We start from the raw sequence: 506,459 nt of genomic DNA on the forward strand, positions 1-506,459 counted from the left end.
GAACAGGATGAATTGTAGGTGGCAATAGTACAGGTGACCTGCATTGTGTGTGTGTGTGTGTGTGTGTGTGTGTGTGTGTGTGTGTGTGTGTGTGTGTGTGTTTCTGGGTCTGTTTCCCTGTCCTTCTTGAGGTGTTTTGGAGGGAAATTTTTTTCCTGCACAGATCCAGGACTGAGACTTCCAGAATGGACCTTACTCCCTTCAGCAGCTCTATTTCCTCCTTCTCCCTTCATGACTGGGCAAATCTACTTAACCTGGCTCCCTCATTCTCCAGCTAATGTTTAGGGATGGGTGGAGGCTGTTACTTGGTTAGAATCCCAAACACACTCATATTTTCCACAGAAACCCCACTTCAAGGACCCCAACTCTTTGGCTTTGTGTTCAGTTATGCCCAAATTCTTCTTAACTCCATTTGGGTTTTCTTGGCAAAGATGCTAAAGTGGTTCAGCATTTATTTCTCCACTAGATTAAGATAAATATATTTTTACCTTATGTAAAGGGACTTGCCCAGGGCACACAGCTAGTAAATGTTTGAATCCAGATTTGAACTAAGGTCTTCCTGATTCTAGGCCCAGCATTCTATTGACTCATCCATCTAGCTGCCCCTGACCTTGGCTTTACCAATTTCCAAATATTTATGGCCACAGAAAAAGAAGTTGGTCTTTCACAAAATGACTAATATGGAAATATGTTTAACATAGTTGTACATGTATAACTGGTATCAGATTACTTGTTGTCAAGGGGAAGGGGGAGTAAGGATGCGAGAAAGAAAAATGTAGAACTCAAAACTTTTACCAAAAAATGAATGCTGAAAACTATCTTTACATGTAGTTGGAAAAAATAAATAAATCTATTTTTTAAAAAAAGAAGTTGGGTGGGGGCAATAGTAAGAATAAGGGAAATGACTCTGAAGGTTAGAGGAATTCATCTTAACACAAACCCACCGTACTTCTGGTCAAGAGAATGACTCAGACTATATCTCTCTCAGTCCCATTAACCTGCTAACCTCTGACTGTTCAGCAGATCGAAATCCAAATTCTCTGAGGTTTCAGTCTAATTCTCTTTTCCTTTCTCAAGAACCTCCCAAACTGAAAGACAAGCAAACATATACCTTACTATAGAAACAGAATACAATGGAGACAACACAGGCAGAAGGAAAATGAATACTCACCCGTGGACTCGACTGTCACACATACTTGGGGCTGAGTGTGTGTGTGTGTGTGTGTGTGAATACCAGAGGGTGTCTCATGAACTACAAAACCCCAGAATTCTCAGAAGCTAAAGGCCCAGATTGGACTCCTTCATTTTCATATCTTTGCATACAGCCCATAGAAAGCTCTAAATCCTTAAATAGGACCTTTGGGTTTTATTAACCCATATTTGGAGATTTCATCCAAGCTCTCCAGTAGACTGATTCATACCTTCTTGGAACTCATTGCTGAATCTCAAGATGAATTGTGAATGAAAGGCAAGGGGGGAAAGAGGGAGGTGAAGGCCCACCTGTCTCACACATACCATTCTACTCTCCATCTTCCTGAGAATGAGGTAGAGATGGGTGGTTTTAAGAAACTGAACATCATGTTATCTCACACTCTTCTTGTCTGTTTTAAGGAAGTCTACTTTGGGATAGAGGAAGGAAGCAAGCAAACATTATCAAAAACCTACTGTGTACCATATACCATGATAGGTGAATTTACATATACTATCTCATTTGATTTTTCAAAATGGAAGATAGGAGAAGGAAATGAGAGTTTGAGGGATGGGAAGGAATCAAGAAGATGGCTGATTCAAATTCCTTTTTAAGGAGAAGAGCCAGAGAAGGTCAGCCAGGGTGGTGATAGGTCAGACAGAAAGAAGTTCAACCTAGTTAGTTTTTAGTTAGAGGAGAGAAGATAGAAGATAAAGATAAAGATAGAAGAGGAGATGTTCAAAAACAGTTTGACCTTTGTGCAAAGCACTCTGCTACAGAAGACAAAATGACATTCTTTCTTTTTTCCTTCTGGATTCATTCTACTGGACGCTTGTAGCTCTCTTCAGCTATCTGAAGTGTAGTTATCTAAAACAACTGAACAACAACAGTATATGGGAGATCCCAAGGAGTAATTAGAGTGCAAAAAAGTCACTAGAGAGGCAGATTTTGCCTTGATATGTGGAAAACAATTCTAACCATTGGAGTTATGTCAAAGTACATTGGGTTGCCTCAAGTAGGAGGAAGTTAGCCATTACTGGAATCCTTCAAGCAGAGGCTAGATGGCCATTTGTAGGAAATCACACAGAGGGAATTCCTGGTTAGATATAAATTGAACCAAATTATTTCTGTGGCCTTTTTTTAATCTTGAAATTTCATGAGTCTGAAGATGATAATGACCTGAGGCAGAGATGTCAAACATTCCAAGAAAGGCCCAAATAATAGTAATATAAATATGTATATATACAAATATATTATATATAAAATATATAGAGTATAATTAGGAAATAAATAAATGAAAATACAATAAAAAATAGGTAACAATGTATTTTAAAACCAAATCGATGTGACTCACTGGGATCCTTATGTATGAATTAATGCCCATTTAAGTTTGACAACCCTGGTCTAAAGAACAGAGAAAGATTGAGGGATTGGAGATAGGGAAGATAAGGGTTTGGGGAATGACTTGGACTTAAAAGAGGATAAAAAATGGAATCAGTTGGTCAATTCACATGTGTTTATTAAGCACCTGCCATGGGCCAGTCACAATGCTAAAACCCAGAGATATAAAGACAAAAACAAACAGCGAGTCCCCGTTCTTAAATATCTCCCAGTTTAGTGAAGGCTCATAAAACAGAGGACTGGGATGAGTGATTCTCAGGTATGAGGATGGAATATAGACAATGGGCTTAGAGATTCCTGATGCAGGAAGTCTTCATAGACAAGCCCCACCTAAGACCTGCCCTACCTAACCTTCCGGAAATCAGTGTCCCTTTGAGGAAATTGCTTGGGTCCCCTTCCTCACTGGACTCAACCCACCCTATACTGTTAACTATACTGGGTTTTTCAGGAAGGACACATGGGCCTTAAGATAACCTCAAATAGATTTTTTTTTTAAATAGTCCCATTGTTAAGGATGCCGGTTTTGAAGTCAGAGAACAAAATGCCAGAGAAAGCTCCATGGGACAATGTGGACTGTATATGTGAATACACACACACACACACACACACACACACACACACACACACACACAAACATACACTCTTCTCTCTCAATCTCTGTCTCTGTCTCTCTTCTCTATCTCTGTCTTTCTGTCTGTCTGTTAATCTGTCTGTCTCTCTGCCTCTGAATCTCTCTCTGTGTGTCTGTCTGTCTGTCTCTGTCTCCCCCCCCCACCCAGGTGATTTTCCTGCCCTAAACCAATGACTCTGGCAGGTTTTGTGTTGGCCCTGCTTCCATGCTTAAGCATTTCGATGACTTCTTAACCCAAACTCTAGAGGCAGACAGAGTCTGGTCAATCCACAGGTTTTCACCACAATCCTGCCCCACCTGTCCTTGAACAGGCCTTTTCCGTTTACAAAACACAGGCCACAACCATGACCTCATTGGATAGCCTTGCACTAGTAAGTTCATAGTAAATATTTGCTGAATGAATTTGATAACAATAACAATAATAGAAGACACTTTTATTACACTAGAAGATCTTAAAAATACTTTCCTCAAAACAATCCTCTGAGGTTCCATTTTATAGACATGGGAAAAGAAAGCTGGGAGAGGTTGGTGGACTCCTCTTAGGTCACACAGCTGGGGAGACAAGTGCAAAGAAAGACCAAAATTTCTGTCTCCTAGTTCTAGAACCCCAGTCAGTCAGACAACTCGGTCCTCTTCAGAGTCCTTCTTGCTCTGGGATGGGAGAAAAGATTCCAGTGCCTAAGTTGTCTCCCATATTAGACCAGAAGCCCCATCTGGAATCTTCTCAGGGGTTACCCAAACATGGAATGGGAGGTTCATCCCGTGCAAGAAGCTTCTATCCTGCTTAGGAATCTTCCCCAAAAAAGGATTTTAGATTTAGTAAAAGAAGCAAAGACATATAGTTGGAAGAAAACTAAGAGACAGACATAGACCAGACAAGGAGTAATAAAAGAGAGTATTTTAAGATAGAAAGGTTAGATCCTAGGCCCCAAACTTCTTTTTCCTCCAAACTCTTCTTTTTCCCAGGGATCTAACTCATTTTAAGATTACCCAAGGAGCTACTTCTCTGATCTCCCAGCCTTCCAGCTCTGCCTGCAGAAGTCAATCCTGCACAGCACTCAGGGGCAGACCAGAGGCTGCTAAAGGATATGATGGATGGAATCATAGATTTGAACATAGACTTGATCCTCCTGAGTTCAGACCCTGCCTCTGGGACTTCCCAGCACTGTGACCCTAGGCAGATTACTTAATTTCTATATTTTCTAATCTTATACATCCTCATTTTAAGAGTGAGTTCAAATTCAGCCTCAGTCACTTACTAGCTGTGTCTTAATCTTGATTGCTTTGGTATACGGGGCCATCTCCAGTCATCGTGATTCACAAATATAGAAATAATTATATTATTCTTATAGTTTATGGCCCCATATGCTCAGTGAACAGAGAACTGGACCTAGAGTTAGGAAGATCTGAGTTCAAATCCAACCTCAGCTGTGTGACGCTAGGTGAGTCACTTAATCTCTGTTTGCCTTAATGCTTTAGAAAAGAAAATGTCAAATCACTCTAGTATCTTTGCCAAAAAAATTCCTTGGACAGTATTGGCACGCTATGGTCCACAGAGTCACAAAGAGTCATATGTGACTGAATAATGAATATAATACATTATTTAGTAATGATAACATTACCATGTGGCATAATATGTAGCAATAATCATATATAACATATAGTATAATATACCATGTTATAATCATATTATAGATAGCATATAGTAATATATCTGTTTAGTATAATATATAGTAATAATTGTTTTATATACAATATTAAAAATAATCTAATAATCATAATATATTGTATTATATATGCATGTATAATAATAATAATGACAATTTCTACCTTCCAGGATTGATGTATCAAATGAGATAACACATGTGAGGCTCTTTGCAAATCTTAACATCTATACAAAATGCTAGTGATGGCAGCTAGGTTGCACAGTGAATAGAGCTCCAGCCCTGGAGTCAAGGAGGACCTGAGTTCAAATATGACCTTAGACATTTGACACTAACTAGCTAAGTGACTTTGGGCAAATCACTTAACCCTGATTGCCTCACATCCAGGGCCATCTCCAGTCATCCTGATTCACATCTGGTCCCTGGACCCAGATGGCTCCAGGGGAGATAGGCTGAGGACTTAGCATGGCACCCCCCCCTCACTCAAATACAATTCATGGCCTGTCATGGCCTCACCTCCCTGATGTTATGGCCTTCTTCAAGAACTATGGACAAGCATCATCATCATCATCAAAGAATATTATTGTGATCTTCCTAATATCATAATATCTTCCTAATAGAGAACTGGACCTGATATCAGAAAGACCTGAGTTCAAATCCCACTTCAATACTTACTAGTTGTATGACTTTGGACAAGTCACTTAACCTTTGTTTGCCTCAGTTTTCTCAATTGTAAAACATAACAACCCACCACATAATAGACACTATATAAATGCTAATTATCATTGTTGTTATTATTTTATTACCTCCTTATTATAGCAATGGTAAAGAAAGAACACCATCAGGGTGAAATTCGGGATCTAATACTAACACTTTTACTCTATGAGTCTCAAATTCCTTATTTATAAAATAAAGATAATACCCTATCTACCTCTCAGGGTAGTAACTGAGTACCCTCTTTAAAAAACTTTGTGTAGGGGCAGTTAAGTGATGCAATGGATAGAGCACTGGGCCTGGAGTCAGTGTTCAAATCCAACCTCAGAAACTAAATAATTACCTAGCAGTGTGACTTGGGAAGGTCACTTAACCCCATTACCTTACAAAAAACAAAAAAATTTTAATTTTTAAAAAAAACTTTGTGTGTAATATCAGTGCGACTATCATTTATTCTATCCCTTTGTTCCAGAACCTTCAAAAACTCCCAAATGCAGAGCAAATAAACTTTTTATTGTGGCTTTCAGGACCCTCCTACATTATGACCCCAGCTACAAAGTTTTGTGTTTCTATCTTCCCGAATTCCAACCCGGCCCCACCTATTGTAGGAGAGTCTTCTTGGTATCCTCTTTTTCTATGTTGTGCTCATTTCTGTCTCCACAGTTTGATTTCCACAGTTCTCACATCCTGTTATGTTCTCTCTACCTTGCTAAGATAAATCCTACCTGTCCTTCAAGTCTCTGCCTCCTAAATGAAGAGTTTCCCGACTCCTGGAACCTTCAGTGACTTTGGGGTCAGGAAATGATTACTGGTCCAAGGTAGATTGCTTATTAAAACCTTACTGCTTCAGATTCCCTTACATTTTTTGTCACACCTGATGATAACAAAGGTCTTTCAACAACACTGTCAAGTGGGCACTGTCGGTACTTTCATCCCCATGGCAGACCCAAGGAAACCGAGAACCAGAGAATGACCAGGGAGTGCCATGGCAAGGGCAGGAGTCCGATCCAGGTTTTTTGAACCTGACTTTATTATATCTTCAGTACCAAACTATCCCCCTGCGTCGTCAGGAGGCTGCAATGTTGTGTCCATGGGCTGTTTTCACCTTGAAAAATAATGTAAAACCCTGTACTCCCCAGCCCCCCCACTGTCTATATCCCATACCCTGGGGCTGGGACTAGGCTGACAAACACCCGCCCCTGCCAACCTGCCAGCCTAGCAGCTGGTCAGCAAAGAGAACTGACAGACAAATATAGCAACTGGTGATTAGCACAAGGTCATCACTCAAAATCACCAGGTCAGTTTGCTCTTAGCTCCCAGGGGACCAGGCCAGGGAAGGGGAAAGGACTGCTCACTGAGCCGGAGAAAATGGGATCCAGATTCCCTGATTCTAGATGACCCTTCAAAGACCATCTAGGATTTTCTGGTTCTTAGGGAGAGTCAAATCTCACTATGGACAGAGCCACTGTGGGATCAGGGGTACCCTAGACGGGGTGGTGGTAGAGGAGGAAAGAGAAAATGGAAGAGAGATGGCTCTTGAAAAACTCCCCATCTGGTAAGAAAGACTATCACTACCCTCAGGAAGTCTCTGGTCTGAAAGAAACAAACAGTCCATTCTGCTGTTTTGGGAAGATTGAGGATGGGAGACACCTCAAAGAAGAAAACACCGTGTGTCCTTTCTACCAACCCTAAATTCAGAAGATCTGAGGTTGAATCTGGCTCTGCTACGTATTACCCAAGTAACCTTGGGTGAGTCACCTCTTTGGAACTCAGAATTCCTCCTTTGTAGAATGAGGAATTGGACCAGATGATCATCAAGGCCTTTGCTACCTTTAAATCCCATGACCTCATGACTCCTAATTCTAACCCTTCTAGCCCTTTCCCTGTAACTATTAGCACACAGGAGGGTATTTATGAATATAGAGAGGTCAATAGGTACTAACTTTGTACTTGCCCAACCCCTTTCTTAGCTTTCCAAGTTCTTAGACCCAACATCAAGGGCTCAGTAAAGGGGAGTTGGTCCCTCTCACACATACCCACACTCCCTACCATCCCTGGGGCTATAAAAGTCAGCTATGCTAAGATTCCTTTTGTTTGCTTGTTTGGTTTTTTTTTTAACTTTAAGCTAACTTCAACAATCTTCCTGTTTGCAACCGGCCTCCCAACAGAAAACATCCTGAAGTTGTTATATCTACAGTCTGTGCCCTCCCCACCCCATAACAATCCTCCCTAACCACCACTCCACCAAAGCATATGCTGGGGAGCAATGAATCCTTCAACTCTTTCCTGGGGGAAGCTGTGTGTTGGGGACAGTTAGTAGGGAAGTTAGATCAGAGGATAGATTGTGCTTCTGTTTCCCCACCCTACACAAGGTTGGAGGGTTGAGCCAACAGTGGAGCTGACAAATATTGAGAAAAGCACCCAATAATGACAGGATGGGGGCAGAAACCTGTCTCTGACTCTCCAAGACCCTCTTCTCTTAGCCTCTATTTCTCTTGCCTTTCAATGGGGGAGAACAAACAAAAAGTCAGAACTTCCCGGGTTCAAAGAGTCGGGGGGGTGGAGGGTGACCTTAGGGGGCCTTGCTCCCAGACCTTGTCAAATTCTCCCAACTTCCTTGTCCCCTAGCCTTCCTCTTCTGCTCTACCTAAGTCTATAAATATTCTTCCCATCCTTCAAAACCCAACTTCTCCATGAAGTCTCCCCACTCTCCAAATACGAGAAGATTCTGTTCACCACCCTACACCACTCCCCCCATTCCCAACCCCTCAACCTGGGACCTTACAGCACAACTGGTATTTAATTGAAGACCCTTACCTGAAATTAATGATTTTTTAAAAAAAATTTTTGCAAGGCAATTGGGATTAAAAGATTTGTCCAGGGTCAGTCAGTAAGTGTTTGAGGCTGGATTTGAACTCAGGTCTTCCTGACTCTAGGCCTAGTGCCCTATCCACTGCATACTAAATTGCCCCTCTTGAAAGATAAATCTAATCACTTTTATTCCTTTCTGGTCTACCCTGCTCTCCTTAAGTCCCCCTCCTCAATACTTCTAGTACCATCCCTTGGGGATTAACTTTCATTTGTGATATTTATGCCCAATATGTACATCTCCTCCATTAGAATGTGAGCTCCCTGAGGACAGGGACCTTGCCTTTGCCAATGTTTATATCGCCAACATTTATCTAACATATAATAGCACTTAATAAATGCTTGTTGACATGCTTCTGAAACTCAGAGGTAAGCTCAAGAAAAGGAGATGACTATTTGGGAGCCATCAAAATAGAGGTTAGGATTGAAGTCACAGGAATAAAAGAGATTGCCAAGAGAGAAAGCACAGCGAGAAAAAAAAAGTCCCGAGAGCACAGAATCTTGGGGAACACCCCATTTATTGGCTTAGGGAGAAGAGAAAGAGATGGAAAAAAGCTATTTAATAAGTAACAGGAGAGCAGGGAGAGTGTGATGTCTCTGAAGTTCTTTCCTAATGAATTCTCCTCTATCCCAACCCCTTCTGAATGGAAGTCCCCACCCTAGTTCGAGTATTAGAATGACTCAAAGTCTTCAATTCAGAGGGAATTAGGGAACAGATGCATCCTAAGCACTGAGACACACAGTGAACTCAGCAAGTTAATGGAAAACTCTCATAAAATTATGGAACCTCAGGACTGGGTAGAACCTCAAAGAGCACCTAGTCCAATTAAATATCTGAATAAGAATCCTTTCTGGGATTCCCCAACAAAACACTATCCAGTCATTGCTTAAAGACTCTTACTCCACTGAATAGCCCACTGCTCTGGGAGAAATTCACTTTGGTTTTAGATAGGTATAACTGTTAAGGAAGGGGGTTTTCTTTACAATGATGGAGCTTAAGTTTGTATCTTAGTAACTTTCACTCACGGGTTCTTATTCCCTTTCTGTTGAGGAAGATAAGCATAATCTTGTACTGATAACCCTTCAAATAGTTAAAGATAGCCATTTTAATCCCTTTTCTCCTCCTTTATCATGACCTTCATTTCTTCAAAGTCTTCAAATCTTCAAATCTTCAACTGGGGTGGAGGATGAGGGTAGGAAGGTACATGATGCTTCCCCCCCCCCCCAATATTGTCATCTTCCTCTGGATACTCATCTAGCTAGCAACATCTTTCTAATTGCGATGGTCAGAGAAGAGTACAGTATTTAAGAGGTAGTCCAACTGTGGACTGCACCATTCTTTTGTTAAACTAGTAAGCTAGCCTTCCCTATCACACTACTGATTTAGATACAACTGAACCTCCATTTCCCTTTCACCTTAATTAATGTCTAGCTACATTTCCTTCAAGCTATGCTTGTACCATTGATTTTTTGGTCCCAAGTTCCGGTATTTACCTTTATCATTATGTAGTTATGTTTTATTGAATTTGACTCATAGTTCCAGCCTAACTGAGAACTTTTGGATCTCAATTCTGTCACCTAAGAAATGAGCTATCTCTTTCAACATAATTATATCCCAGATTTTATAGGGATGATATTATGCCTTCAAAGAAAAAAATTGATTTTAAAAAATTTGTAGAACAAAAGACAGTCAAAGAGAGAGCCCTTATGCTATCTACCAGCCACCTCTCTTCAAGTTGACACAAATCTACTAATGACTATTCTGAGTTTAGTAATTCTATCAGATGCAAACTCACCTAACTGGATCATCTGGCCCATATTTTTCCTTCTTGTCTTCAAGGTTATCATGAAAGATGCTATCAAATGCCTTCCTGAAATCCAGGCAGATTAGACCTGTGGCATCTCTCTGATCTGCTCAGGTCCCTCTCCATGCTCCACAGAAAAAACAGGATTAGCAGAGATCTCACAGACTTCTGAATTCATCGTGTATCCAAAACAGAATCCCCTTGGTAATATTGCCCATTCTTTCCCTCTGAAGTAGCTTTCCAGATTCTCTTCTCATCCCTCTTTCCTCATGATCCACAGTTGCACTGATATATGATTGATATGGTTTAATAAACGATCCTTTTGGGGGATGGGCTCTCTCTCTCTCTCTCTCCCCTGAGTCTGCAGCATCTGAGTGAACTAAGCTTTGCTCAGCTTCTGTTGGACTAATTTCCTGATATTCCTACCTGAGACTCTCCTCTTATCATTAGTAAATTCAACCATATATCCATTTGGAAGGAATACCTGTGGAGAGAAAGAAGGTACAATAAGCTTCTTTAAAAAAGCCTTAGGGGTGCCCTAAATCATCTTAGATCTTTGATTGCAAAGGAAAATTCCAAACTCATTAGTCAGAATTTATTGATATATTTTTGGTTCTGTGTTGCAAGAGAAAAGACAAAGTCACAGAGTTTACCCTCCCTCCTTCCTTCCTGAGGTTAGTCTATCTAGTTCTATAGGAAAGACTTAATATGTGTGAAACAATTGGGGAAGAATTATGGTTGGTGCTCCAGACTCCTTGGAAGAATCCAAGGAAGAAGCTAAGAGAGACCTGGAGGGGATGTAACCAAGGAGATGGGGCTTTAGTGAACCTTGAAGGATGGAATAGTTGACCAGGGCAATATCCTGAGCCTGAACCCAGAGGCAAGAATGGACCTGACCTATGTATAGCAAGAAAGGAGAGAAGAGATACTGAACAGATTGGACTGGCCAGGCTGAAGGGAGATGAAGGAGGAGATGAGGAGACAGAACTGGTTTTCTTTCCTTTCTGATGATCTCACCATCCCTGGACTAGGTGATCCATGGGTAAACATGTAATCTTCTCTCCAGTGGCTATGAGTGACCTGGCCCTGAACAAGGATGGTTTCGATCATCTCTCAAGGTGCTCCTCAGCCTGAGGATCTGAGGTTTTCTCACTCATCCTAGGGCATTCACTGTTTTCCCAGGTCACTTCTGATGACCCTCCCAGTTATACAATTCTTTCCTCCCTCTGACAGCCTTGGTTCAGCTGTTGAAACGGCCAAACCCCAATGAAGCCCAGACAGGAAGCCGAGGATAAGGGAACCAACTGCCAGGGGATCTTTGAGGCCACTCCAGGAAATGTGAGTGTGTGTCTATGTCTAGGGGGCCAGGGAGGAAGGTAGCAGGGTTTGGATGAGGGCCAAGCCTGGCAGGATCCTACAAGAATGGGGTCTGCTTCTCAAAGATAGCTTTAGTTTCAAGATGGTTGGTGCTGGGAAATTGCCCAAGGTCAGAGGGGCTTGGAGCCCACCCAGTATATACACTTTGTGGGCACCTGAGATCTCCTTGAGCCTAACCGGAATCACAGAATACAAGGCCATCACATGCCTGATGAAGAAGCCCCTCTAAAACATTTCCAATGAGGGTTAAGGAGTAGAACCCAACTACCACCCCAGGGAGTTTATTCTACTGGAGAGAACTCTTAATTATAGAAGTCTAAATGTGCCTTTCATTTCCAACACTTCATAGTTCATTCAGTGTTTGGTATAGAATAGATGCTTGTTGATGAACTGATTGGTTCCATTATATAGCCTTTCCAGGATTTGATGTCAGCCAAGTCTAATACTTTCTAGCCTAACTATCCATGATAGGCCATGGTCTCCAGTCTTCCCTCCATCATGTTTACCTTGCTTTAGATGTTCTTCTTCCTATCTACCTCCTTCCTATAATGAAGCATCCAGACCAGCTATGATCTGAACACAGTCAAGTACTGACTGTGGGAACCTCCTTAATTCTGGATACTGAGCATCTTCTCAAGGTCCACTTAAGATTACAATGACAAAAAAAATTGCAATTGACCTTTCTAATTGCCAGGAAACCTAGTACCTGGGTTTAAATCTTGGTTTTTACCACTTACTAGCATGTGTAATCTTGGACAAATTAGTTGATCTTTCAGGTCTTATATAAAATAGAGTCAAAACACGTATTCCTTAAATCAACAAGTATGTATTGAGAGGTATGTGACTGTTTAGGAAGGACTAGAAAGGTACTGAGCCATTTTCAAGGCTACTCATCCACCTTTGGTGTTCACCTATCACCCAACTACCACCTGTGGCAGCCAGAAACTACAGCATGTGTGATGGCCACACCTCCATAAAACTGTCTTGGCAGATAGGCTAAACCAGGCTGAGGCTAACCAACAGGACTCAAATCCATCAATGAGTTGGGGGAGGGAGCAGTTGTTTACTCCAAGCATGTAAAGACTTCCCTCTGCTGAATGGGCCAAAGAGAACAATTTATTCCAATGACCATGGAGGCAGGTGACAGTCACTATGGAAGACACAAAGTCAACCACTGCAGTCACTGCAAGTCACCATGACATTTGTCCTGTGCCTGGACTTAAGATGATTCTCAAAGAGAGAGTGAAGCTGATGTCTTTGTGCAATTTTGCCTCACTTGGATCCAATTCACCCATAAGTCAAGACATCACTCTATCATTGGACCTCTTCACAAATGAAGGGCCAAACAAAAATGTATTGTCAGGTACCATTATAGTTTGTGGGAATCATTCATGCATTCACCCACTCATTCATTCCATAAGCATGTATTAAGGGCCTACTACACTCCAGACACTGTGCTAGGTTCTGGGGATAAAACCCAGAAAGAATCTGATCTGTTCACCCCACAGAGCCAGTGTGAGAATTGAAGGAGAGGACTAGGTGGATAACTTTGAAGAGAATAAAGCACTTTGTGAGTTCAGAGGCAGCTAGGAATAGCAGAGAGAAAGTCATCTCCAAATTGGTTAGAACCAAATCTTACACCTCTAACACCTACTAAATGAGTGACCCTGGGCAAGTCACTTAATTTCTCAATACCTCAGAACAAGTGTCAATCTGCATTAGCAGAGGGAATTTCCTTACTTTATTAACTCTTTCCCATGGCCAGTGAAGTAACAGGTTGGGACCAAAAAAAAAAAAAGACTGTGAAGGTTAATCATTTATTATCATTGCTATCCTCTCCAGTAGTCACTGTGCTACACTATTGGGGGCACCTATCATCCCAGATGCCCTGAGAGTTGGCACTCCTTGGCCTTGAGGCTTTCTCAGGAGTTAGCCTCCCCCATCAGCAAGCTATATCCCTAAGCATCCCTGGACATAGCCCACTTGGCTCCAGACCCAGCCCACAAAGCTTTATCTCCATCACCAGGGACAGGTACCTGCAGGTTGCAGGAGGGGTGGGAGGGGCTCTCCCTAGCTCCATTTCTCATGAAGGCACTTTTCTACTGGATTCATAATATATTGCCAGATAACATTTGATGAGTCAAGCTGTAATCACATTTCCAGTTGTGATCAAATGGTTTGGGAATGTGGTTTTTAGTGACTCTTCTTCCTTCAAATTCCAACTCTAATTCTAACTCCCCCACCCCCCACCCCAGGGCTTTCCCAGGGTTTAGGTCTCCTTCTGATGACAGTTTTTACCTGTATCCATCCTGTCTCCTGGAGTTTCTTAAAACCACAGAAGATTAAGAGTTTGTTGGTTGATTGGGTCTGTCCTTGGTTATCAAAGACCAAAATGACATCACTAAGAGTTAGAAAGGATGGTTTAGATCTTCTACTTCCAAATAGGGAACTGGCCAAAGTACTTATTCCCAAGTCAAAATGTTTTCTTTCTTTCCTTTCTTCCCTTTTAAAACACCAGTCATTTCCTTTTCTTTTTTCCTTCCATCCTCACTTCTTTCCTTTATACCTGTAGTCCCCTCCTTCTATGTCAGAAGAGATGTTTTCCATCCACTGTTCTCTGGGGCCATGGCTGTTCATTTCAATCGATCTGATTGAATTTGGCTGGGTTTTTTTTTTTTTATTATTATTTCATGTCATGACTCCAGTAGAACTACTTTGAGACAGGTGCACAGATCTCAGAGATAATTTAGAAAGATCTCTACAAAGAAAACCTGGGGGATATTTAATGAACACTTTCAGACAAGAAAAAATTCCGAGAGGCCAAGGTTTGCAAAGACCTCCTCTATCCTTTCCATCCCAGAGGAGTCAACCAAGCCTCTATGATCATCTCTCCATTTGTCTCATCTCCCTGTCTGATCAGAACTTTAACCCTCTAACCTATTAACTTTTTTTGTGGTATGGATCCCCTTGGCAAAAGTTTGGTTAAAGACTATAGATCCCTTTATCAGAAGAATATTTTAAAAATACATAAAATAAAGACACATAGCATTGCAAAGGAAATCAATTATATTGAAATACTGTATAAAAATATTTTTTAATTTCATGGTCTCTAGGTTAAGAATTCCTGCAGTCTAGGTTTATATTTTGACCCCAGGAATGAGCCACAATTCTACTAGTCACTGACTTCTTGGTGTGAATGAAAGGGGAGTAAAGAAGTGGGGAGAGGATAAAGGTATTGATAATGGTAGGGGAAAGGGACAGAATAGATCAGGATGGAAGTGGCTGTTTTCACTCTCACAATTTTTAATGGGACTGGCTTTGATTGGCTTCCACCACCCCCCTTATTTGCCTCCCCTCTATACATTCTTATTTCAAGAGTATCAGTATATTAAGAAATGAGAAATAACATTTGTCCTTGGAAACCACCTCAGCCCAGAAGTTCAGAAGGACACAGGTACTAGAGGTGGATGCAAATTATAATCAAGTGATATGCAAATCTATAAACCAGCAGTTTCAACCAACTCAGGATGGGATATAGGGCAAGGGGTCTTTGCCAGGAATCTACAGTCACATTTTTCTGCTTCCCCACTCCACCTGCTAAGCACAGTCCTGACCTCATGCATTTGTAGGTACTTTCCTGGACAGTCACAACAAACACTCCAAAGGTTTTCTTCAGCAAGTATTTTGACCAGTCCTGCCCTACTTCCTCATTCAAAATGCTCCACAGATTTGCCTTTTATCCTTTTCTTCTCTCTATCTTCCATCCTTACCCCTTTCTTGCCCTTACTCCAAGGGAAGGAGAAAATGAGACCATTCTCTTCTGACTAAATTGTGGGTGACTTAGAAGCAAATGGGACCTTTAGTTCACCTACAGAAAAAATGCAAATGATGCCATGACCAACCGGGATGCCACAGAAGTAATGATGAAGCATGCTTCATGAGTGCAGAATGAATTTGCTTAACTGTATTCATTCATTATGAGGGTCTTGTTTTCATTTTTCCACTCAAGGGGAAGGTAGGAAGAAGAGAGAATAAATGCTTATTCAGGGGTGGCTAGGTGGCGTAGCAGATAAAGCACCAGCCCTGGAATCAGGAGTACCTGGGTTCAAATCTGGTCTCAGACACTTAATAATTACCTAGCTGTGTGGCCTTGCAAAAAAAAAAATGCTTATTCATTGAAAAAAAATTAATTAAAACCAAAAGAAGTAGAAATCATAGATACCACTCCATCTATCATAGAATCAGCGTTTCATCAACTTAGAGCTAGTTTCTTCTATGGCTTACATGGCATGGGCCTATCCTCCAGAAGCCTACAGTCACCACACAAGAAACAATGGTGAACAAATAAAATGGCCTGGAGATGTGGTCTGAACTGAACCTTGAAGAGAAGGATTTTCCCAGGTGGAGAAGGATAGGGTGGGCTACAATATTGGCCAGCAAAGGTGTGAAGGTGAACAAGAGCATCAATTTAGCAGTTAGATAAATTCACTCAAAAATTATAAGCGCTGGAGCAGTGAGGAGAGTGTCCTGGCTGATGTGATTTACATTTTGCTTCTTGAAGGAAAGGCCTTTTTTCTTTCTTCCATCTTCTCAAGTGTAGCCCAGAGTTTTCCCACATAATAAGCCTCTGCTGAATGAAATGAATGAATGGCATGACTCAAGATAAGGTCACTTTGCATGTAGTTGGAAAAAAAAGAAATTTATTAAATTAAAAAAAAAAGATAAAGTCAGAGAGATGTGTGTTAAGGTCAGAGTCTTCTTTGCCAGACTAAGTCAGGATCTGGATTTTTACCTCCAATTCAATAATTTTTTTATATTACTAGATTAAATATGATATCATATTTTGCTTAAATATTATACATTTAAACATTAAATATCAATATTAAATATTAAACAACGTAATTAATGTATAAGTTCACATATAACATACATATTAAATAATATGCTAACTTTGATATAAATATTTTAACCAATATATATAATGTAATTTAGTTAATAAAATATAAATATAATAATTTGATACATAAAATTATATTAAAGCCATAAAGCTGGAATTTAAAAAAAATTTTAAAAAAAGAATGAAATACTCCCTGCCCTTGATAAACTTACATTCTATTGGAGAAAAATAAAAAGGGAACAAATAATTATAAAACAAAGAAACTAAGATTGGGGAGAGGGTTAACAACTGGATCAGGGTAGAAATAAGGAAGGCTTCAAGGCAAGGTGACAGAAGGGTGGAGCAAGAAGAAGGGAGTTCATGGCCAGAAGAAGGTTGAGTCGGGTAAAAAGTTTAGGTGGAAGTTAGACTGTAGAGAGCCTTATATGTCAGGAGAGTTTGAGTTTTTTCTCAGAGGCAATGAGGAGGCATTGAAGGTTTTGGGGCTGGGGAATAACAACAGAAATGCCTCAATAGGGGGCGGCTAGGTGGCGCAGTGGATAAAAGTACCAGCCCTGGAGTCAGGAGTACCTGGGTTCAAATCCAGTCTCAGACACTTAATAATTACCTAGCTATGTGGCCTTGGGCAAGCCACTTAACCCCATTTGCCTTGCAAAAACCTAAAAAAAAAATGCCTTAATAAAAGATCATTTTGGCAGCAGGGTGGAGGATACCTTATTAGATGATAGGGTCTTCTTGGATAAGGGAGTGCAATGATGCATCTTCAGGAACATTAGCCAGATGTTGGTAGGCAGAAGGAAGAACTTTCTGTTAGGAACTAGACTTACCTTTTCCTCAGGGGAAGGAGTCCAGAATTTGGGATGCTCCGTCTGAGGCTGATAGTGCTTATAGACAACAGAAACGATATTGTGATTCAGGGGAAAAGACAGGACATGGATTTTCCTTCTAATCATATTAACAGAAAACTAGGATTTTCCAGTTGAAAACACAGTTGACTGTGTAAAGGGTCACAGTTTGAGTAGCCCCTAGGGAAACATCCAATCTAGAAGGAACCTCAGAGATCCTATGTTACTTACTGATGAGGAAACTGAGGTCCATAGAGGTAAAATGGTTTTACCAGAGTTATATAGCTGGTAAGTTATTACCCAAGCTCTTCTGGTTCCAAATTCAGGACTCTATCCATCCCCTGCCCAGGTTTGGACACCAGAACCCACAGAAAGTGGTGGTTCCAGAAAGAAAATTAGACAGTCATTTCCAGCCCTGTCTTCTCATGTCTCCTGCTAGCTCTTCCTCAGGCAGGGGGAAAAGCAGTGCTACACTTGACTTCTGAGGTTTCTAAATTGTCTCATTTTCTAATTATCACTCACTGGAAAGTATTCCATTTGGAGATTTCCACTGTGACAGTGAAAAGTTTTTCTTTTACATTCATGGGAGCCTCATCTGGACATGTTCATCTCCAGACACTCATTCAATAGGTGCTAACATTTACCCTCACCCAAACACTGTTCCACCCCTCTCCCCTCAAAATTAAAAAACCCCAGTTACCTGCAGCATATGGCCAGCATGCCACACAACTCAAGGGGAACCTACCCCATTTATTGTTCATCCACATCAAAGAACTGGCTTAAGATTCCAGCTGTTTGGCACTGGAGTATTATTTCAGACTCTACAGATCTCATCTAGAAAACAAAGGGGTTGGAAGATCCCTCTAGATTCTAAATCAGTGATCTGGTGATCCCAGAGAGGACCTTTCCTTGGGAGGCAGTTTGGAGTGCATTTCCTCCCCACACTCCCCCAAGCGAATGACAGAGAGCTCAGATCACTGTGCTCTATGACCCCTTAGTCACAAAGAGACAAGAAATGTAAGTCACTGGGCAGGTTTTCTCACTTCTGCTTGACCTCCATCCCTACCCTTGCCCCAGGCCCTGATTCCACCTGAGGAAATATAGGCACCTTTAGACTTGGCTAAAGCCTGAAAAAGAGGAAACTGTTTTTTAAAAAAAAGAGAAAATGATAGAAAGACAGTAGATGATATCCAGTCTCCAAGCATTCCTTCGGCTCCTCCCTAGTCTCAACCCTGAGGGAGATTATATACTGACTGTAAATTCTAGAGTTCAAAGGAAAAGGGTCATTTTTAAGAAGGGGGAAGGCATATTTGATCTCAGACACTTACTAGCTGTGTGATTCTGGGCAAGTCACTTAACCCCAAATTGCCTCAAAAAGTGAGGAAAAAGAGGAACAAGAAGGAGGAAGAGGAGAAGAAACTTAGAGGATGGTATGGGGAGGGGAGGAACAGAATTTGAGTCTAGTTAATAGGCGAGGACTAGAGACAAGCCTCAGGACAGAGATCATCCTAGAGAGGGCATCCCAACTCACAATTAGAGAGAGGCACCATTGTTAGTAAGGTCATTGAGAATGAAACTGATAAGCGCTATTTAGCCTCTTCTTGCATTTTAATTATGAAGGCCAGGGGCATTCTTACCAATTGGCACCTCCCCACCCAGCAGTAAAAGCTTCTTGGCTTGTCACTAGCACTACTAAGCTAAATTCTTTTTCTGAAGCTGTCAGAAATCAGTGACCTGAAGCAGAATGTGTTTGGAGGTAGAAACTGGACTTGATAGTTCTTGGGAAAAATCAGATCCAAAATGGTCATTGCTCTGCTCCCTTCCCTCTCTAAGAGGGGAATTCCCATTGAAAAGTCAGCCAGACCCTTTCCAAGAATACTTATAACCACTAGATGCAGAGAAGGACATCATTAAGTCTACCTCTTCCACAAAGCCTTCCCTGGTTACATAACACAGTCACATAGCATTTAAATACACTCTCTCTTCTTCTTAGAGATGCCAAAACGTGTCTAATACTCTGATAAAATGTTGGATGGCAGGGGCAGAGAATATGAGTTTGCTAGTATGGGGTTTTTGTTGGAGCCTAGATTACTTCTTACTGACCAAAAGCCTCTGACTATAGTGATAAAGATGTTTGTGCAAAGCCAACCCAACTCCTTAGGGACCCAGACTGAGAGACAAAAGATATGGGTGTTTTCCCTGATTTTGACATACTTTGGCTTCAGCTACAGGCAAATCCCTTCTTTTCTACAAGACTAGGAGAAAGAATCCCTAACCTATCTCCCTCATTGTTCTTATTCTTATCATCTAGTGCATGCTCAAACCTGTAAGAGGATGAATGGTAAAGAATCTTAAGAGCAATAAGGAAGCAAATAAGCAATTATTAATCTACCCACTATTTCTGAGCCATGATGCAAAGTACTTCACAAATAAGGAGCCTCACAACTCTGGAAGGTGGACAACCTTTTATTTTCATTTTACAAAGAATCTGTGGACAGACTGAGGTTAAAGTGACTGACCCAAGGTCACATAAGTGGAAAGTGTCTGGGGCTGTATTTGAACGTAAGAGCTTCTGACTCCAAGCCTAATACTTTATTTATTGATACTCGAAGAGTAGCATGAAGAGCAATCATCAATTATAGCCAGAAAGATCTAAGTTGGAAACCCACCTCCAGCATTTACTGTCTGTCTGTCCATGGGCAAATCACAGTCTCAGATTCCTCAGCTATAAAAGATTTGATCCTGAAATTAAAAGAGCACGGTAGAATTCAAATGGGATATTTAGTTGGGGTGTGTTCTCAAAGTCTTAGAGTGATTGTTAAGCTTGAATAGTTTAAAGCCACAGCAGGACACCCTATTTAAAGTGTTTTGCCAAACTGAAAGCTTATTGTTGGTAGATTCAGTCTCTGATGTTTGGAGTTTGGGAAGATAAGATACACACCTACCAGAATAGAAGTAATATAATAGAATATAGCCAAGTGCCAGATGGTGGGGTTCAGATGGTATCTGCTATTAAAGTTTGGAGAAAAAATATATTAGTGTGAGCATGAAGTAACCAAGGAGGGCTGAGGAGGAACCCTGAACTCAGTACAAGATTCAGGCAGGTTGACAAAAGGTGGACAGGATAAACCATGAGCATGGAGGTTGTAGGAGATGGGGAGGAGACAAGTTCAGTAGAAGCTGAATCACAGGAGGTCTCAAATGATACCAGGTTTGTAATTGCAAATTATGATTATTTTTATGCAAATTTGGGGGAATTTTTTGCAAGATAATGGGGTGACTTCCCCAAAGTAAATATTCCAAGTCTGAGTCCACATTTGAACTCAGGTCCTCCTGACTCCAGGGCTGATGCTCTACCCACTGCACCACCCAGTTGCCCTGCAAATTATTTTTAAGTGAAATAGTTTATGTGACAATAATTGGGAATTAGGGGAGGAATGAGAGTCAAGAAAAATCTAAGTAAGAAACAAGGGGTTCTATCATTGATTTCAGTTTGAACAGGTCTGCCTAGCCTAATCTGAACAGCCCTAAATTTTGGGGGATGGTTAAAGCCAGAAGGAGAGACAAGGACGACTAAAACCACTTCTACGTCCCCCTCCCAAGACCCAGCAGGGGTTAAGCCAGACTGAAACAGGAGGCAGCAACAGTTGTAGTGTCAAAGGGCTGTTTGTGGCTGGGGAGGGGGAGCATACCCAATGGGGTTTACATTTTCCCTTATTTTCCCTTCTTGTGGCCAGGTCAGAGCTCTGGTTACCCACTGTGGTTTCCAGTCTGCAAGGAGCATTACATAAGGTTCCTGACACAATCATTCTTTAACACACACACACACACACACACACACAAACACACACACAGACGCGGTTCCTGGGCATCTTTGCTGCTTATCTTTGTTTCTGTTAAGCACTTTTTTTTCCACTTTGAAAACAGGTTGGGGGGGCCTCCCCACCCACCCAGTCTCCCACTTTGGGGAAGACAAAGGAAACCTCAATCCCTCCCCTGCAACTGGCCCTGCTCTGTGGCTCTCTGAGCAAAGGATGTAGATTCATCTGGTTCTTCAGGTAGCCTTGCAGAGGGGTCCCCGGCCTGCCGATGGCCTACTAGCCCGGTGGTGTCATGACCCAAGCCTCCTCCCCCATCCTTCCTCTCTTCCTTCCCCGAGCAAGCAGATAATATCTCCTTCAGCTCCAGAAAATCTGGAGGTAGAATCCCAGGAAGAGCCAGGGCCCGGGGGAGAGACCTGGTTATTTCAGTTGATCTTCCTGGTTTCCTTTAGGCCCAGGGTGGACCCTGATAATTCTACCTCCCAGAATACCTGGAAGGCAAGGGAAGAAGTATCTGTCAGGGGCCCAAGAGCTCAGGATTAAAGAAGTGATTGATCCTGTTGCACAAATAATAGGTTCCTGAAGATTGATTGACACGGGTGGGGCAAACCTAGTCAAATCCTCAAGTCAGCAAAATGTGTCTCTAGCTCCCACTGACCTCCCTTTTCAGAATTATCCTCCCTGCCTGCCCACTCTGGGTACCACTTGCCTGGGCATTCACAAGTATTTATTAACTTTGTTGTGGTTCAGTCATTTCAGTCTCATCTAACTTCTCATGATCCCTTTGGGGTTTTCTTGGCAAAGATACTGGAGTGGTTCACCTTTCCTTTTCCAGCTCATTTTACAGATGAGGAAACTGAGACAAACAGGATGAAGTGACTTGCCCAAGGTCCCCTAGCTATTTAAATGTCTGAGGTTAGATTTGAACCCAGCTCTATCCACTTCACCAATTGGCTTCATTTACTTATTAAGCATTCATTAAACAAGCCCTGTGCTAAGTGTTGAGGATGCAAAGAAAGATCAAAAGGCCAAAAGACAAAAACAATTCCTGGCCTCAAAGAGCTTAAATACCAATGGAGGAGGCAATATGTAAACCAACATGTACATACATGATACCTGGAAGGTAGAAGGAAGGTCATCTTCAAGAGGAAGGCTCCAGGGGCTGAGGAGACCACAGGGAAGGAATGACTCCTTCAAAAAAAAGAAGCCAAAGGGGCGGCTAGGTGGCACAGTTAGGGGTGGCTAGGTGGAACAGTGGATAAAGCACCGGCCCTGGAGTCAGGAGGACCTGGGTTCAAATCCAACCTCAGACACTTAATAATTACCTAGCTGTGTGGCCTTGGGCAAGTCACTTAACCCCATTGCCTTGCAAAAAAAAAAGCCAAGAGGTTAAGAGAACTATTCCAAATATGGGGGGGGGGGGCACAGCCAGAGCTTCCTTGGTGAAGTGCTCCCAGGTTCCCCGAACACCACTTGAATCTCTCCCTTCTCTGATTTCCTATAGCAGAACAGTTCTTGAGAGAGTGATGGCATGATAAATGCTTAGTGACTTGACCCACCATCTGGTCCTTGGCTATATATTTGTGTGTATATTAATATAAAGATGTATTTATATAAACATATGTGTATGTATAAATACATGGTATAGATGTAAACATATATAAACATGAAGATCTATGCATGTGTGTGTGTGTGTTGATATGTTGACCCATATCTCTGGAACCAAGATAATATGGGTTGTTTTGCATTTATATACCCGCAGATATATCTATGTGAGTCATGTCTGCTAAACTCTAAAGAGCAAAGAGAAGGTACAGGAGATAGATGATGGAATGTCACATTCAAGGAGCAACAAAAAGATGGGGCAAGTAGGAGTTGTGGACTGGATGTTGAACTTGGGAGTCAGAAGATGTGGGCTTGAATCTTACCTTAGTGATCCTGTGACACTGGACCAGTCATTTAACCCCTCTCAGCCTCAGATTCCTCATCTGTAAAATGGGAATAATAGATCCTATATCCCAGGATTCTGCGACAATTAAATGAGGTAACATATGGAAAGCACTTTGCCAGTCTTAAAAAGCCAAATAAATGTTAGCAATTATCATTAATATCAGTTTACAATTCCATAATGTACATGAGGAGGAGTCAAGTCTCAGCCTCAGCTTCCTCATCTGTAAACTGGGGATAATATGTCCCTACATCCCAGGATCTGGGGACAACTGAATGTCAGCAATGATCATTATTATGAAAAGGAGTCAAGTCTGAAGAAAAAATGGAAAAGTGGGAAAGGAGCAGGTTATAAAGAGTTTTGAATGCCAAATGAAAACTCTGATATCTCTTGGAGGCAATTGGGAGCCACTGGAGCTTATTGAGCAAGGAGGGTAGGGGGTAACATGGTCAGACATATGTTTTAGGAAAACCCCTCTGGAAGTTGTATGGAAGACGTTGGAATGAGGGGAAACTTGACCCAGGAGACCAGGTGGAAGGCTGATTCTTAGTAGAAACTTGTTCTCATACAACAAAACCCCAGCTTTTTGGCTTGAAGACTCCCCCGGGCTCCTCCCAAAAGCTCCACCTGCCCTCCCTTTTCAATTCTGAGCCTGCTTGTCAGGTCACTGTCTCTCTCCCTCCCAGCCTGTGCTTATTCCTCCTTTCATGTCCTCTTCATAGGGTCTGCTTCATTTGGCAGGTCTTCCCTCCTCTCCCTCCTGGAGGAAGACCTTGACCTATCCCTTCTCTAAATACCTGTGTAGCTCACTGGCCATCCGACTCATTTGGTTTCCACACTAGAGAAGACTGTTTATATTGCGACTATTTTTGTCTCTTCAGGGAGAATATATAAGCTCCCAGAGAAAGTGACTTATTAGTATGAAAATGTATAAACCTTCAGACTTGGTGAGTGAGCTGTTTAGTTTTTCTGAATTGCTTTTTCTCTTTATTCTTTGCTTCAGGAAATGACTCTCTGGGTAGGGAAAGGAAAGTGAGTATACCTGAAATCTAAGAAAATGTAAAAACAAAAGTTGGGCAAAAATATGGTTACAGAAGTGCTGGGCCCAGAGTCAGGAAGACTCAAGTTCAAATCTGACCTCAACCACTAACTGTGTTATCCTGGGCAAGTCACTTCACTCTGCTTGCCTCAATTTCCTCATCTATAAAATGAGTTGGAGAAAGAAATGACAAACCACTTTTGATGGAAAAACCTCAAATGGGATCCTGTAAAAGTCTGACAAGTTTGAACAAAAACAATAAAAAATATTCAAAAACCTTTTTTTAAAAAAAAGTTCTGCAGAATTTCTCCTCTCTCCATAGTGCCCAAAATAGAACTGGGCAGATTCAGACATTCTGCAGGTGCAAAGATTTGTTGAAATGATCAAATATCATATATTTAGAACTGGAAGGAACCCTAAAGGTCCTCTGGTCTGAGGTCTATATTTGTGAAGAGACTTGCTCAGGGCTAACAAATGATTGAAGGAGGGGTGGCTAGGTGGCACGATGATAGAGCACTGGCCCTGGAGTCAAGCTCAGACACTTAGTAATTACCTAGCGGTGTGGCCTTAGGCAAGTAACTTAACTCCATTTGCCTTGCAAAAACTTTAAAAAAAGTGACTGAAGGATCTTTATAAATCTTTAATGAACAAGGATTTAAGATGTTTTCCCTCCCAGTATTTTTAGAATTTCAGTAGAAAATAATGGGAAAAATGTAAAACCTGAAGATATTATAACACTATCTAGCATTTTACAATTATTATTTCATTTGATCACTTACAGTAGCCCTATTATTTCCCCTTTTTTTGCAGATGAGGAAACAGAAATAAGTAGAGTTCAAGGGACTTGCCCAGGGGCACACAAGCTCATAAGTGTCTTGAGCCCACATTTGAACTCTGGGCTCAGCCCTCTAACCACTGTACCACTTCTCTAATGGTAGAAGAGGATAGGGGTACCATGGCAACTAGGTAATAGGTGACTTGGTGATAGAAATACCTTTCTCATGTCTCTGAAATCACCAACCCATTGCCTGTTTATAGCAGGAATGAATGACACAGTCCAGTCCTTGGAAAGAGGAAAGAAAGTTCTCTAAACCAGTTTCAGAGACAGTATTTAATAAAAGCCTAGTAGTTAGGCAAAAAGAAAAACAATTTTTAGCCTCCAGGAACTAATAATGTTCTCCTTGGCAAAGGGAAGCAACTAATGAAGTTTTGTTTTCATTGCCCATTCTGTAGGGCTCTGTTATTTCCTCCAGCACCATTCCCACCAACCCTAGACTCTTCCTTGCCCAACACAACACCTCTGGCTATGTACCAGGCAGACTGATGTTTTGGCTTTCCCAGTCCAATGGTATTTGAAACTGTTGATATTTATAGTTTTACAAACCAATCTTATCAGGCTCATCTCACACTTAGGGGAATATGTGTTCCCAGAGTTGTTGTTGATTTTTTTTTTTTGCCTAATATTTATGAGGCAACTCAGATAAGGGGAAATCCCCAGGAGGGCACCTTCCCTCCCCTCCTTCCTCTCTTCAGAATTGGGGAGAGGTTACAAGGGCATATATACACCTGGTCTGCTCCCCAAGCACCCTGACTCAATATTGGGGAAGGTCCTGTCTCCCTCCCATCCTAGGAACCCACCCATCCACTACAGCCTTCAAAGACCTCTGCCAATCATCCCGAGGCAAAAAAAAAAAATTCTTCCAATTATTTTCTGTAATATCTCTCTTGGCACCTCCCCAGCAACCAAGCACAAACAGAATAACAGACTCATAGAATGTTAGAGATAGAAGGGACTGTGAGGATCATCAAAAGACCAGAGATGAAGTGACTTGTCTGTGACCACCCAGCTAGTGAGCTTTGGAGCCAGGACTCCCACAAGGCCTTATGATTGCAAGTCCAGGACACTTTCTACAGCACAGTCCAGCCGTCATGGGAGGAATAAATCCTTCTTGTGGGAAAAGGAAGCCTGGAAGCGGGAGTCAGAAATCATATGATGTTGGAATTGGAAAAAGACAACTGGGTCATCTGCTCTCTTCTCATACAATTCCACCCAGTTTGGGTTCCCATCACCTCTTACCTAAAACAATGAAATATTTTCCTAATCCTTCTGTCAAGCCTAGTCTCTTCCTTCTCCACCTAGCTGCCAAAGAGATAAAACTAAAATTTAAGTAGGACCATTCCCCTCCTCAAAAATTATCCATAACTCACGAAGGCCTCTAGGATAAAATGCAAAACAGGACCATGTAACTTAGCTTCCCTCTTCAAAAGCTATTCATGACTCACTAAGGTCTCTAGCATAAAATATAAAGTACGACTATGTCACTTCCCTCCTCAAAAGTCATCCATCATCTCTATTTCCAGTCAGACCTTTTCCCTCGGCTTCACCCATTCTCTGGTCTAGTCCAAGTGGCCCACTAGGGGTTCCTCATACCTGCAATTACATCTCCTGCCTCTGAGACTGTAGACAACTATGCTCCCATGTCTGAATTTCATTCCCTCTTCACTTTTGCCTCTTAGAACCTCAAACATCCTTCAAAACACAGAGTAGCTACCACCTCCCAGTCTTTCCTTGATAACCCTGGATTTTTCTATTTATGTTTTTGTATTTGTATATGTATACTGATATATATATATTTATAGAGAGAGAGTATGTGAGTGTTTCCTAGGTCGAATGTAAATTCCTTGAGGGCAGAGGCTATTGCCTAATTTCAAAGGAAGGAAACAAGTATTTATTAAGCACCTACCATGTGCCAGATATTAAGGATCCTTCCCCCTAGGACCCGACCTCAAGAGCAAAAATGTCCTGACCTCAAGGAACTTACAATCATATGCAGAGACAGTACACAAATAATTAATACAAACAGGATATTAAAAAAGAAATAATCTGGGGGGGGGTACTAGAATTAAGAGGGTTGGGAAAGGTTTTCTCTAGGTGGGATTTTAATTGGGGCTTCATTGACTGGTATTTGTTCTTTGTTCTTGAGCAAGACCATGACATCAGGGAGGTGATGCCATAACAAGCATGGGAATTGAATGAGGGACTGCTGTGACTCCTAATGACCAGTTATGGATCTGGACAACTGGAGCTGTGATCCACATGCTCAGTGATGCCACCTTTCTGGCTATTTCTCAAAAAAAGATTCTCCATCTCCTAACAACTAGCATTTTCTCTGGCTGACCCCATATTTGGAATGCTCTCCCTCCTCATCTTTGCCTTAGTTTCCTCATCTAGAAAATAAGGAGAAGGAAGAGATAAACCACTCCAGTATCTGTCAAGAAAAATTTGTCACAGAGAATCAAACAGGCTTATAAGAATGGAACAATGACAGATTTCTAAAATACATAATAAACTCTAGGAAGTTATGAGCTAATTTATTTAATTGATCAACAGACCTGGTGGTCATCTATGTGGCCAGTACTATATGGGAGGGAGGCAAGACAACCCAGATAAGAAGATGATTTATAATGAAAATAATAGCTAAAAGTTAACATTTATAAAATAGAGCAAGCCTAATCAAGTGAGTGAAAAAAAAAAAACATTAAATACAATAAGGCCTTCAGAGAACAGGAAAGATAATAGGAATTTGTAAAGTTTCCTAAAAACAAACTAGCAATAATTGGTAGGAACCCATGAAATCATCTGGTCTAGCTCACTTATTTTACTGGGAATAATTATGATTCTAGTATTTATATAGTGCCTATTAAGGGCTAGAGATTGTAGGGTATGTTCAGAGATGACTGATACCTCCGGTGTGAGGGCTGCTTTCCATCTTTGTTGTCCACTTGAGCCATCCTAACTCTCACCTGTGGCTCCAAGAAGCCGTAACATGCACAGTGGCCACACTCCAGTAAACCGTTTTGTCAGAGAAGCTAAATTAACAGGTTGAGGTTAATGGAGGATTTCTAATCTGTTGGGGAGTTAGGGGTGTCTGCTTCAAGCATGTGAAGACTTCCCTGGTGGAATGAGTGGATGAGAACAATTTGGTCCAACAGCCATGACGGCAGTTGAAGCAGGTGCTGTGGAACACTTAGAGCTTAGTGAGGACATCAAAGACTCCAAGGTCATCCGCTACCTCTCAAAAACAGCTATGTTATAGAGAAGTCACACAGGCTAGCATTCACATGGGAATCAGAAAAAGTTGCTCTCTTAAGAATTTTGGAATTCAAGGGGCAGTTAGGTGGTTTTAGTGAATAAAGAACCAGCTTTAGAGTCAGGAGGGCCTGATTTCAAATCTGGTCTCAGAAACTACTTACTTAGCTGTGTGACCTTGAGTAAGTCACTTAACCCCATTGCCTTATAAAAACAAAAAACAAAAAAAAGAGAATTCTGGAATTCATTGTGCAACATGGGAGCCTCTGGCACAGGACCACCCAGCCCTCATCAGAGAAGATGCAGCACTCTATGAGGAAGGCATAATTGAAGCTGCTCAAAGGAATCGTGAGATGTGTAAGAGTACCCACTCCAGGTGTTCACATGGACCATTTGTCCTTGGCCTGTGGTAGAGCATTCTGAGAACATAGTGGTCTTATCAGTCACAGTTGGACACATCATACCTTGACTCCAACATAGTGCTTTGATTCTCTCTGAGAATGAAGGGCAGGAACCTCCCTCTCTATGTGTCAGCCATAGATTATATCATTTGATCTCTAAACAACTCTAGGAGATAATTGCTATTATTATCCCCATTTTACAGGTGAGGAAACTGAGGCAAACAGAGGTTAAGTGACCTGCCCAGGGTCCCACAGCTAGTCATTGTCTGAAGTCACATTTGAACTTAGGTCTTTCTGACTCTTGAGTCCAAATCTCTATCCACTGCATCAACACAGTAGCCTAGGTAGGGGAACTAAAGTCCTAGGCATATATATATATATATGTATTTCTGTGGCCATTGCTCAGTAAAGCCTTCCATGATCCTTAGACAAAGGTGGCAACAACCAGCTCAAGTCTTGCTGATTCTGGTCCTCAGGGGAACTGGGAGTGGGATTAGGATGGGAGGTGGGAGCGGGAGGAAAGGTATTCCAGATGTGGGGAATGATGTGAGTCACAGCTAGAGGGAAGGGGCAGCCAGGAAACTGACCTGGCTATCTTCCAGACTCCTTTAACACCATCTCTTCAGGCTCTGATCGTAAATTGAACTGGCTGGGGTCTCTGAGGGTCTCTCAAGGGGGTCAGGTGTCAGTCACTCCAGAGCAGGTATTGAGTCCTTCCCATCAGGGACCCCAGGGTTCAGGACAGACTTACCAGCTGAGTACACATCTGGAGATCTACTGAACCCTGGCTAGGGTTTTTCTCCAAATGTCTCAGTCCTACCAGCTTCACATCCCTCAGACCCCCACATCCAACACTCCCAAGTCGGCCAAATGGCCCTGCAGTCCCTGGCAGAAGCAAAGAAGTCAAAGTCTTCTTAACCACTTACTCTTCTCTTCTTGGGCCTTTGAAACCACCAGAAGGATTCTAACACAGAGCCAGTGGGCAAGAAATAAATATTTGATGACTCACTGGGTTGATATTCATACTCTTAAAGTAGTTCTTCCCCCGAGAGGGGGAAAATAACAAAAGATAATTCCAGCACTTGGAGTGGAAGGATGGAAGATCATTAAGGTAGACCCCGCCTTCCTTTATCCTCAGACACCCCAGTCCTTCCGGTATCAGAGGAACCCATTGACATGGAGGTGTTAGAGACTAAATGTGTTACCCTTCCCTGGGGGATTTGCATTTTAAAAGAGGTGCTTGGAGACGGCTATGCTAAATCCTAAGGAATGTGGAGCTAATGGTGGGATTTGGGGAACCTGGGGTGGGGGGGAGGGAAGGAATGGGAGGGAGAGAGTTCTGGTCTGAGCCAGAAGGAAGGAAGTATTCTGTGGATGTGAGTGTTTAAGACTATATGCAGACTGTCAGAACTGGAAGGGACACCTCGGAAATCATTTTTATTCCAAGCCCTTCTTTTGAAGATATCTATGCCTCAGAGCGGATTGCCCAAAAGATTGCAACGAAACTGAATTTAACTGGAATCCAGATCTCCTGAATATGCCCTGCTTTTGGACTGCCACTTTCCTTACCTCTGGAGAGATTTAATATTCCCTTCCCTTGTTCTGTCCTTGCCCAGTATCCTGCTTCTCTCACTGGCTTTGTCTCTTGCCCACAACTTTTTCTTAAACCCCTGAGCATCGGCTCCCAGCTCAGATGAGACCTCCTCTACTAGGTTATTGATCTGGTCTTCAAGCAACCTGCCCACCCATACCTCCTGGGGTTTAAAAGAAAAAGACCTTGAGTTGATTCAAACTCTGGGCTCCAGATTTGTCTCCAGGAAGGCTGTTGAGTGTAATTGGGAGTTCCTTATCATCCAGTTATTTCAGTAGTGTCCAACTCCTTGCCTATTCTAGGCAGTGATACTTAAGAGTGGTTTGCGATTTCCTTCTCCAACTGATTTAACAGATGAGGAACTGAGGCAAACAGGGTTAAGTGACTTGCCCAGGGTGGCCCAATTAGGAAGTAACTGAGGCTAGATTTGCACTCGGGTCTTCCTGACTCCCAAGTTTAGCATTTTATCCACTGCTGAGCAGCTTTGCTACTTAGTACCTGTGTCACTTTGAGCAAATAATTTCCTTTTTCTAGGGCTCAGTTCCCTCATCTATAAAAAAAGGGCAGAAGGTGACCTAGAGCACTGTTAAGGTCCTTAAATCTATAATCCTGTGTCTTCCAGCTCAAGGATTGCTCTGTTTGATTTTCAGTAAAACTGGATAAGAAATGAGCCCTTAATCCTAGTACATATGGGCCTTCTCCCTTCCACCCTTCCCAGGGCCCCATGATTCAAATGGCAATCTCAAAGTAAGGGGTGATTTTTATGGTCCAAAGGCCTGGCTTGGGTTGGAGATTGGATTGAGGTAATCCCTTCAAACCAATAAACATTTATTAAAAGATAACTACGTACAAGTCTTCCATCTGAAAAATATTTCAAACAGTCACTGAGGAAATACAATATGTAAACTTTTGGGTAAGACCGAGAAAGAAAGGATTCTGGACCTTTGAACTCACCACAACCCTGGATCTCAGTGGAGCTGGGTTTCCCTAAACACCAAGCTACCTCCCAAAACAAAAGGAAAGACAAAACCCAACAGGATTTCTTTTCTATCCCAGGCCCATCCCACCAATCCTTCTAGTCTTTCTTAGGCCCCACCAACTCCAGGAAGCCTTCCAGTACTAAAGACCTCCCGGACTTCCCTCTCCCAGAAGTCAGAGCTATTTGACACAAAGCCCTTAATTACATACCGTCTTTATTATTCATTCTTTCATTGTTGCTCCCTACAAGTTTCCTCACCTGTAAAATAACAGGTTTGGACTAGATGATCCCGAAGGAAGGGATTGCCTTCTTCCAGCATTCTAGGATTCTGTACATCTTGTTTCTCCTACTAAACTGCCTCTTCCTGTTGGGCAGTCGCTGCTCAGTGATTGTTGGTGTAGATATTCTGTATTCACTCCCGACCTTCTAGGTCTTTGCCCCCTTTTCTTTGCAAACACTGCATCAGCAGACCCTCCTGCATCACCAACCCTTATTCAGGGCAGTCATATTGCCAACCCTCCTTTCTCAAAAAAAAAAAAAAAAAAAAAAAAAAAAAAGCTCAGTTAAACTCATTTACACTGAGGTGCCAATGTCTGATAATAGATTAAACTGGGATGCATTCTCTGGGGATTTGCATTTTGACAGTAATCAAAATTGGTTGAGATTAGAAGGCTGAAGTTCTGAAAAGTTCCAGCCCCGTCCCTAAGAAACTTGTTAATGACCATATTGTTCAAGATCACCTGTGGTCCATGTGGCATAGTTTGGAGTTGCCAACATGTTGACTCTCCATTTGTTTCTTGTGAGACTTGAGGCAATGATCATTAATCTAAAACTCCAAATGAGCATCATTTTACAAAGAGTCTGATATATTTTCATTTGGACCTCTCTGGGAAGGAGGTATTTTTACTTTTTGTTCCTGCCCTTTACTTTCATTGGAATTGGGAACTTCTGTCAACACAAATCAATACAAGTTTTGCCATAGATAATTGGGGGGGGTGTGCCACAGTATGTGTCAGAAGTAGGACTTGAACTCAAGTCTTCTAGACTTTGATTCCAGCTTAATATCCTCTACTCCATGTTGCTTCTCATTATGAATAGATAGTAGGTAGAAAGGAATAAAAATTTATACAGCCTGTACTATACACCAGATATGCTAAAGTTTATAAATTTAATAAATATTATAAATTATAATATATTATAATACATTATAATAAAAATAATAAATATTATCTCATTTGGTCCTCATGACAACCTAGGAGGTTAAGGAAACTAAGGCAGACCGAAGTTAAGAGACTTGCCCAAGGTCACACAGGTTGTAAAAGTGTTTGAGGTCACCTACGAACTCAGGTCTTCCTGACTCCAGACCAGGGCTCCATCCACTGGATATTATCTCATTAAGATTGAGCACTTCTGGGACATCTTATCATATCCCCCATTTTACAGATGAGAAAGTTGAGGCTTGGAGAGATCAAATCACATAATTAATATATATCAGCAGTCATAGGCCATTTCCTCAGGCTACTTCTCAACTAACTTTCCCTTTTCTGGGCCTCATTGGTTCATGAGATGATTGGACTAAATCATAGATAGACATAGATTTGGAAGGGACTCTACATCAATAAAGTCACTTGGGTAATGGCTCACTTGTCAACAAAAACTGTTGGAAAGTAGTCTACCAAAAACTAGGCAGAATTCTGACCATTGTGCCACCCTCCAAGAGAAATTCCATGCATATCCTAGACCATGAAACATTATATAAAACAAATTAGAGAGTCACAGAAGAAGTAACTTTTCAGGTCTATGAAGAAGGAAGAAGTTCACAGAAGGGTCTTCATCTGTTCCAGCCCCCTCATTTCATAAATGAGGCAATTAGGCAGACTTGAGGGATTTGCTCAATGTCAGAGGCAGAATTTGAACCAAGGTCTTCTGATTTCACCATCAATCATTGATTTTTCCACCAAACTGCACTGTGTCCCTGATCACCTCCAAAATCTCTTCTAATTCTACAACCCTGCAGCAAGCATAAATAAAAAATAGAATTATGGATAATTAGGGCACAAGGAAGAACTTTGAATGTGGAGTCTCCATCTTTCTGTTTGTGACCTTGAGTTAGTCTTGACTTTCCTCTGGGCATCAGTTTTTCATTTGCAAAATAAAGGAGATTTGATGCCCTCCAAGGGTTCTTCCTGTTCCGAATCAATGATTTTATTGATTTTTTTAAAGTCAATTGGGGTCAAGTGCAGGATCACACAGCTAGTACTCATCTGAAGCTTGATTTGAACTCAGGTCTTTTTAACTCCAGGGCCTGTGCTCTATACTCTGCACCACCTAGGTGACCCCCAATCCTAAGGATTTTGGGGAAAATTTTATGAAAAGGTCATCTTTCATCCACTGAAATAGCCATAGAGGGCTACCTTTGCTAACATCCTTCCAGCTTAAGTCTGGGACTTATAACATCCCCAGAGATGAGTTTTTCCTTCTCTGAGCCCCAGTGATACAGAACTAAGGATGCCAGGGTCTGCCTTCCTACCACCTCATGCGTCTCACTTTGTTCCTTCCTGTGGCAACCCCCACGATGCTTAGCACAGGACCCAGTGAACACAGTAGATCTTCAATAAATATTTGTTGATCAGCTTGGTGATTGAAAAGGGTGGCTCAGAGGTTAGATCTATGCGGTGGCTTCTCTGCTTCCAGAGAAAGTTCTGAGTTGGTACTGACAGAAATGAATATTTGCTGTTGTTTAGTCCTTTTCAAATATATCTGCTTCTTTGGGGGGTTATTTTTGGCAAAGATACCGGAATAGTTTGCCATTTCCTTCTCTAGTTCACTTTATGGATGACAAAACTGAAGCAAACAGGGTGAAGTGAATTATTCTGGATCACACAGCTATCAAGTGTCTGAGACCACACTTGAATCCAGATCATTTTGATTTTGGATCTAGCACTCTATCTACTGCATCATCTAGCTGCTGCAAAAGTGAATATGGTATAGGTAAAATTTGTTTCCATAGACCCTTAAACCTAGAATAGTTTTACACAATTCTTTAGTTGGAATTGTACTAGGGAAAGAGACAGAGATAGAGAGACAAAGAGAGACAGAGATGGAGAGACAGAAAGAAAGGAGATATAATAGATAAATAGCTGGATGGAAAGACAGATATATAAACAGATGAGAGATACAGAGATGATAGATAGACAGATAGATAGACAGATAGATACAGAGGGAGAGAGAGAGAGATGGATAGATGGATAGGTAGGTAGGTAAGTAGTTGATAGGTAGATAGATAGTTGTAAGGGTGTATCAAAGCCAGCCCATATCAGAAAGATGATTATTAAATTTTCAGTGTGAGCATGTAGACTTTAGATTTCAGCAAACATTACCAATCCTGGATTGGTTTATTGTTTTGGTGATTTTCTAGACTTAAGAAAGTGTTGGAGAGAATATTAATGCTGCAGATTAAACTTAGAATTATGTCACATACATTTCCTCCCAGAGATTTGATAAATATTTACTAGCACACCACCGGAAATACTAGAGTATTTATTAGGCATTGATACAGTGTTGGGCACTATGTTAACATGTCAGTACTTGGCCAGATGATGATGATGATAATAATAATGATGATGATGCCAGGCATTCATATAGAGCTTTAAGACTTGGAAAGCACCTTGCATCCATTATCTCACTCAGGTTCTCTAATAACCGCATGAGGCAAGGGCTACAGGTATTGTTTCCATTCTATAGATTAGGAACCAGAATCTCAGAGAAGTGAAATAACTAGTTTCCTATTCACACAGTTAAATATTGGAAGCATCAATTAAGCTGAGTCTCCCTGGCTCCAAGTCCAGAACATGAATGACCATGCAAATTGGTGGTGGGCACTCCCTCCACTAATGTAGTTTGCCCCCCATTCTATGCATTCTCATCCTGGATGGTTCTTGTTCATAGCTTCCTAATCTTCTAATAACAGGCTAAAGGGCATTCTTTGAGTTTTTTCATATTTTGAAGAGACTAGTATATCATTAACTTTCTGTAGCTATATAACTGACCTCATTCTTATTTCTGGTCTTACATCTGTGTTCTTGCTGCCTCTTTGTACTTCAGTCATTTTGAGTAATATGTTTTGCTTTCCTGATATTCCTGGGGGTCTTTCTATTGCTCATCTTTATAAAAACCAACCTTCTTCTGTCAATGCTAGCCGGCTGTGACCCATGAGTTACCACTGAGGTCTGAAGCATTAGAACTGTGGGTCACCCAAAGTATATAGGAGATATGCATGGTAAGTGTAAATAAGAGTTGCAACATATTACCAAAGACGACATATCCAAGCAGAAGAGGGGCAAGAAAGATCATCAGAGAAAGTTTAACTAGAAAAGGAAGTCAGTCATGTAGCAAGGTTGAAGGATAACAGATGATCCAACGGTCCTGGGATGTCTTGTAAAATTAAATGACCACGAAGGAAGGTTCTAGGTCCCTAGGGCAATCCACTGTGGAAATTTTGTGTCTTCCCATGGGCAACAAGAGTACATGACTTCATGGGTCATTTGGTTGTCTTACCATGTAGTTCTCATCATGTTCAAGCATGCTTGAAGACAGTTGTGACTTACTCACTTGGTATAATGCAAAGCAGAGACACTGTATATCCTAGGCCCAATACAGGAGAAGGCCCCAGGGTAGGAGGGAAACCAGAGAGAAAGGGGATTTACTGTTGAGATGTCTGAGTCCCAGGAAAGAACTGAACCATGGTTTTTATCTCAGAAGATATAAGGAGAACCAGAAAGATATGGATGACTTGTGGGGATGAATTATCTTGATGTTGGGTCAAAATCCAGGCACCTCCCTAGAAAGAAGATCGACTAAAATCATATTATAAAGCATCAGTCATCAAAACTGTCTGGTATTGGCTAAGAAATAGAGTGGTGGATCTGTGGAATAGACTAGGTGCAATAGCAGGAACTGATTATAGTAATCTGAGGTTTGATAAACCCAAAGAGCCCAGCTATTGGGATAAAAACTCTCTTTGATAAAAACTGTTGGGAAAATTGGAAGTTAGTATGGCAGAAACCTGGATTAGACCAACATCTCACACCTTATACCAAGATAAGATCAAAATGGTTATACAATCTAGGCATAAAAAACAATACTAGGGGGCAGCTAGGTGGCATAGTGGATAAAGCGCCAGCCTTGGAGTCAGGAGTACCTGGGTTCAAATCCGGTCTCAGACACTTAATAATTACCTAGCTGTGTGGCCTTGGGCAAGCCACTTAACCCCGTTTGCCTTGCAAAATCCTAAAAAAACCACAAACAAACAAAACAATACTATAAGCAAACTAGGAGATCAGGGAATAGTTTACCTATCAGATCTATGGAAAGGGAAGCTGTTTATGACCAAGGAAGAGATGGAGAACATCATTAAAAACAAACTGGTTAATTTTGATTACATTAAATTAAAAAGCTTTTGCACAGGCATTGTAACCAAGATCAAAAGAAATACAGTAAATTGGGAAACAATTTTTACAATTAGTACTTGTGACAAAGGACTCATTTCTAAACTATACAGAGAACTGAGTCAAATTAAAAAAAAAAGACAGGTCATTCCCCAATTGATAAATGGTCAAAGGATATGCAAAAGTAATTTACAGATGAGGAAACCAAAGTGATCCATAGTCATATGGAAAATTGCTCTAAATCACTACTTATTAGAGAAATGCAAATTAAAGCATCTCTGAGGTATCACCTCACACCTCTCAGACCAACCAATATGACCAGAAAGGACAATGATCAATGTTAGAAGGGATGTGGGAAATCTGGGACATTAATACAGATTACTAATACTAATGAACTGTTGAACTCATTCAGCTTTTCTGTAGAGCAATTTGGAATTATCCAAAAAGGCAACAAAAATGTGCATACTCTTTGATCCAGCAATATCACTACTACATCTGTACCCTGAAGAGATTAAGAAAAAAAAGGTAAAAACATCACTTGTACAAAAATATTCATAGCAGATCTGTACTGAGTGGCAAAGAATTGGAAATTGAGTGAATGTCCATCAACTGGGGGAAATGGCTTAGCAAACTGTGGTATATGTTTGTTATGGAACACTACTGGTCTATCAGAAACCAGGAGGGATGGGAATTCAGGGAAGCCTGGAAGGATTTGCGTGAACTGATGCTGAGCGAGATGACCACAATCAGAACATTGTACACTCTAACAGCAACATGGGAGTGATGATCAACCTTAATGGATTTGCTCATTCCAACAGGGCAATAATCAGGCACAATTTGGGGCTGTCTGCAATGGAGAACGCCAATCTGTATCCTGAGAAAGAATTGAGGAGTTTGAACAAAAACCAAAGACCTTTAATTTTTTTACAGTTATCTTATTGTGTAATTTTGCTTTATCTCACATTTTGTTTCTTCCTTAAGGATATGATTTCTTTTTCATCACATTCAGCTTAGATCACGTATACCACAGAAACAATGCAAAGACTAACAGACTGCCCTCTGTGGGGGGTGGGGGGAGGGAAGCAAGATTGGGGAAAAAATGTAAAATTCAAAATAAATAATATCTTTCTAAAATCTTGAAAAGAAAAAAAGGAGATCGAATTATTAACTGAGGGGACTAGAAGATTCTGGATCTAAGTGACTATTTGGCTAGTCTGTGCCCCAAGAGAAAGATATTTCCCCAAGTTGGTTACACATGACTTCCCCCTCATAAATTCAATGCTTCAGTCATTGCTGTTTCCTACACACTATATCCATTCATTTCTTGCCTTTGCTTAGGCAGTGTCCTATACTTAGAATGCTGTTCCTCCTTTCCTCTTAGAATCTGAAGGTCCTTCTAAGACAATACTCAACAGACACCTACTTCCAATCCTTTGCCCCAGTTAGTCCTTCCTCCAACTCACTTCTGTATTTATCTTTCTGTGAATATGCAAGATCTTGGAGAATAGGCACAACTCACTTTTGTTTAAATCCATAGCTCCCAACCCATTACTTGGCAGGTTGCAGGTTCTAAATAAATGCTTGTGGGTTGAGAAGCAGAGAAAGAATGAACTATTATCTGGGGATTTGGGAAAGGTTTTAAAATAAAGAAATGTGGAGAAACAGAGGAAGAGAGAGAGAGAGAGAGAGAGAACGAGAACAGAGAGAAAGGAAGAGATAAAGAGAGAGGTACAGAAGAGAAAGACACATAGAGACAGACAAGAAACAGAGAGAAACTGTTTTCTAGGGGATTGTGGGAGATCTGGGTCCCAGATGGTTGGAAGAGACATACAGAGGCAGACAGACAGACCAAAAAAAAAAAAAAGAGGGAAAGAATGAATTAATTTCTGAAGTGATTTGAGATCTAGAGCTGGTTTAGGGATTAGGCAATATCAGGTCCTAGAAGAGAGGAAGAATTGATTTATGGGGGGTAGGAGATGTGAGGCCTAAGAAGGAAGACAGAGCTGGAGTCTGGAGCTAAGGGGATGGCAGAAGCAGGATCTCAGAAAGGTCAGGGAGTCAAAAGAGAGAATTAGTTTCTGAATGACCAAAGGATCAGGACACCTTAGAAAGAGGGCAGACAGAACTGGACAATAAAGACACAAAGTGAGTGGATAAGAGGTGATCCAAAGTGCTAGACCTGGATCCAGGTCCTAAAAAGAGAGGACACTGACAAGAGGTATCATTGCTGAAAAATAAGAAATCCCACAAGGAGAGGAACTTGGGAAGGTCCAACAAGGAGAGGAGAACTAGGGAAAGGGAGATGTGACTTCTGGGGAATTGGGAGCTTTTGAGTGGGACAGGGAACTATGTTAAGATCTGGGAGTCAAAGGAGGGAAGGGAAAAACATTATTTAGGGGAGAAAAAGAGCTTATGCCCAAGAGAGAAAAGGGAACAAGAGATACAACTTGGACATAGGGCAAGGGACCTGGGACACTAAAAAACATTCTGGGCTGGAATCCATGTCCCTAAAGAGAAAAGGAATTAGGAAAGAGGTTATTAAAGGCAGCATAGAATGCCAGGGGAAAAAAATCAAAACAATTCAAACTGAATTTGAATTCTGTCTTTACTACTGAATAGTTGTGTGACCTGTTCAAAGACAAGTCCATTCTCTTTTTTGGCCTCAGTTTCCTCTTTTGAAAAATGAGAAATTGAGGTAGACAATTTAGGTCTTCTCTAGCTTTAAGTCCTGTGGCCTATGAGCCATTGAAGGAGATAAATATGCAGAGAAATTTCATAAAGAAGCCAAGGGGTATGTGGGGCCTGGAGGGAGAGGGTGGTAAAAGGGGTAGGGTCATGAAGGAAAGGCTATGCCATGTTTTAATGAAATATTTGGGAGGGGGTTGTTGAAGTGTGGGAGGCTGAATAACTGGTTAGTATTACTCTTAAGAAATCTGAGAATGGGGGCAGCTAAGTGGCACAGTGGATAGAGTACCAGCCCTGGAGTCAAGAGTACCTGAGTTCAAATCTAGCCTCAGAAACTTAATAATTGCCTAGCTGTGGGACCTTGGGCAAGTTACTTAACCCCATTGCCTTAAATTAAAAAAAAAAACCAAGAATGACAGAACTTTAGAACTTGTAGAAATTTAAGAAATTTTAAATTAACTTTCCAAGTGTGTCTTCTTTCCAGGTTTGGCTAAGTTATAAGTTACATAAAGGTAGGGCCTATGTCATCTTACTTCTAATAATTCTGCCTGCTAATCTAACAAAGGACTGAAAGACAGGTAACAGAACCACAGTTTCCAAGCAGGAAATGACCTTGGATCAGGAGATCTCCTAGTCCAAGGGTTCTTAACTTGGTGTCCCTGAACTTTTTAAAAATAATATTTTGATAACTGCTTTCAACATAACTGGTTTCCTTTGTAACTTATGCATTTCATTTTGTGCATTTAAAAACATTCTTCTAAAAAGGACTCCAGTAGACTATCTGAGGCGATCCTGGACACAAAATTCCAAAATCCATCATTATACAAATTACACAATTGAAAGACAGAAGGGAGATTTCAATTTTAAAAAGTCTGCTGCTTGAACTAGTATCTAATTTTACAAATGAGGAAACTGAGGCCCATAAAAGTTAATGAATCTTCCCAGGAACATACAGTCGTGAGTCTGTGGAGGTAACTATGACTGGAATCCGTCCTGATCTTTTTTTTTATTTTTTATTTTTATTTTTTATTTTTATTTTTTATTTTTTATTTTTGAACTATGCTGTATCCTAGCTTTGGTTTTCTAAATGAAACTTCTGGGGTCTGACCTGCCCTTTGAAACTTCCCAGACCAATTCAAAAAAGATGCTCTGACCAAAGGAATTCCTTTTTTTGGACTAAAGAAACTCAAACACTAAGGAATGAACTAAAGCCTTAGCAGCTTTTGAATCTTTAATCTAGGACTTTCCCCATCTTCTCTTAATAGTATAGCAGAAAAGCACGTGGGGAAGACTGAGTCAAGACACCTGTGGATTTGGGCACAGTTGCCTTGTTTCTAAAAGGAAAGAGTCGTATCACATGCCCTCTAGGCTCTGAAATTCTGGTATTTTTTCCCTCCAGTGTTTAAAGGGAAAAGAAAACAAAATATTGACCATTAGAGCTGTTCAAAAAGTGGCTGACTCTGGAGTATTCTCCCTCCCCTCTAGCTTGGAAGGTCTTTGGACAAAGCAAGGATGACAAGTCCACTTGTTGTGTAGGTGATGGGGGGGGGATTCTGGGTCAAGTCAAGCTTAGACTGTAAGCTCCTTGTGAGTTGGGGCTGCCTTTTGCCTTTCTTTGTATTCCTTCTGCTTAGCAGGGTGCCTGTCCCATAGTAGATACTGAATGTTCCCTGACTGCCTGCAGGAGTATTTATTAAGCGTCTGCTATGGAAGAGCCACTGTTGAGCTTGGGCTGCCTGCACGGCCTTTGAGGTCCATTCTAATCCTGAGGTTCAGAGTTACATACAATGTAGATGCTTCATGGAACTAATTAGACCTGGAGTAAGTAGCAGCCAGACTCGGGCCAGGCGAGGAAGGGAACCATCTGGGAACACAGGACCTCTGTATTTACATTTCAGTACATCTATTCTCAAAGTACTCCTATCTCTCTGTGCGTTATTAGCCCTGGGAGGGGGCTGGGGGGTGGGAGGTGGAGAAGGATCAAGGTTTCAGATTACTTTGCAGTTCCTTCTCAAGTGGTCCTGGGCTTAGAAATGATTCAGAAAACAACCTCCCCTCCCCCAGGAACAGAGCAGAGATTTATTAAGGTAAGTCACTCTGCCTGCATTTCAAAGACACATGGCTGGATTCCCTCTTGGCCTTTCCACTCCCCCCCCCCCCATCCCCATAAAACCCCCACTGTGCCCCAGCTTGGGAGAAGCCCCGCTTCGCTGCCCATCCACCAGTGGGTCCTCTCTGCTCCAGGTCACTTTGCAGGAGCATGGAGCAGACGCTTCTCTCTTTTTTTTTTTTTTCAACCCAGGCTTCATCATGAATTCGTTTCATTGAAGAATAACCAGGCTAGATATTTTGCTTGAAAATAATTTTAATGAACCGGAAACTGGAAGCTTTAATAAATGGAAAACAGAAAGGAAAAAAAAAACTTTCCAAGGCCACAGCTGGGAAACACTCACTTTTTAAAAATTCCACACAGCTCCTCAGGCCAGCTAAGCCCCCGCACAAGAGCCAAATTGTCAGAGGAATCCACAACTAAAGCAAAGCTTATTTTTAGAGAAATATTTCACTCCAGTTCGGCAAGCGAATATGCTTTTATGTCTGTCTCAAGCCTTTACTATCTTTTCTTCTATTTCAGAACTGCCTCCCACCGACCTCCCCCAGTACACAAGGACTTCCATTTGATGAGAGCTATTTCTACTCTGCCAAGATGAAAATCCCCCCATCCCCCCACCCCTTTCCCTTCCTACTTTTTCAGAAAAAAAGAATGAATTGTTCCCTAAAATGTCACAGCAAGGCACAGCTCTGCTTTTGAGGCAGGTCCCCTACCCCTCAGAGCTGATTTCCGAAGGTGATGCAGACCCAGAGCTGGCAGGGTTGGGCAGAGCTGACCAGGGCCCTCCTCCCGGGGTTAGAGGGTTTGGTTAAGCAGGCTGCTTCCTTCTCCCTGCCCCACCCCACAGGAAACGGTTGTTTTTTTGTTTTGTTTTGTTTTGTTTTACAGCTCTGGCTGACATTTCCTGGTTTTGAAAGAAGTTTTTAAAATTAAGAAATGACTACTAAAAATGAAATGTCTCTCCTGACTTGCTTGCCCTGCATTTAGTCTGTCTGTCCGTCTGTCTGTCTCTCTCTCTCCGTTTAATTACTTCTGACTTCAAGGCCGCTTGGGAACTGCTAGCAAATTGGTACTGAGGAGTGAGGTTGGGAGAACTGGTCAAACCAGGTTTTTCAAACAAGCAAAAAGCACCAGGGGTGGGCCCCAGAGGCTCTCCTCTGGCCTCTCCCACTGGGCTCGGGTTGTGTCCGGCCCAGAGGTCCAGCTCTGGCTCCTGCCCCTGATGGCCCTTTAGGCCTCCCCGGAGAACCCCCACAGACAAGCAGAACCAAACAGGAACTGCTTCGGGGCCTGATTTCTCAAGCAGCCACAGCTCTGTAGTTAGCAGGGCAGTGGGTGGTGGGGCATGAGTCCCACAGTCAATCAACAAACATTTGTGCTGCCAGTGAGCCCAATACTTGGGGATACAAAGAAAAACGAAAATCCCTGGCCCGCTTGGCTTGTTAAGATCAACTTTCTGGTGGGGGAGACAACATGCAAATGACAGACACACACAATGTATATGTGTATATAGCTGTATAAATAGATATATAGAGATAGACTTCAGGAGACCATTATACACAATATATTTATAGTTTATATGCATACATGTGTGCATACATGTCACACAATCATACATACATGAACGCACAAACTATATAAATGCAGCAATATATGGTACAAACCATAAATGCATGTGCATGTATAGGAATAGGTAAATTAACACACACATGACACAAACACACAAACTATGATACAGAATCATATAACTACACATACATTAGCATAAATGGCATATGCATGCATCCATGTATTTTAACCATACATGACATATACACATAAACTATGTAAAACATGTATAGATGAGCACTTATATGATACATACACATGCATATAAGCTATGTAAGATATGTGTGTATAAATATATATAGATGAGCATGCATAGTATGTGCACATGTACACATAAACTATATAAATACATGTAAATTAGCATATGGGCATACATATGCATAAGCTATTTATAATATGTATATATAAATAGAATGTATTGAAACTATAATATAAAAATATATAATTAACACATATGGTATAGATAATATGCACATAAATTAGATAAAATATATAATTAGCATATATAGTATACATAAACTATGTAAAGTATGTGCATATAAGTTAGCACATATATATATATACATGCATATAAACTAAAGATATACCTAGTAAATAGTATGTATTTATATATAAATTATATTAAGCATGTGTATAAACATAAAATTAGCACAAACATGCTGTATATACATATGCATATACTACATAAAATATATATCTATAACTATACATGCATATGTGCACATGTGCATTTCAACTATGTTAAAGATGTACATATAAATCTATAGTACATATGCTACAAATGCATATAAATTATGTGACTATAAAAATGTAAATTAGCACATAAATGATGTATACACATATGCATATATATTAAACTATGTGTATATAAAAGTGTGTGTTTCTATATTCACATATACTTCTAGAGAAGATCTTTTCCAGTCCCCTTTCCCCAATGCCTTCCCTTTGAAATTACCTTCCACCTAACACTACAGATTGATGGCTACATACACAAGCATAAAAAGCTCTGTATTATGCATGCATGCATGCATATCTCTCCTGCAGAAGGGAGAATTTGAGTTAACTGTCTCATGAATTAGGAAAAAAAAAAGTTTCTCTAAGGGCTGGTAAGCCAGACCCCAACGTCCATCAATCACTGGGCCAAACCTCAGAGGGCCATAGCCCTCACCCTAACTCACAATGGCCACGCCCCCCTAGAGACCAAACTTCCAGGCCAAAGAAAATTCAGGAAGTTTTCGTTCCCATACCTACTTAGCACTTGCCACCTAAAATCTGACTCTGGAGGTAAACAAATGTTTCCCAAGCTCCAAATGCCAACATAGAAGCAGATTTCCTACACATTTCCTGCCCTAGAACTTTTCTAGGTAGCACTGTGGAGAATTTAAAAGGCTGGACCCTCAGTGCTGAGCTTAGGACATAACTCTGACCAAACTAGTCGGCTTCCTCTAGGGCAGTGGCCTTCAAGCTCCGGCTCCAGTGTCACAGTTGTACAATCTATTCAGACATGCAAGGCAGTCAGCTTTGGCCTGCTCAATAGGGTTTTTTTTTTGTCTGTTCTCTCCACACAACTGCACAGAATCAGAGGGGAATGGAAAATAAGTCCACGGTGCATGCATCCTTTTATCCAAAAGATTTTAAAAGCTTCCTGAGAAATCTACTTATTAAAAAAAAAAATAGCCCATCCCTACTGGGGTCCAAACAACCAACCCCTCTCATTCTGCTGCTCATTTTCACAAATGACTGCAGGAATTTTTTCTTGGGTGTAATACCTCTGCCTGGGTGGGAGCCAGATTGGCTTCAGTTACTCCAGAGATACCAACATGAGAATCATGAGTTATAACTTGTAAGGATTATCAATTATTATTTTAAATTCCAAAAGAGTCCTTCTGTTTTCAAATTCCCAGAGGCTCAGTTTTTGCAGAAGTTTGGGAGTTCCACCGTCCTTCAAGTTCCTGGAGGAAGACAACGTATTGTTATGTAGATCGAAGGCCATTCAGGGCTCCACAGTCCCCCTCCACGGTGCGCCCAGCTTCAGGGGCTGAGGCCCTGCAGAGAAAGGCCACTAGCAGGCCTTGACATTTATACTCTCAAGCAAATAAATGTTAAAAAGGACTGTGGCTGAAGGCAAGAAAATGTAGCATCTTCACCTTTTGATCAAATTTACTTGGGGGAAGGGGGAAGGGGAAGTTTTGGCCCAAGGAGGAAACTAAGATCAATTTCCAATGGCTCACTGGCATAAATAATCTACTGTATTAAGCTGCTTCTTCTCCCTTACAATGAGGGGCTAACAGCAGGAAGCTGTTTCCAGGTTGGCTTCTCCAATCTTCCCTCCCCCTCCTCAGGGGCCAGAGGCCAGTCATCTGGGAGGACTCCGAGGTCCTTACCCGTCCTATGCTGGCAGGATGTTCAGCACAGGCCGCCCCCCGCCCCCCTCGCACACGGAACCCACTTGAATTAACACACCAGTACAATCATCTCTAATGTGAAACAGCTGTCTGGCATTCTTAAGGCTTCATATCTGTACCCCAAAGCCCCCAAACTCAGCCATGAGTCACCGTAAGAGCCTGGTTAAGTAAAGGGCTACAGAAGAGATAAAAAAAAAATACAGCTGCTTTGGGGAAAAAAGCAAAGAAACGATTGCTAAATCTCCCTTACCTGTTTTGGAAAATGTGTCTGAATGGGAGTGGCTAAAAAAATCGATTTGAATTATAAACTAATGCTTAAAGGTTTCCCCCCCCTTCTAAAGAATGTATAGTTGTTTTTTTTCCTTTTAACCATTACAGCTTCGCCTAATTGATAATTGATAGATCAATGTCATCAATGGCATTGTGACGGCTTTGAAGAAGTGGGGGATTCTCTAGAGGGCCACCGATCCCGTTCCTACAACTTGCCCGCTTACTCCGGGGGGCAAAACTATGCGGGCAAGCCAACCCCACCCAGGGTTAAGTTTAACTTGTTTCACCTTTCCCTTAGGAGCCCCCCTCCCCAATCTCCACAATTCCTTCCATCACTTTTGTTCCCCAAAGGTCCTGGCCCCAACGTTCTACCTCTTAGTTGAAGGTGGCCCCCAACTCCAAGTCTGTCATCAACCTGACAAAGGGATTCCCAGAAATCCCCCTAATGCCAAATCCCTGAGGTCTCTTTGAGGCTGATTTCACTAAATTGTGCGCAGCTCGGAACCCTCCAGTGCTCGTCACGTGGTGGCCTGAATCCCAGGAAGCCACACCCCTCCCCCTCCCCTCCCCTCCCCCCGCTGCACCTTATCCATAGCAATGCAGACACTCATTCCAAGCCACCTAATTCCTCTAGACTAACGTTACCCCGATCTGGAAGGCCGCCCTTTTCTGGGACACTTTTTTCCCCCCCAAACAGGACGGAATCAGAGAACAGGGTAATTCTTTTTCCTTATGTATATAAGACACATAGATGTACGTAAACTTCCCTTATGATAAAACGAGGAAAGCAATCTTGGTCCATAAACTTTTTACCAGGACCAAATGCTTAATTAAACGTAAGCACTTAATAAGCAGCTTTGTGGCAACCAAAACAAAGAAAGAGCTGAGAATCTCTCCTCCCAGCCTGAAGAGGAAGCTAGTTTGTTTGTATATGTTGAAGATAAAGAGCCCGGGGCATGCATGGGCACTCGAGAACCTTCTGGAACCTATTTGCTTTTAGCAGCTTGCAATCACTTCTGAGGAATGGGAGGGAGTGTGCCAAGACTTACTGAGTGGATCACAATTAAGGCACTTCAGGTAGGAGAGAGAAAGAAACGACCACTTTATGGACACTGGCATTAAAATAATTGAATTTTTTTCCAAAAATTTTATTGGGGGAAAAACTACAAAACATTTACAGTACAAAGTTTACAGTCACAATTTGTAGTGAACTGGCTCCCCAAAATATATTACAACTCAAGTTGACTTACTCTTTAGTTATACATTCAAAAACATACTTCTGTTAAAGTAGTCCAAAGAGTACATAGGGCTCCTGTGCCTATGTACAAACAAGACTCAAGCTACTTATTCATTCATCCACCGTCCAGGAAAGTTTGGGGTGGGAGAAGGAAAGGGGGGAAGAGAGAGGGAGAACTCCTGACTTTCTACAAAGAAAAAAAAAAATTACAAGTTTTGGAACTGAAATAACAAAAAAAAAAAGGCATGTTCATGTACTAACAATAAGGTCTCTGATCCAAGAGGTGGCCTCTGCGTATATTTAATAAAAAGTGGTAAAACTTTTCTATTTTTGTAGTTGAACCCATCCCTACATTCAAATTCTCTCAAGCATTAAGAAAGAAAATACTTATTTGGTTGAGGAAGATTTAAGGCATGTCCGGACCTTTCCAAAGGCACAAGGAGACTTAATACTGGAGGCCCCTCAATTATTGCTACATTATTATTATTATTTTTTTTATACTCAAGGGTATATCACAGTGGGATTGGTGGAATTAGGCAACAAAAATACTTTTGGTTGATTCGTAAAGCTGGAGTTAGGTAAAAATTCTGGTACTTTGAAGTCTGATTGCAAAGTATGTGGTTGTTTTTTTTTTTTCTTTAAAGTTGGACGGGCTACAATCTTTTTTTTTTAATACATTCTAAGAAATCTCAGAAAGATCTTCCTCAAACTACTTCCACAGCATCAAGATAGATTTCTATTAAAGAAATCATGCAATCTTTTAAATTTACGTAAACAAGAAAAGAAATTAATGAAATAAATATTACATACAATCTCTTAAATTAAGATTTAACTCATTTACAATAAAATAACCAAGTGAAGTTACAAAAGGCATATATTACTGTGAAAAGAACATACACTCCACGTTTCGCCGATTAATAATGGCAATCATAATTTAAACATAATAAAAGAATATATATCTATTGCTTTTCATCATACCCGATAAATACAGTATGAACAAAATTCTCAATGTATACTTTTCACAAGATAATAAATAAGTTAAATAGTTTTTTTTTTATATTGAGTTGTGGTGCAGTGGTGCTAGTCAACTCAAAAACAGCTCAACGAAACAAAAATCAGCAGTTATCTGTCAACAATTAAGAAACTCAACTCGGGTTTTGAGTGCTTCCCAAGAAGGCAAAGGCAACATTTTTTTCCCTAAAAGAAACATCCACTATGTGGTGGTGGTGGTGATGAACCGACTTTGGAATGGAAGGGTGGTGTTCTAAGCATATTATATATAGCTCTATATAAAACTACAGCACTGTTATCAAGGCATATTCTTGGCAGGTCGCTGGACTTTAGAAGCTTACAGTTTAGTAACGTGGCTTTTTTTGTTTGTTTACACTGTATTCAAAGACAAATATGACCATTAGAAACTTCTCCCAAGAGCGGGCAGTTCCACACCTAACTGAGAGTGTGACTAGGCTTCCGAGTGAAGAGATGGAATGGTGGTAGCTGCTGGTGCCGGGGGGCTCCCGTGCCCCCCAAAGTTCAAAACTCATCCGAGGTCTAGAAAAATAAATGTTCTGGCTAAGCGTTTGTTCTACTCCCGGCGCGTCTGCTCGGCTTTTTCGTCTCTTTTTAAACACAGATCGGCTGTTTGTTCGTCTCCCCACCCAGTCGGCCGGGCCTTTTGGCAGCTCGGGGGTCCCCCGGGAGCCCGCCGGGCCGCGCGGTCCGGGCCCGGCCCCGGCCCCGGCCCCGGCCGCCCCCGGGCTCAGTCGTCGGAGATGGAGAGGCGGCTGAAGATGGGCAGGCGGCGGCCGGAGTCGAGGCTCGGGGACTCGGAGCCGCTGAGGCTGCCCGAGCTGAGGGAGCCGCTCAGGTAGCTCTCCCGGTCCGACAGCGAGTCCGGGGGGGCTGGGGGGCGCGTCGAACACGGGCGACTCGGACAGGCGGCGCAGCGGCTGGAAGCTGAAGGGCGGGGAGGCGGGCGCGGCCGCGGCGGGCGGCGGCTGCTGGCTGCGGTAGTAGGCGGCGGCCACGGCCAGGTGGTGAGTGTGGATGGCCAGCGGCGCCATGAGGCCGCCCAGCTCCGGGCCCGAGAAGGGCGCGAAGGCGCCGCCGCCGGCGCAGGCGGCGCAGGGCGCGGCGGGCAGCAGGTCCTCGCCGCCGCCCGCCCCGTACAGCAGCGCCGCGGCCGCCGCCGCCGCCGCCGCGGCCGCCGTCGGGGAGCAGCAGGAGGGGGCCGCGGCCGAGGAGGACGAGGACGACGAGGAGCAGGACGAGGCGGAGGAGGAGCAGGACGAGGCGCTGGAGCAGGACGAGGCGCTGGAGCAGGACGAGGCGGGCGGCGGGGTGCGCGACGTGGGGCTCTCCAGCAGCGGCGCCTCCAGGCCCGCCGGCGGCTGGTGGTGCGCCGAGGAGAAGCCCGAGAAGCTGAGGCTGTGGTGCAGCTTGGGCCGCGGCTCGCGCGGGGCCGCGGGGAAGCCCAGCGGCAGCGCGTCGCGCGGCCCGAAGGCCCGGAGGTCGCCCGCGCCCGCGCCGCCGCCCGCCACCCCGGCCGGCGCGGGGCGGCGCTCGTCGGCGTTGTGGATGAAGTGGCAGCGGGGCCCGTAGGGGCAGAAGCCGATGGTGTGGAAGGTGCGGCACAGCTCCGTCTTGTACTTGGGGTGGCGCGTGAGGCTGCGCAGCTCGTGGAAGCCGTGCGCGAACTGGCACTTCTCGCCGTACTTGCAGGTGCCGCTCTCCTCGAAGGGGCGGCACAGCTCCGTCTTGTAGCGCGTGGAGTTGATCTGCGAGCCCGCGCCCGCCTTCTGCTGCTGCAGCTGCAGGAGGTGCTGGCTGCGCTCGCCGTTCTCGCTGAACGAGCGGTCGCGGAACTTGGCGTCCTTGGGCAGCAGGGCCGCGCCGCCGCCGCCGCCCCCCGACGGCTCCTTCAGGCCCGCGTAGGCGCCCGCGCCGCCGCCGCCCCCCGCCGCCGTGCCGCCGCCGAACTTGGGCGAGCAGCGCCCGGGGCCGGCGGCCGCGCTCGGGGCCGGGGCGGCCAGGGCCTGCAGGTTGCTGGCGGAGTGGCGGCGCAGGAAGCCCGGCGCGAAGCCCGAGCCCGCGGGGCCGGCCACGGGCGCGCCCACCGCCTTCTTGTCCAGCACGCCGGGGAGGTTGAGGCCGCTCAGGGACTTCTCCGTCTGCTGCGGGAGGAGGCGCGGGTGAGCGCGGGGCCCGGCTGCGGGGGCCCGGCCCCGGCGCCCCCCGCCCTCCCCCCCCCGCGGCGGCGCCCCCCGCCCCCCCCCCGCCCCGCGCGCCGCCCCCCCCCCCGCCCGCCTACCTTGCAGAAGAAGTCGAGGTCGTAGAAGGCGGACAGCAGCGCGGCCGACATGCTGCCGGGGGGCCGCGAGCGCGGCCGGGACGCCGGGGGCCGCCGGGTGCCGCGAGCGGGCCGCGCTCCGAGCCGCGCCTCGTCCCTCCCCGCCCCCCGCAAGGCCGCTCCTCGGAGCCCGGGGCGCGGCGAGCGGACGCTGGAGCCGGGCCCCGCCGGCCCGGGCCTATATAGAGGCCGCGCGGCCCGGGGGAGGGGACAGAGCGCGGCCCGGCCCGGGTTTCCAGGCAACGCGGCCGCCCGGCTCCCGCCCACGTCACGGCGCCGCGGGGCCGCTCATAGGCCGGGGGCGGGCCGGGGGCGGGGCGCGGGCGGGCCGGGGGCGGGGCGCGGGCCGCGGGGCTCCCCGCCCCCGGGCCTCGTGCGCCGCCCGGCCCGGCGCGGCCCGGGACGCGCTCCCGCGGGGCCGGCCCACGCCCCCCGCCGCTCAGGGCCCGGGGGGGAGGGGCTGGAAGGTGCCAGAACGCCCGCGCCGCCCCCCCCCCCCCCGCCGAGGCGGCGAGCCCCGGGGTCCCGCGCCGCAGCCCCCCGGGAGGACGCGCCGCGCTCCGACACGTGGGGCCGGGGCCAAGGGCGCCTGCTCCGCGGGGCCGCGGGGCCGGGGAGGCCGGGAAAGCCCGGGGCCCGCAGGCTCCGCCCGCCCGGGCGGCCGGGGAGGGGCCGGCGGCGGCCCGCGCGTCACAAGACCGCCAGCCGGGGCCAGAGGCGGCGAGCCGCGGAGCCGGGCCCGGGCCCACAGCCCCCTCTAGCGCCCGCTCCGGCTCCCGCCTGCGCGCCGGCCCGGCTGTCAGGTGCCCCGGCCCGCGCCCCGCCAGCGTCGCGGCGCGCGTGAGCGGACTTAGACCGCTCTGTGCGGGGAGGGAAATTCCGAACCCAAAACCTTGCAAAAAAATGATGAAAGATTGGTGAAAACACAAATAATGTATTAAAAAGAGAACTTTCCTAGTAGCCATACACCTACAACCCAGTTAGACTGCTTTCTCTTAGGAGAGGGAGGAAGATCTAAAACGAAAACTTGCAAAAAAAAAAAAAAGGAAAACGTTGCATCAAATGAAAAAAAATAAAATATTGAAAGAAAAGAGCTTGCTACATAGGTGTACACACATAGCCTGTATTTTGTTGGGGAGGAGGAAGGAGGGAAATGAAAACTCCAAACCTTGCCGACACTGATAGTTGGAAACTTTCTTTGCGTGTAAAGTTGGAAAAATAAAATATTTTTTAAAACGTTTGTGAAGGACCCAGCAGGAGATTGGGTTCAACACAACATGCCTCCCCTAGAGGGTAGCTCAAGGCTGTAAGTGGGGGATGAGGAGAGGGAAGCCTATGAAATATCTACGATCTTGGGGAAGTCATTGCACTTAAATCCTGGTCTCAGGTTTCTTAATTGGATAAATGAAGTTGTACCGGATGATCTTTGAGGTTTCTTCAATTCTGATTTTATGGTGAAGGGGTGGTGCAGGGGAATCTGACTTTACAGGTTTTTTTTGGAACTGGAGGGAGGGTCTTTAAAATCAAGACCAAGCCCTCTATTTTACAGGTTAATATATCCAGGTACTGAAATGGCCCCTGGGGAAGTCTTCCTAAGACCAAATCCAGCTTTCTTTTCACCAGAATGACAGTCACCCAAATTGTGGACACTTAGAACCAAGGGACAGGAAGCAAATAATAATAATACTAATAGTTCTTAAAGGCTATGCTTTGGTAGGCAAGCTGTAAAGTCTCATGTCCAGGCAAGTCAGAGTACTCACTAAGTTTGAAGAGAATCATCACATCTTCAGGTACACTCACCTTTTTTTTTTTTTTTGGGTCTAAGAACCATCCTGGCTAAGTTTGGAGAGGTTCATCAGGTTATCTTCAGGTGAATATTTTTCATTCAGCCATCAAAATCCCCAGACCAGTTACTAAATCACAATGAGGCAGCAATGGTAAAGGGAATGCCAGTTCTAAGCAAAGCAGACCCTCTGACAAATCTCAGAAGGTTTTCAGTCCTTTTCCCCTAGAGAATTCATTACTTTCCTTAGATCTAGCAGTTGAGGTCAGTTGCAGAAGCATTTTTTTAGGTTTTTTTTTTTTTTTTTGCAAGGCAATGGGGTTAAAGTGGCTTACCCAAGGCCACACAGCTAGGTAATTATTAAGTGTCTGAGGCCGGATTTGAACTCAGGTACTCCTGACTCCAGGGCCAGTGCTCTATCCACTGCACCACCTAGTTGCACCAGAAGCATTTTTTAAAAACAGAAATAAAATGTTAGCCTGTCCATTCTCCAGTCCATTTCTCTGATACAACATGGGGATACCAGATTTAGCAACACCCACTCCCCCATCCCCCCTTACTCCCCAGGCCCCCCCCATCAACCATTCTCACTTCTCAGGTGGGAAACTTTTCATAGGCAAAAGAAAAATGGAAGGTATTCACTTCTTTTAAAGTGAGTTTTGACTTCCCTGTTGTCAAATAGTTCAGACAGCATCATAAACAAATAGATTTTGGTATATGCTATGCATTGTCACCCTTGTCATTTCTAAGAAACCATGGTCAAGATATTTTCTATTTCAAAAAGAGGCATATTAAATCAATTCAGCATTTACTTTTTGGAGGTGGGATCTTAGTATATGGAATCAAATGAGCAAAAGACATTAGTAATTACTGGGTCAAACCCCCTCTGTTTTACAGCTAGAAAAAGGGAAGCTCTGAGGTGACATGGCCCAGTCAAATAATTAGTTAAATGGGACCAGAACCCAAGTCTCAGGCAGGGTTCCTGGCCAGTATTCTCTCCATTATGTTGTGCTGCCTTTTTGTGTCTCAAAAACCAAACTCCAAAGGTCAGTCTTGGGATCTGGAAGTTCTAGTCCTGAACTAGACTTTGTCTGGACTTGAACTATTTTTCTGACTTTGGGCAAGTCAATGACCCAGATAGATATCTCCTTAAGACAATAAAATGCATAGGAATTCTTGATTTGTTAAATGTTCCTAGATATCCTAGTTTCCCCCTCCCTCATATTAATTATTCAACATTTACTCTCCAACAATGGAAATTAGCCTATCAAATACTTTCCTTCCCACAAATGCCTCTCAGATTTTGACAAACATTAAAATGACTTTAATTGATCTCTTAAGAAGACATTATTAAACAGTTATTGGCCAGATGCTAATGAAGTACTGTGAATTTTCACACAAATACTAAATGACTAAAAATGGTTTTCTAGGATGACTTGAACTGAAGAGTGAAGCTGGTATCTGTTAAAACACATCCTGGATTGCTTAATATTGAAATAACTGAATCTATGACCCTTCTGAAGGTGTAAATTAAAAGGGAAAAAAGAGTCTAGAAATGTTGCTCTATTTCAGAGTAATCTAACAAAAACCCATACGAGGGTGCCACCTCCTGGGTGTTCTGGGAGGCATCAGGAAATTCTTAGAGGTCTCTAGCTTGTAGCATTCAAATGGATGGGGTGCAGAGAGAAAGGGAGAGAGAGAGAGAGAGAGAGAGAGAGAGAGAGAGAGAGAGAGAGAGAGTGTGTGTGTGTGTGTGTGTGTGTGTGTGTGTTCTTTCTTAAATGAGAAGCTTCTTGGCACTTTCATCAAACAAAATATAAGGCGGGCAGGTAGTCAGGGGACCTTCTTCCCCCGTGACCCTTTCTAAGAACTTGTTTCTTTGTAGGCTACAATCAGACTTTTCAATGACTGCTTTTGATCAAACACCTTGGGAGGTGGAGGGGTGAGGGGTGAAATACCATAAAGTTCTTTCAATGATTTGGGGCAAAATATAATTTCTAAATTAAAGGTCACTGTGGGTCTCCTACACAATCAAATCATCTATATGAGGCTGCCTCTTTAATTCACTCAGATTTTTAAAATGGAAACATTTGGAATATATTTCCTTCTTTGCTAAAATGGAATAAAATTTCGAATCTGATCAAAGAATCCAAATGAGGCCCCCTCCCCACTTTTAAATCATGTTAAAAACATGAGAACCGAAGGGGATTTCGACAGGGTTAAGCTAGACACTAGGGAAGAAAATAACTAATTCAGGCCTGCAGGTGGCTTGCACCTGGGAGCAAGGTAAATCTCAAGTTTAATGGCTCCAATTCCAACAGTAGCTGGAATAAACTTGGCTGGCTTGCAGAAACTCAGTAATGTATTAAGAAGAAAGGGGGGCCACAGTGAACAAAAGAAAATTTAATTTAAGTAACATTTCCAGGATATTCAGTACAGGAAAATAATTCCCCAACTCTACAACACATCCCTTTCCCCTAACACTTGGTTTATTTAGGCTTTGTTCTCTATAGAATTAAATGATAACAGGTAGGGTAATCCTAACAGCCCAGCTCTGGAGTTCTCCTCCTTCCCATCAAGAAAGTCCACCAACTTTAGGCAAGCTAACGTTCTTTGCTTCAGGATACACAGTCTTGTATAGTCAGTAGTCTTAGAAAATTCAGGAGTTGGAGGCAGCTCTTTGGATAGTTGAGACAGGTGTTGGTTCTGCCGGGATGCTGCTTCTCTCAGTTGACTTATCTCCCTGGGATGCTGGGAAGGCCAACTTTTCTTACAGAGAGGAGACAAGTGCTTGACCAGATGGCTGACGTAGGTTAGGGTCTCTGCCCAAAAGTTCACTTCTCCTTTGTCAAACACAAAGTCTTCTTCCACCTGAACCAAAAGAACAAATGAGCAAGGTGAGAAATAGTAATATTAAATATTTAATTAATATTAAATAGTTATATTAAAGACAGAGAACAAACCTCTCTTCCCCCTTGGTCCTTGAGGGACAATATTGGGGAATAACATGAAAATAACATGAAAGTTGGAGTTGGAGAGACCTGAACTACTTTTATTTTTTTTAGGTTTTTGCAAGGCAAATGGGGTTAAGTGGCTTGCCCAAGGCCACACGGCTAGGTAATTATTAAGTGTCTGAGGCCGGATTTGAACTCAGGTCTTCCTGACTCCAGGGCCGGTGCTCTATCCACTGCACCACCTAGCCACCCCTAGAGACCTGAACTTATATTTGATATCTGTTTATGGTGTGTTGGTAATCAAGGCACTTCAGTGCTCTTAAAAGGGGGCTAATCACAGAATCTGAGTTTGAGAAGGGGCTTACAAAACTGGTCAGTCCAATGTGAACAGGAATCCTTGTGGGAAGAGACTGCCTTTTGCCTTTTTTTTCCCCGGGATCCCTAGTTCTTAGCACAGTGTAGATGCTTAATGTTTGTTGATTGATTGATTTAGAGCTAGAAGGGACCTTGGGACCTTAGTCATCTAGACCAAACCTCATTTTGTAGCTGAGGAATCTGAGATTCAGAAAAGATGGAATGACCTACCCAAAGTTACACAGAGAGCAACTGGCTAGTTGAACCCAGGTTGTAGGATCCTAGATTGAGATCTTGGGAGTCAATATGGTCCAACATCCTCATTTTACCGACGGGGAATTTGGAGTCTAGAAAAATAAGTGACTTGACCAAGGTCACATAGTTAATGGCAGAAGAGCAAGAATCTGAACCTCTGACTCCGGATTCTGATCTTTATGTTACATCAACTTCAGACTCTAAATCCAATGTTCCTTCCTATTTCATAATTATTCAGAGAAACTCCCTATTCCTGGAGAGAGCTGACTCAACTTTTGGAAAATTCTAAATGTTGAGATTTTTCCTTACAAGGATCTGAAATCTGCCTCTCTCTAACTTCCTTCTGTTGTTCCTAGTTTCTGTTCTGGGCCTTAGAAGAAGTAGTTCAACCTTTGTTCTACATGATCTGAGAAAATCTTTCTAAGGCTCTGGTTCTTACAAGAAGTTGAACCCTTGTTCTACATGACCTGAGAAGAGCAATCTAAGGCTCTGAGCCTTAGAAGAAGTTCAAGCCTTGGTCTACATGATCTGAGTACAGCTATCACCTGCTTTCTTGCCTCCAACTTTTCTCTTCTTCAAGTTAAGGATTCCTAATTTCTTTGACCAAACTTCATGTGTGGGTCCTTAAAATGTGATGCTCAGGTCTCAACATAATACTCCAGATGTGACATGAAGAGAACAGAAATGGGCCTTTTGTATTCTGAATACTACCTTTCTTAACTCTACCTAATTCAATTTATATTCTGAAATTTGGGGACAGATATGTTTACTCATTGATTGAAATTGATTCTGCATGCACTAGAATCTCGATTTCTTTACCTGAGTTATAGTGTAGTTATACCTCTCCTATGTATATTTGCAAAATTAATTAACCCCCCCCAACAAACTCAGAATTTTATTTTATTTTTTATTTTTTAGGTTTTTGGCAAGGCAAATGGGGTTAAGTGGCTTGCCCAAGGCCACACAGCTAGGTAATTATTAAGTGTCTGAGACGGGATTTGAACCCAGGTACTCCTGACTCCAAGGCCGGTGCTTTATCCACTACGCCACCTAGCTGCCCCTATTTTATGTTTTTTTCCTATCAAATTTCATCTTCCCAGAAAATTAAAAAAAGTTTCCACTTCATATCCATTCAATTGGCAAAAAATGATCCAAAAAAATGGGAAGTGGGTGGAAAATGACAACTTTTGGCAGGGCTGTGGGAAAACAGGTTCACTGACACTTTGATGGTAGAGATTTGAACTAGTCTAGCCATTATGAAAGTCATTGGGAACTGTACCCCAAAATGTCACTAAACTGCATATGCCAATTGATCTGTTGATACTTCTAATAGGCTTATATCTCAAAAGGCTCAAAGAAAGAGGAAAAGGATCCATATATACAAAAAATATTTATAGAAGCTCTTTGTGTAGTGGCAAGTTGCTGGGAAACTAAGGGAGCACCCATCAGTGGAGGAATGACTGAATAAATTATGATATATAAATGTAATAGAATATCAATGTGCCATAAACATCGAAAGGTAAACTTAGAAAGACATGCACATTAATGCTGAGTGAAGTGAACAGAATCAGAAGAACAATTTATACAATAATATTGTAAAGAAAAACAACTTTGAGAGATGTAAGAACTTTGATTAATGGAATTTTCAAACCGAGTTCCAAAGAATTGTTCTGAAAAAATACTACTGATCTGGCAGTCCATCATTATCATCAATATTTATTTTTTAAATAAGTTTTTACTGATATTTCCTGATTCTCAACATTACCATACTATCCCATATGCCCTTCCTCTTCTCACTCACAGAGAGTCATTCCATATGACAAATAGTAATTTTTGGAGAGAAAAAATGGAAGGCGGCAAAACTGATAAATTGAAAAAAAGTTCCAAAACATGTATAACCTGTGGATCTCCCACTTTCATAAAGGGTTGGGTTGGGAGTATGTCTTCTCAATTTCTTGTTTGATAGTCATAATTTTATTGCATTTATTTTTTGATTTGGGGGAGGTATTATTCTTTCACATCTATACTCTTGTAGTTACTATGTATTTTGTTTTCTTGGCTCTGCTTACTTCACTCTTTATCAGTTCATAGAGAACTTTCAATGCTTTATTCATCATTCACATCATTTCTTACAGCCCAGTAAAATTCCATTTCATTCATATACCACAATTTGTTTAGACATTCCCCAATTAATAAGTTATCTACTTTATTTCCAATTCTTAGCACAAAAAAAAGTGTTGCTATAAGTATTTTGAAATATATGGATCCTTTTTTTTCCCCCTCTTGTCTATGGATTCTTTGGGAGATAAGCCAGGTAATTGAGAAGTTGGTTCAAAGAGTATGAACATTTTAGTCACTTTATTTGCATAATTCTTTCTGATTGTTTTGATTTGCTCTTTTATTAGTGATTTGGAGCACCCTTTGACCATGTATTTACTGGGGAATGGCTATTATTTCTAAACAAATATCACTTCATTTCTAAGTTTCTAAAAAAATAATCTAATGGGATAATATGAAGATCATGTATACATTTAAAAGGTATTGTGGAGTATTGTGTAAGGTACTGATCTAAGCCGAATTTCTACTAGACTGCTTTCCAGTTTTATCAGATAGGAAGTTTTCCTCTAGCTAATATGTTTTCCATTTTTATCAAATACCAGGTTATTGAGTTCTACTGTTTCCTGAATCTCCTTTGTCTAATTTGTTCCACTGATGTGTCTCTCTATTTTTAATCACTTTCAAATGGTTTTGATGACTGTTACTTTATCATATAATTTGAGGTCTGGAAGTGCTATCCCCCATTGTACTTTACTTCTTTTCATTATTTCCTTTAATATTCTAGATTTTTTCCCCCAAATGAAATCTGTTATTATTTTATCAAGTTCTATAACATATTCCCTTGGTAATGATCAGTGAGATATTAAGTATATATTGATTTTGGTAGTATTGTCTTTTATTGTATTTTCACAGGTTAAGTGTAATATTACATTAGTTATTCAGGTTGTTCTTTATTTAAGGAGCACTTTGTAACTTAATATATATGTCTTTTGTGTGTTTTGGGAGGTGGATCCCCAAGATATTTTATGCATTTTGAAGTTATTTGGAATGGGATTTCTCTTCCTGTTATCACATCTTGTGATCTGTAGAATATTATATAGAAATTCTGATGATTTATGAAGATTTATATTATAATCAAGGAACTTTGCTCAAGTTATTGCTCAATTAGTATCTTTGTTGATGCCCTAGGGTCTTCTAAATAAACTGCTATGTCATGAGCAAGTAGGGATAGTTTTATTTCCTCTTTAACTGTTTTGATTCCTTTTGTTTTTCTAAGCAATTCCAGAACAATATTAAATAATAGAGAGAGTGTGCATTCATGCATTCATGCTCTACCCTTTCAGTTATTGGAAAGGGTTTTAATTTATCTCCATTGTACAAGATGCTTGCTTCTTGGTTTTTAGATTGAAGCTCTTTTATAATATTTTCTTAAAGTCCCTCTTTGCCTATTCTTTGAGGGTTTTTTTTTAGCAGAAAATCTTGTACTTTGTCAATGACCTTTTCAGGATCTACCAAATGAAATGTTTGTAGGATTTAGAATGTTTTGATTTTTAATTGATTGATTATGTTGATTGTTTTCCTATTGTTGGGTCATCCTTCATCCCTGGTATAAATTTCATTTGAACATAATGAAAGATTTCTTATCTAAGAATTTATCTAAATTGCTATACTCTATTAGAATTTTGTTTTACATTTTTTTGAGTTAACATTCATTAACGATATTGGCCTGCAATTTTCTTTCTGTGCTTTACCTTTCCCCTGGTTCAGGTATTATATTTGTCTCATTTGTCTCAATTTTTGAAAATAATTGTGAACATAAAGATACCAACTGTTCTTTAACATTATCCTGTTTTTCTTGTTAATTTAACTGTTTGTGTTCAAAGTCTTTTGAGTTTTCTTCATGAAATCTTTGGTAATCACTGAGCAATTCAAAGTTTACCAGCCTCGATTTCTGCCCCTGATGACTTTTGGGTGGTCTGAACTTGGGTGTTCTTTTTCTTGGACATGGTGGAGTGTTCCCTAGCCTCCACATGTACATGTACAAGGTCCTGACTCCCTCGGGCCTCAGCTCTCTGCCCACTGCTGGCAGCGCAGAGTCCATTTTCCCCAGCAGGGCCAGTTTAAACCTTTGCAGCACTGGTGCTTTCAGTTTTCAGCCCCTGGCTGACCCTTGCTCCTGAAGGGCTTTGGCCAAGCTTGAGATGAGTCCTGAGAAAACTTCCATAGCCTGGCTCCATAGCCCTGGGAAAAAAGAAAGGGGCTATTAGGGGAGGGGGTGGGTGGGGTGAATTTTGATGTAAGCTTAGATCATGTCCTTGGGGAGGATGCTTGAGTATCAATCAAGGTCAGTGATTGTCAGTTCCTTGCTTTGGGGTTGTTGGTTTTTTCTTTTCTTTTCTTTTTTTTAGGTTTTTGCAAGGCAAATGGGGTTAAGTGGCTTGCCCAAAGTCACACCGCTAGGTAATTATTAAGTGTCTCAGACTGGATTTGAACCCAGGTACTCCTGACTCCAGGGCCAGTGCTCCTGTGCCACCTAGCCACCCCTTTTTGTTTTTCTTTTTTGCATTCTTGTGGATTTTGGGTGTCCTGAACTTTGGAGCTGGCTGAAGTTGCTTTACATTTGAAGCATCATTTCTGTTTTCTGAATGGTTGTAGGGATCATAGAAAATGTCCAATCTACCATCTTGTTGCTCATATGATCCAAGAGAAGTCATCAAGTATTTATAAAGCAGGTAAAATGGGTGCTGGGTATGGTGCTAAAGCATTGAAGATATGAAGAAAGGCAATAACATCGTTCCTGTCCTCGAGGGTCTTCAAATTCTAATGAGGAAGGCAGTAAGTGGACCTGGGAAGTAGTCTCTGAGCAAAGGTACTCTTAGTTGGAGTGGGGACCAGGAAAAGCATCAAAGGTAGGCTTTGAGTTGAGTCTTGAAGGGAGCTAGAAAAGCCAGGATGGAGATGAGGGAGGAGAACATGGGGGGGGGACAGAAAGTGAAAAGATAGAGAACTGAGAGATGGAGGGTCATGAGCAAGGAATGGTAAGAAGGCCAATGTGACTGGATTGTAAAGTACATGGAGGGCAGTAAAGTATAATAAAAATGAAGGGGCAGGAAGGGATTAGTGAACAATTTTAAAAGAGAATATTTTCTATTTGATTCTGGAGGCATTAGGGAGTCATTGGAATTTACTGAAGAAAGACTCCAGTCAGACTTACTCTATAGGAAGATGAGTAGATAGGTTATTGGGACAATGATATGGCACAGTGGTTAGAGAGCTGGCCCTGAGATCAAGGGAATCTGAGTTCAAATACAACCTCAAACTCTTACTAAGCTGTGTGACCCTGACAAGTCACTTAACCCTGTTTGCTTCAGTTTCCTCATCTATAAAATAAGCTGGAGAAAAAAATGGCAGATCATTTCATAACTTTGCCAAGAAAACCCAAATGGGGTCATGAAATATTGAGCACAACCAACCAAAAAAAAAAGTGTCTATATTTGTATGTTTGTATGTATGTGTGTGTGTGTGTATAAAATAATCCAAGTGTAAGGTGATTAGAGCCAACACCAGTGTTGTTTATGTGGGTGGAGATCAAAAGAGTTGTATATTAGAAATTCTGTGAAGGTGGTTATGAAAAGGTATAGAATGAAACAATTTTTTTTTAGACATGGCCAATGTGGAAATTTGTTTTGTTTAACTATGTATAAATGATACAAGGATTTCATTTTTCATTCATTTGAAGTGTTAAGAGGGGAGTAGTGATGAGTTTATCAAAATAAAAAAAAGCAAGAAACTGAGTCACTGAAGCATTTAAAAAAATGCTTAGAGGAGAAGAAAATGAAGGTCAGTAGGAAACCACAGACAAACTGGGCAACTTTGGAGATAACATACTGAATTTATTATATGCTTAAAGAGAAAAGAAACTGGTCATAAGACAGATTTGTGGCTTCATATATGGTCTTCTTTTTTTGGTTTTACTTTGCATATGGAAATGCTTATCTTATTGGGTATTGTTTAAGTTCAGAATAAAAAAAAATTAAAAGGACAAAAAAAAATTTCATCTTCCTTATAAAATGTGTATTCCAATCTGTCATCATGGCATGGAATTGATCTTGGGTTCTTGAAGACAAAGTCAGTAAAATGCAAACCTCTAGGAGGACCTACTATGCTAGAAAGACTTAGGATGGGTCCCAGCAATAGCCTCTGTCTGTTCTCCAGGGACTAGACAAACTAATTGTGAAGAGTTGCATTATGAGATGATGTTTGTAAAGTTCAAAGAATAGTGACTGGCACATAGTGAGAGCTTAATAAATATTTATTCTCTTCCCCCACCTTTGGCTCCCGGAAAGAAGCTAGCTATCAGATAATGGCAACCTATAAAACACAATAATCACAGTCATTATCATAACAAAGTGACAAAAAGTTACCTAAGACAAAATCAATAACTACCTACCCAATTACCCATTTTTTAATTTCTAACATATTATTTTTTTAGGTTTTTGCAAGGCAAATGGGGTTAAGTGGCTTGCCCAAAGCCACACAGCTAGGTAATTATTAAGTGTTTGAGACGGGATTTGAACCCAGGTACTCCAGACTCCAGGGCTGGTGTTTTATCCACTACACCACCTAGCCACCCCTAACATAATTTTTATAGGAATGTTCGATATAAGTATTAAAGTCACCCTTGATGAAGACATGTGATAGGAACGATGAAAGTTCCACAAAAAATATTCTATAGTAGACCGTGTCTTTAGTCATACAAATGTGTAGAGAATACAAAATCCCATTTTACTTATTATTCCTTGACTACAAAAAAGGAATTTGTTTTGACAGAGCAAAGTGCCTCCTCAAAGAAGATCCCTCAACCAGATGCCTTCCAAGCTTATGTTAAAATTGTACAAGATTGCTTGCAAGATGCAAAAGAAGGGATAATATTGTTAGAAAATCTTCTGACTACCAACTGATTATTAAGAAAGGCATATAAGATATACTTAACAAAGTTGGTTAAAATTTTCATGGAGAATGTTCAGTTTGGACCCAAATTAAAGAAAGATTTCCTATCCATGGTTAAGCCTTCCATTGTTGCTATTTATGGATAACATTGTGGAGAGCAATGTAGGACTTTTAAGTGAAACCTATAATCACTTAAAAAATACTTGGCCTATCTATCCACATTGGAAAAACCAAGAGGATGATGACTGCCCATGGATCAGGCTTTGACTTGGATGGATTTCTCAGATAATGGTCCCTAAGCTGTCAGTTTCTTCAGATGGCCAATGATTTGGGCCTAGAAATGAAGAGGGGAATAAAAGAGAGCAGGTTGACTTGCTTTTTTGGGTACAGCATGAGTATCTCTGGCAAAACAACATAACCACTTGGCTCCTCAAAAGGTCAAAGATAGAGGGAAAGGACCCAGATGCACAACAATATTTAGGACAGCAGCCTTTGTTATAGTAAAGAACCAGAAATAAGTGGGTGCTTATTAACTGGGAAATCAAAGGGTATAAATGGAATGGAATATTATTATGCTATAAGGAATAATGAAAGGGACAGATTCAGAGAAATCTGGTAAAACTTTTATGAACTGATCCAGAGTTAAGTGAACAGGACAGGAGAACAATTTATACAATGATGGCAATAATGTAAAGGAACCTTGGTCAAATGACTACTTTTGACGTCATAAGATGAGAATGAATTATACTTCTATGGGTTGGAGGTATATATATATAAATATGTTGTCCTTTACTTATTTTTTACAAGAAAGAGATTTAGGGAAGGGGATTGAGGGAGAGAGACGGGAAGAGGGGAGAAAGGAAAAAAAGAGTCAATGAAATATTTTTAAATTGGAGAAGAACCGAAGGAAGTTCAGATGGGGACACAGGGAAGCAGAGCAGTGTTGGTGCTATCATATTAAATTTGATATACCGTTTTAAAGGGTACCAGATATTTGCGGTTTCATATGCAATCCTCTTTTTTCTTTTCTTTTCTTTCTTTTTTTTCCCACACTGAAATGTTCATGTTTGTTAAATTCATAATAAAAAAGAAAGAAAATGCCCAATGCTTTTAATGACCTCAAGTTTCTCCCTGAAACAAAGCCCAAGGTCTTTAAAGCAATATTCTTCCAGGGGAGGCTGTGAGTCATGGAATACCGCAGTCCTGAGGATTAAAATTGTGGGTCACTCAAAGTACAACATCAGGTTGTGTGGAAGCCTCCACACCATGCCTTTCTTTTTTTCGGCCTTTCATTCTCAGCTAACAACATTAACAATCACTACTACCACTACCACCATCACCACTGGTATTATTATAATATGATGATACAATATTATAATATAAAACCATTGTTCCATTATGTTATTAAATTATAATGATTTATAATTCAAAATGCTTTACCTCAAATTACCTCAACTGATCCTTACCTCTGGGAAGTAGGTGCTAATATCATTTCCATTTTACAGATGAAGAAGCTAAGTTTGAGAAGTTAAAGACCTTGCTCAGATTTACAGTCAGTAATTACCTGATTCTAATTCAGGTCTTCCAGATCAATATTCTATTCACTCCATCATATAAAGCTGCCCTATTTTTACCCCCCTCCTCCCTAAACTTAGAATTTGTTCCTGTCTTTTTTTTCTCTGAGAGGGGAGCATCCCTGTCTCTTTCACAGAGCCCCAGGGCTCTGTGACACTTACCTGGCTCCCCCAAATGGCCTTCCCAACATCCCTTTGTAGGTTGTCTTTCCCTCTTAGAATGTAGACTCTTTCAATCTGTATTGCTTGATTATATCATTAGTGCTGATTTTTAGCAATGTACCTATTTGACACAAAAGAATTTAATAAACCTTCTGTCTGTCTGTCTGTGTATCTATCCATCTGGTCTATTTATCTCTTTGTCAATCTGTCTGGTTTATCTATCATCTCGCTATCCTGTTTTCTCTTGTCTGTCTTTTCATCTATGTGCCAGTTTGTCTATCTATCTGTCTGTCTTGTTTATCTATAAGTCTATTTGTGTGTGCCTATCTGCCTTGTCTATCTATCTGGTCTGTCTTGTCTGTCTGTTTTATCCATCTGTCTATCATGTCTTGTCTATCTGTCTGTCTGTCTTACCTTTCTGGCCTGTCTGACTATCTGTCTGTCTTGTCTTTCTGGTCTGTCTGTCTCTCTGTCTTGCCTGTCTGTTTTATCCATCTGTCTATCTGTCTTGCCTATCTGCATGTCTGCCCTCTCTGTCTCCTACTCGCTCTCTCTCTTTGAAAAGAAGTACAACAAATGAAGGTTTATATGAAAGAAGCAGACTCAGAGTGCAGAGATCTATGATTTCCAAAAGGAGGGGGCATTGAGCAGGTCTTGGGGATCCCTGTTGGGCAGCCAGCTCATAGACTAGCTGGTGTCTGCACCTTCTCTCTCAGTGGAGGATTTTGGGGAGCCCATGGGCAGTAATCACACAGGTTGAGAAAGTACAAAAAAAGCAGGTGATCTTTGAGAAGGATTAGCCGCTTCAGTGAGCTAAGATCACTGAGGAGAATCTCACCATTCTAAGCTTTCGACTCCTTGGCTGGGTCCTAGCAGGGTCCCCCAGTGGGCTAGCTAATCCTCCAGCTTTGTGATTATGCCATAAAAGCCTCCAGGGGGGTCACCGACAAGAGTCCTTAACAGCATGAGAACAAGTACAAGGGAGTGCACAGAAGGGGGTTCCACAGTCAGGGAGCTCAGGGTCCAGTCCTGATCTGGACACATCCTGTGGGTGGTCCTAAGTAGGAACTCACTTTATCTTTCAGGGCTTCCAGAAAGGCTCAGAGAGAGGTTGATCTCAATGGAAAAAGGGAATTTTTTTACTGGATATTTCCCACACCAAATAATCCCCAGATTGGGTTAAAAAATGTTGACCTCAGTATAGAATACTGAAGTAAACCTAGGGGACTTTGCCCCAGAGACCTACCTTCAAGCTGATATCAGTTTTTTTTTAGATTTTTCAAGGCAATGGGGTTAAGTGGCTTGCCCAAGGCCACACAACTAGGTAATTATTAAGTGTCTGAGACCGGATTTTGAACCCAGGTACTCCTGACTCCAAGGCCGGTGCTCTATCCACTGTGCCACCTAGCTGCCCCCCGATATCAGTTTTGCCTTTTACATTTATTAGCTGTGTGACCCTAGACAAATCATTTAACCTATTGGAGCCTCAGGTCCCTTGTTCCTAAAATGAGGGAGTTGAACTTGATGGTCTCTGAGGTCCCTTTTGGTTCTGGTTAAACTTTGGTTAAACAAGACAGATAGTCACAATCAGACAGACAGAATGTTTATAAGTTCTTTTTGTGTCAAACAGGCACATTGCTAAAACCAGCGATAATGATATAATCAAGCAATACAGATTCAAAGAGTTGGGGCAGCTAGGTGGCACAGTGGATAGAGCACCGGCCTTGGAGTCAGGAGTACCTGGGTTCAAAATCCGGTCTCAGACACTTAATAATTACCTAGCTGTGTGGCCTTGGGCAAGCCACTTAACCCTGTTTGCCTTACAAAAACCTTAAAAAAAAATCAGATTGAAAGAGTCTACATTCTAAGAGACAACCTACAAAGGGATGTTTGGAAGGCCATTTGGGGGAGGCAGGGAAGTGTCACAGAGCCCTGGGGCTTTGTGAAAGAGACAGGTATGCTCACCTCTCAGAGAAAAGAAGACCCAGGAACAAATTCTAAGTTTAGGGAGAAGGGAGGGGGTAAAAATAGGGTAGCTTTATATGATGGAGTGGATAGAATATTGATCTGGAAGACCTGGTAATTATGAGGTTACCTGGGAATTCCAGGTAATTACTGACTATGTGAATCTAAGCAAGTTCCTTAACTTCTCAAAGTCCTGGGTGCCTTTAATGACTAACTGTTCTCAGGGTCCGGTGATCCAGCCAGTTCTCAATCTACCTGAATATACTGTCAACTGGTCCATGGGTCGCCCCCTTGACCACCAAGACTGCACAAGAAACTTTTGTCAAATGTGTGGCTCTATTAGAGCAGCTAGGACAGAGTCAGAAAAACATGAGTTCGAATGTGTTCACAGACACTCTGTGACCTTGGGTCAATCACTTAACCTCTGTTTGCCTTTGATCCCTTGGATCCTTGTGAGGATCAAATGAGATAATATTTGTAAAGAGCCGTGAAAACTTTCAAGTACTCTATAAATGCTAACCATTATTACTTTTTAAATTATTAAATATGATGATTACATTATAGGTGGACTTTAGCATGTGAATGGACCTCAACCTGGAAGATTTTTACAAGGGAAGCAGGAGAAGAGAGCAGATAGTTTTAGCAAGGAATCAAACAGCAAAAAGGGCAAAGATGAGATCCAAGTGTCTCTCTTGTTAGAATTTGCTGTGACCTTGTGGGATTCCTTCATCACACTCTCTCCCATGCTGGGATCCTACATCCCAGGCTACTGTTGGGACCTTTCAAATGAGATAATATTTGTAAAGAGCCATGCAAACTTTCAAGTACTCTATAAATGCTAACCATTATTCCTTTTTAAATTATTAAATATAATGATTACTTTATAGGTGGACTTTAGCATGTGAATGGACCTCAGCCTGGAAGGTTTTTACAAGGGGAGCAGGAGAAGAGAGCAGACAGTCCTAGCAGCTATGCTAATGAATTCTGATCCTTGTTCCTGCTGCTTTGGTTGACTGACCTTGGGCCATGACTTACTTCTCTGTGTCTTGGATTTCCTGCCCATGAGGGAACACATTGGCCATTCACTGTTCCCAGGTGGGGATCAGTACAGGTTACTGATGCAGCAAATCAAACACAGGGCAAGAGTGAGGGCTGTGAGATCAGGGGAACTCTGCCCCTTAACACCTGGGTGATCTTGGGCAGGTCACTGACCTGTCCTGGGCTTCAGTTTTCTTATCTTGAAAGGAAGGGGGCCAGATTAGAAGATTCCTTCAAGCTCTCAATCAAATGAGACTATAATACAAAGTGATTTGGAAAAAACTTGCAAACACAGATCATTATGAAATGCTGCTTCATCATAAGGCCATTCAAAAATTATTTGTTTTATTTTTAATTTAGGGAATAAACAAGCAATTCCATAACATAGTACAATTAATAAAAAGATGATTGCACATGGAACTGCAAATATATTATGTTCAGCTGCTATTTCTTTTAAATATATAATAGTTATCATGTAAATTTCTTTTCTTTCTTCCCTTCCCTTTCCCTGGTTCTATTCCCATAGGTGGCCCGGCAGCTACCATTAGGTGGCTGGGTCCCCTAACATCATAGGATCATTGACTGAGAGCTGGAAAGGACTTTGGTAGTTATTAAGTCCAACCCTCTTATTTATTTATTTATTCATTTTGTTTCCCCCTCCCAAGGCAATTGGGGGTTAAGTGACTATTGCCCAAAGTCACACAGCTGGTAAGTGTCAAATGTCTGAGGCTAGATTTGAACTTAGGTCCTCTTGACTCTAGGGTCAGTGCTGTATTCATTGAGTCATCTAACCTGCCCCTAACCCTCTTATTATAATGATGAAGATGAGGCTGAGCCTGGTGGGGATCTCAGGACAAGTATAAACTGCAGTAATTAAGGAGATAGGTAATATAGTGAATAGGACACCAGACCTGGGGGTCAGGAAGACTTGAGTTCAAATCCAGCCTCAGACACTTTCTAGCTGTATGATCCTGGACAAGTCACTTAATCTTGTTTGCCTCAGTTGCTTCATCTATAAAATGGACTGGAGAAGGAAGGAAACAGCAAACTGCTCCTATACCTTTGCCAAGAAAAATCCAAAGGGGATTACAAAGAGTTGGACTGACTGAACTCATCAGGAAAAAGCTCTCTCTAACTTAGCTAGCACACTAGAAGACTTTTTCTTTTTTGGTAAGGGCTTGAAATCCCAAGGAGAAGAAGGCTGATAAGACTAAAAAACAAAAACTAAAGCTAGTTTCCTAATTGATCCCTTAGTTTATTGTTAAATATCTCAACAATATATACAGTGCAGGGGCCCTGCCATTGGTTGCTCTCTTCAGTAAAAGGAGACTCCATGGGGTGAGTTGGCACTTAAGCTCCTGGTGTTTCTATTATTGAGATTTCAGATTGCCTCCCCCTTGCCCTCCCATGACCAAGATGTTCATGTTACCTGAGGCGTGTTCTCTGTACAGTTCTTGATATCATCATCTTCCCCGAGAAGCCAGTCTAGAAGTATCGGGAGTCCTGCAGCCAGTTGGTCCCATTGTTGGAGCAGTTCACACAACAGGGCCACAGCCAAGTCTAGGGCCATCGATGCGTTCACCAAGCAGAAGGAAAACTCTAAGGAGACAAAAAAGATGGGCATCTTGGTGGATGCATTCTTCTACAAGGGTTCCTCAATGACTGGAGGAGACACAGGCATCCTAGGAACTACAAAGAGGCATCCATAGTGTTTAAAGGTTAGCAGGTAGACATGAACAATGGAGTTGTGTAGATATACCAAATATCAATACCTGTCCCAGTGGGAGCCCTACCAAGCCAATTCATCTCTTGAAGCCTCAGTTCTCGCCCTGTTTATTGAAAATCATATTTGTACTCCCCACCTTGTAGACTGTTAAGAGGAAAGACCAATGTGCAATTTAAAATGTTACATAAATAAAAGCAAAGATGGAGGGACTTCTGGCCAAGATGGCGGAGAGAAGACAGGCACAGTTCTAAAGTCTCCTGATCTTTCCCCATCTATCATATGAAACAAACCTCTTAAAAGAAATCTGACCCACAAAAAAGCAGAAAGAAAAGCCAGGAGAAAGAACATCTACCTCAGGATTTGTCTCCCCCAGCGGCACTGGACGAATTGGGGTGGGTGAGTCTGGGCTCAGAGGGAGGATCAGCTCCAGATCAACCAGATTAACAGCTGAAGGGCGTGAGAGCTGGACCTGCTGGATCAGCGGTGGGGCTAGACAGCAGGGGCTTGGGTCAACTAGGGAGTAGAGGCACTGGTGTTGGTGCTGTCCCCCGGGAGCTTGCGGACAGGGCTAGGGAGAGAGTTCCGGTGCAGGAGAGCTGTGTACACCATCCCTGTGCTCCTCTTGTCTGAGGAACTCAGAGTCCATGCCTCCATTACAGCTCAGACCTCTTCCCGGAGCAAACAATTGCAAACTAATTCTGCCTCAGGCCCAAGTGTGTGAGCAGAAGAACTAGCCCACCTGACTAATGACCTCAGGCCAGGGAAAAGAGCACCATTGATTGAAGGCAAAAGAATTCAATAGCTCCAATTCCTCCCTTCAAGCAAAGAGAAAAGGCCTCAATCAAGGTCACAGACATTTCAGAGAAAGCAACCAGCACCTCCTACTGGCCAGCCAGAGAAACTGCACTCAGTGAGTAAAGCCTTTAGTGATCCCAAGCCCCTGTGAACCAGCCCCTCCCCAACTCAAGATCTTAGTAAAATGAAGAAGGGTCAGCAGAAAGGTGAATCCATAGAAAAATTCTTGGAAGGGAAAGACCCCAACTCAGAAAGACCTAGAACCTCTGAGGAGAATATGATCTGGTCTTCAGCACAGAAAGACTTTCTTGAAGAAATAAGGAAGGAGCTTAAAAATTTGGGAGAGACAATTAATACCTTAGAAAGTACAATTGGACAAATATGAAAGGAGAATAAATCTCTCAGATCCTCAATTGGACAAATACAAAATGAGAATAAATCTCTCAGATCATCAATTGGACAATTACAAAATGAGAATAAATCTCTCACATCATCAATTGGATAAATACAAAATGAGAATAATTCTCTCAGATCCTCAATTGGTCAAATGGAAAGCTCTTTCAAAAGTAGAATTGACCAATTGGAAAAGGAGTTGCAAAAGGTTAATGAAGAAAATTCCTCCCCCCCCCAAAAAGAATGGAGTCTACAGAAACTAATGACTCCACGAGACAGCAAGAGTCAGTTAAACAAAATCAAAAAATAGAAAAATATAGAAGAAAATATAAAATACCTCATCAACAAAACCACTGACCTTGAGAATAGATTGAAAAGGAGCAATCTGAAAATTATAGGACTTCCTGAAAACACTGAAGAGAAAAAAAAGCCTGGACTTAATATTACAGGATCTAGTGATGGAAAACTGCCCTGATATCATGGAATCGGAGGGCAAAGTAGTTATTGAAAGACTACATCAATCCCCTCCAGAAAAAGATCCTAAAATGAAAACACCAAGGAATGTTGTGGCCAAATTCCAGAACTATCAGATAAAAGAGAAAATCCTACAAGCAGCCAGAAAGAAACAATTTAAATATCAAGGAGCCACAGTAAGGATCACACAGGACCTGGCTGCATCAACATTAATGGATCGAAGGTCCTGGAACAAGATATTTCAAAGAGCAAGGGACCTTGGAATGCAGCCAAGAATCTACTTTCCCACAAAGCTGAGCCTTCTCTTCCAGGGAAAAAGATGGACATTTAACAAAATGGAAGAACTCCAAAAATTCCTGATGAAAAGACCAGAGATAAATAGAAAATTTGGACATCAAACAGGAGGTTCAAGAGACACATGAAATGGTAAAAAAAGGGGGGGGGCAGTAAAAGGAAAAAAGCTGCTATCCAGTAAGTTGAAACTGGCTATATCCCAGCATGGGAGAAAAGATTCTCATAAATCTTGAGAACTGTAACTCTAACAGAGAGAATATACCTAGCCAGAAATGATGGACAGTCGTGATCTATCCATGAGACTGCTATCTAAAGAGATGTACTGGCTTTAACCCCATTTGGGAGAAAGATCCTAATAACTCTCAAGAATTTTAACTCTATTCGATAGAATATACTGAACTAGAAGTGACAGACACTCAGAATTTTCTATGACTTAGATAGAATGATCTAAAAAACACTACTTCCTTAAAAAGGGGGACAGGAAAGAGACCAGAGGAGGGAGGGGATTGAATGGGGTAAATCTCATTACACTAAGAAGTACCAAAAACCTACAGTAATAGAAGGGAAGAAGGGAGCAGATGAGAAACACCTGAATCTTTTTCTCATCAGACTTGGCTTAAAGTCAACCTACACATACTCAGTTAACTTATAAAACATCTAACCTTTCAAGTATTAAAAGGGGAAAAGGGGAGGGGGGATGCAGAAAGGGAAGGGAAGTGGGGGAAAAAAAGGGGAACCAACAAAAGGAAGGGAAGGGAAAAGGGAAAAAGGGAAAGGGGAAAGGAAGGGGAGGGGGTGATATATAGGAGGGCAAACACACTGAAGGGGGTGGTATTCAGAAACAAAATACTGGGGAATATGGATAAGGGGGGAGGGGGGAAAATTCAAACAGAGGGAAGATAGCACGGAGGGCAATAAAGAATTAGTAATCATAACTTTGAATGTGAATGGGATGAACTCTCCCTTAAAATGTAAGCAAATAGCAGAGTGGATTAAAAACCAGAATCCTACAATATGCTGCTTACAAGTAACTCATTTGAAGCAGAGAGTAAAGGAAAAAAGGTTGGAGCAAAATATATTTTTCTTCAGCTGAAGTAAAAAAAGCAGGGGTAGCAAACCTTATCTCAGACAAAGAAGCAGCAAAATTAGATAGCATTAAAAGAGATAAGGAAGGAAACTTTATCCTCCTAAGAGGTACCATAGACAATACAGTTATTTCAATACTGAATATATATGCACCCAGTGAGACAGCACCCAAATTCTTAGAGGAGAAGCTGAAAGAACTACAGGAAGACATAGACAGCAAAACTCTATTAGTGGGAGACCTCAACCTCCTGCTCTCAGATCTAGATAAATTGAATTATAAAATAAACAAGAAAGAAGTTAAGGAGGTAAATAGATTGTTAGAAAAATTAGATATGGTACACTTATGGAGGAAACTGAATGGGGATAGAAAGGAATATACCTTTTCCCCTAAAGTACATGGAACTTATACAAAAATTGACCATGTACTAGGACATAAAAACCTAATGATCAACTGCAGAAAGGCAGAAATAGTGAATACATCTTTCTCAGATCACAATGCAATAAAAGTCATATGCAATACTGGGCCAAGGAGATACAGACCCAGAACAAATTGGAAACTGAATAACCTCATTTTAAAAAATGAGTGGACCAAAAAACAAATTCTAGAAAGAATTAACCATTTTATCCTAGATAATGATAATAATGAAACAATATACTAAAACCTATGGGATTCTTTCAAAGTGACTCTCAGGGGATATATTATTATAGCTCTAAATGCTTACATGAATAAATTGGAGAAAGAGGAAGTCAATGAACTAAACATGCAACTAAAAAAATTAGAGAAAGAACAAATCAAAAATTCCCATTTAAATACCAAATTAGAAATTCTAAAAATTAAAGGAGAAATTAATAAAATCAAAAGCAAAAAAACTATTGAATTAATAAATAAAACCAAAAGTTGGTATTATAAAAAAACAATAAAATTGATAAACCTCTGGTCAATTTGATTAAAAAAAAGAAATAAGAAAACCAAATTTCTAGTATCGTAAATGAAAAAGGTGAACTCACCACCAATGAGGAGGAAATTAAAGTAATAATTTGAAATTATTTTGCCCAACTCTATGCCAATAAATTTGATAATCTAAATGAAATGGATGAATATTTACAAAAATATAAATTGCCCAGGTTAAATGAAGAAGAGATTAAATACCTCAACAACCCTATCTCAGAAAAAGAAATTCAACAAGCCATCATTGAACTCCCTAAGAAAAAAATCTCCAGGGCCTGATGGATTCACAAGTGAATTCTACCAAACATTTAAGGAACAATTGGTTCCAATTTGATATAAACTCTTTGGAAAAATAGGGAAAGATGGAACTCTGCCTAACTCTTTCTATGAAACCAATATGGTGCTGTTACCTAAACCAGGAAGAGTTAAAACAGAGAAAAAAATTGTAGACCTATTTCCCTGATGAATATAGATGCAAAAATCTTAAAATCTTAGCAAAATGATTACAACAAGTTATCACTAAGATAATACACTATGATAAAGTAGGATTTATTCCAGGAATGCAGGGTTGGTTCAATATTAGGAAAACCGTTAGTATACTCAATTATATCAACAACAAACCTATCAGAAATCATATGATCATATCAATAGATGCTGAAAAAGCTTTTGACAAAATACAGCATCCATTCTTATTAAAAATACTAGAGTGTAGGAATAAATGGACTGTTCCTTATAATAATTAGCAGTATCTATCTGAAACCATCAACAAGCATTATATTCAATGGGAAGAGGCTAAAGGCATTCCCAATAAGATCAGGGGTGAAACAAGGGTGCCCATTATCACCACTACTATTCAATATTGTATTAGAAATGTTAGCATCAGCAATTAGAGAAGAAAAAGAAATTGAAGGAATTAGAATTGGGAAGGAAGAGACAAAACTCTCACTCTTTGCAGATGACATGATGGTCTACCCAAAGAATCCCAAGCAATCATCCATAAAACTACTGGAAACAATTAGCAATTTTAGCAAAGTTGCAGGTTATAAAATAAACCCTCATAAATCCTCAACTTTTCTATATATGTCTAGCAAGATAAAGCAGGAAGAGCTAGAAAGAGAAATCCCATTCAAAGTAACCTCAGACTATATAAAATACTTGGGAGTCTATTTGCCAAGACAGACTCAGAATCTTTTTGTTTTGTTTTGTTTTGTTTTGTTTTTTTAGGTTTTTGCAAGGCAAATAGGGTTAAGTGGCTTGCCCAAGGCCACGCAGCTAGGTAATTATTCAGTGTCTGAGACCGGATTTGAACCTAGGTACTTCTGACTCCAAGGCCGGTGCTTTATCCACTATGCCACCTAGCCGACCCTCAGAATCTTTTTGAAAACAATTATAAAACACTTCTCACACCAATTAAATCAGATTTAAATAAATGGGAAAATGTCAACTGCTCATGGATAGGTAGAGCTAATATAACAAAAATGACAGTTCTACCAAAACTAAACTATTTGTTTAGTGCCCTACCAAAATTCCAAAAAATTACTTTAATGAGTTAGAAAAAATTTTAAGTAAATTCATATGGAGAAATAAAAAGTCAAGAATTGCCAGGAGTTTAATTTAAAAAAAAGTGCAAAAGAGGGTGGCTTAGCCTTACCTGATCTAAAATTATATTGTAAAGCATCAGTCGTCAAAACTGTTTGGTATTGGCTAAGAAATAGAGTGGTGGACCAGTGGAATAGACTAGGTATAAAAGCAGGAGATGATGAATAGTAATCTGCTGTTTGATAAACCCAAAGAGTCTAGCCATTGGGATAAAAACTCCCTCTTTGATAAAAACTGCTGGGATAATTGGAAGTTAGTATGGAAGAAACTTAGATTAGACCAACAGCTAACACCCTTTACCAAGATAAGATCCAAATGGCTACAGGACATAGACATAAAAAAACCCCAATACTATAAGCAAATTAGAAGATCAAGGACTAGTTTACCTATCAGATCTATGGAAAGGGGAACAGTTTATGACTGAGGAAGAGTTGGAGAACATGACCAAAATGATTTTGATTACATTAAATTAAAAAGTTTTTTCACAGATAAAACTCTTGTAACCAAGATCAAAAGAAATGTAGTAAATTGGGAAACAATCTTTACAACTAATGATTCTGACAAAGGACTCATTTCTAAAATATACAGAGAACTGAATCATATTTGTAAAACAAAAAGCCATTCCCCAATTGACAAATGGTCAAAGGATATGCAAAGGCAATTTACAGATGAGGAGATCAAAGCAATCCATAGCTATATGACAAAATGCTCTAAATAATTTATTATTAGAGAAATGCAAATTAAAGCTTCTCTGAGGTACCACATCACACCTCTCAGATTGGCCAATATGACCAGAAAAGATAATGATCATTGTTGGAAGGGTTGTGGGAAATCTGAGACACTATTACACTGTTGGTGGAGCTGTGAACTCATCCAACCCTTTTGGAAAGGTATTTGGAACTATGCCCAAAGGGCAACAAAAATGTGCATACTCTTTGACCCAGCAATACCACTACTGGGTCTATATCCTGAAGAGATGATGACAAAGGGTACAAACATTACTTGTACAAAAATATTCATAGCAGCCCTGTTTGTGGTGGCAAAAAATTGGAAATCCAGTAAATGTCCTTCAATTGGGGAATGGCTTAGCAAACTGTGGTATATGTATGTCATGGAACACTATTGTTCTGTTAGAAACCAGGAGGAACAGGATTTCAGGGAAGCCTGGAGGGATTTGCATGAACTGATGCTGAGTGAGATGAGCAGAACCAGAAAAACACTGTACACCCTAACAGCAACATGGGAGTGATGATCAACCTTGAAGGACTTGCTCATTCCATCAGTGCAACAATCAAGAGCAATTTTGGGCTGTCTGCAAAGGAGAGTACTATCTGTATCCAGATAAGGAGCTGTGGAGTTTGAACAAAATTCAGAGACTATTGCCTTTAATTTAGGAAAAATCAGATATCTTATTGTCTGATTTTGTTACCTCTTATAATTCTTGTCTCTTCTCTAAAGATATGACTTCTCTCTCATCACACCCAATTTGGATCAAGGTACAACATGGAAACAAAGTAAAGACTGACAGATTGCTTTCCATGGTGGGGGGGAGGGAAGTAAATTTGGGGGGAAAATTGTAAAACTCAAATACTATCTTTAATAAAAATAAATTAAAAAAAATAAAAGCAAAGATGATGATGATTCCACAGAAATACTGCTATCTGCAGTCAGAGGAGTTCTCAATAAAAGGAGAGATACCCTCATTCACCACAATTAGACTTTAGGGTGTAGAAGGCTGGGCCTTATGTGTAGGCAGTCAAAACAGCTGTCTAATTACTTTGATTTGCCAAATATTGGGACCCTCTCAAATCACCCAAAAGAATTGCCTCCATTACTGGTACCTGAAATTATTTTTATTGTTGTTGTTTGGGGATGGGGTAAAAGTCTTCTTAATTTGGTTGGGGCTGAAAATGCAGCAGTCACTCATGGCCCTATCCCAATCCTGATCAGCATGGAAGCTTTAACTGGTTCTGTTTTTCTGACTTGGACCAGTTGGCTTCCCTGTAGGAGGCCCAAGCAGCTCCTGGGGACTCACCATTTTGAACTCAGTTGAGACACTGGTCAGCTTTAGCTGTATTCTACTCTACTTCTGAACTCAACTCCACCAGCCTGGGCCTCCCTAGAAGCAGGGACTATTTATGTATGTGGGCAGTAGGTATATTAATTCTTTGGCTTGTCTTTCCCATTTTTTTTTTTTTTTTTTTGGTTTTTGCAAGGCAATGGGGTTAAGTGGCTTGCCCAAGTGTCTGAGGCTGGCTTTGAACTCAGATACCCCTGACTCCTATATACTTTCAGAGTGAACCCTTCCCCGGTTCCCCAGAGCTAAGAATTTTCAAAACATCTTGGAATGAAAGAGTTAATCACATATCATCCCTCCTTAACAAGAGGAACCCCTACCAGTCAGCATAAGGCCACTGGATACCTGTGGAGGGAAGAGAAGATGTCCTCAAAGATCACTTGTTTGCTATGGGATCACACACACACACTCAGAAAATGAGAGTGTATGTGACTCGGTGAGTGGGACAGTGTCAGGGATAATATCTTATCTTAATTAATTACCTGGAAGCTTTCTAATACCTCTAAAGTCACACTGATGGTAAGAGCTGATCTTTTGAACTAAAGCCCTTAAGTCCAAACCTTTTTTCAGGACACCAAGCTCTCTTTCAAATGGCAAGGAGCCAACTTTGAGGACCCACGTGGACGATAGGTCTGGATCCAACCCGGTCTACCCACAAAGATAATCTCTCGGTATCTCATTTTTGCTGGGATATAAAAGGACCAAGACCCCATTCATTCACTGTTTCACCCCCTGCCAGCAAACACATCTGTTTACCACCAATTTCCAAACCAGAAATGACTAGGGCTTTTGAGTTAGGTGGGATTTTCATCTCTTGACCAAAGTATTAATGTGGCCTCAGGCATGTGTGCCATGTCACTAGCAGGACAAGAAGTGAGCAGAGCTATTAAAGAGAAAAATCAGAATTTCGTGCACTTTGGCTGAATCCTTTTGAATAAATTGGGGAAACTAATAATAGTGAAATGATACATGGAGTCCTGGGGTCAGGTGGGAGGGGAGTGAGTAACTGTGGGATGAGATGGGCTAGGGTGACCGTGCCTAGCTCAAGAAATATAACTTGCCATGGAGATAGTACTTTGTCCAGATTAGTTTATTTGAGTTTCCAACAGCTCTGTGGGAGTAGGTCCTCCAGGGATTATCAGCCCCATTTTCCTGATAAGGAAGCTGAAGCTCAGGAGTAAAGAGTACTACCTGGCCTGTGGCTATAGAGCCTCATAGGCCTAGCATTCTATCTGACAGGCTATGCTTCCTCTCAAGCACAGAGGCAAAGGTAGCCACATAGCAAACTGTAGATGATGGATCAATAAACAGAGCTAGTCTCCTATGGGGGAGGAGAAGGCAGCTGCCCTCAAATAACTCCTTCACTTGGTCTGCTAATGCTTGAAATTACACCATAAAAATTTCATTTCTTTGGCTTAAGACTTTGTTCTTTTATAAAATAAAATATCCCTCTTAGAGGGGTCCCACAGTCAGTTTTATTCAGCTGTATTCACATCACCCTATCTGCTATAACATGTGGCTTCTTAAAGATGAAGGTTGGGGAAGAAAAGTAGAGGGAGGCTCTGAAGACAAACACTGCCAACTTTAACTGTCCTTGTGTGAAGTAATGGAAACCACATGGAAACTGGACTTGAGGTGGCTGGGGATTGAGTCTTAGTTCTCAATTATTTTTCATATGACCTCGGGCAATTTGCTTCACTTTTTAGGATTCTGTCCTTATCTACAGAAGGAGGGAGTTGGAAAGGAAAGCTAGTCACTTGATCTCTGAGATTCCTTCCAGTTCTGGGAATCTGTGAAATGTTTGTTCCATACCTATGATGAGGCCAGCTGTAATGCTAGCATCTGGGGGTGAGTGGTGGGAGTGGATAGTAAAAAAAAAAAAAAAAAGTTATTTAAAAAAAAAAGGTAGTACCTCCCTCTTACCTTCTGAAAGCTAGGAATAAGGAAGATGACCAGTAGCATTGAGTGGGACAGACTGAGGTGAGGTGACTAGTTGGGAGACTGTTTTAAGTAGTAATCCAGGTGAGAGTTATTCAAAGGACCAGGACCTTAGAAATTACCTAATCCAAACTCTTCATTTTCATAGATGGGGAAACTGAGTCTGGAGTCCAAAGAGCCCAGATTCCAGTGTAGGTGTTCTAGTTCTAAATTCAGCTTCCTTCTCCACTGCCTCCTTGGAGAGGGTGTGAAGGAGATGAGGTAATGGGGATGATACTGAGATAGAATTGATGGGACTAGCAATATTCTCTAGAGGTCTGAGAAAACTAAGGGAGTTATAGATACTTCCAAGACTTTCAATTTGGGTGACTAAGAGGGAGTAGTAAGAAGAGGTTTGAGAGGAAGATGATGAGCTAGTCTTAGAGATATTGAGTTTGCAGAGCTAGTGGGATACTAAAAGGAAGATACCCATCCATCATCCTACTGAAATTATTCTTTCAAAGGCAACCAATGACCTTTTTTGTTTTGTTTTTTTGTTTTTTTTTAGGTTTTTGCAAGGCAAATGGGGTTAAGTGGCTTGCCCAAGGCCACACAGCTAGGTAATTATTAAGTGTCTGGGACTGGATTTGAACCCAGGTACTCCTGACTCCAAGGCTGGTGCTTTATCCACTCCGCCACCTAGCCGCCCAACCAATGACCTTTTAAAGCATCAAATTCAATAATTGCTTTTTTTGATTTCTACTGTCATTTTATTTTTTTTAACCATTTAGTCCTTAAAAACTCACTTGGTTTTTATGAGAATTCATTTTCCAGTCAATCCCATAGTTCAACAAGCATTTATTAAGCTCCTGCTAGATGCAAGGGATCATGGTGGGCACTGAGAGACAAAATGAAACTGCCCTTGCCTCCCAAGAGTTTTTCTTCTGTACATTCCTGGGTCCTTTGCCTTTGACTATCTCTCTTCTGTCTGTTCCCCTGGCCCCTTTGCTTCCTGCCTCCATGCTCCACCTAGTCCCACCATCTGGGCTATCACTTAACTCCCAAGGCTTCACCTATAACTTCTATGTGAATGATTCCCCAAACTCTACTGTTAGCTTGCATCTAAGACCAACATTTCCAACTTGGGTTATTGGAAAGACCCCATCAGTTTGGTCAGAAGATGTCAAGAGCATGGAAAGGTTGGTAACTTTCTGGGAGCATCACTGCCACCATGTGCTAGGTACCTGCATCTGAATGTCATGACTCAAACAGACTGGGCATAGGGCTGGTCAAAGGCCAAAATGGAACTTAGAACATATCACTCACTGTACCTGCAGTAGAAGGAAAGAAAATTCCTTAAGGTCAGGGACTTTCATTTTTGCTTTTGTAGTCCCAGTCTCTAGCACAATGGAGGGCAAACAGTAAGTGCTCAATAAATGCCAATTGAGCTGAACTGAATTGAAAACTGCTCTTTAAGTTAGATTTGTGGCTTTCCTAGGTAGTATAAGATATGCCATGCTGTTCTCCAGGTCACTGGTAAGATGGTCTCACACCTTTACCTCAAGTCTTGAAGGCAGAAACAATCTCCTAACAGGGTTCTCTGGCTCTAATCTCTCCCCACAGGAATTCATTCAGCAGAAATGGATTTAATTTAACAAACATTCAGAAAGTATCTATGGTGTGCAAGTCACTGGGCAAGGCAAATGGGTATTGGGACCATACCTATATTTTCAACAGTGTAGGGAACTTCTAGATGAAGAAACTTCCTTTGTGAGCGCAGTGATATAGTTCCTGCCCTCAAAGAATAGAAGGAAATATTACATGTAGTTGTCCTAAAACTTCAGATTAAGGAAATAATTCTTTTTTCTTCTCTCCTCCCTAGTGCCCTCACTTCTTTTCCTTCTGAGTGTTAGTGAAAAGTGTGGTTAAAATGGTTTTCTGGGGCACATGGAGAGATAGCTAGGGAAGCTATGGTATAATTTGGAGCAATTCTAGCTTAAACTATCCTGGTCCCTTTGGACCCTTTGAGGGCAGAAACTGTGTCATTTTCAATTTTGTGCTTCTGACACCAAAAATAGTGCTTTGAACAGTTGTTTTTTCCAGTCATGTCCAAGTTTTTGTTATACCATAGATCACACAGTCCATGACATTTCTTTGGCAAAGATAATAGAGTGGTCTGCCATTTCCTTTTCCAGAGAGTTAAGGCAAAAAGAGGTTAAGGGACTTGCTCATCTGTTCTCTCTACTGAACCATCTAGCTACCTCCTTGGTAGCTATATTTATCCATTTATATATTTGTATATTAATTATATATAATAGTTACATAAATTTGTACTATACACACACACACACACACACACACACACACACACACACACACACACATTTATCCATATCATTTACTCCCTGGACTTGTACAAAGCTAGGTACTATGAGGGGATACAAGAAAAGACATATTAACAGAAAGAACCTGAGCTCAACTCCTGTCTTTAACATTTATAGGTTCGGTGATCTTGGGCAAGTCATTTTATCTAGGTGAGCCTCAGTTTTCTCATCTGCAAAATGGGAATGATTATACTTGCCTCACCTCCTTCAGAGGTGCTATTGAGGAAAAGTTATATAAATATGTCACTATTATGATAAATGGTCTTAAATATGTCAAGTGGGAGTGGAAAATATTTTTATCCACCTATTTCTTTCTTTTTTTTGAGAGAAAATTGTAGATTTTATTCATGAATCCTGAAGGATATGGGTACCTCACCTAGCTTGAAGCACCAAGTAGCATTGCATCAGGTAATTTATAGTCTTCAGAAACTCTTTCCCCTCCCTCTTGGATTTTCATAGGCTCTCAGAGTTTGAGTTACAATCTAAGAGGTCCACCCATCCCATGACATGTCCCTAATATGAGTCCTCCCATATCATAGGATGCATGATATGCTGATGAACTCCAATTGTCACTGGGGGTGTATGGTATAATATTAAGGACTAGTTTCTTCTAATCTTCTGTTTATCATCTTTTATCCACCTATTTCACATGGATGCCATGATGACAGAACTTTGCAAATCTTAAAATGCTATAGAAAAGAGAAGCATTAATAATGGAGGCAGGGAATTCCAGTAAGGTGAAGTCTAGCTACCTGTGGACCTGTTTTCGTGCCCTGTTCCCCTTTGACTATCTGGTAATGACCCTAATGGCTTCTTAGAATTGTTACATAAAATAAAGTTCATAGAACTATAAGGGAGACCAATTATGCTGAAATATAGTAAAATATTAAATGTATATTGATATATATCAATTAAATTGATATATATCAATAAAATTATTAATTTAAAAAGTTTATGGATCCCAGGGTAAAAACTCTTGTTCTTAACCTATCTATAATAGAACACTGGAAAACAGGACAAATGAAGCAGAGAATAAACAAACAGGAAATGGGAGCAACCCCCCCCCCCCACCAAAACCCAGTGCTCTCTAAAATTCAATCATAAAACACCATAGTATAAGCTCCTCCTTTAAACCAGCAACAGATAGTACCTATTCTCTACTCCAAAGTCCATCCAAAATTGGTGGGGGGGAAGATGGGTTCAGAGACAAAAATTCTTAATATAATGTCTAGGAGATCCCTGGCTCCTCTAATACACAGGAATGTAAGAGGAGGCAAGGAATAGGAGTCTGATTCCCACCTTGCAATCCTGCTCTAAGGTTTTAGGGAATGGTCCTGGCTCAGTATCCCAATCCAGGCCTAAGGCAGGAGGCATAAGTTAGAAACCACCAGGATCTGTCACCTATAAGCTCTTCCTCTCTATCCTATAACAAAATTGCTGAAGGTAAGGTGATACAGGGCTTTTTAATCAGTCCAGTTTACTGGCTGCCCTACTCCAGACTGGGGACTAATAAATAGGTTAGGGTGGTTGCTTGTAATACTTCTATCCCACCCCTGGGTCTAGGGCTGAGGGAACTTAGCAATTGCAGAGCCAAGAGACACTGGGAAGAAACAACAAGGAGAAAGATGCTTTTAACCAGACATCACTAGCTTAAAGAACAAATAGAAAAAAACTCCTAATACAATGAGGAAGTATTATGAATCAAAAGAAACCCAAGATAAATCCCCAGGAGCTCAAAATAATTGTGTAATAATGATAAGTAGGGCCACAAGGGGGGGAAAAATGAAGGAGGCATGAGGAATCTAAAATTGGTTGAAAGATCCACTAAAAGTGAATTTATAATTGAAGAAAAAAGAATGAAATTAGAAGAAGAACTTGTATGGAGGATAAACAATTGAAAAAAAAACTTGGAGAAAGACCTTTACTAATCCAATGGGTACTCTGAAAAGTAGAGTGGAGCACAGAGAACTCAAAAGCTTAATGACACAATAAGTAATATGAGAAAAGTCAAAAGATTTAAGATTAGAATACATATCTCCTTCCAAAAATGACAAAAGTGGAAAAGAGGATAAGTTTAAAGCATTTAAGAATTACTGGGCTCTGTGTGAAAACCATGATATAATTAATAACTTGGATATCATATTTCAAGAAATTATAAAAGGAAACTGATCCAATCCATTAGAATAAGACAAAAATATGAAAAGAAGTCCACAGGTCTCCTTAAAAAAGAGAAAGAAACATTGTTGGAAATGTAGTTATTATATTCCAGAATTTCAAATAAACATTAGCTCAAACAGGAAGAGATAAATTCTTAACTAGGGAACCACATTCAGGATAATGCAAGATTATGCAGCCAATATGATAAAAGAAAGGAAAAATCGGAATATGATATACTGAAAGATTAAAGAAAAAGTCCTACAACCAAAAAATAACATTCTATAAAAGTAAGCATAATTATCCAAAGCATTAAAAAACAGAAATCTTTTAGAGAATTAATGACTTAAAACACTCCTGTTTTTTTTTAAAGCAAAACAAAATTGAGCTGGATAGAATCTTTAAAACCTAGTCAAAGGAAACAAAACACATCTACAAAGAAAAATAAATTTGGACAACTTGAAAGGGTTTATGTCCTTAAAGGATAAGAGGTCACAGTCATTAGGAATCCAATCTAATCTTCAAGGGGAAAAGAGAAGAAAGAAAGGCAAACTCATAGTTTTTTATTTCTGTGTTTTGTTTTTTTCAATTGAAATTTTATTTTATTTTCTAATTATATACAAAGGTAGTTTTCAACATTCATTCATTTGCAAATTTATGCATTCCACATTTTCTAACACTCTTTTCTCTCCCTTTTTCCATGATGGTGAACAATCTAATAAAGGTTGTATGTGCACAATTGTGTTTATCTGTGTTTTTTTTAAAGAGATAAGAAAAGGAAGAAAAAAGAAATGTACTAGTCTTCAAGCAATTATTAAGCACTTAATATTTGAGAAAAAAAAACTGTGCTAAGCAGTAAGAATATGTATGAGAGAGACCAACAATAGGAATTAAGGAAGAAAAAAGGAAGACAAAGGGAGAACTTAATTTTTCTTGTAATTGAATTCCTCATCTGGACTGTTGCAACAACTTTCACTGTCTTCTCTGGAATACCTGCTCCATTATTAAGAAACTTGCTCTCTTTTCATACTCTCTCCATCTTTCTGGCTCATACTGAAACCTGGTTCTCTCCTGATGATACACTATTCCGGGTTTTGTGTGTGTGTGTGTGTGTGTGTGTGTGTGTGTGTGTGTGTACACAATCTGTTTTGGTAAAGAAAGTACCCACATTGAAGAAATCAGAGTCATGAACTACATGTTTTTGACAGCAGAGGTTCTCAAAGTGAGTGTCATAGCCCCTTAGTATGTGGCAAGTTCACCAGATTTGCTGTGACACTTTGGATGTCATGTTATTAAAAGAAAATTTATATATATAGTTTTCAGTAATATAAATATTACTTCCCTAGCATATGTAAGGTAATAAGTATAGAATTTGAAAAATAAACAAAACTTGTCTTTTATATATACAAAGTAATCTAAAATCATAACTGATCTTGAAATCACAAAGAACTTGCCAAAAAAAAAAGGCCATTCTTAGAAATATGAACATGTGGGAATATCCCCACAGACCAGTAGCATGCCTAGATTCTCTTAATGGCTAAGAGAAAGACTATTCTGAAAGCAAAAAAGAAAATTACTGCATCAAGTTCACTGACACATAGTAGGTAGTATAAAAATACTTGTTGATTTAGCTTTGCTCCACACCTGAATAGGAGGGCAGCTGAAGAGGATGTGGGGCTCCTTTACTCCTATTACTCCTCGTCTCTGTCCGGTGAAGGGGCTGTTCCATATAAACATTTTGTTCAGTGTGACTTTTCCCCTGATGAGACAGGCAAACATTCTTATGTGTGGGAAGAGAAAAGAAAAACACTAACATCTGATATTTGAGAGTAAATGCTCCTTAGAATATCAAATTTGGGGTGTTTTAGACTTTAGGTCTGTTTCATAGCTATTGCCTCAAAGAAGAAGCAAAAAGGCCAGTTCTATATTCTTTTCCTTGAAAAATCAGACCTCCCACAGATGCATTCAGATGCAAAAAAATCCCATCTGATTATACCAGATGTAAAGATTTTTCTTTTAAGAACTTTTATGTAACTAGAAAACTTCATGCAAATATTTCTGTTTTTTTTTAAAGACAATTAAAAACCCTCTATTTTTGGTCTGCTGCAATACAATGGAATTTAAAAACAATACAGATCCCACCCAGAATTACTGCATAAACACATTTTTTTCCTCCTAAGTGAAAAATTTTAAATGGACATGGCAAATGAGAACAAAATTTAATGAATATTTTTATAGGAGAGAAAAACTTGTATTTTGTATCTACCTACTCAGATGCATTAAAAAATTGATAAATCAATCTGTAATTTATTACTTATTCATTCAATATTGCTGTTGATCAGTTACTTTTGGTCACGCCCAACTTTTTTTTAGTTTTTTTTTGCAAGGCAATGGAGTTAAGTGGTTTGTTCAAGGGCACACAGCTAGCTAATTATTAAGTGTCTGAGGCCAGACTTGAGCTTAAGTCCTCCTGACTCCAGGGCCAGTGATCTATTCACTGTGCCTCCTAGCCGCCCTGATGTCTGACTCTTCTTGACTCCATCTGGAGTTTTTTTGGCTGAGATTCTGCGACAGTTTGCCATTTCCTTCTCCAGCTCACTTTACAGATGAGGAAACTGAGGCAAACAAGGTTAACCGACTTGCCTAGGATCACACAGCTAGTACTATCTGAGGCCTGATTTTATTTTATTTTTTTTAAGTTTTTTGCAAGAAAAATGGGGTTGACTTGCCCAGGACCACACAGTTAAGTAATTATTAAGTGTTTGAGGCCGGATTTGAACTCAGGTACTCCTGACTCCAGGGCCAGTGCTTTATCCACTGTACCACCTAGCTGCCCCTAAGGCCTGATTTGAACTGAAGAAGATGAATCTTCCTAACTCCAAGATGAGTATTCTATTTACCGTGCAACCTAGTTGCCCTCTCATTCAATATCTATTGATAAAAAGTTAAAAACTTATAAAAAGCCTTAATTACCTCTAATTCCTTCACCTCAATTTGAACCACATCATACAAAGCAAATAAGGAATAAACAACAAGAAAATGCCAACTCTGAATAAAATCTGGGAAAAAAGGTAACAACTTTAAAAAGGAGACTCACAGAGTAGGACAGGAGTGATACTTAAGCTTGGCCTCACTCAATTTAAAATGATAGACTTTCATACCTACTGTGTGTAAAGCCTATATTTAAGCTCCAAGGAAACAAATATAAAAGAGGATACTTCCTGCCTTCAGGAAGCTTAGACCCCAAAAGATCAGAAAAGTACAATGATTGTAACTATTTTGTCCAAGCCTGGAACCAGAAAGCAGTTGAGAAAATGGACATCCCTCCTTGTTCTGAAGAAAGGGAGATTATAGGGGTGAAACCCTGCACATCAAGGGAAGTCAACAAACATTTTAGTAAGTGCCTACTTAAAAGCTGGATAGAAGATGGATTCAATGTATTAAATGAGATCTATATTTTTGTACATTATCAATGTAGGGACTTGTTTTGTCTTTGGATATTTTTAAAAATTAATATTTATCTTTACCTCTCCTACTTTGGCCCACCCTCAGCTGAGAAAGAAGAAAAGAAAAACAAAACCTCTGTAACAAATATGACTATCTCCCAAAGTACTCACTTGTCCATAAACAGGAGTGGTCTATCTAATAGGCTTCTTATACTTTTGGTGTGGTGGATGTGATGTAAGTAAGCATCATGAGGGCAGGGTCTTTGTTTAGTTATCTTAGTATCTCTCTGGTTCTTTGTATAGTATTTAACATAGCAGGGACTTAATAAATCTGATCAGAACAGATATAAAAGAAGAAGAAAAACATTCCTCCCCTACCTTTGGAAAACATAGTCTTGTTGGTGAGAATCTGAATACCAATGACCACTGATATTGTAAATCAAAGTGCTTTACCTATAGTATATTTTACTGATCCTTGTAGCAACCCTCTAAAACTCCATATAGTTATCACCACCATTTTGTAGATAAGGATCACACAACTGAGGAAGACCAGCTAAGCCAAGACTTGGGATGGTCCATGAATTGACAGACCATTCATTATGAGCTAGGAAAACCTCCCTCAGCACTCCCAAAACAAAATACCCACATGACTTTTAGAAATGAAAAAGCCCTATTATTACATCATTCAGGAGACTGAGGCAGATAAAGATGCACCGATTGGTATAATTTCATAGAATTACATTAACTGCATTGGAAAGAGACTCAGAACCCATCTAGTTTCAACCTACACTTCCAAAAGAGTTTCTTCTCCAATATGCCTGGCAAATGACATAATGACTTTGATTGAAGACCTCTAATGGGACTGGGGTTGGGTTCCATTCATTACTCCCAGTTCTGACCTCTCTGACCAAATAGATGAACTCTAATCCCTTTTTCACATCTCCCCCCCCACCCCACCAGCATGCTCATCTCCAGGCAAAACATCCCTCGTATTTTTTTTTTTTTGCAAGGTAATGGTGTTAAGTGGCTTGCCCAAGGCCAAACAACTAGGTAATTATTAAATGTCTGAGTTCAGATTTGAACTCAGGTACTCTTGACTCCAGGGCTGGTGTTCTATCCACTGTACCACCCAGCTGCTCCCATCCCTCATATTTTCAACTGCTCCACAAACTGTACAAAACTCAAAGCCTTTTTCTGGATGCTGTCTTGTTTATCACTCCTAATGTGGTGTCCAAGACTAAACATAATACTTCAGGTGTGGGCCAACCAGGGTAGGGTACCAGCAGGATTATCATGTCCTTATTTCTAGTAATTATGCCTGTCAATGAAATCCAAGAATGGGTTTCTTTCTGCCATCTTGTCATGCATCCCCCCCCCATTCTTGAATGACTGGATTCTTTGACATTAAGTGCAATCCATAGTCTGAGTCCCTAGGTACTACTTAGGTACCTCCTTTTCTGAAAGAAAGGTCTAGGTCTGATTAGATTGCTTTACAGACTAACTCATCTATATCCATCTTTCTCTTTTCTCTCAAGCTCATGTATTCAACCAACATTAATTGGGTCCCTACTAGAATCACAGAATGTGAGGGAACTCATTTAGTCTAGTCTTCTCATTTTACAAATCAAGAAAGTGAGGCCCAGAGAAATTAAGCACCTGGTCTAAGGTCACAATTAGTGGCAGAGCTGGGGCTAAACCAATGGCTCCTGTCTCTCCATCCCTTCTTTGACACATTATGCTTTGGGGTAGCAGGAGGGAGGTTAGGAAGGTGAGAGAGGAGGGGGCAGGATCTAGATAAGTAAGATATAGCCCTAAAGGCACTTCAGAGCTTGTGGTGAACTCATTAATTTCCACATTCCATGTTTCTCAGTCTCATACCTCCCTCCTTGTGTCCATCCGGGTACAGACAGATAATCTGAAATTCCAAACCTTTTCTACTCTCCAAGCTTATTTCTGAGCTCCTTCTTAAGGACACTGATTAAATTTGGCAAGGTAGATACCTATGCATTTTTGACTGGTTCAGATTCTCAGTTTTCTCCCTTCCAGATCCTTACCACAGGGCTAAGTGGGATCGATTCAGGGAAAGATACTAAGAGAGGAACCATTTCCCATTAGGTATTTGAGGAAAGGCTGAATGGCTGGTCCTTAATTCAAGTTACCAACCTTAGCACTACTGAAAGTGATCTCCCAAGATCACCAATGATCTCTTAACTGTTAAAGCTAATATTCTTTTCAGCACCTTTGGACACTGTTGACTACTGCTTCCTCCTTCATAATCCCCTTTTCCCTGCTTTCACTGATGCTATTTTTCTCTCGGCTTCTCCCTTCTCCAACCATTCCTTCTTAAGTTTTCTTTGCTAGATCTATATAGCCCTATAGTCTACTGAAAACCAGTACTGCATGGCCAGCTGTCTAGTGGATGTCAACCTACATGTCAAATTGACATCTTACATTCATCAGGCCCAGAACAAAACTTATCTTTCCCACTAATCTTACTCTTCTTCACAATTACTCTATTTTATAAGGATGTCACCATCTTTCTTTTCATCCTTTCCATAATATATCATCTTAAGATGCTACATAAATGAATGAATGAAAAAGTGTTTACATAATGCTAGCTATATACCATCACTGTACTAAGTGGAAGAAAAATACTCCTTGAGCTTCCATTCTAATAGAGGAAATATATGGAAGGGAAGAGGGCACAGAGAAGAATGTTTTGTTTAGGGAAGACACTTTAATGATAAGTGTTTTCAGTTGACTGATATGTTCTTTCCAGGAATGATTTGATTACTCTTTCTAGAGAAGACATGGAAGGAAGATGGCTAGAGAGTAGTGTGGTGGCTTTGAGAGTTGGCAGCTAGGTGACACAATAAAGATAGTACTGGGCTTAGAATTAGGAAGATTTCAGTTCAAACCATCCTCAGGCACTTAACTATCTGTATGTTCCTGGGCAAGCCTTTAATCTCTGCCTGCCTCAGTTTCCTTAACTGTAAGATGGGAATAATAATATTCATTATTTCCCAAGATAGTTGTGAGGATCAAATTTGATAATATATGTAAACTACTTAACATGGTGCCTGGCCCATGGTAGGTTCTTAATAAATACTTTTTAAAGAAGATTTGATGAATTATCTCCAGATAGGAGCATAGGATCTCATGACAGAAGTTGGGGTACCAAGAGGAGACAAAGAGTAAAGTATAGCAGAATGGCAGGAAAATGGCAGTGTGATTCTTTGCTAGGTCTTGTTGATACTAACTTGGCAGAGCTAGTCTACCTGTCTCTCCATTCACCTGACTACCACCTTCTTCGCCTCATGCTTGGACTACTGCAGTAGCCTCCAGATTAGTTTCTCTGCTTCCACTCTCTCCACCTCTCTTCTCTTCACAGCTGCCAAATTAATATTCCTAAAACATGGGTCTGATGATGCTCAGAAATCTCCAGTAGCTCCCCATTGGTTTTAGGACAAAATGCTAATCCTCAGGCTGGCATTTAAACCCCCACCTAGCCTAGCTCTTATTTACCTCTCCAGATTTATGCCACATCATCCCTCTTTGTGAAATCACCAAGTTCAGCCAAACTAGCCTATTCTATAATCCCTGAACTCAACATTCGACATGCAGGTCCTGCCCACATCCTTACAGAAGAGATCTCCTGGGCTTGAAAAGCACCCCCCTCAGCCTCTTAGGATTTCTAGCTTTCTCCAAGGCTCAGCTCAGTAGGTTTTCCATCTCCAAGCCTCTCCTCCCCCAAATTACCTTGGTTGTATTGCTCTGAGTATACATTATATCTTTTTTTGTCTAGATCCCATGAACTTGTCTTTTAAGACATTTTGGAAACTGTATTTCAATATAATTTGGGTTTTTTTTGGTAATCTTATATGTTTTATGATTTAAAAATGTTTTTCCTGTGAAGGGAAAACTGCTAAAGGGAATCATGATACAAGAAAGGTTAAGAACTCCCTGTTCTGGTAGAATGTAAGCTCTTGGAGGACGGGGCAGTTTTGTTGTCTTCATAGTCCTGGTACCTTTGCATATAGTAGGCATTTAAAAAATACTTGTTGGAATGAATGTAATTAAATTGAGAAAGAAAAAAAAACACTCTGAGTTAATTTTGTCTCTATATTTGGGAGGGCAAGGTCTCCAAAGAAGGAAGACTAAGAAAGCTGTGAAAACAGAGGGTGGTCTGGCCCAGCCTTCAAGGAATGAATGCTCCTTCTTCTGTACCTCATCACACTCAGTAATAAAGCAGGATGCTTCTACCTCTGAAATCACACTTCAGGTAAGAAAGACCTCATGTGTAAATGAATCCCTTTAAATTCAGTTCTGCATCTGACAGCAAAGATCAGATCTACATTCTAATAAGAACGCTCTTTCCTGGAATTACGCACAACTAATCGTCTGGTTTTCATTTGATTGCCTGAGTCTGTTTTGTAACTTGGCCTTTCAAGATAACTTTAAAAGAGAGGCCATCCCCTGACATAATGCAAGAACAATGAGCACAGCTACATCTGGGAGCAGCACCCTTGAAATCTGTTGGTGGAGCTCCCTGTCTTTTTGTTTTTCCTCCTTCCTTAAGATTTATTTGAGTTCCCAATTTCAACATGTCTATTTCTCTCTCTCTCTCTCTCTCTCTCTCTCTCTCTCTCTCTCTCTCTCTCTCTCTCTCTCTCTCTCCTAAAACAAAACATTCAGTTGAGCACAGAAATCAATGAATCCACATGTATTTACTGAGATAAATATAGGGCCCAGCACTTGGTGGCATGAAGAATATGAGATGAGAAAAGCAGCCTTGGTGTTGGGAAGCTTACATTCTTTGATGGTAGTTCAGAAAGGCTCAGGGGTGGGAGGGGGGAGACTTAATGGACAAATTCCCTCTATTGTCATTATCACCATCATTACCATCATCATTATCATAATCATTACCACCTATATCACCATCACCACCACCACCTTCATCATCATCATCCATGAGTCCTTAGTAAGCAAAGTCATCTTCACATCTCTAGAGTGTGGGCTAATAATGCCAAAGGGAAGTAGTCTTAGTGAACCCCTTTCTTCATTTCTTGAGGTCTATGTCTAGTTCCTAGCTAGTGGCAATTAGCTAGCTGAATATGTAATATGCATGAATTTGGAATGCATTGTCCAGAATCTCAGAAAGGTCTCATGCTAGAGTGCAGAGTCAGAATTTGGTTGGAATAAAATGACTCTAATTCATCCCACCTTTCCCACTGGATGAGAAACAGCCAGCACATGTTGCTTCTAAGAACAGGCCCTGTATCTTTCCCCTTCCCTTTCATTCATATGACCTGATAGGAGCCATCAGCAATATTGCTGATGACTATCTATTTTGAGGGCTCAAGTCTTGCTCATGTTGGGCTGAGATGAGGAGAGTAGAGGTATAGCACATCCATCCCTTTACTGAATGTAGCTGACATGTTGTCAACCCTGAGTTAAGCTGTGGGGAGCCCCCGACACCTCTTTTTTCATTGTGATATTAGCACTAACACCATCAAGGACAGGGTGTTGCTTTTTTTCTTTTTTTGGTTAACAAAGGTCCCTGATCTGGTACTACTAGAGAGAAGTGCTATAGTTTTAGTCTTGTAAACATGTCTAACACCCAAGGGCAGGAGCACTATGTGTGTGTGTGTGTATATACACACACACACACATACACACAAAAGACATATATATGTCTTACCCTTTGTTCAAGGTGCCTGCCAACTCTGATCAGTTGCTGGTGCCAACATGAGAAAACAATTCCTTGCTTAACTATGCAACACAAGAGTGGTTTTACTTTCTGGCAAATTTCCCAAGCCATAATTAATGAGGAACTCCAGTAGAGGAATGCTTGGGTTACAAGGGGCTTTGATCTTATTCTGTATTTCTTTCCCTAACATGATTTTTTATTTTTATAGCTTGCTGTTTGGGGTGGTTGGGGGTGGGTGGGTATTGGTTTGGTGTCTTTTCTTCTTTAAAAAAATTCTTTTACACTGTTTCTTACAGCCTTGGTAGTGGTGGTGGTGGGGCTGTTGCTAAGGTGTGTGGCTCCATGGTTCCAGGTCAGTGGGAAGCTCAGTCCAACTCAGCCCAGCTGAAGGGAGAGGGTGCTGGCTGAGCCTCTGTGTCTCAGAACCCAGAACCACTGTGACTAACAGATGGCAGGCCCTCACTTCATCCAAGTTTCAAAGAGGAATGCTGGGCCTCCAATGCTTCATTTCCCCTGGGTCTATGAATTCCCAGGCCCCACTCACTATCATGTCTTCAGCATCAGGGATGCATTTGTATTGAACAGTTCACAGGACTATTCTTAGTGAAGGGGAAACATGCTGAGGGTGAGAGAGAGGTTCTCTTGTTTCACAAAAGGTGAGGGATCTGGCAGGATGAATTTCTTTGGGTAGCCACAGTTGCTTTGGGAGAGAGTTATTCTCATAACTTGGGAGCCTTTTGGCCAGTTCCTAGAGTGGGAAGGCCCTCAGGACTCCCTCACAATAGTAGCCTGGCCAGATTTGAGTTGGACCAAACTCCTTTATATGATGAGGGATTCAACTATCACTTCAGCTTCTCTTAAATTATGAAACATGTCCACCTTCTCTGCCTGAAAGAAGAGATCACTCAGGAGCAAACTAGCCTTACTCAATCGAAAGAGGAAAAAAAGGTCACAAGAAATTTCTGGCAAATTTCACATAAAAATCTGGTTTGCAACTCTCTGATTTAATTCCGTAATAATGGAGCCTCAAGAAGGGAGGGTCTTTCAACATCCCAGTTAATCAGATCACATGCATGAGAAGTGGGAATCTAGTGTACTTGAAATTATGATCATTCAGTTCAAATGCTAGAAAGAACCTCAGAGATGACCTTTTCTAAAACTCTCATGAATTTTAGAATGAGAAATGGGACATCTACAGCCAAGGCCACACACACAATTTAGAGTGACATCAAGAGGCTCCTCATCTGGTAGCCTTTCCACCAAACCACACCACCTTCAGGAGTTCTTTCCTCCCCTTTCCTTCAGAGAAAAAAAAAACCTTCTGAGGTAGGATGATATCTAGGAGACCAACAAATCCAAAGGGTGCACCACAGGTCAGAAATTTGTTTATAGAAACTGCCCTGAGTCAAAGAGCAATGAAATCCTTTACCATAGTAAAGAATGAGAAAGCAAGGGGCCATGGGCCGTGAATGGCCCTGGTAGGGAGTTACTTGTTACTACTGAGACACCATCAAAAAAGAAATCCAAAAGGAGAGAAATGATTTCAAAGGAGAGAGAAATAGAAAGATTAAGGGCTTCCCTCCAGCTGTCCAGCCTGGGGCTGGCAAGGATGGAGATGCAGGGGTGTACAAGGCTCCAGTCACTTTCTAGAAAGGTCAGATTCCCTCACTTCATTATTTTGAATCTACCCTCAAAAGATATATTTTAGAGCACATTATGCCAATTATGACGATTCGGTTCCCATTTAGAGATGGTGAAACTTGAAAAGAACATAAACCTCTCTCTCTCTCTCTCTCTCCCCTCCCCCTCCCCCCCTTTTTTGCTTTAATTTTTGTAAGGCAATGGGATTAAATGACTTGCCCAAGGTCACACAGCTAGGTCTGAGGATGTATTTGAACTTAGATCCTTCCAGGTCAGTGGGAAGTTTAGTGACCCCTCCAGGGTCAGTGCTCTATCCACTGCCCCCTTCACAATTAACTCCTAATACAGCTCCCTACCATTTATCAAGGGAACCCATTTGAGGCTCTCTACACCTGGCATCCCCTCACCTCACCATTCCCCCCCTACCCTTTATCTTCCAGTTACTCTGGCTCATTCTGTTCCCCAGGCCCACCATGCCCTCCATACTCTCTTCTTCACCTACTGAATCCCTAGTTATTTTTTTTAAGTCCAGTGCAAATGTCACCTTCTCCATGAAGCCTGGAACTTACCTACTCTTTTGTTTTACTCCTTTACATTGTACTTATTATATAATATTACAAATCATATTTTTTGGTAGTTGTGTCTTGTTCTTCTCCTAGATTATAAGTTTTTGGGAGGGTGAGAGAGCATAGCTTATGATCTCTTCAATAATATACTTATTATATAATATTAAAAATCATATTGCTTTGTAGTTCTTTTTCTTCTCCTAGATTATAACTTTGGGGTGGGATTAGAGATCATATCTTATCTGTTCAATAATGTACTCATTTTATAATATTACAAATCATATATTTTATAGTTATAGTTTTTTATAGTCATATATGGGACTAGAGACCATAATCTTATTTGTTTAATGTATGACAGGAAATTAAAACATATTTCTTAAGTGTTAAATGTTGTTAAAAAATAATTAAAAGAAATACATAAAAGGTTAGTCACTAAAAATAGGGGCAAAAATCTTCATTCACTAAATTAAAAAAATATCACAGCTTCCTATTGCAATCCATTAAAGGTGTCTGTGTGTGGGGGGGGGGAAGGGGCAGTGGAAAGAAAGGCAGAGAAAAAAGACAGAGAAACACAGACATAAAGAGATGTTGAGGGAGAAACACCAAGATAGAGAGACATTGAGAGAAGGAGCAAACAGGTAAGAGATGGAAAATGAAGAATGGGCTATATAGGTTTATCACTGTGTCCAATTCTTCAACTAATTTTTGTCCCTCCTCATTTCTGAATAGCATAGACATAGGACCCTACCAGGGGTCAAATCATTCTCTTAGTTGGTTCTTAAATGATTAAGAGAAAAAATTAGTCTGAGAGCAGTACTGATCTGGAAGGTCAGAGAGTTCCTCTCTTTGCTTTTTTTTTTTTTTTTTTGCCCAGGATATTGGGGTTGGGAAGAGAGGTGCATCAAGTAGTTCTTAATGTATATACCAGGGATCAGCAGCTGGGGCTTTTTTGTTCTTTTGAAAATAAAAGTGGTGAGAGTTCTGTTTTAAAGGTAGCAACTTTCAGAAAGAAATGACTTGAGTAGAAACCTTCCCAAATATAAGATAATTGAGCTGACCTTGGTTAAAAGAGGCCTCTTCTAAACCAACCCCAGTTCTGAATCCTTGGAGCTGAGCCAAGGGGACTCTTTCAAGAGCAGATAAAGAGGAAGTAGCGTCATTAACTTGTCATCTCTCTCCTACCCTAGATGAAGCCAAAAGGCCATCCTGGAACTAAAGAAGGAAAAACCCCTTTAGAAAGTTGTCTTTTGCAAATTGCCTTCTGTGGGGGGTGGGTGGGGGAGGGAAGTAAGATTAGGGGAAAATTGTAAAACTCAAAATAAATGAAATCTTTAAAATAAATAAAAGAAAGTTGTCTCGTTTGCCGGAGCCCTCAGTTTCTCTTTACCCCTCACACATATTTCTGGTCCTTGCGTGTCAATCCCCTTCAATCAAGAGAAGTAAGTTGCTGCTAATATTTAAAGTTCCAGACAAGTAGAGGTCATATGTCAGTGACTTGTGTTTTCAAGGAAAAAGAGACAACTTGAGCTTAAAGTAGAAACTGAGATCCTTCAACTTTAGTCCCTACCCTCCTTCCCTTATGCTTAACTGACCAAAATATGGAAGTGAAACACATTTTAAAATATCAGATATACTTGTGTTCCTTGTTCTTAATATTCTAAAAAGTGAGTAAAACTTTTTACACTTTCGTTAAAAAATAAAATAAAATCCAACTTGGAAATTAGATTCAATTTGGCTTTTACTTGAATATGATGCTTGACAGAAATAAAATTTCATTCTAATCTTGATAGGCTATGCCAACAAAAAGGATCCCCAACTAACTGACCTTGGGAATAATCCCAAAGGAGATTATGTAGTGCTAATTTTTCATTTCTATGCTTTTAGGGAGTGAATAAGGTAAAATGGGTTGGCAAGAAGTTGGAGCATGAAAGCAAGTAGAAGTCTCTGCCCATCTCTTACATGTGAACAATTGTCAATAGGAGTAGGTTTTTTGATTGATATTTGTTTTGTTTATGATAAATATTATTTTATTTTTTCCAATTACATGTAAAGATAGTTTTCAACATTCATTTTTTCAACAAGTTTCAATTTTTTTCTTTCTCCTTCCCTTCTTCCTTCCCTCCTTCCTTCCCTCCCCAAGAAGGCAAGGAATTTGATATGCTATACATGTGAAATAATATAAACATAATTCCACATTAGTCATGTTATGAAAGAAGAAACTGAACAAAAGGGAAAAGTCACCAAAAAAAAAAGATATACTATGTTTCAATCTGTATTCAGCCATCATAGTTCCTTCTCTGGCTGTGGATAGAAACTTTCATCATGAGTCTTTTGGAATTGTCTTGGCTCATGGTATTGCTGAGAAGAGCTAAGTTGATCATAGTTGATCAACAATGGCTTTTTCAATAATAAAAAACATTCAGGATTTATGGACAAATGGAGGAGCAAAGTTATTGAAACAGTTATTGATGTGTTTCAGAAGAATGACTACATCTTACAACCAGTGATGATATTTCTTTAACATCACAAATAGTGGGTGGGGTTAGAAAAGCAATAAGAAGAGATGAGGGCTTGAGTTAGCAAAGAGGGGAAATCAAAAACAGAGTTTATAATTTTGGATCATTTTCCTAATCCAGATTTGTTTCTACTTTTTGATTGTATCAACCATGGCTCCAAACTTAGTAAACAGCAAATGGCAGTAAACCAAAGAAATCCTTCCCCCCTGCCACCCTGTTCTTTTAAAGCATCTAATATGAACCCTTTCATGAGATAACTTGAAAATTAACACTTGGGCACCTTAAAATTGTGTTTCCTTCAGCATAGATTTCTGTTATAGGTATTTTTCACTATTTCAAGCTATTTAAATTTTTTTTTAATTAATAAAAATCAATTTTTTCTCACCCTCATCCCTACTGAAATAAAATCAAATCCTTATAATAAATATGTATAGTCAGGCCAAATAAATTCCCGAGTTGGCCATGCCACCAAAATATATGTCTCATTCTGTAATTTACTTCTCTCTCAAGAGGTGCTGGTGATGTACTAACTCAGCACACAAGAAAATCTAGGTGGATGAAGAATGAACACTGCTCAGATTATGATATGCTGACAGTTTATAGGACTATGGCCTAATCTAATGAAATTTAAAGAGGTTTATCATGAGGCTGGATGCAGGGTAAAGAATTTTTCAGCCATAATACTTCCTGGTCCTTACCTGTTAAGGAGGGGGTTGCCCCTTGGGGTCAAAGGAATGTTCACAAGGTAAAATCACAAATTCTTGAATATCAAAGCATGACAGATAATTAGATGCACAGCCCATTCAGCAAGGCCCCCATTATGTATAACTTGGATTAAAAGTGGACTGAGACCAGAACTGAATTAGAGATTTCATTTTGGAATTTAACATTTTTAATGTGTTAGGCTATCAAACCCCATATTTTAACACTAGAATTCTAATGTAATATCAAGATCAGGATCACAGATTTTGAGCTTGAAGGGACTTCTGAGTCTACCCTTTCCATTTTTTACTGATAAGGCAACTGAGGCCCAGAGGTTAAACAGCTCACTCAGATCATACAAGTTAAAGTCAGCAGAGCTTGGATTTGAACTCAGGTCCCCTGAAACCAAGTCTAGTAGTTTTTCCACTGAACCACAACCCCATTGCCTCTTAATGGTCATAAAACCCCATCCCACAATGGTAGTCAGTAGGGATCCTGGGAAATCAGTCCATGGGTGTTTGTGAAGATATGCAGAGCAGATTTGAGTAGAGGGAGAATAGAAGCATCAGTCATAACTAGTAAATTTTATACTGGCAGTACCTCAAAATATACTTGGGGAAAGGTGGCACCAAAGATATCTTTAGTTTTTTTTGTTTTCTTTTAGGGGGAGAGGTATGAAGACATCAAGATACTATGAAGTTGCTGACCAGTTTAATGACAGAAAAGGAACAAGAAGCCAGTTCTCCTGCCTCCCAGTGCTTTGCTCTTTCGGCAAAGTTGTTGAAATTTGGTCTTCCTCAAAAGACTCGGAACAAGAGGAAAATCAGTCCCTGAGGAGCAGCAAGTCCCTATCTCATGACTTTGGCAAAGTATCTTAGTAAAAGGGTGATCCTACAATCTTTCCAGGTACACCCCCTAGTTTATATTCCTTTCCTTGGGAAAGTCTAAAAAGTTTGGAAGGGCAAACTTAAGGGTGAACAATTTCAGGGATGGGAGAAGCAGAGGCATTCCCAGAAAGGTATAGTCCTTCAGTAGTAGTTCAAGGGCTGGGCTTGCCCTTTCTAAAGTTACCTTTCCTATGGTGAATTGTGCTAGGAAACAGTGAAGAATTTCTAGGCTCAGGAGAACATTTCTCCTTCCCTAGAGAAGGGATTCAGAATCTCTCAAATGTCCTCCCTGGGTGACCCAACAGAATTACAACCTGGCTCTCTTTTCAAACTTCTACATTCTGAGGCTGGGGAAGGGTAGAGAAGCAGAGAATCAACTAGTAATCATTTGTAAATCTCAGGCACTGTGGGTTTATATCTGGGGATAGAAACCAAAAGTCACCACCCTCAAAGAAGTTGGGGGTCTAATGCGCAAGACAACATGTGTGACTATAGACATAATATATACAAAATGAGCACAATTTGGGAGGGAGGGCACTGGAAGTCAGAGGAAATCAGGAAAGGTTTCATATAGAAGTAGTCTTTGAGAAGGACCTTGAAGAAATCTGGGTTGGCTTCAAGAGGTAAGGAGGGAAAGAGAGAGACAAGGTCGCCCAAATGCCAGTCCAAAGGTATCATGGGGAAGTGAGTGATTAGTGGTAAGGGGAAAAGGAAGTGACTGGGAAGAGTTGATTCCAAATTCAATGAACAGGTTGAGTTAATGGATCCTGAGTCCCCAAGGAGGGATATCAGCATTTTTGGAGCTCTGCAGATAAAGCCTTGGCACATGGCAGTGATCTCACTGAGAGAGTTTCAAGTTCACAGTAGTCTTTGCATGGGAAAAGAAAGTTCATTTGGATAAGCAGCAGATAAGAGGGTATATATTTCATATATCCTTTTGAAATTCAAGCTGTTGTTGCTTAATGATTAGTGATACTGACAATGAATGAAGGCATCTCCTTGATGATTCTAAGCCTTCCAACTAACTTAGGGAAGCCACTAGAGAGAAACATCAGTATTATTTTTTCCAGGACCAAACCTCGGGGCATTTTTCAGGGACCCAGCTTATGGTATCAGCCATTTTAGCACTATGGGATGATGTCCCTCTTGACTTTCCCCTTCTCCAAAAGCTAGGTGAGCAGTAGTGTTGAATCACTTCTGATCCAGGGCACTGGGACAAACTCCTAGAAGTTTCTACTAAACCACCTTGTAAGGTTTAATCTGGTTTATTTTGGCACAAGTTTCTAACAAGAGCCTCAGATTACCAAAATAGAGCATGAAAAATAAAAGGAAACAAGATCTACAACAATAATGTCAATCCCTTTGCCAAAAGAGAAGTATGAGAAATAATATCATTAACATAATAAATGAAAAAAAAAAGAGGGGAATTTGCCTTGGCAACTGAGTCCTAAAAGCAAGGCCTTATAACAGCCTTCCCCAAGTGAGTAAGCCTATTTAGCTCTCTAGTCTACAAGTCTTGTTATCACTTTCATCTCTCCCCCAAGGAATTATTTATGAAAAAAGGTTTCTGAGGCAACATGACAAGGTGATCTTGAACAGAGACCAGACCAGGCAGGGAGAGGTAAATGAAAGGCCTTGAAAGGTGACATGGCCATTGGTACTACCAACCATGGTCATCAATAACTCTTCTCCTCCAAACATTCCCAATACAGACCTCAAAACTCGATAAGCCCTGAGTCTTTTCCCCAAACACAAACTGAATCTTTCATGCTGGGTTCCTTCTATTTTCCTGCCCAAGACTCCGGAATGGATTCCTCCCCACCCCCCACTCAGTTTCCTCCCCAACCTCCCACCCCCCACTACCCACATCAGAAACCAATTTGCCTCACAGAGTGGGTTCCTGGAGTGATTTTTTTTCCTCTTTCCAGAAAGATCTCATTTGGAACAGATTAAAAGGAAAATATCTCTTGTTTAAAAAGGGGGGGGGGAGAGAAGAGTTTAACATATCTGAGGCTTTGAAGGAGGAACCACTGCATTCTATGGCTGCTCTTTAAAAGGAGGAAAAAAAATTTAATCTTTAGGGTTTGATGGACTGGATTGCTCTGGGAATTTAAAAAGGAAGCTTCGAGAAGCTCCAATCCAGCTATCTGGTTCCAATCTGGTCTATGCCAAAAGGGAGTGAAGGCCCCATCCATCTAATTTCTGAGGATCAAGTTTCTGGCTCTTAACCCAGTTTCAATAACTCCATTCAGATTGGCACTAATTTAAAAGGTTGGGGGGGAGGTTATTTAGATTCTTCTAATTACAGGCTGGTGAGCTTTGATTTGGAATCCTAACAAATTCTGAACAAATTAGACGAATACATGTAAATACTTTGTAAACCTCAAAGTGCTATAGAGATGTCAGATAGTATTGTTTATTATTACTATTTATTTTATTGTCTATATTTATTGTTATTATTATTATTGAGGAAATGGTTTGTGACCTCTAAAGAAAGGAAAGCAGTGATCTCAGTGAATTAGTGTGGGTTCACCAAAAACAAGTTTTGCCATATTAATAACCTTGCTTCCTTTTTGGATGCTGCTCCTAGACAAGTAAATCAGAGGAATGCCAGAGATATAATATAGCTGAATTGCAATAATTTGACAAAGTCTCTCACAACATCCTCAAGGACAAGGGGAAGAGATATGGATTGGATGATCAATAAGTTCAGAGCAAGTTGAAAGTCTGGAGTCAAAGTATTGTTCAATGACTTTAAGCCCATCTTAAGGAAATGCTTTAGGGTTTTTTATCCTTTGCTATTGTCCAAGGTTTCTTCACTTTTTTTACATCAAGGACCCTTTTGACAGTTTGATGAAATCTATTCATCTTGTTTCAGAATTATGTTTTTAAATACATAAAATCTCAAGTACTAAAAAGAAACTCAATTAAACTGAAGGAAAGAAAACTTTTTCCATCCAAGTTCATGACTCCTTAAATCTATTTATGATCCAGGGATCCCAGGTTAAGAACCCCTTCTCTAATCAAATTAACATCTAGTAATAAAAAACTACAATTGAAAACTATGCCTATTTTCTTTCCACCATAGTGGAGTCACAAAGAGTCAGAAATGCCTGAACAATAAAACTTGTGTGTAAGTTTTCTTATACACAGAGAGTTTATATTCTACCAAAGACATTCTCATCATCGACTTGGATGGAGAGACAGATAACAACTTTACCCAGTTTTTGGAACATATGAAATCTGGAAAAAAAGTTGGTCTACTAGATGACAGATTTGGGATGCAAAAATATCCTACTGGGTGAGAATGAATGGATTGAATCACATAAGATGAAATCCAATAAGAATCAATGAAAAAACAAAGTAAAGACTGACAGATTGCTTTCTGTGAGGGGGGTTGGGGGAGGGAAGTAAGATTAGGGGGAAAACTGTAAAGCTCAAATAACATCTTTGATAAAAATAAATTAAAAAAAAAGAATCAATGAAAAGATGGTCCTTTACTTTTCCTTAATCCCTAAGTCAACTGCATGATGCTTGGGTGGATAGTAGAAATGGGGGGGGAGGGGGGAGAGAGAGAGAGAGAGACAGACAGACAGACAGACAGACAGACAGACAGACAGTTACACATTTTGGGAAGGATGTTGTCAAGACAGTATATCCAGTGAATGACTACAATGATCATATGGGCTTGAGACCACTGATTATGTGAAAGAACTAAAAATCCTAAAATAAGACTTCCTTACCTTTTGCACTGTTCTTAGACCTTCTCTTTCTTCTGCATTTTTAACCCCCCCCCAAGTATCAAGCATTTATTTTTTCCTCTTCTTTCCTTCCCCTATTCAAGGGCAAAGAAAAAGAAAAAAGACCTTTTTAAACAAATATGTAGTCAAGCAAAACAAATCCCCTTCCTGGATATGGCCAAAAAATGTGTGCCACAAATTGCATTTTAGTCCATCACTTCCCTCTTTGTTAGGAGGTGGGCAGCATTTTTTATCATTAGTCCTCTGACATAGTGGGTTAGTTGCTGCATTGATCAGAGTTCTTCAGTGTTTGGAAGTTGGTCACTCTGTTTCAACACCTTGAAAAAACTGTCTATAACTGATGCCTCCTCTTCTTCATTATCCCTTCTAATCCATGCAACTGGTTTTCAACCTCTGTACTCCAATGAAATTGTCCTCTCAAAGTTTACCTATGAACTTCTAATCAATAAGTCCAATAGCCTTTTTGTGATCATTTCCCTAGTGAATTTAAAAATTAACAAAAATCTACTTTATCTTGCTCCGTGGTCTCTCTCTGTATTCCACCTCCAAGTTGGGAGAGAATAAAGAAAACATCCTCTAACAAACATGCATGGTCAAGCAAAACCAATATATATATATATATATATATATATATATATATATATATATATATATATATATATATATACACATCTCAATTTGCACCTCGATCAGTCAGGAGATGGGTGGCATGCTTCATATCAGGTCTTTTGAAATTGGGGTTGGCCCTCTTTATTCCTTCTGGTATAGCTGATCACTTCCTTCTGCTGGGCTCAGAGACAATGCCATTTTCTTGCTTTTTCTCATACTTTGCTAACCATTCCTTCACTTAATCTTTGCCCTTTTCATTGCCTTTGAATGTGGGTGTTCCTCAAGGGTCTTCTCTTGGTCCTGGTCTCTTCTCTCCTTATACTCTCTTGGTAATTTCAGTCACTCCTATAGCTCTAAATAAGAATTCCTAATGATTTTGTGGGTACCAAACCTGTGCCTCTAGAAACTTTGAGAAAATTTGCCCCTGGATGTCCTACCAGCACCTCAAACACAAATTGTCCCCACCTCAGTTTATTATATTCTCTCCATCTGACTCTGCTAATATCTGTGTGACAAATCCTACCACTCATGCCATCTCCCACTTTTATACCCTCCTGGTTGATACCTTCATCTCCCTCACTTCATATCTCCAAGTACCAAGAGAACTGTCAATCATACTCTGAAATATCTTTTGCATCCATCCCCTTCTCTCTGTCCTGAGAATCATCATTTCCTCCACTCTCTCCCAGTGCCAATGCATCCTTCGAAGGATTGCCAGGATAATGTTCCTTGTATAGACCTAGTTATAGCATGTCTCTGCTCAAAAAGCCTTATGGTTCTTTGCCTGTTGATTAAAGTTCAAATTCTTCTCTCTGGTATTTTAACCCCTCCAAAAGAGGGTCTCATGTCTTCTTTACAACTTCATCACCTTCATGAACCAGACAAACTGGTTTTCTCTGACAATGTCTTGTAACCTCTGCCTTTGCTCCTGCTGATCCAGGGGTATGGGATCCCCCGCTCCCCCTGCCCCAACATCCCACCCATCCTTTAAACTCGAAGTCAAACACTGCCTTTTCAATGAAGGCTTTCCCTCATGCTACTGGTCACTACCACCTCATACTTCACATAGCACTTTATTTAGTAACTCTCTAAGGGACTTAACCCACTCTGTTATATATTATAATTAATCGATGTTTGTGTCTTATTCTACTTTATTTTGAAAACCCCACAACAGCAGAGGTGTGTCTTACCTAAACTATTAGACCCCTAACATACTGCTCCGGACAGAGTAGGCACTCAAGAAACGTTTTTGGAATAAAACAATGTTTAACTTGGATAAGAGAGAGTTAAGGAGTGTGGTGGGGAACCAGACAATGATGGCCATCTTCAAATATTTGAAAGCCTAGCCTAGGGGAGAGGAATTAATCTTTTTCTCCTCAGCCCCAAAGAGCAGAACTAGGAGTAATGGGTAAAAAAAAAGGTGAGGGGATATTAGTTTGATCAATCAATCAACACTGATGAAGTATCTCCTATGTACAAGTACTAAGTACTGAAAAAAGGGAAAAAAGGAATTCAAACCAATGAGAAGCTGAATGGATCATGGAAGGTAAATCAATTCCCCACCACCAGAAGCCTTGCATTGCAGTTCAGGATTTCATTTGTGAGGAATGTTCCAAAGGGGATTTCCAATCTGGTTGCTTTGGAGATTCCTCCTAACTGAGATTCTAAGTCCTGTCAACACTTTCATTTTTCCTTTGGGAATTATTTATGAAAAGAAAAACAAACAAAAACATTTCCCCAGACAGCACTGACAGGGTGATTTTTTTTTTTTAATGGAAAACAGACCAGGTAAGCCTAAAGGAAGGGTTTTTTTTTTTTTTTTTTTTTTTGCCTTAGACCGATAAGTGACTTAGTGGAGAGGGAGCTGGGCCTGGAGTCAGAAAGATCTGAGTTTAAATCTGCCTTCAGACACTTAACTAGCCTTGTGACTCTGGACAAGCCAATTAACCTCTGCCTGTCTCAGTTTCTTTAATTGTAAAATGGATTATGAGAATCAAGTAAGTTAATATTTGTAAATTATTTAGCACAGTGACTTGCACGTAGTCCTTTCCCCATTTCTTTTTGTTATTTGCCCCCCTTTCAACACTCCCACCTCTGCCACCTCCCCATTTTTCTGGAGGTACTGGAGTCCTACTTTTGAATCTGGGTTCTTTGGGAAGGGTCCTTTGCCACCTGATGTCAGAATTTCTTGATGAGAAATTTGTACCTAGTTATCATTTGCTTTCAGAATTCCCTAGGATTGTTAATAGAGTATGTTTAACATTAACCTGAGGATTGAACTTCCTGATGGCACTGACCGGTCATCTGTCCCTTCTGTCTAATCGACACCAGGATGTTTGTGGTCTGACCTATCCCATCTCTGACCTAATCTGTCAGAAAGGGAACTTTCATTTCATACTCTCTCTTGTTCCTGGGTTTCTCCTCTTTCTTCCAGTTTCTTGATTGGAGGAGAATTGATGTGTACAACTGAACCCCACATCTGGATCAAGGCCTCTGACTCTGGATGAAGTTTGCCACATTTCTCTCATGGCTCATACTAGTTGATTTGGTAGAATGAAGGGTTGGGGGCAAGGCTCAGTCACAGACTGGCTGGGTCAATGGTGTAGAAAACAGGAATGTGGAAACTAAAGTGGAAACAAAATCAGGGTATTGCCCAGTTGAAGCTTGAGCTTTTGGCCAGGACTTGACTAGCTCAGGGTGGGGTGGGGGGTAGGGGAAGCACAAGGAGGTTCTGCTGAGGGGAGTCAGACTCGAAACAACAACAAACCTGCCAAATTATGGTCAAGGAACCACAGTGGCTACCACAGGGCTAGAAGGAAGTCTGTGAAGTGGTAGCAACACAGAAGATGCTTGTTTGCCCAAAGGTCTCTGGGATGTGTCAGCCTTGCAAGCCAGTCTCCTCTCACCCCCCACCTAGAGTTAATGGACCTTTGTGGGCACTGACAGATGTAGGGTACCAGTTTGTGATGGCAAAAGTGGGTGGTGGGCAAGGAGGAGCTCCCAAATGTGATGATTCAGGATGGAATTCCAAAACAGAACTTAAGGGGAAAAAAAATTCCACAGTCATAGTCAATCATTTCTTTTTCATATAAAATTGAGTATGGGAGCTGTTGACATCAAAATTAATTCTGACTTAAGTGAAATCCGCTGATTCCAGATGGAGTGAAATATAAGAACCTCTGCAAGAAGGTATTAGGCTATGAGTTGGGGACTTTTCTTGAGTTCTACAAAAAGGCTCCATCTGACACAAATCTACATAATTAGTGCAGCAGCAGTATCTTTATAATAACCAGAGATGAGAAAAAGTAAAATTGGGCGGGGAGAGAAAGGAGAGTTTGATGGGGATGACTTGGCTTAAGATTTCCAAGCAAACATTTCAAAAAATGTTTTTGAACAAATTTGCAAGCTCAGATCCTCAGTTCTGCTGCAATGCTTGTGGTTATGTGGACAGTGGCTATGTCAATGAAAATGATAAGGAAAGGGTACATAGGAGCTAGATCTCATCCTCACTCATTCTCCAATATTCCCAAGCAGATCTGAACCTTGAGGGAAGTTAACTACCTACAAACAAAGTTAATGACCGGAAGTAAGTGGAGATCTCCCCAGTGAGAGGTTCAGTCTTTGTTCAACTTGTCTCCATCCATGATCCATCTACGAATTGGCCACATACCCTCTTCTTCCTGCCAAATCTCATATTCCCAACAATGCCTTCTCTCTGTGGAGTGGCATATCTATAAGTCTACTCGGATAACCCCAACTCCATTCAGATATCCCTATGTCTCTATCCCACTCCCCAATATGTGCACATGAATACAGACATAAACCTATATGTATACACACTCTAGCCACCCTTCTTTCTGTTTTCCCATTATGATCACCACCATCTATGTAACTTATTGATTAGAAAAGGAACAAAGAGAAGAAAGAAAAACCTATGTAATTACAACATCTTAGGGCAAAGGTAATGGAGAAAAATTGTAGCTTGGAAAGTAGAGATAATGTATATGAAGGGATTAAAAAGAGCAGGTAGGAGAGAGAACGCCTCTGAGATCTCTATTTATCTCTCATAAACTAGAAGAACCTCTGGGTATGAGAGTGAAGAGGTTGTTACCACAGACAAACACTATAATTTCAGTCTAATCTATGATCTATGACCTCCAGGAACAAATATAAAGTCCCTGACCATTTAAAGTCCTTCAGCCTGGCCCCTTTCTCCCTTTCTAATTTTACATTTTACTCTCCTCTATGTTCTCTGTGATCTAGTTAAACTGGCCTACCTGTTATTCCTTGGACACTCCATCTCCCATCCCCATGTCTTTGCACTGGCTGTGCCTGATGCTGCTACACCCTTCCCTTTCATCTCTGCCTTTAACCTCCCTGACTTTCTTCAAGACCCCTACAAGAGGCCTGTCCCAGTCTCCCACTCCCTGGCCCCGCTCTTCACTCTGAGATTACCATCTGTGGATTCTGAATATATATCACAGTTATTTCCACATTGTTTCTTCCATTAGAATGTGAGCCATCTGAGGGCAGAGATAAAGTTTTTGCATTTCTTTATAATGCTAGCACTTTGCCCAGGAAATGCTTGACCCTCTATGTCAGAGGGGTTCATATAGAAGATAATGATGTTAATGCAAACTAAGCTTTGAGAATTCCACAGACAGCTCCTTGGCTGGCAAACCAGAAGCAGTATGGAATAACAGAGGAAAACTGCTAAACTTAGGTAAGTCTTGGGTTTGAATCTCACATCTCCAAGACAGCTCTCCTGGGTGACCTGGGGTAAGTCACTCTCCAGGGTTGCTTCTCTTGGGTAAACTGAGAATGAAATCAGGAGGCTCTACCTTACAGGGTTATTATAAGGATCAAATGAAAATGTAAAAGGAGAGCAGAGAGGGACTACTATGTTCTAAGTGCTTTACAAATGTTATCTTATTTGATCTTCACAATTCTTTGAGGGAGATCCTAATATCCCCATTTTATAGGTGAGGAAATTAAGATAAACAGAGGTTAAGTGACTTGCCTAAGTTCCCACAGCTAGTAAACATCTGAGCCTCCATGTGAATTCAGGTCTTCTTGACTCCAGGCCAAGAGCTCTAGCCATTGTCCCACCTAGCTGCCTAAGTATCTCATCAACTTTAAGGCATTTTATAAATGGAAGATTTGAAGCTCATTAATAAATTCTGAATTAGGAAAAAGGGGAACTGGCTGGAATGAGTGATAAGGAGGCAATTTAGATTTGGAAAGAAGGACCATATTCTAATCACAGGTACATGGATGAAGGGTGGGGAGGCTTTCTGAATATTCCCACCAGCTCTTGATATCACAACTAACTCCTATCAATGAGCAAGAGGTTCTGTCAATGAGTCGTGATCATGTACAGACAAATAAAAAGGAGAATGCAACATCCTAGTGGGTACTAAGGGAGAGGGGAGAAGACCAATGGAGATGGAGAAAAAGGGAGCAAATAGAAATATTTTAAAAACTGGGAAAAAAAAAATCAGAGCAAGGAGAGAAAAGAACCAGCAGTGAGCTAGTGAGACGATCCCTTGTTCTTCAGAGTCCTGACTGGTAATCCGGTTTGGCCTGGCTAGTAAATAAGCAGATCTGAAAAATGAAGCTGTGCTTCCACAGATTAAATCGGTCCCACACATACCCCCATCTCTGATTCAGAAAGGTTAAACTACCAACTGCAGGCTTCTCACATACAACTCTGAGGGTTTATTTACCTTAGAAGGGAAAGGGAAAAGGGTGGGGTAAGGACTTGACTTTTTGGTAGATGACAGAAGAGAGAAATGATGCAAAAAAGGACTTTCATTTCCTAGAGAGAAGCCTGTTGTTGTTCCTTCTCTGTGGTTTTAGTCACTGAGAGGCTCTCCATGGAAACCAGCCTATCACCCCAGCAACAAGGCCAGGTCAGGAAGCTCGCAGCGATGAACAGTCCAGTCGACGCACTAAGTTCTCATCTGCTTTCCTAAAGTGTGAGGACCTGGAGCTAGTGACGCAACCACCAGAACATGAGGCAAGCAACACGATTTCACAAGCCCAGGACACATTGTCTGAAAATGAAACTTCCTTCGCTAAGCTTGTGTGAAATGAGGAATCCAGACTGTTCCCGTTAGGAGCCTCTGCTAAACAACTTTACTTTGAATGAACAGATAAATGGGTGCACTCATCTCCTCAGCAGTCACAATCCCTGGATCCACCTTCTGGAATTTACTGGGGTACCATGACACTGTGATGGAAGGAGGTGGAGTGGACCCTCCTTTGTCTGCATTTGTATTGCTGAGAGCATCCTTCGTCCCCATCCCTCCAACAAACTCAGAGCTTCATAAAGAAGGTAGGAAGTAAGGTACACATGGAGCTGATTCTTACAAATAATGCTTAGGGTTCTGCCTTGAAACTTCTCTTCATTTCCCTCCCTGGGGGCAGTGCACCCTCTTGATTCTCCTCTCTTTTGAATATTCCTGCTTGGTACCATTTCCATCCTTGGGGCTCTCACTTTTTTTTTTCCCACTGGCCTCTCCTATCCCACCCCAAATCCTCTCCAACATTATTGCATTCCTTTAGAGGTAGCATGGTGCAAGAAAAAAATGCATTAAATTTGGGGAAAAGAAAACCTGGGTTCAGGTCTCAGCTTTGTCATATACTAGCATGGGACCTTGGCAAAATTGCTAAACTTCATTTAGGAAGTCCCTGGTTCTTCAGAGTCCTGACTTGGGTGATCTGGCTAGGCCTTGCCAGTAAACAGGCAGATCTGAAAAATGAAGCTGTGCTTCCACAGATTAAGTCGGTCCCACACATACCCCCATCTCTGACAAACACTTCAGAAGGTTCATTCACTTTAGAAAGGGTTAAAAAAATGGAAATAATAATACATTACTGAGTTCACAGGGCATTGTATGAGTGTGCTCATATAGTTAAGTTTTAAATTACTAAGTGAATTTGAGTTCTTAATATTTTATAGAATGAGGTTCAATATTGGAATATAGTTAGAAAAAACTATGGGTGTCAGGAGACCTGGGATCCAGGTCCTACTAACTAGCTCCATGACCTCGTAAAAAACAATTTCATTTTTCTGGACCTCAGTATCCTCTGTAAACTGAAGGAGCTGGGCCAAATGGATCCTTAAAGCTTTTCAGCTCTGAAATCCTTTGCAAGCTCTAAAGTTGGCCTTTTTCCTCTGTTACATTAGAATAAAGACATTAATTCCTCCCCATCACAAAGAATCTTTTTGTCTTTCTTCTAGAAATGACTTCTTAATTTAATCTGAGCCCCAGGACCTCACTCCACTCTGAGGATTCTCAACTCTTTGCATTGGTCTTTGTGGCTTTCTTATAATCACAACAAAGAAACTTGGGATTTTCAGAGGGAGGGAGGAGGAGGATTTTCACTTCTCTTCTCATCTCCTACCAAAAATGGTAAGTAATTCAGGCCTCAGGGCCCAGGTCTGGAATTCCCCTCAAGGCCACAAGTTCCTTATGGCCTTGTCAAAATGAAGGAGGAGGCTATGTCACTGGCATCTCTTAAAGCCTGGCAGGACAGGCAGTAGGCTGCCTCAATAGGACCCAGCTCTCACTGCCCCCAAGGCACCAAACTCATGGACCAACTGGCTCTCAAGACTATAGACAGACAGATGCTCCTAGAGTCACAGATCAGCCTTGCTTTCTGGGGGCTGGTACCAGTGAGGTGGAATAAGGATTGGGAAGCAGCCTCACTTCTGTGTCCAAGGTTCTGCCTTCCAAGTCTTCCTTCTTTCTTTCCTTTCCTTCAGTCATTCTGGATGCAAAGAAAAATGATGATTGGTGGTCTAAATGGACCTCAGGATCACCACACTGCTTCTCTCTGCAGCCCTGAGGCAGTTGGAGATACCCATGTGCTCTCCTGGGTGGAGGTCACATCCACTCCCTTCTGCCTCCTGGGTCCAGGGGGGTTGGGGGATGTGGTGCCAATGGCATTTCTGTCTCCAATGTGCCAGGAGGCTGGGATTATTCCTTTGAGTTGTGAGATGCTGATAGCTTTCTCTTTCCAAGTCTCTCTCTCTGCTCTGATGCTCTCCAGCTTTCACACAGATCCACTTGGATCCCAATCCCCAAAGGGAGGTCTTCAGGAGTCTCTGTTGAGTCTCTGCCAAGGGTCTGCTTCCTGGGCACAGAAGGTGCTAGAGGAGGGCAGAAGGTGAGGGTCCTGTTCTGGGAGGAGGCTAGGAAGACAAGGTTTACCCTCAAGGGAGTCATGGAAACAGTGTTAAGACTGTGGAGTGCAGGAGGAAGGAGTGTGTGGAACAGCAGTCCATGAAAGCTTGGGGGAAAGTAGAGTTGTAGATGGATGGTCCAGTAGTGGCCTTGCTTCACAAAAAGGGACCCTGGGAACACTATACTGCTTCTCTCTGCAGCCTTGGGGCAGGTGGAGATGTGGAGGGCAGGGGGTTGGCTTGATTGGGGCATGGTGATCAATCAATGATGAGTCCTTAAACAATGCATGTAAAGATGTTGTCATCAAGGAAGAGAAAATGATCAACAGAGCTGTCGTGGTGGCGAGTAGTGGGTTGTCTCAGAGGTTGGTTTTCATTTTCAGGTATGTGATGATAAGGGTTTCTCTCTACTATGAGTTGAACAAGTTGGACTTGCGGTCTTTTCCTAATGTTCAAAGGGTGATTTGGAAGACTGGGTAGGGGTGGACAAGGAGGCGAGACCCAGCTGGGAAGATACTGGCCTTGGCACCAGATGGGAGTGGGACCTGCCGGCCTCTGAACTAGGAGGGTCCAAGGACCCAAAAGTAGACCTGAGATTGAACAGTTAACTCTGGAGTAGTTTGGGTTCCAGAAACTGCCCCTTTCAATTCCAACAAGGAACAGTTTTCTCATTCATTTTAACCTCTCAGCAGGTCAGAGTCATTCTCGTGGGGGATTAAAATAAAGGACATTGGATTTGTAGACAGAGATGATGATTTGAGTCCTGGCCCTCCTGCTTCTCTATTACACAAGTGATCTTACCACCTATCATCTTTCTGGGCCTCAGTTTCCTTATTTGTGAAATGTGGGGGTTGGATTGCTTGATCTGTCTAAGCAAGTTGTAAATTCTATAGTCCTAAAGTAAAGTAGATAGAGTATGGGGCTTGGAGTCTGCAAGACCTGAGTTCAAATTTGACCTTAGATACTTACTAGCTGCATGTCCCTGGGCAAATCACTTTGCCTCTGTTGGACTCAGTTTCCTTACCTGTAAAATGGAGATAATAAGAGCACCTGCCTCTCAGGGGTGTCAAGAAGGCCAAATGTGGGGCAGCTGGCTGGCGCAGTGGATAGAGTACTAGCCCTGGGGTCAGGGGGACCTAAGTTCAAATCTGGTCTCAGACACTAAATAATTACCTAGCTGTGTGACCTTGGGAAAGTCACTTAACCCCATTGCCTTAAATAAATAAAATAAAAAAAAGAAATCCAAATGAGATCATATTTGTAAAAATCACAACATAGTGTCTGGAAGATATACTATAAATGTTATTATTTATACTATATGATACTATATTATATTATTTTATTATTCTAGATATATATTATATCATAACAGTATAATATACTATTCCCCCTATCTCATTGCTTCTAACAATCCACATTGGGATCATCCTTTCTCCATTCCCTATGCTTCCCTATTTACTAGGACCTGCCACCCCAGCTTTGGGGAAAGCCTAACATGTTTGCCTTAATCCCCAAGATGCTCGCAACAATGGTGGCAGAGTTGCCTGTCCTACATCAGCTCCTCCAAGAGGGATTGGCAGAGACTGGACGGCTGTGAAGGCAGCTATCTCAGACCAATATGAAGCTAGTCACACTTCAGAACACTTGGGAAGCCCCAGCCTAGTCTCACCTGGAGGCCACACTCTCACTCCTGGCACTTTTTGCTGGGGAGGGGGGGTGGTGGAGATGGAGGATCTCTTGGAGTTCCTGAACTCTTCTTTGCTTCTTTATTGACTGAATCAAGGATTTGGCTGGTGACATGCCTAGCAAGGTGGGTTATCAACTGGACTACCCCCATGGCTTCTTACTAAACAATACGAAGGAGCTTCTCAAGGAATTCTAAGAGGCTTCTGACATTCCCTAGAACTGAGATCTCTAAAGAGCAGGGAAAAGAGACTATAATAAAGTATGCCCTTCCTTCTAGACACAAGGACAAGATTTAAAATTATTGAAGGAATGAATGAGTGAAAAAGCATTATTAAACCCGTTTTTGTAAATACAGATAGAAAAATAAGACAGTCCTTGGTCTCAAGGGGCTCATTATAATAGGGGACACTAGAGATTTGTGCAGAGTCAGATGGAAAGGCCCCAGAGTCCTTGGGCAGAACAGGTGGTCCTGGCAGATCTATTTGTAGAGGACTTGGCTATACTCACTTGAGATACATTTTCATTAGGAATAAACCTCATTTCTTGATTTGTAAAGTTTCCATTTCAGGATGAAGGACCCAGATAGGAAGGAAAGAGAAACCAGATTATGTGAGGACTGGTTAAAGGGACTGGGGATATTTAATCTCAAGCAAAGAAGACTCAGAATGTAACCTGTTTGAGAGGGTTTTGTATCTCTAGTCTTGGATGCAGTGCTTTTCATATTGCTGATGTTTAATGAATATTTATTGAGTTGAACTGGGAGCTGCCTACAAGTACTGAAGGGCTCACTCATGTGAGGGAAAGATTCTATTGGTTTTGTTTTGACCTCAGAGTATGGGAATTGGAGAGGGAGATCTAGGCTTGTAAGGAAAATTTCACCATAATTACTTAGCGGAGAGTGCAATGGGCTATCATGGGAAGCAGCAGGTTCCCTCTTACCAGAAGACTTCAAGAAAGGGCTCAATTTCCACTTATTTGGGGTGTTGTAAATTTCTATTTGAACATTGGTTGAGCTAGATGGCTCTGAGATTTATCTAAGCTTTGAAATTTTGTGATTCTGTGGAATGAATTTGTTTATATGGACAATGAAAGGAAGGAGAGAGACTGTTAGAAATTGTGTTGGGTCCATCTTGGTAACCCATCATCAAATTCCACTCATGTTAGCAGATATTCCTACACGAGATCATCCACAGACCAACCTGCAGCACCACTGTTTTTGGTCCTCAAGACCAACTACCAAGGTTTGGGATAATTCTTCTAGGTTTGGATATGCTAGGCTAGGCATGTCCCTGCCAACAGTATGGACTCTTGTGTTGGCCGGTAGAGCACAAAGGTCACAGAGATTCTCTCCTGCCACAGTGGTAATAGAAACATCAACAGGTATTCCTTCTGATCCAGAGCAGTGTCAGATAGCTATGCCCTATAATACAGAATTGTTTAAGTTAAAATACTGAACAGCTAGTAACAATTGTAACACAGCAGCTCTGGTTTGTAATCTTAGGGCAAAATGCACACAGGAAAAACATGGGAATTATTACATTCAGAGTGTGGGAAGCAAACCATAATAACAGAAGATGAGCACAATTATGGTCCTAGTATAGCAAGTATATTTTAATATTTCTGTGCTCTTGGCTTGGCTTTCCAGGTGAATGGGATCCTAATATATCATGAACAACTGAAAAACAAATATGCAAAATCTGAGCTTTTCTCTCCACCCTCCCTAATAATGCTCAAGCACTAACAAGATAGTTATATGGACCACTCGGATGATGAAGGGGATAATGAGTATCCAGGGAAAAACAGAAAATAGAGACAATGATTTAGTCCATATAGGACAATGCATAGAGTAACAAAAGAAACTGAGACCAACTGATGGGCCACATAAATGAACCTTGGAAGGAATCTTTGGAAGTTTTCTCCACATTGCAACCAAAAGATATTGTTCATAATGGGTTAGATGAAGCCCTGGCAAGAGGCAGTGAGTAGGAAGAGATGATTTCTAGAACTCTCTCCTAGGAGATAACTGAGAAAATGATCAAGCCTGGCATCAATGGAATGGTTGCTGTAGGATTTCTGCTTTGCTGTGGGGATGTGAGAGACCATGATGATCCAAATCTCTGTGATTTAGTGGAAGGGTTCTCCCTCTTCCAAATCTCCTGATCCACTCCCCCACCCCAGGCTCTGGGCACCTTACTGACTTGGACATCCCACTCTGGGGATGTTGTGTAATGTCACAGTGACCCAGGACTGATTATCTCTCTCTATTTGTTCATTCCCCCCACCCCCTTGCTTTCAAGGATGGGAGATCATGAGACTCACTTGTGTGGTCCCCTCAGGCTAGAACATATTTGTCCATAAGGGGTGGGTTGGGAAGAATGTGTTTTTAGGGGAATCGAAAAGGAGCTGGTTTCCTCCTACTTTTTTCCTTGCCCTGGGCTTGGCAACCCAAATCTGTTTCTCTTAGTTGTCCTCCTCCTCAGCTTCATTTGGCTGTTTGTCTGCTTCTCTCTTCTCTAATCTCAGTGTCAGATTTCTGTATCCTGTTCCTCCTCCTCCTCCCTTGCTAAACCCTTAGCACTCTTGGGAACATCTGATGACCATTATGCTAAACAAAGTGCTTCACCCAAAGGGTACTGCCCTTGCCCTTGCCCAATCTGAGTAGAGAAGGGTCCTTAGGCTTAGCTCAGAGTCCCTTCTATTCTAGGCCAGTACCCTAGAACCAGCAGCTGGGGTTTAATTTATAAATACTTGTGAAGGGGTGAGAGAGAGAGAGAGAGAGGAAGAACAGCATAAATCCTCTCTCCACAAGACAAGATGGGGCTTGATCAGTCTGGGAAGGCAGTCCATGAAAAAACAGAAAAATCTTCCCTTTGGGATGGTGCTATTGGTGTTATACAAGCCACATGTATTTTTCTGTCTGTTTGTTTCCAAGGACAGGTTGACATCTTTTGAATTTTCCTACAAAAACAAAAACAAAACTTGAAAACTGATCCAGAGATTGCTAACTTGAAGACTGATGCATCAGTATGTAGGGATAGGGCTTATGAGGCATTAGTCCTGTGGGGAGCTGTGAGCTAGATAAAAGAACTCAGTGCTTAGTCTTAAAGAATGAATAGGTTGGTTAGGGAGCCGGGACTAAATCATGTGAAACAATGGACAAAGTGAAGCTGAATTATGATTGAATACTGATGGTGATAAAGCTTGTTAGTAGTACAAAAGTTCAGAAAAGAGGAAGATTCCCAAGAGGCACCAGAGCTAGCTAGCCAAAGCTCCATGGGGAGGTGAGGGCACTTATTGCTCTACACTAAAAAGTGTTTGGCAAAGTCCACAAGAAATGGAACCTGAACTCATCTGGCTCTCCTCATTGAAGGAATCTGACAATGGGTGGTACATACAATGAAGAATCCCCGGGCTTCACTCCACACAAATGAACCTTTCTCAGTCTAGGGGACTGGGGACCAAGAAGATCACCTGGGACATGTTTCTCCAAGCTTTTTCCTTCTGTGCAGTGATTGCACAGGTGGTTTAAAAGACCTAGAAGACATCCCACAGCCAAGCAGCTGGATCTACTACATATTTATGCTATTTAATCTTTTAAAATCTGAAAAATAATGGGGTGGTGGTGATAGAGAGAAGAACAAGAAAGAAGATTGGCTGGGTAGCCCCCTCCAATTAGATGGTAAAAAGAAGAACCCACAGAGAAGAAAGAAGAGCAGTCCAGGCATCAGGAATTCACAGGAGACAATAACCAAGGAAAGGACCAAATAAAGCCCATGATCTCAATTGTCTGTATACATATGCCCAGCATTTAAGAATTAAACAAGAGGCATTAAGGGTCCCTATGCTAGTGCGTTATTTTGAATTCCTCAGTATCACTGAGACTCATTGGGATGAAATCCATGTGTGGATCATGGCTCTGGATGAGTATAATTGATTCAAATGCAACAGGATAGATTTGAACATTCAGAGGCATGCTCATGTGAGGAAATCCAAGAGAAACAAGAGGGACAGAGTATGATGGAAAAAGTCAAAGGAGGGAGAAACAGAAGTGATTTTGTCATTGGAAAATATTACATACACCTGTATTGAAAAGAAAGATGGAAGAGGAGTTTAGGAAGCATTACAAATCTGGGACAGAGATACGTGGTAATAGGGATCTTAATTATCCAGGTGACTCCTGGAGATCTCTCTCTCTTTTAGAAGCACCTTGACTTGTCTTAGTATTCATGTCATTCTTCAAAAGGCAGAGGAACCAAGGGAAATTATCACAAAACTAACAAAGGAACTTGCTCTAGGGGGAGAAATGATAGGAGCTTTTACCTTAGTAAGTGGCTACACAATCCTCAAACTTGTGATAAAGGAATGATAATCTGGGTCCATTCTGAATGTACTTTAGATTTGTGGTAGAAGCAGACTGCAAATGTTCAGACAAAAGATTGGTGGGGTACTAGGGAGTGAAAAGATTCAGGGAAAGTCAGCCCAGAAGGATAGGAGGTCCTGAAGAATGGTATTCTGAATACACAAAGGGAAGCAATTCCAATGAGGGAGGAAATAGTATTTATCTGAAGAGATCAATATAGTTGCCATAGGGAATTCATCAACCAAAACCAAAGCAAAGCCAGGTAATAGAAGATGTGGGCATGGTCTACACCTGTAAAAGCATCAGGAAAACAAAAGCTTAGAATGAACTAAGGTTGGCAAGGGAAGCTAAGGACAAAAAGGAGGATAAGATGGATGCTTGGGCATGATGGGATAATGATAACAACAGAGCGAGGAACTGCTCAATTGGCATTTTATTTGTTTTTTCTTAAAAGACAAAAAAACCCCAAAACCCAACTTCTGACTGAAAATGACATAATAAAAATGACTAACAGGGAGTTAGCTGGAGAGCACCCAGTTATTCTTGATGAATTCAAGTCACTTGGCTGAGATGAACCAAGTCCCCTGGTTCTGAAAGAACCAGCAGGTGGGACTGCTGAGTCACTGTCAATGAGACTTCAAAAAAAATGATGGAAAACGGAAAAGTTACAGTCTGGAGAAGGGCAACTGTCTCCATTTTCAAAAAAGGAAAGAGAACAGAGTCTGTAGGCTACAGGTCAGACAGTGTGAGTGACTTTAGTTCTTAGGGGGAAATCCTAGAGTGGATTTTTAAAGGGAACATACAGAAAGGGGAGAGATGTTTATAAAGAACATTTATCAAAAACAGGTCACCAAAGGCTAACTTTTTTCCCCTGACAGTCAGTCAATAAACATTACCATATTATAAATTAACATTAACAATAAACTATGTACTGGGGGAACTGGTAGATGAAGGAAATGCTATGGATCTAGGACTTTTAGTGTCCTGCAAGCCCAATATGAGACAGTAGATTGCTGTGGTAACCAAGAAAAATCATGAAATCTTAGTCTGAATTAAGTGAAGGGCAAAGCTTCCAGGATTAGGGAGCAGATAATCACCCTCTACTCTTCCTTCCTCAGACCACATTAGATGATTGGATTCAGAGGATGGACAGTGATAAGCTGGAGAATGTCCAGAGAAAAACAACTAGGAAGGTGAAAGGCCTTAAGTCAATCATCTGAAGATCATGTGAAAGAACTGGGTGTGATTACTCAGAGAAGAGAAGACTCAGAGGGGATATGATTGCTATCTAAGAATTTGAAGAGCTAACTAGACTTGCTCCATTTGTTTTGGAGGGCAAAAACAGAAATAATGGGTATAACTTACAAAGAAGCAAAGGAAAAACTAAATAACAAATAAAACTATCCTGCTTCAAGAGATGTTTTGTCTTCTAAAGAAGCTGAACCACTGTTGGAGGTTTTGCTATTATAAAGGAGTTTTTTTTTTTTTTATGTATAGGTTGGACTAGATTGAGTACTGAGATCTATTCCAACTCTTAAAATCTGCAATTCTGTAATATCAACTGAGCCCAAGGAATTTCCTTTTATTCCTCTCTGATTGTCTGTCCCATGAGTAGACCATGAGGCTACTCTAAACCTTCATTTCTCTCCTCAAGCTTTCTATACATCTCCCTCTCCACACTCTCAGTTGAGTCCTTTGTCTCACATTTAACTGACAGTCATTTGCCAAGAACTCGCTCTTCTGTTCTCTACATCTGCCATCATCTGTTAAAGAGTTGGACTTTCTTAGAGAGGCCAATTTCTCTCTATGTACTCTGAACCTCTTTCTCTCCTATCTTCTTCAGCTGACTGCCCCACAATTCTCTCTTCTCTCTAATCTTTCATCTCTTCTCACCTATTGAATCCTTCCCTGCTGTCTATAAATACTACCAAAGCTCTCTCATCCTAAAAAACAAAGAATTCCAAATTCTTCAGTCACTCTATTATATCTCTCCTTCCTTTCTCCTCTAAACTCCTAGAAAAAGTCATCTGTATTTATTGCTTCAGCTTCCTGAACTCCTCTCACTCACTCCTCAAACTTTTTTTTAATATTTAATATTATTTATTCTTATTTTGTACAAATAATGTTTTTATACATTAATAAAATATTCTTGTTCAAGAGTAAACAAAATACCCCCTCCCCCCAAAAAATATACTCATTTGAGCAATAAAGTAAAGGGGAGAGAAAAAAATTAAAATTAAAAAACATAATAGTAATAATTGTAGGTATGGCCAGGTGGCACAATGGATGGAGCACCAGCCCTGGAGCCAGGAGCACCCAGGCCCATATCTGGCCCCATACACCCAACAATCACCCAGCTGTGTGACATGCAAGCCACCCCAACCCCACTGCCCTGCAAAAACCAAAAAAAGAAAAAAAAGACCCAAAATAAAATAAAATAGCAATAATAGTAGGGGTGGCTGGGTGGTGGACAGAGCATTGGCCCTTGAGCCAGGAGCACCTGGGTCCAAATCCAGCCTCAGAGACCCAATGATCAACCTGCTATGTGGCCCCAGGCAGGCCACCCAGCCCCACTTGCCCTGCACCCACCCCCAAAATAATAATAATAATAATAATAATAATAATAATAATAATAATAATAAATGTGCTTCAGTCTTTGTTCCAACACCAACAACTAAGTCCATCGCAAAAGTTACTTCCATATTTTTCCACTGTTGCCATTGCTGATCGCAACTCCCTCCTTTCATATTTCTCCACTACCATGTACTATATTTTCTCTCTCCTTTCACTCTGACTCTCCTGTAGGGTCGCTGAGTGGTGCAGCAGACAGATCCCTGGTCCTGGCAACAAAAGGCCCCGAGCTCCCCCTACCACCCCTTAGGCCCAGCATCCACCTGGCCCTATGGTCCCAGACAGGCCATCCAATCCCAGACCCTTGCAAGAAGTAAAAAAGAAAATGTGTTATATCTGACCACTCTCCCCGGCATGGTCCATCCTCTCCTCCATCACTCACATCCCCCGCCTTTCCCCCTGTCCCCCCCCTCCTTCTTACTCCAGATGTCTATACCCCATTGAGTATATATGCTGTTTCCTCTCCTAGCCACCTCTGATGAGAGCGAAGATTCCCTCATTCCCCCTTGCCTTCCCCCCTTCCATATCATTGCAATAGCTTATTGTAATAAAGAAAAATCTTATTATATAAAATAACTTGGCCTATTCCCCCTCTCCTTTTTCTTTCTCCCATTACATTTACCTTTTTTCTATTGACTCCATTTTTACAGCATATTTTATCTTCAAACTCAAGTCTCTCCTGTGCTTCATCTATAAAAGCTCCTTCTACCTGCTCTATTAAATGAGAAGGTTCATATGAGTATTATCAGTATCATTTTTCTATACAGGAATACATGTAGTTCATCATCATTAAGTCCCTCATATTTTCCCCTTCTCCTCCAATCTCTATGCTTCACCTAAGTACTGTATTTGAAGATCAAACCTTCTGTTCAGCTCTGGCCATTCCAATAGGAACATTTGGAATTCCCCTGGTTCACTGAAAGTCCATCTTTTTCCCTGGAAGAGGACATTCAGTTTTGCTGGGTAGTTCATTCTTGGTTGCGTTCTAAGCTCTTTTGCCTTCCGGTATATTATATTCCAAGCCCTATGAGCTTTTAATGTAGTTGCTGCTAAGTCCTGTGTGATCCTGACTGCAGCTCCACGATATTTGAACTGTGTCCTTCTGGCTGCTTGTAATATTTTCTCTTTGACTTGGGAGTTCTGGAACTTGGCTATAATATTCCTAGGGGTTTGTTTTTTGGGATCACTTTCTTGGGGGGATCAGTGAATTATCTCAATTTCTATTTTGCCCTCTGCTTCTAGGATATCAGGGCAATTTTCCTGCAGTAATTCTTTGAAAATGATGTCAAGGCTCTTTTCCTGATCATGACTTTTAGGTATTCCGATAATTTTTAAATTATCTTTCCTAAATCTGTTTTCCATATCAGTTGTTTTTTCAATGAGATGTTTCACATTTTCTTCTAATTTTTCATTTTTTTGGTTTTGAAGTATTGAGTCCTGATTTCTCGTAAATTCATCAATATCCCTGAGTTCTATTCTTTGTCTGAAGGATTTGTTTTCCTCAGAGAGTTTTCTTATCTCTTTTTCCATCTGGCCAATTTTGCTTTTTAAAGCATTCTTCTCCTCAATAACTTTTTGAACTGTTTTATCCATTTGACTTAAGCTGGTTTTTAGCATGCTATTTTCTTCAGCATTTTTTTGGATTTCCTTGACTAAGCTGCTGACTTCATTTTCATGTTTTTCCTGCACCTCTCTCATTTCTTTTCCCAGTTTTTCTTCTAACTCCCTCATTTGATTTTCAAAGTCTTTTTTGAGCTCTGTCATAGCCTGAGCCCAATTTCTGTTTTTCTTGGAGTCTTTAGATGCAGGGGCTTGTGCTTCCTCATCTTCAGACTGAGTGTTTTGATCCTTCTTGGGCTCATATGCAAGATATTTCTCAATGGTGTTCCTCTTTTTTCTCTGCTTGCTCATCTTCCCAGCCTAAGCCTGTTTTGGGGGTGCTTCCTGAGCTTTTGGGACACTCCCACAAGGGTCTCAGTGTGTGAGGCTCTGTCCTCCCTCCTGGTCTGTGAATGACCATAAGCGCCCCCCCCCCCCCCGCCATGGGGCTGAGGTGGAGGGGGCCTGCTGTTCTATGGGGGGGCCTAGACTTCCATCAGGATCTCAATGTGTTCAGAGCCCCAGAGTCCTGTTCCGGGGCAGGGCTCCACAGTCTATCTCTTCACTCCCCTCCCTAGCTTCAATGGGCTCCTGCCCTGGGGGTTCCTGCTTACCTGCTATGCCTGCTTCTGTTTCCTGGATCTGGACAGGCTGCTTGCTGTGTGCCCTGAGGGCTGGGCTTCACGGGCTTGCTTTGGCAAGGGTCCCCCACTGTTCCCTCAATTTGTGCCTGATGCTCCCCAGGGTATAGCTCAGGAAACTCCCCCGCTGCTGTGAGGGCTCCCAGCACCCTGGGGCTGCCTCCAGGAGGCTGAAGTTCTTTCATTCTGGCGGGCCACCCCTGTGGCAGGCTGCCCCTCCAGCCCCGGAGAGCAGAGCCTTTCTGCTCTTTTCCAGGTTACCTTGAGTAGGAGAACTGCCTCACTGGGTCCTTCTGTGGGTTCTGTCTCTCAAAAATTTAGTTACAGTCCTTAGTTTCAAAGATTTATGAGAGCTTCTCAAACCTTTTTTTTTTTTTAAGGTTTTTGCAAGGCAAATGGGGTTAAGAGGCTTGCCCAAGGCCACACAGCTAGATAATTATTAAGTGTTTGAGACCATATTTGAACCCAGGTACTCCTGACTCCAGGACTGGTGCTTTATCCACTGCACCACCTAGCTGTTCCTCCTCAAACCTTTTTAATCAAGTTTTCAAACACCACATTCAACTGAAGTTGCTCTTTCCAGTGTTACCAGGGACCTGCTACTTGTCAAATCTCATGGGTTTTTCTCAGCCTTCATCCTTCTTGATATCTCTGCAGCATCTGACCCTACCAAATCCTCCACTTCTATACATCCTTCCCCTGGGTTTTTGCTTCTTGTCCTACATGTCTGACTCAGTCTCCTTTGTAGGTTCTTCCTCAGTATCACTCCCCCTAGCATGAATATACCTTCAAATCTCTGTTCTGACCCTTCTCTCTATTCTTTTCACCTACTGACCTAATCAGCTTCTAAGGAGTTAATTGTCATCTCTATAGAGAGGACTCCTCAATCTCTTTATCCAGTTATAGCTCTAGCCCTATGTCACCAATTGCCTATTGGTATTCAAACTGGGTGTCCCCAGTCATTTCAAACCCAACATGTCCTAGAGAGAAATTATTAATTTGTTGTACCCCCGACATTCTCTCTTCTAAAGTTCCCCATTTCAATCAAGGGGACCTCTTCCATTCTCCTAGGTTTTAAAATCTTGGTGTTATACCTGACTCATTTTCTCTCAGCCTACTTTTACAGTGAATTGCCAGTTCTTGTCATTTTTACTGCAGTAGCACCAACAGTTTGGTTGAGATCCCCTTTGCCTCACCTCTGTCCCCAACCCATCCTTCACCTAGAAGCCAAACTGATTTTCCTAAAGAGCAGGTCTGACCATGAAGGACATTTCCCTATTCATATATGCCTATTCCCTATTCATATGCCCCTGGGATCAAACAGAAATTCCTCTGTTGGTCAATGAAAGCTCTTCATAACTGGACTAAAACTGCTCCAGTTTTTGGAGGTTTCCCTGCCCTTTTTGCATTCCACAGCTCAGCCAAACTGGTTTCTTTAGAGTCCCCACCACTTCCACACACCACACACACATACGCGCGCGCGCACACACACACACACACACACACACACAGTTCAATCCTGCCCATTGCACCTCTTCCTCATCTCTGTTTCCTTCCATACTTGACTCAAGCACTACTTCCAACATGAAGCCCTTCCTGATTGTCCCCCAGCACCAGCTGCCCACTCTCCCCAGATGATGTCATCTTCCACCTTGCAGAGATGGTGTCCCAGAAGTCTTAATGTAACTGGAGGCTTTTTAAAGATTAAAAAGGTTTACAATTCTATACATATTCATTTGGGCAGTATCCTTGCAGATGGGGCAGGGACCTCTTTCAGGACAGGGGTGATTCATTTTTGCTTCTGAATCCCCAGCATTTCACTGACTACCTGGCCACAGTCAGGGATTGGTAAATACTTATTGATTGATTGGTCCTTTTCTCAAGATTCTTTTGTGTTGTGATACTCAAAATCCAGACATCTGTGAAAGACTGCTAGGGGTTTATATGGTCTCCTTCAAGTTCCCCTGGGCTGCCTGATACTCAGTCATACACACATCAGTCAAATGGTCAATTGAGAATCATTTAATAAATACCTATTATGTTTAAGGCAGTTAGGCAGTGCTGTGGATAGGACTCTGGGCCTGGAGTGAGGAAGACTCGAGTTCAAATCTGACTTCAGAGGCTAACTAGCTGTGTGACCCTAGGAAAGTCACTTAATTCTGTTTGTCTCAGTTTCCCCATCTGTAAAATGATCTGGAGAAGGAAATGGCAAACCACTCTAGCATCTCTGCCAAGAAGATCCCAAAAAAGGAGTCACAAAGAATCAGACATGATACAACAACACAGCAATAATAACAAGGAAAACTCTGTATTAAGTGTTGAGGATAAAAAAAAATCAAAGACAGTGTGTCCTCAAGGGGGTCACAGTCTAATGAGGAAGACAACTTGTAAACCACTAGGTATAAACTAGGTCTATAACTGTATAGGATGAATTGGAGATAATTAACAAAAGGGGGGGGGCTAGCATTAAAGGGGATCAGGAAAGGCTTCTCATAGAATGTGGACCTTGAGCTGCAACTAGAAGGAAGCCAGGCAGTACAGGATGCAGAGATGAGGAGGGAGGAAAGGCCAGGCCTATGGGACAATGCCAAGGACCTGGAGTGCCGTGTGAGAACTAGAGGTAAGAGACCAAGGTCACTATGTTGAGAACATGGCAGAGAAGAGGATGATAGGAAGATGGCTCTAAGAAAATTGGAAAGGTAGAGGGGTGAGATTATGAAGTCCTCCAATTGCCAGAGGACTTTATATTGGCTCCCAAAGGTAATAGAGAACTAGTGATGTTTATTGAACAGGGGGATGACAGGATCAGATTTGAGCTTTAGAAATAAAGGAAAACATAAGAGAAACAATGGTTTCCACTCCTGTACTTTAAGGATCTGCCATGGAGTCAATGTTGCAGGTCTCAAATGCAACTTGTCAGATGGTGTCCAGGGTTGGTGGAGTTGAAAAATTGAAGCCACCCTTCCAAGGATGCCTATTCACTCCCAAGATAAAAACAGCCTCAGGCAGTCACAAGCTGAGATTTTTTCCAAAGGGATGCCAACATTTGAATCTCAGGGGGTTGGGAAGTGTCATTTGAGAGAAACACAGAAAAGAAAAGATCAACAGAATGATAAATAAAAATCCCAAGATAACAAAAAGCTCTCTAAGCACATGGGGATGCTGAGTCAGCCATCTATCAAGAACCCTGATCCTGACTATAGCCAACTCTCACAGGTTGGAAGTACCCTGACTCTTCCAGAATCATCTGTTCATCTCTTTTATATTAGTATTAGGCCTGAATCAAGTTTTAGTCTTGTCTGGTCCACTTAGAGATAAGCAGCATGGTATATAATGGACAGTTATCAGCTTTGGAGTAACAGGACCTAGCTTTGCTATTTACTATCTGTGGGATGGTACTGGGCCTCACATTTCTCTCCTATAAAATGAAGCAGTTAGTTTAGATGACCTTCCTGCCCTGAATCCATGTATGAAAGGTGCTATGATATATCAGGTTAATAGCTGGCCTCCTAGTTTTAGGAGCCTTGAGTCACCAAGAAAACAGTCTGGAGTGCGTAATATTGAGCTCCTTCTGATATAAATGCTGAGTTTTTCCCTTCCCCTCTTACATTCTCTAAACCTGGAGGAAGAAAGGCATCTATACTCAGCCTCCATTACGAAGACTTTTCCTGGGTCTGGGGCACTGTTTCCCCTCCTAAAAATCCCCTCCCCATCTGCAAGCCAATATCAGGGAAGGTAGAGACCTGTCTTTCCTTTGATGCTTTTAGAACAGCCTCCATTTTGGGCTTTCCATACAATAAAATTAAGACAAGAAGGGAAAACTATTCTTCCCCAGCAGTGACCATAACATTGGTTCTCTGCTCATTAGGTCTTGTTTTTTAGATTTTTGCAAGGCATATGGAGTTAAGTGGCTTGCCCAAGGCCACACAGCTAGGTAATTATTAAGTGTCTGAGACTGGATTTGAACCCAGGTACTCCTGACTCCAGGGCCAGTGCTTTATCCACTAAACCACCTAGCCGCCCCGCATTAGGTTTTGACAGATGAAAAAACAATCAACAGACCATTACAGCCCCTGCCTAACTAGAAGATGAGATCTCAGATGCTTGGCAGAAGCTATTTGGTGGGGCGTGGGGGGCGGGGCAGGGAGAAAACCTGAATTGGAATTTTCTGTTTGATTTCCTCAGTTTGATTTCCAGGAGTGGTGGTCTGAAGGGTTCCACCACACTCAGGGATGACATTGCAGAAGTGGGCAGGGCTAATCATTGGTGGGGGGGGGGAGAAAACTGTTCTTTGAAGACCAGGGTGATTGACCTATGGTGGAGAGAAGGGTGGATTTAGGACCAGAATATGTGGATTCTGAGATACTACCTCTGAGACTTACTAGCTGTAGGACCTTGTGACAAATCATTCATCCCTCTGGACCTAAATTGCTTATTTGTAAATTAGCAAGGTGAACTAGATGCTTTCTAGTTCTCTGAATTTTGTGATCAAGAGATATGGGGCTGTCCAGCAAGTCTTTATCTGATATAGACCAGATCCTAGGATCAGTCTTTTTGAGTCTTACAAATCCTATTACCAGGGGGACTCAAGAGCACCCAGCAGCTGATAAACAAGATGAAAATGGGAGATGTGGGGAAACTCTCCATCTGCAGCTGACCAACAGGGAAGGGCCAGTATAAGACTGAGTCCTGGGCCAGTCTCCAGGCCCTACTCTATTCAAGGGAGCTACAGCTGTTGGAGTTCGTCACTGTTATGTATGTGCAGCTGACTTAAATAAATCAAACATAAAAATAGCACTATCAAGACTTAAGGACCCACCAGAAGTTACTACACATTCTCTTGCTTTAATTGAGAAAGGCTCTTACTTAGTCTTCAGCCTATTTTCTCACAGAAATCAAGAGTCCAACTTCTCTCCAAACCTCCAAAGTAAGGTCAAGCACCTGGAGTGGTGCTGGGTCACAGGAAGGATAACATAGTCAGTCACAGTTGTTTCTTCCAAGAGTACATGCATTTTAAAAGAGGATAATGGTTAAGCCAAAGGAATGAATCTCTATTGATAAAATTCTAGATGGCATGACGATCTAATATGGGAAATATTTTCAGGCTGGGTTGGGATTTACTAAATCATACACAGTTTTAACTGCCTGTATGAAGTAAGGGAAGTTCCAATTATCCTTTCCCTGAGGTGGGGAATCCTTGAGAGATATGAATAAACAGTAGAGCAAATGTTAAATGAGGACTCAGGCAATTTGGGTTCTAGTCCTGGATCCACCATTCAGAAATTGTGTGAGTTCAGTATGTTATGAAACACTTGGAAGCTTCAATTTCCTCATATGTAAACTGGAGATAATAACATCTGTTCTGCCTGCCTCAGAGCTTCTGGAAGGATTAACTGATGGAACATGAAAATGCTTTGTAAGCAATCAAGTATTAAACAAAGACCATGCTGTTATCATCATCGTCATCGTCATCATCACCACCACCACTACCACCATCATTATGACCACCACAATCATCACTACCAACTTCATTATCATTATCATCTTCATCACTACCACCACTATCATTATTATCATCATCACCACTACATCATCATCATCATCATTTACCCTCCTCTTCCTCCTTTCAATTAAAGAAGGAAAAAGTAGAAAGAGAAGCATAGTTGAGGAATGTAAATCAAAAGTCAAGGTTTGTAAGAAAGTCAGAGCTCATACAACATCTAATGGGATGACAGCATTAACTTCAGAGGGAACAAGGCCCTGGCTGGGCCTCTCCAATGCATGAATCTTGTTTCTTGTTAAGGCATTGCTGTCAATTAGCATTTGTTATCATTACAGAGTATAGCATTCACACCTATTCTACCTCTCAATTGAGTGGGTATGTCAATGAACTTCCTGGTTCAATGTCCCCTACTCCCCCAAAGGTTACCTTTCCCTGAACTTCCAGATAATAAAGCTTGGGAGTTTTTTGCCATTTATCCCAGAAGAGTAGTCAAACTGAATCAGTTAACCTTATTTGATAATCACTTTCCTAGGCTCCTGGTTCATCTTCTAAATTAGGGACCAGGTCAGTCTCCTCTAGCTGCCAATAAAAGAAGTGCTCCTCTGCTCTTCCTGCCATTCGATGGGGGCACTGGTGCCCTGTGGCACCACCCAGAATATCCCAATATAGAGATCTCATCTTCTCCGTGATACAGGCATGAGTCAAGGACATAACAGAGCAGGAGCATCCCTAGGACAGACTTAAAAATAAGCTAACTTCCATTTTCTTCCACAGGGTCTATGGTCATATAATAACAATGATGATCATGATGATATCTAGCATGATGATTCACAACATGCTTCAAAATATTATCTCATTTTATTTTCATAACAATTCTATGAGGTAGGTACTATTACTATGTTTTATCAATGAAGAAATCGAGTAGCGTCTGGAGCTAGCCATTTATTTATAGATTATCCCAGGTTTATTGCTTGCTTCTGTATTCTCTCTTATTTTTTTTTAAAGCTATCATTTCATTCCTTAGGGTTCCAGGACATAAGATGGGGGCCAGGGATCAAACAAAAAGAAGTTTGAGCTGCCACATGGAAGGCATAGGGCAGGTTGAAATAAAATGGCTATGCTGGCATTCTGAAATTATTTCTGAAATTCAATTATTCAGCTAACCAAGAGTTAGTGGTAGCTATAAGAGAAACATGAAATTGTCACAAGCCAACCAATAGCTTCTGGATTAGGTTTCAATCTTAAAAAAACCCAAATGAAGCCAACCCAAATGATGAGAGAGTCATACCTGTTGTCTGGCAGGTGTTTTCTTGGGACAGGGCAGCCTGGACCACTTCAGCTGCTCTGTCTCTGACTGATTGTTCCTCACTTTGCAGAAGGATGAAGACACATTTCCAGAGTGTAAGTGTGTCTGGAAGCCCTAAGAACACAAGAAGAAGATGAGGTTTTAGAGTCATTATTATAACAAAACCATAATCAGGTACTTCTGACTCTTCTTTTTCTGCATATCAAAAAATGAAATATGGCCATGAAATGTGAGAGGAACCTCAGGGAATAGATCCAGGAATGCCAGTTTGGGGAGGATAGACTTCTAGAAGACAGAGATTAGTTTCTTGACGTAAGGGCCCTGTCATGACTATGCAGGCTGGAAAGGCTGGAACAAGGGTCACAAGTATCCCAGATAACTCACAATCTACAAAAAAGTCAGAGTCACAAATGAGGGCATTTTGGGGAAGCAATTCCAAAGACTGTTTTACTTTATAAAACCCTAGAAGTAACATTTTCCCAAAAGTAAGACTGAAATAAAGTAAAGAAACCATGAAGATCCACAAGGCCATGGCTCTCAGGTCCTGCTTGGCTGTCTTTGGGTCCAGCTTTGCCAGGTTCCATGGAATAATAAAATCTCAGGAAAAGAAGTGGCATTATCCTGGTTATTTAGTGAAACTTCCCTCTACCACCCAAGAGTACACTCTTCCACATTCTTTTTTTTTTTTTTTTTTTGGTTTTTGGTTTTGGCATGGCAATGGGGTTAAGTGATTTGCTCAAGATCACACAGCTGGGTAATTATTAAGTGTCTGAGGCTGGATTTGAACTCAGGTCCTCCTGACTCAAGGGCCAGTGCTCTATCCACCTAGTTGCCCTATTCTTCCACATTCTCGACAGGTGATCATTCTAGCTCAGCCTGGACACAGACTGAGAGGTGGTTCAACTTCCTCAATGTGTTCGGGGGGAGAATGAGGTTTAGAGATTAGGGGAACTTTCTCAAAGTTACAAGAACTGGACCATGAACTCGGGTATCTGGGCTCAGACCATCTTTTTCATTATACTATACTGTAGCTCATAAGTCAATCCAATTACTTTTTGGGATAATTCTAATAGCTAGAAGGAGACTTCTTACTAATGACCGGATTGCTTAAATCTATCATTATGATTATATTTTGCCTCTGTTTTAATTTTAGATCCTTAGGAGAAAAGCATCACCCAAAGAAGAGCATCATCCACATTCTCCATTTGACCAGGCAGTATGTAATGATTTCCTATCTAAAGATCAAGGACAGTATATGGAAATAGGGGACTTAAACGATTGTGTTGAGAGAAATACCCAGAATCCTGAAATATGATAGATTTCTCACATTTTATTTTGCCTTATAGTTGTTTATGTCCTTAAACCATCTCCCCTACTCAATTATGAGCTCCTTGTGGCAGGGACTATATCTTAGCCCCCTTCATATGTATACAGCAGATACTTGATACAGGTTTTATTTGAATGAAGAAATGAATGGATTCCCAGTCCCTTAATCTCCAGATGAATGTGGAGGCAGAAGGTTGAAAGGAGGAGAGGGCAGACATTTAGATTACAATCTTCTCATTAACTCCCAGACAGGAAGTTTTATTTTGTTGATTTTTTTCTCCCTTTTTAGATGTTTTATTATTGTTCTTTTCTTTTTTAACATCTCGGTTACATTCCAATGACTACCTCCCACCAAGTGAATTCCTCCCTTGCAATGGCTAAGGACAGTCAAGCAAAACAGATCAGCACGTGGGCTGGGGAAGAACACTTATGTCTCATGCCATACCTATATATACTTTGCCACTTCTATGCTGGGAGAAAGGAAGCCTGATTCCCCATTATGAGTCCTTTCAAGCAGTGGTGTGGAACAAAAATATAAAGACATTCTTGTCAGCTACATAATGACTTAGCAAACCACAAATCAACATTATTTATGTTGTATTGTATTTTTATTTACTTTGTTAACCATTTCCCAATTTACACATTAATCAGGTTCTGGGCACTGAAGAGTTTTGTCCTCTGTTTGACACCTGTTCTTTAAAGTCATGACCTCTACCTTGCTCCTTTGAGATTTTTATGTGGTTTGGGAAGAAAGATTAGAATTCTGGGGTGCTCTGAAGAAGACCCAGAGAAGGGTGTGTGGGCAAGACAGTTCTTCTTGGGGATATTTCTATCAGAGAGAGAGAGAGAGAGAGAGAGAGAGAGAGAGAGAGAGATAGGCTGCTGATCCAAACTCTGCCAGAAGTATGTCCTCTGGAGTCTATCATTAATGCCAACCCCTGAGAATAAATGTACTTATTAGACACTAAATAAAATAGGCTTAGGAGGTGAAGGAGAAAGATTGATGGATTTGCCACTGGAAGACCTTCATTCAAATTTCAGCCTTGCCACCTGCTACCAATGTGACCATGGGCAACTCAATGAACCTGCCTGGGCCTCAGTTTCCTCATCTATAAAACAAGGGGGTTGTCCTAGAATGCCTCTAAAATTCCTTTCAGTTCTTAAATTTTCAATCTTATGATCCCACTGTGGTCTAGATATCAGATAATTTTCTTATTTTCAAGCAATTTTAGCCATAAAGAGCCATTATTTCATATAGAGTTGAGGTGTCTCTTTTCCCCTCAGTTGTTCCTTTTTGGTCACTTTTGTTTGTTTTGCAAGACAATGGGGTTAAGTGATTTGCCCAAGGTTACATAAGCTAGGCAATTATTAAGTATCTGAAACTGGATTTGAGCTCAGGTCTTCCTGACTCCAGGGCCAGTGGTCTATCTACTGCATCACCTAACTGCCCTTTGGGTCATTTTCAAATCATGTGCTTTTAGACAGTTTGATAAGGACATGGTCCCCATCCCTGTCCAGGTACTCACCAAGAATCAGATGTTGGTTGGTCAGGAAAACTGGTGTGATGCTGATGAGGACGTCAGCAGCTGCCAGCCTGGTCTCCGTCTGGAGCTCGCCTCCACAGCAAGAGGCCACTAACTGAACCCACTGTTTCAGTTCCATTTCTATCAAGGGCAAGCCCTGAAAGCACAAAATATCTTGGCTGCAAGGCCTGGGGTCAAGCTCAGGGCTGGGGTTACTAGAGTTGTTCTATGAGCCATTCCCATGGAGGGTCCAGATGCTAGACATAAATAAACAAACCCAAAGAAACCCAGGCTGGAACAGGTGCAACAGAGCTGACAATCTCAGTAAGGAACCCAACTCCACCAAACTTGGAGAGCATCTGTTTTGGCCTTCCAGGAGGAAACACAGATTATTATAGTAACACCCTATCTTCTATGCTGTAAAGTGAAGAGTGTAAACAAAGACTATAAAACAAAAATTTTTGTTTTAACCTTGAGAGAATTTTGTTGAATACAGTTAATTAATAATTACTTTTATTTTTTCACATATATCCCAAACTGGGGGAAAAAACTACCTTGAATCTTCTTTTTTCAAAAAAATTTTAATAATATTTTATTTTTTTTCCAATTACACGTAAATTTTTTTTTTTAACATTTGGGTTTTGGTTTGTCTTTTTTACCTTACATCTTTTTTAAAGAGCTAAAATACAAATATGAAATAAATAATATGCCAGCTCCCTATGTAATCCTGGAATTAAATTGCAGCCCTCAGAGTGAGAAAGATGTAGGTTCAAAAAGATAAGGACCTACTTGTGCAAAAATATTTACAGCAACTCTTTTTGTGGTGGCAAAGGATTGGAAATGGAGGGGATGTCCATCAATTGGGAAATAACTGAACAAGTTGAAGTAGATTGTGATGGAATACTATTGTACTATAAGAAATGATTTAGAGAATGTTTCAGAAAAACCTGGAAAAACTTACATAATAACTGTTGCAAAGTGAAGTGAACAGAACCAGGAGATCATTATTACAAAGGAATGGTAAAATTGTAAGGATGATCAACTGTGAAAGACCTGCCATCTATTCTGAACACAGACAAGGATCCAAGATAATTCTAAAGAATCCATGATGAAAAATGCTATTGACCTCCAGAGAGATCTGATTGAATTCTGAAGTGCAGATTGAAGCATGCTTTTTAAAATTTTATTTTTTCTTGTTCCTTGTTATATGTGTTTTTTTAAAAACATAAGTAATATGGAAATGTGTTTTGCATGAATTCACATACATATAATCAATATCATATTATTTGCCTTTCCCAACGGTGGGGGAGGGACAAGAGGGAGGGAATCTAGAACTCAAAATTAGAAAAAAAAGAATGCTAAAATTCTTTTACATATAATTGGAAAATATTCAAGTAAATAAATAAGAATATATTCTTTAAAAAGATGTAAGCTCAAGATCTGTATATGATATACACTAGTTGAATGCCCTTGGGCAAGTCAACAACTCTTTGAGAATATAAATTATAGGAGAGCTATTTATTTGCATTAGCAAAGGTATTTTATAGACCAGTAAAATCAAAGGTCCTAACCAAAACCAAAAAACTTTACTCAGTAATAACAGTGATTGTGGTTTAAAAATATATGAAATATAGTATCTGAATTCAAAATAAATCAAGTGAAAATAACACCTATTTTTCCCCCCAGAGTAACTTAACACAGAAGAAGTGAGTTCTTCAGGTAAATAATATCCTGTTATTGATAGGGCATATGAGGTTAATCAGTCAGATATTAGTATTAACTATGGCATCATCTCATTGGTTGCCATTCATCTGTAATAATATTTCTGTGATGCTCCTCCCCAACCACCCCCAAACTCTTTTTTTGTTTAAAGGAATCAGCACAAGAGTAAATCATGTTGGTACCCCTGTGAATGGTCATCCTCTAAAGCATGCCAGCCTCATCTTGCCAGCGCTCAGACCCCAGGAAGGAAGGGTGGGGTTTGGGCATAAGGAGGATGGAGTAGTTGACCTAGAGCATCAAATTTCCCTGCTTTGGTCCATGTCCTAAACTCACTAAACTGCATCTCACAATATCCCAGGTCTGGCTTCCCTGGAGAGAGAGGGAGATGAATTTTAGTGGAGGATGCTGGCAAAGTTGGGTGGACAGGCCTCATGAACTAAAAGCAGCTGTCCCAGAATGAAGACACAGAAATAGATGGCTTTGGTTATACTAAAAAAAAAATCATGGAGAAAATCTCCATATTCCTTGGCATGTCTTCCCCTGGGGTCAGCTCTTTTTATTGACAGGTGACTAAAATGACCCACCCTGAACAGGAAGTAGACCAGCCTTACCTCCTTGTACATCTGCACGTGATGGGTGACCAGTTTGGAGGCAAGCTTCAGAGCTCCACTTTGAATTTTGATTCTGGGAAGAAAAATGGGAAAGAATACCACAGAAAATGAAACTGGTGTTTTAGGAACAGAGATGTCTACTTATTTTTTTTTGTCTTGACCAGTGATTTCACTCACATGGGGACCCTCTAGTGAAAGAACTTCCCCAAATGTAGATCAGCAATTGGGTTGCCTGGATCATCCAGGCTTAATCCATGTGAGCTGACCTACTGATGGAAACCAATAACCTTGGAGAGATGCTTGGAGTTCTAGAATTTAAGTGACTTATCCAAGGTCACACTGCCAGTATGTGTCCAAAGAAAGAACTTATTCCCAGGTTTGACTTCACTTACTAACTCCAAGGTCTACTTTATTTTCATTATACTGCACTGCCTCTACTATTAATAATCAGCAAAAAAATAATTTTCTTATTTAACAATAATAGCTAATATTTACATAGCACTTTAAGGTTTATAAACCAATTTACATATATTATGCCAATTTATCCTCATAACAACTCTGGAGGGGCAGGTGCTATTTTTATTCTCATTTTACAGATGAGGAAACTGAGGCAGAAAGCACTTAAGTGACTTGCCAGGGGTCACTCAGGTCTTCCTGACTTTAGGCCCAATGCTCTCTCCACAGTACCAATTAACCGTCTTAAGTTGTTGTAAGAGATGGAAATAAAAGGTATTAATAAGAGAGTAGGGCAGGGAGAGGGAGAAAGAGGAAGAATGAAGGGGGAGAGCCACTGAGGTAGAAAAGGTGAGAGAGAGAGAGAAAGAAAGAGAGATTGCAAGCAGCAACTATTAGGGGGCCAGACCTCTCACTGGAAGCATTTGCAACATTCATGGTCCAAGTCAAGAATTCCTTTGGGGTTTGATGGATGCAAATTTCAATCCGAGGAAACCACTGGCTGACATCCATGCAATGGAGAATTTTCAAAACCTATAAATATAAATTAGAAGCAAAATGCATGAAAGAAAAAATAATTACTTCATGTGGGGAGAAATGAAAAGACTGTGAGTCTTGCACTGGTATGGAGTTTATATGTCATATTAAGATCATATTCTCCCCTGAAAGGTAGAGAATAATATCCTAGAATCATAGATTGGAAACTGAGTTGTCCAATGGACACTAATCTAATATACTTCATTCCTTAGCCAATAGGAATTCCCTGAGTTACATCCTCCTTTTAAAACACCAACATCCTAGAGAATTCTATAGGACTGGGAAAGACTGGGATGTGGGGGGAAGTAACCAAACAAAAGACTAAACCTTGGCAAAGCATTCTTGGTGGTTTTCTTCCTTGGCCATCTTCAAGAGCACCTCTCCCACATCAGAAAGGGAGGGCAGGGGCCCTCTCTCTTCTCCAGTCTTCTTCTCTGAGACTGCTGGTGCCATGAAAGGCAGCAAGGTTTCCAATGTCAGCAGGCGTACTTCTGGGAAGCCAGACTGTAACAGCTGAACGAGAGGGATGGAACTGTCCTTTATCTTCTCACTGGGGTCAGCAGCTGTGGCAAACATGGCAGCTATCACCAGTCTAGTGAGGCTCTGCAAATACTGGATCAGACCAGGGATGGCAGAGGAAGTAGGGATTCCAGTTTTTAGTTCAGATTCAGAGATGATTGTGCCAACCTCATCCCAGAAGTCACAGATTGTAGGGCCTAAAAAAAAAAAAAAAAGCAAAAATCATGAGGAAAAGTGATTTTACTCCTTTATGAAAGGACACCTCCTTCCCTTTACAGCAGGAGTAGAAAACTTTTTTTCCTGACAAGGGCCATTTGGATATTTATAACATCATTTATTTATCATAAATCAAACATTTAATTAATTCGCCTTTTAAAAACTCCTAGATTTAATGAATTTCAAATCCTCTCTGCAATTGCTGTGGCAGCACCAGATTGAGAGTGTTATATGGCTGGCAGGTTGGGCATTTCCTGCCCCTGCTTTAGAGAATCATAGATCTAGAACTCCAAGTACCTCAGAAGCCATTTAGGGTCAATGTCCCCATTTTACAGATGCAGAAACTGAGGCTGAGGGATGCACAAGGACTTACCCAAATCATATAAGGGATGTCAGAGGTGGGATTTGAACCCAAAGCTAGTGTTCTTTTCTACTTTACTACATCGATTCTCCAGAGTCCTGGATTTCAAGTCCTCCCTTCCCTGATAGAGATACTTTACTAGAGTGTATTCATGAATTGGTGTTGACAAACAGCAAACCAAACCCAATCCTCCCAAAATGACCACTCCATAGCCATCTTCCTGGTAGTGAGTGAGCTCCCCTCAAGTTAGCTGGGTTGGTGTTTGCTTGATGGACACTCAGTTCACTGACCAGCCTATTTAGAAAATCTTTCTGGCTTTAGCAGAATCTGCCAGAGCTTGTATAGAACATTACACAGTGCAGGAGCAGAATGTGCAGGGAGTTTGGAAATGCATGGTTGGTATTTAAAATGTCTTTTCTGAATTGATTCCATATGGACTGATTAGAAACGAGGGACCCTTTAATGATGAAATGTCTATTAAAGCATAAAGGTTGTGCTTAGCATAGTGACTGGCAAACAGTTGGAGCTTAGTTGGTTCCCTTGTTTTTCAGTTATATCTGACTCTTAGTGACTCCATTTGGGGTTTTCTTGGCAAAGATACTAGAATGGTTTGTCATCTCCTTCTCCAGGGCAGGTGATTAATAAATGTTTACTTAAGTGAAGTGGCCAAAGATAATAATTTTGAAAAAAAAGTTTAAAATCATTTTGAAGAAAAATGGATATCTGGACCTTATGTTATTATGTCATAACATCTGAAATTGAAAAAGGTATTTTAAATTGGGAAATTCAAAGACACTTAGTTCATTAGAAATTTCCATATGTAAAGATATGGAGAAGAGAATAGAGAAAGAGCAATATTACATAAGCCAAGGGAGGAGAGAGTTCCTAGGATGAGGGGTTGGTCAACAGTGTCAAAAAACTTCAGAGATATTTAATAAGATGAAGACGGAGAAAAGGTCACACAACTGAGCAGTTAAGAGATTGATGGTAACCTTGGAGAGTAAAGTTCAAAAGAGACAACTGGAAGAGGTTGAGAAGTGATCACAAGATGAGGAAAGAAGATGAGAGAGGAACAGAGAAAGACAGATAGACAGACAGAAGAGAGAAGATGATGATGGTTGTCCTTCATTCTCAAAGAAGACCATGGCATCAGGGAAGTGATTCCATGACAAGCAAGTGAATTGGATTTGAGTATGGGAGGGTGCTATGCCTCACTTTCTCCTCCAGAGCCATCTGGGTCCAGTGGCCAGATATGAATTAGAACGACTGAAGTTGACCCTGGATCCGAGGTAATCAGGGTTAAATGACTTGCTTAAGGACACACAGCTAGTAAGTGACAAGTGTCTGAACCCAGACTTTGAACTCAGATTCCAGGGCTAGTGTTCTATCCCCTGTATCACTATACTCCTAACTGCCCACAAGAAGAGAGAAAAGCGAGAGAGAGAGAGAGAGAGAGAGAGAGAGAGAGACAGAGAGTGAGAGAGAGAGAAAGAGACAGAGAAAATGAGAGAGTGAGAGAGAAAGAGACAGAGAGAGAGTGAGAGAGACAGAGAGTGAGAGACAGAGAGAGAGAGTGAGAGAGACAGAGAGTGAGAGAGACAGAGAGAGTGAGAGAGAGAGACAGAGAGAGAGTGAGAGAAAGAGAGTGAGAAAGAGACAGAGAGAGTGAAAGGGAGAGTGTGAGAGAGAGACAGAGAGAGAGTGAGAGAGAGAGAGAGAGAGCAAGAGAGACAGACAGAGAGAGAGAGCGCGAGAGAGCGCAAGCAAAATGGTGGCCAAACTGTGGTAAAGAGAAGCTAAGTAGAAGTTACAAGGATGACAAGTAAATTTGGTGGAGTGGAGCAGAGGGAAAAAATGGTAATGATAGGTTATATAGAGAGGAATTTCAGAGTTCAAAATCACATAAGCAGTTCAGTTATGGGTGAGGAAGCTTCACCAGCAGCATCATTCCCTATCGGGTTGAGGGGGGTGAGTTTAGGTGTCTTCCCTAAAGTCCAGGGATCCTGGGACGACATGTACTGTTTGTATACTCCCGGGAGAACAAGAACTCTGGTGGGGATACTACCCTGGTCTGACTGTGGGCAACGGGCAGGAACCAGAGATCCAGCCTAGGGAATGCAGACTGGTCAAAGAGGGAGCCAAGAATGAGCTGTGGCCCGACACTAAGCTAACCAAACTTATGTCTGAGGTTGTGTCCCCAAGGCTCTCCAATGCTGCGCCTCCAAGAAACTATAGTAAAGATATATTCCCAGGATGGGCCTTGAATGCCAGAAAAATATATCTTTCTAATGTCTCTACCATTTGAATAATCAATCAATATGAGCTGGATTGTCCACAAAGGCACCAGACAATATGGTCAGTATTCTCTAAACTGATGATGGTCTTTGACAGACCTTTCTTCTTCTTTTTTTTTCCTTCTGAGGTTATCTCCAACTTATTCTGAATCTATCAGCTAGGTGGTCAACAACAACAGCTGACAATGGTTTAACATGAGCTGGAGAAGGAAACAGCAAACCATTCTAGTATCTTTGCCAAAAGAAATATATGGGGTCACAGAGATTTGGACAAGAATGAAAACAATTCAACAACAAAACAACATCCCATTTATTAAGGAACCTATTCTAGATTTTATCCCAAGTGTTCCACAGTACTCCCTTTCCCCAGCCTCTCAGATGAATTCAAGCTCCCTCATCTCCAATGGGAAAAAAAAGATTGTTTTGTTTTATAGCTTCTTGAATTTATCTTCCACTAATTTCCTCCTTTATTCTAGTGTCTAACAAAGAAGTTGCCCTCTTCACCAAGGCCAGTTCTTCTGCATGTAAACTTGATTTCATTCCTTCCTATTTTCCTCACAGATTGCCCCCAAAATCATCTGGTCCCCTTATGTTTAATTTCTTCTTAATTACCTGCATCTTTCCTGTTGCATACAAATATATCTATATCTGTCATTAAAAAAACCCAACTCAATAGATCCTATCATCCCAACTATATATCCTACATCTTACTTGATTTTTTCTGCCAAACATCTTGAGAAAATGTCTACACTTGCTCATTCTCCTTCTCTTTCTCTTCTTCATCCTCTGCAATTTGCTGCAAACTTCATTACTCAGTTGAAATTACTCTCTTCTAAGTCACCAATGATTTCATAATGGCTTCTTTTCTATTCTCAAATAGAGATTCTTCAGATTCTTCAAATCTAATTGCCTCTTCTCAATTCTTATCCTTTTCAACTGCTCTGGGATAGCCTCTCCTCTCTTAATAAATAAGCACTATATAAATGTTCATTGATTAACAGACATAGATTTAAGAAAGACTTATTGACTGAGAACAAGGGCCAGCCACATTAACAGTTATTCATTCTGATTTGCCTCATTCTGTACTAGCAAGACAAAATCTAGCTGGGGGGGGGCAGAGTTAGAGGGGGGGAAACTCCATCTCCCTAGAACTTTAAATCAATCCTTTCCTTGAATATAGAAAACTAGCCAGCCCACCTTCACTGCTCGTACCCAGACGGTGAATAAATAAAACTCTAAATGAAAGACCTGCCTACCATAAATTGTTACTTGTCCTGGGGTGAGGGATGAGAGACATGGCTGTGGTCAAGAATCCAAAGATGTGACTAGACCAGACTGTACTTCTCATAGACTCATAGGGCAAGTTTATTTATTTATTTATTTATTTATTTATTTGCCCTCATCTAATTTCATTCATATTCTTGCATTGCTTGTCTAAAAGTTCTTTCTATTCTAGAAATGGTTTTCTTTTAATTGAAAAAAAAACATGTGATTATAGCTCTCTAAATGAGTGAGGAAAACATGTAGAAGAGAAGATTTTTTTTTGCTGAGATCTTGCTGTCAAGTAGCAAATTTCTCAAATCTACCTGTGAATTATATGTCTCGATGGTATGTTTTGATGAAGTGGAAAAAATCCAACAAAGGGCTCAGTGCATCTTCCCTTTAACAAATGGATTATTAAAAGCAGGCAACGAAAATTTGTATTTTCAGAAATAATCACACTAGGTCTCACTTCACAATCCTGCCTTATCTTTGGCCCAGGTTCAGGTCTGATTACATTAGTGTCAACGCTGGTGTCCTAGAAACACAAGAGCCACAGTGATCCTTCTAAAGACTTAGAAAAATCAACATGAAATGAGGAATCAAAGAAACACAGGATTCTGGGATTGGAAGGAATTTTAGTGGGCAGCTATCTGGTTCAGGGATGGTGAACCTTTTTCCTGCCAAGGGTCATTTGGATATTTATAACATCATTCTCTGGACATGCAAAATTATCTGATTAAAAATCCTAACCCTTTAAAGCTTCTAGATTTATTGAAATGAGTCCCACCTATGGTTGCCTTGGCAGCCCCAGACCAAATGATTTTGCAGCAGGAGGTTCCTCACTCCCGATCTAGTCCAATACATGAAGAAAAATAATCTCTTCTACAACATATTCAACCCATGGTCATTTGGCTGTCCTGATGATAAGGCAATCCATTCTATTTCTGAAAAGCTCTTGTAATGAAGTTTTTCTTATTTTCAAGTTCATATTAGTTTCATAGTAACTTCTAGCTACTAGTCCTAATTCTATCTTCTGGAGAAAAAAGTCTAATCCCCCTCCACTTTATGGCCATTCAAGAATGTGAAGACCAATTTCTCAAAAGAGAAAGCAACTTTACTAATTGGTGCAAATGGGAGGAATGGGGTAAAGGTGTATGGTATTCCATTCAGTAACAATATTCAAAGTTCTTTATGGGTAGAGCTAAGGTTAAGATCCCAAGTGTATCTTAATCAAATATTGGCAAGTTGCTTTTAAAAATAATTTCCATACATTCCGGAAAAGAATGAAACTTTTTTAGAACAAATTCTTTCATATTTCAATGTTGTGAGGCTATCAGGTTGTCAGTGTTGAGAACACTAATTTTTTTTTTTTAAGTTTATATTCTTCCCACTTAAAAAGGGAGGGGTCCCAAGAACTCAAGGCTTGATTTACCTGTGGCAAATAAATGGGAAACAGGGAGAAAGTTTAGAGCACCCCCAACTACCAAATGTATTCCTTCTATTCTAACTGACTTGGAGTTCTTATCAGACAGAATTCAAACCAGATACAATTCAAGTTCTTATTTGCCAATGATCAGGGTAACTGGGCTAATTTTAAAAAAAATTATTTGAAATGCTCTTTCTCTTTGCCTTTTTCTCCTAGTTTCTCTGTCTGCTTTCACATCTTAATTCCAACCCCCATCTTGTAAAGGATGCTTTTCCCACGGCCCTGGATACTTGCCCTCTGAGATCACCTTCCAATTTCTCCATATATTTCCTGTATGGATATAATTATTTGAATGCTGTCTTCTCCATTAAATTGTGAGCTTATTGACCAGAAACTAAGTATTTGATTTTCTTTGCCTCCCTAGCACAAAGCACAATGACTAGGACATGGTAAGTGCCTAATAAATGTGTGTTAACCAACTGAAGGACTATTTTTGCCAATTTTGTAGCTGTTCACATCTGGCATTTTAATGAACTATATAATATTTTAAGAGTAGCCACAGAAAAAAATGGGGAGCAAAATCGAGCTATGGCTGGAAGATGGCTGATTTAATAAAAACCTTGGTTTCTAGTTTTCAAGGAAAAACAGTTTCCTTGTTTTTCACTAAAGGGGAAGCCTACTAGTCATCCATTCTTGGTATGGTCCACTCAGGGGAGTCTGTGGGGCACTCATTGGTTTATTTCTCTCAGGTTTTGCTGTCTGGACTTCTCATAGCCTTCTCCTCACTTTCATAGAGATAATAGTCTTTAATTTCATTCTCAGCTTTTTCCTAAAAGGGATAATGTAACCTATAAGAGAATGCTATTATCACTATTTTATAGATAAGAAAATTGAAGCTCTGAGACCAACTTGCTAATGATCATATAGCATCTACTGTATGATTACAACTTGGATTTTCTGACTCCCAAGACCAGTGCTGTATTCACATCAGTATTTAAGAATTATTTCACCTGAGACAAAGCCAGTTCATTTTGATGGGGAGGGTTACACTAATGCCTTACGGGGAGGCCAGAATGAGGGTCCAAAGAGAGGGTTATGGCAATGTGTCTTTTGGTATAGTATCAGAGCTGGCTAACGGCGGCTTGTGAGGTGTGGCAACCACAGTCCATGGGCTGTCATGATAAATAAACAAGAGAGCTCCACCTAGATATTGAGTGACTGGTCATCTCTCTCTAATTATGGCACTGGGGCTATCCACTATAACTCACTATCTAATATCAGGAAGGGGATAGCCCCTTTTTATCTGTTGCTGGGAAAAGAAAGTGAAATGGTAAGACTAATTTTTAAAAACTGCCTTGTAAGACCACAAAAAATATAGTTGACTTCTCTGGCCTGACAGATTACTGAACAGACCAAGAGTTGGAAAAGGGATGGCAGGCAATTAAATTTGAGTTTCTTCTGGATGCTCAATGCAGCAGGGCTTTGCATACAGCAGAAGGACCCGGGGTGGCACTGACAAAATACTTGTGGATAATAATATCAAAGGATCAAAGGGCCCCAGGTTGGGACTGGAAGGGACAACAGAGGTCATCTAGAGCAATTTCCTCATTTCAAGACTAGGCAGTAAAGAAGTTCCTTAACTTTTTTTGGTGTCATGGACCTTTGGTGAGAATAATATTTTTAATGAATAAAGCAAAACACATGTGATTACAGGAAATCCACGATATTGAAATCACTATTTAAAAATCAGAAAAAAAAACCCCAATCCAAGTTCATGGACCCTAGGTTAAGGATTTAGGTCAGATAGCAAAGTGGAAGAGAAGTGAACCCAAATTCCAAATCTAGAGTTGAAATTTTCTAGTAACAGATTGACTCTTTGAAGATCATGTCAGAAATGTTATTATTTAAATGGGAGACAAAAATGAGGGAAACATGGGCTCAGCTCATCATTAATAACCTTTACAAGAACTTGAGCATCTAACCATTTAGATATATACACTTATTGGATAGATCAACTTCTTTCGAGATACTTTTCTTCTCTTTTCCAGTCTAAAGATCATTCCTCACCTATTGGATAGATCAACTTCTTTCTAGCTATTTTTCTTCTCTTTTCAAGTCTCCTTTTAGCAAAAAACCAACCAACCAACCAAACAAACAAACAAAAAAAAAAAAACCCAGAAGAAATATAAGAGTTAAGGAACTTTCCATTCTCTGGACTGTCCATTATTGGTGGTCAGCAGTCCAAGTCCTCCTTCCGAGGTTCCCTTATATAACTTTTTGTTGAAATTCTTAACTCATGATGTAGTTTGCAGCAGGAAAATTTTTTTCTATTTATTTTTCTAAAGCCATATCTAACATGGAACAGAGACCCAATATTGAGGCAGGAATAAATATGAGTAAAGTCTGCTCGACTGTTGGGTGAGAAAAAGAGCTGGCACAGAGCCAACTCCCCAGTACCAAGGCTTGGTCAAGTCCTGCTCCTTAAAAGACAGGTGGCTTTGAACAAATTTTCTAACCTCATCTGTTAAATGGAGATAACATTATTTGCATTACTAACTTCATATCCATCAACAGGCTTTATTATGACCTCCAAAGATCAGTCTAGTTAAATTTGGGGAAGTTCATTACCTACAGACTATTCATCAGATGATGGATCCTTTTTTTGGGGGAGGGTGGTTCACAGTTAATTCACAAAACAGGGGCAGCTAGGTGGTTCAGTGGATAGAATGCCAAGTCTGCAGTTGGGAAGACATCTTTCTGAGTTCAAATTTGGCTTCAGACACTTACTAGTTGTGTGACCCTGGGTGAGTCACTTAACCCTATTTGCCTCAGTTTCCTCATCTATAAAATGATCTGGAGAAGAAAATGGCAAACTACTCCAACATCTTTGCCAAGAATACCCCAAATGGGGTCACAAAGAGTCAGTCATGACTGAAACAAATGAGCAACAACAACAACATTATTTATGAAGGGGTGGAAAAGTTATGATTAGCCCTGGAGGAGGGACTATTTGCCTTGATAAAGATTATTAATGATCGTACAGAAAAGACTTAGTAATTCTGAAAGTGGTACATACATTTAAGAAATGGCTACTAATCACATCTTCTCTCTAGGCTTTTTTGTCAAGGTCTCCATCTACTTTTCCAGCTCAATAATCTGTGTCTCTATGCATATCCAAATCTGTCTTCTTCAGGACCTCAGTTCTTATTTTATAACTCCAGTTTTGCTAATATTTCCCAGTCCGCAAAACTTACTGTAGTTGATTTCTGGCATCTAATTACACTTGGAATTTTATAATTCTGAAATTGTTTCTTTTGTAAAAGTCTTCTCTTTTCCTAGCCTGTAAGCTCCGTCTTCCCCTTTCTCTGACATCCCAGACAGAGTAAATAATACTCCCCCTACTATTCATTTTTCTTCTCATAGAGTACCACAACTGCTCTTAGGAATCACAGTTTTAGATCTGAAAGAGAACTCATGTTATTTTTAAAGTGAGGAAATTGATTTCCAGTGATTTGTCTAAGGCACTCCGTAGAAAACATTTTTCTCCCTCTCAATTTATCCTCACCCAAATAGTCTCTGAACATTCTTCCTGGCTTGTTTCATATGTATTCATCTTAAGATACAACTCCACACAATGACTCCTTTTACCTATCTATTCTGCTGCTTTTGAATGAGGTGTACCCATTCAATAGACTTATTCCAGTTATGAGTATCACCCCATCACATAACAACGATAGCCAACATTTATATGGTGTCCTTATGAACCAGGGTAAATCCTTTACAATTTGATTCTCACAATAACTTCTGAAGGTAGGTGCTATTTTCCCCATTTTTTAGATGAGAAAACTAAAACAGGTTAAAATAATTTGCCCAGGGTCACATAGCTATTAAGTATTTGAGGTTAGACATGAATTCAGACCTTTCTGATTTCAAGCCTGGTATCTATTTATGTACCATCAACTTCTCCAAATTCAGTGATTCTTATGAAGTCAAATTTACTCCCCCTGCTTTAGGTTCCCTAGTTCAACTTGTTTATTACCTATATTTTGTGAATTTTTGGATAGAACTGAAGCCAAAGCTTCAATCACTGGTTCTCATTTTGGATATTTACTTCTTCTGAATTACAAACAGCAGTTTCAAGGGAGAAAAAAAATCTAATTTCAGTAAGAAAAAATCCTCAAATTACTTCCAATAACTTTCTCAGGGTGAAATACACAACCCTGACATTTTCTACTACAATTTTAGACTGTGAACTTCTTGAGAATAGAAACTGTTTTTTTTTTCCTTATCAGGAAAATAAAAGAGATGGGGCAAAATTTCCAAGTCTTTCAGCATTAAAATTAAGCATTCCTCCCCCCCCAGTCAATGGAGCTAACTGACTTGCCCAATGTCACCCAGCTAGGTAATTATTAAGTGTCTGAGACTGGATTTGAACTCAGGTCCTCCTGACCCCTGATCCTTCACTGCACCACCTAGTTATCCCCAAAATAAATATTTTTAATTGGGTTTCTATCATAATAGGATATGTAAGTGCATATATATATATAATTTTTATATATGTGTTATATGTAAATAGAATATCACATTCCCAAGAATGGGCTCATTTCGATTCAACATCAACTTAGTAGCCAAACAATTATATCCTTTTCTTATTTTTCACTCCTGGAAAGCTCCCTTTCCCAAAGTACAGTGTTCATCACTAGTTCCCTTCTTTCATTTTCTGTGAAATTGCTTTGCATTAACTTGTATAAATTTAATATAGATAACTACATATATGTATTGTTTCTTCCCAGTAGACTATAAGCTCCATGAGAGCAGGAGTTGTTTTCTTTTAGTCTTTGTGTCATGTTACAGGTGGGGCAGCTAGGTAGTGCAGTCACCAGCCCTGGAGTTAGGAGGACTTGAGTTCATATCTGGCCTCAGACATTTGACACAAGTTGTGTGACCTTGGGCAAATCACTTAACCCTGCATGCCTCCCATTCAGGGCCATCTCCAGTCATGCAGATCCATATCTGGCCACTGGACCCAGATGACTCTGGAGGAGAAAGTGAGACTTGCGTACAACCCCCTCTCACTGAAATCCAATTCAAATGCTTCTCATGGCATCACCTCCATGATTAGTGATCTCTTTGAGAATGAAGGACAAATAACATGTTACAGGTACTTGATAAATTTTTTTTTTGAGTGAATGAATGAACTATAGAAATTAGGAATCTGGTGCTTATTTGGGGACTCACTGTTGCCTGGGAAAGATGCTTTTGGAAAAAAATACAAAGATGCCTTTGAAATAGTGGCAGATTTTTAGGGAAAAGCAGCAAATTTTATGAGACTAAAGCCTAGATCTCCTTGGAATTTCATAACTGCAGGCACAGGCTCAGAGGCTTCTAAAAATATGCTTCCTATTTGCCTTTCTCTCCTGAACAGAGCCAAAAGAATGGTACCAACTGTACCACATTAAATACATATGCACCCTGGGCTGATAAAATTTATGACCCAATGAAAAGATAAGAATTGTTTTTAATTTATTCAGATGGAGTTGGTTAAATTTAACCTCATTAGACCAAATAATCAAAGCAGGTGTTTGTAAGTTGCCAATGTTTTTAGTCTCTGTTAATTGTTTGGCTATGCTTCCTAGGAACTTAGGTAAAGGAAGTTAAAATATCAATAAAATCAGTGACCTTATATTTATTCCTGTCACACATACATTATTCAAGCTTTAGGCGGTCTAAATAAGGGGCATTTTAAATGGTGCTCCCAGGCCTTTGCCATTTAACCATTGCCAACATCCAAGTCGCCCTATGGGAAGGCTTCCATGAGTAGTCCAACCTTCATTACCTAAATACAAGTTGTATAAAATGAGAGCTTGTCTCCTAATCTTCAACTGATCTACAAATTCCACTAGCCAGGCAAAGAAATATTTAGAGGTTCTGACTTTGTTCTCAAATACTGGTCACTTTAAGATCTTTAGAGGCAAAATAATGATAATAAAAACAGTTGCTCACATTCCAGCTCAAACAAAACGTTTATTGCCCTTGGCAGGACCACTACATCTGAACTATAAATCTCCACTAACAAAGAGACCGCAACACACACCAACCAAACCGCGGGGTGTTGGGATGTGTTTAGCAAAGTGGCTGCAGGTAAGATTTTAAAAGGAGAGAAGTGTCTGGGTCTCTTAAACGGCCCCACCTTCTCTCTATTAACTACCTGACAGGGTCCCCTGGTGTACCCTTAAGTCATTTGGGGTGCTGTTAGCAGAAACTTGGGCAATTAAAATATGCAAGATGTTGGAGGCAGTGGGTATTGCTCCCTGCCTGGGGCTGGTCAACCTCTCCTGGATTAAAGTCCTGAAATGGTGTCCTAGTCCCAACCTGTTATTTCATCCTCATTGAAACTTCCTCACTGATAGAGATCTATTGCTAAGTGTAATTTATGGTTTTAGAGAGTCATCTGAAGTGTTGAGAGAGAAGCTAAGTGATCTGCCAGTGGTCGTCCAGCCAGTCTATGCCAGAAGGTGGCTTCCAGGATGTGAGGTCCAAGGCCCTCTCTCCTCTGGTCCAAAAGGTCTGGCAGCCTTTAAGGATTATATATGTATTTAGAGGACACTTCTTTAAGAATGGCTTCATGTGGCCAGTTATCTCATTTCATGTTTGTAGCCATAGCCATCAGTGAGGTTAAGGACTGAAGACGTTATTATCTCTGGACTGGTATTTTCAACTCTTCTTTACTTTTCATCTTTCCCCATAAGAATGGAAGCTACTTGAGGAAAGGGATTGGTTTGATAACTTCTATTTCTATTTCCCAGTGTCTGGCAGATAATAAGTACTTATTGGTTCTTTCCTCCCCCCCCCTTCTTTTCCTCCTTTTTTTTTCTGTTTTCTTCCTCCCTTCTTTTCTCCCTCCCTCCCCACTTCCTTCCTATCATCTATCCATCCATCCATTCATCTTTCCTTATTGTTCCTATTCCTGATTTTCATCTTCTATACTACACTATATCACACTGTCCTTAGATTGTTGTTTGATCTGGGAAAGAACCAATTACATGAGGAGGGTGTTATGATTTGCAAATGTATTGGATTTAAGTGATGAAGGGCTGTGCAGTCACCAGCCTCACTTTCTCCTCTGGAGTCTTCTGGGTCCAGCATCCAGATACAGATCAAGAAGACTGCAAATGGTCTCAGATGCAGTAGGAGATCTTGGCCTTTTTAAGGTAAGTTTTTTCCCAGGCCTCAGTTTGCTGAAAAGTCCATTAAGTGATTAAAGGCTAGGTAAGAATTGAGGCAAAAGATGGCCTAAGAGAATCAATCTGACAGAGGAAGTCCTTCAGAGTTTCTGGTCAGATCAGAAACAAATCCTTCAGTCTGATCCATCAAAACCCAAAGAACCCAAAGAATCTTGGGCTGGGATCACTTATTGGCCAATCAATGACAGCTAGAGTGATTTGGGTTTAAAGTTATAAGCAAGTAGTTCCATCTGGATCATAATTGGGCTTTTTCAAAGTCTAGTTTTTCAGAGCTGTATTTCAAGAAATCATAAGTGTAAACTACACAAGACAAATGAGTCAATTATTCCAGTTTTTTCCCTTAATGATAGAATAAATAAAGAAGGAAAAAAAAAATCTAGACCTCAAACTCCAAGATACCTTGCAAAGTATAAGTAATCAACATTTATATTCCTTTGGCCAGAACACCCACTGGTAAAGGGTATGACTCCCCAGGTGGATAGAGGGAGAAGAGGAAGGGGAGGGGGAGAAAGTGGAGGACAAGAAGCAAAAGGCTAGCCTTGAGAACAGCATAACTCTGCAAGGTCAGCCAGAAAAGCTCATGGAGCATTCTGTGTCATTGCCTTTTACTATAAGAGTCTCCTGGGATCTGGTCCACCATTCTGAACACTTAACAAATGCTCATTGCCTGACCAAGTCAATATGGCAATAATAGTATCGAGGTGCTGGTTTCAAGTGTGAGGACTTCTTTGTGATCTTGGACAAATCACAAACACTCCAGACCTCAGTTTCCTAATCTGTAAATGCAAGAGCAGGGTGCTAGGACCTCCCAATTCCTTTATGATTCTAAATCCATCAACTTATCATTGAATTCCTTCTTGACCAGAAGTAAGTGGACACTGAAAGCAATGGAGTTTGTTAGGAGTGAGATTAAGCTGGTGAATTCCTCTTACCCACACATGGGTAGATATAGATATGAACAGGTGGTGGTAAATCAGATCTGGGGCTCTGGACTTGGAGTCAATAAGACCTGTGTTGAAATTCAGGCAGAGATATTGAACTGATCATGTGTCCCTTTTTTTGCCTGTGCCTCAGTTTCTTTGTCTGTAAAATAAGGGTAATAACAGGCACCTACCTCCCAGGGTTACTGTGAGACTGAGATAGTATTTATAAAGTGCTTTGCAAACCTTAAAATGCCAGAGTCATTTAAAAATTATTAGCTATTAGAAAGAAACAGGGAAGAGAGGAAAGAATTTAATATTTTTTGATAAAAGGCAACTAGGTGACTCAGTGGTTAGATTACTGTATCTGGAGTCAGGAAAACTCATCTTCCTGAGTTCAAACACTAACCAGCTGTGTCACCCTGGGGCAAGCCACTTAACCTTGCTTGCCTCAGTTTCCTCATCTGTAAAATGAACTGGTGAAGTGGCAAATCATTCCAATGCCTTTACCAACAAACTCCACAAAAAGTTTGACATGACTTAAAAAAAAAAGACTGAACAACTTTATCTGTTTTGCAAATATACCCTAAGGATTATGGAACATCTGACCTGCTATTAAAACTCTTCCATTAATTTGTAAGCCCCTTGAGATCAGATCCTGCCTCACTCTCCCATTTGTGTGCTCATTTTTTTTTTCATTCATTCAAATGGACCTTTAGCCCCAATATGTTGTGTTCACATAAATTCTGCAGTGTTGGAATTTCAAATGGTGACCGGTTGGGATTTCAGAAAGTTTCTAAAATTCTCCATTTGTGTCTCCAGTCCCAGACCAGCGTGGGAGCTGCCTGCCTCGTCACTGTTTCAATTACAAGCTTCTCCACCAAATACCACCCCCACCAATCCCACTCAGAGGCTATAATTTTCTTCTTGGAGAAACTGATAGACTGATGATGACAGTTGGATTCGGCAGAAGGAAGGAATCAGGGACTGGGAGTCCTTGTGGTTTTAAACGGCTTTTAAAACCAAACAAACTCATCATTTGAAATAGGGGTAAAAAACAAGTTAATGGTGATGGGGAAACCTCAAAATTGTTGGGAAGGACCAAGATGAAAGTTCAAATTACACCAAACACATCATTATCTTAAGCTTTTCTAATCACCTTCTCTCTCTATTCCCCCCCCCCCTTCACTGTTCTTATTACACATTTCTCCAGTTGGGAAAAGTGCCCTCTTTGGAGTAACGGTGGGGGAAAGGTCATCAGCATGGTACCATATGAGGGGTGGTAGGAAAGTCCTGCCCCCTCCCCAAATCACTTCTTTTTTTCCTTGGTTTAGTGGAAAGAGCACTTGACTTGAAGAAGCTTGGGAAACTGGCTATGTACATAGAGAAACCTGGGAACACTTGCAGGGACCAACACAGCCCAGTGAAGTGGGCAGAGACAGGAGAGTTATGAAAACAAAACAACTCTGAGAGCCATAGGGCTTTGATCAATGAAATTATTAGCAACCATCTTCTGGAGATCATGATGAAACAGGCTACCGAACCACCTGAGAGGCAATGAACCCAACTCATCCCTTCCACATCACATGGGTGTTCACACTGAGGTGTGCCTGTGATCTGGAAAATTTCCTTTGTACCAGAGAAGTCTTTTTCTTTTATGGGAATTCACTCATTAATCTTTGCAAAATCTGGGTGAACTATTTGGTCATATTTCAACTTAAAAAAAAACTATGATATTGAAAGATAAAAGATGATATTATACAAAATATATGCATATTTTATGCATTTCTGAGTTTCTAAATTCCCCTAAAATTCCCTAAAGCCCACCTAAGATATACTGAAACTGAGATGGGGAAAGTCAAGATGTGGGATAACTAGACATTCTTCAGACAAAATCAATATGGGAATAGGTTTTGTTGAAATATTCATGATTATTATAGGAGTTTTTTTCTTCTTTTTTTTCCCATGGTGGGTTGGAAATTGGGAGAGGTTGGTAATCAAGAGGGTTGGTCCAAAGAAAAAGCTGTCAGTCAGCGAGTCTTTATTCTTTTAATTTTGATTTTTTTAATTTAATTTTTTATTTTAGGTTTTTGCAAGTCAGGGTTAAGTGGCTTGCCCAAGGCCACACAGCTAGGTAATTATTAAGTGTCTGAGGCTGGATTTGAACCCAGGTACCTGACTCCAAGGCCGGTGCTTTATCCACTACGCCACCTAGCCGCTCCTAATTTAACTTTTTTTTTGACAAGTCAATGGGGTTTAGTGACTTGTCCAATGTCACACAGCTGGGTAATTGTTAAGTTTCTGAGGCCAAATTTGAACTAAGGTCCTTCTGACTCCAGGGCCGGTGCTCTATCCACAGTGCCACCCAGTTGCTCCATCAGCGAGCCTTTATTAAGAATTCACAGGGGGCAGCTAGGTGGCGTAGTGGATAAAGCACCGGCCTTGGAGTCAGGAGTACCTGAGTTCAAATCCAGACTCAGATACTTAATAATTACCTAGCTGTGTGGCCTTGGGCAAGCCACTTAGCTCCCTTTGCCTTGCAAAAAAAAAAAAAGAATTCACAGAAGATAACTGAAGGAAGGTCAACAGACATTACGTTCAAGTCAGCTTTGGAAGTTTATGGTAAATGACTAATATGGAAATATGTTTCATATATATATATATATATATATATATATATATATATATATACACACACACACACATATATATCTTCTCATCTAAGGGAAAGGGGGAGGTAAGGGAAAAAATTTGGAACTCAAAATTTTTAAATGGATGCTAAAATTTATCTACATATAATTAGAAAAAAGATACTACTAAAATAATAATAAAAAAGAAAGTATATGCTACATTTCTTATGTTAAAATGAAAAACAAGCACTACATAATAGAGATGTATAGTTTCATCTTTTTCTGTTCTACTTTGTGTAAGAAAATACTAATTTTATTGGCACTTAAATGCAAAATTAAAAAAAAAAACTGGCTATGTGACAATCATTTAACCTCCTGGAAGGTGGACTCAGTTTTCTTTCTGTAAAATGGGATAATGAAAATTGCACAGCATAATTTAGGAGGTTTTGTGAGGGTCAAATGGAATTCTGTATGTATGTAAAGTGATTTATAAGCTAGGCAAACACCAGCTACTATCATTGCTAAATTTCTCCATTATAAGATCAGTCTTTTAGATTAAGTAAATCTTTTCCTAGGCTCTTCTTTTAAAATGAAAATTATCTTGATCTTAATTTCCCCAAACCTTGGTGGAAATGTTTATCTCACAGCTTTCTTTTGCATGTGGAAGAGGGATGCTTTTTGAGAACTCTGGATGGAATCTTGAGGATGGGGAGGACCTTGAAATGGGAAAAATAGATGGAGACAAGGAAGGGACAAAGAACCACAAGGAACTATCTCCTCTAGAATACAAATACAAGCAAAGAGTAGGCAGTTCCTCCACTCAAAAAATTTATATTTGAAAAGGGGAAGACAACGCAGAAAAAGGGGAAACAGTAAGAAGGTAATTGCAAGAGAAGTATGGTGGCAAAGTCTAGAGAACCAGAAGTTGAGTCTGGAGAACAAAAGAATGAGCATGGTTGGCTTGGGCACTTACACAAAAGGGAGGTTCTAGGAGGGACTCATCAATTAGAAGAGAGGTCTGGAGGGACAGAAGCATCTTCCATGGTAAGAAGATTGCTTTTGAGGTGGATTAGGTGGCTTTGAGGTGGCTTTTTGAGGTGAATAGCTTGTTTAAATAGAGCAGTTTGGAATTGTCTAATTTTGGTTTTTGTTCTTAAAAAGTCAATGGGTATACGCTGACATCTGATTCAGAAATGATTCTCCTGAATTCTGGGCCTGGAATCAGGAAGACCCAAGTTCAAGTCTAGCCTCAGACTCTTGCTAGCTATGGAGCCCTGGACAACTCACTTAATTCATGCCTCAGTTTCCTCAATTATGAAATGCAAATAATAATGTTCCTACTTTGTTGTAGGAATCAAATATTTGTTCAGTGTTTAGGACAGAGCAAAAGACATAGGCACTTACTAAAAGTTTGTTTCCTTCCTTATCAAAGTAGAATAAATTTCCTTTTTTATTTATGTTACTTGGTAAATGCCAAGACTAGAGGCTTTCTGGTTCTTTTCTGCACAAAATATTTATTCTATATATGCATAAAACTTCTGTGTTGTATGCAAGAGCTTGGCCTCTCTCATTTGAAGCATATTTTTTTCAACACGTTTTTGATTATCTTTTCTAATGCTTTGCTCTGAAACCAAATAGTAACATGTATGTTGGTATTCCTTAGAGGGACTTATCAACACTTTGGAGACTTTTCCTTAAGTTGCAACTGTCTTCATAGTGCAAATGGTATCCAGAATAACACAATATGAGATATATGTCTCCAATATCCCATGAAATTGTGGGGTTTTTTTTGTGGCCTTTGGATGTATGATCAAAACCAACTTTATCAGCTCTTTAATTGCTTCTCCAAAGAGTCCATTATTGAATACTCTATCTAAATCATATCAAATGACAAAAAAAAAAGAAACTGCAGACAAATGGACTCTTTGGAGAGGCAATTTAAAGAATCAATAAAATTGGTTTTTATTATACATTCAAAGACAACACAAAAAAATTTTTAAAAAAGAAAACTGTCATGCTTCTCTACCTCAAGCTATCTTTTTTTTTTTACCCTCTCATTTTTCTGTCAAACTTCTAGAAAAAGCTCTCCACACTCATTGCTTCCACTTTCTCTTCTCTTACTTTCCCTTCACCCTGTGCTCCTAGCCTGGTTCATGACCATCTCATCACTAAACTGAAACTGCTCTTTCCAAAATCACCAGTGATCTCTTAAAGGCCAAATCTGATGTTCTCTCCTCACTCCTGATCCTTCTCCATCTATCTGCTGGATTTGACCTTATTGTCAAACTTCTCCTCCTGGACAGTGTTTCCTCTCTGAGTGTTCAGGGCAAAGGCAGCTAGACTTGGATTCATTAAGATCTGAGTTCAAATTTAGCCTCAGATTCTTGGAGTGACTTTGGGCAAATCATTTAATCTCTCTTAGTTTCTTCATTTGTAAAATGTGGATAATAACAGCACTATCCTCCCAGGGGTATTGTTAGGATTAAGAGATAACAGGGAAAGCCTTTGCAAACCTTAAGGTACTATATAAATACAGCAGCTATTAATTATTATCATTATCATTATATTCATGGTTCTACTCTCTTCAGGTTCTCCTCCTTTTTGTCTGATGGCTTCATCTAAGTCTTCTTTGGTAGCTCATCATGTGTATCACTTGCTCCTTTCTCTTCTCCTTCTTTACCTCTATGTTTTTCCATCTTCTAAACTATAAAATGAGGATCATACTTCCCAGTCTAGGTTGTTATGAGAGTTAGATGATATAATAGCTGCAACAGAACCTGGCATATTCCCTAATTAATAAATGGCCATAGGATATGAACAGGTAGTTTTCAGATGAAGAAATTGAAGCTATATAGTCATAGGAAAAATGCTCCAAATCATTATTGATTAAAGAAATGCCAATTAAAACAACTGTGAGGTACCACCTCGCATCTATCAGATTGGCTGAAATGACAAAAAAAGGAAAATGACCACTCTTGGAGAAGATGTGGGAAAACTGGGACACTAATGCACTGTTGGTAGAGTTATGAATTGATCCAAACATTCTGGAGAGCAATTTGGAGCTATGCCCAAGGGCTATAAAATTGAGCCTACACTTTGATCTAGCAATAATGCTAGGTTTGTTTCCCAAAGGGATCATAAAAAAGGGAAAAGACTCACATGTACAAAAAATATTTATAGCAGATCTTTTTATGGTGGCAAAAAATTGGAAATTGAGGGGATGCCCATCAATTGGGGAATGGCCGAACAATAATGTTCTTTAAAATGATGAGCAGGTGGATTTCAAAAAATCCTAAAAAGACTTACCTGATGCTGATTGAAGTAAGCAGAACCAGGAGAACATTGTTCATGGTGACAGCAACACTGTGTGAAGATCAACTATTGATAAACTTAGCTTTTCTCAGCAATATAATAATCTAAAACAATTCTAAAAGACTCATGATGGAAAATGCTATCCACACCCAGAGAAAGAACAATGGAGTCTTAACGCAGATCAAAACATTCTATTTTCACTTTTTGTTGGTTTTTTTCTTTCTCAAAATTTTTCCCTTTTGTTTAGAGTCTTCTTTCATAACATGACTAATGTAGAAATATATTTAACATAAGTGTACAGGTATAACAGGTATAACAGATTGCTTTCTGTCTTAGGAAGAAGGGAAGGGAGGAAGGGAGAAAAAAATTATAATTCAAAATCTTATAAAAATGAATGTTGAAAAATACTATTACATGCAGTTAGAAATCATAAAGTACTATTAAGTGGAAAAAAATTTATAAAAAAAGGAAAAAATGAAATAAAATGAAGACCTGGCAAAAAACAAAAACCAAAACCAGAGATCATTGGTGACTTCAGCTGAATGATGAGGTTAAGTCAGATAATGAAAGGTCAAGGAGCACTTGTGAGGTAAGGAAGTAGAAACAATGTATGCAGAAAACTTTTCCTTGATATTTGGCTGGGAAGGGAGAAAAAAATAAAGGATACTCATTTAAAGAATAACTTAATAGGATCAAGTTAAGGGTTTTTTTTTAAGTTAAGGAGATGGACAAGTTTGAATGCAATACAGAAGCAGGGAGAGGGAGAGGGAGGAAGGAGAAGGAGAAGAGGGAAGACAGAGAATCAAGTTAATGATGGAGAAATCTGCCAGAGAAGGTAAAAAGAGTATGAGATCAAGGATACTCATAGACAGACAGACAGGCCTTGGCAAGGAAGGCTACCTCTTTGTCAGAGACTGGTGAAAAGGAGTAAAGGGGTTTTGGAATGAAAAGGGGAAGAGAGTTATAAGACACCACTAATTCAAATGTATAAATTCCGTCATGCTTACAAAAAAACAATCCTGTTATGGTTCCATCTCAGAAATCCAATTAGGGTGACAGAATTAACAAATATGAAATACTCTTAAATGAACATAAGACAAGAGTTTTCAATAAACATAAGACAAACAGCTAAATTGTATAGAATAGACCATTCTGGAGGAATGTGAGAGGGAAATGATGTAAGAAAGGAAGGATGAAGTTGTAGAAAACATGACAGAGAATTGAGTTAGTTAAAATGTAGTCCATTGTCTAACCAATGGACAAAGAGATATAGAGTTTCCATATACTTTTGAAATTAGAAACTTTTATTTATTACTGATGAACAATGATAAACTAAGAAGTCTCCTTTAAACAAATTTTTAGAAAACAGATGTATACTATCTTTAAAGCGTTTGATAATAGTTGTTAATTGTTATGGACAAACACATACACTTCTAGTGGGTGGATTAGCTTCTCCTGCCTCATTTACTGGGGAATGGATATGTGGGATGATGTTTGCTTCAGGACCTAAGAGAGAATATATAGAGGAGGAGAACAAGAGTTGGAGATGGTGATGCTGAACTCCTCACTAAACTCACAGAGAGGTCAGAACATCCTAGATGGTTCCAAGAAGATGGCACCAAATGGAGATATTTCAATGCTAACAGAGTCAGAATGGGGAGGAACAAGCCCAAAGGCTTTGGAATGCCTGCTGTCACATGTATGAAGGAGAGATGAGGGACAGAGACCTGACAAGGAGAAGACCTGGCTAGGTAGGCATGGACAAACAGGCCATATTTTTCACTGGTATTGAGAGTCATGTGGGCATTATAAGTCTCAAGAGAAGCTGGGACCCACAACAAAGGTGACAACAAGAAGCATTTATATAGGACTTTAAGGTTTCCATTACAGGGAGGGTTCCTCAGTCCCTTAAGGCAGGGGTTCTTTAACCTTCTTTGGTCATTGAACACTTTGGCTCTCTGGTGAAGCCTATAAATCTCATCTCAGATAATAGTTTTAAATGCATAAAATAAAAGGGTTACAAAGGAAATCCCTTTTACTAAAATATAGTGATCAAAAAAATCTGTATTTTTAAAAGATCATAGACAATAGTAGGATCTCCTTCCAGATTAATATTTTTCAATGTGAAAAATAAAATATATGATTCCAAAGGAATATGTGTGTTTAATTATATAAAAATACTCCCTGTTTCTTTTCTTCTTTTCCTCCCTCTGTTCTGCCTCCCTCCCCTTCTCTCTCTCTCTCTCTCTCTCTCTCTCTCTCTCTCTCTCTCTCTCTCTCTCTCAATCTTGCTGTCTTTAAAGTTCACAGACCTTATTCTGGTTATGGCCCATGTCCTAAGATAAGGGTAGGACATCTTCTTGACAGTTGAAAAATCTGTATATAATATAGACCTACTTAGGAAGACCTGAGTTCAAATTTGGCCTCAGACACTAGCTATATGACCTTGGGCATGTCAATAAATCTGTTTCCTCAGTTTTCTCAACTGTAAAATGGAGAAAGTCATAGTCACACTTCCCTCTAAGAATTGTTGTGAGGCTCAAATGAGATATTTGTAAAAAGACTTATCATAGTCTAGGGTACACTGCAGGTGCCATATAAAGTCTCACTCTTATCACTTCTAAGTCTCTTTCCCTAGCTCCATTCCTGCAATTCCCACTGTCCTCCAGACAGCTACACCTAGGTATCTTGCATCAAACTCAGCATAAACAAATATGAGCTCCTCATCCAGAATCCTATGATTTTATTCTCTTTTCAGCATTTTCTTATTTCTTCAAATAAGACTAGAATCCTCAGAGTTTCTTTTGTTTCCTCCTCATTTTGATTAACTTGCATTGAGTTGCTAAGAATTGCCATTTCTGTCTCTATAATAGGCTTCTCCTCCATCTCCTCCTCTTTCACAAACTTATTACTTCTTGTCTGAACTATCAGAGTAACCCACTAAGGGGGTCTCCCTATCTTATTTCTCTTCCTTCTCCAGTTTGTTCCAAGGAATGACACCAGATTAATCTTTCTGAAACCTGGCCCCTTGAACCAGCAATTTTTTTTTTGCCCCAAAACTCTTCAGTGGTTTCCTATTACCTGCTAAATAAAGTCCAACCTTCTTTGCTCTACATTCAAGGCTCTACATGATTTGGGTTCCCAATATCCTAAGGCCAGTCTCATCTCTTATTACTCCCCCTGCTCTTTGTACAAACAACACTGCAGCCAAATTAGATTACCAGCTATCCTCCAAACACACTTCCTGATATTCTACTTTTATACTTGATGCTCAGTTTCCTATACTCTCAAATGTCCCTTCTCGGATTCACCTATCAAACCCTTCCTTGAAGACCCATCTCTTGTGTGTAACTTCCTCTGATGTCCCTTCCTCCCATCTGGAAGGAATCTCCTTCCTCCCCCCCACCCCAAGACAGTGTCTTAACATAGAAGGCATTTAATATATCTGAATGAGTGAACTACTAAATCACTTGATGCTTTTCCTAATACACTTTCACATTATACCTTATATTACTTTTCTTATAGACTCATCTTCCTGAGTTCAAATCTGACCTCAGACACTTACTAGCTATGACACGCTGGGCAAATCACTTCACTTTGTTTGCCTCAGTTTCCTCAACTATATAATGATCTGGAGAAGGAAATGGCAAACCAATCCAGGATCTTTCCCGAGGAAACCCCAAATGGGGTCATGAAGAATCACACAAGACTGAGAAATGGCTAAACTACAAGGCTTTTAGTATCAACAAGGGCAGAGTCTGGTTCTGATCCATTTTTATATCTTCCCCAGGGTCTAGAATAGGCACATTGTACATATTCAGTAAGTCTCTGTTAAATGAATGGTTCATATGCAGAACATAGAGAAACAGAATTGCTGTGATGTGGGATTTTCTACTGCAAAACAGGACAATGGAAGATGCCATTTTAAAAATGAAAATCTTTGGTGATATCTGATTTTTAATTTTTGAACAATTTCCAAGCTTCATGCAAGTAGCATGAGGACTTGACACAAGCTCCTGGCGTAAGGAAGAAATCATCGGCACAGCGGCTCATGGGCATTTTGTGGACATGGGCTTGGGCGTTTGAGCCTTATGGATCGGGGCGAGGGGGCTTCAGGTCTCCCCCCATGCATTATGGATTTGTTTGAATTTAGGAACAAAATTCCATATGGATGGGGCTGGACGTTAGCAGCCTGAACGTATTTCCTGAAGACAACAAATCATAGACAAGGAAATGCAGGAACAGACGGACATGCGGGTGCTCGGAACCTGTCTTTGTAATTGTAGCCTTCAGACAGGCCTAATCAATTAGAAGGGGCTGATTTTAACCAGTCACAGGCTCATTATGCTGCATTCCAGTTTGTGTTGATGAAAATCAGCTTCAGTCTGTGGCCTGGAACTCATGCTCAACCACTTCCTGGGGCCTCTTATAGAAACACATCAAGAAACATTTTTATTTGGAATTGCCCTCCCTCCATTTTATTTTAAGGGAGCAGCTTTGTGAATCCAGATGAAATTAAAATGATTGGAAGCCTGGGCTCATATATATAAAGGGGAAAGATATTTGAAGTCAAAGTCTTCAGATAGCAATTATTATTTGCATTACTTCAGAGGTAGGCTTTGAGACAGATTCCTAAATACTGAGCCTATGGCATTATAATGATGAAGTCAACTTCCCTATCTCCACATAGCAAAACTGATTGCTCTTTCTAAGAAAATATCCTATGAGGAACAGATTCTTCCAAAGTCTTTAAAAGACAGAAGGTCTAGGTCCAGTGTCTTCATCCAAAGGGCTGAAGAGGAATGAAATAGAAACCTGAGAGGTGTCTCAATGAAGGAATAACAGAACTGACCCTTTTTCATGTGATGTGTGGTTAGACTCAAAAAAAGAAGTAGGGTGGAGGAACAACACAAAACCCCACACACATGGTATGGTATCCAAAATGGGATGCAAATCCTGTAAAGATTCCAAATCAAGTTGCAAAATCATCTGTTGAGTCATACCTGGCTGACTTCCCTTTGGGCCTTTGTCAAGACAGCGAGTCAATAGGATGAGAATATCAATGCAGACAGCTCTGGTCACCAGACAAGGGTTCTGCCTGGAAAGTAAAAGGACAGCAGGTAAATAAAACCATCTTAAGTACCTGTGGACAAAGGTGCTAACTATTAAGCATGCCAGTCAGATGCCAGTCTCTGCACCCAAGGAAGATATCAAAGGAAGACATAGGGTTAGGGCTAATGTAAGTGCTCCAAGTTAGGGCCAGATGGTGAATAGCAAAAAATAAAAGGGCCATACCACATCCCCACTATCTTTGTCATAAAACAAAGAGAGAAAAAACACACTTTGCAAAAATGGGTAATTTCTGGAAAAATCCCACTGGCCATGAAAAATCCCTGTTTGACATTTTAGAGAAAAAGAGTACACTGACATGTGGCAAACCATAACTATGGGTTTAAAATAACAGGCTAAACAACAAACAAATGCAAGAAATTAAAAACATGGGAGCCAAACATTGTTGTTTTTTTAAATAAGTGGATTTTAAAAAATAAATAGAGCAACCAATTTTACCCCTGAACTATATACAATAGAGATTAAATAGCCTCAGATTTTGTGTCCCAGATAGAGAAAGGAAGAAGCCAAATTTTCTTGTAAAAAGCCAGAAATTGATGATGAAGGCCTTTAATTCTAAGACTCAGTTCATGTTAACAATAAACTGAAAGTCTGTGACTGATTTTATATCTGCCGTCCAGTTAGCCTGGTTTCTTCTCAGTTGTCTGACTTTGATGGTGGGATGTGGACCCTATCTCTGTCTCTATCTTGACCACCAAATTCTGTGGTAAAGTTGGAGAGATGTGAACTAGACCAGTGGTATCACACTTAAAAGAGAAACAGGGGCTCCTAAACTATACATAAGAATCCTCACAGACCACATATTGACTTATATTTTTTATTAATTTATTTATTTTAAACATTTTTCAATTACATTTTGATCTGGTTTGGCCCATACTCAGGCGTGTTGTGGGCTACATATTCGATATTCCTGAACTAGATAATGATACAACTTGATGAATTTAGAATGGGTAAATCATTAATGATTTGATGTCATTTTAGTGGGAGATTTCCATTGGAGGGCTATAGTAATCGGATCTTAATCTTTGGTTGGAAATCATTTTTGCCAACAAAATGAGCAAAGTCAAAATTAGTTAGTCATCATTTACTATGTGGAGCCCTTGGGTTAGAAAGAAAGTGAAAAACAAAGTCTCTCCTTTGTTGTTCACTCCGTACATACCAGACATATGCACAGTTCATGGAGAAGATATTAGCAGTTAGGAGGAAATAGGAAGGGTCTCTCTTTCTGAGATGAGTCTAAGAGGGAGCGAGGCATGCAAAGGAGACAGAGGGGAACAGGGGAGATAATGGTAAAAAGTTCAAATTTGGGAGAATGAGGGCTATGTTGGAGGAATAATCAGCTGGGTCAGAGAATACTGAGAAGAAACTAAAAAGACAAAAGGTTGGAAGGCTCCAGGATGGGAAGGGCTTTAAATGTTAAACAGAGGGGTGGCTAGGTGGTGCAGTGAATAGAGCACTGGTCTTGGAGTCAGGAGTACCTGGATTCAAATCCAACCTCAGACAATAATTATCTAGCCATGTGGCCTTGGGCAATCCACTTAACCCCATTGCCTTGAAAAATCTAAATGTTAAACAGAGCATTTTATATTTGATTATGGAACTAATAGGGAGCCACTGGAGTTTATTGAGAAGAAGGATGGCATGGACAGACCTGTGCTTTAAGTAAATCACTTTGATAGCTATGGGTAGGATGGAGACCAACCAGAAGGTATATAGCATTGTTCTAGTTGTGAAGAAGGTAGAAAGGAAAGGGGAAGGAAATAAGGACTTATTAAGTATCTATTGTGCTAGGTGATGTGCTAAGCTCACAATGACCCTGGGAGGTATGTGCTATTATGATTTTACTACTGAGGAAACTGAGGCAGACAAAAGTTTAGAACCTGGACTAAGGTCACACAGCTAGTGAGTATGGGAGTTGGATTTGAACTCAGTTCTTCCTGACTTCGGACCCAGATCTATATCTGTACTACCTAGGTACTGAGATAGTACTGTTATGGAATTAGGTCACAGGTAATGAGAGCTTGGACCATGGTGGTGGCTCTGTGACTGGGCAGAAAGGGCTGAATAACTGAGAGATGTGAAGGTAGAAATGATAGGACTTGGCCGCAGGCTTGGATGAGGTGGAGGGAGAGGTGTAAATGCAACTAAATAGTCAAGAATGATTACAAAGTTGGGAGTCTAGGTGACAGGAAAATGGTGGTATCCTCATTAATAATCACAAAGTTGAGAAGAGGGGAGGATTTGGGTGGAATGGAGTGAGTAGTTTTGGATCTCTTTGGAGTTACCTATGGGACATTCAATTTGAGATGGACAAAAGGCAACTGGTGATGTGAAACTATAGCTCAGGGAGAGAGAGATTAGGACTGAGTGTATTAGATACAGGAAACATCTGTGTTAGACCCATGGGTACTGCTGAGAAATTAAGGAAGATGGAATAGCGGAAGTGGTTGGAGAGACAGAGGAGAACCAGGAGAAAGCAATGTGATGAAAACAGAATTAAAGAGAGTACCTAGAAGAAGAAGGGAACTGATAGTATCAAAAGCTGCAGAGAGGTCAAGAAGGATGGGGAGTGAGTAAAAAGGCAAATGGCAATCAGAAGATCATTGGTCACTTTGGAAAGAACAGCTTCAGTTGAATGAAGTCTGAAACTAGACTGCAGAGGGCTTAATGAGAGAAGGGGAAGTGAATCTGCATGGCTTTCTCAAAAAATTCAATTGAGAAGGGGAGGCGAGAATATAGACCAAGAGCCAGTGGGGATGATTGGACCAAGTGAAGGTTTTTTAAGGATGGGGACACTTGATCATGGAAGTTGCAAGGAAGAAGTCAGAAGACAATGAGAGATTGAAGATTAGGGAGAGAGTGAAGAAGATAGAAGGGGCAATCTGTTGGAAAATACATGGAGGGCAAAGGATCAAGAAGGCAGGGAGAAAGGAGAGCCTTAGAAAAGTGAAGGGCAGGGGCGGCTAGGGGGCATAGTGGATAAAGCACTGGCCTTGGAGTCAGGAGTACCTAGGTTCAAATCCCGTCTCAGACACTTAATAATTACTTAGCTGTGTGGCCTTGGGCAAGCCACTTAAGCCCATTTGCCTTGCAAAAAACCTAAAAAAAAAAGTGAAGGGCCATCATTTTTACTTGAAATGGGGGTGAAAGAGAAGATAGTGGGGGGGGGGTGTCTGAGAAATGTGATGAAGAGCTGGGAGAAGGAGCATTCAGCAAATGGCATCTGTGAATGATGAGGCAAGGTCCTTAGCTGGGAGGTGAGAAAGGGGGTACCTGAAGAGACTCAAAGAAGTATAAAATAGTTGCTTGGTGAGCAGGCTAGCCAATCGATTAGAAAGGTAGCAAAGGACTGCCTGGCTACAGTGAGAGCCCAGCTGAGATTGCGTAACTAATCTACAATGGACCCAGTTGGCAATTTCATGACTTTCTCCAACTAGACATGCCAAACAAAATGGTGGATGATATTAAAGTGGGAGAGATAGCTAAGACACAGAATGAGGGAGTATTCAGAAAGACCATTACAGGCTGGAACTTTGGGCCAAATCTAATAAAATGAGATTTTGAAAATATATATGTAATACTTTATACTTGGATTTTAAAAATCTACTTTATAAGAAAAGGATGAGGGAGGCATGGATGGATAGCAATTTGCTGGAAAAAAAAAACCTGGGTTTTTTTTAATGTGATGTGGCAACTAAAAAGCTAATGCAATCTTAGGCTTCATTAAGAGAGAAATAGCTTCCAGGAATAAGATGGCACATTATCTGGTGAAACCACATCTGAGATACTGTGTTCAGTTCTGAGTGACCCAGTTTAAGAAGGACACGTAAGCTGGAAAGTTCTAAAAGGAGGGTAACCAGGATGGGGAATGAAGGACATTGAGTCTATAACACACAGGATCAGCTGAAGGAAAGAGAGATGTTGAAGTTGGAGAAAAATCGACCCAGGGGGCGTATGAGAACTGTCTTTAAGTATCATAAAGGATGGAGTGTCTGGTCTCAGAATACAGAACAAGAAGAAATGCAAACAGGCAAATTTAGTCTTTATCTAATGTGGTACAGTGGATACACAACCAGTCTCAGACCTAGGAATATTTAGGTTCATGTCCTGCCCTTGACACACGTTGGTTTTGTGACCCTGGACAAGTTACCTAATCTAGGCAACTTTAAGACTATAAATTGCAAAAAAAGTGCTGGCTTGTATTGTTGGAGGGATTTTCTTCACATGGGAATACCCATGCTATATTTTATCTGCATGTCTGCCAAAACTACCTTACTTTTACAGCTGAATAAAAGTTGCATGACTGTATTGGAAGGTGATGGGTCTCTACTCAATGGAAGTCTTCAAGCAGAAGTTGGATGATCAATTCTTGAGGATTGTTTTGGTGAGGATTCTTTTTGGATATGGGTTGAACTAAAGGACCTCCAAGGCCCATTCTGAAGTGACCATTTTCTATGGTTCATCCACTACCATACTGGACTTCAATTAGTTCTGAGTCTTCCCTTAGCTTTCTTACTTCTGGCTTCTTGCCCTATCTCCATCATTTATAAATACCCCAAATTTGTGAAACATCATTTCCTTGGTAGACACCACACAAAGATTGTGCCAATCAGGACAAAGTATCTGGGAGTATCAGCCAAGATAAATCCACCAAAACTTTACTAAGGTCTACTTTATGTTGACATTCTGTGCTTGATGAAAGTGAAGGTAAACGTGATATCTTGTCCCTCAGGAGGTCATATTAAAAACATGCACACCAACTAGAGGATAATAGTAAATGTGAAATGGCACAATAAGACACATAAGTAATATCTAGTCTTTTTTTATTTGTTTTTGTTTTTTGTTTTTGCAAGGCAAATGGGGTTAAGTGGCTTGCCCAAGGCCACACAGTTAGGTAATTATTAAGTGTCTGAGACCAGATTTGAACACAGGTACTCCTGACTCCAGGACACGTGCTTTATCCACTGCGCCACCTAGCCGCCCCTAACATCTAGTCTTTAGGAAGGTATAGACTAGTATAGATAGGCCTACTGAGGAGAAATGTAATAAAGAGCTTGGGATTTAAGCTGAGACTTGAAGGATGAGAAAATTTAGATCAAAAGGGTAGGAGAGGGGGCAGCTAGGTGGCACAGTGGATAGAACACCAGCCTTGGAGTCAGGAGAACCTGAGTTCAAATCTGGCCTCAGACACTTAATAATTATCTATCTGTGTTGACCTTGGGCAAGTCACTTAACCCCATTGCCTTGCAAAAAAAAATACCCAAAAGTGTAGGAGAAAGGTATGCAAACAAGGGCAAAAAGAATAAAAAAAGACTGGGAGGCTAGAATAAGTACAATCATTCAATAATTTGCTTCCTGCTTCCCTGTTATTTTTAAAGATCTCCCATACACCGAGTCATGTATTCTTGCTGTTGGATGGGGTCCATTATGTTTATCAATCCACAGAGTTATTCATTGGCAGGGACATGAAAATACACATGGTTACACCTTTCATCCTCTCAATTTTCATGACCCTTGCATAGAACAAGAGTGGAAAGTCACTGGAAAGGAAGCACATATGACTTTAGGTTCTGACAAAGCAACCTGCAGCATTTTGCCAAGTTGGTTTTCCCTACATTTTTCCCAGAATGGACATGTCCTGGCGGCCCTTCCAATCTTGTGGGATGTAATTAGGTCTGCTACGGCTGCTTATACAGCAATATCAACAGGATCAGGGCAGCTCAATGCAGCCAGTTGGACATAGAAAAGCACATTCAAATACAGCTGTGTCAGATTCCAGTAAAAAAAAAGAGGACCCTGGGAATCAAGGATGATCCCATAAAGGAAAGATTGACTCCAGTTTCTAATCTTGTTCTGGGAGAAATTCTGATCCAAGGCCAACTATTTAGGGTTCCACCCTCTAGGATAGCTGGAAGCTGTGGTAGAATCATAGAACTGGGCTTCCTCTAGTCATAATTGTCAGGTCAGGTCAAGTCAACAATTGATAATCATTAACTTTGAAGCAGACATAGTTCTAATATGAACTAATATGCCTTCAAGCAGCTTATATTCTAAAGGGGGAAGATAACATATAAAAGGAGGGGAAAGAGGAAGGAAGGAGGGGTACTAGCTTCAAGGGCACAACAGAGAATAAGAAGAGCAACCTGAAGAAGAATGAAGGCAAGTCTGGTCTGAACATTAAGGAAAGGTTTTAGGGGTGAAGGGTACTTTGGAAAGGAAAAGTTCAAGGGGCAAAGAAAACTAGTATGAAAGGCTTAGGCTCTCTCTCCAATCCCTCCTTCCCCCTTCCCTCTTTCTCTCTCTCTTCCTTTCTTCCTCCTTTCCCCATCTCTCTCTCACACACACACACACACAAACATTCATCTTTCTGTATTTTCTCCTCTCTCTACCCTCCTCTTCTTCCTCTCCTCCCTTCCTCCCTCTTTCTCTCATTCTCACTCTTGTTCTATCTCCTCTCCTTTTTGTTCTTATCACTTTCTCCCCCCACCTCTCTCTCTCACACATTGATCTCTTTTTTATTCTTTCCTCCTTATCTTTCTCTCTGCAATTTCTCTCCCTCTCCCCTTTCTTATATTCTCTCCTCCCCTCTTCCTCTCTCCTCCTTCCCTCCATTCTTCTCCATTTTCCCCTCTCTTGTTCCATCTCCTCTCCTTTTTGTTCTTGTCATCACTTCCCTCTCCCCATCTCTCTTTTTCTCTTTCCCCACCCCCTCCCCTTCTTCTCTCTTTTAAATGAGGGAGGGCTATGTGAAGTCCCCAGCCTCATTCTCTCCTCTGGAATCATCTGGGTCCAGTGGCAAGATATAGATCCAGGACAACTGGAGATGCCCCCCACCCACCTACCCCCATGCAGTGGGGCCTCTTCCAGCTAAGGTCCTCCTCTTTCTCCCCTCATGTTTGTTCTAACTTGGAAATGGTTTTTTAAGAGCTAAGGGTGAGCCAGAGGTATGTTCTTGGCCTGTCAATCTACTTTGATAATGGAAGTGAAATTCCTGGGAAGAGGAAGCCGGCTAGATGGGAGACTTCAATCTAAGGGTTGGGTGGGTGAAGGAGGGTGGGGATGAGGATGGGAATTTCTCCACCCCGTTCCCCAAATGAACAATCCCAGTGCTGCTCGTGCTGCAAGAACACTTGGAGTGTTTGACATCAATCAGACACTATTTGTGTTGTACAGATGGGTTGTATATCAGATAACAACAGTACATAAAAGCAACTTCAGGAAAGACTTTCAAGTACCACCCCCTTAGAGGCTGAAACTCATTCATCTGGGTAAAATGAAGGCTCCATTTAGAATCCCATTTTCAAACATTTCAATTCTCTTTTTTCATTTTTAGTACAGACATACTGCTGCACTTGAACCTGGCTCAGTCACTGCTTTGGGAAAACTTAATTTCATTAAAACAGCTTTCCTCCTCCACTCCCAGGAGAATGGAAGGGGCTCTTAAACAAGCTAAACAATGGTTCTACTGTCCAAACAGAGGCAAGAGGATTTGGGAAGCCTTTGATGACTTGGGGGAATTTCCCATTACCTCTGGAATCCTGGTGATATCATGAGGGATCAATGCTTATAGTCATGGGTTGCAGAACACTGGAGTACCCCACATGAGCTTATATAATATATTCTTTTCTAGGGAATCATTAAAGAGACAAGGGTGTGGTTAAGAGGTTCTTTGGGAAGACTCCCCCACCAATGACACCCCACTATCCCTGAGGCAGAGTGGAAATCTATGATTCCTACCCATTGTAGACCAGAGCCTTGGTGGCTCCCTGGAGGAGGAAGAAATTCCTGGAGAGGGAAAAGGCTCAATCAAAAGGATTCCCTGATCATAGTCCTTCTCCATTTTCATCTGTGGCTAGTGGTAGCCAGTGTGTTATCAAGGTATAAACCAATGAATGAATTAATAATTCACTAGGTTCCTGACAAGCTACAATGCTATTTTTTGTTCAAAATTTAAGCCTCAACTCTTCCCCCCAAGCCTTTCTTTATTATCCCTCTAAAAGTAGCCTCTTTAAGCAATCTGGTAGCCCCTGACTTGCTTTAATCACTAATTGGATGTTGTCATAGACAATCTGAAACATGTGAAACCTTAGCTTGAAGAGGCCAAGGCCTCCCACTGCATGGGGGTAGGTGGGGGGGCATCTCCAGTTGTCCTGGATCTATATCTTGCCACTGGACCCAGATGGTTGCAGAGGAGAGAATGAGTCTGGGGACTTTGCATAGCCCTCCCTCATTTAAATCCAATTCACTTGCAAGTCATAACATCTTCTTCTTGATGTCAAGGTCCTCTTCTAGAACAACAAAAACAATATTCCCTTAATACTGTAAATTAGAAAATAAACAACAAAATGCTTAGGACCTGTAGTTGATTGCTCAGAGGTACTTTAGACAGTTTTGCACCCTTGGGCAAGCTCAACCTCTGAACAAGTCTCTGTCAAGAAACCCATTTGTGGCCTCTTCTTGCATTTGATTATAAAAATGAGGAGCTGCTATGATTAGGGGAACTGAGAGAATCTTTGGAGACACCCACAAGAAGGTATATAAATTTCCAAGTGTAAATGAAATAAATCTGATACAGATTGAGTCAAACCACAGATTCAAGCTCAGCAGCTATTATAGGAAATCCTATTGAGAAACAACAGATCTGTCTAAAATGCCAAGAGTTCTGTGAGTTATAGTGAATGTGTATCTACACATTATTGGCACTGAAATTTTGGCGTTATAAGGTGGTGCTGGTGGGGAGCTGTGTCTATGTATGTATATGCATACACACATAATTTTTGGATCTCCTACACACATACACGTCTGTAATGCAAAGTTTTAATGTTGACAATTGTTTCAGTTTTGTGTCACAACATACAAAAGGGATGATTGCCTTGGGTGGATCACATGCCTTGACTCTTCCTCTAGAACAATCATGGACAAAATCAGATTTACATTCAAATGGGGCGAGGGCAGGGAAAACTACATGAGAACTACAGAGAAAAGCAAATTCAAAATAGATGTAAGGTAAATTCTGTAGAGAGGCAGGTGTGAGGGAGCATCCCTGCTCTGCCACCTCCTCCACCTCAGCCCAGTTTGTTTCTCATTCTAGATTGAGGCCATGCCCACTGTCCTACCGACTGCCACTGGGTTTGGGCTTTGGCCACATTACTGAGGGGTACTCTGGCTTGCTGGAGGACAGAACGTTCTATCCTGTTTCCCAGGGCCAATGGTCTGGTGAGCACTAACCACAGTCTGGAAGGGTAGGAATGGGAACTGGGAGCCCCGGTCAGGATGGTTGGTCCTCTCTCTCCACCAGGGTTCCTTGCTGCCTTTGTCTGGGGAGGGAGGCCGAATCTACAAGCCAACAGCTCTCCCTGGCTCCTGGCTAAGACTGCTGAAGCTCATCTGCCTTACATCCAAAGCCCTTTCACAAGCTGCCCCTCACCCCCCTACTCCCCTCCAGAGGCCTCGTCTTCCTATTAGGCATCTTTTTCTCATTAATGTGTTAATGCTCAAGCTATGTGCAGAGAATGATGAGAAAGAAACTTTGTGTGGGGCTCAGGATTTGTTCAAAGCCTGGGGAAAGCATTCTGGTGGGGGTATGTTTTTTATTCCTTTTATGAAAGATGCATGGTTACCCCCCCCATGGCTTGTTTGAATATATAATTTAATACATTGCCAGAGAAACTGCTAGTTAATAACTTAATAGGTTATGTGCTGGATATTATGGGAGAAAAGTGGCATCTATGAAAACTTTTATTGTACAATTTGGGGCATGGTACATATGGATTTGAGGGTTATAACATGCAATGCTGACAGAGGCCCCTCTTTTAAACCCACCCCACCAACACATCTCAGAATATAAAGAATATAAGGCAGAAGGGGAATGAAAACTTTGAGCAATTAAAATGGATTTAATATATGAAATTTTAGTTTCTAACATCATTGCAAACCTTCTATATTAGTAATTACCCCCAAGAAATGATGGTGTTGATGTTATAAATATAGTCAAAGGAATTAGAATTGGAAGGAGTGTGAAAAGGAATCCAATGCAATCTTTGTGTTGTACAGATGAGGATACTGAGGTCCAATAATAGTGATTACTAACATTTATATGGTTTTAATTTTCAAAGAATTTTTTTCCTAACTCAATTGAGTTAGAAACATCCCTAAAATGGAAAACAGAATAGTAACATTCTGATTTTTATATTTGAGGAAACTGAGGCATAGAACTATTATCAAATCACAGTGCATCAGAGGGAAAGTTGATACAACAAGCAGACATTTTGGAGAAAAGGATGTTCTGTATATATAATCTGGAGGGCAAATCTTTCAAACAAAGGATGTGCTTCTGATGATCTAATAACCAGATAAAATTAAACAAACTGGCTATTTTTTAAATTTTATTTTTTTTTGGCTTTTGCAAGGCAATAGGGTTAAGTGACTTGCCCAAGGTCACATGGCTAGATAATTATTAAGTGTCTGATGCTGGATTTGAACTCAAGTCCTCCTGACTCTAGGGTTGCTGCTCTTATCCACTGTGCCACTCTGTCACCCTCAAATTGACTATTTTTGTGTTAGATATACCCAATCATGCTGAGATTTTATAGCTTAAATAATGAAGAGCTACCTGGATTATATGGAGATAGTCTACACTGGCACATTAAAAATTTAGCAATTATTTTAATATAATCAAATAAATGTTTTCTTGTTGACTCAGAAGTTCTCCACAATGAGGAAGATCATAATCTATTCAGGTTTGCCTATCCTGTGAGATTCTTTTTTTTTTAGTGTTTTTTTTTTTTGCAAGGCAATGGGGTTAAGTGGCTTGCCCAAGGCCACACAGGTAATTATTAAGCGTCTGAGGCCGGATTTGAATTCAGGTACTCCTGACTCCAGGGCCGGTGCTCTATCCCTGTGAGATTCTTGTACGTGTTCACTCAAAGGTTTGCCACAAGAGATCTGCCCCACCTACCGGAAACCTCCCTCAATTTCTCCTGACATTTCAACGTGGAACATGGTGGATGCCCTTTTGTCATCTCTTGTTCTTATCACAGGACCTATCATGATATCTTCCTGCCATATGATTCCTTGATGACTCCTGTTCTTCATCAGAATCCTTCATGGGTTACGTATTGTAGCCTGTTCACGTGTGCGTGACTCTCCATTTCAAGTTCTGAGTGTAACTCATCTTCAGAGATGACTCCACATCTTGCTGCCATATTGCAACAAGGGTATAATACTTGTATTGAAAAGATACCCCAAAAGAGATCAAAGAGTCAGAGGGTCCCCAAAATATTTATAGCAGCTCTTTTTCTAATTATTATATTCAGTAAGAAAGAACTGGAAACTAAGGAGAGATTCACTGAATGAGGAAAGATGGCCAAATTATAGTCTATGAATGCAATGGAACACTTCTGTTCCATAAGAAATAATGAAAGAGATGGTAAATTATAGTCTATGAATGCAATGGAACATTATTGTGCCATTAGAAATAATGAAATAGATGGTTTCAGAAAGACCTGGGAAGACATGTATGACCAATGCAGAATGACATCAACAGAAGCAAGGGTGATTAACAAAGCAACAGCATCACACAGAGAAATAACCTTGAAATATCTAAGAACTCTGCACTGATTGTTCAAGATTCCATAGAACTAATGATGAAGCATGCTTACCCACTTCCTAAAAGAGAGGTGATGGACCCAGAGGGCAGATTGAGAACATATTTTTTTTTTAGACATGACCAATGTAGGAATGTTTTGTTTGACTTTATTATATCTGAATTTGATATCTGCTACAAGGGTTTAATTTTTCTTTCTTTTTTTTGGGGGGGGGATAGATTTTTTTGATCATTGAAATTTTACTTATTCTTTATAAAAAGGAAATATAGGCTCTTGTTTTTGTGAAAGTTTGCAATAGGTAAAATATAGATATAATTAGAACTGTTACTACAATGCCTTAAACTCTCATAGCACATTTGTGTTTTTTCAGTCCTATCCATTATCTCATTAGTCTCAAATCAATCTTGAGAGGTAGGTATAGTAGAGAGGTAGGTATAGGAGAGAATGTGATCTCATTCACCAAATGAGGTCCAGGGAAATAAGATGACTGCCCTAAGTTCCCACAGTTAGGAGAGCTAGGCCAAAGGTCTTCTGACTCCCAGGACAGAGATCTTCCCACCAGGACATATTTGTCAAATCCTAGAGCTCCTAACTTCCACTCTTTCTACAACACAGCTTTCCTCTCTTAAATTTTAAAATGAGCCCTTATATTGTAGAAACTTTTCATTAAATGGCTGCTAACCCTATGAGTTGATCTTACTCTACAGGGCCCCACTGGGCCTTCAGATGGTCTAAGAGCCCAGGCTGGTTTGGGTGCATCTTGGAAAAACAATTGAGGCCCGTCCTGAACCTTCAGCAAGAGGTGGCCATGTCAAGAGAATTTCCAGGTTTGTCCCAAGTTAGCTGGGAGGGTCCTGTATGCAAATAGGACCATCAGCTTAAATCTCTTTTAAATAGTACTAACTATTCACATATACTTAAAAATAAATTTATTCATTTATTTTAAAGTTCATTTAAACAAATTTTGAGTTCCAAATCCTCTCCCTCACTTGAGGCCATCTCCCATCATGGAGAAGGCAAGTGATGTAATCAACTACACATTTTCACATAAACTTTTAATTTTTACTTTATTATTATTATTGTTATCAGATTGAATCTTCCCAAATAGCAGCACTGTGGGACAAGAAAAATGGGAGTTAGGAAACTAAAGTTCTGACCTTAGGTCTAGGACACTAAACTCATTGGACCACAATGAGATCTCAGTTTTCTTTTCTGTCAAATGAAGGACTTGGGGCAAGATCAGTGATATTTAAGTCATGGCCCACAGGTCAAGAGCAGTCTACCAAGCTCCCATGAACCAGATTAAAACGTAATTAAAAAATATTTTAAAAAATAAACACGACATAGATAATACTAATTTGTGGTTACCTAAGTCATTATGCAGCCTGCAGGATTCCATTTCTGGATTAGATGATCTCTAAGGCATCTATCATTCCACTCATGATAGGTATGTGGATTTGATGGATAAGGAAACTGAGACACAGGAAGGCTAGGTAAAATTCCCAAGGTCATACAGTGAATTAGTGACACAGTGCTTATTAAGAGTCTGGGTCTGACTTCTTGAGCAGGCTATTTCCATTAGATCACAATACAAATATGGAGGAGGCAGAGAGTAAGAGGGAGCCCTAAGATGTGGTTATGTATATCAGGGAAACAGTTCCTTCAAAGAAAACCAAATTTTTCTCAACAAAATGATGGCTCTTGGCTAGGGAGGTAGTCTCATTTTGGGAAAAGAGCAAAAGACCTTGAGGCTGAGGATCTGGTTTTGATGGTGTCTATAGAAGCTGGAATTTTAATCTGTAAAATGAAGATAATCACAGCTATACTACCTATCTCCCAGGGTTGTTGAGGAGAAAGGGACTCTGAAAGAGGAAAGTGCTGTAAAAATTAAAATTGTTATTGGCCTCAGACTGAGTCCTAGTCATCTGATGTCTTAGCATGTCCACTTTGGATGAAAGTGGTGAGGGGGCAAGTCCCATGAGAAGGTACATATAAGACACAGTCACTTTCATGGTAAGATGTGAGGGATGCTGAAAGATCTCCTGGATTCCAACTGTCTCTTCTATCAGTCAAAATTCTTCCCAACAGTCATTCCTTTCATTGTTTCCAGAAGACAGGTGTTGAAATACAGTTATTTTACTAGGGAGGGAATGCTACATTAACTCACTAGTGCTCAGTGGAAAGAAAGGACTATACAAATAGAACAAAAAACTGAATATGGATCAAGAGCTCTAGGTTTGAGTCTGATTCCACCATTTACTCCTCTGCTGTCTGACCTTGGGCAAGCCATATAAATGTGTGGGGCATATCGCTTAACCTATTTGATTTTATAATAATTGCTGGTTATGCTTTCATCACTTACTCTGCAGGCTTGTGGGGGGGGGCAATGCTTCATCATCTCTAAAGTGTTTAGGTGAATGGGAGCTATTATCATTGGTATAAATTAGGGACCTGGTCACAATGAGCAGCTGGTCACAATGAACTGGGACTAAGGTTAATTATAATAGTAATAATAATGGCCGGCAGTTATATAGCATGGGCAGATCTGGGCAGGAGGGCAGTGAGGAATTCTTAGCAATCAGGGCAGGGTAATGTGGGCTCCAGTGAGAGATTAAGCTGTGCAACTAGGGACAGCAATGGAGCACATTGCTATTTGACAATCAGGATAAGGTCTGGTCTGAAAGGTAGTGGGCCCAGACTTCATCATGAAATGACCCTTGCTACTTTGCTCACATCTGAGATAAGGTAAACTATTGAACTCTAAGCAATTCAGTGAGAAGAGGAATTATAAGGTCCAACACATGACATCATGTTCATTATGGGAATTTCTAGACAGGTAGGGACAGGGACCTTATGGAATCCTCCCAGGGAGCTTCTAACATGAGCTTCTTCCTGACTGGAAAGATTTCACAAACTTTTCAGATTGCCTCTTATGTACCTAGATAATAATCTACTCATCTAGGAAAGGTTGGCCAATGCCTCTCCCTTTTTTATCAGGTTATTTTATCTTTGGACAAAAAAAGAGTATCCTGAGCCCATAATCTTATTGATCCCAATTACTATTATGTCAACTCCAAACTCCTCTCCCTAATCAAAGTCAATTATATATCTCCATTATTGCCCAACAAAGGTCTTTTGTTCCAGTCAAGACAGGCTCTTCACTGTCCCATAAGCATACCACATTGAATTTTCTCTTTATGTGGTATAGGGCAGGTAGGTGGCACAGTGGATAGAGTGCTGGGCCTAGACTCAGAGGACTCATCTTCCTGAATTCAAATCTGGTCCATGATATGTACTAGGTGTGTGATCTTGGGCAAGTCACTTCACCCGGTATGCCTTGGTTTCCTCAATTATAAAACGAGATGAGGAAGGAGATGGCAAATTACTCTAGTACCATTTCAAGAAATCTCCAAAATGAGGTCACAAAGACTCAGACCCAATGGAAATGACTCAAAAACCTCCCACAATATGGGGCATGATAGAAATGGTGCTGGGTTTGAGCCTACTCCTCTGACCTTAGGTTTCCTAGTAGCTCAGTTTCTTCATTTATAAAATGAAGGGATTGAACTATAAGATTCTGAAGGTCATATCCATCTTCAGTCCATCATCTTTTTATCATATTCTCTGATGAGGATAATGGAGATCAGGATCCTATTATCAGCTATCCATGAGGACTATCTTTACTTTTTATATAGGTTTCCCACATCTATGTTAGTCTCCAGATCAGGAATGCTTCTCTTCTGCCCATCATCTTGCAGCTCATCCAAATCCTATTCATATATAAAAGATGTGGACCATGCTGAGGCCCACTGTTACTGTCTCAGTGCACCAAGATCTTTTCACCCCAAAATGTAATTGTCTGTATATTAAAATGAACAATTCTGTACTGCTTTGTTCACCAAATGTTTCTAAGGACTGAGGCTTGCCTCTCAAACAGCAGTGGAAGCTTCTCATAGGGAAGGACCATATCTTACATTTTTGCTGAGTGTCGACTAGCAAGGGGCAGAGTGGGTGCCCCCTAAATCATTAATCACTTGATTCATGACTGATTTCCTCCACAAGTAAGATATAAAGCATGTTCTAACTCTCTGTACTTCAATTTGACTCATCTTCCAGTTCTGAACGAACATTTTTTTTTTTGGTTTGTTTCTTTCATCCTAAACTCTTGTCTGATGCCACACAGGCATTTTATCAATGGATGTTATGATGCTATATCAATTGTATTTGATATCAATGTCAATTCTGGAGGATCATTGGATTTTATTTTGGTATCCTCACATATATTTACCAAATTGGATTGAACTGAAATGTGGGTATATAAAAAAAGGCCCTTTGCCTCATGGTTTTAAGTCACACATAGAAAGTTGTTGAAGCTGCTGTCTTCCAATAGCAATACTCCAGTAGGCCAACAGCTACAAGAGAAACAAGGCAGATGTTTCTGAGGCCTCCACACAACTAATCACCATCCCTAGTTTTCTATATTTAAAATGCAAAAAAGCCTCCACAGTCGCCATTTAAATTCTTGTCACATACTTGAGCTAAAAACTATTTTTACTTTTTTTCTCCCCTCTGAAGAAGCTTTGATCTTGGGTAACTTTCTCAAAGGCTCAGTTTAATATATTGATTATTTCTGAAAGTTTTTACCCACAAACTCAGCATGTCAACAAGAAAAACTTCATATATTTTCTAACTCCATTTCTTCTCAAGCAACTTATTTCTTCAACACTTGAAGCTGTGTTTTTTTTTTAAAGGAATGGTTTATATTAGAAAATATTTTACATCTTATTTCATCCATTTGGAGGAAAAAAGTGGTAGCTTGGCTTGTGCCTGAGTGTTTAAACTAGGTATTACACATATAATAAATATTACATATGTATATAGCTATATATAATATACACACAAGCTTGAATCTGAAGATACCATGACCTCAAACATTCTCAAGATGCCAAAAAAGAACAGATGTCAGCGAGCTTGGGTCTGAAATACACCAGTATCTTTCACCTTGTCATTAAAGACTGTGTGAGCTTCAGGAAAATCCAAAAAAAGCATCCTCACTGAACCTTTCCCCAAGTCCAGATGTGAAAAATGTTCTCTCTCTCTCTCTCTCTCTCTCTCTCTCTCTCTCTCTGGGCTTTGTTTTGTTTGTAAAAGGGAAACTGGGAAAGCTATTTAAAATAAATAGCAAACAAATTAAAAAAACAACAACCCACCCAAACCCAGCAATGCCTGGAAACTTACTATGTAACTAACCATCCGTGTTCCATACTTCCCTTATAGCTCTGGAACAACCACAAATGATAGCCTTAAAATGTAACATGAGCAGCTGAATGTTTAGACGTCCTACTGGTCTAAGATTCATTTTGGTGGCAGAGCAACAAAAGAGACACCTGTGACATGGGCAAAAGGGTGAGTTGCCTTTTGTAAGTACACTCAATGAAGGGTTCTTCTTTCTATGGATGGACACTCAAAGACTGAAGAAGCGAGAAGGAGGCTTAGGGGAAGAATAGGAAAAGGGAAACAAATTCAAATCCCAGCAATTTCTTTTCAAGAGTTGTAAGGCCTTGTGCTGGTAAATCTTGTGGCTGAAAAATAACTGCTGTATTCAACTGAAAAAGTCCAACAAAACCCCAAAGCATAAAAGTTGGACTGGTCACAGACGACCTCCAGGGAGAGGGCTGGGGTCTGAAGACATCCTGTAGGAGGACCAGCCCAAATCTTCACACATTGGTATTGGTAGGGTCCTGTAAGTGTAGGTCATGTTCATTATGTACCAAACAAATAGTGGGGGGAAGGAAAGGTTAGAGGAAGTGTTGGAAAGAAGGCTGAATTCTTTGGGTCTCAGAGGGCTGACCACATTTTGGATGAGGGCAGATCATGGATAAATATTAAGATTAAACAGGGGAAATGGGGTAAAATATATATGACTAAAGTCTGTGAGGCAGGTTAGCTGAGCTGCAGAAGGAGGAAGCTGTAGCAGCTGCTGCCAGGAGGCCTGATACCAGAGGGTATCAATCTCTGCCTCAAGTTTAGGCTTCCGATAGGCAACATGAAAAGTTAAGGAGAGCTCAGACTAGTCCAGTGTTCCTTAGGGATAAGAGAGAAGGCACGTTGAAGAGAGTGTTGGATCTAGAGTCAGGAAGACTGACCTCAGATACTTACTAGCTGTAAAATGGGAATAATAACACACCTCCCTCTCAGGGTGACTGAGGATTAAATGAGATATTAATTAGCACAGTGCTACATAAATATTAGCTATCATCATCATTAAGAGTTATGTAAAGAGGGAGAGGAAATCAGGCCTTATTTTGGCAAACCAAAACAGCTCTAGTGAAGTTAGTTATCTAAGTGGATTTCCCTGTCTCTGTTTCCCCTGGGATGTGCTCTCTTCCACCTTTACCCCACCCCCAGGGGAAAAAAAAAAGGTTGAATTACAATTACAAGGTCTGAGGCATTGGGAACACTATGGGGGGCAGATGAAGGTGTCTTAAGGTCATTGACAGCTGTGCCCCTAAGGATATCTTTTGAATCTTTCCCTCTGACACACTCATTTCATAGAACAATTGGCTGAAAAATCAATACAAAATGGATGGATAAATGCGGGAAAGATGTAAATGCCCCTGGCAGCTGAGGGATTAATTCCCCATCCAAGAGCATGGGGATTTTTAAAAATGCTATTTCCCAAGGCTTCTTTCTTAGTAACCCTTAGATTTTGTTTTTGTATTTCTACCAGTGGTCTGTTTTTCTCTTCTGAATATCAGATTGTCACTATTCATGATAAACACTCTCCAGATGCCAAAGAAGCAGCCAGCTGCAAACACCAGGGCAATCAGTTGTTGCCTAACCAGTATGATTGGAATCCCAAAAGAAAGCATCATGAGCCCTCTGGGGCTCCAGAAATCACCAGGTAGCCAGGAAATAAGCAAAGTAATGGTTTGGAAACCACCACGACCACCACAACCACCAGGACCACCACCACCACCACCACCACCACCACCACCACCACCACTCTTTCCCTCCTGCCCCCCAACCCAGCTTAGCTCCATTAAGCACCAGGGTTATCATGCTCAGACAGAGGAAAAATTCAGGCACTTTCTAACCAGATACTTTCTAACCAGGCTTCGTGGGAATTCAATGGAACAAATGGAATTCCTTTTTCTAGCCCGCTGTCTATTGAGATAATTTTAAATATTTTGCAGTTAGGTTGCAAGAGTATCAACTAGTCAGTCCACAATGGCAGAACTACTTGCCACCCCACCCCGTGGGGAAGTATTTCAATCTTTGGTCTCCAAGGGGAGGAAGCCAACCCATCTTCCCTAAATGAACCTCAGAAAAGTATCAGCAGAGAACTAAAGGAAAACTGGCTGGTAGGGGGAGACCTAAAATTCTACAAATACTCCAGGAAGAATGGTTCTCCAGCTAGGTTCAATCTCACAGGTGTAGGGAGAGATGGCTTTCTCAGTGGTTAACTCATCCGAGAATAGAATAACCAGTTACAAGACTTGAATTTCTTTATATTTTTTCCATATACCTGTTAGATAGCCCTATTTCCTCTACTGAAAATCTCCTATTCATATTCTTAGACCATTTATCAATTGGGGAATGACTCTTATTCTTATGTGAATTTGTTTTCTTATATCCTTTATCAGAAAAATTTATTGCCAATTATTTATTCTTTTATAATCTTAGCTTTCTTTGATTTGTTTTATACAACCCCTTTTCAATTTTATTTAACTGAAACTATCTATCCTGTCTTCTTTGATTGCTTTTTGAGCCAAGAATTTTTCTTCTAGTCACAGATCTGACAATTTGTTTATGATGTATCCTTTATATATTTATATATATTTATATATTCATATATCTATATGTATCATGTTTCCATTTGGAGTTTATTTTGATTAAAGGTGTGAGATACTGATCTAACTCTAATTTCTTCTAGAATTCTGTATAAGTTTCTCATGTTTTTATCAGTTGGAGATATTATCACAGCTACTTAGCTCAGGAACTGGGGCCTTAGTGTTTATAGAATACAAGAGGACTAGATGTATTTACTTCTGTATGTATTTATTCAACTGATCTATTTTTCTAATTTTTTTTTAGGTTTTTGCAAGGCAAATGGGGTTAAGTGGCTTGCCTGAGGCCACACAGCTAGGTAATTATTAAGTGTCTGGGGGCCAGATTTGAACTCAGGTAGGTACTCCTGACTCTAGGGCCAGTGCTCTATCCACTGGGCCACCTAGCCGTCCCTATCTTTCTAATTTTTAACCAGTATCAAATTGTTTTGAGAATTACTACTTTGAAGTATAGTTTTATATCTGATACTGCTAGATTCCCTTCATTCCCACTTCATTTCACTATCTCCCTGGAGATTCCTGACTTTTTTTTTTGTCTCCATATGAATTTCATGATTATTTTTTCAGTTTTATAAAGTAATTCTTTGGTAGTTTGGTATAGTATTGAATAAGTAAATTAATTTAGTATTTATTTTTGTTATATTGACTTGCCATACTCATAAACAATGGTTTTTTTCTAATTATTTTTATGTCTTTATTTCTGTAAATAGTAGTTTGTAGATATATTTATAGAACTTACTTTTTGTATGATCCTGGGCAAGTCACTGGATCTTTGCCTTGCTCTGTTTTCACAATTGTCTAATGGGAATAAGAACACTAACCTCCTAGGAATGTTGTGAAAATACAGTAAGATAATATCATGGTACATGGAACTCTCTAGGAACTTAATAAATGCTTATTTCATTCCTGTATTATTTTCTGTGGGCATCTTGGTAGTAAGACAACCAGATATTTTATACTAAACTCAATAATTATTTTATAATAAATTAAAATATCAAATTTTTTTGAAAATAAGTGATATAATTCTAAAGAAAAAGTGACTCAAATAACAAAGCATAGTAACAATAAATATTTGCCATCCAAGAAAGGAACAATAAGAAAATTTTAAATGAAAATAATCAGAAATTTTAAAAATAAATAATATAATTCCAAATAAAAAGTGAGTCAAATAACAAATCATAGGAACAATAAATATTTGCCATCCAAGAAAGGAACAATAAATAAATTATAAATAGAAAAATTTAAATTGAATTAAGTCAGGTAGTCCTTAGGAGGAAATATATTATTTCTAAACACATCAACAATAGCATGAATTGAGCAGGCATTTAAAATAACCTTAGAAAATCAATAATTTAAAAATTCCAAAATCCACACAAAAACACAAATTCTGAAAATCATAGAGATAAACCATGTAACTCCTGGACATGCCCAGCTTACTAGTGATTCATTCCCCAGGTTCAAGATAGTCTGTGTATCTGTATGCACTCAAAATTCCAACCAAAATATTTGGCTTTATTTGTGAGAGGATATATAGTTAGTTCAAAGCAATGCCATTGGATGCAAATAGCATAATAAGAAAAATGGAATTAAAACATTTCTCCCATTAATCTAAGGCACCCCCTCCCCAATTACTACCATTAGAAATACACACACATTTGTATTTCTCTCTGTATTTTTTTTAAAATACAAAGAAATATGTGTGTTCAGGACATAAATGAGGAGAGACTCATGCAGGGAAACTGAGAAACTAGGTAGACTATACATGTAGGGAATATCTGGTGCCCCTGTAAGGTGGTGGAGTCTCTCTCCCCTTCTAGCTTCTGGTTCAGGTGACTAAACATTTTCTCACATCCTCATGATTTCTCAAACCTTTCCAAAATGGGAATTATGCACAAGAAATAAAGCCATTTCTCCAGTTCAAGATACCAAAAAATTCTAATGAGGTAATGATGTGATGAAATAATGACAGCAAAAGCTCTCTAAGTTCCAATGTTCTCCCTTGGCACCTCGTCCACTACCAGCTACCACTGCCCAAGTCACTCCATGGACTCAATTCTGTCCCTCCTGCCTTCAGTGTGGAAAGCCAGAAACCAGCTGGGCTACCATTTAACAGAGCTTGGTCAGAGAACTGAGGAACAGAGGGAACAAGGACAGGGAGCCAATGTGAGTGGGGTCTGCAGGCTGGGGGCTAGCCTCAGGTGAGGTTACTTCTGACTCCCCACAAGTCATTTGGGGCAGAGACTAAGGTCTCTGAAAGGTGTAAGGGGAGACAACATCTAGGTGAGAGAGCTCTGAAGTCCAGACCCTAGAAAAACCTGTAATCAAAGGGAAAGAAAGTGAGAGGTGGGGGTATATAAGAGAGGAGGCATGACATTATCAAAAATCTCAGGAGGAAGAAATTCACTTAAAAATCCTGAGCATAAGCACATAGACCATCATGGAAAATAATAATAGGGAATATTGCCTTCAGAGTCTCTAAATGAGTCCACAAATCTATGAATAAATATTGTAAGACGAAGGAAAATTAACCAATTTGATAACACAGAGGATCCTGTAAATTCAAAAGAGCATGGAAACACAACAGGGTGAATTTTTGATTTGCTCTTAAGAGAATTAAGAATCAAGAAAACAGAATTTATAGCCTTCACAGCAAAAATAATAGGCAGAATTAAAAAAAGAGACCTTGGAAAACTTCACCATGTAAAAGAAAGAACAACTGATGAGGAAAACAAATACAAAGAGTAATACGGAAAAAGTAAAACAAAAAGTAATAATATTCAAAGAAAAAGAGTACTGAGAGAAAACTTAAGGATTATTGGTCTCCTAGAGGAAAAAGAAATGTCAAAAATCTGAACACTATAATACAAGAAATAATGTAAGAAAACAGCCAACCTAAAGAATATACACAGTGTCTCCAAAAATATGATGAAGTTTTGTTGTTATTATTACTTTAAAAGTTTCTTTTAAAGGCAGAAACCTAAGATATCCAGGAATTAACCTAGGGTAGATTGAAGGGAAAACACTTTTCTTGGCTCCCCACCCCCCCAAGGGTGGTCTGTCTCTTTAAACAATCATGACAAGAAGGGACTCACTTTCTCAGAAGGTAACCTTTATCTTATGTGACAAACTCTCCAAAACAAAGATTTGGGGCAATTCCAGCTAGTTATTGCCTTCAGGCCTAATTTTATTTATTTTTTTAATCTGTATTTTCTGGTCATTGGGAGGAGAGTATCAGATACCTTACTCTAGCTTTCAGTTAGAAAGTTTATGTGGCACCCTATATCTCCTAACTAGAGATCCTTTGGCCTCAGCTCATTTTAAGGAACTCTGCCATAGAAATCCCAAAAGGTTATGTGAGTCTGACTCCCAGCTCCATTTCTGGGATAAACATGCTTTACAACTGCTATGTTATATGATTCTAAGTCAGGAACAAAACTCAACCCAGAGCACTGCTCTCTATGATATTCCTGATCTTTCATAAGTAAATTGACTAGCAAAGCTTTTTCAACTTTCTAACCCTGCAAAAAATAAAAATAAAAAGGCTTTTATGTTGATAAATATCCCTAAAGAGTTGGTGATTTTTTTTAAAAACACCAATAAGACAGATGAACATTAGCTAAAGTGTGTTCCTATTTCTGAGAGTGGGAGAGAGTGAGAAAGAGAACACTAAATAGAATGCCAAAATTTAAGATGAAAATGGAGGTAAAGAGAGGGTTCACAACAAATGAAGGATATAAAAGAAACTGCCAGAAACAGTTAAACCTCAATTATATGTCCATTAACCTAAAACTCTGAACAAAATGGCCGGATAACTTACAAAACTGAAAAATATCTATATTAATCAAACATGAGAGAGATTCTAAATGACTTGATCTCAAAAAAAGAAAAAATAAAGAAACTAAATAAGTCACAGGGCACCTAAATGAAGCAAAGTGTTCAGTCTGGAGGAAGACCTAAGTTGAAATATGGCCTTAGACATTCACAAGCCACATGACCTTGGGCAAATCTTTAACCCTATTTGCATCAGTATCCTCTTCTGCAAAATGAGTTGGAGAAGAAAATGTTAAAGGATTACAATATCTTTGCCAAGAAAACCCCAAATGGGGTTACAGACAGGCACAATTGAAATCAATGAACAATGACAATCAAGTCATAAATAAACTCCCCCTAAAAAGTTCTGGGCCCAGTTAGATTTACCATTGAATTCCATTAAGCATTTAAAGAATATATAATCCTTCTATTAGATAATTGCTTTTAAAAAAATAGAACTTGACAGCACCAAATTCCTTTTATAAGGTGGATATGGTACTGATACCCAAACCAGGAAAAAAGTAAAAAAAGGAATGTTGATGTAAACTGAATATAATATAGTAAAGACAGTGCAGCAATATATACAAAAATATTCACTATGATTAGGTTGAATTTATACCAGGAATAGAAAAAAATTATAAATATAATAGAAGATAATTTAAAAATAACATGATTATACCAATTCTAAAATATTCAAATGGACTTGTGATCTCAGTGTTTGGAAATTCCTTCCAATGGTGGCATATCCATGACTTCCTATCTTGCTCATATACTCGCATAAATTTACCACTCAATAAACTAGATGTTGTTTTTTTCTTGATATCACTAGAGTACTAGTGATATGTTCTGGGTGTCTACCTAATATCTCTAACCCCAGTTAATATCTCTAACATGACCAGCTGATGTTATCTTCTCATCATACAATTCTTTGATGACATCTTTTATTTCTGTTCTTCTTTAGAGTTCCTTAATGATTATTTATTACATCCTGATAACATACACAATATATCTCTCCAATTCCCTCTGCAAGATATTAATTTTTAATTCTTTGTAAATTTTTGTATTCTATGGCTTTCACTTAATTTCATTATTTTGCTATATATCTCAAAGAAGTACACTTCTGTAAGAATATATATGTAATTTTTACAGATATAAACATATCTGTAAGTTTGTTTTTGTATTTTTAAGACACATACTTAAATGATGCTGATGTTAAAAATATTATTTTCTGCTTTCATGGGAACCTTGAGATCATTAAAGGGTCTTTGCAATTAGACTTTTATATATATTATTTACAAAAACAATTAGAAAAAGATGGGAAAAGTTACTTATTCAAAAATAACTACAAAATGCATAAACTATTGTCTTAGGAATCATCCTTCCCAAGCCATACTCAAGATTTAATTGAATACAATTAAGACTTTTCTGAAGACACTTCAGCCTGCCTGGATCCTATTTAACTCTGGGTACAATTCACTTTTCATACACACCATAGGTACATATTTACCCATAAGGACAAAGTATATGAATTGTCCACGCAAATTCATGTTATAAACTAAACAATAGACATTCTTTATTCACTTGGACTTTCCTATGTATACAGTAATTACAAATATCATTTTAGTGATTATAGACATCTTCTGGGGTTTGATACAACCAATACAACTTTATCCACAATCAAGTGCACCTTGAAGACCCCATCACATATAAAGAATTCTTCTTTAGCTTTGAGTCTACACTAAATCTCTATTTCAGTAATGAATTCATTTAATGAACATATCTTCTGTTTTATGGCTCCTCTGAGGTTTAAGATAAGAAGACAGTTATTTCTATCTTATCTTTCAAGGAATTTTGAATAATTTCCATGTATAAATTGAGAGATAAATTGAAAAGACCCAATAGTATGCTATTTTGTTCTCCCAAATCAAATGTTTGTTTTAGCAACAGAAAGAGCAGAATCTTAAGTTTTCTAAAATCTTTCAGATAAATATGAAACAGTAAGAAGTTTCATTGTAGCATATTACTTAAAAGACACTGCATATTCCCTAATCATAACTTTATTTGAATGCCCTCACTTTATGTAAAATTTATATAGATGGAAGGTAGATAAATAGGTTAAGGAAAACCCTCCAATAAAACACAGAACTTATTTGTGTTAAAAACATAAGAAAGCACAGAAATTAACAAACCTTTATCATACCACATAGTATCTAAAATAAATTCAGCATTATTTATAATGCAGAAACATTAAAAGTCTTTCCAATGAGCAAAGATTTTTGCTTTTATTACCATTATTTGACAGAGTTCTAAACAATATAGATACTGCAAATGTTCAAAAAAAGCAAAAAAAAATAACCATTTTTAAAGGAGATAGGCAAAAACGATCCCTATTTACAGATGATATAACAGTTACCTTAGAAAAGTCCAGGGACCCAATCAAAAAAAATTTGTTAAAATAGTAATAGTACCCAATGAGGTAGAAAGTTATAAAAAAAAATCCTGAAAAAGCATTAGATTTTCTAAATTCTCCCAATTTCTTACTTACAAAATCAAATAGAAAGAGATGGAAAAAGTTGCTTATTCAAAATAACTACAAAATGCATAAAATAGGAATCATCCTTCCTGAGACATATTCAAGACTTAATTGAATACAATTAAGAAATAAAAGATTTAATAACTGGAGAGTCATTGTTCCCAGTTGGATTGTGCCAAAGCATAAAAATAAAAATGGCAATGCCTCTTAAATCAACATAAAGATTTAGTGTTAAAGCATTCAAATCACTATGGGGTTACTTTATAGAACCAAACAAAACAATATCAAAATTCATCTAGATTTTAGAAGAGCAAAACGCCAATGATCCTAAGGGAAATAATGAAAAAAAAAATATGAATGAAGGGGTGGGGGGTTGAGGTTATAGTTTTATTTGTAAGAGTTTAATCTATATTATAAATCATTAATCATCACAACTATTTAATAATTGTTAGAAAACAGAAAAGTCAATGTATCAGACTAGATAAACAACATTCAGAAGTAACTTAACAGTTTCATTTTAGATAAATATAATGATACAAGTGACTAGAGCAAGGACTTCTGATTTATCTAGAATGTTGGGAAAACCAGAAAAGTCTGGCAAAAATTGCATTTTTATATGCTATATCATAATAAACTCTAAATGTATATTCAACTTAAATATAAAAGGTTATAGGTAACTCTTGCTCTCAACGAATTCCAACAGCTTCCTATCACCTCCAGGATCAAATAGAAAATGCTACTTGTCTTTTAAACCCTTCATAATCTTGCTTTTTTTCTCCCTCTGCAGATTTCTTACATCTCACTCCTCACCGTGCACGCTGCAATCCTGTGACTCTGGCCTCCTTTGCTGGTCCATTTCCTAACTCCAAACGTTTTCCCTGGCTGTCTCACATGCCTGGAATACTCTTCCTCTTCACCTCCTGGCTACCCTGGCTTGCTTCAAGGCTCAGCTAACATCTCTTCTTCTGCAAGAAGCCCTCCTCTGAGCTTTCCCCTAATTTCTTGGGTAAATATCAAGGTTGATATTATCTGGTCTCTAACATGTAAACACAGTTGTATGCATGGTGTCCCTCCCGTTAGAGGGCAAGCTTCTTGAGGGCAGGGGCTATTTTGGGGTTTTGTTTTTTTGGGTATCCTTAGCACTTAGCATTGCAACTGTCACAAAGCAGCGCCATATGGTAGCTGTCATTGCTAGCTGTCAACCCTTATCAGGTGGAAGAGGAGTTATCAAATTTGTCTTCCTTGACCCCAAGGGCAAAAGTGCAGCAATGGAAGGAACTTTGTTGCAAAGATACAAATTGGTGCATGATATGAGGAAAAACTTCTAATTAATTTAAAATTATAATGCCTCCCTGAGGGTCTTCATGAAGTGGCTAGATGACCCTTGTGGGCAGTGGGGGTTCCTGTTCAGTTCCATGGATAGAGGGGATCTTTGTGGTTCTATTATTCTGAATTCCCCCATTCCCTCCCAGAGGTTTGGCTTAAATGCTTCCTAAGAATGTTTTTTACTTTAATAAATTATTAGAATATCAATATATAGTCTGGGTGGACATCTAGGAGTCCTTTTATTCTGGTAAGGCTTTTTTTTTTGAAGAAACTGCAAAAAAAACCATTTTTTTTTTATTGCAACCCCAAAGACAAACAAATTTTAGGAGAACCAGGATAGTTAAAATAATATCTGAAAAAACAAACCCACTATCAAAGCAATTCCAAGAGTCAAATGTAGAAAATGGGCTTTGTCACCTTTTGACCCTGCTTGATAGTTCTAAAGGCATCCTGCTCCCTGGCCAAGGACATTACAACCTGAATTTAGGGTTGCAGAAGGGAACAATGGCTTCACTTGAAGCCTGGAACCCAAAGGAGGGTTCTTTAGGGGGCTGAAGCTCGGACTTTCATTCTCATTTGGTTCAGGATGGTTAGATCACCTTGTTTTGCTTCTCCTACTGTTCCATTTTTCCCAATTGTAAAATACCTGCTGCTTCTTCCTTCGTACAGGGGAGGGGGGAAAGGGTGAAAGAGAGAGAGAGAGAGAGAGAGAGAGAGAGAGAGAGAGAGAGAGAGAGAGAGAGAGAGAGAGAGAGAGAGAGAAAAGAAGGGGCCTGAAGGATTAACGAGCTGATTTTCATAAGGCACTTGGACATCTTGGAATGGAAAGCAGCCTGGAAGCTCAACAGCACAACCATTTACTCAGTGCATTTTGCCAGCTGGTCATTCATCATCAAAAATTCCCCTATAACTCTATGACTATTGCTTAATCACCATGTATAAATACCTATTAATCTTGCAAAGTCAAAACACAAACAAAAGACAAAAGTCTTAATTTTTTGTGTCCTTATATTTAGGTTCAACATTTCAGAAATGAATTTATATGCCAATAACTTTTGGATTTTTTTAAACTTCTTCAGAAGTGAAAGAAATTTCTCTTCCCTTTCCTACCTACTACTCTTTTCTTTTAGTCTTCCTTTAAATAAACTGATGGACCAAATAAACTCAGACTAGTGCTAATGATCAAATAAGTTATGGAAGAAAAACGTGCTGTGTTAAAATTTAAACTAGCATTTTTGCATTAATGATGTTCCAAAACCTATATTCAGAATATATAGGAAAACTTTGAGCAGTTTAAAATGAGCATATTTATACCACTTCACATTTTCTTTCAAGTATAAATTATAAGGCCCCTATTCATTAAAAAAAAAATCTCTTCTACAGTTGAATTTCATTTATCCCAAACTTTAGAGTCTGTGACAGGAAATGCATGCTGGTGAGGGACTGTCAGCCCAGATTGTGGCTTTGGAGGAGGGTGAGATTTTCATGTGGAAAAGGAGACCACAGGGCAGGCTTCCCAGCATCATTTTGGGGAGGGGAGATGGTAGAGAAGGAGTCATACCAATAGCAACCTCATCTTTGAGTGTGAGGAGTAACAGGAGGCTTTGGTTTTATCACTTAAACTCAATCCAAGAATTTCTTATATAGACACGGTAAGGTTCTTCACATCAATAGAAGAGAGCCATGAGTACAGAAAAGCAGGTATGTGGCTTTGGAATATACTGAAGTATGTGAAGCTAATTATATCCTACCTAGGCTGATATTAAAATAAATTTACATTCCATAAGCACATCTGATTAATAGTGGTAGGAATACAGTGAAAGTTGGGATTAAGAAATCTGAAGACAATTTACAAACAACCTGGGAAACATGGAGCAACAGTAACACTAGAATCTGTCAGCAGTTTTTGTTCCTTGTGATAGGGGAGGCCAGAAAGGAAATCTAGATTGCCTCATGCCTTTGTTTCAATTAAAAAAAAACCCAACACAAATTAAGTGGAAAAAAATGAATACTTGAGAAAGGAGAGAGAGATAAAGAGACAGAGAGAGACAAAAAGAGAGAGACAAAGAAGCATACAGAGAGACAAAGATGAAGAGACAGAGAAAAAGAAACATACAGAGAGAGACAAAGATAAAGAGTCAGAGACAAAGAGAAAGAAACACAGAGAGAGAGAGAGAGACAAAGAGAGAGATAGACAGGGGGACAGAGACAAAGGAACAGACACAAAGAGAGAGGCAAAGAGGCAGAGAGAAAGGGAGAGAGTCAGAGACAAAGAGGCAGAGAGGGAGACAGAGGCAGAGAAAGACAAAGAGACAGATAGATAAAAAGATAGAGACAGAGAATCAGAATATATATATATATATATACATATATATATAAATATAATCAGAATATATAAAAAAATAAAAGGAATTGGAATTAATTCACCAGCCAGAGAGTAGAGGTAGTTTAGACTTGAGGCAATGGCACCTGAGGAGATTCCCAAATGTCTTCCTAGAATGGGAGCTGAGGAGCAGGTTCAGAACTTACATGAGAATCAAGAGGAAAAAATGATGAAGAATTTGTGGTTAGATTCAGCTTAAAACCACTATGATTGTAGCAGTTGAGCAAAGTCTCAGGTGACTATCAGGACCTGCATAAGGACTTTGCTTTTACCTGCTTTACCAATAACAAAGCAGACAGAGATGCCTGAATGATGTTATCACATCTTCTTCTGGAAATTCTGGTGTAATATACCACTTTAAGAAAAGAGAAAGGGATATTAAAAAACCACAATATGACCACAAGAGATGGTTGGGGGCATCCCCATCCCTCATGGCATCAGAGATGTTAAGCTTTAATATCTGACCATGTTCTAATTGCTGTTTAATAATTTGTGAAAAATACATTTTTATCACAGATATATTTGAAGAATAAGTGTATAGGCATGTGGTTTCATGACCTAAGAAATTCCAATTTGCTTTCTTGAAATCTGCATTTAATGAAGACTTGCTGTGTGACCCTGGGCAAACAGCTTGACTTCACTCAATCAGATTTGGGTGATCCAGCAACTGCATCGAACAATCACATGGAGAGGAACGATCATTTAACCACAGTCCAGGGCATGGAATTTTACTAAATTGTGCTAGTTGGGTTTGCCTATAAAACTAAAGTTCTGTTAACAATTGATAATTTAAACTTAAGTTTATTATGGAAGTAGTTGAATTCAGGAATAGTTAAAGGAACCAAGGAGAAGCAACCTAGAAATTCAGCCAGAAGAAGCCTGAGGCCTGGAGCCCCCTTTTTTTTTTCAACCTTTCTACCAATGTTTTACTCTGAACCCTTCATGAACCTCTCTGTCCTTTTCGGGATCCATCTCACAGTTCATATCAATTGTAAGTTCTCCCTCTTCTTGTCCTTAGTGCTGTTAAAAGATGAAAAAGCACAATCTGCAAAGTAAAATTCTTTGAACATTCTAGTAATGAAGCTGTGGGCCTCATCATGATCAACAGGCAATATGCATGTATATTATGTAAATATCTATATAGACCCTGGTTGTAATCTCAGCAAGTCACTTCTCTTTGCTCTTCAGTTTCTCCAACTCATAAAATAAAAGGTTAAGGACTAGATTATCTTCCACTACCAATATCTGGAGTCTATGCTTTGCAACATGAACCTTATAGTGAGATTCTACTGCATCAAAATAATTTTATTTTTTGCTTATCATATGCTTTTACATCTTTTTTGCTTCTCTTAAACACAAGAAATGTTCTAGGTTCTAAAGACAATCAACAAAGGGAGAAGGAAAGGAAAGAATCATAAAGAAAGGGAAAAGAGAAGAGAGAAGAGGAGATGCAATGCAGGATTCATTTATTCCTCCTTCTATGGCAGGGGTAAGGAATCTTTTTTCTGTCAGGGGCCATTTAGATATTTATAACATCATTTGAAGGCTATATTTGGTCAAACATTTACTTTTTATTCACCCCTAGATTTGTTGAATTTTGAGTCTCCACTTGCAGTTGCCTTGGCAATATCACACCAATACAGCCTGTCCCTTTTCTATGGGATGTCTTCCTTTTTCTCCATCTAGCCCAAACTAATATTTCAAATTTTCTTTTCCAAGACCCCCTTGAAAGTTTTGGCTTTTAGTGACTTCTCCCCTTTCCTCTTCCAGCTTTATATTACATACAGGTTTTCACTGTTCTGTGGAAGTTCATCATACTCATCTTCCTATGTGGACAATAAGTCCCCCAAGATAAGGGACCACTTAGGAGCAGAGCATCTTAGAGCAAAGAAATCTTCTAGTCCTATTCCCTTGTTTTACACACAAAAAATACTAGGACAAAAGAACACCTCTTCTTTTTATCCCATCCCAAACCCCCTAGCTGCTCTCTTACCAACTATCTTATATTGATCTTGCACATCCCTATATATGCACATACTGTTTTCCTATCCAATGAAGTAGAAACTCCTTGAGGGCTGGGACTGTTTCATTTCTCTCTATTTTCTCCATTTCTACACTTGATCTTTGCCAAAAGGTCGAGAAGTGATCAAATGTTTTTCAACTTCTAGGGCAGGGCCAGTCAAACAGTAAAGGCTTAACAAATCTTTGTTGATTAATTGACTGACCAAATTAATTGACCTTACACAGTCTAGGCAGAGAGGAACCATTGTAATAGATGTTTGCTGACTGAATGATGTAAAGAAATCTGGATTATACTTCTCTCTCATCACCCAACAGTTCAAGGTAATAGTTTTTTAATTATCTACAACCCCAAGTTTTAAAAGGAGAGGAAGTTGGAAAAGGAACCAAATATTTATTAAGCCCCTACTAGGTACTAAGTCCCTAATGAATAATATCTCATTTAATAACAGGTTAAGCCTGAAACTGTAAAACTTCCACCAATGGTTTTAAAATCCCTCCCTGCTACAACACTGGAATCCTCCAATGTATATCTAACGCTGATAACTCCTGGGGCAGGCAGGGGTTTCACATACCTTTTGGCCAACCAAAGTTTGGCTTGGATACAAACAGTGATGTCAGTCAACTCCTGCTGAAAGTTTGAATTTGCTCTGTGTTTGGAGTCTGAGTAGGATTGTAACAAATGAAAAACCTAAACCAAAGAAATAGAGAAAAAACATGAGATCCTGCTGTGAAAAACCTGTTGTTTTTTTTTAAGATACTCACTACCTCACTTTCACCTATCCTCAAAATAACTCCTCAAAGAAAACAGCCACCTGCAGACTGCTCCTTTAGTCTCCTTGCAGAAAAGAAGCTTGTAGGTTTTGGAGAATGCAGTAGCCATAGAATCTTTCATCCTAAATTGATTTCTATCCCCTGGGTGCCTTTCCTAACTCCAAAAAAAGGTAATTACTTCATCACAGCAATGATCATTTCATATCACATTCTATTAGGTAGAAGCAATCTACAGTTTTTTTCAATAAAAAATTTAAACATCTTTCTTGGTATCAACAGTCTCTTATGAAAGTAAAATGTACCTTTTAAAAGTCAAAGTCTCAATACTTTAGGAAAATAAATCATTCTGTTAGTCTAAACAGGCTGGCAGGTCTAGAAGTTCATTGGACTAGACTTGGTTAGAACAGTTTTGCTCAATTTCGGGCCAATAAGTAACAAACCCTATTTCTCCTGATCTCGGGCCACCACTTTCACAAATCACTTAAAGTTTCTCTCCTTAACTCTCCTTAACAAGACAGAGATAAGGGCAATGAACCAGAGGTCACTTGTTACAGAATTATAAAGAAAGACACAGTGACATCTGATTTATGTTATTTTCTTATTCTTCCTATGCTTCAAGCATAATAAAAGTTATTTAATAAACATAACTGCGACTAAAATTTTAAGTCAAAAAAGAAAGCCTGAGAAAGAGTCATTGGCTTTAGTAGCTACATAATTTTTGGCAAATTTGGAAAAGGAAGTTTTATAAATCTGATTATGTTGGAAGTTAGTTGCAAGAGACTGAGAAATTAATGAAAAGCAAATAAATATTGACAATGTTTATAAACCTACTGTTCTAGTAATTGGGCTGAGAAATAGAAGTTATAGGACAATCATTTTATAGGACAATCATTTTATTATTTGACCTTTGAGTCAAATATAGTACCAAAATTAAGGTGAGAAATACCCTGTGCTATAGGAATAAGTAGTCCACATGGAATGAGCAGATAGCCTCTCTGTACATTTTTGAGTACAAGTGCTCTCCTCTTTTGCTCCAGTTTCAAAGAAGAGCCCCTTCTCCTCATCACCCCCATTCTGTCTCCTCTGGGATCTTATGTTGCTGAGTATTCTCACCCTCACCCTCATCTTTAATCTCCCCCCTTCCCAATGGCTCCTTTGGTGCCACTTTCAAAGCTATTTAAGTCTTGCCCATGCTTAAAACTATTCCTCTTTTGATGTTGCCTTCTCCTCAGGTTCTCTCTCTCTCTTTTCTTTCACTGCTAAAATACCAGATGTTCTCTGGTATTTTAGGAAATGCCAGAGAAATAGTATATTTTATTATTTGCTTTCACATCTTTTTTAGCTTCTCTTTTTACACAAGAAATGTTCTAGGTTCTAGAGAGAATCAATAAGGGAAGGAGAGGAAAAAAATAATAAAGAAAAGAAAAAGAGAAGAGAGGAGAAGAAAGAGGAGCCCATTCACTCCTTTTTCTACTTATTTCATTCGGGTTTCCCTTCCCACCACTTGATATAAGTTTGAGAACTCAGAAGTTGCAGTCATTCCCTTCAGTGCTAAATCTAGAACTTTCTGTCAGGGGGAAAGAGAAAAATGTGAAACTCAAAATCTTACAAAAATAATTATGGAAAACTATTTTTTGCATGTAACTGGAAAAATAATTTTTTTTTTGAAAATTTAAAAAAATTCAGTGGCTTCCAACAGATTCACGGAAAAAAAACACAAATTTCTCAACCTGGGGCTTAATTAAGACACTCTGCAAGACACTTCCATGATTCAGTAAACCTAGAATAATTAGGTATTCCCCAAACTCGGTATTATATCTCTTAACCCCTATGATTTCCTATCAGCCATGTCCTATGCCCCTCTGGGACAGTAAGGTATGATGGATAAAGGGTCAGTCAGAAAGCATCTGGTCCAAGCATCCTCTCTGATACCTATGGGCTGGGTAGCCCTGGACAAGTCACTTACTGTAAGTTTCCTGGGTATCTCTCTAAGACTGAAACCTATAGAGAAAGAGCTGATCTGCATTGGTAGAGGGCATTTCCTCACCTGGGAGTTCATGCCAAAGAAGCCACAGGTCCTGTCCCTATCCATCCTCTAGGCAAAGAATTTACTGTCAGTCATCCATCTAATAAGCATGGATTAAGATTCCTTATCTTCCTCCAAGGCTCTGTTCAGATGCCAGCTTCTCCATGAAACCCTCCCTGAACTCCACAGTAGCTGCATTTTCTCTTGTTTCAAATAGTCCTTTACTTTCTTACTTGTTTTATCTGGTATGTATGTTCTGACTCCTTTCCACACTTCCTTCATGATGTAAACTCTTTGAAAGCAAGGAGTAGGTTCTCAATAAATATTTGATTGATTAACTGGGACCCATGCATTTTTGCCTTTTTATCCCTAGAACTGAGCATATTATCTGACTTATTGCAAATAACCACTATTAGGTCAACAAACAGTAGAAAGAACACTAGAGGGGATCAAGGAAACCTGAAGCTAGTTTTATTGCTTACAACTTTTGGAGGGGTGGGGAGCATGGGTTAAGTCCCTTAACTTCTCTGGGTCTCAGTTTCTTCAACTGTATTGTAACAGGGTTGGACAAGGTGATTTCTAAGGTGTTTTAGCAGTTTTCTCAAACTAATGCTTTAAACCATTTCTGGAAATATCATCCACTACCTCCCCTTCCTCCTCCAAAGTGGACCCTCCTTTTAAACAGAAAAAGAATTTAGCAAAAAAAAAAAATCCACCCTACACAGTGACTGAATCTGACAATGTATACAATCCTCTAGCGCCTCTCTGCAAAGAGGAGGGAAATATTTCTGTGATCTATTCTCAGGACCCTCATTGGCTTTTCACTGGCTCACAATTAAGCTTCTTTTTAGATACCTAACTTTATTAGATTGTCTATATCAGTTTATATAGATCTTTCTATATTCCACAGAATCCTTCATGATCATATTTTTCCTGATATGAGCATTCCTTTGTATTTGTATAGAACCATCTTTTTAGTTCTTCAATAGATAAGCACCCAACTTCTGTTTTTTTTTTCCTTTAAGCTCTCCAAAAGTACTGTCATGGTAATTCTGATATGTATACACACACACACACACACACACACACACACACACACACACACACATATTGGGCTTTTGTTTCTGTCTTTGGGCTTTTGAAGGTATATGTACAGAAATGGAACTGCCAAGTCAATCCTTATAGTATTTTTCCCCCTTCCAAGATTTCAAACAAAAATCCAGAACTGTTGGGCCAATGCCCAATTCAACCATCAGTGTGCTCATGTTCCCATCTTTCCCCAAACACTGATGGCTCAAGGATTTTTTCACTGTCAATTTGCAGGGTCTGTGTAGGAATTCATCTATTATCTATTGGGGAATAGTTCTTAGTCTTACATCAGTATATTAATTCTGTATATACCTCAGATATCTCACTTTTTTAATGTTTTAGAATTCTATATAGATCATTCCCTTCTTTATGAAAACCATGATTCATCACCCATGTTGAAATGTGTGGGGTTGGGTTGGCAGAGGCCAGGGTGTGGAGCTCTCACTCAAAGGGGGGAAAAAATCCATTATCTCGATTTCATTGTTATGCTAAACACTAGTTACTACTTTAGCTTCCCTTTTTTGGTGAGGAATTAATGAATATGGCAATAGGGGTATAGAGTTGTATCCATAAATGAATGCAACATGAAAAAAAGCATCAGGAAAATTTATTTTAAAAACAGAAAAGGAACTGTGCCAATAAAAAGGGATCAATTAAGATGAAAATTTAAAACATCATCCATAAAATAGTAATGGTTACAAGGTGGGAGCAGGAAGGGGAAAGACAAGAAGCCAGGAGCCTTTATGAGCTGCACCCTTGATATTGAAGGAATGGAGGAGTTGGTGGCAAAAATGGAAGAGTTGGTGGTACCTCCTAAAGGGTAGATCTATTTGGGATCATTTATAAATATCTGAGTAGCTAGCTTATTGTTTACAAAAGATAAACCATGATACATTTTTATATAAGTTATAGCTAATTTTTGGTTCTCAAACAGAAGTCATTGTGTGGGAGAACGAATCCCAGGCTTCAACAGGGAGAATGAACAAGATGTCTCTCATAACGGACCTGTTATTTAAGAGACAGCATCGAGTGTCACCACCTCGTCATCATCCCTGTGGGGACCCAAACCACTCCTCTTCCAGTCTGGAGCAATATGTCTGGCCGAGATGTCTGTTACTATGTTTGGTGGTTGCTAGAGGGAGAAGCCTTCCTTTGCCCAGATCCTCACTATTCTGAGGGAGCTGGCAAAGTCATCTGGCTTCGATGGACCTCTAAGCAGCTGAGGAACACCAGCCCTCCATCAAGGGCCCTTCAAGGTGTCCCAGGACAGTGATTAATCAGCCAACACCAGCAAGCAACCTGACTTTGGAATCTCCTAGTGAAGAAAGCTATAAAATCTCCAAAATGGCTCATCTTTAGAAGAAACATACTCAAATGGATGGATGGTTAAATATAGTCCTATATTTGCTCACCTAAGTTGGCAAAAACAAGTTTGTTTTTGTAATGCTTGGTTGATCCCTAGTGGCTTATGAAAAATCATTCTACCGCTCCATCAATTCTGTCACTATGGACACCTCCGACAGTCATTGTAATCCTGGGTCACTTGTTAGGTTAGTGGAATGAGCCATTTATATTTGGCCAAAGGAAAACATGAGTACATTTAGAGAAACTCTGGGAAACAGGGGAAAAAAATCTGGAAGTGGGAAGAAGAGATAGAGAAAATGGCACCCAGAGGGAGTGAAGAAGGAAATAGGTGGGGCAAGAAAAAAAAGTGACTGAGTAAACATTTATTAAATGCTTATTAGGGGCTAAGCCTCACTTTAGGTGCTGAGATGCAAAGACAAAAGTTAAATTAGAAGTGATGAAAAAGAGAGAGAAAGATGAAGAAGGAAAGGAAGAGAAAGAGATAAAAAAAATTAGAGGGAGAGAGATAAAGGAGAAAAGAAAAAAGTAGGCAATCCCTGATTTTAAAAGTGTAAAAACCATTTTATAAAGCATAATCATTGCTTTGTAAGTTGTTTGTGAGTACTTTTGTATTCAAAAGGAAAACAATAATATAAAAGAACATTCCCAAACACTATGCAGGATGTATAACTACTCTAAGAAAAATTAGCTCACTGTTTCTGGAGCGTGGGGAAGCTATCACTGAAGTTCTTATTGTTTATTGGCCTTAATGCCTGTGTATCAGTAACTATTTTCTGAATGATTAATTGTTTATATTTCACATAGACTCTAGAAAGGCAAGGTCCATGCTTATGTAACTCTCTCTGTGCAGTATGTGACATAGAAATATATGCTCCCTGTAGCACTTATCAATCCATCAATCAATAAACACTCACTACTAGGCTCCTAATCAGTGTAAGGAAGCTAGGTGGCACCTTATCGCATAGAGGAAGACCCATCTTCATGAGTTCAAATCTGGCCTCAGACACTTCCTAGTTGGGTAAGTCACTTCATTCTCAGTCAAGTTTCCTCAGTTTCCTCATCTTAAAATGAGCTGGAGAGGGAAATGTCAAACCACTCCAGTATCTTTGCGAAGAAAACCTCAAATGGGGTCACAAAGAGTTGAATATGATTTTAACATAACAACAGCAAACTGTGGTCAAAGTATGGAGTATGGCCAAGAGAGAGAGAGAGAGACAGAGAAAGAGAGAGACAGAAAAACAGAAAACCGAGAGAGAGAGAGAGAGAGAGACAAAGAGAAAGAGACAGAGAAACACACAAAGAGAGAGAATCACTGAATAATAGATTTTGAGCCTTCTGATTTTTTGTTTTTTATTTTTACAGATGAAAAAACTGAAACCCAGACTGGGAAATGGTTTAACCCAAGCTAAGAGCTAGAAAGTTGATTGAGGTCCTCTGATTCCAAAATCAATACATTTTCTGTTATATCACACTGATGGGGGGAAAACTACCCATGTACATAAAGGATATGAAAGAAACCACTTTGACAGAGTAGACTACACCAAATGAGTGGTAGAAAATTAAGTATGAAAGATATTCAAAGAAAGGGAAGCTCACTGTAGGCAGGGCAGACTTCCTAGAAGAGATGAGACTTAAGGGGGGAGAAGTCCTGGGCAGGAGAGAGACCTACAGGGGATCTCAGTAATCATCTGATGGTCTAGGGGCTCTTACATTTTATGTGTCATAATTGACAGTCTGTTGAAGCCCAAGGACCCTGTATCAGAATGATGTTTTTAAATGCATATGATTCCAAAGTAGTGATCAGATTATTTTTAAAAACCACAGTAACAGACCCTAGGTTAAAAAATATTGATCTAGTCCAATTCTATGGTTAGGAAGAAGAGAGGAGGAGGGAAAGAGAGAGACAGAAAGAGAAAGAAAAATGAGAGAGAGAGAGAGACAGAAAACTTTGTTCAAAGACACAGAGAAAACTATGACAGATTTTTTCTGGTTCCCAGGCCCCTGCTTCTTGTTAGGTGAGGTGAGCTGGGGCATAGGTCAGATCAGAGAAGAGAAAGAATCCGTCAGAAAACAGTTTGTGTGGCACTTTCCTTGAGTGGGGATGCACAGCTCAGGGTGACAGTCCCTCCTCTCAAGAAGCTTACATTCCCCTAGGGAAGCAGCGCACACACACAGATAGACACTAGATAATTTTTGTAAGAAGACAGCAACTTATGGAGATATGAAAGAGCTTTATACAAAAATGTGAAGCCCATGCTGAGTCTTGAAGGGGACAAGGGCTTTATAAGAGGGGAAGGTGAGGAGGTGTTCAGGCAGACAGCAAGAAGGAACAAGGTGAAGTCGAGAAGGGCTTGTTTTTGAAGAGGGCAGTTTGGCTGGATCACAGAAGGTATAAAAGTGCTACTGGTAGAGTGGGGAGTAATATGCAATAAAGCTTCAAAGGGAGGTTTGGGCCAGGTTGGGAAGGGTTTTAAATGACAAACAGCAGTTTATAGTTGACCTGAGAGGAAACAGGGAACTGCTCATGTTTATTGAATAGGGGAATAATGCATTCAGACTAGCGCTTCAGGAAAATCACTGTCAGCTGTAGAGAAGATGGGTCAGAGAAGGAGAGACTTGGGGCTGGGAAACCAATTATGATAGACCAAGAGAGGTGAGGAGGGTCCAAACTAGGGAGGAGAAGGGAGAGGAGAGGGAGAGGAAGAAGATAGAAGAAATAACTTCCATTCAGAAAAATCCTTTCAAAATCATGAAAATCAGATAAATTTGTAATTAGTTAAGATCATGATTATGTGACTAAAAATGCATTAAAAAAAGGAGGGAGAGGGAGAGGATGTTGCACATTGAGGGAAAAGATGAAAAAGGACCATCAGGCCACATTTCTAACTTTATAAGAACTGATGAAGTAGGCATATGGGAAAAACACTGGGCTTCCCACATTTGTTACCACCTCTAATGTGACCACCCTCCCATTCCAGACCTCATCACTTCTTACCTGGACTAATGTAGTAACTATCCTTTCCACCTGCCTGCCCAACTCTCGACTTGAATAAACCTGTCAACATCTAAAAATAGAACTCCTCATCCTTCTCCCTAAAAGTCCTCTTCTAATTCCTCCATTTCTGTTGAGGTCACCACCATCCCCACAAAAGCATTTCAAAGCAGCAATGACTGAGAAGGTGAGTTCCCATGACACCTTGCCCATCCTGAATGGCCATTGGTATAGAAAAGCTATTTATTATAACAACAAACATTTATTAAATAAAACTCATGCTAGGTCCACAGAGTGATGGGTTAAACTACTTAAATTGGAAAATAATTTAACTCACCTCTCTGGATCTGGTTCCTCGTGGCTAAAATGATGGGATTGGACCGGGCAATCTCTAAGGTACCTGCCATCTCTAAATCCTGGGAAGCTAGGGAAAGCTCCTTGTTTGGAGATAAATTCAGAGCCAGGTTTTGAAGTAGCTGGGGAATAGAGAGGGGGGTGAAGAAGAAGAGTAGGAAGGGTGTCTGGGGTGCGGAAGCATTAATGACTTGTGACTCTTTCCTCATGAAAGGAATAAATAAAAACAGAGTATAAGCCTCTGGAAAAAAACAAACAAAACACAGCCCTGGGGAGCTTCAGAAAAGCAAGGAGAAACTTTGAATGGTGGTTCAAGGGTGACCCCAGTCATCCCCAGAGACCCCAGCCTCAAGGGAATTCAAGCACCAACCTTATAAAACATAGTTAATACCCCCTGAATAAATGCACCAGAGCTAAGAAGAGTCACAAGACAGCAATCCCTGAAAAAGCTCACACGGCCCAAGTAAAATATGTCTGGTTTATACTGGTGGACTAAAATAGAGGCTTGTATTGGATAAGATCAAGATGATCTATAGCTGTTTGGGAATGCAAGGCTGAAATGGGTTTTCCTCTTCACCAACCGTGGCTTCCAGGCAATTTTATCCTCTATAAAATCAACAGCAGCATCAGCTGCAGCAGCATCCAGTAATAATAAAGTAGGAGCTGAGCAGGCTGAGCAAAAGAGCAGCTCCAACGAGAAAACAGGTTTTCATTTTGAAGATTAGATATAAATGGGGAAGAGCGGGCAGGAAAGCCTCTTCTGGGGTATAATGCTTCTTACAGACATTAATAATGCTAAGCTTTATCGATGGGCAAACCATCTGTACCCTCTTCGCCTAACTGCCTTGCTTCGAAGACTGGGTTTTCTTAGAAACAAATTCGATTAATTCTTTAAAGGCAGCAGATTGTGGTTGAACCATTCAACCCTATCATATTCTGCTAAGTATAAAATTTCTGCATCTGCCATTTTGCAAAAGAACATTTTACCCCCCTCCCCTGTTGCCTCAAAACCCTTCCCCGCCCCCCCACCGGCCACCCCCTCTCCCTCAGGGCTTAGTCAGTGCCACCTTTTTCCAAGCTCAGTGTTTATATAGGGTTTTATTTCGGCTGGTAAAACATCTGTATTTTTTCAGGGAGTTAAATAAATGATCTATGCCGGGAATGTACAGTATAGAGTGATGTCAGGTCCCTTTTTTTCAAGTCACTGGGCTGAACAGGCCAAACATTGTTTCAGCCTGCAGTTGGGAATGTGAATATTTATACTGTCGACTCAATTCATACAAACAGAGAGAAAGGCAGGCAGGCAGAAGCTATTTTATGGCTCTGGGTCAGACTGGGGGGTGGGTGGTGGGAGGGGAATCTAGACTTGCTAATTCACAGAAATATGCCTAATCATATAACTTCTGGGAAACGGATGTCGCAAAGATTATTTCAAAGGCTAATTGTGTTTGTGTGTATGTGTGGGAGTGAGAAAGAGGGAGACGAGGTCTCTGAACTCCTGTGCACTTATAATCACTTCCACACGGTTTAGTTTTTAATTATAATCCTGTTCATGGTTAGGTCTTTCTCTCCAATGGAACTGTAAGCTCTCTGAAGACAAGAACTGTTTTGTCCTTCTCTTGTATCAGTGATGAAAATTCAAGTAGTTCATTAAGGTAGAGCTGGAAGGGAGCCATCCAGTCTGTCTCCCCATTTAGCAGTTGAAGATTAGGAAGCCCAGAGAAGATCCACCCACCTGTCCAAGATCCAAAAGTTAAAGTGAGGATTCAAAACTGAGATGATCAATAAAATCTGTTGAAGGACTGGCTACACAGTCAATCTGAATGGAGAAAAAGGGCTTCTTTTCTGATTAATACCGGTGTCACTACCTTAACCCCTACCTGGGATCAGAGTGCACAGAAGACATTTACCTGATATACCTATAGCTTGGAAAAAGTGTATAGGTTCTTATTCTCTTGCAGAGAAACTAGCTATATGTCACCTATATGGACCAATCTAACCCTAGAACAACCAGCAAGGAAGCATTTCAGGAGATTTCTCTCCAAAACCTGACCCACTAAAAGGATGAGAACAAGCTCCCTACATTTGTTTTAGGCAAAATCTAATCCAGTCCTACCTGGCCTGGGTTTTCCCGCTGCAAGAAGTGGCAGGTAATGAAATAGCACGGTTGATGGCCTTGAAGTCAGTAAGATCTGAGTTCAAATTCCACCTCAGGCAATTATGTGACCCTGGCAAGTCACTTAACCTCTCTTTGACTTAATCTACTGGAGAAGGAAATGGCAAACCACTCTAGTATCTTTTGCTAAGAAAACCCCATGGACAGTGTGGCCTGCAGACAGGATCATGAAGAGTCGGATACAACTGACTGACTGAACACCAGCAAAAAATGAGGATTATCACTTAACCAGGAGCGTCGTGATGAGCAAGAGATAATATCCAACAAGCACTTGGTAAAGTTCAACCTGTTTCAGGTATGATTATTCTCATTTGATCATGGATTTAGAGTTGGAAGGCTCTTAGATCCTGACTGGTTTCAGGCTAAGTTGTACATATGCACTGAAGAAGGGCTAAAATGGATATATAAAGTTGGGGAGTAAAGTGAGAGATATCAGCAAGATCTTAGCAGAGTGAGAGAGGAAAATTCATCCTGTTCTATTGGGCTCCTCCAACTCTTGGCTCTGGAAAGCAATGCCTGCATTACGTCTCAATCAGAAGTGGCTTTGGAATGCTGGAAGTTTCTCAAACTCTTCTTATTGAAGACAGCTAGCAAATAGTTTGTTTTAGGATATATTAAGCCCAAAAGGAGTTCACAGAATTTAGAACTGTAAGGGAATTTTGGAGATTATTCCCTCCAATCCCCTTTATTTTTATATATATTTTATAGGAAACTAATGCACAGATTTCTTCTTCATCACCATCACCACCACTGTCATCATCACAAATCACCACCACCATTATCAACTTCATCATTACCACCATCACTACCACCACCACTAACATCATCATCACTATAACTACCACCAACATCATCACCATCTTCATTACCACCACCACCATTAATTTCACCATCACCATCACTATCCTCATCCTCACCATCACCATAACCATCATTATCACTAGCATTTATGTAATACTTTAAGGTTTGCAAAGCACTTTACATATTTCCTCATTTGATCCCTCACAATACACCTGGGAGGTGGATGCTATTGTTATTATTCCCATTATACAGATGAGGAAACTGAGATAGACAGAGGTTAAGTGACTTGCCCAGAACTGTTTAAGGCAGAATTTGAATATAGGACTTCCCAACTCTAGGGCCTAATGCTTTATCTGTGGATGTTCTACATAGATATGAAAAACACCCAGCCAGTAAGTAGTAGAGAGGCCTCTGACCCAGGTCTTCTGATTGAGAGTCAAGGGTTCTTTTCATACTATTAAAAAAACAATCCAACCTGGATTCAAATCTGGTTTCAGACACTTAATAATTACCTAGCTGTGTGGCCTTGGGCAAGCCACTTAACCCCATTTGCCTTGCAAAAACCTTAAAAAAAAACACAATCCAGTGTAGGAAAAAAATCAGAGAAAATAGGGAATGGCTAATTAGCATTTTAAAAGACAGGTTTTTCTAGTTAGTTTAAAATACAAATTTTATCTTTTCTTATGAATGCTCAAATTTTTAGAAATGGGTAAAATAGAGGATTTCTACTTTAAAAAATATTTTTTTTTAATTAAAAAAATTTAATTGCCCTCCACAAGATGGAAAAGTTTGGGGAATAAGCCCAGTGCTGAACCATTTGTCTTCATTACTGGGATAAGCCTAGCTGATCACATGGTCCCTAGATCTGGTCCTCTCAGTCAGCCCTGGTCATGCCTTACCATCTGCCCTGTATTCAAGTAGAGGTCTTTTGCCATCTTTTTATCAGCACCTGCTGATCCTTATAACTCTCCAATTACAATCAGGTTGTTCTGGGAGTGTTTAATCAACTCCCTTAGAGTTGATGTCATATGGAAATCAGGATGTTTGTTTATCATGAAGAAAAGGGGAGGTGAAGGGAAGGGAGGGAAGAGGCAAGGCTGGCTTCACCACCTGAAGGGACATGGGGTGGAGAAGGAAAAAGATTAGACTGGTTCTGGGCCCAGAGGGAAGAATCAGTAGCAAGAGATGAAAGTGATTAAAAAAAAAAAAAGGACCAATTTAGGTTTGATAAAAGGAAAAACTTCCCAAGAATCAGTTAGGAAAAAAAAATTACTACCAAGAATCAGTTAGGACTTCCTATCCAAAGGTGAAGTGGGCTACTCAGAGAGGTGACTGGTTTTTCCCTCATCGGAAGTCTTCAAGCAGAGTGATCACTTGTTGAGTTTGTTGTGATGGAGAATCCTTTTTTGTGTTTGGCTTAAACTAGATGGACAATCAAGTACCTTACTACTCTAAAATTCTGTCAGTCACTCTTATTTCACATGCCTCTTTGTGAGTATAAATATGCAACATAGATATACAGTATATAAATAAAATCTATCATTTATCTATCTATTTATCTATCTATCTATCTAAGCTTGGAGGCATCAAATTTGACCTCAAGCACGCCCTAGTTGTGTGACCCTGGGCAAGTCATTTAATCCTGTCTTTCTAAGTTTCTCATGAGCTAGAGAAGGAATGCAAACAACTTCAGTATCTGCCAAGAAAACCCCAATGGGTCAGAAGAGTGAAGAGTCAAAAATGGCTCAACAACAATCTATCTACCTAGCTATTATTTTAATAAGTTTTAAATTATACTAAGGTTTTTGAGAAACTTGAATGGGATTTCATCTACATCTATATATCTATGAATATTTTTAAAATCCTGGATATCCTATCCACTGGCACAGATTATAGGAACATATTTTGAGTTTTGCGGGACCTAAACTTCCTAATTTTTCAGAAGGAGAAAACTAAGTAGGTTACAAACTAATCCAAGGCATGATTTGAACCCTGATCTTTTGATTCAAAATCTAGTTCTCTTCCCTTTACCTCATTCTGCTTTTCAACATTTACATGTGCAAATAAAAAGCAAGACAAATAAATAATCTGCTAAAATGTGATGCTTGAATTTGTTACAAATGTATTTTCAAAAGTGCAAGTGTTCTTTCTTCTTCAGCAGCAGAGGTACTGAAAAGTGATATAAAATTGAATGTTCATGCATCAAATCCTATTTTAAATGTATTAGAAGTCCTGATTATTTAAAAACAGTCTATTGCCAATTCTTATAAAGTTCATCATTTATCTTCATGTATATCTATATTCTCATGTGTTTGATTTTTTTTCTTAAGGAGAGGTCCACTGGTGATTTAAAAGCTTCTACAAAGAAATTTAAGCAAGGAAATTTTGGAAATCATGTGCTCACTGTAGGTCTGTAATCATTTGCAACAATTTGGCAAAGGAATCACCAAGCTGATTTCTCTAATATGTCTAGCTGCTGATCCACTGGGTAATATGTCTAAAAGATTTTGTTAGTGGGCATAACAACATCTGGTTTTCAATTCAGGTAGGTGGGGGATGATGATTAGCTACATGGATAATCAAAACCCCTTTTGCTCTTTGTCTTCCTGTTGGTCCTGATTGTTTCAAGGTTCCTTCAAAGTAGTTAGGTGGTATCCTGGATAAAAGCAGAGTCCAGCGTCCAAAAGACAAAGAGTGGATCAGGTACCAGAGGGTTCCTAGCTATGTGACCCTTAGCAAGTCCCTTAATCTGTACAATGGGATAATAATAATCCCTTCTTCCCAGAGCTGTTGTGAGCATCAGATGAGCTGAAATATGTGGTGTTCTATAAATGTTATTGATATATATATATATATATATATGCTAGATTTATATCTTTGCATATAAAATCTAAATGACATTTTATTATTTATAAAACAATACATTATATATTATAAAATATACAAATAAAAGTGAAAATAATATAATTTTGACATAAATCAACTATTATTAAAATAGTTTGGCTAGAAAGAAAAGAGGTAATAGGTTCTTTGGGGGCAGGGTTATTAGCTGAGGCATAATTTGTGGCTTATTAATTAAAAAGTCCCTTATTACAAAATGGAGGAATTATTTTGTGGATTTCTCCATCCAAATCATCTTGAACTGCTAGAGACACCTTAGAATTGGCTTACATCCCATACAGACACCTTGGTAACATTCCTCACCTTATAACGTAAGCTCCTTGGCAGCGGCATTCATTCTTTGTTTTTTGTGACCCTATCAATAAATGTCTATAGATTGATTTAGAGAATTGTTCTCTCAAGATACTTGGAGAATCATTATGTGAATCCTATGTGATAATATTTTGGAGTATTTCCCCCATATTAATAAAAGACAATCATCTCTTAATCAAAAAGATTTTTTTTTTTTATCAAATATGCCATGCCAAGAAAACCCATGCATTCATTACTGGAACATAACACAGCTGCAAAGGGGTGTTTTTCCAAAGAACAATCACAGCATAAACATTTTAAATGGTTCATTTTTAGGGAAGTCTTGATTTTGAGCTTCTTACCCTACCAGAAGTCAGTTTCAGTGTTCAAATAAAGTGTAGTGTCATGTCAGAAAGGAACCCTCCTAAAGAAGAGGAGGAGGAGGAAGAGAAGGAAGAGGAAGAAGAGAAAGAGGAAGAAGAGGAGGATGAGGGAGCTATTTGCTGGGTTAGGGAAAAGCAGGTTTCCTGGGGAACTGTTGCAATTGCCACAAAATTGTCAGCTCTTTTGAAAACAAAGTCAAAAGAAATGTAAGGTTATTACAGTTTTGCATTTTCCAAATTTTATGTCAATCGTAAAAGTTTGCCTTTTAAATGTAGTTTGATCCACCAAAAACTCTGAATTTAAGTGTTTGGAATTAGGGTTGGTCTGGCTACCGCACTAGAGGATGAAGGTGACAAACTGATTTTACTCCCTACCTCTTCTTCTTATGTGATAAACAAACCAGTCATACTGTTTGCTACATAAAGGATTCCATCTGTCACCTCCATAGCTCTGAGCCTATCCTATCAGCTCAGGCCCTGTCTCCTACTTGCGGCCTTTCCTAACCACCTCGACCACAAGGTGGTTGGTCTTTTTTCCCCTCCCTCGCCAAAAAAGGGCTCAAGGTGATGACTGCTTTTAAAAGTGACTATATTTCCACATAATATAGGAGGAAAGAAAAGAATCCTATTTACCATTAGGAAAGTACACCCACTACTGGGTATTACAACATAAACACAGCTAAGTAAATATGTTAACACTAGTTAATTAAATTAATAATAATAATAATAAAGTAAATGCAAAACCCTTTTTGGGGAGGGAGGGGAAAAAAGACCAACCACCTTGTGGTCGAGGTGGATAGGAAAGGCCGCAAGTAGGAGACAGGGCCTGAGCTGATAGGATAGGCTCAGAGCTATGGAGGTGACAGATGGAATCCTTTATGTAGCAAACCGCATGACTGGTTTGTTTATCACATAAGAATAATTAGTGGGGAGTAAAATTGGTGTGACAAGAAGAGGGGGGAACAAAATAGTTAAGGGATTTAAATGCAAAACTAATGAATTTGTATTTTATCCTAGAAAGTACAATAAATAGGGAGCCCCCTATGCTTCTTGAGCAAGTGAGTGATAGCATCAGACTTGTACTTTAGGGATAAGAGTTTTATAATTATGCTATAAAAGACTCAAAGTAGGGAGACTAATTAAGAAGTTATTTCAATAGTTAGGGCAAAAGATGATGAGGACCTGAGTCAGGATGCTGGCCACCCATCAGGAGAGAAGGCGATAGATACAAGGGACAGGGATGAAATAAAATCAGCAGTGAAAGTGAAGAATATTAAAGTAGTGAGGATGATTCTGAGGTTTTAAACTTGAAAGATTGGATAAGGAAGTTAGGAGGTGGGACTGATTTAGAGACAAAGATTATGTATGAGTTCTGTTTGGGATATATATGGGTAGATATGACCAGTAGACAGCTGGAAGTGAAGAAATAGAGCTCAGGGAAGTGATAAAGACTGCCATTATGTAGAAATGGGAGTCATTGGCATGCAGGTAATAAAAACTGAACCCTTTCACCAAAATTCAGTCTAAGAGAAAATGTAGAGAAAGAAAAGGAAAGGATCCAGGAGAGAGCCTCAGGATACACCCAACCATAGGGAGTGGGGACATTGATATAATTGAGCAAGGGAGGTTGAGGCATGGTCAAGGAGTGGGGTTGGGGAAGATCAACAAACAGAACAAAATTCTGGAGGAGGGAGTAATCAAGATTGGTCAAAAGCTGCGGAGAATTCATGAAGGTAAATGTACTGAAAAAAAAAGTCAGTGCACTCCATAATTAAGAGGTCATTGGTAACCTTTTAAAGAGTGGTTTCAGTTGAGTGATGGACAGAAACCAAAATGCAAAGAGTCAAGAGATGAGTGGGAGGTGAGGAAGGAGAGGCAATGAGTGCGGCCAGCTTGTCTAGGAGCTTGGCTCCAAAAGGGAGAGTGGCAGGAAGGAGCCAGGTCAAGTGAAGAGTTTTTGTTTTTAAAGGATGGGGGAGATAAAGGGCATGTTTATAGGAAGCAGGGGAAGGAGTCAGTGGATTGAAGATTGTCCAGAAGAGAGTATGGTGGCAAGGGGGAGGCTTCTGGAAGAGACTGGAGGTGATATGCTGGCTTTCAAAAAGAAAAGGGCAATCTCTTCATCAAAGACGGAAGCAAAGGGAGATAGGCTGAAGGTTGATGCTGAAGGTATAGTACTGAGGAAAAGAGAAGGCAGAGGAGGCACAAATTCTGTTTCCTCCATATTAAAGCATAATGTCAGATTCTTTGCAGGGGACCTAGGAAAATCTGTATGGATATGTCACTACCTAAATTTTGCATCACTTTTTAGCAGGTTAAGTTCTGGGACAGCTGGACCCAGATACTTAATAAAAAAGTCATTATCAATATTCCCAAAATGTCATTTTACATAAGGCATTTTGGTAATCATTGGAAAAAGTGAAGTCCCTCATTTTCAAACCCTTATAATCTACCACCTGTCCAGTCTTTAATGACCATCTTATTACTCTCAGAAATGTTTTCGAACTACCAAAGCTTCTTCCTCTGAATTCTTTAATAGGACTTCTTGTCTGCATCACTCATAGGGTATATGTATTATATACCACCTTGAATTTTAAGTATCTTTTAATTTAGGCATCCATACTGCTATTCCAACTACAGTATAATGGTGTCAAACTTGAATAAAAACAGAGGTCCTTAAACTGTACATAAGGATTCATGCAGGATGCATATCAGAAAACCACATATATTTATGTAATTTTTAAATTAATAATCAACAACATTTTAATATGGTTTGGGTCAGTGTTGTGGGCTGCATGTTGTCTCTGGGTTGTGTGTTTGACATCTTTAGATCAAGGTACTCTGGGGAAGGAATCATGTTTTGTAATGAGGTAAGGTCTGGGACAGTGGGACCCAGGTAGTTAATGAAAATCATTATACCTTATGCTTCTTTGTGGTCTCCATCAATATCTTATATATGACAAATAGCTGGCATTCAGAGGCTATTAGGTGATTCATCTTTGAGTTTAAGACAATTACATAATGGGATTATCTTTCAATGAAATCCAATGTCATTGCCTCAGAGGGAATAATGAGCTCTGGTAGGCTCTACCAAGGGACAAAAGCTTGGTGTATGTCTCTTACCTAAGCACAGGCTTTAGCTATCAGAGATATTCATCACTAATGGGTTTCAGAGAAATGATTTAAAACTTAAATTTTTTTCTTGCTCTATTTACTAGATATTTATTTAGTTGAACTTAATGTATAAAACAGTAGAATCAGAGAAAGTCATCATTCATAGGTTTCAGCATAATAATTTAAAAATTAAAAAAAATTCTGTTTTAAATAATTAATTTACTTGCTAGCTCTATTAATTTAGTCCTGAACTTAAGAAATAAAACATGCATTTCCACAACACAGCAGAATGGAGGGAAAGGATGGTTTCTTTTGTAAATACTCTCCCAATTCACTTAAATTGTTAAATTTATTGGCATATAATTGGACTAAATAACTCCTTATAGTTGCTTTGATTTCCTAAACTAGGAAGACTAAAAGCAGAGAGAGATGATTATAGACCAATTTCATTAATGACTATGAATTAAAAAAAAATTTAATCCTAACAGTTCACAAAGAATATCTACTAAAGCATAGAAGGGAGCAACCTATATTGGTAAAAGGAAACCCTACACCAAGAAAATCAAACATATAGTGGAAAGCATCTTAGGCTAATGAGACACAAGTTCTTTGATTTCAGCTATAATTTAATTTGAGTCTGAGGGTTTAGATTCAATTCATAGCTTTAACCCTAACTAGCTTTGTGACCTTAGGCAAATCACTTAAATTTGCTGTTCCTTAGTTTCCTCATCTGTATTATTGAAATAATAATAGGTACCTTAGTTCTAACCCTAACTAGTTTTCTGACCTTAGGCAAATCACTTAAATTTGCTGTTCCTTAGTTTCCTCATCTATATTATGAATATCTCTGAATATAGCTAAAGCTGGTGCTTAGGCAAGAGAACATATACCAAGCTTTTGACCCCCAGAGCTCAGTATTCCCCCCAAACCACACACTAAGGCAATGACACTGGATTTCATTGAAACAGGACCTGTAAGAGGTAACTTATAGGGTTATGGGGAAAGTGCTTTGCAAACCACCATGAACTATATAAATATGAATGATTATGATTATTTTTGGTCTTCTTGGGGCTTGTATTTACATGTCTATAAAATACAGGGTCTAGACTTAATAGATGACCTCTAAGGTCTCTTCCAGACCTAACATTTGGAAAGAAAAGGAACTGAAATAGGTCAGATTTACATTCAGGCAATATTTAAATTCAGGAAGTATGTCTGACAATAACCAAACAATAGCTCAGGGTGATGAGAAGGATCAAAGAAAAGGAATCTTCCAACAAAGTTCACAAAATCATAGCTTTTGAGCTGAAAGGACTGCATTCACTGTAATCAACAATTGGGGAAATTGAGGCCTAGCCAAATTAAGTGCTGGGTTCCAATTCACACAGCTACTTATTCCCTGGCAGTACTGAGACTGGAATTCTGGTCATCTGACACCAGTGTAATGGTTTTTTTTTTTTTACTCAATTAATCAGAAGGTGCCAAGGATTCCAAGGGAGGCCAAAGTGGTCCTCCATTTTTCCTGATTTATCTCTTCATTCTGTCTGATTCTGCTGCTTGGATTATGAGAAACTTCATCTTGGGTTTCTCTGCAGTCACCTGGTCCTTTGAGGCAAGCTAATTCTTTACCAGGGTCAAGAAAGCAGGGCATTCTTCCAGCCTCCAGCAGGATTCAAGATAATGAGCTTTCTTCAGAGGTAAGGGTTTAAATAATGTGAAGTGATACAACTCTACACCTAGGTAGAGTCCAATCCTCACCTTTGCTAAGAAGTCCTGACTTAAGAAAATCATGCTAATAGCAGATAAGACTATAGGACTATAGAAGGGCCAGAAGATGAAGGACTGTAGCTCTTCCCCAACCAATCTCTTATTATTCCAAGAGAGTGGAAAGCCCCATATTTTCCCAAGTGTTCCTAATCCATGACTCTAGGAGCCAAACTCCACTTCCTGGTGAGTGGGTATTCTCTTTTTCTTTTTTTTTTCCTTTCAGTATTTTCTTTCAGTGTTAAAAGTCTCCCCCTCTGCCTCCTCTTTTTATGGCATTCCGATGATACAATGATGGATGCTCTCCAGAGATGTAAGATTTCTATTGGGGGGGGGCAAGGAGTGCTAAGTAAATTCCCTTTCCATGATAAGAGGGGCTCAGCCTGCCAAGGAGACATGATTTACCTTTCTAAGGGCTCACCATTAATTTCAATATGTCAGCTAACTGCTGCTTTTCAGTTTGTTTATTTGACCAAGAATCTGTAGAGTATTAAAACTCACACACACACACACACACACACACACACACACACACACACACCCCTTTCAAATAACACTATAATGAAAGACTATAAGGCTTTGCTAGATAAATATCAAGAAATCCACTTCATGGGCCTGCAAGTAGAAACTTTCCTCTTTCCAAATAAAAAGAGTAATGAAATAAGGTTAATTGACCAGAATTTTCTAGAAATGGCTGTGAGGTGGTTGAGTAGTTTGGGTTAAGGAGAGGTATCAACTCATTCTGCTCATATTCCATTTACTAAATTAGTTTGATATAGCTTATAGGCCTTACTAATTCACTTATTTAATTTTAGGGGTCACTACATGTCCAAGTGAATAAAGGACTGGGTATAGAGTCAAGAAGATTCATGTTTCTGAGTTCAAGTGTGCTCTCAGACACTTAATAGCTGGGTGACTCTGGGCAAGTCATTTAACTGTGTTAGTCTCAGTGCCTCATCTGTAAAATGAACTTGAGAAGGGGATGGCAAACCACTCCAATATCTTTGCCAAGAAAATTCCAAATGGGATGATGAAGAGTCATTGAAAATGTCTGAACAGGGGCGGCTAGGTGGCACAGTGGATAAAACACCGCCCTGGAGTCAGGAGTACCTGGGTTCAAATTCAGCCTCAGACACTTAACAATTACCTAGCTGTGTGGCCTTGGGCAAGCCACTTAACCCCATTTGCCTTGCAAAATCCTAAAAAAAAAAAAAATGCCCGAACAACAACAACAACACATTTATATCCTTAAGGCAGAGTTAGGAGGTGGACAAAAGAACAAATGGGAATCTCTCTTAGGATCTGCATATATTTCAGAAAACTTCTGAGAGTCAAAAGAGCATAAAAGAGAAGATACCACCAAGGCTTGGCCAACTGATTCTGTCTTGTCTTCTCTCTACAAAATGGTACTTCCAAGAATTAATACACTTTCTCAATGAATAAAACCTAATCCCAGAAAGCATGGTATAATAGAAAGGATGCTGAATTTGGAGTCAGAGGTTCAAATTCTACCCCTGGTTTGAATCCTAGCCCTGAAATTTATCTGTGTGACCTTGGACAGGCAAATTACTCTCCAAGCTTTGGTTTCTTCACTTGTAAAATGGGACATGGGTTGCACTAGAAGACTTCTAATATCTCTTTGAGCTTTAGATTGATGGTCCTATGATCTTACAAAAGGGAAGAATCTAATATAAGAAATAGTAAAAAAAAAACCAAAAACCAAACTCCTGTATTTACAGCATTCAAAGCATCTTAAAAATAAGTACCAATTATTCCTTGCCACACACTTGGTTAAATGTTCACAGTCAATTAGAAAAGAAAGACCTCCTAGAAAATCAAAAGAAGTCACTGAAACCACTCTCAGTGAAGAACTATCCAAACAGTAGGAGTGCATCATCAATAGAGGAAAAGATGATCAGATGAGATACAAATAGTCATTAAGACAAGTAAAGAAGAGGCAAAGAAGTGACACTATTTCTAAAAAGGTAAAGCATGAATGAGGTGAGTCTCCTGCCTAGACCAGCTATGTTTACTACTTTGTAAAGAATTAAGTGCTGAGTAGCAATGCTACAGGCAACACAGTTCTTTCTATCTCTGACTCTCATTAAGTGTAAGACTTCAGACCAATGACTTACCCTTCTTGGGCCATAGTTTCTTCATCTATAAGTGAGGACCTTAGACTAGATGGCCTCCAAGGTCTCTTCCATTGCCCCTTCTCTTTGTGCATAGCCTCTGCCATTAGAATGTAAGCTCTTTGAGGACAGGGAGTGGCTTTATTTTTCTATTTATTTTTTAAGGTCTTTGCAAGGCAATGGGATTAAGTCACTTGCTTAAGATCACACAGCTAGTTAATTATTAAGTGTCTGAGGCTGAATTTGAACTCAGGTCCTCCTGACTCCAGGGCCAGTGCTCTATCCACTGTGCCACCTAGTTGCTCCTGTGGCTTTATTTTGCATTTACCCCCAGCAAATAACACAATGTTTCACACATTGTAAGCATATAATCATTGATTCAATAATTTATAGCAATTTATTAACATTTTCTGATGAAACTACCAGTTATTTTTGATGTCAATTGGCATGATAACCCCATATAAGCTAGATGCTCATATTCCTTTTAATATTTTAAAAAATACTTTAAAAAGTCACAGTAGCAGTATTAAGAATAGCAAGGTTTATTCCACAGGGGATCTCCCTTCTGATCTAGGATCTTTGTGTAGATAGGCTGCTGAGAACTTTAGCTAGTAGAATATTAAAAAAAAAAAAAAGGATAAAGATAGGGCCTAGACCTGAGATATAGGATAGGGAGCTCTTGGAGGATAAAAATCTAAAAGATACTGGCTGGCCCTTGCCTGCAACCTATAACTTATATTTGAAGAGATTTGCCCAGGATCACAGAGCCAGTATGAGTCAGGGCTGAAACTGAACTCGGGTCTCACTGATCACTTTGCCACAGATGTGTTCTATATAGAGAGGGAGCCAACTCAAAAGTGACAGCTATAAGACAGAATCCCACGGGATGATTTTCCTAGAAGCTAAAAGGGCTTCTATTGCCCAGTGTTCCATCAGCCATCCACTATGTTAACAATTACTGTGGGAATAAAGACTTGGACTAAAAAAAATGGATGAAGGGTTTTTATTCAACTCCAGGAAGACAAAGATGGGCAACTAGCTGGAAAATCTGAGTTCAATCCAGACTCAGACACTTGTTAGCTATGTGATCCTAGGCAGGTCACTTCAATCTGTTTGTCTCAGTTTCCTCACCTGTAAAATGAGCTGGAAAAGGAAATGGCCAACCACTCCAGTATCCTGCTAAGAAAACCCCAACTGGGGTCATGGAGAGTCAGATAAGACTGAAATGACTGAATGATAACAATGACGAAGACAAAGATACCACTTCATTCTGGGGATGATCGGTTAAACATGTCTTAAGGAAACACCAAGAAAACTTTCCTGAAATATGCTTGTTTCCATTTTTTTCTTCATTCTCTTACATGGTCTCTGCCTTTCCTTTCCATCCTACATTCACTGTTTCACCTTCTTTTCTTCCTGTGGATGATTGCCCTAGGTATGTGTACCAAAACCTGCTTAAAATTCCCTGGTTGACCTCACTTCTTCTCAAAGGCTGGATTGCTTTATGCTTCTACCAACTTCAGGCTCTGTAGCAGAGGGAAGTGGAAAGAGCCTTGGTTTTAGATTTAGGGACCCAAGTTCAAATTCTGGCTCCCATCCTTACAACCTATGAGGCCAGCCCTTAGCATGCTGAGGGAATTCCACTTGATGGCCTTGAGGTCTCTTCCAACTCCAGATCTACTGCCTAGATCTTTCTTCAAATCTATCTCCAAAATGGGGGAATTCAACTTGCCTTCTACTTCCCAGGATAAGGTTGTTATAAGGATAGAGGGTGGGGTGGCATAGTGGTGTAGTGGATAAAGCACTGGCCCTGGAGTCAGGAGTACCTGGGTTCAAATCCGGTCTCAGACACTTAATAACTACCTAGCTGTGTGGCCTAGGGCAAGCCACTTAACCCCATTTGCCTTGCAAAAACCTAAAAAAAAAATAAAAAAAAATAAGGATAGAGGGTTCATCAGTGTTAAGTTCTCTTGGAATCTTTAAGAAACAGGTTATGAATGGGTAAAGGGATTACTATTATCACCGCCCAGACATCTCTGTGTCTTTCTCCTGCTTCCATTTTCATCTGGTAGTGAAAGGTGTACCCCTTAGGATCTTGGGCTTAGTTGGGTAAAACCCTAAACTGTATCAGAGGCAGCTAGGATAGAGTGCTAGGTTGGAGTTAGGAAGACCGGAGTTCAAACATTTATGTTATATAATCATGAGCAAGTAGCTTAACCTCTCCCAGTCTCAGTTTCTTCATCTGTAAAATGGGGCTAATAATTTGTTGTGAGGGTCAAATGAGAGAATAAGTGCAAAGCACTTAGCATGTCACCTGTACACCGCACATGTTAGATAAACATTAGCTATCATCACTCTCCTCCTCCTCAACTCACTCACTCTAACTTTAACCATGAAAATAAGCTGTCCCTGGTGTACCTCCCTCTCCACTCCTCAATCCTCACCACCACTTTCCAATTCTAGCTCTGAGGACAGTCATCAAATTAATGCTGCCTTTCCTAACACAGACATTCCAAACCCTGCCTTCTTCCTCCAAACCCTATTTCTCTAAAACACTGCTCCCTGGAACTACAAGGAAGCTTGACCCTATGACTGGTACATAGTAGGAACTAGGTGCTTGCTGCCTTAACACTATAATGTCTAAGGGAAAAGATATCATTACTAGGTCACTACTGAAATAAGGTTCCCTAAACCTGTCCATTGTACCTAGCTAGCAGCTCTGACAGAGACTGGACAGGAATGGGAAGAAAAGTGTAATGCCAGAGCTTGAAATTTAAAGATTTATTCTGAGTTCTAATAAAATGTTTGATTGAGGATGCAAACTCCTCCAGGGCAGGGACTGTCTTGTTGAATGATATTTGTATCTTCAGAACTTAGTATGATGCTTGGAACCTAGTACATGTTTAATAAAGCCAGTCTTCCTTCCTTCATTTCTCCTTTCTTTCCTCCCTCCCTCCCTCCTTCCCCCTTTCCTTCCTTTCCTCTCCTTTTCCTTCTTTTCCTTCTCTTCTCCCTCCTTTCTTTTCCTTCTCTTCTTGATTATCAGCATTCATCCTTCCTTCCCTTCCTTTCCTTCCTTCTTTCTTTCCTTCCTTACTCTTTCCCTCTTTCCTTCCTGTCTTCCTTTCCCCCTTCCCTTCCTTCATTATCATCATAATCTCCATTTTTCCTTCCCTTCCTCCCTCATCCCTTCTTTTCTCCCTCCTTTCCTTCTTTCTTTCCTTCCTCTTCCCTCTGTCCTTCCTCTGCCTTCCTTTACTTCTTCCTTTTTCCTCTTTTCTTCTATCATCATCCATCTCCATCCCTCTTCTCTTATTTTTCCTTCCTCCTTCATTCCCTTTCTTTCTCCCTTCTTTCCTTCCTTCCTCCTTCCCTTTTTCCTTCTCTGTCTTTCCTTCCTCTCTTCCTTCTTTTCTTTATCATCTTCCCTCCCTCTTTCCCTTCCTCTCTTTCTTCTTTCCTCCTCCCTTTCTTCCTATCACTCTCCTCTCTCCTATTGGCTGCTATGCCATTATGCTGCTCCCTCTCTTCCCTACTCCTACTCTTGCTTTTTGGACATCCTTGCATGCTGCCCTTTAAATCTGGAAGAGCTTTCCTTTTTGCCTGCCAAGTTAAGACCATGTGCTATTTCAGTCACTTCCCCACAAAGTCACTTCTTCCATTAGGACTTTCCACATGAATGCCGCTGGCACTCCTCTTCCTGAGGGCTGAGGATGGTATCTGATCCTGAAGGCAGGGATGAAACAAACTGAACAACCCTTTACCTGCAACATCTCCTAGGCTGGTGTCCTCAGGACTTTCTAATAATCAAACACCAATGGGAAAGCACTTTCCTAATCACGTTTAGGTTTCTCTGCAGTCTGTTGAAGGAGCTTGTGTTTGCCAAAGTGCCCAGCTCCCCATGGTAAGCATTATGCCAATTTTATAGGCTATTTTTCATCTTATTCTCCAGCCCAACAAATGTCCCTGGGTATACCAGTACAGTAACAACTGTAGTCGAAAGAACTATAGCCTGATCTCATTTATTAAGGGGACTGATGATAGAACTTGTCTGTTTTTCAAGCCTGTTTGTTTCTCTTTCTCTTTTCTATTTAATTCAACAACGAATAGTTATTGGATGCCTCTTACCCTGGAGATATGGTTCTCTAAAACCTGTCCCATTTTACCTGGTTGACAACCCTGTCAGAGAGTGTGCAGGAATGGAAAGATAAGTGTAATATCAAGATAATCAAATTTAAATATTTACCAGTAATTCTAATAAATGTTTGATTGAGAGACTGAAAACCAAAAACAAGCTTTCATAATAATAGTCAACTTTATGTGGTTCTCAATTAACATAGATGACTGAAAGCTGACTCTATCAATATTGGGTAAGGTTCAGGACTGACTCTGTGATTTCACTGACACATGAAGCTCCCTCTACCATGGCAGGGCAGCATCTTCTCTGGAACTGAGAGAGTTATAGAGGGATGGTAGCTTAATCACTGAGCAACTACAGAGCACTGTAAGAAGATCTGGATTAGAGGTCTGGCTGTGTGACTTGGGGCATGTCACTACACTCTTTTTTTTTTAGGGTTTTTTTTTTTTTTTTGCAAGGCAAATGGGATTAAGTGGCTTGCCCAAGGCCACACGGCTAGGTAATTATTAAGTGTCTGAGACCGGATGTGAACCCAGGTACTCCTGACTCCAGGGCCAGTGCTTTATCCACTGCACCACCTAGCCGCCCCCACTACACTCTTAATACCCCAAGATGATTCTCTAAGATCTGAGATGGCAGACAACTTAAGAGATCTGTAGTGGTACAGGGACTTTCCTCACCAGAAATTCATGACACAAATGAAATCACAAGTATATCAATAGTATCAAACTTTCTTTTTGCTTTTTTGTGCAAATAGATAAATCAAAGGGAAGCAGGATTAATGAAATAATTTAACATGGCATAGTGAAAAGAGTCCTGGTCTTGGTGTTTAAAAATCCAACAACTTCTGTGTGGAAAACCTAAAAAAAAAAAAAATCCAACAACTTGCATTTGAGACTCAACTCTGGGGCTTACTTACTGTAAGACTGGTATTTAACCTTGCCCTGGTTTACTGGTCTGAAAATGGGCATAATACTTAAAACTAATTCAGAGGGTTGTTGTGTTAAGGGCTTGGCAAATGATGAAACAAAATGACAGAATTCCCATCACAATGTGAACTTTTGCAAGGATTCTTGCTGGGGGAGAGAAGATGGCAGACAAGGAGTCCTACCATTCTTTGAGATCTGGGTCAAATCTTCATGAAGACTTCTCTTACTCTTCTAGTTCCCATAGACTAGCTGTTTCAGAGCCTCACACTTAATTTTCCTCTAGTTGTTTCATAAGAGTAAGTTTTCTCTCCCCTACGTAAACTAGTTGAGATAAGCATATATCCTGCATCAGGATTTCAGGATTATCAGAATAGGCTGAAACTTGAGCCTGAATCATGGTTAGAACTTAAGAAGTCCTTTTTGACTTGACTCCACTCATAACCAATGGCAAAGGCCATATTTTATGTTGCCATAGATCTCCCCTCATTTCCTAGAGCAACAAAGGACAAACAGTAAGAGCTAAATAAAGACATGATCAATCTCTGAGGTCCCTTGTAGCTCAAAAACTCTATGGTTATAAAGACCCATTGAAGGAATCCAGACCCCATGACACACACACACACACACACACAGACACACACACAGACACACACACAGTAAATGACTAACTAATGGGAAGGAGACTGAAAAAATGCAAACTGGGGCTGGGTCTCCATGCCTAAAGGAGGCAGGAGATGATTTATTTGACTATTTGGCCAGATTTCTAACAACTATTGTTATGCCATTGTCTCTAATTGTTTAGATTTTTCATAATAGAGTCAGTTTTCTTTCATCCCTTCTGGGTTACTGCCCATGATCTTTCCTACCTGGTGAACTCTGAGTTAATGATTTGCATCTGATTGTGTATCATAAAAATTCAAGTAGCTAGCACACTTTTGGGATAAGGATGAGCACACAAGGGTACAATATACTTCTTTGAAACAGATCCAGGATTATGCAAACACTGCTAATATGCAGGGGTGCTCAGTTTAAAACATACTTATTCAAAACAAAAGAATTATTCTGAGTCAACTTTTAAATGGACCCTTTCCCATGGGAAGAGAATGTAAGCCTCCTATTCAAAGCTAAAGACCACAGCTCATAGAACTAATTGAATAATAAATTGGTATAAACTATATGCAGTCAGTAATTCCTCCATGATGTTAATATTTAAAATAAAGGGTTCAATGAGGGTAGGGAATGTTCTGGTCAAGGGTACAATTTTCAAAAGTAGGCAATGCTTTTGCATATAAGCAAAGACTGGTCCATATCACAAGGCCCATCTCTAAAATTTAGCAGATTTTTAACCAGTGAGCAGGCAAGCCTATTTATAAACTTTATTTCCCATTAAGCTCAGCATGATATCAGTTTACAATAACAAGTTAATGTTTTCCAGTAATTTTCACCATCCTATTTAGTTGCAGGTATCCAGTCCAAGGCAAACTCAAAGGTAATACAGAGGCTAACATCATAATCGAATAACAGCCTTAATAAATATTTCTGGTTTGAAGTGAACTTTAAAAAGAATGACCAAAATATATATGCTTTCTTCCAGACCCTGGATGTTAATTCAGTTCACCAAAGGGAGCAAAAACAAATATTCCACTTGAAATTGATGATAAATGTTGGTTCTTAAGAGAGCTTTTTCAGATAAAAGAACATCTTTTCTGAAGTATTAGAAAAGTGTTAAAGTCTACAAATGATCAAACATAATTTCTAAATCCTGATAAATATATAGTTTCACATAATATATATGTATATATAAAATTTTATATTATATATATATCAGCAGGAATATAAGGGGATAAATGATTTTTTATTGTATAGCTTTAGTATTCATTTCCTCTTTTGTTTTTCTCTAAAGTATAGTTTAATATGAATTGAAAATATCAGAGGGCTAGATGGATAGAGGCCCAGCTTTGGAATCTGGAGGAGCTGAGTTCAAAATTGGTCTCAGACACTTACTTGCTATGTGACCCTGGTCAAATCACTGAACCCTGTTTGCCTCAATTTGCTCATCTATAAAATAAATTGGAGAAGGAAACGAGAAATGATTCAAATATCTTTGCCAAGAAAAACCCCAAATGGGATCAAGAGTTGGACATGACTAAAAAGACTCAACAAAAAAAATCATTAGATGGTGTTTATTTCTTTACAATACATTTTTCTATTACATGTTCACTTAAAAAAAAAACTTTAAAGCTGTTTTTTAGAGAAAATGATTTATTTTTAACATTCTTTTCTTTTTAAATTTTGAGTTCCAAATTCTCTCCCTCCCTCTTATTCTTCTCTCACCCACTGAAAAGGCAAGCAATATGATATCAATTATACATCACATATTTTATTTTAGGAGTGAGCTTGCCCTTTTACGGAAAATGACATCAGATAGGAGGGAGGGAGTTTTCACACAAAACCAAGGAACAAAACAAAATGTGCATCTTTTCCCAGAGGAGGCAGGAGGGAAGATTCCCTGAAATGATCACCAAATCCATTTTGGACTCTTTTAGTAACTTACTGACTTCTCAATATATAAACTCCGCAGGAAATGAATTAAAATATGATGACACTTTTTTTTTCCAACTCAAGCTGTTTTTATTGTCCCTCGTCTGGGTCACCTTGGTCTGTTTTCTAATTGCTCAAAACCAGTTCGACTGCCAACAGGATCGGTGATCAAGTTGCCCTTTCTGATGCTTAAGGAATTTCTTGTGATTTTTAGAGTCTGTCCTCACGTGGCAATGTCTTGACTTGTTTACAAACCCAGCCTGCAGCGGTGGTGGCCTAGAAAGCTATGGGAGGAACATAAATCTCTGCTCAAATTCTCCTCAGGATTTATGATCGCTGGGATAACCTGCCCCTGGGTGTCAGATTCGTCACAACTCGTCCAAACACATTCCCCACTCTTCCACAGAGACAACCTCAGTTTGCTTATTGCTTTCTAATCTAAACTTTCCCCTTTGTAAGCAGCAACGGTCACGTCCTCAGATAGACAACTGGAAGGAAATGCACAGGTGAGCAAAAATCACCCTCACTGGGAAGGCAAACAGACAGCAATATCTCCTCAACTGATTCACAATCGAGGGGGCACTGGCCTGAGTTTGTAAATAATTATATTTACAAAATTAAATTGACAAAATAATTGCAAAATAATTTTAAAGAATGGAAGCTTTGTGATTTTTGGACACATACAGTAGAACAATCTATGACTGGACAAATCAACGGTTAGGGTCTCAAGATTTCTGATCTTGAAAAAAAAAAGATCCTTCAGTATTTTCCAGGTCGCAACCCTTTATGAATTCATAAAAATACTGCCCATCCTGCTGTTACCTATTATTTAGTGGATATGTGGGGGGTGGATCTGAAAGGTCTTTAGGGGGTCCCACTGGTCTTGTTATGATAGGCATGGTAGCCTTCTTGGGGAAGCAACAGAACATGGCGACTTGCTGAAAGTGATGAGACAGTTGAGAGAATCCAGGTAGAGAGGTGAGTGAAGAGCCATGCAGATAAAACATCATTGGAGAGTTGGAGTGCCCTTTCTCACAATGGTGAAAGTATCTAGCAATGGACAAGACCAAGAAAGTCAGAGACCAAGGAGAGGCACCAGCTACTTCCCTCTTCACCAAGGTCCTTGAGCCTCTTCACTAATTGGGGGGGGGGGGGTGGTACTGATCTGGAGGAGGGGAGTGAAGATTGCTGGAAAGGAATCATTTCTATTGCCATTTAGGCATTCTTCCTGTCTCTAACACATCTGTTATTTTTTCAATGTTCTGTTAGCCCCAGGGTCTTCAGGGGAGCAGGGCCCTCAAAAAAACATGAACCAAATTCTGATGTTCTCAAGGGCTTGTTCTGGGTGGTGACTGAGCCATAAAGATTAAGATGAGAGAGAGTTACTCCCTAGTTCTCAGTAGTTCTACTCAGAACTTAGATCCTGAACTAGTGATTAGAAACAGACAAGATTTATTTGGAAAGATATTTATCACGTTTTTGTGAAGTGTATACTTAGAATAGTTTTCTTAAATAGGGTAAATAATCCTATGGTCTTTTTTATATCATTTTACTTTATAAATCTTTTTATTCCTGAAACATAACAATTTCAAAATTAATGTTCAAATTAATGAAGTTTTACTGTATAACTGCAAAAACTTGAAAAGATATTTTTCCTTCTGCATGGGCAATTTGAAGACTAAAACTAAGATTTTGTTGTAACAAGGTTTATAAAACATACAATATTTGTGTATGGATATAGTTGTACATATATATATATATATATATATATGTCAAAATATGCCCACATTTGCATGTGTATATGTATGTATGTATCAAAAGAATATTTTTGACACAGAACTCTCAAAGGCAGGTACAATCTTCTCTTGACTTGTTATTCAGAAAGAATTCTTGTGCTACAATTAGTTAATAGTCTATCAAAGATATACCCAAAAGATATATCAAGCACTCAAATTTTAATTTCTATGTAAATGCTGAATATTGCTCTCATGTCTTAAAATTCTGAAAGTAAAAACGGACTTCCCTAAATTCCCACTATTATCAACAGAAGTTTCAGAGAAGTAAAGGAAGATAAAATGATTGGGCCACATAAAGAATGGCCTTATTCATTCTTCACAGATCCTTCCAATTTTTAAAAGAAATGTGTATGGACAACTGTTGATATGCATTAAGTCCTTTAAAAATTATTTTTAGGAATACTTCACAAAAAATCCTTTAAATTCTAGCTTTCACATCTTTCATTAAGGTTGAAATATATCTCCTTGGAGTATTTCTATAATAGCATTTTAATAATGCAACACAATTACTCAGCTTGCTACTGAAATTTTAATATTTGATATTGGATCAATGGAGGAAAAAAAGTAAACTGCAAACTCTGTATTAGATAGCACAAAAGTGATTCTAACATAGCAAGAAGCCTGAAATATGCTTCAAAATGAACTTCTCTCTCTTTTTTTGAAGGTTTTTGCAAGGCAAATAGGGTTAAGTGACTTGCCCAAGGCCACACAGCTAGGTAATTATTAAGTGTCTAAGGCCAGATTTGAACTCAGATACTCCTGACTCCAGGGCCGATGCTGTATCCACTGTGCCACCTAGCTGCCCCCCAAAATAAACTTCTCAAGAGACAACAGAATACTTAAATAACTCCATATTAGAAAAATAAATTGAATAAAATATCAATAATTACCTAAGAAAAATCATAAGATGAATTCATAAATGAATTTTACCAAACATTTAAAGAACTATTCATTCCAATACTATATAAACTACTTGGAAAAACAGGCAAAGAAGGAATTCTACCAAATTCCTTTTACAACACAAATATAGCACTGTGAGTGAAAACAGGGAAATAAAACTATTGACCAATTTCCCTATTGAATAGTGATGCAAAAAATAAAAAAAAAATACTTGCAAGGAGACTGCAGTGGTATATCAATGGAAGCCCTATATACTAGGACCAAGTAGAATTTATGCCAGGAATTCAAGGCTGATTCAATAACAAGAAAACAGCATAACCAACTATATCAATAATAAACCCAACAGAAAACACATGATTATCTCAATAGATGCAGAAAAAATTGTGACCAAATACAGCATCCATTCCTATTAAAAACACTAGTGAGGATAGGAATCGATGGAGCCTTCCTTAAAATAATAAGCAGGGTCTATCTAAAACTATCAGCAAACATCTGTAAAGGGGATAAGCTAGATGCCTTCCCAATAAGATCAGGGGTAAAAAGCAAGGATGCCCATTATCACTGGTATTATTCAATGCTGTATTAGAAATATTAACTAAAGCAAGTAAGTAGAAGTAAAGTAAGTTCAAGTAAAGTCCAAGTAAAGTAAGCGGAATAAAAAAGAAAACTGAAGGAATAATAGGCAATGAGGAAATAAAACTATCACTCTTTGCAGATAAAATAATGGTATACTTAGAGAACCCTAGAGAATCAACTAAATTGACATAATCAACAACTTTAGCAAAAGTAAATAAATCTTTAGTATTTCTATATATTACCAGCAGAGTTCAGCAGCAAGAGATAAAAAAGAGAAACATCATTTAAAATATTTTGGAGTCTACTTGACGAGGAAATAAAATTCTCTGGCTATGATAGCTAAAATGAATACACGTGTGTATGTACATCTTACACCTACTACACAGTGTTAGGTACCTTGCTAAGCACTTTATGAATATCTCATTTGTTTTTCACAACAACCCTGGAAAGTGACAGTGGTTGGAGGGACTGTGGAAATACAAGCTCACTAATGATGCTATTATAAAGTTCATTTTACAAGTCACAAAACTGAGGCAAGACAGAGGGAAAATGATCCTGCCTAAGGTGATACAGTTAATAATTTTCTGAGGTAAAATTTGAACTCAGGTCTTATTGACATTTGGGCTAACATTCTCCATCCATTATGTCTCCTAGCTAAGTACCTTGGGGGAGGGGGTGTTTCCGAGGGAGGTTCTATGGTAGCATTTTAAAAAGTATGTATTAGCACTTCATCTCATAGAGATCTTTGGCATTTCTGTAGCTGAATCCCCATAGATGGTGTTATGATTTCAAGAGTATAGAATACCTAGATGTAGAAACTGATCCTCCCATGAAGACTGGCAACTCCTCTATAATTCAGAGACTAGGGGAATATTATTACATGGGGTTATTAAGAATTGAAGTGACTTTTCTAAGGTTATACAGTTAGTACATGTGTCAAAGGCATGGCTTGAAGTCTTTCTACTTGGGTGCCAACCATTTATTTTTACTAAGCTATGCCACTTTTTTATGATCAATAGCATTTTAAAATTAGACAGAGGAACTGAACCAACATCAATGAAAATGAAAATCATTTACTCCTCCAATATACCAGGCAACCAGAAAGAGCCTTACTCCTTGAACCTAAATTTGAGGACACAGGAACCTTAATACCTGATTGTTATAGATTTGGTGACAATGCTTCCAGAGGGCCCTTCTTAAGTCAATATACTCCATAAATTGTGACTTGGTCATTAAAGTCTATATCTTCACAAAATAATATAAGTTTACTTTGCAAAGCCTAAAGCTTAAGACTTGTTTGCCATAAAAATATTTTTCCTACTCTGAAAGTCAAAGTTCCTGATCATGGAGTGGGAACATTTTTTGACAAGATATTACTTTCTTGCCCAATTCACAGCTCACAAAAACCATGATGCTCCATCATGTTCTTTTTCTATTTACAAAAATCCAACTGTAAGACAAGTTTAATCTTGTGAGAGTGATAACTGAGAGATAAAGTTAATAACTGACCCATTTTTGAAATCTGAGTAATTCAAGACAATGGGGGAGATACAAAATAAAGGTATAGAGATAGAGTGTGAACATGTGACAAGTAAAGAATAATTCAAAAAGAAAGAAAGCAATACTAAAAGGTTGACTGTACAACTGGGGCTAGATTAAGAAGGCCTTAAGGATCAAATAGGAAGAGTTTATCTTTAACCTGAGGGTAATATGTAATATGGAGCCACTAAAGTTTGTTGAATAGAGGATGGTCAGCTATGCATCTTAGGAAAATCACTTTAGCATTATTGCCTTCCAGAATCTTATAATCTAAGCCCTACGAGTCCTTAATGTAGTTGCTGCTAAGTCCTGTGTGATCCTGACTGCAGCTTGACGATATTTGAATTGTGTCCTTCTGGCTGCTTGTAATATTTTCTCTTGACTTGGGAGTTCTGGAACTTGGCTATAATATTCCTGGGGACTGTTTTTTTGGATCTCTTTCTGGGGGAGATCGGTGGATTCTCTCAATTTCTATTTTGCCCTCTGCTTCTAGGATATCAGGGCAATTTTCTTGTAGGAATACTTTAAGAATGATGTCAAGGCTATTTTTCTGATCATGACTTTCAGGTATTCCAATAATTTTTAAATTATCTTTCCTGAATCTGTTATCCAGATCAGTTGGGTTTTTTTTTTTTAGGTTTTTGCAAGGCAAATGGGGTTAAGTAGCTTGCCCAAGGCCACACAGCTAGGTAATTATTAAGTGTCTGAGACCAGATTTGAACCCAGGTACTCCTGACTCCAAGGCCGGTGCTTTATCCACTATGCCACCTAGTTGTTTTTTCAATGAAATGCTTCACATTTTCTTCTAATTTATCATTCTTTTAGGTTGAAGTATTGTGTCTTGATTTCTCACAAAGTCATCAGCTTCCTTTAGTTCCATTCTACATCTGAAGGATTTGTTTTCCTTAGAGAGCTTTATTATCTCCTTTTCCACCAATTCTGCTTTTTATTTTTTTTTTTATTAAAGATTTCATTTGAGTTTTGAGTTTTACAATTTTCCCCCCACCCCCCATGGAAAGCAATCTGTCAGACTTTACTTTGTTTCCATGTTGTACATTGATCCAAACTGAGTGTGATGAGAGAGAAATCATATCCCTAAGGAAGAAACAAAAAGTATAAGAGATAACAAGATCAGACAATAAAATATCTGTTTTTTTTCCCCTCTAAATGAAAGGGAATAGTCCTTGAACTTTGTTCAAACTCCACGGTTCTTTATCTGGATACAAATGGTGTTCTCCATTGCAGATAGCCCCAAATTGTCCCTGATTGTTGCACTGATGGAATGAGCAAGTCCATCAAGGTAGATCATCACCCCCATGTTGCTGTTAGGGTATACAGTGTTTTTCTGGTTCTGCTCATCTCACTCAGCATCAGTTCATGCAAATCCCTCCAGGCTTCCCTGAATTCCCATCCCTCCTGGTTTCTAATAGAACAATAGTTTTCCATGACATACATATACCACAGTTTGCTAAGCCATTCCCCAATTGAAGGACATTTACTTGATTTCCAATTCTTTGCCATCACTAACAGGGCTGCTATGGATATTTTTGTACAAGTAATGTTTTTACCCCTTTTCATCAACTCTTCAAGGTATAGATTCAGTTGTGGTATTGTTGGATCAAAGGGTATGCTCATTTTTGTTACCCTTTGGGCATAGTTCCAAATTTCTCTCCAGAAAGGTTGGATCAATTCTGCTTTTTAAAGCATTCTTTTCTTCAATAACTTTTTAAAGTGTTTTATCCATTTGACCTAAGCTGGTTTTTAACATGTTATTTTCTTCAGCATTTTTTTGGATCTCCTTGACTAAGGCTGCTGACTTTGTTTTCATGTTTTTCTTGCAACTCTCTCATTTCTTTTCCCAATTTTTCTTCTGTCTCCCTTACTTGATCTTCAAAATCTTTTTTGAGTTCTGCCATAACCTGAGCACAACTTCCATTTTTCTTGGAGTCTTTAGATGCAGGAGCTGTACTTCCTCATCTTCAGACTGAGTATTTTGATCCTCCTTGTGATCATAGACAAAGTATTTGTCAGTGTGGTCTGGTTCCTCTTTTTTCTGTTTACTCATTTCCCCAGTCTATTCCTGGTTTTGGGGTGCTTCTTGAGATTTTGAGTTTTATTGGGATACCCCCACAAGGACCTCAGTGTGTGAGGCTCTGACTGCTCTCCTGGTCTGTGAATAACCAACCACAAGCGCACCCCTCTGCCATGGGGTTGGGGGGGGGGGCTCTTGCTCTATAGGTGGCCTAGACTGCGATCAGGATCTGAATGTGGTCAGAGCCCCAGAGTCCTGTTCCATGGACAGAGGACAGATCTCGGCAGTCTCCCTAATCCCCTACCTTCAGTGGGCTAAGCACTCGGTGCAGCTGCCTGGAGGTTCCTGCTTGCTGGCTCCTGCTTCTGTTTCCTGGATCTAGGCTGCTTCAGCTGCCAGGCTGAGTGCCATAACCACCCTGAGGGCCTGGGCTTTGCTCTGGCAGAGGTCTCCCCACTGATCCTCCAAGTTGTGCCTGGTGCTCTCCAGGGTACAGGTCAGGAAACTGCTTCTGCTGCTGGGAGCCAAGGCTCCCAGGTGCTCTGGGGGTGTTCTCAGGAGGCTGAAGTTTCTTCACTCTGGCAGGGTCGCCCCTCTAACCCTGTGGAACAGAGTTTTCCCACTATTTTCCAGGTTACCTTGGGCTGGAGAATTGCCTCCCTGGATCTTTCTGTGGGTTCTATCTCTCAAAAATTTAGTTAAGAGTATAATTTTAAAATTTTTGAAATGTTTTGGAGAGAGCACCTAGGAGAGGCTCTTCTCCTGCCACCATCTTGTCTCTGCCCCTCCTATTGTCCTCTTTCTGAACTATTTTTTCTTTTATGTATTTAATGTTTCATGAATGTTTTCTTTTTAACCCCCCCAAAAAATACACAAACAAAATAACAACCATTTCTTGAAGCAAATAACTATATCCCATTCTGTGCCTCTCTGTTAATCTCCTCACTGTGAAGAATTTAGAAGTATGATTCATCCTAGCATTTCTAGAACTGATATTTGCATCAGTTATTGAATTGCCAGACATTCTTAAGTCTCTCAAAGTTCCTCTCCTTTACAATGTTATAGTTATTCTATATCAGATTAAACAAATTTTCCCAACTTTCTTAAAAGTGTCCCTCCTTTGTCATTTTTTTCCCAAGGTAATGGGGTTAAGTGACCTGCCCAAGGTCACACAGCTAGATAATTATTAAGTGTCTGAGACTGCATTTGAACTCAGGTCTTCCTGTTTTTGTTATTTTTTACAGGACAATGATATTCCATTACATTTATATATAATAATTTGCTTAGTTATTCCTCATAAGATGAACACACCACATTTCCAGTTTTTTTGGAATGACAATAACCTCTGCTATAAATATTTTTGTACATAAGTCTTTTCCCTTTTTTTGATCTTTTGAGAACTGTAGTAATAGGCAGTAAGGTGGCTCAGTGGACAGAGGACCTGGCCAGGAATCAGTCAAGACTCTTTTTCCTCTGTTCAAATCTGGTCTCAGACACTTAATAATTACCTAGCTATGTGACTCTGGGCAAATTTACAGATGAGGAAACTGAGGTCGACAGGGTTAAGGGACTTATCTGTGTGACCCTGGAAAATTAACTCATCCTGAAGAAGAAAATGGCAAACCTCTCCAGAGTCACAAAGAAACTGAAATTGACCGAAAACAATTGAACAACAACAAACTTAATAATAGTATAATTGGGTCAAAGAGTAAAAAACAGTTTGGTAACATTTTGGACAGAATTCCATATTATTTCCAGAATGGTGAGATGAATTCACAGCTCTATTACATCATTAGTGAGCATGTATTTTCACAGTCCCTCCAACAACTGTCACTTTCATCTATGCCAATTTGATGAAGATAAGGTAGAACTTTAGATTTGTTTTAATATGCATTTCTCTTTTTATTAGTGATTTGGGACATTTTTCATATTTGTTGATAACTCACATTTCTTCTTTCAAGAACTGTTTACTCATATCCTTTGACCATTTCTTTATTGGGTAATGGTTTTTGTCTTATTCAAATATGTTTAAATCAATTCTCTAGCTTAGTTGTCAAGCTTTTTTTTTGAAGAAATTTACTGCAAAAGTTTTTCCCTCCCCATTTAAATGCTTCACCTCAAATTTTGACTTCATTGATTTCATGAAAAGACTTTTCAATTATAAGTAAACAAAAAGAATCAATTTACATTCTATGGTTCTTGCTATCCACCATTCCCACAAGAACTTTTCCCCTGTTCATGGTGGTGAAAGGCATCTTCTTCTTTAATACTCCAATTTATTTATGAAATTACTTTTTATAGCTAGGACCTTACCATTTTAGAGTTTAGGTAGGATATGATCTGAAATAATGATAAAAAATGAATTTCAGCAGTAGTGCTTTCAAATACTAAGACCTTATCCCAGTGGTTGAGGTCTGAGAATCTATGCATTACCATGCTACTATATCCATTTGCTTCTGGATCTTCTGTATTTAGCCTATTTCACTGATCAACTTTTCTATTTTATTTAATCAATATCAAATTGTTTTGATGATTACTGTTTTGTAGTACAGTTTGAGATCTCATACTATTAGGGCCCCTTTTCTACTTTTTTCATTATTTCTTTTGAGATTACCTTTTCATTCTTCCAGATGAATTCTGCTAATATTTTATTTCTAATTCTATAGAGTAACTTTTTAATATAATAGTTTTATTGGCATAGTAAAGAACAAGCAAAATTAAATTAGGGACCATTGTCATTTTATTACATTGGCATATTTTTGTGTTAATAGGTGAATTTCCAATATTTATACATTTCATAATTATTCTGAATGAAATTCATCTTTCTATTTCTTCCTGATGGGTTTTGTTACAGGAAAATTTTCTGATGTAAGTAGATAAATTTTATATTCTGTTACTTTACTAATGTTATAGTTTCAGTGAAATTATTTTGTTGAATTTCTAGGGTTTTTCAAGTAAACTACTTTATACTTACAAGAAATAGATAATCTTGTTAATTCTTTGCCTATCCTTTTTTTTCTCCTTGATATTATTTTCTTCTGTTATTGCTATGGCTAGCATTTAGAGAATAATAGGAAATAATGGCGGTAGCACTGGATATCTTTGCTTTATGCCTGATCTAATAGAAAAAAACTAGAATCTCTTCCTAGAATTTCTCACTATAGAAGAGCTCTTAACTTTAGGGAGATATTATTTACTATATTAAAGAACAGTCTGATACTTGTATGCTTTAATTTTTTTAACATGAAGGAATATTGTATTTATCAAAAGTTCCTCCCCTTTATCTATTGATATATCAATTTCATTTCTCTTTCATTATTAATATGATATATTGGACAGTTCTCATATGTTAAAAAACATAATAAAGAATCAGAAACCAAGTATGGTGCATACTTATTGGGAAATGATTAAACAAATTATGGTACATGAATGTAATATTGTAGTTCTAGACTGTAATAGTACATATGGAGAATTCAAATTTCTACTAATTGATAGTGTGTGAAGTGGAAATACAAGTAGGAAAATAAAATAGGCAATACATATAACAATGTAAACAGAAGAGGATAGTTTGATGGCACAGAGGACAGAGTACCAGGGTTGGAGTTAGGAAAATGTGAGCTCAAATTGGGCAAGTCCCTTAACCCTGTTGTCCTCAGTTTCCTCATCTATAAAATGAGCTGGAGAATGAAATGGTGGAACACTTCAGTATCTTTGCCAAGAAAATCCCAAATGCGGCCACAAAGAGATGGACACAATTGAAATGACTGAACAATAGCAAAACAGGAAGAACATTAAATAAAACTGAATATTAGATAAATAGGATAACCAATCTTGAACTAGGAGAAGACTTCTCTGACAATCTATCTAGATAAAATCAATTTTTAAATAATCAGAAATTGTACTTCAGAAACACAGAAGAAATAATGTTTCATGCAACCTAAAATTTGGAAGAAAGCATCAAATCTATATGCTATAAATGGACTCAAGTTAATAAGCAAAAATGTCTTTCAGTTTAATTAAAAAAAACCCAAAGACAGCAAAAATAAATAAATAAATGATTCTTCAGGAGCAAAACCTGTTTTGCAGTTTACCAAAAATAAAGGCAGCCCCCCCCAAAAGGATTAAGGTTTAAATGGTGAATAAGGAAAAAATGTCAACTAGCAGTTTTAAAATGTTAATTACACTAATCTCTTTGAAGATTAGTAAAGCTGATAGAATTTCTGGCACTTAGAAATCTTCAAAGTCACAACAACAAACTCCCCCCCCCCCCAAAAAAAAAGCACTCGAATTAAGCTTCTGGTATGGAAAAAAAATATCCACACAAACCATCTAAGCTCCCCACTTTAGAAATGCCAGGATTCCCCAAATGTTAATGTTCTCTTCCTCTCCCCACTGTAAATTTCCCTTGCTGAGATTAATGAGCATGAAAATTAAACTTAAAAAGGCATTCAGCTGATCCAGTATGAAAATAGACACACACACACACACACACACACACACATACACACACACACACACACTCCTTTTGGGGTAAAATATCTATTCTCACAAAATGTTAAATGTTCCACCTCAGTGGAAATTCTTTTTTTTTTTTAGGTTTTGCAAGGCAATGACGTTAAGTGACTTACCCAAGGCCACACAGCTAGGTAATTATTAAGTGTCTGAGGTCTGATTTGAACTCAGGTACTCCTAACTCCAGGGCTGGTGCTCCAACCACTGCACTACCCAGCCCCCCCCAAGTGGAAATTCTTACTGAGTTATATATGAATCCACTGCAATGAATAAAGGATCACACCTTTCCAGGTTTGTCAAATGTGTGTCCATTATATGCATATCGTGTGACATGATCACAATCAGCTATCAACTTGGGCCCAAGATTATACAGACAGGATTAGAACTCAAGACCTCTGAGCTCCAATAGAATAGCCTTCTTATTAAATCAGGGTAACAGTATTTTATCTGAGGATAATAGGCAAACATGAAAAAAATTATAAAACCATATTTAAAAAGCTGATACAAGTTCACTTTCTTACAGTCAAAAACAGACAGAAGAAGGCAGTAATTTATGTGGCATTATTTTTTGTCAAGTCATTTTTCAATCATGTCTGAATCTTCATGACCCCATGTGGGGTTTTCCTGGCAGAGATATTGGTGTAGTTTGCCACTGTCTTCTCTAGCACATTTCACAGATGAAGAACTAAGGCAAACAGGGTTAAGTGACTTGCCCAGGGTCACACACCTATTAAGTATCTGAGGGTAGATCTGAATTCAAGTCTTCCTGACTCCAGGCCTGGTCCTCTTATTCACTACATCACCTAGCTGCCCTCATACTCTTGAGTGTAGTCCAAATTTCTCCCCTAGTGGCCTGTTTTTCATTTCTGAAATTTTGAAGATTTAGGGTAAGACAGTATCTCTGGCACATTCCTATTAAATATAACAAACTTCCCTTTGGTATCATGGATCTTATCGTTAACCTGTCTATCTGATTAACTAACCAATTCTCACTTAGTATCACAGTTACCAACATAAAATTGCTGAGACTAGTAAGAAACAAACAAACAAATCAACCAGCTTCTTTGATTCAGCCCTATCCAGATCAGTGTCCGATTTGGATCCGGGTCCAATTTGACTCTGTGGAGGAAAAGAAGTAAGTTTTCATGGGATAAGGGGAGAAGATATGGTTTTATATAGGGCCCCAGGGTAAAAGATTGAAGGTCATACCTAGAGAATTAGAGCTCCAGTGAGTGAGAGAGGAAGGACAGGGTTATTAGAGGGCTGAGAATGGAGGTTAATAGTTTTGCCTAAGGTCACCTCTTGGGACATCTGTAGTTCATTATATGAAAGACTGGTTTCTACAATCAGCTTTTGGGCTCTTAACAGTGTCTTGAACACTGTGGTCATTTAGTAAATGTATGTTAGATTGATCACAAAGTCTTAGAATTATCCACCCATCTAAATAGTGCTGGGAAGTCTGAGAAAGCCATCTGGATGTGTTTTGACGGTTCAGGGAGGTAGCATGGTGATAAAAGCACAGTCTATTACTGAGTCAGGTCTGGGTTCAAATCTCATCCCTGATAATTACATCTACAAAAGGAGGAGGTAGATAGAGTGTCTAAGGACTTTCCAAACTCTTAATCTATAAAAATCCTAGTAGAGTATAAAGTTTCTGCTACTTCAATTGTGTCAGCTCCAAGGGCTTACCTTGCACTTGGCTTATCTGAATTTATTCTTATGTGATGTGATCCTTACAATTGAATCACAAAAGTGGCATGAACATAACAGAATGGCTGTTAAATTAGCCATGCAAAAGTCAGGAGGAACAAAAAACAACCCCAAGATTTCCTGAGAGCCAAGGAGGCTTTCAAACCAGTTTCCAAGTGTGTGTTTTAACTGAGTCAATTAATTCTTCAGAGCACTCATTCCATGTCCATTCAACAAGAGGCACAGAAAAAATACCAAGGAAGCCTAGCCATGTTATCATTGCTAAAAACTTAAGTTTTTAATTTCCTGATTTTTATTAACTTAAAATTTCTCGATCTTAGTCTTGATATTACAAACACAAGGCTAAGGTTCCATCTTAGTATTTGCTGTTATTCTTTTCTCTAAAAAATGGTAAAGAAAAATATGCAGAAGGATTACTTGGTAATTCCACAAAGTTGAGAGCCATGATGGCATCATCATATTAAGAACCTATATTTTTGCATGTTCTGATGTTTTTAAGTCAAGATCAAACTTAAAATTGAATTTATATAGGCTCTCACTTTTTGAATACACATACCCCCAAATAAGCCTCATTTTCTTGTTACAATTACTCTAAACATGATACCATATACTCTTAATGCCCTCAAGCTACTCAGTTTATTTTCCAGTCTTTCTTAATGTTTGAATTTGGGGAACACATTTTATTTAATCAAAAATTAAAATCCAGATGTCTTAATAAGTTTCATGCTCTTATTCAACAAAGGTGACAAGCAACAGTAGACTGTTCTCGGACTGTAATTATATTTTCACACATACAAAGAAATGGAAAATTTTTATTTTCAGAAGCTTCTGCTGGTAAAACAGATTATGCCCTCAATTTTGATTTTCTCCCTGGGACCTGGCAGTATTGGAGCTGGGAATTGCTAGTCTCAATTGGTGAGTTACACAAGTGGATTAGGGGCTGGCTATGGCAGGGACATGAAAGCAAATAAAAAGAAAAAGGTTTTAAAGGTGAACCTACTTAAGCATTCATAACACCTCTTCTGCAAAAAAACATTCTTTCCTTTGTGATGTTCAGTTCTGAGTCTCATATTTCCCCTCTTATTCTGCCCTAATCCTCTGCCTGTTGCCGTATGGTCTAGTTAAGGACAATTTGTTCTTAGATCAGGAATGATTTTTTTCATGGTCATTTCTCTAGCATTAATAAATAAAAAATTGCTGCATCACATCTTCATGAAAGGAAAGATGGTACTATATTTCTAAGAGATTGGATGGTCCATTCAGGAAGGACAATCAATAGACAAGCAGTGAAATGCTCATGAAAAACTAAGATATCTTCCAAAATAGAAGCAGTTATTTCATTAAAATTTTTTAATTTAAATTTTCCTTAAATCCATTACTAGATTTCTTTTATTCCTTTTGATAATTGCCAATTGGCCTGACTGTATTAGCACTGCAAACTTTTAAAAGATATTTGACTAGGGGCGGCTAGGTGGTGCAGTGGATAAAGCACTGGCCCTGGAGTCAGGGTTCAAATCTGGTCTCAGACACTTAATAATTACCTAGCCATGTGGCCTTGGGCAAGCCACTTAACCCTATTTGCCTTGCAAAAACCTAAAAAAAAAAAAAGATATTTGACTAAAATCAGAGTTTTAGTTCCATCACTCAGTACCTTAGTATAGTAAAGTGACATATATTATATGTGATTTCTCTCTTTTTTTTGGGGGGGGGGGCTGTTGCAAGGCAAGGGTTTAAGTGACTTGCCCAAGGTCACCCAGCTAGGCAATTATTAAGTATCTGAGGCCAAATTTGAACTCAGGTTCCCCCTGACTCCAGGGTCAGTGCTCTATCTACTATGCCATCTAGCTGCTCCTGTGTGATCTCAAAAAAAAAAAAATTTCAACACAAAAGACAACCAGAGATGCTCCAGATACTTTCAAAGATCTTGTTCAAAGTATAAGGTTTATTAAGAACCAGGTGACAAGTCACAGAGTACTTTCTAAAAGATAAAAATTTAAAAATGAATATCTAAATTTTATCTTTAGTTAGGACAGGCAAAGTTTCCACAATATTATTTTCATTTTTTAACAATCTTTTTTTTTTAATTTGAGATCCAAATTTTCTCCCCATCCACTTGCAAGGCAAGCAATACAAAATAATTATACATGTAAAATCATGTGAAACATTTCCATTTTTAGCCAGGTATTGCCAAAAAAAGCAAGAAAAATAATGTAGAAAAAATTACATTTCAATTAGCACTAAGAGTTCATCAGTTTTTCTCTTTGGAGGAGGATAACATTTTTCATCCTGAATCCTTTGGAATTATCTTGGACCATAATATTGATCATAGTAGTTAAGTCTTTCACAGTTGACTATTATTACACTATTGCTATTATTATATACAAAGTATTAGTAGTATTTAAATTTTTTATTTATTTAAGGCAATGGGGTTAAGTGACTTGCTCAAGGTCACACAGCCAGGCAATTATTAAGTGTCTGAAGCCAGATTTGAACTCAGGAACTGACTCCAGGGCTGATGCTTTATACACTGCATCACCTAGCTGCCCCATTTAATATTATTAAATATTAGCTTAATATTATAAAAGGATATACACAGTTGGATAAATCTTTGGTCAAGTTGCAAATTGCTCTCTCTCTAATGATTAGATCAGTTCACAACTCTACCAGCAGTGTATTAGTTTACTTATTTTCTCACATTCTCCTCTAGCACTTGGCTCATTTTTCTTTTCTACCATGTTGGTCAATCTGATGGATGTGAGGTGGTACCTCAGAATTATTTTGACTTGCAGAAAATTCAGTTTTCTAAGATGAAAGATAAACAGTATAGAACAAGTCTCCTTCAGTTAGGAAACTTTGCCCACACCCCTCACCATTTTTCTTTGATGAACTTCCATTCTTCACGTTCCTTATTAAAATCAAGGTCAATATTAGCTTTCCCCAAACATAACATGATCAGGGAAGTGGGGGCTGGGGTCAAATGCCCTTTACTGTTTATGTAGCTAGTAGATAGTATATAGGGGATTTTTCTTTAAGTCTAAACCTATAGTTTCATTCACATGGGGAACTCCAATATGGAAACTTCCTCCAGCAATTCACATTGGAAGCTCTTCTAGAACTAACAAAATGAGAATTGTCTGGAAGCCCCAGACCTCTCATGGCATCCTTGCTAGTATGTGCACTCAAGTCTTCTTGTCTCCAAGACTGGCCCTCTCTCCACTGTGCCATATTCCCTTACATCTTTAAAAACTGGCTACTGGGTGTCCACAGATATCTCTACTTCTTTACACCCTAACTTCAAGCTGCATCAAAACTGCAATGATCTGCCATAAAACTTTATTTTTGTCTGGCAAACTAGCTACTCAAAATCATCAATGACTCCTCAATGATGATGTCTGTCCTTTGTTCTTTTTTTTTTTTTTTTGTTTTGTTTTGTTTTGCAAGGCAATGGGGTTAAGTGGCTTGCCCAAGGCCACACAGCTAGGTAATTATTAAGTGTCTGAGGCCAGTTTTGAACTCAGGTACTCCTGACTCCAGGGCCTGTGCTCTATCCACTGCACCACCTAGCCACCCTGTCCTTTGTTCTTGAAGAAGACCATGACATCAGGAGGTGATGCCAAGATGAGTTCATAAACTGGATGGGGGGGGGGGGGGGGCTGTGCTTAGTCACCATCCTCACTTTCTCCTACAGACACCAGATATGAATCAGGACAACTGGAGATAGCTGTGGATGCAAATTAATCAGGGTTAAGTGACTTGCCCAAGGTCACACTGCTGGAAATCCTTAAGGGTTTGAATTCAAATTTGAACTCAGGTCCTCTTGATTCCAGGGCTCTCTAACCACAGCACCACCTGGTTGCACCCAATACCATTTAAAATCATCCATGTCTCTCCTTAGTGTTTGCAAGATAAGAACCAAATTTGGCCTATTCTTCAAGGCTCTCCATAAGTTGTTCCTGACCTGTCTTTCCAATCATATCTTCCCTGAGTTCATCTAATCATTGTTTCACTGATTTTACCAGTATTTCCTGCATATTTCCTCCTCTATGTGTTTGTTTATGCTATTCCTAACCTTCCCTTCACCTTCTGTAACTGAACTTTTAAGTCCTTTCTCTTCCCTTTTAAAGGGCATCTGGCCTGGAGTCAATAAGCTGACCAGCCTCATTAGTTTAATTCCAGCCTCAGACACTTAGTAACTGGGTGAACTTCAGTAGTTCATTTAACCTCAGTTTGCCTTAATCCACTAGGAAATGCAGCTTTGCCAAGAAAACCCCAAGGACAGTATGGTCCCTAGGGCCAAGACCCAAATGATTAAACAAGAACTTCCCTTTAAAGGTTCATCTGACCATCACCATGCTTTTGCTCTCTTTTAACTCTTTTAACACTTTATTGATGGTACCATTCCTTTAAGACCTCATGTACTTTAATATAATGTATGTCACCAATGTGCTTACTCCCTCCATTGACAGAGATGGAAGATAATCTTTCCATGTCTTTTATCTTGTGCTGTTCTTACTCATATCTGTCCATGGATGATGTGATCAATACACAGGAGGGTAGTCTTCTGCCTTTTAAAATATCTTGGTGGGGGAGACCAGGTTACCAATACAGTCACCTAGGCTTTCCATCTATTGTCTTGGAAAAAGTCCTATTAAGTGTCAAAGTTTAGACACTCAAACTAGAACCTTCTAATGTCCCGTCTTCATTAGAGGACCTTATTGGTACTTGGCCTGGACTCGTTCATTATTTGTTAATATATTTACACTCCCTTCCTATCTCTGATCCCGAACCAGAGAATAACCAAAAAACAAATTCCCCTACTCAACTCCAGGGGTCAACTCTTTCATTCCTATCCAGGTCAGTGATACCCACTCCAGATGTACCCACCCCTTTCACTGTGCCCTCTGTGACATCTCTTACATAATCAGTAAACTCTCTGGCATTCATTGAGACCTGGCTCCTTCTATACCACCTTTCATATCTAATCAAACTTTTCAGTATTAGATGCCTTTCACTCATACTCTCTGACTCCTGGTTATGCAGGTAGTAGAGAGTGGGAATACTCCTTACTCCTTATTACTACTTTGAGAATCTTCCTTTACTGTTATCACTCTAACACCTCTCCTCCTCTCAGGTTCATTCAATTCAAATCTATGATCCAGTCGAGATTCTACTAGTGGCCATTTAAATGATTCCTAGGACATTCTTCTGCCTTTTGCCATCTAACTGATTCCTAGTTTCTCCTTTTTCAATAAACTCAGTGCCTGGATTAATGAGTTCCTCTCTATCTTAACTCTTACCCTTATTCTAAGGAACATAAAATACTTTAACTTTCCAGTTCCTCAAACTACTTAATTATGACCTATTCCTTCAATCCTCTTTAGCTACCTATGAGGATGGTCATATCCTTGACCTTGTCATCACCTACAAGTTAAAACACTTCCTTATTAAAGAACTCTGGATTTCCTTTATTCTAATCATAAGCTCTTATCTTTCTAACTCTATGTTTTCTACCCACTAAATACTATCTGTCCTCACCATGACCACCAACATCTCCATTCCTTAGTGCTATTTTAAATCTCACTCCTTTACTCTGGCTATAATCTTGTTTTCTAATCTCAACCTATCCTCTATTCATTTTAAGATTATAATTTTTTTCTCAACTATCAAGCATTCTTTTCTCCCTCCATCCCACCCCTAACCAGAAAAAGAAAAAAAGAAAAACAAAATTCTTGTAACAAATAAGTAAAGTCAGGCAAAACAATTCTTGCAAAATCACCACCCTGGGGCAGTTCTCCCACACAAATCCAGTTGGTTATATCCTATGGAACAAAACTGGAGGAAATCATGAAACTTCATTGAGTTCATCCATTACACATTTATGCCAGCTAATCTTAATTACACTCACTTCTTACTGAAAGAAGACAGTCCCTCATATAGCACACTCACCACAGCAACTATTCCATACCTTTTCTTTTCAGTCAACATCCTCATTCTCCTAAGCTAAGATCTCTCATACTTTAACAGAAAAATTTGAGACAATTTGTCAAGCTCCCTCTTCTTCCTTCCATCTGAAATTAAACCTCATTTATCCTCCATAATCTCTCCAGTAGATTATTCCTACAGTCATCTCTGCTTTCCTCTAATCTCCAATCTCTTCTAGTTACTGGTTTCCTTTTGCCTATAAACCTCCTTATCTCCCAGTCCTTCACTGTTTATTTATTTGTTTGTTTGTTTTTTAGTTTTTGCAAGGCAATGGGGTTAAGTGGCTTGCCTGAGGCCACACAGCTAGGTAATTATTATGTGTCTGAGATAAGATTTGAACTCAGGTCCTCCTGACTCCAGGGCCAGTGCTCTATCCACCTCTACCTAGCTGCCCTATCCCCAGTCCTTTAAAAATTCCCTTCTAGATCCTTCTATGCCATGTAGAATGGCATTATTTTTAACTATGCTACACTGACTTAATTTCAATTCTGTGGAAGATTTTCCTCATAGGAAAGGTTTTCAGAGTTTCTTTTCTTTTACATCCTCAATTCTTGACTTCTCTGGTCTATGGACTATTGACTAGAAGGTCTTTTCTGGTAGGGTCTGTCACTTTTTCTTTGTGTGTGTGTGTGTGTGTACATATATATATATATGTACACACACACACACACACACACACACACATACATATACACCCCTGGGGTACCTGATATACTGCCTTCCACATAACAACTGTTGAACTTCTTCATCTAATGATGCATTTATTTTCAGAGTTTAATTTGTTTTAAAACTTTCTTTTAGTTTCTAATCACACCCAAATTCCAAAGCACATTTCATTGAACATGTCACCTATTCAATTGTTTGGGCATGCCAACCTACAGTGAAAGCAAATTAACTTTTTTTGTTTGCTGTTCTCTACACCTCCTCTGCTATTAATATCTGAATATCTGGATGGTAAGAAAGAACTGAGCAAACATTAAGTTGCAGCCAAATAGGATCCAATGGGGTGACAGTGGAGGAGGAAAGGAAGTGAGAAAAAAGTTTCTTGTCCATTAGACTTTTGCTCAACTTTTAATATGGTACTGGCATCAAAACAGACTTGTGACAGATACTTCTAACTAGAAAGGATCACACATGAGTTGTTGACTCTGCACATTATAAATGACTAGCTCATGAAAAAAAGGTTATTAGATTAAGGACTTAATATACTAAAACAGATATCACATTCATTCTGCCAGATGGAAAATTTTGTTTTCAATAATATCAACAATGGATTGCAAAAATCAGTGCCCAAGTTGCAGGCATCTCGAATCAACTAGATTCCAGGACCCTTCCTTTCTTTCTGAAGGCAGAAAAGGGTAGATCAAGTACTGAACAACCACGGTTTGAAAAAAAACAACAGATGAGAAATCTTGGGAAGGCTTCACTTGGAATGAGGTCTTCCTAGCTTCCTACTTCCCAGCCTCAGAATGGTCTTCATGGTGTACCTCTGACCATCCTTAACAAAGGCAAATGCGGGAGGAAATCATCTGAGAATTCTCCACAGTCTTAAAGGGTCAGAGGTGTGTGGGATGGAGACTATGCTAGTTTGCACTATCTTCTTCAAATATATATGACCTTTAAATACAGATTCTGGGTTGATTCCCTGGGCTCCCACACCTCCTGGCTTTCCTGGGTGTCTTCAAATCTCAGCTAAAGTTCCTCTGATAGATTCCTATAAAATATTCTGGTCCATGGATGAACACAAGCACTCCCCTCTGCCCTGGAGCTGTGAGGAGGGTCCCTGCTCTGCTATGGCAGTATGGGTTTATATATGTATACACACACACACACACACACATACACACACACACGTGTGTGAGTATATATATGTAAAATCCGCTATTGGAGAAAAGGCATTTTTGTCCCCTATTTGATCAACAGATTCCAGTAAGATCCATTTTATAAAATACTTGAATGATATTATATAAATTCTATAGAAGGCATAATTTTAATTAAAACTTACTGTTCTAGGTTCATTTCTTCCAAAAAGACTATTTTTCCAAAAGGTATACCTCAAGAAGGCTTTTAACTTTAACAGGTTAGAGAACTCTCATTGTCAGGATGTTTTAACCATTTTAAATTTCTTTGGGAAATTTTGTGGGAAAGGGATTGAAAGTATCTTGGTTGAAAACAAACATAATGGAAGCGGAGCCAAGATAGTGGTGTGGAGGCAGATATTCTGGGAAGCTCTTCTTCAGATCACTCCAAATACCTTACAGTTATGCCTCTAACCAAAGTCTAGAGTGGCAGAACCCACAGAAAGCCTGAGTGATACAATTTTCTGGCCCAAGAAGATCTAAGGGAAGGGTCTATCTCATCTGGGTTGGAAGGAGCTGCAAGGTAGCCCAGGTGCCAGATCCCTGAGGGCTTCTAGGTCCAGGCAGTCAGGGTGGTTTCCAGATCTCTCAACCCAGGGATCACCAAGGACAATGTGGAAGGTCAGCAGGAAAACTCTGCTGCACCAGAGTGAGCTTGGAGCCCAGGCCAATCAGGTCTCAGCACAGCCCTGCTCTGGGAGCCAAAAGCAGATCTGGGGAGCCATGCAACAGTTATTCCTGAGTGTTCAGTCCCCCAGATGTTAAGGGAGTGGGGGTGGGGGAGACAGTCAAGGTCTCTCCACTATCCCTGGGACAAGGCACAGGTGCTTTGTCCATACTCAGATCCTGGTCGCACTCTGGGGTCCCATGCTGCCACAGTGGAGCAGGGACCCTCCTCACAGCTCCAGGGCAGAGGGGGAGAGCTTGAGGTCATCTACAGACCAGAGTACAGGCCAGGAGAGCAGTCAGAGCCTTTCATAAGATCTTGAAGGAATTGATGTCCCTGGGGAGGCTGTTCCTAAAACCTCTAAAAAGCTTGGGAAGGGCATTAAAACCAGGTCATAGGCTGGGGAAATGAGCAAATAACAGAAGAAAAAGAACCTGACCATAGACAATTACTTTGCTTCTATGGAGGATCAAAGCACATTCAGAAGATGACAAAGTCAAAGGTTCTATATCTAAAGCCTCCAAAAGAATAGGAATTGGGATCAGATTATGGAAGAGTCCAAAAAAGATTTTGAAAATCAAGTAAGAGAGGTAGAAGAAGAATTGGGAAGAGAAATGAGAGTGAAGTGGGAAAATCACGAAAACCAAGTCAGTAGCTTGGTGAAGAAAATAAAAAAAATCAAAGAAAATAACATGTTAAAACCCAGTTTTGTTCAAACAGAAAAAGCAGTCTAAAAGATCAATGAGGAGAAGAATGCCTTAATAAGCAGAACTGACCAGATGGAAAAAGAGATAAGAAAGTTCTCTGAAGAAAACAACTCCTTCAAATGTAGAATGGAGGGGGAAGCTAGGTGGAGCAGTGGAGTCAGGAGTATCCTGAGTTCAAATCTGGCCTCAGACACTTAATAATTACCTAGCTGTGTGACCTTGGGCAAGTCACTTAACCCCACTGCCTTGTAAAAAATCTTTAAAAAATGTAGAATGGAGCTAAAGAAAGCTGATGACTTTGTGAGAAATAAAGAAACAATAAAATAAAATTTAAAAAATGAAAAACTTGAAGAAAATGTGAAATATCTCATTGGAAAAACAACTGACCTAGAAAATAAATTCAGGAGAGACAATTTAAAAATTATTGGACTACCTAAAAGTCATGACCAGGAAAATAGCCTAGACTTCATTTTTAAAGAATATCTCCAGGAAAATTGCCCTGATATCCTAGAAGCAGAAGGCAAAAATAGAAATTGAGAGAACCCACAGATACCTCCTGAAAGAGATCCCAAAACAAAAAACTGCCAGGAATATTATAGCCAAATTCCAGAACCACAAGCAACAGGAAAGAAACAATTCAAAAACTGTGGAACTACAGTCAGGATTACACAAGATTTAGCAGATTCTACATTAAGGGCTTGTAGAGTTTGTAATATGATATTCCAGAAGGCAAAAAGAGTTTGGATTACAACCAAGAATCAACTACCCAGGAAAACTGAACATCCACTTTCAGGGGAGAAGATGGACATTCAATGATACAGAGGACTTTTAAACTTGTTGAAACAACCAGAGCTGAACAGAAAGTTTGATCTCCAAGTACAAGACTCAAGTGAAGCATAGAGATGGTGGCTGGGAAGGGAAAATTATGAGGGATTTAATGATGTTGAACTGTGTATATTCCTGCATGGGAAGATGATACTTGATAACTCATATGAACCTTATCATTTATTAGGGAAGTTAGAAGGAGCATAGGAGGGAGCTGAATATGAAGTCATGAATTGGAGTCAATGAGCAAAAAAAGGAATGTAGTGGGAGAATGGGAAAAGGAGAGGTAGAATGGGCCAAGATATTTCATATAAAAGAGTCAAGAAAAGGCTTTTGCAATGGAGTAGAAGTGGGAAGGTGAGGGGCAATGAGGGAGGCTTCCTTTTCATTGGAAATTGCTCAGAGAGGAAACAACATACACACTCAATAGGGTATAGAAATTTTCTTTCCCTACAGGAAAAAGGAGAGGAAAGGGATGGGAGAAAGGGTACAGGGAGGTGTAGGTAATAGAAGTGAGGGAAGGTCAGGGGAGAGGGTAGTCAGATACAACATATATTTGAGAAAAGACAAACTGAAAGGAAAGAGAGAATAGATTAAATGGGAGTGGGGATGAATAGGATGGAGGGAAATACATTTAGTAATAGTAATTATGGGGGAAAAGTATTGAAGCAACTTCTCTGATGGACTTATGATAAAGAATGCAGTCAATCCCAGAGACAAAGTCGATGGTATCTGAACACAGACTGAAGTGCATTTTTTTCCTTTTCTCTCATTTTATTTTTCCTGAGGTTTCTCTATCTGTGTGTGTGTGTGTGTGTGTGTGTGTGTGTGTGTGTGTGTGTGTGTGTATAGGTGGGATTATGTTTACTTTTATAAGACTACTGAAGTAATGTGAAAATAAAAAAAATTTTAAAATTAAAAAAAAGATAGATTTGAGACAGAACATGGATGGGTTGGAATGACAAGCTAGGGAAACTGAGCTTTGCTAAGTAGGTAATTAGGAGTGATTAAGTATTTTTTAATCATGAATAATAATTAATAACAAACAAATAAATAAATAAATAATAGTGAAGTAAAATTCAATACTGTATTTAAGATTAATCTAGAACAGTTATGTAATGGTTATATCAGAATCAACCAACAATGTAAGAAGGGAATCAAGCCAGATCTTAGAAGGAAGACCAATAGGAACACCATAGCAATAATCCAGGCAAAAGATGATAAAAGAAGGGAAAGTAAAAGATGGATTCTAAAAACAAAGGAAAAATCAATGATTCTTGATTCCACAGACCCTTGATCTGTAGTATTACAAAGAATGTACACTTTCATAACAGAACTAGAAACTATAATACTATTTGTTTTCTTCCTTTTGTTTCCTCCCTTTCTTAGGAATGACATTTTGATTTTATATCAGTAATTGATGGATATCCTCCCATCCCCCCCCATCCCCAAATATGCACATACAATTCCCATGTTAAACATTAACTTGAAACAAAGGAAAACTAATTGACACAGCATGTCTGACAATCTTTTCAACATTCTATATAAGATTCCCACAGTATTAGCATAGCTTGACTATGGGTAGTGAACATTAATTATTAGTATTTTAGTTATGAGTCTTGAGTGTGTCTTGTACATACTTTTCCAAATATTTTATGTGTTTTAGTTAGTTTGAGTAGTATTTTTTATTTCCTATTTTTATAAATATTACACAGAAATCTACTTTGCATTCTACTATTTTACTGAAGCTAATTTTGTGCAGTAGATAAATAGCATCAGAGACAGTGAGACCCAGATTCAGCTAGTGAGACTTATATTCAAAACCCACAACTGACATAAATTAGCTATGACACCTCTGGAGCAAGGTATTTAATCTTGCAGTTCTCTGAGCCAATCTCTTAGACTATAACCTGCAAAGACTATAACCTGCTAACCTGTATTTCCTTGCCAGGAAATTCCCTATACCAGTGAAATCATAGATTCATTCCTGACCCGTGACTATTAGCCACCTTAATTGATATCTTCAGTTTTTCAAAATATTCTATAAATAACATATCATTCTCTCTTGATTGAACTTAAATGAGTATATCTAAGGTATTTACATTGATTTTCCCTATCATATTTGTTTTATCTTGGCTGTCTGCAGTATTTGTTGTTTGATATTAAAGTTTTGAAGTTTGACCATAATATTTTTGATGAGCTAAATAGGGTCTCTCTTTGTAGCATTTTATAGATTCCAGCTATCTGTAATTTGTCATCTACTCTTAATACTTGTGGGATTCTTCTAACATTTTCAGAACTAAGGCAATTCAGTTTGCTTGTAGTATGTGTTTCCTATGTAGTATGTGGCGTATGTGGTGTATTTTGTAGTATGAAAGATTTATAATCCTTGGATTATCTCTTTGTAGTCTAACTCCAAGGTTAGTATACTTGATTTTTAGGACTCCCTTGTTCTTCTACTCCTATCTTTTAGATTTTATTCAATTATTTTTCCTTCTACTTCTCCAGTTTTATCTTTTAATTCTGTTGTTCTTTTTTCTCCAAAGAATCTATTGTTTTGTGAAGTATCTCTACTTTTTCTTGATTTCTCTCATTTCTTTTGTGTCTTTAAATTTATTTTCTTAAGTTGTACTTCTGAACCATTCTGGAAGTTCTAGGATCTATTGATAATGGTGGGGGCGGGCAGAAGAGGGAACACAGAATTTCTCAACTTCCTTTGAGCTTTTTGTTGCTATTTCCTTCTCTGAAAAGTATTTGTTCACTGTGTTGGCTTGCTTTCTAGATTTGTGTTGACTTTTTTTTTATTGTTTTATGAATTTTATAATTTTCCCCCCAATCTCACTTCCCTCCTCCCCAACCCCCACAGAAAGTAGTCTGAGAGTCTTTACATTGTTTCCATTTAATACATTGATCAAAATTAAATGTGTTGAGAGAAATCATATCCTTAAGGAAAGAATAAAATATAAGATAGCAAAATTACATAACAAGATATCTTTTTTAAAAAAATTAAAGGTAATAGTTTTTGGTCTTTGTTTAAACTCCACTATTCTTTCTTTGGATATAGATGGTATTCTCTATCACAGATATCCTAAAATTGTCTCTGATTGTTGCACTGATGAATGATCAAGTCTATTAAGGTTGATCATCAATCCCATGTTGCTGTTAGGGTATACAGTGTTCTTCTGGTTCTGCTCATCTTGCTCAGCATCAGTTCATGCAAATCCTTCCAGGCTTCTCTGAATTCCCATCCCTCCTGGTTTCTAATAGAACAATAGTGTTCCATAACATATATATGCCACAACTAGTTCAGCTATTCCCCAATTGACGGACATTCACTCAATTTCCAATTCTTTGCCACCACAAATAGAGTTGCTTATGAATATTTTTGTACAAGTTGTGTTTTTACCTTTTATCATGATCTTTGCAGGGTATAGACCAGCGATATTGCTGGATCAAAGAGTATGCACATTTTTATTGCCCTTTGGGAGTAATTCTAAATTGCTCTCCAGAAAAGTTGGATGAGTTCATAGCTCTACCAACAGTGTATTAGTGTCCCAGATTTCTGACACCTCTTCCAACATTGATCATTGACTTTTCTGATCATATTGACCAGTCTGAGAGGTGTGGGTTGAATTTTTTTTAGCTCATTTTCTTCTTCCTTCAATTTTTATCAGTTTTCCTAAAGTATCTTTCCTATAATCCAACTCCTTTCTGAAATTTCTTTTCCTGCCATACATTGGCCTCATCCATCATGACCTCTATCTTTTCTACCGTATGTTTTCTATTCTTTCCAAAGAACCAAGGATGTGTCTATTAAGTGATGAGGGTGACCACATGATCAAATAGGCAACTAGAGGGTACAATAGATAGACCACCAGCCTGGAGGCAGGAAGACTCTTCTTGGGTTCAAATCTGGCCTCAGATACTTACTAGCTGTGGGACCCTGGGTAAGTCACTTAACTCTGTTTGCCCTAGTTTCCTCATCTATAAAAATGAGTTGGTGAAGGAAATGGCAAACTACTCCAATATCTTTGCCAAGAAAATCCCAAGTGGGGTCATGAAGAACTGAAAAATGACTGAAAGACCCATGTGACTCAAAGCCATGAGGTGATTCTAACTGGCCCCTGTAGTTGGGTCTATTTTCTCTACCTTTCACGAGTCCAATACAACTATGTTTTGCCCTCCTCCATAGTACTCAACAACCTTCAAGATCCATTTCAAGATCTCCTTTTCAATGATTCCTCTTGCCAATACTGCAGAGGCATTCACTTACTTTTTTCACCTTCTCTTTTCTCTTGCCCAATGTTACCTGTGTTGTTTGATCCTGGACTGCTCCATTTTAGTTCTGATTCCCAGTTCTATCTTGACAGCCTGTACTTGGCTCTACACACTTGGTCTTTGATTCCTTCTCTAGCTCCATCATTAAGTGGAATTTACAGTCAATGGTACCACCTACCTAGAGCCTGGCAGAAGGACATCAGAAGTCCATTGTAGGCTTTACTTGGTCTCTAGACAATGCTCTGTTACTGGCTTAAGGGTTCACATGAATTGCTGAAAAGAATAATCAATTGGTAGTCAAACTCCTGGTGATGAGCTTTCTGTACTTACTTCATCTGTTTGTCTCTCTAATTTCATTTTTAAAGCAAATTTTGCTTAAAAAGTTTTTTATGCTATTTCTCTAAAAAAAGTCTGTCCCTACTATCTATATCCTTTCCAGCTTGGCTGAAACTACAGCAGCCTGTATATTGTTAGCCTTGCCTTAGTGAACCTCCATACATATATTCTTAACTTTTTTGTCTGCTATTTTAACATTTTGGTACATATTTTTGGCAGTCTGATGAAGTCTATAGAATATTCTGAAGTCTCAGAATAACATTTTTAAAAGCCTAAACTAAAATACAAAGAATTAAAATGGAAACTGTTTATAAAGAATTACAGCTATCAAAATACAGGGTGTCCCAAAAGTCTTATGCAGTTTTATGTTTAATAGCTATTAAACTATACAAAAGACTTAAGCAGTTTTAAGCTTTAATAGCTATTAATTAAGGCTATTAACTACAATAAATTTAATAGCTATTAAAGCTTAAAAGTAAATTAAGACTTTTGGGACACCCTGTATTTTTTTTTATAGGTCAGAGACCCAAGGTTAAAAATCCCTACCCTATAGCATGTCAAAGCATAGGAATAGAACTTTGGTGGAAATAAGACATGGGAATGGATATATTTTATCAAAAAGAAAGCACAGAAGTGAGAAGAGAATAAGGTAATTTATATATATATATATATATATATATATATATATATATACACACACACATATATATAAATATAAATGCATGTGTATGTATTTTTGTGTGTATACATTCACACACATATATGTATATATACATACATACACACACACACACACACACACATATATTTTAAAGGTGTAAAAGAAGAAGGTAAAGAAGGAGGGATCAGAAAAAATCTTTCCTCTTAATGGCTGGCAAACCTTTTACTCAATGCAAGAGACTTCTTTTGAATTCATTTATGATTCCTTCCTCCTGAGCAATAAGTAACCTAGTAATATAAATCCCCAACATGAAGAGTTTTGGCAATAAAAACAGACTGCTAATTCTACTTAAAAGGCATCATAACTTTGCCAGTGTTGTCGTAAAATGAGGTAATGTCCATGGAGCTTAATGAGCCTTTCTTTGAAATTGCACATTATTTACCACCAGCTCACATGAATTTGCTGCATAATATCACCTTTTCTAAAGTGTGTTGCTTCAATTTCAATGGTACAATTATGAAACTTCTTTTTAATGTTTAAAAAATGAGTCCCACATGTTCTTATTTTTTTACATGTCCTACAATTTGAGTCTGTTTTCTACATTCCCAGAAAATTAAAGAGATAAGCACATTTCTTGTTTTCAAGGTATATTACTTTAGAAATACTCTAGAGTTTGATTTATTTATGTAAACATTTTTCATGGAAGTCAAAATGTGTAACTCAAGAAAATGTTCTGTTAAAGAATTTGTTATTCTGGTTAGAAAAGGATTGCCTGCTTCTTAAAAACTAACAGTTTTCTATTTACATAGCTGGCTATGAATATCCCTCCTGGTGAGATTCCTGTTCTTTTCCATACTGAACTTAGCCTTGGCAGGTGTGGAACCCTAACTAACTTCAAAGGTAACTTTGCATGGGAAAGGAACATACTGCTGTCTTCCCCTTCTGCGTATTTGCGTGGGCTGCTCCACACTCCTGTATTCACTTTGCATTTCAGTCATTTAAACCCTTCTTTCTCTTCCTTGGAGTCTAAACTGAGGTATTATCTTCTTCATGAGATCTCTTTTAATCTGACTTTCTTCTCAGCAGATAACATCCTCTCCCTTCTCAAATTTTTCCAGAGTACTTAAACTGAATTTCTCATTTGCCTCTATTGAATTTGATCTTTCACAGACCCTTTATAAAAAACTCTTCTATTAGATTCTTAATTTCTCACGGGTAGGGGCTCTGTCACTTTCCATCATTGAACCCACACTACCCATCACAGTACTTTGCATCTAGAATTTGCTTAATAAATGTTTTCTGAATCAAATTCCTCACCCCTTCTTCAACTTTAAAATCCTTTCCCCTTAGATTTACCTTACAAAGAGCAACAATTGAACAAAAAAGAACGATCATTATTCTTGTGATATCTGAAGGTGTAAGTACCAAAGCATTTCCCCCTTTATTTTCATGCTAGGGTCAACTACTTCTGATAACTGTGATGACTCTGTAACCATTGTATTCTACTCTTATCAAGTCTCTTCTCAAGTATTAGGTTCAATTCTGGGTGCCATGGTTTTAAAAGAACACTGGAGACTATTCAGTGAAGGGTAACCAAGATGGCAAAGGTCCTTGGATCTATGCTAGATGGGGATACAGGAACTAAGGATGTTTAGTGTGAAGAAGAGTCAAGATCAGACAAACATGAGACTATGATAGTCCATAATCACAAAACATCACTATAGGAACACTGTGGTTAAAAGATGGGTCTCTGTTTCACTGTACAACTTCTCAAAAATCATTGAGCTTTTTCTCTTCTTGATTCTGGGGCCAGCTCATTCAAAATTCACACTCACTGTCTGACCAAGATATACATAGTAATGGATCAATTCTTTAAGTAGTTCAGTCAGAGGTATATTGTAGTCTAGAGTCTAGACACTTACACAATCTAGAGTATTTACAGAATCACAGAATTTTTGAGTTGGAAAGGTCCTCAGTAGTAATGTAGTCTAAACCATATACAATAGAAACATCCATAATTATGTATATGACAAGCATACATCAAACTTCTGTTTGAAAACTTATAACAATGGTAAGTCAATCACCTCTTAAGATAATTCCATTTTTCAAAACTGTATATCATCTATCCCTGAATCTTCTCTTTTCAAGGTGAAATATGTCCAGTTCTTATGTATGACATGGACTCAAGGCTCTTCACCATCAAGATTCCCTTATCTTCTTCCCAATCCTCTGTAGCATATTAAACTAAGCTAAAAACAGGTATGCAAAAACTAGAAGCTTTTCTAATGTGAATTCTGTCAGAGTTATGTGCTTCTGGCATAACCCTTTAAGAACCCAAGGTACCTTCACATCATCATGAGGCAGTAGAGTATTTATAGAAATTATAAATAATTATCTCATATGTATTCGATTACTTTTAATTTTTCAAAGTGTTTTTACATTTGTATTTCCCATTTATCAAATCACAGGGATTCATTCATGTGTAACACAGAGATAGATTTATAAATTATGATGCCTCAATGTTGTTGATTATTTCCAGAATGTTGCCAGAATTCTATCCTATTGGATAAACTAGGCAAAGAGACTTCTTCATTCAAGAGATCTAATATTTAAAGAGTTGACCATATTTTTAGTTCTCACACCTTCCAAATCCATAGCTAATAAAGTGTGTGTGTATGTATACATATACACTTATATATATGTCTTTATGCATTTTTATCTGTCTGCATGCATGTGTGTCTGCATGCCTGTAGGTATGTCTGCATGTATGCCTGTAGATATGCATGTATGTATGTATGTATGACCTGTGGAAAATGTATGCATACATCACAGCTCCACAGAGTAGAACCTCATGGCCTATATTTTACCCTTTCAAAGTCTTCTCTGGAATCAGCACTAATGAGAATTCTTTTTTTTTTTAAACAGTGGTAGATTCACAAGAATGAGCTACTGGTGCTTTAAATACTGTTTTCCTCTTCTCCTTCAGTGTCTTCACTGAAAAAATGGAATGAGAGCAGGGAAGCAAGTAAGGGACTGGTAGAATAAGAATAAATGGAAATGCTTAAAATTCATAGGAGACAAAACTCCACACTGGATTACCCTCATAACTAACCAGGTATAAATCAGAATTCTTTTAATATGGGTTCATCTCAGATTGTGCCCAGGGTAAATTCATTACCAGGAAGAAGGATCATGGTATAGCTTAGACCAAGTCAATAACCATTCCTTAAGTGTTTATAATGTGGCAGGTGATTTTTTTTTTTTGACTGAAGATATATAAATAGGTGAAAACAGTCCCTGCCCTCAGGAAGCTCACAATCTAAGGAGGGAGACTATATGCAAATTTATATATATATATATATACACACACATACATATACATATACACACACATCATTTGCCTCAGTATCTGCCTCTGTAAATTAAACTGGAGAAGGAAATGGCAAACCACTATAATATTTTTGCTAAGGAAACACCAGAAGGAATTAGACATGACTGAAAACAACTGAACATAAAAGTTTCCACAAATCAGAAGCAAATCTACTAAAGGAAAAGTACTAGTGGACTCACCTAAAACAGTTGGATGGAATGACATAGAAGAAGAGTGCTATAGGAAGGCTCCAGTGTGGCCACTATAAAATTTTTTTTTATTTATATACTAAAAGAAATTCCATTTTCCACAAGTCATCTTCCAAGCTTTAAAATCCTTTGATTTAAAAATACACCCATAGCAATGAGATGTCAGAAGAAAGCACTCTGGGGGAGAGGAAAGTTTAAGCCACTTCATAACAGTGTTGTTGAATACAAAGGCCTTATGACCAGCCAACCCTTCCTAGGCAACCCTACAGGAAGATCAAAAATAATGCAGTTTATACCAAGTCCATTAGCTGTCCATTTGAATTTCTTAGAACTGGTAAATAAAAACCACAAATGGACTGACACACATTCAAAAAAATTTTTTTTTTATGCCATAAAGAGGGCAACAGGAGAATACAAGTTTCAATTTTACATCTGTTTGTATTATGACTTAGTGCCTCAGGGTAAACTCTCCTAGATGTGTATAAGAAGTTGAAATTCCTTGGGTCAAATTCTCATCCCAGGAATGATCTTCACAGTTTTATATCTAACAGGAAGCTACCCTGAATGCTCTACAAACATGTTTATCTGGTGGAAGGAAGAGAATTTGTTCAGTTATGAGTTCAATAAGTTAGGATGTGAAACTAGGCCAAAAGATATGTAAAAGTAAATATACCTGGGAATCCGATAGGATTTCTTAACAAGAAGATGTCAAAAATGTATGATACCAAGAATGATTCTCTAATAAATAAGTGGTCAAAGTTAATGAAATAATTATATGAAAAATAAATAATAAGCCATAAATGTTATATGAAAACAAGATTCAGATCACTAAATATCAGAACAAGGGAGGTGGTAAGGAGATTGACTTGTCTAATATGAGACAAAAGAAGAAAAGCAGAAAATGCACCTAGTTTGATGATCACAAGATTTCTTCATGAAGTCAAAAGAACAGAAGAAAAGCCATCTAATGATCTCTACAGCCCATAATTTGTCTTTCATAAGAATACTGATGAGCAAATGAGCAAAATGCAAGCCAGTCTACAAAAATTTCCCCCAGTAACTCATAATGGTTGTGTCATTTATTAATTTACCTAAATTTCTAACATCTTCAGAGGAAAAGAACCATAAGTGTTTAAGGTAGCCATTCCCTTAGTTTATCTTAAATGTATCTTCCTTGAGCATCCCTTGGTCTTACATTCTGTGATTGGGCAAGTGTGGAGATGCTCTATATCCAGGTCTTAAGTCATTGGGACAATGTGAATCACTCTACCTCTGGGTGAAGAGATTCATCTATAAAATGAAGTGGCTGAACTTCATTAAAGATGCTATTCAGCTTGAATAGACTAAGATTTGTCCTCTCTGTCCCCTTCAAGACCTTTAGATTTTGGTCATGTCTCCTGTCACCTTCTTGCTAGAGTAGAGAGTTCTAATTTTGTGGTCTATACCCACATAACATCCCCTTCATAAAGGAGAATATTTCAATTGCCTGTCTTTGGGATTTTGCTAGTACTTTTAAGTCTCTCCTGAGTTGTGGAAGCCACAATGGTCCATAGCATCCTAGCATAAGCATACCAGAGTTTTGTAAGGAAAGGAGAAAAGTAATTTCTGATAACATGGATCTGTTTTGGTTAGCCTTTGTTGTCTGAGCAGCACATAAATCTGCTGCTTTTCAATGATGATACTACCTTTATTTATTCCCAATACTTAATAAAAGATGTGGCATCTTTCTTGTTTAGAATAACTAAGGCTGGTAGGACAAATTGTTATTAACAGTGACTGAAATGGGATGGATTATATATATCTATTTTACTGGAGAAATAAGGAAGATGGCTGTATTTTGGCCCAGCCTACTCCATGGCGAGTTCTAGAAATAAGATTCTATGGGTCAAGGTATCTATTACTTACTTGCAAAAGCAACCCGTGAACGTGGTTCTGCCGGATACACAGGTCTGTGCATTTAGGTAGTTCAGACAAAAGAGACTGAATAGTATTTGGGATCTGGTCAATCATGACAAATGGGACCAAGGCCCGGGCTGCCATTTCCCTGGAACGGTAGACAGCAGAATGACCACACCTAAAAAAAAAAAGAAGAAAAATGCACTGTTATTCATCAATCATCACTTCCACACCCACTGCACACCCATGGTGTGAGTATCCTTAGCTTCATCTGCATTGGGCTGGGCATGCCCAAGAACAGGGTGGAATCTATTTTCCTGAATGGTACCACACCTACCACAGTACTGGCATTTCATGAAATATGTCATTTCCATATCTAAGCTGCATATTGAAGACTCTGCATTCATTATTTAAATTAAGGCAGTTTGGCACTGTGGGAAATGCACTGGATTTGATCTTGAAGATTCCATTTACTTCATTTCTGATCTTGGACATGTCATTAAATACCTCTGGGCCTCAGTGTCTACATCTATAAAACAAAAGGGTTGCACTTGATGGCCCATATGATCCTTCCAGTTCTAAATATGTGATCCAAAGATATATCCTACCACTATTATCAAAAGTGAGGAACATAGAAAAGAGATGGGGAGAATTAAGAATATCAAAAAAAAATAGCTTAGGAGGCTGCACATTGCAGTTAAGCTACAACCCAACAGACAGATATTAATGAATCAGCTAATATTCCCTAGGTACCATAGGGAGATACAGCAATGTACAGGATATGGACCAGGCCTTCTAGTGGCAAGATCAGAGAGGAGACATATACACAGGCAAAATTAATGAATAAAATATGAATGAGAAAAGTATAAGAATCAAATAAATAATATAAATCAGAGTGACAGATCAAAAATGGGGCCTACACACCCCCAAGTAAAGATCAACCCAGTTTGACTGCATGGATATAGATCACAGTTCAGAGGAGAAGGATATCTTTGTGGGTGGGTCAGGAAAAGATTCATGAAGGGAGTTGGCCTTGTAATTTGGGTTGAAGGATTGGTAGGATTTAAATAAGGTTGTGGAATTGAGAGGGGAAATGAAAAATAGAGCAAGTATTCTCAGTAATGAAAATGGAGTGATTGGTATTATAGAGGCAGTCAAACACAAAAGAGCATTGAGGGCTGATTGATGAGGCTCAAAAGATAAAGAAGGGTAAGATAAAGTGAAAGGTCTTGAATATAGGGCTAAAGAATCAGAACTTCATTCATTAGGCAGGAGGGAGTCATTTACTAACATGATTACAAATTATGGGGTGTATACCCAAAAAGGAAAGTGCAAAGCTGAGGTAATATACTTCCTGGACAACAGTAAGAGGTAGGGCACAATACTTATACCACACAGCTTAGAACTGGAGTATTAGGTGGATTTTGAGGTTATTTTGTCCATCCCCCATACCTCTGGGTAGACCCACACCCCAGCATTCTAGAAATAAATGATCTATGAAAGTGAATATAGCAGAATATAAACTCCTGGAGGGTCGGGCCCCACTTTGTTGCTTTTTCAGATTGCATCTTCAGTTGTATCTTCAAATCCTGAATTATACTAAGTGTCAAATAAATGCTTTTGTAAAGGACTGAACTATAAAATTATGGACAAGCATCGCCTCTCCCCTTTCAAAGAATGAAAATCAACAGACAAAAGAGATGGCCAAAGGAAATCTTGAGAATACTCCAACCTTAAAAGATCATAGCCATAATTATGTACCTGAGAATCATCATAAATGAAGTATTACTTGAAGGAAAAATTCAGAATTACAAGTCTGGGCAGCATGAATAAGCAAGACTGGGGAACAAAAAGGCTGTGACAAAGTCATAAAAGGCAATTTTGGAGCCAACACACTATCCTTGATATCTGAAAGAATGGTTTGCAAAAGTTGGGAAAGACAATAGAGAAAACTTTGAGCTTTTCAAAGCTGATCTAATGTCAGGTCCCTGTATTTTGCTTAAGCTTCAAAGCCTTATCAAATATATCCTAGAAATGCGGGAAGAAGATAATGATCTCAGATGGTCAAGTTTGTGGCTTTTACTGACTGCTGCACAAATTCATCAAAGATCACACCCCAGAACTAAATTGCCTTCCTGGACCTAGAAGGAAGAGAGAAGGGAATAAGCATAAAGATAGCCTCTACTTTTTGCAAGACACTGGGCTATCTTATTTTACAAATATTATCTCATTTGATCCTCATCACAGTCCTGTGGATTGGATGCCATTATTATCCTCATTTTACAATTGAGGAAACTGAGGCAAATAAAGGTGAACTGGCTTGCCTAGAGTCATAAATGTCTGAGGGTGAATTTAAGTTCCAATCTTTCTGAATTCAGGCTGAGTGTTTTATTGTATAACTTGTGTCCTCTCATGCAACTTTCTCACTAGACAGTCATATAAGAACCATATTAGTCAAACCCAAAGGAAAAGGGAATTCTGATACAGGAGAGAAAAAAGACTGGAACTCAATCAGTCAACAAGGTTCAAGCTGTAGCTTCTGGGTATTAAAAAAAACAAAAAATGAAACAGTCTCTGATCTCAAGATCTCTACATTCTAGCTGGGGAGATAACCTGTGTACAAAGAAACATAGGCAGAATAAATGCAGGGGAAGCCCAAGGCAACATCAGCATTATGTTACCTTGGTAATAGGAGCACAAGGTGAAATACAAGGGAATGTGGGAGTGCCCAGGAGGCCACTGTAGGAGATGATGCTCAGGCTGCATTTGGATGGGAGAAATTCTATGAAGTAGCAGTGAAAAAGGAGAACAACCAGGTAGGAGAGACAGCCAAGACAGAAGTAGTACCAAAATGGAAGGTAGAGAACCATATTGGAAGAACAAGAGTAGAACTAGTCTGGGGGCCTGGAGTACAGGAAAGCGGTTTCACGCCTGAGCTGCCCTATGACATGAGGTCCTATCCATCTTCTTCCTTCTCTCCAAGGTGTTCACTCACTGCAGTCATGTCTGACAATTCATGGCCCTGTTTGGGACTTTCTTGGTAAAGAGACTAGAGTAGTTTGCCATTTCCCTTCTCCAGATCATTTTATAGATGAGAAAACTGAAGTAAACACGGTGAAGTGACTTGCCCAGGGTCACATAAATGAGGCTAGATTTGATCTCAGGAAGATGAATCTTCTTGGTTCGGTGCTCTATCTACTGTACCACCTAGCAGTCTAAATAACAGTTTTGTAGACCCTGAATTATTCAGAAATATAAAAATAGTAGAAACGCTGTTTCTCCCTCCTATTGGATCTTAGTTGAAGTTATCTCCAGCATGTTTAAAAGGCTGGCATAAACCTTCAAGTTATTGGCAGCTCCTGCTGATCCCTGGCCTCCACAGTCCAATGACTAGTTTCCTCCTTTATTAAATGAAGGCACTAGGTTGGATGACCTATCTCTAAGGTTCCTTCTGGCTTCAAATCTATCCTATCAGCCTATGGTCCTACAGAAGCTTCTCCCCCACTGTGCTAACCTGAACATTCCTTTGGTTTCTGTTATTCTGGAGATGAACTGATTGAGACCTTTAGACATCATGTACGATGGAGGAATATGTAGACAAAGCATGAAAAAAGTCAGTTGGTTAAATAAAGCCCATTCCCTCCCTAGACTCCAATGTGGTCATCAAAAACCACATCAATATGGGAAAAAACATCCATATCCAGAGAAGGAATTACGGAGTTTAAATGCAGCTTACTAACTTAAATTTTTAAAAATTGTCATATATAATGTTTGTTTTTCTCTTTAATGATTTTTCCCCATTCTCAATTTATTTGATTCTTCCATCACAACATGGTTATTATGGATATATATATATATATATATATATATATATATATATATATGTAACATAGTTTTAAACACATATAACTTATATATAACTTATATTGCTTTCTGTCAGTGGGAGGGGGGAGAAAAAATGTGAAACTTAAAATTTTACAAAAATGATTGTTGAGGGCAAGCCACTTAACCCCATTTGCCTTGCAAAAACCTAAAAACAATGATTGTTGAAACTATCTTTACAGGTAGTTAGAAAGATAAAATATTTAATAAAGTAAAAACAAAAAAATCACATCAATATAAGAATGAAAATGGAAAAAACAGTCAAATGACATGGTAAAAACAAAACAAAAGAACAACTAAAAATATAACAGCCTAAGTAAAAGCTCCTACTCCGGGAAGCTGGTAGTTCACATGAAAATACATAATAGAGAGGCTGGCTTCTCCAAGAAAACAACAGCCCTTGGTCTAGCTTACAACTGGCATAGCCTTGGGGCAGACAAACTTAACACAATTTTAAGTGAAGCCAATGCTTGCTGGGCCATCTTAATTTTGCAGAGCCATTAAGTTTCCTTTTGCCGCTGAAGGCTGATTATGGTGGAACATGAGGGATTTCTTAATGGTCACCAACAAGGTATTTCACAGTTTATGTATTTTTCTCACATTTCCATTTTTTTCTTTCACAAGTAGCTTGCCAAACTTTTAGTCTCCAGTTGGCAAGAAGCAGTTAAGATGTTTGTTACAGCCCCATGAGAAACAACTTCATTTTTACAGAAAAAAAAGAAAATGCTTTCATTTAATTATACAATAACCTTAGCCCAGCACAAAGTCATTTGTCTGAAGCTTCCCCGCCCCACCCCCATTCCCTTGACCACTTTGTACTAGAGTGTGTTTTATGTTAACCAAGGGGCTCTTGTATATAAATGTTTCTTTTCAAATACAAATAACTCTGACATCGTTACAGATGTTTAGTTTCCAATTAGCAGTAACTGTATACTAAAGAATGCCCTTCATTCTGCTCATGACCTTTTACAAATGATGATTTCCCAAAGGAATCTGGCATCCATACAGGAGAAAGAATGGAAAATGGGAAAGGTGCCAACATTTTCTGCTTCCAGATACCCTTGCGCTAGGGTACTTTCCAAATGCACACAAACCAGGTTAAAAAACAAAACATAACCTCTTCCAAAAGTAATGCAATTATCCCCAAAAGAGAAAGGTCTTTTTTTTAATAAAGTAATATAGATAATTAAATAACATTCAATATGAGACAAATATGAAATGAAATTTCAATCTCCTTTCTTCTGAAAATTGTTTAAAGAGAAGGATAAGTTAGATCCATCATGAAAAGAAATAGATTTATCATGCCAAAAAACATTTCTAGGTCATAAACATTTCAACAGTTAACACTACCACCACCACAATCACTAACCCCTCCCCAAAAAAATCAAATACAAGGCTAACTCCATTAAACTATTCTCTTCATATAAGTTGGAGTCCTTAAGAATATATGCTTATTCGGGTTCTAAATTGAACACAGAATCAAGAGTCTCTAAAATTAAGAGGGATCTCAGAATTCACTGTTAATTACAGAGCTGACCAAGAACTCCCCTACAGACATTCCTAACAATTGACCATTCAGCCTTTCCTTGAGGATGAGTGGAGCCCTAGAAATCACTACAACAAACTCCAAGGTGACTCATTCACTTCTGGACAGCTTGTATTAGAAAATTCTTCCTTATATCAAGCAGAAATTAGATTTAAATTTTGCCTACTGTATTCAGGGTGAGAGCACAGAACAGAAAAGATAGAATTCTTCTACCATGTGACAGGTACTTAGAGACAACCATCATATTCTCCTTAAATTTTCTTGCTTAACCCTATCCCAACTCCCCCCTCCCCCACCACCACCCCAGCTCCTTCAAATGATTCTTACACAGCAAGATGTCAAAGTCTCCACTGTTCTGTTCTATCTCCTTTGGAGAATTTCTAGCCTATAATTGACCTTTCTATATAATGTGGCCACTTGGTGCCACAGAACCAAGGCTCCCAGTTAGGTGATGAAATGAACAGAGAATTGAGCCTGGAGTCAGGAAGACCTGAAGTCAAATTTGACCTCAGAAGCTAACTAACTAACCTAATTGGTGCCTGGGTAAGTCATTTAACTCCTGTCTGCCTCAGTTTACTCAGCTATAAAATGAAAAAAATAATAAGACTTTCTTTCAGAGTTGTCGTAAGGCTAAAATAAATAAATAATTGAATATTTTACATTATATATATATGTATATATATAATTAAAAATAAATAAAATAAATAAAAAATATTTGCAAAATGTTTGGCAAATATTATGTTGTTGTTAGGTCAAACTAGGACAAAATCCCATGAGATTACCACTTCATTTCTCCTGGATATTATGCCTATCAATGTAGCCTAAAATTACAGTAGCTTTTGTGGCTGTGGTATCATACTGCTAACTCTTCCTGAGTTTGCAGCCCACTAAAATCTAGATCTTTTTTCCAGACAATTTGTCTGAATAGTCTGCTGTCTTCATATATAGTCTGTGAATATGTATAAGCACACAGTCCAACTAGACTATAATCTTCTTGAAGGCAAGGACCTTATCTTTATACTTCTCTGCAGTTCCTACAGCATCTCAAATTGCCAGGCAAAGGGTGAATAAATGTTTGGAACATGTAGTGAAAATGAACAGGACTCTGAGACAGTAGACATGGTTAGTCTCTGGGTTCTGATATCTACCCACTATGTGATCCTAGACAAGTCACTCAATAACGCACTTCCTTGATCTATGATGATGTCTGTCCTTTGTTTTTCAATAATTCTATAATGACAGGGAGGTGATGCCATGACAAACATGAACTTACATTTGAGTAAAGGGATCTTGTACTAAGGAACCAGCCTCACTTTCTCCTCCAGAGCCATCTAGGTCCAGTGGCCAGATATGAATCAGGATGATGGAGATGACCCTGGATGGGAGTTGGTCAGGGTTAAGTGACTTGCCTAAGGTCACACAGCTAGTGCCAAATGTATCAGGTCATATTTGAACTCAGGTTCTCCTAAGTCCAGAGCTAACTTCTAACTACTTCCATATCTATAACATGGACATAAAGGTTCTTACCCAGAATCGCTGTTGGGGGGAAATGCTTTCTAAATCATAAAGTACTAATTGTGATTTATTGACTTATTGACTGGACCTGGGATTTCAGTGGTGTGGGATGAGAAACTCCCCTCTAACAAATGCAGATCAGCCCCTCTTTGCCACTCACAGTATTACAGAGCCTACACCATCAAAGAATATACTAGTTGAACCTCAAAATTACATGCCACTTTCTCAGTGATACAGACCACTCAGGTCAAAATAGACATTTAACATTGCTTTCTCTACCTCTTGGCATCCCTTCCCTGAAGTCTTGGTCTTCATCAAGAACAAAGGATAGATATCATCACAGATGAAGGAAGTCCATTGTTGGGTGTCCAGTCACATAGCTAGTAGGCGTCAAAGTTGGAGGTTACAAGATTTTCCAAGAGCAAGTTAGTGTTCCATATGGGCCTTGTACCAACATCTTCCTGGTTCATGGGGCAGCCCTTCACCTTAGATCCATGCCTCGCTATTGACTGTAGTAGTATATCTGAAAGCTGATTACCTTTCAATTCAATGAGCAATTAGAAGGACATGTTCATGCAAAGCCTTCTTGTTTCTATTCTACCTCACCATCTCAGTAGCGTAAACATATACAAACTTCCTTGTAGTCCACATACTCAAGAACTGTCTGTGCAAATACCTGCTCCTAAGAAAGAAGAACAAAAAAGGAGGGGAAGCAGATATCAAACTTCTTTTCATCTGAATGTCTCGTTTTCATGAGGCCTCCTGCCCTTAGGCCTCCTTCACTCTTCACACATGGGGATCTGGGCTAATTTCAATAGATTCTTGTGTTATTCCACCAAGGAACTTGTGGGTTGTTTTTTTTTTTTTAATTTTGTTACCTAGAATACCAAGTTTCAAATCTTGCCTTTGGGTTAAAAAAAAAAGTTAAAGTGGAAAAAGAAGGTGAGATTTACAGATACAAGCTATTTAAACTAATGTTTCTGCTTGGTGAATTTGGAAGAAGTAGAATTCCTGTACCCATCCTAACGATTCAATGTTTTTACTATAAATTTTATTTCACCAAGTCTCCTTCAAGTGCATTTTTACATGGAGTTCGGTGGTTCTCAGAGTTGCCAGGCTCACAGTCCTTGTGATTGAAACCACCTTTGAATTCACCATCAAAGAATCCACCAGCTGAACCACAAAGCTACTTGCCACTTTCCCAGCAATCCAGACCACTCGTGCTAAAAGGGACATTTAAATTTAACACTGCCTTCTCTACTGCTTACATATTTCTTTATTCAAACAGACTTCTTGGAAGGGTTCTGGGTTCAGGATTTTTGAAGTCTGATTTTTCTTTCACCCTTGTTTTTTTGGAGGTTTGGGGTTAGGCTGCTGGTATGCTAAAAAAACAATGTTTCTTGGTCTGAATGGTATAAACAAAATACCAATACTCTTTGTGGGTGATACATTCAGAAATTCTTCAGGGAGCTCAGCACAGGACAGAAGGTGTTTTGTTTTGTTTTTTAAATCAAACAACCAATATTGGTATGTTCCATAATTTGCTTTAATTTAAAAAATAAGTTACTTGGAATATCCAAAAATTAAAAAAGATGTAGCCCTTTCACAAAAAAAAAATCCACAGAACTGATCAAGAGTCTGAATCATTCTTTTGCCCCTAAATTAACAAGGTTATTCAGATTGAACACTTAGGAGCTAATGATCCAGAGTAGTACGACTCTGGAAAATTTGCATTTTTTATAGCCAATTTCTTCACAGTGGCATTTTTAATTAAAGTAGATAAAAACAGGGAGCAATTAATTGCTCTCTCAAGAATTATCAACAATCTCTAAGTTTTCAAATCTTAGGGTTATTGTTTTCTTTTTTTCTAAACTTCTTATTTCTGAACCTCTCTCCTGAATTTGAGACTTCTGACCACTTTCTGCTTCTAGGTACTCTCCTCTTGATGAGTTTTTCTGACATTCATCTCTCCTTCCAGTTGCTATTTCTTCTCAGTCTCCTTTGCTGATTTATCATCCTTGTCACACTCACTAACTGTGGGTATACCCCCAAAATTCTGTCCTGGGCCCTCTTCAGTTCTCTCCATTCTCTTAGTAACTTCATCAGTTCATGAGGTCAATAAGTATGCAGATGTCTCCTAGAGTAATATGTCCTGTCCAAATATCCCTTCCAATTTCCAGTCCCAAATCACCAATTTTCTTTCAGATATTTTGAATGAAAGAGGCATCTCAAATGAATAGGCATCTCAAACTCAATATGCCCAAAGTAGAAATCATCAAAAACCACCCCAACCAAGTCTCTCTTCTAAAGCACCACTATCACTGTAGATACCATGGTTTACAACCCTGAGGTCATCTTAACTCCTCATTCTCTCTCACTGAACATATCCAACCATTGCCAAAATTTGTTTCTATCTGTATCTCTAATATCCATCCCTTCATCTCCACTCACACAGCCACTACTCTGTTGTTCAGGGTTCTATCCCCTTTCACTTCAACTACTGAAACAGTCTCTACCTCTCCTTACTCCAGTCATCACTTGCACAAGCACTAAAGTGATCTTCCTTAAGAAAAGATATAATATGGTCATGAAGTTCTCCAGTTCAATAAACTCCAGTAGCTCCTTATTGTCTCTAAGATTCAGCGTAAAATAGTTCTATTTAGCTTATAAAGAGGCAGTAGTCACATCTTATACCAATATATAAGGCTGAAATGGGTACAGGATTGGTACCCTAAGCCAATTAGGAGAACAAGGAAAGGTGTCTGTTAGACTTATGCAGAAGGGTGAAATTTATGATCAGAATTGGAGAACATGATAAATTGCAAAATGGAAAATTTCAATTATGTTTAATTAAAAAGTTTTTGTAAAATAAAACCAATGCAACCAAGATTAGTAGGAATGCAGCAAGCAGGTAAACACTTCACAGCTAGTGTTTCTGATGAGGGACTCATTTCTAAAATTCAAAGAGAATTGAATTTATAAGAATACAAGTCATTCTCCAATTGATAAATGGTCAAAGGATATGAACAGGCAGTTTTCAGATGAAGAAATTAAAATTATAGTCATATGAAAAAGAAATATAAAATAAAACAATTCTGAGGTACCACTTCACACCTAAAATGACTAAAATGGAAAAATGATCAATGTAGGAGAAGATGTGGGAAAACTGGCACACTAATACCCAGTTGTTGGGAGTTGTGAAATGATCCAACTATTTTGGAGAGTAATATGTCCAAAGAACAATAAAACTGATCATGCCCTTTGACTCAGGAATACCAATATCAGGTCTATATTCCAAAGAGATCATAAAAAAAGAGAAAAGATTCTCATATACATAAATATTTATAGCAGCTCTTTTTGTAGTAGCAAAGAATTGAAAACTGAATGGGATGTTCATCAGTCAGGGAATTAATGAGCAAATTATGTCATATGAATGTAATGGAGAACTATTCTGTAAGAAATTGTAAGTGGCTGGATTTTAGAAAAGCCTGGAAAGACTTACAAGCTCTGATGATGCTAGAGAACATTATGCACATTAACAGCAACACTGTGAGATGATCAACTATGATTGGACGCAGCTCCTCCAGTAGTTCAGTGATCAAGGACAATTCTGAGAGACCTATACTGGACAATGCCATCCACATCCAGAGGGAAATATATGGAGTCTGAATGTAGAATAAAGTATACTATGCTTATTTTTAAAACATTTTTTAAAACTTCTTTTATATTTTTTCTTGCTCTCTTATGGTTTTTTTTCTCTTTACTTCTAATTCCTCTTTCATAACCTAATATGGAAATATCTCAAGCATGATTATACAAGTTTAACCTATATCAGATTGTTTCCTGCCATGGGGAAGGAAAGGAAAGGGAAGGTGGCAGAAAAATATGGAACATATAAATTTGCAAAATGATGAATGTTGAAAACTATCTTTACATGTGATTAGGAAAAATAAAAGAAAAGCTTTGTTAAAAAAAAGAGGCAAACAGGTGCTGCAATGTACAGGATATGGAAGTCAATGTCAAGAAGACTTGGTTGAATCCTGTTATTGGTATTTACTAGCTATATGACTGCAGGCAAGCCACATAGTCTCTCTCAACCTCAATTTTAATATCTGTAAAATGGGATGAGTGGTCAAGTGACATAACCTATAAAGTGCTTAAAAAGAATCTAATTATCTTTCTAGACTCATTACTTATTACTTCCCATTCTGTAATCCATAGTCAATTTAAAATGTCCTCTCCATCCTGTTCATCCCCGTGCCTTTGTATCGGTCATCTCCCCATGTTTGGAATACATTTCTTTCTCATCTCTGTCTTTGGGAATTCCTTTCTTCTCCCAAGATGCATCTCAAGTACCCCTTAACTTCTTGTCCCCATCCCCTAGTGATAATGCCTCTCTCCCTAACAGCCTTGTGGTTGCAATTATTGTTTGTATACTTAAGACATGTTCATGTTGCCCCCCCCGCATAGAACTCAAGCTCTTTGCAAACAAGGATTGTTTTATCCACAGAATTTGACTCCCTACCACCTTGCACAATGTCTTTCACAAAGTAGTCGCTTAATAATTGTTTATTGACAAACTGACTCAGAGATTACATTAGGCTTATTACATTAGGGATTTTGGGGCGAGCTGGCAATAAAATTGTACAAAATCACCAATTTGGAGAATATGATTGCATTTCATTAACTTCTTTCTGTCTGATGGAAGGCACTTAGATGCCTAGAAAAGGAAGACATCTCAATTGCAGTTTTGAAGAAATGTACTTTATTACAAGTCTTTCCAGTTCCACAGAAGGTGAACTGCAGGCTACATCTAAACCAGCACTTCCTATCTTAAGCTATATTACGGAGAAACACATAAATTCGATTCCATAAACCTCTGGCTCCAAGGATGGGGAGGAGCTTGAATGCTCAGCTATTCTTGGCAAGATTATCATGAAAAGCTAACCCCCCAGTTTCTGTGTAGTTGTTTGAAATGGGCCTGGGGACATAATACCTCATATTTCCCCCCACTGAGCTCCATCAAGAATAGTTAGTGGGTAGTGGATAGTATATAGGAAAGAAGCCATCTTTGGAAAGATTTACATGAACTGGTGCTGAGTGAAGAGAGTAGGACCAGAGAACAGTATATACACTAATAGCATCATTATTTAGTAATCAACCACGCTTTACAAAGGCCAGCTAGGTGGCCCAGTGGACAGAACACCAGCCCTGGAGTCAGGAAGACCTGAGTTCAAATCTGACCTCAGACACTTAATTACTTAGCTGTGTGACCTTGGGCAACTCACTTAACCCCACTGTCTTGTAAAAACAAAACAAAACTATGCAGTACAATAACCAAAGACAATTCTAAAGGATTTGTGATGGAAAAATACCACTCACATCCAGAGAAAAGAGCTATGGAGGCTGAATGTAGACCAAAGTTTCCTATTTTCCATTTAAAAAATTTGTTATATGTGTTATGTTTTATTTTTATCTTTTATTTTATTTTATTTTTATTTTATTCATGTTTTCCCCCCTTTTGTTCTAATTCATCTTTCACAACACGACTAATATAGAAATATGCTTAATGAAGTTATATATATATAAAACCTACCAGATTGCTTGTTGTCAGTGGGAGAGGGAAAGAAAGAAGGAAGAAAAATGTGGAACTCAAAATCTTACAAAAATGTAAATGTTGAAAACTAGTTGAAATAATAAATAAATAAATTTACTTTTTTTTAACAAAAAAAGAGGCTTTCTAGGGCAATATTTCCTTTATTTAAATCCAATTTGTCTCCTAGAAAGAGGACCTTTAGGTCTTATAGAGTCTGAAACCTAAACGATATAAAATTGACACCAATTCTTAGCAAGACAGAATTGAGCAAGCCTAGGTCCTGACTCAGATGAACCAACTTGACTCTTAAGTAGACATATCTCCTGGGGTCATCTTCAATATTCTCTACCTGATGTGCAGAGAACATTATTAGAGACCTACAAGGTGGCAGTCACTGTGTTCAGCACTTTATAACTATTATTCATCTGATCTTCATAACAATAATCTATTGTTATCCCCATTTTACAGTTGAGGAAGCTAAGGCAGAAAGATGCTGAGGGACTTGCCCAAGGTCTCAGAGTTAGGAAGTTTCTGAGTCTGGATTTTAACTCAGGTCTTCCTGACCCCAAGCCCATTACTCAACCCATGGTATCACCTAGCTACCTAGGTAAGCCAGAGGACCCCTACTCTCTTTCTGACTTGGTTCTCTTCAGGTATATGGAGCAAAAAGGAACATCCTGATTCTGAACCTCCTCTGACTAGCAATGAATGAGGGAAAAATGTTCTCCTGAAAGGCAAAAAGAGGAACAAAAATAAGTGACTATAATGACTCAGGAGAGAAAATGCAATTCTCTTCTCTATTTCTTTCTGAAACAACTGTACGTCAGGGTGATAGTTAAGAAGTCTATTCTCATTCCACATGAGTCATTTCTGATAGTTTTTTTTATATTTGCTCTGAGCTAGAAATTTCCTCCTGGAAGTCCAGGAAATTATAGACACCAGATAGATTCTGCAAAATACCTCTCTCATTCACACAAACCAAATTTTTTATTTCATGAGGTCTGGCCTCGAAGTCTCTATTAGTTATCACTGACAAAAATTTCTAGGTGAAAAAAGTACCAGGACTTTATAGATTTGTTGTGTTCCTGATGGAAGTATTCAGGCAATCAGATAATTTGTGAAGAAAATCAGGCAGTCTCATTAAACAAACTAGGGGATGGACATGAATATAGACTTTATTAAAGGTCTTTCTTCCTTCCATTTTATGTTGTGAAAAAATGTGGGCATTCTAAAATGGTCTCTAGTGTTCATACCAGGACTGAAAACCAAGGAAGTAAATGGGTCTCCAGGTGTAGTAGGAATAGGAAATAGGGAAAAGGAAAAGAACTGGTTTTAATTTTTTTTTTTGGTTTATTCTACTCATAGATGGTCATTTCCAAAGACTATAATATTGCTAGTAGAATAGTTGAGATGAGGCTCATTGAGAGGAAACAAAGACAGTAAATTTCCATACAAAGGCATAAAAAATTCTCAATATCCTACCAGAAGACTGCATAACCCAGAGTATTACACTCTATCTTACACTCTATCTAAAAGCAAACCCAACTTATTCCATTATTTCCTCTTACTGTCAAGAGCACCTTCATTCTACCAGTCTCTGAAGCTTGCCCCTCTGATGTTATCCTCAATTTCTCATTCATAGTCATCCCATGCCTTTGACAATCATCTTGCCTTTTGTCTTGCCAATGAACTCAGATGACTGGAGAAGCAAGTGAAGCTGAGGACTTTAAATCCACTTTACTCAAAAGTCAAGACCTCAGTCTCCTTAGGTTATTGGTTCTTCCCGAAAATAAAAGATGAATAACAATATTCATTCTATAGAGTCAGTAAGCTGCCAAGCCAGAGCGACACCTATCTCTCTACTCACAGAGCCACCACCTCATCATCTCAGCTTGAACTACTATGGTTGCCATCTGGGTGATCTCCCTACTTCAAGTTTCTTCTCATTCTAATTTCTTCTCCACTTATTTATCTTCTTGAAGTGCAAGTCTACGTATGAAATTCCTCCTACTCAATAAACTCTAGTGCTTTCCTATTACCTCCAGGATGAAATAAAAGATTGGCTTTTATGACCCTTTACAACCTGTCCCCCTTCTTACCTTTCCTGTCTTTTCATACTTTCCACCCCTTCACTCACTTCTGATCCACTGCCTTTGGTCTCCTCTTCCTCACATCACATTCTAATTTATGACTCTAGTCTTTTCATTGTCTGTCTCCCATGCCTGAACTTTTTCTTCTTGCCTCCCTAATTTCCTTCAAGATTCACCTCAAATCCCACCTTGTCCCAGAGTCTAGTCCTACTCCACCTGTCCTCATTGCCCATGACTTCCCTCTGAATTTACCTATTTGCCCTATTTATAACTTGAATTATATAACTGTTTCTTTTTAAAAATGTTTTTGTTATATTTTAAAGTTCTGAATTGTCTCCCTCCCTACCATTGGAGAAAGCCACCATCACACAGACACACACACACACACACACACACACACACACACACACACACAAAACTATACTATACATACTTGTATTTATCAGTTCTTTCTCTAGAGGTAGATAGCATCATCTTTCTTAGATCTTTGCAGTTGATTTGAGTATTTATAATATCTGGAATAACTTAGTAATTCACAGTTGCTCATACTTAGTTGTTTTCCTGCAGTCTCCTCCAATAGAAGGCAAGCACCTTGAGGGAAGAGACTAAAGTTTGCCTTGTTTGTCTCTTGAGTCCTTGGCACAGAGTCTAATCCATAGTATGTAATTATAAAGGGTTGTTTGTTGACCTATCATGCTGATTAGCTCAGTATATGTCTTTATGCCTACTCTTCAAACTGTTGATTCTTGTTAACAAATCAGACTTTTGATCAGAAAGTTTCCTCCCCTTGGTCTCTCATGTCAGCATACCATGTCTGTGGAAAGTGACTGCTGATGCTTTTCTCCTATCTCTCTGTGAGTGGGGAAATTCAGACTGCAATTTTTCCTAGTACACTAAGCCTCAATTTGCACCATGGGGCTCTTTCCTTTGGCAGTTCTCAAAGCTGATTTTTGTCTAAGGTGGAAAAGTAAATTTTATAGCTTTGAGAAAGTACCTCTGGTAGTAAAAGTTTCCCAAACTGCTAAAGATGTGTGACTGATGGCCACTAGTTTGTAGACCTGTAATTGAGAAACACCACTCTAGAGAAGGTCAAAGTATTTGAATGAAAAGGGAAAATTTCAGCTGATCATACAGATGGTTTTATCAAAGCCTAAACAAGACCCCCAGGTGATCCACCAATTTTTTTTTTAAATTTATTTTGGCATTTTGACGTTGTATAGAAATCAGCCAGGGGAAAAAAAAAATTGTTATTACTTCAGGGTTGCAGAAATGTGGTATCACTTTAGCAGCAATTCTTCCTCAAGTCTCTTTGGAATAAACATGGAAAAGACTTTACAGAAACTGAAATCCAAGGGGATCTGAAACCCTGAAGATGAAATGAGAATCATCAATATCAGTTTTTACCTACTCTGAGTGAAACAGAATACTGCTAATAAAATTAAAGATAAATATCAAGATAAACAGTTTCAGCACTATTCCTGCAATGAAAATGATTTAGAAATAAGTTTTAATTTTGAATTTTGGTATAATGTTACAACTACCCCCTCCAGGCCCCCATTAATCTGGGGGATCTTCTCCTTGACACTCTATAAACATGAAGCAGTTGACTAGCTGCACCAGGCAACAGCTGGATTCTCCAGGCTGGGCTCCAGGATTCACATAAGCTGTTTTGCAGGTTGTCAACTGAGAACTCAATTCTTGCTTATATAGACCTAGGGAAAAGGTAGGAGGAGCATGCCTAACAATCACCAAATTCGATGATTTGGAATTTGGTTCCCAGCAAGACCTAGGAACAAGTGAGATGAATTCCACAGTATTGTTTGGATTTTCAAGAGTCACTGAAAATGGGCCTGATCCCAACAGGTTCTCCTTCATCCCCCACCCAGAAATCAGCTCCCACAGATGAAACAGCTCTGCATCTGGTCTATTCTTGGTGATGGGCACAGCCAAGGCACAATTTCTCAAAGTGATTTACCAACATTGAAATTTTCATAGCAAATTGTTGAAGTACATGTTCATGATTTATGGCAATTGGTTTTTCGGATTATAAATAAGTGACTTGGTGATCAGTAAAAGAAACTACAGAGAAGTACTAGTAGAAGTCCACTTTTTTTCTCAAGACTAAGAGTTATTTTGTCATTTAAAATAATTTCTCTATAATATTCAAAACCACATACACACCACCACAAAATGCATTTGATATAGGTTGTTATGGAGAAAACAATATCATTTTCAGTATTCCTCTCAAGATGTTCCAGTGGTTCGCTAGTACTCATATCATTAACTACCTCCTCAGGCCTCTATAACTGGTCATCTAAAAACTATTCAATAATATTTCCCACTAGTTTGTATACATATACTTACATATTCATACAATATACATATATGTATATATAAATATATTCATATATATGTATAGATGCATACATATATCTTTATATGCATACATATATTGGGATAGACATATTCATCTATATGTGTGCATGAGTATACACATCTATTTTCTTTTCTGCCTCAGAAAAGAAGATCTATAAAATTAAATATTGCAGTGCTCTTCATCCCTCCATGCCTTCTCCTAAAGCTGTACTTTCTTGGAGTGACTGCCATACTTCTTGTCTCTCCAAATCTTTCTTGTCCTTTAAGACCTTCTATAACACAGGGATTACTCTTCTGCAATACTTCCTCAAATGTTGTCCAAATCAGATTAAAGTGAAATTTGGAAATATTTAACAAAATAAAATAACAATAAGACATAGATAACACTTCATTTTAAAACTGATTCAATATATGGTCTTGGGGTACCTTTCTGTATGGATACTTGTAGTCACCATTTCTATTTGAATTTTGACATCACTCCTCTCCAGGTCTAACATACTCCATGAAAATTTTGACTTCCAGTTAGACCTGGCTAGAGAAGCAGCCTCAAGATACACCAAACTGAAAAAACTAGAGTTCAAACCCCTCCCCAACAGCCACCAGGGCAATCAAGTTGCTTAAAAGTCTCAGTTTTATCCACTATAAAATAAGGTGACTGAATTAAGTGACTTTCAAGGTCTCTACTAGATCCAAATTTCTGATCCTTTGATCCTTCCTTCTTTTGAACTTATAATCTATGCCACATATTTTAGCACTTTCTTGGTCATCTATTGTTTCATGTTTGTTCATTTTTTTGACCCCAAGCTGTTACCCTGGTAAGCCAGATTCTCTTGAACCTCTCATAGAGGGTAAACATGTCTGGGAAACATTCAATAATTACTTTACTTCTGTCTTCTTACCTCTATTCTGAGCCCATACATCCTGCTCTGAGTACATAATCCTGCTTTGGAATTAGAGAAGAGACACTTCCAGTTTGTCCAATTTCTAGTTGGATTATGACTATGAAAGGGTATACTTAAAAAAAAAAAAAATCAAAAAACCCAAAACACAGGATAGGTAAAATGGAGGGTGAAACATATTTTGCTCATTTCCACCTGCCATCTCAATAACAGATAGGTTCACAGAGATGGACCACAACTATCACATAGCTACAACTCAAACTCTGAGAGTTTGAGGGAGTTTATACCCAAGTAAAGAGACAGTAAGAAAGCATCTAGTTTACTTTGATGAATTCAAGTCACCTGGCCCAAATGAACTACAGTCTCAGGTCCTGAAAGAATTAGTAGATATGATTAACACCTCAAAAACCAAAGGAAATAAAAGTATCACAAGAGGAGAAGGACAAATGTTCCAGTTTGCAAAAAAGGGAAGAAAGACAAAGTCTGAAAACCATAGGCTTGATTTTGATTCCTGGAAAAATTTAAAATAGGTTATTAAAAAGATGATTGGTGGACCCTTAGAAGAGAAGTTATTTGAAAGTGATAACTTGGCTTGTATCAATAACAATTTATGGTAAACAAACATTTTCTTGACACCAGGACAAGACTATTGAACTAGTAGATGAGGAGAATGTTGTGAATATGTTTTACTTAGACTTTAGAGAAGTTTTTATAGGTTTCTCATACTATTCTTTTAGAGAAGATGGAGATATTTGGATGAGACAAAAATGAGATAAATTTAGAATGGTTTGTATGACAAGACTCAAAAAATACCATTGATAAATTCCATGTCAGCATGGAAGGAAGTTTCCAATGGAGTGTATCACCCAAGGAATTTATACTTGGTCCCATGATATTTAACATTATTATAATCTAATTATTTGGAGAAATGCATTAATGAGATGCTACTTAGATTTGCAAACAAAGGTGGGGGGCATAAGGATCTGGCATCAGAAACAGCTTGACTCTAGAAATATTACATTCAATTGAGATAAGTGTTAAATTGTTCACTCGTTTTCAAAGAATCTATCTCAAGATGGAGGAGGCATAGATAGTAGGCAGCAATTGTTCTGAAAAAGATCTGGACCACTAATTTGGGACAGCTAGGTGGCGCAGTGGATAGAGCACCGGCCCTGGAGTCAGGAGTACCTGAGTTCAAATTCAGCCTCAGACACTTAATAATTACCTAGCTGTGTGGTACCCCAAGCCACTTAACCCCATTTGCCTTGCAAAAACCTTAAAAAAAAAAAAAGAACCGGGAGTTTTAGTGGACCGCAGGTGCAATATGAGCCAATAACATGTCCTGACAGCTAAAAAAGGCTATCTTGGGCTATATTAAGAAGGGGATAGCTTCTGTGAACAGTAGTCTTAACAGATTCTGTCTATCAGGGACCTCATCTGGAGGGCTGTGTTCACTTCTGGCTGCCATGGCTTAAGAAAGACACTGATAAATTGGGGAACATGTAGGAAAGAGCCACCAGGATGATGAAGGGTCCTGAGTACAAGTCACATAAGATTAGGTGAGGAAAGTGGGCATTGTTTGACTCAGGGGAAATGAGTCATCTTGTCTTCAAGTATATTAAATGTTATTACATGGAGAAAAAACTAGGTAGGCATGTTGGGTTGGGTCTTGGAGGGCAGAACCGGGAACAATGGAATAGAAGTCATAAAGTCAGATTTAACATGATCATTGAGAAAAAGTTCCTAAATATTAGAGATGCTCAAAAAATGGAATGTGTTGCTTCTTAAAAAGGCAGTTTCCTCTTCCTTGAAGGTTTAGAAGCAGTCTGGATGGAAGTGGGGCCACTTGTTTTATACATTATAAGGAAGAATTTGTTTCATGAGTAGATCAGACTATCTTAGTAGTGTCGCACTCAAATAAAAATGGGAGTCATTAAATCCAAATAGAACCACAGAGAGAGAAATAATTGAAATGACTGAGCAAAAACAGACCACACGTGGATTTAAAAAACCACATATTCACATGATCCTATGTCCTATTGTATTTTGATTCATTTTTGTTAAATATTTCTCAATTACATTTTAATCTGGCTCAGGCTTCTGTTTCTGTGTCTGAACCATCTACACTAGAAGAGAGTGAGAAACCTTTCAATTCCCAAATTCTATGATTTTTTTTGAACTCTGCAACTGTTTGTACCCTTCCTCTGTAATTACTTGCATTTAATTATCTTATTTTTATTTTTCATTTCTTCAACACACACACACACACACACACACACACATACACCCATACCTCTATTAAAGGTTATTTATTCTAGGTAGAACACAGCACATATGCATATAGGTCACTTCATCCAAAAGAATTTAAATTCCTTGAGAATATAGCCTATCTCAGTTTTTTCCATCTCTAGTGCAGTTGTCCATCTCCATAGTAGGCAGTTTAAAAATGCTTGCTGATTTATTGACCACAGTAATGAGTGTATGAATGAATGATAATATGTACATATCCTACTAGTATCTAAGTGTAGAAAGGATTCTTAACCTGGTTTCTGTGATAACTTTCGGGGAAGGGAGAGGGTTGTGACCTTGATTGGGAAAGAAATTAAATCTTTATTTTCACTCACCTTTGGTTTTCTTTTTAATCCAAGTAATTTATTTTGTGCATTTAAAAATATATTATATATTTGTACCCCTGAGAAGAGGTTCAAAAGTCTAAATTAGTCTGACAAAAGGGTCCAAAACATAATTGAAGTAATAACAGGTTGCTCTATCTTATAGAAATAGGCAGAGTTCTAGGAAATACTCAGAAGGTCCATGCCCCTGGGCAGCTGCAAAGAGCCACATTCTTACTTCCCTCACGAATGGCAAAGGACATAGAATCCTTCATGCCTCATCTCCTACTGAGTCTGACAGAGCCGTGACCCCCATCGGCTCATCTGACATGATGGGTTGCTGGCTGCATGTGTTTCCTATGACTGTAACTAGGGTAGAAGGAACAAAACAAAACATCACAATTTGTCATCTCGAGAGAAAGGCTAATTAGTAACCATGGCAGAACAACTGACGTAGGCTGGCTTACCAATCCACAGTCTTTGCAGAATGCCCCAAAGCTGATGCCCAGGAGAAACCGGACACCAGCACAGACGGAAGCCCTGAGGTGGACAGCTAAATTTACAGAAGGTTATGGTGATATTCATTACCATCCTCAACTAAGAGTCGTCCAACCTTAACACTGATGTCATCCTCCCTGTTTCTAATCATGCAGAGCCAGGTGGTTGGCAGATGGGTGGTACAGTAGATAGAGTCCTGGGCCTGGAGACCCTGAATGCAAATCCTCACAAGCTGTGTAACCCTGGATGAGTCATTTAGTATCTGCCTGTCTCAGTTTCCTGAAGTGTAAAAAGGAGATAATAAATAAAACCTCTCTCCCTGGGCTGTGGTGAGACTCAAATGAAATAGTTTTTGTAAAATGTTTACTACAATGCCTAGTATATGTAGGTTCTTAATAAATTCTTCCTCCATGCCCTCCATCCCCTTCCTCTTTGTTCCTTCCTATCTCTTCATTATCTCTCTCATAATTCCCTCATTCTTCGCTTAGGCAGCCACCACCCTGGTTCAGGCAGAATATGGATCATTGGGTCTGCTTGTCTCTCTACTCCAGTCCATCTTCCAAATTCCTGCCAAGGTCTTTTTCCTGAAGTGCAGGTCAGAACATGGAACCCATTTACTCAATAAATTCCAGTGACTCTGTCATTTCAAGGAACAAATATAAAATCCTCTGCTTAGCACTTAAGGCTCTTCCCACAACTCCAGTGTTTTTCCACATTACTTCCCTCCATGAAACCTAGATTACAGATGCATTAGATTATGAGCAGCAGTTCCCCACAAACTTCGCCTGCCTCTGCCCCACCAAGGTCTGAAACGCTCTCCCTCTTCTATGCCTTGGCCTCTCACAATCTCCAGGTCTCTTCCAGAATCAGCTCATGGCCACCTTGGGAAGGATGCTTCTTCTGGTCCTGCAATTGCCAGTGACCTTTGCACAGTTCCTTTGTGCCTGCTATGTAGGCAACAATATGTATGGAGGAAAGTGAGTAGCCCAAGGCTGGACTTTTCCTCTTGTCTTTACATCCTTGTATATAGCACAGGTCGGGAACACATACAAGAACACAGTGGACAGGAACAATTGGACCTGTGATTCTTCACTGATATAGGAAACTCCACTTACCAGTGAAGGTTAGCACCTTCTCTGAAACTTCGTCTTAAGAGAGCCTAGGTTAACCTAGAAGAGGGGAATTTCCAAGGGAGAATGTGAAGTTTTGGGAGAGAAAATGCTCAAGGTAGGAGCTGTTGAATTTGAGGGGAACCTAGAGATTTCAAGAAATAGATAGAAGGGAGGTATGAGAGATAAATGTTGGTTGGAATAAAGAAAATGTGACGGGGATGACATGAAATGAGATTAGGAAGACAGGCTGGAGGAATCTAATGGAGGGCTTCAAATGTCAAAAAGAGGAGTTTGTCATTTTATCCTAGAGGCCACAGAAAGTCACTGAACAGGGGAGTGACATGGTCAGACATGGTCAGAAAAGATCTCTGGGTTATATTGTCCAACAACAATCTTGTCAAGAATTTAATATTTATTTTTATGACTACAACGTAATCCATATTACCAATAAGGATAATAAAATGTAATAATGCTTCATGCCTTCATTTTGAGGGCCACATGTGGTCTGTGAGCTGCAGGCTGGACATACCTGTTCTAGAAGTAGAATTGATTGCTGTTGTCTGGTTACTTCAGTTGTGTCTGACTTTTGTGATCCCATTTGGGGTTTTCTTGGCAAAGCTTCTGGAGAGTTTTGCCATTTCCTTTTCCAGCTCATTTTACAGATGAGAAAGCTAAGGTAAACAGGGTTAAGTGAATTGCCCAGGGTCTCAAAGCTGGTAAATGTCTGAAGCCACATTTGAACTCACATCTTTCTAACTCTAGGCCCAGAACTTTATCTACTGCGCTACCCAGCCATTTGGTGCAGTGGATAGAGCACTGGTCTTGGAGTCAGGAGGACAGGAGTTCAAATCTAGCCTCAGACACTTGACTCGTACTAGTTGTGTGACCCTGGGCAAGTCACTTAACTCTGCCTCGCATCCAGGGCCATATTCATATCTGGCCACTGGCTCTGGAGGAGAAAGTGAGGCTGGTGACTTAGCACAGTCCCCCCGTGACTCAAATCCAATCCATGTGCTTGTCCTGGCTTCACCCTCCCGATGTTGTGATCGTCTTTGAGAATTGACACAACGTGGAAATGTTTTTACATTGGTATTGTGCTAGAGTGAGGGGCTGAGAAAGACTCCAAGTTTTCAAACATGAGTGAGAGAAAGAATGATGACACCCTCCACAGATATGGGGAAATCAGGGAGAGGGGTGGCTTTCAGGGTGAAGTGGGGGCGGGGAATGGAGCTAATGAATTGTTTCAGATTAGTTTAAGATGTTTTTCATATGTGCTAGTGAGGGTGTACAGCAGGCGATTGGAGATGTGAGATGGGTGTTCAAGGGAGGAGAGACAGAAAAAAGAGAAAGAAAGAGGAGAGAAAAGGGAGACAGAAAGGAGAGGAGGGGGAGAGAGAGAGAGAGAGAGAGAGAGAGAGAGAGAGAGAGAGAGAGAGAGAGAGAGAGAGAGAGAAACAGGCAGACACAAAGATAGATGCAGATACAGAGATAGTGAGAGACAGAGACAGAGACAGTGAGAAGCAGAGAGAGAGGATTGATGAGGACCCCAAAAGAAAGAGGAGAGGAAAGGGGAGAAGGGGAAGGAGAGGCTAAAGCAGGAGCTAGATAAAGACTTGTCCACCAAGTGATCTAAAAGTTCTTCAAAAGTAGAATGGAAATTAGGTTTCTCCCCAAAATTCTTTAAGTAAAGGCTCTGTAAGGTTTGCACGCTACACTCTGGAGAGGATGTTCATTCCCTTAAAATGCACTGGATGCTGCTGAGAGCCAGCCCACCTCTGAAAGATGCTGATCCTGTGAAATCTCCTGCCATCTCGGAGCTTCAGTTTCATCTTCTGTAAAATGAGGGGGCTGGACCACGTGAATTCTCAGGTCTTTTCCAGTTCTCAAAGTTCTATGATTCTTTGGGTTTATCTTTACAAAGGAGCAAATGAGTAAACCTAGTCCAGCTGTCTCAGAATAAAAAGTCTTGTGCCCCAGAGTTCTGAGCATTTTATTTTGTCATTAAAGAGGCAACACTTTGTTTCACTAAGACTAGTAAATATCCTTAAATGACCCTCCTAGCAATTCCTATGCCACTGCATTGGACTGACATGCTAGAAAACACAAAGGAAATGACAAGTTTTGAAAAATTCCAAACTTCTTCAACCTCTGAGAATACTGAAAAATAGGGGCTACTGAGATGTCAATAACAAAACTGCCTTGGGGAGGGTTGAGGGAGTTTTGGTCAAATGAGGGCTGCAATTAGGCACAGCTGAATCATGGACTAATGGAATTCAAATGTTGGATGGGACCTTTAGGCTCCAGCACCCTGCCTTTGGGCAGGTGAAGATGTAAAGCATCCCAGACAGATGACTGTTGACCCTGTTGTTAAATTCCTCTGGGAAAGAGACTTCACAAATGATCCGCTAGAGTTAAAAAAAAAAAAACTCACTTAAGTGTTACCATATTCTCTCTTGCCACAATTTAAGCTCTTTCTACTTCTATTTTGTCTTCTATAGAAGATGAAATAAAAGATTTTATTAAAATTCTCATTAAAGTCATCTTCTCTCCATCTCTGCCCCATCAGTTTTTAACATGATAAATAAGCCCATCTTTTAATGGCTTATTTCTCCTCAAAATAACTTAACTTGCAAAGTTTATCCAAAATACAAATACAGCAAATATTTATTAAACTCTTTCTGTGCATAGAGGAGGGCTGGGCCTGGAGTCAGGAAGACTCTTCCTGAGGTCAAATCTGACCTCAGACACTTAGCTGTGTGACCCTGGGCAAGTCACTTCACCCTGTTTGCCTCAGTATCCTCATCTATAAAATGAGCAGGAGAAAGAAATGGCAAACCACTCTAGTATCTTTTTCAAGAAAATTCCAAATAAGAGTCATAAGAGTCAGACATAACTGAAAAATGACTGAACAACCACAACTATGCAGAGAGATACAAACATTTGATAAGACTACTGGTACTTGCCCTCCAAGAGTTTTGAATCCTGTTGAGGCTAAGATAACACTACAAACAGCTCTGAGCTGGATAATAGGTATCTTATATGTGAGGTCTGAGACATTCATCTGTGGGATCATAGGAAGCAAAATGGAGAAGTGAATTGTAAAGGATGGATAGGAATTCAACAGGTAAAAGAAAAGGAGGGATGGCTCACCTGATGATCTTATTAGCTCCTAGGGGTTCAGTGATCAATTCTATGCAACTCTATATATCCACCAACTTCTCTCTCCCAAGTTCCAAGGAGGCATCAATTGCGGTAATTATTAAGTGTCTGAGGTCGGATTTGAACTCAGGTCCTCCTGACTTCAGGGCCGGTGCTCTATCCACTGCACCACCTAGCTGCCCCCTCTTGTAGACATCTCAAACTCAACATATACACAAGAAAATTCATTATCTTTCCCACCCAACCTTGCCAGCTTCCCTCCCATTGTTGAGAGTAACATTATTCTTCCAATTTTTGAGGTTCACAACCTTCTTGTCATCCTTGTCCCAACAAACACCCAACCTGTCCTATTCCAGATGGCTCTGCTTTCAAAGGTCAGGGAGGAAAGGAATCAAAGGATATGAGATTTAGAACAATTCCAAGAATCAGTGAAAAGGGGATTCTCTCCCCTTGGGACATGGAGTTCATGCTCCCAGTTTTTGCTTTTTACAATGCCTACTATAAATCTTAGAGATAAAGAGAGCTAGTTGGACAGTTGGAACTGGTCCTAGTCAAGGGTTTATAGGCCTACAGCATCCTAACAATGCCAGAGGTTGGGCATGTTTAGGGGCATTTCTGTGAGGTGTTCAAGATGGGGACTATGCCAGTGGGATGTGGGTAAGGTAAATAGACTTACTTAACTATATTTAACATCAGGGTCAGGTAGGGAAAGGGAAGGCAGGCACCAGGGATTTGAACATACTGAGAACTTAGATATGGGCCCGAAGAGAGGTCAGGGCAGCCTTTCTTTTCCAGACCTGCACATAAGGAGTCAATTATGTGTGGGACAGATCCACTGAGGCAGGGGGTGGTTTCTGACTGAGGGGGTACCAACTGATGTTGAATAAGGAGGCATGTAATTAAGAAACTCTAAGATGCTGGAGGTAGGATCCAAATTACCATCGGGCTGGACCCTTATGACTCTTGGAGTAAGCGGGCCAAAGGTCATGACTATATGCTCAAAAAAAAAAAAGCATTTGTTTTCTTTTTTCTATGTCTTTTTCCTTTTTTATTTCCCTTGGAGTAATTCTAACTGGTCCTGAGGTGTGGGGTTGAAGAGTCTGGTTTAGTGGGAAACTTTCCCTCTGCCATGGCCAAGAGTGTCTCACTTTTGATTGTCCATGAGTCCAAAAGGAGCGGTGGCAAATAAAAAGAACTTGAAAGCTGCATCAAGAAGCTTAGTTTCTAGGCCTGGGGAGGGGATCATCCCCCCTGCATCTTCCCTTGGTCAGCCCACATTTGGAGTCATATGTTTTACACTTACCACATTTTAGGGAGGAAAACTGATAAGCCAGAGTATCTAGAAAAAGGCAACTAGGATTGTAGAGGGTCATGCAAAGTTCATTTAAAGGAACTGGGGATGTTTATTCAGGAGAAGAGAAGTCTTTGGAGATGGTGGGAGGGAGAGCTGTCTTTATTTGAAGGGCTGTCATGTGAAAGAGGGATTAGATTCATTTCTAGTGGCCCCAGAGAGCAGACTAAGAGCAGGGGGAGGAATTTGCAGATAGGCAGATTTAAGTCTGATGTACGGAAAAAGGCTGCGGGGCCAACTGCGCTGGCTGTTGGACAGAGGAATCTGGTCCAGCCATGGGCTGAACTAGATGGGCCCCAAGGTTGCTCCCAGCTCTGAGTTTCTGTAATTCTCCCAAGTAGGTTCAATGTACCCTCTCTATCTCTTTGCTCCTATATTCTTGTTCATATCATTAGTAATCTTCAATAAAAATCAGGTCCACCCAGTGCAAAAGGAAATTTCATCTGAGGTCAGGTAGCCTTCTACCAATTTCTGAATTAATGAAGTCATATAATAATACAATTGGAGGCAAGCTGTGTCAATCCATGAAAAAGAATTCCCAGGACAACCTCCCTCTGCTTAAATACCTATAATGACAGCAGTTCCAAGGCTGCCCATTCATTCCTTTTTGGATCTAATTGTTAGCAATTTACTTCTGACATCAGATTTAAGTTTGCCTCTTTATAACATCCTAGTTCTTTTCTCTGAAGCTAACCAGAATAAATCTAATCCCAATTCTGAGTGATTTCAAATACCTGAAGACAGTTAACATGTCCTCCCTTGGCCTTCTCTTCTCCAGATCTTCTCACTGCCTTCAACCAATCCTCATCAAAGTTCATTTTAACTGACTTTCCTCTGGCCACTTTTCAGCTCTTCGGTGTCTTTCCTAAGTTGTAGTATACAGTACTGAATAATACTACAAATAAAGTCTGATTTTAGGGTAGAGTTGAGAGGGACTGTCAATTATGAATTTTTAGAAACGAGCCCATCGATGCCCATTGACTTTTTTAACTGATATGTCCCATTGCTGTCTCATTCAGAGCCTTAAGTATCCTGAAAGTCCCAGGTCTTTTCAGAAGACATGCTATCTGGCCATGCCTTCCCTATCTTGTACTTGTGACATTGAGGTTTTTGAACACAAGTGTAAGACTTTGTTTGTCCCTATCAAGTTTCCAAATGACTGAGCTTTTATTATAGATAGACTAACAGGAATATACCCCACTGCCCCACCCAGACTGCCACTGTCAAAGGAGGCAGCTGCAAAAAGCTTAAATATGAAACAAAATGGTAGCAACACACGCACACAAAACTAATCCTGCCTACTGATCAAAACTAGCTTAGTGTGGCTCATAAGTATACATTTTCAGTGGTAATGTTGGTGTAGTGAGTGTATTACTTACTTGAATGATAAGGTGTATTACTACAGTTATAATCTTTTGGCATTTAATTAGTTTACTAATTATAAGAGTCACTTTACATTCAGGTCTCTACCTGGACCATGACCAAGAATAAATATGTTAATTTTCTCACAAATATTAAAAAATTGAAAATGTGTCAATAAGGTCTCCTTTCAATTCTCAGTTATGGTAAGTTTTTAGAACATACTAGAGAAAACTTATTTCTAATCTCTACCGATATTTTAAGTAATGAATTAAGTAATGGGGCCATGCCCATGTTTTTTAAAATTTCTAGTACTTAAGATGTCTTCTAAACCATTCCCCAATTAATACATGATTAAAGGATATGAACAGGCAATTTTCAGATAAAGTAATCAAAGCTATCTACAATCTAAAGAAAAAATGCTCTAAATCACTATTGATTAGAGAAATGCAAATTAAAACAACTCTGATCTACCACCCCTCACTTATCAGATTTTATGACAGAAAAGGAAAATGACAAATGTTGAAAAGGATATGGAAAAATTGAGACACTAATTGCAGTGTTGGTGACTACTGATTCAACCACAGTGTATAGAAATTTTGAATAATGGTCAAAGAGCTATAAAATGGTGCATACCCTTTGACCAAGCAGTACCACTACTAGGTCTGTATCTTAAAGAGATTAAAAATAAAAAGGAAAAGGAACTACATGTACACATTTATAGCAACTCTTTTAGTGGTGGCAAAGAAATGGAAATTGAGAGAATTTCTATCAATTAGGGAATGGCTGAACAAATTGTTGTCTATGATTATGATGAAATTTTATTGTGTTGAAAAAAATCACAATGTGTTTTCAGAAAAACCTGCAAAGGCTTACAAGAACTGATGAAAAGATATATATATATATATATATATATATATATATATATATATATATATATATATATATATAGTAAATATATATAGTAACAGCAATGTTGCATCATAATCAAATGTGAGTGACTTAGGAGATTCTCAGCAATACAATGAACCAAGACAATTCAGAAGGATTTATGAAAAATGCCTTCCATACCTCCAAGGAAAGAACTGGTGAAATCTGAATGCAGATTGAAATATATTTTTTTCCTTTGTTTTTTTTTGGGGGGGGTTGTCTGTGTTTCCTTTCACTACAAACTAACATGGAAATATGTTTGGCATGAATGCACAAGTATAACCTATATCTGATTATTTTCTTTCTCAATGGGGGGTGGTGATAGAGAAGGGAGAGATTTGGAATTCAAAGCATTTTTAAAACAAAATTTTTACATATAATAGGGAAAAAATAAAATATTTTTTAAAAAGATGTCTTCTACTGATATTATATACAAGATTCTACACAGAATGGCAGAAAAATCAGTGACACCTTTTTTTCCTTTTAAGCTATTTAAACTAAATTTAGTCTCAATTGATTGCTACCACACCTCCTAGGCTTATACCCCCAAATGGTTGCAAATTGGATGAGTAATTCTACATTCATGCCAAGGACATAAACTTCAACCCCAGAACAAAAATAAAGTGTGCTGTGTGAAATCCAATACTATTTAAGTAGGGGTGCTAAGATTTAATAAGCTTAATAACATACTTTAAAAAGTCCACAAATATAGAGTAATATGGACCACTTTCCTTCTGTTTCCCTTGTTTTGTACACAGAAACCTATGGCTTTGGCCACATTTGCAAGTGTTTAGATCCAGAGCAAACCAGTCAAAGTTGGCATCGTTTAATCTCTAATTTCTATCACCAGTTTGTACAAGGAACAGAGAAGTTCCTCACTCCCCTACACACTTCAAAGAGTTTGTTTTATTACTCAAATGGCCAAACTGACAGACCATAAGTCAAGGAGAAAGGTAAGAAAGGCTATGTTGGAAAAGAGAATTTTAAGACACACCCTTCATGCAAGGCTGCGTTAGCCTGGCATTTCAGTTGTAGAATATTTGGGTTTCCTACAGAAGGCAAATTTTAGTTCTAATTCTCAGCCTCTCTGGGAGGAGAGCTTGGGGCTTTTTGATTTTGTTTTAGCTGCTTCTCTTTTCAGGCTAATCTTTATGTTGATTAGATATAGACTTTCCTTTATTTCCTACAAGTCCCTAGAATCTCTCTATATTCTAACCCCTGGTAGGGAAAACAATAAATTTAAATATGAACCAAAAAGTATAACTGTACATTCTCAATATTCTTTGGTCAAGGAACATTATTTTTTTTCCCATCCAATGCTGTGAATGAATCAATCAATCAGTATATGTAAATTTGTGTGAATATATATGTATCTTTATATAGAGATATAAGTAAATATATATATATATATACACACACACACACACACACACACACACACACACATACTCATACAGTCTATAAAATATACATTTAAGTGTTCAGACTTATGCATGTAGGGAATTCTCTTTGAAGAAATCCCCTCTATTAATTAGCACTTACTCTACAAATTACAAATCTTAACAGCTGCCTGGAGCCCCAGGAGGTTATTTCTCTTGCTCTGGAACACACAGCCACCATGTATCTAGGGCAGGTTGTGAAGCCAGATTTTCTTGACTGAGACATCTTTCCATTATGTGATGTTCTCTCTCACATATTTGTGGGTGGGTACATATATATAGAGACACATATTATATATTTGTGTATATAAATGTATATATAAATATTTAAAGTCAGAAGATCTGGGTTTGAATCTAGTTGAATCTAGATAAGTCACTTACTCTTTGGGAGACTCTGAGGAAGTCGCTGTGCTAGGTGTTGGAGATACAAAGTGATTTAGGTAGACTACCTGTGTTGAGTAAGTCACTTAACTTCTCTGAGACTCAGTTTCCTCATCTGTAAGAAGAGACTAAATTAGATGATTACTGATGTTTCTTATATCTCTAAATCAGAAGAAAAGACACAAATGTGTTAGTCTATACATTAACTTTGAATTCTGGATATTTATTGGTGCTGGATTTGTTTTGGTTTTAGGTTGACCTACGGACAAGCCTAGACTTTGTTTTTTAGATTAACTTACGCATAAAGATATCTCTTGAATTGGAACTGGAATGGAGTTGTTTTTAATTGTGTTATCAGAACATATCATACATATATGCAGTCTCACTGGCCAAAACTGGTTTTGTATAAGGACAGATTCTAAGCAGGGGAACGGAGATGAGATGTAAGTTTAATTTGGTGATGAAACATAAGTTTTATTTCCCATTGATGTGGTCGACTTACTTAACACTTTTAGTAGCCATCAAATGCTTCTACTCAAATTATTTGGTAATTAGGCTTAAAATTTCAATTATTCCAACAACTGAGAGAACTGTTATTTTGGGGATATACTGGGATGAAATAAAGAGTGTCTTTAGTGACTGAAGAGTCATTCATTATTTTCAAGATTAAAAATAAGCTTCTTTTTCAACACCCTATCTTTCTAACATGAGAAATGATCACTGCAAATGGATGTTTTCATCTTTTATTTATTGAAGTATCTATGTACTTATAGTCCCTCCAATGTCCACTTAGAGCCGTGAAGGACTTTGTATTCTTAAAAGTTAAACAGCCCCATTAGATGCCATCCTATGGCCCTCTTTGGGGTATCTATATATCATTCTGGATCTGGGCCAATGAAAACATATATAAAGTGTTAGCCTCTGGGATGCTATGCTGCACATTCATTCATTCATTCAACATTTATTGAGTGATTAACATATGGTTATGCACAGTTCTTAGCCTCAATTCTGGAGAGTTTAGTAGGGTAGGAAGACAACAGGAGAACTTTAAAAGTGCTTTGGGAGTTAGAGAAGGCTTTAATTTCACCTTAGATTCAAGAATCATGTTCTGAAATCCAGTCATCTCCTGGGGAGTATTCATTCTTATAAAAAGATAATGTGATTCCTTTTCTAGGCCAAACCCCTCACCATAGCACCTAGAACTGCTTCACAAATAACATTCTGGGGCCAAGATAACAATTTGCCAAAGATGAACATCTGTCTTTTTTTCCCACATGAAGACTGAAAGCTTTCTTATTCTCTTCCAGGAACCAAGGCCTCTGGGATTTTTAAACTAGGCTTGTAGTTTGCCAGACAGACAAAATACCCCCCTCCCTCTTTTTTCCTCCTCAAAAAAAAAGTGTCAAAAGAAACAACAAACACAAACTCACAGGATGTAAACCAAACTGCAATTAAGTAATTAACCATGTCGATAATAACAGTAAAAGCAAGGATTCCACTGGCCATTCTTTGGCTCTCTGATCATAATCTAACATTTTATTGGGGTGGAGGGAGGGTCTTTCATCTAGAAGGCTACACTAGATTGGGGGGGGGGGGAGAAGGCATACTTTCATCTCAGAGAGAAAGAGTAGCTACATCTGGAGGGGACAACTAACAGTATCAAGACAACTCACACTCCTCACCATGAGCCAGTCTGGGGCAGATTACTCAGTCCAGATGCTCCAATCCATGAAGGAGATGTGATCCCAAAGTGGGACCCTCTGTGATAAAACTGCAAAGGAGGAAACTTTTTTGTTTCACCTACCCAACATGCTAGACTTAGTTCATTTCCCCCTAATGATAAAAAACTGATATTTTTATTCTATGCATGAGGTGATCTCCCCTGACTCTTATAACAATCAGTGAGGTGAGTGCTATTATCCCAAAAGTAGGGCACTTGAGGTTCAGAAAGTTAGGTGACTCAGCCAAATTTACACAGCTACCAAGAGGGTTTCACCCGACTGAAAGTCCAGAGATTCTCTGCTTTTTGTGGTTGATTTAAATTTTTTTTTCCAAATGAAGATTTACCTTTCTCTTCTTCCTTCATCATTTCTTAGAGCATAATAGTATTCCATCACATTCATGTAGCATCACTTTTTCAGTCATTCTCTATTTGATCAGCACCCCCTCAGTTTACCATTCTTTGTCACTATGAAATTAGACATGGTAAGTAGTCTAGAATTTTTTTTCTATTGTATCAGCTGCTTCTCCCTCTTTTCTAGGGTACCCAGCACCTTATGCCCTCCTTAGCAAAATCTGCTTTCAGGAAAGGGTCTAAAACTACTTGTGGGGGCAGGGTCAAAGGCTAAAAACTATTTTTTTGGGGGGGATTTCACAGTTTCTCCTAGATCAAATCTGTGAGCTAAAGGGCTGATAAACTTCTTGTCTGGTGTTTTGTGAGGATTCATTTTCAGAATCAGGTTGGATTAGTTGCCCTTTGTGATCTCTTCTAACCCAGACTCTGTGGCACACATACTATTTCTGGAATGGGAGAGATGGGGGGGGCTAACAAGTTGATTTGCCCAGGTTTATAACACACCTAGAAACCGCTTCTCCCTGGTCCACATCACCTCACCTTCACTGGAGCCCCCACCTCTAATCCAGGTGAGCTTCTGAAAGGTGAGCACTGACCTGACTCACCTTTGTCAGGCCCAGACCTGGCATGGTCCTGCCCAATCACATCGGATACCCCACTGCCAAGGGCAAATCCCATGAGCTCAGCATACTGCCTCTTAATGACAAGGTTTTCATTCATTCATTCATTTATTCATTTATTCATCTACTCTGGCTCAGCTCATTATACATAGGAAGAGATAACTCCTAGAGAAGGCAATTTATTATAGAAACATTTGCTAACTAGAAATAAATGGGATGGTATTTATAACTTCCGTAGAGTGCTCAGTCCATCAGAATAGGCCTTAGCATTCTATTTGGGAAAAAGTAGCTTCATTCCCAAAACCAGTTTGGGACCAGGGAATGTATGGTACACATTGAAGAATAGTAACTGGCCTAATCTTAACCTCACATTCTAGGCCTTTGAATTGGACCATGGATTCCCCAAGTCCACAAACTGACCCTTCAGAATGGCCATCCATCTCTCTGTGCTGTCCCAAACAGAGGGCTGTAGTCCAAGCCAGGGGCAATGGGAAGCTTCTCTACTGAATAGTCAACTTTCCTTGTGTTGTATCTCAGGGCAAAGCTTACTAAAGCTGCTGTTTTAGAAATGTGCTCAATCATGTAGAGGAATGCAAATTCTTCTCTAGTCTTTTCAAATTTTCCATAAGCCTGGTTTTCATATTGTTGTGAATGAAATTCTGATGCCTTAAAATCATCCAGGAGGAAAAACTAGGGGAAGAAGTGACTGAGTTGGATTAATTATATGGTATTGCATCTTGCTTGTCTGAAGAAACAAAAATTACATTTCTTATATTGCTCTTCACTAGGCTTTAAATGTTATAATTAGTGTTAAAAGAATTTTCTTCCACATTAATCAACACAAATTGGAAAAGCAGTTGAACCTTGAATGCTTGCCTTCTAGGAAACATGCATTTTCCTAAAAAAATGAATAAAACTTAATCAAGCAAGAAATGAGCTAAAACTACCCTTAATACCAGAATTCAGCCCAACTGACCCATTTGATTAATGTTTTAAAACATTTTTCTTCCACTATAAAATATGTTCCTATCAGCATGAGGGCATCTTTTCAATAAATATTCACTTTTCCTCCTAAATACATGTTTCCACAGCTTTGCATTTTAAAAAGATTCAACCTTCCTAGATGATTACTACAAAATCAACAAAAATACGATTTGTTTTTATATTAGCAGCACCCACAGAATCACAGAATCTCAGTGGCCATCTAGTATAAGTCAGATGTGAAGGAGAATATCCTCTACAATAATGCTAATAAGTGTCTGGGCTTGGCCTCCTCCAGACCAATCTATTCTACTTTTGGATAGCTTCTAATTAGGAAGTTTTTCCTTAGCATGAGATTAAGCTTGCTTCCCCCTCAACTCTCATTCATTTCTCTACTCTTTGGGGACAAGCAGAAAAAAATCTAATCCCTCTTCCATAGCATATCCCATCTAATATCTGAAAAAAAGTTAAGCCCCCCCCACTTAAGTATTCCCTTCTTCATGCTGAACATCCCCATGGTCTCCAGGCTCTTTATTGTCTTGCTTGCCCTCACCCAAAGAACTCTCTTCAGTTTTAAAAGTTCTTCCTAAAATGTCAGGTTCTCATTAGGCCATGCTTTAAAGTAATCATTCGGTTCTTAATTGTGATGATGAAGCATGGTTACATTGGCGAATCTGATGACCATAGAGCAGGAAAAAAATTGTTGTGAACCTCACGGGCAGATTAAACAAGTGTGGCATAATCAGCCCCAGATTTGATGTTCAATTGAAAGATCTGGAAAAGTGGCAGAATAATCTGCTACCATCCTGTCAGTTTGGGTTCATTATGCTTACAACCTCAGCTGGCATCATGGACCATGTGGAAGCAAGACAAAAACACACAGGAGGAAAAATCCTGGGATTCTTTTTCTAAGAGTGTAAAACATATATACAAATAAAATGCTCCAGTGGACTGTGGTGCTTCTTAAAAAAAAAAGTTCTTCCTAAAATATGGTGGCTAGAGTTGAATTCAAAATTTCAGATATGTTCCAAAGAGAACATTGGGAGTCTCATTTCCCTAGTCTCAGTTTCTTCATGCCGCCATAGTATACAATTGTCAGTTATCATTCCAAAGACCATGTGAAATGAATGGTGTTGAATATGGAGTTAGGAGTCAGTAAGTGATGGGTTCAAAGCTTTGGATATTTGCTAGCTGTGTGTCATTTCTTCTCAGTTTCCCCATTTGTAAACCAGGGAAGACAGTATACTGCCCTCATAAAGATTTTATAAGGATTAAATGAGATAACACACTTAAGGGTCTTAGTTGTTGTATGTGTAATTATTATATTTATTCAGATGACTCAAATCTATCTATCTAGCCCCTATTCTCTCAAATGAACTCTAGACCCGAATCACCAAAGCTTCTGCTATTTTAGAAATGGCTAGGATGTGCTGATTAAAGAAGAAGGAAATTCATTTTTCATGTCCCATAAGGAAATCAAACTTAACATATTCAAAATAGAAGAGTTAATCATGATGCTTTTTGTGATCCTTCCTCCAAATGTTCCATTTCCTTTTTTTTTTTAGGTTTTTTTGCAAGGCAAATGGGGTTAAGTGGTTTGCCCAAGGCCATACAGCTAGGTAATTATTAAGTGTCTGAGACTGGATTTGAACCCAGGTACTCCTGACTCCAGGGTTGGTGCTTTATCCATTACACCACCTAGCCACCCCAAATGTTCCATTTCTGTTAAGAACATCACTACTTTTCCAGTCACCTAATTTTAGAATTTTGGGATTATCTTTGACTCTTCACTTTCCCACACTACTCATGTCTAGAGAGTTAACTAGTCTTTTCAGAGTCTGCCTCTGCAATATCTCTCACATACATCTCTTTCTTTCTGCTCATATGGACACCATACCAGTTCAGATACTCACGACTGTAATCTTCCTAATTATTCTACCAGTCTCTCACTTCTTCAATTCATTTTCCACACAGTTGCCAAGATAATTTTTCTAAAGCTCAGATGTAAACATGCCAATACCCTAAGAACCATCAGTGTCTCTCAATGGCCTTCTGGACAAATTCAAACTCTCCAGCTTCTCATTTAAAGTCCTTCCCAATCTGGTTTCAACATGCCTTTGCAAATTTATTTCCTATTGATCTCCTCCATACACTGTAAATTCCACTTGGGAGGCCTGATCTCAATATTTCATTTCCTATTTCTGTGCTCTTGAATAGGCTGGCCCCAAGGCTAGAAGTCACTTATAGGAAGACACAGTGGAGCCTCCAAGTAAAATGTCAGCTTTTAAAGGCAAGCAAGGCTCATTTCTTCTATTGTCTTTTTACCCACAAACTCAGCATCATGCTTTGTACATTAGTGGGCCTCCCCACTAAAGTAGTAAGGTTTGACAGAATAAGCTGGTATATGTCATTACTGAAGTTTCTCAAAACTTGTGATTTTTATTTTGATATTCAGTGACACCAGCATAAATTCCTCAAAGCAAGTGGCGGGGAAATGCATGATCTCGGTTTAAGCCAGGGGCTGCCACACAAAAAAAACTGCAGAGCCTACCATCCCAAGGGTGAGACCGAAACAGTCGGGCAATAGAAAGCAACCACACAAGAAGCACAGCTGAAATAGCAGACTTATCAGTTGCTGCCCACCCCCTCCTCTCCATTCATGTGGTGAGCCTGCACCTACACATAGAAGGAGGACTCCTTTGATGCAAATGACCTGAAGGCTTGCTTATCTCCCTTTGCTTAGAGATGATCCTGCAAAGAAGAAATTCTGCTTAATTTCAAAGCTGGGACATTCATCTAGGGGTGCTCTCCAGGACTCCCTTATCTAGAGTGTCTTGAGTCCTTCCCTCAATTGGCTTTCTGAGTCTTTGTCCCTTGCCTTCAGGATCAACAGATTCTGAAATGCCCCTTGTGGTCTTGGGAAAGGAGGAGCTCATGGTCCTCACTAGTCTGTGCTTGAGTCTAATGGATTGCTAGGAGGATGGCTACTCCTAAAAGTAACCCAACTCTGATAACTTATTTATTTTGAAGTGTTTTCCCAAACTGACAGCTCTCCCTACTCTGAGCCTATCATGCTTTCTCCCCTACTAGTTGATAAGACTCCAGGGGGGCAAGACACGTTAAAGATTTTTTTGGTCTTTTGCCTTCTTTGTATCTCCAGTGCCTTGAAAAGAGTAAAACACTGAATAAATGCTTATTGATTGAAAAAAAAAAAACAAAAGCAAAACAGTGCTTCCTCAATATAGAATGGAAATGTAGTAGGACTTTAAGATATGACCAGTTTTCTCCACTCAATCACACCTAACATTTTCATTTCTTGGAAAGTGATCATTTGCTGCCAGCAGTACAGGCAAAAACTAAGTACACTGTGTAATTGTAAAAAGAAAAAAGAAAACACACGTACAAAGAAAAAATCTCACTGAGTCATCTAATCAAGATTTCATGCATCATAAGCCTAAAAATGTGACTTTTCTTCATACTGAGACACTCATTGTACAGTTGCCCTGGGATTTCCTATTGCAATTAAATTTTTTGTTTTAAGAAATTTCTAATATTTCTTAAGAATCTCAGAGATCAATCTGTTGAAATCACCTGGAATTAATTAAATTCTCCTTTTTCTTTTTCATATCAGAGGAATGACTAAAGCAAGCAACATGAAAGTAAAGGAAATAACAAATGTTAATTATTTAAAACTGCAGGATAACTAACAGTTTTAAGGAGTAGCTTTATTTTATTTCCAACACAGTGTGGTAGAAAGGTGAATAGGAAAGCATTTATGACATCTTGGATGCCAAAATTCCTGACAAAAACAAAAGCATAATAAATTAACTGCCTAGCCTGGCAGGAAGAGTCCTGAGTTAGAAATCAGAAGACCTACCTACAACAAGGTAATCTAGAGGGCACAGAAATCTATCATAATCAATCTGGACTCTATTCTTAGCTCCTCCATCTCCAAAATGAGGCTCCCTATACCTTCTTTCTTTACCTTTCTTAGATGAAAGAAGAGATGAAAATCAATATGGAACCACCTTTAAAAGTTCTTTATCAATACTCGCTCCATTTTCAATAATGTTTATATGCTTCTATATCTATATAGACTCATTTGCCAATGCTCAGAGATTCCTTAGAGCTGTCTATGATGCAGATAATCATCCCCAAAAGAAACTGTATGCTTTCTTCCATCCCAATGTCTAATCCCAGAGGAGCAGGCAATGAACAAACATAAACTGGATAAACCTGAGAGAAAGAGAGTTACTTGCTCATGAAGGGGTTTGAAGTCATTATCCCCCTCTTTTATGTGTTCAAGGTGGCATTCAAGTCACTGAAGGAGACTTCTAGGCATCTAATGTGGCTCTCAGTGATCATTTCGTGACCTTGCCCCCATATATTGCAGTTGAGAAAAACTAGGTTTAGCTTAATTAACTTGCTTGTGTAGAAAGAAGCAGAGCAAGTCCCCCAGCTCAGATCTTCTGATTCCCAACTAATGCTCTTTCCATTAGCCACAGCAGGCAGGCTATATAGGGTGAAGGAATGGGTAGATCCAATTGGCAATATGTGGATGGATCAATAAGAATGAATGTAAAAGAGCCAGAACTGGTTTGACTGGAGAAAGAGTTTAGCCAAGGTTAAGAAGAAGAGTAAAGAACCTGATATGCAAAGTGAGGAAATTAGATAACATACAGGGTCAGCATAGGCACAATGTGAAGACAGGCAAGCATGTCCAATGGAAGTGACATCCCACTCCAACAACAGTTTTGTGAACAAACCAGAGTTGACCAATACAAGTATGATTTTTCTCATTTTCACATTTTAATCTAGTTTAATTTGACTTTTCCTTCTTTTATTACATATTTGCTGTCGCAACAGAAGAAATTTTTGTCTTGAAATTTTATTTTCCATATGGGAAGAAGGAACTGAACATTTGTCAGCACCTGGGACATTTTGTTCCTTCAGTCTGGCATTAAAAAGAAAATAAAAATTTGCTGAGCACCTGGCCTCAATTTGTCAAAGATTTAAGTGTAACTAAAATGTAAATTCCCAGTTTGGAATATTTTTCCAAGATTCCAAGATCTTCCCCATCAGCCACTGGTAAAGTATTTCTGCAAAGTGGGTATGTGAATATCATTTTTATCCAAAATTTGTTTTCATTGACTCTCTAGACTTTTGAGTTGAATTTGATGACTGGTTGGATTACTTATTATCCTTCACTCTAAATGGACAAATTTTGCCAAATGGATTCTATGACTCCTAAATGTCTACTATTGCTACCTATCCCTTTTCTATTTCAAATCATCCCTGAATGGATCTTAGTATGGTTGATTGTTGACCTTTGTTCTCAGACGATCAAATTGACATCACTTATATTGAGCCAAGGAGATCAATGCAAGCTTGGAAAGTTCTACCATACAGGCCACAGTGAAGACATAAGTAATCCATATATAACATTTGAGTACAGATATCTCTAAATTTGCACAGCTCACTTTTCTTTTGAGATACTGCAGTTCTGCTTTGCTCCTAGACCACATCACCTTCTTTGATGCCATGCTGGGAGGTCCTGGGAAAGTGTCTCCCATGTCTCACATTCAATTCTAAAGTTCTTCAGGGAGACCTTGAGAGGAATCTTGTATTGCTTCTTCTAACCTTCATGTGAGTTCTTCATAAAAATAATTTTTCAGACAAATGTACATTTCAGGCAAATGAACAACACATCCAGTCCATTTGAGTAGAGTGGCTAATGAAAAGAGATCTGAGGGGACTTGCTCTGGCTTCTTCCTACCTAAGCAAGTTGCTTAATTAAGCTAAACCTAGGTATTCTCAACTGCAAAATGGGGGGTGGGGGGTGGGACAAGCTCAATGAAATGATCACTAACAATCATGTTAGCTCCCATGGCAGGAAATAAAGGAGCTCAGTGTCCAGTACCTTCTCTTCAGAATCTTCCTAAGTTAATTCAAATGGAAACCATTCAGTTTCCAGGCAAGGTGCTGGTAGTATCCAGGTTTCACAGGCATATAACAATGGCTTCATAGACTCAGTTTTCTCTCCCACATTTTCCTTCAGAACCTCTAAACACTGAGCTAGTTGTGGCAGTCATGTATCCAGCTCTTTATACATCCCTGGAAAGTATAATGTCAAGATAAGTGAACTTGTCCACAGCATTTAAAATATCTCCATTTGCTATAACCAATTATTTCATGTATCAATGGATGAGACACTGCTGGCTGGTGGAGAATTTTTGTTTTCTTGGAATTAATTGTTGGGACAACATTGGCCCAAGCAGCAGAAAACTGATCCATATTTTGCTGCATTGAGTGCAATATCCATGAACAAAATGATACCATGCACTAACTCTTCCTCCACTTGAGTCTTGGCTTAGAGCCTTTTTTTTAAAGTTAAATAATTGACTGTCAGTTTGGTAGCTGACTTTACTGCTGTTTTGTCCTCGCTGAAGTGTCCAACAACATTGGAACAAGCATGCAACCCTCTTTCACGCCATCATCCAAGATCCAGACTCTGTGCAAGCACACCATCATGAAATGACACCCTTCTCTGGGCAACCAAATTTTGTTATGATCTTTTCTAGTGCCCTTACAACTGACAGTATCAAAGTCTTGATCAGATAGATGAACAATGGGACAGACCATCTGGTTCTTGACATTTCTCCTATAGTTTTTGGGCAGCAGACATCATACCGACCATTCTTTGGCCCTTTCTGAAGCCACATTGGCTCTAGGGTAGATGATCATCTTTCAGGAGGTAGATCAGACTATTAAGAAGGACTCTGAATGGATGTTCGCCCATTATCAATCACACTTCCAGCAATTTCTAAGACTGGGACCAAATTCCTTCTCTAAAATCTAAGACAACCCCTATTTTTCTAACCAACAAACCCATAGCACTGAAGAAGAAGTCAAGAGATGTGGGATCTAGTTAAGGATCTGCCACTGAAGTTCTATGGGACTTTGAATACATCACTTCATTTCCTTGCCCAGTTTCAGTTTCCTCATCTAAAGAGGGACAGGAATTCTGTTCCTAAAGTTTTAAAATGGTCATATCTTGGCCAAGAGACTTTCCCCATTTCATGGAGTCATCTCAAAATAGAACAGAAAATAAGAGATTAAATGCCAATCAAGTTTAACTAAACTCAGGACTGCTAGTACCCAATCATCATGATAAATAAACAGGAGAAAAGCAAGAAATACCTAATTTGAGGATGCAGACAGAGCTGAAAGTGATCATTACAGATACTGTGAGGACCAGCTCAAACTGAGGTGGAGCAGGGTCAAAACAAGAATTGGGAAACCATCAAAAAGTCAAAAGGTAAGTATAAGAAACTAGGATGGGATAGTGAAGAAGGACCGAGCTGGTGCCTGACCTCCTTTGAAGGAGTACTGGGGTAGGAAAGCCCTGCCCATTCAAAAACTGAGAGGAACCATCAGGTATGAAACTTCCCTCCTTAAGTAGACCACAGGTCTCTCCTCTGACATCAGGTATTTCTGAAGAGCTCTTACCAGATTAAAATGGGCTTGATTATACTACATCACAGGAGATTTTTCATTAGGCTGTCTTATATTTCTGGCAATTAGGTGGTATGGTGGGAAGAATACTACTTGGGCACTTACTGGTTGTGTGATCCAGGGTATCTATCTGCTTCAGTTTCCTCTTCCATAGGAAATCCTCTTCTATAAAAATGAGGATGAAAATAGCATCTATCTCCCATGGTTATTTTGAAAATCAAATGAGACAATATCTGTAAAGTGGTTGGCATATTCTAATTGTCCCCTTCCCCTCTGTTCATGTTTTCCCCAAACTTTAAACTCTTTAAGGTTAAGAACAGTCCTTCTAATTTCTAGAAGCAGGGCCTCCTATTAGCACAAGAGGTGCTGCATCTCTATCTCAAAAAAAAACACCGGTTGTCATGGAAAGGGGAACTTCCCCTCTGTGAAATGTTTTGGTGAAGAGTAGGCATTTACAGAGTTGATTTCTTATTCCAACACAGCCTGAATGGGTAGGTTGGGATCACACATTTTGCTGAAGAAGCGAAGATCTCTACAAGTTTTGTTTTGCTAGTCTGATTTGTCTCTGCATTCCAGAGGAAGTGAACTCCCCTTTCTTTTCCTTGCAAAGAAAATGTTCATAAATTGACCATAAGGGAATCTGGCCTCAAAGACAAAACTGGCAAATGGCCTCCTCTGCACAGTAAAACTTGAAGGAGGAATGAAGGTGCCCAACACTTTGATCCTACACTACTCTGGAAAGGTAAGTCCATATCATGCTGAGAAAATCACTACAGTCCATAGCCTGGAACATGGCCAGATCTCAGATGGGATTAGGAAGTTCAGAAGGCCACAGGGGCACCCTCCAAACACGATGCCAGGCAGGACCAGCTTCACTAGTAGCATGTCTTAAAGAGTACCAGAAAGGCTCTTTTATCCCATCTAAAAAAAATAAAACAACTTTCAAATGAAGTCAAAAATTTCCCTATCAGACCTTTCCCTAGAAGCTGTACACTGGTTACAACACTGGGTCTGGAGTCAGGAAGACTCCTCTTCCTGAGTTCAAATCTGACCTCCCACTTATTAGCTATGGATCCTGGGCAAGTCACTTTGCTCTGTTTGCTTCAGTTTCCTCACTTCTAAAATGAGCTGGACAAGGAAATGGCAAAGCACTCCAGTATCTTCAGCAAGAAAACCCCAATAGGATCACAAACAGTTGGACATGACTGAACATCAAACTCCTCTGAACTGTTGTTAGCTGTCTCTTTCTTAAGCCACAGTTATCAATAAAGGATCTGAGGGTCAAAAGGAAGTGGAACATGAAGGGTCCTGTGTTTCTGTGTAACATAGAATGCTAACTGGCAGGATCAAGTTTGGTACTTCAGTGTGTGGCCTAGGGTCAACCTTGATAACAGATCTTCATAGTAGAAATATTCCAGATCAATGGTTTACATATGGAGGTATGGGGGCATCCTCCTTTGGGAGGAGAGTATAGTCAAGATTTCTTCTATTCCCCAAATTCTATGGAACAGAAAGGATCGATAAGGTGGTTTGGGTTGGGGAATAAAGAGGAGACTGGGAAATTAAAGCTCTGGAATGATATTTCTAAATCACCTCCTCTAAGTCTTAAGGACTTAAGGAGGGATGAGACATAGAATCTTCTAGGTGAACAGTCTCAAAGGCTCCTGCTCTTTCAAAGTTAGTCCAAAAGAAAAGTGTATATTTAGCAGTCCATCCCATAGAGACCTTCTTCCCTATAAAACCAGAACAGATTGGAAGACATTCTCTGTTCTCTGATATCTACTTTCTCTCTCACAAAAAATAATCCTTCACAAGGAGGATGAGGAGATTGAGAGTAATATATTCTGATCCATCATTAGAAAAGCATCTTCAACTCCTAAGAGGGCCAACTGCCTCCTATTCCTGTCAGAAAATAAATATGGCTTCAGTAAACATGACCGATGACATCTGGGAAGGAGAAAAATATTGGAACTGCAAAAATAAAAACCCCCACAAAGAAAAGATAATTAAATTAATAAGGAATGCTTTTCAGACATAACATCACACAAGCCGAATAAATGTTTGCAGATATATTTTCTGAATAATAAAGTTATAGATGTTGCTTAGAAGCCAAGTTTAAGTGGATTAACTACAGAAGTGCGTCAGTTAGGAACATACCATGAAGAGACCTCATGGGATACACTAAGAACTATACAGTTCCTTATTTTCTTGAGGGTGGAGGAAGGAAGATGAAGAAAAGAGTGACTAATATTTAACTTTATAAATCTGTGTTACAGAATTAAAGGCAGATATATGATTTTGTTCACTTTATATGAAAAAGATTATTTGTTTGATGAGAAAAATACACCCACACATAAATATATATATATATGTATATGCATATTTGTATATACACACACAATGTGTGTATATAAATATGCATATATCTGTATATGTATGGCAATTAGGAGACAGTGGAGAGAGTGTGAGGCAAGAGATCAGGGAAAACTGGGTTCAAATCCAAGCTTAGACACTTACTGGCTGGGTGACCCTGGGATGCTCCATTCTATTTCAAAATGAGGATAAAATAGCACCTACCTTCCCCAGGGATACTGTGAGGGTCAAATAGTATAATAATTTAAAAAGAACTTAGCAGAGTCCCTGGAAAAAAGGTATTTATATGCTAGCCATTATTAATTTTATATATATATATTTTATATCAGGTTACTATCATATAAACATTTATAATATATTGTATTTGTATTACTATTATAAAGTACATATACATATGAATCACTAATATATATTATACACATATATACATGTTATATAGTATATGAATCACTATTATATATTGCATATATTACTATTGTATATTACATAAAACAACGTATTACTACTATATAATAGTAATAGCTAACACACATAAGTAAAAATAGCAAACATATGTTAAACATTTAATTAAATAATGATTTAATTGGTTAAGCAATGATATAATTAAATAATAATAATAATAATAATAATAATAATAATAATAATATTTGATTGTAATGCCAAGGTGAACACTAAGTACTCCAGTGGTTCTGAAAAGGGAGATCAGTGAGTATTAGAGTGAGCCAAGGCAGGCTCTGGTAAACAAGGCAGGAGCAAGGATGCATTTAGGGGAAAGTTGGAGATAAATTTGGAAAGGAAAGGGCTTCAGAAGATGGCAGGTAAAGAGAAAGATCAATAGGCACTGTCCTCCCTTCTAACACCATTTAACTGCTCTGCAGCTCACTTCCCCCATTTGTAAGGCAAATTCTACCTCCCCCTGATCTCCCAGGGACTCTAGGAAGATGGATTAGATAATAAAGTTGATGAGCTGCCTTGAAGAAGATAGTTCGAGTTCTGCCAATGAGAACAACTTCAGAGGTTGCCAGTCTTTATGGGCTATAAAAATGGCAACCCTGGGCAACCAAAAATAAATTCCTTAGAGGTCACAATAGGAGTGAGAGAAAAACTGATAATTCCTTGGATTATGTAATTTCCAGGAGAAAACACACACAGATACACATAATCCATATTATTTCTCAATAGAGATTCTTGAGAGGGCTCACTCTTAGTTTCTTTGTTGCTATTTTTCATGAGTAATGCAATCAAAAGATGACCATAAAATTCTTTAAAAAAATATAAGATACATATGTCTTTTAATTTTTGATGTTCAGCTTGATTTTCATATTTCAACTGAAGATCTTTCCATAGTATAGATTTCCTTTGTTGATTTTCATTGCCATATGTCTAATTAAAACTGTTCTGCTCTTTGTATTTTGATATTTTTCAGAGAAAAGAAGCAGATTTTACTGAGAAGTTATGTCAAGAGAACAATAACTGAAAGGCATTGGAAAGAAAATATACTGAAAATTCATTTAAAAATTTACAAAGGACATTGGAAAGGCTTTGAAAAAGAAAAAAGGAAAGGTAGTGGGAGTGGTTTCCCTTTCAGACTGGGCTGCTGACCCTCTGGTTTGAGCCAGGAGGTAAGGGAAGGAGGGGTGTTTTCAATACCTACATGGGACAAGGACTGGAATCCTTCCATCCTCATTTTCCCTTGAGTTTAATGAAGACATGCCTAGGGGTATCAGCCTGAAGGGGCCACATTTCCCTATCTTTGCCATTAATTCACTTAATGACACAAGAAGACAATAGAAATTGATGGTCCAAAAGCTCCCTTCCACTTAGAAAAAATATTTATGAAAAGATATTAAACAGTCTAAATCTCACAATAAATATATTCATAAGCACAAGACACTGCAAGGAAAAATGAAATTGGTTTGTAGAGAAAAGGAAGAGTAGCAGGTGAGAAGGTGTGATACCCAAGAGGAAACCAAAGTCTTTTCCCAGAGCATTTAATCCTCTTCTCATTGTGCAACTCACTTAGTCACAGTCTCTGCTCCCACTAAATGGAAAATTCCACTTCAGCTCTATTCGGTATCCAAAAGTCTAAAGAGAACTCTTCCAACTACATAAATTATTATACAAAACCAAAACATAACCCATTCAATATTGTGGATATGTCTACTTTTTAATGAGTCACTAGAAAGCCTTCTAGCACAACAGACACAGATCTGGCCCTAGAAGTCTACATTCAATTGAGATTTATTTTTTAAGTTTCAATGAATAGGAAGTGCATATTTTGCAGTCCATTTGTTCACCTATACACGTGAAGATTTCTAGAATTCAGTAAACATCTCTGCACTTCTCATAGTCAAGACCATCTGCTAGGTGCTGGGGGAGATCCAGAGCTGCAATTCCTTTCCCTCATGGAATTACTGTCTAGAAGGTGATCTATCACATGAACAAACCGCTAAATGCAGTACAAAATAAAACAGAATAAGAGCAACAAACAGAGAGTTACAAAACAACATGTGGAATGAGTTCAGTAGAGAGGGAAGGAAGGTCATTATGGATTTGGAGAATCAACAAAAGTTTCGGAGATGATGGTATTTGTATTGAGTACTCAAATTTAACTAGGAGGTGAGTTGGTTTAGAAATATTGTCTTCAAAGAGGCAATATTTCCATCAATTACATATTATTGGAAACAAATTTACATCATCTTATATTCCTAGGAGCACATTTCTTTTGAATGGCAATCACCATGGTACAGGGTTAAATGCTAGGTCCTCAATAAAAATCTGCTGTCTAAAAAGTAGCAAAAATGGGAGAGAGATCTCCATATTCATCTTTCACCCTCTCCTAGTGACTAATTCTTCTGTTCATCAGAATTCAATTTGTTCTTCCCTCAGGGTAGCAATTCCAGTCCATCCCATGACAGTATACTTCTGACACAAGATAGAGAATTGGTTTGGTATCCTTGCTCTCTAACTTTCCCCAGAAATAGCAACTCAAATTTGCCCAAGAAATTTGGTATAAGGAAAGTTGAAGATATAGTTAAAAATCAGAAATCTGAAGCTAACATTCACCAGGAAGCTGCATGTAAGTACATGTGTGTGGTATCTGAATGTAGGTCATGAACAGCAAATTGCATTATACATAAATCCTAGGTTAAAAAAATAAAAAATCATCAATTATTGTACATTCAGATGAAGCAAATCATTGAGCCTCTCAGTATGATTGCCAGATGCTTCCATGCAATTTCTCTTCACACATGATGCACCTCAAAGGAACCATATCCCATATACTAACACACATCTGTAGGCAGTTAGCTCAGCTGGTAAGAATATGGTGGCTAAGACCATGGATTCAATCACCATATTGGCTCAATGGTCATGGAACCCTATAAGTCTGACCAGAAGTGTAAGCTATTGGTCAAAATGGAAACTTAGGCTTGAGAGAGTTCATACTTTAAACCAATATATCCCTACTATTATTTTTTTTTTACAAGGCAATGGGGTTAAGCAACTTGCCCAAGGTCACACAGCTAGGTAATTATTAAGTGTCTGAGGCCAGATTTGAACTCAGGTCCTCCCAATTCCAGGGCCAGGACTCTAATCACAGTGCCATCTAGCTGCCCCCCTACCATTTTTTTAAAAAAAGTCAGAGTATATCCTATTTATCACTGGGTAGGTAAAAAAGTATTATCTTTTAGTAGAATGGTATACTACCAACATACTCTCTACTAGGTGACAACTGTTCACCTAGATCAGATAAATAAAGACTATAAGGATCCCATATAATTAATACAGATTGCTATCTCTTTCAGGAGGTTAAAAGTCACTGATGGCTTGAAAAGGGCAATTTGGCTTACATGGAAGAGGTAATTATTACATGTGATCTGCCAGAGTCTTATCTTTTGGGGCTAATCTAGTTCTTTTCCTAAAAGGTATTGAAATTGTCTTGGAGACTTAACCAGCTCTGGGAACTATACCACCTGTTGACATCCCCTCCTGGCTAGCCAAAGACAAAAAGCCACAAAGGCTTCCTGCTCCTTCCTGAGGCTTGACCTGAGGACCGCCATGGGCAAGCCAGTGGCTGGGCTAAGCTGAATCAACAAAGCATTCTTGAATATCCTTCCTATGCCAAGTTAAGCTCCTTTTGTTAATTGGGAAACCCTTGATGTGGGTTTTGTTCCAGTATCAAACTGGGAACCAGTCTAATCAGCACTCTGACAACACCACAGAAAGATGAATTATGTGTTCTCTCTTCTCTCAATGAAGAATGCCCTTCCACCTCATTTTTTCATTACTAAAAAGCTTTTTGAGAATCCAAAATCAAAACTGACTTCCTCTGAAGCATGAATTATCTTCCCTCTGGATTTCCTTCATATAAAGAAATTTCAGTTTCTTCCATTCTTTTGAATGTTTCTACCTTTATTTTTTGTAAGTAAAGATGATTATTTCTTATGTGTACAGTTCATATCCCCAGATAAACCCAAAGTTACCAGAGGACTGGAGCAAATGTGACTAATATTATCTTCACATTTCTGCTACCAAGCTCATATTAGATTAAATGACAATTGTGCACCATGGACACTCAATAAATCAATGCCTCTTGACTAGGGAATGAACTATAATTTAGTCTTTGTCTAGACTCTAGGGAACTCTTCTCAAAAATTTAGTGGAAAGGGCCCTGGATTTGGAGTCACAAGACTGAAGGTTAAAATTCCAAGTCTAACACTAACTATATGATCTCAGCCAAGTCACCTTATCTTATCTGAGGTTCAGTTTCTTTATGTGCAAAATGAATGGGTTGGGGGGGGTGGATTAAATGATTTCTAAACCCCTTCTACCTCCATATCTTATTAATATCAAGGGTAGTTATGAAGGGAAGTCTCTTTTTACTTAAAATGATAAACTTTTCACTTAAATTATGAGTTTAAATTTTTTAAAAACAATTCAATGAGAAGGTGAGTTGCAATATAGCATGGGACTCTGAAATCTGGTAGCCTAATGTATGATAGGGCGGTTAGGTGGTAGAGTGGATGGAGTGCCCCAAGTCAGTTCAAACTAGATCTTAGACACACAAAAGCTATGACATCCTGGGTGAGTTATTTAATCTCAGTTTCTTCATCTGTAAAATAGGACTAATAATAGCACCCACCACCTCAAGTTGTCATGAGGATCAATGAGATAATAATTGTATAGTACTTAGGATGGAACTTATATAAGTTTTATATAAATACTAGCTATAATTATTATTGTTAAAAATGGAGCTTTCTTTTTAGAAGATGAAGAGAGAGTTTGAGTATTCTGAATACTCATAAACTAGCAGGTATTTTCAATTAAGTACCAATTTCTGGCATAGAAGATGCACTGTAAATTGTTTACATTTTTGGAAGATTAGTAAAAGAGTTCCATGAATTAGATGATCTTAACATTAACTAGTAGAATTTCTCATTTTTATCTTTGTTGCATGCCATTGTGACTGTACATATTTTTTTTCCCCATGATTTCCTCTGTAATTTTACTTGGGTGTTTTTTTTTTAGTTAATAATGAAAGTACATGTTTTAATAAAGGGAACCTCCAAGTAAGATCTGCTATTCACATTCCTAAAATGAATCACCAATGCTGAGCAAGTGGGCCTCAGACATAACTCACCCTTTGGGAAGCAAAAAAAAAACCAAAGAGCAGAGTGAATGAGTCATCTGAGATGCAAGTAGAGAAGATGCTGACGAGGTCAGGGGGATGCATCAAACAAATGGTGACAGCAGCCACTTGCCGACAATTTTACTTTTTAATGATTTCTCATAATTAGACACCTAAGAAGAAGCTACATGAAACCAGAAGGCCAAGCCCAGGAAACTACAGAGATAATCAAGAGAAGCCATGCTCTCTGGCTTTCTGGAACCCTTCAGTTACAGGCTCTGTCCTGGCTCTGGTCAGCTGTCTAAACAGCAGAGTATGAGGACCTTGTGGAGGATGTCAGTGACTCTGAGAACTACTGGAAACTACCTCCAAGCTGCACAAGAAGTTTTCAAAAGCTTAGGGGCCCATTTGTGGAGGCTGGAATCCTACAGCTATGTACCACACTGAGAGACACTGTATTTTCTTAACCCCTCAGGAAATAAAAAGAAAAACCATATAGGGAATAAACAAACCAAAAGAAACCCATCTCTTTCTATTTCTCAACTATCCACAATGCCTTATTTTTAATTCCTATGCCTCTTTCTACTTCTAAAATTTCCTGAGAGGTATCCAGACCCTTAATTACTCCTCAATCACCAATACCACCATTATCTTAAAAATAAGAATTTGTTGGTTTTTTTCCAGATGTGTCCAATTCTCCATGACCCCATGTGGGATTTTCTTGGCAAAGATACTGAAATGGTCTGCCATTTCCTTCTCTAGCTTATTTTGTAGATGAGAAACCCCAGGCAAACAAGATAAGGGACTTATTCAGAGTCATACAGCTACTAAATGTCTGAGGCCTCAGGAAAATGAGTCTTCCTGACTCCAGGTCCAGCACACTTTCTACTGGCCACATAAATATGTCCCCAAATAAGAGTAATAACAACTATTATCAAGGCATTTGAAGCAATCCTTATTTGTCCAACAGGACATGTATTTATATGTTAATTTTAAAAATGAAAAGGCCAAAACCAGCTGAATTCAAGGTCACACAGCCAATTAGTCTTAGATTTGGGATAAGAATAGTGCTTCACTGCTCCCAAATTTTACTCCAGAAGATATGAGTGAATGTTGATGATGTTGATAATGTTGATGATGAAGATGAAGACGATAATGATGATGATGGATGATGATGTTTGTCCTTCTTTCTTGAAGAACACCATGATGTCTGGGAGGTGATGCCATGACATGCACTAATCTATTCAAACTCCAAGGTGTCCTTACTGATTCTAGAATAAAATGCCACATCCTTTGTTTGTCTTTTAAAGCCATCCATAATCAAGTCCTAACCTCTCTTTCTAGCCTCACAATGTATTCCTCCCACAGTGATCTTCCCAATGTTCCTCACACACAGTGCTCCTGCTCCAGCATCACCTTTTCTATGAAGTCCTTCCAATTCCCATTAATATCATCATCATCAATTTTCACTCACACCTTCTGGAGTAAAATTTGGAACAAATGGAGCTCTAGTCTTGTCCCAAATCTAAGACTAATCAGTTGAGGGACCTTGAGTGAATGGCTGAGATTCAGAAGGCTTTGGCCTTTTCATCTTTAAAATCAATATCCCCAGTCACTAATGTCCTTCCTCTTTAAACTTCCTTTATTTATCTTCAGCTTATTTCTGTATTCACACAGCCTCTCCCAAAAAGATGGTTCCTGAAGGCAGGTTCTGATTTATGTGACTTTCTATCTGTAATATCTAGTGAAGGGCCTGGTAGATGGAGCCAGGTAGGTGACTCAATGAACAGAGCATGGAAACTGGAGTCAAGAAGATCTGAGTTCAAATCCAGCCTCAGACAAAGAACACTGATTGATCTGCACCTACTACAATTATCTCTTCTATATTGTGGAGGTTAGGAGCATGGCACTCCTGGGATCTGGAAAATCTGTGTAAAATGCAGCAGCCTTTGTGTTTCTGCTGATTTTTGTGTTTGTTTTGTAAACTTTAACTTTTTGTTTATTTTAATTTAAAAAAGGAATTGTGTATATTATGGTTTTAGAAGGTAAAATGTTATTATAAAACTATATATATATATATATATATATATTTTATGCATTTCTGAGTTTCCAAACTTTCACTTTGTCATCTTCACATGATATCCGCAGCTTTGGCAAAATTTCCATCTAATTTTTTATCCCACTGGGGAAAATCCTACTTCATTTGAAACTTACCTTCTAATGAAGGGGACAAAGGGTGCCATACTGAGTGCTGAGGAAGCACCATCCATAGGGGAAGGGTACAGTCTTCCCAGGATCAACAGCAAGAGAAATAGGTTTGGGTGAAGTTTCAATTCACTGCTGTCACTAGAGAAAAAAAATTAAGAAAATTAAACACTTCTTAATACAGTCTAAACCAATGTGCCATGAGATATTTCAACCTTATGAAGTAGACCACTGCATTCAAACATGTTTTAGAGATTAAACTGTTTAATAAATGGTGTATAAAATATGTATTTTTAATATGTGAATTTTCATCACATTTTGTTTACAGCTCTCTTATAAACTTATCTCACTTGTTTTGTGAAAATGCCTTATCTTCAGCTACAGTCCTAGATGAAAAACTCTTTGAGAGCAGAGACTATGTCTTATTTACCTTTGTCCTTCCCTTAGTATCTGGCACAGTGCCTTCTACAAGTATACTTTAATAAATATCCAGTGAATAAATGGATGAATATATAAAATAGAGCTATTGGGATACAGTGAATAGAGCACTGATCTTGGGATTCAGCAAGACCTCAGCTGGAATCCTGTCTCAGGATTCAATCAAAATAAATTTATCAAGTGCTTGGGAATGTAAAGAAAATGAAAAGTCAGTCCTCATTCTCAAGGAACACCTAGTCTAAAATGGGGAAGACAAACATGCAAACAACTCTGTACAAACAAGTCAGATACAAAATAAATTGAAAGTAATCACAGAGGGAAGAGACTGGGATTCAGAGGAATTTGGAAAGGCTTCCTACAGAAAGTGAGGTTTTAGTTGAGACCTAAAGGAAATCAGAGAAGAATCTAGGAGGGGGAGATGAGGAGAGAAGACATTCAAGGGATAGGAAATAGCCAGGGAAAATATCCAGCATTAGGAGATAGTTTCTTGTCTGTGGAAAAACATTTGTATTATACTTTGAAAGAGAGAAATATAGATTCTAAGAATCATTACTTTACATTGTGACTTATGGAATTAAACTTATGCTTACAATTCTCAAATTCCAACTATTCAGATATTATACTAGCTAAACCTAATTCCTTGATTCCTAAAATTCAAATATATTTATGAAAATACAAATACATTATCATTTGCTAAGAGTTAGAAACTCTTTGTTAAAAAATTAAAATCAAAAACAAAAACAATAAACTCATGGGAATAAATTCTAAATAAAAGTATAACTGAACTCTGATATAGATCAAGTTCTACCATAATGTTTAGAGGATTTAGAAACCCATGACAAATTTAATAAATATGTAATCTAAGGTGATCTAACACAGTGTGTATAAATAGGCTAAGGGCAATGAAGGCTTAGCAGTATTGTTGGTTGTGATCTGTTGCCATAGTTTATGGACCTGCCTTTTTTCCTTCTCCGTTTTGGTTAGATGGACAGAGCTTTCACATTTGTGAGCATTAAGTGATCAGATTAGCTCACATGTTGCTAACCAATGGTCAGTGTCTGTGCCCCACTACTTGAACTTGTGGAAAATTAAAATCTATAATTATATGTACATGTATTCAGCACTAATCAAACTCCATATATAAGAATACAGATATTTGATTCAATTAGGTTGGGGGAAGCCTACTATAAAAATAATCTTTGGCTTATACAAAGAGTTCTTTTAATTACAATTAGTCTATAAGACAAAAGTTTATCCTAAAAAACTGACTTTTGTGAAAATTCTTACTTATGTATTTCCAAAAGGCAAGGTAGCCTGAGATAGTACACATTACATAGGAGAATTGATAGGCTACAGGGTAAGAAGAGACTTTAGTCTAGTTTTAGTCCAGTCTAACTCTCTTATTTTATAAAGGAGACAGAAACAAAGGCCCATTATACTAAGTGATTTGACTGAGGTCAAAAAAGGAACTACAGATTTGAACCCAGGCCCTCTGATTTCAAATCCAGTTTTACATGCTTGATGGATTAGTTTTGTTTAATGGCATCAAAGTGAGATTCAAAATCTGATTTTGTACTACGTCCCTCAAGAGGGAGACACTTAAAACAACTCACTTTCTCCATTTCATTTCCTTCTCCACCCCACAAAGATACACATGTTGCATACACACACAGACACACAGACACACACACACACAGATGTGTTTCTCTTATTACCTATCCACAGTATCAGCCACAACTTCGAGCTGCTTGAGAAGGAAGGGATAAAGGGCTGGAAAACGAGAGAAAAATTCTCTCCCTGTCATTCTGTAAAGGAAGCAGAATCAATAGGTAATTGTAATCATAAGATCTCTAATCAATGTGATATGAAGTCTTTAAAAACATAAAAACAAAGAAAACTAAAGCCATTACTTTGGTTACTTAAACAAAAGACCAATACTCAGAGTTAATCAACAGATTAGTACAGAAAGATGGGTAATAATTCTAAGAACTCTAACTAAGAAGAATTATATTTCAACTCAAATACTATTATTAAGTGATTAGATATAGTGCACAATATTCTTCTGGTTCTGTTCAGTTAACTTTGCATCATATAAGACTTTCTAGATTTTTATGAAACCATTCTGTTCATTTCTTACAGAAAAAGTTTTTTTCTTTTAAAAACCTCAGCTTTATTTTTATGCATAAATTTAATATACAGAATAGATTTTTTAAATTATTTGCTTTTCTAGTTTTTTTTCTTTATATGCAGAAATAGCTCAGCTTTAACCAGGCACTGAAGGGAATTCAGAAAAATATTAAAGGAATGAAAACTGGTTGTCATAATCCAATCTATGCTGCAATGAAATATGTATATTTTAAAAAGTTGCTTATGAAAATTCTCAGAGATAATACTTGAATACTATATCTATTGGGAAGCCAAACCTGTAACATTTAGCACATGAATTTTTTTAGATTAGAAAGAGGTCCATGCCACATTATTATGGTTCTATTAAATGATATAAAGTTTGATGCAATAAAAGTTAAAATAATATCATAGTATAGCAAGTTAGTGAGATGTAGAACTCTTCACGCAATCATAATCATATACCACAGTTTATTCAACCATTCCACAATTGATGGGCATCCTCTCAATTTCCAATTCTAAGCCACCACAAAAAAAGAGCTGCTATAAATATTTTTGTGCATATAAGTTCCTTTCTTTTCTTTTTTTAATCTCTTTAGGATACAGACCTAGTAGAGGTATTTCTGGATCAAAGAGTATGCACAGTTTTGTATCCCTTTGGGCATAGCTCCAAATGCTCTAGTCCAAATAGTTGGACTAGTTTATAATGCTATCTATAGTTCATTAGGTTCTCCAATTGATAAATGGTCAAAGTATATGAACAGTCTTCAAATGAAGAAATTAAAAATATCTACAGTCAAATGAAAAAAATGCTCCAAATCATGAGAGAAATGTAAATTAAAACATCTAAGATCACAAAAAAAGAAAATGATCAATGTTAAAGAGGATGTGGGAAAACTGGGTGAAGTTGGTGGAGTTGTGAACTGATCCAACCATTCTGGAAAGCAATGGTCATAAAACTGTATACCCTTTGATCTAGTAATACTAAGATTTTTAGAGATCATCAAAAAGGAGAAAAGACCCACATGTACAAAAATATTTATAGCATCTCTTTTTGTGATGACAAAGAATTGGAAATTGAGAGAATGCCCATCAATTGGGGACTGGTTGAACAAGTTATAATGGTCTATGAAAGTTATGGAGAACTATTTTTCTGAAACAAATCAGGAGCAGCCAGACTTCAGAAAAGTCAGGAAAGACTTCCAGAAGGGAGACTTGCAGATGAGAAGGGGGTAAAGGGGGTGAAGGGGCAGAAGCAGGAAAACACGGGACACATTAACAGCAACATTGTGAGATGATTAACTATGATGTATGCAGCTCCTCTCAACAGTTCAGTGATCAAGGACAATGCTGAGAGATCTGTTAAAGAAAATGGCATCCACATCCAAAGAAAAAACTATGGATTTTGAATGCAGAGTAAAGTATACTATGCTCACTATTTAAAACTTCTTTTTATGCTTTTACTTTCCTTCCCATGTTTTTTCCTCCTTAGTTCTAATTCCTCTTTCACAATATATGTTAAACATGACTGTACATGCACAACTTAAATCAGTTGCCATGGGGAAGGGGTTAGAAGGGAGGGTGGCAAAAAAAATGCAGAACTCAAAAGCTTGTAAAAGGATGAATGTTGACAACTATTTTTGCAAGGAAATGGGAAAAAAATGTTTGGAGTCATTAAAAAAATTTTTTAAAATAAAGTCTAAATGGTTAAAAAAATGCATTAGTGCCCAAATTTTTTCCATATCCCTTTCAGCATTTGTCATTTTCCTTTTCTGTTGAGTTAGTCAATTTGATAGGTGTGAGTTGGTACCTCAGAGTTGTTTTAATATGCATTTCTCCAGTTGATAGTGATTTAGAAAATTTTTTGTGACTATTAACTGTGACTGAAGATAAATGTTTAAATGATTATTCAAGTTCATAATGGAACAGTCTAAGTTATTTAGTGAACCTTGTACAGGGTATAGTGTACAAAGCTAATCAAAAATGAAAAACACCAAGAAATGACAAACTTGCAAAACTGTCTAATTAATCCTCAGGCAAAAAAGTAAAAACTTTCAGAAAGGCCTCACTTCCATGAAGGAGTTAACTGATTTCTCTATAATTTTGTATTGTCTCCTGGAAACTGCAAAAACAGTGAGATCAGTTTTTAAAAAAACAGCTGCTAACCCTTGTTAAAAAGAAAAAAATCTTGCCACGGGCAAGATGATAAAAAGATTAGAGTACTGAAGATTGGAAAAAAGATAGTTTTTTACTACTGAAGCTCACTTTTCCATTCAAAACTATACCAAAACTGTAATTAGAAGAGGGTCAATAGGTGAACCTGTAAGCTATAAAAATCTTCATCATATAAAACCTGCAACATTCCCCCAAAAATGTAACCAACAGATGTAAGCAAGCACACTTTCAATAACCTAGGAACTCACCTTACTTAAAAACCTATTCATCGAAATGCTAAGCATTATAAGCAAGTCTAGATACAGAAAGATATCTTGGTTCATCAAAAGGGGCAGCTAAGTGGCAAAGTAGATAGAGACCTAGATCTTTCTCACCCAGGAATGCTCTATAAATTGTACTACTTAACTTAATGAATCTTAAAACTGTAAGTCAAGGGAGAGAAGCTCTGATGGTGAAAATTTTGGGAAATCTTGTCCTCAGTGATAAAACTGATAAATATATAATAAAAAAAGATAAATTGCTCCCCAATTACAGAAATTCCCAAATAGAGAGACAGAATACAGCAACCCAACCTTGCACCATTCCAAATTTCAAGACTAAGAAATGTATCCAAGAGGACTCATTTTACTGAATTCAAATCTAGCCTCAGATATTTACTAGCTATGTGACCTTGGGCAAGTCACTTAACTCTAGTTTCCTCAACTATAAAATGTGCTGGAGAAGGAAACAGCTAACTACTCCAGTAGTTTTGCCAAGAAAACTCCAAGTAGAGTCATACAGAATCAGATTCGGTTGTGTCTAAGGCTTATAGCAACAATAACATCAACCTGTTCATCAAAGGTATACTTAAAAATCAATGTGATACAAGTGTGATTTCATGATGAAAAATGTGTCAAAATCTTATACCAAACCAAGTAAAACAAATGATTGTAGCAAAATAAATCTTTTTTTATTTAAAAAGTATAAGATTTATTGTATAAGTTAAATTTAATTATTTTACTTTGTCCCAAATAATTTGCACACCACTACTATAATCAACTCAAGTTTGGAAATTCTAGGAGCTGAATTGTGCATTTTGGCAAATGACTGAGTGTCTACAAACTCACATGTCCCACTATATTTATCAACCAAGACTGCATAGTCTTGCTGTCACCCTCTCCTAACATTCTCTACTTCCTGGCCTGGTGACCATGGTAATCTGATTAATACAAGGATTAACTTTAGAAATGGTGTTCAAATGACTCCCATGGCTCCATTCACCACTGCTGACTTTACAGACCCAAAACACTCTCCTCTCTATGGGCTGAATGGAGAATGGAAGCTTTTGGGAAGTGAAATTTATCTTCCTTTTTTTATGCCTGTATCCCTAAGATAGATATGGAAATAGAAATGGAAAGAAGTAAAGTATGTTTTGTAGATGTATGTTTTAAAGAATAAAAATAAAAGCCATATTCTGTACTCCCTAACCACAATATCAGCTTCAAAGAATTCAGGGACAGAAATCAAAAGAAGTAAATGCAGAGGTATGAAGATAGAAAACTGGTAAAAGGAAAAAAAAATAAAAGAATAATCCATCACATGGCAACAGTAGTGACAGGACTGCCAGTGCCCAAGCCAAAAATGCATGTCTTAGCCCCAGACCAAACAAATACTGTCAACCTGGTCACTTGTATAAAAATAAATGTTTAAACTCAAAAGCCCAGGTGTCTTCAGTAAGTGTTTCAAATGGCAGCCCAATAAATAATCCAAATCTGGTGATTCCTGATGTCCTGGCTTTTTAATGGGCCCCCAGTTGGGGCAGGAAGACCGACTTCAGGACCCAATCAGAGCTCCTCTCCTGAGCTTGAGCTCAGAGCATGCCAGTACTAATGACCAACCTGACAGACCCTCAGAAGAAAAACAACATCCCTCAAACAGGGAGCAGCTGACAGGCACTAGGACAGAGCAAACAAACAAGTTTCCAAACAGATTACTTAAAATATAAGCTAATGAAATCAACTAATGAAAATCAATCTAGAATTGGCAATTGGACTGTTCTTAAATTCCTTTCAGAAGTTCCATTTCTGGGCTAACACTTCAGAATGAGCTCTGCCCAAGTAGTCCTGGGCCTGCAATCCTAGCCTCCATAGAGCATCCCTGCCCCTCACATTTTAGGCTGAAGTAGAAGGCATGCAAACCACCCTATTGCTTAGGTTTAAGCTAGCAACATGATAAAGGATTAAAAAAAAAAACAAAAAACTTGGACCATATTGTCTTTCTAGGCTCCTCCTCATTTACCTTCTTATCTTCTGGGAATATCAGTGGGCTCTCTGGAATATACTCCTTGAAGGGTTGCTTCCCAGGTATAGAGTTTACCAAGTGATTCATCAGATATTAATATACTATCCTAAATGAAGGAAACGGAAGCTTTCTGGAGCTCTCCTGTCTGTTCTACTTTTAAATTGAAGAGTCGTCATGGAAATAAATTTCCTTTATTATGGCTGACAGTTTGTCAATAAGTCACCAAACATCTATTGAATACTGAATTATATAGGATGCCAAATTATATAGGATGTCAGCAATTCTTAAAATACTCCCCTTCCATTCTGTTATCTTCTCTGGAGAAAAGCTTTTGTCACTTAGAGACAACAAGAAGATATATATGCTTGCCAAAAATGTTTGATCATTGTCATAAAGAGGGTATAAAAGAATAATTCTCAACAGACTATGAGACTTGTGAGACTTCTCTTTTTTTTTTTTGGTACATGATATTGCTGAATGTCTCAAATCCTGGCTCAATGGAGACTGCTAAATGAGCTCCAAAATTCTTTAAAGGAACTCAAGAAAATTATCTATACAGGAAAAACTGTATATATTTTCTTGTCCAGAAAATAGTACCTATTAGGATAGACAACCTCTAAAGCTGACTAATGAGCACATCTATCTTAGAAAGATATTGCAAATGAATAATATATTAGAACCTGAATAGAGTAGGAGAAAAGGAAGTAGCATTCCCTTTAGAAAACTGCAGTGCTTTTTTTTAAACTATTTTTTGTTACCATTTTGAACTTAACTCCAACATTTCCAAGTGCAAAGAAGAGCAAAAAGAGGGCCATATATGAAAATATGAATTGTGTATAGCTCTTTAAAATAAATAATAAATATTTATATATATATGTATAAATATTTATATATATTATATGTATGTGTGTGTATGTTTGTATGATTATGGAGGGTGAGAGAGTATATTCAACACATAGTTCCAAAGCTATCTTGCTTATTTGTTCTCTCTCCAAAGCGCCTTCAGTTCTCTTCTGTGCATTTAAAAAAAAATACTGGTGCCATAGAATCCATTCATAGATCTAAACACATCTCACATAGGCACGTTGAAAGCTTCTCAGTCAGTGAGTGACCCCTTTACTTCTACCTGTACTCACATTGACAGGTCCAGGTTCTCAGAGACAAGATACCTTTACACAATCATTCTCAAATTTTTCAACTTAGAGATAACCCTTTTGAACAAAAATATACTCCCCTAACCACTCTAGCTGAGTCCCAATGATACACTCAACCAGCTATTCCTAACAATCAGAATTTTAGATCTTAATCATGAGACAATAATAATAAAAAATAAAACCAGATACATATAATCAGAAAAAATGTATAAATACTAAAACACATCACAATCAAAACATAAATCCAAGTCACATCCTACCACCAATGTATTCAATATCTGTAGTGAAGAGCAGGTACAAACTTACAGGAAACTGGTAGGGCAATATGTAAGGGAGAAAAACCCATGTGGGCCAGAAAACTCATAAATCTAGATTTCAGACACTTCCATATCACATTAAAGCACTTCTTTACTAACTGCTTTTTTTCTGGTCCCCAATGGCAAATTCTCTTTACTTCAAAGTCAGCATTTAGAAAATGCTACCTTTTTTTTTTTTTTTTTTTTTTTTTTTTTTTTTTAGGTTTTTGCAAGGCAAACAGCATTAAGTGGTTTGCCCAAGGCCACACAGCTAGGTAATTATTAAGTGTCTGAGACTGGATTTGAACCCAGGTATTCCTGACTCCAGGGCCGCTGCTTTACCCACTAGCCACCCAGCTGCCCCTAAAATGCTACCTCTTTATCTGAATAACAATGTCCTGTCTTTTTCCCTTTCTGCTTCTTCTCAAAACTATAGTGGAGCAGTGGAGTGGGGAGTGAGAAAAAGTGAAAATGCACTTCTGAGAGTCTTCACTCTCAAGTTCTAAACAGTACCAAAGGGCAAAAGTTGAAACTATAGTCTTGATTTGACCAATAAGGAACTAGCAGCTAAAAACCTTCTTTATTTTACTTTACTTTTTTACAACTAAAGTCTTCGTAACAGCTGACACTTGGGTTGTGAGCCTGAGAAAAATTTGGAATTGGGGAAAGGTTAAGGGGAACGATAATGATTTCAGTTTGGGATATGTTAATGGACATTTCAAATTCTTAAAAGATTTAAACTTAAATTCATAAATGATGTACTGTATATACAATTCTAGATGTCTGAAGGGCAGATGGTAATGAGAATCTGGAGGTCAGCAGAGAGGTTAGGACTAGATAAGTAGATCTGAAAATCATCAGCATAAAGATAATGATAAAACACATGGAAGTTATTGAAATCATCAAATGAAGTAGCAGAGAGAGAAAGAAGAGGGCTCAGGGGAGTATATTTCCCTCAAAAGGGTGACTTTTAAAGCATTGTTTGACACTCAAAGCTTAGTGGAAATGACCAAATGAAGAGCCAGCAAAGGAGACTAAGAAGCTGTCAGGGAAGAATGGAACCAGGAAAGAGAAGTAACCCAAAAATCTAGAGAGAAGAAAGAACCAAAGCAAAGAGGGTGAGCAACAATATTAAAGGCTGAAGAGGGGTCTAGAAGATGGAAACAGAAAAAGTCATTAGATTTGACAGTTGTGAGAGCATCTGTAATTTTGCTGAAGCAGTTTCAGTTGAATGATGAACTGCAACAAACTACTTTTGGAGCCCTGCTATTTCTGTAAAGTTCTTCAGTCTTCAACCTTAATCTTATCTCTCTCCTATAACAGCTTAAATCAGAGACTCCTAGTTCTTAGTGATTCACTTTTCAACTCTCAAAATGTCTCCTAGAAAACTGAAAGTCCATTTTTTTGTTTTTTGTTTTTAAAACATATTTCAGTCTTTAAATAATTGCATGATTTTTCAAATGATAAATTCTTACCGTTTTTATTCACAAAAAAGTTTACTTGCAAATGAGTCCTACAATTCCAATGTCCTGATTTATGACCTTCTTTAGATTCATATTTTTTCCTAGTTTGGGATAATTTAAATAACTTTTGCTGTCTTTTAAGCTTTCAAGCTGATTTATATATAAGTGAGCTATCACCCTACATCTTTTATAAGGTGATTTAAGGTAACTCAGACACATACTAGATATATGGATCCTGTTTACCTCAGTTTTCTCTTCTAAGAAATAAACTAGAGAGGAAATCAAAAATCACATCAATTACCTTTGTCAAGAAGTCCCAAATGTCACAAACAGTTGGATATGACTGAAATTATTGAACAACAACAACAACATATTTATGACAGAATACATATTCTGAGCAATACTAGTCAAATTCCATCTGAAAAATACACACACACACACACACACAAACACACACACAATCTTTTAATCTCTAATGCCTAGGCAACTCTGTAAATCTATAAATTATCATGAAGTTAAATTGGTAGAGGGAGTTTCATCACCTGGAAGTTCTCTACACCACAGGTCCTGTCCCTAGTCCCTTAATTTTTATGTCTTCTGTATTTACATCACATTCATTTCTAAATATGTTCTAACACCTGACCCTACTCAATGAATCATCCCCTATAACAAATAATTTTTATATAAAAAAACAGTAAAATTAACCAAGTTCAACAGTATATGCAATGTCATAGACTCATAATCCCTTACTTCCACAAGGAAGGGAAAGATGTATTTTCTCATCTCTTCTGCAAGGTCAAGCTTGTTTAATATTTATTATATTTGGGGGGAGGCGGTGTTGTGGTGATGGGTTTTGTTATTCTTTACATCTAACTTGTTGTGGTTATTGTCCATATATTGTTTTCTTTATTTGACTAAGGATGAGTTCACAAAAGTTTTCTAATGCTTCCTTTAAGCATTGGGAGTATAATCATAGTCAGCCTTTACTCAATCTGATTCTCTTGATTTCACTGCTATCATTATCTTTCTATATCCCCTGTCTTTCTATTATTTTTTATTTTTCTATATTTCCTTGGATGTTTCTTTTTTGGGTCAAAATTACATTACATTGCATAAATTACACACCTTGTCCAAACTCAGAAGCTCTAACATCTGTCAGGGGTAGAACTTGTTCAGACTTTAAGGTTGGATCACTACTCACTTAACCTTTTTTGTGTCACAGATACCTTTGGCAATAGTTTGGTAAAACCTGTGGATCTTCTCAGAATAATATTTTTAAATGCATAAAATAAAAACACATGGAGTTTCTGATGCTGAGCAAGATAAGCAGAACCAGAAGAACATTGTACATTCTAATGGCAACATGGGTGTGAAAATCAATCTTAATGGACTTGCTCATTCCATCAGTGCAATAATCAGGGACAATTTTAGGGTATCTGTTACAGAGAATGCCATCTGTATCCAGAGAAAGAACTGAGGAGTTTAAACAAAGACCAAAGACTACTTACTACCTTCAATTAAAAAAAAAAAGGTTGTTTTATGTACTACATAATTTTGCTATCTCTAATATTTTATTTTTTCCTCAAGGATATGATTTTTCTCTCAACACATTCAATTTTGATCAATGTATAGCATGGGAACAATGTAAATAACATCAGACTGCCTTCTGTGGAGGATGGGTAGAGGGAAGGGGGGAAATGTAAAATTCAAAACCTCACAAAAAATGATAGTTACAAACTACCATTGTATATAATTGGAAAACAAAATATTTATTAAAAAGAACACATGGAGGTTCAAAGTAAACCAATTATCCAGAAAGTTATCAAAATATTTTTTAAAATAAATTCAAAGTCCTATGTTGATAACCCTTGGACAAACCATGCTGCCTCACAGTGCCCCGAGGAAACTTTTTAAAGACTATGTTTCAGAAGATCTACTAAACTGCAATGTAGAAGACCTTTCCTATTTCGATCAGAAATCATACATCTGAAAATACAGCTCTACGTTTATATACAATTCAGCTATTTTGAAACTTCTGTACACTTAAATTCTTTCCAATACTTTCTATTTTAATTAGAGCATCTAAGAATATTTTTGTACAAACAGAAAGGGATAATTTTTTCAAAACATAAACTATGTGGGAGAAAAAAGAGGGAAGGGCTGCCTACAGTCCAAACAGGACTGAAGCTTTTTTGTTGTTGTTTACACTGGAGACAAGGGAGTACCTTAAATAAGCACATTGTGACCATTGATAAGGATTGAATGAAAACAATATGGCATATAAATAATTATTATAAATTTATCCTGTATCTAACTATATGGTAGGCTCTTGATAAACATTTATTGACTGACTGACATACTTACAGAAGCCTGGCAATGAGGCACACAAGTGGGCAAACTCATAAGTCTGGAATGGCAGGCTTTATTTCCTGGGTATTTTAGGGAACATTTGAGCAAAACCACATTTTTTTTTTCTGTTTCCCCTAATGGTTCTCACAGATCTCCTTAAAGGGAAAGTCACTTCTCTACTCTCAGGCTAATAAAGCAGAACTAAGTTCTTTTAGCTCACAGCCAATCTTGGCAGGGTACTGAGAAAATGCTAAGCTACTTTAACAATATGGAATTGCTTTAGATTAGTGATAGAACTGCAAAGTTCCTTACAGATGCTCTGAACTTCTGAGGAGTTTCTCCTTTTAACCTGTGGCTAGCAATAGAACTCCATAGGCAGCTCATATTAAATAATGGGTTCTATTTTCTCCACTAAGTTTACTGTAAAACCATATCTCACCTACAAAAGACATAACTCATAAAAAAAGTAAATTCAAAGCCTGTCTTTACATCTCAATTCATAAGGGTCAGTAAAGAGTACCAAAAGCAAGCCCCTGAGAAGTTTTCCCTTTCTTAGGCTGAGGGTGGCAATAAAGGGCAATATCATCCCAACCTGCTTTCATCCATCCAACTTCTTGCAGCTGTAGCCGAAGCCGTGAAGCCAGCCTATCAGCTACATTCGGCTCCTATCAGTTTCAGGAAGCATCTTGCCATCGTCTCCAGTGTCTTCTGTCCTGGACCCTCTGCCTTCTCATTTCCAATGTCAATGTTCATCTGGCCATCCTTTGAAATCTAGTCTCAAATCAAGAATTATTCTTGAGTCCTCATCACCCATTTCAAAATTTTGAATTGTAAAAACCCAAATCCACTGTTGGACCAAAATTTAATACAATCTGACAGTTTTAGGATTTATAGCTACTCTGACTTCTTTCAAGAGTCACATGCCATTGGGCTGTTAGACAACAACTGTGCTGTAGTTATCAAGTGTTCTGCTTTAAAATGAATCCACTCATATGATTTCTCTCTCATCACATTCAACTTAGATCAATGTATACCATGGAAACAATGTAAAGACTAACAGATTGCCTTCTGCAGGGGATGGGGAAGGGAAGCAAAATTAGGGGGAAAATTGTAAAATCCAAAACAAACAAACAAACAAACAAACAAACAAATTTAAAAAAAATAAATAAAATGAATCTACTCAGTACATCTGTACACAAGTATTCCTTTCCTGTCCTTTAGAGTCACCAAAATGCCTACATTAAAAAGGAGTAGGGTTTATACATACATAATGCAGCAAAAACAACACTAAAAAAGTATATAGATATGATTAATTATGACCCTGGAGGAGGGTTGACAAAACCCACTACCCTCCTCCTTTTTAGCAAAGAGAACTACAAGTATGGAATGTTGTATACATGTCAGGCCTTTTAACAGCTGTTTTAGCATGACTGCTTCCCTTTTGTTACAAGGGAAAATTCTTTTGGGGAGGGCAGGGAATATATCTAGAAATAACAGCAGAACATAAATAAAAAACATAAACTTTTTTAAAATTTAAAAACTACCAAAATTAGTTAAGAGCCTAGTTCAGCCCTATAATACAAAAAGTAGGTTCTTAATTGGATACTTCATTAAACTTATTAAAGTGTCCAATGTACGCAAAGAATTGTGCTAAGGGAAAAATATATAGACAAGATATCATCCTTGGATTCATGGAATTTATAATCTATTAGCGATAGATCCATAAACAAAATTATAGTACACAGAATTACAAGTCAATTGCATTAGAGATTTGATAGTTTTGCTTATTTATTTAGGTTTTTGCCTTAAGTTTTACTTAAAATTAAGGAGGAAAGCTATTATTCACAGTGGGACTAAAGGAAGATTTCAAGGGAAAAGGTGAGCTTTAAAAGATAAATAGGAACAAAAAAAAAGGATGGGGAAGAGTAAGTATTCTTTATGTAAATAAAAGAAAAAGCAAAAACTAAGAGGTATGAGATCACAGGAAATAGAGGACAAAAAATTAGTTCAGTTTGGCTAAAATATGAAAGTCACTGGAGCAAATAACACAGGCCAAAGTTAGAAAGATAGGATGATTATATTATTGGGGGAAGAGGGGATGGCTAGTCTTCCATAACAAGCAAAGGAATTTGGAATATAAACCCAAAAAGCAATTAGAGAGTTGCTGAATGTCTTTGAGAATTGATGATATAACTAGTTCTATGAATGAAGATCATTTTTTTTTGAAGTATATGGAAAACATATTGCAGGAGAAAGAGAAAAAAAGGTAGAAAGAGCTATTAGCAATCTATTACCATTTGGTTAGTAATGGGGGACCTGTTGTAGGTACAAGGAATAGATTCCATTCAATAAGGATTTATTATGTGATTACTATATTCAAAAGATACTAAACATTGGTAGTACAAAGAAAGACAAAACAGCTCCTGACTCTGGAAGTCATTTTTTTTTTTTTTTTGCAGGGCAATGGGGTTAAGTGGCTTGCCCAAGGCCACACAGCTACATATTTATTAAGTGTCTGAGACCGGATTTGAACTCAGGTACTCCTGACTCCAGGGCTGGTGCTCTATCCACTGCGCCACCTAGCTGCCCCTGGAAGTCACATTCTAATGGGGGAAAAGATATATACACAAAAATATACAAACATATACATAAGATACCAACATATCCAAAGATATACAAAACATATACAAACAACTATGCATATCTCTGTGTATCTTGAAGTATTAGAGTATAGTAACTATGAAGGTATAGTTAGACATGCATACATATATATATATATATATATATGTAAATAAGCAAACATATTTACATGTATACCTATATACCTTATATATAGTGAGGATATTAAAAGAGATAGAAAGAGACAGACAGACAGGCAGAGAGGCAGTCAGAGAGATGAACAGGTAAGGTAGATAACTGGATAGACAGATTGAGAGAGTTTCTTATGTATAGAGATATGTGTATTGATAAATTAAGGATAATCCTTATATCAGGACCCTCTTGGTCCCCATACTCCAGCAGGGTGGCACAATGGGTCCCACTTGGCTCCTTTGGTCTCTTTCAGCACACCTCCCTGCCCCTGCCCTCATCCCACCATTGACAGAAAACAAGCAATGAAACTCAGCTCGGCCCCCGAAGCTCCATCTGTCTAAAGGAGATAGATAGAAAAGCATTCACCTTGCTCTGCCAGGACTAGAAACATGACAGCAGGATTCCCTGTACCAATACTCAGTCAGAGTCGAAGAACAGAGAGAAATGGGGCAGGCACCAGTAGGGCAGAGGGAGGATGTCCACAAGGCCTGATGGACAAGGGGCTAGTCTCCTTCTGTCTCCCTAAAAAAGTCTCTTGGTCAAAGGCTGAGGCTTATGAAAAGTGAATTCTCTATTTGGGGCGGGGGAAGAAAGGTAGTGATCAGGTCCTGTGCCAAGAATTCTAAGCTTGAAGGGAAAGGAATCAGAAAGTGTGTGTGTGTGGGGAATATATATTAAAGAGCCTGAAATTACTAGAAATATAGGAAGAAAATTTACTTAAAACGTTGAGTACAAATAGTTCAACCATCAGAGAAGATATTAATCACCAAAAGGATCATGGCCTCTTAAGACATCTAAACTAGTCCAAACATCTATTAATAAATACTGTCAGATAAAGGAAAATGAATCAACATCTCATGAGAAAAATACACCTTGGATTTTCAAGAGGGCATGGATGTTCCTAGATGGGGGAGAAAAATAAAAATAGTTATAACAGAAGTTACAGCCAGCTCAAGAAGAAATAACTGGCAGAATAGAAAAACTTTAATCCATGGTCGAAGTCTCATCAAAGAAAGAAAAGTGAGGATAACTGAATAGGAACACAAAAACACAGAAGTAAAGGACAATCTGAATTACAAAAAACAAAACCCCCAAAATACATAACACTATAAAAGAAAAAGATTGCTACATAAGCAAAACAGATTGATCTAGAGATTACTTAACAATGATAAATCTCACAAAAGAATAGGACAAGTAAAAAAAAGTGAACATCACAATGCAATAAGAAAACTGTCCAGAATTCCTCAACACAGAAAACAAAGTGCCAATCTAGAGAATCCATAAATCACCTCCAGAAAAAGATTTTATTTTAGCTTAAAAAATCTTTTTTTCCAAATACATATAAAGATACTTTGCAACATTAGTCTGTAATATTTTGAGTTCCATTTTTTTTCTTTTCCTCTCTTCTTTCTTTTCCCATCCCCTTGACAGCAAGTAATCTGATATAGGTTATATAGGTACAGTTATGTTCCAAATTAGTAGTGCTGTGAAGGAAGAATCAGAACCAAAGAGGGGAAAACTATAAGAAGGAAAAAAACACAAAAATGAATTTTTAGAAGTGAAAATAGTATGCTTTGATCTGCATTCAGACTCCATAATTCTTTCTCTGAATGTGGATGTTATTTTCCATCACAAAGGTCATTTGATTTGGCAATCAATGGTAATTCAGGTGAGAGCAGTTTCACTTGATTAAAGTAAGAGTTTAGAAAGAGAACAGCAGGAGAAGGGACCCATTATAGATGGTTTTTAAAATGAGATCAGCCACAAAGGGAGAGATATAGGATGGTAGCCAGCAGGATGGATCAAATGGGGGGTTTTTCCAAGGATGAAGAAACCTGTGTTTGTAGGCAGCAGGAAAGAAGCAAGCAAAGGAGTGACTGAAGACTAATGGGGATGATGGAGAGGGCAACATGATCTGTCATGGGATTTGGGGTGCATATAGAGAGGTCTGCCTTGTTAAGGAGAAGGCTGCCTCTTCATATGAATATGAGTTGAGGAATGGCCTTGATGAATGGCCTCAATTTCGAAGGTGAAGTGAGAGGTAAAGTTAACATTCTCAGTTGAAAGAGGGAGGCTGGGGAGGAATCAAATGACAAGGGACGTTTGACATGAGATGAAAAAATTTGAAAAAATAGTGAGTAAGATAGTGAAATAATTAACGAAGTGTAAAAAAGAATGCCTTGCTAAAGTGGGAGCACTGTTGATATAAGGTAACATAAATTTGTAAAGGGTCCAGTTCAAAATGTTTCATGATTTTCTCCTGTTCATTTATCAGCAGAAACAGCACCAGGAAATGAGGTAAGGATACAAGAGAAGCTCAAGCAGTAGAATCAACAAGGCCAGGTCAGTGATTGGATCTGCAAGATAAAGTAAATATTGTAAAACAAACAAACAAATAAAGAGACTGGATAAGTGGTGGTGCTTCTGATAGAAACAGGGAAGTCAAAACAAAGAGCAAAGGCTTATGGATCAAGAAAATCAGCTCAGTTTTGAATCTGAAGGGCTGAGAGGATGGTACATAGCAGAGCTATTTCATAAGCTACTGGAGAAAGATGAAAACATGCAAAAGCATTTATAAGTTCTTACTATGTTTCTGACACTGTAGTTCAACCATGGCAATACCAATATGAAACTAAGTCAGTCCCTGCACTCAAGTGAGCTTCAATATCAATAATACCAGTGGGAGGAAAAAAAAAAGTGAATGGGGGCAGCTAGGTGGCGCAGTGGATAAAGCACCGGCCCTGGAGTCAGGAGTACCTGGGTTCAAATCCGGTCTCAGACACTGAATAATTACCTAGCCGTGTGGCCTTGGGCAAGCCACTTAACCCCATTTGCCTTGCAAAAACAAAACAAAACAAAAAACAGTGGGAAGGAGCCAGAGAAGGGAATCTTCTTGGTCTGGGGAGTTATAGGATGGTAAGTGGAGACAGAAGTGGCAATAATTGTGTCCTTTCCAGAAGCAATGATTCTATTAATGGAATGGTGTTGCCAGAGCAAGAGGTAAAAGAAAGAGGATGATAGGAAGGGGATGTTACCTAAATTTCTGACATCAGATTTCCCTCATTTAACTTTCCTGTCAAATCTCAGTCATACCATATAAAAATTTTCAGTCTTTTAGTACTCAGAGTGCAGAGAGACTAGGAAGATCAACATTAGTTAGACATAGTACCAGCTTTCAAGCAAATGAGAATAATGAAATGCTGGCAGTAGAAGAGTCTTGAAAATTCACCTCCTTCAACCTTCTCATCTTACAAAGAGAATACAATGACACTTAGAAAGATTATGTGACTTTGCCAAGGTCAAACGTCTAACTCATAACAGATGTGAGAATAGAACTCAGGTCTTTTGGCTGTAGTCATCAATCTTAGCAATGCATTGAACAGTCAATGTTAGCAAAATAAACATTACAATGAGAAGCATTTGCTCAAAGAGAATGAAACTCTCTGTGAGACAGACAGGGATCATTTGACCTGGAGGGTCTAAGAATTCCTAGGGTTAGTTGTTATTTAATGGATAGAGAAGAGAGTAGAAGTTCAGGCCACCCACAGTCAGGAACACAGTCTACAATTATTACTCTCCATCACATCCTATCTACTTAGGTTAAAATTCAAGGTTCTAATCTTACTTTTAACTTCACAAACAAAGCCAACCCACCCACCAATTTTTGTTGAACAAGTGAAGAAACACATTCAGACAGGTCAATATTAAAATATCTTATAATATGTCCATAGAAGAGGTTTGTCAAGTTTCAAGAAGTCATAGAAATTCCATTTAGCTTAAAAATTTTATATCAATCCTACCAACATTTTCCAATATCACATTCCCTTTCTTTTTCATTCCTTTTTCATCATATACAAAAACAGAAAGAACCCAGCCCTCTGCAAATATAGTAAAAGTTCCCTCACATACAAGAATTCCCATAAAAAAAAAAATCAAAGTAAAGGTGAGTATATATTCCCTTAATTTTACTGATTTTTCAATACTCAAAGAAAATCCACAGATCTGCTCAATGCTAAATCGTATGTAGTATATCAATGCTACTGGACAGACCCACCCCCTCAGACTGGCTTCATGTCCACTGCTGAAGTTCCATCAATATCTACCCCACCAACCCTCCTGCAAGAATGGGCTACCTTTCCTGACTGAAGCTGTTCATCATAAGAAGGAAAGAAGGTCAGCAGTGTAGTTACTACACTGATTAGCAAAGAAGAGCAGCAGCTGCACATTCATTCAATGACAGTCACTCACTTCAAGAACCAGTATAAGGGATCCCACAACGTGGCTAATGAGCCTTCCCCATGTGGCCACCTCAGCTCTCTGTGACCCCTTTATGGGCTATGCTGTGGGCACATGCTGTGCTGTGACTATCCAGCTGAAAGAAAAGATGCAATGCAGCTTAAGATCTCTGGGTGACTTCCTTCTTCTTCCTTCACATGCCCCACCTAGGGCTGGGAAGGCTTTACTGTTTAAGTACAAGACTACTTCATTGTCCATATCCTTTGAGAACAAGGTCTAGGATGAGGTCCCACTGGTCTATGAGTACTGTTAGAGGAAGCAATCTATAGCAAGTCTGAGGCAGAGAATTATAGATGCCAATTTTGCTTGAAAAGAGGAGGACCCAGATAGTTAAGACAGTATGGAATGGATAGCCAGATGTGCATTTCAATCAACAAAGGATCTATTTGAAAGGGTCTATAGTGACAAGTACTATGTAAAAATATTTTTTCAAAGTCATAGGTAAAGGAAATGAAACCAGATTGCAATTGCAGAATGAGATTCCCTGCTATTATCAGAATATATAAATGTGTTTTCATTCAAGTGGACAGCTGTGATAGACTTTGGAGATTTCTTCCTTACACTGTACAATTCACCTAAGAGACTGGAATAATTTTCAAAATATCAACTAGATCTCCAGATGAAGAGAAAGGACAAGCAACTTGGAAATGGCAGCGGTAAGAGCTTAATGGTTTGTACAACTTCAAGAGTCCTATTTGCTTTTCTGTAAACCAGAAAGATAATCCAGGATAAGCACAAATCATATTGTTGTTATTATGCAAAACTCCAAACTCTGGATCCTGGGTTTGGCAGCTGGCAGCCTGTTGGCTTCTGAAGAGATACAGATGAAATTTATCTAATTAATCATTCCAAGAGCAGGGGCTTTGTGTTTGAAGTTCTCATGAGAAGGTAGCTCATTCAAGTATTTTGAAGTTAAGAAAACTACCCTCTTCTTACACACATGGCACTCCTTTTCATAAAAGCCACAATCTTACCCAATTGGGCCATTTTGCTATTGGTTATTTTCAGTTTGTCATCTACCTTGGGGTGCTATTCCTCATGTCCAGGCAGAATCCATCATTCCCCATTCTCCCCTCCTTTGAAGGACCACCTCAAGTTCCTCCTCTTCTATGAAACCTACCCGAATCCCTTCAGCTAGAAAGGATGCTCAATGGACCATTCAATTTAGAGCCTCCTCTGCACATAACCATTTTACAACTTCTTTCCTAGTTGTTTGCATACTTCTAAGCCTCCACCACCACAACAGAAAACCTTGGAAGAAAGAGGCTATGATATTTTTTCATTTTATATGACAAACACCTAGCTCAGTGCTTAGGAAGACCAGGCTGTTTGTTGAACAGATTTGAATAAAGGACTGCCAGTCACTTAGCTCTCAAGAAGAAGCCTTTCTCAGTCCCTCTACCGATTTCTTTCTCTCTTTCAATTATTTACTCTTTTTTTCCTGCACATAGCTTGCTTTGTCTATAATTGCATGTTGTCCCCCCTCATTAGATGAGGGCAGGGACTGACTTTTGCCTCTTTCTATACCCCCAGTTGCGGACAGATTTCCATTCCTTCTCTACAGATTATTATAAATTTTCACATCCTAGCTGCTTGTATCTATTCTTTTGGTTTCTGCCTCCCCAGGTAAACTCCTTCAGGGCAAAGACTGTATCCTGAACATCTTTAGGTTCTGTAACACCTAAAATCTGATAATACCTTTTAAAAAAAATAATCATAATAATGATTAATCTTTAATTGGGGCAATGACCCCCCCCTCCAGAAAAATCTGAATTACACTACAAAGAAAAAAGACCATGAAGGTTTCACCAATATACATTTAAAGACAAGAATGCTGAAATGTATTAGGGGAGGATGAAAAGCCAAGGGAGAAAGTTAAGAACACAAATGAAGGCTGTTCTTAATATGTGTAACATAAATGGATTCAGGAGAGCAACTGCAGTTGCAGATCCTAACCACCTAGCCTTGTTTGGGCTTGACCAGGGATACTTTCCACCAAATGGATTTAAAGGACATTATGTTACAAATGAAAACACAGCTAAACCATTCTTATACAGAATTCTGATCTTCCCCATTCGAGTATTAATCCCAAGAAACGGAGACAGTGGAGCCTGAAAGGAGGTAGGAAATCTTTCTTTCCCACAAATATATGAAGCCCTAGATCTGTGTCAGGCTGTGCCCTGGGAAGGATAAGAGAGCTTAGGTAAGACATGGTCCTTGTAAGAATCATGTGGCTCTTACAAACCACTTAGAAGGATAAGACACTAATATGGAAAGCCACAATTAAACTATTCTACGCCAAGTATATTAGGGAAATAGGGACTTCCAACTGGGAGGTTCAGGGAAGTCTTCATGGATGTGTCATTGAGCTAAGTTTCAAAGATGGTCATGCATTCTATTCAACAGTTATTTATCAAGCTGCTATGTTCAAGGGGACTTGTACAACTTGCTGGGAACACAAGAGAAAAAAACAAAATACTCCTTAAGGAGCTTAAATTGTACTGGAGTGGGGGGGGGACTACAAGAAGTACACAAATATGTTAAGTATAAGAAACCCTGAAATAATATTTGAGAAGAAAATGCAGATTAACAACTGGAGGGGCAAGGCAGGAAAGACATCAGGGAAGGTTTCTCAGAAAAGGCAGCACCTGAGTCAAAGAAAGGATTTTTGAAAGGAAGAGGTGAAAAGAGACAAGAGTATGTTCCAGGCAGAGGGGATGGACCAAGGTGAGAGAGATGGGCATAGAGTTCAACAAATAGCCAATAAGTTCCATTTGGATGGAATGGATAGAATGTAGAGTTCATGAAAGGGAGTTCTGTGAAATCAGACTGGAAACATAAGTAGGCCTGAAATAACTAGGTAAAGAGTATAGATTTCAACCTAGAGGCAAAAATCAGAAATCAATTATGGCTTATAAACAGACGAGGAAAATGATCATACCTATGCTTCAGGAAAATTATTTTGGCAGCTACAGAAAGGATGGATTAGAGGCAGGACTAGGAGCAGGGCAGAGGCTATTATAGTAGTCTGGACAGAGGAGGTGAGGGCCAGAAGGAGGATTGTGGCTATGTTAGTAGTTTCTAATTTTAGCTACACTGGTTTACTTTATGAAAAAACTAATTTAATGTCATACAATTGTTTATCTTTTTAAAAACTGAATCTCAAATTCTCTCCAGCCCCGCCCCACCCAATGAGAAGACAAATATAACAATTACTTATGTGAAATCATGCAAAACATTTCCATTTTATTCATGTTGCAAAAGAAAATACACACACAACCAAGAAAAATAAAGAAAATGAAAAAATTATGCTTCGGAGTTCATCAGGTCTCTTGCTAGAGATCAATAGCATTTTTCATCATAAGTCCCTCAGAATTGTATTGGATTATTGTCTTAATCAGAAGAGCTAAGATTTTTTTTTTAAATAATGATCATCTTTACTGTTCTTATCTTGTAAATGTTCTTCTCATTCTACTCACTTCAGTTTGCATCAGTTCATATAAATCTTACCAGATTTTTCTTAAACCATCCTCCTCATCATTTATTAAAGCACAGTAGTATTTCATTACAATAATATGCTTTATCTTGTTCAGCAATACCCTATGATGAGCCTAGTAGTGGTATTACTGGGTCAGGGGGTATGCACAATATTATGATGCTCTGATAATAGTTCCAATTTGCTCTCCAGAATGGTTGAACTAGTTTACAATTTCACCAACTCTCCACTGGGTCCACTATTTTTTCTATATCCCCTCCTGAACTTATCATTTTCCTTTTCTACCCTGTTAACCAATCTGATAGGAATAAGGTGGTATCCCAATGGTGTTTTAATTTTCATTTTCTTAATCAGTAGTGATTTAGATCATTTTTTCATATGACTATAGATAACTTTTATTTCTTCTTCTGAAAACTACCTATCCTTTGTTAGCAATTTAGGGAATAACTCTTATTTTTATTACATTCAGTTCAGTTCTCTATATATTTGAGAAATGAGGCCCTAGATCAGAGAAATCTGCTGTAAAAAAATTTCTCCCAAATTTCTGCTTTTCTTCTAATCTTGGCTGCACTGGTTGGGGTTTATCCAAAACTTTTCTAATTTAATATAACCAAATTTATCCTTTTGACTTGCCATGATCTTTTCTGTCTTTTGCTTGGTCATAAATTCTCACATCCATAGATCTGACAGGTAAAATTTTCCACATTTCTCTAATTTACTTATGAAATCATCCTGTCTAAATCATGAATCCATTTTTATTTTGTTATAGAGGAGATATTGTTCTATGTCTAATTTCTTTGTTAGGTTTTTGCAAGGCAATGGGGCTAAGTGACTTGCCCAAGGCCACACAGCTAGGTAATAATTAAGTGTCTGAGGCCGAATTTGAACTCAGGTCCTCCTGGTTGCTCTATCCACTCTACCACCTAGCCGCCCCTCTATATATCTAATTTTTGCCAAACTGCTTTCCAGTTTTCTCAGTCATCAAATAGTGAATTCTTGCCCCAGATGCTTGGATCTTTGGGTTTATCAAACACTAAATTACTAAGACCATTTACTACTATGTTTTGTGTCTATTCCACTATTCCTAGCAAGTACCGGATATAATTTGACATCTGGTACTGCTGGACTATCTTCCTTTACATTAATTTCATATAATCAGAACTATCCATTTCATTATCTATGATCTTCTCTATCCCCCAGTTTGGTCATGACTTCTCCTATTCATAGTTGTGGAAGATACTTCCATCCTAATTTATTTATGGTGTGTTTTTTTGATATCTAGTCCATCCATGTGGAGCTTATATTTGTCAAAACCTAATTTCTAAAAAAAAAAAAAAAAACAACAACCTAATTTCTGCCACACTTTCCCAGTCTTCTTGGAAATTTATGATTATTGTTGAATAATAGGTTCTTAGCCCAGTGGGTGATGTCTTTGTGTTCATCAACTACAGGAGTTCCTATGTCTTTTACTTTTCTTTATATCTCTGGCATTTTAGCAGAGTGTCTGATATATATCATAGGTAATTATTGCTTATTAACTGACTGATGCACTTAATCAGTTCTACTGAACATTCTTTTCTATTTTGTTCCTAATACAAATAATTTTGATGATGACAGCTTTATGGGATAGTCTTACTTCCTCTTCTTCCTCACTTTTTATCCAGGATGTTCAGTTGAGAGAATAAAGCAAGTGCATCAAATGTATGAAAGGGAATAATAAGGCAAGAGAGGTGAGAGAGGCAAGACAGTGCCAGACTGGGGAGGGCCTTAAATATCTGGCACATAAGTCTGCATTTTACACAGGAGGACATTGGGAGCCACTGAAGATTTCTGAGCTGAGGAATGTAAGCTTATTGAAACCAAAAATGGAAATGAGAATATCTCGCTGCACCGTCTGACTGCTCTGACAAGCCGTTCCCTATGCTGCTACAAACACTGACCGCACTGTGGTCACTCCTTTGACTTTGTGACCTTGACAACTAAGACCGTCAATTATATTCACTGTGAGTTGAGTGGGGAAATTGCCAGCGTCTTGAGAGACTACCCTACAGTGCTTCCTAACCTTACATAACACTGAGTTATTGAGAGGGGTTTGGTGAGACGTCTTGCCTAGCCTTGCAAAGAGACTTCCTAGTAAATATTTAAAGTGTGTAAATACCTCCAAGTGAAGTTTTTAAAAAATGTGTAAAACACACAAATGTTGGACCAAATGTCCATCTCAATTCCATAATCATATTTAAAAGTAAAATATCTCCATAGACTCAGAAGAAGGCACAAACCATGACAAGTTCGTGAAGGTTAAGGTCCGTGAAAAGTTTTAACCTTTGAAAATGAAGCAATTCCCTCAGTTATATTTTGAGTGGCAAAGCCTTGAGAACATCCTAATTATTTTATCCTGGAGACTATTTCCGCTACATTGCCCAGTAATATTTTAAAATTGATTTTCAATGGTCTCAATGCCACATATAACCCTGAGCCAGTCTCAAGTTAAATTATAATGGCACATTTAAAACTCTATGTATGATGGATATAAGAGTAATTTTTAAAATCTATTTTTGCTTTAAATCTTTATACAGCATCCTCATGGTTAGAAGGTATGCTCTGAAGAAAAGTATTGCTGAAAAATCTAGGCAACAGAGTAAATTGGTGAGAATCCCAGAACTGCACTATTGGCAGAGTTCTTCAGGGGCCAAACATACTTGAACCCCTCTTTTCCTCCACCCCTGCCAATATACCTGACCATCTAGTCTTGGAAAATCCCCAGTGAGTTCCACCTCCCAAGGCATCCCATTGCACTTCTGGTTAGTTCCAAAAGTCTCCAAATGGTCTTCTTCAGTCAGGTCTCTCTACAATCCAATTCATTTTCCAGAAAGTGATTTTCTTAATATGAGGTCTGACCATGTTATGTTCACTCCTCATCCCTGGCCACTTTACTCCATAAACTCCATGGATCAAATAGAAATTCCCCTGCTTGTCATTTGAAGCTGTTTGTATCCTAGACTGCATATATATTTCCTGCCTTTTTACATGTAACTCTCTTCCACATATACTCTACAGTCCAGACATGCTGGCCTCCTTCCTGTTCCTCACAAATGGTACTCAGTGGCTATCTAGAATCTACTTCCACCACTTAAAATCCCTGATGTCCTTCAAGACTCAAGTACAACCTTTTAGATGGGGCCTATCCTTGTTTTGAGCTCCTAGCCTTCCCTTCTCCCCCACCAAGAAACTCTTTCATGTCCTTGGTATATTTCTAATTTATTAACCTAAATAAATTAAATTAATAAATGATTGCCCGAATTATTAGAAATTTTTCTTTAATAACAGAACCTCTTGACCACACTCACTCCTCCAAGATCTCCCTAGAAGACTGATCATCTTCCACATGATGGTTTTTAGACCTTGAAAAGTGGCTAGAATGACCATGACCCCCCCCCTTAGATTTCTCTTTTTCAGCTCACCACCCCCTTCTTCAATTGACCATCATATGGAATGAAACTCCACTTCAATCATTCAGCATTCCAACTGTCCTCCTTTGATCAGCAGCATTAGCTTTTCTAAAATGAGGTGATTAGAATAGAAAAGCAATATTCCAGATGCAGTCTGGCCAGGGCATGATACAAAGGGGTCTCACCTTCTCCCTGGGTATGATGGCTTCTAATGACAACCCAAGATTACACTCGAAAAAGGAGCAAAAGTGGGTCTGACAGGGTGAAAGCAGTTGGTCCTTTATGACTTCCCCAAAGATGACCATATTCACAGGATCCTTGGACCATAGGAAGAACCCTAGAGGTCATCCAATGTAGCCCTCCTTAACCAAGGTCTCACATGTCCTAGGGGACCCACCTCCTCTATGCCCAAACTCAGGACATTTTCCACTGTACCACACTAACCGAGTCTGTAATAAACCTTTCTAAATTAATCTTATATAATATGTTCTAGATTTTTGCTAGGAACTAAAGTCAAACTCACTAGCTTTCAGATAATAGATGATTTTTGTTGTTTTGTGGCCACCTGCCCTTTCACAGTTCTGTGATACTTTTCTGTTCTCTATGATCTTTCAAAAACAAAATAACTAACAGTGTTTAAGTATCCAGTCAGTTCTTTTGTTACCATGGGGGGAACCCATTTAAATCAGGTAAGTGCCTTAAACTCAAAAAGATCATCCAAGAATTCTTACTTCTCATGGGTATCATGGGTACCATGTTCTGTTTCCCTGTTCTTCCATCATTTGGTTTTCTTTACAATGTCATATATCAAACCATTATCCATCACAGACAGCAGTTTGATCCCTTTGTTCTCTTCTTAAATATAACTTTTGAAAACTTCATTATTATTATTAGCCTTACTTGCTAGCCTCAGCTCTCTCAGTTAAGTAACCTTGACACCTTGTCACACTTTTGTATATATCCCCTATTACTTGTCCTTGTTTCCACATTTCCTACTCATTGGATTTTTTTTCTATAACTTCAGAATTCAGTTGTTGAGAGCTGCCTAAGCCTCCTGAGGTGACTTCTAACCAAGTGAAAGTATAGGTATATGCTTTCTCTGAATTCTTTGAAATTTGCTCTCCACAAATCTAGGGGATATGTTAGACTGTTGTTTTTTCAGTTGTGACCTCCATTGGGGGTTGGCAAAGAACCTTGGAATGGTTTGCCATTTCCTTCTCTAACTAATTTTATAGATGAGGAAACAGAGGCAAATAAGGTTAAATGACTTGTCCAGGCAAAACCACCGTAACCAAGATCAAAAGAAATGCAGTAAATTGGGAAAAAATTTTTAGAACTAGTATTTCTGACAAAGGACTCATTTCTAAAATAGAGAACTGAGTCAAATTTTCAAAAAAGCAAGCCATTACCCAGTTGACAAATGGCCAAAGGATATGCAAAGGCAATTTACAGATGAGGAAATCAAAGCAATCCATAGTAATATGAAAAATTGTTCTAAATCATTACTTATTAGAGAAATGCATATTAAAGCATCTCTGAGATACCACCTCACACCTCTCAGACTGGCCAATATGACCAGCAATGTTGGAAGGGATGTGGGAAATCTGGGACACTAATCCATCTTTGGTGGAGCTGTGAACTCATCCAACCTTTCTGAAGAACAATTTGGAATTAGGCCCAAAGGGTAACAAAAATGTGCATACCCTTTGATCCAGCAATACCACTACTGCGTCTATATCCTGAAAAGATTATGAAAAAGGGTAAAAACATCACTTGTACAAAAATATCCATAGCAGCCCTGCTGTTTGTGGTGGCAAAGAACTGGAAATTAAGTAAATGTCCTTCAATTGGGGAAAATGGCTTAACAAATTGTGATATATATATATATATATATATATATATATATATATGTATGTGTATGTGTATGTGTATGTGTATGTGTATATGTACGTGTATATGTATATGTATATGTATATGTATATGTATATGTACGTGTATATGTATATGTATATGTATATGTCATGGAACACTATTGTTCTATTAGAAACCAGGAGTGATGGGAATTCAGGGAAGCCTGGAAGGATTTGCATGAACTGATGCTGAGCGAGATGAGCAGAACCAGAAAAACAATGTAAACCCTAACAGCAACATGAGGGTGATGATCAACCTTGATGGACTTGCTCATCCCATCAGTGCAACAACCAGGGATAATTTTGGGCTGTCTGCAGTGGAGAATACCATCTGTATCCAGAGAAAGAATTGTGAAGTTTGAACAAAGATCAAAGACTATTACTTTCAATTTAGGGAAAAAAGTTATCTTATTATGTAATTTTGCTATCTCTTATACTTTATTTTTATTTGTTAAGGATATGATTTCTCTCTCTTCACATTCAACTGAGATCAATGTATATCATGGAAACAATGCAAAGACTAATAGAATGTCTTCGGTGGGAGGAGGGAAGCAAGAATGGGGGAAAATTGTAAAACTCAAAATAAATACACTTTCTAAAAAAATTTTTAAAAATTAAAAATATTAAAAATTTAAAAATGACTTGTCAGGGTCACACGAAGTTTCTGAGGCCAAACTTGAACTCAGGAAGATGAGTCTTTCTGACTCCAGGCCTGGCACTCTATCTATTGTGCCACAAAGCTGCCCTTGTACTGGACCAGGCCTGGATTTTTTCTCTATTACAAATTCTGAGGTAGTGGTCAGCTCTCCCCAAAGGCTCTCATAGTTATCTTCTATAGCAACCAATTCCTTCCTGTTAGTAGAAATCAGGACAGAATTTCATCTTCTTTGTTCATTTTCCCTCTGAAGGACGAAATTTTTCTGTAAGATAGGTTTTTTTTTTTAAAAGTAATGATTAACTGTTCTGCTTTTGGCAAGTAAAGAAAGGTCCAACAGATGTCTAAATAATTGAAATCCCCCTTCACTACTCTATTATGTGCCAAATACATGATCTGTTTCAAAATTTATCATTTATTTCCTCTCTGTACTGTTATTTTCTAGTATCTTCTGATAACAATATTGATTCTTCTTCTGTTTTGCCGATATTCACCTACATAACCTTCATCATGCTTCCCCTGTCTGATTCCTAAATTCCCCTATTGGAATACACACACACACACACACACACACACACACACACACACACACACACACACACAGAGTTTCTTTTAATAAAGTCTGTTCTTTCAGAACCAAATTCTGGTCATAAGCTTCATTCCATCAAGTCTGAGCAATATCTATAGATTCAACATCATCCCATGTATTAGAATCTCTATTTCATTTTGTTTACTGCCTACATTTTTCATACATCTGAGTAAAGTCCTGAATTTTTTTTTTTTGTCTACAAACTAAGTTTACTTCTATTCTTCTTATGTTGAATAGATATTCTTTATGATATCTAGAATTCTGGAGAGATTCCCCTCTCCTTTTTTTTTGGACTTATCACTGAGAATTCAAAACTCTAGGAAAATTATATTCTTATTAGAGTAATAATATGTACTCCCTCCATGGCCAGCATTCTGTGATTCCTTTATTTGAAACCATTTCATATAAATTCAAATCCAATCTCAGTTTCAGATGCCCAGTTCTTAACCATTTTCAATTCCCACAGAAGCTTGTGCCAAGGATTGACTTAGTGCTTAATTCTCATGTGTTCAGAACCACAGGATCAGAGATTTTTACCTGGAAGGGAATTTAGAAGCCATTGCATCCAACGACCTGTATTTTTTGGATGAGTAAACTGAGGCATAGGAAGGCTTGCTCAAGCCACATGGTTAGATGTATCTGAAGCAGAACTTGAATCCAGTTCCCTTACCCATTAGTATCAGGTCTCCTAGTGTGATGGCTTCTACCTTAAGGTCCCCAGAACACACCTGTCTTGAGAAATGGCAAGGGTGGGGACTCTGGGCACCTAGAGACTTAAGGTACCACTGCAGATACCACTGGTACCACATGTACAGGGAGATCTTAATTTAGAATTAGAATTCTTTTATAATCCCACAGAAAAAGGCATGAGGGGCTTCTCAGTCAAAAATGTCAAATGTCTAAATCTGAGGTTCCTCTCATACAGAGGATTATTAAGGCACCAACACATAAGTAATAGAAAACTAATCTGTCTCAGCAAAGTCTAAACTAGCTCTTATTAGTGGGTGAATAATCAAAGCTGAGTGATGCCCCAGGATAGGGAGAGTGGACATCAAAGGGTCAAAAAGTGACAATGGTATGAGAGCTTGGTCCCCACAAGCCTGTTATCCCTGTTACAACTCTGCTAATGCCTCCTACTGCCATCCCCCAAAGGCCAGAAAGATTAGGAGGCCCTGTTTTCATAGTCTATAGTGGTATAAGAAATCAAGACCGAGTGACCTTTTGCTATTTGGGTCCATAGGGGTTAACATCTGTGGGACTTGACCTTGACTCAAGACATAGGAAGGAAGGGATGGAGGAAAAGAGGAAGGGAGGTAGAGGTTGCAAGGAAGGAAGGGAAAATAAAAGGGAAGATGGAAGGAGGATAGAAAGGAAAAAAGGGAGGAGGGAAGGAAGGGAGGACAGGAAGGAGGGATGGATAGAAGGGGGAGGGAAGGAAGGGAAATAGGATAGGAAGGAAGGAAGGGAGGAAGGGAGGGAAGGAGGGGGTTAGGAACAAAGGAAGAGGGAAGGAAGAGAGAAAGGGAGGAAGGAACATAACAATCTGAGAAGTAGGGGCTGTTAGACTAATTAGACCAATCCTTCAGCTGACACTGTCCCCAAGATTGGTCATTCTCAGGACTTCCCTTATACTTCACTAGATAAATTGAAAAATAAGCAAACAAAAAGAGTGACAGATTTGAATTCAGAATTCATAGGCGGCTCTACACCTAATTCTCTGTGTAATCTTAGAGAAATCACATTACTTTTCAAGATCCCCATTTCCTCATCTATGAAATGAGGACACAACTGGCTTAACTCTAAAGTCCCCATCTTCTCTAAAATATTATGATTGCACAAATGACTTCAAGGCAAGACTAAAAAGGCAGACAGGACCCAACACCTTACCCAAGCTCTGAGAGAGCTGGAAAGTACTAACAAAGAAAGAAGACAATTCCAGTTGTCTAAAATAAAATCTATTTATATAAAGGGAGGGGGAGTTAGTTTATGAAGATCAAGGAAGAGTTTATGCTATTGTTTTCAAAGTCTTTTGGCTCTTGTGAGAAAGTTAAAAAAAATTTTTTTATTGCTTAGTGTAGTGTGTGCCTTTGAGTAGTATAAATAGACACTGACCATACAAACACACAAATATATGTGCACACTTCAACAAAAAGTGCATTTTGTTCTTGGAAAAGGAAACGACGTTCTGCATTATTATTTATATTGCAATCTACTGGCTAAAGGTTGAGTCTGCATTGAAATCATTTAGAGTTGTTGTAATAGTTCCCAAAGAACCCTTCAAATTTGCCAGAAAATACAGAATGGACAAAAGATGACTGATATAAAGTCTAAATAAAAATGACTAATTGAATGAACAGTTACTGATGACTTTCAGATGCAAATTTTGGCACTTCACCTTCATTTTAATTAATTCCATTAAATTGGTGTTCATAGGTCAGAGGAATTTATGACTACACACCAAAAATGTTGTTTATAAAACCATTTACTGGGAATAGCCTAAAGATATTTTGAAACATATTTTTCCACTTGTCCAATTCAAATTGTTACAACTTCACTTTTCCCCCCCTTTAACATGAAGCTGAGTCTTGTACTTTTAAAATCCATTTCTCACTTTCTGCCTTTTTTTTCAAACCAGAAATTTTCCCATTCTAAAATCCCATCCTGTTCTTTCCTGCACATACCATCTACACACCTTGAAAGTGAGGAGGGACCTCTCAGATTTCTTGAGCTATTATCCAGGATGAAACCTTTTAAGGACATAACATAAAAGAAGAAAAGATGTTGGGGTGAAAAAATCCAAATACACACATATACATATACACAAAGCGGTAGTTTAGAGGGAGGAGAAATGAGGATTTAAAGTATGAATGAAAAGAGCAAAAAAAAAAGTACACTTTGATGCATGTCCATGCTCATTACCAACAGGGTCACCCACGTTCCTAGTTTGGCTGGAAGATATTTCAAAGGGATGAGTTTAAGGCAAACCGAGCACTCCTGAAAGAACAACACTTTTATTTAAGTGATGGTCATACCCTGAATTTAACTTTGAACTGCAGGACTCAAAGAGATAGTAAGAGATTCTTTTCCTTCTCTAAAAATGTGAAGAAAATAAGAAAGAAAAGAGAAGCCACAAGCTTGGAATCCCCTCGCCACTAGTCGAGCATCCAGGTGTTGTTAAACATCCGTGGCTCCATTTTCTGATTGGCTGATCATTCTTGGAACCTCCCGGGACCAAAGATATCTTCAGTCTCCAGGGGCTAGCTCTCCCCCACAAGACTCTCTATCATGTCCCAGGGTTGGGCACCTTCCCCCTTCTCTTTCCTTGTGTTAGAATGTAAACTCTTTGTCTTTTTTTAGGCTTCTTTTTGTCTTCCTAGTGAAGAGAATAATATCCAGCACATAGTAAATATTTGTTGACTGACAGGTGTGATTTTTCAGAAAAACTTCATTGGGTCTTGGTTTCCTCATCTGTCAAATTGAGATTATTACCTGTACCCTCTTTCATAGGGTTAGTGTGAGGATAAAACAGAAAATAGATGCTGCAAGCTTACTTTACAAAGGCTTTTCAAATGCTAAACAAATGTAAATGATTAACTATGAGTGCTGCCCTAGAAGGAAGCATTTATTAAAAATGCTTTCCCAAAATCTAACTTGGGGTTTAAGAGTCAGAACGGTCTTCATTATTTTAGGCCTGGGCTTTATTGTTTCCAACAGAAGTCACTTGCTGCTTACCAATTTTCAGGTCAAATGGGTTAAGCTCTTGAGTTTCAAAAGTCTTAATCTCGCATAGTCCAACCTTATTCAAACCCCAAACTCCAAATTAAATGAGAGCCATTTTCTTCCATGGCTCCAGGCTTTACCTAGGAGTTAATATCAAACAGTCAATAACCATAGTGCATATGAAGAACATCAGATTACCATAATCCTTTATCACTTGCTGAACTGAATTAAAGTTGAGGGAGTAAAAAAAGAAATAATGATTATCCAGCCGTCTTTGGAATAAGAAGGACCTGTGAATTAAACCTTCTTCTTTTCAGAAAAAAAAGAAAAGTAGCAAAGAAAACTGAAATGAGATCACAGGTATAGATACAGTATGACAGTATCGGAGGCAAATGAATAATAATAAGGAACATATGGAAGGACCTAGCACTTTGCAACATCTGGCACAAAGTAGATGCTTGATAGATCTTTGTTGACTTGACTTGATCAGTATAAAATCAGTCCAGGGTGAGTCTGCAAATCCATCCTTTTATAGGTCGTAGTACCATCTTACTTCTCCTCCCCATTAGACTGTGTTTCATGAGGCAGGGGCCATTAATTATCTAAACTTTTTCTCTCTCTCAGAGTCTAGGGTCTTTGCAATCAATCAACAAGGACCTACTATGTGGAACTGGGACAACATGGTCAGAGGTGATCCAGTAGGTCCCTGTCATCAGAGAGCTCACGTCTTACCAGTGAGACCACAGGAGCATGGTCTGTAGCCTTACAATACAAAATAGAAAGCAGTTATTTTGGGAGGAAGCCCCAGTAGCCACAGAGATCAGCAGTCTTATACAGAAGGTGGAGCCGGAGTTAAGTTTTGAAGGAAACTCTAAAAGGGGGAAAGTAGGAAGGAGTGGGTGCATTTAATAAATGTTTTTTAATTGAATTTTTCCTTATAAAATTTGTAAAATAGATCATTGTAATTCTCAAGAGAAGCAGGTGACCAAATCATTACATCATCAAATGGGGTAAAAGATGGAAAAACACTTTGTCAAAAAATCTTAAAACATTATATCAAGGTTAGTTATATTATAAAGTCACAAAAACTACACATCTCCTAAGAACCAATCAGTGAATATTTATTATGATTAAGAAGCAATAGGAAAAAAGTTTTTAAGACATGCCTCAAGAGTTTGCAATCTACCTATCTAGCTGAGGAGTCAATGGAATTCTGTCTCTAGTGTAGGATAAGGTAAAGACAAAACAGTAAGTATTCTAGACAAAACAGTAAGTATTCTAGGAGTTCTGAAGAAGAGAATATTTGCAAGCAGTTAATCAGGAATGTTTCATGGAACAGGTAGGATGTGAGATGTGATTTAAAGAACACACAAGATTGGGGTAAACAGAGTGATGGGAAGGGCATTCTAGATAAGAGAAAAAGTCTAGCTGGAGTGAAGGGGTACTGCTAGCAATAAAGGTAGTTTCTGAACCCCTTTAAAAGATTCAGAATTTCATTTGTATGAGTAGTCTTCTCCACCAATTCAGTTTGTGATCCTTTATTTGGTAGCCAGTCTTCTGATAATGAGGTGGACTGGCTCTCAGACAAGAATCTATCCTTTGGAAATCTATACTCAAAGACCTTCTAGTCTGAAAGAATCTCCTGGGACTTAAGGATGCTGGGGCCCCGCCATCTCTCCATGAGACATTAGAGTAATGCTTTGGTTGAGGGACATTTCGTAGAACATGAGCGTTCACATTTAACAACAGTCCAAAAGGACCTTAGAGCTCACATAAATTTTGCCTCTAAAATAAAATATAATAATAATAATGTTTGTCCCTCATTTCTGAAGAAGCGTATGACATCAGGGAGGTGATGCTATGACAAGCACGCTAACTAGATTTGAATTGGGGGGGGGGGGTGCTGTGCTAAGGCATCAGCTTCTCCTCCAGAGCCAGATCTGGGTCCAGTGGCCAGACATGAATCAGGATGATTAGAAATGGCCCTGGATATAAGGCAATTAGAGCAAAGTGACTTACCCAAAGCCACATAGCTAATAAGAGTCAAATGTCTGAGATTGGATTCAAACTCCCTTCCTCCTGAATTCAAGCTAGTGCTCTATCCACTGCATTACCTAGCTGCCCAAAAATATAAAATATGAAACATATATATATATAAACAGCATCATGGGAGAGGAAGAAATATCATTAAGCCTCAGAACCAAAGACATAAAGTGATTTGTAGAAAGTCAAACACAGTGAGTTAATGCAGAGAAGTGACTTATAGGAATCATAATATGGTATTATAAAGCATTTTCCTCACACCCTAGAGGAGCTGGAGATAAAGGTATTGTCAGTACTATTTTACAGACTGGGAAACTGAGGGCAACTTAGTGGTATAGTGGATGAAGTGCTGGGTCTAGAGTCAGGAAGATTCATCTTCTGGAGTTCAAATTTGACTTCAGACACTCACTAGCTGTGTGACCCTGGGAAAGTCATTTAACCCTGTTTGTCTCAGTTTCCTCATCTGTAAAATGGCCTGGGGTAGAAAATGGCAACTCATCCAACCTCTTTGCCAAGAAAACCCCAAATGGGGTCACAAAGAGTCAGACATGACTGAACAAAAAGCTGAAGCTGAAAAAAGGTAAGTGACTTGCCCACCCACCATCACAAGCATACTAAGTGGTAGGACCATGATTCAACCACAGACCATCTAGCACCAAGCTTAGTCCACCATGTTATGCTGCCTTAGGGATAGACCTTGGAAGACTTTGTCCTGTGGTCACTGAGGAAGGCTGAAGGTTACTGAGAAGGGGAATATTGCTATGAAAGTGGTCTTTGAGTCATTCCAAAGAAGTTCTGTTTTAGACACTTTCCTAGAGGACAATATTGACCTCATGATGGTCTAAAAGACTGAATTTGCTTCCTGTCTGCTTGCCAAGAGCAAATTTTCATATTTAAATATCACAAATAAAATCCCATCATTGAAGCTAAGCTGTGGAATGCCCAGTGAACCATATCTACCTGGTGAAAGAGGGTGAGTGATTGAAAGGCCCATTTTAAGCACCACTGAAAGAATGATTCTTAAAGGGCTGACATTGGTCTCAAAAAAATACCTACCCCACCCCCCACTTGCTTCCCTTACTCTTCCTCATGCAACCTGACTGGGGTCTTTATTTTACACTTAACCATTATATATTGCCTTATGTACCTGGCAAAGAGAGCCATTAGTCATTAATCTACATAGTTTGGGTTAATGGGATCTTTGTTAAGAAAATTAAATTATGTTTTGAAGCCTTCATTGTACTGAGAATGAAAATATTAAGTGGTGGCGGGGATGTTATCTGATTTTCTCTCTACTAATTTGATAATTGGAGAGTCACTACCCAACTTCTGATTTTTTTCCCCCCATGACCTCCCTGGCATCATTTGAAAGCATTATCCCTGTTTTCTGTTATGCCTGCAGACACTGGTGGCAGTGTGCGGCTCCCTCCTTCTTTCTGGGCAGTTGGCTCGTCCTCCCTCTGAATGCTTTCTGGTTGACTACTCTGCTCCAGTCTCAATAAAGCTTCTACCATCAAAGGGTCTGAAATGCTGAAGTGTTACCTCTGCAGCTTTGTGTCCCATTGGAGGCGATGCCTACCAGCCCATCATGGAAAAACTGACCAGCCCTTGTTTTCAGGGAATCAGCAGCCTTCAAGAGGGATAAGCCAAGCGGCACCCTACCTAAAAATTTACCAAACCATTGACTTCTGCAACCCAAATGAGGCAGAAGCTTCACCGAGACAAAAATGCATTTTGGCTGCGTTGGCCGCTTTCTGGTTACAATCCGTAGGCCAGCATTTGGAAACAATAAACAGCAGTAACAACTACTGAATAATTCCTTTTGAACGTGCCGGATTATGAAGGGCAGGAAATCTTGGTGAGTATGATATTCTGGACCTCAGGACCCCAGCTGAACAGAACTCCTTGGAAAAAGTCGGTCCTGTACCAGTCTCACAAGGCGGGTAATGGGTGCCAGATTACAAAGCGGCAAAACCCCCCAATCATCCCCATCGTTTACCAGAGGATGATGCACAGAGTTCAGTCTGTCATCAACTTTGGACAATCCCTAATGTGCCTAAACATCCCCAGGGTCCTAAGCCTTCAGAAACACCCACAAAAACATCAATCACAGCTCTACCAGCAATGTTGTTAAAAAGTGGTGATAACATGACTCATTATTACAAGGGGAAAAAAAATGCCTTTAGATTCCAAACATGAAAAAAAAGAGCAAGACAACTTTTTTGATAGGGTCAAAGTCTCAAGATTACTATGGGAAATAAAAATCAAATTTATGAAATTAATGGGAGGCCATTTAAATGAAAGGATAAAAGAAAATAAATTTTACATTACTCCTTTTTTAAAACTAAAAGGACTTTATAAGGTTGTCTTTTTTTGGTCTTCTATTTTTAAGTTCCTGTCATATTTGATTTTTTTTTCAGTTTCCCACAGTGTGTACACACACACACACACACACACACTTCATACATACACTCACACCCCTTTCTTAAATTCTGCCTCAAACATTAAAAAAATTTCCAGTTTGAAATGTAAAGATAACTGCTTCCACACAGAGAGTGGATTATTTGGATAGGAACATATGGCAAACATTTTCTAGGAAAGGAGTAAATGATAAATAGGGTCAAAGGCAATAGTCAACCAAGAATAGCTGTGACATCTCAGCAATTTACAAATTTAAAGGAAAGCAAAAGTTTTAAGGCTAAAGAGACATAGACACCACCTCCATTCACTGTATGCCAGAGTTGGGCTTCTCTGGGGGTGAACGCCACATCTGTTCCTCTTGTCATAACACCAATGAGGTTGTTTTAAAGAAAATAGTCATTCTTTAAGCTGTTTGGTGAATAATTACATGATTTCTCTTGAGCCTTAGTTTCCTTAAGACATGTTTATTCTGCACATCTGCTCTTCCCATACCTGATTACACAAAGGTATCATAAATAGCCAACCAACAGGTATAAAAAGACTAGTAAGCAGAACGGATCAAAGTAAACAACCCATGGAGTCCTTTGGAAATCTTGGCTGGCAGCTCTTGTAAATAAAAGTGACTCTAAAGCAGAAAGCATTCAACCTCCGTATTTATATAGGGCTTGATTGACAGTTTGGTTATTAACTTCATAAAAACACAGGCAACGTTAACTAGCAAGAATGTTTGTGCTAGCAGTTCTATCTGAAGGAAAATGAAAACCAAGATATAATGGCTTGCTCGCTGTTTTAAGTATTTATTTTAGAGCTATGCAGTATAAAAGAATGTTTTTTCAAGTCAGTGAACTTAAGCTATTTTGCTTACTGTTCTGGAATTTAAGTGTGTTGTTATAATTCCTTAGAAAACAAATGTTACATTACTGGTGCACAGTGATCTTTCCAAACCCTCTTTAAAAAAAAAGTCTTTTCTGCAATTATTAAAACAAAATTAAATCTACATTTGTTTTTTTTTTTTTTCTAGTAACTAAGTTCTATGGAAGGAAAGGGCTGAAAGTTTGCTTCCAGGGCTCACAAAGAAGAGGCGGATTCCTCACATGAGGTAGAGTCATAAGTCTTCAAATGCCAAAGGAAGATAAGAATAGACCTGTACACATTTTACTGTTATTATTTCAGGGACTTTTATTACTGGCTAAATTCTACCATTTATGATCGTTTGCAACAAAAATCACATTGCAGCTGATTACTTTTCTAATAAAAAAGTCCAACACCCCCCCCTTTTTTTCCAAAGGAAAAAAGAAAGGTCAGCTATGCGGTCACACTGTCTTGAGGGAGTACTAAAATTCGCTTTTGCATGTAACAGTTTTTATCCTTGAAAGCTAATACAGTCAGCTCCCCTAGAGCCAGGGGTAAAGTAACCAAAATGTCAGCCTCTGTTTCTCTAAGCTCTAAGAGCAACTTCTAGTGACTACAGGGAAAAAAACATCCCTACCCCCAGAAATAGTTTAAAACTCTGCATTTATTCATTCTATACTTCCCCTTGTTTATAAAACTAGTTTAAAAAAAAAAGAAAGGAAGAAAACAGAAAAATGGCTTCTCTTTCTGGGTCAATCATTTCAAGTTAAAATTCAGATATGCAAGGTTAGCATTTCCTAGTCTAATAAGTGCTTATGAAGTAGGATATGTGTTTATGTGTGTATTTGTTTCTCTCTGTGTGTTTGATATCCCCAGGCTTGCATATTTTTCCATGTAAACATAATTTTGTTAAATGCCAACAGAATTAAAGGAGCTATTTGTTATCGGGATGTCTCAGTCTGAGCTAAGTTTATCATCACATGGGCTGAAAACCAAATACAAATGCTGAGCCAAAATCCCCGGCACAGCCCTCCTTGCTGGTCTGCCCTTGCAGTGTCCCTCCCCCTCCCCCTGCTACTTTAATAGGAATTCTAACATACAATCAATTGGGGTCTTTTAAGAAAACTAGGTTCTTGGGAAATAAATGCTGTCTTGAGACATACCCCCTTCACCAGTCTCAACCACCATGTTTTCAAACCAGAATACTGGAATTGACAGAACTCTACTTTCTGAACTCCCTCTGTCACTGGGTTTCTGGTGCATTTCGAGCCAAGGATGTACATTTTCCTAGGAATATACAACTTTTGTCATGGCAAAAGTATTGGTGCTGGTTAAAAACTTCCAAATTAGATAGAGTCAACTCCACCATATCGCCTTGTAACCTTGTCTTGTTTTACCTTATACTTCCTTCCTATGAATCCAGTCTTGATTCATCTGTTTTACTACACCTTCTCTTCCCTACTTGAAGTCTCGTAGATGTGCTCCAAACCCCACCCCCACCCCAAACTTTGGCTTCTAATTAAAGAACTATGTAACCAAGTGGAAAAGCAGTTTAGCTAATCCTAGCCCGAGTGCAAATCTCCAAAGCAATTTCTTAATAATATTTTTACCGAGAAGATGAAAATCCATTGGCCTTATTCAACACGCTGGAACAATTCCCTCCACTGTTTCTCCAGTTACACTTAATGACCCAACACTCCAAAAGTTAACAACTTCAGACAGCTTAGATTCCCCACACCGTGCTCCAAAGGACTCTACACCACGCATCACTTGACTGAACAGGGAGAGAAAGAACAGGGAAATATGTGGGAGGGCTGTCCTTCCTCATAATACCCATTTTCAAGTAAATTAATTAACCACACTTTTTTTTTTAAATGACAATCTTATTTGAGTATCACAACCAGAATAGTTAGGGAGGTCAATAGGTAGGTGCCTCAGTTATAATCTGTCCTATTTTATAGAGGAAGGGAAAAGGGGGGGGGGGGGGGAATAAGCATTTATATTACTTATTTATATTTATATAGATGTGCTAAATGTGTTTTACAAATATTATCTCATTTGATCCTCAAAACAACTCTTTGAAGTAGATAACTCATTATTATTCCCATTTTTATAGTTGAGTAAACTAAGGCAAACAGAGATTGAGACTGACTTACAGCTAGTAGGTGCCTGGGGAAGGATTTGAACTCAGATGTTCTTGACTCCAGGTGAAGCACTCTATCCACTAACTCTCAGGGTGCTTGAAAGAGGAAGGGAAGAGGAAGAACCTGAGCCTATGATAGTATATGGAGGTGAAATAGTTGATAACTATGAAGGTTAGATTTGGACAAAAGCTCCAGATCTTGGATTTTGTTTTTTGTTTTTTGCAAAGCAATGGGGTTAAGTGACTTTCCCAAAGTCACACAGCTAGGTAATTATTAAGTGTCTGAGTTAAGATTTGACCTCTGGTCCTCCTGACTCCAGGACCAGTGCTCTATCAATACCCTGGACCACCTAGCTGCCCCATACTATTCTCTTCAAGCTGGTTCCTTTCAAGGGGCTAAAACTGAAATGACCACCATTCCATAAACATACCCTGACCAAAGTTCACACACAGAGAAACAGGCAAGTGAATAAGCAAGACTGAATAATATTGGAAAACTGTCAAATACTAGATCCTTTCCTGGTTTTGTGATGCGGCCATGACATGGAAATATGAGAAGGGACCATTCCCTTGCTTCATTTCTTGCTCATCACCGCACATCCTTGACCACTACTCTTCAATCTCAAGTCTCTACCCTGTAAACATGAACATTCATCTCTTTTTTCAAAAAATACTTTTTTAATGATATTTTTTGTTTTTACATCTCCAACATTTCCCAATAGATCCCCCTCTTCTCCCTCTTTCAGAGAGTAATCCACATGCAACAAAGAAAAACATGGAAGAAAAAACAGTTCAGTTAAAGTAACCTACATACCAAAAGTGACAAAATATTTATTATCTTTAAAAAAAACACAGGAATCTTCTATCTTCAAAGAAAATAAAATCAAAGTGATTAATAAAGTCCCAAGAAAAAAAAATTACATTCAGACCAGGGTTACCAAACTTCAATTCTTTCAGTGAATTCAGACTTTGATTTAATTCAAAAGAATTTCTAGAGGCTTAGCCATAGGGTGTGTCAATGAAAATATCCACCCTCGCTTTCTCCAATGCCTATCCTTTCGGATGCTCAGCCAGAGATTTAGAAACTATGTTGAAATCACATGCAGTCTCATTGTTAGACAAACAGGGTCTTCTCACTAGTCTTGGAGTAAACAAAAGAAAGAATAATTCCACCCCTCCATGTTGGGAAATAAAACATCGGAAAGATATTTAGGCAAAACTCTTGATGCTTTAATAAAACACTGTTCTGCAAAGCTAAAACTGTGCTATAATGACCAATTAAAATGAACGATATTTGCCTAAGTAAATGGGCAATAAACATTTTATGAGGGATTGCAGGTATAAGCCTTCTTTGTTTTTATCCCATTTAGGAATAACCTGGATAATCTGCATTTGTTTTTTAATTTGGAAATGATTCCTACTTTAGATGACCAGAACAAGTCAAATTTGAATGCATTTTGAGAACTTCACTATTATCAGGAAAACAGGAAAATCACCAAGAGTACAAAAAAAACAAAACCTGAGCAAGTTATAAAAACTTTCCACCTCCCCACCAGACTATCTCCACTGTCACTAATGGCATCTTACATAACGTAGGCAATACTCCCAGCCTATAACTATGAACAGTTCACTAGATAAATTTCAATAAGCCTCAACATCAAACAGACTGGAAGGAATCAAAAGACCGCTGAGCTAAGCCAGACTAGGCTGATATTTGGGTTTATTGGTTAAGTGTTATTTATGCTTGGAGCAGCATAAAGTTTAATTGGGAGACGAGGTATATGTCAAAATTGCCTCCCTTGCATAGGAATTCTAATCACAGCATCTGCCACCAGTTAAAAATCTACAGAGATCTTTATCAGGAGGGCTGTTTAAATTTTTTGTTTAATTTCAAATAAATGAAAATAATCCAATCACACGGTGACTAAATATGAATCACTGTTTAGTCTCTGGGTGTTTTTTGAATCTTCCTTGGAAGGTCAGGTGTAAATTAGGAAAGTAATGTTACTAGTTAAAAGTGTTAAAAATGTTTGGTGTCATTTAAGTCCCTTTGTGGTATTAACTGTAGGTTTCTCACAAATGCCAATATACAGAATGACATGGAAAGCAAAATCTGGTGGCATTATTTGGATGCTAATATCACTTTATAATGAAAAAGAAAACAGCAGCTGAGCAAAATGTAACTCTGGGGCCCCAAAGGCCAATCCTTGGTCCCAAAAAGTATAGGTCCTGGTTACCTCATTGTCACAGTTTGCAGGTCTCTTGTTATTGTTTAGTCGCTTCTCAGTCAAGTCTGACTCTTAGTGACCCCATTTGGGGTTTTCTTGGCAAAGCTACTGGAGTGGTTTGCCATTTCCTTTTCCAGCTCATTTTGCCGATGAAGAACTATAAAGTACTGTCAGTGATCATAGGAAAGGGGAATTAATGAGAGCCAGATTAGAATGGGTTAAAATGACAGTGAGATCTGAATGATAGATAAAAAGAATTGCAATAGAAAAAGGGAAAATTTTCTGAGTGAGGAGAGAAATAAAATGAATATGGAATGTGTTGTTGTTATTTGGTAACTTTTTAATTAGCAGCTGACTCTTCAGGACCTCAAATGGGGTCACAGAAAATCGAACACTACTGAAAAGTCTAAATTTGGGAGATTTGAATTCAGCTCTGGCTTCAGACACTTACTAGTTGTGTGACTCTGAGCAAGTCACTTATCCCTGTTTGCCTCGCTTTTCTCAGCTAGAGAAAGAAATGACAGACTATTCCAGGATCTCTGCTAAGAAAATCTCAAACAGGAGTCACAAAGAATTGGGCACGATTGAAACACCAAACACAAACAACACCTCTTAGGGTTGCTGTCAGGATTAAATGAGATATTTTTTAAGTACCAAGCATTGGGTCAAACTCATAGTAAGGCTAGGAGTAAAGCCAAATATTTTCAGACATCTCAGTTTTCTGTTTTTCCTCTAATATTAGCAAGTCAATATGTATGCTTTTAGAGGACAAAAGATTGACATAAGGAAAAATAGGTGGGGGAGTAGTGGGAAGGAATCTAGGGAGCAGATGAGGGTGTCTGATACTCTGGTACCCATATGAGATCTTCTTTTTTCCCCCTGCAATGACAGCTGGGCTTCTAAAAGCCTATGGCTACTTACTGGGATGGGTAAGTAAAGCATCCAAAATTATCATCTGTTTGGAGTCAGAGGGTGGTGCCAGCTGTTAATACACTACCATCGACTTCTCTGGTTAAAATTGTGGGAGTTTTCCTTCATACAAAGACCCCTCAAAAATAAGGAAGCCAAAATGTTGCTGATTATCTTACGACATCATTGGTTATATAAGCAGTCAGTTATACTTTTAATGATATTCTGAAAGATCTTGAATTATTCAACCATATTTCTCCTCAACAGGCATCTCCTTTGAGGTTGGTCTCCCTACAGTTCTTTGCACCACCTAATACAAATGGTTTGACAAATTTCCTGAGGGTTTACTCCAACTTGGAACATCCAAATCAAATCCTCTTTGACCAGCTTGAACAGAATCTTCACTTAACTGCTAACTAATACCTTCTTGGATCTTAAGTTTTTGTCTCCTTGGCTAACATGCAGAAAACACATTTCTACAGAGTTTTCAAACTGCTTTCCTCACAATAACTATGCAAGATAGGTAGTACAAATGCTACTATTCTCATTTTACTGGTTAGGACACTGAAAACATTTCCTTCCATTCCCTTTCCTTCCTCTTCCTTCTCTTCCTTTGTTTTTTTCCTTCTTCGTCTCCACCCTTCCTTTACTTCTTCCTTGAGATGAAGTAACTAAATGACAACCACAAGATTTGAATACATGTCCCCTATCTCTAAATATGTTATTCTTTCCACTACCCAACATTCTGTCCAGGTTTTAGATAGAGAAACTTTAAATAGAATAAGCTTAATAAATCCTTCCCCTTTCCTCTTTCTCTTCATTCCTTCTTCCCTTCCTTTCTTTCTCCTTTTCTTCCTTTTTGTTTCCCTTCCTTCCTCTAGTATTGCCCATAGTAGAGCTGGACATGCAAATGGTACAAATATGCATTACATATTTGTCATTTTGAGAATGTAGTTAAAAAAAGGACAAATAAAGCCAATAAAGCTGATTCTTTTTGTCTCTTAAGGAAAAATATAAGAAACTAAGAAGTCTAGGGTTTTTTGTTTTGTTTTTGTTTACTTTTAAGTAGAAGGAATTTCTAGAGAAAGAGAAATTTCAAAGAAAAGTCTATGAGTGTCATAAAATACAATTAACACTAGCAGTTCAAATAAAAGTCCAGTTTCTAAGAGGACATAAAGATATATTTTAAAAGAAAAAATGTAAATACAGGAAACTCACAACTTGCAAACAGGCTGGATTCTAAAAGTTTGTTTGCAGATTGATTGTATAACATTCAGAATGTTTTTCCTCTTGGAAAAAAATGTTTTAACTAAGTTTCCTAGGTAATCCAGTAAATTTATTTAGTTACAAATGTAACTAAAATACTGTATATCAGTAATGAAAAGCAGTGGAAAACTGCATTGCAACAAAGTAGCAATTAGACAAAATAAAAAACATGGAATATCAAAAATTCTTTTATTAATTTTGAATACTGGAAATAAGGAAAAGTACATTTAGAGGAAGAAATGGGTTAGATGAAGACTTTTGTCCTCATTTGGGGCAGATTAGCAATACTTGGAGAGTAGATCTAATTTCACTTTCAAACTTATGAGTTTCCTTTTCTTCATATAGGTGTAGTATGAACTTTATCTCTGTTACTGAGTCATGTTTAGAGCGATGAGAGGCATCTGGGGGGAAATGAATGGAAGGCAAGCTTTGGAGTCCTAATAAGTGGGATCCTATTCTTCAGATACATGCAAGCTGTGTGGCTTCAGGCAAGTTGTTGTTGTTCAGTTATTTCAATCATGACCAACTCTTCACGATCCCATTTGAGATTTTCTTGGCAAAGATTTGCCATTTTCTTTCCAGCTCATTTTACAGAGGAGGAAACTTGGGGCAAACAGAGCTAAGTGACTTGTTCAGGGTTCCACAGTTGGTATGTATCTGGGACTAGATTTGAACCTAGGTCTTCCTGACTCCAGACGGGGCCTATCCACTGTTCCATCCAATAAAGTAGCTACAAGATGGTTACTTAGCCTCTTTTCTGTAAATGGATGGGTGTAACTTCCAGCTTTACAATACAAAATTGATAGTGTTAATTAATTTCTCTAGATGTTTTAAAAAATGTAGGTTTTCACACAGACATTTTTTAAATCAGCAGTGTTAAATTCAAATAGAAATGGATCCCAGGGAAGCATATTGACTTAAAAAAACCCACAAATTAACATGATCTATGTTGCATTGTATTTTTATTTATTTTTTAAACATTTCTCAATTACATTTTAAACTAGTTTGCTCACCAGGCCCTCTTGGGAGTTTTGCTTAAGTGAATTTGACACCTCTGCTTTCAACTGACCAAGGATAAACTTTTAACCAGACACATTTCTTGTTCCATTTGACACCTCAAACCATATGTGGACATTAAAAAGGATTTTTTAGAACTTGTTTTTTAGGATAACAGCTCCATGGTATAGAAGAAAGAATATAAAATTGAGAGTGAGCACCCAACTGATCTACAGGTTGGCTTCTTATTACTTAAGAGACTTTGAACAAGTCTCTGAACCTTTGGACCTCAAAATTTTCATCTAGAAAATAAGGAAGTTGGACTGGATCATCTTCAAGGTGCCTTCCAGTTTTAAAAATCCTATGATTCTTATGATTCCATGAGACCCACACATATATATACTCAGACACTTCATATAGCTGTACAGTTTCCAAGCTATTTAAAGGTCTTCAGTGAAACAGACTGCTAAAAAAAATCTCATATTCTTATTAAAACAAAATAGCACACAATTTATTTTTTTAACCTTTTTTTTAAGAAACTGTTTTGCTTGTTTTAGTGAGAACCATTTCTCCCACTGTAAAGCTTCCAGATTGCTTTGAAGGTTCTGTTATTAAATTGAATCTCTACTTAATTTTAACAAAAGAAAAAAATGAACAAGGTCTATTGTTAGTGCAGAAGTATAAGAGATTCCATGATTGCTGATCCTTAGGTATTAATAATGTACCTGCTATTTTAGATTTGGGGCAATAGGACCATACTGTGGAGGGTCTTATAAAATAGCAAAAAGAAGGGTGGATTTAAATTCTGATGTGGATTCTAATTCTGATGCTGGCCCTCATTAACAAGAACTGAATTACTTGAACTCACTGAGACTTGGTTTCATTCTCTGTAAAATACAGATATTGATACTAGCTTTTCCTACTTAAGGATTATTGAGAGGAAGGGACTTTATGAAACTTAAAGCATTATAAATAATAATAATGACTATTGTTATAATATATAATAACTATTGTTAATTTAGTAGCAGAAGACAAAACTTAAAGGTTTTTTTTTATTTTTATTTTATTTTAATTTTTAAATTTTATTTATTTAAGACAATGGGAATTTTAAGTGACTTGCCCAAGGTCACACAGCTAGGTAATTATTAAGTGTCCAAGGCCAGATTTGAACTCAGGTTCTCCTGACTCCAAGACAGGTGCTCTATTCATTGCCTCACCTAGTGGCCCCAATTTAAAAAAGGTTTTGATGAAGGGTCCCAACAAGCAGAGCAAGTTGATAACACAGCCAGATTTCTAAGGAGAATGTTGAGGTTGCCTCTTACAAACATAACCTACAATAAGGTTGCCCTGAATCCATTGGCTTCACTTCCTATAAGTGCCTTCTTCTCTCCTATGTCACAGTCAAAGCCCGGGGACAGTCTCTCTTTACCTTATCTTCCTAAAATGGACAGGTCAGTCACTTCCTTGTTCAGTAAACAATGGGGCTCCCTGGCACTTCCAGAATCAAATATCAAGTCTGTTTGACTTTTCAAGCCCATCATAACCTGGCCCCGAGTTACCTTTCCCGACTTCTTCACCCTTGCTCCCCTCCATGACATCAGCATGCTTGATGGTTAAGACTGTTCTCCCTTCATTCCCCAGGCTGGAATTCTCTCCCTTTGTCCTACCTCCTGAAGAGCCTGGTTTCCTTCAAGTCTTGGCTAACAAGGCAAGAAGTCCTTCCTGGTCAATGGTCAATAGTCAATAGTTATTGAACATTTACTAAGTGTGACAGACACCATGCTCAACAGGGGATACAAGTATGAAAAAGAAAGTCTTTGCTTGCAAGGACCTTACAATCTAAAACAACAGCAAGCTGAAAGGTAGGAGTGTGTGTGTGTGTGTGTGTGTGTGTGTGTGTGTGTTTTGTAAGGGGGAAGGAAGTATCTCACTTAGGCAAAGTCCAAAATGTGTGTGTTCCAATAGGATTATCTCAAAAGATGTAGAAAAAGCCTCCATCAGAGAACACGCCTCACTTATGTTTAAAATCTTATAAAATATAGTTACAGAGGGACCTTTTTATATTAAAAAAACAGGATCTAATACCAAAAGTAAATATCATATACCTGCATTTCTAACTAACAAACAACAAAATTTAAAAGGCAATAACAGAAAAGGAAATCCTATTTCAAAAAACTACAAAGTACATAAGCTACCAAAGCACATACAAGATTGAAATAGATTCAATTATAAAGCACTTTTCAAAATTAAATTATTTATTTTTTTCATTTTAAGTTGTGAACTTTCTACCTCCCTTCCCTCCTCACCACATCATACTAGAGTCATTTGTTGCAGACATACATACATACATACACACACACACACACACACACATATATATGTGTGTGTGTGTAAAACTATACTTCATTTTTATTTTTTTAGGTTTTTACAAGGCAAATGGGGTTAGGTGACTTGCCCAAGGCCACACAGCTAGGCAATTATTAAGTGTCGAGGCCAGATTTGAACCCAGGTACTCCCGACTCCAAGGCCGGTACTCTATCCACTGTGCCACCTAGCTGCTCCCCAAACTATACTTTAAATACTTAGTTTATCAGTTCTTTCTCTGGAGGTGGATAGCACCTTCCTTTGAAGGTTCTTATAGTTGACTTGGATGTTTAGAGCACTCAGAATAATTTGGCTTTTCACAATTATTTTTCAAATAATATTGCTATAATAGTTGATTCTGCCCACTTCACTTTTCATTATTTCATGTAAATCTTGTCATGTTTTTCTAAAATCAACAAGATTATCATTTTCTTACAGCACAGTAGTATTTAATCACAATCATATACCACAACTTGTTCAGCCATTCCTCAAATAATAGGCATCCCCTCAATTTCCACTTTTTTCTACAACAGAGCTGCTATAAATATTTTAGAATATATAGGTTCTTTTCCTTTTTTTTCCCTGATCACTTTGGGAAACAGATTTAATTGTAGTATTGATAGATAAAAGTGTATACAATAGTTTAAAACTCTTCGGGCATAATTCCATTTGGACTAGTTCACAGTTCCACCAATAGTACATTAACAACCCAATTTTTCTGCATTCTCTCCAACATTTGTCATTTTCCCCTTTTATCATTTTAGGTATGAGATAATAACTCAAAGATGTTTTAATTTGTATTCCTTTATCAATAATTATACCATTTTTTCATATGACACTAAGCCTATATATTTTTCTTTACTGAAGCAGGGAAGTCATATTCTTTGACCATTTACCAATTGAGAAATAATTCATGTTCTGATAAATTTGATGAAGTTCTCTATATATTTGAGATATGAGACTTTTAGCTAAGAAAATGTTTACAAAATTTTTTACTAGTGTTCCTTAAAGAAATAAAAAACAATTTTAAAAAGCTTGAAGAACATTTACTGCTAATGATTAGAACATTTGAATGACAATCCCACCAAAGTTAACCTATACTTTTAATTTTAGACCAATCAAATTATCAAAAGGATATTTCAACAAAGGGATAAAATAATAACAAAATTCATTGGGAAAAAAATTATCTAGAAAAATCAAAGGAAATGATAAAAACATTTAGGGATGAGAGAAGAATAGTACTTTCAGTATTCTAAACCATAAAACAGCAATCATCTAAACCATCTGATATAAAAAATAAAGAAGCAGATCAACGGAAGAAACTATGCTAGGGGGAAAACAATGGAATTCAATAACCCCAGTGTTTCATAAAATGAAAAACATAAATTACTTAAGAAGAAGGTCATATTTGATAAAAACTGTTGGGTAAATTGGAAAGCAGTCTGGTTGAAATCAGACTTACAACACCTTACTTCATATTCCTCAGTACATTTTAAATATTTATTTAGAATGATAATTAAAGATTCTATTAAAAAAAACTAGGAGAAAATCAGATTAAATGCCTTTCACAGCTATGGATAAGATATGTGTATTTAACTAAATAAAAGAATCAATTACAGAAAAGAAAATAGATATTTGATTATATGAAATTTAAAAGCTTCTGCACAGGCAAAATCAATGCACTTAGGATAAGAGAAGCAGTCAAATGAGAAGAGATCTTTGTATCAAATTTCTGTGATAAGGGTTTAGCATCTAACACATATGTAAATAATATATATATGCACACATAGATACAATTATATATGCAATTATATGTATATAACACCAATAGACATTACCAAATAGATTAGTCAAAGGATACAAACAAATAGTTCTCAAAATTAGAATTACAAAATATTAACAACCACACTGAAAGGATGCACCAAATCACTAAAAAGAGAAATGCAAATCAAAACAACTCAAAGGTTTTACCTCAAACACTACAAACTAGCAAAGGTGAGAAAAGATGGAAATAGTCATTGGTAGGGGGGGTCATGGGAAAACAGTCACACTGGTGCACTGTTGGTAAAGCTTTGAACAATTATAACCATTTAAAAAATAAATATGAAATTATGGAAATATAAATTGATTAAAATATCCATATCTTTTAATTCTGAGACTAACTTAAATATCAAGTAGGCCCACTGATAATTAGAAAATCCCCATCAAACCAAAATATTTATTTATTTATTTATTCATTTATTTATTTATTTAATTTAGGTTTTTGCAAAGGCAAATGACGTTAAGTGGCTTGCCCAAGACCACACAGCTAGGTAATTATTAAGTGTCTGAGACTGGATTTGAAACCAGGTACTCCTGACTCCAGGGCCGGTGCTTTATCCACTGAGCTACCAAAATATTTATTGCAGGATTTTTTATGATAGAAAAGAATTGGAAGTAAAGTATATGTTCATCAACTGAAACTTAGCTAAACAAATGTCATACATGACCGTAATGCAATATTATTGTGAAATAAGAAATAATAAATGTGATGAATATAGAGAACCATGGAGAGATCTAAATGAACTGAGGCAGAGTAAAATAAGCAAAATAAATATTATGACTACAATAGCATAACAACACCTACACAAAAAAATGAATATTGTAAAGTTACAAAGAACAAGCATGACTCAAAAGGAGAAATATGAATGAGAAGACATTCTAAATACTCTATTTTGTAGAAGAAGAAGATCCACAAGTGTTGTACTTTGTACAAACTTCAGATCTTTTCAATATATTGATCAGTTATGCTGATTTTTTCCCTTTTCTTTTCCTTTTTTGCCTTTAAAAAACATACTTTTTTAAAAATATGGGATAGTTCTTAGGGAAGAGGAAGGGAAGTAATAAAACTATGGTGACATAAAAAACAAAAGAAAGCAATAAAAATGTATTTTTAAAAAAGTTCTTTCCTTCTATGGTTATCTCCAATTTATCTTGTAAAGATCTTTTTTGTACAGGGTTGTTTGTATATAGTTGTTTGTATATTGTCTCCCTGATTAGATTGTGAGTTCCTTGAGGGTAGGGGCTGCTTTAGTCTTTCTCTGTATTCTCAGAGTTCACACTAAGCCTGGCATAGAACTAAAGTGTTTGTTGAATGAATTTGACTTGAAATCTTAAAGGAAAACTGGCTATAATATCCTTAAGCCCCAATTTAATTTGATTTGATTAGCAATGCCTCAAGTCAACATCTGTACTCCAATAGGAGATATTACCCCTAAGTATCCATCTCTTGACCATCATCAAATCTCTTATGGGGGCATGGATGCTGTCCTTATGAAACTCACTGCTTTCTGTTACACCGTCTTGTATAATACTGAGTTATCACTGGGCCAATTAAAGACATTAGGTGAGATATACCCAGATACTGTATCCAAAATTCTCAACAGAGAAGGAAAAGAGTTTTCAACTCCTCCTCAGGACTCAGAAATTTGAACATCAACACCAAGATCATCCCATCACCTGCTGTTCCTCCAGTAGGCTCAAGATTGGTCTTAAGACTTTGTGGGAAAATGAAAAAAAAAACAGCATTTCTTTACAAAAACTGTAGTTAGCACTCACTTTTGCAATGTTTTGGGTTTTCAAAAGTATGAAAGTTATTTATAGAATTTTAAGTAAACATCTTGGATTATTTTATGGTAGGTTTAATTTTACCTAAAATCTAGCCACAAGTTGCTAATCCTGTGTGCCTAGAAATCACCCTGAAGATGATTCTGCCACTTCTATTTGACATTCAATTATCTGAAATATGCCCTTAATTCAACTTACATCAATACGTTCTATTACAGTTACTGCTTATTTGGAAAGGAAGAGAGATATCACATTCAACTTTGATCAGTGTATACCATGGAAACATTGTGAAGATTAACAAACTGCCTTCTTGGGGGGGAGGGGAAGATTAGGTGGAAAATTGTAAAACTCAAATTAAATGAAATAAAAAGTAATTAAATTTAAAAAAAGAAAGGAAGAGAGAAAAGAAGCTATTGTATCATAGCATTCTACCTCAACATGAAATGAATCCTATAAAGTTCCTCTGCTTATCATGGTCCCTACTGCCCACCATAAACTCTTCTGCTTTGTAGAATTTATTTCGACACCCAGCTCCAGTCTATCCATCAACCTTACTCCTCATCCTCAAACCAGAGGCCTCCCTATTCCTGAACATCACAGTAGTGACCACCAGTGCCTTTCCCCAGGGCTATTTCCTCTGCCTGGACCTACCCCAACTCTACCCCACTCTTCAAGGTACATATAAGTCCCACTTTCTTGATGTATTCTCTCTAATGACTAAACCCTAAACTGAGTTCTTGGAACTCCTACTACCCTCACAATCAAACCATATGGTTCAGCTAACAATCATTCTTGGTTCTGGTGTGTGATCATAGTATCTCTTCAATTAGATTATATATTTTTTGACAATTACATTCCCCTGTAAGGTCTAGCATGGGACTAGTCATAGTTATTTTTGGCAGACTGGTCAATATATTCAATTGTACTATTTTCTTGAAAAGACAACAATAGTCCACAAAAAAAGCTCTTTTAAATATTGTTTTAGAAAGAAGTCTTAATGTGAAAAAGAATGAACTCTGAGAACACAAGACTTACTCAGACATAAGGCAGGGAGGACTGTGCTTTCTTACTTTAAAAACTTTCTCCCATTTGGAATATCATCATATTATTTCTATTCTCTTCTAAAAGTCATAGCAAAGATTGTTTGGAAAGTCTTGGGTAAATGAAAGACCTTGACTTTGAGGAAGGTTGTGAGGGAGTCCCTAAGTAGTTTGATAAGTTGTTGTTCCCCTTCCTTCTCCCCCAAGTAACTTGCTGTGATAATTGAACATGAGCTATTCCTCATGAAGAGGAATGGCATGATTTACTGGGAGGACACAGACCTCCTGATCATGTTCCCAGTGCCAAAACCTGCCTCAGAAATGATTGCTTGGCTAGGACTCAGGAATAGGGACTTTTGTATTAGAGCTCCCCCCCCCCCCCCGTTTCTATAGTCTGTAAAAGTAAGCTTCCTCATCTCTTAGATTTCTTTTATGTCTTTCCTTGTTCCAAAGTAAAACCATCCTGCCCAAGGGAAAAGAAGCCATCTCTCTCCCCAATGTTTCATTTGGAAAAGCCTCACAGATGCCACCAACTGAAGGCTTAGCCCTGTAATCTCTTCAAGATGATTGGAGAACTTACCGAATCAATCAGGGAAGCCTGATCAAACTTCTTTAATAATAATAATTATGATAATGATAATAGCAAGCACTTATATGCATTTTAAGTTTTGAAGAGCATTTTACATAAGTGACTTCATTTGATCTTCACATATGTAACCTTGATTTGGCACTGCACTGAAGTCAATCTTGCTTACATAAATTGTAAGCTTAAGAAACAGCCAAAGGGGAGAGAAAATATTTACTTATCCTGCTAAGATGCAGAAAGATGAGGAATACATTGTCCAAATTCCTGAGAACTTGCTCAAACTGCAGTAATCACATACTTTGATATAGAAGGTAATGGCCTGAGGGGTTGGTCTCTGGATGAGTCAATAATTAAAAGCACAATGACTAATTCATATTTTAAATATATATATGGTGTTTTTGTTTTGTTTTAATTTTATGGTTTTTCTATACAATTCATAGGCCCAATAGGGAACAGAACCCTGCAACATGAGCATCTTCAGTAGGCTTTCAAAGTTTCAATGAAGGCTGAATCCTAACTTTCTAAGAATGCTTCAATGGACATCTCATAATTTACTAAGAAAATGGAGACTAGTCACTGTGAGCCCTCTTTTTTCTTTTTCTCCTAAATTTTGAAGTCCTCAGACATCATCCTCCATTCTCACTTCTTATTCATCTGTGACAATGAGTGAACCCTTCTAAAGGAAGCCCTTTCACAGGGGCTCTGTACTTGGTCTTCACATCTCCAACATATTGGTCCCATAATCATTTCTCTTCTTTCTAATCTTCAATTTCTCCCAATCCTGGTGCCTTAGACCTTCTCATTTCTTCTAATTATCATCCTATATTTATTATCACTTTCTACTCTATCTTAAGAGAGAATGAATACAAAATAAATGCAAGGTAGGTTAGGCAGCAATGACACTAGCAATTGGGATATCAGAAAATACTTCATTCAATAGGCTAGATTTAAACCAAGTCTTTAAGTAAAGGATTCTAAAAGATGGAGATGACTGTGAAATGAATTTCAGGCACAGGAGTCTGCTAGTTATGAACATGAGAACTGGAGGGTCACATGTGAGGAATGGAAAGACAGTCAAGCTACCCTGGAAAATTTAGGCTAGAAAGAAACGTTCAAAAACCATACAAAAAGGAGCAGCTAGAGTACCGAACAATAGAAATCAGGAGGAACTGAGTTCAAATCTAGCCCTAAATACTTAACTCTGCCACTTATCCCTGATTGGCTCCCCAAAATAAATAAGTAGTTTGTTTTTTTACCCACCCTTTCTTTCTGGATCATGTCTCCCCTCTGGGATTCTACTACTCTTCTGTAGTTATCCTTGGGCCTATCTCCCTTTCAGTTTCCTTTGCTGGACCATCAACTTTAGTACAACCTCTGAATGCATGTGTTCTCCAAGGTTCTGTCCTGCATCTTCTGCTCTACTCTCACTTCACTCCCACCTTATCAATGTCCCCAAGCTTAATTATCATGTCTATGCAGATGATTCCAGAGTGTCTCTCATGAGGTCCATTCATAAATGTGAGTTTCCTGTTGGATATTTCAAATTGAATGAGCTGTAGAGGGAAAGGGGAATAGAAAAAAAGCATGAATTCAGGGTTCACTAGGGCCAAGTTCTGTACTAAGCACTTTTAGAGATATCATCTCATTTGTTTCTCCTTAAGTGAAGTAGGGTGTTCATACTGTCTCCTACTTTACAGAGGCAGAAACTTAAGAGAGATCTGTCTTGGGTCACAGAGCAAGGAAGTACTTGAAACTGGATTTGAACTCAGATCCTTTTCACTCCAGTCCCAGATGCTATCCACTGCACCACAAACTCATTAAGTTCAGAACAAAAATAATTTCCCTTTTCCCAACACCAACTCCCTTCCAAATTTTTCTATTTCTGTCCAGAGTATCACCATTCTTCCAGTCACTGAGGTTTGTGTTGTTGGTTTTATTCTCAACCCCTCATTCTCTCTCAGCCCAAATCCAATCACTTACCACATGCTGCTATTTCTAACTCCACGGCCACACTCACATCCACCTCTTCTCTCTACCACCATAGGTCAGGCTCAGGTTGTATCTGGCATAGATTATTGCAATATTCACCTAATTGTTCACTCTGTTTCTGGTCTCTCCCCACTTTAATCCACCTTTCATAGATCTTAATATGAATCTCCTTGAGTGAAGGACCAACTAGGATTCTACATTATCAAATTTTCAGGGAACAAATGGCTCCCTATTGTCTACTGGACAGAATAAAAAACTCTGCTTGGTTTTTAAAATGCATATTTTTCAGCCTAAACTGTCCAGTGTAGCGAGACGAACTTTCTATTGCTCACATGTGGCACTCTAGTTCTGATGTCCATAATTGGCATTCTATTCCCCAAGTCTTAACTGTTACTGCCTAAAACTCCTCTGGGTTCATTTTGTATTCATTCTGCATATCCTCATATGTGTATTAACATGATATATGGATTGACAAATGTATGTATTCATTCCACATATCCTCATGTATATTAAAATGATATATATTAACATATATATTTGTATTCATTCTGCATATTTTTATACATTCATTAACATGTCAATGTTAATATAACGATAAGGAGCTGGTGATACAGTAAATAGAGTGCTGGGCTTGGAATAAAGCACATCCAAGTTCCAATACTATCTTAGAAACTTACTTAGCCTGATGACATAGAGCAAGTTGATTAAACCCTCTAAGCCTTACTTTTCTCATCTGTAAAATAGAAATAATAGCAGTAGCTACCCCATTAGGTTAATATGAGACTCAAATGAGATAATAGGTGTAAAGTACTTTGAAAATCTTAAAGGATTCAATCAAAGCTATTTTATTATTATTATTATTATTATCATCTCTCCCAAGAGAATATGACCTCAAGAAGAAATTATTTCATTTTTGGTTCTGTATTCCTTAATTCTATAAGGCTGGCACATGATGAATACTTAGTAAACACTTGCCAATTGATTGATTGATTGATTGATTGATTGATTAATAGACAGTACTGGGTCCCTGGCATCACTTACATGGTTCACTGTCTAAGCACAAGAATCACTTATCTAATTAGCAGGGGTGCAAAATACAAGGAGACTGCTACTAAATTTTAGTGAAACAGTATTTATTAACTCATTTCTAAGCAACCTGAATCAGAATTATCTGGTACTTCTCCTGGCTCAGCCTTTAAGAATTACTTAGGGGTCGGCTAGGTAGCATAGTGGATAGAGCACTGGCCCTGGAGTCAGTAGTACCTGAGTTCAAATCCGGCCTCAGACACTTAATAATTACCTAGCCGTGTGGCCTTGGGCAAGCCACTTCACCCCATTTGCCTTGTAAAAACATAAAAAAAAAAAAAAAAGAATTATTTGGGCTGCTCCCAAACACTCATCTTCCTAAGTCTCAGCAGGTTATAGCACTTTCCCATGAAAATATGTGCCTACAAGAGGTAAAAATAGCATTATAAATGAATGGATGACTAGAAATGAAAGTCTAGTCACTTATACGGTAACAGTGAGGGGTGAGGGATAACGGATTGCTCAAGAGCCATACTTATGGTTACAAAATATTAAAAGAACAGAAAGTCCTGTGAAGCAATGGGTGGATCCTCCTTGGAGGTTTGTATAAAGACAAGGATAGCACACGCCCCAAATAAGAAAGAAAAGATAGCTTCAATAGGGGAGGGAGGGAGAATCTGTGCTAATGGGATATAGATCAGGGGTCAACTGACAGATCCATGGGCGTATGATGGAATTGCATATCAGTAGACATAGATTTGCCAGGGCAGGCATATAATTCAAGGAAAGCTATTAACATGCCACTCACCCACCTGAGTCTTAGTTTATTCTTGTGTAAAAATGAAGTAAATGTACTAGATAATCACAGCTCTAAAATTCTAAGATCTGAATGAGAGATATAAATTCACAATCCACCAAAAATTGGACTTAGCCTAAAGGAAATCAGATTGGAAGAGCTCATGCATATTGAAAATATGTGGACTATCATGGTTTTTGTCATCAGATTATTCACCAGTTATAGAAGTTAAGAATAAATAGAATGATTCTGGAAAGCAATTTAGAATTATGCAAACAAAATGACTAAAATGTGCATAGCCTCTGACCAGGATTCCATTGGTAGACATATACACAAAAGAGGTCAACGACAAAAAGAAAGGTCCAATATACACCTAAATTCTTAAAAGAATCACTTTTAGTGGCAACTAAGAAAATAAATGAAGTAGATGTCTCGATCAATTAGGGAATAATTAACTGTGGTAAATGAATGAAGTGATATATTACCATATTATAAGAAGCAGTGACCATATACAGAAACAGGGAAATAACCAAATTAACTGATGCAAAGTGAAACAGGACCTACAAAATAATACATACATGAGACAGTTAGATGGCGCAGTGGATAGAACATTGTCCTTGGAGTCAGGAGCACAACCTGAGTTCAAATTCAGACTTAGACACTTAATAAATGCCTTGCTATGTGACTTTGGGCAGGTCACTTAACCCCATTGCCTTGTAAACCCACCCCCCCAAAATTAGTTGATACAGATATCTAATGGGATAAGAAAGTTTTATAAAAAAGACAACAAATCATGGGATTTCAGAATAGGAAGGGATCTCAGAGGCATCTTATCTACTCTAACCCATATATCATGTATTAACAAGAGAAGGGTATTAACATATGTATTTGTGTTCATTCTGCATATCATTAAATGTGTCTTAACATGACATATGGATTAACATATTTATTTGTATTCATTCCACATATCCTTATATGTATATTAATATATATTTATATTCATTCTGCATATTCTTATATATGCATTAACATGTTAATATAGTAATAAAGAGCTGGTGATACAGTAAATAGAGTGCTGGGCTTGGAATAAAGATTTATTCTCAGACCCTTTGTTCTTGGAATAAAGCTTTATTCTTAAACACTATCTTAGACACTTACTTAGCTTGATGACCTAGGGCAAGTTGATTAAACCCTCTGAGCCTTGCTTTTCTCATCTGTAAAATAGAAATAATAGCAGTAGCTACCCCATTAGATTGATATGAGGCCAAAATGAGATATATGTAAAGTACTTTGCAAACCTTAAAGGATTCAATCAAAGCTATTTATTATTATTATTATTATTATTATTGCTGTTGTTGTTGTTGTTGTTATCTCTCCCAACAGAATATGATGTCCTTGAAAACAAATTATTTCATTTTTTGGTTTTGTATTCCTTAATTCCAACAAGAGGTCATCTGACCTCTAGGCAGGGAAGCCATTTCAATTTGTGATAGTTCTAATATTGAGTATGTTTCCTGTCATCAAGTCTAAAAATAAAACTTCCATCAATTTACTCATATTTCTGTCCTCTGGAAACAAGAACAAGTCTAGATATGTAAATAAGATGATACAATATTATATTTATATTTGGAAATCCCTCCTTCCTGGGACAGCCCTTCAAATATTTGAAGACAGTTATGTTTCTTACCAATTTCTTCTCTTCTCCAGACTTAATATCCCCATTTATTTCAACCTATCCTCAAGGATCCTACTTTAATTCTTCTAAAACTTAAACTTCAAGTCATTCACTATCCTAAATGCAATCATCTCCTCTGGGTCATTAACGCCCTCCCTAAAATGAGGCATTCAAAAATGGACCATGATATTTTGGATGTGTTCTAACCAGGTTCCAATACATTGGATCATCAACCCTGTTAATTCTAGACTCTGCCTCTCTTAATACAACTTAAAAGTGCACCAACTTTTTTGGTCCTCATATTACTATTGGTTCATATTGGGCTAGCAATCAACTAAAATTCCCCACGATGAACTGCTGCTGCCTAATCACCTTCTGATCCTGACCTCCTGAAGCTAATATTTTGAAATCTAATGGAAGACTTTGAGTTATCCAGATAAATTCCAATAAAGTTAAAGTGGTTTGTAGACCCATTTGATTTTTCTTTTCTTAGTCACATTATTACCATTGCTCATCTTATGGATGACCCAAGTAATTTATGCCTAATGAATGCAATAATGTCTTGAGCAACATCTCTTATTATTCTGAGGTCCCTTCAAATTCTAAAATTCTATGATTCTTTATCTTTTTTGTAAAAGTTTTTTGTCATATTAAGTATCTGCATCAACTAATATTGATACGGACAACTGCTATCTCTATCAATCAGTCAGAATTTATTGAGCATGCTAAGAGATGTTAGGGTTAAAAACTGAAATGCTCTCACTCCAACCCAGGAAGGAATGAGGAAATAGAAGGGTGAGTCAGTTGGCTATTTAGATAAAGGATATGTTAAAAGCATTGCACATTCTCCATCTCAGGGAGGTGAGCTGGTCCTGTTTCTACAATGAATCAATTATTCATTGTCTCAGGTCAAGTCACTGGGAGTGCCAGTAAACAGAAAAGAAAAGGAGTTTTAGAAAAGACAAATTTAGTCCAATCTTTCAAAACACATGAGTGCTGCTTTTCAGGAATCCCTGAGAAGTTATTCAAAAGGTTCTTCTCTCATTTTTCTTTGTCCTAAGTAGATAATCAGAGCAAGGCAGTGAATGACTAATGGGTACAAAAGTTCATTAGTTCAAAACAGCACCATCTTCTTAGGGAAAAAAAAACCACAGAAAAAACAACCCTTCCTTCACATACAGAGAAAATGCCATTGGTCCAGTCATTAGGAACTCCTCTTTGTTGTTTTTCTAGCAATGCTAATAGCAAAAAGACTCTTAGGAATCTCAAAGGAGCTTTAGAGATCATTTAGTCAAATCTCAACTTAGAGGTAATGAAGAGAGGGCCCAGAAGGGGCCCAAGTGACAAGGTCATGCAACAAGAATAAGTAGCAGGGCTATGATTAGAACCCACAGCTCCCAACCCTACTTTAGTACAATCACTAAATTTACATAATCATTTTACAAAGGGCTTTTGAACATTTTTAAAGAATTTTGACAACATTGTTATCTCATTTAATTCATACAAAATAATCCTGTGATTTTTCAGGGCAGGCATTACTCTTTTCACTTACTTAGGGAAGCACCAAAATCATTCAGTTAATCAGGAACAGAGCCCAGGGCTCCTATTCCGAAGTCATGTTCTTTCCACCAAATGGAAAGCATCTTGGGATTGTTCATATTGCTGCCCAATGCACTCCATGTTCCAGCCAAACATAATGGTCCCTGACTGTGTCCAGCCAAGCCCTTGAGCCTAGCCTATAATACATTTCTTCCTCACCTTGAAGAATCCCTAGAATCATTCAAGGTTCAACTCATGGATCATCTCTTAGAGAAGCCTTTCTTGATCCCCTCAGTTGTGAAAGCTCTATCCCTCATCAAATCATAATCTGTTTACAAGTTAAAGCACCACAGAAAACATAAGCTCCCTGAGGTCAGTGAATGTCTTCCCTCCATTTCTTGTCTTCATCTCCCCAAGGCCTACCATGGGGTTTGACATACACAGAACATACTGAATAATTGCTTGTTGTATTGAAGAGGAAGCTTGGTCAGTTCCCCCTTATGACTAGGAATATATATTTATGACAAAGTGAACAGTTCGCTATGAATCCATGAAAGAAAGCAAAGTTAACTGGCTTGCAAAAGAATCTAGTTTCTGACCATATCCTTGTCACTACCAAGTTTTAACCACAAAACAAATTTACCAGATATCATTATTAGCTCATCTTAAGTATTCATTGGTTCTGAGCACACAGATTTCCCCTGCCCTAAGGGATCTAACATCCCAGAGGTCCAGGAAAAAACATATAGACATTCTAACTAAAAGCAATCATAAGCGGGAAAAAAACAGCATTTAGGCATACAAAATAGCTAAAAATAATTACAGATTTAGGGCTATGATGGTTTTGGCACAGCAAAATGGGTTAGTACTGCCAAGGGCGATGAGTTTCAAAAGTTAGGCATTCACAGAACAGAAAAGCTGTACACATGATCTGTACTAATCTACTAACTATTAAAATGAAGTCTTTTCAAGGAATGTTTTTCTCGTTAAAAAAAAAAGTATCAAAACAAACTCTCTAATCGAACCATTTTTCTTAGCTATTTTTTTATTAGAACTCTATAAATATTTCATTTCCCTCCCTCTAGAAAGGTTACATCATTTGCTGCTTTGCACGACCAAAGAGATAGCCAAAAAGATTACACTGACCTTGGAGTTGCCATTAGTACACATTTGGCAAAGTAAACAGTTCCCTTTCATCTGGGCCTCCCCTCCACCTGCACATCTCCTGATCACATTAAGAAAAAAAAAACCTAAACAGAATAAATTAGAAAATTGTCTCCTAGACAAAGTAGCCATTTTGTGCTGATTCAAAAATCTCTTCATAGGACCCAAAGGAGCAAAAAAAGTGCTTAGACAATTTCAGGCTGAATTTTGACCATCACCTTTACGTGTTGGATCCTCCTTTCATCTCATCATCTCAATGTCTACTTTATATCTCAACATCATCATGTGACTGAATTGTTTTCAACTCTAGCTCACCTTAGAATCATCCAGGAAATAAAAAAAAATGTTAAAGTCCAGAAGTTACAGGTAAGTTTCAAGCTCATCCCATGGCATTTTCCATTACTAAATTAGCAAAATAAGAATGAAAATGGTATCAGTACTGCCAAAAGTATTATTTGAAACAAAATTCAGAGTAAGAAATTAAATTTTTTTTAAAGTAAATATCACCTTTCTCAGGCCTTTGGAGAACAATTTCTTGCCAGCATTCCCATTTCATTTACTTACTTATTTATTTGTTTGTTTGATTAATCAATTAATTAATTAATTTATTAATTTTTTAGGGTTTTTTGTAAGGCATTGGGGTTAAGTGGCTTGCCCAAGGTCACACAGCTAAGAATTATTAGGTGTCTGGGGCTGGATTTGAACTCAGGTACTCCTGACTCCAGGGCTAGTGCTCTATCCATTGCGCCACCTAGCCGCCCCAGCATTCCCATTTTAAAGATGAGAAAATGAATCCTATTAAGTGAGTTATCCAGAGTAGTAAAGAAACACAATTTTTAGAAGACAATAAATATTATTACGGTGAAATTTCATTTTAACATCATCAGTTCCAACAATCATTTTTAAACTGCACATGCAAGCCACACCATTAAAAACCATTATTTATGATTTTTTTTCATCACCATAGAGTATTTCCTTCCATCAAGGAAGAATATTGTTAACAGCTGTCATTTTAAGTGATTTTGTTTTGGTAAAAGAACTGTGCTGTGTTTGATTTTTTTTTTAAGAGATGGAAGAGTGGGGATGAGCCTGTTGATCCTTGGATCCCTGAGAAACCCACTAGATCTGATTAGCTCATGAACAATGCAGGACGTGAGGAAAGAAAATTATGTGAAGCCACAGTGACACCTAGTGTGTACAAGAGATTCCTAGCCAAACTATAGAAAAAAGCCTCCCACGTTTCTCCCAAAGAACAAACTACCCCAAAACTCCTAAGGCTGGGAAATTCAGTGAGGGATGAAAAAAATTCTAAAACAACCAAGGGCTCAAAATTGCTAATAGGGCAAGTATTTTTAAGAATCTACTATGGGTCCCATGAAGATGGCAACAGAGATAGATTTTGTTGGGTGTATTATTTTAGTTTCTAGCAGTAACTGCACAGTGAGTTCATTTACAACACATTAAAAGGAAGCAATTTAAAGTGTTATGGCTATACTGAATGAGGGTGCCAAAGAGATATTATAAAGAGTTTGTAGCTTTTATTTACAAAATTTTGTCTATTAGGTGGATATTTAGTATGGACCCCTCCTCAGCATCACATTTTTAAATGGATAAACATAGAATTAGTAAGGAAATCAGTTATGTTGAAATCTGGTTACCAAAATATTTGTTATCAATAAATTCAAAATGTTTTTAAAAGGTTATTAAAAATTTTTAAACAAGTTTATGAAATCCAGTTAAAGAACCTGACCCCTATTGCATTTGTTTTGTTGAGCTAAATCTCTTTCCCCATAAACCCGTCCCTCCCTTCTGACACCAATTTTTCCATCATCATACTGCCATCTACCTCGTCCACCATGTCTACAACTCTGGTGTTACCTGTGAGTCAATTGTGTTCTCCATCTCTCTTATCTAATCTCTCTGCAAGTTCTCTCTAGGCCATCTCTGCAGTATCTCTCACCTCTGTGGCCTCTTCACCTTGGCCATCACTCTCATCTCCAGTACCTTATTATCATCAGTCCTGGTTCCATCCAGGTCCTCCTCTTTCCCACCTTCCAACCACCCTTCAATCGGTTTTGTCCTTCTTCCCATCAAAAATTAAGTCAAATTTCAATCCCTGGCTGGCATCCCAGATGCTCCCCAATTGGTTCCCACCACAAGTCTTTCTTGTCTCTAAGTTTCCATGCCAATGCTCTCTCCTGGTTGTCCTTCCACCATCTGATCACACCTTAGTGTCCTTGGTTGAATCTTCACCCAGTTCACTCCCACTGACTGTGGGGCTGCCTGGGGGCTCCATCCTCTTCTCTTTTCCCTCTCTAGGATTTGGGTCTCATGGATTCCATGATCATTTCAATACAGAAGAGACTCACATCTTTTCTTTACTCTTTCTCCGGACCTCCATTCTCACAACTCTAATTGATGACTGGCTATCTGAAATTGGACACCCTGTGAACAATTTAAAGCCAGCTTGCCCAAAACCTGAACTCATCATCTTTTCTCTTAAATCCTCCCTTCATTTGAACTTCTCTCTAATTTGTCAATCTTCCCTTCACTCGGGCCTGTGTCATCCCCTACTCCTCACTTTCTCTCCCATATCCAATCAATTGTTATACCTCCTCTCATTTTCACTTCAGTCACATCTCTCCTCTGACACGGCCCCTACCTCAACCCTGGGCCACTGCAACAGTCCACTGGTGGTCCTGCCTGCTTCAATCTCCTCCCATTACAGGTGGCCCTCCACTCAACTGTCAAACTGCCCTTACTCAAATGAGGGTCTGTCCATGTCACCCAACTACTCACTAGACTCTAATAACTTCCCGTGACTTCCAGGATCAAAAATAAAAGTCTCTGTTTGATATTTAAAGTCCTTCCTAACTTGGCTTCTTCCTCCTTTCCCATTCCCCCATGCATCTTCTTCAATCCCACTATACAGAATACTTGTGGTAGAGTCTTCATTGTGATGACATTTTGGTCCTTTTTGAGAATGAAGGATGGCAGCCAACAAACTAACAATCCAGAAACTCTGCTCTACTCCATTTCCCAACCCCAGTCCTTTTCACAGGCTGCCTTCCATACTTGGAACTCTCTTTTCATCTCCCCCTCCCAACCACTCTGGCTTCCTTCATGTCTCAGTAAAAGCCTAATTTTCTCCAAGAAGCCTTTCCAGGACTCCCTGATGGTTGGGGCCTTCCCTCTGGTGCTCCCCAATGTTTTCCATCTACATCTTGTTTGTACATCCTTGTTTGTGTCTGTCTCTCCCACTGGAGCAGCAGTACCTCAAAAGAAGGAATTATCCTTTATTTTCCATTGTTCATATGCCTGGGATGTCCTCTTTCCTCTTCTTTGTGTTTTGAATCATTACTTCTCTTTCAGGTCCAAATTAAATGCTGTTTCTTCATTAAATCATGCCCGATCACCAGTGAGCAAAAAACCTTTCTCCCTTTCAATAGTGTTTTACCTCTCTGATACATTTATCATGCTCTCTAGCATGGTTCACATTTCTATTTCCATCCTGGGCTATGCACTCTACCCAGGCAGGGATCTTGCTTTATCTAGATTTTGTATTTTACTCATTGCTTATCAATGCACTGCACATAGTAGGCACTAGAAACTTTTGCTGAACTGCTAAAAAAGAGCCCTATTTGCTAAGACAGGAGATATTTTCAACCCAAAGGTCTAGACTTGGTAGTATGTCTTCAATTACTATATATATTTATAACATTATGTTCCAAATGAATCCACAAAAGTAAGCAAAATTCTAAAAATTATTTTTGGCTAGGGCAATGTTTTGTAAAAAGTAAAGTTAGCAACAGATGGAGCTTACCTATTTTTTTTGGAATGTTCATCCTTTCCCCTTTTAACTCCAAAAATTCTTGTGATCAGAGAACTAAAGAGAAGTGTGGATGAATTTCTCACCTAATGCAAAAATAAACAGACAATAAGGGTTAAGTAATATCTATAGCACTAAAATTCAGAATATCTATATCAGGTCATCCTAAAATACTGGTTTACATTTTGAATGAAGATATTATCCAAATTTGCCAATTCTGTGGTAGAAAAACTGTTTTGTATTTATAGGACAAAATAATTTTCTATATATTTCATAGTGTAAATTGACCTAGCCCTAACAATGTAATCATGGGATACAATACAGCATTTTCTTTCACCTCTAGCATTACCATCCTAAATTGCATTATTTCTGCTTTCTATCCTCAAATAAATACAGGGAGGAAATCTTTTTTTTTTCCTCTATTTGTGAATTTTAAACTTTTAAAACTTCTGTCTAAACTTTAGGCAATTTAAACATCGACTCTGTTTGTTTTATTTTACAATCACCAATTCCTTAGGAAAAAATTACAAGATCCATACTGTCTTAAAGAATAAACAACTTTGACATGCCCAACAGAGCTTTGCAATTAACATTCAATATGCTGCAGATTAATGTTTAGCAAAATGTCAATGACACATTTGTGTGATTTTTAATCCTGGAATTATTGGTGAGGCAATTGGTTTAACAGGAATGTTAAATGACAAGGAATGTCCACTAATTTACATAAAAGACACATTTAGTGAATTCTACTACGGGGCAGGGACCTGTTTCAAAACTATTGCAGCATAACTTTGGTTCTTCCCAAAGATGTCCTGGAGGGATTTTGATGTCTTAGGTTTCCTCTGTTCCCTTTGCCAACTTTTGATCAGACAATAAATCAATCCACAACTATCTACTAACTATAAAGCACTATGAAAGAAAGACATAAGGGAGCAGGAGAAATAATCTTTGTTCTTCAGAATTCTTGCATTTTCAACAAAACATAACTACATGCTATCTTAAATAATAACTAAATACAGCAATACAATTGATTTCACAAAGCAGAAAAGGATTAATTGCCAAAATAATGATTAAAAACAAAACTGCGATAAGATTCAGAGGAAGGATAGTTCTCCACAAAGTAGACCAGGCTGGGAAAACATCATACCAGAAACATAAGAAGTGTAGACTTGGAAGGACCCTTGGAGATAATGTCATACAATGCCCTCATTCTTCAACTTGAAGAACTGAAGCCTGAACAATCAAGCTTCTCTAAGAAGACATGGCTAAGTGCTGACAGATCTAGTCTCTGGATTTGGGAGATCCAAGGCTTTCCCCCACCCTATCCCCTGACTTTTAGTCTATGTAATGGAGACATTTGAGTTGAATTTTAAAAGCCAGGTGAAATAAAGAAATAAAGAAAGAAATGGGAAGTCATATGCATAAGGAAAAGTGAAGAGACAGGGAAATGGGACATAGGCAGGTGAGACTGACAAAGAGTTGGATAGAGGCCTGTATAATTGAGGATGTAGCATGGGGGGGAGGGGTCTCTAGTGCAAAAATGTGTTGCTTCCTGAGGCTATCAGAAATAATGTTTTAAATAGCATTTTAAGTATATTAACTAAGAGCTCTCTGAAGCAGGTCTAGTGCATCGAAATTTTCTCCATTTTACAGACTTGGAAACGAGGCTCAGAGACCTCTGTCCAGAGGTAAAGTTCTAACCCTTGACTCTCCTGACTCTAAGAGGAGCACTCTTTCCACTAAACCACATGCTTCTGTAATGATCTTACCACCCAATTATATAGAACTGTTCTTCCATACTGGACCAAGGGACTATTTCCATTTGTGTGCGTGTGTGTGTGTGTGTGTGTGTGTGTGTGTGTGTGTGTGTATGTGTGTGTGTGTGTGTGTGAATATATATGACTATTTCCATTTTTTGTGTATATATATCCAGAACCTGACACTGTGGTTGGCATAGGTAGGAAACTAATAAATGTTAGTTGCTCTTAGATATTAATTCATTTGTCCAAAAAGAATATTCTCAGATTTGAAAGATTCCTTGCAACTAGCTAAGAACTTGGTTTCTTTCAGGAAACTATCTGGAATTACAGCCTAGAGGAGGATGCCCAGTACTTTGAATGGGTTTTATGGGAGGACATGTAAAATGGATGAAAAGAAAGAACCAACCACTGTTCCTTGAGTCTGGCCCATCTTTACTGCAAGAAAAGTTTGAGATAGCTTATCTCATCTAAAATTCAACTAAATTATATCTAAAGCAGGGATTCTGTTTTTTTAAAAAAAGAGGAATTGTCATTTCTTTCTTATTTTTTTACAATGCCATAGCTTTCCCTAGCATCCTTTCTCCTCTCAGAAAGCTATCCACATAACAAAGAGTAATTTTCAAAGACAAAAGAAAGAGAAAAAAATCAACATAACTAATAATCACAATGAAAAAGTATGAAAAGGGGCGGCTAGGTGGCGCAGTGGATAAAGCACTGACCCTGGAGTCAGGAGTACCTGGGTTCAAATCCGGTCTCAGACACTTAAGAATGACCTAGCTGTGTGGCCTTGGGCAAGCCACTTAACCCCATTTGCCTTGCAAAAACCTAAAAAAAAAAAAAAAGTATGAAAACGTGCAGTATACAACTTCTGTGGCCCTTCTACTCAACTAAGGCATGTGATGGGAGTATTTTTTTAAATCCTTCAAATCCTACTTGATCCTTATAATTTTGCTCTGTTCACTTTATTTGGTATGTCGTTATTCTTTTCATTTACACTGTTGTGGTTACTGTATATACTGTCTTCTGGGCTCTGCTGATTTCACTCTGCATCAGTTTATATGGAACTTCTCATGTTTATCTGTATTTATTGCATATATCATTCCATTTCTTTCTTTTTTTTTTAGGTTTTTTTGCAAGGCAAATGGGGTTAAGTGGCTTGCCCAAGGCCACACAGCTAGGTCATTCTTAAGTGTCTGAGACCGGATTTGAACCCAGGTACTCCTGACTCCAGGGTCAGTGCTTTATCCACTGCGCCACCTAGCCGCCCCTCATATATCATTTCTTAGAGCACAGTAATACTTCTTTATATTCTCATACGTTCAGTCATTCTCCAATGGCTGGGTATCTAAATTTATTTCTAATTCTTTGCTATCACAAAAACTGCTCGTTTAAGTATTTCGATGTCAATGGAGACAATTCTTTTTATCACTGATAAAGTAGGAATTCTTAGTCTTTTTTGGTGTCATGGACCATTCTACACCCTAGTGAAGCCTCAAGATCCTTTTTGCACAGTAAATTATTAAATGCATAAAATAAAATGAAGAGAATTAAAAGGAAATAAATTATGTTAAAATGCAGTTGTTGAAATATTTTTAATGAGAAAAAAACAAGTTCACGGACCTTAAGTTAAGAACAATCTTTGTATATCTCAGGTTCCTTATTTATAAAATGAGAACAATGAAAGAATCTTTAAGGATTCTTCCAGCTTTAAGTCCATCATCTTATGATCCTACGATCATGAGATGATTTAATAATCATGTCACAAATGATTTAAGCTGAGTCTTCCATAAATCAATACTGTTTTTTTTGGGATCACTTCCTTTTCTAGGTGTTCACTAATGTTCTTTTTAAGAACATACAAGCTACTCAGTATTTAAATTGTCTTTTCAAAAGATCAAAATTGAGGCAAACTAGGATTAATAAACTAACAAAAAGGATAAAATGTAGGTGTGTTTTTGAGGTATAAAATAAAAAAATGCTTTTAGGTATAAAATAATTTATTTTTAATCTTCAAATGATGGAATAACATAAGAGTTCAAAGCTCCCAATAGCTCCCAAAGCTTCCTACATGTTGGGGTTTGACATACTTCTAAACTATAGAGTTTAAAAAGAAAGAAAGCATTGGGTGGAAAATATGAAATTATGACAGCCTGCAGACCAGGGAACAGCAAGGGGATCGAAAAAGAGAAAGGGTCAAAATGTAGCCTGTACCTAGGCTAGAACAGGGACTGTGAGAAACAGATTGGCAGATTGTAGGCACAAAGATGATGGCGCAGAGGCAGCAACAGAACGAACTGATATCTTGAGAGGGGAAACACATATCAGCTGCCACATTGAGACTGAGAGGGAAGTGACTATTCTGAGACTGTTTTTACATATATAAAAAAATAAACTTCATCCTTCAGATTTGCTTCTATCTACAGTAACACAAAATCTCACAGTATACTGGACAAAATTTGAGGCACATGTGTGCATGTATGTCTGTGTATGTGTAAAATATATACAAATACACACACACACACACACACACACATACACACATATATATATATATAATTAAATGTACAAACACCCAACCAAAAAGAAAACATTTAAATACCAAGGAGTCACATCAAGAATTATACAAAACTTAGCAACTTTCACTATAAAGGAAAGGAGAGCTTATAATATTTTATTCCAAAAGACAAGAGATAAAGATTTACAACCAAAAATAATCTCTCCAGCAAAACTATGTATAATCTTACAGGGGGAAGGAATGGAACTTTAATACAAAGGAGGAGTTGCAAGCATTACAGATTAAAAGGCCAAAATCAAGTGGACATTCTGACATAGAAATGCAAACATCAAAAGAAACATAGAAAGATAGACGTTTGTTTAATTGAAAGAGAATATGTAGGGGTAAACTGTTAACATGTTAATAGGGATAAGAAAAGTATATCTTCTCAGAATCCTAATATATTTAAGAGTCTAGACAAAAAAAGATTAAAATGACAGTCAACAACCATTTATTAAGTGTTTACTTATGAATTAGACTCTATGCTAAGCTCTGAATAACAGAGTCTATGCATTGTATGTTCTGTTTTAATATCCTAGAAGAAGACAAAATGGGAGTTTATATTGGGGAAAAAAAGGAGAGAGGAAATTATTATTGATAATAGACATACATAAATGAAGAATATGTGGTCATGGATGAAGAGAAGTAGGAAAGCACATCCCATGAACTTCACTTTCACCTGAACTAGATAAAGAAAGATTGAACACAATTACAGGTTACAGTATAAAAATATATTAAACTCAAAAGGGAAATAAATGGGGGAGAGAGATAGAGGGACAGTAGAGAGGGGTCTAAGAAGGAAGGGAGGAGAATAATTATAAGTAAAACAGTTTTCAATATCAGAGACAAGACTATTAAAGGAAAAATAAAAGCATAGGAAGAAAGAACAGGAAGTCCAGGATCAGAGGCTGAGTAAGGAAAAGAGAAGAAATGAAGAAATAGACCCTTTCTCTTAGAAGATCACAAGTATCGGGCATACTCCCTCTCTTTAGGTTAGAGAGAAATACGCTATTAATAATGTATGTAAAGAGGATGAAATCACCCATAAAAAAGGAAAAAAGAATAGTTTAGAAAGCAGAATCTGACAATATGTTTCTTAATTTGAAACACAAAGATTTACAGAGTTAAAATTAAGGGTTAGAAAAAAATAAAATATGCTTCACCTAAATTCAAAAGAAGCAAAAGTAGCTATCCTAAGTTCAGGATTAGCTATAGATAAGATAAAAGTAAGAATTTACATCCTGAATAAAGGTATTATAGATAATGAATCAATATCAATACACAATATGTGTACCATATAGCCCAGCATCTAAATACCCAAAAGAAAAATTAAATGAATTGTTTAGAGAAATAGATGAACTATAACAACAGTGTGAATGTGATACTTTCAGACAAAGACAAATCAAAGCAAAAGATAAACAAAAAAAAGAATTTAAGGACCTGGATAGAATTTTAGAAGATTGAGAGATAATTGACAGTTCTCTCATAATTACTAAATAGGAACAGAAAGGAATTTTTTTTTATTTTTTAGCTAGACATAGCATAAAATCTTTACAAAAATTTATCATGTGTTGCAACATAAACACTATATCAAAAAAAATGTGGAAAGGCAGAAATACTAAGCATATAATTTACTGATCACAAAAATTATATTTAATAAAGGACCCTTAAATTAAAAAATTAAATTAAATTTATTTATGGGATTATTTACATTTATAATTGATTTATAATTATAATTATATTTTATATTATATTAGTATAATATATTAAATTTATAATTCAATTAGAGATTAACATAAATCTAAAAACTAGTGTAAGGAAGCTATAATGAAAAGCTAGACTGAGTTTTATACATTACAGATTCTAAACTATGTGCTAGGAATGTAAGATTAGTTCAACATAAGATAAGACTATAAATATAATAAATGATTAATTTTATAAATATTAAAAACTATATAGTCATATCAATAAATGCTAAAAAGATTTTAACAAAATTCAACATTAATTTCTATTAAAAACTCTAGGAAATTATAGCAATAAGAGGACCTTTCCTTGATATGAGAAATATCATTTCTTTAAATCCTAGAGTAAATATTAAGTTAGCAGACATTCCAATCATATCAGAAATAAAGCAAGGATCCCCATTATAACCACTAATATTTAACATCATGCTATAAATGCTAGTTAAAGCAACAAAATGGGTAAAAGAATTTGAAGGGAAAATATAGGCAAAGATGAAAAAAATTATAAATTTTTGCAGATGATATGATTATAGGCTTGGAGAATACTAGAGAGAGAGAGAGAGAGAGAGAGAGAGAGAGAGAGAGTGTGTGTGTGTGTGTGTGTGTTTTAAAGTAATTAAAATAGTGAATCACAACAGCAAAATTGCAAGAAAAATCTTTTTTTTTTTTAAGTTTTTGCAAGGCAAATGGGGTTAAGTGGCTTGCCCAAGGCCACACAGCTAGGTAATTATTAAGTTGTCTGAGACCGGATTTGAACCCAGGTACTCCTGACTGCAAGGCCGGTGCTTTAGCCACTACGCCACCTAGCCGCCCCGAAAAATCTTTATAAATCATTGTCACTTTTATATAAAACTCAGCAGGAAGAGACAGAAAGAGAAATTCCAATCAAAATAACTAGAAAAGCTAGAAAATATTTGGGAGTATCTATAAAATATCTGGGTACAGGAAGAAGAAACTATTTCACTATAAGCTTTAGCAATTGGAATGTATATCACCATATACAAACATAGATTTTAGTTTTTTAAAGCACCCATTTCTCTGATCCACCCAAGCTGACTAATGCATCCCCTCAAGGGCAAAACTGATTTAATGGCCAACATAGAAGATCCTTTAAGCCTAAGTAGAAGAGACAATAAGGCACCTATCAAATGGGGGTTGAAGGTGGGGGGGAAGGAAGGTGATGGGGGGAAACTGAGTAACATCCTGAAAAAGAATAGACTGAAAATTCATCAGCATTCAATCTAAAAAATCTGTCCTGGAACACTCTATTCTATTGAACAATTTTTTCAAAAACTAGGACAACTTAGTTCTAGTAAATTCTGTCTTGTACTAACAAGTAACAGAAGTTACACAAGTTAAATTTGGAATTTTGCAAAGAAAGCAATGTGATCCCTGTTTTTCTGTTCCTCTACATCTTAATAAACAGTCTACAAGCAAGGGAATATAAACCATAATACCTAAAGAGAATTCAAAAAATGGCCTAAGACAAAAATCTGGCAATTGTTCTCCATTTATTATATAACTTCATAAGATTTAGAACTGAAAGAAACTTTTGGGATAAATTTATTCAACTTATTTTATAAATGAGGAAAGTGAGTCCCAGGAAGATTATTTGATATGCTTGCTTTCACAACTAGTAAATGTTTGAAGCCACATTTGAACTCAGTCTACAGCCAGGCACTGTACTACCTAGCTGCTGAAAGCACTGGTAATGGGAAAGAAAGAAGGGAGAAAGCTTTTCCTTGCTCCTTATAGTCTATGGATTAGAACTAAGGTTGTCTTCCCTGTTTTTGAGTGGCTTTCCACTCACTGAATTTCTTCAATACTGAATCATAGAATTTCAGAGCTGGATGAAGGCTTAAAGATCACTTTGTATACTCCACTATTTTCCAGATGAAGAAACAAGCTTTTCTTCCTAAGAGATTTGCCCAAGGTCACCCAGCAAGTCATTGGCAAAGACACTCTTGGAATTCTCTGCTACCACCTCCTAAACTGTATTAGTTTACTCTTCCTGTCCTTCTTTCCTTCTTGGTCACCCTCTCTGAACCTCCCCACCCTCACTTCATCTTTCCATCCCTGTCCTTCTTTCTACTTGCTTTGGCTGATGCAATATTTGATGGATGTTCTTGGGGTTTTTTTTTTAAAGAAAAAAAAGGATAAATTCTCTGTACTCTGACCTCACTTCTTTGCAGAGGAAAGCTGTAAAAAAACTAAGATGTTTGCAACAGCTTTTTCTGAAATTGCCAGGAAATGCAACTTCTCCCTAATCCAGGATTATGAGCTTTCTATAAAATGAATCTTCTTTCATAACATAAATTATCTGACTCAAACTCAAACTCCAAATAAAACCTTAGTCTTAGTCACAGTAGTATTCTGTAAACAGTCAAATCAATTCAAAATGGACAAATGATTTCTATGAAAGCATTTTAAATGTTAAGTTTTGATGTACAATATGTACAATATCTTAAATAGGGTTTTTAGAAACTGACTCATTCCAAGGTTATATATCTAAGGATTCTTTAAAAAAGATTTTAATGCACAAAAAGGAAAGCATCAATCTTATCTGGCTGTCCTTTTGAACCTGGCCAGTTTATAATAAGTAGAACAAGGAGTTTGCAGCTGTGCAGTTAACTTCATGTCAGTTTGCTCAACTCAGAAGCACATTTTCCTCTACCGTTCTCCCCCCCCAAATCCCCAAATTTATTCAAGTTACCTAAATGACTTCTGTGGTAACTGTATTAATTTTTTTAACTAAAAAAATGTTCTTTGGAGAAAACCTCCTCCTTGAAGCCCATCTGAAATTTCTCTCTGTCATTTGATCTCATATTACTTCTTATACATTTATTATATTTGAATTTGGATTACATATCTGTGGATGCGTTTTATCACCCCCAACTAGGTTATAAGCTCCTTGATGGAAATGGCTATGTTTTACTTCATTTGGATTTGGTTCAAAAAAATGTTTATTAAGTGAGTTAAGTACTGGGACAACAACGAGAAAAATAAAACATCATCTGCCCTCAAGTAGAATACATTCTACTAGACGGATTGGCAGGGGTTGGGGTGGGGGGTGGGGAGGCAGGGGAAGAAGAGAATATAACATGTAGACAAATGAATATGATACAAGATGAACACTATCTGGGGAATCATGGAAGTTTTTATAAAGCAGATGGTACCTGAGTTGAATCGTGAAAAAAAGGTAAGGATTTTGACAGAAATTAAGAGTGATTCCAAACAATGAAGGATGATTTCTGCAAAATCTCCAAAGTAAGAGATGGAATGTTAAGTTTGTCAAATAATTAGCACAGTTTGGCTGAGATATCACTTCCATTATGGTAAATTGAGGGGGGGGGTAATAGGAAATGAGAATAATGGGAGTAAAGAGCTACATTGTGAAGGGCCTGGAATGTCAAGTTAAAGGGATCTATTTTATCTAGAAGAATAGATAGTCAATGATAATTTCCTGTGTTAAGTACCAGGCAATGAAGAGAGCAGGCTCTTAACAAATGTTTACTGAATAAAGAAATGAGAAATCAAGTGGAAGTCACAATTCACAAGGTATCAAAAGACTTGATCCTTTGTCTACTTTCTAGTTCATACAAGATGTTGTGACTTTGGATGACTATTTACCTTTTCTGCATTTTAAATGTTTCATCTATTAAATAGAGATAATAACAGTTTACTCAGTGAAAAGGTTCAGTTTCTAAGGGTCCTTAAACACTAGTATAATTTTTTTCCTTTCTCACTTGAATAGGATGAAGAAATGTAAATGTTTAATATTTTTCTGACTATACATTTACTTGATTTTTTCTTTAATTCATATTTAATTTTTACAAGTTTATTTAATGCATAAAATAACCAAATATACATTTTTTAAAAGTGCTGATGATTGATACTGATCCAATGATGGACTTTCATGGTCTCATGTAAGGGAATGTTAATATAAGGAATCTGTTAGCAATCATTCTTAAGTACATTCAATAAGGCCATTCCTAAAACACTTTTTTTTAGGTTTTTGTTGTGTTTTTTTTTTCCCAAGGCAAATAGGGTTAAGTGGCTTGCTCAAGGCCACATAGCTAGGTAATTATTAAGTGTCTGGGGAAGAATCTGAACTCAGGTACTCCTGACTCCAGGGCCAGTGCTCTATCCACTGAGCCATGTAGCTGCCCCTCTAAAATACTTTTTTTGAGCCATAATCTGAATTAAAATAACTTTGCTAATTTTTAAAGTTTATAATTTAGTAAAAACAAGCAATTACATGGAAAGTACAGCAATATTTTGCTTTAGGCAACAAAAGTATTCCTAAAAAGTTATATTCTAAATCAAATTCCTGTATATTGAATCAGATTTGAAATACATTAGTATATTTTACTACTTAAAAAATTTAATAGGAAAATCTGTGGCAAAGACTTATGTAATACAAATAATCACACTCGAATCTGGCTCATAAATTTTCATTTTTAAAAGTTGTCATACAATAATGATTACATAAAAATGCAAAGTTAACAGTGTATTACAAATATTTTCATTCCCTGTTGGCCCCAACAAATGAAAATATTTGCAACTAGAATGATTTATTTCATGTGTTTTCCAATCATTTTTAAATCTTGTTTCAATTTTTTCTTCTATGTCTGAATTTTTGCATTACATTCTGCAATTGTCTATTTCACATAATCTTTTGCTATGAAAAGTATCTCCATCTTCTATCCTAAATTCTCTAGTTTCTTAATAGACTTGCCAATTAATTCCTTAAGAACTTTATTTCATTTTGTTGTCTTTATTTCATTATGTTGTTCTCTAATAACAAATATGAATCTCCCCATTGTATCAAGGCCACTGGGAGTCACTGACATTCTGGAAGGGGAAGACTCATGTGCTTTGTGGAGGTCTTAGCATAACTGAGAAGGCACATTCTTCCTGGCAGTCCTCCTGGGCATGCCCCTTTGGAAATATGTCTGATATCCAGTCCATCCCAAGTTGGGGACCACTTCCTTGATGGACAAGTCACAGGCTGCTTTTTTAGAACCCACCTTCTGATAGTATAAGGAATTCCTGTCCAAAACTCCATTTTGGGGGTCCGGTTTTCTAGCCAGACCCCCCCCCAAACACATTTGCATAATCAGCAAGCTTAGAGAAATTTTAATAAGCATGCATGCTAATCAAATTCTATTTTGTTCTTTTTTTTTTTAAGGTTTTTGCAAGGCCACACAGCTAGGTAATTATTGAGTGTCTGAGACCAGATTTGAACCCAGGTACTCCTGACTCCAGGGCCAGTGCTTTATCCACTGCGCCACCTAGCCACCCCCAATTTTGTTCTTTCTTAAGACCAAACTCTAGAGGCTAATGTTCATTCCTTATTAGGACAAACTCTGGAGGTTACCATCATATTTAAATTAAATTTTTTAAGGGCAAACTCACAGAGGTTGCCAATTAATAATTTTATTTAATTTTTACTTCTCTTCTTCATTCATCTTGGGTCTGTTCCTATTAATCAGTATGATGAGTTTTCTAAAGTCTTTTCTGGGAAAGGGAAAGGAAAATGAAGGGGAAATGAAGAAGGCATGATGTGGATAATGAGACAGCAAAGGAGAGGGAGAAAGAATAAAGGCGAGGATAGTCAACAGTATCAAATGTAGAGAGGTTAAAAAAAGATAAGGACTAAGAAAGTATCATCAGGTTTGGCAATGAAGAAATCATTGCTAACTTTGGAGAGAGCAGTGTCAATTGAATAACAATCAGAAGCCAGACAGCAAAGCTTGTGATATTAATGCAAGAAGAAAACTGGAAGCAGGGAGTATTGACAGCTTTTTCAATTAGTTTGGCTGTGAAAGATAGGAGAAATATAAGACAATTGAGTGAGGGGATTGTACGGGCTAGTAGAGGGGTTCAAGACTTTTTGTGTCGTGGACCTCTTTGACATCATAAAGAATCATAAAGGAAACCAAAGGTTAATGAAAATAAAGATGTAATTTTTTTTACTCATGCAACTTCAGAAACTCACTATAATTTATTCATTGACTTCTGTCTAGTGAATATCAAGGGAAATAATGAAAAAGATTAGAAATAAGAAAGGACTAGTACTTCCATAGCTCAAAATACATTAGGAAATAATAACCATCAAAATAATTTGATAGTGATTAAAAGATAGAAAAACAAATTAATGGAAAAAACTAGACAAGGAAGAGTCAGAAATGACTGAAGTCAATAACCCAGTGCTCATTAAACTCCAACCTAAAAATTATTATTAAAGAACTCTATTTGACAAGAATGGTAGGAAAACTTGAAAGAGAGTCTGGCATAAATTATATTCAGCCCAGCATCTTAAACTATATTCCACAACAAATTCAAAATGAATACTCAAGATGAATATTAAAGATTAGATCTAGACTGTTCAAAATGCAGCCTGCAGTATGATTTTGTGCAGCAACCTGTCGGTTTACTAAATGTGTTAGTAAACGAAGCCAAGCTACTACAAAGCTCTCACTAAAATGGTAATTCAAAGTATATTATCTATTGTTTCAATAAAAACTTTTTAAAGTAAGGTTCGACAGCCCTGGATTAGATAATAAAAAATTAGAAAAGAAGTAATTATAAACTTTTCACTACTGTAGAAGAGGATGAATTCTTAATCAAAGAAGGAACAAAAGTAAATACAAAAACCAAAATGGATAATTTCAATTACATGAAATTGAAAAGCTTTTATAGAAATAAAATAAACACAAATAGGATAAAAGAGGCGGGAAATCTCTATTAAATATATCCCTAATAATCATCTAATAATGAAAAGATATAAAAACAGCTTACAGAAATGTGACCAAAAGCTATTCTGCTATAAATATGGAGTCAATGAATGAATACTTCTCAAATGAAGAACTAAAATATTAAGAATGCTCTAAATAACTAATAAAGGAAATACAAATCAAAACAACTCTGAGGTTTGAATCATACCAAACAAATGATCAGATGACAAAAAATTGGAAATCCATGTCGAATAGATCATAGAATGACTGGCACATTCACGGACTGTTGGTGGAGCCATAAATTAGTATAATCATTCTATTCTGAATTTTGAAAAGAGTAAAAATGGTCATGATTTTTGACCCAAATGTTCCAGAACTAGGCATATACTATACTTACGGGGACAACTAGGTGGTACAGTAGACAAAGAAAACTCATCTTTCTGAGTTCATATCTGGTCACAGATACTTGCCAGTTGTGTGACCTTGATCACATTTATTTAACCATATTTGTCTCAGTTTCCTCATCTGTAAAAATTGACTGAAGAAAGAAATGGCAAACCACTTTCAGTATCTTTGCCAAGAAAACCCCAAATGGGGTCACAAAGAGTTGGAAATAACTGAAAAATAACTGAATATACCTAGGGATAAACATCAAAAAGGTCTGATTAACACCAAAATGTTGATTTGTAGCAGCACTTTTTATGGCAATAAATAACTGGAGAGAAAGTAAATAAATGTCCATTTTTAGAGGAACAGCTAAATAAAATGGAATACTGTTGTCCTGTAAGAAATAATGAACATGGGGCAGCTAGGTGGCACAGTGGATAGAGCACCCACCCTGGAGACAGGAGTACCTGAGTTCAAATCCGGAGGTTACCATCATATTTATATATTAGACACTTATTTATATATAGACACATATTTATATATTAGACACTTAATAATTACCTAGCTATGTGACCATGGACAAGTCACTTAACCCATTACCTTAAATAAAAAAGCAAAAAGAAAAAAAAGAAATAATAAACAACAAAAATACAGAGAATCACAGAAAAATTTAAACCTGCAGAACAGGGCATAAGCCCATTAAGTAGAACCAGGGAAACAATGAACATGATAACCACAAAAATGTAAGTAGAAACAATAATACCAAAGCAATGGAAATTGGGTATTGCTGAAAATTTTACCAACCCAACTTGATCCCAAAGAAGAGATATAAAAAAGACTTTATATTCTGCATCTTTGTAGAAGCAGAGGTCCAGGTCTATAATGCTGAATATAATATCACACTTCTTTTGATAGCAGAGCTTCTGTTTCTTCTTCCTCTTTTTTTGCTTTTTACTATAAAGGGATGGGCTCTCTGAGAGACAGTAGGGGAGGGATACAGCAAAAGATGTGAGTTATATGTAAACGAAAGACCAATAAAAATTTATATTAAAAAACCAAAATCTGAACTATGCAATCTGCTTTCCTACACAATTACAACACTTTGACAAGGTGGCTCTTCCCAGTAGTCCAATGAATATTCAGTCAATTAAAAACCCACTTTGGCATGCAATTGAATGAAAACAGTGACGGGACTTACTGCCCAGACAGGAGAGGTAAAGCCCAGAATTGCAGCTTGAATTCCATCAGCAACATAAGGAATGATGTTTTCACCCAGACGAGTATCTCTGAACAAAGCTCTAAGGATATTTAGAGCATGGACCTGGAACAAAAAACAGCCGGAAAAAAAAAAAACAACACCATAATTGACACTGAAGTTCTTTCAAGCTGCAGAACAAAACTTAAATATATGAAGAGAGAAAATACAAAACATTCAAAATTTAATAAAAATAATTTTAAAATGATCAGTTAAAGAGTATGAATCTACATATGTGGTTGAGAACAGGATGGTTATTTCTTATTATTTAAAATTAAAAGAAACATTATAGAAATAAATGTGACTAGGGAAATTATTATTCGTAAAATCCTCTGTCAAGAGATTGGAGAAAGAGACCAAAGAAGTTACTGAGCAACTAAGAAAACTAGAAATTAAAAAAAAATGATGTTCAAAAAAAGCACAGAAAACAAAAATGTTGAAAATGAAATGATAAAAAAAGAAAACAAAATACTACTAAAACTAGAAGCTGATTGTTTTGAAAGGCACAGCAGACAAAATATTGTGTTATTTACTTTTGTTTAAAAAAGGAAAACCAAATTATTAAAACTAAAAATGAGGATAACAACACATGAAAATAAAGAAAATTACTAAAAACTATTATACATAATATGCAAACTACAAAAACAAATGAAAAAATTAAATATTTACAAATATATAATTACCCATATTAACAGTCTATGGACATCATAAATAATGTGAATCAACATAGGAAGAAAACTTATTTGAAAAGGGATTCAATAATTTTTTTAAAATTTCAGTGTAAATGGTATATAAGTATTCTACCCAAATGACCATTTATTTTGAAAGACATTAATTTAAATAAACATTAGGGAATCTTTCAAACTTAAATACCAAAGAGTTGCTAAATATAGTGAATAAATGAAACATGAAGGCTATTGGTGCTATTATGATGTCTACTACTTGGAAATTCTCTTCTCTAATAATCTTGCATCTTCTCTTAAGAATTTAAATTCTGGTCTTCCAGAACTAGCTCATGTCCTTTCTCCTACATGAAGTTTTCCTTATTTTACGTATATACTGATTATTCAAAGAGACACTGACATGTATTATTGTATTTATCTCTAAAACTCAATCTAGTGTTTAACATTCCATTATATTCTTCTTGCTTTTATATAAATAATGCCATAAAAGACTCCCCTAAAGAGATGGTAAGCTCCTGAAAAGTAACGAATGAGTCTTTTCCTCTTGTATATCTCACAGCAGAGATAGTCAGCCATATGGTAGGCTCAACAAATAATGACTTGCCTATGTTACCCTTCATATAAACTCTTTTTGTTTTCTAATTTTATTTAAGGCAATGGTGTTCAAGGTCACACAGCTAGGTAATTATTAAGTGTCTGAGGCCACATTTGAACTCAGGTCCTCCTGATTCTAGGGCCAGTGCTCTATCCACTGCACCACCTAACTGGCCCCATCTCATATACACTCGTTTGTTTGTTTGGTTTTTTTTTTGCAAGGCAAATATTAAGAGTCTGAGGTAGGATTTGAACTCAGGTCCTCCTGACTCCAAAGTTGGTGCTCTATCCACTGCATCATCTAGCTGTTCTCCTATCTTATATACTCTTTTGGGTTTTTTTTTCTTTTTGCAAGGCAATGGGTTAGGTTAAGTGGCTTGCCCAAGCCCACACAGCTAGGTAATTATTAAGTGTCTGATGTCACATTTGAACTCGGGTACTCCTGACTCCAGGGCTGGTGCTCTATCCACTGTACCACTTAGCCACCCCTCATATACTCTTAACATTAATTCTGCTTATGAGATGGCACATGCCCTCATTTCATCAAAATGGCAGACTTTGGGTGAGCTATACCATCTACAATTTCAGGCTTTATTGATGAGTTGCTTTTTTCCCAAACTTTTTACACCCTCTTTTTCATTCTGTTTTTTTTTAACTGGGTATTTTCCTGGGTATGTGTTTTTTTTTTAATTAATTTATTTATTTTCATCCATATGCACATGTGTATTTTTAAGTTACAAAATTTCCTTCCACCCTCCCTTCCCACAGTCAGGTTAGTATTGTACATCACACATATTTTGATAAACATGTTTACAAATAAGTAATTTTCGACTTGAGGAATTAGAATTAAGGGAAAGATAATAAGAGATAATTTTTTTACAAAGCGTTCATCAGATTCGGAAGGGTTGTTGTTGTTGTTGTGTGTGTGTGTGTGTGTGTGTGTGTGTGTGTGTGTGTGTGTTTTGTTTTGTTTTTCTTCCTTTGGATGGGGATAATATAATCCACTCATTCTGTTTTATAAAGGATAGCTCTCTGGAAGGAGAAGGGGGGGGGAACATTGGTGAAATAAAACCAAAACATATCAATAAAAATATATTTCTTAAAAATTATCTTTCCATTTTGTGCCTCCTAACTTTCCATCCTTTACCTACTGTTTTCACAGTGATTCTGTATCCTTTTTGTCAAGTTCAGGAAATAGAATTCTGTTTTCTGAATTTTCCAGTCCTCTCCTTCCACTTGGGAGTTCTTCCAATAAAGTGGGGGACCAGTCAGATCTTAGCCGGTCTGATGCGCTAGTGTGCATGTAGTTGTAGTGGATGGAACTGGGTATGAGTGGAAACAGGGAGTTTTGCTCACTGGTTAAACTAGGAGCTCGGGACCAGAGACCCTGTAAAGAGGTGCTAATATCTGGGGAGTGAGACCCCCATGTCTGAACTAAAAGGACACAGAGTACATGTTAACTAACATGGTGACCACCAGGCAACAGGTGGTAACTATGACATTTCTGAGGCTGCTGCTGATTTTTACAAGAGCAAGTCAGGCATTGGAATACACTACATCCAGCATTCTCCCTGAACATTCCTGTATTATTCAAGATCTTTTTGTGTATTTGCCTTCTCTCCCCAACTAAAGAATATGTTCCATTGGGACAGGGTGTGGACTAGGTCATATGCTTCTCATGCAGTCTACTATAGTGCCTTGGGATGTGATCAAATTCAGAAAATACTTGACTGTTGGTTTAATAACTGAAACAAGATTCTTAACACAAAACGAGATTCTTAGGGGCTTAAAATAAACTGATATTAAAATGAAAAGCTGTGGTTTCTCTATCAGTAAAAGGTTGGGTGGTAACATTTTTTAGAAAAGTTTTGCCTGACCCATGCTATTAAATATGCCCCAATGGTAGAGAGGCACACATGGGAAATTCTTAAGTGACATCATGTTAGTTTATAAATATCAGAGGCAATCATTATTGTATACAAAATCCTCCCTAACGGAAACAGGATGTTTTTCACCACAGCTTAGAAAATAACTTCTTATAGAGACAATACACAGCCACTGAAGTGGTGCTTGAGGCTTATTTTAGAGGGGAGAGGGTGATAAACAAAAAACGAAATTCAAATGGATTTGAATATCTGTCTTGACCCTGACTTATACAGCTATAGCCAGTCACTCAAATGAGAGTTCTTTCTAAGTTTTGTTTTACTTTAAAGTCAATAACAGTTTAAAAAATGGTCTTCCCAGTAAAATTTTAAGGGAATATGTTTTAATTATTACCTGTGGGACTGAACTCTGTGAGTCACCTGAAGGTACAGCCAAAGAGATCAATTCTTTCATTGTTATCTTCAATAAATCCATCCTGCCTTTCTTTGGCTCAGAAGCCAACAACGCCTGTGGGAAAACAGGGCAGATATGAACAGGTCTCAATGTACTCTCCCCTTATACACACCCTACTCCTTTACAACAGTCACAAGCTCAAAATTTCCTAGGTTCATCCATAGAGGTTCATCATCACATAACCTGTCTGTTTTCAACTGTTAGTTTGAATCATACATGAGGCAATGAAAGAGTAGTTCATGGTGGGGTAAAATGACCTTGGGGTGAGGAGCTATAGTCGACCCCAGCCATGCCACTAACTAGTTACATGTTTTTGAGGTACTCCCTTAACCTTTTACCCCTCCACCTCTTCATCTGAAAACAAAAAATGCCTATCAAGTAATCTCTAATATACCTGCCTGCTCAAAAAATTCTAAGATGCCAAGGCCAAAGGTTATACCAATCACTTGGTATAAGGGTCTATATAATCAAAATTAATAGTAACTCCAAAGTAGAAAAGTGCACATCAGATACCATAATAAAGACTCTTCAATAAGGATCATCTCCTTTAAATGAAGAACAAAGAATAAAATTCCCTGTGAAATAAGTCCTTTGACCTCTGAAAAAAAAAACCATTCATAGGCTAATATTTAACTTTTGTTTAGCTACACAGAAGAACCCTGAAGAGCTATGATAAAAATTAATTCTGCAAGCATTTATTAAAATGCCTACTGTGAAGAAGATAACAAAAATAACAGTTCCTAAATCTTGAACTTACATTCTAATGAAGAAAAACAATGTGTAAACAGACATGTCAATGCAAAATATATACAAATAAAATCAAGTCTGTCCATGCTCTTCAGGAGCTCATGATACTTTCACATTGGTGAAGTAGCAAGATTGAATGAGCCAAAAGACTTATGAGTATTCTCCTTGCCTTCACATCTGCATGCAGGCTCTAGTGAGGGACGGATGTTGCTACCGGATGGATCACACTGAGGAGAAAGGACAGAGACCCAAGAGAGGCCAGCCCACAGTTGATTTATGAAGGTCACCAGCTTTAGCCTAGTGCAACCATATGCTGCTGACCTCTGGGTCAAGTCAACATCCTTCTTTCTTTCAAGCATAATGAATCCTTTCTTCTGCATGTGGTGTCTATTGGAACTGAGTGGCTATGTATGGAGCAAAAGAGAAGAATGTAATAAAACTTCATCTCATTCATTTGGAATTTTCCCACATTTTTAATCTTGCCTTAATTTGTTTTCTTTTTTTTCCCCCCAAAAGAGTTAGGCTAAACACTCAAAAATGTCTGGCTAAAAAAATATGTTCAGTGAAAAACATTGCAAGATCTATAAGAACTGATGGAGATCATTGTGGGCAATAATATTGATGCTGTAATGATGATCAACTGTGACAGATTTAACAACTCTGATCAATATAACAATCCAAGAAAATCCTAAAGGGCTCATGTTGAAAAAATTCTCTCTATCCTCCAGAGAGCAAACTGATGAACTCTGAATGCAAACTGATATATAATTTTCTCAATTTATCTATTTTTCTAGTTTTAAAAGATATGACTGATATGGAAGCATATTTTTACATGATTTCACATGTATAATTGATATCATATTGGCTTGCCTTCTCAGTGGGGGGGACGGGGGAGAAGGTGAGAGGGAAGGAGAGAACTTGGAACTCAAAATTCAAAAAGAAAAGAATATTTACGATAATACAATTTTTTTTAAAGTAAAAAAAATTGAGCACAGGAAGAGTCTGCTTTATCTAATGTACTGACATTCTGGAATTACAATCCCTTTGCTAACAAAAACATAGACAGACACACAGACACACAGACACACACACACACACACACACACACACACACACACACACACACACACACACACACACACAGAATTGGTAGAGATTTTCCTGACCTAATATCTGTCCATTGACTCATTGAGAAGTGGTGAGAAGTGGAAGCCACCAAGGGGCTGGGGCTGGGGGTGATAAGGGGATGTCAATGCCCTAAATGACAGGGGAAGAAACGTCTCCTGGTTACCTGTATATAAAATGGGATTCCAGCGCTGCGTCTTGTTGCACAGAGTTTAGAAGAAGGATCACTAGACTTCACTTCTTCCAAGACCTCCCGCAACCACTGTTCTGGGAGTCTTTGCAGACCCTCACTGGGACACCTGAGGAATGTAAAAGAGCAAATACTTGAGCATGGAGTTAGCACAACCAAAGCAAAACCTTGTTATGTAAATAATGAAACAATAGTAGAGGTAGAAGGATAGCTAGATGGCCCAGTGATAGAACTCTGGGCCTGGAGTTCAAATCCAGCCTCAGACACTTTCTAGGTGTGTGACCCTGGGCAAGTCACTTAACTGTATTTGCCTCAATTTCCTCATCTGTAAAAGAAGCCAGAGAAGGAAAGTCAAACTATTCTAGTATTTCTGTCAAGAAGAGTCAGGACACAACTAAAATGATTAAAGAATAATAATAACTGAAAAAACACTCTCCAAACACAAATTCACTGTAAAATTGTGCAAGTATGTTTGTCCTATTTTTCATCATTACATCTTCACTCATAAGTATTCAGTCCAACAAGAAAATAAAAAAGATGCATTAAAAAAAATCACATGTATTCAATTAGGAAAAAAATTTGTTGCTCCAGCTTCACAAGTTTTGCAACCTTGGAATCCAAAATCAATACACTCTAAACAATGATGATAATAATTTAACAACAATAATAATAGTTAGCATTTATATAATATTACTTTAAGATTTGCAAAGCACGTTACAATATTATTTCATTTGATCCTCAAACTAACCCTGGGAGGTAGATGCTATCATTATCACCATTTTGCAAATAAGGAAACTGAGTCAGAGGTGAAGTGACTTGTCCAGGGTAACAAAGCTGGTGTCTGCAGTCACATTTGAATTCAAGTCTTCCTGACTCCAGGTCTACCACTCTACCCACTGTTCTACTTCGCTGCTCTACTTTTAAGATAACCAGCTTCTCACAGGCCTTCTACAATGTACAAAGTTATATTTCTCTCAATATTCTCTCCCTTCACAAATGCAGCCAGTCCATACTTTCAACTATGGGCTCTAATTATAGTGCAGGTAACTTCCATGCCTGTCTCTCTATCCCTCCCCTCCTCTCTCTCTCTCTCTCTCTCTATCTCTCTCTATCTCTCTCTCTTTATCTCACACACACACACACACACACACACACACACACACACACAAACAGACCTTTCTTACAAGTTTCAGAGTTACATCACCAACAGCCCATGGAACATTTCTGCCTCCACTGCAGAGAATTTTTAATTCCAACTAGTATGATTTTTATACATTTAGATGACTATAATTTCCTATAATTCCTTATTAAAACTCCTCAATATTATCTCCAATTGCTTCCTCTTACTTTGGTCTCTGATAAACTTCCCTTGCCAAAAATAATCCCTTTCCATTTCTTTTTCTTTTTTCTTTTTTTTTTTTTTTTTGGTTTTAGCAAGGCAATGGGGTGAAGTGGCTTGCCCAAGGCACACAGCTAGGTAATTATTAAGTGTCTGAGGCCAGATTTGAACTCAGGTACTCCTGACTCCAGGGCTGGTGCTCTATCCACTGCGCCACCTAGCTGCCCCTACATTTGCATTTGATCCTATCCCTTCTTCCTAACTTCTCCAGCACATTGCCCCCATCATCTTCTTTCCTCTTTCTCTACTTTTCAGTCTTTCCCTATCTATTGGAGTTCTCCTTTCCTTGAGGTCCACAAAATGTACCTTATCCTAAACTCCCCCTTCTTTGCTGAGGTGGCAGACCCTCAGCATCCATGGGTGTGGAACAGATGTCAGACTTTTAGGATTTGTTGTCTAGATTTACTAGACTTTTTTTTTCATTTTTTTATGATTTTTGATAAGGAATGGATGGTTCTCTGGGACAGAGAATGAAGAGAAATACATTTGGAAATATTGATAACGTAAAAACTTTTTAAAAATCAAGATAATTTAATTAAGAATGTAAGCTCATTTTTCTTTTGTATCCCTAAGGCTTGACAGTAGTGTCTAATAAATGTTTATTGATTAATTAAAATCTTTAAATCCCTGGTTTCCTCAAGTGATGCCTCCTCCTGAACAATTTTTGATAATGTCCAAAATCTAGATTTATCTAAAAATTAATAATATGTAAATAAATATATAAGGTTCATTTTTTCAAAAAAAATAACCTAAGGAAAATACTCTTCAGAAAATAAGATTGATTTCCAATTTGAGGTAAAAATTAGAAGCTCCTTCAGTAATCCAAATTCAGTTTCTGAACAGAAACTATTCCAAACAATTAGACACTAGTCCATGGTTCACAAAATACAAATCAATATACAACTAACTCAGAACTTTTTGTGACATTAACTGCAAGATAGGCTGTGCAAACTGCTAAGGCTTAGAGCGCCAAATAAAGTGGGAAACAGTGTCAGAATCATGAGTTGTTGAACCCAAGTCAGCTGTTCTTTCTCCTACACTATTAGGCAATACCATTTAAAAGTCAACATGGGTATTTCAGATGCAATCTCAGTCATGAAAAATGACTCTTCCATTTCCCTGAAACCAAAAGTCCCTCTGATTTTTAAAAGTTTGCTTCAAGGATGGCTTCAACAAAACCAGCCATCCGAGGGAGGAAACATGACCACTTGTAGACTGCTGTTATTTTCCCCTACTCTATCGCATTATCCTCTGACTTACCAATCCAGTGTCTAAACTGCATTCTTCCTATAATGAAGCATTCATCTGTGGTCACACAGAGCTCGTCCTTGCCAGGAAACCCTTTCAGAATGTCACTGAGCCCTAAAATTAAACACTTCTGTCAAAGTCATAGAAGGAGCCAAGGCAAAGGACTTTTAGACAAGGACAGAACTTCTGTGCTGTGGATCTACTGTGGGTCTGTGAACTCAGCCAAGAGAACCACGGTTTAACTCCTTTATCACCTTTCTCAAAGCCATTCTTTTGTTTTCCCCGGTTAAGATTCATTTCTTATTCCATGTATGTGGTGCAGAATGATGTAATGGAAAGAGAATTGAATGAATTTGGCTTCAGAGAGAACTTTGTTTGAATCTTGGCATTGCTACTTAATATCTGGGGGAACTGAGCCTCAGTTCCCTCAACTGTCAAGTGAGAGGGCTGAGCCCCTCGGGAGCAGGGGGGATACCACAGTGCTTAAGGAGAGCCAGGCTGGCCAGGGTGGAAATGGAGAAGGTCAAAGCTCCAGTTCTGTGCTTTGCAAACCTTTGAGTTAATCTGGTGATCAGTCCCTAATGAGTCAGGACTCTCCTTGCTTTCTGACCTGACCCAACTTACCCAAACTTATCTTTTACCACTCATCTAAACTCCATTCCAGCCAAACTGACCACTCAATACTCTACACACACAATATTTAGCTTATTCCAAATTCTAAGTCTTTCTTAAATGGATTCTGCATCTTGAAGCTCCTCTCCCTTCATGTCTCTCTATGAATCCAAATTTGAGTCATCCTTCAAGAGCCAAATCCTCCCCCCCAATGAAGTTTCTTCCTAATACTTTTCCTCCCTGTTCTGAAATATTTTGCGTGGAAAAATCATTGGGACATATATTAGTACTTAACTGTCAGCTAACTAAATGAGTTATATAATTTTAGTTATATAAATTATATATAAATATATAAAATTATATAAAATATTAACTGGTTCTTGTCTATCAGTTTTCTTTTACCAGATAGTGAGTGAAACCCAAAAAATGCTTGCTTTGTACTTCTTTGTAACAACCCTCTCCCCTACCCTGCTTTCCATAAACAGCATTTTTAGCTGAGAACACAGGAGGCATTCAAAAAAAAAAAAAAAAAAAAAGTTGAACTCTGCCTATATCTATAACCATGGTGGTATCTTGCACACAGACCTAGGCATCAAAAGATTGACTCCCATCCTAGATATTCTGGTTCCCAGATCCATATCCAGTTACCCAGCAAGAGCAAATCTTAAAACAATTACTGCTCATATACTTGGTGGCTGCCACTGTAACTTGTTGACCTGGGTTGCCCTACTTATTCTCTCAAGGACTGAAACTTTGCTCATGGTTAATTTAAGGAAATTTAGGAACAAGCTCTGTGAGAACATTCAAGAATAGAAAACTTCAATAAAATGAAGTGATGCCTAATTATAAGCAACACCTGAAAATAAAACCTATCTAGTAGTGTTCGTTACATACTAATAATAATTTTAGGATTAGCTACTAGAAAGAACAGTTGTAATTAGGTTCACTAATATTTAGAGTATATTTCATGAAGTCTCTCATGCCCAAGTATCCAGTTGCATGATATGGCCTGATCTTATTGAAAAGAAAAAGTGCAAACTAAACTTATCCCTTACAAATAATAGATGTTTGTTATATATTGTTGAATTAAAAAACTAATAGGGTGGGGATCAATGGCACAGATTAATAAGAGCAATTCATATTTATTTATTTGTAGGGCTTTTCAGTTTACAAAATGTTTTCTTCCTGACAAATTGTAGGATAGATAATATAAGAATTATTATTCCTGTTTTACCAATGAGGGAAATTGTAGAGTTCCTGTCTGGACTCTTATGTTGAGTCCTGCTTCTGGACTCCTTCAGTCTTCCCCAGGCCAGCATTGGAGCGGCAGGAGACAAGTACCCCATCAAGATCTCCAAGTGCTCCATTTATTTACCAAAACACCAGTGCTTAAATACCTTTTCAGACCCTAATCCACTCCCACTCCCATGGCATTTAGTAAGATAAGATTTGGTGTTTAAGGATACCAGGTGACAATAATTTACAATGCTCCCATTCACAACGGTGCCCAACAGGAAAAAAGTAAAATATTGAAATAGGAGATAATTTTTAGAGTGATTTGGTGGGGCAGCTAGGTGGTAGAGTGGATAGAGCACCGGCCCTGGGGTCAGGAGTACCTGAGTTCAAATCCAGCCTCAGACACTTAATAATTACATAGCTATGTGAGATTGACAAGTCACTTAACCCCACTGCCTTGCCAAAAAAAAAAAAACCTAAAAAAAAAGAGTGATTTGGCTATAGATTGAATTATAAAATATTACTTTTTTTGACCATCTGTTTAACTGCCTAATTTTGCTTTGCTTCTATTAATATTAAAATGTGTTTCTATTCTCTAAGCTAATACTGATTGCATTGTGGGCTGAATTAGAGGAAGAAGAGGTGGTAGAGAGTATAATAGTATGCTAGGAGGTGTGTGAAAGAGAGCTTGGGAATTAAAATCTTCTAAAGATAATCCATTCAGGAGATAATCCACATGTGAATTTCCCAGGGATGACTGTAATCTGATTGATGTTTGGAGGTACATCAATTCCTTCAGGAAATTTGGTACTTAATACACTGCTTTCTTAAGTTCACTGAATTCTCTATTAAATTGGCTCTCTGTTAGCTTAAAAGAAACAACATAACTCCATGTTGAAAGCAACCAGTCACACTTAGAGGACTAAGCAAAATTTCAAATCAATATTCACACCAAAATCCCCCCCCAAAGAGTTTAATGATATACATACCAAACGCTGCCACCTGCACTTGTGCCTTGGACCAGGTGCCTTCTCAAAGCTTATCAAAAGAAGAGAAACTATCTCTATTTATGCTTCAGTTCTCTACCGACAGAGCTATTTATTTAATTACCATCTTTATGAGCACTTGAGGAATTATCAAAGGAATAATCAAAAGCTCAATAATTAGCATTACTAAAAGAAAAAGAAAAATCACAAAACCCTAGAATTTCTGAATTGAATTAGACCTTATCAGCTAACCAGAACAACCCATTCCCAAAAAGGAATGTTGAATGGTCATTCAGTCTGCATAAAGACGTATCAAAAAGGGGACCTCAATATTGTTCAAGGCAGCCCACTTCACTTTGGAATAGTTCTCATTGGTTTCCTGTCATTTGAAACTAAATTTGTTCCTTTGAAACTACTCTACTTAGGTGCTTCTGGTACTGTCTTCTGGGTCCAAAAAGAACAAGTCTACTCCCTCCCTGTGGCCTCTTCCTCTACCTGGATGTCTTCATTCCATTGCAGGCTGCACTCTTGAATCTAAGACTTTCACTCCCATGCTCCTACAAGAGGACCCTCCCTCCTCCCTCTTTTCAGTTTCCTTTTGTTTGCCATCTTTCTCCAAGAGAATATAAGCTCCTTGAGGACTGGGACTGTCTTTCTGCTTGTATTTGTTTTTCCAGGGCTTAGCACAGTGCCTCACATATAGGAAGTGCTTTATAAACTTGGTTGACTTGATTCCTCCACATGACAGGCCTTCAAATTCTCACAACTATCATTCCCTCCTAAGTTTTCTGTTCTCCGGTCATCCATCCTCAGTTTCACCAACTGATGCTCATGAATAATCAATGATAATAATAATAATGCAAAAAAATGAGAAAGTCCTGAGACATCACAAAAGGCCCCAAAGAGTCAGTACTCTGAAACTCAAAGATCCACAGAAGCAATAATACTAAAAGGTAGGAATCAACCAAGACCCCCAAGGAACCAAGATGAGGTTATTCAGACCCTAATATGCCACCCCAAAATACATGGTAGAGAGAGAGGAGTAGCCTAGTCCTAATGAGAAAACCCAATTTAAGAACTGAGGCTAGAGAGTTGAATAAATTAAAAACAAATAAAAAAAACCTGACATTATAAAAATTATTATAGACCTAGAGCTTCCCCAATAGAATAAGTAACTATATAAACAATTATAAGCCATGACTCAGAGGAAATAATAGTTTTCCCCAGAGTTTATAGAGATGAGAAAAATGATAAGGAAAGAATTGGAATGAGAAGAAAGAACTTAAATGAGCAAGAAGTGATAAGCCTTACTCAAGTAACAGATTTTCTGAAAATTAGGATAGAAAACATGGAATTTCAATGAGAGTAATTAATATTAGCACAAAACCAAAAAATTAGAAAAACAGAAAACATAATTTATATGCTGGGATATATTCTTATCAAAGAAGATCCACTACAAGAAACCAAAATAGCCAGGATCACACAAAACCTGGCAGCTCCTATTAAAAATGAAAGGAGTTCTTGGAATTTAATATTCAAAAAGAAAATAAATAAGCTTAACTAAAAATACCTTATTCTAGAAAGTTGAATATAAGGGGGAAAATGTCCTTTTTATGGGATAGAGGTTTTCAAGGATTTCTGTTGAAAATACCTGAGCTGAGCAGGAACTTTGAAATTTTAAAAAAAAGGGTCCATGTAAATCTAGAAAGGTAATTTCATTTGAGAAATAGAAAGGAACTACTATTCTTTAGGAGGAGAAAACACAAGTATCCCTTCAGAACCTTAATGTTCAGACCTATGAAGAATAATGAGGAAAATGAAATTAGAAAAACAAGACATTTTGGGGGTAAATTGATACTGAGGGTGCATTTGTTCTGTTCCAGGGACTTTAAGTGGTGGGGGGGCGGGAATAAGGAAAATTAAAAGGAATACATTAATGTTGAAAGGAGCAAGAAGAGAGTGAAAAATTTACTTTTTAAAGGAGAGGGTTTCCTTAGAATTGTAATCCATGACATCCTATCTTTTCTCTGATTTCTTTCAAATAAGACTATCACAAAATCTAGAATGGATAAAAACTTAGACTCAGTTTTTCTCTGCTCTATCACAAATTCTAGGAGCAAGTCCTTTCCCTGCCCCCGCCTCAAAGATTCCCATCACTTTTACCCTAGCATCTGTATTTGTAAGGATCAAATACAGCATACAATGTCCCCCTGTTTTTTATTCTTCCACCTGACAAAAGATGGAATTATCATTAAAGTAAATTAAGAATAATGAAAATGAAATCACAGATCTGGGAGTATTAGATTATCATTTCTCTAAATATGAAATTCTGGGTAGTAGATTTACTTATAAAGTGGCATCTGAGAAAAGGAAGGTTATTTTTTAAGAATATAATTCCCAAATGTCATCTGATGATTCAGAATTCTGAGACTCCTTAAGTGGTGCAGATTTAATGCCTGGGCTAGTAAGTTAGGGAGACCTAAGATCAAAACCAGCCTCAGACATCTACTAACTATGTGACCCCGAGCCTCAGTTTCCTCAACTGTAAAAATGGGAATTGTGGAGACCAAATGAGATAATAATTAGAGAACATTTAATACATTGCCTGGCACACAACTGTTTTACAATAGTAGCTATCGTTATCATTATTGTTGTTATTAAATAGGATAAAGCTCTCACATATTTCTTCATACTCCCAAGCAAAGTTCACCCACTGACAACCATAACAGCAATGAAGAATAAGATTATGCCCCATCTTGTTAGGATTCAGAAATTAGATACAGTGAGCTATTTTCTACCTAAGGAGATAATTCCTGAAAACATGCAAGCCATCCAATTAAGTAGATAACTGAAGTTTCCCATCACCATAATATTATTATCACTGTTAATATAATAAAAGTCTCAGTGCCAGGCTTATGATTTGTTTCCTAACTCCTCAACTATTTCACCCTTCCACCCAGGTGGTTTGAGGTATACTCTGTGTGTGTATGTACAAACACATACACACATGTTTTATATTACATATATATGTATATACATATTCACATACACATATTTGTGTGTATACTATAGCTCCAGGAAGATAATAGACATACATATATAAATATATAATTTCATTTAATTAAATATAAATACAAATATATACACACACACACACACATATATATTATACATGACAATGAAAGTATTTGTTTCTTCTTCCATTGATATTCAGTCAAATGCTTTCCACTACTATCTTCCTTATTTGATTCCTGGACTTTCTCACATGAGAATACCTCCTTTACACAGCGCTACAAAAGGAGAGTGGTATTTTGTTTTTGCTCAATTAAAATCTCAGCCAGAGTTTAACTTCTTTAAATCAAGTTATCTCCTACAAGGGGAAAAAAATGCTATCAAGGATGAAAAAATGTGAATGGTAAGAATAGATTTATTTGCTGAAAAGCAATGGGCTTTAACCTTGTAATGTGATTCTCAGATTCATAGACTTAGAAAGTATCTGAGAAAACAGCTAGTCCAGTGGTTCCCACCCTTTGGTTATGAGAAGCTCTTATAACATTAAAACAATCTTAAAGTCTACCTACATGATGGTAGTTGTACTTAATCCCTTTGATTAAGAAAATACTAAATGGCAGAAAGCTATTAGAAATTAGGTGTTTTAAAATTATATATTTTATTATAATTGGACAGTTTTAAAATTATATACATACACACATATCAATCTTCAGAGCATATTTGCCTCTTTCTTTCACTGAATCATCTGAGGTGGAAGGGGCACAAACATGGATTCAAGATCTATTTCAAAAATCTTATGCCTGAGGGTGGCTAGGTGGGGTAGTGGATAAAGCATCAGCCTTGGAGTCAGGAGTACCTGGGTTCAAATCCGGTCTCAGACACTTAAGAATTACCTAACTTCAGCTGAGCCTGGAGGCCTTGGGCAAGTCCCATTCCTCTTGCAAAAACCAAAAAAAAAAAAAAATCTTATGCCTGAAGCCCATAGGTTAGAAACCACTAACCTAACTAGATCGATCATTTTGGAGATGGAGAAATCTTCAACCTAGACAGAATAAATGAGAGGCCAGCATCACCCCCACACAGCTTGGACTCCAACTTCCCACTATTCAGTACTCTTTTTTTCTTTTCTTATTTTTTACTTTTCTCCCATTTAGATGGTCTGCATAATTTTCTTGACAAAAAGTAAAGAAAACCAATTTACAAGCCGGAGTTTGCCCCAAGTCTTGACCTTAGGAAAACAATGTGGGTTTACTTAAGTAGTGTATCATCATCATCTGAATGAAAATAGTACACAGAGCAATCAGTTACAGTCACAAATAGATAAAAAGAGGAGCTTAAGAAGGCTATTCAGAGAAACATGCCATCAAAGTAAAGAGACCTTGTCAAAAGACCATAAATCTCAAAGGAGGTGTGTATATAAGCAAAGCAATGGTATAAACGTTTTTATAAATTCTGGTTGACTATTGCAATTTATCTGATAGTCTATGCTCTACTGATTGCTTTATTTTCAAGCCAAAATTTTCTTTGGCAGTTGCAATTTTATTTTCGTGTCTTTTACTTCTGGAAAAGTGTCTTTTATTCATTCACTTACTTTTTCTTGGCTAGAACAAAGCACTTTTTAAAGGAAAATTCCTTAAAGGCATATCTGAATCTATTTGGTTTAAATGTATTATTTTGGTAGGATATTATAAAGCAGTCAAAAAACTCTAACATAGAAATGAAAAATCAATCTATCTTGAAGTAACTAAAATCTAACCCAAGGTTCTCTGAGTCTCTCCCATTACTGCTTTTAATTATCTTTTGGTGTTGGATGTATCACCACCTGTTATAGAAGAAACATCCAGTCCATGTGACCTTACTTCTCTCAAAAAAATAATAAAATTCACTCCTTGAAATTTGTTTTCTACTTAACTGTTATGCATGTCAAACAACTCATTCTTTATTTTAGAAAAGAGAACCTCAAATTCCTAAATTTGGCCCCTTTGAAGAATAATATATAATGTTCAACTCAATATGATACAAAGGTTGAAAGTATAGGATAACATGGTGAAGGATAAGGGCAAAAAAAAAGTAGAGTTGACTACATAATACATAGTTAAATGCAAAGGTTCCTCCCATAAAAGTGAGACTTCTCTCAGTGGGGAAGTATTAGAAAGGAAGAAGGGAAAATATACTGAAAGCTAATCCAATAATTTCAGACTCCCTACAAAACTCAACCACTTTGATGTTGCTGCAAGTAATTCAATCTTTCTCCATCACCCACCAGAGTCCAAGGTTTTGTAAAGCAAACCTTTAGCTGCCTATAAAGTAAAAAACATTACAGAAGATTGACTTTGAAACGGAGGAGGTTACTCCCTTATACTTGGCAGCAAAATCACCTTTTGGTCTGGCAGGAAAATTATTGTTTCAAGAAGCAGGTGGCCACTGAATGTGAGGAAAATAATGAAGCTTTACGAGGCAGAAAAAGGTGTTTGCTTTCACAAGCCACACACCCTAAACATGCCTCGTATGAGATCAAAAACCACCAGCTAAACATGCCATAAAATCAAGCTAAGACACTGAATGCCAGTTGGGAGGTAGGAGTGGGCAGGGGGCAACTTACAGGGGAAAAGGTGGACTTTCTGGGAACAGAAGTTTTCATCTTAATCTATTTTAGCAGCAGGGCTATGTCTACCATGGCCCATCCCAATTAAGTATAAAAACTTCCAGGAAATTTGAACCCGTTCTTTCCTCTTCTAAGTTTACCCTATAGCATGCATGTACCCTTCTACTTGACCACCATCTTAACTGCTTTTATTTGTTTAATCTGATTTTTGTTTTTTTTGCAGTGTTTATTATACATATACACTATGTACCTTTCAGTATCATCTTATGTAGAGGTCTCAGAATATAAGTTCCTCGAGATCAGACACTAAAAACATTCAATTTTTCTTTTGCATCTTAAAAGAGATAACCATGTTCAAAGAAATCAAAACAATTTATAAGCATATAAAAAATGCTCAAAATCACTACTGAGTACAGAAATGAAAATAATGACAATTCTGAGGTACTATCTCATACCTATAGGATTCACCAACAACACAGAAAAGGGCAATAAAAATGCTGGTGGAAATACTGAAAAAAGATACATTAATGTATTTTTGGTGGAGTTGTAAATTGGTCCAACTATTCTGGAGAACAATTTAGAACTATGCCCAAAGAACTATAAAACTGCGAATACCAACAATACCACTATTAGGTCTCTATCTATCCCAAAGAAATTAAACAAAAAGGAAAAGTACCCATATGCACAAAAATATTTAGAGTGGCTCTTTATGAGATGGCAAGGAAAGTGAGGGAATGCCCATCAATTGGGGAATGACTGAATAAATTTTAGTATATGATTGTGATGGAATACTACTACTTTGCCATAAGAAATGAGAAAGGGAATAGTTTCAGAAAAAAAATAGGAAAGTTTATATGAACTGATGCAAAGTAAAGTGAACATAACTAGGAAATTATTATGCATAGTAACAGCACTATTGTAACAATAATCAACTGTGAAAGACTTAGTTACTCTAATCAATACAATGATCCATGACTACCAAATAATTTATGAGGAAAAATGCTAACCATCTCCAAAGAGAAAACTGATGAATTCTAAGTATTGACAGGTGAATTTCTTTCCACTTTATTTTCTCACTTTTGGGAGGAGGGAGAGCAATGTGGCTACTGTGGAAATGTTTAGCATGACTTCATATGTATTATTGGTATCATATTTCTTGTCTTCTCAGCAGGTGGGGAGGAATTGAAGAAAAAAAGAGAATTCAAAAACTGATTTTTTTTTTAAATCAATAATTAAAAAAAAGAAGACTGAAAAGTCAAGAAGAGGCCAACTAGTAAAGGATTTTAAATGCCTAATGGAAGGCATTATTTTTTATCCTGGAGGTAATAAGGAGTTGCTTCACTGTACTGACTGGCAACGAAGTGGGGAAGAAAGAGAATATAATGATCAGACTTGTGCTTTAGAAAAATTACTTTGGCAACTGAGTGGAAAATAGTTTGGAGTGTGGAAAAATTTCCAGCAGGAAGACAATCTAATAGTCTAAGTGAGAAACAATGTGGTGCTGAAGTAGGATGGTAGCTACATGAGAAGAGAGGAGATGTATAAGGGGATTTTATATATATATATATATATATATATATATATGTATGTATGTATAGTATGACAGCAAAAGAGCAAAGTTGAGAACCTAGGTGATTAAAAAGATGGTAGTGGCTTTGTTAGCAGAGAAGTTTGAAAGAGGAGAGAGTTTGGGAAAAACACAATGAATTCTGTTTTAGTTGTGATGAGGTTGAGATACACCAGAACATGAGTATAGCAGGACAAGAGAGGAAGCCAAAGATCTTGGTAGACATTCACAGTTAGTGAGAATAAGATGAATACAGAAGCAACAAAGAGACTGAGAAGGAACAATTAGATAAAAAGAGAAGGAAAGAGCAATGTCACAGAAAAGAGTCCCCTAGTGAGAGAAAAGGAATCTACAAAGCCAAAAGAAGCAGAGAATTCAAGAAAAATAAGTATTGAGAAAAAGTCATCAGATGTGGCAAAAATCAATAACATCCTCCCCCAAATCAAAAAGAAAATGTAACAAATTTATAAAGCTCAAACTGTACTTGAATGAAGAGTTCTGAGAAAACATCCCCAAAGCTACCCCTTTATGGACGTGAATGTCTACCAGTGTTATATATTGCACAAATTTTCAGACTTTCTCACCAAATTAATCAGTTTGGGCTGACTTTTTCCCTCTCCAAAAATCTTCAAACCTGTATCATAGGGGATGGCTCTTGGGGAGGGAGGAAGTATGTGGGATAGTTTGATGATGTAAGAAATAGAAAATGTCAACAAAAATAATTAGAAAAAAAGCAATAACTGATAACTTTGGAGAGAGCAGTTTTAGATGAATAATGAGATTGGAAACCAGAATAAAGGTGATTTAAAAGAGAGTAGGAAAGAGGAAGTAGAAGCACTGAGGATAAATAGCTTTCTCAAGTTTAGGACAACTTTTTCAAGAATAGCCATGAAAGGGAGGAGATATAGAAGTTAACTAGTGAGAATGATAGGATCAAGTGACTATTTTTTTAAAAAAAAGAATATTATGGTTTCTTTTATAGTGTTAAGTGTCTACCTTAAGATTAGTTTTGTGTAATAACAAAAACATCTTGAATTTTTATGATGTAGGTATTAATTTCTTTAAATGCTTCTTGCTACTCAGCTTTGATTTCAGAATGCCAGTAAATGTCTTAAATATTCAGTCATGACATTCTCTTTGACATCTTTATGCTCAATTTTGTCTTGCCTGGAGGAGTCTAAAGTTATTTGTATACATAACCACCATCTATTGGTTCAATTTGACTTGTTAGTCAAAGTTCAATGCCTTTAGACTCTATCTTTGCTTGACATACTTTAAGAATTTTACATTAATTAAATCCTAAAAACACAATATCATTGGAGAAAAATTCACAGGATGGAGGAGCTTACTTTGTTTTTGGTGAAGTCACATATCTTGATGTCATCAATGAACATTAAGTGAAATAATAAGATGTTCTGGTTTGACTCCCTCTTCAATTTAGAAGTCCTACTTGGTTCTCTTTGAGATGATAATGAATTTGAGACTAGGAGAAACCATAATGGGCTTTAGACTCTCATTCAAAATGTCATATTTATGTCTCCCTCTTCCATATATTACTGTGTTTAGTGTCATTTACTCATTAGAATAGTTTTCTAAATGGACAGCAAATGTTCTCAAATACTCATCAGGTGCCCTTATTATTCCTGGGACTATTATATAATTGCAGTACATGAATAAATGTTGAGTCTAAAACTGAGTTAAAGGCTTTGCCATAATTTAAAACAAAAAGGCAAAACACTTGCTTAGACATTTGTGAGCAGCTTATTCAGTAATCTATTAAACTGAGAGCAAGTTATTCCTTAGATACTTGGGACTTTTTGCTCACCCTTTTTGACACACACACACACACACACACACACACACACACACACACACCTCTGTTTTCTTGTGTTCATAGATTTATAGTGATACATCTGGGTAGGAATCCAATGAGTAAATCAAATCACCCCATTGTATTTAAGTATGAAGATAGTAACTGCTGATAATTTGTTTGAAGTGAGAAAAATCTCATTTATTAGCTATGAATGAGATCTAGACACCTCTTTAAATTCATCAAAAAATTTTCAATTAGGTGTTTTTTTTTTAAAAAAAAGGCTGCTCCAATTGAGTCAAGAGGTTTGGTCTTGCTCTGAAAAACTTATATAAAATGAGAAACCAATTAAGGACTGAGGAAGATTTTTGTGGGTCAGGCAATGGAAAGGAAGAAGTGGAGACATCAAGAACTGAACTACAAAGAATGAGAAGCATAGGAAGAAGAGAAAAAAGTAGGAATGAGCTGGGGTACTGAAGGAAGAGATTAGGGAGGATCATCAGCCTCCCAGGCATCTCACAGAACAGGATTGAAGCTAACATCACCACTTGTACCCACTTCCTCATCTGAGAGAATTTTAAAGAAAAAGGTCTGTCCTTTCCTAACTTTCCTTCCCAATATCTATATATTAATAGACATATAAAATACTGTTCTGCTTCTTTACAAAAACATTTTTCATAATCTTAATTTTGGTCTCAACAATAAAGAGGCCAGGAGTCAGCAAAAGATAAAGATTAAATAATAGTTAACATTTATATTTTGCTTTGAAAAGTACTTTGCAAATATGGTCTCATTTGATCCTCACAACAATCCTGAGAAGTAAATGCTATTTCTTCTTCTTCTTCTTCTTCTTCTTCATTATTATTATTATTATTATTATTATTATTATTATTATTATTATTATTATTACTATTTTAGAAATGAGGAAACTGAGAGAATCAGAATTTAATGACTTGTTCAAGGTCACAGAACCAGTTAAGGGTCTCAGGTAGGACTTGAATCCTCCTGACTCCAGGTCCAGCTCTCCACCCACTGAACTACCTAGCTGACTTTTCAATATTAGGAATTTTCCAACCTGAGAACTCAAAGCAACTGTGATGAGTCAAGTTTTTGAATAATATAAACTCTCTAAAGCAGCCTGGGGAGATCTATAACGAGTTAGGTCCATTATACTGTTATATTATATTTTGACAGAGTGCTATAGGTATAAGTAATAAATGTTTTGTAAAAATACATGAATGCTGGCAAAGAATTGAAAATCAAGCAAATGTCCCTCAATTGGGGAATGGCTTAACAAACATATGTATGTCATGGAACACTATTGTTCTATTAGAAACCGGGAGGGATGGGAATTCAGGGAAGCCTGGAGGGATTTGCATGAACTGATGCTGAGTGAGATGAGCAGAACCAGAAAAACACTGTACACCCTAACAGCAACATGGGGGTGATGTTCAACCTTGATGGACATGCTCATTCCATCAGTGCAGCAATCAGGGACAATTTTGGGCTGTCTGCAAAGGAGAATACCAAATATATACAGAGAAAGAACTGTGGAGGGGTGGCTAGGTGGTACAGTGGATAGAGCACCAGCCCTGGAGTCAGGAGTACCTGAGTTCAAATCCAGCCTCAGACACTTAATTACCTAGTGGTGTGGCCATTTAACCCCATTGCCTAGCAAAAACTAAAAAAAAAACAACAAAAAAAACCCAACTATGGAGTTTGAACAAAGTCCAAGGGCTGTTTCCTTTAATTTAGGAAAAAAAAACTGATATCTTATTGTCTGATCCTGTTATCTCTTTTACTTTATGTTTCTTCCTTAAGGATATGATTTATCTCTCATCACACTCAATTTGGATCAGTGTATACCATGGAAACAATGTAAAGACTGGTAAATTGCCTTCTGTGGGGGGGGGGTGGAGGGAGGGAAGTAAAATTAGGGGAAAAATCGTAAAACTCAAAATAAATAAAATCTTTGATAAAAAATACATGAATGTATAATAGGCTTATATTTGAAGGGATCACTGATGTGCTAAGTCTTTCTGTAAAAGAGATGTGATAGAGGCCTTTTAACAAAAGGAGGATTGGGCTTACATTTGAGAAGAAACTTTGAAGCTACTTTTTGCTATTAAGGTACATAGTAGTAATGTGATACTATGAAGCAGAATCAATAATAATGGGTCATACCAAGCCCCACCACTTTCCAATTTTTTAGATAAGTTAAAGTTTTAATCACTACTCTAAAATGCAACTATGGCTAAATGGTATACAAAGGTGTTTCTCCACAAATTGCTAATATAATTTGCTTTTCTGTTGCTTGAGTTTTCTGATTACAGAGACCATCAGAAAATTTCCTCATTTTTCATCCGTCTATGTTTCCTCTGATTTTTTTTTACTCTCAAAACTCTGTACTAAATTATTTTTATTGATGCTGAATTATTCTGTTTAAGTGCTATTTTGGCTTATTTCACCTTAATCTTTTAGCTTTTCCTTTCAATGTTAGAAGAACAGAATCTAGAATTTCCAATAAGCTGCTGTTTTCCAGATTCCTTTCTTTTGTTGCTTTAATTTGGAGATATGGCATCCAAGTTTCTACTGCATGTATAGCAGCTGCATATTGCTATAATTTTCTACTACCTTTCTAAATATCCTCATTAGTTCTCATGAGACACTTTTGGCATAATAGTATTTGATGTCTGTCCTTAGGATTATTTCCTGATAGACCTTCCTTTCATCCTATAGTTCTAACCATGGCAACTGCTGTCTCATACAATGCTGAGTAAAGGCATGTTGTATGTAAATGTAAACATTTTTACACTTCCTTTCAAATACTATAGGAGAATGCATTTGGTCTTGTAGGTTATAGCAAATGCTTTACTGAGTTACTTTATTTTGGTAAATAATTGATCTGCTAGTTTAATTCATGTTTTAAAACTGGAGGTGGGGGGAAAAGCCTTTCTAGAATTCCAGTTTAAGTATGCTAGTCTCTTTTTCAAAATTCTTTGAGATATCAGTGCCATTTTAATCATCTGTTTTTATTATTCAGTATAATTTTTCTAGTAAAGATTGTCTTTTTTATTTTACATATTACTAAAATAGTCTTGCTGTAAGACAGCACAAAAATGAAAAATATCACAAGAAATAAAGTGAAAGAGAAAAAAATATGCTTCAGTCTGTGTTCAGATACAATCAGTTCTGTCTCTGGGGTGGGTTACATTTTTTATCATAAGTCCATCAGAGAAGGTGCTTCCATATCTTTTCCCACAGTTGCTATTACTTATTGTATTTCCCTCCATTCATTCCTCCCCACTCTCATATGATCTATTTTTTTCTCCTTTTATTCTGTCCCTTTTCAAAAGTGTGCTATAGAGGTCTGCTAGGTGGCACAGTGGATAGAGCGCTGGCCCTGGAATCAGGAGTACCTGAGTTCAAATCCAGCCTCAGACACTTAATAATTACCTAGCTGTGTGGCCTTGGGCAAGCCACTTAACAACCCCATTGCCTTGTCAAAGAAAAAAAAAAACAAACCTAAAAAAAAAAAAGTGTGCTATAGGGCAGTCAAGTGGCTCAGTGGACAGAGTATCAGTCCTGGGGCAGGAAGCCCTGAGCCCACATCCCACCCCAGATACCCAGAAACCACACAGCCATGGGGTTCCAGATAGGCCACCCAACCCCACCAACTTGCAAAAACACACAAAAAGAGTGCTGTATCTGACTACCCTCTTCCACAAACTACCCTCTCCTCTATCACCTATACCTTCCCCGACCCTCCCCCCTCCTCTTTTTCCCATCCCCTTCCTCTCCTTTTTCCTTTAGGGAAAGAGATTTCTATACCCTATCAAATGATTACATAAAGATATTCAATGAACTTAGAATCTTCAAGTTTTTCCTCTTAAGATCTTAGTTATGCCTTGATGTTCTCTAATTTTATCAAATACAGCTTACAGATGAAATTTTTTCTTTTTAATGGTTGCCCCAAATAGGGTAATAAATTATTATATATTACATAAAACTCAAAATGCCAATGACAAAAAAAGCAGTATGACCCCTTGCTTCTCATTTGTACAATTTACTTTCAATTTTACTGTGATATATACTATATTAACGTACAATGAATTTATTCTTGCCTTCAATCCCTTTCCCACACTGTTTTCCCTCCATCAGTTACTATTAAGAATCATTGGCTAAGTTTAGCTGTAAAGTGTTTTTTAAGTATTATGTGAAAAGCACTATAGATACAGACAGAAAAGATAGCTTCAGCTCTCAAGAAGCTCTTATCTAATAGTAGAAGAAAATATAAAGGAGGGTTATAGCTTCAGGGCAGGTGGAAAAGTCTGGTGGCCCTTAGGGTACATAAACAAAGCCGGCAGTTATAGACAGTTTTTTTTTTCTATCAATAAAACCATATCCACTTCTGGTGGTTAACCATTTGACAGTATTAAGGACTTTGGGGGCAAAAACAGTTTCTTCTTTGGGTCTTCAGTAGCTGCGGTAACTGCTGAGCAGGAGCTGCAGCGCCTAAAGAGGGGGTTTCCAGAGAGTTCTCCACAGACATTGCTTCCCTGTAGGATGGCTGTTGGAAGCATTCCCTGGAATATGGTTTGATGATCTGGGTGGGGAGGGTATGTAGATACATACTGCTGATATTTCTTGGCAGAGTCCTAAGGAAGCTCCAAGGTCTGAGAAAAGGTGATAGGGCATGTGGTGGGAGCCTGTTTGGCCCACTGGAGGCACTGCCAGGAGAAGAGGGATTAGTATTTCTGATTGGCTCCAACATAGCTCCACTTCTTGTGGTACCAAAGTACCAGGCATGTGCCTTTCACCCTACTTTTCCCCATACCAAGTTGTTACTTAGGAGAATTTCCGGCAGGAACCCTCTTTCACCTTGTCTGTATCTTAGACACATGGCACTGGCGAGGGTGCTAATCTAATAATGGTCTGCCAGAGTGCTATTGGCCAACATCCCAGGGTTCCTGCCAGGCTTCCACAGCTACCAAAGCATTCTTGGGGCATACAAATTTTCCACTGTATATTCCCATGGCTGGCATTCTATTACTTTCAGGACATGGTCAATGGATTGGGCTTTTTTTGAGTACTGTATTAGAAAGGACAATGACCCTGAAGAGTACTACTCTATCAGGATATAAAATCCTTTATCCTTTAACCAGGGCTTGATGAGACTTTCCTGGACTGATAGATGAATTTGGATTGGTCCCAACATAAAGAATAATTCTGGAATCTCCTGCCATGCTCTCAGAAATTTAAAAAAAAAAGCAAGTTATCATGGAAGACTATATGGAAACTACTGCAGGCCTGAATTACTGAAGGTACTCCCTACATTAGGTATACCTTTTCTTAAGTTAACAACTCAAGGCAGGAGGGAAAGGGTCCCAAACCTTCTTTGTGGTGCAGCCTCCTTCATGCTGAGCCACACAAATTAGCCTAAATGAAGAGTTTAAATGAACTAAGGAATCATTTCCTCTCTTTCTAACTCAGAGGTCCTTCACCTGAGGTCTGTGAACTCTTTTCAAAATAGTCATAAGTTGGTATTTTTATTCCAATTTAACTGATTTTCTTGGCAATCATAGCTCTGAGGGGACCATGGGTTTCCCCAGACTGAAGACTGAGGAGTCCAGGCACACTTAAGAAAGGTTAAAACCCTTACCCTATCCAGAAGAGATTACTGTATAAGGAAAAACCTGGACCTGATAGTTTTTCTGTGAGAACAAAGGAACTGGGCAGCAGAAATGGAAACATCAGATACTCCCTAAGAAGAAGGCAACAAGCTCTCAGTATTTGTTTTGGTTCCCTGTCACATGGAGCACATCTCAGGGTTTAGCTAGGAAAGGGAAGAGATTCTCCCAGCAGCACAGCCCCTAGCTTCTCATGCCAGCTCTGTGTTATAATTACTGATAACAGCCAAGGGGAATTCCAACCTCACTGCTTTTTTTGCCAGCTATTGTCCCTCTGTGGAAATGTACACAACACAGTCTGGCTTTCTCTTTTGTTTGATTTCCCTACCCATGTTTGATATAAAAAGTACATGTAATTATCCTCTGGGTCCATCACTCAAGTATGGTTTTCTATCCAGGTGATAGAAAGGTCTTCTACATGATGCCCTTCCTAAAAGACAGTAATCTGGACAAAGCTCCAAGAAGTAGTTTTTACTAAAATAAATATGTGAAGTTCTAACTTCCCCTAAACTTATCTTAAAAAGCCCCCAAATTTCCCAGACAGAAACTAGAAAGCAGAGACATCACTAACAGAATTTTTAGAGCTAGACTGGGGGGGGGGGGGTGTTACAGATTACATAGTATAAACCTCACTTTTTGCAGAGGAGGAAACTGAGTCAAAGTGAGGTTAAGTGAATTGTGGTGTTGAAAATGGCCATGTGCATTCTGTGGCCCTGTCGATGTGTGGAGGTTAACTCTGTGTTCTTGAAGGCTATTCCAGCAGAACATAATTTCTGGAAAGGCTTCAATTCCAAGCCCAGGAGTAGATGACTTATCTATGGTTTAAAGATTAATCTAGTTGTTTAAGAAAGTTGAATATAAGAGAGGTTAAAAATTTAGGTCTGATCATGTCAGATTTTTTTTTTAATTGTGTAAGCTCCAGTGGCTCCTATTACCTCAAGATTGATTAAAGAAGGACAGATAGGGGGGAAAGAGGGAGGAGGAATGGAAAATTTTGAATGCAGAATCGTGCTCTGAATTTCTACTAATGGTAACAGATGAGAAGTGCAGGCCAACCAACAAGTGAAACCTCAGCTCTGGCAACTGGTACTCGGGCCCCTGGTTTCAGTCAGGAGCAGATCCCTGAAGCAAATTATCATTCTATAAACAGGTTAGGTCAACTTCTATCCACAGAAGCAATCTTACTTCTAGTGGGTATGGGTTCTAAGATAAGCATAAAAACCCACAGACAGAAATCAAATTACATGTGCTGTACACTCAACTAATTGGTCATTAAAGTCCATTTTGTGCCAATCAATCAAGTGTTCCATCCATAAAGTGGCTTTCCACCATCTTCAAGCAGAGATCCATCACCCTAGAGTGCTATGGAAGAGAGCTAGTTCTTGCTGACTCCTGATTAAGTATATTACTTTAGTTAATTGAAAAATGTTTCCTTCATTTCCTCAAACTCCACCAGTGTGTTTATTTCTTCTAACTTAAAGAGATTTTCCAATCTCCATCTGTTTTCTAAAATAACTTCTCCCTTTCATTCTTTTGGGCTTCATTCATCCATTCTTTGGTCAAGTAATATGTTTATTATTTCAAGTTTTACGTTTATTATTTCAAATTACACTAAACACTGACAGATGTGTAGGATGGGTGTATGCATGTGCATTTTTTTAAAGGAAACATAAATACTGAAGTGAGGAAAAAATTCAAGCCTCAGAAATTATTTACCCAACTGAAACCCACTGTAAATGGTGCTTATCAGTAAAGACCATCTCAGTCTCCATTTTATACTACCCCTCCCTGGAAAAAAAAATTGTTGAGATTTGATACAGACAAAAAAAAACAAAACAAAAGAGGGAACTATTTAGGACGCTTAGCTTCAGGCAGGAGCAATAACAGCAGTGACAAAATTAAATTAAATTAAATTACAATTTGAAGTCCAGAGAGAATCTTGGGAAAAAATCACTAGATATCATGGGAAAAAATGAGAGGAAGAGGGGTTTGAAGTGAAAAGAAACCTGAGTGGCACAGATATTTCATACCCAATTGGATTTTTCTCCCCATTAGGATTTTTCTAAAGTATTTATTAAAAGTATACTTCCAAATCAAATAATATAAGCAACTCTAGGTCTTTGCTAAAAACATGTTTCAGATTCTTCACTGAGAACAAGATTCCTAAGCAGTCTAGTCAGAACAATAAATGTATTACTAATTTTTTTAAAAGAAACGATCTTGTATCCAGAAAGCTAGTATGTAATAATACATAAAAGAATATAATATCCTCTCCAGTTATAGGGGACAAACCAAAGAAGATATGAACTGAAAAGACTGAAAATTGTGATACAGATAAGTCACAAGGTAGGGAACACACACATGAGAAAAAAGTTATAATTTATATTTGTCAAAGCATTTAAGCTTCCCTGTCTCTTCTCAGTGATGTCTGACTCTTCCTGAGTTCATTTGAGGTTTTATTGGAGTGATTTGCCATTTTCTTCTCTAGCTCATTTTACAGATGAGGAAACCAAGGCAAATTGGTTAAAGTGACTTGTCACACAGCTAGGAAGTATCTGACATGGGATTTTAACTCAGGAAGAGGAGTCTTACTGACTCCAGGACCAGCACTCTATCCACTGTGCTATCTAGCTGCCCTTAAAGTTTTCCTAAGTCCCTTCAATTCTAATCAAAAACTGAAATATAAAGGGAATTCTTAAAAATAAAATTTATAAGATACTAAATGAACTGTAAATTATAACACCTGTTATATGGACATGTGCTTGGCAAAAAGAAATGATAAAGGGTTGATTGATAATGGTGTAGCCTTTATTAATATTATAACTGAAAAATGAAGCTCAAAGCTTCATTTTTCAGTTCTAATATTATGTTTCATACATTTTTCTTATTTAACTTTATGTTCTTCAGAGATGTAGTCTTTTCATACTCAGTAAGGTGGAGAAAGTGATTTCTGCATTAATCCATTTCAATTTGCAAAAAAGTTCAAGTTCAAGTCAGGTGATGTCTTCCTGCTAGATTTTAATGGTAGTACCTATGACTAAGTGTTGTTAATTGGATCTGGGTATTACTTCTGTTAAGCTATTATACTCTAATTTGGTTCTCCAAGTGTCAATCAGTATTGATTTTCTATGACAGAAAATTTCCTATATGCCATCAATTAATTTCTTCTAATCAAGGTTACAAAAAAGCTGTCTAGACTTCAAAAAGAAATCTGCTGGCTACCCAACTGGTTATGTTAGATTTTAGTAAGCATTGCAAAGAATGATAGATTGAGCTCTACATGAAAGTATAAATCATGGATTATTATAATATATCAATAATGAGAAACAAATATCTATTGACATCTATTCCCATTTACAGCCCTGGACTTGGTTCTGTGCTACTCTGCTATTACAAGTTTACTGAGCTTTTCAATCATTCAATTAGTGAGTCAACAAACATTTATTAAGAACTTACTATATTACTAGTAATATGCTAAGTAATGGAGGTACAAAGAAAGGTAAAAATCAGCCCCAGTCCTTGAGGTACTTACTAACATTCTGGTGGGCAAGAAACATGTAAATAACTAAAGAAACAGAAAACATTCATGTATGAAAATAATCTGAAAAAAGATTATATTAACTGCAGGACCAAGAAAGGTCTGCAAAATATATATGATTTAAGTTGAGCCCTGAAACTATGATAAAATTTAAGCTGAGCCAGAGAAATCTAAGGGATGGAAGTAAGGGAACAGAAAAAATCCAAGGATGAATTTACTCCACATAAGAGGGGATGTGAAGAGGGAGTAAGGTGGAAAGATAGGAAGGTGTTAAATTATGAAGACCTCTGCTGGGAAAAGTCACATCGGGGGAAAAAACCAAAATTATTCTCCCCTTCTGATGCAAATAATTGCTTCAACTTTTTATAGCAGGGAAAGCATTTCTGTCTGTTTTCATAGAGGAAAGAATAGGGGTAGGGACCAAACCTGAGATTTTTTTAGTATCTTTACTTTAGTACTGGTTACCTTCCCTGAAATTTGTCCTCTTCATTATGACCACTTTGGAAAAGTAAGCTACACAGGTTCATACCCCAATTATTCACTCTGACACACTGACTCACTTCATGGAAACAATGACAGTGATGATGATGATGATGATGATGATGATAAAAAAGGCAACAAAAAATAGACAAGCGGACAGAAATTTCACAATGAAATTCATGTATGAAATTCTCATCACCCTGCCTTTCTAAGGGCCAGTTGTAAGTAGAGCTTGGTATAGAAAAGGAACTTAAATGTGTGTTGAGTTGAGGAAAATCTGGTAAAAGGCACTGTACGGACTAATACAGGCACTACAGAATCCTAATTAAGTGACCCAAGGTCAGTTTGAAGTAATTTCATTTTTGGATTGTTTTCATCTTTAAAATGATGGGGGTTTATCATCCTTTCAAGTATGTAAATAGGAATTGTTTCCTTTTGTTCTAATAAGAGAACACTCCATAATAAAACATATTGGCTTCTTCAATATTCTTTTTTTACACAAAGTCAAAATTTTGCTTTTTCATGTATGGTTTTCAAAACACTCCTGAAGATGCCTCCTATTTCTATTTGTTCTTTGTTGATTGTTTAATTGTGAAGTCAGTTTATATTTGAAGACATTCTGAATAATCCTATTAAAAACCAATTCAAACAAATGCTGTTCATGTTTAACTCTTCAGTGATTTACCCATTAATCTCTTTAAGTGTTTCCTCCTTAACACAGCTGTAGTTCAAGAAAAGGCCAGCAACTGGCCTCAATTTCAGTGGATTTTCATGATCTCTTAAGATTTCTTTTTGCAAACTTCTTTTTTTTAAGTTCTATACATAAACAATTTTCTCATAGCTTAGAAGGCTTGTAAAAGGCTATCAAAGGGAAACCAATAGCAACAAATTTTCTTTTAAAAATGAAAACTAAACAAAAGAAAGCCACACACACACTGAAAAGATGTTCTCTGCTAAACATTCTGGTCAGCAGGTTTGAAATGTCTCCAAGGAAATCAAGACCCACTTAGTGCAGATGTAGCAGTCAAGAACTAATAACATATTGGTCAAAAATAGTGAAGGAGCAGTCCAAGTCCCTTGAGTGGCCTCTCTGGGAAACCAGGGATGCCTTCTCTTTCCCCAACCATGCCACTGTTGACCCAAGACTCTCCCAATTCCACCATGCAACTAAAGCCACTAGTGTTTCCCAAGGTTCAGTGCATTCATTGTTGTCTTACTCTTTCTAAGTCTGTTTCCTCATCTTTTCAGTGAGAGGGTTGGAATGGATCATGTCTAAAATCTCTTCCAACCTCAAACTTACAGAGCATTGTGCTCTCTCCCTTCAGAGAAGTCATCCTTCCTTGACTTCAACTCTAGTCTCCATGCCAATGACTCCCAAATTCCTATCTCCCAGCTCAAATTTTCAACAGGTGATTATACATATATTATACATATACATGCAAGGCTATTACCAGTAACTAAATAAACTCCAAATTAAATTCATTCCCCCCCCTCCAACTTCCTAGTATCTGTTAATGGTGTGACCATTCTCCCAGTCAGATTAACAAGTCCTATATAACACCAAGGTCTACTTTTTTCTTTGAAAGGTAAATGATAGTTGTTGCCTGTGTTTGTTGTTTTCTAAACTAGATAATAAGGTTAGTGGCACAACTTTAATTTCTTATACTCAATAGTTGTTGCTGAAATGATTAAAAATATTATAGTTGCTGCCCCTGACTTTAATCTTTCCCATTTCTAATTAACTAAATAACCATTTCCTTAAGTCTTTAAATATATTAGATATTTGTAAATGTACTACACTGGGGATAGGGAGGGGAAGAGAGACACTTACTACTATTTTTATCACATAATTCCCCCCCACACTTAAAATTCAGTGGTTCCCTGTTCCCTTCTACAGCAAGTCTAAACTTACCTGTCTGGTTTTGGATGTTTTATCTACCAATGCTCCCTAATACAATATGATTATCATCAAGAAAACACCCAAAACATGCTTTAGGAAATTCTATCTCCTTGTCTTTGCTTATACTGTTACTCTCTCATGGAATGTCTTCTCTTCCTTTGTCAGTCTACTCACTACTTAAAGGTTAGACATCTTTCAATTTCCAACTCTTCTAGGAGGCCTGGACATCCCGGTCACTGCAGCCCTCACTGATGTCTTCCCCCCCCAACTCCTGAGGTACCCATAGCTTCTGTCACATAATTTAGCATGCAATCATAAATTGTTCTACACTGTTTGTTCTTGCTTCACTGTAAGTCCTGAATCCCCAGCTAGTTCATGCCTTATATTTCTCAGTATCTCTAAATCCTAACACAATATTGGGCGTTAGTTGATGCTACTATGATCGCTGGAGAACCTTATCCTCCAGAGGGAAGGAAGTTTATATTAAGGATCTGCTATTCGCTAAGCACTGTACTAAATATTTCACAAATCTTATTTGCTTTTCACAATACCCCCCCATCCTCCAACCCCAGGGAAGGAAGTGCTCTCATGATCTTCATTTTACAGTTGAGGAAACTGAAGCAGACAGAGGTGAAATGATTTGCCCAAAGTCACATCTAGTAAATGTCTTGAGGATGGATCTGAACTGAGGTCCTCCTGATTCCAGGGCCAATGCTCTATCCACTGAAACACCTAGCTGTCTCCACAGTGAGGCGTCATTACAGGTGTGCAATAATGAAAAATCAGCTATACTTTTATTGAAACATGTTGAAATATTCGAGAATTAGCCATTTAATGACAAGTGGATTTTATTTAACAAATCGCCATTTAGAAAACATTCTGTGCTACCATAACAGCTAATATATTTTGCAAATGTTTTTACCAGGAGAGTGTGAAAAATGTTTAGAAAATGTTCATGGGGTAGTTAGTTGTCTTAATAGCCCAAAATAAAATGTTTGCTAAGGCCACAATACTGGCAAAAATCTGCTTCATTTCAAAAGGTTTCCAGGCAATGGAAATGTTTTCCTGGAAAATACTACCTTTTATTTGGAAAACACTTGCCAGCGAATACTTAGTCATTAAGTAATTTAAGGTTTCCTCCACCAGCTTTGGAGGAAAGGTGCTATATGAATGAAAAAAAGGTCATTAAAGTAGAATGTCAAAAACATGTACCTTTTTAACAAAATACATTAAGCCTATCTAAGTATTTTTCCAGTGAGAGGAAAAAAAAATATTATTCAACCACCTTACTGCTCATTTAAAGATTCCTAGAGAATAAACTTCTGAAGGTAAACTTACTAAATTGCTAAGTGTTTCTCTGGCTATAATGGGGACACACACACATGTGTCTGTACACCCATATACTCCACACACACCCCACAATATTTTATTCCAAATACTGAGTAATTTTCAAACAGACCAAACATTCAGTTCATTCACTGAAAAAAAAATAGTAATTTGGGAACTATTTTTAGCAAAATATTCAGGTTTACTTCAAATCCTCTTTCAAGGACAGCACTGCCAGGTCTGGACATTTCTCTAAAACATCTGTAGCAGATCATACAAAAAGACCTAAGAAAACAATCACTTCTAGAAGTCTTTTAGCCAACTAAACTGTGTTCTTACAGATACTAGAATACAAAGTTATAAGCTCTTTCTTCACACAGATTGAATAGTAACTCTATAAAATGTATACAAAAGGAACATTTGTTTTGTTTTTTTACCTGGTTAGGACCTGAGTTAGCTTTACAAAGCCAGTGTAGGCCAGTTCAAATGCTCCTCTGTGTCTGGATTGTAAAAGGTGTTGTTTAAAGTAGTCTCCTATATTCTTCACCTAAAAAAAAAATTACATACTTATAGCATAGGACAAAAACACCAGATTCAATATATCTTACCAAACCAGCACAACTAGTCCCATGGGGGGAATTATCAAACTACATCATACAACAAAATAATAAGGATATATCACATCAAGATGATCATGCTCAGATACCAAAAGTATAGATAATGGAATTAATTTCTAAAAAAATGAAGGAATTTTAACTAAAAAGCATTCAGATAAAGCTACAGTTCTTAGTCTCTAGGATGTAGGATAGATTTGAAGAGATCTGGAAACTTTAAAACTATTCTGACAATTGCATTTCACTATAAATTGGTTTCCTTTATAAGACCATGAATTTTATTTTATGCATTTAAAAACATGGTTCTGAGAAGAGGTCCATAAACTTCATCACCATCCCACTAAAAAGGTAAAGAAATTCTGGTTTCAAGAATAATGACCCAAAGAAAGTAGGCTTCAATATATCTATCCCCTGAATAACCAAAGATCTCTGCTTTTTTGATCAATGTCCTAAAAACCAGCTTGTCTGTGACAGTGGGTGGGACTACATTGACTGCTACAGTTTTCAAGTTAAACAAGCTATTTGATCTAAAACTATTAAAATTCAGTCCCGTGGTATAATTTAAGGTTATTAAAGTTGGTCTGTGTTGACTTTTTAAAATCTGTAATAGGCAGATAAATTCAACTTTTCTCCTTTTTTCCCACCTATTCCAGGGATGGGGGGTGGGGGTGGAGGGGGAAGACAGGATTGAGAATGACACCAGACTTTATAAGGAGAAAAAACAATCCATGGGAAACTATGGTTACTTCTTCAACTCTAGAATCGCACAAAAAATTAACTAGAAGTCCATAAGCAAATAAAATGGTAGCCTTGGTGCCAAAAATACATGTAGTAGACAAGGTTCTGTATTTGGAAACATCCAGAGTGGACAGCTCCAAGGGAGAGAGTACCAAGAAGGTTGGAATCCCTCAACGTGGAGTTTAGAAGGGACCAGAAACAAGAGTAGATCAGCGTGGGTGTGACCAGACCCAGCTGTTCTAAGGGAGGGTACTGAACCTCTCTGAACCTCCAAGATTCAAAGGAGGGACCTAACCTTCCTTTGGGATGGTGGTCATTTTAAGAAACCAGGTGACTCAGCCTAAGACCAAGTAAGGATGACCATACCATCCAAAAGCCCAGCAGGTAGGGAAAGCTGGCCCCAAGATAATACCCAAATTCATGAAGTAAGGTAAGAGAGAAAAACAAGCAGAAGAAGATATAGATCTAATAAAGAATGAAAATAAAAACAAAAATGTCCTAGAAGAGAATACTCTATAACAACTGCAAAAGCAGAAACCCAAAGGAAAAATACATATTCCACTAGAAGAAATAAAGAGATAAAAGATGAAATAAAAGCTTTGGAGGAAAGAATTGAAAGACAAATGAATAACTTAGAAGAAATAGTGACAAATCTTACACAAGAAATGGCTTCCCTGAAAATTAAAAGAGGCTAAACTCAAATCAATGACTCCATTAGGAAAAAAATTACTACAAAAACAAAGATGGAAAAAAAAACAAAAGAAAATGTAAAGTATTTACAATTAAAAAATAATCTGGAAAACAGGTCAAGAGATCATTTGAGAACTGATGAACTCCTTGAAAATCATAATTTATTTTAGAGTATGAACACTGTATTTCAAGAAACCATAAATTAAAACTGTCTAGATCTATTAGAACCAGAGAGAAAAGTAAAAATAGAAAGAATTCACTGACCCTTTTCTGAAAGAAACCACAGAAGTAAAGTCTCAGGAATGTCATAGTCAAAAATCCAGATTCCTCAAAGAAAAAAATTTTTTCAAGGAGCCAGAAAGATGTTTGGGTAACTCCTCCAAAAAAAAAAAATACTCTAAGAAGCCAGAAAGATGGTTTGGTTACCAAAGAACCTCAGTCAGGATCACACAAGATCTGGCAACCACTGCTATAAATGAGAGAAGAGCTTTGAGAACAATATTCCAAAAGGCAAAAATATAGGCTTACAACCAAGAATAATTTACCCTACAAAGCCAAGTATAATTTTAAAAGACAAAAAAAGTGAATCTTTAAAATAACAGAGGACTTTCAAGAATTTTTGGTGAAAAGACTAGAGAGATGAGTGGTAATCTTGGAATACAATGTCAAAAAAAATGGAAGGGGTTTATATGATGAGGAAGGGCTGACATCCTGATGTGGAAAAAGAATCCAATATCCCTCCATTACTTTAATGTCTTGAGGGTCTAAAATATGAAAAACAGAAAACCTGGGATTGTATTGGTTCTGTTCTGGGGATTTTAAGAAAGAAAAGAAACGGTAATATAAAAGGAATATACTATTGTAGAAGGAAGTAGAAGGGAGTAGATTTTCTATTTTTCAAAATTGGGATAAAAAAACAGAAGACATGGGAACAGTAGGGATCAGATAAACCTCATTGTATGCACACACTCACATACACACATAAACATTCACACGTGAACACAAGAGCTTGATGTAAAAATATATCACATTCAACAGGGAAAATGTCAGTGATTAGAGAAAACAGGTTAAAAAAGAATACAATACCAAGGAGGGAACAGAGTAAGCAAAACACACTTCTTGATTCCAATGTTAAAAGGGGAAAGGAAGAAGGAAAGGAAAGAACTAGAAACTAAGAAGGTAATAAAAGTGTGGCACACACGTGTAATGGAATATCACCCTGCTATAAGAATGAGAAAAGACACAATTTCCAAGAATTTTGGGAAGTAATTCAATAATACTCTAAGTAATACAATATTGCAGCAAGTAGTACAGCAACACTGTAACAAAAAACTTATGAACTATGATCAAAGAAATGACCACCCAAGGCTACAGAGGACCTAAAATGAAGAATGTTTACCTGCCTCCTAAAAGAGAGGTGATGGATTCTAAAGGCAAAAGGAGATCAACATTTATGGATAAGGACTTAGTGTGTATTTATTTTGCTTGACTATGCTTATTTATTTCCTGGGGTGAGGGGGGAGGGGGAAGGTTCCATTTTTATTAGGCTTGGGTATTGTAGGGGAAGGGGATCACATCAACCACATTCCAGTTAAGTAAACAATAGATACAACTTGAAAAACCAAACAAGAAAATAAAAAGGTAATATGGAAGGAAACGCTAAACTGGTTAAGTATCTTGACCACACCAGGGACCAAAGATCTATTCTTAAAGAAAAGACATTTCTAAAGAACTGACAATATTTGGAGTCTATAATATAACACAATATTAGTAACTGATAATATTTGCTATATTACAATATTAGTAAATCATAATATTTGCAGTTTGTAATAAAGACTCATAAAGTAGCCAAAGTCAGAACAGAAAAAAAATAAAAAATAAATATACAAAGGTCCTGTCATTTCATTCCAAATGGAGGAACTTAAAAAACTATTCTGCTTCTCCAATTATACATCTGAATCCTCTTTGCATTCAGCATCTTTAGCATCATAAAAATTTTGGAATACCAAATCCTACCAGGAGGATGAGGGAAGAGAGATATCCATTTTCTGATTCTAATATAACTACTATCTTTAAAAAGCAAGCAAACAAAAACCCCCATAGACATACCTTATTTTTTAAAGTTTTTAAAGAAGGTATTTTAAGCCACAAAAAATAAAAACAGGAAATGATAATGGAGGAATCCTCTGACTTCCTTAGTTAACAAGGGTAAAATTTTTCAAAGATAGGACAGGTATCAAAATATGTTCTAGAGAAAATGAGCTCAACCCTCAATAATTCCATTAATACACCAAGATACTCCCTTTTTTTAACTAGCTCCATTTATTATTTTTTAGAATTATTTTCTTTTTTAAATTTTGAGTTCCAAATCTCTCCTTTCCTCCTATACCTTCCCAAAGTCACTGAAAAGGCAAACAATATATATCAATTATACACGTGAAATCATGAAAGCATATCTCCATATTAACCTTATTTTTAAAAAATAAAGAAAAATAAAGAAAATGAGAAGATGATGTTTCAATTTGTACTCAGAGTTCATTAGATCTCTCTCTGGATGTGAATAGGAGTTTTTCATAAGTCCTCTGGAATTGTCTTGGAATATTGTATTAACCAGAGTAGAATACTCAATTCTTTTTTTTAATTTATTTTTATTCTCATTTTGTACAAATGTTTTTTTACATTAATAAAATATTCTTGTTTACAAGTAAACAAAATACCCCTCCCCCCATGAATATAGATAGACTTGCTTGGGAGAAAAAAGTAAAGGGGAGAGAAAAAAAATTAAAATTTAAAAAAATAATAGTAATAATTGTAGGTATGGCCAGGTGGCACAATGGACGAAGCACCAGCCCTGGAGCCACAAGCACCCGAGCCCATATCCAGCCTCATAAACCCAATAATCACCCAGCCATGTGACATGCAAGCCACCAGATCCCCACTGCCCTGCAAAAACCAAAAAGAAGGAAAAAAAAGACCCAAAATAAAATAAAATAGTAATAATAGTAGGGGTGGCTGGGTGGCAGACAGAGCATTGGCCCTTGAGCCAGGAGCACCTGGGTCCGAATCCGGCCCCAGACACCCAAAGATCACCCTGCTATGTGGCCCCAGGCAGGCCACCCAGCCCCACTTGCCCTGCACCCTCCCCCAAATAATAATAACAAAAAATGTGCTTCAGTCTTTGTTCCAACACCAACAACTCTGTCATGGGTGGATCACATTCTTTATAAGTCCATGGTAAAAGCTACTTCCATATTTTTCCACTGTTGCCATTGCTGATCGCAACTCCCTACTTTCTTATTTCTCCACTACCATGTACTCTATTTTCTCTCTTCTTTCACTCTGACTCTGCTGTAGGGTTGCTGAGTGGTGCAGCAGACAGATCCCTGGCCCTGGGGCCAAGAAGCCCTGAGCCCCCATACCACCCCTTAGGCCCAGAATCCACCTGGCCCTGTGGTCCTGGGCAGGCCTTCCAATCCCAGCCCCTTGCAAGAAGTAAAAAAGAAAATGTGTTATATCTGACCACTCTCCCCGCATTGTCCATCCTCTCCTCCTTTATTCACATCCCCACCCCTTCCCCCTGCTCCCCCCTCCTTCTTACTCGAGTTGTCTATATCCCATTGAGTATATTTGCTGTTTCCTCTCCTAGCCATCTCTGATGAGAGCAAAGGTTCCCTCATTCCCCCTTGCCTCCCCCCTTCCATATCATTGCAATAACTCATTTTAATAAAAAAAATCTTATTATGTGAAATATCTTGAACTATTCCCCCTCTCCTTTTTCTTTCTCCCAATTTCCCTTTTTTTTCCTATTGACTCCATTTTTACACCATATTTTATCTTCGAATTCAGCTTTCTCCTGTGCTTCAACTATAAAAGCTCCCTCTACCTGCTCTATTAACTGAGAAGGTTCATATGAGTATTATCAGTGTCATTTTTCTATGCAGGAATACATGCAGTTCATCCTCATTAAGTCCCTCATATTTCCCCCCTCTCCTTCAATCTCCATGCTTCACCTGAGTCTTGTATCTGAAGATCAAACCTTCTGTTCAGCTCTGGCCATTCCAAAAAGAACATTTGAAATTCCCCTGGTTCACTGAAAGTCCATCTTTTTCCCTGGAAGAGGACATTCAGTCTTGCTGGGTAGTTCATTCTTAGCTGCATTCTAAGCTCTTTTGCCTTCTGGTATATTGTATTCCAAGCCCTACGAGCTTCCAATGTAGCTGCTGCTAAGTCCTGTGTGATCCTGACTGCAGCTCCACGATATTTGAACTGTGTCCTTCTGGTTGCTTGTAATATTTTCTCTTTGACTTGGGAGTTCTGGAACTTGGCTATAATATTCCTAGGGGTTGGTTTTTGGGGATCTCTTTCTCAGGGGGATCGGTGGATTCTCTCCATTTCTATTTTGCCCTCTGCTTCTAGAATATCAGGGCAATTTTCCTGTAGTAATTCTTTGAAAATGATGTCAAGGCTCTTTTCCTGACCATGACTTTCAGGTATTCCAATAATTTTCAAATTATCTTTCCTAAGTCTGTTTTACATATCAGTTGTTTTTTCAATGAGGTATTTCACATTTTCTTCTAATTTTTCATTTTTTTGGTTTTGAAGTATTGATTCCTGATTTCTGTTAAATTTATCAATCTCCCTGAATTCTATTCTTTGTCTGAAGGATTTGTTCTCCTCAGAGAGTTTTCTTATCTCTTTTTCCATCTGGCCAATTTTGCTTTTTAAAGCATTCTTCTCCTCAATAACTTTTTGAACTGTTTTATCCATTTGACCTAAGCTGGTTTTTAGCACGCTATTTTCTTCAGTATTTTTTTTGGATTTCCTTGACTAAGCTGCTGACTTCATTTTCATGTTTTTCCTGCATCTCTCTCCTTTCTTTTCCCAGTTTTTCTTCCGACTCCCTCATTTGATTTTCAAAGTCTTTTTTGAGCTCTGTCATAGCCTGAGCCCAATTTCTGTTTTTCTTGGAGTCTTTAGATGCAGGAGCTTGTGCTTCCTCATCTTCAGACTGAGTATTTTGATCCTTCTTGGGCTCATTTGCAAAATATTTCTCAATGGTCTTCCTCTTGTTTCTTTGCTTGCTCATTTTCCCAGCCTAAGCCTGTTTTTTGGGGTGCTTCCTGAGCTTTTGGGACACTCTCATAAGGGTCTCAGTGTGTGAGGCTCTGTCCTCCCTCCTGGTCTGTGAATGACCATAAGCGCCCCCCTCTGCCACGGGGCCAAGGTGGGGGGGCCCTGTTGTTCTGTGGCGGGGCCTAGACTGCGATCAGGATCTGAATGTGGTCAGAGCCCCAGAGTCCTGTTCCAGAGGCAGAGGACAGAGCTCTGCAGTCTCTCTTCACTCCCCTCCCTCAGCTCAGTGGGCTCATGCCCTGGGGGCTCCTGCTTACCAGCTCTGCCTGCTTCTGTTTCCAGGTCTGTGCCCTGAGGGCTGGGCTCCACGTGCTCACTCTCTGGTCCCCCGCTGTTCCCCCACTTTGTGCCCGGTGCTCCCCGGGGTGCAGCTCAGGAGACTCCCCCACTGTTGTGAGCCACGGATCCCAGCTCCCTGGGGCTGCCTCCAGGAGGCTGAAGTTCTTTCGCTCTGGCGGGCCACCCCTCTGGCCAGGCCGCCCCTCTGACCCCAGGGAGCAGAGCCTTTCTGCTCTTTTCCAGGTTACCTTGAGTAGGAGAACTGCCTCACTGGGTCCCTTTGTGGGTTCTGTTTAGTTAGAGTCCTTAGCTTATGAGTTTTTATCAGAGATCCTAAGACTCAATCCCTTCATGTCATGATCTTGGCTCCGCCTAAAATACTCAATTCTTTCACAGTCAATCATCATTACAACATTGCTATCACTGTACACAATGATCTCCTGGTTCTCTTCACTTCATTTTGCATCAGTTCATATAATGAGGTCTTCCCAGATTTTTCTGATACCACCTCCCTCATCATTTCCCATAGCACAATAGTATTCTATCATAATCATATGCCACAACTTGTTCTCTCATCCTCCAATTGATGAGAATCTCCTTAATTTTAAATTCTTTATCCCACCAAAAGAGCTGCCATAAGGATTTTTCTAATATAGGCCCTTTTCCTTTGATCTCTTTGGTATACAAACCAAGAAGTGATATTGCTGGGTCAAAGTTTTGTAGCCTTTTGTGGTTAGATCCAAATCATTCTGTAGTCTGATTGGACCAGTTCATTACTCCACCAACAGTTTATTAGCGAACCTATTTTTCCTGCATCCCCTCCAGCATTTGTCATTTCTGAGATCTGATTTTCAAAGCTGTTATTCTCCTTGACTTTGAATGAGATCTAAATCAAACAGCACAAAATAAAAATGTCCAATCTACTCACAGATTGGCTACATGATTCAATTATCCAGCATGTGCCTGTTCTCAAACTGTGGCTGGAAACACAAGGTCAGCTAACAGAAGAAGTCAATTTCAAATCAAGCCTAGCCCTAAGAGGCTCGAGTATGGCTGGAGAGAAGGGAAGAGGGGATGAGAAACAGGGACAAAGATGATGAGAGAGAGAGAGAGAGAGAGGGAGGAGAGGGAGGGGAAGGAGAAAGAGGGGAGAGGAAAGAAAGGGGGGGGAGAAAGAAGAGGGACAGAGAGAAAGAGAAAGAGAGAGGAGAGAAAGAAGAGAGAAGAGATAGGAAAAAGAGAGAAGAGAACAAGAAGAGAAAGGAGAGAGAGAGAAGAGAGAGAGAAAAGAAAGAAAAAAGTAGAGAGAGTGAGAAACAGAAGAGAAAAAGAAAGAAGAGATAAAACAGAAAAATAGAAAAACTAAAGAGACTGTGTGTGTGTGACAAAGTTGTTCTAAAGCAAGAGTAAGATAAAGAAAGTCTTTGCTGATTAAAATTATATACTCAATAATCACTTTGCAAACCATCTTACCTTCATATATTCCTATGGTAGCTAGGTGGATAGGGTATTGGCTCTGAAGTAAAGAAGATCTGAATTCCAATGTAGCCTCACATATTTACTAGCTTTGTGACACTGAGCAAGTCATTTAACCTCTATCTGACTCAGTTTTCTCAAACGTAAAATGGAGATAAGAACAGCACATACCTTCCTGTGAGTACAAAATGAGATATTTGCAAAGCACTTAGCTCAGAACTATGGTGGGCTTATTTTTTCCCCCTCCAAGTGGTACTTGAGCTCACACATTATTTATGTGAAAAAAGTATATATATCCTATAATCAATGAATCAGTAAGGAATTCTAGAACATCCTGTCACATGAAGTATACAGTCCATAGAACTGGTACATTGCACATATTTTGATGGACTTAGCAGTTTTTTTATTTTTCCTCCTTTTTAAAAAAGTAGCATTTGTTATATGTGATAGCTCTCTGGGATATGGGAGGCAAAGGAAGAGATATTAGGGGAATTTTTGGTAATGCTAAAAATATATAAATCTATATGTACAGGTAGGTATATATATATATATATATATATATATATATATATATATATATACGTATATGTTAATAAAAAATTTTTTTAAAGAAAAAACTATCTTATGTGCCCAGCAAATAAGCTAAAATCTGGTGAATAATACAAGGGATGTATAAAGTTAGGTCTCAGTTCTCAAGAAGTTTTTGGTCTATGTAAGAAATCAAACTTTAACATACATCTAATAAATTAAGTACAATTAAGATACTCCATTGTACCATATTGACAGACACAGGGTCCAGGACTGGGAGGGTGATATTCCCCTGGATTCTATCCTATCCAGACACCATTAGTTGTACTGTGTTCACTTTGAGGCAGTTCATTTTAGGAAGGATGTTAATAAACTGGCCAGTGTGTAGAGGAAGGTGACTGGTACAGTGATAGATCTTCCAATGATAATCCATGAGGATCACCCATGTTTAGACTAAAGAAAAGAAGGTTTTGGGAAATAGGAGAGCTGCCTTCAGGTATCTGAAGGGATGTCATCAGAAGAAGGAACAGGCCAGGTAGTCTTCTTGGACCAAGAGGTTAGGATTAGGGACATGAGCGCTGGTTTAAGGGAGGCTGAATACAAAGACATGCTTCCTAACAACTAGAACTCTCTAGATGTTCAATGGGTACCCCACTTTTAAAAAAGTCAATGACCACTTGTCTGGCATAATATAGAGAGGATTCTTATCAAGGCAAAGGTGGAATTAGATGGCAACAGAGATGCCTTCAACCCATGAGAATAATTAAAATGATTTACCTAATTGAGAAATCATTATATGCTCAAGTAGTCACAGAAAGTTTTACAGGGGGAGGTGGGACTTCAATGGGGTGGGGAACCCTTTTTCTTCCAAGGGTCATTTGGACATTTATAATATCATTTGCAGGTTTTATTTGGTCAAATATTTAATTAATTCACCCCTAAAAAGCTACTAAATTTATTGAATTTCGAGTCCCACCTGCAGCTGCCTCAACAACATCAGACCAATATGGCCCATGGACCAGAAATTCTCTGCCTCTGCTGTAAAGGATTTGAGGAGACTTTCAAGAGTGACCCAAGGTCCAGAGGCTGGGGCCAATGACCTGGACAGACCGCTATGGAAAGGTCTGGAGGTGGGGAGAGGTGTAAGAAAAGGATGGAAAGGGAGGGTGGGGCCAGAGAATGCCTTGCAGAGGAGTTCAGACTTGATGTGGTGGCCAATACATAGCATTATTATTACATATATTTCTGTCTTGGTTCACACTGCCAACTGTGAATACTTGGAAGGCAGACGCCGTGTTATGATCTACACTCACTATTTCCACAGAGCCCATCACAAAGTCATTCATGCTGCGGTGGCAGCAAAATAAATCTTTCCTGTGGGCCCAAAGTGCCTTTAAAAGTGTCTTTAAAAACTCAGAATCTGGAATGAAAGCAAAGTCCTCTGAATTCCATCCCAGTGAATCACAGAATCTCAGGGTTGGAAGGGAGCTCAAGGGCCTTCTAGTCCAACCTGTATCTGAATAAGATTCCCCTCTACTTGAATACCTTCAGTGCAGGTTTGGGGTAGGTAAGGGTCCCTCTCATTACTGACTAGTCTGATTAGCCAAGCACTCTACAAATATTATCTCCTTTGATTGTTAAAACAATCCTGGAAGGTAGTGCTATGATGATGTTGATTTTACAGCAGAGGAAACTAAGGCAGGCAGAGGTTAAATGACTTACCCAGCTAGGATCAAAGAGTAAATGCCAAAGGAAATATCTGAATTCAGGTCAACAAGATTTCCTGATTCCTGGCTTAGCTCAATAAACTTTTTGCCAACTTGATGTCTAGGTGAACATTATAATCTACTAGATATGTCTTCTTGGTTGGACTGAATAGTAATTGATTTTTAGGTATTAACTTAAACTGAGAGCTGTCTACTGGACAGTCACAAGGATCTCTGTTTGTCCGTGGACTGATCAATGATTGGGATCAAGCCAGGGACTCAGGAAGACCTGAACTTAAGATTTAGGGAGGTCTGAACAAGAATGCCCTCCACCACACAGCCCACAAATGTCAGTCACTCTTTGTTCAAGGAAGCAAAGGAAAGAAGGATCTTTGTTCAAAGACCTCCAAGGAAGAGGACCTACTCTTTGCTGAGGCAAACAGTCCACTCCACTTTTGAACAGCTCTAATTAGGAGTAAATTTTTCCTTGTATCAAAACTGAGATCTGCCACTTTTTAATTTCCACCCACTGTTCCGAGTGCAACCCCTGGGGTCAAACAGAACAAGTCCCCATTTCCTTTGCTGGTTCATCATCTATCTCCAACCCCTAAGCAGGACTGTCCCCTGAGGCTCTGTTCCAGAGCCTCTCTCCCTGGGTGATCTCATCCACTTACAAAGGTTCAATTACCATCTACACACACACATAATTCCTAACGCTATGAATCCTGTCCTAATCACACACCAGGCTTTCATCTCCAGATGCCCTAGACGGTTTACTTGGTGTCCCATAAGCATCTCAAAAGCAAAGTATCCAAGCTCATCTTCTCTCCTTAAGCCACCTCAACCTCCAAAGCTCTCTATTTTCATGGGGGAGGGAAAGGGTCACCACCATCTGAGCAGTCAACTGGGTTTATAATATTAGTACCATCCCTAGCACCTGCTAAAATGCCTTATACCTGGGAAGATTCTGTGTTGATCTGAAAGGAATATTATATTAACTTAAGGTATTATCACTCCAGCTGATGGAAGGAAAAAAGGAAGAAAGGAAGGAAGGGAAAGAAGGAAGAGGGAAAGGAAGGAGGCAAAGAAGGGAAGGAAGGAAGGAAGGAAGGAAGGAAGGAAGGAAGGAAGGAAGGAAGGAAGGAAGGAAGGAAGGAAAGAAAAAGAGAAAGAAGGGAAGAGAGGGAGAAAAAGAGAGAAAAGGAGGAAAAAAGGAGTGGAGGGAAAGAGGGAGGAAGGCAAGAAAGAGGAAAAAGAAAAGGAAGGATGAAAGAAAAAAGAATAAAGGAAAAAACAAAAAAGAAAGAGTTAAGAGGGGAGGGAGGGAGGAAGCATTTTTTTATTAAGCACTTACCATGAGTAAAGCACTGTGCTAAGCACTGAGAATACTAATGGAAAAGTCAGGATGCCCCTGCTCTCAGGGAGCTCCCATTTGAATGGAGGGGACAATAGACAAGGAAGGTTTAAGCTACACATCTGACAGAAAAATCTCGTGGTCCTTCTGGTCTATCTGCAAAGCAGAAGGTAAATTCCTCTTCTTTAATGTCATTTCCACTGATAAAAAAAAATTCTATTAGTTCCTGATGTTGAACCACTTGCAATGTCAAGGGCTTGGCTGGCAAACACTTTCCTTCCTGGGTCTCCTGGGACTGGAGCTTCACAGGTCCCATTTCCAGGATGCCTCTCCATTAGAGCCGATTCCTAGGACCGTACCTGGGGGCCCTGGGGTGAAAGCCTGGCTCTTCCTAAGGCTCTTGGATTTAGGGACCTAGCTTGTCTCTATCAGAGTCTGGGGGAAATGGCGATCAAGTGGTGGTGGGAAAGAAAACATGATTTCTTAAAATTTCTGTGCATCCCTCATCTCAACACACTCCAATAGCAGCTTGCTAAGCCCCTAAATGATGAACACCACTAAACTATTACATCCATCAACTTTCTTCCATATCTAAATCTGATTAGCTTTTATTCAATGCCATTCAGTTTGACAAATTTTCATCAAATATCTATGTACTCTGCTGCCCTGTTTATTATCATATTCAGGAGTTCAATATATCACAGTCCCCAACCTGGAAGAGTTAACAATCTACTTTGCTTCAGAATTTGAAATCTGTCTCATTTTCTGTTCTTTCTGAAAATGGCAATTTTTTTTTCTACAAGTCAGAAACCTGAGAAAATTAGAAAAAGGCAATTTAATGCAGAATATTTTTTCAAATTATAAGAAAAGCCTTAAAATATGCCTTTAAATTCAGGAAACTGGACCAACTTAATAAACAGCATAATATTTTTAAGAAGTCAGCTGCTGATATAATTTAAGATGATTATTGGGTAAAAACCAGTAGTCATATACAAAACAGGTTTTAGTCAATGAAAAGAACCTCAGATTCTTTTCAAAGCTGGTAAATGTACACACCCTATTTGCAGGCCATTTCTGAGTAACTAAAAACAGAAATAAAAGAAACTACAGGAATGCAAAAATTAAGAAAAATTTTAAAAAACCAACACAGTCAGCTGCATACACTAGGGAAGGGACAAGAGGGGAGACTGTGACAGCAGGCAAAGGCTGTTTTCTCTAGCAATAAATGCTAAGCAGGCAGAGGAAAGTCAATAGGAAAACCCAACCCAAAGGCTTAGTTCAACCTCTGTTCTAAAATTACAGAGGAAAATATATGCTAAAGTCCTGGGTAGAGGAAATTCTTACAAATCAGTACCTCTTCACATCTGGGATGGAGCACATGGGTGTCATATATCCCTTGGAAAGATCACCAACCAAGTCTATCAATGCAAACCCCTACATTAGGGAAACATCAAGCATGAAACTCAGACTCATGCGAGTCAGGAAGCTGCATGATAAGGTTGCCTGCCCAGCTCACTCCTTAAAGGTCTCAATTTACATCCCTCAAAGGTGGTTTTATCTCTGCCTCTTGTACAAGGATATTATGAAAGAACCTTTCATTGTATGATTACACAGTAGGAAGGAACTTCAACAGACTTCTGGATACAGATTAATTTGCAAAATCAAACAAGGAGAGGACAAAGGCAGGGGGGGTGTCATATATGTGTGTGTGTGTGTGTGTGTGTGTGTGTGTCATATAGGACCACATTGGCTTCAAGTCAGGAAGACTGGGTTCAAATCCCAGCTATGATGCTAATAAGTCTTAGGACTTGAGTAAAAATCTTAACCTCTTTCTTTGCCTTAGTTTCTTCATCCATAATGTAAGAAAGTTGGACCAAATAGTTTGTGAAGTACCTTCCAACTAGATTTCTTTGATTCTATTAAAATGGCACTTCATCAAAAAAAAATACTTCATTGGCTCTCCTTAACAGCTAGAAACCTTTGCTCTCTTTCCACGGCAACCAAAGTTCCCATTCTTCTCACTATTTTTCTACCTATTCTAAAATTTCAATATGTGTGCCTGTAATCAAAAGTCATACAAACTGGCAAAGGGCCACAGTCTCTGGGAAGAAAAAAATTAGAAGAGACTTAAAATATACTTTTTTTTAGGTTGTTTTTTTTTTTTTGCAAGGCAAACGGGGTTAAGTGGCTTGCCCAAGGCCACAAAGCTAGGTAATTATTAAGTGTCTGAGACCGGATTTGAACCCAGGTACTCCTGACTTCAGGGCCGGTGCTTTATCCACTATGCCACCTAGCTGCCCTGAGACTTCAAATATATTAAGAAACAGAAGGATCTTGCCTTAAGTTTCACGGACAGGCCTGCTAATTTCAAAGCTTATTATCCTGTTCAATTTTTTTTCAAAAGAACTACTAGAAGCCAGAGTAAGGCAATGATTGTACTGTCACTAAGGGTGTTTTGGAGGGGTTTTCCCTCCACCCCAAAGGCCATTTAAATCTCTGTTTTGCTTTTTTTGCTGTTTGGAGATTCAATTTTCAGTGGGTGTCTAGGTCTTAGGGGCCATGAGATGATGGTGGCATCAGGGATGAAGTGCTCATCACCACCAGGTGCAGCCTGGCCAGATTCAGCAGAGGCCTGACAGCAAAGCATGATGGGAGGCTGATAGCTCCTTCCAAGAGAGAAGTTTCACTTCTCCTATACTTGAAAGCAATAAGATACTTTTTTGCTATTTTTTTAAAAATTAAAATTTTATTTTAAAATTCTTAACTTAAAAAATATTCAATATGAAACCACGAATCTCTATTTCATAAATGCTTGTTTTTTTAAAAAAAAACCCTATATGATAAATTCCATATATTACATTAAAAACTGCTTAGCTTGTCTTCATGCTCTCTTCTGTACATTTGAAAAATGTTATAATGGCTCTTTTTTTTTTCAGGCATCATTACTGCTAACCTCCTACCCACAATCTCCTTTATTATTCCAAGTATCTAAAAGTAAGAAAGGGGGGCGGCGCAGTGGATAGAGTGCCAGCCCTGGAGTCAGGAATACCTAAGTTCAAATCTGGCCTCAGACACTTAATAATTAACTAGCTGTGTGGCCTTGAACAAGCCACTTAGCCCATTGCCTTGCAAAAAAAAAAAAAAACCCTAAAAGTTAAAAAAAAGGAAAGAAAAAAATTAAACCCTTTAACAGATAAGTAATCAAAAAAATGAATCCATAGAATGAACATGTCCAGAAATGTATCTCTGTACCTTGTGTTTTCACCTTTTTTTAAGTGTGAATAACACACAGAAACATCTATCCTCTAGAGACATGGATAGTCAACCATGATCAGGATTCTATGCTCTTTCAAAATTTTTTTCATAATAATTTTGTTCTTATATATACTGTTCTCTTGGTTCTGTTCAATTCACTCAGGGACAATTCATACTATCAACTATTCACTGTAACCATCTCTTCTGTCATTTCTTATGGCAAAATGATAGTCCATTATATAAATTGTTAAGCCATTCCCTAATTGTCTAAGAAGCAATCAAAGGTAGCCCTTAAATTCCAGTTTTTCTTCCTCTGTTCTTCCCTTCCTCCCCTTATAATTCTTTTAGGATTCAGGAAATAAGTTTTGCTTGTGACTATCCCCTCTTCAGTATCATTCTTACTTTTAAGTCTCTCCCTCTTCAGTCTCTTTCCTTGCATTTCTGTTGAATTCAATGTAATTCTAAATAAAATATTCAATATATTTCTAAACAAACTGTGTCTGTGTGTGTGTGTGTGTGTTCAACCCTCCTTTGCTCATTTCACATAAGGGTGAGGTTCATCTGATACCCCTCCCACATACACATTTTCCTCCATATGGATATATTCTTCTCATACACCCCAATACTAAGAAGCAAATCTGACCCCCTTTACCTCCCTTTCTACACTTCTAGTATATTCCTCCTTTTGTACCTTTCTTTCTTGTTCCACTCTCAATATGCTAACAACAGATCCAGTTTCTCCCTGTCTCCCCAGGACATCTGTTTTTCTTACTTAATTCTCTTAATATGCTTCAAAGGTTCTGAAGGAACATTTACTTCTTTTCCCTCTATTAGAATGGTGATTAGTTTCTGTATTTTTTTCCCCCTTGTTTTTAGGAATTCCACTTCTTGGGTTAAGTTTACCAGGTTCTCTTCTAAGCTATTCTCTCTCCAATGTCTTGTTTTGAAGCTTTTATTTGATTTTTGAGCCATTTCTTCTACATATAGTCCTTTAGAGATCCATTTTTTTTTTTTTTTGCTCTGGGCCTCTGCTTGCAGGTGCTTCAGTCAGATTTGCAATCATTTTTTCTACTAAGTGATCTTTTCTTCAATCTTGTCATCTCTCCAGTTTTCATCCCTGAATCAGAGGGCTGTGCAGCGCTGTGCCCCTTGCTATGCTCCTGTGTGAGGTGGTCAGTCCTGTTTGCTCTTTGTCCTGCATCCAATTGAATTGACCTCCACCTCCCACGTATTGCCATCAACCAGAGGGATGTCTTGTTCGGGAAGCCATCTTGGCAAGAAACCCAAATTAGTTTTTTTTTTTTTAATTAAAAATCAATGAAGCTATCCTCTTGGAAATCAGTCAGTAAATAAAGATTCATTAAGCATTTTACCTTGAGCCAGCACTGTGCCATGAAGCAATGGAGATACAAAGAAAAGCAAAAATGATCCCTGCCCTCAAGGAGCTCATATTCTAATGGGAGAGATGAGACATGAACAACAAGAGAGATCCAGGGGAGAGCATCTCAGAGGAAAGTCCTTAGAATTAAGAGGTTTTGCACAGGAGGGGTTTTTCACAGAACGCAAGATTTGAACTGAGACTTGAAAGCCAAAGAAAGCAGGGGGCCGAGGCAGGGAGGGAGCTCAAACATGGGGGACAGTCAGGGAAAATGTCTGAGGTAGGAAGAGAGAGAGCCATGAGCAAGGAATAACACAGAGGACACTGTTCCTGAATCCTGGAGTGCTTAGAGAGGAGCAGTAGAAACCATCTGGGCAAACAGAAATGGACTGGATAACGGAGGGCTTTAAAAAACAAAAAGGAATTTATATTTGACCTGGGAGGTAAGAGGATTCTACTCTAGTTTATCAAGATGGGGGCTGCCATGGGTAGAATTGTGGAGCTTTGGGAGCATTCTTGGTGGGTTGAATGGAGCAAGGACTAGAGTAGGGAGAGCCGAGGCAGAGAGACCCACTGGCAGGCTACTGCAATAGTCTCATTGAGATGTGATAAGGGCCTCCACTAGGATAGCAGCAGTGTCAGGAGAAAGGGGGCATATTCAAAAATGTTATGAAACTCAAATCAGTAAGACAGAGTAAGAAGATGGTGCTTCCCTTGTCAGCAATAAGAAAATTAGGATTTTTTTGGGGGGGTGGAGATAATGAGCTCAGTTTGGGACATATTTTGTTTAAGATTATCTCTAGAATATCAAGTTATAGAAACTGGACTTAGACATTTGAAAGACGTTTGAAGACTCAAGAATAGAGATCAGGCAAAAAATTAAATAAATAATAGATAAATAAATAGTGGATAAATTCTAAGTAGAATTATCTGCTTAGAAAGGCATCACTGAATCTGGGAGAGTTGACAAGATGACTAAGTAAAACAGTATAGAGGGAGAAGAGAAGAAAGTCTAAGATAGAACCCTTTAGTTCATCTATTATTAGCCAGGACCTGAATAAAGAACCAGCAAAGGAGACTGAGAAGGATCCATCAGAGTGGTAGGAGGAGAATCAGGAAAGAATAATGTCACAAAAACCTAAAGAAAAGAGATGATCAAGGAGAAAAGGATGATCAACTGTATAAAAAAGACTGCGAGAAGTCAAGAAGAATTAGGACCAAGGAAAGGTCTTTAGATTTGGCAAGAGATAATTTGTAACTCTGGAGAAAGAAGTTTCAGTTAAGGATGATGTTGAAAGCCAGATTATAAAAAATTAATAAGAGTCACGAGGAAAAAAAGTAGAGGCACCTGTGGTAGATGGCCTTCTCATGGAGCTTAACCTCCAAAGGGCACAGAGATAAGAAATGATAGATAGCAGAGATGGATGAAGCAACTCAAGGTTTTTTGAGGAAGGGAGGAGATGAATAGGTTTGTTTGCAATAAGGAAGCAGCAAGTAGAAAGAGAAACTGAAGTTAAATGAGAGTGGAGATGAGTGAAGAAGCAATCTGCTGGAGGAGACAGGGTGGAATGAGATCACTTATGCAAGCAGAAAGATCTTCCTTGCTAAGAAGGGTCAGTTTTTTATGTGAGACAGGGTGAAGACAGAGATAATGACAAGAAGCACATGAGCAATGGGAGGAGGAAGGGAAAGGTTCTCAGTGAATGACCTCAATTTTTTCAGTGAAATTTAAGGGAGGTTCTCAGATGAGATGGAGGGAGGGAGGAGGGGGAAGCATTAGACGTTTGAAGAGGGGCAAGAGGGTTTGTAAAAGCTACATGTTATGAGTGGAAGAGTGAATAAATTAGGAAAGTGTTAAAGGACTGCCTTGTGGCACTGAGGACCCAGGTGAGATCATATGACATAAATGTGAAATGGACCTGCTTGGGTAAGTTTTGTTTCATGATCTTCCCTGGCTCCATTCAGCAGTATAAGAATAGGAGTGAGAGGGGCGGCTAGGTGGTGTAGTGGATAGAGCACTGGCCTTGGAGTCAGGAGTACCTGAGTTCAAATCCAGCCTCAGACACTTAACAATTACCTAGTCGTGTGGCCTTGGACGAGCCACTTAACCCCACTGCCTTGCAAAATCTAAAAAAGAGAAAAAGAATAGGAGTGAGAGCAGCGGATGGTAGGAGCAAGACAAGGATGGCGCCTGGCAAGGCCACAGGATATGGGGACCAGGTACGCAAGAATAGAGAATAGTGTAGAACTGAACTGGGTCATGTTTACAAAATCCTTATACTACATTAAAATCATTCCTTCAACTTTTTTTTGGATTTCCTTCACCCTTCCCCAATAATGAATGGAAAACATCTTACTGTATCCATTTAATAACTTCAAATAAAAACAAGGACCCAATCAATAAAATTTTAAATGGTATCCAAGATTTGAAATCAAAGGGTATTATAATTTTCATGCCACAGTTAGGGTTTTCTGTGTGACAGTTAAGTGTTAGTTTATATAACAGACAGGATTCTGAATAATGAGTTGTGTGACAATTCAATTTTTGTTAAGTAAAATTCTATTTAAATATATAAGTAGAACGTGCTAAAGGAATCTAAAAGAAAGACATGATTAATTGGTGGCTCTCTGACCTCTACTTTTCCAATCTAGCTATTTCTGAATCAGCTATAATTCTGAATCAACCACTGTACAATCTATACCTAATGTACAATAGATTCAGAAACAATGACACTGAACTCCAACTGACTCACTCAATGGGAAGAAGCTTTTCAAATATCTGTGTCTAAGATCATCCCATGAACTACAACATAAAAAAAATGACCAGTCTCCATTAGAATGGAAACTATTCTGTGCATATAATTGGGGAAAAAAATGTTTGAAGTCATTAAGAAAAAAAGAATGGTAGCTACTTATCTTGCAGATAAAATAGGAACATTTTATGTAAGAAGCCAACCATAACAAGGAAAGAGAAGTTGCTATTTCATTTATATGACCTTCCTATTTTTATGGGCTTCTATTGATTCATAATTGTAGGAAATGCATGTCTCCATAATATGCTCTTTATAAAAAAGATTCAAGCACTGAGGGATACATAAAATGTTATAGGACTGTAAGTTTCTCATAATGAGTACTGTGGTTCTAAGTAAAGGTAGGTTAAATATTAGAACAGATTTTCTTTCTCGTTACGGAGAAAAAAAATTAACTTTCTCTTATATAAAAACCCAAACATAGTTCCCTGTCACCCCACCCACATGGGAGAACATGTGCCTACACACAATACACACATACACACACACCCAGAAAGGCTGTTTTTACAAGTCCCTGGAAATAAAAGATGAGAAGGACAGAGAACGGACCATTCGCATATGTTTACTTCTGAGCAAGATGGCAAACACTGGTGAGGCAATCATTAATCATGGCTAGATTCCACAATGAAGATGTTGGCATTGGCACGGCGGCCACTCAGGCAACACTGACTGTAATGCTAGGACTCGGATGCCTGTTTGATTTGGAAGGGCCCAGAGCACACGATGGGGGGAAGTATGATACTCCTCTCTGCACCTCTCTATCTCAGGGCCTTGCAACATTACCAAACCAGCTGCTGAGCATATGAAAACACCAAAGTGAGAGACAGTGTGAGAATAAAAATATTGCCATTATCTCCAAGGCACTTCTCACGGACTACCATGAAAAACTCAGGGGAACAAAAAAGTACAGCCCCACACTATATACTATTATTTATTTTGTTCTAGAAGGCTGTAACACCTAGGGAAAAAGTAAATATTTATTTTCATTTGGAAAATGTTAAACAGAAAATACATGTTGCATATCTTTGCTGGAAAATCATTTTTGTTGAAACCATATGGAAAGGAAAGGGGAATCAATTAAAAACAGAAATCTAATAAATCTAAAATATTTCCAAATGAAATGCTTGTGGTAAGCTAATTTCTTGTAAACACTGCAGTCAAGTTACTTGAACAGTCCCAGATGGTGAACTAACTTTGTGGTCTTAAGCTAAAAGTCAGCCAAAAAAACTACACTTTTATTATCTATGTAGTAGGAAACATGAGATTCATAATCAATCAATATTGAGTTTTTTTTTCAAAAAAAAAAGGGCTGTACAAAGTCTTACTAAATAAGCAAAGTTAGCCACAACCTAAATTCTAGTATATGAAAAAAGAAAACAAAAGTTAGGGTGATGAGTACTTTTATTAATGTACTACTAAATCAGGTTCTGTAAATGTACTTTCTAAAAATCATCATTCTGCAATGCATATACAAAGGCAAGCGGCCATCATGAGTCTCCTTTAGTTATTAACCACATGAAATTTTATTAAAGAAAAAATTAAAATGATTTCTAAAATGATGTTGTGATTAAGTTTCTGACTTATGAGCTACTTTGAAATTATACTGAGAAGAAGGGTATCCTACCTGCTCCACTGTCACTAATCCATCAGGAGCTTCGGGCACAGACTGTAGGGGAATGAGTTGACATAACATGCCCAGGAGCAAGGAGACTTCTTTCATACTTCTCCAGCAACACACTAGGACCGCTTGAGCTGTGACATCACACGACTGTCCTTCTTTACCTTAAACACCATCAACAACAACACAAATTAAATTCAGCAATGTATATTGAATGACCACTAGGCTCACACATCACAGAACTGAGGGCACAGCTGCAATAAGCATCTTTGAGGATGCTTTTTCTACAGATGCTTGCTCTTAGGAAGAAGTAAGACAAGTATACAAATAACCACCTATCTGATTAAGTGTACTGGAGATACATTAGTGTTGATAAGGAACAAAATCCTTGTGGCTGAGAAGGCTGGGAATACTGCATAAAAGTGGCCTTTGTGCTAAGTGGGTTTGGTAGCACAGTTGAGATTTCAATAAGGAAAGATGGAGATAATGGGTGGAGAGGAAGATGTAGAAATATAAATTGGAGTAAACAAAGGTATAGAGGCAAAAAAAAAACCACACCACAACTGCAAGTGTTCAGGGAAGAACAAAGAGACAGTATAATCTGTTACACCATTAAGTCTGTAAAAGAGTTTATTTGTGAATGGTTTATGAATTACCAGATTAAGTAAATCAAGTCCTAATTTTTCAAATTTATTTAGTTTCAAATTTATTATTATTATTATTATTATTATTATTATTATTATTATTATTATTATTATTATTAAGCAAACATACGTTTTTCCCTCTAAAAAAGTTCTCTCATTCTCACAGGGATTACAAAACGCATGTCACTATCTAATTATCTGGTCCCAGTGACATTTACATTGGTAAGAAGACAAAAAGATCTCACAGAATCTATGAGGGACCCCCCAGATCATAAGGTCCAACCCACCTAAACCCAAAAGGAATATCCACTCTAACATATGCTTATAGATACACATGATACATCCTTTAAGATGGATATGTAATTCCTAACCTCAGTATGAAAACTGTAATTTGCATTTGCCAGTTTTCTCAGGGACACAGTCCAAATTGATGAACACATCATTCTACGACGTGGCAGCAGCCCCACCTAGAGGACAGCCAAGGGATGCCCAGGTGTTACTCAGACACTGAAACTAAAGCAGCAAGCCCATCACCATTTTACTCTAGTCACTGCAAGCGAAAACCAATAAATCGCTAAGAACCTCTCGGTTTCTAACATCCTTTTACAACATAGCAGATAGTTTTTAGAACATTGCCCGGTGATTAAATGGAAAATGGGAGCTGAAAGATTGGAGCCTTGATATAACCCAGAAGCTCCTAGTCCAACCCAAGGAGAAAGGTTCATTTTGCTTTAAATGTCAAGTTTGATTTTAACGACTCCTGAAGCAGATAATCGTGAAAAGCTGGCAGGAGCTATGGGCTTCCCCAACAACAGATGTTCATTGGTGCCTCACCAACTTACCAGGCAAGAACTTACTGTCAACTTTCCCATCACAGCCTCATTTTTAGGCTTTCAAGATAGATTTCACACATCAAGGCTCTTTCACGAAGGTAGCTTATGTGCTGCCCTGGGGAGAGTTTTCTGAGCACACTACCCAAGTCCTCCATGAGAGATCTTTCCTAGTGCCTCACCTGGCTCAAATGACCCTGCATTTTCCAGGTGAGACCATGGAGCCTGAAAACAAGGTCCAACAGGCAGGATAGGTACTGACTGAATAATACACTTAGTAAACTCTCATCGGAGGTCCAGATTAACTGTCCCATAAAAAAACTGACCACTAGGAGATGAATTTTTTCGCCCACAACAATTCATACTTTCTTTTTTTTTTATTTAAAGCAATGGGGTTAAGTGACTTGCCCAAGGTCTTGCAGCTAGGAAATTATTAACTGTCTCAGGTCAAATTTGAACTCAGATCCTCCTGACTCCAGGGCTGGTGCTCTATCCACTGCGCCACCTAGCTGCCCCATCATAAAGACTTTCTTATAAAGGCAGACAGGCTGTAATTTGTAATGGAGGGAGTATCCATACCAAAAAGTCAATAAGTCACAAGTATTTCCTGAATACTCACCTATACCAGGTACTAGTCCCTACTCTCAAGGATCTTCTATTCTATGGGGAACAATTAAATAATAAGCCCATGAAGTAATTTGAACAGATATTCTCACAATAATACTGCAGAGACTTCGTTCTAGAAATGTTCTTTGTTAAAACAATAATAATAGTAATAGGGAGAGCTAGACTTAGAAGCTTGTAAAGTTATCTCACTAGATCCTCATAACAACAAGATGAGGCAGGAGCTATTATTAATCCCACTATGTAGAAACTGAAGGGAAAAGAGGTTAGATTAGTCCAGGACACATAACTAGAGTCTGAGGTAGCACTTGAACCCGGGTCTTCTGGACTGCAAGTTCTTCACTCTTGCCACTGCACCACCTGTAGCCTAACTCCCTGCCAAAAACACAATAACCAGAACCATGTTTGGAATATCCCGGTATACTTAATAAGCATTCATGCTGGATGAAATATCTAACCTACAGTCGCATTACCTTTCATTTCTGCAGACGTGGTGATCATTGGCACACCAGCAGCTAAGTCCTCAAAATCAAGACTGTTGTGGGTTTTGGTCATTTTGACCTGGTTGAAATAATCATTTGTGTCTCGAGGTTGAATCTCATTGAGAATCATCTGTAAGCGACTCGCCGTTTCTAAGACAGAGAGATGATGAGATGTGGAATTGATAGGTTAATGGCTCACATGTCCCAGAGTGATCTTCCCCTACAGGTTCATGGTCCCTAAAGCTTGGCAACTCCATCCAATACTACATTGAGAGGGGGCTGCTGATGAGGGAGGGGCAGATGAGATGTCTCCAAAGGATATCTCCAAAGTGCTAGGCCATTCTATAACAGGGACTCTTAACTTTTTTGGTATGTTCTGATCCCTTTGGCAGGTAAAGGTTAAAAATCCCTTCTCAGAATAACATATTTCAATATAGTGAATTTTGAAAAACAGAGGGTTATAAAGGAAACCAATTATATTGAAATATCATTAACGAAATATAAATATTTTTTAAAGTTCACAGGTCAACAACTTTTCTTTGATAGGGACTAAGGAAATCCTAGATCCTTGAATTAGACATATTATATATAAGGCTATTGCAAATACTACTTTCTAGAAATGTCTAGGTTAGATCTGCAACCTCTGACTTATCACTAAAAAAAAAGAAATACAAAGTATTTTTGGAATATCATGATTAAGAATGAATATGAAAATGAGAGGGAGAATCAGAAAGATTGAGATAATCAGTCATGAGAAAATGAGAGAGAAGGAGAGAGAAAACAAGAATCAGAAAAAAAGAAAAGAGGGGGTGTGGGAGGGGGCAAAGGGAGAGAGAGAGAGGAGAGCTGGGAATGTGTTGGGGATGGGAGAAGAGGATGTGATCTTAGTTCCACCTTGAGGACAGAGGTGATGCCTCTTTTGTCTCTGTGGACAGAATAAAGTATTCACCCGAAGGGGACAACTTAGCTCTTGTAATGGACAGAACACTACATCTATGGCCAACAATACTACTACTAATTAAATCTGTGACCTTGAACAAGTCACATGACTTTTCAAATTCTTTTTTTTAATCTGGAAAATGATGGGGTTGGTCTATATCGGGTTCTGAGGGTCTTATGAACTTATTTTTTAAAAATATTTTTATATTTTTATGTCAGTATAATTGGTTTCCTTGATAATGCAATGTATTTAAAAATATGACTTTAAGTACTCCAGAGATTTCACCAGACTGTTGTCAAAGGGATCCATATCATATAAAAGGCTTAACACCCAACCTAAATGATTTCTCAGGTTCCTTCTAGTTCTCTTTATCATTCTGCAAGAATTATTTATACAGGGTTTTAATAAAATACTTATGTAGCAACAAAAATTTTACTTATGTCATAAATATGATTGAAATAATTTGTTACAATGTCATTTACAATCAAATATATTTTTTTTAAAAAATTAACTAGGACAACTACAGTATTTAGCTGTATTTCTGATCCCACAATTTAAAAATATATAGGTACCATAGTTAAGGGGCTGTATCCCTGGATTTAGTAGAATTGTAGTTTATCTCTGCCGTGAGAAGGAAATTCACTTTTGATATAATTTATAGATAACTTCTACAAATAATTTAAATGAGCTATTAAATACTTTTTAAAAAACAGATTGCTTCAAATTTTAAAAATTGTACAAATTCTTTACTAAAACTGAATTTAGTTGTAGAATTTACCTTTTTTAACAGAAGTTTTACAGTTCTAAATGTTTACATAGGGAGATATTAAAATTAGATTGTACTCCCAAAGAAACCACTAGCTAAACAGTGATAAAAATTGACCTGACAGACTTCTAATCAATAAAACGGATCAATGAAAAAACATTTCCCTACTTTATTCTATGCACAGTATCAAGCACTGAAAGAGATCGAAAATATAAGGAAGTGTTCTTTGAGACAAAGAAATTACCACTTTGTACTCATTTGTAATTTTATTTAAATTCTCCTTTTCAGGTCTAACACATTTCAGAAGTAGACAGAGAATAGGAATAATTTTCTAAAGTCATAAGCCAGATAAATAAAGGAACAAGGCTACAATCAACACAAGATACTTGGGGTTTTTTGGTTGCATATTACTAGACTGTGAGAACTATGTAGAAATTTAAAATGAATGCTTTGTTCTTCCTAAAGTTTTACTATGACCAACAACAAAAAAAAACACATAAATATAATTTGAGGCCTAGAGATGTGTGTTGTATGTTAAATTCCTTATTGATGAGAAGAAACTATAAGATAATTTTAAGACAATTTTATTACATTATTATTATCATAAACAATAATATTTATAAGAATATAGGAATCATTAATGCTAGCCCCAACCTGCCTAATTCACAGGAGGTACCAGATAGCAAAACCCTATCCAGGGAGTGCTCCTTGGCAACAGATGCTGGGGGGCTTTACCCTAGGGCAATCATGATCCACAAGTCTGGTTGTTTCCCTCCATAATTCAGATGAGAAAGTCAAAGAGCTGAAGTTGAGTCCCTAGACAGATGGCAGAACTAGGGATAGAGTCCAGTCTCTGGAATTCAGTTCAAATCTTTCCAGCTCATTTTTAGCAGATTAAGAGGCAACATTTCCGGGCTAAAGCATACATCTTGGGTTTGATAGCGAAGGTGGCAAATCGGTCTAAGACTTCCCTTCCCTGTTTATTGGTATCCCTAAAACGTACCTGTCATTTGAGCTTTGAATTACATTCAGAAACTTGGCACCAAAGAGGTGATTCAATTGTATTTAAACTCAAATCCAAAAAGAAAAATTCCTTCCTGGTTCTTTATTGATCCAAAGCAATAATCTCATAGCTTTAAGGGGTCATTCTGGCTGGGCGGTTGCACCTCCCTTATAAGGAAGTCATTTAGCTGCTCTGATCCTGAGCATTGTCACTGTGATATATGCTGTCACTACCCTGGGACCAGGAGAAACTATACCAGAACCTTGTGGCATCGGGTGGTCTTCTCACTCGTGTTCCATACTGTGCTCTCTGTTTACTTATCATGGATTCTCTCTGGTTTTTGCTTACTGCATAACTCATTGCTATTACCTCCCTTCCCCAAGCATAGACCTTAACCTGGCGACCCTTACTCAATCATAATTTCACATGATCATGATGCCAAGAAAGAGTACAAATCAACCCTAGGGAAAAAGTAGCTTTATGATTGGCAGGATCTAGGCAGCACAAGTCATGATCCCCACGATTTATTGGATCATTGGAACAGAAAGAGACCAGATTGTCCGATTCCTTCATTTTACAGTTGAAGAAAATGAAGCCAAAAAAACACCATACCAAAATTACTTGGAGGGAAAATAGCAGAAAAAGGATTTAAATCCTTCTGTTGACAAATTCTAATAATAAAGCATAAATTCCCTTTATATTGAAATCATGCTTATAATTTAGGATTTATGTAGATGCAACAGTAACATTATTTTTATATGAACTACACTGCCACAAGAAGGAACATGGTCCAATAGAAATAATATTGATTTGGTTTCATAAGTTAATAAAATAAAAAAATTTAAAATAATAATAATAAAAATAATAAATATGTTAACAAATCTTAACTCTGTAACATTCTAGCTGTGGAACCTTGGACAAATTAAAGAGAAGATCCTCCATCTTTATGGTCTCTTCCACCTCTAAATCTATGGATGGTTGAACTTCAGTCTTTTTTATTTTTTTAACATTTTCTTTGCTTATCTTACCTGAATCTGTGTCCATTGGAATAAGGCCCTCTGGGGAAGAACTCTGAACAACTGGCGCTACGACAGCAGAAAGTCTATAGGACATCAAAATGAGCTTGGCTACCATGTGCCTCCATTCAGTCACCAGTGCCAGATTGCTTTAAGGAAAACCAAAGGGATGAATTTAAGCAAACAAAGTTAAAGGAAATTTACCAAAAATTAAAAATAAAAAAAGTCACACACAATTTCCACATTTTTTTTTAATCTTAAGCCTGGTGATCTCTTTTGTTTCAAATAAGTCAATTAAATAAATCCATATTAAAATTTCATAAGACAGTAAAACATTTTACTTGGTCATCATGAATTTTGAATTTCACATCTAATTTAAAACTAAAAGTTCAAGTGGTCAGTCATCCTCCCTAATGCCTTTCAAAAGAAAATGATCCAAATCAACTTACTTTAAAGATAACTGCTGAAAAGCCCCTATTATACAGTGAACTCGCCCATACATAGGAAACAAAGCTGCCGCCTGCAGTAGAGAGCTTTCAGCCTGGGATATTTCTCTCTCAAGATTTTCTAAAAGGTGACTGATCACTAGAAGGGAAAAGAAAACATGAGAAAAATTCAGTTTAATTTTTAAAAAATTAATTTAAAGTAAATTTTTAAAATTCATAAAAACCAAACCTTTGATCAAAATAGAGACTTTTTTCCACCAAAAAAAAAGATATCTAAAAATTACCTTGTCCATACCCCAATTTTTAGGCAAGATTATTGTTTCAAAGTTAAATCTCATGGTTGTAATATTCCACTTGCTCCAAACTCTTAGTCACATGATCCTCTTTTATCATTGCCCAGATCACATCTTCCAGAACTACCTCTGACCCATTTTTCCCCATACCCTGAAGGGACTCCCCTATCCACATGTTTTTTTCCTAATACCCATTTTTCTCTCTCTATGACTTCCCTTATGTTGATCCCTCATCTTTCCTTCTCACAGGGCTACCTCTAGACCTCTTACAGAGAAAGCAATATACAGCATGCTCTTTGATGATGAGTAGGGCTGAACAATCTCAGAAGTTGAAACTGGCAGTTACATAGTCAGCCAAGAATGGAAGCAGCAATGACCCACAAGAGCTTGTGAATTTGGAATGCACATAATTTCTTTTAGAAATAAACATTCATAGACATAACAACAAAAAGCATGGGTAGAAATAACAGATATAGGCCTTACTCCTTAGATCTAAAAGAAAAAACAATATATTATTTATATTATGTGATGTGATGTGATGTGATGTGATGTGATGTGATGTGATGTGATGTGATGTGATGTGATATAACAGAATAGGCTAGGATAGGATTACAGATATCCACGGCCCACTTTTACTGGAAAGAGACTGAGAAAAAGAATATGTTTGTATAAAGTCCAAATGTTTAATTTTCATATATATACTAGACTAGAGTGAAGAGAGGTATTATAAGATGTTTGGTTTTGATAAATGCAATCAAATGGTCCTTGACTCAATACAAACCCATGAATGTGTTCCTTTCCACAAGAGTCACAGACTCCTCTCCACTTCTCTGGCATGGTATAGGTTCGGGGGGATGGTTAAAGACAGCAGCCAGGGCTGCCGGCAGGCCCTCTTGACCAATTAAGAACCGCAGCAGATAGCAGGCCGTGACACAGTCGTAGGGTTTAGTACTGGAGCTCAGGTCCATTGCTGCACGGAACAAGGTTTGCAGTTTCAAAGAATCCTAAAGCCAAAAACAGACTGAGTCACCTTTCCCTGAAGTATCCACATTCTTCAGTTTCCATGTTTGTTCATCTTATCATATAACATTATCATATTAATAATCAATTTGGTTTTAGAAATTATGATCTGCTAAAAACAACAACAAACACCAATAATAACAGAGGCCCAGAAGGACATTAAGAAGAATAGCTTCAGGGAACATAATCTAGAAATTCATCATATATGTTGGGAACATTAAGTCATGATGTTACACAATGTGTTCAACACACACACACACACACACACACACACACACACACACACACACACACTTGTGAAGCAATATGATGGAGCAGAGATAGTCAGCCACAAAGAAGGAAGACCTGCCACTGACATACACTGGTTGAGTGACACCAGACAAATCACTTAATCTTGGGTGCTCTGAGCCAAAGGTGTCAGAGCCCCTAAAAGGAAGCGGATTAAAATATAATTAGGAAATGTTTCATAAGATAAATAAAATCACAATACAACACAGATAATGTCAATTTGTGATTTTCTAAATTGATATGCTGCCTACAGAGATCTGTTTCTCTTAGAACCACTCTTGGCACCCCTCTTAGTTGCAGAGAAGATGCTGACCTCATAATGAAGAAGGAAATGTTCTCATCTCAAAGTTCCCTGTGCCAGTGAAATCACAAGTGAGCCCTATTCCCTTCAGAAATAAATGATAAAGATCAACTACTAGGACATGGAGGGATCAGCACTGATGATAATACCTACATCAACAATGTCATGGAACTTTTTAAGCCTCACAGAGTCTGCATATGTGCATGTGTGTTAGTATGTGAGAGGGAGAGAGAGAGAGAGACAGAGACTGAGGCAGAGAGAAAGAGAAGGAGAGACTGAGGCAGAGAGGCAGAAAGAAAGAGAGAAGGAGGGACAGAGGAAGGAAAAGGGAAGGGGAAAGAGAGGATGGAAAGAGATGGAAGGAGAAGGAGAGGGAGAAAGAGGGAAGAAGAGAGGAGAAGGTATGCAGGCAACAATGCATATGATGATGGTTTAGGACCAGAGTAAGAGGAGAGGCTTAAAAACAATGGACACGGTTGCTTGCGCTGTGAGGAGTCCTGCATTTCTCATGATATGAAGACTCCTAAAGACTTCACTGAAAAAAAAAACAAAAAATTAAAAAAAAAAGACTTCACTGACACCCCAGTGTTTCATCATACTAGAAAAACTACAGAAACAGGTGAACAAGTGTGAGGGTGAGGTGGGAGGACATATCTGGGCATCTCATAAATTGTTCCTCCATGAGTCTCTGAGCACTTGAAGATGCTCCACAGCCTGGCAATGCCCCAGGGAAACAAGAAGAGAGATTTCACACAACTCCAAAGTCCCTGGCACTGTCAGAAATGGGCAAGATTTTATCAGTGGAAATGACACTGAAGATGATGCCCTGATGATGTCACTTCACTCCTACACCCTGAGGACCTAGGGACCTGTCTGTGGGGCTTGTGGCCGAAGCCCTCCCTATGGGCTGCTCCCTGTGAGAGCAGGGGCTGCCTTAGTCTTTGCTTCCCTACCACCTAGCACCAGCTCTGGCATACAGTAAGTGTTTAATAAAGGCTTTTCCATCTGCCCATTCATCATTTCCCTGATGTGTGCCACTAGAGCATCCACCCAATTCTTAGAGCCAGGACATGTAAAAATAGAAGTTCACAGCTTCAGGGCCAGACCACAGCTCAACAACAGCCCCAGAAGCTGCCATCACACCTATGTGGAGCTGAAAATAGAAAGGCCACCACAAATCCTGTTTTGCTATTTTGCTGGCTTCCAGAAACATCCTCCAGCAAGAGCCCCAGAATATCTGCTCAGAGGCAAAGCTGGCCAGCTTAAACCTGGGAAGTTCCCAATATACCCAGGCCGCTAGAGAAATCCCCATACTGCAAATACAATGTTTAAAGAAGAAAGTCTAAATGAAGCTCCCATACACAATTCAGAGAAGTGGGTGCAATATTGAGGGACAGGGAAGGGTGTGTAGGTTTAGTAGTTGGGTTAGAGTTAAGTTCAAATAGTCAAAATTTCTGAGTTTCATTCTCCATTTTTTAACTCTGACTGGCTTTGGGACCAGCAACATGTCACTAAACTCATTACAAAATTCAAATTTTCAATCCACTCAAGAAGAAGCTCTAAAGTTATATTGCTGGTGATATGTTTTGGAATCAAAGACAAAAAACTTGCTATAACTATAAAGAGTTATAACCAGCTCTTAAATATATCTTTCTTCAAGAAAGGAATAGTTTGCTTGGGTAAGTAAAATTGTCAGAAAATCCTAGACACTCCCTTTGGTCAGTAATTATTGCTACTTCCCCCATCCAACAATGTTTGATCAGATCACTGATCATAAGAAAGAGGAAAGGCTTCTTTTTGCTTCTTAACTTCTTTCTTCCTACATTCTAATGGCTCTATTAATAATAAATGAACAAAGAGCCTGTCTGATCCACAAACTAGATTCTCCATCCCTGACAGGGCTGAAGAAATAATATTAGTTTTAGGTTCAACTCTTCATTGAGATTTTTTAGTGCCTGCATAACATTGGTCAAGTTATTTCTCCTTTCCTATTCTCTTTCTCTTCCTCTGAAAAAAAGGAAAAAGTTGGATTAAATGGTGTTTATTTAAAGTTCCATCTTTCTTCAAATCTATGTATCTAGTATCTGAAAATCAGGTACAAATTCTGAGTCAGAAACTTAGTACCTTCCTAAACTTAGGCACATGACACAGTTTCTGAAAGCCTCAGTTTCTTCATCTGTAACATGAAGGTAACAGACCAAGCCATCTCTAAGATGCTTCTGGTTCCAGACATAAAAATTAGAAGTTGTTCCTACCTACAATGAACACATATTTAAATGGGTGGGGAAAAATAAAATCTCCAAATACCTGAAAATGTATGACAGTTTTTGGTAATTTCATCAAGAGATCAAATGCTAAAATTTTCACTTCTTCAAAAGTGCTTGAAAAACATTCCATTATTGTTTCGACTCGGGCAAAATCAATCTCATGACTCAGTTGAAACACTGATTGTACTTTACCTAATTTAAAAACAAAAACAAGCACAAATCTTTTATACATCAATAAAAATGAAAGAAAGGAACTTTACAACAATTTGTTAAGATCTGCAAAAAATATAAACAAATGATCCCAAACCATCTTTTAACCACGGCACATACTTCACCATAATCAACACATTTTCTCTACTCTTTCTCATATAACACTTTTGATATCATAAAATACATCAGTATTCACCTCTATTATAACACATTTGGTTAAATGAATGCTTCCCAGCAGCACGAGCATCATCTCTTTTGTTGTTGGGGTTTTTTTACAAGGCAATGGGGTATGCTCAAGATCATACAGCTAGGTATTAAGTGTCTGAGGCCAGATTTGAACTCAGTTCCTCCTGACTCCAGGGCGTTGCTCTATCTACTGTGCCACCTGGTTGCCCCATGAGCATCATCTCTTGATGACTACCACATCCCCTTCAATCACTGGTCCAAGACTCCTCTTCTTTCTTTAAGGTCTCTTCACTGTCATGGGCCTCTGAACTCCTTCAGCTCCCTTCTTTCCATTTTATCAAATATATTCTATGCTTGAGACCACCTGGGTCACTTGTTCCCTGCTTCCATCTTGCTTCCTTCCACCTATGTCCCTGTCCTGGGCTGTCTTGCACTCCTAGAATGGATTTTAGAGCCTCTGCTTCTGTCTGCTCTTCTTTCAAGGCCTAACCCAAGTCTTCTTTGCCCCATGAAATCTTGCCTGAACCTATAATTTCTTTCCCTCCACTAGAAGCTAAATTTTGCCATTTCTTATTTCATTCATCCTTCTAGGAACAGCTCTAAGAATAACTGGTATTTATGTAAAAGCTTTGAAGTTTGCAAAGCTCTTTACACATATTAACTCATTTGATCTTCACAGTAACTCTGTGCAGTAGATGCTACAATTATCTCTATTTTACAGATGATGAAACTGAGATGACTTGCTCCAGGCCACACACCTAATAGGAGGTACCCAAAACAGGATTCAAATTGAGTTCTCCTCAACCCAAGTCCCGTGTTCTTCCTACTAAGTCACCTAGCTGCCTACAGAGAGAAACAGTTTCCTCTAGTAGCCTATAAACCTCCTGGAGTTTATCTTTGGTTTGTTTGGCTTATATCTATCTTTGAGGCCAAAGCATCACCCAGGGAAGCCTTGCTCACCATTCCACCCTCCTTTCCCCCCCCTGCAGCACTTGTTATCTAAGCTCCCTTCAATTTCTGCTTATCTTTTTAAATGTTTTGTCTTCTCATCTAAATTACAATCTTCTCAAAAGGCAGGAACCGTGTCTTCAACCTTTCTGAATCCTTGGCATCGAAGCAGAGAGTTCATTTAACAACTATTTAATGACAGTAGCAAAGTTGGGCCTAGACCATGATCCTCTGGTACTACCATCTTTACCCCAAAACCATGTACAGTAGGAGAACACAGACAGAGGCTATGTACCTTGTTTGGTACTCTGTATACAGTAGGTGCTTAATAAATGTTTGTTGGATTGGATGAATAACAACTATGCTAAGTAACCAATCTAACATATCTCCCATCCTAACACAAACCCTCCATTCCAATCTGGAAATTTTTTTGGTAGAAAACGTTTTTTGGTGGTTTGAGTAAGTAATTTGTTTGAATAAATAGTTTGAATAAGTAATTTATTAAAATTTATCATTAATTATTATTCTTAAATCCCATCATATTTTCATTTTGAATTTCTTGGTAAGTTTCTTAAAAGTTGGAATGGTCTTATTATATTTTTAAGATATTTTCATCCAGACTTAGTACAGTATTTTTCTAGCTTCTAAATATGCTTTGTACATTTCCAAATCCTCACCTTTGCTTATACTGTGCCCCCAAATAGCCCTTCACCTATCCAAATCCTGTACTACACAAAGCCCACCCTGGACACTTCTACTGTCTGAACCAGAAGAGCAGCAGGAGTCCTGGCTATAGGGTCGGAAGACCTGCATTTGAATCTGTTACCTGCTGACAGAGCAACCGTGGACACCTCACTTTATCACTCTCTGCCTAAGTTTCCACACCTATAAAATGTGAAGATTGGTAGACAATTTAGAAAATAAAAACCACTATGGTAGTAAGTTGATATTGTGATAGTAGGTACTTTCCATTACCCTTTTTTTTTTTAGGTTTTTTTGTAAAACAAATGGGGTTAAGTGGCTTACCCAAGGCCACACAGCTAGGTAATTATTAAGTGTCTGAGGACAGATTTGAACTCAGGTATTCCTGACTCCAGGACCGGTGCTCTATCTACTGTACCACCTAGCCACCCCTCCATTACACTTCTTTCAGCTAATGATCACAGGTATTGTAATGGATTGGACCATTCATCCCAGAGGTTCTTAACCTGGGGTCCCTATGAAAAAAGCTACATCCTTCTTTTCATTTTCTTTTGAATTACTTTGTAATTTACTGCATGTTATTTATGCATTTAAAAGCATCTTTATTATAAGCTTCACCAGACTGTCAAAGGAGTCAATGACACCAAAAAAGGTAAAGGACTCTTTGAATTTCACTTAAGAGAAATCTGAAGCATTCAAATGTATTCAACTATTTTACTTAATATAAAAAATTGAAACTGGTACTACTAAATGTCAATGTAACAATCACAGAACACCTGGTTCTCTTCAAAATTCAACCCAACTATATGTTATAGGAATACAGATTTGAATTGAATTGAATTTGAATATGAATTTTCCAGTTCTCCTAGTTGCTAGTGCCCTTTTGTCCTTCCTTAAGGCAAAGGAGATTTTTATGTAAGATGAATACAAACATATAGAGATTATCTTTGCCTCTTCTAAACTGAAAGCCCTCTAATAGGCTGTCCATTGACTCTGGCAGAGCAAGGAACATGACTCTCAGTTGGTGCCAGTGCCAGCAGAGCTGGCACAAAACCGCAAACCAGGAAACACAAAAGGAAATTGTTCACAAGGCTCCTACACAAAAGAAACTCTCCATATACATAAACATAGTATCTCACATCAAATGGAAAAAAAGATGATTCAAACAGGAAAGTCAAATGTTCATCTTCCACAAGAAAAAAATAGCAAAAAATGGTTAAAAAAAACCAGAATACCTGGAAATGACACTCTTGACAATGACTTTCAACAATCTGTGTGAGGTATGACCTCTGTGACTCTGCAAGAAACCAGTATTTTTACCATCAAAGACTTATGGGCCTTAAAACAAATAAAAGAACCACATTTCAGCAACAAAACCTTGCTAGGGATGTTCTATGAGGAAGGAAAAAACAATTATTCTCTTATGATTTTTTTTACTATCTGAGGAAAATGATTGGGGTTGATCTTGTCTCAAAGTTAGCTTACTGCATAAAAACCACAGTTATTAGTAGGCCAGTAATAACCCAATCTAAACAGCTCAATTTTTATTTTACCATTTGGGAAATCTGATTGCATCTTAATAAGAACTATTCTAGCTTATCAAAACCTCTCTTTAAATTAAACAAAAACAAAAACAAAAATAAAAACAAAAAACTCATTAACTAGAACCAAAAAAAATTTACTGATATTTGGGGAACATAATCTATCTCAGTAAGAAAAAAAAATCTTCCCCCCCAAAATTATAATGAAAACTTACCTTCTGGGGGCAGTTAGGTGGTGCAGTGGGTAGAGCACCAGCCCTGGAGTCAGCATTGCCTAAGTTCAAAACCGGCCTCAGACAATAATAACCTAGCTGTGTGGGCCTTGGCCAAGACACTTTAATCCCATTGCCTTGCAAAAACTAAAAAAAAAAACAAAAAAAACTTACCTTCTGGTACAGGAAATAATTCAGCTATTGAGCCTAAAATGGTTAAGGCTGAAAACTTGGTTGAGTGGGAAGAGCCAGGAAACAGAGCTCCGAAAAGACTGTTACATATGGATGACATGAAATCCTGAATTGAACAAAAACAATAAGAAAAATTAAACAGAAAGAAGAGTCAATTCAAAAGAGGTTTAACTGAATTTCTTCAAGGAAGCATCTGGAAGAGTATTTCTAAGTGAATAAGACTTTCAACAATCAGGAGATTAGTTTAAAAAATTATAAATCATAGTACTGTGCTAAGCCCTAGAGATACATGGAAAAGCAAAAACACAGTCCCTGCCTTCAAGGAGTTAAATTTCTAATGGGGAAGAAAATAGGCAAATAACTACATTTATACAAGATGTAACACAACAGATGGAATGTCCTCTCAGGGGAAGGGTGACAAGAAATGAAGGCTTTCCCCACCTCCCCTTTTTGTCTCATAGCACCACCTCACACAGGCTTCCATCCTAACTAGACATGCACTACTTTTCTACCACTATCTCTTAACTCAAGCCATTCCCTAGGCCTGGAACACCATCCCTCAGCATCACTTTTTAAAAAGTCCACCCATTTTACAAGGCCAGGGTCAAGAGCTACCTTCTTGTGCTTTCTACCTCAAACCTCACAAAGCACTTCAACCCTGTCTCACACTCTTAGGATTATAGGGTCAGATATAGAGTTAGAGGGGAATTCAACTTTTTAATCAAGGTTTATTATTCTATTTATGTTAAGAGTTACTACATATCCATATAGAGAGCATCCTCTTCCCCACACTACCCTTACCCCAGTAAGAGATTGTGAGCTCCATGAGAACAAGGATTGGATCTGAATTATCTATGCATCTGCCCTTATACCTGAACTCTGTATATATTTTCTTTTTTGTTTTTTTAGTTTTTTTCAAGGCAAATGGGGTTAAGTGGCTTGCCCAAGGCCACACAGCTAGGTAATTATTAAGTGTCTGAGACCAGATTTGAACCCAGGTACTCCTGACTCCAGGGCCAGTGCTTTATCCACTGTGCCACCTAGCCGTCCCCCTCTGTATATATTTTCTACTGAAAAGTCTGCCTTTGTGTTGATGGTCAGTCACTTTGTTAATGTGTCAGTCTGAAATGGACCAATCAGTCTAATCCCAAAACAGGAAGGGAAAAAAATCTATGGGTCTTTCTAAACAAATTAGAATACCAGTCCTTCAGAGTTATAAAAAAAAAAGTCTAAGCTCTATATACTTACTATCCATGAAAAAAAAATTCTATGTAGAATTTAGCACTTACTTCCTGAAATACATGATGTTAACAAAACAATAAAACAATTCAAGGCTATCTGTGTGATTTAACAACAGCAATAGTTATTATATTTATATTTTATTTTTTATAATTTGCTTTCTAGTGATAATATATGATGCTATTTATATAGTATTTTTATAGTTCTTAAAGGTTTTTTAAGGCATTATGAGGGGGGGTACCACTAATATTATTATTCCCCACTTTACAGATGGCTCAGAAAGATGAAAAAACTTGCCCAAGGTCACACAGCTAGTGTCAGAGGTGATTTGGGAACCAAGGTCTCTGAGTCCAGTACCATAACTTAAATGAAGAAACTTTTTCCACTGGAGCGGGACTTTCCTGATCCTTTAAAGCTCAAACTATCAAGGGATTAGAATGACTAAACTTCTCCACTGGTTGTTAGTTCACTAGAATAGCAAATTATCTGTTGTATTCCATTGAAATACAGAAAGGCACCGGACCAGTGTCCACCTCCATAACACAGAACCTTAGAGAGGTGCCAGGGCAAGGTGGGTGGAGTGGTTTGTCCAGAATCACCCAGCCAGTACATGTTTGAGGTGGGCCTCTCACTTGCATCTCCCTGGCCTCTGGGTTGGTTCACTAACCCCTTTCCTCACTGGTAACACAGAGGGCTAGAATATACACAAGTCCTGTTATCATCTTCAACAAAAGGATCTGCTTCTTCCTGCCCACTGTTTTTGGTCTTTTTCCTCTAGATCTCTGGAAGCTTTAGGATTCCACTTAGTCCTACAGTCACAGATCAGAGCAGAGTTAGAATTTGAACTCAAACTCAAAATATAGTATGTTTTCGAATAATTAGCCCCAAATGAAAGTGAGTTTGCCTGAAGTCAAAAGCCACTACATGGTTCCTCTGGAAACAAATCTGATCTGTCCATTAATTAGAGTTATGTCTTTAGATATTAGTCCCCAAACCCAGTGGCCTTGGAGTCCCACAGAAAGACAGTAAAGTCTGGATTCAGAAACCTTGGATTCAAATTTCAACTCTGCTAGTCACTGTGCCCATTTGTTGGGTGAGTCTTCAAATTGTTCTAGGAGATAACTCATCTCTAAAAAGAGGGGCCCAGACAAGACAGGCTCTAATGTCCCTACAAAGGTCACCATCATCAAGACATTGTTACTACTGTAAGGCTTACAAAGCATTTTTTTTCCAGTTAGACCCATGAGTTAAGCGGTAAGAGGAAGATGGATTTAAAAAGTGCCAACCTCCAAAAGACTTTCATTTATTTCTCTTTAATGCCTCACCTCTATTTTTTGCTTGTATTTAAAAAAAAAATCTGATTTTCTAGAAATCTATTACCTACCTGATAATGCTGTAAAGTCTCAGAAGGATTTTCCTTAGTCAAATCATTCACATATTCTTGCTGGGGTTTACTTTGCTCCAATTTATAAAGTACCTGAGAACTTTCCTGTATCCTACTGAACAACTTTGGGAGGAAAATAAAAACAAAATATAGGAGAGATATAAAAATACAAACGTCAGCTATAAATAAAAACTTATTAAGAATAAAAAATAAAATATCCCACAACTTTTTCAAACCACATTTCTTTTTCAGAACACCTTATTCCCATCATCAATGTAAATGTGCGTAGGGATGCAAGTGTGTATATGTATGTCTGTATATATGTAACTATGTGAGTATGTGTGTGAGTGTGTATATATATATATATATATATATATATATATATATACACACACACATATATGAGTGTATGTACATGGATGTGTGAGTGGGTGTAGGTATGGGAATATGTGAGAATATGAATATGAATAGGAGTATATGTATGTATTTGCATGTGATTTCTGAGCCTGCAAAGTCATCAGTGGAAGGTCCTCCCACTGAGGAAACTCCCCACACCAACACAGACCAGCAACTGTGCAGCATCTTAGAATCTAACAGAGTGGTCCTGGGCTCTGAGAGGCTGTGGGATTTGTCCAGAGTCACACTGACATTACATCATATAAGCAGAAGCCAAATTTTTCTGACTGAGGCTAACACAGATCTTTAATTTTAAGTTTGAAGACCATATCGTGCGAATGTCTCATAAAGAGGCTGAGAAGGAACTGCAAGTGAGATGGTCTGTTCCCCAGAGGTACCTAAGCCTAAGCCCCCCTTTAAAAGGCACCCAGAGAAGGCAACCATGTGACTTGTTCCCCTCTACCATCCACTGACAAAGAGCAGCAACATCCCCTGGGAGAAAATACACCATTGTGATCTATGTGAAGTGCCTGGCACCTTGCCAGGTACACAGGTAAGGGTTAATGAAGGTATTTCAAGGCCACCTTTTGTAGGAGAGAACAGATCTGCTGCCTCATGCCGGGAGACTGATTATTCAGGTTGTACAGAATAAAGAACTGAACCAGCTGCATCTCTTCCATGGAGACGATTTCAGTGCTGCGGTGACTTTCACAGAGCAAACCTAAAGCATCGATGCAAACCTAAGATGGTAAAAGCAAGGGAAAAAAAAATTAATTTTCTGATGAGATCCAGCAGGACACAAAGTCTCTTAAAAGTCTGAAGAAACCACAGAAGTTCTAGCTAAGGGACACGGAGATGATTTTTTTTTTTTGGCAATTTCATCTCTGCCTCCTTTGTATTGACTGTTCCAACATATCAGGCCCTGCAAACTCTTACCTGAATCTCCCAAAACACACAACAAGCAAGGTAAAATGGCATAAACATTAGAATCACCCATCGGGCATGTTCCACTGGGAATAAAACCTCACTGAGTCCAACAACTCTTCCTTTGTGATATCTCTGTTTCATCTCTGCTTGGGGGCTTCTACTCCCCAAGGATTCCTCGCTCCACATCTGAATTACCAGCTGATCCCCAGTTTCTTGGCTCACCTTCCTCTGGTCCATCATGCCAGTGGAGACCAGGCCAATCTTCCTCAAACACTGTTGACATTATGTCGAAGTCAGGTGAAAGGATTCTTTATTAATAAAGTTTTCAATCCTTGGTATGACTTGGTTCTTTCTTACTCAATTATCTATCCAATCTCATCACTCATTAGTATTTAATACTGCCCCTGCCCTCCAGCCAGGCCTGTTCACTCTACCCTACTAACACCACCTCTCTCATAACTCATTCATATTTCTGTGCTTAAAACAGTCAAACAGCCAGCAACACCCTTTAAGCTCCATCTTTCATCATCTGGGTCAGGACTCACATCCTCCAAGAATCATTTCCTGCCTAACTGATCCAGTCCTGACCACTCGTATTCATTGTTCCTCCAGCACTTTGACAGTTTCTGTTTATTCCTAACTATCTGAACACTATAATTTGTTCTTTAGCTGTTTTGTGGAAATTGGAAGCCAATTATAGGATCTATCTTCTAAATTTACTCCAATTCAGTAGCTATTGATTAAGCAGCTATGTTGTAGAAGGTCATATGCCAGGTTATGTAAGTACAAGGAAGAAAAATAACAGTCTTCCCCCTTTAGGAGCTTAGGATCTACTGGGAGGATGCACCTCCACACAAATAAGTGGAATAGAAAGTGTGATGGGGCAGAGGAGGGATCCAAAATACTTTAGGAAAAGCTGATTCCTCAAATGAAGGGATCAAAGAAGACTTATGGAAGTGGCCTCCTGCTTGAGACTAGATGAAAGAAGAGGACTCTAAGAGGCAGAGGTGAGGAGGGTGGGCATCTCAGATATGGGTTATAGTTTGTCTAAAAATCATAGGAGATAGCTTATAGTTCAGTTTGATTGCACATAGAGTGGATGAAAATGAGTAAGAAGGAAATAAAATTGCAAAAGGGGGTCATCTAAGAGAAAGCCTTGAATGCTAGATAAAAGCATCATATTCTATCCTAAAGGAAGGTGGCTTTGGCTTTTGTTTTTTAAGCAGAGCATGAGCTGGTCAGAAGTAATAGGAATATTGTTTAACTAACTATATGAAGGACAGATTGGAAAGAAGAAATAATGAAGCCAGGGAGGCAATAGTAAGGCAATAATAAGAATAATGAGGACTTGGGCTACAGGGTGATGGTATGAGTGGAGGAAGTAGATACAAGAAATGCCATAGGAACACAACTGACAAGACTTGGCAACTGTTTGGAGTAGGGTGGAGATGGGTAGAAAAGAAGAAGGTCAGGAAAGACTGGGGACTGTGGGCATTCAGGTCATCCCACAGGATCAGTTTTGCAGATAATGGCATCATCAATAGAATCAGGGAAACTAGAAGAAAGGAAAGTTTATAAGGGAAAAAAACTCTGGTTTTGGACATACTGAATTGAGATGACTATGTTGGTGAAGATGACGACTAATCACATGGAGTTGAATGTTGGGAGTCCCCCATGCTAATAACCCAGAAGTTATCCTTGACTCCTCACTCCCTCACTCCATTATCAAATCTGTCATCATATTCTATTGATTTTGCCTTTGTAATGTATCCCTCTACACCCTCTTCTCTCTTCTGAGTCTGCTACCACCTTGGTGCAGACCCCCATCACTTGGACTACTGTAGTAGCTGCTGGAGGGTATTCCTACCTCAAATCTCTCCTCACTCCAGATCACCCTCCTCTAATATATTGGTCTGACTTTGTTACCCCTTGGCAAAGACTTCAGAGGTTCCCTTCTACCTCAAGGATCAAATTGAAAATCTCTTGTTTGGGGGAAGCTAGGTGGCATAATTGATAAAGCAATGGCCCTGGAGTTCAAGTCCAGCCTCAGATACTTAATAATTAGCTAACTGTGTGACCATGGGCAAGTCACTTTAACCCCATTGCCTTGCAAAAAACAAACAAAAAAGAATAAAAAAGAAAACCTCTTGTTTGAAGTAACAATCTACCCTTCCAAGGCTTCTTACACTTGACTCCCTTCAAGTCCTCAAGCCTGGCCTCTTTGTACATACTCCATCTTCCATCTCTGAATCTTGTCTGTCTCCTATACCTGAAGTTCTCTTCCTCCTCATCCTGGATTCCCTGGCTTCTTCCAAGTCCCAATTAAAGCCCCATTTTCTGTAGGAAGACTTTCTTGGATCCCTCTTAATGCTAGTGAATTCCTCTCATCCATCTTCAACTGATCATATACAGATCTTGTCTGATAGGGATTTGCACAATGTCTTTCCCATTAGATTATTGGTTCCTTCAGAACAGGGACTGTTTTTTGCTTAGTAGGCTCCTAATGAATGTAGTGGTTTGGTTTTTTTTTAATTTGAATTGACTTGACATTATCATCTGTATAGAAGTAATCACTAAAGCTTCAGAATGGATAAAATTACCAAAGTTAAAGTTGGTAGAGTTAGAAGGAAAAAAAGGCCTGGAATAATCCTAGACAATACCCCCCACTTAGGGTTGGAGAAAGGGAATAATAAACCCAAAAAATGAAGTCAATCAGGTAAGAAAAGAGTCAAGAAAGGGCAATACCATAGAAACAAAAGCAAGAGAGGAAGTAGAAGAGGAAGTGGTCATCAATGGGAAATGTGATAGAAGGTTCAAGAAGGACAAAGACTAATAAAAAGACAAAGCATTTAGCAATTAAAACATTATTGGTGAGCAAACAGGTTTTTTAAAAAATTCTGAAGGCACCTGTCTCCCATCAGAGGCAACTAGGCTTAAGTGACTTTCTTAGGATCATACAGCTGAAAGTGTCTGAGGCCAGATTTGAACATAGGTCCTCCTGAATCCAGGGCCAGTCCCCTATGCCACCTAGCTGCCTCATGACCAGTCAGTTTAATTTGAGAGGAGTATAAGCCCTGTACTAATGGTAGCAAACTCAATAGCAATATATTGACTTAGAAAACCACAAATCAGTATTATCTATGTTGCACTGTATTTTTCTTCTTTTGTTTAAATATTTCCCAATTACATTTTAAATCCAGAATTTTGCCAACTGTAAACCAGGATTATGATGCCGCTTTGCCTGAACTGAAATGGAAGAAATTGAGGTACTGAATGTACCTCTGTTCTTTAAAGGAATTCGGTATGGAGAAGAATGAGAGCTGTGAAATAACTTGAGTGGATAGCAGTATCATGGGAAGAGGTTGCTGCTGTTGTTGATTTGTTTGTTTAGTAGAAAGGAGTCAATAGAAAGGATGATACTGAAGAAGTGGCAGGGAAGGGAAAGGGGAGGAGAAGAAGAAAGGATAGGCTAGGATTTAAGACACAAGTGAAAGGCTTAGCTTTAACTAAAATCTCAGGAAGAGGAGGGGTAAAGACAGATCTTCTGAGACATGAAGAAAGGGAACTGAAGGAGCTCCCTGAAATAGCCTCAATCTTCTCAGGATCCTGGGAGGCAGAGTCATCAATCTTGACTGGGGGGGAACCTAGGGACTTGAGAAGGGAGGGTTTGGGAGGAAACTCTTTAAAGTATATAGTAAGAAAACTAGTCAGAGGCTAACAAAAAAGATGTCTCCAATCAGTAATGACTCCACAGAGGTTTGATAACTTGAATTTGTAGTGGATCTGGTCTGAATAATTTGATGAGCAATTTGGCAAAATTTAGCAAACCAGAAGAGAAGGTAGATGGATGGTGGGACAGAACCAAGGTCAAGTGTGACTAGCAAAAGGAGAAAGGAATGAAGAATTCCAGTGCTGTCCTCTATACCCGGCATCCTCCTTGGGCCACAAAAAGGGACCATAGTACAAAGCCCTTCACAAGTAACTTTATCAAATACATGGAGCAAGGATGTATAACTTATCTAGCTCCAAGGGTTTTTTTTAATGAACTTACCTGGCAATGCTGATGAACTAAAGCTTGTTTTATCTTTGCAGAAGATACAAGGCTGGCCCATGTAACATGAGAGGTAGACTGCAGATGTCCATGAGCCCGAGCTGCTCTCAAACAGGCCATGAGAGCTCCCAGGGAGCCTCTGCTGTTGCAGGACCCTAAAAACAGGAGAAGAGGAAAGCCATCAGTTCAGGGAACAGAGCAAAAATAGCTTAACACAGGACCACCTGCATTACAGCATCATAAAATGACAGCTGCAGTTGTAAATAATCACACTGCCCATTTTCACAAGCATATCATAGATAAACTATTTCAGCAGCAAAAAGAAATAAATCACATTTTCTAACAAGAATAATTTACTAAAAGGATGAAGGTTAGCTAACGTTAGTGCCCTCCCACTGTCCCAACCTCAAAAACCTCTGTTGTTTCCCACTTCTCCTTCCTATCTTGCAGTCAGTCTAAGACAGTCTCCTAATTTACTGAGAAGATAGCTGCTCCCCTTCAGTGGGCTTATGTCTCCTCTTGTATACCTCAAAGTCTCTCAAGAGCTTCCCCCATCTTGTCCTTGATTCCAGTCCCCCATGGAGTTCCTTGCTTCCATCTCCTCCCATGATGCTGTTCCATCAATCATCCCCTCTCATTTTGACATTTTCAACACTTTCAATAGGTCTTCCCTATCCTAAAAACACTGCCCTTCGAGCTTGCCATGTCTTCAACTTGGCATTCCAGTCCTTTCCTCCCATCATTTACAAACTTCTCAAGGGGCTATCTGCCATCGGTGCTGTCTCTTTCTTTCCAGTCCCATAGACTAAGACTTCTATCTCTACCTCAATTATTTTAAAATATTTTTAGTATAAACTTTCTTAACTTTACATTAAAAAAAACTTACTGATACAACACTGAGAACAAGTATAAGAAATTCCCCCAAAGTCAAAAGATCACAGAACTTAGAATTAATAAGGACCTTGAAAATCACAGATTATAAAATATTAGTGATGGAAATAGAAGTGGGGAAAGATTATTATAAATCATGGAGTCCCATTGCTAAACTATATAGAGAACTGAGTCAAATTTATAAAAAAAAAAAAAGTCATTCCCCAATTGACAAATGGTCAAAGGATATGAAGAGGCAATTTACAGATGAGGAAATCAAAGCAATCCACAGTCATATGAAAAATTGCTTTAAATCTTTACAGAATAGAGAAATGCAAATTAAAGTATCTCTAAGGTACCACCTCACACCTCTCAGACTGGCCAATATGACCACCAGAAAGGACAAAGATCAATGTTGGAAGGGATGTGGGAAATCTGGGACACTATTACATTGTTGGTGGAGCTGTGAACTCATCCAACCTTTCTGGAGAGCAATTTGGAATTATGCCCAAAGAGCAACAAAAAAATGTGCATATCCTTTGATCTGCAATACCACTACTGGGTCTATACCCTGAAGAGATTATGAAAAAGAATAAAAACATCACTTATACAAAAATATTCATAGCATCTCTGTTTGTGGTGGCAAAGAATTGGAAATTAAATAAATGTCCTTCAATTGGGGAATGGCTTAACAAAGTGTGGCATATGTATGTCATGGAACACTATTGTTCTATTAGAAACCAGGAGTGATGGGAATTCAGGGAAACCTGGAAGAATTTGCATGAACTGATGCTGAACGAGATGAGCAGAACCAGAAAAACATTGTACACCCTAAAAGCAACATGGGGGTGATGATCAACCTTACTGGAATTGCTCATTCCATCAGTGCAACGATCAGGGACAATTTGGGGTTATCTGCAATGGAGAATACCATCTGTTATCTTATTATACAATTTTACTATCTCTCTTACACTTTATTTTTCTTCCTTAAGAATATAATTTCTCTCTCATCACATTCAACTTAGATCAATGTATACCATGGAAACAATGTAAAGAGTAACAGACTGTCTTCTGTGGGAGGTGGGGGGAGGAAGTGAGATTAGGGAGAAAATTATAAAACTCAAAATAAATAAAAATCTTACTTAAAAAAGAAAATAAATAAATACAGTTCAGGGGATATCCAACAGAAAAAAAAAAAAAAACCTTGAGTTCCAAATTCTCTCCCTTCCTCCCTCTCATTGAGAAAGCAAGTTATCTGATATAGGTTAACAATGTATGGTCATGAAAAATATTACAACAGTTATGTTGTAAATCTTTCCTAAAAAAGAGAGACCTCACAAAAAATAAAGTTAAAAAAGTATGCTTCAATCTCTAAAGACAAAAAAAAAAAGAATTTCACCTAGGGGCAGCTAGGTGGTCCAATGGATAGACCACCACTCCTGGAGTCAGGAGGACCTGAGTTCAAATGCGGCCTCAGACACCACAATTGCCTAGCCGTGTGACATTGGGTAAGTCACTTAACCCCATTGCCTTAAATAAAAAAAAAAATTTAAAGAATTTCATCTAACAGAAGCCATAGTCATTCATAATCGAAAGATCTAGTTATTTTTTGGGACACTTTACCTGACTGGCTAGCTGCCCTTTATAGGAAAGTCAGAGAAGATCCGCACATCTCAGAGAGACATAATACAAGAATCAGATTTTCTTACCTGTGTTAATGTTAGCAGAAGTCTGAAGAATCTCTACCATGTAACTGAGGCTTTCAGGGCTGCATTTCAATAGCTTTGGCAAATAATAATCAATTATATAAGTCGTTTGTTCCAGGTTCCCTTCACGCAGTATGAGGAGGAGAGGAGAAACCCATGTCTCATGCCACTGGTCAATCCAAGGGCTACAAAGAGCCTGGGATTTCAAACGATTCTTGTGATTCTTAAACATGGTTTCTAGGAGGTCACTTGCATAAGGGGCCAGCGATTGATCCCCCATCACCTCCAGGATCTGAGAAGGGATTGTTTTATTCACTGCTAAAATATTTTCAATTCCCACACAATCTACCAGGCAGCTAAGGCAGGTGTATTTTCCCTTAACATGCCATTCCAACTTCAATAGGCTCTCTATAAGTCCTAAGTAAAAAGGATCGGAGACACAGTCAGAGCCTTCCACAGTGCACTGGTGGATCTGCAGAAGATTTTTGAATATTGTTTTTGTCTGGTGTCTCACAGCATCCAAGGGATGTTCCCAGTGGGTATAGACATACTCCAGAAGTCTCCCAACTGTGTCTGAATTCCCATTCAGACTGCTCTTTAGATCCAAAGAACCTGATTCAAGGAGATCTAAGGCTGAACTGGTCCAAATCACCAAAATTCTAGACAGAAACATTTCCAGGCTTGATTCCTTGAGTCTGAAGGAAAATTAGTTATGTTAATGATAAAAGTTCACTGTTAAATAAACCCAAATTTCTATTAAAACTTTCATGATGATTTAGAATCACAAACTACAAAAGAAAAAAATGCAATGAGACCACAACATAAAATTACTATGAATAGTACATAGGAAAAATTAAGTAAGTCCAAAAGAGGTTTCCTTCCTTAATACTTAAGAATTTCATCATTTAAAATTTTATTGTTTGTTTAGTTGTTTCAATTGTGTCTGAGTCTTCTTCACCCCATTTGGGGTTTTCTTGGCAGATACTGGAGTGGTTTGCCATTACCTTTTCCAGTGCTTTTTATAGATGAGGAAACTGAGGCAAAAATGGTTAAGTGACTTGTCCAGGGTCACATAATCTTAAGAATCTGATGAGTCTTCCTGATTCCAAGTCTAGTAATTTATCCAGTATATTACATATCTGCCCTACTTTTAAAATTAACTTGCAATTTGAAATGTTCTTTCTGATATTGAAATCTGCCATTTGTTCTGGAGCATAACCATATATTTCCCCCAAAAACCTTCTAAAACAGAACTAGAAGGTAAAGTTAAAAAGCACTGAAACACCACATATTCATATTTTATCTCTATGATGATTGATGGCAGACTGAATCTTTAGCTTGCCACTTTAAACATGCGATCACTTTCTACCTAAAAGATAACAAAGCCTAAAAATGAAAGAGTCCTGTGAATTGTGTTGCCAAGGTTTCCTTATTAATAATAAAGAACACATGAAATTCTAAATCTGGAAACAAAATATAATTTTACAGCTAAATACATAAGAAGTGGGGTCTCAATTTTAAATAATTTTAGACATTTTAATCAGACCCTTGTGGTATTGAGGCAGTCCTAGACTCTCAAAGGCACAAAGGAAACCCAAGTTTGGCAATAGACCAAATATTGAAATGGATAAAATAGCTCCAAATTAAACAGGAGAGCAAGAATAGGCTAGATTGCCTTCAGAAAACTGTACATCTTCTTTAATTATCTCCCAGAAACAAAAATCCATCTATTTAACACCAATAGTCTATGGAAACTATTATATGAAATTTTAAGTCATATAAATCTACGGTCTCTGAAGAATTAAAAATGATTATCACTAAGGGGATATGGAGAAAGGTAGATGCATATGGCGAGTATATACAGGCTGATATATATATATATATATATATATGTATGCAATAAACCAGGAACTCTCAAGAAGAAATAGAGAAAAGGACATCCTCAAAGAAATGATTTAAAAAGAGGCACAAGGGTAGAGTAATATTCTACATCAGGAGAAAGGAGGGGAGAGCCTCTATGGTACCTTGGAGGAGATATGGAATAGTCATATGAGAGGCATGGGTGGGTTGCCACCTGCATCATCATTGCTGGGTACATTTCCATCAATGGAAACAGCAGTTGCACCTGAGTATTTGAGTCATCAAAAACCTACATCAAATCTTCCAAATGCCTTAATTTCATCCTGTGACGATCCTTTTTTACGAAACCAGTCTGTTCAGTTTTCATTTTCTAACTACTTCTAATCATGGCCAAAGTTATTTTTGCAATTAAAAAGAAGGTACAGACAAAAACTGAACTCACTGAAGACTCAGGGGGAACAAAACGCTGGCAATATCCAGAAGGAGCTTCTCTCCTCTGTGACCCATTCTTCCATTCTTCCAGTCTAACATAGCCAATGCACCTTGACACAGGAAGAGCAGGGCTGACCCAGGGATGTCCCCCACAAACAGGCTCCCACAGCCGGTCATAAACCACTCGGGCACCTGGGAACTTCCCACTGAATGAAGAATCAACTGATTCACCTGGAAAAAGTTAAAGTAAATTAACATACAAATCACCAAAAGATTCTTCACAAAAAAAGTCATCAAAACAGTATTGCCTAAAAACAATCCACAAAGAATGAAGCAAAACATAAGAATAAAGCAGAACAGTAATGAAAACTTTTACAGGATTTTTCTTTTAAAAATATTACACTGCTAGAGGGCAGGAGTCATGTTGGTTTTCAAATACACAACAGCACAGTGCCACCTGCAGGCAGGTGTACATCATTCCCCATATGTGAATCCAAGGATGACTAAAAGATCTGTTCAAAGCAGATTATATATTGACCATTCATAGAAATTTATAGACATCAGTTACATACTAAAATTGAATATATATACTGAAATCTATAAAATGCAATTTTATGTAAATTCAAACAATTCTGAATAAGTACTTTCTAACAGAAATTTTAAAAATTCAGAATCCCAACAACACCACAGCAACAATTAGAAACATCAGTAAGAATGTGGGAGCTCTGTCCAATAACTCAGTTCACAATTCATCTATGACTTAAAAAATATGACTGGAACATATATTAAGTGACTTGCCCAGGGGCATACTGCTAAGAAATATCGGAACAGGATTTGAACCCAAACCTTTCCCCAACATTCTATTCGCTATTACATGCCATTTATATTGAAAAAAAATTAAATGGAAGCTATTACAAGCACTAATTAAGTAAATCAAACTCTTTTGGAGGACTACATGTCTTATTTTAGAAGTTCTGCCCATCATCTGCAAAAAGGGGTTCCTCACTACCTATAAGTGCCTCCCCTCATGCATCTAAACTTTGTTCTGTAGATCCTCCATGCTGATGATAAATATTTTGCAGATCATACATGCCCTTGTTTTGTTTTGGGTTTTGTTTACCTACTTGATATTAATAATCAGAGGATCTTTTTATTTCAAAGAATCTTGCATGACAGAAGATACCTAACTAAAGGAAAGTCTTTAAGGCAATGTTTTCCTTTGCCAAATCAAATGCTATTTTTTGCTTTAATCATAAATAACGATCATGATGAGACATTATATTCTATTATTTTGTCTAGGTTATGTCATAAGTATTTGGTTATAAAAAAAACACCATACACCATCAATGCATGTGTCTTATAAAGACAGTGGGAAAGGATTTGAACTGAACCTTTAATTGAATAGAAGAGGAAGCCGAATTATCTTTGGGAAGCTGCCCAATGCTTTTAATGATCTCAAACATCTCCCTAAAACAAAGGGATATCTTTTAAATGTCAATATTCATAGTTTATACCCCAAAAGGAAATGGAGAGGAGCACAGGGGGTGTGAGTAACCTTCAACATATTACCAATAAGGAATTCTGCAGAACAGAGAGATTATCAGAAAATGAGGTACCTACATCAGTAGGCTCACAGATACAGAAAAATATTCAAGTAAGGTCCCAAATGAAATATCCAAATTGTCTTGAATTCAAATGCTTTCTTTTGAAAGGAAATGTTGAGTCTATTAAGGTAGATAAAATATTTTGGAAGCAAACAAAAAGATTTATTTCAAAAACACAATAACATATGCCTTGCCTTTAACAAACACAATGTTGAAAAAACAATTGGGGTTATGCAGGTTAATCCTCAATATTTAGCACAGAGGCATAGATAAATTACTACTATGCTGAGGAAATCTTAATTTCTACTTACTCTTAAGACTATAAATGAATATATATAACACCATAAGAAATTTGGTATAATAAAACTTTAAATAACATCTATACAAAATATATTACATTTAACAATATTTAACTGGTAAAACTTAAAGAAAGATTGACTTACCAAATCAGGTATCATTTCAGTTGTATCACACATAGTCTTAATGAGTAGAATAACAGCTAACCCAGATGTACTCTGAATATTCTGTAAGAGGTCATCTATTTGGTAAAAAGAAAACACTGATGAAAAAATATAAAAAGTCTTCATATAGAATTCCTTTATTATCAATTTTGCTCCATACTACAGCAAGAAAATGTAGGTAAGCTATTTTGCCAGTTCAGAAACTCTAGGAACTATAGGAACTACACTTGTGATTTCACTAGTAGAGGAAACTTCCTAATGGAGAACCTGCCTCTATGAGAGCAGCAGCATCTTCTCTGCCATCCAGAGCCTAGAAGAGTTTTCTAAGTGTTTACTGCTTATGACCACTTACTGACTTAAAAAACCACAAATTCATATTATCTATTTTGTCTTGAATTTTTATTTGTTTTGTTAAACATTTTCAATTATAGGTTGATCTCTGGAGGTTTGTTGGTCTCTAGTGCCTAGGAGCCAGGGGCTTGGCACTTCTGAGAGATTAAGCGATCTATCCAGTCACACAGCCAGAATGTGACAGCGGGGGCCCCAAAACCAGTTTTTCCAAGCTCTAAGGTCAGTTCTCTGGCCACTAAGTTGCAGTGTCTGCAAATTACCACTTCTCAATTGGTACATTTTGAAAGAAAACAGTACATATGGCAAAGAATCATACTTTCCCTCTTTAAAATAATTAATCACCTATTTCAACAAAGTGTTGGAGACAATATGATTAGCATGTAATTATAGTCATCCTCTATTGTTGTACTTACTATTCCTTAGGAACTTGGAGAAAATGCTCAGAAGGTCACACATGCTCTGCCAAACTGGAGAGTTGGGCATCTTCCAAAGCCCTCCCTGACCGATTTCTTGTACTTTCTGTACTAGCATCACAGAGAATCTAATGGTTAACAGCAAGTTGTGCATCAACTCTGTTTGAGCAATATGGTTTCCAATAAACTTCCTAAAGGTGAAGAAAAGCAACACCACAAAGAAAAATTAAATAAAAGTTTCCCTTTTTTCCCCTTGGTAAGAAAAGCACTCACACACTGACAAAATGAAAATATAGTCATATCTTTTTGTCTATAGGAAGACAATTTCTTCTAAATAAAAAATGTTCATGTTAACATTAGCTATGCACTGATTTGCTTATTTTCTACTTACTCTATGAATCAAAGACTCATGGCTTCTTGCACAAACCCCTAACAAAATCACATAACCATGTACCAACCAACAATATCCTCATGGGGATGTGAGTCCAATGATAAATCCTACTACTGCTTATTACCACTTACTGACTAAGAAAATCACAAATTCATGTCTTATTTTAGAAGTTCTGCCCATCATCTGCATGATCTTCCACAAGATAAGATTAAAAAAATCTGAAAAACAAATCACATTGAAGGGGTAGCATCACCCTTTCTATTTAAATTCGGGTAAAATCTAGTTAAATATTAATTAGTTTGTGAACTCCTTGAGGGTAGGGACTGAATTTATTTGTATTTGTATCACTTAGATTGAGTAACAAAGAGGAGCCACTTCATAAATGTTTACTGACTAGCAAAAGGAAAGGTTATGTCAGGAAAGTACAATAGATGGTAAAGAAAGTAAGTGTATGTCTGTATAAGTATATGTGTATATTCATGTATATATGAGTGTACATTTCTATGCCCTGGGAAATCTTTATTTTTTAGCATCAGAGTGACCAATTCCTTCTTTCTTCATTCCCTCCCAACTATCTCTCTCCTCAGAAGTGCCAACTACTTTCCCTGGAAAAAAAAGGGATGTACCCTTCTTTATCATCTGCCTTGATAGGCACAGCTTAGCAATGCCTTGGTCCTCCTTGAAAAGTCTGTTTTTGAATGTTTTAGTCAATTAACATAAACCAAAAAGAACTTGCTACCAAACCAGAGTAGTTCTAACTTCAATCTACCAGAATTTTTCCAGATTATTTACAATAACTTTTCTTCTCATAAAGAGATATTTTTTGTGGCATTTTCATGAATTAAAAGTAAACTCTGTTGCAAATTGAAAAATTGTATTTAACTACAAATAAAAAATCCTAGGAAACAAACTACCAAGTGGTACAATCATTCCCTCTAGAAATAATCGTATTTAGATCAAGTGAATGAGTAATTATAAATCACTTAGAATAGGGCTGGGATATAATGTGCTACATGGATGTTAAGTTATCATCATCATCATCATCATCATCATCATCATCATCATCATCATCATCATCATTATTATATCTTCCCAGAGAAAGAGGATGCCCCACATGTGGCAAAATGTCAACTCTGAGAGTCACCTCAGGGTGGCAAAAAGTGCTTTACCTCTTTAGTTGGCATAAATGAAAATAAAAGACCAGTCAGAAGGGCCCAACCCTTCCTGTCACTCTCAATAAGCAACTGAGACTAGTGGGATGGGACCTATTACTGCTTTTACATCCCAAATACTGAGTAAACTGCCTGCTCCACAGTAGAGCCTTAATAAACGTTGATGGGATGAAAAATTGTGGGAAAATGTAGGTTATATAATTATATTATTTAATATTGAAAAATATGCCATAGTGGAAGATTGTCTCTGCTCCTGTTTCTGCCTCTTTTTATGCATGTGTACATGTGTGTGTGTGTTTGTGTGTATGTATCTATCTCTTTTTCTCTTTCATACACCACCTATATGTATACAAAGACACATACACATGCACACATACACACCCCCACACACAATCTATTTTACCTATTTTCTTCTGGGATTTCTATTAGAACCTTCTGCAGAAACTGAAGAACTGAAACAAAAAACATGTAATTAAAGAACAGCATTATCCATTCTTCCCAATGATAAGATTAAAAAAACCTGAAAAACAAATTACAAAAACAAATCTATTGATTAAGGCAGGGCTGCCCAATCTTTTTTTGTTGTTGTTTGTTTGCTTGTTTTTAGGCTTTTTTGCAAAGCAATGGGGTTGCAAGGCAATAGGGTTAAGTGGCTTGCCCAAGGCCACACAGTTAGGTAATTATTAAATGTCTGAGGCTGGATTTGAACTCAGGTATTCCTGACTCCAGGGCTGGTGCTCTATCTACTGCCTGCCCAAATCTTTTAAAAGTTTTTATTGAAACAATAAATGGTATATATTTGATTTTAATGAGTGCTCTGCAGTAGCTCAGTTTTGTTTACTAAAACATTTAGTAAACCCATAAAAATCACACTGCGGACTGCCCACCTGCAGACCACATTTTGGACAGTCCTGGACTAAGATATCAATTTTAGTATATTAAAAACATTATATTCTACCTACATTTGCACAACTTGGTTTTTATCTCAAAGTATACAGTTTTCAGAAAGGAATAAAAGGAGTCCCCTAGGGTATCCATTCCCCTTCTTCTTCCTAATTTAATCAATTTATTTTTTATATTTTTATAATTTATTTTTATCGCTATTAAAAACTCAGTAATTGATTCTTACCCTCTTTAAACAGGTTCATAACAATCGTCCTACCTGTAGGAAAAAAAACCCCAAAAACTAATATTAGCATAGTTTTAAATTTCCACAGTGAGTTTTAGGATACAAATTAAGAACGTAGCTGAAGCTGGTAGCAGAATACGAACATACCGAACGCCCTCTTACCCAGGTTAAAGTTCTCCATACAGGAGGCAAGATTGTCGATTACTTTCCGATAAGAATACAGGTTTGAACTTTTCAGTTCTTCTTGAAGACAACAGGTGAAGCTGCGTACAGCATCAGCGAAAAATGGTTCAGGAAGTCCATTTAGTGAACTAGAAAAGAAAAAAAGAAAAAGCAGAGTCTAAAAACCAAGGACCAGATGAGTCTTTTAAACTGGAATGTGTATGACTGGGTTGACCACATTACCTCCACCTCCACCTCTCAATGAACTCCATTTCTTCTAGGATGAAAGACAGACTCCATAACTTGTTTAAAGCTCCTCACAACCTGGCCCTTTCCTCCTTTTCCAACCTTACATGTCAATCTCCTCCAGGAGCTCTTTAGTTAGTCCAGTCATATTAGCCTGCATGTTCTTCATATGCAATACTCAATCGACCTGCTCCACACCTCTGAACTTGAGGGTCCCAGGGTCCTGTGCCTGGAATGTTCTCTCCTCATCTCTACCTTCTAGAAAACCTGCTTTACTTCAAGATTCAACTCAAGCAGGACTTTCTGCACAAGGCTCTTTCGGGTCCCACCCCTCCCCTAACTATCTTAGGCTCATTTTACAGATATTTTAAATACATTTTAATAGGCATCTATTCAAATTTAAAATGCATTTTTAAAATACATCTATTCAAATATATGTGTGTATATGCACACATATTCATACACACACACACACACACACACACACACACACACGTATGTAGCAGACAAGCTCCCTGTGGGTAGAAATTATTTCCCTTTTGACTTTGTATTGCCTAAAATTGTAGACACCAAGTAGGTACCTATAAATGCTTATGGACTGGAGGGAAATTATACAGAAATGGAAAATTCTGTAGAGATAATCTACATGGATTTAGTCATACAGTGACATGTCTCTAATGTAATTTGAGAGTCAGGGAAAAGGGTATCCCCACCCCCACAATGTTATCCCTACCCAAGTATTACTGATATCTAAAATTCAATTTTTAGAGGGCCATTCCTTAGATCAAGGGCAGGGAACCTCTGGCCTGTGGGCTGTATTGGTCTGGCATTGCCAAGGTAATGATAGGTAGGACTCAAAATTCAAAAGAACTTTTTAGGGGTGAATTAAATGTTTGACCTGCAAATGATGTTATAAATATCCAAATGGCCACTGGTAGAAAAAATTTCCCTACCTCCACCTTACATTTACTTGCCCTGAGATACTATTTTTACAAAACAAATAATTTCTAAGAAGTCTAAAATTTTTCTGTTGATAGAATGGAGACAAGTAATATTGTACTCCAGTAGAAGACACTGAAAAAAAAAAAGAAGAGAAAGGACCCAGAGCAAGCTGAGAAGTTAGAATAGAAACTTTACCTACTTTATCATTTTCCCAAGGTCCAGTCCTTATAGTCACCTAAGTGAGACTCATAATGCCACCATATCCATATTGGGTTAAATAAACCATCATTTTCAGTCCTGGACCAATTAGCCTAAGTATGCTTTAGTTCAGACAATTAAAATCAAACCACACTTAGGGGGAAAAAAGGAAAATGGAGTGATATTAGTTGTCTTTTTCTTGATCCAGTATAGATATATTCCAAGATCCAAAGGCTCCCACCATTTTGGGGAGAATGATAGGTGAGAGCATATAATAAATAGGATTCCACAGACAAAGAACAGATCTCAAACCTCTAACTTAACTTCCTTGCTGATTCTGGAAAATGTCTAGCTCCAAAAGGAATTTCCATAGGAAGTATCAAAATGTTGCAAGGTCTAAGCTCAGAAAGCAAACACATTGATGGTGCTGAGAATCACTAATGCTATGGGTGTTTCCACTGCCTTTTGGAGGTTTCCTAGCCAGAACCCCTGAAAGATCAATGCAGCACAACATAGCCTTACAAACACTTGGCCATAGGTTTGAAAAGTCCCCAAAACCAGCACATGAAATGTAAGTAGAATTAGTAATTTAGTTTCATTTTATCTAGCCAATAAATTACTTTTAAATATCAGATTAATTGTTCTTTTTTAGGTTTTTCCACTATTATTAGTCTCTGTTTTTTTTACCTTGCCAACACTTTCTTCAAAGGGTTCTTTGAGCCCACAGAAAAATAAATATTTGCTAAAATATCCAAGCAACTCTGAAACATAGGATCACATGCCTGATTCCCATCTATTTTCTCCAGCAAAGGCACAATCTGAAAGAAAGAGAAAAAAATCAAGACCAAGTAAAATAATCTAATTTATCATAATGAGAAATTTTGAAATAACAGAAATTACAGGTATTAAATAGTTTCCCTTCCATTAAGAATGCTGAGTAAAACACCTGTATGGTGCTAGAATATAATACGATCGTGGGATTATAAGATTTAGAACTGGAAAGATGGGACCTTAGAAAACATCAATTTTTTTCCTTTAAAAAATAAATTTCTGTTAACACCCACAAGATGAAAACATTTCACTTAAACCAGAAACATCAAAATACATTATTGTGACAATGAAAAAGATTCAAGAGACAAAGTTTCTGAGTTTTTAATCATTTTATTAATAAGGCCAGCACATTTATTAATAAAAGGATAGTTACTTGGTCATCTCTCTTACAGCAGAGACAATCATGGTGGGACACTAGAAGACTAGATGTTCAATGAGGGGCTGAAAGTGATATTATGTCAAAAATATCTCTTTTATCAGACCACATGCAGCCTTTGGCTATCTAGACAAAAGGATCTGTCTCCATCCAAGATTCAGCAGAACACAATGGGCTTGTTCACCTTAGATTAAAATCCTTGTAAGGCTGGATAGAGTCTGCCCAAGTTTAGGGAGGGTTCATCCAATCTCATTATCAGTAATGTCCTTCAAGAGACTAAACTTTTTAAAATCAAGAATTTGAAAGAAGGAGAAAGCCCTGAATCTTCCCAAGATATTGATTATTAATAATCATTTCTCACATTTAAATTCAAATGATAAAAGCTTAGAGACACAAATAAGATGTTAAGCTTAATATCTTAAATAATATAAAATACAATTCTTTGAAACAGCATATCAAGAGAATGATAATTCAAATTGGTTTTTCCCCAATTCAAAAAAAAATGGCATTTCTCCAAAATTCTGAGAAGCAGTCTAATTATCCTCTCTCATTTATAGGTCCATCTTCAGTTGAACTATAAATATAATATCTATCTCTTATCATTTAGGAAATTAATGAAGCAACAACTGAAAGGACCCTGGTGTTCAGAAAAGTTCCACAGTGGCTAAAGTGTACTAATAAACTAAGTACATAGTGTACTAAGGAATACACAATGGCTGTAGAAGATTGTGAACTTTGTGAGATGGAGCAATTATGATAGATGCAGCTCCTCTCAACACTACAATGATCAAAGACCACCCTTAGAAGCTTGTCATGGAAAATGACATCCACAAACCACAAACAAAATGGAGTCTGAAGGCAGAACAAAACATACTAAGTTCATGTTTTTAAAATTTTCTTTTTTTTCCTTCTTTCTCAATATTTTTTCCCCTTAGTTAAAATTCCTCTTTCACAACATGACTAATATGAAAATATGTTAAACACAATTTTACATATACAACTTTTACCACATTGTTTGCTGCCATGGGGAGGGAGGAGAAGGGAGAGTGGTACAAAAATGTGGAACTCATAAACCTGAAAATGGATGAATGTTGAAAATTCCCTTTGTATGTAATTAGAAAAATTAAATTCAAAAAAATTAGAAGCTTGTGAACCAAAGAGGTTAATTTTTTTTAAATCATATGATGTGATATTCTAAGAGGAGCAACCCTGGATGCCAGTTCAGCCTTACCTGTTTGATACAATGGATCTGGACTAGTCCATCAGTCAGTTGTACACAGCGTAACAACAAGGAAGCAAGATTTTCCCCTTCAGCATCTGCAAATGCTAAATAATATAGAAAAGATTTTTTCCTATGACTTCAACAAATTGTGTTCCTAATTTACATTTTAAAGAACTGAATATTTATAAACTAAAAATGTAGGCCTTAATAATCTGCATACAATATTTGAGGGCAAAGTCCATCTGTCAATAACATATGGAGAAAAAGAATAGAACAATACAATTCAACACAATAATAATTCACATTTATATAGCACTTAGAAATTTAGGAAACGTTTTTCTTCCAAAACAATCTATGAAGTCAGTGACACAATTAACATATTACATGTGGAGAAACTGAGGCTCAGGGGAATAAAGAAACACACAGATGGTTTATTTGCAAAGCCAGTGGTCTTTCCATTATACCAAGAGGCATCTTTACTCAGAATACCCATGTTTGAAACACTTTCTATAGATTCTTTACACATATTAAAAAATACTTACAAACTAAGACAAAAATACGTCGAACAATCATTAATCATGAAAACACTCACATCTCAATGTTTCAAGTTCCTGGTGACCAACAATCAATGCAGCAACCTGGATATCTTTTTTCTTCTTTAAAACCATTTTGGACAAATTAAAAAAAGTATATGCTGTAAGAAAGAAGAGAGTTTTAAAATTTGTTTCATTGTTAATGTTAAGATCTGCTAGAGAAGTAGTTCAGAAATAATTTATTAATGATTTGATTGTTGGTTTAAATTCAATTTAGCACTTCTATTAAAGTCAGTCTTTCTGTTTCAACATATGGCAATACATATGATTTCACCTTATTTAAAATTATACAATCTATAAATTTAGAATCAAGTTCTCCTCGAGTCTTCTGTCCGGCTCAACATCCCCCATTCCTTCAACCAGACCTGAGATGACAAGGCTCGTCTCCATCCTAGCTGCTCTCCTCTGGAAACCTTCCACAATATCCCTCCTAATCTGTGATAACCCAACTTGAACACAATATTACCAATGAGATCTGAGGCGAGCAGAGTACAGCAGCACTATCACCTCCTTATTCCTGGAAACTCTACTTCCCGATGCAACCCAACATTGTAGTTGCCTTTTTAGCTGCCACAGCACAACACTGGTTCATACTGGGCTGGTCATCCACTAGAAACCCCAGATCTTTGTCTAGCCATATCTCCCCTTATATTTCACTTGTGACATTGAATTTGTTTTAACCCAAGTTTAAGACTTTACATATACTTCTACTGAATTTCATATGATGAGATTCAGGCCCAGGTTGGAGCCTAGCAGAACCCTTTTGGCTCCTTTGATAGCTCCTGATAGCTCCTCAGGTGATAACCATCCCTTCTAGTATTGGGTCATCCAAAAATTAGATGAGTTTTTCATCTGTGTCCTTATCCAAAGGGATGATAAAAGTGTTATGCAGCACAGAACCAAGCAGAGACCCCTGGGGTTCTCCACTGGAGGTCTCCCACCATATCAACATCAATCCAGTAATAACCACATCTGGACTTCAGCCATTCAACAATTTGTCTCCTCTACCACATTTTTAAACATTTTATCCAAAGCTTTACTAAAGTCTTAGTAAATTAAATCTACAACATTACCCTCACCTACTAATGTATTAATCCAGACAAAAAAAAAAAGGAAAGGAGCTTGGTTTGACATGACCAGCTCATGATGAAACTATCTCTGGCACTTTTGAATCATCACTCTTTCAAGATGTCCAACAACTTTCTCTTTAATGATAAGAATTTTTTCAGGAACATTAGTCAAATTCAATGACTCTTCTCTCTTCCCTTTTTTTGAAAATCAGGACATTTGTCCTCCAGGTCCATGGTTCCTTTCTCTTTTTCCATGATCTTTCAAATATCACTGAGAGTCACCCAGCATTCACTTATGACAGTTCTTTTAGGCCTCAAGGGTATGGTCCATCAGAGTCAAGTGATTCAAAATCATAAGGAGCAATTAGTTGTTTTCTCTCTCCTTATTTATGTTTGTTATGTGGACTATCAACTGCTTATTAGTCATTTTTTTCAATCTCCAGTATGAAGAGAAAACTAAAAGTAAGCTGTGGTCAGTCACCATTGATCCGTTCACACTAAACAAGTCTTAGTTCCTTCTCTGAATCTACTTTTTCTCCAAAAGAGCTTAAAAATATAAAAAATAAAGTTTTGGCCATCCTTAGGGTGGCTCCCCAGCCTCTGCTCATTCTGAACATTATCATTCCTGATGCTATGTATATAGATAAGAAAATGATGTGCTCTTGTAGTCATCCTCTGTTACCTGTCCTCACTTCAATCTTGTAACAGGCCAGACCTGACTCATGATGCTAGACCAGTAAGTTAATAAAGGGTAGTTAAGTGGTCCTGGAAGTAAATGGAGATTCAGCAAGGATATGGCATTAACTCAATGGGACTTAGGAAGTGACTTGCCATGGCCTCACTTCTTTTGTATTCAACCCCCTCAGCAGAAGAAGTCTCTGTCTACATTCCAAAGTTTTAGGTGTTTGAGCCAATTAAATCTTGAGAGCTGTTTCAATATTTTTTAAGAAGAACTAAGCTAGTCTACGTAGAGTAGAGGCTTAGGATAATATTCCTGCCATATATACTTATTTTTAAAATCTAAGTTGCATGTTATTATTGTTCAGTCATTTCGGTCATGTCCAATTGTTCATGACTCCATATTTGGAGTTTTCCTATCAAAGATCTTGGAGTGCTTTGCTATTTGCTCCTCCAGCTCATTTTACAGATGAGGAAACTGAGGCAAACAGGGTTAAGTGACTTGTGCAGGATCACACAGCTAGTATGTCTCCAAGGTCATCCTGAAATCAGGAAGATGAATCTTTCTGACTCCAGGTCCAGAACTCTGGTCCAGCTCTGCCTAGCTGCCCTCTAAGTTGCATATGTGGCCTGAATATTAAAGATCAAATAAAAAGAAAGTCAAAAGAGAACCAGATTGTTTATTTTTCATAGCTGTAGCCAGAGGTAATTTTCTAACCAAACAAAGAATAGGGGCAATTCTAAAAGATAAAATGGACAACTTCAATCACATGAAATACAAAAGCTTTACCATGAACAAATTAATGAAACTAAAAAAAAGGGGCACTAACAACTGGGGGGGGGGACTTTAGATAAAATATCTCTGATAAGAGCCTAAAATCCAAGATACATTTGCAACTAACATAACTACATAAGGCCAAAAGTCATTCCCCAATAAATAAGGGGTCAAAAAAAAAAAAAGAAATGAACAATACTCAAAAATAACTACAAATATTAAGAATCAAATGAAAGAATGTTCCAAACTACTTATAATAAGAGAGATGCAAGTTCCCCAAACTTCTGGGGTTTCATCTAACACTCAACAAATTGGCAAAATAGAGAACTATGTTAGGACTATGGAAAGATAGGTACACTCATGCGCAGTTAGTCAAGCAAAGAATTGATTAAACATTACAGAAAGCAATTTGGAATTTGCAAAGAAAATGAATAAAATGTTTGACTCAAAGATTTCCTTACTAGGCATATATCCCAAGACACAGGGGAATATGAAATACAGACAAAGAAGGAAAGAATCCTTCCACATTAAAATATTTATGGAAACAATTTTTGTCATAGCAAAGAACTAACATATAAGCCCATTAATAGAAGAATGGCTGAACAAGTTGTGACATAGTAAGATAGTGGAAAATTACTGTATTCAAAGAAACAACGAATATGATAGATACAGAGATGCATGAGAAAACTCATATGCAAATATTTGCAACTGATGAAAACTGAAATAAGCAGGAGCAGGTAGACCACTCAATGAGAGTAATAAAGCAAATGAAAAGAAATCAGTGTTGTGAATTTATAATGACCCAGTTTAGAACCAAAAGGAAAAAATTAAGATACTGGGAAAATGTCTCTCTTTTTTTTAAAACAAATGGGAGACTATGGGTATAAACCATTTACATATAATATCAGACTTTTTTACTATAGTGGTTAGTTTCATTGAACTGTTTTTCTTTCCTCTTTTTTATTCTTTGTTATAAGGGATGGCTCTCTAGGAGAATAAAGGAAATGTAGATAAATATGTGTGTTTATTTTTATTACAATAAGATTATACTATATTGATATATATATATATATATACACATATATATATCAACATTTTTTAACTTAATTCCCTGTGCTTACACACCAGTCTTTTCAAACAAATCTCATTTTTTCTCTTCATTGCAACTATTTCCCTTTGTGTCTTCAAAATTTCTTTCTTGAGATCTCCTGTCCCTCCTGGACTGAATTCTTCTATCCTCCTAACTATTCTTTATGTGACCCCTTTGATATCTGCTTTCCCAGAATCTGGAGTATGTGTCAGACATTCCCAGGTTTCCCTCACAAGTACATTTCTTAACACACAAAACTATCCCCAGTCACCTGTTGGGTGGCTCAGGGAATACAGTGTTGAACTTGGAGTCAAGAAGATAGAAGCTCTAATCTAGCCTTAAACATTACTAGTTGTGTGACCTTGAGCAAGTCATTTAACCTCCAGTTTCCTAGAGAAGGAAATGGCAAACGCCTCCATAATCACTGCCAAGAAAATCCCAAATGGGCCCCTGAAGAGTCAGGCACAACAAAAACAATTGACATCCCTGAAATTTTATAGGCCAAAGAGTCCTCTGTCCCCCCATCACTCTACTATGTGAGTAGACTGCTCTTTGAATGAAAGCTCCATTAAGGCAGGGCTTGCCTTTGGCCTTCCTTGCTAGCCCCCGGACTTCATTAGCTGACACTTATCAGTCAAGCAAGGAGAAGATATTTAGTAAATGCTCATTGACAATGTTTTCATATTTCAGTTTCCTAACTTTTGTTCATTCACACATCCAATGTTCATTCACATATCCAATCTGTATTGGCCATCATCCTGTTACAAGCTTTCAGCCTTTGATGATGGTGATGTTTGTCCTTCATTTTTGGACAAGGCCATGACATTGGGGAGAAGCCATGACAAGCACTTTAGTGATGGGGTGTTGTGCTAAGTCACCAGTCTCACTTTCTTTTTGCCAGAACCATTAGGGTCCAATGGCCAGGTATGAATCAGGACGATTGGAACTGGCCCTGGATGAGAAACAATCAGGGTTAAGTGACTTGCCCAAGGTCACACAACTAGTGAGGTGTCAAGTGTCTGAGGCCAGATTCAAAATCCCCTCCTCCTGACTCCAAGGTCAGTGTTCTATCTACTACACCACCTTGCTACTCTTTCAGTCCTTATCACCTGGTTTACTGCAATGGCCTCCTAACTGGCCCTCCAATGGGATTTCCCTGAAGCACGCTCAGTTGTCTCACCTTTCAAGTAACTCCTTCAAATTGCTTAAGGGATCTAAAACTTCTGTTGCTCCAGCAAATATCCAAGATATAGAACAAAATTTTGGACAGCTTACAAATCCTCCAGTTTCAACAAGCACTTACAAATACTGATGAAAAGGCAAAATATGGAATCTTTGTTAAAAAAAAAAAAAGATATTTGGGGTGGCTAGGTGGCAATAGAGCACTGGCCCTGGAGTCAGGAGTACTTGAGTTCAAATCCAGCCTCACACACTTAATAATTACCTAGCCATATGGCCTTGGGCAAGCCATTTCACCCCATTTGCCTTGAAAAAAACCTAAAAAAAAAGATATTCACAGCAGCCCTGTTTGTGGTGGTAAAGAATTGGAAATCAAGTAAATGTACTTCAATTGGGGAATGGCTTAGCAAACTGTGGTATATGTATGTCATGGAACACTATTGTTCTATTAGAAACCAGGAGGGATGGGAATTCAGGGAAGCCTGGAGGGATTTGCATCAACTGATACAGAACCAGAAAAACATTATACAGCCTAACAGCAACATGGGGGTGATGATCAACCTTGATGGACTCACTTATTCCATCAGTGCAACAATTACGGGGAAATTTGGAACTGTCTGCAATGAAGAATACCATCGGTGTCCAGAGAAAGAACTGTGGAGTTTGAACAAAGACCAAGAACTATTACCTTGAATTTACGGAAAAAAAACTGATAGCTTAATGTCTGATCTTGCTATCTCTTATACTTTATGTTTCTTCCTTAAGGATATGATTTCTCTCTCATCACACTCAATTTGGATCAATGTATCCCATGGAAACAATGTCAAGACTGGCAAATTGCCTTCTGTGGGGGTGGGGGGAGGGAAGTAAAATTGGGGGAAAATTGTAAAACTCAAAAAATAAATAAAATCTTTTTTTAAAAAAGAGCATTATCTAGGATGGGAGACAATATGAAAATAATTTGGTAAATATACACATGGGATAAATGAAGGTCATCTCTGAGAGGAGCAGGAAGATAAAGATTGAGCTGAAGGAAGCCAGGAAATGAGTGGGGAGGCTGCAGGTACGAGGGAGGGGCAGACAGGGCAGAGGCAGATGTGGCCTTGTGCAAGGGGTCGATTAATAAAGGCTTTCAAGCGAAGTGAAGGCTTTAGAGGGCAGACGGGGCTGGGGGCCATGAGCTACAGGGAGCTCAGCCCTCATAGTCCTGTTTTGCCTCAGTTTCCTCAACTAAGGAGAAGGAAATGGCAAACCACTCCACCATCTCTGCAAATTAAGTCCCAAATGAAATAAAAACCATTTCCCCCAACAGTTTATAACTATTGCTCTGGATGCCTAAGTGTGGGATGAAGTCCCGCCAAGGGGGGGGGAATCGAAGGCCTGGTAGTCACGTGACTCGGAAACACGTGTCTGGGAGGGAGGTAAACAAGGAAGCGTTTCCCAGGAGACCAGCGGGCCCGGAAGTCACGTGCCCACCCCGTTCTCGCGATACCTAGAGACGGGATTTGGCGAGCACGCTTCACGCCGCAAACCCGAGATAGGCGGCGGCGGAGGAGCTCCGCGGCGGGGCGGGAAGGCGGCGAGGGGGCTAGCGCCCAGCGGCAGCGTACCTCGGAGTCCTGGACGTCCCTGCGGAGAGGCGCGCCTGCCTCAGCGGGGCCCGCGGGCTTGCCACCCAGCCTGGAGGGGTCTCGAGCCGATCCCGGCGCGCCCGGAGGAGTCAGGCCGGCAGGCACGGGGAGGAGGGAGGTGGGTTTGCCGCTCGGGCAGACGGACGGCGGGAGCAGCCAATCAGGAGTTAGGAGCGGCCTGACGTCACCGGGAGGCGGGTCCTCCAGGGGTGGGGCCGCGTGCTCCGCGAGGCGACGAATTGGAGCCGCAGCCACGCCCTCCCAGGCCCCGCCCCCTCTCTGTGCTCTGGAATCTTGAACCCAGAGCTCCCGACCCAGGCCTCCCGGTATCCACTTACTCATGCTTGTCCTGCTCTGCTTAACCCATCTAAGAAACTTTTAAATCATTGCAAAGCGCTTAACGCAAATTCTAATATTGATGCCAATATTGATTATCACCATTTTTATTATTATACCTAGTCAGCAAGCTCCTGAAGTGCCAGCCTATTACTATGCCCCATCCAAGAGAGGAAAAACCAAACATGAGGCCTCCCTTCCCTAGAGGAGTTGACATTCTGAAGGGTGGGGACAGCATATTTCTTAGCTTGTGTTCCAAAAGCCGAAATACTTAAGTTTGGGGGAATTTTATTTTTTGACTTTTCAAGGCAATAGGGTTGAGTGACTTGCCCAAGGTCACACAGCTAGGTAATTATTAAACATTTCCTTCCACTGCCACGATACTTATAAAGTTTTAAACGGCACTAAACTTTTGGGATACCCTATACAAAATAAATTTAAGGAAAGGGGAGCAGGGAGAGAACAACTAAAGGACGCAGACCTTGGATAAGCTTAGTAAGGCCTTAGTAAGGTCAGGGAAGTTTATCACAGACTTATTGTTTCAAAGAAACAATTTAAAGAATGTTAAAATGAAAAGTTAACTTGTGAACCTACCCATTATTCACTATGTTCTGTCAGGGCAATGGACACAATAAGTTGTATTTTACCCTAAGGACTATTGATAATAACACCTTGAAAGCAGAGGAGTGGTAAATACTAATAAATTTTTTTTTTTTGCCAAATTTTTGGGCATATATAATATGTGTGTGTATGGGGCCTTTTTTTTAATATTAAGATTAATTTGGTAAGGAAAATTGGTTCAGTGCAGTTAGGAAGACCTTATAGTATTTCTTTTTTATAACTAGAATTAGATAAGTAATTTTTGTTTGACTTCTTGCTGACCACTAACTTTGGGTTTGGGAATTCATCTTGTTTTGAAGGTCTGTATTCTTTTATTCAAAGATGGCTGGCTTTTCATCACCTTTAGTCTTACTCTCCACAGTCTGGTCCCTACTTAACTCTCCAATCATACCCCTTTTTTGTTCCTTTGCATAAACTAGTCAGTCCACAAGCATTAAGCACCTACTATGTGCCAATAAATTCTGAAAATATAAACAGTCCTTTTCCTCAAGGAGTTTATGTTTTATTGAGGGGGAAAAAAAAACATGCACACACAGACATCAGGCCTAAAATATGTATACAATAAACACACAAGGTAATAAGGGAAGGGAGATCTGGGGTGGAGAGAGGGTGTGGTACTTGAGAGATTTTGAAAAAAGGGATTCTAAGAGACTGGATACACTCTAGAACATGAGGCCAGCCTGAGACTGAGAATGTTGTGTTTGAGGGACAACAAAAGTCTAGTTGGAATGAAGAGCCAGACAATGTAAAAGTGCCTTAAATTCCAAGCATCCAAATTTGTATTTTTCTCCTAGATGCAGTAGGAAACCAGTGGATCTTCTTAAGCAAGAGAGTAGCTTAGTTCTGTGCTTGAGGAATATTACTTTGCCCCAACAAACTGTCATATATCCTATTTTCCTAAAATATTCAACGGTTTCTTCTACACTTATTCATTCTGCTTACTTTCAACATCTCTGCCTTTCTAAGGCTTATCCTTCAAGGCTTATGGTCAAATGTTACTTCTTTCATGAGCTCTCCCTAATGTCCAACCTCCAACCCTGCCCCCCAACCCCTAGAGAATATTTTTTTGCATTGAAGGATGAATTTGATTTAATGGTCAGCTTTAGAGAGATGCATTCTAGTCAGAAATTTAGGCATGAGAGAATGAAAAACTTTGTAGCCCATTTGTTAGTCTCCACAAACCTATCTCTCCAAAATCAAATCAACCCGAAACATCTCAGTCCCCAGGCCCTTGGGGCTCCTCCCTAGCTGTGACTGGAGAGGAAGGAGGGTGGATATCAGAGAGCTCCTCCCAAATCCTGAATTGAAGGAGGAGGCCAAAGGCAGACACTTCATCCTTTCCCAGCAGGACTTCATTATGCTTTCCTCCTCACTCCCTTTTCAGTTTTTTGTGTGTTATCTTTCTTCATTAGACCAGAGGGTAAGCTCCTCGAGGACAGGAACTGTCCTTTGCCTTTCTTTGCATCCTCATCACATTGTCCTCCATGTAATAGCCACTTATTAAATTGTTTATTGGCTAGGGACCTTTTGCACCTTACCAGTTTTCCCTCATTGTAGCTTAAGCTAAGTAGATTACCATTTAATTGGGGGAAGAGCAGGCTGTAGAAAGAAATGGGGGGGGGGGGGGGATGAGGGGAAAATTCCCAGTAAGACCCTCACAGGGTTAATATTCCTAGGGAAGTCATCTCGGGGTTAAGAGTTATTAAGAAAAACAAACTATTATTATTGGGCTATTCCTAGAAGGAGATTGCATTCGAAAAGAGAAGCTCATGAGCCACCTGCTTTATGATAAGACTATTAACCATAAACATTACTTCATTAAGATGGTGATGAAGGTCCCAGGTTACCTCACCAACTGGTAGGGAAAATATTATGAAAACATTTCATTCTTTTCTTTGTGTTGGTTGCTGGGGTAGGTTTTCCACAAATAAGATTGTGCCTCCGGAGACCCAGCCAATGGGTTAAATGAGAAAGTGGTGAGGGAGGGGGACCTGTGTTAGAACCTATATAATCTTACTTGACTGTCCTTTGGGTGCATTTCTTTGATCCTGATTCTGCCCTTCTCTGGAGAAAAGCAAATAAAAAACTTTCTTTGGCTCAGACTGGTCTCTGAATTTTTTCTTTAGCGTATTTCTATTACACCCGGGGGGAAACAAGCTGTAGTAAGGATTTGGGGGTGTGTGGGTATGGATTTTATAATTCTGTTATTTCCCCCAGTAGAAAATAATCTCCTGGAGAGCAAGAACTCTCTTGGGATGCTTTTGTATGTTTTCATATGCAGTACCTTGGTTGGTTCTTCTCTTTCATTAAAGACCAGAACAACATTACTGTATAACGTAGTGTAGCTGACTGACTGATCAGACCAACATGAGCTGGCAGTGCTCCACCACAGGTGGGACATAGATGGTCCAGGTGAAAACCTGAGTGGTTATTTGAGCTGCCTCCATCCTGCCTTGCTCATAGAGCACAGCACCCTCACTGATGAAGGCACACCATGTTGGGTAGTCCTGTCCCCATGTCTTCCATTCTAAAGTTCTCAGAGACTTTCAGGGTACCCGGTGTCACTTGTTCTGACCCCGTTGTGAGGGCTTGCCTTGGGTGAGTCCTCCATAGAATCATCTGTTTAATCAGTTTGGCAAAACCATCACAGATGCACTCGCTGTGGTAAAATTCAAATGCTTGACAATTTACTTCAAGAAAGAAACTGTACCTCGTATCACCTGCCAGCTGATCTTCAGAATCTTCCTAAGAATTTAAATCTAATATATAGTATTTTGTAGGCACTTAACTTGTTTAATGAATGTGTTCTGTACCTTGTGATCCCAAAGCACAGTTTTTTGTGGCATCCTGTGTTTTGGGATCACTGAAATACTAATTTCCACAATGTGATTCATTAATTCAATCTGCAGGTATGAAATGCCAACAGACATGCAATCCAATCCTGTCTTCCCTTCAATTCTGGATTTTTCTGTATCACCTGTCCAAGATTTACACCCTAATGTACAAGCTGTTTATTCAGCTACACAGTGCAGCCAGCCACTGTGGCCTTCTGGCTGTTCTATTTTTTTCTTTTTTCTTTAGGTTTTTGCAGGGCAAACGGGGTTAAGTGGCTTGCCCAAGGCCACACAGCTAGTAATTATTAAGTGTCAGTTCACACAGCTAGGTAATTAAGCGTCTGATGTCACATTTGAACTCAGGTCCTCCTGACTTCAAGTCTAATACTCTACTGCACCAGCTAGCTGCCCCTGGCTGTTTCTACACTAGACATTCCATCTCCTCTGTCCAGGCCTTTGTACTAACTGTCCTGTGCACCTCACCTCTGAATCATAGAATACTTGTTTCCTTCAAAATTCAGTTGGAGTACAGTCTTCTACATAAGGCCTTTACTGATCCTCTGAGCAGCAGCTCTCCATGCATTTATTTTTGTGTATAAAGTTATAATGTAAGCTTCTTAAGGGCAGGGATAATTTCATTTTTGTCTTTGTACCCAGAGTCTGGCCCAAGAGTAGACGCTAAACAAATGCTTGTTGATTAAATTTCCTGGTTATAAGCAAGCTCAATTTTATCTACTTATTTTATTGTAAGATTCTAATTATCTCAATGAGATACTCATTTTGTTATTTTGCATCTGAACCTACAGGAAATTCAGGGTGTGGAAACTTCATTAAGTCAGAAGGGTAACTTTTCTATACCTTGTAGTCTTAAACAATTGCCTGGGACATTGAGACTGATCTGCCCAAGGTCACAAATCTAAAACGTGTCACCAGCAGTACTTGGATCTAGGTCTCTGAGTCTAAGGCTATTATATCATACCACCTTTCAAGATAGTGTCAGTTATATCAAAATGACTTTGTAATCTGATGCCTTTCTGTCAATACTATAGCCTTGTTCAGTCTTTCCAGTGCTAGTTGCTCCTTAACTCATACTCCATGATTCACAGGTAAAAGTGAATTTTCCTTGTTGGCCACTGCCACTTTCAGATTTTCCCTCTGCCCTGAAAATTCAGTAACTTATCCTCCTTTGAGGTTCATTCAATCCAAATTTAAAACCATTCAAGATTCTGGTAGCTGTTGCTCCCAGGACATCCTTCTTCAGGAAGTTTAGTTCTTTGCTTAGACTTTCTTACTACCTTCTCCTGTCTTCATGCAAGGGAGCTGCAATATACAGACTTATTTTCCCTCAATTACTCCTTATTTTCCTGTTCCTCAATGTACTCAGATCCCATTACCTACTCTTCCATTCTGCTTTAGGTAAATGTAAAGATGTTCATGCCTTTGATCTTGCCCACTAGTTCTCTACTTTCATATTATGAAATTCTGAAACTCTGTGATCTGATTATAATCTTTTTTCATGCTATCCTTTCTTCTTCCCTGTCACTCCTAACCTTATCATGACCTTCCCCTTTACCCCTGAGTTCATTACCTCTACACTGGTTATACTCTGCTCCTTTTCTCATCTCAGCGCTAAAACAAACCAGTTCTATTCTAGGTGGTGCAGGATACCGGCTCTGGAGTCAGGAAGGCCTGAGTTCAAATTGTGGCTCAAATTGTGACCCTGGAGAAACCACTTAGCCCTAATTATTTTGTATGGGGCCATCTTCAGTCATCGTGATCTTTATCTTTCCACTGCATCCATATGACTTCAGAGGAGAAGTGAGGTTGGTGAGTGATTATCATTGCACCCACTCACTAAAATCTTATTCCTTTGCATGTCATCCAAGATGTCATGGTCTTCTTCAAGAATGAAGGACAAACATCAGTCAGTATTGTCCAGTACACTTGGGTGCTTTGCATCCTTAATTCTGATAATCCCCCTACCTTGAATTACTCCCATCATGTGCTACTTTCATCTCTAAACCATGAAGACTCAATCCACTATAACTTTATGATATATAATCTCAGCTGGGTCTTCACTGCAGTTCTATTTATCTCTCCCTAATTGGTTTATTTTACCACTCACCTCAGAAGCTTTTTCATCCCTACTCAATCTTCCTTTGGCACCCCTTTACCCCACCATTTCTTAGGATCTTATCTCATATTGTGAAAAAAAAACTTTAGGTCATTCAAAGACATCTTTTCATCTCACTAAACTCAGTTTGTATTCCATTAGATCTTCTCCTTCCCCTGTGCCACATGAAGCTGTAGAGGGCTACAGCTTTCCAAGGCAAATCCCTCAATCACACACACCTTTGATCCTATGTCATCCCATCTCTTCAAGCAGATTGTCCCTTTATCATTCTCTCACTAATTTCAAATCTTTCCCTTTCTAATAAGCTGCTTCCCTGCTGCCTATAAACACATTCATGTTTCTCCCATTCTTAAAAAAAATTTTCATTTTATCTGACTGTCCCTGCTAACTATATCAATCCTTCTTTTCATGGCTAAACTTGAGAAATCATATACAAACAATGATTCCATTTCCTCTCCTCTCCTTCCAAAGCCTCTGCAATCTGGATTCTGACCTCATTCAGCTGAAACTGCTTTTTTCCATAATTACCAATGATTTCTTAATTACCAAATCTGATGACTTCCACCGCCTTGATCTCTCTTTTGCCTTAGACATTGTTGATCATTCTCTTCTACTAGATGCCTTCTTCTATGTCTTTTGTCTGTCTATAATCTCTTGATTCTCCTCCTGCCTGTCCCCTTATCATTTGCTGGAATGTCTTCTAGAATACACCCATTAACTGAGTATTTCCTATGTCTTTGTTTTATTTTCTCCTTCTATACCTGAAGATTTTAACTTGGGGTCCATAACATGTTCTTTCTTAAAATATATTTATATATATATATATATATATATATATATATATATATATATAAAATATATAACTATTTCAATAATTATCAAAAATATCCTGTGTATTTTCTGTGTTGAAAACCATTATTCTGAGAAGGGTTCATAGACTTCCCCAGGGATCTTTGACTCAAGAAAGGATTAAGAACTCCTGCTTTATACTATCTCACTTGTTAATCTCATCAGTTTACTTGGGTTCAATTATAGTTCTATGCAGATGATTCTCAGATCTATTTATCCAGTTCTAACTTCGCTCATGACTTATAGTCTGGAATCATCCACTGTGTGTCCCATAGATATTTAAAACTCAGCAAGTCCAAAACAGAATTCATTCTCTTCCCATGAAAATTGACCCCTCTTCTGAATTTTCCTATTTCTGTCAAGGGCAGGGAGGAAAACATTAGCAACCTGGCAAGAGAGGGATCAGGAAAGGCCTTTTTTACTAATTGAGCTGGGGATTTGAATGAAACTATTGTGAGAGTGGGGAGGTGAGGAAAAAATGCACTCTGACCTAAGGAAAGGAACTAAGATGAAGTGAGCAGAACCAGGAGAACATTGTGAACCTTAACAGCAATATTGTATAATGATCAACTATGACAGACTTAGTTCTTCTCAGCAGTACAATGATCAAAGACAACTCTAAAACACTTGAGATGCAAGATGTCATCCACATTCAAAGAAAAAAAACTATGAAATTTAAATTTACATCAAAATATTTTTAAAGTATATTAAGTATAAGAAATTTTTCTTTCCTTCTCATGTTTTCCCTTTTTGTTCAGATTCTTCTTTCACAATATAATATGAAAATATATTTATCATGTACATATATGTCTATCAGATTGCTTATTGTCATAGGGAAGGGAGGGAGATAGAAAAATGTGAAACTCAAACTCTTACAGAAAATGAAAGATAGTTGAAAACTATATATGTAATTGGGAAATTTAAATTTTTAAAAAAGTAGTGAGAGGAGAGGTACAGTATGTTGAATGAAGAATATAGCAAGAAAGCTAATATGATTGGATTGTGGAATAGAAGTAATGCTCATGTTGTTTTATGAATCATTAAGTCAATAATTCACCATTCAGAAGACCAAGTAGAAGCTAATGCCACAAGTTATTCAGAGGGATTGTGATTCCAGGATACCACAGGTGGAAATCAAGTCTGAGACAAGGCAGGAAGGACAATTTGGTCTCAGTCCATGTTAGATCCCTTCTGACTCTGTTTCCCCATTGTGTTCTTTGAAAATGAATGTTTCTCACCTGCTTCTTCTTAAGTATGGCTATTAAGTGACGTGGTTACAGACTGTATGATTAGTTATCAGCTGGGACACTGACCTGAAGTCTGAATTAAGGAGTTTGATCCTACTGTATATTTGTTGAGTTAGCAGATTATTTGAAGTTGTTTTTATCATGTTTCAGCTTTTTCTCTCTCTTTAGAATTTTTCAAAATTTAGAGTAAATAGCCAATGAAAGGCATGGGTGCATGTACAATGTGCCCTGGTACTTAAGTACAATATCAATGTTTGTGCAATTCCTGTATAGAAAGGGGTCCCTGACATTCTTCTGGGCCCTGAGAAATTCCTTAGAAATATAACTTTGGATAGGTGCCTTTGGGTCTGAAAATAGTCTGATAGAACCCAAGGGGTCACAGATATACCATAAAATTGTCTAAAGATTTACAAAGCACCCTTCTTAGCCTAATTATCTTGCTGTATCTGTTAAATTTCTCCCCCTTCCCCAGATGTGGCTGGAACGATAAGATAGTAAATTCCACTCCCTCAAACCTGTGGGAAGCCTGTGAATTCCTTACTCCCTCCATCTCAGAAAATATGTTCAAACATTACACAAAGACCCTGACCCTTTCTCTCCCCTATCTATACAGAACCCTATGCTTACATATGTCTATGACATGACAATATATCTAACTGTTGTCTTTGTTTCTGTATCCTGCTTGCTCTCAGTAACCCCCCCAAACCCCTATAAAAACCCTAACCCTTAAACACTCAGGTACTATATGATTTGGGAATTCTTCATTGCCAGGCAGTCCCTGGGAAATAAAGATCTCCAAACTTATCAAATTCTGGTCTCTGTCTCGCTCATTGGGTTCAACAGTACCATGTAGTATTCCCCTACATTCTAAAAAGACCACTACTATTTGAATTGGGTAACTGCCACATGATATATGCTAGATGCATTGATTCAACCACCAACTACCAAAGTCATGGAGTATTATTTTGTTATCTACACTTCACTTTATTCTTCTTCCTTTTTTTCCGATCACTGTATGTATATTGCCAACTCCTAACAGGCTGACCTCTGGACTGATAGTATAATGGAAAAATTGCATGGATGCAGAAGGTCTATGACAATTTTGTCTCCCTAGCATCCTCCCCTAGGATCTGTCTTCTGTAATCTCCAGGTCATGCATCTCCAACTAGTGGTCAGAGCCGGGTACCATCATCTGCACATTCCAGGCATCAGTGACCCGCAGATGCTGCCTCAGCCATCTTCTGAATGCTTCCTGACTCCCCAATGGTTCTGTGCTTATTTTCAATTTGAAGCAGTTCCAGAAGATATATCTTCCTCCCTGAGCTAATAGCCTCCAAATAAAAATGGGGAGATTAACCGAAGTGCTTTAATTGGACTCTGGAATATTATTCTAGCCCCTAGCTTTGTATGGTAAAAGAAATCACAGACAGAGAATTACTGTTTAGAATTACTGTAAGCCTGTTTTTATAAACTGATCCAAGCACATGAAACACCAAAGACAGAGCTCATTCTTGCACTATTATCTCTAAGGTCTTTTGCTGAGAAAATCCCACCTTGAGAACTTTGCAAGTAGAAAAGTCCCTTACCTATGAATATCTGGCTAAGATCCAAAATTTTTCTTTATAAGCAATCCCCTTCCCCTATGGTCAGTCAACTATCTTAAACCCCTTCTTAATAAAGGCTGACTGAAACAGGTTCCTATCTATGTGAGTTCTTTCTCAATTGTCTATGAACCAAGGGGTGGGGGGTCCCTAGAATCTTTCTGGGTCCCTTCCACCAAAATCTACTTTCTCTTTACCTAGAATCCTGACCTTCTTGCTCTTCCTGGCACCTCCTGTCTCTGCCTTTTGACTGACTCTGTCATACCTAGAATGCTCGTCTGCCTCTTGGCTTCCCAGCCTCCTTCAAGACTCAGCTCAAATCCTGCCTTTTAAAAGAAATCTTTCCCAGTCCCACTGGGCCCTCTGACCCCACCCCAGTTAATGCCTTTCATAATGGAGATTAATTTTGAGTTTTGTTGTATATCTCTTGTATGTACACAGTTTTTTTTTAACATATTTCCTCAAGAATGGGAACTTCTTGAGAGCATGAATTTCATTTTTGCCTTTGTTTCCATCACCCTTAGAACAGTACCTAAAGGTTGATAAGTGCTTTAAGAAATCCTAATTCATTCATTGTATGCTATGATGGGGACAACAAGTCAAATCTCTGAACTCATGGGGCTCACATTCTACAAATAAGGAAAAGTTTTTGTGTATAGGCTCCTAATGTCATTTTACTATCAAAATATTTACAAAGAGTGTAATCCGGACAACTTGCTAGGAGCTGAGCGAGATTCAAACTGACTGGTTGGGCTAGTCAGACCAAGCCCTGTCCTTTTACAGGAGTGGGGGAACATGTAGATAATAACTACCAACTCCTATGTTCTATCCTTATTTAGCTTACTCATGATCAGAGTTATTAAAAGGACCCAGGATCTGTTTGGCCTGATTTGAGCCACCTTAATTTTTCCTCCTAAGCATAAAGACCAATCCATGTTCAGGGGCTCCTTGGGTTATTTTACAATTTTGACAATATCCCTGAGAGACCTCCAGTGTGCTGTAACATGCCATGAATCTATTGAAAAGATTTCTGCTCAAAAAAATTTGCATATATCCCTGCTTTATCCTTTATTTTGTTTTATACTGGGAACTGAGTTTCTCTGTTTCAGCCAGGTTAGTGCAAAGGCCATTCTTGGACCTGATCCCAATACTAATCACAGAAGTTTTAACTTCTTTTCCTCTCTGGACAGTTTATCCCTCCTTGGGTAGCCAGGTGGCCCTCTGATCCTATGGTACAGGATCAGCTTCAGGCCTACATAGCTTACTATTCTTGAATTCAAGCAGTCTATCAGTAGTAGACCTTCCCTCAGGAGTAAAGACAAAGGTATGGATTACCAAATGTGGCTTACATCCCTTGTTTTTTTTTTTAAGAAAGATTTTATTTATTTTGAGTTGTACAATTTTCACTCCATTCTTGCTTCCCTCTCCCCACCCCCCACAGAAGGCATTCTGTTAGCCTTTATATTGGTTCCATGTTATACATTGATCTCAATTGAATGTTGTGACAGAGAAATCATATCCTTAGGGAAGAAATATAAAGTATGAGATAGAAAAATCACAAAATAATATAATTTTTTTTTCTAATTTGATGGTAATAGTCTTTGGTCTTTGTTCAAAATCTGTAATTCTTTCTCTGGATACAGATAGTATTCTCCATTACAGACAGTCCAAAATTGTCCTTGGTTGTTGCACTGAAGGGATGAGCAAGTCCATCAGGATTGAACATCAGCCCCATGTTGCTGTTAGGATGTACAATGTTTTTCTGGTTCTGCTCATCTCACTCAGCATCAGTTCATGCAAATCCTCCAGGTTTCCCTGAATTCCCATCCCTCCTGGTTTCTAATAGAACAATAGTGTTCCATGACATACATATACCACAGTTTGTTAAGCCATTCCCCAATTGAAGGACATTCACTTAATTTCCAATTTTTTGCCACCACAAACAGGGCTGCCATAAATATTTTGTATGAGTACATCCCTTGTTTTAACATGACCTGTGTCTTTCTTCCTCAGATTTAAATAGTCATAGACAAAGAAAATGTTTCTGCCCTCATGGAGTTTACAGTGTATCAGCGGGGAGCCAACAAATTAAAATAATCAATAATCATCTAATAAATATAAGGGCTGCTAGATGATGTAATGGATAGAGCACTGGCCTAGGAGTCAGTAGAATGGAAGTTCAAATCTGGCCTGTCACTTGGCACTAACTAGCTGGGTGACCTTAGGCAAGTCACTTAGCCCTGATGGTCTCTCATCCGGGGCGGTCTCCAGGCACCCTGATTCGTAGTTGGCCACTGAACCCATATGGCTCTGGAGGAGAAAGAGAGCCTGATGATTTAGCCTCTCTTATTCAAATCCAATACATGTACTTGTCAAGGCCTCACCTCCCTGATGTCATAGTCTTCTTTGAGAATGAAGGACAGGGGCGGCTAGGTGGCATAGTGGATAAAGCACCAGCCCTGGAGTCAGAAGCACCTGGGTTCAAATCCGGTCTCAGACACTTAATAATTACCTAGCTGTGTGGCCTTGGGCAAGCCACTTAACCCTGTTTGCCTTGCAAAAACCTAAAAAAAAAGAGAGAGAGAATGAAGGACAAACATCATCCTCATCGTCATCAATAAATATACATTAATAAAATTCACATACTGGGCCCTTCACAATGTAAAATTGATGGCCTCATAACAACTCTGGGAAACTGGTAGTACATGAAATAGTTTTGCTATTTTATTGTTTAGAAAAGTGAGATTTGGGAATGATAAGTGCCTTGCCTATTATCTCATAATGAGTGCAGAGCTGGTACTTGAACTCACGTCTTCTGATTACAAGCCCAGTGTTTATTCAACTTCATACTGCAGAACAGTATATTAGCATAAGAGAAACACAAAATATCATGTCAGCAAATATACATCAAAGGTCTCCTTTTATCTGGGCTCTTGTGGACCTCTGGGGATACAAAGAAAGGCAAAAGACAGTTCCTGCTCTCAAGGAGCTCAAAGTCTATCTAATGAGAATGATAACAAACAAACCACTATATACAGGCAAATATAATAGAGGCAAAATGGAATAAAGGATCATTTCTAGTTGGAAAATGAGAAAAGGTTTCATAAAAGAGATGTCCTTTAAGCAAGGTCTCCTCAAGTGGGCATAGGTCAAGGAGAATGCATTGCTGCCAAAAGCACTAGATTGAGCAAAGATTTGGTTCAAGGAGAGTTTTAGTCTAATTTGGATTCAATACATGTGTAAGGAAGTAGAATGAATTTAGACTGAAAAAGTAATTTCTCAAAAATTACTTTATGTATAATTTTACATAATTTTCTCTGTTCATATTGTTTCTCCAAGGGGAATGTAAGCTTCTTGAGGGCAAGGACTGTTTTATTGTTGTCTTTGCACACAGTAGGTGCTTTTTTGTGAACTGATTGATTACTTTATTGCCCCCATTTTACAGATGAAGAAAAAGAGATTCAGAGATTAAATGGCTTGTCCATCATGACAAACCTAGTAAGTATTATTGATAAAATTCTTCCTGATAAGAACTTGCTTTAATGGCAACACAGTCTCATGATGCTAATTGTACACTGATAAAGACCTGTAGAATCAGATTTTTTTGTTCTTGAATATAAGTATGTTTTCCATAATTAAATTCGAAACATAGAGTAGATATTATACAACTAGACCTGAGCTGGAAATCGTGGAAAATATTGAATAATATGGCATAATGGCTGCCCTCAGAAGCTTAAAAATCTATTTTAGGAGACAAGACTAACAAATGAAAAAGTAAACAATGTAATAGTACATAGCAAAGATTCTGGGTGAAATACAAAATGAAAGTTCTAACAAGATTAAAATATTATCATGAAAAGATGAGTTCTAATAACTTTTCCACTTGCTGATTGTTGAGTAATTTATTTTTTATTAATTTCAATTTCCTCACTTACAAAAATGTGCAAAATAATATTTATCCTATATCACAGTTATTATAAGTATAAAATGATATATTATCATTCAAATTATTTTTAATTAGAAAATATTTATATACACAGAATCACCATGTAGACACGAAACATCTTTGAATACATCATCACGCTGCAATACATTATTTTACCACTATGTGGTGCCAAAGAACTGAATAATTTTAAACCTAAAAGTAATGATATTAGTGACTCTGGAGAGCAATCAAGTAATATGTTGCAAGTTTCATAAAACTATTCATGCCATGTTTCCTGGCAAACTGGGGTGGTAGTACATTTAGAAAAAATGAGAATATCATAGGTTCATAAAAAATAGAAATGACCTTTAAAATCATGTAATAAAAATCTTCCCACATAATGATTTCAGTATTTGGGAAATATTTATTATGTACCTACAGTGTACAATACATCTGTCTAAACTAAACATTTCTCTTTCCTTGAAGGACTTTGGAGAACTGTATTTGTAAAAAGGAAAAACTGGAAAGAACCCAAACTATAGATATTGGTTATGCAAAACTGCCACATATTAACATGAAGATGATACCATCTAATGAGTTCAATAATTCAGTGAGTATGATTTCATCAATGTGGGTGCTTCCTACTCTGGTGCAGTTTACAACTCATGCCCATCTCATCGTGTGTAATACTTATCTTTACATAAATTTCCCAGAGAATCTGCCTAAAATTATTCAGATTCTTGGAGCATCACTAAGGTTCCATTGCAACACTTGAGCTGTCCATTGATTAAACTCCTTTCTCAAAACATGAGCAGCTTTCTTTTCTAGTTATACTTGACCGTGATGTCATCGATCTTTTTTCTGGACCACAAGTCATCCTTGTTAATATGTTACAACCTGTTTATACCCATCACAACTTCTTTCCATCATGCTTAGGTCACCTGTAACAGCCAATCAAAAAACATTTATTAACAAGCATTTTAAACTATGTTTTAGGTAAGAAGAGACCATCTTCTCAGGGTGATCATATTCTGATTGGGAGATAGTATGCAAACAATTATGAATTTACAAGGGTAAATGGAAATGTCAGAGAGAAGGCACCGATAAAGAAAAGCTTTTTTAGAGGTGGAATTTGAACTGAGACTTGAAGCAAGTCCAGAAAGTCAAGAGATAAGGATGAGGAGGGAGAGCATACTAGAGTCAGGCATGGAGTCAGGAGATTGCCTTCTTTAAGGCCAGTGTCACTAAATCACAGAACATGTAGGAGAGAATAAAGTTAGTAAAGTATAAGAAAACTAGAAAGGTAGAAAAGATCTGGGTTAAGAAGAATTTAAAAACCAAACAGGATTTTACATTTGATCTAAGAGTCAATGGGGAAGTCACTGGAATTTATTGGGGGAGGGGAGGAGGGAAATATGACATGATCAGATTTGATGTTTAAGAAGATCATTTTGATAGCAGAGTGGAAGATGAACTGGAATGGGGAGAGTCTTGTGGCAACCAGCAAACAAGAGCCCATGTATGAGAGGATGAAGGGCTGCCATTTTGATTCATTTGAGATCCTAGTGTACCACAGACATCCAGGATCCCTGAAAATACTGCATAATTTGTTGATTGCCATCTTCCCATTTTCTTGCTCTAAGTCCTACCCATCTGCAATGCCTGTCCTAAATGATATCACTCATTCACCAAAAATATATTAAGCATCTATAGTTTGCTGGGTACTATTCTAGGCACTGAGGATACAATGACAAAAATGATCCTTACCATCCAAGAATTATATTCTATAGGAGCAGATGATTTATAAAGGAAAAATGTGCAAAATATTTGCAAAATCCGTATAAGGTAATTTTTTTACAGGAAGGGAAAGCATTAGCAGCTTGGCAAGAGAGGGATCAGGAAAGGTCTTTTTTTTAAGTAACTGAGATACTGTGAGATGGGAAGGTGAGGAGGAAGTGCATTTTGGCCTGCAGAAAGGCCCTGAAATGAAATGAGCAGAACCAGGAGAACATTGTGCACATTAATAGCAAGATTGTGTAATGATCAACTATAACAGACTTGGTTCTTCTTAGCAATACAATGATCAAAGACAATTCTAAAAGACTTGTGATGCAAGATACCACCCACATGAACTATGAAATCTAAATGCAAACCAAACTGTTCTATTATTGCTTTTTTAAAATTTGTTTTTTTTCTCATGGTTTTTTCCTTTTATGCTGATTCTTCTCTCAAAATATGATTAATATGGAAATGTGTTTAACATGCTTGTGCAAGAATAACATATCTGAAGACTCAGTATCATAGGGAGGGAGGAGGGAAGGGATGGAAGTAGAAAAATGAACTCAAAATCTTACAAAAAATGAATGATGAAAACTATTTTTATATGTATTTGGAAAAAATAAAATTTAAGTTAAAAAAGGCACTGAGAGGAGGGATACAGTATTTTGTGTGAAGAACAAGAAAGTTAATATGATGGCATTGTAGAATAGAAGGAAAACATAATATGTCAGAAGTGTAGATAGAAATCAGATTGTGAAGGCCATTAAATGTTAAACATAGTTATTCATGGTCCTAGAGATATTAGGGAGCCTCTAGAGTTTAGGGAGTAGGGGGATGATATGGTCAGAACTATTAATTTAGGAAAATCATTTTAGTGGCTATATGAAGGATTAGTTGGAGTAGAAACTGAAAGACCAGTTAAGAGGCTATTAAAATAGTTTAGGCAAGAAGTTAGCCAGCCTGTCTATAAATATTTATAAAGTATTTAGTGTGAGTCAAGCACTCTCCAGACACTGAAGAAAGTCTATGCTCTCAAAGAGTTCACAGTCTAATAGAGGAGATAGCATGCTACCAACAATACATGAGCAAACTGTATATAGGGCAAATTGGAAATAATCAGTCAAAGAAAAACAGTAAAATCAAGAAGTGATGAGGACTTGAAATAAGTTCTGTGACTGGAGAGAAGGATATGAAATGCTGTGAAGGTAAAATCTATAGAAACTTGTAAAAGATTGAGTACCTACTGTAAAGGGCTGGGGCAGGGGGCGCAGTCAACAAGGACACCGAGTTTCAAACTGGTGAACTGGAGGGGAAAGTAGTGCCTTTAACATAAACAGGAAATTCAGAAGACAGGTACCTTTGTGGGAAAAGAATGAGGTCTATTTTGAACATGTTGCATTTAAGATGTCTATAGGTTAGCCTGTCTAAAATGTGTAATAGTCAGTTGATGATATGGACTGGAACTTTAGAGAAAACCTGAGGTTGTATATCTCTTAGAAAAACAGCAGGTGGCACTGCAAGGCAAGGTTTGAGAAGAGATAGATGCCTTTTTGATTTCCATCTCCCACCAGGTAAATGAGACCAACAGACACTTTGCACACACTCAGGGAATGTAACCTTCCCCTTATCTACACCTCTACCTTGCCCTCTAACACAAAGATATTTCCATAGGGTATTCACATTCAAAGCAAACTGATTCTGGATTCAACTGTCTTTCATTTAGCCCAGTTCATTAAGGTCATGGGATTTAAAGCTAGAAAGGACCTCAAATGTTATTTTTGTTTAGTCCTTTATTTTATAGATTAGAAAATGGGTTCAGAGAAACTCCAGTGATTTATCCGGGGTCATACAACTGATAAGTGTCTGAGGAAGGATTTGAACCCAGATCTTCCTAAATCTAAAACTCCACTATACCACACTGATTCTCTTTGGCTATTTTAGGAGCTTACAAAAATTATTAATATGATCATGACTATAAAATTTTCTCATAATTATTCAGTCCCCAGATGGGCATTGCTGACATTCTGGACAGTAATCTAATCCTGATGTCCTCTACCATCTGTCCGCCTGCATGCATTCAAATTATAGTCATAAATTACAAAGACATTATGATCAATTATGTTTTCTAATATGAAAGTCAAGAGACAGAAAAAGATTAAAGAAATAGAGAAAATTATATATATTTTTAAACCCTACATTCCAATGACAGGCATTGAGAAGAGATTAGAGAAAATACATCTCTTATTGTTCTCCAAAGGAACAGACATATTAAGCAATATTTAGTCTTAGAATCTACATAGCAAACACCTACAGAGGCTTCTCTCTTCCTCTCCACAACTACCACTGCTCTGATGTCACTGTTACAGTCGGCTCTGTCTGCCACTGAATTGGTCCACATATCTCCTATAGCTGCCAAAATCTTTCTTTTGAAAACTCTAGGCCTATCAGTATTTTCTGTATTAGAAATTTAAAATAATTTTCACTTTGAGAGCCCTCTGAAAGGGTCTTAGGACTGTCACACTTTGAGAAATGCTGCTCTAGACCTTTGATGCTTTGATGTCTTAAAAATCAACAAATGATGGCATTTTGTACTCAATACACCTACCATCAATTATGAGATTGACAATGTGACGTAGCTGCTCAGAAACCAATAATAGCAGTACAGAGAACACTGGTTTTTGGAGTCAGAATATGTGGCTGGGTTTAAATCCCATTTCTTCCATGTAGTACCTAAATAAGGTCATTTCCAGCTCTAATTCAATTAGATCCCACAGCTCCCTTTGAAGTGTTGGCATGGTCAATAGCAAGGTTTGTTATGCCCCTTCCAGACCCAATCAAACCCATAGGACCTATAGACTTGTAAGCAACTTCAAAATCAAAATAAAAATCTTTTGTCAGACCTAGTATCCTGCCTTTTTATGTGGACAAAATGATCAATATAGTGTCCAAAATAATGGCAACACAGGCATATCTCATGTTATTGGGTTTCACTTTACTGAACTTTAAAGATACTGTTTTGGTTCTGTGTTTTAAGAAACTGAAGTTTTGTGGCAACCCTAATTTCAACTCACTGAAGTCTCAGATGATTGCTATCATTTTTTTAGCAAAAAAAAAATTTAATTAGGGTATGTACATTATTTTTAGACATAATGCTATTGTACACTTAATAGACTGTAGCATAGTGTAACATAACTTTTATATGCATTGGAAAACCAAAAAATCCATGTGGCAGGCTTTGCTTCAATATTCACTTTATTACAGTTCTCTGTAACTAAAACCACAATATCTCTGAGGTTTGCCTGTAGTCTGATTATAATAGTCAGATAACATCTGCACTGTATGTTCAGTCCTAGGAGCCACATTTTAAGATGGACATTGACAAATTGGTGCATGTCCTGAGGATAATGAGTGATCTTGAAATCATGTGATACAAGGAATGCTGAAGGAACTAAGAATATACAGCCTAGAGAAAATAACATTTAAAGAAAGCATTGATTGCTGTCTTCGAATATCAAAAGTGCTGTCACTTATAAGAAATAATAAAATTATTTTATTATGCTTTAAAGGGCTGTACTAGGGCCAGTGGTTGTAAGTTAGAGGGAGACTAGAATTGGCTCCATATGAGGGAGCATTTTCTATTATGTAGAGCTGTCTAAAAATGAAAAGATATGCATTAAGAAAGCAGGTATTAATATATCTTTGGGGCATAAGTAATTGCCATCTCAAGGTAAACACTGAATTAACTGAACCATAAGCAAGACTCCTTAGAAATACATACTATTTTAAAAGACTTGTTTTTTTATTTTTTACATTACAGAAATTTTCAGACATAGCTCTATCACCATGGAAATTCTTTCTTGTAACAAAGAAAAACAATTTTAAAAAATTGCCTCCTCTAGCAGCATATGGGTAACCATGGCTCAAAGGACCAATTGCATGGAACTCTCTTGTCCATGGTGGGGACTGATTGCTCAAAGCTTCACTCCTTGGTGAGGAGTGGAAAGAGATGAGAGATCTGGATTCTTCTGGCTTCCATTTTTGAGAGAGAAGAGGCATGATTTCAGCCTGTCTTCAGGACCATGGAAACAGAAACTCTGGGAAGAAGCCAATATGAAGAACTTCAATTATGTGCCTATTCCCAGCTTACTATTTTAGAAATTTGGGGGAATTTTTGCTTTTGTAAGATTTGAGGCACCTGAATTAATAACTTGTGAAA

General features: G+C 38.4%; 2 protein-coding genes and 3 long non-coding RNA genes across 6 annotated transcripts in view; 2 read left to right on the plus strand and 3 right to left on the minus strand.

Moving 5' to 3' along the window:
- The window catches only part of LOC141501082 (uncharacterized), a 76,744-nt gene extending 60,265 nt beyond the window's left edge, over window positions 1-16,479 (minus strand). Inside the window, exon 1 of the long non-coding RNA XR_012472135.1 lies at window positions 10,264-16,479. This is a non-coding gene — a long non-coding RNA (uncharacterized LOC141501082). The remainder of the gene's footprint in view (window positions 1-10,263) is intronic.
- Window positions 16,480-48,691: 32,212 nt separating this feature from the next.
- On the minus strand, window positions 48,692-50,463 carry ZFP36L2 (ZFP36 ring finger protein like 2). The gene is given in 3 exon segments (XM_074204761.1): window positions 48,692-48,922; window positions 48,924-50,195; window positions 50,333-50,463. Coding segments are annotated over 3 exon segments (1,464 nt in total). The 5' UTR covers window positions 50,384-50,463; the 3' UTR covers window positions 48,692-48,781.
- A 3,099-nt stretch (window positions 50,464-53,562) lies between these two features.
- THADA (THADA armadillo repeat containing) lies at window positions 53,563-487,012 on the minus strand. Of its 2 annotated transcripts, none has more exons than XM_074204775.1 (38): window positions 486,897-487,010; window positions 480,494-480,595; window positions 479,911-480,005; window positions 478,160-478,290; window positions 476,087-476,235; window positions 475,925-475,957; window positions 475,199-475,247; window positions 473,233-473,423; window positions 472,451-472,545; window positions 470,414-470,634; window positions 468,115-468,806; window positions 465,536-465,690; window positions 461,142-461,297; window positions 460,162-460,284; window positions 457,521-457,644; window positions 453,588-453,739; window positions 450,453-450,675; window positions 449,382-449,517; window positions 448,945-449,081; window positions 445,199-445,357; window positions 442,634-442,791; window positions 421,486-421,595; window positions 393,616-393,748; window positions 391,518-391,631; window positions 387,907-388,029; window positions 373,520-373,611; window positions 310,002-310,091; window positions 307,858-307,989; window positions 255,716-255,884; window positions 192,657-192,772; window positions 160,428-160,522; window positions 135,567-135,955; window positions 135,112-135,236; window positions 134,250-134,322; window positions 131,920-132,073; window positions 129,050-129,181; window positions 68,894-69,063; window positions 53,563-55,025 (listed from the first exon to the last, which is right to left on the minus strand). In XM_074204775.1, the coding sequence occupies exons 2-38, from the start codon at window positions 480,567-480,569 to the stop codon at window positions 54,648-54,650; spliced, it is 5,850 nt and encodes a 1,949-aa protein (XP_074060876.1). In that variant the 5' UTR covers window positions 480,570-480,595; window positions 486,897-487,010; the 3' UTR covers window positions 53,563-54,647. The 2 variants fall into 2 exon arrangements, with proteins under 2 accessions (XP_074060876.1, XP_074060882.1); XM_074204781.1 differs by lacking the exon at window positions 53,563-55,025 and adding an exon at window positions 55,047-60,016 and having other exon boundaries at window positions 486,897-487,012.
- On the plus strand, window positions 108,943-139,756 carry LOC141501110 (uncharacterized). Its single transcript, XR_012472142.1, has 4 exons — window positions 108,943-109,487; window positions 110,397-110,568; window positions 129,138-129,241; window positions 130,221-139,756. It is a non-coding gene; the product is annotated as an uncharacterized LOC141501110 (long non-coding RNA).
- Window positions 182,023-197,607, plus strand: LOC141501105 (uncharacterized). The gene is made up of 4 exons (XR_012472139.1): window positions 182,023-182,173; window positions 187,141-187,359; window positions 191,423-191,551; window positions 196,905-197,607. It is a non-coding gene; the product is annotated as an uncharacterized LOC141501105 (long non-coding RNA).
- Window positions 487,013-506,459: the final 19,447 nt, after the last annotated feature.

This window comes from Macrotis lagotis, chromosome 1 (assembly GCF_037893015.1).
Source record: "Macrotis lagotis isolate mMagLag1 chromosome 1, bilby.v1.9.chrom.fasta, whole genome shotgun sequence".
In the NCBI taxonomy this organism is placed as follows: domain Eukaryota; kingdom Metazoa; phylum Chordata; class Mammalia; order Peramelemorphia; family Peramelidae; genus Macrotis; species Macrotis lagotis.

Coding starts and splice junctions, on each gene's coding strand:
- THADA (XM_074204775.1), bottom strand. CDS start 480,569: ATGGTTTTAAAGAAGAAAAAAGATATCCAGGTTGCTGCATTGATTGTT. Junction 470,635..472,450: donor CTGAAATGATACCTGATTTG/GTAAGTCAATCT, acceptor AACTTTTTCCAG/GTGAATCAGTTGATTCTTCA. Junction 391,632..393,615: donor GAATCCCATTTTATATACAG/GTAACCAGGAGA, acceptor GTTTTCCCACAG/GCGTTGTTGGCTTCTGAGCC.